The sequence below is a fragment of the Pleurodeles waltl genome, chromosome 9, assembly GCF_031143425.1.
Source record: "Pleurodeles waltl isolate 20211129_DDA chromosome 9, aPleWal1.hap1.20221129, whole genome shotgun sequence".
NCBI classification, from domain to species: Eukaryota; Metazoa; Chordata; class Amphibia; order Caudata; family Salamandridae; genus Pleurodeles; species Pleurodeles waltl.
This window is the reverse complement of record NC_090448.1, coordinates 529982343-530559058: the sequence shown is the minus strand read 5'-3', so window position 1 is coordinate 530559058 and position 576716 is coordinate 529982343. Positions and strand designations below refer to the sequence as shown.

The 576716-nt window shown below is 44.2% G+C and overlaps 1 protein-coding gene across 3 annotated transcripts; it reads right to left on the bottom strand.

Annotated features, from left to right (window-relative positions):
- Positions 1-120976: 120976 nt before the first annotated feature.
- Positions 120977-534615, bottom strand: TMEM260 (transmembrane protein 260). Of its 3 annotated transcripts, XM_069207433.1 has the most exons (17): positions 534051-534140; positions 508612-508643; positions 502569-502627; positions 454932-455083; positions 383361-383538; positions 377517-377630; positions 336625-336804; positions 323595-323635; positions 320710-320796; positions 305291-305399; positions 303341-303513; positions 285763-285934; positions 262496-262644; positions 202971-203147; positions 184326-184379; positions 138896-138986; positions 120977-123153 (listed from the first exon to the last, which is right to left on the bottom strand). In XM_069207433.1, exons 3-17 carry the CDS (start codon positions 502590-502592, stop codon positions 122896-122898), a joined length of 1959 nt encoding a protein of 652 aa, XP_069063534.1. In that variant the 5' UTR covers positions 502593-502627; positions 508612-508643; positions 534051-534140; the 3' UTR covers positions 120977-122895. The 3 variants fall into 3 exon arrangements, with proteins under 3 accessions (XP_069063534.1, XP_069063535.1, XP_069063533.1); XM_069207434.1 differs by lacking the exons at positions 502569-502627; positions 534051-534140 and adding an exon at positions 534548-534615; XM_069207432.1 differs by lacking the exon at positions 502569-502627 and having other exon boundaries at positions 534051-534382.
- Positions 534616-576716: the final 42101 nt, after the last annotated feature.

The window sequence follows — 576716 nt, the reverse complement described above, 5'->3', positions numbered from 1 at the left end:
AGGCACATTTTCATAGTTCACTTTATTTATTTGCTTCGGCAATGGCTCCTGGTACATTTGCAGAATGTTGAACATTAGAGAAGAGCATATTGACAGGGACATCTTTTTGTAGCACAGATTTTGCATTTACATGTACATGTAAGTTCTGAGGGTAGAGGCTTTAGACATTTCATAGGTTTTAGCACCCCATCAATATCTTCCCAACCAAATTTACACAGATCTTTCTCTATATATACAAGATCCAAAACATTTACACATTTTCTGATCAAGTAGAATGCTCTGTTAATGTGTCCATGCAGAGAATATGATGTCCGTGGAAGGTCAGTTAGAGGGACTGATCTCTTCAACCCACTGTACCGAAGGTCATCAAATGTGAGACAGTCAGAACTCAATTTCCTCACAAGGTATTTTTCTACATTTTCTAAACTCACATTCTTCTTCTGTCTCAGCAAATTCTTTTAGAAACCTCACAGGTTCAGCAGTTAAAGCTCCAAGCGATGTTCCAGTTTTGCTCATAGTGTCATCACCTGTAAGATTATGTGCCTTGATAAGAACACTAGGCATTTATGAGTCAAGTTTCTTGTACAGAATATGAAGTGGGATTAAGTGTATTTTCTCACCTGTTCCATATTGTATCCATAACTCTGACAAATCATTGACTTATGAACATTGCAACAAATCTAAGTAGCACAATAATAACAGCTGTGTCATTTGACAGTACAATGACTTGATTGGAACCATTTCCAACAGCCCACTCAACATGGAGCACAACACAAAGGTTAGCTTCCTCCAGTTTGCTGTTAAGTTCTTGAACAATATGGCCTGTACCTTTTTAATAAATCACTGCAGGCACCAACTCTTCATTTACAATCATTCTACTTGCAATAATTGGATATTCAGTGTTCACTGAAGCATCAGCCATGTTTAGGGGAGTTAACATCTCCAAGGTAATCATGTTCAGGGCATCTAGGTGTCCTATGTTTGATGCAGATAAGGTCAATTGTTCCACTTGTGGACATTCATCAGAGTCTCTAACATTCTTTGACAGATAGTTCAAGATAACTAACAAAGACAATGTGCAGTTCTTGCAAGGTGCATACTGACTTTGATATCTGTAGAACAGTCTGAGCTACATCTCCAAAGTTTTGCATGGATGAAATATTGACCATTTGCAATTGTGACATATAATTCACAACAACAGCAGTTTTCAATGAGGACACCTTTTTGAATTGAAATTCTTCAGGTAAGAGGATTTTTGAACTCTTATACAAGTTTGTACTTCACTGGTTTGGTTGCAGCATCTCCATCAAATAATGCATTTGTTGGAAGAAGATCATGCAACAGAATGTCCTTGATAAATTCACCCCTATCTTTTTCTACATCCATCTCTCTAAGTGCTTGCAAAAGTTGTTTTTTGTAACCTGTTTTGTAGTGGCTGGTTGGACAAAACTCTTACTATGGCGAAGCGTCAAAGTTTAGCTTTAGTGATTATGTCAAACAGCTTTTTCTCTTTCAATACAAATCTCTCCTGCTTCAGTTCTGCATATAGTTTCGATCCATGTTCCAGGACATCTAGTAGACATGTCTTTATATTGTTATCCACATATTGTTTGGTCAAAAGTTGTATAGTTGCCCAGACTCAGTAATTTCAAAGTTGTTTCATTGCTGCTGCATGAAATGAAGGCTGTCAACATGTTTATTGGAACGTCCCCTTCTCTTTACCACAAGTTTGTGGTGAGGAACAGTTTCACAATGGTCCATTAATTTTTAATTTGTCATCTCTCTGAAAACATTGTAAATAGAAAGGACTTTGTGTCTGGCCAACAATTCCCTTAGAGCTTTTCTGTGATTTCTGGATCATCTATTCTAGTTTCATATCTGGAGCCACAGCATTGAACCTTCCCTCTCTGTCTTTCACTACAAAATGTCTTTGGATGAATTTTCTGTAGCAGTATGGTTTTTCTACCTCTAGCTTCTTCCCTCTTTCCAAATACTAGGACCCATATCTCAGGTAGTTTATGCAATCAAATTCACAAAACACAGAACTCCACAGTCTTCAAATGCAGCTCCCAATCACCTCCCCAATCAGTATGTACCAAGTTTTTTATTAGAGCTATTATGTGTAAAACATTTCCCCAATATTTGCAAAGTTCTGATTTTAATTCACATTCTTTGACAAGCTCTACAAATTTGGTTTTCAGGTTTTCTGATTTTGAAGTGAGTGTATTGAGCATTGCCTGGCTTTGCACTATATCTTTTCGATGAACTGCACCCTGTGCCTTTTTCACTTCTGAGATGATATGCAAAACCGAATTTGTCATTCTTGTTCCAGGAGTAATTCCAACGCAATGTTTCAATTGCCTCAGTTATGATGGGCATACCTTGTAACAAACAAACATAATTAGTTATGCTCAATATCCACTGGACAGTTTTGCTTCCAAAGATCTCACTAAGTGCATTGTCTATGCCATATCCTTCCTGCACACTGCAACACAACTTTTGTCATTTAGAAAATGGCCACCATTTGATAAAGATCATCTAATTCTACTGGATAGCTCATAAAAATGTCAGCCACAATATGGAAAACACATTTATCACAAAAAATTGGAAGGATAGGTCGGTCTTCATGCTGAGCACGCACATTTTGGAATTTTTTTAGAGATGTGTATACTGTTGCATAGTTTGAGACTGGAGATGGTACTACTGGTAAAAACCCAAACTTCTTGAGTGGGACAGTATTCTAGGAGATCAAAGCATGAATTCCAGCCCACGGAGGAACTGGCTTTTCTTTATCCTTCAGTTCACACTGAATAAGCAGTATGCTTAATTAATTCAGTTAAATCAGCTTTGCGGACCACAGCATCAGGTAGAAGAAGATCCATGTCCTCAGCCACTTTGAAACTTTCTGGTAGACTGGGACAGGTAATGGCTTGTAGTGATTTTCCACATGTTGGCAAGGCATTTGGGCTATAAGTTTGCAGCATCGTTTGTTTAAGCCTATAGCTGACACGGCTTGTTTTCCATTGATAAAACCTTGAAAAAGCAACATGGCGGTATCATGTGTGCTGGATGTTCTAGACAAAAAGAGCTGTCTTCAAAATCTAAATTATCAAGAGCAGCAATTTTAAATCCTTTCCTGATAAATTGACTTGGAAGCAGTGGGCTCTCCGATTCACAAGATTTTACAGCATGATATGCTAACAAGTTCCTGCCCCATACTATGTCATTATAACTTGTTGATACATCGATATTATTCATTGAAGCCATTAGCTCTCTACGTTTGCACTTGTCTTAGATTGCGTGAGCAGTAGGCAGTGCAGCAGAGTTTTCTTTTTTCCGTGATCTAATTCATAAAACATGCTTTGGAAAAGACAGTACATTTGCAAACCATAAGCTTGAGGGTTCAGGTGATTGTCTTCTGTTTATTTGTTTATATCTTCAAAGCCATTATCAATGTTGTTGGCTTCTGTTAGGAACTCAAGAACTTTAGTTTGTAACATTTTTGCTTGGCTGACATTAAACAATAATGTAAAAAATGTTAAGACAACATCAGGCATTCTTATTGATACGCATGATTTGTGGAGTTCTGGGGCATCACAAAATATGTGATTAATTCCAAAATCTAAAGCTTTCAGGGAGTGTCTTAAAGTGGTTCATGCTGATTTGACTACATCCTGTGATATTATTTTGGCAGCAAGTACTTCAGTAGTCAGATCTGTTGAGAACACCATAAGTGGTTCATTATTTTTGCTAGACTGACAAAAAAAAAATCTGTCATTGTACATTCTCACCAGAAAAATCTTAATTTAGCTATTATGGATCAATACAGTTTCATCAATGTTGACCATTATTTCTCTGGTTTCACTGAGTGCGAAGCAGTAGCCAACACTCAAGAGTGGCTTTCTAGACCACACATCCGCCCGATACCCAACCATAGGAGAGCGTGTAGCGGTGTTCAAGCGTGTGCCTCTCCTATGTTATGAGATAGCCCCTCCCCTCATTCACCCTCACAGTCTCCCTTTTGTCCCCTGGAGCCCGCCGTAGCGCTTGTCTTGTCAACTAACAGCTTTGGCAGTTAACAGCTGATCATTTTTTTAGTCAAAATTAACAGCCAATCCATTTTTTAAAACCAACTAGCTTATTGCCCATTGTCATTTTCCTTATATCTCTGGGGAATTAAATATTATGGGGCAGGCAGGAAGCTTGAGTTCTTCTTCTTTTGAAAGCAACTTAAATGAGGCCATTATGAAAATTACGGATGAAGTCTCTATGGGAAAGGACAAGAAATTAGGCATAATTTTGGCCAAATCTAATATCTCTGGCAATGACTGTTTCTGGTGTGCGAATGAGTCTGAATGAGTCTGAGGTGCTTACAAAAAAAGGAGGAAAAGTTGACACAAAGAGGAATTTCACCTCTGAAGCTGAATATAAAAAGAGGAAAGCTGCGGAGGTAGCCCAGATAGTCTGTGTTGACAGACACAAGGATAGTGGGAATAGAAAGGACCATAAGAGTCAAAAAGATCACACAGTTTCTTGTGAGGAATCCCCTGGGAGTATAGAGATTGAATTGAGCTGTTCATTGGACTTCGATTCCGATGACATGGACCAAAGTAGGTACAAAAACATATTTTCAGATGACCTCTTGGAGGTAAGGGATGACGGCTCCGCATCTAAAGGGAAAGATGGTTTGACAGACCCAGCATGTTTGACCCCCCTCCTTATCAAGCATCCTCTTTCCCCGGAGTGGACCCCCTTAAACAATGTGGAAAATATGATACATTTTGGATTCAAGTGCCCCAAACCCTCAATCCCTGTCCGAGTCTTAGCTACCCCCGAACTGGACCCTAAAATTATTGCATTCCTAGGCAAAGGGGTCCGGGACCCAAAAAAGGATCTCGACAAGAGCCTACACTCCTGCCTAGATAGGCTTTTAGATGTAGTGGGCAACTTGACTAAAATATTCAATATGGCCGGGGAGGCCTAAGTCTTGAACAAGAGAATAAACATCAACGAACAAAGTCAGTGGGTCCAAAGGTCCATATGCTTGCTGGGCAATGCCAACACTGTCCTATCCATAGAGAGAGGTAAGAGTCTCCTTTTAAAGACCAACTCCAAACTGGCCGAGTTACCATGGAGGAGGGTCCCTCAGCTGACGGGTTTCTCTTTGGGGAAGCCTTCATTAAGGACCTCTCTAAATTTGTGGTAGCATTTTGCTCTCTCCAAAAATCTCAGAGAGACGTAAAGACGTTTTCCAAGAATGTGTTTTTGGGTCAGCCGGGAGAACGAAGAGTTGGTTCCCAGGCAGAAGACAAGGAATTTTGAGAAGCTCCTTCAACAGAGGCCTCTGTAATCCTCATGGGCAGGTCCCTTATCAGGCAAGAAACGTCTACCCTCAGAGACAGAGGCCATGGGCAAGAAACTCCAGAGGAGAGAGGAAAAACCGTTGTCTTAACAGTAAGTGTAGACCACACTGCTATCTCCTTCAAACTGGGCGGCAGATTTGCCCAGTTCTCTCAGAATTGGCTTCTGATCACGAGGGATCCCTGGGTTTTAGAGACGGTAACATAATTCATAGACGAACCAGTACAGGAGATATTACCAAGAAATATTTCTTTCTTCAAAGATCAGGAAAGACTGATAGATTTAGAGGTTCACAAATTGATCCTAAAAGGTGCAGTGGTCCTGGAAGAGGACCCAAGACCAGATTTCATAAGCAACATCTTCCTAGAGGAAAGGAAAGACAAAGGGATGAGGCCCATTATAAACCTGAAAGATTTAAACGATTGGGTGGTGTACCATTACTTTAAAATGGAGGGCATCCACTTACTGAAAGCTATCTAGCAGGAAGGAGATTGGTTGACTCATTTAGACCTAGAAGACGCTTATCTGATCATCTTGATTTGGCAAGAACATCAGAAGTTCCTTAAGATTTGTTTGGCAGGGAAATGTTTGTCTCCCGTTTGGTCTTTCATCGGCCCTGTGGTATTTTATGAAGGTTCTCTGGCCTGTGGCAGCGTTTTTAAGAGAAAGGGGAATTCGACTAATTATCTATTTAGACAACATCCTAATTATAGATCAGGACAGGTGTCTTTTGCAAGCGCACAAAAAATTAGCAGTTCAAGTCCTGGAGAGTTTAAATTTAGTAGTAAACAGAAAGAAATCGGTTTTGGTACCAAGTCAACAAACCCAATTCTTGGGTTTCATTGTAAACACAACAGGAGGTGTGTTACGTTTCCTCAAAGAGAAATTCAAAACGATAAGGCAAAAACTGAAATACACTCTGAAACTGAATGGTATTTCCCTGAGAATGTTAGACCATATCGTGGGTCTTTCATCCTCTACTATTCAGTCCATTTTCCCAGGCCCTCTGCACTATCAAGCCTTATAGAGATTGAAAGGAGCACATTTGAGAGATGGGTTATGCTATTCCCAGAGAATAGCCCTGACTTTGAAAGGGCAAGAGGAACTAAGGTGGTGGTTAAGAAATATGGAAGCCTGGAATTGGTGTGCAATTTTTGGAAGAAATGCAGACTTGATTGTGGAGTCTGATGCAAGCCGGAAGGTTGGGGTGCTCATTGTGGGTCTTTGACATTCGGTGGTCGTAGAAGTGCTCAGGAAAGGAATTTGCATATAAATTGCTTAGAGTTATTGTCAGGTTCTTTTGCAATAAAATGTTTCATGGGGAGATCTTCGAAATGTTCAGTCCTGCTTTGCCTGGACAACACTTCAGCCATGGGACATATGAACAAATTAGGAGGGCCGCGGCCCAAGGGCCTAGCAGATCTGGTGAGAATATTTTGGGATTATTGTCTCCAGAGTGATCTGTTGGTGCAGGCGGAACACATTCCTTGCCTCAAGAATGTCCATGCAGACTGGTCTTCACGCCACTTCCAAGATCACAGCGACTGGATGCTCGATCGGAATGTCTCCAAGGCAATAGACAAGATTTGGGGTCCATTTCAGGTAAATGTGTTTGCCAACAGGCTGAATGCACAACTAGAGAGCTTTTTCAGTTGGAAGCTGGACCCGTAAGCAAAGGGGATAGATGCTTTTTTACAAAGTTTGACAGGTCTATTCCCTTATGTGTTTTCTCCATTTTCAATGATCAGCAGAGTAATGGGAATGATTCGCAGGTGGAAGGGGTGCGTGGTGGTAGTTAACCCTTTATGGAATTCACAAGCCTGGTAAACCAATCATGCTAGAGATGAGTGGGGACTTTCCAATTCTTCTGCCGCAATTTCCAGAAATCCTACAAGGGTCTCAAGGAGAATTACACGACCTAGTAATATCCGACCAGTTAACCTTGGTATCTTGGAGACTTTCCGGAGACTTTGGAGGAAGCCAGGGCTTTCATCAGAGGCTTCCAGACTTATTGAGTAACCCTGGGCTCCTGGATCTAGGAAAGCATATTGATTGGCATGGAACAAATGGGTTGCTAGCGTCAGGAGAGGGAATTTAATCCAATTTCAGTTGATATGGTGCATGGTAGTGAACTTTTTGTCCAAGCTCTTTTCTAAGGGTTTAGCTTATAGGACAATCAATTCATATAGGTCAGCTATAGCTGTGACACACATTTTGTTCAATGGCTTATCTGTGGGACAGGACATCATAGGGAGAAGGTTGATAGGGAGTTTTAAAATAGCAAACCCCTGAGGAACCAGGTACAATTCCCTCTGGGATGTAGCTGTTGTTCTGAGATTGGATTGCAATGAGAATCTCTCTTTAAGAGATCTGTTTCTAAAACTTGCATTGCTGCTTTGTTTGGTTTCCTTTAGAAGGGTGTCTGATGTGAGGGCTATAGAAGTATTAAGTAGAGCCTTTACCCCTGAGGGTTTATGCTTTCCTCTTAAACAGAGAACAAAACAAAATCACTCCATTACCGTTTTTACCCATATTTTGACGAGAGAGAGAAGCTATGTGTGGTCAGATGTGTAAAAGAGTATGAGAGAAGAATAGTAAACCTGAGACCGATTGATGAATCTCAACTCTTAATCTCTTTTATACACCCTTTAAAGGGGTTTCCTCTCCAACCCTTGTGAGATGGGTGAAAGAATTTATGCCCAGCGTGAGTGTGGATGTGAATCTGTTTAATGCTCATTCAGTGAGAGGAGCAGCTGCCTAGAAAGCTTGCATGATGGGTGCCAGTCTGCAAGATATTTTACACTGTGCTGATTGGTCTTCAGACTCTGATTTTCAAGGCTTTTATTTTAAGCCAATTGAGAGTGTAACAAAATCATTGGTTGCAAAGCTTTAAACTTGCATAATGTTAGCCTCCGGGTTTTGACATAAAATGTAGATTTTCATTAGCTTTAGTGAACAGAAAATCTGGATTTTTTTAAAGACACAGAGGCTAATATTATCCCACCCTGTTTTTGTCCCTTCCTAATTCTTCTTTGTCTTTTAAGAGGAAAAGTGTAATTCCTTCAGACACTCTGCTCAAGCATGAAGTTTGTGAAACTTGTCGGTTGTTGAGATCCTCGCAACTACAATAAAAGGAGGAAGAGGGCTGTGTTATGGACACTTATAACTTTGGATTGTTTATTGTTCTATGTTCTGATGATTGATGACTTCATAATGGTTGCTGAGTGGTAGCATTAAAGGGACTAATGCATTATATTAGCCTAAATGTCTTTAATAAAATCCAGATTTCTGTTGACTTAGGGTAATGGAAATCTACACTTGCCCGATCAGTTGATCCATAGGACATTACCCTACCCCATGGTTGGTAGAACCTTGAGGCGAGGTGTGAAAAATGCGTTCTCTGTGGTAGCGAAGAGATCTGTATGAGGAACACCTCAGGAGCATAAGACGTCATGAATAAAGGAGTTGTTGAGAATCGACTCCTGATTTTCTTGAATTGATCTGGTGAGGGAGTTTGCTTGAATGTTCTGGAGGACCAGGAGATGGGCTGCTTTAATCCCTACGTTTCTGGCAAACAACCAATTTCATATGGTTTGGAATTCCAGTGATAAGGCTCTGGACCTAGTTCCTCCTTGTTTGTTCAGATAGTATATCATTGTTGTGGTGTCCAAGGAACAAGGAATGCGTCTGTCTTGAAAGAGGGCTGGAAGGATTTCAGGGCCAAGTGAACAGCAATCAGTACCAGTAGGTTGATGTGGTATGTTTTGTTTTCAGAGGATCAGATTACCTGTATCTAATTGTGATCTATGTGTGTGTACCCCAACCTAAAAGGGAGACATCAGTCACTATCGTCTGTGATGGATCCTCCTGATGAAAAGGCATTCCGAGGAGGAGATTTTTCAATGAACTTGACCATTTGAGAGATTGATTTACTTTGAGTAAAAGGGGGATCTTGTCTTCTCAAAATGTCTGGTGTTCAAGACACTCTTGTAGTGGTCTCATACAGAGGCAGGCTTTTGGTGTTGGAAAGATGCAGAATGCCATCTAGCCCATTGAAGATGACACTTGTAACACTGTTAGATAGGAAGTTTCACTAGAGATTGACATTTCAGATGTATGTTTTACAGTCTTTCTTCTAAATAATACACTTTTGGTTTTATGGAATAGATAATCGCTCCTAGAAAATGAAGAGACTGCACCAGCAATAAGCTGATTTTTCTGGAATGTCATGAGACCTAAGGGATTGAGAGAGCAGAAACAGTTATTGATAATGTTGATGAGTGTGTTCGTGTATTAAAGCCTTGATGAGCCTGTCATCTAGAGGAGGGAAGTTGAAGATCTTGAGTTTTCTGAGATGTGCGACGACCACAGCAATGCACTTTGCAAAAGTTCTCAGGCTATATTAAGGATGGAAGAAAGTACACTGTATTGGTAATGGTTGTTTCCGCCCACGAATCTCAGGAATTTCTGGTGCTTTCTGGCTACTGAAATACAAAACATGTATCCTGAAGATCTAGGGAGCATAGCCAGTCCCTGTGATGGATTTGAGGATAAAATTGGTGTAATGCTAGAATTCTGAATTTCTTCTTCCATATCAATTTGTGTACGACTTTCAAATCTAGGATGGGTCTGAATTCATTCTTTGAAACTCTTTAACTCTTTTTAAAAAAAAAATACAGGAATAAATTCCCTTGATGTAGGGCCCTTTTGTTCTCTGGTTAGGCACCCCCATCCTGGCTTAGTTTCATAGATTTTGCCTTTGTTTACTTTTATACACAATGTTGATAATATTTTAGTGAGTCTGCTTTTAGCATTTTGTTTTACATATTTTCATCAGCTCCTTCTTCTAGGAAGGCAGATTTCATGCTGCATGTTTAATCAGCCTTGTACTACATATAATCTGAACTCTTTGTCCAAGGCTAGGGCGCACAGAACATGCTATGCTAACTTGTATTTGCCAGTCTAGGAGTCAGTTTCTATCTATGAAACACAGCATTACATCAGAGCTGCTGCCCAAATGAGGCATTATATGAACTACATTTAAACTCACAGGGGGGAGAGGGCATTCCGGTCATGACCATCTTGGGACGCTTTCCTTTCGAACGACAGCTTCATTGACACTGGCGCTGATATCTCAGCCTCTGGATGAGACTACCATTCGCAACACAGGCAGACTGCTGATATTCTTTTCAGGTATGGGATTGGGGTGAATCATGACAGGCAGAAGATTCCCACCACTATGCTCTAAGATTTAGACACAGGGTTTTGGTAGGAACATCTAGGCTCTCTAGAAACACGCAATATGGTGGGCTTGTTTATCTTCTTCACTTTTGTTGTCATGTTGGTTACTGTGCTATGTTTCATCTGCCTAATTATTGCAGCACATACTTTTTATACTCAAATGCGATTACTTCAATAAATGCACTGAAATCCACTTTGTATTTTATGTTTCACCTTGGCTTGCCCTCAACTATAGAATGACTGGGGAAATCAGTTGCCTACTGTGGGGCATGGAGGAGGACCAGGGAATAATCATCACTGAAACCCGTGCCTTGTCCTTCCAGCCGGAGAGCTTAGAACCCTGGGCATCCAGTGTGGAAGAAGAACTTGATGTGCCCCTCCAACTTGAGGAACAAAAGAAGATTTCCATTGGGTCATCTGAGCGGACCCAGAGCAAATTAAAAAGAGACTGCAGGCCTTTTCTCAACCTTTTTCTATTGCTTTGTCACAGTCCCTCTATGGTCTTTCCTTATCTCCCCTGTTTTGACTTTATGACTGCACCTAGGACCAAGTCACTTAACCTAAGTGTTACTGCTCTGGCTCCTTAAGTTTGTGGAGGGAAGGCCAAAGACAGGCACCTCCATTTTGTGTTCCTCTGTGCATCTCCCGTGTGTCCTGATACAGCCCAGTGTTCAAGGATTGCAAAAAGACCTAGGTAAGGAGCCCAAATATATTTCTGGGTAAATAGTATTATTTGTTCAAAAAGTGTTTGTTTTACTGTGGACTCTCTGTGTTTCAGGCAGCCTGGCCTCTTTTAAAGTGGTGTTTTTTTAAAAATCGTTTTTGCCGTGACTGTGTGAATTCCCTTGCTAGTTTGTGGCACCTGCCCCCGCCCCCCTTTTTTCCCCCCCTATTCTTGGTAAAAAGGCTACCTACATCTCTCAGAGTGTGGTTTTAGGAGACTGTTTTAATCAGTTTGTGTGATTTAAGTTGTGCTTAAAATCTGTCTGCCCCCCTGTATTTTTGCCTTTAAAAAAGCCCGATTTTAGAGTGTGCGCCCAGCACTATTGCAGTGTTTGTCTCTTAAACAATCTCCCCCTTACCTGGAAAGTAGACTCTGCTAGCTTGGAAGTGTGGATTCAGCCTGTCTGTATCCAAGGAGATACTGAATAGAGCAGCAGTTGCCTTTCCCCCTGCCCCCAGGGACTGGACTTAGCTGATTGGCTCCCTGAGTCTCTGCTGCACCTGAGACCCCCCCCCCCACCTGCTCTGGCTCCTTAAGTATGTGGAGGGAAGGCCAAAGACAGGCACCTCCATCTTGTGTTCCTCTGTGCATCTCCCCTGTGTCCTGATACAGCCCAGTGTTCAAGGATTGCAAAAAGACCTAGTTAAGGAGCCCAAAGATATTTCTGGGTAAATAGTATTATTTGTTCAAAAAGTGATGTTTTACTGTGGACTCTCTGTGTTTCAGGAAGCCTGGCCTCTTTTAAAGTGGTGTTTTTTAAAAAATCGTTTTTGCCGTGACTGTGTGAATTCCCTTGCTAGTTTGTGGCACCCCCCCCCCCACAAACCCCCCTTTTTTCCCCCCTATTCTTGGTAAAAAGGCTACCTACATCTCTCAGAGTGTGGTTTTAGGAGACTGTTTTAATCAGTTTGTGTGATTTAAGTTGTGCTTAAAAACTGTCTGCACCCCTGTATTTTTGCCTTAAAAAAAGCCCGATTTTAGAGTGTGCGCCCAGCTCTATTGCAGTGTTTGTCTCTTAAACAACCTCCCCCTTACCTGGAAAGTAGACTCTGCTAGCTTGGAAGTGTGAATTCAGCCTGTCTGTATCCAAGGAGATACTGAATAGAGCAGCAGTTGCCTTTCCCCCTGCCCCCAGGGACTGGACTTAGCTGATTGGCTCCCTGAGTCTCTGCTGCACCTGAGACCCGCCCCCCCCCCCCACCTGCTCTGGCTCCTTAAGTTTGTGGAGGGAAGGCCAAAGACAGACACCTCCATCTTGTGTTCCTCTGTGCATCTCCCCTGTGTCCTGATACAGCCCAGTGTTCAAGGATTGCAAAAAGACCTAGGTAAGGAGCCCAAAGATATTTCTGGGTAAATAGTATTATTTGTTCAAAAAGTGATGTTTTACTGTGGAGACTCTGTGTTTCAGGCAGCCTGGCCTCTTTTAAAGTGGTGTTTTTTAAAAAATCGTTTTTGCCGTGACTGTGTGAATTCCCTTGCTAGTTTGTGGCACCCCCCCCTCCCACAGTCCCCCCTTTTTTCTCCCCTATTCTTGGTAAAAAGGCTACCTACATCTCTCAGAGTGTGGTTTTAGGAGACTGTTTTAATCAGTTTGTGTGATTTAAGTTGTTCTTAAAAACTGTCTGCCCCCCTGTATTTTTGCCTTAAAAAAAGCCCGATTTTAGAGTGTGCGCCCAGCACTATTGCAGTGTTTGTCTCTTAAACAATCTCCCCCTTACCTGGAAAGTAGACTCTGCTAGCTTGGAAGTGTGGATTCAGCCTGTCTGTATCCAAGGAGATACTGAATAGAGCAGCAGTTGCCTTTCCCCCTGCCCCCAGGGACTGGACTTAGCTGATTGGCTCCCTGAGTCTCTGCTGCACCTGAGACCCGCCCCCCCCCACCTGCTCTGGCTCCTTAAGTTTGAGGAGGGAAGGCCAAAGACAGGCACCTCCATTTTGTGTTCCTCTGTGCATCTCCCCTGTGTCCTGATACAGCCCAGTGTTCAAGGATTGCAAAAAGACCTAGGTAAGGAGCCCAAAGATATTTCTGGGTAAATAGTATTATTTGTTCAAAAAGTGTTTGTTTTACTGTGGACTCTTTGTGTTTCAGGCAGCCTGGCCTCTTTTAAAGTGGTGTTTTTTTAAAAATCGTTTTTGCCGTTACTGTGTGAATTCCCTTGCTAGTTTGTGGCAGCCGCCCCCGCCCCCCTTTTTTTCCCCCCTATTCTTGGTAAAAAGGCTACCTACATCTCTCAGAGTGTGGTTTTAGGAGACTGTTTTAATCAGTTTGTGTGATTTAAGTTGTGCTTAAAATCTGTCTGCCCCCCTGTATTTTTGCCTTAAAAAAAGCCCGATTTTAGAGTGTGCGCCCAGCACTATTGCAGTGTTTGTCTCTTAAACAATCTCCCCCTTACCTGGAAAGTAGACTCTGCTAGCTTGGAAGTGTGGATTTAGCCTGGCTGTATCCAAGGAGATACTGAATAGAGCAGCAGTTGCCTTTCCCCCTGCCCCCAGGGACTGGACTTAGCTGATTGGCTCCCTGAGTCTCTGCTGCACCTGAGACCCGCCCCCCCACCTGCTCTGGCTCCTTAAGTATGTGGAGGGAAGGCCAAAGACAGGCACCTCCATCTTGTGTTCCTCTGTGCATCTCCCCTGTGTCCTGATACAGCCCAGTGTTCAAGGATTGCAAAAAGACCTAGGTAAGGAGCCCAAAGATATTTCTGGGTAAATAGTATTATTTCTTCAAAAAGTGATGTTTTACTGTGGACTCTCTGTGTTTCAGGCAGCCTGGCCTCTTTTAAAGTGGTGTTTTTTTAAAAATCGTTTTTGCCGTGACTGTGTGAATTCCCTTGCTAGTTTGTGGCACCCTCCCCCTCCCACAGCCCCCCCTTTTTTCACCCCTATTCTTGGTAAAAAGGCTACCTACATCTCTCAGAGTGTGGTTTTAGGAGACTGTTTTAATCAGTTTGTGTGATTTAAGTTGTGCTTAAAAACTGTCTGCCCCCCTGTATTTTTGCCTTAAAAAAAGCCAGATTTTAGAGTGTGCGCCCAGCACTATTGCAGTGTTTGTATCTTAAACAATCTCCCCCTTACCTGGAAAGTAGAATCTGCTAGCTTGGACGTGTGGATTCAGCCTGTCTGTATCCAAGGAGATACTGAATAGAGCAGCAGTTGCCTTTCCCCCTGCCCCCAGGGACTGGAGTTTAGTTAACTTGCTCCTTATATAAGTTCCTTGTGGTTGTTGCATATGCTGTTGTGATAGGTTGTTGGGAGATGGTGTTTCATTGGTTGCTAGCTCCAGGTATGCAGTTATGATTGGTGGATAGGGCTGAGATTCTGATTGGCTGTTGGTTCTAGGGCTGTGATTGGTGGATAGGGCTGGGATTCTGATTGGTTGCTGGTTTTAGGGCTGGGGGCTGTGATTCGTGGTCAGAAATAGGGCTATGACTGGTGATTAGGGCTGGGTCTCCCATTAGTTGGCTAATTCAGGGTTTAAAATAGGATTGGCTAGGGTTAGGACCAGCTTCTTATTGGCCAGTAGGGCTATAAAAGGCCAGGATTCAGGGCGTCTCAGCCCGGGCGGAGAGGCAAAGGGCGGAGAGGATAAGGGTAGTTGTCTGTTTGGGCCTGTTTGGGACAGGTAGGGACTAGGGCCAGAAATGCTGCCCAATTCACATATGGCCATGAATGGTTTCATCCCCTACACATCCCTCAACATGCAATCACATATTCTACAAGGGCATCCAAACCATGCATCACAAACTGACCACAGACAGATTGCATTGCCCCATCACCCAACACAATACCCTACATACAACACATATACACATACCCCCCACAACTACTACAATCAAACACCCTCATTCTCACAGCAAACACTACTTTGTCCCCTTCCACTAACACTACCTGCCACCACCCACACAATACAAAACTACAACATACATTTCTCTCAGTTTCAGTTTCCCAGATACACACTCTCTGCTGATATTAACCAACAACACTATCCACTGTTCGCTCCACACAGACCACCTGTCATCATAACAATGCCCAAACCCTGCATTCAAACACATCATCTACAAACACTCTTCCCCTCTCCTCACCAATTACACACAACCATACAATCCCCACATTTCCCTCCACCACACATATTACCCCTTCCGGTCATCTCAACTAATACTTACTTCCCTGACACACACCCATCACCTCTTGCACATTTCATACATTCACCTCCAAAACACATCAACACCCCATCTAACACTCAAATTCCACTTAGCAGCACTAACTCACATACAAATCCCTCACCAAAAACAACTACACCAATAGCCCCTCTCATTATTCCACAAAAACATTACCGACCACAAACATCAGCACATCAAAGCAACACAAACTTACATTACACTCATCATCATACCCACTCCCACCCCCAGGACTACACAAAGGATTCAATTTCCATCCTATCTCCACCCCTACCCCCCCAACCTTCACAAACACCTACCTCAAGCACCCCAACCCAGCAACTTTCATTCACTCGTCTCTCCTCCATTGCACAATTTAGAGCCTTACATCATGATCCACATGCTCCTCCACCACCCCTAACCCATACTCCATCCACACTAAACAAAATAAAAAACGTGACACTCATAGCAACCTCGCATCCCCTTGTCTGTTACATAATAACACTACCCTACAAAAAACACTACACTCCTCATGGCTCTCTCAGCCACCAAGTCTACCACCCACACACACAGACCCAACAAAATGCCTCCTTAACCTGCTGGAAGAGGAACACTACTTTGAAAAGCAAGACTATTGTGAGCCTCAAACAGTTATCACAACTAGCAACACTCCTGCTTCAAGCTCACATTACACTACTTACACTTCTGCTAAACAAAACAACACTACCACTAACACACCTTATCTAAACTGCCAGCTCATAAATGCTTGATCACTCTCAAAAAGCAAGCACCACATCTACGACCTGCTCACAGACACACAACCTGACTTACTATTCATTACAGAATCCTGGTTGGGAGCTGACATGGCACCAGTGTTGCACGAAGCCCTTCCTCCGGGCTATCAAACCATCACACAAAACCATATAGGCAGGAGAGGAGGTGGACTAGCTATTATATTCAAACAAGCAATAAACCTCAGTAAAACAGACAACATCTCCATACAAGGTTGTGAAGCCCTCCTTACCAGATGCCACCCTACTCCAACTTCCTCCTGTAACTTTCTCCTCCTTTACAGACCTCCACCTAACAACTCCACTTTCCCTGATGCTTTTCTTGACACAGTCTCAGTACACTATACTCCAATCTATGCATTCTTGGGGATCTAAACATTTGGTTTGACAAACCCAATATGCCCCATCCGAAAGCTATCACCACTGGCCTACTCACATTGAACCTACATCAGATTGTACACAATCCCAAACACATCGCTGGTCACATCCTAGATGTCATTTTTGCTAAGCCTGAACTCGTTACTATTCATAGCATCACACCAACCACCTGGTCAGACCACCATATGATAACTTTCCGACATACAACTCCACAAATCAACGCACCCCACAACTACTTACATACATACACCTATCGACCATGGAGCAAACTCAATTTGGATCACTTAGAAACACAACTAACAGCAAACACAAATCTAGATACTATTAATTCTGTACCAAAACTTTATGAGTGGCTACAGGAAGCTTTTGATGTCCTAATACCACTCAGAAAAACTAAACACGACAAAAGAAAACCAACACCTTGGAGAAACACAGAACTTAAAAAGATAAAGCAACAAATCAGAAAGTTGCAGCGGACCTGGCTCAAAACAAACAACAGTCAAGACAAACTGCAGCTACACAAACTTAACAGGATACACAAATCATCAATCAAAAAAGCTAAAAAAAGATACTACTCAGACAGAATTCAAAATGCTCAATCTACAACCAAGGAACTTTACAAAATTCTCAATGAATTTCGAAAACCTACATGCATGGAAGGAAGTCATCCCACCACTCAAGATTTCACAAACAAATTGGCAACTCACTACACAACCAAGGCAGACACACTGGACTCCTATTTAAAACAGAAGAAAAACATCAGCACCAACCCCTTTACTAAAATACCCTCTAAGAATATACCATCCCAACCTCTACAGTCCTTCAAACAAATATCCCAGGATGAATTTATGGATTTGGTCAAAGCAAGCACACCTTCTGGTTGCCCTTCTGACCCTTGCCCACCACAAATCTTCAAGAACATCCTGCTATCTACTTCTGCTGCCACACCTGTAAGAAGAATCATCAACAACTCTTTAACTTCAGGAACTTTTCCTGCAGACCTGAAAAAGGCATACATACGACCATTATTAAAGAAAACAAACCTAGACCCGCAAGACCCCAACAACTACAGACCAATCACAAATGGACCTTTCCTGGGCAAATTGATAGAAAGAGCAGCAGTCGCCCAGATGTCACAATTCATTGAAGACAATTCTATACTTTTAGACTTCCAAACTGGATTCCGCCCAGGAAGAAGCACTGAATCGGCACTCATGGCCATCTGGGACGATCTTAAAAACACAGTCGACCGAAATTGAGTTGCTGCACTACTTCTCTTGGACCTCTCAGCTGCCTTTGATACGGTTGACCATGACACCCTAACTCAAAGAATCCACGAAGCCGGCATACAAGGGATTGCTCTCAACTGGATTACTTCCTATCTCCAAAAAAGAGCGAATATCATCCACTCGCCCCCCTTCTCGTCCGAACCCTACCTCACAAAAGCAGGGGTCCCCCAAGGGTCAATCATCTCACCTTTGCTTTTCAACATCTACATGATATCTTTACCAGAACTGATCAATGATTTCCATCTCACATGCTACAACTATGCAGATGACACACAAATACTACTTAAATTAGAAGACACCAAAAACATTGAAAACTCACAAATCTTCAGTTGCCTCAGAGCCGTTGATCGGTGGATGACCTGGAGCCATCTCAAACTAAATACCTCCAAAACAGAAATACTCATATGTGGTGAATGGAAACATTATGACCCTCTGTGCGTCTGGCCTGACGATCTCGGACCACCTCCTCAATTATCCAAGGAAGTGAAAAACCTAGGAATCACCATGGATTCCAAGCTAACTATGAATGCCCAAGTAGACAAATTAGCACGCACAAGCTTCATCACCTTAAAGACTTTACGACGCATCTTCCTCCACCTCGGATTTCCACACAAGGTGCAAGCTACTATCTCGCTTGTACTATCCAAACTGGATTATGCCAATAGCCTCTACCATGGATCATCTCTATCTGTTATAAAAAAAACTACAACGTATCCAGAATTCCGCAGCCAGGCTACTACTACATATAAAGCCGCAAGCCCACATCTCCCCTGCCTTGAGCGCACTACACTGGTTACCCGTTGCCAGACGATGCACTTTCAAGCTGCTTTGTATCAGCCACAAAGCTATACATGGAACAGGACCGCTTTTTATCAGAAAGAAAATTACCAAATACATCCAACAAAGAACCCTCCGCTCAAGATTGGCACCCCTCCTTAGAACACCACCATGCAAGAAAAAGACTGTAGGTGGTACATCCTTCTCCGTCCAAGCAGCCAAACTATGGAATTCATTACCCCCAACTTTAAGAGCCACAGATAACTTTCTTGTCTTCAGAAAACTACTCAAGAGTTGGCTCTTTCCTTCATAACCACCTTTTTCAAACAACTATGAACTGCATATGTCTATGTGGATAAATATTTTTTCAGATTATTTGTATATTTCTATTTATTTATAGTTTCTTTGGAAAATATGTATTGCTACTGTCATAACAATAAAATACACACACACTCTTTAAACCTGTCTGAGTAAGTATTTTTTACCCATGATTTTAATTATGTATTGTATGTGCATATGTGTGTGTATTCATGTGTGTGTGTGTGTATATGTATATATATATAAATGTGTATGTATGTGTATATGTTGTTTCTGTGCTTGGCATGTTCGTGGATCATTGCATGGCTCCTGGTTTTTGGGTTGTTATACTAGATATCTATGAATTCCTGCTCTCATCTTATCACACTTATCTACTCATCACTCTTATATCATGTCTCTATCAAACTATCCTCCATTCTCACTCTTACTCACCCCTTCTACCACTTTCATCTCCTAAATATCTCTGCCTAAGCTCTTCCCTCCACCTCCACATCTAACTCACCACACCTCACTCTACCTCTGTGACCTCCCACACAACCCTACTAAATTCTCCTGCATTCATCTCACCCTGCTACTATGCTCTCCCTAACCCTTCCACATACTCTTCCCCCTCCGCCCCCCTTTATTCATCCCAAGCCTTTGGGTTGAGTAAATGAAGGATATACTCCCAATTAACACTTCTGGATTTCTATCCTCCTCCACCCCTCCATTACTCCAGTCAATCTAATTAACAAACTCTCATATCCGCAGCTCAAATTAACTCATAATAATACTAAAACTGTACTCATTATTAAACAATACTAATCCATCACTAATTCTTGTTGGGTTCCAGAGTAGCGTGCTACTCATCGAAAAGCGCTTCGACGCCTCATCACGGGTAGTAAGCGCTATATAAATACGATTACAATACAATACAATACAATACAATACTGTTCTTTTCTCCTGTTACCATCTACAAATTGATGTTCTGGCAACCTGAATATCATTGAATCCATCTATCTGAATGCTGTGGCCCACCGTCAATATTGTATGTATTCACATATATCTGGGTTCATATTGTTCGTAATATTATGGTAACACCTTGCTTGTGATACCTTAACATATATCTTGTGATACAAATTAACTTTTTGGTATGTCTATTTTCTTGCCATTTTTCACTACTCGACATGGAACAATTGGTCTGTATTTCAATACGAACTTGGCTTTGACACTCTATCTGTGCTAGATACTTGATATGTTTTTTCATGGTCATTTACAACATCTATCTTATTTTCATACATTATGGGCCTATGGTACAATCTTCTTGCAATCCTTTATAACCTGAAATGGGACATTTGAAATGTATTGTAATACGAACATGACTATGTTATAAAAATCACTAGTACTGGGTACTGAACATGTTTTCCTCACGGTTGGGCTATTATACTTTACATTCTTTCATATACTGTGAGTTCATGGTATAATGTATATATAACACAACAATTCTGTTGTCCTACAATATGTTTTATCTCAACCCCCTGGGGGTTGGTTCCCTTATCCTTTTTTCCCTTTTCTCCCCTTTCTTGGTTCTCTTGTATGGATAACTATTGTCCTTACAATGGGTTCTTATTTTATTTTTATGATTATCTTGTTATTGATCATATAATGGGTCAGTACAATGTTCTCTCAGCCTTGGGAAAGCCCCTGGCATGCATGCCAGAGGGGGCGAAACATGTGTTGGCTGAGTTATATTTGAATGTGTGAAAAGAACACAAGACGCACCTATATGAAATATAATCAATATTAACAACAATCACTGTCAATTAATTTGACTACCATCTTGTGCTAAACCCATTCTTTTGAACTCTACATTTCCTACTTTCCTTGTTTGGTAGAAATGTGGATGGAGGATTAGTAGAATGTACTTTATTTGCAGCCAAGGCGACCACAGAATCAGGAGGAGGGTCTGAATGCAGAAATAATGTGCCCTATTCAGGAGGTCTGTGCTTCTTTTGGAGCCTAGATGGTGCAGTTTGTACTGAAGTTAGTGTAAGGAAAAGTTTCATAGCTGGTTCCAATAAGCCTGGAACAATTACTAGGTGTGGTCTTGATCAGGAATATTGAGGAAGATTGAAAAAAAACCACCAAAGTTGTTGAGGGAGCTGGTAATGGAATATTTAATTTTGTAGCTCCTCGTAGGAGCACTTCATGAAAAGTATTAATGTTGTCCGTTGGTGATACTGTTGTTGGAGGACAATCAGTCAAAGGAGGAGAAAACGTCCTTGTGGAATAGGAACACATCCTGGACCTGTTTGTGTCACTGCCTAGATGAATACCTTGAAGAAGAGGCTTGTCTAGGGTAGTGAAGTCTTGAAGTCACCCTTGATCTGCAAAGAGATCTGGACCTTGGTTGAGACTTAGATCTCCATAGTGGTACTGGTAGGCTTGCTGAAGAGTGAGCCCACAAAGGTACCACAATAGGAGGAGAAGGCAGAAGAAAGGGAATGCTGAGTAGGTGTTGGAGGAACTGGTGATTGAGATGGAGAAGGTTGTGGAGAATCACGAATAACTACTGATGTAGCCCGTTTTGCCTGTTTTTCGCTTCCGGCTCTTGCCGGTTTCCCCGTCCGTGCCGCTGTGTCCCCTGTGGGCCCGCCGCCTCGTGCCCCCATTAGCCACTCCCTCCCGCCTCTCAACTGCTCCTCCCTCCCACCTCCCCTTCTTAATGGCGGCCACTGCGCGGTGCTGAGAGTGATCCCCTGACCTGCCTTAAGGCCAGCATACACTCGACATGACAGACAGCTCCACCAGCCTGCCTCCGTGCCCCAGACCCCACCCTTGCTGCTGAAGGAAGTTCGAGGCCCTCCACCACCCGCAGGCACTCGCCTGCACCCCATCCCTGGTGCCTAGTGGTAGGCGTATCTAGTGTTCATTGTATTTTGTATTATGTTTTGTATTTCGTTTAGTATTTCGTTTTCCTGTACTGTTGCTGACTTTTTTGTGCCCATTTTCTGCTCTGCTTCATTTTTCTGCCCGTTTTGCCTGTTCGTTCCGACTCTTGGCGGTTTCCCCATCCCTGCCGCTGCATCCCCACCCCCTCGCACCCCCGTTGGCCACTCCCGCCTCCCAGCTGCTCCTCCCTCCCACCTCCCCTTCTTAATGGCGGCCACTGCACAGCCGCGCGCAGCTGGCCTGCCAATGGCAAGCCCGTCTGCACCCGTCCGCGCCTGGACTGCGCCCAGCGCCCGTCCCACTGGTCCATGCTCCTCCGGCGTCCCCAAGGGCCTCTACTCCTCCACAGAGCTCCTTGCTCTCAACCCCGGCCGGCACACCACCTGAGCCCAGGCTGACCCCAGACACACCCAAGAACCTTTCACATGTCACTCATGCCACTTCTCCTGCACTCACACCAACAAGTACCACATCAACACCAAACACCCCAATCACCTCAGCTGCATCCTCCTTAACACCCACTCCATCCACAAGCACACCATCGAGCTTTGGGGCCTACTCACGACAACCTCTCCCGACATCGCATTCCTCACTAAAACATAGATGAACCCCTCATCGTAACCCAACATCGCCATAGCCATCTCAGAGGGATACAAAAACACCCGTAGAGACCGTATCAACAAACCAAGAGGAGGAATCACCATAATACACAGAAATTCCATCAGAATTTCCATCAACACCAATGACACCCTGTCCGCCCCAGAGCACCTGCACTTTCAGATACACATCAATGTCGACACCACCTTGAGAGGAACCCTTGTCTACATACCACTAGGACCCCGTCCCCCATTCTGTGACACCATCGCCGACACTATAAGCTCCCATGCCCTCGCCTCCACGAACTACCTACTCCTCGGTGACATAAACTGCCACCTGGAGAACACTAACGACTGGAACTCCACTGCCCTGCTGGACAACCTCGCAAACCTCGACCTCAAGCAACTGGTCACCTCACCCACCCACTCAGACGGTCACACGCTTGACGCCATCTTCTCCTCCAGCAGCCACATCGCCTTCACTCACACCACCGAACTCTATTGGACTGACCACCACTGCGTCCACTTCTCCTTCCTGAAGCCCACCACCCACCACCAACAACATCCTACTCCTTACTGCAAGTGGAACAAGATCTCAAAGGAACAACTGATCTCCAACCTCGCCCAAGCTCCTCCACCCATTACCAACGACCCCAACACCGCCGCCCTCAACCTCACACGATGGCTCAATGTATGCGCTAACTCCCTCACCCCACTCAAACAAAACAACAACACCTGCACCAACAAGACAGCCCCCTGGTTCACCGCAGAACTTCAGACTTCCAAACGAGAATGCTGTAAAATTGAGAAAGCCAGGCCCCAAGAACCATCAGTGAGCAACTTCTACGCCCTCAAATCAGCCATGCGCTCATCCGGATCACCAAACGATCCTTCTACAAAGAACGCATAGACGAAAACGCACACAACAGCAAGGAACTTTTCGCCATCATTAAAGAACTCACCAAACCCAAATCCTGCACCATCGACCCTCTGCACTCTCGAAACCTCTGCAACTCCCTCTCCAGCTACTTCCACCGCAAGATTGCAGACATACACGAAAGCTTCACATCGATGCCATCCACCATTAGCACCACTGATGCAGCCAACACCACAGCACCCTACTGCGCCAACGTGCAGAACACCAGGACCCCCACCAACGATGAAGAAACCAGCAAAACCATGAGCTCCATCCACTCAGGCTCCCCAACAGACCCTTACCCCCACCACGTTTTCAACAAGGCTAGCCAAGGCTAGCCAAATCATTGCTCCCCAGCTACGGGCCATCATCAACAGCTCCTTCGAGACCGCAACCTTCCCAGATATTTGGAAACACCCCGAACTCAACGGTCTGCTCAAAAAACCCAAAGCAGACCCCGAAGACCTCACAAGCTACCGACCTATCTCTCTATTCCCCTTCCCCGTGAAGGTCATTGAGAAGATAGGAAACAAACAACTGTCCCGGTTCCTGGAGGACAACAACATACTCAACGTCTCCCAGTCTGGATTCAGCAAAAACCACAGCACGAAACCGCCATCATCGCCTTTACAGACAACATAAGGACCAGATTGGACAAGGGTGAAACAGTCGCCCTCATCCTTCTAGACCTCTCTGCAGCATTTGACACCGTATGCCACCAAATCCTTCGCACATGCCTCTTCGACGTTGGAATTCACCACAAAGCCTTGGACTGGCTCTACTCCTTCCTCTCCAAAAAAACCCAAAGAGTTCGCCTCCCTCCTTTCTGGTCTACAGCCACCAAGACCATTTGTGGGGTCCCCCAAGGATCCTCACTCAGCCATACCCTGTTCAACATCTACATGGCTCCGCTCGCCAGCATCGTCCGCCCCCACGGCCTCAACATCATTTCATACGCCGACAACACCCAGCTCATCCTCTCCCTCACGAGGAACCCATCTACTGCCAAGAACAACCTACAGGCCGGACTCCTCGCCATCGCTAGCTGGATGACAGCAAGCCACCTCAAATTTAACTCAGGAAAAAAAAAGATCATCATCTTCAGATCCAACAAGACAGCATGGAACGACTCCTGGTGGCCTGCCACCCTAAGACCACCCCCAACACCCACCACCCATGCAATCAATCTCGCCATCATACTTGACTAGTCTCTCTCCATGACTCAGCAAATCAACGCCATATCATCTTCCTGCTTCAACATCCTCCGCATGCTACGCAAGACCTTCAAGTGGATCCCAATAGAAACCAGAAGAATGGTTACACAAGCCCTCATCAGCAGCAGACTGGACTACGGCAACACCCTCTAGGCAGGGACCACAACCAAGCTTCAGAGAAAACTCCAGCGCATCCAGAACGCCTCCGCACGTCTCATCCTCAACCTCCCTCGCCACGAGCACATCTCCGCCCACCTCAGATCCCTACACTGGCTGCCCATCAACAAAAGGATCGTCTTCAAAGTCCTAATCCACGCTCAAAAAGCCCTCCACGACACCGGACCAGCCTACCTCAACGCACAAATCAAGTTCCACATCCCGACCCGCCAGCTCCGCTCCGCCAACCTCGCCCTCACAACAGTCCCCCGCATCCAACGCACCACCTCCGGCGGCAGACCCTTTTCCCACCTTGCCACCAAAACCTGGAACTCCCACCCCACCAACCTATGCAAGACCCAGGACCTATTAACTTTCAGGAAGCACCTCAAAACATGGCTCTTCGAGCAGTAACACCCCCCCCCCCCCCGCCCCAGCGCCTTGAGACCCTACCGGGTGAGTAGCGCGTTTAAGAAATTTGATTGATTGATAGATTGATGGTGAATATGCTCCTGAATATTCTGAATCTAAAGTTGTTGTTAGTCTTCCTTGCTTCATTTTTCTGATCTAATCAGCATATTTAACATGGAAAAGAAGAATCTGTATGTTTTGATTTTGAATGCCTTTTATGTCTCGATGTCATTGTTTCCCTCAACGTCAATCTTCGGTGTCTCAACGTTGAATGATATCTCCTGTTCAACATCAACCCAGCCTATAACGGTGAGCATGTTGACACAGTACCTGTTAGGGTTTGTGCACAGCAAAGAGCATGTCCCCTCTCACTGCACTAGTGGGTTCTGTAATAGCTCCCTTTTAAACTTACTATTGAAAGCCTCTCTTGTTATCTCACCTTCCCCCCCCCCCCCCAGGCTTCTGTGTATGTTGTTTAATGTGCTGTTTTGTTTACACATTGGGCCTTGCTTTTACCAAGGCTTCTTTAAAACACTCCTCTCTAGGCCATGTGTTAATTTAACTCATTTGCATAATAACTGAAACTCTGCACACCTTTCAAGAACATGTGCAGCATGTGAGGACCACACCCAGCTCTTCAAACCACACCCAGCTCTGCACACCTTTCAAGAACATGTGCAGCATGTGAGGACCACACCCAGCCCTGTCTATAAAAGGCAGCCCCCGAGCCTCACCCAGTGCTTGTGCTCGTCTACCTCCCGCTTACCTGAGGACAGATCCCTCGGCGCTGGCACTCCTGCTCTCTACAGACTTTCATTGGCTTCAATGGGCGCAGCTGCTGGCTCTTCCTTCTTCCGGTTTCCAGTTCCTCCTTGCCTCAGCCTCTCTCCTACAAACAACCTGCAAAAGAGAAAGAAGACAAGGTTAGACTGATCAGTATCTCTTGCCTGCAACAAGTAAGTGCAAAACTTTTATTACCTGAAAGAACTTTGACAACAATTTCTGGATTCGTGTATAGACAATTTGAAACAAGATACCTTCCACGAACATTGTGATTCAAACTCTTTGTTACAAGAATACTTTGCGGAACTTTGTGAAGCAAACATTTTTTTTTTTTATGGAACTTTTAAGAATCGAACCGTGGAAACCATTAACAGCAAGGCAAACAGTAAATCAAGGACTTGCACAAATTACATGCTGTATTTTGACGTAAAAGTACAGTATTTGTTTTATAAAAGATTCTGGAAATATGGGAAAAGTGAGTCTGCTATTGGGAATTTAGGCTTTAGTTATATTAAGATGAATGTTTGATATTGGTAATTCTGATAACGGTATTTGTTTAATGTTTTAGAAGCTTTAGAGTAATAGAAAGCACATCCCAGAGCAGTAACACATTCCAAACCTGGAAACTAGAGACCAGGATCCAAGAGGTACTTTTAGAAGAAAATTTCTAATAAATAAAGGGATAGTCAGGAACCCAGTTAGGAATAGGTTGTACTTATCTGTTCTTTGTTTATGTTTCATTAGGCACCAGTTTCTACAGAAGTCAGAGAGGGCCGCAGATTTGTGCAGCACTTCAACAGTGGAAACGCAAGAACGGTGTTGTCTCTTTATTTTATTTTATCCACTTCCCCCCTTCCCTTGAGCTTCTGTTCTTAGTGCACTGTTTTAAAAACTAGTGTGCTGGAACAAGCAGTTTCAGGGTGGGGTCGGATTGTCTTCAACCTCCATCAGAACTGAACAAGGACTCAGGTGAGCTGGGCTTTGACAGAAGCACAAGCCTTAAAAAAAAAATAATTCAGTTCTGGTGGACGATGAATATCGGGGAAGAAATAGAGGGCATTGACGTCACGGATATGGCGCAGGCCCTAAATGAGGACTTGGCTCATAATGAATCAGTGTCTGGCATCTTGCAACATATGCAAGAGGAAATAGAGAGATTAAAGATGGAGAATACCTCTTTAAAACAGGATTTAAGCAGGTATAAATTTAGGGTATCTCAGTGGAACACAGCTTTTACGCCTTTGTTTAAAACCTCCTCAGAGACAGGGGCGCCATCAAAACATACAACTTTGCCTCCCCCAGTTGAGGTCACTGTTAATGTTCCTAATGCTGTGCCCTTAGCAGCACCTGAACGTTTTCATGGAGATAGTAACAAATTCCATGTTTTTATCAATCAATGTCAATTACACTTCGTTTGTAAGCCACAACAGTTCCCTACTGATGCTACGAAAGTGGCATTCGTCTTGTCTTATTTGGGTGGCACAGCAGCCAATTGGTCAATTCCTTTCGTGGAGAGAGATGATCCCATCCTCCATAATTGGAATCAATTTAAACGTACCATGACCAGCCTTTTTGCAAAACACACTTTCATGCAGGCAAGTGATAATGAGCTTTTAAATCTTAAACAAGGTAACAAGGATTTATTGACCTATCTCACTAGTTTTAATCGTTTACTCACCGAGACACAGTGGCCAGAAGAAAAGCGTGTCTCCCTTTTCTATAAAGGTTTGAGAGACGAGTTAAAAGACGCGCTGGCTCATATCGTTGATTTGCCAGAAGACTATTCGGACTTTGTAGATTTAGTTGTGAAATTAGAACATAGACTAGGAGAAAGAAAGGGAGATAAATACAAACTGGAATCACGGTTAACTTTTATTAGACACGAGAAGAAAGACCCAGATAATAAACTCCCTGAACCTGAGCCTATGCAAATAGGGACACTCAGAGGTCCACTCACATCAGAGGAAAAAGAAAGAAGGAGAAAACTTCAATTATGTTTATATTGTGGAAGGGCAGGTCACTTTGCCAGAGAATGTCCAGTAAAGCCTAAAAATCCACGAAAGGGTGCTGTTTCCTCCACCTCCTCAACTGAATCGGGAAACGATTAAGCTCGACAAGGGGAGAGGTTACTTGTTCGAGAAAACATCTTAAACAAACCTCTAATGCTGCAGCCTTCATGGTACCGCACATACCTAGACATTTCATAATTCAGGTCGTTTTAATTGTTACTACCCAAGTGAGGCATTCTCTCCCTGTCCTACTGGACTCAGGCGCGACAGGAAATTTTGTGGATAATAAGTTAGCTGAAAACTTAGGACTTCCTATGTGCCTAAAGCCTTGTCCAGAAGCAGTATGTGCAGTGGATGGGTCAGAATTGACCTCTGGATTAATCACAAAACAAACAAGTCCACTTGTTATGGTCTGTCAGAACGGGCACACAGAGGTGATTAGCTTTGATCTGATAGATACTCCTAATTTTGGTTTGATTCTCGGGGTACCCTGGTTAACAACTCATAACCCAAAAATTGATTGGGTGAATAGAAATGTTACTTTGGATTCCTCTTTCTGTAGAACCAATTGCTATCAAGAAGCAGGTACAGAACAGAGCACAGTATTACACTGTGCTAGTGTTATACAAGATTAACCAAGTCTCCCTCCTGAATATTCTGACTTTAAAGACGTCTTTGATCCAGCAAAGGCTAGTGTGCTGCCCCCACATAGGTCTTATGACTGTTGTATAGATCTTATCCCAGGGGCCCCTTTACCTAATAACAGAGTATATGCTTTGACTGACGAAGAAACCAAATACTTAAGAACCTACCTAGATGACCTACTACAGTCTGGGTTCATCCGTCATTCCACATCTCCGGTGTCATCTCCACTCTTTTTTATCCCGAAGCCGGATAAATCCCTGCGCGCGTGTATCGATTATAGAGGACTAAATAAGGCTACAATAAAGAATAAATATCCTCTTCCTCTAATACCTGTGTTGTTGGATCAATTAAGACATTCTACTGTATACACTAAACTAGATCTGCGGGGAGCTTACCACCTGGTCCGAGTAAAAGAGGGGGATGAGTGGAAGACAGCTTTCAAGACAAAGTTTGGTTTATTTGAGTGCACAGTAATGCCCTTTGGGTTATGTAATGCCCCTGCGGCCTTTCAGTTCTTTATAAATGAGGTCCTACACGAATTCCAGGACGTTTGTGTCATAGTATACATAGACGACATCCTCATTTACTCTAAGAACTCAGAAGAACATACCCAACATGTTCGTGCAGTATTATCAAAGTTAAAAGAAAATCATCTTTTTGCTAAGTTAGAAAAGTGTACTTTTAATGTCAGCAAGGTGGACTTTTTAGGATACTGCCTGTCACCTCAAGGAATAACTATGGATGTAAAGAAAATCAGTGCTATTGCTGATTGGCCAGAACCTTCCTCTGTAAAAGATATTCAGAAATTTCTGGGTTTCGCCAATTTTTATAGGAGGTTTATTGCACATTTTGCAGACATTGCGGCCCCAATAACTACCTTGTTGCGGAAAGGGCAACGATTTATTTGGACTGATGAGGCGGCACACGCCTTTCAACTCCTAAAACAAAAGTTCACTTCAGCCCCAATTCTGAAACATCCTGATCCTGACTTGCCTTTTTTTGTTGAAGCGGATGCTTCACAAGTAGCTTTAGGAGGAGTTCTCTCTCAACGAGATGCAGTAGATGGCCAGTTACATCCTATAGCCTTCTATTCCAAAAAGTTATTACCAGCTGAACAAAATTACACTGTGGCTGAAAGGGAACTACTAGCTATCAAAGTAGCCTTTTCAGAATGGAGGCACCATTTAATGGGAGCCAAGTACCCAGTTACAATCTTTTCTGACCATAGGAACCTACAGTTTTTTGGATCACTTAAAGCACTAACACCACGTCAGATGCGCTGGTGAATTTTTTTTAGCACATTTGACTTTGTAATAACCTATAGACCAGGTGCACAACAAATTCAATCTGATGTGTTATCTAGATACGGACATACTTCAGACATGAAACAAGATAAAATAGGAGAACCCATTATTCCTCCCCAAAAGTTTTTGGCACCAGTACAACAGAAGGATTTCATCACAGATCTATATAATGCACACATGCAAATAGCACCTCAGGATTGGTTAAAGGATTCCCATAACACAATACAACGAGGTTTATTGTATCACGACAACATGCTGTTAGTGCCCACCTCTGAATTACAAACACAGGTGATAATTTGGCATCACGCCTCACCGTTGGCAGGTCATCCTGGTTGGGTAAAAACCCTGGAAAATGTGCAAAAACACTTTTGGTGGGACACTATAAGAAAGGACATTAAGCAATTTGTCACTACCTGTCCAATTTGTGCAAGACATAAATCTTCTCATAAGGCCCCTGACGGCTTGTTAATACCAATGCCAACACCCAAACAACCTTGGCACACTGTGAGCGTAGACTTTATTGTAGGTTTACCACCTGTAAAATCTTTCACAAAAGTGTTGGTTATAGTGGATTTTTTATCTAAAATGGCACATTTTGTACCATTACGGAAATTACCCACGGCGGCAGAATTTGCCGATATTTTTATAAGGGAAATTATGCGTTTACATGGTTTGCCAAGCAAAGTGGTGTCAGACCGAGGGAGCCAGTTCAACTCTAAATTTTGGAAAAAATTATGTACAAAACTGAAAATAGATGTGGCATTATCCACTGCTTTCCACCCAGAGACAGATGGACAGACTGAACGACTGAACCAAACCTTACTTCAAACGCTACGTTGTTTATTGGCTGATTATTCTAGTGAATGGTTGGAAGCTCTCCCTGTAGCGGAGTTTGTTTATAATAATACTGAGTATTCAGCTCTACTTTGCTCACCATTCTATTTCTTGCAGGGGTATCATCCAAGAACTATACCCATTTTGTTAGAAGATTCTCTGTTACCTACAGTAACGGATAGACTAACGAGGTTAGGTGACATACAAGACAAAGCCAGGAAACATTTATTAAAGTACAAGGAAAGCATGAAAAGACAAGCAGACAAACACAGATCTGGGGCCCCAGTGTATAAAATCGGTGACAAGGTATGGCTGTCCACAAAGAACCTAAACATAGAGGGATCCCGAAAGCTGCAACCACGTTTCATTGGACCCTTTAGTATAACTGCCATAGTAAACCCGGTAACAGTAAAATTTGATTTACCAAAAGAATATCCAGTACATACTACATTCCATGTGTCCTTGCTTAAGCCGTACAATCCAAAAACCCGACCTGAACCACCACCTCCACCCATACCAATTAAGGGAAATCTAGAATATGAAGTGAAAAGCATAAAAGACTCAAAAAGAATTAGTGGACGTCTGTTTTATTTAGTAGAATGGAAAGGATATGATGAATCTGAGAATTCATGGAAACCAGCATCATATGTACATGCCCCACAGCTGATTAGACGGTTTTATTTAAAAAATCCAGGAAAACCCCGTCCTGTAGGAGGGCCTTTGAGGGGGGCAACTGTTAGGGTTTGTGCACAGCAAAGAGCATGTCCCCTCTCACTGCATTAGTGGGTCCTGTAATAGCTCCCTTTTAAACTTACTATTGAAAGCCTTTCTTGTTATCTCACCTTCCCCCCCCCCCCCAGGCTTCTGTGTATGTTGTTTAATGTGCTGTTTTGTTTACACATTGGGCCTTGCTTTTACCAAGGCTTCTTTAAAACACTCCTCTCTAGGCCATGTGTTAATTTAACTCATTTGCATAATAACTGAAACTCTGCACACCTTTCAAGAACATGTGCAGCATGTGAGGACCACACCCAGCTCTTCAAACCACACCCAGCTCTGCACACCTTTCAAGAACATGTGCAGCATGTGAGGACCACACCCAGCCCTGTCTATAAAAGGCAGCCCCCGAGCCTCACCCAGTGCTTGTGCTCGTCTACCTCCCGCTTAACTGAGGACAGATCCCTCGGCTCTGGCACTCCTGCTCTCTACAGACTTTCATTGGCTTCAATGGGCGCAGCTGCTGGCTCTTCCTTCTTCCGGTTTCCGGTTCCTCCTTGCCTCAGCCTCTCTCCTACAAGCAACCTGCAAAAGAGAAAGAAGACAAGGTTAGACTGATCAGTATCTCTTGCCCGCAACAAGTAAGTGCAAAACTTTTATTACCTGAAAGAACTTTGACAACAATTTCTGGATTCGTGTATAGACAATTTGAAACAAGATACCTTCCACGAACATTGTGATTCAAACTCTTTGTTACAAGAATACTTTGCGGAACTTTGTGAAGCAAACATTTTTTTTTTTTATGGAACTTTTAAGAATCGAACCGTGGAAACCATTAACAGCAAGGCAAACAGTAAATCAAGGACTTGCACAAATTACATGCTGTATTTTGACGTAAAAGTACAGTATTTGTTTTATAAAAGATTCTGGAAATATGGGAAAAGTAAGTCTGCTATTGGGAATTTAGGCTTTAGTTATATTAAGATGAATGTTTGATATTGGTAATTCTGATAACGGTATTTGTTTAATGTTTTAGAAGCTTTAGAGTAATAGAAAGCACATCCCAGAGCAGTAACACATTCCAAACCTGGAAACTAGAGACCAGGATCCAAGAGGTACTTTTAGAAGAAAATTTCTAATAAATAAAGGGATAGTCAGGAACCCAGTTAGGAATAGGTTGTACTTATCTGTTCTTTGTTTATGTTTCATTAGGCACCAGTTTCTACAGAAGTCAGAGAGGGCCGCAGATTTGTGCAGCACTTCAACAGTGGAAACGCAAGAACGGTGTTGTCTCTTTATTTTATTTTATCCACTTCCCCCCTTCCCTTGAGCTTCTGTTCTTAGTGCACTGTTTTAAAAACTAGTGTGCTGGAACAAGCAGTTTCAGGGTGGGGTCGGATTGTCTTCAACCTCCTTCAGAACTGAACAAGGACTCAGATGAGCTGGGCTTTGACAGTACCTCACCTCGAAGTCGAAACTACGATGTTGAGGTGCGGTACAGTGGCAACATGCTGGAACGTTGCCTCTTTTCTTCTCTTCCTTTTGGAGCTCCCTCTCATGGAGACCTCAGAGGGTGGTGGCAGAGCCCTGGTACATGACTGACCCACCTTCAGATAATGCCTGTGCGGTCTTTGCAGCTCCTGTCTTCCTTGGAGGCAATTCTTCTCCCTGTCCTTAAGTGTACGTGGAAAAGATCCTGCAGAATTCACATTTGTCTGGAATGAGACTGTCAGGCAGAGTATGCACAGACCAGGGGCAAACGATTTTGCCTTTTTTTGCCACAGACAGGACATTTGGCAAATAAAGATGGCATATTATTTGCGTCTACATTGCCCTATTCCTTTTTCACCATTCCCTCTAAAAATGGTTTTTAATTAGATTTATACGGAAAAATTATGTTGTTTCTAGTAATTTTTCTTAGTTTTTATAACCAATTTGGCTTTATTCAACATCAATGAAGGTAAGTGGCTAACATAGCCTATTTTATGGACTGCAAAATGCTTTCAAAAGATTATGGTGGTCATTACAACCCTGGCGGTCGGTGTTAAAGCAGCGGTAAGACCAGCAACAGGCCGGCGGTAAAAAAAATTCAATTACGACTGTGGCGGAAACCGCCAACAAAGACAGCCACTTTAACACTCCGACCGCCACGGCGGTACAAACAAACAGCGCGGCGGTCACCGCCAACAGACAGGCGGGAGAAAATGTACCGCCCACACTATTATGACAGGCCAATCCACCACCTTTTCCGGGGCGGATTCACCACGGATAAAAACACGGCAGAAACAGGATTCCCGAAGGGAAAACGCTCAACTCTACACACCCCACGAGGAACGAGGACGCCGTTGATCCGGAACTCCAAATTCTCCAGGAGCACGTACGCCGGCGGTGAAGACCACGGTGAGTACAGCACCTACGACACAGGGGAGGGAAAAAACAGGGACATACACACGCAACACCCCCACCCTCACCCACTACAACACACACACTAATGCAAATCAATACATCACAGTTACACCTCCAAGCCACCCCGGAAGAATGCAAAGACAATAGAAAATTAGTGTAACCATTGTAATATATTAAAAGCAAGTAGGCAGAAATATATATATACACCATGTACAAAAGATATACCAAGCATAGTAGTCCAGGTAGCGCTCTAAGAAAGTCAGTGGAACACTGGGACCACAAGGTATGGGTGAGGCCCACACAAGATCCCCGACCATGACGGAGAGAACACTGCAGGGGCATCAGAGAGCAACTAAACAGGCTCCTCAGGGGGAGGGAAAGGGGGGGTACCTCAGCCTCTTGAGTGCACAACGCCAAATCCACGAGGGGGCCACATGTCCACTGTTCCGTCCTGGGGAGTGCAAAGCCACAGTCTCTCAAGTCTCTATAGTGGGTGGGTTGCCCACTGTTCAATCCTGGGGAGTGCAAAGCCACAGTCTTTCAAGTCTCTACAGTGGGTGGGTTGCCCACTGCCATATCCTGGGGAGTGCAAAGCCACAGTCTCTCAATTGGATAACAGTCTCCACTGGTTCTGGAGGGGGCATTGTGCCCAGAGGGCTTCATCCTGCTAAGGACAGAGGTAGTGGATGACAGTCTCCACTGGTTCTGGAGGGGGCATGGTGCCCAGAGTGCTTCATCCTGCTAAGGACAGAGGTAGTGGATGACAGTCTCCACTGGTTCTGGAGGGGGCATGGTGCCCAGAGTGCTTCATCCTGTCAAGGACTGAGGTAGTGGATGGGAATCTCCACTGGTTCTGGAGGGGGCATGGTGCCCAGAGTGCTTCATCCTGCTAAGGACAGAGGTAGTGGATGACAGTCTCCACTGGTTCTGGAGGGGGCATGGTGCCTAGAGTGCTTCATCCTGCTAAGGACAGAGGTAGTGGATGACAGTCTCCACTGGTTCTGGAGGGGGCATGGTGCCCAGAGTTCTTCATCCTGCCAAGGACTGAGGTAGTGGATGTGAATCTCCACTGGTTCTGGAGGGGGCTTTGTGCCCAGAGTGCATCATTCACCCCTTGACGGACTCAGTTGCATCAGTGCCCTGCCGCTCATGGGCCAGTGGTGCTTGAGATAGCAGTGCCCTGTTCAGCGGTGTTTGAGATGGCGGTGCCCTCTTCAGCGGTGCTTGAGACGGCGGTGCCCTGTTCAGCGGTGCTTGAGACGGCGGTGCCCTGTTCAGCGGTGCTTGAGACGGCGGTGCCTTGTTCAGTGGTGCTTGAGATGGCAGTGCCTTGTTCAGCGGTGCTTGAGATGGCGGTGCCCTGTGCAGCGGTGCTTGAGGCGGCGGTCTCCATTGCAGGGACTCAGCTGCTGGCGGTCCTTCATGGCCCAGCTGGGCTTTTGCTGGCGGTCCTTCATGGCCCAGCGGGGCTTGTGCTGGCGGTGGCCTCCTTGGCAGGTGGGCTGGTGCTGGCGGTGGCCTCCTGGGCAGGTGGGCTGGTGCTGGCGGGCCTGTCCTGGGCAGCTGGGCTTGTGCTGGTGGGCCTGTCCTGGGCAGCTGGGCTTGTGCTGGCGGGCCTGTCCTGGGCAGCTGGGCTTGTGCTGGCGGGCCTGTCCTGGGCAGCTGGGCTTGTGCTGGCGGGCCTGTCCTGGGCAGCTGGGCTTGTGCTGGCGGGCCTATCCTGGGCAGCTGGGCTTGTGCTGGCGGGCCTCTCCTGGGCAGCTGGGCTTGTGCTGGCGGTCCTGTCCTGGGCAGCTGGGCTTGTGCTGGCGGGCCTGTCCTGGGCAGCTGGGCTTGTGCTGGAGGTGGCCTCCTGGGCAGCGGGGATGATGGCGGTCTTCTCCGCCGTGCTGCTCTTCCCAGACTTGCCGGGTTTCTTGTGGCCCTTCCCCACCTTGGAAGGTGTCACACCTGACTCCACACTCCCGCCAGGACCCCTGGGAGGGGCTTTGGTGGCTGGAGTCTTCCCCCTCTCCCGCCGGGCAATGGCCAACTTCTGATGCTTCACAGGTGGGGGACTGTCTGTGCTGTGGCTCCGTTCCACACTGGCTGCCCTGGTGGCCGGTGCACTCCAGATTCCAGGGACTACAGGCACCACTGGTCCTGGAGATGTTGTGGCTGAGGTGCTAGTTCGGGACCTATGAGACGGATGTGGTGGGGGAGGTGTGGGAAAGAGGTCAAGGTTGGACAGGAAAAGTTTTTTGGACACACTGGGATGGGTGGCTGGAGGGGGTTTGGGAGTGGAGGAAGAGGTGGTGGTTGTAGGAGGTGTACGTTTGGTGACTTTGGGTGAAGGTGCATGCGCTGGAGGCTGTCGTGAGGTGGATGGCTGTTGGGTGGGTGTGTGCCTGTGTTTGTGTATCTTGGGAGGGGGTGTCACAGACACACTGGGAGAGGACACAGGGGACGTGTGAATGGTAGTGGGGGTGGTGACTGCACGTGAGTGGGGTGTGGTGGTGGGTGTGCTGGAGAGGGACGTAGTGGCTGTAGAGGTAGTGCATGCAGGTCTGAGTGTAGATGAGACTGGGAGGGAGGAGGGAGATGAGGAGGAGGGGACACAGTGGAGTCAGTGGATGTTGGTGTGTCTGCATGTGTGTGATCCTTGCGTGAGTGCCTGTGGGATGTGTGGTGCTTATGTTTGCCTGAGGTTCCCTTGTGTGTTGACGTGTGTTCATTCTGGTCTGTAGGTGTGCTTGGGATAGGCTGAGGTACAGGGGATTGGGTCGGGGTGGAGGAAGTTGGAGGGGGGAGGCTAGACACAGGGACAATGGCTGCCATCAGTGCTGAGGCCAGAGTCTGAAAAGCTTGCTGAAGGGCCGCCTGACCAGAATGAATGCCCTCCAGGAATGCATTTGTTTGTTGCAATTGCCTTTCTACACCCTGGATGGCATTCAAAATGGTAGACTGCCCAACAGTGAGGGACCTGAGGAGGTCAATGGCCTCCTCACTGAGGGCAGCAGGGGTGACTGGGAAAGGGCCTGAGGTGCCTGGAGCGAAGGTGATGCCCACCCTCCCGGGTGAGCGGGCACGGGGTGAAGGCTGAGGGGCTGCTGGGAGGGCAGTGCTGGAAGGGGGGGTGGCGGCTGTACCTGTAGATGGGGGTGGCACAGATGTTGCCGCCACCACAAGGGAGCTCCCATCAGAGGACGAGTCCGTGTCACTGGTGTCTGCTCCTGTCCCCGCCGTGGAGCTCCCCTCGCCCTCAGTCCCACTGGTGAAGTCCGATTCCGTAGTGTGGCCCTCCATGGCCATGTGGGATGCAGCCCCCTGGTGCTCCGGTGCCACTGCTCCTCCACCTGATGATGCTAATGCACACAAGAACAGGGAGACCACAAAAAGGGGGACGACGACAGAAGAAAGACATGTTGAGTGCATGCATTACCGCTACCGTTGGCGGACACGACAGATACAGAAGCCCCCTGCACTACGCCGCGCTCTTGGGCACCACTGTTCAATTCCTGGGAAATGGCCTACAAGGCTATGGACGACATCTGCACACATAGATGACACAGGGGCATGACAAGGTGTAGTTGTCACTCTACAAAGGTGGGGTGGGGTGCCACATGGCCTGCCTTATGGAGGGGCCTTGCCTACGGAACTCGCCCTGGCCTAGGGAAACCCACAGCCCACCTCCTCCACCCAGACACCTCCACTGCGTGCAAAGTCAGCAGAATGAGAGTGTACTCATCCCTTTGAGGCTGCTGTGATGCCTTCTAGGGCCCATCCAACTCCGGGTAGGCCACCGCCAGGATCCTGAACATCAGGGGGGTCATGGTGCGACGGGCACCCCTCCCACATTGGGAGGCCATCCCCAGCTGAGCCTCCGCCGTCTTCTTGCTCCAGCGGCGAATGTCCTCCCATCTTTTCCGGCAGTGGGTGCTCTGTCTGTGGTAGACCCCCAGGGTCCGGACGTCCTTGGCAATGGGACGCCAAATATCTTTTTTCTGGTTGGCGCTGACCTACATGAAATGTACAGGGGAAAAAGAGAAGTTATTATCAACTGCACCGTCAAACTGATTGGCCCCCATCCCTACCCTTGCCATGTGGCACATGCATTCACCGTCTTTCATGCACGCAGCACTCTCCCCCCTTCCTCCTTACATCCAGCCCTCTCCACACAGGCATATCCCATACAACATGCTCCCTGTGTACTTACCTGTTTGTCTGGAGGACCGTAGAGTAGCGTGTACTGGGGGAGGACCCCATCCACGAGTTTCTCCAACTCCTTCGATGTGAAGGCAGGGGCATTTTCCCCAGACACTCAAGCCATTGTCTCTTCCAGACCGAGGTCACTGCAGCACTTGCAGTGTAGGTCCTCTCCTGTCGATGATCAGGTATCGAGTGATTGAACAGATAGAAAATGGCGGTCACGTCCGTGGCGGTGCGTACCGTCACCACCGGCGTACATCGTCATTGGCTCCTGGGACCCATAGGGTCCAATGTTAACCAATGCAGCATTGCACCGCGGTCTTCGACCGCCTATCGCGACGGTGTACGCCAGCGCAGTTACCTCACATCCCATTGTCCCACTTTAGAGGTCAGGCAGCTGCCATTTCAGGGGCCCACATGGCTTCATTTTCAACTGCGTCACACATACCTAGGCCTAGACTCAACACACATACAGTCCACCTTTTGTGTATGAATGGTGTTCTGTGTAAACTGTGGGTACGTACCTCTGAGTTGTTTGACTCTGTGCTCGCTGTTGTCCTTCATAGGCACCGTCTGCTGGGACATGTGAGGAGATGGCGGCATCCTCCGGTGTACTGACCGTTGGTGGACCGGTCGGCAATGAAGGAGCGACATGTGATTATCACAAACAGGCTTGACCGTGCCACAATCCAGGAACTGTGTACCCAGTTGGAGCTAGACCTGATGTCAGCAATCCGCCATCCTACAGGAATCCCCCCTCAAGTGCAGGTGCTGTCAGTGCTCCATTTCCTTGCAAGTGGGTCTTTTCAAACAACAGTGGCCAAGCATCAGGGATGTCCCAGCCTATGTTTTCCAATGTATTGTCCAGAGTGTTGTCTGCCCTTCTGAAACACATGCGGAGCTACATAATTTTTCCTCTGGTGGAGGATTTTCCTAAAGTGAAAGGTGATTTCTATGCCCTGGGTCACATCCCCAACATCATAGGTGCCATTGATGGGACCCATGTGGGTTTGCCCCCCCCCCCACCCAGGAGTGAACAGGTGTACAGAAACCAGAAGAGTTATCATTCTATGAATGTACAGATGGTATGTTTGGCAGACCAGTACATCTCCCATGTGAATGCCATGTTCCCTGGCTCAGTGCATGATGCCTACATCCTGCGGAATAGCAGCATCCCTTATGTGATGGGTCAACTCCAGAGGCACCGTGTGTGGGTATTAGGTGAGCACCTGGAAGCAAGACAGTGGGAATGGTTGTCTGGGTCTGGGGATATCCCTCCAGGTTAGTGCGTGTCTAACAGTTGTCCCTTGCCATTTGCAGGTGACTCTGGTTACCTCAACCTGTCATGGCTACTGACCCCAGTGAGGAATCCCAGAACAAGGGCAGAGGAACGCTACAATGAGGCCCATGGGCGAACTAGGAGGGTGATTGAGTGGACCTTCGGCCTCCTGAAGGCCAGGTCCCGTGGCCTCCATATGACAAGTGGATCCATATTCTACTCACCAAAGAAGGTATGCCAGATCATCGTGGCCTGCTGTATGCTTCACAACTTGGCTTTGCGACGACGGGTGCCTTTTCTGCAGGAGGATGGTCCAGATGGCAGTGTTGTGGCAGCTGTGGAGCCTGTGGACAGTGAAGACGAGGAAGCAGAGGAAGAAGACATGAACAACAGGGACTCAGTGATCCAGCAATATTTCCACTGAGACACAGGTAAGAGTACAGACCTGCCTACTACATGTACTTTAACACTACTACCTCTCTACTGTCTGTCGTTTTCACCCAGTGTATGGTCACTGAGTTGTCACTTTCCCTTACGATTTCACAGATGTGGGTCCAACTATGTGACATCTGCTTAGATTCCTCATGGACTGGAGCTGTGTGACATAGGTATGTTGACATTACAATTGAAAGAGCATTTTGTCACTGTAATTGCTAATACACTATTTCAAAATCACAGACAGACTGCAGATTGTTTTGTGCTTTAAGTGTGTTTATTTAAGTGCTCAATATTGGAGGGGGTAGTAAAATGGTGAGGGGTGATGGCCGAGGAATGTCCATGGCAGAGTCCAGTCTATTAGTCTCACAGGTGCATTGTCCATATGGGCATAGGAAGTGGAGCTGGGGCAGTTCCAATATGGAAAGGGTTACAAAGTGGGACAGTAAGATGACAATCAGGGTGGTCTCATTTCTTGGCGGGGGTCTTGGCATCGTGCTCTGTCTTGTTCCTGGATCTCAGGGACCGTTTGCGGGGTGGTTCTCCCTCTGCAGGGGGTGGGGTGCTGGTGTGGTGGTCCTGTGGCGGGGCATCCTGTCCACTAGCGCCGGCAGAGGTGGTGGGCAGTTCATCGTCCATGCTAGTGTCAGGGGCCCCTTGTAGTGCCACAGTGTCTGTCCTGGTGTTGATGAGTTTCTTCAGCACCCCTACGATGGTGCCCAGGGTGGAGCTGATGGTTCTGAGTTCCTCCCTGAAGCCCATATACTGTTCCTCCTGCAGGCGCTGGGTCTCCTGAAACTTGGCCAGTACCGTTGCCATCATCTCCTGGGAGTGATGGTAGGCTCCCATGATGGAGGAGAGGGCCTCGTGGATAGTGGGTTCCCTTGGCCTGTCCACCCCCTGTCGCACAGCAGCCCTCCCAGTTCCCCTGTGTTCCTGGGCCTCCATCCCCTGGACTGTGTGCCCACTACCACTGCCCCCAGGTCCCTGTTGTTGTTGGGGTGGTGGGTTAGCCTGGGTTCCCTGTAGTGGTGGAAACACAGCTGATTGACGTGTCCTGGGGACGGAGGTATGGGCCCGCTGGGTGGGTGCTGTGCTGGTGTTTCCAGAGGGGGGAAGGTCTGTGGTGGCCTGTGACTGGGTGAGGGCAACCAACTGTCCAGAGGTCCCCGATGGGCCGGGCTGGTCATCTAGATCCAGTTGGACAGAGCTGCTGTCATCACTGTGGGCCTCTTCTGTTGGTGGTGTGGACATGTGTGGACCCTCCTGTCCGGTGATGTTGGGTAGGGGTCCTGCAGGGGTATAAAAGGATGGTTATTACATCTGTGTGTGTCATGGTGTGCAATGGGTGGGTGACCGTGTACCCCAGTGCTTGCATTCCTGTGTGGGACCTTGTGTGATGATGGTTTAGGGGGTTGTTTGGGTATGTGCAGTGGGCATGCTTTAGTGATGGGTGTCCATGCTTTGTTGTTGCATGCAGGGCTTGGTGTTGGGATGGGTGGTTTGTGATGTTGGGACATATGTTAGGAGTTGGAGTGCTGGGGGTGAGGGTGGGGGTATGTGTTGGCATGCAGGTAGGGTGGGGGATGTAATATTTAAGATTTGTCTTGCCAGAGTCCATTCCTCCACCTACTCCTGCAAGGCCCTCAGGATGCAGAATCGCCAAGACCTGCTCCTCCCATGTTGTTAGATGTGGGCGAGTTGGTGGAGGTCCGCTGAACCGCCAGATGGTGTCTTGAGACCACGGAACGCACCTTCCCCAGTAGGTCGTTCCACCTCTTCCTGATGTCCTCCCGATTTCTTGGGTGCTGTCCCAGTGCGTTGACCCTGTCCAATATTCTTTGCCATAGCTCCATCTTCCTTGCAATTGGGGTGTGCTGCACCTGTGAGCCAAATAACTGTGGCTCTACCCGGATGATTTCCTCCACCATGACCCTGAGCTCCTCCTCCGAGAACCTGGGGTGTCTTTGCCGTGCCATGGGGTGGTGTAGGTTATGTGTGGGGTGGAGTGTGCGGTGATAAGTGTGCTGATATGTAGTGGTGTGTTGTGTGAGGTGTGTGGAAGTTCTGTGGGTGATGGTGTTGTGTGCCTGTGGATGCTGTTGTTCTTGCTGGTTCTGTCTCTCTCTGGCCTTCTTTCGAAATTTTTGGTAGTAGGGGTTTGTGGGTGATGTGGGTGTGTGTTTTATATTGTAATGGGTGTGTGGGAGTGGTGTGTGTATGTGTATCAGGTGTGTGTATTTCGAATTGTCCAATGTGGCTGGGTTTTGTATGTGTGTGTGTATTTTGAGCGCGGCGGTGTGTATCGCCAATGGAATACCGCGGTTGAAAGACCGCCGCGTGGATTCGTGTGTCGTGATAGTGTGGGCGTATTTCTGTTGGCTTGACGGTGGAGGTTTTGTTTTCGCCAGTTTATCACTGACCTTTGGTGTGGCAGACTTGTGTGGGTGTCTGAATTTTGGCGGATTCCGAAATGTGGGTCATAATAGCTGTGGCGGAATTCCGCGGCCGCGGCGGTGTGTTGGCGGTCTTCTGCACAGCGGTAAGCGGCTTTTACTGCCAATGTTGTAATGAGGGCCTTAGTGTTTACCAAAGAAAAAAATCTATGAGCTACACAAAATAAAAAACTGTATCAAGACATAATTAAGAAATGCTCTATTTAAAAATATTAAAAAGAAATAAAATAAAAACACATTGGTATAAAAAAACTCTTCAACAATCAGTCTCTTTAAAAACATGCTCAGTTACACAACAGAGTGCAGGCCAATGTGAGAGAGCAAATGTGATTTAAACATAAATAAGAGCTTGCGCACATTCAGGAGGGAACACCTCACACAAAATAACTCAATGTACGAATTAAAATAGCTTAATTTCAACTCACTTAAGTTTGATCCCTTGTAATCAACAGGGAAATGGACAGGCTCCCGCTTTGTTAAATTAACAGGCAGGGAACAGTGCTTATTCAGATGGCAGGTCATCCTCTAATGATCTATAGGCTGACTGAGACATCTTGAAATACCAATGCTTTGAGTGAGATGAGAGCTGTACTTTCTGCATAGCAAAGATCTGTTTCACATTTTCAAGTTCTAAGTAGTGTAAGACAGCGAAGCAGCACAATCTTTTTGTTAAATCTGCCCCTGCCTTGCTTTGCCAATATCAGGCGTTGCCACACCCTTAAACTCTTCAGGGATTAGATATCATTTGAATAGCAGTGGTAAATGGTAAGATGCTCACAAAAAAAGACAACAATGTAAGCAGGGAGAAAGGGAAGCAAAGAAGGAGAGAAAATCAAGTTACAATTGACAAAGCATAGAAACAGTTGTGGACAGTCTTCTTAAGCCAGAAACTAAATAAGATTCCAGGCTGTGTAATGAGCAAGGATATGAGAAGACATAAGGGGTCTGGTGATTTTTATTTACTGTGGTGATTTACTAGCACTATCTGTCAAACAGGAGTGCATCAGAGTATGTTTTGATGCTGACATGTAAAACACCAAACTGGTTTTCAACACCGATTCACTATATGCAAGTCCACTGGAATTATGTGATTCTGCAGTTGCAGCATTTTCAGTTAACCATGTTTCCAGTTCACATGAACGCAACGTTGCTAAATAAAAATGCCAAACATGGGCCTGTGCAATGGCAGGCAGACTGCCTTGTCAAGACAAGTGAAGATCTATTAGTTACTACACGCTAAAATGAAAATTGCAGCAAGCTCATAGACAACGCACAAATCCCTGTGAGTATCTGTTAATTTACAAGACAAAATAAATATAAAGTAATTTATTATCAATATTCGTGCAACCACCAAGGCTCCTGCTGCAGAAGAAGCCACCAGGGCTAAAATAGCCCTACTCAAGAAAAACCCAAAAGGCGATGCACTGCCACGCAAAAAACAAAGTGCCGGCTCTACATTTACTTTTACGGTCGGTCTGACTGTGTTATCCTGTATCTCATGAACCGCCTTTCTACTAAACAGGCATCTATCGTGCCCAAACGCACTTCTTTTGCTGCTTGCGACTGATTGGATTCCAACGTGCCCTGAAGAAGCCCCGCATGTGGGCGAAACGCGTTGGATGTCCATTTATTGTTCCATGTGCTTTACTTACGGAACTGTGAAAACATAAAGCATTTGGACTTGCAAACAAGTATTAAAAAGAAAGAACTATTCATATACAACAACACCGGAGTACTGGACTCTCTTTGTACTTTATGCAACTTTTTTTTTGCGTGGCAGTGCGTCACCTTTTGGGTTTATCTTTTAGTTACTGTTTTGTTTCTTGTAGTCACTTGTACAGCTGGTGCTAATGAGGTGGAACCTGTGCCCAGACAATAGTAGTACATGTTAAAATGACAAAATAGTGGACTAATACTGCAGGAGAATGTGCCATGTTGTTTGCCTCTTCTTGCTGCATAATTTAGTCAGGCTGCCACATAATTTGGCCTTCTTTTGCCATATATTTCCAATGTCTCCGACTATACATACTCGATTTGCAGCCTCCTTCTGAAATTTCATAATGGTACTCTGTTAGAGATTAGGTTGTTGGTTGACTGGGGTGCAAACCTTGGTCAAACAGCAACCATAAATCTAGTCACAGTAAATGTCAGGCAAACCCTAAATTAATCTCTGCTCACCCTCCAGTAGCTTGGCACAGAGCAGTCAGGCTTAACTGTAAAGTATTTGTGCAACACTTCAAACAGTGAAAACAGTGAAAACACCACACAAAAAGATACCACACCAAAAATATTGATCTGACTTTAGTAAATGAAACAAAACAAAAACAACAAAAATCCAATAAGTAGAACTTGAGGTATTGATTTTTAAAAGTTTTAGGTAAAAATGGTGCTAAGAAACGTAAATCGCTAAAAGTGGTTACTCGGTCACACCGGACCAGGACAAAGTCTAAAGTTCAGGCCAACCACGATTGAGAGCAGATCGGTTATAGAGACCCACTTAGGCGCACTGCAAAAAAAGGACCTCAATCCGAGGTTACAGAGCATTGCGTGGGTTTGTGTCGAAGATGTATGAGCAGCGGAGGTAATGCGCTGGGTCACAGATGCAGCGAGGCTGCGGTGTGAGATACTGATGCATCGAAGTCAAGAATCCTGTGGATGAGGCTTGCGATGCAAAGACTTGTGTCGAGGATGTGTTGCGCATTCGAGGCAAAATGTCAGCTCCGATAAGCTGTGGGTGCATGATGCGAAGTTTCGGCACCGTCGTCAAGGCTGTCATCAACACAGATGCAAGGACCTTGCGCTGGAGGAAAGCGCTGCACAGTGGTGGTTCCAAAGGCAATGCATCAGGTCCAATCCACGCAACAGCGGTGATTCATCGGTTCTGTTTGAAGATGCACGCACGTCCCTGGTGATTCATTGGTTCGACTGAGGATGCATCTGTTCCGCTAGAGTAAACACCTGAGGCACACTGCCAAGGGTTCAGGACTGGAGTGGCAGGGCAGACTCTCAGTGTGCAGAGTCTAGGTGCAGAAGCAGTGTGATTGGAAGCCTTTTATGTCTGTGAGACTTAAAATCAGAGGCCAAGCCAGCTAGTCCCTGGAGTCACTCTGAGTTCAAATGATGCTGGTCCAGTCCTTCTCACCTAGATAGGGGAACAGCAGGCAGCAGGGCAGCACAGCAAGGCAGAAATCCAGAGAAGCAGTAGTCCAGTCGGTGGCAGTCCTTCAGCAGCACAGCAGTCCTTCTTCCTGGTAGAAGAATCACAGTTCCAAAAGTGTACTGAAGTGGTGGTATTAGAGGTCCAGTACTTATACCGACATGGGCCTCTGAAGTTGGGGAGACTTGAAGTGCACTGAGGTCCTTGCCTTCCTCCTCTGGCCCCAGACTCACTACAGGGGGGTTATGCAGCCCTTTGTGTGGGGACAGGACACTGCCTATTCAGATGTAAGTGAGGCTGTGCCAAACTCCTCCCTCCCATCCTCCAAGGATGGCCCATAAAGGCCCACCTATGCTCCCATAGTGTGTGGCTGTCTAGTGGGAAATATATAAAGTTCAGCTGTCACCCACCCCAAACAAGTGATCAGAGACAGGCAACAGGCAACAAGCACCAAATGGCCAAAGTAAGAAAATGCCAACTTTTCTAGTAGTGGCATTTTCAGAATTGCAATTTAAAATCTGACGTCACAATAAGTTGTGATTTTTAATTGTGACTCCAGAGACACCGAGCTCAAAGGTTTTATCTCTTCCTGATTGTGAATTACACTTTTCAGATCGAATAAGGTCATCCTAATGTTATCCTATGGGAGAGCTAGGCCTTGCTGTAGGGAAAAAACTACTTTTGGAGTTTTTCACTATCAGGATATATAAAACCTAAAAGTACTTGTCCTGCCTTTTAAATACATTGCTCCCGCCCTCTGGATTGTCCAGGGCCTATCGTAGGGGTGATTTACATATGTGAAAAAGGAAGGTCTTTGTCTGGCAAAAGGGTGGTTTTGTCAGGTTGACATGGCAGTGTAAACTGCACACCAGGCTCTGAAATGGCGGACCTGAGTCATTGTTAAGGGGCTACTTAAGTAGATGGCACAACCACTAGTAGCATTTAAGTTACAGGCCCTGTGCACACATAATACCAGTTTACTAGAGTCTTATAAGTAAACTAAATATGCCATTTGGGGATAAGCCAATATTACCATGTTTAGGGGAGCGCGAACAAGCACCATAGCCCTGGTTAGCCGTGGTAATGTGCATTTCCTAATACCAACAAAACAAAAGGTTAGAAAAATGGAGGAGGTAGCAAAAAGTTGAAGAGAAGACCTGGCATATTAATTAATATGTGCATATTTGAAAGGCCTGTTTTCACTTTGAATTGTTGCTGTGCAGGATGTTTTTCTTCTCTTTGCTGCAGAGGTGCTGTTTCGGAAGCTACTATTTGTTAGCTAGTGAAAATTCACTTGTTTTGTGTTAAGACGACTGATAGTGAGATTCTCACTGCAAAATATGCATACGAAAGGAAGGATGATTTATGGGAACAAGTATGTGAAAAATAAAAAGGATGTGCCGCAACATTCAAGTACGCCTATCAGAAAAAACAACTGTATTCTGGTGAGAAGATGGAAAATAAACTTGTTTTTAGGAACATGTTGAAAGCCTATTGTTCAACATCAAGAAGAAAGCACAGAAATGTTTCAACTTAGAATTTGTGTATTTATATCAGTGTGTGTTCCCATACTAGTAAATGCCACATTCTTATTTTCTCTTTAGGGAGACCCAGGCCCCGATTCCTTTCCCAACTCTCTGAGAGGGGAGTCTTCATTGGGTTTCTTAGACATTTCTTCATGAGAAGCCTTAGCTTATTTCTTGATCTGTTGTTAGTTTAGCTGAGAATACTTTCCAGCTAATCTGCTAAAGTTTCATGCTTATACTTTGATTTTTCCCATTAGAACTCCTCGAGGGTATCTAAAAAGACACCATTTTCTTTTTTAACTTAACTTCGCTTTAATGTAGAATGGGGAGATTCTTTATGGAACACGCTTTTTGTATTAATAGCATTGGTAACAATGATATTGACTGACATCATTATCGAACATCAATTGATTATCTTAAATTTTATTGATGATTCTTGGAGGTTAATACATTAATTAAAGTTAAATAAAAGTAATAGATTGAAAATAAAACCATTTAACTCACACTAAACTCTCTTTATTGACTGAACAAAGATGTAATAATTGATAATGCTCTTGTGTTGAATACAGTTCCTTATTTCACTGTCAACTTCAAAGAGCTAGTGCCCTGTGTATGCAAGGTTTGATTAATGATTGAGGAGTAGAGGAGGAAGAGAATCCTGCTCTCCCACAGGTGCCATACCTAACTAATCTATAAATTAAAAGAGGATAACAGGGATATTTAACACCTCAGGGTTCTTAATAACATCAAAGATACCTTAAGGTTCCCGGCCGTTGTCTGTTTATGACTCAGAATGCCTATGTGAAAAACCTCTGTTATGCATTGTTATCCAGCTATACTTTTATATGTATTCTCCTTGCCTGCCATGGTATATGTTTCTTGGAAAGTTAACTATTACCAAGTAGTCTTAGATAATTGAAGCTTAGTGGTTTGAACAATTGACATGGGCTAAAATGGCTAGTTTCTAAAGAGCCAGGTCTTAAGATTTTTATGAAAATTCAAGTGGTTCAAAATGTGTTTCAAACCTTTAAAAATGTATTCATAGGTGGAAACTTGGTATGACAAATGCCATTCCACCCGTTCTCACATTTTTGTGCTAAAGAATAGTCAGCATCATGGTTCCAGTTGAACTTAGGTACATTACAAGAGAATATTTATGTAGTACATTCCTGGAGAATATTTCTGCAGCCTCAGGAGTTTGTGTACAAACTGTTTTAGAAAAGAGTGCATATTACATTTTCCTATTTCTACACGTGCTGCAGAATGCATTACACATAGAAAGAGGAAATAACAAGGAGAAATAAAGATATCACACATTCCCAGGTCTACCACTCATGGTTAATGTAGGAATGCGCTAAAATCCATGGGTATATGTGTGGGTACACAACATTCCACCCATGGAAGGCCTCCATGGGGCAGAGTAACGCTACTCCAGATTTACCAAGCACTGCAGGGCCACATAAGGAGGCCTTGCATGGCTTGGTAAATTTCATCTAGGTGTTGTGTCGCCCTTGTGTTACTTTGAGTGGCACAAGTGTGACACAAAACTTTTAAAAATATCCCCTTTGGTCTTTGTAAACATCAAGCCTGCCTTAGCGGGTATGCAAAATACATTTAAGTGAACCAATATGACCACAGGTAACTAAGGTGTGAGACTGACGACATATGATTTGGTTGGGAATCTCCTCTTCTCCTCGCATATGTACGCCCAACCGCTCCATCGATCCCATTCACCTGCTGGGCCAGTCTGTATTTTCACACACTCCCTTGCTGCTCCCCTCTTTTGCACATCCACCACAACCCATTACCCCTGGTTCGTCTCCCCATCTATAGTGTACTGTGTCAGCAGTGTGGATATACATATAATACTACATTTTTTCTTCAACCCACCATTTGGAGAATGCCTATTTCTTAACCAACAAAAGTCACGAAAATATAGTATTTTGGGGTTGTGTTAGGTTTTCTAGGAGAAGACGATAGAGATTGTTAGTAATTAAAGGGTGCCTCTGTAATGCATCTACATTTGTCAAGAGAGAATAAGGGCTTGTTTGTACATATAAAGATAAGACAGGCAGCTCTTTAAATGTTTGTCTTGCATTCTCAAATCACTAAGAATGCAATGGATAGTGAAGCTTTAGGGATGGAGTGCTTAAGGAGGAGTCGAAGGAGAGTCAAACTGACGAGATGTGGCTGTCGTTTTCCAGGTGAATTTAAGGAGGAAACTGGTTGAGGCCTTTAGAAATAAACAAATATGTAGTTTATTACTGAATTGAAGCATGCCTGCAGAGAACATCATCATTTGAAATGAGTGTGATTTGTTCATTTGTGAAATTAACATATTCATATAAGTAATAAGAGAATATAAAAGATGTTCATGATTTTGAGAGGGAAGTACACCAGCTCTCTGCTCCCTCACATATTTGAGGCACATCATACTGATCCTGCTTTTGTCTCAGTCACACTGGTGGCTCCTCCGTTAAGGCAGAGGAGCGTCACCCTACTGCTCTCTCAGCAGTGCAAAAAAAAAAAAATGATGATAAAACAATGTTATTATCATTTTATTTTTTTAACTGAGCCAAATGTACGACAGGGCGGGGCCATTCTAATGGGCAGCAGCTGAAGCAGGGGGGAGTGGTCGGCACGGTAAGGGCGCATGTCGGTTTGGCTGGCTGACTTGTGATGGCCAAACCGACATACTCTCTTAGTTCTCTTCAACCCAAGCTGTGCTGCTCAGCTGGGTGGAGATCAGGCACAGGCTCTGAGTCCCTTAGTGATGCCAAACCATGCCGCTCAGACCAATCCTGGTGCAGTTCTTATGCTGGGTAATAATATTACTGGCATGAGAGCAGCATCTGGACTGGACATGGGGTGCCTGGGAGCCTGTGCATTGGCTGCCAGGAGTCGACAGGAGTAGAGGAGCAGAAGAGCAGTGAGATGGCGGCTGGCAGGTAAGTACTATTTTTTTACTTGCATTTTTCTCCCCTGTGCTGCGCCACCAGTTTTCCTTCATAGTAGCTGCCACTGCTCAGTCATTGCATTTGTGGCTGCAACTGTGGTTGCTACTGTGGTCAATCTTGTGTCATCCAATGATGGGTATAAATTGCATCACTCTACAAGCAGCTCAACTATGCACTAGGTTATCATGAGTGGTCCCCAAAGGTAACGTAGGGCCTGATTTAAGAAAAGTGGTGCTGCACCGGGTGCAGCACCACTTTTCTTGCACCCTCTTAGCGCCCCCTAACACAACCATCTGTATGCTGTATCTAAGATATGGAGCACCACGGTGGTAGTTAGGGGAACTAGCATCAAGATTTTTGACTTTTCACGCTAGTTCGGAGCTTTACAGGATTAGCGCCAAAAATGTTGATGCTAATCCTGCAAAGCCCATTGAGGCCCATTGTAATCAATGGTGTGTTTCCTTTTAACGCCTGCTCTGAGCAGGCAATAAAAGTGCTGAAACAAATGAAGCAAACAAATGTTTTAGATTTCTTTGTGCCATCTTGTCGGCCCCCCCTTCCGGGGGAATACCCCCTATGCATACATTATACCTGGCGCAGGCACAATGTAGCACAAAGAGTTACAAAGTGGCACAATGCATGCATTGCATCACTTTGTAAATTTGGCGCTGCTATTTTGGCCTCGGGCCACATTAGTGTAAAAAGAAGTTACGCTAATGTGGCGCAAGGAGGCAATAGGGGCTCTTTAATCTGCCCCTCAGTATGTACCTGGGAGGACAGTACAGCAAGAAAGGATGCAGCATTGTTGGTTTGGTTACAATAGGCCAAGAAGGATGTAGGCACAGAACATGTGTTCGCTGGCGACATGCAACACAACTATATGCCACAACCAGAACCAAAACAATAGACCTGGATCCCATCTGAAGAGAGTTAAAAGACTGTGGTGAGATCCCTCCCATAAACAGCCAATGTACCACACCAACCGCCAGTGCGGTACGAACACACTGATCATGGTGGTAGCCACCTAAAGGCAGGCGGAAGACAAGGATCCGCCCACCACATAATGACATAGCACACCACCACGATTTCTGGCGGAAACACATCATGTAAAAGGAGCCACTCACCTCCATAAACAGTAACAGAACCAGGGAGTAAATAAAAGCAAGACACATACACAGTTCCAACCATTGTATTCCTTTTGTATGAATATGGAAAATGGAAAAACATGCACAGCTGCAGAAATAAATAAATGCAGGTCCAAAGGCCAGTCCAAAGTCACTAATGCCTACAGAGCAAAGTCCAAGCCACAACTTGACTCCTGCCAACATCGGGACTCCACTGTTCAGGGGCATCATGTTGGAAATGGGCAGGCACCTCAGGGAGCAGGGGAGTTGCAACTCATTGTGAGGGGGCTCCTAGCCCACTGGTTCTGGAGAGGGCATCATGCCCAATGGTTGAGGAGAGGGCTGGCTGCCCACTGGTTCTGGAGGGGGCATCATGCCCACAGAATGAGGAGGGGCTGGCTGCGAACTAGTTCTGGAGGAGGCTCCCTTCCCACAGGTTGAGGAGGGGGTCCTAGCCCACTGGTTCTGGAAGGGGCATCATGGCCACAGAATGAAGAGGGGGCTGGCTGCCCGCAGGATGACGTTGGGACTGGCTGCCCACTGGTTATTGATTGTTCCAGATGCTGCTCCTTGGCCCCTTGTTCCAGATGCTGCTCCATGGCCACAATATTATGGGCCTCCTGGTCCAGGGATTTCTGGGGGGCCTCCTGGTCCAGGGATTTCGGGGGGTGGGGGTCCTTGGCCTTTTTGTCTGGGGTGCCTCCTTTGCCTTTGATCTGTGGAGGGCGTCCTTGGCCTTGGATGCCTGGGGGGTCTCCTTGGCCTTTGATTTCTGGGTTGCCTCCTTGGCCTTAGATGTCTTGGGGGGGGCTCCTTGGCCTTTGATTTCTGGGTGGCCTCCTTGGCCTTGGATATCTGGAGGGCCTCCTTGGCCTTTGATTTCTGGAGCGCCTACTTGGGCTTGGATGTCTGGGGGGCCTCCATGGCCTTGGATGTCTGGGGGGCCTCCTTGGCCCTTGATCTCAGGGGGGCCTCATTGGGCACGGACTCTGTTGGGGCCTCCTTGGCCCTGGGTTTTGGAGGTGGTCCCATGGTCTTGCCAGTCTGTTTTGGAGGGGGCAGCACTTTGGCCCACTGTTTGGGGGGAGGAGTGTCCATGTTGCGGGCGTCCGGCTTCTCACTCATGTTCCCCTTAATGGCAGATGGAGACTCTGAAGGTGGAGCTGTGTCGGACTGGGTGCTTGCGGTACTAGCCTGGGGTGGTGTGACCTTCCAATTACAGGCAGGAGGGGGATGAGGGAAGAGGTCAAGGCGGGCAAGGCGGGCAAGGAAAAGCTTCTTAGGGCCAATGGGGTGGGATGTGGGAGGGGGATGGGAGTGAAGGTAAAGGGAGCGATTGCGGGAGGAGGAGATGTGCTGGACTTGGGTGCAGGTGCATGGACAGTGTGCATGTGTGAGGTGGATGGCTGTTGGAGGTCTGAGTGCGAGCGTGTGTGTGTTACTGGAGGGGGCAGACATGGTGGGGAGGACAAACATGACATGTGGATGGATGGTGTGGTGGTGTCTGCAAGTGAGGTGGGTGTGCTGCATGAGGTGGTGGGCAAGGCTGTGCAGGTGGCAGGATCTGGGACTGTTGTTGCAGTGCATGCAGGTGTGAGTGAGAATGTGACTGTGAGGGAGGAGGAGGAGGGGGAGACAGAGGATGATGTTGTGTGTGCTTCTGTCTGTTTGCTGTGTGAGTGCTTTGCTTGTGGACTGAAGTGTGCTGCTTGTGTTTGTCTGTGCGAGTCTAGTGTGTTGTTTTGGGTGCATGCTTGTCTGAATGTGTGCATGGGATGGGTTAGGGGTGAGGAGACTGGGACTGGGTAGTGGTAGTTGGAGGGGGGGGGCGGATGAAACAATGACACTATCTGCCATCAGTGAAGAGGCCAGAGCCTTAAACGATCTCTTTAGGGCCGCCTACTCACCGTGGATGCCCTCCAGGAAGGCATTGCATTGCTGCATCGGTTTGCCAGTCCCTGGATGGCATTCACAATGGTTGACTGCCCTACAGAGATGGATCTCAGGAGGTCAGTAGCCTCCTCACTGAGGGCAGCAGGGCTGACTGGGGCAGGGCCTGAGGTGTCTGGGGCAAAGGAGATGCCCACCCTCCTGGGTTAGCAGGCACGGGCAACTCATTGGAGGGCTACTGGGAGGGCGGTAGAACTTGTAGCTGGGGTGGTCCCATAGGGGCCCGCCACCACCAGGGAGCTCCCATTGGAGGACGAATCAGAGTCAGTGGTGTCAACTCCTCTCCCCGCCACGGTGCTCGCCCTCCATCCCACTGGTTCCCTTGGCGTCAGTGGACTCTGCCTCCTGGGTCCCGTGGGCTGCAGCTCCCTCACTCGCCGGTGCCCCTGCTCCTTCGCCAGATGATTCTAATGCACACATGGACAGGATGACAAAAGGAGAGAGGGGGAGAGAAAGGGAGCACAGGGTAAATCACAGCACCAACAGCACAGATGGCAGACACATCACTGTCACACACTGAGACTGTGAATGGGCAGTATGGACCACACTGGCATACCACTGCAGGTAGGAACCAAACACTGCCAGCTACACACCAACAGGGACCAGCTAAGCCCTGCCTGACATGGGAAGCCACCTACCTAACTTTCTAATACACCCTATTATCCTGAGCTGGATGACGCAGCAATATCTCAATTGGCATATTGGGGCATCCACTGACTAGTACCCTGCACCCAAATCCCATGCCAGGCAACAGAGATGGTTGACATACACATTGTACTCACCCCCTTGTGGCTGCTGTGATGCCCTGAAGTGCCCATCCTGATGTGGGTCGGCCACTGCCAGTATGCGGGCCATCATGGGGGTCAGGTTCTGACAGGCACCCCTCCATTGTTGGAAGGCCATCCCCAGATAGGCCTCCGCGGTCTTCCGGGCCTGCCGTCTCAGGTCCTCCCACCGTTTCCTGCAGTGGGTGCTCCACCTGCTATAGACCTCCAGGGTCCGCACGTCCTTGGCGATGGCATACCACAATCCCTTATTTTGATGGGCCCTGATCTGCAGAGGAAACACAGAAGGCGGTACACCATGAACCTGACAATTCCGCCTGTCACACATATGGCCCACAAAAAGCATCTCCCTTCATCAGGCACACACATGACCAAGTACCCTGCATTGGCGCTGCCACCAGCCATATCCCTCCACCTGACACACTGCCAGCACACACACACACACATCTACATGCAGTCATGTCACAAGCAACATACCCATTGTGTACTCATCTGTCGGTCCAGAGGCCCATACAACTGGCGGTAGGACCCCATCCACGATGCACTCCAACTCCTCCGACGTGAAGGCTGGGGCCCTTTCCCCTGTAGCACGAGCCATGGCAGGTTTCAGATACAGGTCACTGCAGCACACGCAGTGGAGATGTTGTTCTGTGGAAAGTCAGGAATCAAGTGAAGTGTTAGAAAGGAAGTTGCGGTTACGCCCCCGGCGGTGAACAACGTCACCGCCGGCCTTGATCTTCATTGGTTTCCATACTCCATAGAGCAGAGGTCTTCAAACTGGGGGGTGGGCCCCCCTTGGGGGGGCCTCAAGTGATCCCAGGGGGGGCGCCAAACTCTGGGCAAAAGAAATAATATACAGATAACATGCCTTTCTTTTAAGCAGAAGCATGTTATTGCAGCTTTAAAAAGGTAACAGTAATTAACTGCAATGATTAAATAGGTTTAGACCTATTTAAACATTGCCATCTTTCTAAAATAGTTGTGAAAAATTCTGAGGGGGGGCCCAATGATTTTTATTTTTCAACTGGGGGGGTGCAGCATTAAAAAGTTTGAAGACCACTGCCATAGAGGGCCATGTTAACCAATGAGGAATTGCACAGCGGTGTGGACCGCCTTTTACCATGACGCCAATGGCAGCAGTGTGAGGTCTAATGCTGGTACATATGTAGAGATTAATTTGTGCGTATTGTAGTGGAATGTACTCACCTACACAGTTCCAGTGTCCAACATACAAACATGCTGTTTGTACACTGCTGTAGTGTGTTCATGGTTCCTGTTGACACTCCTTTACTACATTTGGGTCCCTTAGGTACCAACCACTGCGGAAGAATGGGAGGAGGCAAGCACCCGTGTACAGACCCTTTGTGGACTTGGCTACACTGGAGGACCGGCACATCATACTCACCTATCGTCTGGACAGGGCCACAATCACGAAGCTGTGTCCACAATTGGCACCTGATCCGCTACCTGCTATTAGTAGCACCACAGCAATCCCCCCTCTTGTGCAGGTACTCTCAGTGCTCCATTTCCTGGCAACAGGCTCTTTCCTGGTGACAGTGGGCTTGGCTGCAGGGATGTCACAGCCAATGTTCTCTATTGTGCTTGCAGGGGTTTTGTCTGCCTTGCTCAAACAAATGGGCAGCTACATTGTGTTCCCCCACGGTAGATGATTTACCCACTGTGAAGGCTGGATTCTATGCAATGGGACATATACCTCATGTTATTAGGGCCATCGACGGGACCCATATTGCCTTAGACCCGCCCGAGGGCCTATGAACAAGTGTTCCAGAATCACAAGAGTTTCAACTCACTCAATGTCCAGATGGCATGCCTGGCTGACCAGTACATCTCCCACGTCACTGCCAAGTATCATGTATGATGCCTTTGTCCTGAGGAATAGCAGTGTCCCACAGCTGATGGCAAAACTACAGAGGCACAGAGTGTGGCTAATAGGTGAGCCTGTGTCCCCACCCCATGTTTGTGAGTGAATGCCTTCAGAAGTCATGGCCCATGCCATTGCACAGGGCTAATGTGTGTCCCTTACTTCTTGCAGGCGATTCCAGCTACCCAAACCTGTCCTGGCTCATGACCCCTATTAGGAGTCCGAGAACAGGGGCTGAAAATAGGTACAATGATGGCCATGGGCATACCAGGAGGATTGTAGAAAGGACCTTCAGTCTCCTGAAGGCTAGGTTCAGATGCCTCCATCTGACAGGTGGATCCCTATGCTACTCCCCTGAGAAGGTCTGCAGAATCATTGCGTGTTGCATGTTGCACAATATGGCCCTCAGACGACATGTACCCTATCTGCAGGAGGAGGGGGTGACAGTGCAGCTGTGGCAGCAGTGGACACTGAGGACAGTGAGGAGGAGGAATATGAGGAGGGTGTGGACAACAGGTCATACTTGATCTAGCAGTACCTCCAATGACACTAAGTAAGACTGTTGAACTAAGCAATACTACATTTTAGTGTTGTACTGTGTGCCTGCAGCATGATGCCAGTCATTCCTTTTGCATCCCACATGACTGTCACCTATATCTTCCCTTTTTGCAAATGTTGGTTTTGTTCCAAAAGTGTACTCTGTAATGTGTACAGACTGCCGAGACACATTTCTTGGATGGGTCAACATGTTACTGGACATTTACACAGGGAACATGCAATTCATTACAGTTCTATACATTGTACATTACCTGTAGACAAAGCACTATTACTCAAGTTGTGTCCAAGGGTGTTATTGAAAATTGTTCTACAATGCAATGGAGTGGGGTGATGGTTAGGAATAGTCCAGGGTAGTGGTCCAGTCTGTTTGTAGCACAGGTACAGTGTCCAAGGGGCCATAGGAAGGGGAGCAGTGGCAGTTCAAAGTGGACAAGGTGACAGAGTGGAACACAAGGGGGACATTCAGTGGGGGGCTCAATTCCTGGCATTGGTCTTGATCTTGGCTAGTGTCTGTCTGGGTCGCAGGGGCTGTTTGCAGGGTGGTTCTCCTTCTGCAGGGGGAGAGGTGCTGGTGGCCTGTGTGTCCTGTGGCAGGGTCTCCTGTCTACTAGCTGCAGCAGATGTGGAGGGCTGGTTAGTTGACTGGCTAGTGGAAGCGTCCTGCTGGTGTGATGTGTACTCACTCATGATGTTGGCCATATCCAATTCTTTCTTGATCTCCTGGTGGTGTTCCCCCTGCAGCCGATGGTTCTCCTGCATGATCTGACCCATCTTGTCCTGGGATTGTTGGTAAGCCCTCAGGACATTAGTGAGTGCCTCCTGGACAGTCAGTTCCCTGGGTCTGTCCTCCCCCTGGCACACAGCTGTCCTCCGAGCATCCTTGACCCCCTGTGCCTGTGTCCCCTGAACGGTGTGCCCACTGCCACTGACCCAAGGACCCTCAGTGTCTTGCCTGTGAGATGTGGACAGGGGTCCCTGTACAGGTGGGCACACTGCTGATTGAGGTGTCCTGGGGACAGAGGTCTGGGGACGTTGGTTGGCTGCTGTGGTGTTGGATACCGAGGGGGGAGTTTCTGTGGTGGACTGGGAGTGGGCTGGGGTATTTGACTGACCAGTGGTCCCTGTTGGGCCAGGGAGTTCATCCAGATCCAGAACTCCAGAGCTGCTTCCATCACTGGGGCATCTTCTGGTGGGGGACTATGCAGCCGTGGCACCTCCTCACCGCTGAGATTGGCTGGGGCATCTATGGAATGTAAGTAGTACATTATGCTACATGTCTGTGACATATTCTGCATCCATAGCTTCCCCTATATTGTTGCTGTTGCCCTGCCACCTTTCTTTTTGTATGGTGATGTATTGTGGGATTGTTAGTTCTCCATGCTGTGCATGCATTGGTGGTGGGTGTACATGCAGAGCTGGAAGGGATGTGCATGCAGTGGGTATGTCATGCGGGGCTTGGCGTTTAGGTTTGTTTATTGTGGTGGTGCACTGTGTGCGATGAAGTGGAGTGATGGGTGTTAGGGTGAGGGGTGGTAGTGGCATGCAGGTATGGGGGGGGGTGATAGATAGTAAATATTGACTCACCAGTGTCCAGTCCTCCGGCAACTCCAGTGAGTCCCTCAGGATACAGGACTGCGAAGACTTGCTCTTCCCATGCTGTCAGCTGTGGGGGAGGAGGTGGGGATCCACCGCCAGTCCTCTGGATGACGAGCTAGTGCCTTGCTGCTATGGAACGTACCTTCCCCCATAGGTCGTTCCACCACTTCCTGATGTTGTCCCTTGTTCAGGAATGCTGGCCCATGGCGTGCACTCGGTCGACAATTCTCCGCCACAGCTCCATCTTCCTGGCAATGGAGATCTGCTGGATTTGTGCTCCAATCAGCTGTGGCTCTACCCTGACTATTTCCTCAACCATGACCTGCAACTCCTTACCAGTGAAACAGGGGTGCCTTTGTGGGGACATGGGTGTTGTGAGGTGCGTGTTGTTCAGAGGGTGTTGAATAATGTGGTGGGGTGTGTGGTGAATGACGGTTGAATGGGTGGTTGTGGTGTGTGTGTGTGTGTGAAGTTGTCTCTGTGATTAGCGTGGCTAGCCATTGCGGTCTTTTCGTGTTAGCAAAGGTTTGTGGGTGATGTGGGTGTGTGTTTTATAGTGCTGTAGGTGGATGTGTGGGGTGTGTGTTGTGGTCAATGTTGTCTTGTTTTGTCTTTGGGGGGCCTTATCCACAGCAGCAGTGTTCACTGCCAATAGTTTACCGTTGTTGAATGTCCGCTGTGGTGATTGGAGGGTCATTATTTGGAGGGTGTAGTGTTCATGGCGTAACGTTATGGGTGGTAGTACCGACAGTTCATCACGTTCAGTGGGTATGGCGAATTTGTGGTTGTGGCTGTTTTCTGTCGATTTTGGATGTCCGCCTCCGCAGTGGTATGCCATCGGCAGTCAGCACGGCGGTATTCGTTATTTACTGCCTATGTCATAATGAGGGCCTGTGTTCTTATCAGTGTGAATATGGTGAACCTAAAGGCTTGTTAGTTCTAATGATGCTGGCCCTTCACCCATCCAATGTGGCATGCTTCATTCCCAGACTCGCTCCACATACCTTTTAAGAATTTCCACAAAATATTGCCAGGCTCCCCACATTCAGGTGGAGTTCTTCAAAAGGAATCTTAATAAACACAAACATTTGGTGTAGAAGCACTACTGATAGGATTCTCGAAATCTCTGCGGTAATTTGGGACCAATGGTGATTAGAAATTACCTCAAGTGCAACTTTTATAGTATTATTGCCTCAAGGTAACATAAAACGCCAGGGGAATGTTTCTACCCTACTATATCAACAGGATCAACTTGTTGCTGCCTATCAATGAGTTTAATAAGAACTAAGTCATTCACACCAAGACAAATTCCCTATCCTGGACTCGTTACACTATCTTGTTTCATTTATTTAGTGTGTACGCCTAGTAAAAGCTGTGCAAAAATATAATGAAGCAAATATAATGAACCAGTAGTTTGGTGTTTTGTTAAAGACCAGCTAAGTATCTAAACTCAGGTTGTGACCTGAACCATGGGGTGTAAGGCTCACCAGAAATGTGAAGGTAATGAGGCAGGTAATGGAGCTGAGTTTACTGTGCTCTGTGCTACCCTTGTCTTTATGCCCTGTAGACGCTCCCTCAGTCCCACATACAAGACAGAACCGATTAATATATAGTTCCAGTGATGCTGTCAAGGCATCCACCAATGGTCTGAGAACCAAAATGCAAGCTAGATTTGTTGACAACTTTTTTTTGTTATTGGGTATCTTAATTGTTATTTATCAGTTGCCTCAGTGTGAGCGTGTACATTTATATTTCAATTGCCGAGACTATAGAAATCATAAGCAAGCAGAAGAACACATTTGCCTTTCCCTCAAATCTGAAAATCCTTTCCCACAGGTTAGATGGGAATTGTGGATCTGTACTGTATTTATCTAACAAGTGTAGAACTGCTCATCAAAAAATATTGGGTTATCTATTTGAATTTCATGAATTAAAACATAAAATATTTCAGATCGTCTTTTATGTCGGTCAGAAAGTGTGGCTCCGAGTGCCTTAGAAACGTGACATGCAACAATAAGTTTTAAATTCACTTCTACAAGTATCAAAGGTGCATAAAGGTGTGTGTGCCAGTCTAGCTAGCAAGGCCAGTGGTTCGCAACCTGTGTTTCGGGGACCCCTGGGGGTTCGTGAAGCATCCTCAGGGGGTCCGTGACTTCTTAGAAAATTAAATAATATATAACAGATTAGGTCCCCAATTTTCAGTAATGACTCAGTGGGGGGTCCCGGATTCTAATAAATATTTCGTGGGGGTCCCCCGGTTCCAGGAATGATAAAGTGGGGGTCCACAAACGTCAAAAGGTTGGAAATCACTTAGCTATGCAAACCATAACCAGCCACAATAATCTACATAATGAATCTATCCTCTTGGTCACTCACTGTATATGCACTGCATCCAACCTACAAATCAATATTGCACCTCAGGTAGGCAGAAATTACTAGAAGTGGTTATTAATGATTCACACTGCTCTTATATAAATTGTCTGTGTTTTGTAGAGCAAAAAATAAACAGACCCCATCCCTGTTTAGATATCGTTTACATTTTCAAAGGGCAGTGACACTTTGTTACAACAGAAGCACGAGAACTGATAGATGTTGAAATTAGTTCAGCATTATATCAGGAGAGGTACTCTTCCATATGCGTAATGTTTTCTATAGGGGTCACTGTTAAATTAATTAATGCACTGATTATACATTAGTGTGGATATTTCTTCCAACTAATTTACATTCTTTTAAATTCTTCCTTCCCCTACTTTCCCTTTCCTTTGTTCCCCTCGCTTACACATATTGGACTAAGGGCGCGAACCCAGAATGTTGATGTTGAACGTTCTATATTTTGTGGGTTGGGGGCAGATTTTGTACCACATGGGTTATGATGAGACGCAAATAAACGCGCTCCTGTGAACTACATTTCCTGACTTTACATTCCATACCCGCGATGCAACAGCCACATTTGAATAAATTAGTTGAACGCTTTTCAGCTAATAAAGGGGCAGAAAAGTCACGAATCTCGTTTTAAAGATTTACTCATATTTATTTAAAGATATGAACACTTTTCCAGTTGAATAACGCTAATCAAATATTCCTCCAGGATGAACATTTCCCCCCTTTTACATAAAATTATTCTTTCCACGTATCGCGTTTGGTAACAGATTTGCAACTTGGCCAGTGAACAAAGATGCATGGCAAGGAAACCTCTACCAAAGGCAAGTCCTTGTAGCAAAACACATTTTTGGCTGGATCACATATTAAACCTGCTACTACAAATTTCACGCTTTGCATTCCTGAAGCAGATGCATCGAGATGGTGCCAAAAGTTAATTGGAAATAATCAGTCCTGCCTTGTGTACTCTAGCCAGCAGAGGGCACAGGAGATAAGTACTGTGTGTATTTGTGACTTAGGAGCAACTGATAAGGTTTGTTTGTAAAATATTTGGGACATTCGCTTTCACTGATGCACACATCTACCGCATATCACGAAGTGGGTTTTAGATACAGAAATATGTTTTTTAATATAAAATAACATTTAGCATTTTTTAGCACTTGGTAATAATAGTGAGATGGCAAACAGCTGCACTCCAATTTTACAATAAATATTATCGACAAATTGTTGTATGACCACTGAGCTAATCGCATGATGTATGTAAACACCGAGTGAATAGGTTTTGGTGATAAAATAATAGTAATACAGAACGCTTTTGCGTGCGGATAAAGATAAGCATTGTAATAAAAAAGATGGACTTTTGGATTCCACTTTATAGTGCAGAATGTAGGGTCTAGGTAGGATGTTAGCGATTACAACTATTGTTTCAGGTAAAACATTGGAATTTCCAAGTTTATTCAATTTTTTCTGGCAATATGGCTCAATTTTTGGAAGCCAGAATACATACTATGGTCTCAATCATATTTTACAAGCTGGCCTAAAGACTCAGAAATAATCCTTATAGCAATCATTAACTGCTGTGCCATCAATGTCGTGCAGCAACACAAATTCTGGGCCATAGGTAGTGTTACATATTTACACCAGCATTGTGGTTGTAGCATGGCTCCACAAATCTGTGTTGTATTACTCTAACCTAGGAAGGCATTCCAGGGGCATTGTGTGGGTGTTCCCATGCAACTCCCATAGTTTTTTACACCTTCCCAGATTTACAAGGACTTGTACACCTGGTAATGTGCCAGAATCTTACAGCTTCCCAAGGGAGGCGTGACGAGGAGAAATATCTCTATTTCTCCTCATTTCTTCCTCTTTCTATGTGTGGTGGATTCTGCATTTGGACAGTGCTCGGTACATCTCTTTTGGGAGGCGGTGAAGCAAATTGACATCTTAGCGTCCATCATCATAAAACCAACTGACAAAGGCAGAGCCACAGTGATTATCCCAAAAGAGATGTAACAAGCTGAGTACTTAAGACTTCTACATGACCTGAGAAACTACAAAAAACCTGAGAGGGACCCAACCGAGTACATCTTGGAGGACACACAATTCATGGTCAATCAGGCAAAAGAAAATGGATGGGTGACTAACCAAGTGGCTGACTTCCTTGTTGAACAAAACCCTAAAATACCATATTTCTATATATTACCAAAAATTCATAAGGGTGTATTTCCTCCGCCAGGCAGGCCAATATTTTCTGCCATACGGTCCCTTCTTGATCCCCTGTTAAAGTCCACCGTACACTTCTTAAGACCATTGGTGACTCAAATGTCCTTATATGTGAAGGACACAAAAGATGTCCTCACCATGCTACAGGGTATCACATTTGAATGAGACAAAGATTTGTTTGTACCCTGGACGTTGGGGGTGTATATACAAGCATCCCCAAGAAAGCCTTCCTCAAGCTCCTTGAATCGTTGTTAAAAGAGACATCTTGTGATTCTATCACGCCCATAAACTTTGTCCTAGACTGTGCAAATATGGCACTCACGAGTTTGAGAATGACTATGACCTGCAGACACACTGAACTTTAATGGCAGTACATTCACCCCATGTCTTTATGTTCATGATTTTGGATAAAAACACATCTACAAATACACCAATCTTTTCAATACAAACATCAACATTTGGAAATGGTTTATTGCTGATGTGTTTATCATCTGGTGAGGCAATGACATGGAGGCCTTTCAATTTGCTCAGTGGCTTAATTCCAGGGACAATTTTTTGAGGTTCACAATCACAACCAACAAGAATCCATCAATTTTTTGGGTCAAAAAATCTGGTCACAAGACAACTTTTTGAAAACAGATGTTTATTATCAAACAACACACTGCAACAATTTGTTAGGATATGACAGTTTCCATCCCAAATCTACCGGTAGGCCAATTTCTCAGACTATCAAGAAACTGTACAGACAAGAATAATTATGAGAAGCATGTTGAATTTTTATCTAGGAAACTTAAGTTCAAGGTTGTGAGCGTGGTCAGTCGGTGTTGGTAGGGTTCCTAGTGCGGTAGGCCACCAGGAGTCGTCCCAGGCGGAGGGGGTGGGGGTCCGAGGATGAGGATCTCCATCTTGTACGAGTTTAGTTTCAGACGGCTGCTTCTCATCCATTCGGCGATAGATTTCATTCCCTCATGGAGGTTGGTTTTGGCGGTGCGCGGGTCTTTGGTGAGTGAAAGGATGAGCTGGGTGTCATCGGCGTAGGTGAGAATGTTGAGGTTGTGTTTGTCGGGCCACTTGTGCGAGGGGGGCCATGTAGATGTTGAACAGCGTCGGGCTGAGGGATGAGCCTTGGGGGACGCCGCAGATGATGTTGGTGGCTTCGGAGCGGAAGGGGGGGAGGCGGACTCTCTGGGTTCTGCCGGAGAGGAATGAGATGATCCAGTCTAGGGCTTTTCCTTGAAATCCGATTTCTTGGAGGCGTGATTTCAGGGTGCAGTGGCAGACTGTGTCGAAGGCGGCAGATAGGTCCAGGAGGATGAGGACTGATGTTTCGCCGTTGTCCATTTGGCGTCTGATGTCTGTGGCGGCGAGAAGGACGGTCTCAGTGCTGTGGTTTCGTCTGAAGCCGGACTGGGAGGGGTCCAGGATGTCATTGTCTTCGAGCTGGCTGATTAGTTGTGTGTTGACGATTTTTTCAATCACCTTCGCTGGGAAAGGGAGTAGGAAGATGGGTCGGAAGTTCTTGAAGTCGTTGGGGTCCACTTTGGGCTTCTTGAGGAGGGCGTGGATTTCGGCGTGTTTCCATCTTTCCAGGAATGTCGCTGTTTCGAAGGAGATGTTGATGACCTTCCGTAGTTGGGGGGCAATGGTGGAGCTGGCTTTGTTGTATACGTGGTGGGGTCAGGGGTCTGACGGAGATCCTGAGTGGATGGAGTTCATGATCTTGCGTGTCTCTGTGTCGTTGACTTTGGTCCAGGACGTCAGGTGGTTTGTGCAGGTGGGGTGTTCGGGGGTGGGGTCTGGCGTGGGAGTGGCATTGAAGCTGTCGTGGATGTCGGTGCTCTTCCGGTGGAAAAAAGTGGACAGTGCATTGCAGAGTTCTTGGGATGGAGGGATGTCATTGATGTTGGTGCTGGGGTTGGAGAGTTCTTTCACGATGCTGAAGAGCTCTTTACTGTCGTGTGCGTTGTTGTCCAGGCAGTCTTTGAAGTGGGATCGTTTGGCTTGTCTGATGAGTTGGTGGTGATTGCGGGTGGCGTCCTTGTGGGCTGTGAGGCTGTCGGGTGTGCGTTTGAGGAGCCATTCCTTTTTTAGCTTCCGGCAGTCATGTTTGGAGTGTAGGAGCTCGTCGGTGAACCAGGTGGATTTTTTTCTGGTTTGGTTGTCGGTGGGTTTCTTGAGTGGTGCAAGGGTGCACCATCCAACATGGTGGAACGCCTGGTGTGTTCTCCATCCGAATGACCGCAAGTATACGTATCACTCACAGGTGCATGATGTGTCATCTCATTTGGACTTGTGGCTCCTGTCCTGCTCACTATGCTCCCTGCTCTGAACAGTGGAGACCCTTCCATGTACAATGTTGGATCACTCCCCTATCCTGATGGTACGCACTAGTTCAACTCTGTATCCACGCATCCTAAACTAATGATTGCAATGCACTGAACTGCAGGATTCACAGCACTGAAATTAGGGAAGCTATCATGTAATACTTTAATTTGAACAAAAACATGGTCTCTAAGGTCAAAACCCTCGGGGGGCCTTCAAGGCTTACATTAGGGGAATTCATATTTGCAAACACACTGGGCTCCTTACATCTATCTGTGGCCGACTAGATCACCTTGAATCAGCCTCCTTAGGCTTGAGAATCATTATGTAACCACGGGCAAGAGGGCAGACTGCCACAACTGCAAGAGATCCTAGCTGAATGAGAACCAGAGAGAGATGTGCTGTATTTGGGCCAAAATCGTTGTTAATTATGGATAATAAGGTCCTGGAGAAGTTACTATCTCAGCTCTTACAACCTCTCATGCAGTTTCTAGTTATGCCTGACCACTACGGCTTCATACCCAAAGATCCACCACCTTCAATCTGCAAACTCTGATGGACGTATTGCACTCAACCGACTATGAACTGGCCATGGTAGCCATCCTGCTAGATGCAGAAAAAGTGTTTGATACCGTGGAATGACCATACATGATGGAGGAACTGTGGCGACTGGGCCTTGGATCTTATTTTGCTGCTCTCCTCACTTGACACCGTCCCCAGTGCTAGAATTAGGGTCCATGAACTATACTGTACCACTTTATTGATGGCATGCGCTAGGGCTGTCCATTATCAACCCTGTTCTTTTCTTTTGCAAGAGAACCAGTAGGATGTCGCATAAGAGAACTACATGCTCATTGGGGCCTGCAGCTCGGCAGTTGCTCCCTCATCATCTCATTATATGCAGATGATCGTGTATCATCATCCTGTATGTTCAAAAGTCAGAACAGAACCTCACCCCCATTATTAGAGAAATCATTTGTTTTGGAGGGCACTCTAGCTTCCATATCAACCGGGCCAAGCCTGAAATGTGTCCATTCTCTGACTGTACTGAAGAGCCCGTTTTGAATACCCTCTACAGTGAAGCCTAAGCAGGGCCAAATATCTGGGGATCTCGGTCACGTGTGACTATGCCTAGCTAATAAGGGCCAACTTTGAGGTGGCATTTGATAAATTACAAATGCAAGTGCATAGGTGGCTGCTTCTACACCTCTCTATGATGACCCGCATGTTGCATGAAAATGGTGGTTCTGCCGAAGTTCTTATATTTATTTACCAACATTGCAGTTGTGATCCGGCTGATAAGGAGTGAGCAACAACTTAGGATACGGTGAGATAACTTCACCAGTCCGCTGAGGCAGAGTGGACTGGTGATGCTGGAGTTTTATCTTCATTATCTAGTTGCGCAGGCAAACTACTTGCACTATTGGACCCCTGGCGCTCCACTTACAATGCATGTTAGAGTCGAGGGGCCACTCACTAGATCTAGTGATGTGATGGCCAGATTGCTCCTCCTCACGTCTGGCGCCTGCAGATGTTAATGTTCTTGCACAGAGCCTAGTGGCATATGGCAGGGAAGCTTGGAATAAAGTGCTCCTATTCTTCTTCCATCCCCCTAGAGGATAATACATTGTTGCTTCCAACATGTGAATGTGCAATTAAATCTCTGCAACAAAATGTTAGCTTGACAATGCTTGGTGACCTTTTTGAAAACTCCAGCTTCTTCTCCCCAATCAGTTTTATGAACCTAGGAGGTTACTCAGCGCAGGCGATCTTAGCTTACCATAGACTACGTTCCGCTGTTGAGACTGCCTTCCCTACTTATCTTGCAGAACCTGCTGGTATGTCGCTTCTTACAGCACATATGGTGAGGAAGGATGAGGGACACTCCATTTACTTCCTGTATGTTACTCTCCTGGCTGCTGATGACCCCCTGAGGGAAGCCAGACTGAGAAATGAGAGGCCAATCTGGGTTGTAAACTTTCAGCTGAAACTTGGGCCTATTGCTGTGTGCAGGTAAAAGACACACCTGTAAATTAAAAGCACAAATTGATACACTAAGTTGCTTTATCAATATTATTATACAACAGCATAACTAGTCAGATTTGGGGGGCATTGAATACAATGCATGCAAACGCTGCAGAATGAAAAAGGAAGATTTTTTGCATTTGTCCTTGAATTGTATGGGTGCGTGCCATTACTGGCGAGATGTATTACAAGTATTTCGTGAAACAGTTCAAATTGCAATGTATCCCCCTCCTAAAGTTACTCTACTGGGAGATACATCATTGGTTTCTGTGAACTTTAGGAATCTTATATCCATGTTGCTGGTCCTAGCCAAGAGATAGGTGGCTATCATGTGGATTAATAACAGAAAACGTGTGGTGGTGGACTGGCTATGAGTGGTAGCATAGTGTGGAGAAATGGCTGAACAATATGCAGAGGAGCAGAAACCTTCAGCAAGACCTAGAGACATATGGGACCCTTATTGTGCACACCTTTATCAAACTAGGACCGGTTCTGCTGTGTCTCAGGCCTCGACCCCTGGTAAATCGGTAGTCATCAATTGGAGATGTGCACGTGGTCATGTGTTTTTCTTTACTATATGCTGACTATGTACTCACAAACTGTGATATGTGGCACCTGTACATGATGATTATCTGTGGAACTGGTTTGTTTTGTATGGGATGCAAATTAATCATTAAAACTAATAAATAAATAAGATGTTAGAGGCTCCTTCTGTTGAGATCATGTCACCTATAGAGGAATCTGAAGGAGCATCATCAAATATCCCTAAAAAGTGCTTTATTAAGTCGTCAGTACATGAGAATTAAAGGACTGTTTCTCAGTTTGTGCAAATAATGGCCTGTGAATATTCTCCCGAACTACTGAACTATTTGAGAAGCAACTCGCTTGGAGACCTATGTCCCAGCCATCTTCTTTAAGAGATTTTTTTCAACGTTTCACTTTTGTTGGATACCTTAAAAGCCTTCTGCTGATCACGATGGGCTCTGGGGCACTTGCCACCAAACCACCTGGAGGAAGAGATGGAAATAGAGGTGTCTGGTAGTGTCAAAAGTTCCCTGACATTTTTGGAGATCGAAGTAAAAGCGCTAAGCATTTCCATCTTTGATGAATCCTCACTCAGGCAAGACTGAAAGTCAGTTGCTCTGGAAGAGGATAGTTTATCCTTGAAGTCTTCCACTGTCACCGTGCACCATTCTAATCGCCAAACCCTACCAGTTGTCTTTAAACAACAACTCATTCCCCGTGTGTGACTCCAGATTGCACTGCGCCAACCAAAGCAAGGCAGATAGGATTATGACTGCTAAAACCTATACACGTAATCCATGTAATCATTATAAGGTTAGGTAGAGGGACAGAAACAAAGATAAAATCAATGATTGAAGAACAGATTCAGCTAAGGTAGGTTGGAGGAATAGGATGAAGAGGATAAGAAGACATTATTTTGAGAGAATAGACAAGATTAAAATCATGAATTAGGGTCTCGGAAAATTACCTTTGCCAAGAATGCTGCATATGTAGCATACCATCAGGAATCCAACTAACATGCACATAGAGCCCTTGAATAACTCCCCTGCAAAGATGGATATTAACGTCGCCCATTAAGGCATAAAGACGTGTAAGGAGCACTTTTCCGTGTGCAGATCCATAAAGGCATACAGGGGATGTACACATTCAAGGTTTCTTGATGACCATTGGTATTATAAAAATGAATTATCAACAGTTTGATAAAGTTGGACAGAAACAACATTGTCGCTTGTAAGTTTCTAGAGCCAGTAGGAATCACCTACCATTACCCCTTGGCTGAGAGTGTCACCAGGATCATCAAACCTCCTTTAGTTCTTCCGGAAAGAGATGGAATGGCTGGCACCTAAAATGATATAACCATCCAAGGAGAGGGAGTTGGTTAAGTCCTATGTGTCTTTAAAGTATATCAAACCAAAACTTTAAATGTAATCAAGCAAGATCTTATCAGAAGACACTCTACAAACCAGCAATATTCCAGCATACGATGTCTAGGCAATTGAGGTCTAAACAACCTCTGCCAATATAATTACCAGTGTTTCTATGACAGCAGGAAGGAAAAACATCCACACTGGCAATCTGTCAATCTTTGCTATCAAGAGAACTCAAAGCCTTAATCCTGTTACAAGATAGTCGACAGCGGGAATGCTGTAGGCACCACCCTGCACACATAGGAGGCCATTAGAAAGAGGTGGAATGACCTCAGGGGCAAAGTCTATACCCTGGTCTCAAGGCAGCAGCTGGAGGCCGAGAAGACTGGCAGTGGTCCTTCCAGTGCCCCATTAAGAGTCTTTCCCTGGGAGAAGAAGGTCTTGGCCATCATGCATCCTGAGGGATTGACCCAAATACCTGGGGTAATGGAATCTGGTAAGTCACACCACAAAAAATGTCTAAAAACTGCAATGTCATGCATGCTCACAGCTCAGTTGTTGCCACTGTCTTGTTCATGTACAAAATTCAATACCCAGAGTATCTACTCTCAATGAGTATTAATGGACCCACCATCATGGCTACCAAAGCCCATCCCTTGCCATTTGTCCAATGGGTGCCTGTAAATCTCAAAACACCAAAGACTCATGCCAGGATCCATGGTATGTCCCAAAATTGTAAATGTATGCTCAAACCTAAATGCATCCTGCATACAGAGATGTAATAACCAACATTTGCCATGTGTTGGAGAGTAGAAGGAGTGACCTTACTGCAACTCCCAGGAGGCACTGTTTCTGTGATTCCAACCACCAGCACAGTGTGCACTTGTCAAAATGCCAATGATTTCTAACTCTCAATTGAAGTTTACTCATCTGGGAGGATACCATTTGTCAAGTGTTGGGAAGTAGAGGGAGTGACATGACTGCAACTCTCAGGAAGCAATGTTCCTCTAACTCCAAACACCAGCCCAGTGGTCACTTGCCCAATTACCCCTGTATCTTCACTCTCAATTGAACTGTACTCACCTGGGAGAATACCATATGTATAGTGTGTGTAGTAGAGGAAGTTACCTGACTGCAACTCCAAGGAGGCCCTGTTTCTCTAACTCCAAACACCAACCCAATGGTCACTGCCGAACCACCCCTGAATCTTCACTCTCAATTGAACTGTACTAACCTGGGAGGATACTATGGCCCTCATTACGACCCTGGCGGACGGGGGAGAAGTGGCGGTAAAACCGCCACCAGGCCGGCGGAAAAAAAATGGAATTATGACCATGGCGGTTACCGCCATGGTCATCCGCCACTTCTCCACTCCGACCGCTGGGCTGGAGACTTTGGTCTCCAGCCCGGCGGCCGTCACCAGACCGCCGGCGGTATCACGACCCTGCATACCACCACAGATTTCAGTTGGTTTAGAACCGACACAAAATCCATGGCGGTAGGTACTATCAGTGCCAGGGAATTCCTTCCCTGGCACTGATAGGGGTCTCCCCCACCACCCTCCCCCACCTCGAGTCCTCCCCCCACTCTCCCCACCCTCCTGCCACCCCTCAAAGGTGGCAGGACCCCCCCCTCCCCACCCCTACCCCCAACATGCACATACACACACCCACTTCCCCACCCCCAACATGCACATACACACACCACTACACGCACACGCACACATACACTACAACAACACATACCCGCACACATACAATCAGACATGCACACAGGCGGACCCGCACACATTTCCCATACACACAACACCCCCTGCATGCATACACGCACTCACACACCTCTTCTACATACTCACACGCACACCCCCATGCATGCACACAACTCACAACACCCTCCCACCCCCCCTCTCCTAACGGACAATCAACTTACCTTGTCCATTGATCCTCAGGGAGGGGACGGGATCCATGGGGGCTGCTCTGCCGCCAGCTCCCCGTCACCAGAACACTGTCACACCGAATCATGGGACGTGATTCAGTGGGCGGTGTTCTGATGATGGGGGTGGAGCAGCCTCCACTTCCCCGCCGACCGCCAGTATGGCTGCCAGCAGTCATAATCCGCTGCGCAGAAAACCACCTGCACTGGCGGTCTTCAGCACGGCGGTACCTAGGCGGTCTTTAAAAAACACCGCCGAGGTCGAAATGAGGGCCTATATGTGTAGTGTGAGTAGTAGAGGGAGTGATATGACTGCAACTCCCAGGGGGCACTGTTTCTGTGAATACAATCACCAGCACAGTGTGCACTTGCCCAAATCCCCTTGTTTGCTAACTCTAAATTGACATTTACTCACCTGGGAGTGACCAATATACAGATCACGCTCAACTCAGAGACGTGTCTGTCTACCTAGTTCCATCTTGATCTGCTAACCCAAGATTAACCTATTAAGGACAGGAATGACACCTTACCCAGTGTGTACAACAAGTAAGGCCTAAAGATGCATCACCAGATTGGTATTGGCAGCAGACACATTGGCACAGCACTTTGCACATGATGGACCCAGTCACGTATACAACAAAGTCCTCAGTTTGCCTGCATCCCAATCAACTAGGCCTCCAGATAGTTAAAGCCATATGTTGCCTCTCCACTGTGTTGGCTGCACTGGTGGTAAAATGTCATTTCCAGGCCATCTTACCAAGTGCAACTGATCAGCACATCTCAGCAGCTGCTTGAGTCAAATAGGTTCAGCATGAGTCACACATGTCATGTCAAATCACCCAGTACCATGGTAACTTGGCACAATTGGATTACATACAATTTAACTAGGTCAAGGTCTTTGCTTACTGTACCACATAACCTTTTGAGATAGATGTCACTATTCAACCAGTAAAAATGTATGTTTTTCATCAACAGGTGGATCTTCCACTGGGCACACGGAGGCCACAGAACAGACAACCACTACACCCCTGGATGAAGCCCTCAAGGATGACAGCACTCCTGGACTTGTGGACGTGGAGCAAAGTCCTGGAATATATGGGCAGCCTGGTAAGACGGCTACAGTGAGTCTCACTGTGCCCACCACCTCACCTTCCAGCCCATTTGCTTCTACATCACAGACAATCATTCGCCCCTGACCTGTGTACCTAGCACAGTATCCACCATCTTGTGCCCCCCAGTCCTGGATCCTGAGATGCAGTTCAACACTTCATACACTAAGAGTGCAGGAACCAGTTGGTGAGGGAACCACCCTGTGCCAAGGGCAGAGGCTCATGGGGGGTAGTGTACATCAGAGGGAAGTTGTGAGCCAGCGGAGTGAGTCCAGTAGGGCTGCTGTCAGCCAGGGCACCATCAGCCACGTCTCGGGGGTCTATTAGGGGTCCCAAGGCGTGATAGGCCAAGAGCTGACCAAACTCCAGGAAATCAAGCAGCTACAGAGGGACATGCATAGGGACATGTGTCAACAAATGGAGGCCCTATATTCCAACATGGGCTCCCTAACAGGGGTGCTGAGGGACATACACAGAACCCTAAGCAGGGCTTTCAAAACCAATTTTCCCCTTCCATTGGCTCATCAACACCAGGCTCACGGACATCAGTGCCAGCCACAGGAAGGGAGGCCCTGACAGGGGAACAACCAGCCACAGGCACCCTGCCTCTGAAGCAGCTGATCCCCTGCCCACCCCCTGCAAGCGAGGACGTCCAGCAAAGAATCCAAGAGGTGCGGATGGAAAGACACCCATCACTGCCAGCAATGATACTCTTCCTTAAAGTCCTCCTTTGTGTGTCACACATTTACTCTGTGGACTGATCCTGAACCACCTTACATTTCCAATGGGAGGAGTATTCTGGACTTTGGACTGCCAATGGTGTGGCATCTACTCCAATGATATCATTCACCTTGACTGACCCCTTCACATATCTTTTTTTATTGTTGAGCCATCTCACATATATTTTCGGTTACTTGTATCTTCACAATACAATCACCCATTACTGACTCAATTGTCTGCTAATTTTGATTTCACATTTAGCCACGTAGATATGGCAGGTCACGTGAACCATACAATTATGATCCAAGGTATTTGTTCAAGATGGGGTATTTTGCATGTACACAGTGTCCAGCTCAGGATTACGACCATCCCAACAAACACATACACACAAGTGTTTGGTTAAACTAAAAATGTTATTACAGTGTTCAGCACATAGGCTGTCAATATGTCTGAACTACTGGAAATCATAAATGATTGACTCATACTGAGTAAATGAGCTTATTTACAGGTACAGACCTCCAGACCACAGAAGGAAGAGATTTGCCACACATTGCCCTGCACAATAGGCACACATTAAAGTGGTTGATATCACCAGCATGAGCCTTATCACATACCACACCAAAGTAATCCAACATTGCATAATCCAAGATTCAGACAGATGGCAGTACAACAGTTTATGATCACGTGGTCATTAGAATCCAGTGCTCATGCATCTGGTGGTATGATACAAACACATGTCAGTGTTTTGGCACAGGCACTGTGGCCTACAATGGTGAAACACATCTACAGCTATACACAGGTCAGACGAAAAAGTGTTTAGCCAATGTGAAAGGGAACTGACTTGGTCATGGTCTAGAACTACATATTTTCTGACCACATGATGACACACATGATGCATCAGGCCCACCACAGGACACAAAGCAAGTCCACTGGGCACTTCTGAACTTCCATCCAAAATACGATGTGTTAGACCTGGCATCCTTAGCATAATCTCAACTGTCTTTTTGCCTCTGCTTCCTGTGTTTTGACTGTGTGCTGGAGCTTGATTTTGCTGGTTTTGGTACTCTGGGCACTTTACCACTGCTGACCAGTGCTAAAGTGCAAGTGCTCCCTGTGTAAAGTGTATCTGTAATTAACTTTTCCATGATTAGCATATTTGATTTACTAGTAAGTCCCTAGACACTGTAGCCATTGTCACTTCCAGACTCAGGTCACAGCAGCACTTGCAGTGTAGGTCCTCTTGTGTTGAAGGTCAGGTATCAAGTGAGTGAACAGATATAAAATAGCGTCACATCCGCGGCGGTGTGTACCGTCACCGCCGGTGTTAATCGGCATTGGATCCTGCAACTCATAGGGGCCAATGATAACCAATGCTGAATTGTGCCGCGGTCTTCGTCTACCTACTGCGACGCTGCACAACGCCAGCCCAGTTACCTCATTTCCCCTCCTTACAGGTCAGACAGCCGCCATTTCAGGGGGCCACATGGCAGGGCAACTAACTGCGTCACATCACTTTTGTGCAGGAATACGGACAGTCAGCGCAAAACACCAATTACATCATAATTGTTCAAAACACCCTTGTGAAACCTATGTGGTGTATGACCCTCTGCTCACCCATCTCCTACATAGGGCACGTCCGCTGGGGCAGATGATGAGATGGCGTCATCCTCCGGTATACAGACCCCTGATGGACCTGTCGACAATGGAAGACAGACACATCATTATCACCTACAGACTTGATTGTGCCACAATCCATGAACTGTGGGCCCAGTTGGAGCCAGACCTGATGTCAGCTATCTGCCATCCCACAGGAATCCACCCTCTAGTGCAAGTCCTGTCAGTACTCCATTTCCTGGCCAGTGGGTCCTTTCAAACAACAGTGGCCATGGCATCAGGGATGTCACAACCAATGTTCTCTAACGTGTTGTCCAGAGTGTTGTCTGCCCTGCTGAAACACATGTGCAGCTACATCGTTTTCCCACGGTGGAGGATTTGCTCACTGTGAAAGGTGACTTCTATGCCCTGGGACATATCCCCAGCATCATTGGTGCAATTGATGGTACACATGTAGCATTTGACCCCACCACCTAGGAATTAACAGGTGCACAGAAACCGCAAAAGCTACCATTCCATGAATGTGCAGATGGTGTGTTTGGCAGACCAGTACATCTCCCATGTGAATGCCAAGTATCCTGGCTCTGTGCATGACGCTTACATTTTGAGGAATAGCAGCATCCCTTATGTGATGGGACAACTCCAGAGGCGCCGGGTGTAGCTAATAGGTGAGCCCAAGTTCCCCACACAGTTCACATAGGTGTCTGGGTATGGGAGTGTCCCTAAGGGTTGGTGTGTGTCTAAGAGTTGTCCATCGATATTTGTAGGTGACTCTGGTTACCCCGACCTGTCATGGCTACTGACCCCCAGTGAGGAATCCCAGGACAAGGGCAGAGGAACGCTACAATGAGGCACATAGGTGAACTAGGAGGATAATAGAGCGGACTTTCAGCCTCCTGAAGGCCAGGTTCTGGTGCCTCCATCTGACAGGTGGCTCCCTATACTACTCACCGAAGAAGGTGTGCCAGATCATCGTGGCATGCTGTATGATGCACAACCTGGCTTTGCGACGCCAGGTGCAGGAGGATGGGCCTGATGTTGGTATTGTGGCAGCTGTGGAGCCTGTGGACAGTGAAGAAGAGGAGGCAGAAGAAGATATGGACAACCGAAACAACATCATCATGCAATACTTCCAGTGAGACACAGGTAAGAGACTGGCACTGCTCCTTTCATATCAGACTGCAGTAGCACATTGCATGATTCTGCCTTTTTACCTCTGTGTATGGACCCTGACAGTTCACTTTGGCTTTCCATTTCACAGATCTGGGTACCACTTTCTGCCTTTTGCTATGTTTACTGCTGCCCAACAACTGTTGAACATTGGTATGTGGAAATGAACATTGACATTGCTATTTTTCTAAGAGGTTGCAATAACACATTTGTGAAAGTACAGACTGACTCCAGATTGATTTGTTATTCAAGGGTGTTTATTTCTGTGCTAATAAGTGGAGGGGGCTGTGCAATGGGCTGGAGTGATGGTGGAGGAATGTCCATGGTGGAGTCCAGTCTATTGGTATCACAGGTGCATTGTCCAAGGGGGCACAGGAAGTGGAGTAATGGCAGTTCAAGGTTGTCAGGGTGACATAGTGGGACAGAAGGGTGACAATCAGGAGAGTCTTATTTCCTGGTGGGGGTCTTGGCAAAGTTCTTTGTCTTGTTCCTGGATCTCAGGGACCGTTTGCGGGCTGATTCTCCTTCTGCAGGGGGTTGGGTGCTGGTGGCCTGTTGGTCCTGTGGCGGGACCTCCTGTCCACTAGCGCCAGTGGAGGTGGAGGGCTGTTTATCGTTCCGGCTAGTGTCAGGGGCCCGTTGGTGTGCCACTGTGTCCCTCATGGTGTTTGCCATGTCTGCCAGCACCCCTGCAATGGTGACCAAGGTGGTGTTAATGGACTTCAAGTCCTCCCTGATCCCCAGGTACTGTTCCTTCTGCAGCCGCTGGGTCTCCTGAAACTTGGCCAGTATGGTGCCCATGGCCTCCTGGGAATGGTGGTATGCTCCCATGATGTTGGAGAGTGGGTTCCCTGGGCCTGTCCTCCCCCTGTCGCACAGCAGTCCTCCCAGCTTCCCTGTTATCCTGTGCCTCTGTCCACTGAACTGTGTGCCCACTTCCACTGACTCCAGGTCCCTGATTGTCTTGGGTTAGTGGGTTTGCCTGGGGTCCCTGTAGTGGTGGACACACTGCTGATTGACGTGTCCTGGGGACAGAGGGATGGGCCCGCTGGCTGGGTGCTGTGGTGGTGTTTCCTGAAGAGTGAGGTTCAGTGGTGGTTTGTGACGGTGGCAGGGGAACCGACTGTCCAGAGGTCCCTGATGGGCCAGGCTGGTCATCTTGATCCAGGCGTGCAGAGCTGCTGTCGTCACTGTGGGCCTCTTCTGTGGGGGGACTGGATATGTCTGGCACCTCCTGTCCGGTGACGTTGGGTAGGGGTCCTGTTGGGGTGTAAATGCATAGTTATTGTATCTGTGTGTGCCATCTTGTGCAATGTGTGAGTTACCCTCTACTCCTGTGCTTGGTTTATTGTCTTTGCCCTTGTGGGATTGGTGATTTTGCGGCCTGGGGGAGTATCTGTACTAGACATGCTTTGGTGATGGGTGTCCATGCATTGGTTTAACAAGCAGACCTTGGTTTTGGGATGTGTGGATTGTGATAGTGGGGTATCTGTGGGGTGTTTGGGTGATGGGTATGAGGGTTGGGCTTGGAGTTTGTGATAGCATGCAGGTAGGGTGGGGGGATATAGTAGTAAAGATATGACTTACCAGAGTCCAGTCCTCCTGCTACTCCTCCGAGGCCCTCAGGATGCATTGCTCCTCCCATGTTGTTAGTTGTGGTGGAGGAGGAGGGGGTCCACCGCCAGCCTTCTGTACTGCTACCTGGTGTCTGGATACCACGGAACACACCTTCCCCCATAGGACGTTCCACCTCTTCCTGATGTCATCCCGTGTTCTTGGATGCTGTCCCATTGCGTTGACCCTGTCGACAATTCTCTGCAATAGCTCCATCTTCCTTGCAATGGATGTCTGCTGCACCTGTGATCCGAATAGCTGTGGCTCTACCTGGATGATTTCCTCCACCATAACCCTGAGCTCCTCTGGGGTGTCTTTGAGGTGCCATAATGTGGGTGATGTGTGAGGTGATGTTTGTTGTGCTGTGTGATGTGTTGTGTTGGTGTGTGTTCTTTGAGGTGCGTGGATGTTGTATAAGTGAGGGTGTTGTGTACCTCTGGATGCTGGTGTTGTGTTTGCTATTCTCTCTCTATCTCTCTCTCTGCTTCTTCCAAAAAATTTGGTGTAAGGGGTTGTGGGTAATGTGGGTGTGTGTTTTATAGTGGTGTGTGTGTATGTGTATCAGGTGTGTATATTTTGAATTGTCCAATGTGGTTGTGTTTTGTAAATGTGTGTGTATTTTGAGCGCGGCGGTGTGTACAGCCAATGGATTACCGTGGTTGAATGAGCGCCGCGTTGATTTGTGGGTCGTGATAGTGTGGGCGTATTCCTGTTGGCATGACGGTGTAGGTTTTGCTATCGCCAGTTTATAACTGACCTTTGGTGTGGCGGACTTGTGTGGGTGTCTGTATTGTGGCGGATTACAAGATGTGGATCGTAATACCTGTAGCGGGTTTCTGCCGCGCCCACGGTATCTTGACGGCCGTCAGCATGGCGGTAAGCCGGATTTACCACCAAGGTTGTAATGAGGGCCTTTGTCTTTCACACTTGGACTCTCTGCAGAGACCCCTCCCCTGCCAAGTGGTGCCTTATCCAGTTATTGGGCCTTGAAAGGTGAAGCTGGTAGAACCAAGTGGAAATACACACCCAGGAGACATGCGGGAAAAATTCTGAGGCAACACCTGCAACGTGGCTGTAAAACAATGCTCCACCTGCATCGCGGCTGAGAAATCTACACACCACCTGCATCATGGCTGGGAAATCGATGCATCACCTGCATCGCAGCTGGATTAAGATAAATATTGGCGTAAACTGGTGCAGTGTTTATTTTGTAGTTTTCACTGTATTATGTTGTGTCTTGGTACAGAAACTGTACACATTGCCTTTGGGATAAGCAGGACTGCTTGTGCCAAGCTACCAAGAGGGTGAGCAGGGGTTATCTTAGGTGTGTATCTCCTTTACCCTGAGTAGAGCGACGATCCCTGCTTGGACAGAGTGCAAACTGACTGCCAACCAGAGACCCCATTTCCAAGTCGATGCAAGCTGTCTTGGCATAGGTCTCCTACACCCAAACTCTGTGACCTATATTACCTAGAACAATCCCTGTGCAATTAGTATGTCAGAACAGAATCACGTGCTTGCCAATGTCACAGCTCTAAAATGCCCAGAAAGAAGATGTCATGGTGAAGATACCTGTACAAAGAACAAAACAAGGAGTATAGGCTTGAAACCATACATATGACACAAGTCACATAGCAAGCATCTGGAAAACAAAGTACATTGCAAGAAACCCGACACAAACAAAGCAACATCATCAAAGTGGGGATGTGTCAAAGGCACATTTTTGCATAGTATCAGTTCCCTAACTGTTTCAAAAAACTGAACTCCACACATTCTCACAACTACAGTACATTGTGCAGTCACAGTCATGACATCACATGACATACTTACACTCATGAGAAGTAGCTGTGGATGAGATCTTCTCGCAAGTCAGCTCTTTCCTCTTCACCACTGTCATCATTAGTTGACATTTCAGGATTCTTAACCGGAAGCAATGCAGGTTCCCCTTCGTCTGGGATGCACAGGATATTCCTCCGTAGGGCGATGTTGTGGAGCATTCAGCATGCCACAGTGATCTGACACACTTTCCCGGGTAAGTAAAGGAGGGCTACCCAGTCCTGTCCAGACAGTGAAATGTGGCCTTCAGGAGCCCATAAGCCTGCTCAACTGCCCGCTGTGTTCTTCCATGGGCCTTATTGAAGCAGACTTCCCCTAGCATAGTTGCATTCCTCAGTGGTGTCACTAATCAAGGGGGGTTTGAATATGCTGAGTTTACTGTTAAGGATGGGACATAAGTCCAACAATGAGTCACTGACTTCATGGTAGTAGCACCTGACAGTCCTCACATGCAATCAGGAAAGAAGGGACTTACCAACCAGTCAGGCTCTCTCTGGGGACAGTTGTGACATCAGCTGGAGTATGGTGCTGTTCTGCATTGTAAGGGAATCATGGGCTGCTCCAGGAAAATGGGCATGGATTTTTGAGATGCAGAGATCTGGCAAACAGACAGCTTGCACATTGATGGAATGGAAGTTTTTTCTGTTGCAATAGACTTGTTCAGTGGCCTGCGTGGCACCAAGCCAACATGTGTGCCATCAATGGCTCCTACCACATGTGGGAGGCTTGCAAAACCATAGATGTCAGCCTTTCCATTGGCTAAATCCTCACGCTGGGGGAACCTGATAAAGCTGTCAGTGTTTCAACATTGCTGAGAGGAAATCTCTCAACACCAGACTAAACGTAGGTTGGGACAAACCACCAAATAGCGCCACTATATGTTGGAAGGACCCTGTGGCCAGGACATGCACTACTGACATGACTTGGAGAATGGGAGGTGTGCATTATGGAATACTGTTAGCTGCCATCAGATCTGGCTCCAACTGAAGGCATAAATCCACAAATGTTTGCCTATTCAGATGGTAGAGATGGATGATGTGGCATTCCTCAATGGACTGAAGGTCTGGCAATGGGCGGTAGACAGGAGGTTGTTGCATCCTCCATCTCCCAGGGTACCTATGTGTGAATAAACATGATTAGGAACATTAGTCACGGTTTCCACAGCAATATACATGATGCATACCAACAAAATCATGTGACAAAGCATTTCTGAGTGGAAATACATTACATACAGTACACATTACAGCTGTCAACTACACAAGGATCAATTGTGATCCCCATGGTTGTGAACACGTGTTCACAACATGGATTTTGGCGACACCCAACTATCTGCACCCAACTAATTGCCCCTCGAAATGTAACAGTCTTTTCCGACCCCAAAAACACCCTCAGCGGTGGTGGACCATGCATCACCGTCATACGCCATTTGTACTTGGAAACACACTACACTGATGGTTGTGTTGTCGGACGTACACAAGACATATTTCGAATTTTGTGATGACCCTAAACATATATTGTTGTAGTGACGCATTTAACAGTATTTCAAACAACTAAAATGGCGGATGCCTGACCTAATCCAATGGACATCAGGAACTGCCCGTGTCTATTGGCAGAGGTCGTCCGCGCAAAGGGCAGTACCAACCGCGGCAGACAAAGCAATAGGCTAACGTTGTTGCCTGTGGTGGTCGCGGCCCAGTGGCTCTGTCCGTCGGCGGTGATGATCACGCATGTAGTGTAAGTGTACACCGCATTGTGCAAAATCAGTCACTTGACTCCTGGCACTGGTGCCAGCAACACCTCCACCAATTCACCTGCTGTGTGCCACCTCTAGAAGCAATCATGCCACATCCAGAAGGGGAAAGGACTCATGCCTTCTCTCCAGAGGAGCTGGAAAGGCATGTGAACGAGGTCCTTCCCATATATGGTCTGCTCTATGGCTCACAAGAGGAGCAGGTAAGTATCTCTAGGCACAATTGACTCTGTTCAACACCATCCTAAAGTGTGGCCCTGATATGCAAGTTAGACTGCTTGTGTGCCTGTTGCTGCAGTTTGTGTGACATCAATGGGATGTCCATGGTGCAGGTACTGGAGACCAATACTATATGTTGTGGTCATTCACATTGTGTTGTGTGATGTTTTTTGAGGCTCTAGATCTTCCTTGTATTGGACGCACATAACTAGGCAAGGAGACCTTACTGCCCCATAATGGCATTTCTTTATTTACGATGGCTCTAAATGTTAGATAACATGTATGTGCATGCCAGCATGAGCTGTGCATTCATCTTGTCTGAGTCATTTGAGGATCTTATAAGCAATGTGTATTGTGCCTCAGATCTTTCACCAAACATCTGGCATTGCCAAACTGTTGTCTGGAAGGCATATCATGACGCACTCTGCCCTTCAGGTTGCCACATAAGTCACATTGCTGATGGCTACATGATGTACTGTCATGCATGGAAGTGATGGAAATGTGAGTGTCATGTAGGTTGTGTATGCTCAGCCTACAGAGACCAGGGCCTGGCAAATGTATCTCCCAGTATGGGACATACTCCAGGGTGTGGGAGAGTCACTAGTCACTGTCACTATGCAACTGTGGCAATGTGCCCACTCCATGTAGACGTGCAGATCCAGTCATGTGGCCAATATGAGGCTCTACTGGCAAAACATGTCCTGAATGTCTCAGTTCATTGACTGTATTAGAAATGGTTACTGAGGTAAATCAATGAATTAGTCCATATGTGCATTTTGCATCATTCTCAATGTGTGTCTTTGACTTTTGACAGGTACCTTACTCCCACAGCTCTGTTATCTTCACAGAAGTCAAATTTGTCCTGTACAGTCGTATTGCACAAATGACAAACCCACAGTGCAGACAGTGTATATATTCCTGGGAGGTCATGACGTGACTCGGTAGCTTGGTTACACAGCAGAAATTGAACTAAACTTACCTTTGTATGCTGGATTCCATCTCTGTAGATTTGAAACATATGTTCAAAGGTGTGTTCAGTGGTCAGGTACATACCACAGAAACCCACCCTGAAGTCGGATGAGATTGCATTTATTAGGCTGCATATCCACACATACATAGGGAAGACACTTTCCGTAACCACCATGCCAGCCCTTTCATTGTCACTCACGTGTAGGGGTGAAATTTGCATTATGGCAGTTGTCTGTAGGGACTGTATGCATTGAGTCAATGTTGTAGAGTGTAAATGTGTTTGTCCAGTTTGGCCTAAGGGGTTTACTTTTCAGAAGCCTCATTGGTGTGCAGTGTTTCATTGTGGCTCACATCACAGTACATGTTGTTGGAGCATGGGCAACCTGATGTCCCGGCTTGCGTGAGCATTGCAGGCCATGAGCAAGGAAGTGGGGTAGTCTGCAGATGACAAAAAAAAAAAAAAGAGTGTAGTCATGTCCCTGTATTTATCAGCATGTGTGCTTTACACTTGTGGTGCATTGACAAATTGCCCATTTTGTACCTTGTCTTTCTGACGTGTGTGACACAACCATGTGTGCAAAAAAGTATGTTTGTAATAGTTTGATTTATCTCTTGCATCCATATAGGTCAACACTGATCAGAGGGGGATTTGGAGAGTCATCGCCTGGAAGGTGCGGACCCTGGGCTCCATAGCCGACTGAGCACCCAGTGTTGCAAGAGGTGGGAGTACATGAGACCTGGGCCCACAAGGTCTTGGAGGTCCAGTTGGGGCTGTCCTCCCAATGTGGGTAGGGCGCAGAGCATGACTCCCCTAATGACCCGCATTGAGGCAGTGGCCTACCCAGAGCTTAATGGGCGTTTGAGGGTAGTACAGCAGCCACAAGGGGATGAGCCCAGGGCATATTCCTGCCTGTCACATAGCCAAGTTGATGTGTTAGGTTCTGACATCTCCCCCTGATAATTGAGGAAGGGCCATGTGTGACACACAAGATGAGTAACTGTTTGTGTAGGTATGGAAGTTGGTGCATAGGATGTGCCTTGCCTTTTAGTCCAGGGACCTAGGACACAGCCAAGTATACTCCACAAACATTTTCTCTTCAGGGACAACACATGACTGTGTACATTGATCAATCAAGTAATGTTTGTTGTTGTAGTGAGTCTACATTCTGTGCAACAGACCACTACTCCTCGGTGTTACAGCCCAAAGAAAAAGAAGCGATGGATCACTGTCCTCAGGCATGTGTCTGGTCAATTGAGTAAATTGGCATCTGCCCCCTGAGGCCACTTGTCTTTAGTGTGTGACGAGTGCTGGTACCTCATTACTGTCTGTCATGTAAAGGGGGCCATCATACATTTGACAGAGCATACATTGTTCTTTTAGTGCAGCTACAGATCAATACTTTCCCTTGGTAAGTGTGAATGTCCATTGACATGATCTGTGTGACATCCCTGTTGCCAACATTCCATGTGCCAACATGTTAGCATGTGTACCTTTCACGTTTGACAAAATGTGTACGCTGCTGTTTCATGGAAGGTCTATCTGTGTTCATAGGATCATTTCTATATTCCCTCAAATATATGTACATACCAACATGTGTTTGGAAGTGGACATATATAATGGAGCTATATTTCATGTGGTGCATTAGACAGGAGTGTGCCACCATTGATTTTTGGCTCACACATACCCTTACCTGCCATTGCATGTCATTTGGCATGCACAATTGCAGTAGCAATGAGGGACATGACAGGTAGGACTACAGGTTTTACACACTGTGCATTTCCATGCCATTGATTTGGCATCATGTGGCAAAGTGCTCTGCACATGTGAAATGGGGAAGATGTATTACCTGACTGTTGGCATGCATCATGGAATTACTTGTAGTTATGTGGGAATCATATGTGGTTGAATACAACTAATTATCCACGGACATCTGGGTTTGCAGGACCAGAATGGAGACAGTTATGTAGCTTCTCATTGGAATACATGTTGAGGGCCTTCTACAAGTACTTGAGAATCCTTGGGCCTCTCCAACATGCAAAGGAATAAGGGCTTCTACTGATGCAATCTATGTCACTGTAAAGGGTGCCATACAGTAGGAGTGATTACCCTGCGGCTAGCTGATTCATTGTGTAGTGGATTTTAGAGTCATGTCTCCCTGACAGTTTTCACATTTTGTCTACAGTGTACATTTCAATGCCAAATGTGTAGTATATCTGAGCAACATTAGTGCTACCTACATTACTTCATTAGGACAATTTACACATGGTGAAGTGTGCATTGTTGTATTTGTCCCAGTGTGACATGGGTATTTCCATGTCACCTTCTTCAGGCTACTGTACTGCTACCAGCAACGTGTCAGGATTTTGGAGCATCATTTCCTATTGTGGTATTGTGTATGTGACAAACAAATGTATGCATTGTGAGAAAGTAGCCTCTTTCTAGCTTTGTTACCCCCACTTTTGGCCTGTTTGTGAGTATATGTCAGAGTGTTTTCACTGTCTCACTGGGATCCTGCTAGCCAGGGTCCAGTGCTCATAGTGAAAACCCTATGTTTCAGTATTTTTGTTATGTGTCACTAGGACCCTGCTAGCCAGGACCCCAGTGCTCATAAGTTTGTGACCTATATGTATGTGTTCCCTGTGTGATGCCTAACTGTCTCACTGAGGCTCTGCTAACCAGAACCTCAGTGGTTATGCTCTCTCTTTGCTTTCCAAATTGTCACTAACGGGCTAGTGACCAATTTCACCAATTCACATTGGCATACTGGAACACCCTTATAATTCCCTAATATATGGTACTGAGGTACCCAGGGTATTGGGGTTCCAGGAGATCCCTATGGGCTGCAGCATTTCTTTTGCCACCCATAGGGAGCTCTGACAATTCTTACACAGGCCTGCCACTGCAGCCTGAGTGAAATAACGTCCACGTTATTTCACAGCCATTTACCACTGCACTTAAGCAACTTATAAGTCACCTATATGTCTAACCTTTACCTGGTAAAGGTTGGGGGCTAAGTTACTTAGTGTGGGCACCCTGGCACTAGCCAAGGTGCCCCCACATCGTTCAGGCCAAATTCCCTGGACTTTGTGAGTGCGGGGATACCATTACACGCGTGCACTGTACATAGGTCACTACCTATGTACAGCGTCACAATGGTAACTCTGAACATGGCCATGTAACATGTCTAAGATCATGGAATTGTGACCCCAATGCCATTCTGGCATTGGGGAGACAATTCCATGATCCCCCGAGTCTCTAGCACAGACCCGGGTACTGCCAAACTACCTTTCCCGGGGTTTCACTGCAGCTGCTGCTGCTGCCAACCCCTCAGACAGGTTTCTGCCCTCCTGGGGTCCAGCCAGGCTTGGCCCAGGAAGGCAGAACAAAGGACTTCCTCAGAGAGAGGGTGTTACACCCTCTCCCTTTGGAAAAAGGTGTCAGGGCTGGGGAGGAGTAGCCTCCCCCAGCCTCTGGAAATGCTTTGATGGGCACAGATGGTGCCCATCTCTGCATAAGCCAGTCTACACCGGTTCAGGGATCCCCCAGCCCTGCTCTGGCACGAAACTGGACAAAGGAAAGGGGAGTGACCACTCCCCTGACCTGCACCTCCCAGGGGAGGTGCCCAGAGCTCCTCCAGTGTGCTCCAGACCTCTGCCATCTTGGAAACAGAGGTGCTGCTGCCACACTGGACTGCTCTGAGTGGCCAGTGCCAGCAGGTGACGTCAGAGACCCCTTCTGATAGGCTCTTACCTGTGTTGCTAGCCTATCCTCCTTCCTAGGTAGCCAAACCTCCTTTTCTGGCTATTTAGGGTCTCTGCTTCGGGGAATTCTTTAGATAACGAATGCAAGAGCTCATCAGAGTTCCTCTGCATCTCTCTCTTCACCTTCTGCCAAGGAATCGACGGCTGACTGCTCAGGACGCCTGCAAAACCGCAACAAAGTAGTAAAGACGACTACTGCAACCTTGTATCGCTGATCCTGACGCCTTCTCGACTGTTTTCCTGGTGGTGCATGCTGTGGGGGTAGTCTGCCTCCTCTCTGCACTAGAAGCTCCGAAGAAATCTCCCGTGGGACGACGGAATCCTCCCCCTGCAACCGCAGGCACCAAAAGAACTGCATCACCGGTCCTCTGGGTCCCCTCTCAGCATGACGAGCGTGGTCCCTGGAACTCAGCAACTCTGTCCAAGTGACTCCTACAGTCCAGTGACTCTTCAGTCCAAGTTTGGTGGAGGTAAGTCCTTGCCTCCCCACGCTAGACTGCATTGCTGGGTACCGCGTGATTTGCAGCTGCTCCGGCTCCTGTGCACTCTTCCAGGATTTCCTTTGTGCACAGCCAAGCCTGGGTCCCTGATACTCTAACCTGCAGTGCACAACCTCCTGAGTTGTCCTCCGGCGTCGTGGGATCTCCTTTTGTGACTTCGGGTGAGCTCCGGTTCACTCTTCTTCGTAGTGCCTGTTCCGGCACTTCTGCGGGTGCTGCCTGCTTCTGTGAGGGCTCCCTATCTTGATGGGTGCCCCCTCTGTCTCCTCACGCTATTGGCGACATCCTGGTCCCTCCTGGGCCACAGCAGCATCCAAAAACCCTAACCGCAACCCTTGCAGCTAGCAAGGCTTGTTTGCGGTCTTTCTGCGTGGGAACACCTCTGCAAGCTTCTTCACGATGTAGGACATCCATCCTCCAAAGGGGAAGTTCCTAGTCCTTTTCGTTCTTCCAGAATCCACAGCTTCTACCATCCGGTGGCAGCTTCTTTGCACCCTCAGCTGGCATTTCCTGGGCATCTGCCCAATCTCGACTTTGTCGCGACTCTTGGACTTGGTTCCCTTGTTCCACAGGTACTCTCGTCCGGAAATCCACCTTTGTTGCGTTGCTGGTGTTGGTCTTCCTTGCAGAATCCCCCTATCACGACCTCTGTGCTCTCTGGGGAATATAGGTGCACTTTACACCTACTTTTCAGGGTCTTGGGGTGGGCTATTTTTCTAACCCTCACTGTTTTCTTACAGTCCCAGCAACCCTCTACAAGCTCACATAGGTTTGGGGTCCATTCGTGGTTCGCATTCCACTTTTGGAGTATATGGTTTGTGTTGCCCCTATACCTATGTGCTCTCATTGCAATCTCTTGTGACTATACATTGCTTGCATTACTTCCTTTTGCTATTACTGCATATTTTTGGTATTGTGTACATATATCTTGTGTATATTAGCTATCCTCATACTGAGGGTACTCACTGAGATACTTTTGGCATATTGTCATAAAAATAAAGTACCTTTATTTTTAGTATATCTGTGTATTGTGTTTTCTTATGATATTGTGCATATGACACCAGTGGTGTAGTAGGAGCTTTGCATGTCTCCTAGTTCAGCCTAAGCTGCTCAGCTATAGCTACCTTCTATCAGCCTAAGCTGCTAGAAACACATCTTCTACACTAATAAGGGATAACTGGACCTGGTACAGAGTGTAAGTAACCCTGGGTACCCACTACAAACCAGGTCAGCCTCCTACATGCATGACCTTGTGTGGGATCTGTGGGTATGAAACTGACATTGTCCTACTATTGTATGACAACAGGTAACTAATGTATGCTCTGTGAGACAAACCATTGAAGCTGATGAGGTATCCTACTTGTTCTATGGTTACTGTGTTGCACAACTTCACCCATGCAATTGAAGTTGTCTGATATCTGATTTTCCTGAGGGCAACTGCTGACAGTTCATGTGGCATGCATGCATATGGTGTGGTATATGTAGAAGCCAATTTGATGTAGTTTGTTGCTGGGGCATACTTGATGTCATGGTAATGTTTGCTAATCACAGCTGTTGTTCAAGTGTGATCAAAAACACGTGGTGACCCTTTTTCTCTTTGTATTTGCAGCATCATCCTATGCAAGCGAAGGAGACAAGGTGGAACCAAGTGGGGAAGCATCTGGCCACGGTACCTCTGTAGTGTGGTTAGTTTTACGTCTATTTTACGCATTAGCTTCAGGCTTTAGGCCTTTGTGCACTTTGCCCTAAATGTATTTTATTCATTTGCTAACAGCCTAGAGCCTTTGTGCACTTTACTCTAAATGCTTTTTATTAGGCTTCGTACTGTTATTTTACAAAATAGCCAGTTCTACGGTATTGTTTTTTATTCATATCACACTGTTTTGCCTACTTCAGCACTGGAGTTCTTCATAACATATTCACTCTGTGCTTCAGTCAAGGATACAGTCTGGTACATTGCCGATAGACGTGGTAGGAGTTTAGGCTTGGCATTCCTGCGTAGGGACATTTTGTGATCACGATGACATGTTAGTTATAAAATCACCTCCTTGTCCCAATACATGCAAGAGGGAGATTCCGACCAGGGAACCACAACTAGACGCTGACTGCCTCGTTGCAGATGCTGAACCAGATCACAGGCCTTTGCTCAGGTATGAGGGTGTCTGTCTCCCTAGTGATACAGAAAGGCAAGCTAGAAGCTTAACATGCTGTGCTCTAAATAGAACAAGCAGAGGGAGAGTAGAAACGGTTAGGAATTATGATAGCGTTATTCTTATGTTTTACTCTCCTGGTTACTATATCAATCCTACTATGTTGTATTGTTCTGGTTATTGCGGCTCACGCCTTAATATCTAAAATACAGTTGTTTTATTAAAACATTCTATAAAACTTATACTGTCTTTGTCATTTGTATATGAGACCATATTGTGAATGAGAGAGTTGGTTTGGATCTGAGTGACCACGACTTCCCTGAGAAGTTCCAAAGATGTCATGCGCTCGGCTGCCCAATCATCTCTTCCCCGTGGGAGAAATGAGGCACTGCTAGTTAGCCGGAGCAACAACCGGATTCAGGGTGACAGAGTTCCTTGCACGTGGGTCAGACTCAGTCCCCCACACCGTTATCGATCCTGCTGCCTAGAAATCCAGTAGTCTCATTTAGGATAATGAGAGCCCACGCGACACCTCCAGTCATGACACCATCGACACAGAGGGACCCAGTGGATCGGAGGGTGAGAGGAGTGCCACGGAGGACACAGGATCAACCTCATCTTCAGATTCTACATCCAGTGGCCACTCCGTAGTGGTGGGGGACCCATCAGCACCTGCTCCTATACCATCCTTGTCTGACACCCCCAGTTCTATTGCCATCCTCCCTGTTGCTCCCCGCCCGGTTAGCCATGCCTGCTCACCCAAGATGGTGGCGCACCTTTTCCCCAGGTACATCAGTCCCAGCCCCTGTTACCCTTGCTCCCCTGAGTGAGCAGGCTACTGACCTCCTGAGGAGTATCACTGTGGGCCAGATTGCCATTGTGAATGTCATCCAGGGGTTGGCAAGCCAACTTCAGCAGACAAATGTATACCTAGAAGGCATTTATAGTGACATGTCTGGCCTACAGAGGCCTTTTCAGGCTCTGGCCTCCTCACTGACTGCATCCATCCACCCCTTCACACTCCTCCACCCACAACCTCCCACTTCCCAGTCCAAATTACCTATTCCCCTGCCTGTCCCAAGGACAGACACATCCACGTGCACCCACATCAACACACACAAGCAGCACATATAGAGATAAGCACCACAAGACACAATGCCAAGCAGACACTCAACCTTCACCCACAGACACCACAACAGCCACTACTTCCAGACACTGCTACCACCCCACTGACACACACACCACCATACCCACAGACACCACAACAGCCAGTGACACATCCACTACACCCACCATACACCGAGACAACACCTCAAAGACCCACACACCTCAGACACCATACCCCAAGATACCACAACACCGACAGACACATCCACATCAATCATACCCCCTGACACCACCCAACACACACAGACACATCCACCACAACCACCATACCCAGACACTACCCCAGCACACAGACACATCCACAATATCCACCATACCCACAGACGCCACCCCAACAGACACACACATCCACCACTCCTACATCATCCAGCACCTCCACCTTGCAGCCCCCAATACATGCAAATGCCCACACTCACATATGCAACAGACACCACCCAAACACAAGCATATCTCATATGTGGACACACCCAAGGCATAAACACCCACAGACAAGGCCACCACTTCCTCAACCTTCAAATCTCCAATCTCTTCTGATGCCCATACCTGTTTTCCCAATGAGAGTTTCCTTTTTGATCTTGCCCTTTTCCCTGTTCACTCCATCCCTACACACAAACACAAGAGGCCTCCACCCACATCCCATCCCTTCCCTTCTACATCAAAGTCCTCCTCTGTCACACCTGCCTCCTCCTGAAAGCAGCCATACCACTCCCCTCAAAGTAGCCCACCACTCTGAAGAAAAAGCTCTCACTCCTAAACTCACCCATCACAAATCCAACCCCACCATACCCAAGCATGATCCCTGGTGTGTCTTCATGCCCCTTCCTTTGGAGGTTCCAAGGCAGTGATTGTAGTCAAGGTTGGGCACAGTACTGTGTATGGACTCTTATGGACTGGTCAATGGCCTTTGACCTACATTATTTGGTGTTATTAAACCCAAGTTCTTGATTTGTTGGGTACACATTTGTCCAGCCATTACTTTTCTACCTTTTTGTTGTTCCTGAATAACTTCTGTTGTATGCCTACAACTGTGTGTGTGTTTCACCTTGATTTCTGATCCATTTGCTGTCATTTGCAAAATCTGACTTCGTGGACAGTGCGGGTGTCAACCAGGACAAGGGTAGATGTGCACTGTATGGATATGTGTTCGGTAATCCAATTGGGGTGTCATTGCATTGTGTTCTGTTTGCAGTGGTAAGTATTTTTTTCTTGTGGTGGCCAATGTCAGCACGTATGGTGTTAGAATTGTCCCCTTTATATGGATTGTACATTTGGCTCATGTGTGGAAGCTAAAGTTTTGTTTGTCCATACATGGAGGGTGTTCAATTATGCTATCTTCCTTTGCATTTGACTGACCATGTGTTCATTTTGAAGTGTGTACCTTGCAGCTACTTCATCTAGATGTATGGCCCATGCTGTTGCTGGTGTATTTGCGTCCTTGACTTGCACTTACACATTATTATGCAAATAGGTATGCCACTTGGCTCAAATATTGTCTGTTCCTGAGATACACGAAGGGTCAGTTCCTGTGCAAATGGAGTTTTAGGACATGTGCAAAGTGAAACGTGTCCCAGGGCAGCATCTTTCCAGGAGTGCTCCTGATGCCCCATTCCTATTGTGCAAGTATTGTCTGTATTGGGAGTTTTGGATATTTGTCTCATTAAATGTTGTGCATCCCATTGACTTTCCATTGTGTGTCAATGTGGGTCACGTGAGGGGGCCCATTCCAGGGAGGTTTCATGAGAGGGTATTTGTGTTCCATGGCACATCCATACATATGTGTCATCAATCTGGTGACAGTCCATGGCATGTGAGCAATATTAGGGTGTCAGTTGAATTGGTAGATGTGATGTTGCTGTTGTGTGACACAATACTCTGTACACTTCACTGTCCCTGAGATGAGCAGACGTGTGTTATTGTGGAGTGTGGCGGTGCAGTGTCAGTGACCTGCCCAAAGGTGGCGTTTAACAGCTGTTAGTGTTTCCTTCTTTGTGAATGACTCCGACCCGGGACACAATGACAAGTGTACTTGGTGCCTGTAGCATGAACCTCACATCATGTGTAGGATGGTGCAAAAATCTGTTGTTAAGCTTCATGACACAGGTAGGTGTGTGTTCTTACTGTCGGTTGTGTCCACGGCAGTGGGCTCCATCGATGGGCAGCAGCAGGACATATGTGATGGTCTCCATTGCAGCGCAGGAAGTGCAATGCTGCCTGCAGTTGAGTTGATTCGGTCACACTCTCAGTTTCCACCTGCTGAGGCGTTTTTGTTGGACTGCCACAGTCACATTGGCGGTAGGCAAAATCATAATATGTCCGGTGGAAACACTGGCTCCGTCGGTCTGCTTGGCCTGTGTCGCCACTGCATTGGTCTGCACTTCCTCGCTGTGCCGGAAGGACTGCGGCGGTCTTTCCTCTATGGGACCGCATGCATTGTAATACAGTGGTCCGACCACCAACCTGATGGCGGTCAGACTGCTGCCATGGCGGTCCACAGATCACCAAACCCGTAATCAGACCCTAAGTCACTTTGTGTTAACAGAAATGCATTTGTGCAAGTGGCAAAATGGTTAAACACAAGAAAGCACTCTGGAATAAATCAATAGGCAGTTCGATTCCCTACTAATCCAGGTAACTTATTTGAGAAGATTCGATTAGGGCAAGCGGATACCATTGGAGTTGTCAGGGAACATGTCAGCACTCTCAACCTAGAATTGGGATATCCTTTTAAAAATACATACTGACAAAATAGTGATTCCTTTAGCTAAATGGTAATTAAGGCAATGCTTATTTGTAATGACACCTTTGCTGTTCAGTCTTCTTTGCTTTTATGACCTCCATTTCAGTTCAAATATTAAGAAAACAAATGCATATGAACCTAAGAACATTGCTGTCTACTTTTGAGATTGTGCTTTTTATTTTATCAAGTAATGAGAGTTTTCTGATAATTTTGCAAATATTTATTCTTAACAGCCCTGAAGAAGTGGCAGTTCACTTTTAAGCTGCAAAACACACGTTGGTTGTACAACATAAAAGAAATCAATATTTGCACTTGATATGACTGGAAAGTAACTGCTGAAATTTGAAATTGTTTGGCTGTACTACAGCAACAATATTTAAATAAGCAACACTAAAGTTTGGAAGTAATGTTACACACATAAAGAGAAAAACTTGCAAATGAAAATGAAGAACTAATTAAATTATTATTGTAGTGAGATGTTCAAGAAATATATGTCATGTGTCTGTAATTTAAAAATTGTTATCATGTTTTTCTTTGTTGGAGTCTCCACCAAGTTGTAATGTTTATTGTTACAGTGGTTCATGAAATGTTAGCACAGGGTTGTTTTTCCAGGTTTTAGTCAACCCAGTGGGTTGAGTCGAGCACAGCCATTATTACATGTCACCCTTTGGTTTTCACATTTCTTTACCTGTCTACATCTTTAGAGCATTGTGAAAGCTTTTTAGCATGACTTTTGGGTGCTTTTTTTCTGGTAGGACAGCAGTGGGCAAGCAATGACAGGAGTATGCGGGGAAGGACAGGAAAAGCAACAACAGGGGAGGGGCAAGGGTGGACCTGACAAGCAACAATTCAGAAGTCGGGGTGGGAGGCAGGGCAAGAAACAATGCAGCAGCGCAGTTGGGGGGCAAGCCAAGCAACAATGCAGATCAGCAAGGGGTGTAAGTAAAGCGGAACAAAGTACCTCTGAAAGCAGTGAGCAGTGGAGGGATACTAGGCAAAGGAAGCAGGATGTGGGCATGCTCCAGAGTAGGGACAAACCCATAAAGAGGAAGTGAAGCCAGCACTCGTTGACCAAATGGAAGCACAGCAATGCGAGTGACAATGCAGCCAACCAATAGTAAGAAATGCAAAGGCTCTAAGCCCCCAGTAAGTATCCAAAATGTCTTGCAAGCGACAGCACATGTTCTAGCTAGGGCGAGATCTAAAGAATAGGGTGGGGGGGTGAGCAAAAGGTCACAGAGGCAAAGCTGCCCACCAAACACACTGAAGGGCATAAGACAACTAATAGTGCCACCAAAACATTTAGGGGTGCTAGGGTGAAGACAGGAAAGTGTTTAAGGAAAGGGTGTGGATGTGTTCTGCCTGAGGAGAAATAGCCTTTACATGCAGGACCATTACCATGCTGTCTTTACCATGCAGGTAAGTACTACACAGTTAAGTATTTGTACAGTTACCACTCCGTTTGTTACCACACAGGTATTGTTTTTTTAATAAAATACTTTTTATGTTATATAAAAAAGGGATTTTAAGTTTTAGGGAAGGGTAGAGGTAAAGGGAGGTGACAGTGACTTGAGAGCTCAAGGTGGGTAGAGGTAAAGGGAGGTGACAGTGACTTGAGGGCTCAAAGGTGGGTAGAGGTAAGGGGAGGTGAGGGTGACGAGTGCTCAGCAGTGGGTAGAGGTAAAGGGAGCAATGGTGAATTGATGGTTTAGGGTGGGTAGAAGGGAGGTGATGGTGATGAATATTTGGGGACAGTAGAGGGTGGGAAGAGGTAAAGGAGATTGACAATGATCTGAGAGTTCATTGGTGGGTAGAGGTAAATGTTAAAGGGGGGTGATGGTGACTTGATGGCTTAGGAGTGGACTGGGGTAAAAAGGGGTGACTTAAGGACTCAGGGGTAGATAAAGAGTGTTGAGGGTGACTTGAGAGTTTGGGTGGGTAGAGGTAAAGAAAGGTGAGGGTGGTTTGAGGGTTCATGGAACTAAAGGAGATGAGGGTGGCTTGATGCTTCGGAGGTGGGTAGAGGAAAAAAGAGGTGAGGTTGACCTGAGGGTCTGGGCAGAGATAAAGGGAGGTGACAGTGACTTTAGAGTTCAGGTGGTAGAAGTAGGTGAGGGTGACTTGAGGATCCCGGGTGGGTAGAAGTAAAGGAAGGTGAGGGTGACCTGAGGGCTTAGGGGTGGGTACATGGAAGTAAAGGTGATTTTAAGGGTTGAGGGGTGGGGAGAGATAAAGGGAGGTGAGACTGGCTTGGGGGGTAGAGATAAAAGGAGGTGTGGGGGACTTGAGAGTTTAGGGGTGGGTAGAGGTAAGGGTGATTTGAGGGCTCAGGGGGTGAGTAGAGGACAATGGTTTTTATACCAGAGATCAATGCTAAGCATTAGAAAATGAGGATACATATGATCATGCTCATAAAGAGCTAGTGTCTGCTCATGCTGGTATCTGGGCTACAGTATAAATGCTACAGCAGCGATACTGGTTGCCATATTTACTAAAAATGGTTAAAAAAAAACATGGACAACAATGTAACATATGTCAACAAATGAAACATTCTACTGCTCCCATTACAATAACTGGTAAACACTTTGGAGATGCATACCTCAAACATGTTGTCCTGTTGCCAACTATAAATCAATATACATTTAATTGGTTGCAGACAACTCCTGCTCTAGATTTCTGCAGCATTGGCCACAAAAGACTGCCACTGCTCAGCTGTAAAAAACAACCTTGCAGTGCATAGTAGCAATGTGAGCAGTTCATATCTTTCCTTCAGATAATGGTGCTGCATTTGTCGCTACTGCGCTTATGGATTCTACGTCTATTCTGGGAATACAACTGTTATTCTCACACCCCTTCAATCCGGAATTGAAAGGAATCATCATGCAATCCAACCACATGCTTAAAAAAGCCATCACTGCAGGAGTTTTGGAGTCAGGATTTTTGTGGTACCATAACCTGTAAAGGGTTCAGTGTGCACTCAATAACCTGCCTACAGGTGTACTAAATGTCCATATACCACACAGAATGCTCCTTGGGTAATCATGTATATGGCCCAAACCTAACTCTCGGGTGGGCAGGCAGGCAGGGGCAAAGATTGATTTGTCTGAACAGATGCCACGTGCCCATGCATTATAAAATACCCAGGACATGAAATGAGTTTTTCCTGACTCCGCCACTTAAGAGGAAACAGCTGAAGATGGATGACTCCCAAAGTGGAAGTACTAGTCCAGAAAGGACCTTCTAATGCGAAGAAAAACAGGGAGGTGTTGATTGATCACATTAAGAGATACCATGTGACTGATTCCGTTAAGCGGACCTCTGCTAATGCCAAAGTGCCTCCAGACAGGGCCAGTATATACTCTCCCCACTCTGGACTTACCCTGAGAAGAAATCAACTAAGCTGAGATCATACTTTCCATCCAAGGGACTGCTGAGTCTGCAGCTTTACTTCCAACTTCAAGTACTGAACCAGATGTTGTTCAAGCAACATCCTCAACAATTGAACCTACTATACATTGACCATGATTACTACAATTGTTACACTAGCTCTACTGCCAATAAATGAATCTACATCAATTACTAATGCTTCCTCTTAGCAAGAATTTGCATTCTATGGTGATGACCTGGCCAGCCCTGGAAAAATATTGGCTTCTGTCCTTCCATCTTTTAAAAAAACGCCAGTTTCTGAAATAAGTCGGTGTAACAGATGGAATCTTATCTACTGATGTTCCAGTGACGGGTATATTCATCCACCATGGTCACAAATTTAGACTTTTGCTACAACTTCATTATTCCTTCTGTAGATAGCCATGTTGATTATTTTTTTCAGGATAGTGCATGGGCACCATAATCAAAACCAGACTTGGTACTGGCGATCCAAGACATCCGATTGACTGCCACAAGGGAACATTTTCTCCTACTGCAGACATTTCAGAAATTGAAGGACATTGCAGAAGTATAAAAAGAAATGGGTTATAGCAGGGCACCCTAGGTATACCCTGACCATCAGGCGAGGGGGGACCCTCAAAGGCTCTGCTTCCTTAGTCAAAATATAAAAAATAAAAGTATATAAAAAAAGAAAAAGTTTGTAGGATTCGAAAGTCAAATTTCTGCAATGGTGGTCAGGGATATGCTTCTATTTTGGTACTGCAGTTCCCAGCAGCCATATTCGGATTCAAGTTTCAGGGTGAAAAAGAAAGGCATGATCTAGAACAAAGGTCAAGTACTATAGGTAACGCTTAGTTAACAGCCACAGGACAGGCCCTAAACCCAACCCCCTTTGCCTGGCCAAAGGCGATGCGCAGCAGATGCTGGGCACTCTGCTGGCCACAGCCAGGTCCAGTGCCCTATCTTCCTTGCACACAGGCTAAGGCCATGCTCATTGTGGGTGCCATCCACAGCAGGTTGTGGGCAGGGCCTGGCCACATTGCCAGCCCTGCACCCAACCTCTGACAATCACAGTGAAAGGCATGGCAGAGAGAGTGTTGTTAATTAAGTAGATCATAAAAACACTGTGAAATTAACTGAAAAAACTACCCAATGGAGTTCTGGTTGTGGCTCAAACATGTAAAACCACTGAAATTTGTCACTTAGTTATCAAAAAAACAGCACATCTTAACTTGTGGCACCTGGCGTGGTCAAAACACCAACTTGCAAATGGCACATGATGGAGGTCGTGAGTTATGGATTGTGTTGTGTGCATTGATAACCATAACTGCTAAATGTTAGTGGTCTTGCACTTTTGAGCCAGAACCATAAGTCAGTTTAAAACTGGGTTTTTCCAGTGAGTATAAATGTACTTCTCAAAGTCTATAAAAAGACTGGAATATCTCCATGTTAGTCATCAGAAATGCATGGCACACAACCTTTGTCTTTCTAGCTCAAGTTGGCCCAAATCTGCACTTACCAGAGGGCCTCAGTAATTCTAACTGGTGCATTTTACATTTGGAACTGTAAAAATGTATCAACAAATTATTACCCGGAACTGGGACAAGAGCATAAATATCAGCTACCACAGTCATACACCCTCATACCCCCATTCATGGATTGCTCCTATCCCACCCAACCTTTAAACTGTCAAAACAACCTGGGCACTGGGTAAAGGCTGCTCTTAGCATGGCTAATATCATAGATTATCGGAGGGGCTCCTGACTTAGCTGGTTCTACTATGTCAGCTGTGCAGGATGTATGGCATGGCTTCCTGCCCTCAAATGTGATGTGATAATTTTAGTGTTTTATCGGGCATTTGCACCAAGAATCCCTCTAGTGTCAGATCTGCATGTCCTACTATCAGGCATGATGCACAGCCTTGTGAACAATCGACACAAACGTTGACACTTTGACAGACAGGTTTGATACACTGCAAGAGAACTGACAAGCATGGTGTTAGACTTTTTATCCTTGGCGTCGTCTCCCTTAACATTTTGCCTCTGTTCCTCAGGTTGTTGATGTGTGCTGGACTCTGATTTTGCTGTTACTCTGGGCACTTTACCACTGTTAACCAGCGCTAAAGTGCAAGTGCTCCTTTACAAAATGTGTATGTAATTGGTTTATCCATGATTGGCATATTTGGGTTACTAGTAAGTCCCTAGTAAAGTGCACTACAGGTGCCAGGCCCTGTAAACCAAATGCTACTAGTGGGCCTGCAGCACTGGTTGTGCCACCCACATAAGTAGCTCTGTAATCATGTATCAGACCTGCCATTGCAGTGTCTGTGTGTGCAGTTTTAACTGTAAATTCGAATTGGCAAATGTACCCACTTGCCAGGCCTAAACCTTCCCTTTTCTTACATGTCAGACACCCCTAAGGTAGACCCCAGCTAGCCCCAAGGGCGGGGTGCAGTGTATGGTTAAGGTAGGACATATAGTAATGTGTTTTATATGTCCTGACAGTGAAATATTGCTAAATTTGTTTTGCACTGTTGCAAGGCCTGTCTCTCTCATAGGTTAACATGGGGGCTACCTTTAAATCTGATTAAAATGTAGATTCCCTTTGGGAGCGGATGGACATGTGGAGTTTGGGGTCTCTGAGCTCACAATTTAAAAATACATCTTTTAGTAAAGTTGATTTTAAGATTGCGTGCTTGAAAATGCCACTTTTAGAAAGTGGGCATTTTCTTGCTTATACCCTTTCAGTGACTCTGCCTGTTTGTGGATTCCCTGTCTGGGTCAGTTTGACAGTTGTGCTGGTTGCACCTCACACTAGACAGTGACACAAAGGGAGCTGGGGTGTAGCCTGCATATCCTGATGAGCCATCTGTGCTAGGAGGGAGGGGAGGAGTGGTCACTCACACCTGAAAGGAATGTGCCTGCCCTCACACAATGCAGTCTCCAACCCCCAGGTGAGTGTCTGGGGCCTCGCCTGGGCAAGGCAGGATTTCACATTCAAGAGACTTTACTTTGAAGTAGGCCTACTTCAAAGGAGAAATTGGGTATAAGAAGGGCACCCAAAACCACAGACTTTAGAAACACTTCTGGAAACTAGAGGAACCTCTGCCTGGAGAAGAGTAGAAGAGCTGAGGAGGAAGAGCTGCCCTGCCGGTGACTGTGCTTTGTGGAGCTATCCTGCAGTTACTGCTTCTGCCAGAGTAAGAGGGCCAAAGACTGGACTTTGTGTGCCTTCCTTCCTGAGAAGAACTCTCCAAGGGCTTGATTTAGAGCTTGCCTCCTGTTGTTTGAAGTCTCAGGGACAGCAAAGACTTCTCTCTGCCAGCACCTGGAGTCTCTGGAGAGACTCGTACTCTGCCCTGTGGTTCGCATCCAGTTCCTGGGACCCTGAAAGGAAAAGCTGGCAACCTAAAGAAAAGGAAATCCATGCACAGAGTGCTGTGCGGGGAAAAGATAGACGCGACTCCAATCTGCGGCTGAAGAAACGACGCACCGCCAGCTTCGCGGCTGAAAATCATCGCTTGCCAGAAATGCGACCAAAGAATCAACGCATGGGGCAGGAGAAACGACGCGCTGCATCGCTGACCGAGGCTGGGAGATCGCAACCCACGCTGTGTGGTTTTCGGATCATCGTGCGGCTGGATTTCCGATGCAAGTACCATTGGGCGTGTAAAAACAACGCAGGGACTGCCCGGACCCGAGAGTGCTGACTGGATCAACGCATTGCTCTCCTGCAGAGAGAAGGAACGACGCGCCCCAACCCGACGAAAGGAGAAACGACGCAAGGTCCTGCTTGTGAGTGGAATTGACGCATCGCAAGCCCTTTTTGACGCACACTCACCCATGCGGGTTATTTTTGACGCACCGAGGTACTTTTTCACGCTAACAGTGTGTTTAAAACTACTAAAAGACTCTTTTTGCATTTTTATTGATAACTTGACTTGTGTATTGTGGATTTTTGTTGTTTTGGTCTTGTTTTGATAAATATCTCTTATTTTTCTAAACCTGTGTTGTGTCATTTTGTAGTGTTTTCATGAAGTTACTGTGTGTGTTGGTACAAATACTTTACACCTAGCGCTCTGAAGTTAAGCCTACTGCTCTGCCAAGCTACCCAGGGGGTAAGCAGGGGTTGGCTGAGGGTGATTCTCTTTTACCCTGACTAGAGCGAGGGTCCTTGCTTGAACAGGAGGTAACCTGACTGTCAACCAAAGACCCCATTTCTAACACATGGTGACTGCTTTGACCCTCCTGAGCAACATGTGTCTGATGCTGAGGATGCAGTTGGCAGAGAAGTGAAACTATCCCAGTTGGAGTGGATGAGGGTCAGTGTTCAAGCCAAAAATGAATATCTAGAGACCCATTTGCTCCACAATAATCTATGCATACTAGGGTTACCTGAATCCATGGCTTAAGATCGGTGGAGGACAATGTTGAGACCATGTTAAAAAGTATTTTTAAAGGTGTTGCATTCACTCCCATGTTCTTGGTGGAAAGGGCCCACAGATCACTTGGTCCACGCCACCCCTCCCCAGGAACATTTGCTCGCCCAATAACTGCCAGACTTTAAAACATCAGGTAGGAGACCTGATCCTGTATCTTGCCAGAGATAAAAGGGTCTGCATATAAGAAAGTGACAGCACTTCTATATTGCCAGACACCACTGCATCAGTAAGGGAGGCCAGTCGCAAATTTCTCTCAGTGAAAAAAGATAATTTCTGAAGGCTGGTCTCCAATACATCCTGCTGTACCCCACCAAACGGCTCACTAATATCAACGGAAAGCAATACACATTCTAAGTTCCTCAGCAAACATCTGTGCCAATCTGCGGAGTGCAACAAAGAGACTGACGCTGAATGGCCAGGTATCAGTGACTAAGAATAACAGCTGCAATTGTGCACCCTCTCTTCCCTGACTGCCCGCATTTAGTCCTACACACACTCACTCCTCATTTCTGTGTGGTGCAGCCCTTCATCATAGTGATAGCTGCTACATCAATACTGGGCACTCTTAACCTACTGACTGGAGTGCTATGGTGCGTGTGACTGGATCTTCGTTGTAATCAAACGTTTGCCTGGTGGAGTGTGCTTAGGCTCAATAATGGCAAAAAAGAACAGATGATGGACGGAATGATGAACAATGCAAAGATTCACCCACACTCATAAAGATCTGGGTAATAATCAATCTTTTTTTGCCCACCACGCCACCCAAGTCTGGACCCAGCCATATGCAAATCAGTCTTGACCCTGGTGCCCATGGTAACAGTCCAGCCCGAACTGCCAGGTCCTCCCTGGACCAGAATCAAGCAACCTGGAACCAGTTACGGGGTTTCATCCCTCACCAGCCAGGCTCAATAATGGGCGCCCACATGTGTACCAGACCTGGCTCCCTGTTAACAACCACACCGCTAGATGAGATGATACTGATATGGAATGCACATGGCATAAATGATACACTTAAAGCCTGCAAGGTATTGACCTACCTCAGTAGACACTGATATGTTGCAAGAGACTCAACTCACCAATAAAACGGTGTCCAGCCATCGGGAGGGATGGATATCACTGGCTGCAGAAACCACCTACTCATCATATGCCAAGGATTTGCCATTGTTGTTTGAGAGGACCTCCCATCACATGTTCACCAAACTGTATTCCTGATGGAGGGCAGCACGTCATTCTGTGGGGCGTGCCTCTGTGCTTAGCTTCTGCTCTTGTTTGTGTATATGGGTCTAATGGTGATTGCTACATATTCTTTCACGGACCTAAATGGAGACCATGCGTCTTAATTAGAAGGCTCGTCTAAGGGTTGTAGATTTTAATGCTATACTATATCCTACTCTTGACAGTATAAGAACTGCAAAACACCTGCACCAACTGGCTTTGGCACAGTTGACTAAAATTGTCGCTAAAGCAGAGCTATTTGACTTTTGAAGCTCTAAATACCTCAAGAGTATATGCATCTCCACCAAATTCAACTCCTGGTCTAGAGTGATTACTGCTTGGTTTCCGAGATATATGTCCCAACACAAATTGAAGATAAACCTAGAACCTTATCCAATTACTTTCCAGTTCTTCTCAAGATCACATTTCCTGAATATTGTCATAGAGCGTTCATATGTAGATTACTACCCTGTGCTCTACATGATGCAGTCTTTAAGGACGACATCTGGGTTGTGATTTCCAAGTATTTTCTCCAAAATTTGGGTTCGGTACCAGTCCTGATGTCCTGTGGGATGCATTCAAGGCAGAGTACTAAGTTGCCTATTTGTCCAAGCAGACTGGGATCTTGGCAACACTCCATAAGCACACCTGAAAACTTGAGACAGAGCTCCACGACCTGGAGAGAGACCACAGCAAGTCTTGGGACAGACGTCTCCTGGCCGACATTCATGCTTACCTGGCAGAATTCAATGATCTTGCTGCTAGGGCAGGAAGGTCAAAGTTAGAGCACATCGGCAAGGGCACTTGCCTTAGTAGGATGACTATTAATTATCCATGCTCCTCCTCCAACACTGTTTGAATACTCTGTGAGGATAGCTCCACAATGCAGGTGACATTCTACAGGAGTTTTTTTTTATTTTATTTTTTTTTAACTTTTACAATGACCTCTACCAGACTAAAACCCTAGTGATGCGGACATATCCAAATTTCTTGAAACTATAGCCCTTTGACTCCTACAGCTTCTATGTAGACATGACTATCACTACTGAAGAGAATGTTCAGGTTGTTCGCAGTATGCCAAGAGGTTGGGCCCCTGGATCTGATGTACTGGCAGTCCAATTTAGAATATTCAATTATGAGCAGCTCACTTGCTGATTGAGTGAAATAAAGAAGACCCTTCCAACACTAACTTGGACAAAATTAAGAAACCCACATAGCTGAAAAAGAAAAATATTAGAACTCAATTGCACACCCAGGTACTATTAGAACTCTAAAAACAAAACTATACCACTAGGATTACAAGTAAAAACAAATATTCCGGTAATCTTTATCCATGACAAACACTACTTAGTATAATTCAGCTGCGTGGGCACAAAATGCTCAAGAGATTAGTAGGCCTTATTAATTGAAACAGCCTTCCAATTAAGTAAATAGGAACTCAAAGAGATTGAGGCACTGGAGAGAGAAGTCTTTCAAGATTCCAGCATTCAGAATGCTAAAAAAAGACGTGGAAAAAATTACTGCTGAATTTAAAATGTTTACTATTAACCAGAAGTCCACAAAATTAGCAAAAGACAAAGAATTACAATATCGAAAACATATATCCCTAACTCAAGGAGGATTTTTACAAGAATAACCTTCCCAATCAGTCAGACTTTCCAGTACCAAGGCCACTACAGGAGAGCTTATATTACATTCTCTGAAATGTCATCTGACTACAGTCAGGCTGGGCCTGAAGCAAATAGCTCAACCTACCACCCATCCAAGTGCCCAAGCCTTTTTGGCAGAAGCAGCAGGAAAGGCAGGGAAGGGGGAAGAGGCACATTACAGGATTCAGGCAAATTTCATACCAAGAGAAGGGTCTACTGAGGATACCAGGATTGATAAAGGTGATACAGTACCTATTTATAACCTATCACAATATCAACATTCTGATAGTGAAGTTTCAGTTCTTAAAAATGGCCTTTCATTTGTATCTTTATTGGCCAAAGGCCCAGCTGAAAAGAAAGCAGATGTTCTCCAGTTCCTCTGCAAGATCCAACTAAAAATATTATTTTTCAGAAGGAGAATCTCCTTGTGGAGAGCACCACAGAGGCCTCAAAAATAAATATAGTTTTTGTCCATCTACAGCAACCATGCTTCCACAGCTTGTAACATTTGAAAACACTGCGTTAAGGGAAATTGATGCCCTTACCATAAAAGTGGTCTTTTTAACCATAACTACACAAAATTAGAAATGGAAGCAGTTTACCATCTAAGCATCAAACTGTTCAACCCCTAGCGCGCATCGGATGGGCCAGGGGCCGTCCGATGCCACGGTGGGAGTGTGCATCAGAAGGCCCCCAGTCGTTCTTGAACCCACCCATGGGGGAGGCACTGACGCTACCCCTGTGGGACACTCCTCTAAACCCCCCCATCAGGGATGCAGGGGAAGCGCTTCTGCTGCCACTTCCGACCCCATCCCCGGCAATCTGATGATGTCAGTGCACATCCCACGCGCTGGCATGATCAGAGTAGGGATGAGAGGGAGTTAAGATTTTACTCCTGAGAAGGGTGGGGGTTTCAAAGAGCACCAGCAGGAAAGGAAAGAGTTTTTCCTTTCCTTTGGTGTCTCTTTGAAATGTATTCCTGCTTCATGATTGCGCATGGTGTTGCAATTGTGCAGCAGGAATCACTGACTCACCAGGGATTTTGGGGTATGTGTGTGTGTGTTTCTGCTCCCCTTGGGAAAGATCAGCCTCTTTTTTTTTTTTAGGTCGATCTGCCCCGGGGCAGAAACCACTAGACCACAGAGATTTAAAATGTTGGTGATTTTTTTTGTTTGAGGCCAATCTGTTCCTAAGGGGGCATAAACCACTAGAAACTATGGATTTTACATTTTGGCAATTTTGGGGAGCGGGCCCTTCAGCAAGGGTTGAATCCTTTTGGGGGCAATTATTTTGGTAGCTTTAGCCCCCTTTGAGGGTAGATTGGCCTCTTTTTTTTTTTTTTTTAAGGCCCATCTCCCCCAATGAGGCAAACACTAGACACCAGTGATTTTATATGTTGGCAATTTGGGGGAGCAAGGGTCGTTCCATTTAGGGGGCACATATTTTGGCAGTTTCTGCCCCCCCCCCCCTCTTTTGTTTAGGCCCATCTGCCACCAAGGGGGGAAGAAACCACTAGACACCAGGGATGCTTTATTCACTATGCTGCTGCCGTAGTTGTGGAGAGTGGCGCCATGGGCAAGGGTTGCTTCCCTTTAGGGGTGAATGTTTTGGTCATATATTTAGGCCCAACTGACCCTCAGCTTGGTGTTTGTGGATTATCACATTATTTGTGATAGTAACGCTTATTTCTTGTTTTCTTCTAGATTAAAGCAGTGATAGATCTGCAGTTTGCGTAGATGCTTGTATTTGGTAAGGAAAACATTTTTGTACTGTTTACTTCCATGAGTATCATTGCCATGCATGGTTGAGTGTACTAATAGCAGCATATTTACCTTATGTTTTATTGTCTGAAATTTTCTTAGATTTGTGAACGATGTTTATTGTGTTGTCTTATGTGTAACTTTATTTTGGTTTTTCTTTTCAGTGGGATATCATCGGTGCTTGCTGTGTCTGTGCAGAGTAGGTGCTGGATGAGTCTAGCTGTCCCTGGCACATGAGTGGCATAGTTTTTGAGTATATAGGTCTTTGTGATAAAGCCACACTTTGTTTATTACTTATTTTACACAGTGTTGGCTGTGGGCGTATAGGCCCTTGAATGGCGCTGTCTGTTGGTGTGAGTGTTGTAATGTGCTAGGCCAGCGGAGTGAACGGTCCTGTGTGCACCATATGAAAGGTGTGCCAATGGACTGTAAAGTGGTTGGTGCATTGTCAGGCCTTTACAGCTCACAAGCTGCGAGTCATTGGTTCAGTTTTTTGACCTATCAATTATTAACAGAGCATTTAATTTTGTGAAATCTCTTGTTACTAAAATTTTATATATTGGACCATCACTCACCCTTGTGCCAAATCCAACCAGTGCCATATCAAGAAAAAAAACAGCTCCACTGTAATAAGGCCTTAAAGCACACCCCTGACACGCTAGCTGTCTCAAGTGGGACTTTAATGATGATTCATGCCACCAACTAGGTCAGTGGGTAAGGGGTCTTTTTACCCAATTTGAGTGTTTGGGACACCACAGATGTAAGAGACTTGGTAGTGTACTTGCTTCTCGTTTAGGGAAAATCTACCAACTCTAGATAAGTTTGAAAACTAGACACCCAGGGGAGTACATGGCGATATACCTCTCAAGAATGCCAACAGGTTTTCTTACACACAATATCCTGAAAACCTCAAAATGTGACTAAAATGACAATTTCCTTGCATTCCTGTGACATCTGTTTCTTCCACAAACAGAAACAAACCAGAATGTTTTTACCACCTACCTTCCCCACTTGAAAAAAACAGGTTTTGTGATATATAATTTTCATGGGTCCACGTTGTGTTTTGGGCCCTTCCCTGTCGTGAGCCCTTGGCCCACCCAAACAAGTGAGGTAGCATTTTTATCAGCAGACTTGGGGGATTGCTGGGTGGAAGGAAGTTTGTGACTCCCTTCAGATTCCAGAACTTTGGATCAAAGAAATGTTTTTGTTTAGACAAATTCTGAGGTTTGCCTAGGCTGCTGAGTGACAGAACCTGGCGCGAGCCCCACAAGACAGCCCATCCTGGATTCCCCAAGGTGTCTAGTTTTTAATAATGTACAGGTTTGCTAAGTTTCCCTATGTGCTGGCTGAGCAAGAGCCCAAAAATCCACAGCTAGACACTTTGCAAAAAAACATGTCAGTTTTCAGACGAAAAATGTGATGTGTCTAGGTTGCATTTGGGGCGCTTCCAGTCGCAGGCACTATGCCTACCCACACAAGTGAGGTACCATTTTTCTACTGGGACTTTGGGGAAATGCTGGATGGAAGCAAGTTTCCGGTCCCCCCAGATTCCAGAACTGACCATCACAGAAATGTGAGGAAAACATGTTTTTTAAACAAAATTTGAGGTCTGCAAAGGACTCTGGGTGATAGAACCCCACAGGTCACCCCATCCTGGATGGCCCTCATAGTCTAGTTTTCAAAAGTGTACAGGTTTGCTAGGTTTCCCTGGGTGCCGACTGAGCTAGAGCCCAAAATCCATAGGTAGGCACTTTGTAAAAAAACGTGTCAGTTTTCAGTGGAAAAATGTGATGTGTCCACATTGTGTTTTTGGGTGTTTCCTGTCATGGGCACTAGATCTACCCACACGAGTGAGGTACCATTTTTATTGGAAGGCTTGGGGGAAATGCTGGGTGGAAGGATGATTGTGGCTCCCTTCAGAGTGCAGAAATTTGCATCACAGAAATGTGAGGAAAATTTGTTTTTTATGACAGATTTTGAGGTTTGCAAAGGATTCTGGGTGACCGAACCGGAGGAGAGCCCCACAGGTCACCCCATACTGGATTCCCATTGGTTTCTAGTTTTCAAAAATGTACACGTTTGCTAGGTTTCCTTCGGGTGCCTGCAGAGCAAGAGCCCAAAATCCACAGCTAGTCAGGTTTGCAAAAAACAAGTCAGTTTGCAGTGGAAAAATGTGATATGCCCATGTTGTATTTTGGGGCGTTTCGTATCTAGGCCTACTCATACACGTGAGGTACCATTTTTATCCAGAGACTTTGGGGGAATGCTAGGTAGGAGGAAGTTTGTGGTTCCCCTCAGATTGAAGAACTTTGCATCACAAAAGTGTGAGAACAATGTGGTCTTTTGGAAACATTTGCGGTTTGCGAAGCATTCTGGATGATATAACCTAGTGAGAGCCCTACAAGCCACCCCATCCTAGATTACCCTAGGTATCTATTTTTCAAACATGTACAGGTTTTGTAGGTTTCCCTAGGTGCCAGCTGAGCTAGAGCCCAAAATCCAAAGCTAGTCACTTTGCAAAAAACACGTCATCTTTCAGTTGAAAAATATGATGTGTCCACGTTGCGTTTTGAGACGTTTCCTGTCCAGGGCACTAGGCCTACGCACATAAGTGAGGTACCATTTTTATCGGAAGATTTGAGGGAACACAGAATAGCAGAACAAGTATTATTACCAATTGCATTCTCTCCATTTGCACCTTCCAAATGTAAGACAGTGTGTAAGAAAGAAGTAACTGAGAAATAACCTGTAATTCACATGATAGTATAGGTACCCACAAATTCAGAGAAGTGCAAATAACCACAGCTACTACACTCCATATCTTGTGCCCATTTCGGAAATACATAGGTTTCTTTGATACCTATTTTTCACTCTTTATATTTTACCAACTTAATTGCTGAATACCCGGTACACAATGAAAACCCATTGCAAGGTGCAGCTCATTTATTGGCCCTGCGTACCTTGGGTTCTTGGTGAACCTACAAGCGTTATATATCCCCGCAACCAGAAGGTTCCAGCAGACGTAACAGTATATTGCTATTGAAAATCTGCCATAGCTGGAAAAAGTTACAGATGGAAACGCAGACAGAAATGTTTTTTTTTTTTCCAACTCAATTTCAATATTTGTTTTATTTCAACTTTTACTTTATATAGGAAAACCTTTAAGAATCAAACAAATAACCCCTTGCTGAATTTAGAATTCTGTCTACTTTTCAGAAATGTATAGCTTTCCAGGAACCACCATTGGTTTCATACCCATTTCTGTCACTAACTAGAGGGAGGTTGAAAGCACAAAAATAGGAAACATAGGATATATGTCCCAGTAAAATGGCAAAACCGTGTTGAAAAAAGTGGTTTTCTAATTCTAGTCTGCCTGTTCCTGAAAGCTGGGATGACAGTGATTTTAGCACCACAAACCCTTTGTTGATGCCATTTGTAGGGAAAAAACATGCTTTCTTCTGCAGCACTTTCTCCCATTTTCCCCCCAAAAAACACATTTTAGCTGTATCTTGGATAATTTCTCAGTCCCCACCAGGGGACTCCACAAACCCTGCGTACCTTTAGAATCCTCAGGATGCTGGAAAGAATTATGCAAATTTGGCATGGATACCTTATTTGGACAAAACGTTATGGGGGCCCCCTAAGCATGAACTACCCCAAATAGCCAAAAAGGGCTTAATCTAGGAGGGGGAAAAGGCTTAGCATTCAAGAGGATAATAATCAAACCAGCTGACAAAGATGTGGGATAGCTCACATTGACACCGTTAAATATGACAGAGAAATCTTACATCAACTTGATAACCCAGCACATTACAGGAGGATCATGGAGAACCTCAAGAAGGTTTTGGCTGGTAGAATTAAAGCACTTGCACTAAATGCATTGGATGAGGGCTGGATCTTCTGTAAATAATCAGAATTTTGAAATAAATAGCATCCGAATATACCAGTAACTAATATAGTACCCAAAGCGCATAAAGGTTTGAACAATCCTCCCCGGAAGACCCATTATTGCTGCCTCTGGTTCCCGCTTAGAACCTTTAGCCCAATATGTAGACACATTTTTAAAACCTTGTTTGTCCAACAAGGGCTTATGTGAGGGATTTTATGGACCTCATCAACAAAATAGGAGGTGTATCCTTTGAGGATAATTTAAACTTTCTGGTTACGTAAGATATTGGATTACTATGTACCAACATCCCCCGAGAGGAAGGTATTACAAGTAATAATCGGCGTGTTGAATTTGAGGCCACAACCCCATAAGGTTCCTACAAATTTCTTGTCTCAATTAAGCTCTATATTTTATCATTTAAAAATGATTTGTTTATCCAAACTAAAGGCAAAGCGATGGGATGTAGCTTTGCCCCGGGGACAGTCAATCTGTATATATCATTCCTTGAAAATAGGTAGGTGGATTTGTGGAGCAGACAACTCTTACCAGCATTTGATTAAAAATTGGTACAGTTACATGGATGATGGCCTGATGCTTTGGGTCGGGCCCCAACACATCTCGACAGAGTTCCATGAATTGCTAAACGCTCAAACAGAGGACTTGAAATTCACTATTACATATGACACTTCACAAGTTGGGATTTTCTGATTGAAGTCAGAAAATAAACATTAGTGGTGAACCTATATACCAAACTCACAGACTGCAATACACTCCTACACTTTTACAGTGGGCACCCGAGATCTTTAACAGAGAACTTGTCCTATGGACACCTCCCCCTTAGGAGGAATTAGACGAGTAAAGATGATTATTTTAAAGATGCTAATACTTTTTGGGAAAAACTCATCGAGAGGGGCTACCCCCCCAAAAACCTGTGGAGTCAGCCCATAAAAGTGCATGGTTCACTCTCCGGGATACACTACTTGTGCCAAAACCAAAAATTAACACCAATCAGATCACTTGTGAAACTGACTTACAATCCTAAAGCCAACAAAGTGAAATTGCTCATAAAGACTGGAAAGGGGGCGTGGCCAAGATGGCGCGTGAGCAGACCCGTACGTCTGAGCTCCGCTGCCCTGGTCCCGACAAAGCATTGCGGCCCCGCTTTTGGAACCTCCGGGCCCTCCTGGATTGCTGAGGGAGGCAGAGAGACAGCGGAAGCTTCGAGGGAGGGTCGAATTCCCCTCCAAGGAGAGCACCGGTGGTGTTGGGCCCTGCGGCCTGGACCGTGATTGCGGTCATCGGCCGCGGCGTGTGGCAGCAGTGCTGCGGGGGCCGGCTGGGTGTGCGGCGATCGGCCGGCACCCCGGAGTGACGCAGGGGCTGATTGGGCCTGCGACGGTGCAGCGGAAGGTGCTGGCCCTGGTGACGTCGGTCCTGACACGGAGCGGAGGTGAGGTGGCTCTCCGCAGCCCGCGGCGGCCACTTCTTTGCAGCACTGCTGCGGGCTATAGGTCTTGGGCACAACAGGGGGCTATATTACATACTAGCGCCCCTGCTCCGAGTTGGAGGAGCTTGGATGGGCGCTAAGGGGCTGGACCACATATCGGCGGTGCGGTCGGCCCGCGGTGGCCCAGCCCGAATGCAGAAGGAGCTTGGGGCTTGTTATGGGCCTATGAACTTTGGGCCGCGTTGGAAGTAGAAATGGGCGCCCAGAGCTTCAAGGATATACAGTGAAGGATCTGGCAATTTGTCCCATACCGAGCTGTGCGAAGAGGTTCTAGACGCGACGAAAGAGGCACTCGGAGCTAAGATGTCTTCCAAGCCAAAACGAGATCAGTCGCTGAGAGAAATGCTGACTAGATCCCATCCGTTGCAGTGCAAACCGGTTGAGGGCTCAGCGGCGGGTCGGTCCCCGGAGGCACGTGGAGAAACGGAGGACGACGGGGAGGCCCCGGTCACAAAAGGTTTCCTTACCTCATTGTTTGATTCTCTGCGGAGCGACCTGAAGGAACTCCGTAGAGACATTTTTCAAGAGGTGAAAGAGCTATGAGGGGAGGTCATGTCTCTGGGCGAGCGTGTGGCCCAGGTTGAGGATAGCGAGATCTCCCAAGGCGAGGAGTTGGCGGGCATGCAACAAGAGGTCATACGCCTTCGTGACCAGCAGGAGCGCCTCCAGTCTGCGGTTGAAGACTTGGAAAATAGGTCGCGACGACATAACATCCGCATCCGAGGTGTACCACTCGGAGCAGAGAAAGAAGATATCAGCGAATTTGTGGTGGCGCTGTTTGACTTTGTGCTTGGCCTGGAGGGCGCCCGGGAGATCACTCTAGACAGAGTCCATCGTGTGGGTCGCATCGGCGGACCCTGAGATCGCCCGCCTGATATCTTGGCATGTGTTCATAATTATGGCCTTAAAGAAAGCATCTTGCAGAGGGCCCGCAATCTCCCGCAGATCCAGTTTCGGGGGCACACGCCCCAATTATTTCAAGACCTCTCGCTGCGGACTCTGCAGAGGTGGCGCGAATTTAGGCCCATCACGGAGCACCTGCGGGCACACTCGGTATCATACTCTTGGGGACATCCTTTCCGCCTCACTTTCCGTTGGGAAGAACAACTCCGTCAGGTGAAATCAGTCCCGGAAGCGAGAAAGATTGTTCGTTCAGAGGGGGATACCCAGGAAGAGGGTACATCCACGGCCTTAGCTGATGGGGACTGACCGTGATGGCGGCGTAAAGAGAGGAAGAGGAAACAGCAGCGACCGACGACTTCGGAGAAGGCCCAGGAGCGGCAATCAGTACTCAGTAGTGTGGCCGCTGGAACATATGCTTAATGGCTGGAGGGCCGGGACGACGGCTTGGGAGCAGGCCGCAGTGATTCAGGTTTCGTGACTGCTGTGACGGGGCCTGGGGGGCGGAGCCGGTGGACGCTACACGACGGACTTAAGTGTTTGTGCTACCCCTGTTGAGACTTTGCCTCTCAGGAGATGAGTGATAGAGGACTTTGTAGTTATGAGCACCTGTTGTGCGTTATGGTTGTAAGTTGGTGTGCTTCCCCTAGATCTTGTATACAGACTGCCTTGGCTGCCGGGCCCCTTGGTTCGGAGAGGCCTAGGGACAGGTCTGAACGCGGACTTCCCCGGTGGATTCTCCCCATCAGGGCTTTTGATACTAGATCATATGTCTCTTAAGTGCCTAAGCTTGAATGTCCGAGATCTTAACAGTCCAGCCAAGAGATTAGTGATCCTGTTGATGCTTGAGCGCTCTGGTAGCCACATTTGCCTTTTACAGGAAACGCGTCTGCTGGCTAGGGACACATTTCGTATGCGCTCAAGGTGGTTTCCTAGACAGTTCTGGTCCTCGTCCCCCACTAAACATGCCGGTGTGGCGATATTATTCTCGAAGTCCTTTTCTGGGGAAGTGGTAGCACAGATTCATGAGGTGGAGAGGGGATTCCTGGCCCTTAGATTACGGGTTGGGGCCTATTGCTTAACCATTGCCTCTCTGTACACCCCCAATGTGCAGCAAGAATCCTTCCTGAAACAGGCGATTGCCCCAGCGCTTGCGACACGCGATAGTGCTGTGTTAGTGGGAGGGGATTTTAATTTGGTAAAGGACAATGAGCTGGACAGATCGGGGCACCGCTTTGGGCAGACAGGGGCGTTGACGACGGCAGGGCGACAGTGGTTGGCCGAGTGTGGACTAGAAGACATTTGGCGTAGCTCACATCCTTCGCTTATGGACTACTCCTTTTATTCGGCAGCTACCAAGACGTACGCACGGATTGACTTCTTTCTGGCCTCACGGGAGCACGCTTCTCGAGTCCGAGAGATCACAATAGAGCCCAGGGCCCTTACAGATCACACGCCTGTCATGGTGGCGATTGGTGTGGATGTGGGTCGGTGGGCGTCTCAAGCTGGCGTTTCAGAGACACTATCTTGCAGAATAGAGAAACGGAGGAGTCGCTTCGGCGCGTGGTTTTGGATTACCTTAACCACAATGATGGGATAACTAGCTTGGAGTCTCTGTGGGAGGCTCTGAAGGCAGTGGTGCGGGGGGAGATAATGTCGTTATCAGCAAGAGATAATAGAGCAAGGAGGGATAAGAGGGCGGCGCTAGAGCAAAGGGAGGCAGCACTGGAGCGATCCCACAAATCCACGTGTGCTCCAAGAATTTGGAGGGAACTGGAGAAAACGAGGCAGCAGCTGAAGCGGCTGGACTGGGACAGGGCAGAATACGCGATAGTGCGGCTTAAGCATAAATACTATATAGGGAGTAATAGATGTGGCAGGCTCCTGGCGCATCGGTTGAGAGCACAGCGTGCGGCGGCAGCGATAAAAATGGTTCGCTCACCTTCGGGGAGAGAGGCTCACTCAGACGATCACATTGCAGAAGCATTCGCCGAATTTTACCGGGTGTTGTATACGGATGATACCCAGAGGGGGCTGAATCCTGCCGGATTTCTGGCGGGGATAGCAATTACTCCGCTTGCGGAGAGGGAAGCGTCTTCCTTAGATCGGGCTATTAGAGTGGAGGAGGTTATCTCGGCAATATCACGGCTTAAGGTTGGGAAGTCCCCCGGCCCTGATGGCTTTACGGCGCTCTTTTATAAAACTTTTTGCGTGGAGCTTGCTCCGCTTCTGGCGTGTCTTTTTAACTCCTTTCAGGAGTCAGGGACGCTTGTACCCAGCATGTCCGAAGCTACCATTGCGGTGATTCACAAGCAACGAAAAGACCCCGAGGAGTGCCCTTCATACAGACCAATCTCGCTTCTGAACATAGACGCTAAGCTCTTTACTGGAATACTGGCCCATCGCCTTAACCCCTATATGCCGGGTCTTATAGATCCAGACCAGGCGGGCTTTATACCCCATTGCCAGTGCAGCAATAATACGAAGCGACTGCTACATCTGATAGATAAAACTAATAGATCACGTAGAGAGACGCTGTTCCTCTCTATTGACTCAGAGAAGGCGTTTGATAGGGTCCATTGGCCCTACTTATTTCGGGTATTGGAATGTTATGGATTCAGCCCGGCCTTCAGGAAATGGGTTCAGTGCATTTATTGCTCACCTAGGGCTACTGTCCGGGTTAATGGCATAGTTTCTTTGCCGTTCCCGATTGGACGGGGGACCCGACAGGGGTGCCCTCTTTCCCCCCTTGTGTTTGCGCTTTACATGAAGCCCTTTGCTCAGCGTCTACGCGACAGCCCCTTGGTCTCTGGGGTGAAGTTTGGAGGGGATCACCACCTTATCACGCTGTACGCGGATGATGTGATTCTTACCCTCTCTGAGCCCGCAACCTCACTGCCTGAACTAATGGTGATAATGGAGCAGTTTGGTCAGACTCGGGTTTCCGGGTAAATATGCAGAAATCCCAGGTCCTTAGCTTGTCTGTGAACCCAGAGCGTGAGCAAGAGTTGAAGACTTGATTCCCGTTTCTTTGGTCCTCATCGCAGCTCCCTTACTTGGGTATTGAACTGGCGTCTTAAGTTACGAAGACGGTGAACTTGAATTATGCGACGTTGGTCCGGGAGGTGCAGCGCGATTTGGAGAGCTGGGCGAAACCAACTTTCCTGGCTGGGCAGGGTGGCGGCGGTTAAGATGACCACATTACCGCGTATATTGTACGTTTTCCAGACGCTACCTCTGGCTCCCCCGCCACGTGCGTTAGCAACCCTTCAGTCGGCAATACTTAAGTTTATTTGGGATGGGCGCCCTGCACGGCTTCTTATAAGACTTTTATATCGCCCTAGAGCGGAGGGAGGGCTGGCGGTCCCCTGCCTCATACGATATTATCAGGCAGCACAATTACGCTTTCTCTTGGAGTGGATTCGTCCGCTTAAGGAGAAGCACTGGTGCTTCATGGATCAGGCGGTGGCAGGATCGCACATTTGGAAGGAACCTTGGCTTCGACGTCAACATAGGGCCCCGGGCCTATACTCCTCCCCGATTACGGGATCAACGCTCCGTGTCTGGGACGCCGTGGCGTGTCGGGCAGGGCTTACGTCGTTTCCGTCCCCCATGAAGCGAATCCTGACTTTGAGCCTGGGCTATGTCTGGAGGCTCTACGCCGATGGTATGATGGAGGCTGTAAAAGGGTGGGGTGTCTGTTTGATGTACAGGGAGTTCTCTCCTTTGATCAGATGAGAGAAACTTATGGCCTGACAGAGGCAGATAGGTTAATGTACTACCAGGTGAGGCATTGGGCTCTTCTGCCAGCGAACAGAGCTCTGATGAATAGGCCACTCACGCCGTTCGAAAAATGGCCGTTGACAAAGAAAGATGACAGGCGGTTCCTCTCAGAGCTGTATAGACTCCTACAAGGAAAAAAACGCTTGCCTAAGACTAAGGGGCAACTCAGATGGGAGAGGGAGCTAGAGAGGGAGATCTCTGACGAAGAATGGGAAAATATATACTATAGAGCACATCACACAGCTTTCAATGCAGCAGGGACAGAGACAGCATAAAAAGTGGCTTCCTACTGGTATTACACTCCTGCCCAGATACACTCATGGGACCCTACCAAGATCAGCCTTTGCTGGAGGGGGTGTGGTAACACAGGCTCGCTGGTACATCTGCTCTGGCACTGCCCCAAATTTCAGAGATATTGGACGAGCATTTTAGACGATATTGATAAAGTGTTCCGGACCGAGCTCCCTAGGTTTCCATCGTATATACTTCTAGGCTTGCCCAACCCCCTTTCCTTCCCGCTATGTTCTTTGAGAGGGCGACATATGGCGCTGGCACTCAACACGGCTGTACAATCGATCCTAGCCTTATGGGGGACGGACAGGGTACCGACGTATGCGACCTGGCTTCAGAAACTGTGGTTTATTCTTGCAATGGAGAAGCTTACTCTGGTTTCCCAGCAGAGAGAGGGTGACACAAATACGTTATGGAAGCCATTTCTTGAGATACTGTCAACTGAGTACACGGAACTGACATGCCCGGCTTACTTGAGGGTCTTGGGGTTGACAGACGCTCCTTCTCAGTAGGTGCTTGGCTGGTGGCGACCTGGTACGATGTAGGCCTGTAGAGATGGGGGGTTCCTGGGGGGAAGAGGGATATGTTCGCTGGGGGAGGCACAGTTTTTCTGCTGTTTAATTTATGTTATGTTTTGTTTATTTATGCACGAAGCACTGAAGTTATCAGGCCTTTGTCTTTACCTACCCTGCTCATCTAAAAGTTTGGAAGTGGGCGAAAAGGGAGAGCTTGTACATGCCCTCTTGGATATCAGTTTGAAATGCTGTACCTGGGTGATTGACTCGTTTTCGATTTACACAATGTGCTTTGTGCTTTTATATGTAAAACTCAATAAAAAAAAAAGATTTGATCCATAAAGACTGGAAAATGATATCAGAATTCAATATTGCTAGCCCCTGTTCTCATTCAGATGAGGAAGGAATTTGCGCCAACACCTAATAAAAGCAACTAGATCGCTTTAAAAATCTAAAAACCTCCCTCAAATGTTGGGTTACATATAGTGGGGCATTACAGATGCTAGAACTGTTAAGCGTATAAGTTTACTACAGACACTAAAATGGTTATTGTAAATTATTTTGTACATAAACAAAATACATTTTCAAATTGCAATAAGAAGAATGCCTTTTACTTCGTGCAATGTCCCTGTGATATGGCATACGTAGGCCAAACCACACAGCCGGTCAAAACATGTATGTTATAGCACAGGTAACTTTTCAGTAGGGCCGTTGGAGTTATCCAATTAGGCAGTAGCTGTGTTATTTGCATAATTATATATTTACTCCATTTGCACATAATCCATCATCTGCTGCATAATATGCAGATTTTAACAAGAAAAATGTTTCTATCTAAAATGGTTCAAAAGTTACTAAAACTGCAGCAATGTGTTGCTGCACAGTGCAAGTCCCTTTGCAAAGTTGACTGGTCACCTTTCTGTTGCTTATTCCTACACTTGGGTGGTTAACTGGGACTAATGAGGTGCAACCAATGCGCAGACAGGGTTAACAAGTTTAAAAATGAAAAAATAATGAATACCATCACAAAATGTACATAATTTGCCTTTTCTTGTTGCATAATTTACTCAACCCTGCTGCATAATTTGGCCCTCCCTGCCACATAATGCCAGTGACCATGCGTATCAGATATCAAATACAGGGTGCACCTCTGGTTGAACACTACATGAAGAACCATTCTGTTGATGAGTTCAGCTGATCAGTTTTGCATGTTGCCCAATGCAACCTAGAGGGGGAATCTGGCACATCCATTCTGTACAAAACTGAGGCACGCATGAGTGAAAATTTTCGCACAGCGACCAAAGGGTTGAATGATGCGGCAGAAATGTGGGCATTTATATGAAGTGTAGACTTTACTTTTTTGTCTATTTATGGACTTTCTAAATGCTTTATCAATATAGTCCAGGTTCTAATCATTTGAGCCCCGACACCTTGCAGTGAATCCATTTATTACCAGGGCAACTTAATAGTTGGATTTCACAAGGATTTTTTACATACACACAACAAAATCGTACACTCCTCCCTCTCTCTCCTTTGAAAGTTTCCAAAAATATTGGTTGTTTTACAAAATATTGTGTTTTCTCTTACTTAGTACCCTACCAATCAACATTCATCTCCCTTTCCACTGCCCCTTTAGCCCCTCTAATGTACCCTGTTTGCCGTGTAATGTATTTTGACATTATATGTGCTGGAAAAGGGGTCTCTAGTTGGCAGTCGGTTTGCACCCTGTCCAAATAGGGATCCTCACTCTAGTCAGGGTAAGGAAGTCACACTCCTAAGATAACCCCTGCTCACCTCGTTGGTAGCTTGGCACAAGTAGTCAGGCTTATCTCAGAGGCAAGGCGTGAAGTATTTGTATCCACACACACAGTAACACAGTGCAAATGCTACAAAATGACACCACACATGTTACGAGAGATAGCCAATATTTATCTAAGTAAAACAAGACCAAAACAGCAAAAATCCAACAAAGACAAGCAAAGATATGAATTTTAAAAGATTAAATCCCAACAAAGTGCTTGGAAACACACTAGTTCCAAGTGGTACTATCATGGCGTTGTGACAGAGTCATTCGGAACAGTCCAACGCTACTTGCGAGGGAGTCCCGCGCCGGTCATGGAGTAGCACAGACCCCAGGTACAGTACCTTTGAAACGAGGCAGAGTCAAAGATGTTGCACGGAGTGGGGGAGGTGAAGCGTCTCTGGAGCCGGTGCGGCATCAGTTCCGTACTGCTACGCAGGAGGTGAGGCAAAGTTGGCAACAAGGCAGTGGATCCTTACGATCCCGTGGGGTTGATGAGTCCAGCAGATTAAGAAACGATGGGCAACCCCACAGTCACACAACGGGGCGGAGTCAGGTGTCACGGACGTCTGTGACATGGCTCTCGGGGATCACAATGTTGTCGGACATCAGAGGTGCTGTGGCGATGTCAGGCCTGTGGTGTTGGTCATGGTAGTCGCACTTCAGCGGGGACCACTGCTTCGAGTGCAGGCAGCAGTGCAGAGTCGGGAAGTGGTGCTGGTTCTGGAGTCGAGCGAAGACCATGTGCCTGACTCTTCTTGTTTTATGACAGATTTCACTCCCAGTGGCACAGAAAGAAGTGGGCACTGCTTGGAAAGTCTGGGTCCTCAGCAAGAGAGAACCCAGGGGCTGGCGGGTGAAGTCTTTGATGTCCCTGAGACTGCTTAACAGAAGGCAAGCTCAGTTCAAGCACTTCGAGAAACCTCACAAGCAGGATGCATAGCAAAGTCCTGTCTTTGTCCTCTCCAAAGCAGAATCAGTAACTGCAGGCCAACCAACAAGGCACACACAGCAAAATGCAGTGCTCAGTGCTCCTCACAGCTCTTCTCCTTGGCAGAGTCTCCTCTTGATCCAGAAGTGTTGTATAAGTCTGGGGTTTTGGGTCCAATACTTATATTAATTTCTGCCTTTGAAGTAGGCAAACTTCAAAGGAAAGTCTTTGTAGTGCACAAGACCCTGCCTTTCCTGCTCTAGTCCCAGACACACTCTTCGGGGTTGGAAACTGTATTGTGTAAGGACGGGCACAGCCCTATTCAGGTGCCAGTGTCAGCTCCTCAAATCGTTTTAGCCCAGAAAGACCCATCAGGATATGCAGGGCACACCTCAGCTTCTTTTATTTGACTGTCTAGCAAGAATTCACAACCAACCCAACTGTCATCCTGACCCAGAGATGTATTCCACAGCCAGGCAGAGGCACTGAATGGTTAAGCAAGAAAATGTCCACTTTCTAATAGTGGGATTTTCAAACACACAAGTTAAAAACCACCTTCACTTAAAGATATATTTAGACCCAAAACTCCATATCTCTATTGGCTCCCAATGGGAAATTACCCTTGAGAGCTATTTCAAGGCAATCACCTGAGAGGGCTAGGGCTTGCAATAGTGAAAAATGAACTTGACAGTATTTCACTATCAGGGCATGTAAAACGTGCCCTATCTTTTTAATACTCTGCTTATGTGACTAGCTTGGGCCTACCTTAGGGGTCCCTTACATGTGCTAAAAGTGAAGGTCTTGGTCTGGCAAGCAGGTGCACTTGTCATATTGACATGGCAGTTTAAAACTGCACACACAGACACTGCAGTGGCAGGTCTGAGACATGTTTACAGGTCTACTCGTGTGGGTGATACAATCAGTGCTGCAAGCCCACTAGTAGCATTTGATTTACAGGTCCTGGGCACACATGGTGCACTATACTAGGGACTTACTAGTAACTCAAATATTCAAATCATACTCACCATTTAGATAGGGAGCACTTGCACTTTAGCACTGATCAGCAGTGGTAAAGTGCCCAGAGTACCTAAAGCAGCAAAAATGAAATAAAGCGCTTAGTCAAAAACACAGGAGGCAGAGGCAAAACGACAGGTGGAAATCACGCCAAGGATGCCAGGTCTAACAATATGCAAGCTCTAACAATATGTTAGGCTCATTGTTGGAAAATCTGAATCTCATCAAGCCCCCCCCCCCCCCAATCTTACTGACCAAGCTACACCACTGGTCTCAAGTCAAGAACGTTTGGTGCTACTGTCTAGACTACTGAACCACACATTTGAAGGGCTTTCCCTTCAAGGCCAACCTCACTGTAGGCTCCTCGTGTATTGCAGCAGCATAAAGCTAGAACCAACCCTCCAACTCTTTTTGGGAGGATCATCAAAATCTGGGGAGAGTGATTTTGTTGTATCTAGAATCAAAAGGGAGCTTCTGTGGTTCTTCAGTGGTTAACTAGGCCTGAAAGCTCAAGTGACACATGCTTTTTTACAGTATTGGAACGGAGAGCTGTATTTTAACCCCATTTCTTAACATTACATGGGGTGACATCTTATGTCAGGAGACTGGCCTTGTGATACTGATATTATTCTGGAATCTGCAAGACTAGTTTCCAGTTCTTCAGGACCTTTCATTGGTTGCTAAAAGCTCTCAACCCAATTTTCAGATGCCTATGATAAACCTGCTAAAACACAGGCATCCATTAGTGGAATCAGATTACCTGCCAATGACAGTATGGAGAATTTCGGAGCATGATGGCAAATCTTGAGCCTTTCATAATTAATTTATTTTCTTCTTACAGCAGGTTTGATCTTTAGGATGCCACAAGAGATATGTTTCTGTCTGGCAACAATTATTATGTTGTACGGTGAACAGGGTTTCTAACTGAAGGGACAATGGATTATAAAACCATAATCTACTACAGCTCAGCTATTCGATCAAGGCATCTGCCAGTGACAAATTCTCTTTGGAATAGGTGAGGACACCTTCCTTGCTTTACAAGCTTTTGATAAGCATTTACTTACATATGGCTCTACAACCTACATATTAAAGGTTATGATATGTGAATACAATTCATTGCTTAAGAAATTGGTCTACCGATTAGGATTTGTCCAGAAAACAATTATTAGCCAAGATGGCTATGTTAGTTTGGTTTTCTCAAGAAAAGTATCTAATGTAGATGCACTGTGTTAAGGAAGGAAGGAGGATTACACATCAGAATATTGCATTTACTATTACTAGAACAAAATATTATCCTTTTATTTTCCAGCTTTCATGCAGCCCTGGTTTGTATGCTGTATAGTAGTACTTTATGTCTTTATTTTTTATTAGAATTCAGCAGTTTTCTTATGGAAATAAATGTTTGTAAGTACAAATAAAGAGAAGCTGATACAATATAAAATTATATTTAATGAAAACTAAAGCACAGTTTGGTGCATTACTTTAGATGACTTTAACACATTTAACAGGAATATATTATCCGGAATACTTAACTCAATTGAATTTAATTCATGTTACCCTCCCATTCACCTAATGTAAGAACACCAGTCCCCTGTGCAGCTACTGTACATCCTCCAGAATATTAAAAAGACAGAGACAGAGTTATTCATCAAAGATGAAGGATTTCAAGTGGGTGTTGTCTTTTTAATAAGACACTTTGAAGGCCAGGGTAGGGAGAGAAGTTGTGGGGCAGATAAGGAATGCTGTAATTTCCAAACTTTTGAAATGGGTGCCCCAGCTAGCAACAGTTTGAGATTATCAGTGTGAAATGTACTACCCATCATTCCCAACAGTGCCTCACCAAGTGGGATCAATAATCAATTTTAGAGCATCAAGGGAGTAACTGGTAGGAAAGGAAGTACATTGAGCTGAGTCAATCTCTCTTGAACACCCTCATTATCATTACACATTTAACTAAATGTTTTAGTTGACAAATTATAAAATACCTAGAATGAAATTAAGTTAACTGGGTAAAGCTTTTAAACATTGAAGTTAAAAATAAAAAATAAAAAAAATATTTAAAAAACCACAAACCCGTCAATTAAATGAGCTTTTGATCAGCTACTCTCTTTTGGTGATTTTTAATATTGTCCTTTCAACCATAAAGGATTTACCACTGAGCTTTCACCAAGTTTAACATGTCATAATCTAATTTTGCTTTAACGTAAACCAGGGCTTCCCCATAGTGAACACATTCTCATTGCAGTGGACATTCTGTGCCCTTAAGCAAGCGTCTTTGCCAATTAGTGCCAAATAGCTCCAATTTATTTTTTGTGATTCAAGATGAGCAGGAGCCTAATAGGGCCGTAATAAAAGGGCAAAAGGCATGGAGTGCCAAAGGAGAGATTAATGAGCTCTCCCACTTGGCATGTGTTTCTACCAGCTGAACTGTTGCAACCACGCACACTCATCAAAAGCTTTAGCTGCGAATCCATCTTGGGCTCGACAAGCTCCGGTGGACATCTTCAAAAAAAGATGAGAATGGCTGGGGCAAGAGCTTCTCCCCGTGTGATGCCAGAGCCAACAAAGCCCACTGGATCAGGTAATGAAACTTCAGCGCTCGCCCCTTTGAAATGTATTTACAGGCGGCTGACAAGGGCCACATTCAGCTTTAATTGTGTAGTCAAGGCCCTGTCAAGCTTTTGGAGGCTGCGTCGTGCAGAAGCACCGCCATGACTGGCATTTCACTCAAAAGCCCTCAGCGCGGGTCCTCGACGGCTCATGACATCACAAAGGGCACTCCCGAGCGATGCCTGCGTGGCATCCTGCAGCATTTTAAAAGAGAATTAGCGCTTTTAATTATGGCCTTGGTATGAAAGGAACCATGCATGCACTACAGGAGACCTTTGATCGGGTCATTTCGCCAGCACAATGCCACGGAACTGTGACTATTCCTTGTTAAAGGGCCTTTTTCTTCATGAATGACTCACCAGTGATCCTTGAATGCAGACAAGCTCCGAACCCGCCCTCTTCATTAGGGAGCATGTCTATACACGGCGCTATATAGTGTGCCCAGGCTGGAAGTTGCACAATTGGAAGGAAAAGAAAACCTGCAGATTCCTGTCTCTGCTTAGGATGTGCTAAAGGACCCTAGGTGACTTTATTCATTGAACCAAGCTGCCAATAATTAACTGTCATAATAAAATAACAAACTATTATTTACATGTATTCTTCTCTTCTCTTCAGCAGAAAGTATGAAAGGGTCTTGTAAGAGTGGTGAAATTATACAAATCTCAGGAACCTCCTTTTAAACACTTTGCAGCAGGGGCCTAATTATAGGGTCCAGACCGGGACAAGAGTAACACACAGAAATACAAACATGAACGTAATTAGGTAAAAAAAAAAAAAAAAAAAAAAAAAAAAAAAAAGGACGTTTACTTAGCAACCGAAACAAACGAGCACCAAGTCGGCTTGCTTAAGTAGCAATATCACTGACAATACTATTTTTGGCAACACAGCCTTTTAATAGTTTTTCAACTAAAAATATAAAAAAAGTCAATATGACTTTTATAAAAATGGCTCTGTAAAAGGAGATGCAAAATGCACATATTTTTTTGCACATTATATCATTAAAATTCACCTGACAAGCCCACTGGAATACTACCACTGATTTCATAAAATAATATTTAAATTATTTCCGCTTGCTGAATTGATCATTCCGCTAATTTCTATGATTTGTTCATTAAAAAACAAACAAAAAAAACATACTTTTCTCTCATAGCCTCTGTAAAAAAAACATTTATAATGTTATGCGTGTCCAACCTTTACAAAAAAGTCCAGAAAATGTTTACACGGATCCCTTAAACTTCTGGCCTACGGATACTTTAAACGCCTGGCCTTATAAATCTGCTTTCATTTTTTTTAGTCTGTTCAATTCATCTTTCAGGTGGTGCACTGCCTGGGAAATGGCGGAGGACTGAGGATCATCACTTTCCTTGGCCAGATAAAGGGTGAAATGTTTGATAGTTTCTGACAGCAACGTTTCTTGATCCATGTCCATCTTTCCAAGACGCAACATCCTCTCACAGGCTATTGCATAGTTTTTGTGCCAGTTCACTGGATGAGTTACATGCGTCTTAACCAGCTCCTCGTACAACTGAAAAGAAAGACATTTATAGGTAATGTATATTTATTAAATGATTTAATATTAAATATTTTCTACGGATGTGTCTTTACCTTGCTTAAAGCATATCTATCCAACTAAAATAGGAATTCACAAGTGATAAGTATTACTAACAGTTACCATTTGTATAGCATATACAACCAACTAAATTGTCTCTTGGAACATGGATAGCTGCTAATGCCCTCTATTGGAGGCATTAACTCTTAATGCATGCACGCCCCCTGAGAACTTCCTCCTAATCTTATTCACTTACAGAAATAAAGACAAGCCCCAACTGTCTCTATTGACTTGATTTCCATGAACTTAAAATACAGGCAAACAACAGTAGTATTTAATCAGCATCATTAATTATAGTTAGTTTTTTTATTGGCTGAGCCAGTCTATACCTTGTGTCAATATGTTTGGTTATCTAACTCAGTGGGACCAGTTTCTGTGCCCGCTGAAAGAAGAAATGTTGAGAAGGACATGCCGAGGTGCAATACTAGCTAATCATAGCAGGTATTCTTTTGATGCACTCTCCCAAACTAAATTGGTTACAGCTTCAAATAAGAAAAAAGAGCTAACCAGTTCTCTCCAGTGCCCTGTCCTCAAACTCCTTGCACACCTCATTGGATGCAATTTGTGTTTTTCTTATAATCTGTCTGCCAAGTTGAAATATATCAAGCAACTGTAGCATTACTGTAGACAATGCGACAAAGAAAAGGTCTTTTGCACCAGAAACATTCTACATTCTTAGAATCCAGTAGTAATTAAGATCCAGAATCTGAAACCATCTGCTCTCAAATTCTGCAGCCAAAACATCGGTGGCAACCTTACTCCTTTTTATACTAAAAACATTTTACCTCATACCTCAACCAAGCAGATAGACCTCAGTGATCAGATCTGATTTTCACCTCATAATAAACTGGATTCTAGCACTACGGTAACTTGGCCCACAATGTACCTCATCTATCTCCTCTTTCATCTGAGCAATTCTGCAATCTTTTGTCTATTTCTAAGTGCTCCAACTATCCCTAGGCATACCCCAACACTATAGTCTTCACTATGATTTAGTTGAAAACGATTTCATAACATTCATTTAATAAAAAACATACAGTAAAACAGAACATCACTCAAATTATACAAAGTCTTACAACGCTTAAAAATGTCTTAAGATCTAATGGACAATAGTCAAATCAAGTCAACACTCATGACCCAGAAGGGCATACTATCTGCAAGCTGCTTGTTATGTAAATTAACAGATATTGCATAAACACCTACATAGCAAAAAGGAAAAACAGTAACACAAGCCAAGTCCTATTTCAGTTCAATTTAATAATAAAGAAATAAAGTTCTTTATTGTTATTGATACCTTCCTTTTATTGCCTGATTAATTTGGTGCTCCTTTTTGAATATAAACTCCAAATGTTATGCAAGAAAAACAGTTGCTCTTTTAGGGCTCTCCTTTAGACAACTTTTAGCTGTCTGTGGTCAAAAGACCTGCCAAACCAAAATTTACAGTGCACTTTGGGACGGCCTGTCAGTTTAATTTGTTTGATTCTTATTCGCTGGCTTTTGTTCCTCTTTTTGAGTGTTTTGCTCCCCTGGAGTATAGCTTCTCTATCATCCTTTTGAATGGATGACTGCTATCTTTTCAATTTTCACATTCAGGAAATTATTTTCTTTTGGTTTCAGCACTCTATTAGTCTGCTAATGTATTTTTGCTCTCTCCTTCATGTGCTGGTTCCCTCCTCAAATACCAGCCCCTGAACGTTTCAAGTTGCCCTACTGCCTCACTCCATAATAGCGGGTCCACTTGATTCAACCAACTCTGCTTTTTTTTTTTTATTTCCTTCACAGCCTTGTTGATTCTCCTTGCATTGGCTCCTTTCCTGCCCACTCCTCTGTTGCTCCCACCCATCCCATTGCATCCTTTAAAAAAAACAGGTTTTAAAAAACGTTTTGAAGGGCACAACAGCTGCCCTTTGCTGTTGTGCTGCTCTGTTTTTAAAGGATGCTTTTGCACATATTTAAATGTATCGAATTTATTACAGTTACTGCACCAAGCGGAGTCGGTCATCTTGAAACAGGTAAATTACAAAAAAAATAGCAGCTGCGTCTTGTGTGTGAATGTATGCACATGCTTAAATCATCAGGCTGTGCCGTCAGAGCATCATGAAGCATAGGCATACATACATCATCATGTTTCTTTCATACTCTCCCCCCCTCCCCCCCCCCCCCACTGCTGCTAGGGCACTCTGTTGAAAAAAATAATTTTTGGCACATTTAAAAGGGACACAAACTCCTTACGTTAAAGGAGGACCCGGACACCGGAACTGCTAAAAACAATATCTACTCAAGGATTACAGGCTTCCACACCAACGCGTTTCACCGTAACTTTGTTCACGGATAAGGTGGCAACGAATAACACATTCCCATAGAGTCCAAAATATATATATATTATTACATATATATATAAATCCAGAGCATATGGCCATCTCTTTCGGGGTTGCCAGGGCCTCTTCCCGTTCACTATCATTGAAACCTCCTAAATCTCGCTCCCATTTCCCCTTTAACTGTTTTAAAATGTCTGGAGAGTGATTAAACAGCTATTTATACATCAGGGAGGTGATCTTCTGAGGCGTATACTCAGCTGAAATTCTGTCTTTTAGGGGTGAGGATTTTGGCAGGTCTGTCTCCTTCAGAAGGATTGCATGGAGTGTAACTTGGAAATAATGTTACACTTCGTAGAGCGCCAGTTGGTATTCCTGTAGTAGCTTGGGCAGGGGAGGCCATCTCCCTGTATCCAAAGATCCCTCACCTTGGCGATTCCCATTAGGACCCACTTATCAGTTCCCAGCTAGCCCTGCAGAGACTTAAGTATATCTGCTTCACATAGCAGAGTCGCTTGCTTGACCTTGCTTTCCACCCTAGAAATGCAGTGACCTTCCATCTTTGTGGAATCTGGCCAGTCCCTCTTCTCCGTGTCCACGTATAAGGCTCTTGGATAGCCCTGCTGCCCCAGTACCACACTATCCATACGGAACATTGGTTCCAACACTCGGAAAAAGCCCAGCAGTTAGTCATGCCGAGTTGTGCCAGCAAGTGGTATTTCTGGATGTCGGGCACTGCAGTGCCCCCATCGTACCAACCCCTTGGTAACTTGGACAAGGTTATGTGTGCTGGGCCTCGACTCCATAGCAGTGTTCACACCTCATCCTCAATAGCCCTGAAGTAGGAGCTGCGTACCTCATAAGGGGAATTTTGCAGGACATAGAGTAAGGGAGTAGTGACATTATTTAGAACAAGGCAGTTCTGCCCAAAAACGAAAGTGGCAATGATTTCTAGTGCTTCACGTTGTGTCCTAGTCTATCAAGCATCGGGGGTCAGATTTTTCTGTAGGAAGAGAGAGGCTTCAGAGGTGATGTAGATCTCTAAGTACCGGAATTCCTGGCAGCAGCTGCAGTACTGTGCCTTTTAAGGGCTGTAATGTAGATGTGTGCTGATTAACAGTATAGCCCGGGTATCTGCTGAACGTCATGATGATCTGCATCAGTTTGGCTAAGGCCAGTTTCGGGTCTTTCACGTATAGTAGTACATTGTCTGCGTATAATGATATTTTGTCCTCTCACTGTCCTTCCCACTGCAGACCCCTCACCAACGGGTCTTGCCTGATCCAAGCTGCCAACGGCTCAAGGGCCAGAGCGAAGATTAATGGGGAGAGGGGGCAACCTTGCCGGGTGGCCATCAAAAGTCTGAATTCTCTAGAGCGACTGCCGTTCACCTTGACCTATGCCACAGGACCAGTGTATAGAAGCTGAACTCACTGTATACATTTATGGTTGAATCCCAGATTGGCCAGCACCACAAAAATGTAGTGCCATTCCACTGTATCGAACACCATTCTAGGTGTCTAGTGACAGCACCAACTCTGGCTCTCTCAAATTAGCCAATTGCCCTGGCACCCCATGAAGGTGACCAATGTTGACGGTAGTACTACAGTGGGACATGAACCCTGATTGGTCAGGGGAGACCATCAATTGAAATACTTTGACCAGGCGTTGTGCTAACAGCTTTGCCAATGTTTTAATCTCTGCATTGAGGAGTGATATCGGCCTATACGAGGCACAATCCTCAGGCGGTTTCCCTGCCTTTTGGACGACCACAATGGTGGCCAGTCTTTGGTCGTGAGGCAGTGTACCTTCTCTCCTACTTTCTTTGTACATAGCTAAGACATGAGGGGGCAGTTTAGAGCCCATCATCTTGTACAACTCAACTAGCATCCCAATCGAGCTCCATGGCCTTGCCTGATTGAGGCTTTCTCATAGCCCCTCGGATTTCCTCCCCTGTAGTGGCTTCCTCTGAGAGTACTCTGTCTGTTGCTGACAGAGTGGGCATGCGTGTGTCATGGAGAAAGGCCCAAGTATCTTCGGCTTTTGTAGTAACCACCAGGGAGTATAGCTGGTGTAGTAGACTGCAAAAGTATCAACTTTACTGCTGCTGTCTCTCACTAACTGTCACTCCTCTGTCTCAATCTCAAGCTCCCAACGACTGCTCTGTTCCTCTTATCAAGCTACGCAAAAAAAATTACTGGCTTTGTTTCCCATCTCGTAGAGGCGATATTGTGTGGCTAGGTGCATTGCCTTGGTGGCCTCTGTTGCCCAGTTGTGACATTCCCTTTGTTTCAGCAACAGCCAATGCCTAACTTCTGGGGGATTTAGTACCAGGATGAGGTGTTCCAGGGTCCCCACCTCCTTTTCAAGTTCTTCTAATTGTCTTTGTTTGTCTCTTTTATATACCTCTACAAGAGACATCACCTGGCCTCTGACTACTGTCTTTTAAGCCTCCCAGTGCATTTGTGCAGACTTGACCGAGGACAGGTTTTTTCAGTAAATAAGTGTTTTGTGCTACCTAGCAGGCCTTCTTGTATGGTGTGTTGTTTCAGGTACCTGGGGATGATTGGTGTAACTACCCCGACCTCCGTTCCATAACACACCTTGCCCATATCTATGAGTGGTCAGATCTCCCCCTAGCTAAGTGATGGACCTCAGAGTTAAATTGTATATATATATCTGCTGCTTGAGGTGGTAGTCTATCTGAGATAGGCTCCTTGTGCTCCAGAGTGGAAGGTGTATTGCTGCTCAGTGGGATTGTGTGCGTGCCAGAGATCCTCCATCCCGAGAGCATCTAAAAATTGCCCAAGGGGCTACAGGTCACCCCTGACAATCTGGAAGGGCAGCAATCTCGCTCATCATTTAATGTACTGTTAAGGTGGCCCCCCCATAAGTGTCATTCCCTCTAGTGGGCTGCGCTTAGGTCAGAGAAGGTGGTATGGTGTAAGCGCGGCGGCACATACATAGAGCAAACATTGATTGTCTGACCATCCCATATACCGAATATGGCCACAATGTCCCTGCGGGTCTGCCGTTGTACCAAATGGGATCGACCGCTTCACCAAAATTCTGACTCCTCTTGAGGCAGATGTGTAACCTACTTGTGCCACCATTTTGAACCACCATCTATCCAGCACCTGGTAGTTGCTGCCCAGCATGTGTGTTTCGCATAAGAGCACCACGTTGAGCACATGACGTTTGAGATATTGGTGCACCACTCCTCTCTTGATCTTGTATCTGTGCCAGTTAAAATTCCATGACAAGATCTTTATGTCAGTATCTCCTGTCATCTTACCCATGGCATCTCTCTCGCTGGGGCCTCTAGGGGGCAGAACTGATTGCTCACGGGGCGTGGGGTCTGGCTATGGGGGGGGCACAGAGGGCCTTGTCCGTTAGTGTGCATAGACCGTGTCATAAGACAAACCTACACAATAACAAAACTATAAAAAATGAACCATTACCATTATAACTCCCACCTCCCTGCTGGTCCAATCTAGGTCCCTCCTCATCGACTGTTGCTGTTGGGAATGATTGCACACCATCGCTTCCTTTGCTGGTCTCCATCCCTCTAGCCAGTCCCAGGCCTTGTACAGGAAACCAAAGGACCATGTTTTCCAGTCTGCTGGCAATCGTAACTTGGCTGAGACCATCATGTAGTATTCTAGATCACGCTGATTTTTCTTCACCCTGGCAAAGTTGCGTCAGAGCCACTGGACTCTGATCATGAAATCTGGGAAGAAGCTAATGGCTGCGCCTTCATATTGTTGCGTTCAGCCTGCAGGATGGCATTGTGGTCCCTATGGTTAAAGACGCGGGCGATGGTGGTCTGTTGCGCTGCCCCCAGCTTTTGAGGTGGGGGAGGTTAGGGTTCCCCAGCACCCTGTGTGCCCGTTCAACCAGGAAAAATGTTGACAGACCTCACAGCTTAAGGGTGTTCATGACCAGATCTTCTGCAAAAAGGTCGGCGCTGGGGCCCTCTGCTCTTTCTGGTACTCTGACCCCTCTTATATTGTTCCTACTTGCTCGGCCTTCGTAATCTTCCAGTCTTGTCTCTATTTCGGCTGCTTTGGTCTGTAGTTCTTTCACTTGGTTTATCAGGTTCTTTGTCTCGACATTAAGGGACGCACTGCAGTCTTCCACTTCCTTCTCGGTCTCCTATTTTGCAGAGATCAGCCTGCATCAGTGTGATTTCCGTGGTGACTGAATCAATTTTTGGCTCTAAGGAGCCAGTCTCCCTGTATGGCCTCCATTATGTCCTTTAGTGTGGGGGACTCCCCCTCCTGCGGTGGGTTCCTCTCTGCATTTTGGATCCCCTCTTTTGCTGGCCCAGCAGTGTGTCCGTGGGAGGGTATATTTGCCCAACTTGGTTTAGTGGGAGGACCTGGTCCCTTTACCTTCTGTCATCGCAGACCCACTTGTTGTGACCAGTCTTTCTTGGCCCAGGTGGTGGACTTACAGATGCCAGCCTGGGTCCCTCCTCATGAAGGAGGACATCTAGCGGCCTCTCTGCTTTCCTTAGTCAGTTGTGTGTCTTTGCTTTTCAGATAGGCCTGCGGGGGCGACTGCTTCCCCTGTTCCTCCGTTCACCGCATTATTGCCATACCAGGGGCCTCAAGGAGGTCTGCATGAGGGTTCACCTCCCCATGTGAGGTAGGCGATGACCCACGCTTGCCACCATCTAGTCACAGGTGGCGGAATTTCATGTAGTTCCTTAGGGCCACCACTGTTCACTTGGTGTCCTCAGGCCAGCCACCTTATAATGCTTAACTGTTGCTGCTTGGTCGTTTATTCATGTCTGGGCAGTGGACCCAGCTGAAGCCCACTGGCATCTGCATCACTGGTTGTCCCAAGCTAACAATGCTTCTTTCAGGCTGCACCTTGGTTATTTGGCCCCAGGGACTCACGTCCTCCTTTTCACTGCCTGGCAAGGCCTCAGGGGGCAATTTCCCTCAGTCCAGTCTCTCTTCCTCCCAATGTGGTCTGGGCAGTCTCGCACCTTGCTCTCCCCCTGTGCCAACAGAGACTGCCTTTGGGCCCCTGCAGGCCTCCCGCTCTGATCGTGGGCCTGGGCAGTAGCGGCCGATTCAACGCAGCCCATCGTAGCCCTTGTGTCCTAAGGGGTGTGGGGGCCTCCCAATGTCCTCTACAATCACACCAGGAGCTCCACAAGTCTGGGTCTTCTGTGGGCTCCCACCTGCTGCAGCCCAAGCAGGTACAGAATGAGAGACTGTGGCTTTCCTCGTGTCGCGGACTGCACCGTGCAGCAGAGCGATCGCCTTCGCCTCTGGACCCCCAATTGCGGCAGCAGTCTCCCTTCCACTCTAGCCGTGCCTCGCACTCCTTTTTCTCTTGGGGGTTCGGATATTAAGGTGGATTGTGAGGGATTAACAAGTGTAGGGCTCAGAGCCGCTTTAGGAAGCAGCCATTATGCTTAGTGGTTGGCCACGTCCCCTTTAATGTAGATTTTAAGTACATATTCATATTATCTTCTACCTAAAAATCTAGAACTCAATTTTCATAAACTCTAAAAAAATCCAGACCCAATATCCCATAGACATTACCATGATTGACTCATTAGTTTTTTGTGGATTTATCTACTGGACTACAATCAAGATATTAAGCTGAATCCGGATCAGATGTTTCATTCACATTTCACGCCATTGTAGTCTATCTCAGTGATAATTTATTTGGGTTCTCGAAAATGCCTACTATGTATTCTGTCTCACAACATATCCACATATCAGTGGTGTGGTTCCAGAAAATTTTGTGCTAGCTTCATTGACAACCTACCGGGCTTACAAACATATCTCTGAAAATTCTTTTAGTTGTAGTCTTTATCCAGAGTTTGTGCTCTACTTCACTCTTATGTTCCTGTACGCCCAGAAGGCAATGAAGAACATACTCTTTTTTCCTGCGTACGTGGTCTCAGTTCACTCTGCTAATCCAGCAGTCTAGGCGCGCAAATCACTTCCTACAAGGTTAAAGGTTTACCACACTTTTAAATGTTACCATCCCTCCTTTACCGTTATGGGGGTCAGACAGGATTCTTCAATGCCATTCCCAAGCACGCACACATACGCATAATGTGAGAAAGTGGAATAGTCCACAAAAAAAGTCACTTTTTTTTGTTAGGTCCAGTAATGGTTTCAGTAATTTAAACCCAAGCTCAACCCCTGGTAACTATAGCATAGAGCAGACAGGCTTAATTTAAGAAAATATATAAAGCATTTAGGCGTACCAAAACAGTTAAATTGTTGAAAATAAAACACAATGAAAATGATGTAAATTTTTAATTTTTTAATAAAAATGAAATAAAATTAAATTAAATAAAAATAGTGCCAAAACGCGTTAAGTGCCAATTGCGGTCATTTGGTCATGTAACTGGTACCTAGGCATGACTTAGCGCCGATGGTGAAGGAGCATGGGTTAGATACAGAAACCAGCTTTGTCCCGGCCAGAACATTTACATTTTAAGTTAGTCTCTGAAATGGAAGTTCAAAATCCTCAGCGGGGCAAAGCAGCAGGCCGTGGCTAAAATTGGCTCCAGGAGGCCAGATAGCTATCAAAAAACATCCAAGTGAAACAGTTGACTTTTGGTCGTAAAGCTCAGAACAGGAGAAATTCAAAATTTGTTCTCAAGGAAGGTCCCTTGCCAGCCAGATACTTTTGATTCCATTGCCCAGTAAAGATTTTTCACTTTTGACTTAGGGCCTGTGTTAGAAATGGGGTCTCTGGTTGGCAGTCAGTTTGCACTCTGTCCAAGCAGGTACCCTCACTCTAGTCAGGGCAAAAGAGATACACACTTAGGATAACCCATGCTCACCCCATTGTAGCTTGGCACAAGCAGTCAGGCTTATCTCAAAGGCAATGTGTAAAGTATTTGTACCAACACACACACAGTAGTACAGGGAAAACACTACAAATTAGACACCACACCAGTTAAGAGAAATAGGGAATATTTATCTAAATCAAACTAATCCAAAACGACAAAAATCCAACATACACTAGTCAAGATATGAATTTTCAGAAGACTAAGGGGGTCATTCTGACCCTGGCGGTCTTAGACCGCCGGGGCCCGGGTCGGCGGGAGCACCGCCGACAGGCCGGCGGTGCCCCGCAGGGCATTCTGACCGCGGCGGTAAAGCCGCGGTCGGACCGGCAACACTGGCGGTCTCCCGCCAGTGTACCGCCGCCCTTTTGAATCCTCCAAGGCGGCGCAGCTAGCTGCGCCGCCGAGGGGATTCCGACCCCCCCTACCGCCATCCAGTTCCCGGCGGTCCGCCCGCCGGGAACCGGATGGCGGTAGGGGGGGTCGCGGGGCCCCTGGGGGCCCCTGCAGTGCCCATGCCACTGGCATGGGCACTGCAGGGGCCCCCGTAAGAGGGCCCCTACAAGTATTTCACTGTCTGCTTGGCAGACAGTGAAATACGCGACGGGTGCAACAGCACCCGTCGCACCTTCCCACTCCGCCGGCTCGATTACGAGCCGGCATCCTCGTGGGAAGGGAGTTTTTCCCTGGGCTGGCGGGCGGTCTTTTGGCGACCGCCCGCCAGCCCAGGGAAAAACTTAGAATACCCTCCGTGGTCTTTCGACCGCGGAGCGGTATTTCGGAGGGGGGAACTCTGGCGGGCGGCCTCCGCTGCCCATCAGGGTCAGAATGACCCCCTAAGAGTCTTACTCCATAGAAAACAATGGAAACGTTGATATTACACAAAGTGCCTGGTTTGCGCCAAAAATAAAGCTGCATGGGAGAGCGTGCGTCGGAAAAGTCAACAATGCGTTGATTCCTTACTTGCAAGTGAGGCCATGCGTCGTTTCTTCTCAGGTCGGGTCAGCGATGTGTCGTTTTTCTCTACCGCAAGAGAGCAATTTCAGGATGAGCACCCCAGATCTGCGCAGGCTTCCGTTGATTTTTGACACTCAGCGACGATGCGTGAGAAATCTGGTCACACAGTGTTAGAAAACCGTGCTGCATGGGGTTTGTGTCGTTATCAGCAGCCACCGGCAAGTGTCAATTTCCCAGCCATGATGCAAGTGGGGCGTTGGTTTTAGCTGTGAAGCAGCTGGCGCATTGTTTTTCAGACGCGTTGCAGGTGGTGCGTCAAAAATTTCCCTGCACGGTGTTCTGTGCATAGATTTTAGTCCTTGTTCTACCAACTTGGTAGGGCAGGACAGAGCCCAGGTGCTGGCAGAGGAAGTCTTTGATGACCCTGAGAATTCAAAACAGGAGGCAAGCTCAGTCTATGCCCTTATACATTCTTCACAAGCAGGAATATACCACAAAGTAGAGGTCTTTGTCCTCTTTCAGGCAGAAGCAGCAACTGCATGCCAACCCAGCAAAGCACAGTCACAGGCAAAGAGGCAGTACTCCTCCTCCAGCTCTTCTCCTTGGCAGAGGTTCCTCTTGATTCCAGAAGTAATCTAAACATCTGGGGTTTTGGGTCCACTACTTATACCCCTTTCTGCCTTTGAAGTAGGCAAATTTCAAAGGAAAGTTCACAAGATCCTGCCTTGCCCAGGCCCGGCTCCAGACTCACACCAGGGGGGTTGGAGACTGCATTGTGTGGGGGCATGCACAACCCATTCAGGTGTAACTGACCACACCCCCCTCCCCTCTAGCTCAGATGGCCTATCAGGATATGCAGGCTACACCCCAGCTCTCTTTGTGTCACTATTTAGAGGGGAGTCACAAACAGCACAACTGTCAGTCTGACCCAGACATGGAATAAACAAGCAGGCAGAGTCACAGAATGGTTTAAGCAAGAAAACGCCCACTTTTTAAAAGTGGCATTTTCAAACTGACAAGGTTAAAAACAACTTTACCAAAATATGTATTTTCAAATTGTGAGTTCAGAGACACAAAACCCCAGACTTCTATCTCCTCCCAAAGGGAAACTGCACTTAAAAGATATTTAAAGGCAGCCCCCATCTTTAAATATGAGAGAGATAGGCATTGCAACAGTGAAAACCAAATTTGGCAGTATTTCACTGTTAGGACATGTAAAACCCAACAGTACATGTCCCACCTTTAACATACACTGCACCCTGCCCATAGGGCTACCTAGCACCTACCTTAGGGGGGCCTTACATGCATGAAAAGGGAAGGTTCGGGCCTGGCAAGTGGGTACACTTGCCAGGTCGAATTGGCAGTTTAAAACTGCACACACAGACACTGCAGTGGCAGGTATGAGCCATGTTTACAGGTCTACTCAAGTGGGTGGCACATCTAGTGCTGCAGGCCCACGAGTAGCATTTGATTTACAGGCCTGGGGCAGCTCTAGTACACTTTACTAGGGATCTACTAGTAAATCAAATGTGGCAATCATGGAAAAGCCAATTACACATACATTTTACACAGGGGGCACTTGCACGTTAGCATTTGTCAGCAGTGGTAAAGTGCCCAAAGTACTAAAAACAGCAAAAACAGAGTCCAGCACACAGTCAAAACATGGGAAGCGGAGGCAAAAAAGACAGGGGAGACCACACCAAGGATGCCAGGTCTAACAGCCTGATTTAGAGTTTGGTGAATGGGGGGGGGGGGGGGGGGGGGGGGGACGGATATCCTCTCCGCCGTATTACGATTCCATTATATCATATGGCCATCATAATACGCTGGACGATATATCCGTCATGTTTGTGACTGAGTAACCCATCTACCAAACTCTAAATCAGACTCTATGTCACTATGTCACATTTTCAGAGCTTATATTCATTGAGGGTGGCAAAGTTGAAATCTGTAGTTAAACAGGACTTTATAAGGCAAGATCGTCTCACCACAATGCCCAGCTGCAATAGATTTGCTGCAGCAAAAAAGCTGAGCATAGGAACAACCTGAATCTTTTGGCCAACTGACAATGTACCTTTGTTAGATTAACTTGCTAGGTGTGTCCTGGTCCTCCAAAGGTCTTTGGAGCTAAAAACGTTTCTAAGTCCCAGGGATTTCAGGATGCTAGGAGGAGTGCTCTGATACAGCCTATGGTCCCAGGATCTTAATACCAGCGCTTGGGAATCACTCACTCCAATAGAAGCCACCAACAGAGTCCATGGCAGGTCCATTTGGAACAGATCAGCTGGGCTTTTCAGGGAAAGGGCTTCTAGCGGTTTGTTGTATCCCTATAGGTTAGTAGGAGGTCAGCCAACTGACCCTTGGAGTTCACCTCTTTGTCCTGGGTGCAAGTGAGAGCAGGTCCTGCCTTTCAGGTTTCCTCACAGGTCTCAACAGCAGGTGCAGTCCTTATTCTGTCTTCCAAGTGTTCAGAAGAGGGTGGCCAGGTGTGTCATATTTAAATCAGACAATAGTTTATTGGTAGATAGAGGTGCCTTTTGCTCCCTCCCTAACCAATAGGGAAAAAGTTCCCAGGGTTAACCTTACTCACTTTTGTAGCAGTTGCAGTGTGCTCTACTGCACATAATCCCACAGCACTCCTCTCTACCTAAATCCAGCATTGCAGACCTTCTCTTTCCCTGCGCAGAGCTCCTGTGCTCCTGTGTGACCAGGGAAATGAGCAACCCCTCTTATGTGGTCACTTAAAACTGGTTTTGGGGGCAACTCCTCCACCATGAACTTTGTGCCTGGCTAACTAGAGGGACAAAAGATACGGCGGGCCCAGGTATTATTTACATCTGCCTGTGACAGGTAGGCCTCTTTGAAGATTGTGATCCTGTCAAGAGAGGTCAACACCCCCCTACACCCAAGGCCTTTGTCTCATCTCTGGGAGCAAATTCATACCTCATCAAAGAGGCTATTCAGCTCCAGAGTGGCAGTTGGTCGTTCATGAAAATGGGGTTCTAGAGCTGGGTGGCAGTTAGATACTCATGCAAATGGGATTCTAGAGGCTGGCAGATAAAAGGTGACTTTTTAAATGTAGCTTTTGCAACACATGTATTACAAATCTGGCTTTACTACTGAATTGGAATTGTAAAAGATATTTTAAAAAGTCAAAGAATTAACTTTGTAGCTTGTTCCTAGGCAAAGACATCAAATAGATATACATATATTATTCTACCCCAATGGATTCATATGCAACAGCTAGCCCTTGATTATTGGGAGCAAAGAGAAGCCACAGAGATTTTCAAGACTGTGGCCGTTATAAGTAAATGGAAAGTGGTTAGTGGTCTAGAGCTGAAAAGAGAGGATTTGTGTGACCTAGAGGAGGAGTTAGTGTCAGCACAAGAAGAAAGATGGAGAATGAGGAAGGTGTGGAGTGCAGGGGAGTGGAGGAGCATGGTGAGTCACTAGGACACCAAGCACAGTCCCGGAAGGCTGAAGGTGAAGCAGAGTGAGAGGGGGAAATCCCATGACAATCAATGAAGCTTCCCAGTGAGGGCAGGAGACACCAAACAGAAGGAAGTGAGAGGTGACTGCAAGATGCAACAGTGGGAAATCGACCAGCGGGCCGCTAGAGTCATTAGGCCCAAACACACAAGCTTAGTGAACCAGAGTAGAGAGGCCATGTGTGTCTAGCTAACATGACCCAGGAAGAGGGCTGTGGCTTTAGGCAAGTAATCCAACCCATTGCAAGCACTTGGATTAATTGGTGGCAAGGTAGGCATTAGGTGTACATGGTAATAACAGGAATGTTAACTGGCAATGTGAGTCAGCCAACTCAGCCACAAAAGTGTGTACACATGACGGTGCCGAGAATTTATCGAATTGGTTCAAAAGCATTTACTTCAATATAATTTATGTATGTTTTCCAGAGGTAACCCATTACAGAGTGGGCGTGCATAGCACCTAATCAAGGGAGCCAGGAGTTTGGGAACATATGATCACAAAGCAAGTAACCGAACCGAAAATATTGAAAAAAATATGTGTTTTAAATGGTTAAAGTCTTTAAAAAGTAATCACTGGCTATTTTTGTAATGGTGTGAATCATCACACCCCGCTACTGTGAAAACAGCTTTTAGGGCCTTCGCACAGTAAGAGCATGATTAACATTGAACTTTTACATATCCTACTTTTAAATATCAAGCAGCCTGCCTTATGGGTATTTCAGGCCTACTTAGAGGTGACTCAAAATTTAAAAGGAGGGTTGAGGCCTGTCAAAGAGGCTATTTTGGCAGGTCAAATTTTCAGTTTTAAGACTGCGCAGGCAGGCTACAGAGGGGGGGCTTTCAGTCATGCTTTGCACTTTCAATCTAGTGGTGGCAGACTGTGTGCATGCAGTCTACTAATGACATTTAACATAAGCCCCAGATACACTTTGTAACATGTAATAGGGACCTATACTAAGTTAAATGTGCCAGATAGATGAAAAGCCAATTTGGTAAGTTTTAGGGGTCAAACAGAGCACATGCACTGGAACCTTATTAGTAAAATCAAAAGCCATCAGCAAAACCTAGCTAAAAGTGGGGGTGACCATGCAAAAAGAGTCATTTTCCTGCATATCCATACCTGATATCTCTTGCTGCATCTTGCAAAAAAGCTGCAATTCAGAGTCCAGCCTCATATCACTTAATTGTTCCTGGGGTCACTGGCTACTCAGGAAGAAAATGTTTTCCTCCAGAGATCGGTACAGAGGAGAAATTGGACCATGGCTTCAGCTGGGACCGTGCTCCAAAAGCACCTTAGGCTCCAAAATTACATATTGGAAGCTGAGACACGAAAATTATGGACAGCAAAAATGGACTCTAGGGAGTTCCACTACTGGGTAGATGGTATTTCAAGTGAAATCTATCTATGATACTCTTTTTTGTATACTCTGTATTATCAATGCCAAGCCAGAAAATGATGAAGCAATTTTCTCAGCATCAAATGTATTTTGCTTGTAAAAATGCTTAATGATTTTGCAAGGCAAAAGTGTGCCACAGTTGGACCTATGCCCTTCACTTAGCATGCTCGCCTCCTATGACTGGTGTAACTCATAACTCCTCTTTCAGTACTTTCCACTCCAGAAAGAAAATCAACAAAACTTTGGCACAGAGGTTAACTTGCTTATACAGAAAAATGTGCAAGCAACAACATAACAAATGTCAAGGATGTTGCTAATATAAAGTATATGCACTTCACCCAGACCTTAAACCGAGTCATCCAGCAATCTTTGGAACATTATCTAATTCCCATTTTAACTGTTTAGGTGTATTGCTAACCTTCAGCACACTTGGACAACCAGTGCCTGCTACTGCTGCAGCAGGCCTTAGCTACCCATTACCGCGGGCCATACATTGTATAAAGCATAGACAGTACTTAACCCATAAAGCGGTCCTTAAGGAAGAGTGACAATTGGCTATTCAATTATTGTAAAAATACAAATTAGACCACTTTTCCCTTTTGCGGATATGCAGTTCAGTACCTTCAAAATTAATTTGAACTATCCAAACAAAGGGAAACAAGAGTTCAGTACCTTGTATGAATAATTGTAAAGCCGTGATTTTATATCTGCAGACATATGCTCAGTTTCTGCTAGATGAAATATGAAGAATGGGGTTTTCATCCTAGAAACAGAACAAATAATATCACCATTATTATGCGACCTTTAAATACTATGTGCACTTCGCAAATTTCTTTATGGAAAACAAGTATATGTGTTTATAGATCCACAAAATCTATAAACACATAAATCCACAAAATCTATGAACACATAAATAATCTGGTTCTCCACATTTATATACTCGACACAGGTTTTCAAAGAATTCCCAAACACTGACCACGTTGAACTTCCCATTCGAAACAAACCTTGCACGTTTTTAAAACGACAAACCCTTTCCCAGCCAGTTTACTGTTTTATAGGGCTGCCATCACAAAATTAGAAATACAGCATTAATAATGGGTAGCTATTTATTATTCAAACCATTTCCAGTCTTAAATGTATAAAACGGTCTGCTACAATTACATTAAAAACAAAGCTACAGTAAGGTTATAGCAATACGTGTACCTTAATAAGGTAGTTGTATTATTAAAAGAAAAACTCTCTGAATTACTGGCCTGTGAACGCTGGAAGTTTATTTATTTGATTTTGGTTTAGTGACGTGAAATTGCAACAAAGTTAAAGTAGTGGTATGAATATGGGGAGGGGCCACTCTACAGGAAACACCTTGATCCTTCACATCTAGCAGGGGCTGTGAAGAAGTGCATCTGTTTGATTGGTGTTGTAAGCTCAGCAGTTTAATATATTCACATCTTCACCTCAATGCCATTAGGACCACAAAAAATGACATGTCGCCTTCACTCAGGGGGCGGGCTCCAGGTACCTCAGCACTGTATTTAAGCAGGCCAGAGTTAGGATTATGTGCATGTGATACACTGAGATTTCAGGTCCTTGTTTTCAGTGTAGGATAAATCCAAGGTCCCCGGTGCCTGCATTTTTCCACCAAAACGGCAGAAAGGTGGGCAACAATCTCTAGATTGTGTAGAATGCCCCCATCAACGTAACTCACTCTCTCCTGGGACATGCAATCCTTGTTACAGGCACTCTCAAGTTTCTTCTCTCACTGTCCAAGGCTGCACTCTTGCCTCTTTTCCATATCCATGTCCACTTTTGATGACCTCCACAGATAGGGGCATTATGTCCTTCCAGTTGGGGGAGGGACCCTTACTGCTAAAGCACTATAATGGACATTATAGCGTGATAATCATCACTGAATTGTGTAACTATAATAATGTACAAACGAAACAGATATGGCTGACTGATGCCATTTGCTTTGCCAATGCTTGCGTCATAATTACACAAGCGTTGGGAAAGCCAGTATTGGCAGTGGGCGTAAGCAATGGTAAAGTGAGACCAACTGGCTTTGCCCAGGCCTATTATTAGTGAAGCCACAATAACAAGTTACAGCATTTAACTAGAAGGTGATTATTTTTAATGGTAAGAACAGTTATGATAACAGACACTTGCCTACAGACTTCATAAAATATGGCTGAGAGGGTTATTACAAATTATTTGTTCAAGTTTTATTTCATGATTTGGAACTCCGAAGAGGTCCACATTAAAAACAAGACCATACATGATACAAAAACATACAAATCAGAAGATATCACAGTATTAAAAAAAGCTACAGTGAATCATTTAACCAAATCAATACAAGTTTTAAAATGCTTTAAAAAAGTTAAAAACTTGAAAGCAGAACATTTCATTTGGGGGGGATTGTACACTAAATAGAGAGCCTCTCCTGATGTTTTGTCATTATATTTCAAAAAGAGAGGTTTTAATCACTCTCTACACAGTAGCAGCAGAGCTGGACAAACAAATAAAACATGTTTTAAATATTGAGGATCCAATTGACAAAGGTCACATATTTTGGAAGTGCTGTACCATTTTGAGGTTAAAATCTTTAACAAAAGCATACCCAATCTTAGTAAAGTGCAAAAGCGCCTCACCCCATGAGGCAGGATCCACTCTAAATAAGGTTGAGCTCTTTTTATCACAGCAGAAGTGGTTAAAACTTCATATCTTTTCTTTTGGTTAGTAGGTTTAAGTCCAAATGATAACTTTCGTTTATAGAAGCATGCTTTAAACACATTTTCAGCTATGCAGGCGATCAAGAAAATATTGGACTTAAACAAAACTCCAAATTCTCTAATGCAAATTTAAAAGTTCTAATAAAAAAACAAAAACAACGATTTCTCTCTCATCGTCATAAAATTCTCTTTTTAGATAAGGTGCTTTAATGAAGATACCTCACTTTGAGTCATCAGAAGGGCTCATCGGATAACCCCAAATTAACCTTGAACAAAGGAGCTCTTGAATCTTGTTGCATACTTTTTTACCCAAAAAACATAATTACTTGGGATTTAGCGGTGTTGATCTTCGAATAGTGTAAATCGGCGTAACATTGGAGGGACACCAGACGGTTATTTAAACCTTTCGGGGTCAGGTCAAGAATTACAATATTGTCTGCATAAATTAGACATACAAGAGGGCGTCCTCCAATACTAGACACAAAACTATAGCTCTTTGATAATTCAATAGGAAGTTCATGGATGTATAGCGAGAACAATATAGGAACCAAAAGACATCCCTGCTTCAAACTGCTTTTTGTGTGGAATTATTCTGCTGATAGACCTCAATCACCACCCATCAGACCTTTATACCAGGTCGAGGAGTGGAGTGCTATAATCAAATGCAGCAGAGTAATTGCCATGACAAGTTTGGTTAGCTTCTTCCACAAGGAACGGAGGCACACCTTATCAAAGGCCGCAGAGAAATCTTTAAAGGCTGCATAAACTGATGGCTCGTAATCGTTACATATTTTTCGTTTGATAACTGCAATGCTGCAATATTATCAAGTGTACTATGACCTTTTCCAAAACTGGTTTGTTCCAACGGAATGATCATACTGCTCTCTACCCAGGACTTAAGCTTAAGGTTTTCTAACAGGCTTCTAACAAAGACCTTACCAATTGCATCCAGCAGGGAGAGTTGGCGGTAGTTAACAGGCGAGCTTCTATCATCTTTTTTATACAAAGGGATAACAACACTACCAAACCATGAGAGGGGAACTGTACTGTTCAAATAACAGTATTTAAATAGAGGCTGCAAAATGTTTGCCCAAAGACAGGCCTCTTGCTGGATCACTGAAATTGGAACCTCCTCAGGGCCCATTGCACCTGAAGATCGCATTGCCTTAATTGTTAAATCGATCTCCGCTACTGAAGGTCGATCATAGCTAACAACTTCCCTTTTACAATCAAGCAGTGCGTCTTTAACAAGACAAGTGGTATCTGAGTTCACTGCATAAAGAGATAAAATATAACCTCTTCAAACACCCTCCTCGATAGGAGGTGGATGGGAGACTTTCTAGCACCACAAAAGCCTGCAATAATTGGCCAATATTTACGAGAATTTCCCAAGCAGGCCGCTTTGTTAAAGTCAAACCACCTACGATCAGCATTCTGTTTTCTTAGACCTAACTTCAGCCGCATCCTTCTTCTCTTTAATAATGACATCAGTCTGCCCCTTTCCTTAGAAAATGAGATAAACTGTAACCCAAGTAATCTATTAATTTCCTTATTAAGTGTAGGAGGCTGGCCTGGCTTGTAGTGGGTACCAGAGGTACTTAAACCTTGTGCCAGGTCCAGTTATCCCTTATTCGTGTAGAAGAGGTGCTTCTAGCAGCTTTGACTGATAGAAGGTAGCTATGGCAAAGCAGCTTAGGCTGAACTAGGAGACATGTAAAGCTCCTATTATACCACTTATATCATATGCACAATATCATAAGAAAACACAATACACAGAGTTACTAAAAATAAAGGTACTTTATTTTTATGACAATATCCCAAAAGTATCTCAGTGAGTACCCTCAGTAAGAAGGTAATATATATACACACAAGTTATATGTACACAGACCAAAATTAGGTAAGTAATAGCAAGAAATGTAATGCAAACTGTAGAATCACAATAGATTGCAATAGGAGCACATAGGTATAGGGGCAACACAAACCATATACTCCAAAAGTGGAATGCGAACCACAAATGGACCCCAGACTTATGTGAGCTTGTAGAGGGTCGCTGGGACTGTAAGAAAACAGTGAGGGTTAGAAAAATACCCCACCCCAAGACCCTGAAAGGTAGGTGTAAAGTGCACCTACTACCCCCAGAGAGCACAGAAGTCATGATAGGGGGATTCTGCAGGAAGAACAAACACCAGCAATGCAACAACAGTGGATTTCCGGACCTGAGTACCTGTAAGACAAGGGGACCAAGTCCAATAGTCGCGACAGTGTCAAGAGTGGGCAGGAGCCCAGGAAATGCCAGCTGAAGGTGCAAGGAAGCTGCCACCGGTTGGAAGAAGCTTGGAGTTCTGCAAGAAAGAAGAGGACTAGGAACTTCTCCTTTGAAAGATGGATGTCCCACGTCGCGATGAAGCTTGCAGAGGTGTTCCCACGCAGAAAGACCGCAAACAAGCCTTGCTAGCTGCAATGGTCATGGTAGAGGTTTTTGGGTGCTGCTGTGGCCCAGGAGGGACCAGGATGTCGCCACTTGGAGGAGGAGACAGACGGGCGCCCAGCAACTCAGGGAGCCCTCACAGAAGCAGGCAGCACCCGCAGAAGTACCCTAACAGGCACTTAGAAGTAAAGTGAACCGGAGTCCACGCGAAGTCACAAAAGGGAGTCCCACGACGCCAGAGGACAACTCAGAAGGTTGTGCACTGCAGGACGGCCTGCCGGGGACCCAGGCTTGGCTGTGCACAAAGGAAATCCTGGAAGAGTGCACAGGAGCAGCTGCAAATCACGCGGTACACAGCTTTGCAGTCTAGCGTGGGGGAGGCAAGGACTTACCTCCACCAAACTTGGACTGAAGAGTCACGGGACTCTGGGAGTCACTTGGACAGAGTTGCTGTGTTCCAGGGACCATGCTCGTCAGGATGAGAGGGGACCCAGAGGACCAGTGTTGCAGTCTTTTGGTGCCTGCGTTAGCATGGGGAAGATTCCGTCGACCCACAGGAGATTTCTTTGGAGCTTCTGGTGCAGGGTGAAGGCAGGCTACCCCCAGAGAATGCACCACCTGGAAACAGTCGAGAAAGCCGGCAGGATTAGGCGCTACAATGTTGCTGGTAGTCGTCTTGCTACTTTGTTGCGGTTTTGCAGGCATCCTGAGCAGTCAGCGGTCGATCCTTTGGTAGAAGGTGAAGAGGGAGATGCAGAGGAACTCTGATGAGCTCTTGCATTCGTTATCTAGTGAATTCCCCAAAGCAGAGACCCTAAATAGCCAGAAAAGGAGGTTTGGCTACCAAGGAAGGAGGATTGGCTACCAAGAGAGGTAAGAGCTTATTAGAAGGAGCCTCTGACGGCACATGCTGGCACTGGCCACTCAGAGCAGTCCAGTCCAACACCTCTGTTTCCAAGATGGCAGAGGTCTGGGACACACTGGAGGATCTCTGGGCACCTCCCCTGGGAGGTACTGGTCAGGGGAGTGGTCACTCCCCTTTCCTTTGTCCAGTTTCGTGCCAGAGCAGGGCTGGGGGATCCCTGAACCGGTGTAGACCAGCATTTCCAGAGGCTGGGGGAGGCTACTCCTCCCCAGCCCTTCACACCTATTTCCAAAGGGAGAGGGTGTTACACCCTCTCTCAGAGGAAGTCCTTTGTTCTGCCTTCCTGGGCCAGGGCTGCCTGGACCCCAGGAGGGCAGAAACCTGTCTGAGGGGTTGGCAGCAGCAGCTGCTGCAGTGGAGACCCCGGAAACGCAGTTTGGTAGTACCCGGGTTCTGTGCTAGAGACCCGGGGGCTCATGGAATTGTCCCCCCAATACCAGAATGGTATTGGGGTTACAATTCCATGATCTTAGACATGTTACATGGCCATGTTCGGAGTTACAATTTTTACGCTATACATAGGTAGTGACCTATGTGTAGTGCACGCGTGTAATGGTGTCCCCGCACTCACAAAGTCCAGGGAATTTGCCCTGAACGATGTGGGGGCACCTTGGCTAGTGCCAGGGTGCCCACACACTAAGTAACTTTGCACCCAACCTTCACCAGGTGAAGGTTAGACAGATAGGTGACTTATAAGTTACTTAAGTGCAGTGGTAAATGGCTGTGAAATAACGTGGACGTTATTTTACGCAGGCTGCACTGGCAGGCCTGTGTAAGAATTGTCAGAGCTCCCTATGGGTGGCAAAAGAAATGCTGCAGCCCATAGGGATCTCCTGGAACCCCAATACCGTGGGTACCTCAGTACCATATACAAGGGAATTATATGGGTGTACCAGTATGCCAATGTGAATTGGTAAATTTAGTTACTAGTCTGTTAGTGACAAATTTGGAAAGCAGAGAGAGAGCATAACCACTGAAGTTCTGGTTAGCAGAGCCTCAGTGAGACAGTTAGGCATCACACAGGGAACACATACAGAGCACATGCTTATGAGCACTGGGGTCCTTCCTGGCAGGGTCCCAGTGACACAGACTAAAACAACATATATACAGTGAAATATGGGGGTAACATGCCAGGCAAGATGGTACTTTCCTACATTAAGCAGTAGTACTAAGGGACGCACACTTCATGGGGTGCATAGACAGTGCCTAATGATTGGTCTTTACAATCCGCCCTATAAAAAGAGTCAAGGATATCATGATTTCAAAAAGCTAAACTCAAAATAGTACTCTCTAGACATCTTTTAACATTATTTATTTTAAATAGTGGCCAATGATTTCTACTTGTGCCCTTTATAAAAATGGTATGGGAGTCATCAACTTTCCAAGACTATACAGAAGAGAGACTTAGGGGCACATTACAACATTGGCGGCAAGTGGCTCCTACCGCCGCGGCGATGGCCACCAAAAGACCGTTGCGGTGGCTAACATCCATCTGCCAAATTATGACCACAGATGGATTTCTGCCACAAGAAGCGCAGAAATCCAGCTGTGGCCATACTGGGGGACGGTGTTAAGGTGGCGCTGCTACCACCAGCAGAGCCACACCAGTAGACCGCCGCCAGCCGTATGTTGTGTGTGTGCATGAATGTGTGCGTGAATGCGAATGTGTGTGTAGTGTTGTGTGTGCATGTGTGAGAATGCATGTATGAATGGAAATGTGAATGCGTGTCTGCGTGTCAGTATGAATGTGTGTACGGATCCGTCCGTGAAAGAATGGATGCATACGTGTATGCCTGTGTGAGTGAGAGTGTGAATAAGCAGTGTGTGCCTGCGATTGTGCGTGTATGGGAGGGGAATTGGAAGGGGGAGCATGGATGGAGGGGGTGGCGTCTGGGGAGTGTTATCCTCCTACCAGTGACAGGGAAAGAATTGCCTGTCACTGGTAGGGCCTACCGCCATGGTTTTCGTGGCGTTACAAACACCACGAAAACCATGGCGGTAGGCAGGGTTAAAATGCCACCGGCAGTACAGTAGCAGCAGCCGCCGGGTTGGAGATTGTTATCTCTGGCCCAGCAGCTGCTACCGCCATGTCGGTCGGTGTGGTATATTGGTGGGTTGGCTTCAGCCAACCCACCAATGTGATAATGTGGCGGTACGTACCGCCAGCCTGTTGGCGGTACTACCGCCACATTCACACGACCGCCGGGGTCATAATGACCCTCTTAGTTTTAAAGAGAGAACAAGTAATCTATGTTCACTGAATGGGGAATTCAAAACTGTGATGTCCATGACGAACTGAGCTCTGTATTAGGAGGCAATAACAATCTATGATGGAACATCTCAATGGGGATTTATGAATGAATTGGACCTTTGAATCTGAATTAAATCTACCATTTAAAATTATACAACTATTCCTTCTTAGCAGAGTTAGAAGCAGAAACTCTCTTTTATCTGTTCTTATATTTGATGGGAACAACAGAGGTGGGATATGAAATACTGTTTCCTTCTCAGTGTCACAAAATAGAATAATGGAGTGGTTAGACATTTTACAGTTAACATCTCCAGTTAACAAAACCTCACATTCCCCTTCATTCTTCTTGATATATAATTGAAAATGTCAAGAAGTATATTGTTATAACATTTGCCCGGAGGGATGTCAACATTCACCACAAACAAATAAACTCTTTTGCCTCCTTCTACGAAAAAAAACACCTTTAAGACCTGAAAGAAATTACATGGATCTTCAAAATTTTTGTATTCCTATTTTAACTTGTTGCTCAATAAGATAGCAATTCCCCCATTTGCATGCCCTTTCTTAGAAGGCAGGGCCTTAAAACTTAAAAACAATGTAACCCTCACATGAGAAAGTATGCAGCATACCAGGTTTCCTGGATGAAGATTAAAATCAGCTTTTAGGCCACATAGGAACTTCAACTTCTCTGGAGAGTTCGATATACCCGCTGTATTCCAGAGGACCATTCTTAAATGTTTGCTAGTGAATTGGTTTTGAAACATGACCCAGTGGCCTGGTACTATTTAGTGATACGGCCAACCAACTCCACTTCTTAAGCTCATCCTCTATAGGGGAGATAACAGGAACTTCTGGGCCAGCAAATCTTACTACTCTCCCTCCATTTGAGATAGAAATATTCAAGCATTTTAAATTGCTAGTGGATAAATCAAGTACAGATGGCAAACATTTATTAAACACTGCTGGATTTGAATGAGCAGACTGCCTGCTGGCTATTACTTTTTCATCCAAAACCGGGATTATGTCAATGCCTCTACATTGCAACAAGTCACAGTTTATTACAATTAAATTAACAACAATTTAGGAATGAAACTTGACTCGAGACTAACATTTTGGGGGGATGAGCTATACATACCAGAGCAATATCTTTGTTTTGACCCATTTTAAAATTTTCAATGTCTGCAAAGCAAGACAATAAAAAGGAATGGTTCATACTTAGATCAGAGTCAAATAATGCAACAAAACCTAGCCATACAGTGTCCACCGGGCTATAAGTGGGGACGGTAACCAATGGTATAGACCTCCCTATCAGCTGACTACGAATTTGGATTCTTTGGGCACCAAATTTGACAAAACAATAAAACGTTTAGCTCTGGGATTCAATTTCGATAGTACTGATTCTGAGGAGGATTGCTCGACCAATAAAGATTGTGGATCTCTATTTTATTGCACCATGGATGGGCCAAAGGGCCCCTTTGTGTCTGAAGCCCCAGGTTCACCAACTTCCTGAAACCATAGGTTCCTTGGATTTTTCTTTGATATTCTCCATTTGCTCTTTGTCAAAATCTGCATTTTTCTTTTCTTTTTATCCTTGGCAGAAATCGAATTGATGGTAACTGCACGTATTACTGTGGCCTTACTGTAGACCGATCCGAGGACCTAAAGATGGGAAAAGGTTCCACCTCAGGACCTGGTGCTTTAGCCATATCACTAGAGACAGTGGGGTTTGGAAGGTCTGAGGAAAATAGCTTTTTAAAGGAATAAACAGGACTTTCTGGTTTCTCCGACTTCTTAACATCGGCTGTTTACAAGAATGCTTGAGGCTTGCCCATTTGAGTTCCATGTTCACGGGTTAGATGGAAGTTACATGTTTCTCTATGCAAATAACTGTCGGAGTCCTCAGGAGTTGGACCAGTGCCCGAGAGACCCAGCTTAAAAAGTCTCCACCGGGTTCCACCCCTCATTCTTGGAGCCCATCAACATGTGCGTTATTACCAATAAAATGTCTTGTATATGGTCTGAATTCTTTACAGATTTTTCTAATAATGCAAGAATAGAAGCCAAAGTTCTTTCCATGCATTTGAAAGATTCAGAAATGAACACATATTGCCCAGGAAGATCACAGGAGAAATTCCCAGGTATTTCAAATTGAGGCGCTACAAATGTACAAAGTAGCAATGATAATTTATCTGAAGGGGTACTAGTGAAAAGTCTCAAACTGGAAGTCTGCAAAGGGAACGCTACAGCATTAGGGGCTCCACAAGCCACAGAGTCCCTGGAATTAACATTAATGTTGATATCAGGTAAGGAAAAGTCCTCAATAATAGGGGGTACTCAGGTCCTTATGGATGGAGGACACACCATTTTCATTTTCTACAGCAGGAGATAATTTCTCAATTAGCTAGACATGATTAAAAGCTGGTTCAGCTTCAATGGAAGATCCTAGGATTGCCACACTGGCTACCGTGCTTGAAGAGGGCTCATCCTGATTATCTTTTTGAAAATAGGAAAAAATGGTGTTCGAGCTCTTTGCCAGCATCAGACTATGCCCCTTGTTTCTAAGAGGACTTAATTTAGCCTTTTTGCACGCTCTTGAGAAAATTAATCTGCCAGAAAGCAACCTCTGCGGTGTCATTCTGATGTCTACAAGCCAACTTATTCAACAAGGACAGACCTCAGTGCCAAATCACTATAAAGCTAGAAAGCTAATTCAAACTCAGATTGGAAGAGGCTTCAGCTTAAAGGACTTCTTGCAATGGGACTAGCACACTTTGGTGAGATTTGCAGCACTGAGTGGGGGCACAACAGCAAGTCCAGCAAGCAGCACTCAACCCTAGCTGGCCTGCTTCCGCTGGGCTAACACTAAAAGAGGGCTGCCTACAGCCCCCTATGCTCAGTTCAGCCTTCAGGAGTCTCCACTATCGTATATACAGCTTTCAGTAACACTTGAGGAGAGAGTGCTAAGGATGCAATAGTGTCAGTAGTGTCAGATAAGCATTCTCCTCCTCCTCTCGGTTCGTATCGCCCTGCCTCAGGTCTCAGCACTCTCCACCTCAGAGGCTCGGGGTTTGAGCTCCCTAGCGTCTGGCATGCTCTTTTTCCTGAATGGCCAGTTCAGAAATTAGTATGCTGTGTGGTACGCCCATCATATTGTTATGCCCACCATAGATGTATGCTGGTAGAATGGCTAAGTGAGTAGAGCACTACTCCAGAGATATGTAAGCAAAGTCGGGTCACAGTTACAGCCTGGAGGAAAGTTGACCTAACTGCCCACCGTTCCCTGGTCAGTAAAATGAACACCATGAAATTTGGTAATGGATGGCACCAGTTTAAAGTGAGCAAAAGCAGCAGAAGTGAAGAAGGGAGTGCTAGAGAATAAACCGTATTGAAGCAGATATAAAAAAGGTACTGTACAGTTTCAAAAAGGTGATTTGTTGAAAGTGAAGGCCAGTTAAAATTTAGCCTCCTGACTGCAAACTGTGAAAAGTATAGATTATGAGGATGTAACACAGTATTTGTATTTTTCTTGAATTGACACTTTTACATGACTGTGCTAATTAGCTGAGATGCTTATCATGTAGTTCTCCACATAAAACTAATATACTTCTAGGATAGTTATACGAGTAAAAAAAGTATCTGCTGAAATATAGGGGCATATCTGAAGATCATTAATTCAATTCCCGAAAAGGACGATTCAGAAAAAATAGTGAGGTCCCACTTTTTGAATGCAGATATTTATTTCTCAATATCCAAATATCTGAAGGTGTGTCGCGTTCATCTACAATACTAGAGATATTTTCCATATTGCTCCAAGTCCAATTTTATTTAGGAAAACATTTCGATTCTCAGTGAAAATGTAAACACACAGATCCAAAAAGGTGTATAAATTTGGGACAGCCAATACGTGTTTCGCCCCACGGGCGCGTAAGCCAGGGCTTTCTCAAGGCTGGGGAAGAAAAAAAGATGTCATAAGACTGAGGAAAAAGTAGAGACAAGTGTGGATATATTAACACCGGTGGGAGGAAGCCAAGGTGATGTGCCAGGAAAGTCCCGAGAGATTACTAAGAATAAGGCCCGATTGGCCCATGTGAATAGTCATGCTATCTAAAGATATGCTTCTCAAAATCCAGATAATTATCAAAAGTAAGAAATCAAAAGCCGAGCAAGTGGCGAAACAGTACCGGGTAAGAGAAAGGTTTGGTAAATGGAAAAGGCCAGGACAAATAAATATATATTGTTAGTAGTGGCCAATATAGGTATCCTTTACAACTAGTAGAAATAGTCAGAGACCAAACTTTAATTTTATCTAAGGTGACTAGAGTATGGAAAAGGCATGCTTTCGAAGAGAAACATTGTTATATTAAGAAAAAATGTGAGTAGAAACGGTAGATGTTGCTGTATATGCAGGAAGAAGAAAGAAGAAAAAGAAAGAAAAAGAGGAAGAAAAAAGGGAGAAGAAAGGGAGAGCAGACAAACCATTTCAAGTCATTATTTGTTCATATGGCCAAATGATCAGTCGAAAGTATAAGTAGTAATACAACAAATATCCTGAAATATAAGTGTATGTATATAACATCACATAACTAATATCAGTAAGTTATACACTAATTAACAGTCAGGGAAAGCCTTTCCGGCTGAAAAATATCAAGTAATAAGGTTTGTAAGGGAACAAAGTATTATCTGTATTGAATAGAGAATGAGCACAATTATAGTTTAAAACTAGACTCAAGAGAAAAATGAGAGAGGAAGAAAAAGCAACAGCAACCAAGTCAATGAGATTTCTCAAGAAAAAGATAGCTGAGAATAAAGCTAAGTGTCATTGGTTATGCCTTATGAAGGACCAAAACCATAAGAAAACCACCCGTTTTGTATGTTCTAAAGATAGTTATACACTTTACATCAGTGAAATGGTCAGCTACTTGGACCATTAGATAATGACAATGAAAAAAAAAGCTGAGTATTTAATGATAGGGGAAAAGCTCCCCAGCGACAGGACTCACCCGTTTTCTTTAGGTATATAGTCAGTCTCAAACGTCGCCTGAAGAAAACAATCAAAATACAAGCGTCGCGCCGAAGACCGGTTCGCGTCTTTATACGCGGCCGGTAAAGAAGTGGTCTCTTGTCCTGCCTCGATGTAAACTATTGGGCATGGACAGTGAAAAAGGACTAGGAGTGCTGCCGGCATACTGGTAGCACACAAACTTCGAGGGCGTCATCTTGGTAGTAACCAAGAACGGCGCCATCTTAAAATAGAGCAGTGCATATGATAATATCCTGAACGGTGACTGAAAGATACAATCAAATTATTGAGACCTTATGTGTCAATGGTCTTCTTAAGAAATGGATTACTGGTTAGAGAGTAAGAAAGAAGAAAACAAAATGGATTGAAAGAGAAAAAGAATGTTTTTTTCCTGTACGTGTTTGATGTAGCCCTAACACCAAAAGGAAATAAGGCATGAAAAACAAGGGAAAAAATGCACCATATGAAAGATATATAAATTAACCATTTTGAGAAGAGACAAGGGTGTATAAGCAGAGAGCTAAAGAGAAAAGAAAGGAACATTAGCCAGGTATTTAAAGCAAAGGAATAAAGTACATTTTTACAATGACATTGTTACAAGAACACTGTTACAAAGAACACTTAGGTGGCATTGTAGTTAGGTATCTCAGTTTTACAATAACCAATAGTGCCACTCATAGTCTTTGTTCAGTCCCTGATTAACTGTATCATGTCGAATAATGAGCCTACTTTCCTCCTTACGCAGGCGTAATGCAACGTTGCCACCTCAAGGGGTTGGTTTTATTTGTTGAAGGCCACAGAATGTAAAATAGCGTTCATGAGAGTGAAATTCTGTAAAATGTTCAACCAGTGGTGCTTTCATATCCAATTTTTGGATATTGCGATAGTGTTCTTGAATTCTTATTTTGAGCGGGCGAATGGTACTGCCTATGTAGGCTTGGTGGCACGGGCACCATATTATGTAGACCACATTTGGGCTTCCACAGTTTATAAAGTCATTGATATAAAACCTTTGCTCATTGATTGAAGTTATTGTAGTTTTAGAGAGGCCCCACTTACAAATTGAACATTTGCTACATGTATAGAAACCCTTTGGTTTTGGAGGTAGAAATGATGTTGGGGACTGATTTTGAAAGAAGGATGAACAGAGTTTATCTCTAAGGTTAGGAGCCCGTCTGAAGCCTATTTGTGGAAAATTGGTTATGTGTTGATTAATGGAAGGGTTATTTTGTAGGAGGTACCAGTGTTTGTGAAGGAGTTGCCGAATCAGATGATGACCATTATGAAATTCAGTGATAAACCGGATAACAGGCTTCGTATTCGGTGTATGAGATTTGTTGAGTAGCTTAGTGCGTCCATATCACGTAGTTTTTCCTTAGTTACGTTGAGTGATTGACTATTGTAACCCCTGGCTGTTAGTCTCTCAGTCATTTGAGTGGAAACAATGTCATAGTCTGTTGTGGTAAAGCAATTCAATCTGGCTCTTTTATATTCACCCTGAGGAATATTCCGGATGGTACTTGAAGGGTGACAACTGGTGGCATGGAGGATTGAATTTGCTGCTGTCGTTTTACGAAAGAATTTTGTGTGTAACCTGTCTTCTTTTATAAAGATCAAAAGGTCCAAATATTCTACTGATGAGTTGGAGATTTGATAGGTAATGTCAATGCCCCATTTGTTTGGCACTAATGACTGTAAAAATTGGTTTAAAAGGCCCTTCTGGCCTTGCCAGATTAACAAGATATCATCAATATACCGGCCACAAAAAATTATATGTTTGGAGAAATGTTCAGTTTGGTCATTCCATAACCAGTGGTTTTCTACCGCACCCATCAGTATACAGGCATAAGGTGGGGCAAATTTTGCCCCCATCGCGATACCTTGGAGTTGTAAATAGAACCTACCATCAAATAGAAAGTAATTATTTTCTAAACAAAATTGTAACATTTCCATAATCAATAAGTTACGTTCCAGATACTTCACTGATTTTGTGGATAGGCTTCTTCTAACAGCTGCTAAGCCGTCACTATGTTTTATGGAGGTATAGAGGCTGACAACGTCAATAGTGACTAGAAAATAATCAGATTGCCAATCAATGTTTTGTAACTTTTGTAGAATATCTTTGGTGTCTCTTACAAAGGAGGGTAGGTTGGTCATGAAAGGTTGCAGTTCTTTATCAATTAGGGTACCCAATTGGGAACAGATGGAGCTAATGCCTGATATTATTGGTCTTCCTTTAGGTGGGTGACTTTTTTTGTGTATTTTTGGTAGAAGATATAGGGTAGGGATGGTTGGAGATTGTAAGTATAAGGCATTTTTCTCTTTAGTAGAAAGAATATGGAGAGAATGCCAATGTTCCAATAGATCACGAAGCCTATGTTGGATTTCAGCTATATGAAAGAGGTTGGTAGCAGTTCTTGTCCTGAAGATACCGATAGGCTTCCTGTAAATAGTAATTGGTGTTCAAAACAACTATATTTCCACCCTTGTCGGCCTCTTTAATAATGATTTGGTTGTTTTTACTCAGTGCTTTGAGGGCAAGTACTTGAGTTTGGGTAATGTTAGGACGAAAATGCTTGCGTTTGTCACTATAATGTTTGAATTCCCGGTCTAAGTCCCTCAAAACCGCTGTGGAGAAGAGGTCAATGGAATTTCCTGCCGGAAGAATCAGGGTGAAAGTGGATTTAGGTCGCAGGTCAGAAGGATGATATTGGTTAGTGTCTAGGTCTTGAGCTATCGAAGAAAGGGGTAAATCAGGTTCTTCAGTATTGGATAGATTCCTTAAGATACTGATATCTTCAAGGTCTTGAACTGAAAGGTCACCTGAGTTTTGTAAGGGAGGTATTGAAATGGAAGAAGAAGAAGACGAATAATTAGAAAAGAAAGATTTTAATTTGAGATGGCGTATGAATTTGAAGAAATCAATCTTAGTTTGAGTAATGTTCCAATAGTTAGTAGGGCAAAAAGAAAGGCCTCTGTTAAGGATTTGATGATCGGATGGAGAGAGCTCATGATCCGAGAGATTAACTGTTAGTTGTATATCAGAGTTTAGGACCTTGGGATTTTATTGCGGGCTCTTGTTTGTATGCCGGATGTACTTGGTTCTTCCATTGAAGTATCTGGTGGTTTTGTTCGTATATCTTTTAGAGTTCCTAGTCGATAACGCCTTGCCTCCTCTGAAAAATTTACTAAAGGTGTAGTTGATGAGCATCTTTCAGTATCATCAGAGGATTCAAGGTCTGAGGACAGTAAGGTGTCAGGGCAGCTCTGTGTTTCCAGAGAGAGATTTCAATCTTTGATGTTGTCATATTTTTTGCTAAAGGTGTAAACTCTCCCTTGTTGGTAATCATGGAGGTCCCTTCTAAATTTGCGATTTTTTCTTTGGATAATGTCCTCCTTGTAACGATCAATAATATTATTCAGGATGGCATAATTCTTGGTGGTGATATCACCCCAGTTGGCTTCCTCTATGCTTTGGGTCAATTTGTCCACTTCTGTTCGATGTCTTTCATATTCATCTTGGGATATTTCGATCAATTGTTTGATCATGTTGGTAGATGCCAATTTTAAATTTGCTTCCCATTTTTGTAGGTGTTCCTGTGAGGTGGTATCAATTGGTGGGAAGATCAGGATTCTAAGTCCACGAGGAATTCGATCATTCTCAAGATATTTTTTGAGAGAGGCTACCTCCCACCATTTGGAAGTTTCCTTTTTAAGGGATTTCTCCAGTGCCAGAAAGGTGCTTTTGGCTGATGATAAGTTAGTAGATACAGAGCTTGGGATACCAGTGCCTGAAGAGTTGAATACTTGATCTACTTTGGAAATACGTAATTCCCTTCTGTTTGTATGCAGTGACATCTTGGTAGTCTTTGAGAAATTCTGGGCTTTACTCCAGGAGTCAAATTATTATGGTTTTACAGGCATTGCTCCAAAGAAAGAAGAAAGGGGGGCCCCAAAAAGCCACAAAACTCCCTGTATGCAATTGCCCCTTGATATTAAAGTACGTGGGAACTTCACTGGAGGACATTGGGCCCTAGTCCTCCATGGAAAAACATGATTCAGAAAAAATAGTGAGGTCCCACTTTTTGAATGCAGATATTTATTTCTCAATATCCAAATATCTGAAGGTGTGTCGCGTTCATCTACAATACTAGAGATATTGTCAATATTGCTCCAAGTCCAATTTTATTTAGGAAAACATTTCAATTCTCAGTGAAAATGTAAACACACACAGATCCAAAAAGGTGTATGAATTTGGGCCAGCAAACACGTGTTTTGCCCCACGGGCGCATAAACCAGGGCTTTCTCAAAGCTGGGGAAGAAAAAAAGATGTCATAAGACTGAGGAAAAAGTAGAGACAAGTGTGGTTATATTAACAGCGGTGAGAGGAAGCCAAGGTGATGTGCCAGGAAAGTCCCGAGAGATTACTAAGAATAAGGCCCGACTGGCCTATATGAATAGTCATGCTATCTAAAGATATGCTTCTCAAAATCCAGATAATTATCAAAAGTAAGAAATCAAAAGCCGAGCAAGTGGCGAAACAGTACCGGGTAAGAGAAAGGTTTGGTAAATGGAAAAGGCCAGGACAAATAAATGTATATTGTTAGTAGTGGCCAATATAGGTATCCTTTACAACAAGTAGAAATAGTCAGAGACCAAACTTTAATTTTATCCAAGGTGACTAGAGTATGGAAAAGGCATGCTTTCGAAGAGAAACATTGTTATATTAAGAAAAAATGTGAGTAGAAACGGTAGATGTTGCTGTACATGCAGGAAGAAGAAAGAAGAAAAAGAAAGAAAAAGAGAGGAAGAAAAAAGGGAGAAGAAAGGGAGAGCAGACATACCATTTCAAGTCATTATTTGTTCAGATGGCCAAATGATCAGTCGAAAGTCTAAGTAGTAATACAGCAAATATCTTGAAATATAAGTGTATGTATATAACATCACATAACTAATATCAGTAATTTATACACTAATTAACAGTCAGGGAAAGCCTTTCCGGCTGAAAAATATCAAGTAATAAGGTTTGTAAAGGCACAAAGTATTATATGTATTGAATAGAGAATGAGCACAATTATAGTTTAAAACTAGACTCAAGAGAAAAATGAGAGCGGAAGAAAAAGCAACAGCAACCAAGTCAATGAGATTTCTCAAGAAAAAGATAGCTGAGAATAAAGCTAAGTGCCATTGGTTATGCCTTATGAAGGACCAAACCCATAAGAAAACCACCCGTTTTGTATGTTCTAAAGATAGTTATACACTTTACATCAGTGAAATGGTCAGCTACTTGGACCGTTAGATAATGACAATGAAGAAAAAAGGCGAGTATTTAATGATAGGGGAAAAGCTCCCCCGCGACAGGACTCACCCGTTTTCTTTAGGTATATAGTCAGTCTCAAACGTCACCTGAAGAAAACAATCAAAATACAAGCGGCGCGCCGAAGACTGGCTCGCGTCTTTATATGCGGCCGGTAAAGAAGTGGTCTCTTGTCCTGCCTCGATGTAAACTATCGGGCATGGACAGTGAAAAAGGACTAGGAGTGCTGCCGGCATACTGGTAGCACACAAACTTCGAAGGCGTCATCTTGGTAGTAACCAAGAACGGCGCCATCTTAAAATAGAGCAGTGCATATGATAATATCCTGAACGATGACTGAAAGATACAATCAAATTATTGCGACCTTATGTGTCGATGGTCTTTTTAAGAAATGGATTACTGGTTAGAGAGAGTAAGAAAGAAGAAAACAAAATACATTGAAAGAGAAAAAGAATGTTTTTTTTCCTGTACGTGTTTGATGTAGCCCTAACACCAAAAGGAAATAAGGCGTGAAAAACAAGGGCAAAAATGCACCATATGAAAGAGATATAAATGAACCATTTTGAGAAGAGACAAGGGTGTATAAGCAGAGAGCTAAAGAGAAAAGAAAGGAACATTAGCCAGGTATTTAAAGCAAAGGAATAAAGTACATTTTTACAATGACATTGTTACACGAACACTGTTACAAAGAACACTTAGGTGGCATTGTAGTTAGGTATCTCAGTTTTACAATAACCAATAGTGCCACTCATAGTCTTTGTTCAGTCCGTGATTAACTGTATCATGTCGAATAATGAGCCTACTTTCCTCCCTACGCAGGCGTAATGCAACGTTACCACCTCGAGGGGTTGGTTTTATTTGTCGAAGGCCACAGAATGTAAAATAGCGTCCATGAGAGTGAAATTCTGTAAAATGTTCAACCAGTGGTGCTTTCATATCCAATTTTTGGATATTGCGATAGTGTTCTTGAATTCTTATTTTGAGCGGGCGAATGGTACTGCCCATGTAGGCTTGGTGGCATGGGCACCATATTATGTAGACCACATTTGGGCTTTCACAGTTTATACAGTCATTGATATAAAACCTTTGCTCATTGATTGAAGTTATTGTAGTTTTAGAGAGGCCCCACTTACAAATTGAACATTTGCTACATGTATAGAAACCCTTTGGTTTTGGAGGTAGAAATGATGTTGGGGACTGATTTTGAAAGAAGGATAAACAGAGTTTATCTCTAAGGTTGGGAGCCCGTCTGAAGCCTATTTGTGGAAAATTGGTTATGTGTTGATTAATGGAAGGGTTATTTTGTAGGAGGTACCAGTGTTTGCAAAGGAGTTTCCGAATCAGATGATGACCATTATGAAATTCAGTGATAAACCGGATAACAGGCTTCGTATTCGCATTGCTCCTGCCAAAACTGGCAGTTCGGGCCCCCACTTTCTTCTTTCTTTGGAGCAATTCCCGAAAAGGACAGCTTGGGGCCCATTCATCCTACTTCAGTTCATTGACTATTATGAAACTAAGTAACAGTAATACAAGTTATTTACAGCATTTTTAAATGACAGAAGTATGTCAAGGAACATAACTTTATTAGCACAATATGCTATGCTAACAGTATGCTGGTTCGCAAAACAGACATTTTGCTACTGCTTGTTTTTGTTCAATCTCTATTGTCAATTAGTGGGTTGTTGACTACTGCATGAGGTGTCTTGATGGCTAAACAGTTGTTTTCCCACTACATTTTGCAGTCAATTATCAATGGTAGCAGGTGGCTTCATTTTGCAGTTCTGTGTCTCTTATTTCTGGGCTGCACTACTTCTCTGGCCCATGTATATTTAACACACTTGGCCAAGAAGGATGACAGTGGTGTAGGACCTTCCAAAGTGGACATTTCTACATAAAGGTTTTATCATCTCATTGTACTTAAGGTGCTGGCCTGCCCAAAAGACCATATACATAATTTCCTCCAGTGTCAGTAAATCAACGTGGGTGGACTGGGTGCTGCCCGCAGTACAGCTCCTCCCCTATCATCATTTCTATTTTTAACCTTGCTCGCATTTTGAATGACAACTTACGGGTTATAATTTGAAAAAGTGATTTTTTCCATAAACAGTTTCAAATTCCAAACCTGAGCTAGAGCTTCTCATTTTATTATTCTTGGTTATCCAACAAATATCAAATTAATGACTGCTACAAAGATTAATGACAGTCTTTATCGAAGCATGCATTTTACTTCATCTCATGAAGTTTATACTCTGAGATGACTGTTCATGTGAAGCCAAAAATGTATTCCAAATATGCAGCCAACATGTTTCACAGCTTGCTAGCGTTTTTCATGGCTGACAAAATTCTGATGAAACAAAGGGCCTGATTACGACCTTGGTGGAGAAGATTACTCAGTCCCAAATGTGACGGATATCCCGTCTGCCGTGTTACAAGTTTCATAGGATACAAGTAGTCAGGCACCAAAAAAATATTTATGGAAACTGAGCAAGGCCACTGTACCCCCAAAAGTGGTATTGGTAATGAAGCAACGTCACCTCTCTCATGGGGAGAAGCTGGAGAATCCCACTCCAGGGTACTGCTGAGAGCAGCAACTCCGTATGTCACCAACCACTAGTTTACTATCTTCCTCCATCGCATTGTGTGTGCGCACAGGTTACTTGAGGGACACTGTGCCTTTCTGTATTTAAATTCATAATGCACAATGCAGTTAATTATGAGGTAAACGTGTGTTTCCAGACTGAATGATGTTAGTGCTGACATATTGCAGGTTTTAATTTGATGAGTTATTAGTATTAATGTCAACAGTGTTTTTAATGTTCTGCCGTAAATAATCCTTTAAGCTCTTGTTGCCTTAGTCAGCTGTTAAGTAAATCTTGTTGAGCTCACCTATTTGCTTCCATCCATCAGCCTCATTTGTGTTCTACTTCAAAGGATAACTTCATTCAATGTTGTGCAATTGTGCGTATTGTTGAAGATTAATTTAATTACGTCACCCCTTTCACGTAATTCTTACTCAATCCAGTGTTAGCATGTTTTGTATCTGAGGTTTATTATTTTGCTTTAAATGTATCCTTTCTCTAACTTTATTCACACAGACCATATCAATTAACAATTTCACTTTAAAGTACTATCGCAATCTCAAACTCATCGCTTCACAATTCACTTATAGTTGCTGGATAACTAATAAAAGTTGTTTGATCCGAGAACTGAGCCAGTCCTGTCCTCACTTCCGATATGTTTTGTGCAGCTACAGCAATTATTTTACCTGTACTCATTTTACTCCCCCAATTTTGAAACAAACCCTTTCCCTTTTCTCTTTTCGGAGACTAACTTGTAACATCAAGACTCTCCAGAAACACCAACACTCTCCAGAAAACTAGCCCCATAATTTCAAAACTCTTTATATGCCAAAGTTATATGTTTGCCTAGGAAACTATAGTCTGAAAATTACTTCTCTTTTTTGTCCAACAACACTGGGTGCTAGACCAATGTTCGCTTTAAGGCCATAACAGTGTTTCGTAAATCTTAAATCTCCAAAGCACACAGCCGACCCATCTTTGCCTTCATCTCAGTTCAGAATTATATATTAATCTCCATTTTCAGCAAAGAAATAAATCATGATTCAGGCCTCAGATATAAACTTGATATTTTCTGGTTCTCACTTCCGACACCTTTTGGGCATTTGGAAGATAATCTGTCTCTTCCATGAATGTATCTGTTCTAAGTGACTGTAGAAGATTGGCTCTCTATAAAGTGTACAAAAATGATACGCACTGTGCATAGAGTCTGAGCAGCCCTACCTTCGATTACGGTGGTAAAAACTAGATCACCTAATGCTTACATTTTTGTGGTGGTTTGGTCGAGCAGTTATGCCAGTCCTGGAGAAGTGCTAAGCATTTGTTTTACTCACAAAATCAATAAATGTGGACACACACTTAAAAGAATAACTTGAGAACAATTTACAAAAATATTTCAGATCATTAGAAAACATTTTAAGACCAAGATCATCAAAATCAGGTAAGTACTTTTTAAGTTATGACTTTTCAAAGTTGATCAAAAATAGTCTTTCTGTGTGTATTTACGCACCACAGGAATCAACGGGAGAAAACTTTAAAAACGCATATAAAATCAGGCAATGCATTTACCAATGTGTCCTGTTTTTAGGTCAAGGTCATCGAGGGGTCCTGTGGGGAAGCCAGATACGTTTGTGCGGTTCCCGGTTCAAGCGGGAGCAGCGGCTGGAGGTCTTGGAGCTGGTGGAGGATAGGCATGGGGGGCCACTTGGAAATGCACTGCACAGGCAGACTTCATGGTCATTCAGGTGTGCCCCCTTGGAGTGTAGAGGTTGAAAGGAGTGGGGGACCCTTAGAGCACAACTGGTTCTCCGATGCAGTGGCTAGGGAGACCAGGTGCAAAGAAGAAAAGTCAGCAAAGAGCTGTGCGCAAAGGTGTCCTTGGAACCAGGTCACTTGGAGGGAGGTTTGCAGGTCAGCAGAGCCACTCTGGGTGGTGGTTCTTACGTGTCCTGAAGTCCCTTGACTGGTGCTTGCTTCCGGTCCTCGGAGAGCCCAGAGTGGATTCTTCTGGGTGTCCGACATTGGAGTTCCAGTATTCCTGGCTATTGCACAGTTCAGCCACTGGAGGTCGCAGTGCCACCAAACTTGGCACACTTGCAGGGTCTGTCCACTGGGTCCATCTGGTTAAATCTGGTCCGGCTGCTTTGTCCAGTTCCTTGGTTAGTGGCCAGTCAGTGAACTGGACTTAACAGGTTCTTGCTTCTTGGCTGCAGAGAGGGATGCACTCACTCTGGAGGGAGGTTCTTGGCAAATTTTAGAAGGCTGGCGTTCCTCTGGGGTTTCTTAGTGTCTGTCCGATGTCCATTCACCTCCACAGCAGCGATTGTTGAGTCCTGGGTGCAGCAGGCAGGGTTTAGCACCTTTTTCTTGGTGCAGCAGGACTTCCGTTCTCGAGCCTTGGGTCTTCTTTGTTGCTGGCCTTCTTCAGTCTGTTGAATCTGATCTGCAGGTCTAGGGATGCCCACTAAATACTGAATGTAGGCGGCATTTAGGGGACTACCTAGTAGTGGCCAATCAGCCATCTACCTTAACGTGGCTACACCCACCATGTGACCACTTCCTGTGGGCAGAAGTCACATCCCTATCCCCATATTGGATATTGTTCTACCATGCAAGATGGAGGGAAATTAAATGGAGAGATCATCTTGCCTGCAACACCATGGGGGTGGTGCAAGTTTGGAGTGACCACTCCTCCTGGTCTTTGCGCATTTTTCCACCATTGCTCCTGCCAAAACTGGCAGTTTGCAATGGGGGCGGCCATCTGCTGCTAGCAGCAGGACTGGGGGTTGATTTTCAAGAGTGGCAAGCCCTTTGAAGCTCACAGGCAAGGCAGTACACATTTCTGGGGGAGAAAGTGTAACACCTCTGCCCAGAAATGGCTTTGTTTTCTGGTCCCATGGAGCAAAGGCCCTCACCCCAGGGATCCAGAATCTTGTGTGTTGGCGACAGGCTGGCTAGGACCGGCCAGCAACCATGCCAGGGTTAGGTGGCTTTTTTAGGGTTCACCCCTAAGGTGGCCACTGGGTACATTTTGCAATAAATCCAGTACTGGTACCAGTTTAGATTTATTGTTCTGAGTCGTTTGATACCAAACAACCTAGGGTTCAGAGTGGCCCTCATGTGGCTGTGAAACTCTTACTGACCAGTGTCCAGCACATGCATTTAAAATAGCTGCTCTGTACACGGACTATGTCCCAGGTTTGGGGAGGACACAGTAGGGGCACATTGCTCATGCGCCTATGCTCACACATGCAGCATAGTACACTGTGCCTTAGGGCTGGAAGGCTGCCAGAAGAATGGCTTACCTATATTCCAAGCAGTGTGTAGTGGGCAGGTTACACAGGATGTGTGCAATGTCATGTTTGCATTTTAGGATTGTACCAGGACACTCAGCCTGCAATGGCAGTACTGAGTTCACTTGGATGGAGGGTCCCTGAGGGTGGCACAATATGTGCTGCTGCTCTCCGGGGACTACCCTTAGTACCCTATGCCCTGCGTACCTAAGTACCTTTTCTAGGGACTTATAGTAGCAGCTAAAGATGTTTCCAATTGTGCCAATGCATGACAACAGTTTTGGGAAGGAGATCTGGCCCAAGGAACCTGGGCACTACAACTATAAAGCCACATCAAATATAAGGCAAAAAGTGAGGGGTGTGGGGGGGGGTGCTAAATGTCAAAAGAGGCCCTTTCTCACAGCGACCCAAGTCCTTTCCCACCATCCTCCCCTCACCTGGTCTTTACTTTCACTCAATTGTATGAGCATTTAGGCCTGTGTTGTAGCTGCGTGCGAACATTACACTGCCTGCACTGTAGTGCCTAATCAAACAGCGCTACAGTTGTAGGTGGGGAAAGTCTATCAACAGACTTGGAATGGGAGTGGGGTGGCATCAGCATTAATTAAAAAAAAAAACGGCAATCACAGCTGGGCAAACACCGGCGCCAAGAGTGAGTCTGTTTCCCACGCTGTGAAATGTCTCCAAATCCTCTCAATCTGTCATATCCATACTTCCTCTTCTTAATGTGTTCCTTGTATACTATCTTTCATCAAGAATTCCCTTCCACTCCACAACAGGGTGCCCAGACGTGACTCATCTCTGACTTTTCCTCTCCATGCTAGCACCTCTATGTGCCACCTCCCAACTCCTCATGTCCCCAGCAAGGACATAGCCTTCTCCTTAAAACCTCTTTCATCACATCATCCTTTTATCTACAGCTTACAGGTATCTACCTGCATACAGGTTCGCCAACAATGCCAAACCCACACAGACCAGACACTCTGCCCCTCTTTTGCTCCTGCTTAAAATGGTAAAAACAGTTTAGTTTAAAAAATACCCCAACTGCATTTCGTCCCACAAGACTTTATTTACTTCTCTCTATTTCTATTACAAACCGGGATGCCTCACATCCATCCTACTCCCTACAGAGAAAAAACAGAGAGCCATTGTGGGCCTTCCTTAGGGGTGACATATGTAAGACGGGGGGTTCTGGGATTGGCAAGAGGTTTTAGATGCCTAGTTGGAGGTAGCAATGAGACTGCACCCCGAGGCTGTGCATTGGCAGCACTGTGACATGTTTATGGAGCTACTTAAGTGGGTGGCACAATCAGTGCTGCAGGCCTACTAGTAGCATTTTAATTTACAGGCCTTGGGTATATGGTATACCACTCTACAAGGGACTTAAAGGTAAATTAAATATGCCAATTGTGGAACCACCAAAGTTTCTAAGTTTTAGGGGAGAAGCGCATGCACTTTAGCACTGATTAGCAGTGGTAAAGGGTGCTGGGTCCTAAGGCCAACAAAAAGATACAGCAACAAAATAGGAGGTAAAGGAAAAAAAATCTGGGGCACGACCACCCTAAGGATGCCAGGTCTAACAGCCATTATCATACTCGACTCACCAATGTCTCTCATTATAACCGTTCCCAGTAGATTCATCTTTTTACTGACTCTTCCAGGTCGATTATGTCTGTTGCCTCAGGACAAATCTGGAAACGTGGAAATGATCCGTCTCTCTCCAAATGAAATTACAAAGCATTCAGTTATGATTACAGTTACAAAGTCTCTCGCCAAGAAAAGTAATGCAGTTCTCAAAGAAAAGAATGAAATGTCCAAGGATATTTTCCTTACCAGAACACTAGGCATTTGAATATTTCAGTACCCACCATAAGTATCCCATATCCTCTTCACTATAACCCTTGATTTATGACACTGACCTGCGAAGCAACCTTAATCAACATAATAACTGAAGTTGAATTTTTGTACTAAGGATGTGTCTCAATAACCAGAAAATTACAATGCTTCTAATGTCGGGGTCTGCTAACCCTTCCGATACTCAGATATATATCATTGCACGTAATAGACCATCTCTTAACTCCCCATCGGAAGAGGATCATTAATCCTAAAAACAAAAAAAACAAAAATCAGATTCCAGTAGACGCCATTCCATCCTCGGATAACATGATTGGAAAGTCTCCCCATTACTGCCTCTTGAATAATTGCTGGTCCTGGCCATGTGACCCTGACTGAAACAGCCCAATGAAATATCCCTAACCACCATGGATCCAGATTACAATATAACTCACCTCAACCGTAAAGGAAAAATGGGATGGCGTAATGCGATTTTTCAATTGAATTCAAACACAAAATCTGAATGAGTCCAACCCTAAAATTCAATACCGAACACTAGAATTAAAATCCATATCTTCCACACCACCGGAATTAATATTGCATATCACCACAGAGTGATTGCATTTTTGTGATGTGACCTATACATCACAAAACAGCAACTCAGGTGATCCTGTCCTCAAATGATCTATTAATACGTGGGATTAACTTACAAGGGGAGAATGTAAAGAGATTTGTGACTGCTTCTGATTCAACCATGCCTGTGAAGGTTCCAACGGTAGTGAGTTGCAATCTGCGACCTGCCACATTAATATTCACGAGGTAGATCGGATTGCAAAAGACCACGATTTAGAATTTTTTTAAAACAACCTATTAGTACGTAGGTTGGTTCTTAAAAATATTGGGTCGCAAACATTCTGGTTGCAATTTGCAACTAGTATTTTTCAACCACTTATTTGTACATCTGGCTCTCTATGTTTAACAGAAATCTCTAAGAGCAACAGAGCGAAAATGGCATAAAACGCCTTAAATATATCATTTGCAGACCTATGCTCAGAAAGCAACATTTACAGAAACAATATTTTCTATGCTGAGGCCACATTTATCAAAAGCGACTTTTGCAAACTGACCTAGAAACTTAGAGCCTTTATGTATGAATGTAAGGGCATTGCCTTTTCTGATATAAGCAGTTAAATGAAACAAAAATGTAATAAATAGCTGATCAACATTTAACTGTGTATCATTTTAATTCATTTGAACAGTTTATTTAGTGATGATCTGTTTTATCTTTGCTAGCTGAGAAAATTAACACATCTCACTTAAGAATTAGAATTGAGGTGAGTGTAATAGGACAGTCATTTCAAAACAAGAGTTTTGGTAATGCTTCAAAACCAGATAAACATGTCGCCCGATGTCACGCACCAGCCAATTTGACAAATACCGCAATGGAATCAACTAAGCTATACAGGCTTCCAATGGAAGCTCAAATCATATTCAAGATGAAAAGCCCCATCTGTAATTCCATACTTTTACATTCTCTGGAATACCGGGCTGACAAGCTCTAAATCTCAAGAGGCTGCATTTCACATCGAAGGAAAGAGAACCCTTGCTTATAAATTCCCAAGTTCAAGAAGTAGTACACAATCAATATTCCTTTGGCTATGCCCAAAGATATTGAACTTCCTCCTCACCACTTGCGATATACACCATCCCTCTAAAAGATTTGGTATTTAAGAAGAAACTCATACGTAGAACCAAATCTAGCATCCCTTTTTGCTGCCTCAAAGTTGCAGGAAATGCTAATAAACGGCCACTTGCATGCTCATCCATTTTCAGAGACACTACATCAGTACCTGTTACAATGGAGAAGAGTATCCTGATAACCTCCATGCAGAGGAATCTCTACTTACAAGGACTTGACAGCTATGAACATACCTTTCCAGGAACTCCTCCCCACCCCAAAAAACATGAAACAAATGATACCTGGTCCAGCGGATTTTAAATACAAACACGTTCTTAAAATTCCTAAAAATAGGAATAGTAAGAAAAAATAACTTAAATGCAAAACGTAGGAAAGGGGGATAAAAGAAATATATACATGGGTTGCCGTAGTCAGTTTTCTATGTCAACAGCTGTCTGGAAAGGGTAGATCACCCAAAAAAAAAAAAGAAAGAAAAGGCTATAAGGAACAACACACACCAAAAGGAAAAAAAGGGTAGATTACAAAAAAAAAAAAAAACAACAACAAAAATGGCTAAAAGGAACACCACACATCAAAAGGAAAAAAGCACATCCTGGGTAACTTTGGTACAGACAGGCAGCAACGAAATCGGTAGAAAATTCCAGAGTACAGTAGGGTCCACTGCAGCTTGACTAAGAACGGGTACCAACAACCTATTTTGTTTTGGCAGTCCAGACTAAGCCACAGCTAAAAGCAAGAACACATTGGCCCCTTAACATTGGGACAGTTGCATGAGATAGGAGGAGCATGATGCATGCTGGGCAAAGGTCAGAAAGGGATCCAGCTTCAATACAAATAAAAATAGATTTAGTGTAGTAGGTTATCAGGGGATTGAGCTGTTTGAGTTTGGCAGGGCTGGAAGCACAAGGAGCAAACGGTGTACAGCAAGTGGGAGTAGCAGCATTAGCGGTAAATGAAACATGATTTTGTTCAACTTCAGAAGAGAAAAGACGTCACAGACAGTTTAAAAATGGGAGACAGTTAATTACAGATGATTGGCTGCAGAAGTGATTTAGGCATCTAGAACTTCTCTGAGGTGAACATTTTAACTAGGTGGTTCAAGTGGTAAAAAAAACGGAAAAAAAACTAAGATATTGTAACCTTCAACTTGTACTTCTTTAGAAGCAGTTGACGGGCATTGCCAAGTATCCTGAAGTAACTTACGTGTTTATTTGGCTGCAGGTTAATCGTCCATATAAGGGGGCAGATGGGCATGGCTGAGTGGAGGAAAACTGGTTAGGCATAGGGGTTGTATCCAGTGCCTTCGTCACCCAGAGATCAACATTTCCATAGCTGTCAACGAGGTCAAGGCCTCGCAAAGGGCTACTGCTTCTAATGCAGTGGTAACTTTGTGTTGTATAAGACATTAAGTAGAATGTAGACTGTTAAAGGTTGGAATTAAAATGTACGGGGAAAAGTTTCAGTTAGATCCAGGAGGCAGTGCAGAACGGGCGGTGTTGGTGAGCCCTGTTGTATTTACCTAATTAAATAAAAAGAAATATTTATTCTAAAATACAACCCTGAGTCTTCATCTACAACAAGTTGGCGACGAGCGTTCTTGGGCCTCATCAATACCATTATTACCTCGTTGCTTTGAGGACTGTGTTGACATGTCTAAGCGCAAGATATTCATATTTCGACAAAGGTTCATATTTTGAAGGACAACCTGTAATGAGCAACCAACATATGTGAAATCTTCAAGCAAGTACAATATATTTTTGTCTTGATTTATATGAGAGCGTGCTTGGGCTAACATCCGACTAATACTGTTAATACTGTGCCCAACTTACTGGAGAGAGAGAGAGATCTATATTGTTGGTACAATTCCAGTTTCCTATCGAAATATATAACGCGCATGGTGGCCATTTTGGTTTGGGCATATTTGGAAAAATAGGGGCAATATCCTGCTGAAACCTGATCTCAACGGCGGCCATCTTAAATGTCGATTTGGACTCCTAACAAAACAAAACAAAAAAAAAAAAAAAGAAACGGCAGCCATTTTAAGTGCCAATTTTTTGAGAGATAATATAAAGAAAGCTATATTTTTAAATGAACTTTTGCCAGACGATTTCAAATGAACAGGAAGGCATTTAAATAAACTGTGAAATATAGCATAAAAAATTATAATTTTAGCAATCAATAAAACGGCTCCTAGTAATATTATAAATCACCCTGCACGGTTTTGAAGTAATCCTGGCAAACCCATAATGAAATGGTAAAATTGGCACAGAGCATTTGAAAATTACCTAGTGGCTATTGATGGAAAAAAAATTGATCCTGAACGGAAAAAAGCATTGATGTTTGGCCTATTAGGCAATACTGGTCAAGAGATTTTCGATAATCTACCAGAATTTGAACCACCTCCGGGTCAATTCATTCCACTGAATGAGTCTGAAGAAGCAGTTAAACATATGTAAAAACAATTCAGCGAGGAACCAAATGTAATGGTTGAGCGGCATAGTTTTTTCAAGCGGAAGCAGATGAAGACTAACGCATTGAAGAATATATTGCTTCTTTGAAAGTTTTAGCGTCTTCATGAGAATTTATTGAGATGACAGACATTTATATTTGTGATCAATTTGTATTTCAATGTTACTAAAAAAAGATTCAAGAAAGATTACTTGCGTGCAGAAACCAACATTACATGAAGTCATCGACATAGCTAAAGGGAATGAGAGATCGTTGTTATCCACTAAGGCTTTAACATTTGATGGTTTTTCTAAAACAGATGTGGATATGGTACAGGATCACAAGACTAAATTAGTGCACAAGGGCAAGGATAACAAGTACAGTGGAAGAAAAGGTGTACAGTATTATAGATGTGGATCTAAATCACATCTGGGTGACAATTCCAAATGTCCTGCCATAGAAAAAAAATGTGCCACATGTAAAATAATTAGTCATTTTGCTGTTGTATGTAGGAGTGTAAAAGAGGGTAACCATTTTAGAATTAATACTGTTTTGATGGAGAAATGTGAGCAAATATAGTGTTAACTATTGATGATGATTGTTGCAAAGGCGTGTCAAACAGATTTAAAGCACCACTTGGTTCTGTCAGCATTGGGGAAAAGAATTGAAAGTAATGGCGGATTCAGGTTCTCCTATTACCATTCTAGACAAGAACAATTTTGAAAATATTTGGAAAAACATAACATTAGAAAAGAGTGATGTAAACCCAAAAATATTAACATGGTGGGATATTTTAGTGACAGTTTGCAATTTAAAAATTGCAGTATCAATACTAAGATATATGTTGCTACAAATGGCAGGAACATTGTTGGTTGGCAAGATTTGGGTAAATTAGGAATAATTTTGAAACCAGGATCACCAGATCCCATAATTCTCTAGGTAAATAGTGTAGAGGATACGGATATGAATTTGACTCTTGAACAAGTTTTGGCAGATAATCAGGAAGTGTTTGCGAATCAAATCGGATGCGTAAAGGGATTTGAACATGAAATTAAATTGAAAGCAACAGCAACTCCTGTCATTCATAAAGTTCGTCCTGTTCTTCTTTCAGTTAAAAGAGAGTTGAAGGAACTAGTAAAGAAACTGTGTGATGAGGGTGTGATCGAACGCACAGATTCTTCTGAGTGGGTATCAGCTATTGTAGTTACAAAGAAAAAAACTGGTGATATAAGGTTGTGTGCTGACTTGAGGTCCTTGAACAAAAATCTTGTGGTGGATTGTCATCCTTTACCCAGGATTCAAGAAATTCTGGCAGCCACTAATGGATCAAGGTATTTTTCGTTAATCAACCTTAAGTCAGCATATCATCAAGTCAAGTTATGTGAATCATCTAAGGACTATACCACTTTTGTAACACATTTTGGTTCGTATAGATATGTACGTTTACTCTTTGGACTTGCATCAGCTGCAAGTGTAATTCAAAAGCTTATGGATTTTCTATTTAAAGATATGGAAGGTATTGAAAAATTTCAAGATGATATTTTGGTACATGTGAAAACTTCTGAACACAATGCTATCTTAAATACAGTGTTGAGGATTTAAAAAAAAAAGAGGGATGACATTTAGCAAATCAAAATATAAATTCTTAGGTACAGAAATATAATATTTGGGGCACACTTTGTCAGCCGAAGGAATAAAACCAAAAGAGGATTTACTAAAGGCAATTTGTGAAGAGCCCAAACCTAAATGTAAAGATACTCTTAAATCTTTTCTTGGATTGAGTGAGTACTATTCTAGGTTCATTATGGATTATGCCAGTTTGGTTGAACCTCTTAGAAATGTTTTAAGAAAGAAGGTGAGATTCGAATGGACGGATGAACAAGAGTCTGCACTTACAAAAAAGAAAAATGCCTAATGATATTAAAGGGTGTAACAGAATTACGGTTGATGCTAGTGCTATGGATATAGGTGCTGTGTTTACTCAAATAGTATCAGAAAGAGAATGTACAGTAGCGTTTGTTCAGAAATCGGAATGTTTTTACAGCACTATCGAAATAGAGGCTTTGGCTTGTGTATGGGCTGTGGAGAAGTTGAAGACATATCTTTGGGGTAATGAGTTTGAGTTAGTAACAGATCATAAACCACTGGTGTACATGATGGATGGAAGGAGTAATACGAAGGCATCCTCTAGGTTAATCAGGCTGATACCAAAATTGCAAAAATATAATTTTGTGATAAAACACATTTCAGGTGGTTTGAACAAGCGTGCGGATTGTCTATCCAGGTTACCTTTAGAAGATGATGATGACAGTAAGATTTTAGATGATCAGTGTGTTGTGGCTTATTTGGATGCAGTGGAACATTGTGATGGTGTGATTTCTGCTCAGGAATGGGATAAAGCTTGTAAAAGTGATTTGATTTTACAGCAAGTTATGAAATATATCATCAATGGGTGGTCTCCTAACAGAAATTTAGATAATGTATTGAAGAATTTTTCACAAGTAGCTGATGAACTGAGTATTGAATGTGGAATTTTAATGAGACATTATTTATATGTTCCACCGCAAATTTTAAAGAAAAGGTTGATTGAATTAGCTCATAAAGGACATCCAGGTTCTATTGTCACAAAGAAAGCCTTAAGATCATACTATTGGTGGCCTGGGCTTGACAATGATGTTAATATGTTTTTGGATAATTGTGTGGAATGCATTAAATCTGACAATCATTGGAAAGTGAGCAAGAAAGAATTGCAACCTGTTTTGATACCTGATGCACTGTGGGAGAAAATAGCTATGGATATCTCAGGCCCATTTAGTTTACGTGATTCTGATATGCGTTACTTTGTTGTCACCGATTACTATTCTAAATGGATTCACTGGAAATTTATAAAGAATGTTAGTACTGAAACTGTTATTGAGTTAAAAAAATATATATATATTTGCAATTGAAGGTTTACCTAGAATTCTGGTATCTGACAACGGTACACAATTAACTTCACAAAAAATGTGTACGTTTTTGAATAGGCACAGTATACAAAAAGAAAAGAATCCCCTTTACAATCCTTCATCAAAAGGTCAAGTGGAACGTATGAATAGATTTATGAAAGAAGGAATTCAATAAGCAATAGCATCAAAATTAGATGTATGTGATTATCTACGGGAAAAGGTGTATAGTTACAATAATACTGCAAAATCTACAACTTGATTTTCATTTTTCTTTTTGATGAGAGGTAGAAAGGAGAAAACGTTACTTACTCATAAGTTTGGCAAGATTGTAAATAATTCCAAAGTAGTCAAAATCGTTGATGACAATGAACTTCAAGTTAAACAAAAAATTGTTGACAAACAAGTAAAAACTAAAAGTTATTATGATACGATAAATAGAGTCAGATCTAAAGTGTTCAGTGATGGTGATTGGGTTCTTATTAAAAAACCTTATAAAGTTCTTAAGGGAGAGTCAGTGTACACTTCACCAGTACACGTTTTGAAAGTTTCTAATGGTTCTGTATTTTTGAAAGATAAGGGATGATGGAGTAAAAATGCAGTTGTTGTATTAAAACTGCACCAAAAGAGGCTATGGAGAAATGAAGGAAATACAGAAGACTTTTATTTAGAAACACAAGATTATTTTGACTTTGGAAGTATTACCAGTGATGAAGTCAATGGAAAATCCAATTGTAGAATAGAGGAAAGTAGTAGAGTGAGTAATAATAGTAAAGCTGGTGTCAATGAAATGCAAGATTCAGAAAGGGAACAGAGAGGAGATATTGAGAAAGAGTTATCTGATGTAACTGACTCAAACTTGAGAACTAGAAGAAAAGTACATGTACCAAATAAGTATTCTGAATTTGGAATGTATTAATGTGTATGTTATTTATTAACAATCTTTGTTTCTTAATTGTGTTTTGTTTGGAAAAAAAAGAGATTTTGTATTAGACAGTAATTATAAGGTAGAATGTTAAAGGTTGGAATTAGAATGTACAGGGAAAAGTGTCAGTTGGATCTAGAAGGCAGTGCAGAACAGGCGGTGTTGGTGAGCTTTGTTGTATTTCCCTAATTATTAAATAAAAATAAATATTTATTCTAAAATACAACTGGAGTCTTCATCTACAACAATTTGTAACTGCTCATTTTAGAAACGTGATGAATAACAATAACTTCAGGGCAGATTTACCACGATCAAAGAAATAAACAGCTCTGCACACTAGCCAGCTAACGGCAATGGTTCTATGAGAAATAACCGGATTTTGTTCCGGTAGTGCAGTCTGTAGGCATATTAGCTGTACATTTTACTGTGAATGATCTGCACTAGTACCTCTTCAATACGCATTAACATCTGGCCTCAACGTTTTTCCTTATTGTATGTACAGTATTTTGTATATGTTGGAAAGAATTCTTTTTACAGGGCTAGGATGCCATTTGGGCAGGTTTCCACTACATATAAAGCTGTAAAATAAAGAAAAAATTCAGAGGCAACATTGAAAGGTAAAGCTTTTTGATAGTTGGAACACGGTAGTGTCAGAACACTAGTTCTGTCAGGCAGTTCTTGTTTAGCACAGCATTCATTAAACCCTTGGTATTTTGGTGCTTTAGGTTTGCATGGGTATACTAATCTCTGTATTTACTTGGAGGGTCTAAATGGGATGAGGCAAACATCAACCACCCACAGTTACTGTTCTGTTCTTGTCTGGTGTGTATAATCACTGTTTCAGGTTATAATGGACCTAATGGTTCCCTTACCACATGATTCTCCATTTCCCTTGCTAAAAGTGCAAAGAAAATGTTACTTACCTGTAGGCATTTGTTTGTGGCATGTATTGCTGGTGGTGGTTAGCCTGCGGACGCTGTAGAAGATTGGAAGAGTAAGCATAAGACAGTCTGTTCAAATCTAGCCTGTTGTCTGGCCAGGACATCCTTGCAGTAGTGCTTGGCAAAGGTATGAGGGGTAGACCAAGTAACTGCTTTACAGATTTCAGCCAACGGTATGTTAACCAAGAAAGCCATAGAAGCCCCTTTGTGTCAAGTGGAATGAGGGCTGTGAGGGACTGCCGGCTTCTTTTTGCTTTGGCATAACGGTTATGTATACATTTGGCCAACCACTGTACAACTCCTGCCTAGGAAAGGGCACATCCTTTATGGGGCTCTTTCCAAAAAGCTGTTGTGTCTTATGGAAGGACTTTGCCCTGTCAATATAGTATATTAGCGCTCTATTGACATCAGGAGTGTGCTGCGCACATTCTGCCAGTCTCTAGGTGTGGAAAGAAGATGGGCAGCTCAGCTGTCTGGGTAAGATGAAAACTGGAGACCACCTTAGGCAGGAATTTTGGATCGGTTCTGAGAACCACTCTATCTTTATATCTTCAGTAAAACAGCTCTTCTAAGGTAAAAACCTGTATTTCCCCGACTCTTCTGAGAGAGGTAATGGGTAAAAAGAAGGCTACATTCCAGGACAACAACTGAAGTGGATAAGAGTGAAGTGGTTTAAAAGAGGGGCCCATAAGTCTTGTGCAGACTCAGTTAAGGTTCCAAATGGGAAAGTGGCTGTCTGTAGTGGAATAGCCCTTTAGAAGCATTCCATGAATGCCCTAATGACTGGTATTCTGAACAGTGAAATATGTTGCCAATTCTGCAAATAGACAGCTAGAGCAGCCAGGTAGAAACAAACAAATGTATAGGCAAGTCCTGACTTCTGCAGTTGAAGTAGGTAGCATATAATGTGTTTCATGGACAGTGAGTGGACTAATGTCTTTGGGAAGACAGTAGTGCACACACTGCTTCCATCTGGCTGCATAACCTGGCCTGGTAGTAGGCTGTCATGTCTCTTTTAGATTAAGTTAACTAAATTCTTCTAAGAACTCAGGAGCCAGATCGCAAGGCTGAGCTGCTGAGGGTTGGGATGTCTGAGAGTGCAGTGGTTTTGTGTGAGTTGGGGAGCTTCTGGTGTGGTACTAGATAGTTCTAGTAATGTGGAGTACCATGGCTGGAGTGCCCAGCCTGGTGCTACCAAGATGAGCATTAGGGATGTCTGTCTCAGCCTCCTGACCACAAACGGTAAGAGTGGGAGAGGTGGAAAAGCATAAGCAACTATCTCGGGTCAACTCATTCATAGCGCATTGCCCACACTCTGTGGGTGTAGTAGTCTGGCGGTGAAGTTTGCCCATTTTGTATTTTTGGTGGTGGCGAACAGGTCTATCTATGGGAACCCCTAATGGTGCTAGTACGTGTATAGCACTTGAGTGTGGAATTCCCACTCGCAGACGTGTTGATGTGCCCTGCTAAGCCGACTGCTTATAGTAGGGGCAATGTGTGGCTTTAATTGAATTTAGAAAAGCTCCAACTTTCTTATTATTTTTTTTAATTTATTTATATTTGTTTGCTAATTAAATCAAATGTATTATCATTTGTGTATGTGTTTGATGAACGCTTGTTTCTGTATTTTTTCTGTATTGTTTACGGTTGAAATAATCAACAATGTTTAGGCCTGGTCTTAGGCTTCCAGTAATGATTCAGTGGGGCTCCCCGGATTCCAATAATGATTCATTGGGTGAACCCAGGTTCCAGTAATGATAAAGTGGGGGTCCGAAGAAGTCAAAAGGTTGGAAATCACTGTTTTAGGCTGTTTGAGAGTTTTTCACAAAATACGGCTGTTAGAAATGGGGTCTCTACTTGGCAGTCAGTTTACACCCTGTCCAAGTAGGGGACCCTCACTCTAGTCAGGGTAAGCGTGTCACACACCTAAGATAACCCCTGCTCACTCTCTTGGTAGCTTGGCACAATCGGTCAGGCTTATCTCAGAGGCAATGTGTAAGGTGTACAAACACACTCACTAGTTTAGAAAAATAGCCAATATTTATCTGAGTAAAACAAGACAAAAACGACAAAAATCCAACATACAAGTAGAGAAATCACTTCTTAAAGTTTTAAAAGAGTCTTGATCTGAAGAATCAGTGATCGTATCCTTATAACACACAGTACCTTGGATGCATCAAAACAAAGATGATGCGAGCCCAAAGGAGGTGATACGACTGAAAAGCAAGCAATGCGTTATTTTCCTGCTGGACATGCGATGTGTGAATTCTTTTCCTGCCGGGTTTGCGATGCATCGATTCTTTTCCAGCCGGGCGATGCATGGATTTTTTTTTTACCATGAGCTGGCGGTGCGTTGATTCCTTACTGCGGTGCAGTGTCGATGAAGAAAATGACACCCAGGGATGATGAACGGAAAATCCAGATGCACTCCGACAATGGATCCGCGCTGAAGCAGGCAATGCCTCCATTTCGCAGCTGTGGTGCAGGTGCTGCGTCAAATTTTCTGCTGCAGCGGCCTCAGTGCATGGATTTTACTTCAGGTCACCAGCTTCCACTTCCAAGGACCCAGGGACTGGATTTGGCATCACTTGGCAAGTCTCTCAGCAGAAGAGCCCAGGCTCTGGCAGATGAAGTCTCTGATGTCCCCGAGACTTCACAACAGGAGGCAAGCTCAGTTCAAGCCCTTGGAGAACCTTGGAAAGCAGAATGTAGAAATCAAAGTCCAGTCCTTTCACTCCCAGGGCAGATTTAGCAGCATCAGGCCAGCAGAGCAGATCAACAGGCAAAATGGCAGGTCCTCCTCCAGAAACCAGCTCTTCTCCCTGGCAGAATGCCCTTAGTCCAGAAGTGTTCTGAAGTTGTGGCCTCAGAGCTCAATACTTATACTCATTTCTGACTTTGAAGTAAGCAAACTTCAGAATAAAGTCTTTGCAGTGCACAAGACCCTGCCTTTCCTGCCCTGGCCCCAGATACGCTCCAGGGGGTGAAGACATCTTTGTGTAAGGACAAGCACAGTCCTACTCAGGTGCAAGTGTCAGCTCCACCCATCAGTCTAGCCCAGGAAGAACCATCAGGATATGCAAGGCACATCTCAGCTCCCTTTGTGTGACTGTCTAGAATGAATTCACAAACAGCCCAACTGTCAGTCTGACCCAGATAATGTATTTTTAAATTGTGAACTCAGAGACCCCAAACTCCACATCTCTATCTGCTCTCAATGGAAAATAACACTTAAAAGATATTTCAAGGCAATCCCTATGTTAACCTATGTGAGAGATAGGTCTTACAATACGGAAAACTGACATTAGCACTATTTCACTATCAGGACATGTAAAACACAATGGTACATGTTCTACCTTTTAAATACACTGCACCCTACTCATGGGGCTGCCATGGATCTACCTTAGGGGTGACTTTCATGTAGTAAAATGGACCGTTTGGGCCTGGCAAGTGGGTGCACTTGCCAGGTCGAACTGGTAGAGGGTGGCACAATCAGTGCTGCAGGCCCACTATTAGCATTTGATTTACAGGCCTTGGGCACACATAGCACACTTTACCAAGGACTTACTGGTGAATCAAATATGTCAATCATGGAAAAACGCCCATACAATTTAGACAGGCACTTGCACTTTAGCACTGGTCAGCAGTGGTAAAGTGCCCAGAGTCCTAAAACCAACAAACACAGGTCAGAAAAAATAGGCGGAATGTAGCCAAAAGTTTGGGGGATGACCCTGTAAAAAGGGCAAGGTCCAACAACAGCCTACAGAGCTTATACATTCACTGGAAGAAAACATCCCTGCCCTGTCAGGTGGGGTTGAGAAAGATGACACACTGCTAGACAACTGGATCAGAGCTTCTACAGAGAAATTATCACCTCCTCTCTCTCGGAGAGTGAGTAGTACTAAGCCTTCTAGCCCCTGGTTTTCAGACAGCCTTAAGGCAGAAACAAAACAATTTTATGTGCTCGAAAAGAAATGGAGGAAAGACTATAATCAGCAAGATAGAGAGTCTTACAAATTAGCCCTAAGACAATATCACGCTACAATAAAAACAGCTAAGCAAGTATACTTTGAAGACAAGATTGAAAGAGCAAGAAACAAGGTGAGAGAACTCTTTTTCGATTGTTAATAGCTTCATGTCACCAACAGATTGTGACAGCTTTCATTAGGCCTCCATGGAGTGGTGCTAACATTTGGCTAGCTATTTTCATACTAAGATTCTGAGCATCCAAGCCAGCCTGTCCTCCCGAGCAAGGTTGGATGAAGACTTTCTGAGCAACTTTCAAGCCAGCATGGTTACCTTGTCTAAGGCAACGAAGGCTAGTTCTAAGCCTGTCTCTTTGGATATTCCCTGACAGCTCTGAATAACCTTACATCAGGCTCTCCAGCAGATCCTTGTCCACCTAATCAGTTCTCCTCAGGGCCTTCTATCATTAGTCCTCTGGTAAACATGCTAGTTAATGCATCAATGGCAAAAGTCACGGTTCCTTGCTCTTGGAAGCAATTGAAGATTTTGCCATTAGTGAAGAAACCTTCTGTGAATAATGGTATACCACCTAATTATAGGCTGATCTCTTTGCTGCCAGCCTATCTAAAATACCTGAAAAACATGTGAATAAATGCTTCCCATTAGCTGGAATCCAACAACTTGCTATGTTCTAGCCAGTCGGGTTTCAGACCCCATTTTAGTACTGCGACAGCACTGTTGAAGGTTTTCAAGCACATCAAAGTTATCCTCAATACCGGGGGAAATCCTATGCTAATTACGTTAGACGTATCAGCAGCATTTGATACTGTGCCCCATATTAAACTTCTGCAGCATCTCCAGCTTTTGGGATAACAGGGCAAGCCTGGACTGGCTTGCATCTTTTCTGGCAGATAGGCATCAACAAGTATGGATTCCCTCTTTTTCCACAAATTTGCATGGATTCACCCTTTTTCTGTGGGAGTCCCTAAAGGCTCTGCCTTAACGCCAATCCTTTTCAACATTACAACATTTATCTTACTCCCTTGGCCCAGATAGCAGAAGCCCTTGGAGCCAAAGTTATTTCCTATGCAGTTGATACGCAGTTGCTGTTTTCTTGGGATACGGTAGAAGAGATCTCTGGAACACTGATCAAAACTTGTTTAACTGCAGTTTTCTATTGGTTGGCTACTCAAGTTTAATTAGGAGAAAACATAAACTCTCTTTTTTGGCAACATTCCATATGAATTTTGGCAGAATTTCTGGCCTGATGGTGCCCCTAACCTCCAGGACTCCAGGATGGCATAGTCAGAAATCTTGGGATTAAGTTTGATGACACCATGTCTTTTAAGCCACAAGTTTGAGCTTTGGTAGGCACCTGCTTTGGCAACATGTAGTCCCTAAAAATGGTTTTACACTTCCTGTCCTTTCCGGCAAAAACAAAATTGGTTATTCTGGCTCTGATAACCTTCAGGATATACTATGGCAATGCTCTGTAATTTGCATTACCGGAACATCTGATGGACAGGCTGCAAATGGTCCAAAATGCGACAGCCCACCTTCTGCTGAATCTGCCAGTCAGAAAGAAGATTTCACCTCATATGCATCCTTACATTGGCTGCCCATTAGGAAAAGACTTTGGCTCAAGGCTCTCGTTCTGGTGCAGGGAGCTTTCTATCAAACTGGGGCTTCTTATCTCAGATTTAGATTCTACGCTCTTCTCAGAAAACTGAGGTCTGCTAACAAACTACTGGCAGTAACTCCCAGAATTCAAAGTGCTAGAGCGGGAGGAAGGTCTCTTACCTACCTTGGCTGAGTAGCATGGAAGCAGCTACCTTTGGAGTTGCACGAAGTGAGTAATGTTGCAGTGTTTAAGATAAAGCTTAAAACATGATGTTTTGTGCAGGATTAAATACAAACTGCATTGCCTATGCTGTCCTAAGTAAAGCGCCAGGACACTCCTTGGAGTAGCTGTGCATGCTATAAATTACTTTCATCATCATCATAACCCCAAGAGGGGAATTGGTGTGATGGCCTAGTGAGGGTAGAAGAGGGTTTTAGAGTGGGTGTCCTAAATGAGCCATAAACTGTGAGCACTAAAAGGATCCTCAAGTGGGCAATTTATGGAGGATGCCTCTGGCGTTTGCCGTATCTTTGTCTTTCTTTATTTTTTCCGAGCATCTCATCGACCTGAGGGCCAAAGAGATGCTAACTATCAAAAGGCACATTTAGTAGATGTTTTTTCGCCTCTGGTTTAAAACCAGAAACCCTCAGCCAGGCATGGTGTTGCATGAGAATGCTGGAATTAATGTTGCAGTGGCTGTATACACGGCGTCCAGAGCACTGTGAATGTTAGTGTTGGAGATAACTTTCCTCTCTACCACTAACTTCTGGCCTTTCCTGCAGTACTGTTCTGGGAGATCTTCTACCAAGTCTGCCATTTCATCCCATCGCGAGAGCAAGCTGATGGAATTGGCTATTCCCTATAGTAGCGGACTGTGCTGCCACTTTTGAGGACCCATTTTAACATTAGGAGGTATTGGAGGGAGCGTTGGGTGGAGGAGAAAGTTTCCAGAAGGTAATCATCCTCTTCTTGCTGTACGTGGAGTTCAATATTGTGGAATGTGGGAGCCCTGTGTAGCACCACTGGACATGCAGTGACATTATCTGGAGGGGAAGGTGTAGCAGGGTATAGGTCTGTGTCTGCAGACGGTTCAATATAATCACAAGAGGGGGAGGGAGCACACTGCCTCTTATCCCAGAACAGTTCACCCCATTGCATTCTGGTAAATGCAGTATGCTTACTCCGGAGCTGCTGTAGTGTTTCACCAAATTTGGTGCAGGGAGTGCTGTTATCTCTAGAAACGTGTTTCTGGGTTTAGCCCTTCATCAGTAGAGAGTAGAGGTAGCAGAGAGCAGAAAAATTAATCTGGAGTTGCTGAAATGTTACCCAAGTCCTCACAGGCCACCGTACTACTCCACAGGCACACAGGTGCATCCCACATGTGCATGTCAGCTCGTTGGGTCATGGCAGCCTTTTATAAACAAGGGGGGGACCAGCACAAGTCACCCCCATTGCATTCTGGTAGATTGAGTATGCTTACTCCAGAGTTGCTCTATTTTGTTCCACTAAATTTGTTGGTGCAGGTAGTGCTGTTATCTTTTAACACGTCTTTCTGGGCTTGGCACTTCATCAGTAGAAAGCATAGAGAATAGTGGTAGTAGAGAGCTGAGATAAGGCATCTGGAGTTGCTAAAATGTTGCCAAGGCCCTCACAGGCCCCAGTACCACTCTAAAGGCACAGAGGTGAATCCCAGGTGTGCTTGTCTGCAGAAATATGCACAGCATGTGTACCTGCAGCTACACCTACTACTAACAATAAGTTTAAGCTGTTTCTAAACAGTAGCAAGCCTCCCACCTCCTGAAATGGACAACCAAAATAATCATGCATACTTGAGCTAATACAGAGAGGACTCTACCTCCAAGTTTAGTGCCACAGGATCTCAGTACATTTACCCGTTTTTTTCATTGACCTGTAAAGGGGTGAAAGTCAAGAAATGGTCTAGTGCATGCAGCTTTTTACGGGAATTTTACAGAAATGATTCCTGGGGTGCAGCTGTCAGCTTGAGTCTGCAACCTCCAGGCAGTATATCATAAGAACTGTGAAGGACTGGCAGTTTCTGAGTTTCACCGGTATAACACCAAATGTTCCCCTTGGGTTAAATCACATGATCATGAGGGAAGGATATTTACAAGGGAGCTCTAAAGGCTATATCTATGAGGTCTCATGAGCTCCACATTTCTCTCTTACAATTCATGCAGTGCAGATGACAGCTTTTCTTGGTTTCTGATTGTGGGTGTTAGCTGCCACAACCACATTCCTTGAGCAGTTGTCCTTTTTTATAAACACTCCAGTGCAGAAGTGGTACACATCCTTCTTCCTTACTGAGTGACCTGTGTTCCTCTCTTATGAGGACAGCTACTCTTTGACTTGACCCCTCCCAACCACCACAGAAAGTGGTCCTCCTATAGTTTAATGCTTGTATTGTCATTTTTAGGTCCAGATTTTGACAGCACAGCTCTCAAACCTACTGCAAACAACATACACAAAGTGGGCTTTAGATGAGCTCATTTCAATCACTGGCTTCCTTCAACCAATCTCTTTCTCACTATTTGTGTGAGACTTTGTCATTCACGTCTAAGCTTAGACCTGTGGAGTATTCATCTGTTACTGAATGGTATTAACTGTTTGGTTGTATCATTGCAACTCCACAAATCTGCAGGAGGGACTACTTTACAACTATCAGCCCCTCTATCTTTTTTGCTGGCTCACTCCTATGTGGCATAAAACCACCCTTACTGAATTTTCCAACAACTGATTTAAATCCTTCCCCTTATCTCCACTAAAAACCAGCACTGACTACCAACTCCACCTGTTTTGTCTGTCTTCCTAAAGGTATAAATACTTTGCATCCCTACTTTTTATGTATAGAGACACCCAAGTGATTTAAGATAGTAATATATATTTAAAATGTTTTTTTTCGTACAGTTAGTTGCTCTGCCCAAGACATAGATAGCTGAGTGAGAATTAGTTTAGGGGCTGCATCACCTGGTGGGATCACAATGTGGGGGACCTTAGTTGTGGCAGTGCTCTCCAGAACACTTTATAACTTTTCTTCCTGTTCCTACTACCAATCGGTGTACCTGTGTGAGGACCAGGACACTTCGCTGGGTTGGCTGTTTGATAGGGCACCAGCAGGCAGGACCCAGGGGGCCACATTGTGTAGAGTATGCACCATCTGCAGCATCCTTGTCCAGATTTAGTCATATACCTGGTCTTGTGACTGAAAGTAAATTTGTGAACTGATCGCTCCTGCCTGGCCATTGTAATAGTGACTTGTCAGAAATTAGTGAAGTTGAAGGCCCACGGCCTATTATTTTTAAAGAGAGTTGCAGCTAAAGATCTATATGATCCGGTAAGGATGTTTATCTTCAACTGAGGGGGGTCATCTAAGCACTAGCAATAAAAACAGGCAGCCTCTTTGGTGGTAAGAGGGTTCTTGTGATAAGGGGCTAGGTACTACTTGGGCCCATTCGTACCTTTTCCTGGGGCACATTTTTCCACACTTTCTTTGGAGAGGAGTCTCATCACGCAGCATGCAAAGATTCAGTAAGACCCATCCTCGCCTCAGGAGGTTCCAACATTAGCCAGTCACAATTGCTGAGGAAAAATCCTGTATGGACAACTGGTACATAAACTGGAGGGTGGGTCTCTTATTCTCTAGTTTGAAAGTTATCTAAGCAATGCATTAGGATTTCTTGGCATGTGTTTCCGAGCTACAGGGCCTAGAAGTTGTAATCAATCAGGTGGCAAAACTCAAACAAATCAATAGTTATTATCTTGGTACCCTGATCTGGTGATAGTGGAAGAGAAGACATAGAAGTTAACTAGAGCCATGTGATGTCTATTAATTAAGCTTCCAGGTAAAAAGTGGATTTAAATTCAAGTAGAGAAGAGTATTTCCATCTTCAGTCTTGTAATGTCCCAATTCTTTAGTGTTTGTTAGTAATGAAAAGGGTTACATTTTTATTGGATCCATCTCTTTGGTTTGTCAGAACACCTGTATATTTTGCTTCAAAGTCTCACTTCTTAAATTATGGACAGCGCGTAACCTTTTTCTAGACAATGGATCTCCCAAGTCTGAAATCCCTCAATTACATCAGTTTTCTTGGAGAATTCCTTGGTATTTCCCAGTGCTTCCTTCCCTTTCAACTTTCTTTTTGCTCTTTTCAAAGTCTCAAGTATTGTTCCCACATGCAACCCGCAGAAAAATTCTAGAGTGTCTTAGGCACCCCCATAAAACACTCAGGCCGGTGGGGCTGTGCAAAAGTTAGAACCGCCATGAGCAAAGGTAACCAGGTGGGCAGAGCAGGAGCTGGGACAGCTGCACTAAAGTGAAGGAGGTGACAAAGACAGCAGGACAGAGAATTAACTGGGTTCACTCTGAGACATGGTAACAAGGAGGGGAGGAGAAAGTAGGAGCCAGAATTGTGCAAGATAAAGGGATGGCAGACAGCCACATTGATGTCAGGCCACCTTGAAGTGTACAAATAGTGTAATTTAATAGACATGTTAGGGTCAGGCACACACTCTAGTTTAGACAAAGCATTAAAAATGCCTATGTTTCATGTGCTTTGCAAAACATAATTGCTTTTGTTCAGAATCTTTGGGTGACAAAGGATTGAGCGTGAGAAAAATTAGATGATTAACTATAGTTTTGCAACCCAAATTAGTCCCTTGTGTATGGCAAATAAAAGCACTGTATAAGCAGCTGCATGATACACCAAACATCCAATTGCGTGAGGTGAAGGAGAAATGCTTCTGCTGTGAAAATCATTTCATGTAGATTAAGATTTAGGAACAAAACGTCTGTGTAGGAGACACCAAAAACTTTTAGTGGCCAGATATTTAAAGGAATACCAGGTCTGAAAAATCAAGAAAGCCACAGAGTAAAAAACATTGGAGTTGCTTCTTAAGTTTTGACCATCTGCCACTTACAGTTGAATGTAGTCTGCTAATTGGCCATTCTCTTCTTAAAATGTGCAGGATCCAAAAACCCTAAACAAGTGTAAGTTGGTCCGACAATTGGATGAACCCATCCCAACTGAAGAACAAAGGGTGAAGATGAGGTTTCTGTATTCAAAAACAACATTTTTATTTTACACAATGATGGTAGTACTCATGCAGTAAGTGTAAACGCGACTGGCCTTCTGGCCATTGGAATTACAGTTTAAGGAAATTGTTATGTTACCTGGCTTGCCACATTTCTTCATTGGCAACAGATTCCCAAGAAGTAGGATCAAACCTTAAAAAAAGAAAACATTTAAATAATTATACCTTCACAAATTGTGAAAATAAAGCAAGTAAAACACAAATGACTAAAGAAATATCCTAAACAGTATAGACCCAGGCCAAAAAGAAATTTTTTCCTCAGCTGGAGTGGTGTGCAAAAAGTCTAAAACTCTGAAAAGTTCACCTTACATTTGTTTGCACGCCTAAAGAACAGGTGGTAATATGACAATATTCAATGACATCAATGAATCATACATGAAGATAACTCTAAAGAACAAAAGTGGTATAGACCATTATCCACTTAAAAATCTATAGCCAGCAATTAAAATTAAAATTATTTTGAATAATAAAACTATTCTTTTTGTAGTGATAGTCCTTTATGATCACTGGTAGGATAACACGTTGCTTACTACTGGCAGTGTTCTTTCTAATGGATACACATATTACCACAGACTCCTTATATGATCCGTTTCCAGGAGTAACACTTGATCCAGATTTTTTGCAGCAATACCTTTCACCAGTGCCAAGGGGCACATCACTTGTTCTTGTGATGAAATATAATGCATCACAAGAACAAGTGACATCAGTCCTGGTACTTTTAACTCCTTGGACGAGATAACCACGTCCTGCACCCAGGAACTAGGGGGAGCGCCAGTCGTGGATGGAAGGAGAAGCCCTTCCCCTTCCACCCCAGACCCCTCCCTCGGCAATCTGATGACATCAGCGCGCTTACAGTGCGCCGAAATAATCAAATATTGCAGAGGGACGCGCAGGAAGCCATTTGCGTCCAGCGCGTTGAGGGAACAGGACTTCGAGGTGAGTCCTTCCCTCTTTGGGGGGTAGGGAGAAACCGACACGGGGGACAGGAAAGGGTTTTTCCTTACCCCGGGGCCTGTTTTCAGTAGATTCCTTCTCGCGATCCTGGAGCAGGAATCCACACTAGGCAACAGGGATTTCCCTTTTAGGTTAGTTTTGGGGGGCGACCCCTTGGGCAAGGGTTGCTCCCATTGGGGGGCATTATTTTCCTTTTTCGCCCCCCCCCCCCCGATTTTTTGGCCGATATTCCCCAAGCGGGGGGGGGGGCGGAAAACAACTGTACACCAGGGATATTATTATTTTTGCATATCTTTTGGGAGCGACCCCTTGGGCAAGGGTCGCTCCCATTGGGGGGCATTATTTTCCTTTTTCAGCCCCCCCCCCCCGGGGGCAGATTGGCTGATTTTTTAGCCGATCTGCCCCCGGGGGAGGGGGTGAAAAACCACTGGACACCAGGGATTTTTATTAGTTTGCATATCTTTTGGGAGCGACCCCTTGGGCATGGGTCGCTCCCATTGGGGGGGCATTAATTTCCTTTTTCGCCCTCCCAAAGGGGGGAAATTTAGTATTGGCTATCTCTGCCCCCCTTGGGGGCATAGGGGCTTATTTTTGTAGGCCCATCTACCCCCAAGAAGGGCAGAAACCACCAATATGGCAGGGATTTTTTATTTTTGGTTCCCCTTTTTTTGTTTAGTTCTGGGGATGCCCCCCGTTGGCCATTTCTGCCCTCCTTGGGGGCAGATCGGGCAATTTTATTTACGCCCATTTGCCCCCAAGGGGGGCAGAATCCACTTAGGCACCAGGGATCCTGTGTGTGTGTTTTGTGTGGCGGCGGCACCTTTGGCAAGGGTCGCCCCCCAAAGGGGGCACGTTAGTGAAGGCCATTTCTGCCCACCTTGGACGCAGATCAGCCTATTCTTTTTTAGGCCCATCTACCTCCTCATGGGGCAGAAGCCACTTAGGCACCAGGGACAATTTCTAAGTTATTGGTGGTGGGGTGTTTGTCAACTGGCGAAGTATTTGTGATTATAACAGTTTATTTCTTCTTTTTATTCTAGTTCAAAGCTTTTGCTTCCTTTGCTGTGGATCCCTGCGGTTTTGGCAGTAGTTGTCCTGCGGTTTGCATAGTTGCATGTTTTAGGTAAGTGAAAGCAATTTACTCCAAAGGAGTATTGTTGACATGCATGAATGACATGTTTGTAGGTGGTGTACTAAATGCAGTATTGTGTGTGAAATTGTCCTTAGATTTGAGCACAATGATATTTGTGTTGTCATATGTCTAATTTGCTTTTTTCTCTTTTCTTTTTAGTGGGATATCATTGGTGATTGCTGTGTCTGTGCAGAGTAGTTGCTGGTGAGTAGCTTTTTCAGGCAAGTGAGTGGTATAGTTTTTTAGTACATAACTCTTTGTGATAAAGCTACACTTTGTTTATTACTTATTTTAGTGCTAGTTGTTGTTGGCAATCCATTTGTTGTTAGTGAGGATCATGGCTAGCCACAGAGTGACCGCTCAGCAGGTTGCTGGCATGCTCTTTGAGTCATCTTCAGACAATGATTACGAGACTGACTCTGCACCTGAGGCAGAGGAGGAAGTGAGAGATTCTGGCAGTGAGTTTTCTGTCAGAGAGTATTCTTCTGATGAGGAAGCTACTCTCAGTGCAGATGAAGGGCCTGTTGTAGAGGAGGACATTGATGGGGTTGATCAGGAAGCAGTCACTGGCTTCTTATTGGTCTACTAGTCCCTTGATGGCAACGGCTATATTTCCTGCAACTATGACACGTAATCGATATTTGCTTCTTCTCCGTATGCTGCATTTTGTAGACAATGCTTTAGCATTGCCACGAGATCACCCTGATTGTGACCGTCTTTTTAAGATTAGGCCTGTCCTTGATCATTTTGTAGATCAGTTTTCAGAGGTCTATGTTCAAGGCAAAGAGATAAGTGTGGACGAGTCTTTGGTCCTTTTCAAGGGGCGTTTAGTTTTTAAGCTGTATATTCCTAGTAAGAGGGCACGGTATGGGATTAAATTGTATATGCTGTCAGAAAGCAGTACAGGATATGTGTATAATTTCCGGGTCTACACTGGTAGGGATTCCAGTATTGACACTCCTGGTTGTCCGGCCACTTTTGGAGTTAGCGAAAAAATTGTGTGGAAACTTGGTAGATGACTGTTTAACAAAGGTCACCATTTGTACGTAGATAATTTCTACACTGGAGTGCAGTTGTTCAAGGAGTTGTTTAGAGTGGACACTGTTGCTTGTGGCACAATCCGTTCTAACCGGAAAGGCTATCCAAGGGAGCTTGTCTGTATAAAACTTGAGAGGGGACAGTGCAGTGCCTTGCGGAATAATGAGCTGCTAGCTCTGAAATTTTCAGACAGGAGGGATGTGTACATGCTATCTACCATCCATGATGAGAGTACTTCCCCTGTGACTGTTTGGGGTCAGGTTGCGGAAGTGCGCAAACCTGCGTGCATTTTGGACTACAATAGGCACATGGGTGGTGTTGACAGAGCAGATCAGAGGTTGGAACCTTACACTGCTCTTCGTAAGTCTTACGTGTGGTATAAAAAGTTGGCCCTACATTTATTTCATTTGGCAACTTTAAATGCTTTTATTGTGTTCAAGGATTGTTCACCTGAGTCAAGGATGACATTTGTTAAATTTCAGGAGTCAGTGATAGAAAGCCTTATTGTGGTGGAACAGGCAAGAGTTCCTAGAGTAGAAGTGGTGGAGGATGTGGCTAGATTGAAAGATCGGCACTTTCCAGATCACATTCCTCCCACTCCCAAAAAAGACTTGCCCACAAAGAAATGTAGAGTATGTGCCAGGAGATCAATCCGGAGGGAGAGCCGGATGTACTGCCCCGAATGCCCTTCAAAGCCTGGGCTGTGTGTGCCCGGCTGTTTGAGAAGTTACCACACAAGGAAAAACTTTTGGGAAATACCGTGAGCGTAAACTGCCTATTTTATATTTTCATATGCTCAGTTTCACGGTTGGCATTACTGTCATGTATTTAGTTAGAGCTTTTGTGTTTGTAGTTTTGTACTTATTTTATAATTAGTTAGTGGTTTCTTTACTGTTTATAAACAACAAAAAAAGTGAAGGCGGTGTGCGTGAGTTGGCGCTTGGCTGGCGGTGTGCGTGGGGTGGCGCTTGGCTGGTGGCATGGGTGGGGTGGCACTTGGCTGGCGGTGTGCTAGGGGGGTGTGCTTGGGGTGGCGATTGGCTGGCGGTATGGGTGGGGTGGCGATTGGCTGGCGGTGTGCTTGGGGTGGCGCTTGGCTGGCGGTATGGGTGGGGTGGTGCTTGGCTGGCGGTGTGCTTGGGGTGACGCAAGTCCACACACTCATCAGCTGGTGTGATTGCTGTATCAGGCATGTGGGCATATGAAAGTGATGGGCCCTTGACTTGCGCTGTCTGTCGATGCGAGTGTTGTAATGTGCTGGGCCCGTGGCTGGCGGCGTGAATGGTCTTGTGCATGTCATGTAGGAAAGGTGTGTGAATGGACTGTAAAGCGGTTGGTGCCTTGCCGTGGCTTTACAGCTCACGAACTGCGAGTCATTGGTTCAGTTTTTTGGCCTTTCAGTTATTACCAGTGCATTTCACTTTTGTGAAATCTCTTGTTAATAAAATTTGATCTACTGAACCATCACTCACCCTCGTGCCAAATCCAACCAGTATGTGTGGTACAAATGATAAAACCTGCTGCGCTGTAATCATGCGTCGCAGCACACTTGACACGCTAGGTGTATCAGGTGGGACCCCAATGATGAAGCATGCCACCAACTTGGTTGGTGGGTGAGGGGTCTTTTTCACATAACCTAAGTGCGTTTCTTTTCACAATTTTAGTGTTTGGCACTCACAGATGTATGTGGGCACATCAAAATGATATATTACAAAACTACCAGTGTTTGGGGGGGAGGGGCCACCTATGTTTTTGGTCCTGGGTGCAGCCTTCATCTAGGGAAACCTACCAAACCCAGACATGTTTTTAAACTAGACACCCTAAGGAGTCCAGGGAGGTGTGGCTTGCGTGGATCCCCCAACATTTTCTTACCCAGACTCCTGTGCAAACCTCAAAATTTGCTTAAAAAAGCATATTTTCCTGACTTTTCTTTGTACGATCACCACTACAGCACAAACTTCCTACTCCCCAGCATTCCCCTCAGTCTCCCAAGTAAAATGACACCTCGCTTGTGTGGGTCCCCAAAGCAGAGTAAGCCTAAAGATGTATAAAAGAAGAATATGTCCTTATCAGCTCGCTGTGCTATCCCCTCTATCTCTACAAGTTTTGGCCTTATTCTGTTGCAGGCACCTGGCCCACCCACACAAGTGAGGTATCATTTTTATCGGGAGACTTGGGGGAACGCTGTGTGGAAGGAAATTTGTGGCTTCTCTCAGATTCCAGAACTTTCTGTCACCGAAATGTAAGGAAAATGTGTTTTTTTAGCCAAATTTTGAGGTTTGCAAAGGATTCTGGGTAACAGAACCTGGTCAGAGCCCCACAAGTCACTCCATCTTGGATTCCCCTAGGTCTCTAGTTTCTAAAAATGCACAGGTTTGGTAGGTTTCCCTAAGTGCCAGCTGAGCTAGAGGCCAAAATCTACAGGTAGGCACTTTGCAACAAACACCTCTGTTTTCTGTCAAAAAATGGGATGTGTCCACGTTGTGTTTTGGGGGCATTTCCTGTCGCGGGCGCTAGGCCTACCCACACAAGTGAGGTATCATTTTTATCTGGAGACTTGGGGGCACATAGAATAGCAAAACAAGTGTTATTGCCCCTTGTCTTTCTCTACATTTTTTCCTTCCAAATATAAGAAAGTGTGTAAAAAAGACATCTATTTGAGAAATGCCCTGTAATTCACATGCTAGTATGGGCACCCCGGAATTCAGAGATGTGCAAATAACCACTGCTCCTCAACACCTTATCTTGTGCCCATTTTGGAAATACAAAGGTTTTCTTGATAGCTATTTTTCACTCTTTATATTTCAGCAAATGAATTGCTGTATACCTGGTATAGAATGAAAACCCACTGCAGGGTGCAACTTATTTATTAGCTCTGGGTACCTAGGGTTCTTGATGAACCTACAAGCCCTATATATCCCCACAACCAGAAGAGTCCAGCAGACGTAACGGTATATTGCTTTCAAAAATCTGACATTGCAGGAAAAAGTTACAGAGTAAAACGTAGAAAAAAATTGGTGTTTTTTTCATCTCAATTTCAATATTTTTTTTTTTCAGTTGTTATTTTCTGTAGGAAACCCTTGTAGGATCTACACAAATTACCCTTTGCTGAATTCAGAATTCTGTCTACTTTTCAGAAATGTTTAGGTTTCTGGTATCCGGCATTGGCTTCACGCCCATTTCTGTCACTGACTGGAAGTAGGCTGAAAGCACAAAACAAATCGTAAAAATGGGTTATGCCCCAGTAAAATGCCAAAATTGTGATGAAAAATTGGGTTTTCTGATTCAAGTCTGCCTGTTCCTGAAAAGTGGGAAGCTGGTGATTTTAGCACCGCAAACCCTTTGTTGATGCCATTTTCAGGGAAAAAAAACCACAAGCCTTCTTCTGCAGCCCCTTTTTCCCATTTTTTTTTTTTTTTTTAAAACGAAATTTTCACTGTATTTTGGCTAATTTCTTGGCCTCCTTCAGGGGAACCCACAAAGTCTGGGTACCTCTATAATCCCTAGGATGTTGGAAAAAAAGGACACCAATTTGGCTTGGCTGGCTTATGTGGACAAAAAGTTAAGAGGGCTAAGCGCGAACTGACCCAAATAGCCAAAAAAAAGGCCTGGCACAGGAGGGAAAAAAGCCTGGCAGCGAAAGGGTTAAACAGAGGGCATTTTATTAAATGTTATTGCGGTCTATGAAGCTAAATATGCATCAATTGAAAACACAACGGTTAAAGTGATGTTAGTAAACTATGACTTACACCCCTATCATGGCAACAATATCAAATAATAGGCAAAAGGGAACAAACCGCAAACAATTTTATCTTCACTCAGGAAAGTGGAAGTAGGAGGGAAATAAGGAATTTTAAGAAAGATAAGTATCCATCACAACCACTATCATACAACTTGTTGTTCTAATGAAGATTCGTTGTCCTAGACTCCGTATGTAAATCACTTTCAAAGCAGTGATCAAAACGAATACCTAGTGAAAATACCAAATTAATCGAGGGCTGAAGCACAGCCTTTCAAAATCTGTTTGTGAGCATCTAAACAGTAGCATTTTGAAAATAAAAGCAAGACTCTCAAAGAAGCAGCTCAACAACTTGTTTCCACCTGTAAGTCCCTTAACACCAGCAAAGTAGCTTTGCCTATCGGTGTGGGCCCAAGTTCCTTCTAGAGGGTAGTTCTCAGCAAGCTCATAACAAATTTTCACCACTAAAGAACCCAGTTCCAGATTTTGCACCATCAAAACCAACAAAAAGATTATCAACTTGGAAAAGCTTGTGTCAAAATGAAACAATTCCTAGCCGTTCATCATCCTCCGCTGACAAGTGATCAGAAAAGTAACAGGAGGGTAAAGAAATCACCAATGGTAAAGTAAAACTCCCACAACTTTAGGAAGCAAACAGGATGTCGGATTTTACACATTTTGATGTAAAATATGACCTCTCTCGATCGAAAGGAGTTTCTCAAAAAGACCACAAAGATACACAAAGAGATTCAGACGAACCAGATACCAAGAAAGAAAGCTGCATTTGAGAAAAACCTGTGCAATCTGTGTGGCTACATTTCCTGCATCAAAGAATTAAGATAGAATTCATAAAGTAGACTGCACGCCCATGGTACTGACAGTGCATCTCGGAGAATCTACTCCCCTCTTGTACGATATTGAACAAACATGACTTCCCATTAGATGCACGTTGATATCTTTATTACAAATCTGCCTTCATGTTTATGTAGCCCATTGGATTAAAAGCTGACAAACCAATTCCGCTATCAGTGGTCCACTATCAGAGCTGCTTTTCCTGGATCTCTAGAGGAAAGGTCCTGAGAATTAGTTTAATCTCTCTTAAATTTACATCTTTATATGGAGTTGAATTCTTGAAATAAGCCTTGCTTTTATATATTTTCAAGGTGAGCATTCTGAACCTAGAAGAGAAGAGTATGACTCCTGTTATTAGATGCAATGGGGGTGCATAACAATTCCCCATGAAAAGGATTGTATAGACAATTTAATCAAGATCAAGCTTAACAGATGGATGAATGACAACTATGTCCGGTATCTAGCTGCAGAATTAATTCTAGTAACTGCAATAAGTTCAGAGCAAAAAAGGTAATCTTAGGCACGCTTGAGGAAGTAGTTGCAGTCAGACACAACAGTCATAAAACTGACCTTGCTGTCTAAAGTGATCATATATGTACAATCTCTACTCTTTCGAGAGGTGACTAAAGCAACTTTCTTTGTGTCCAGGATGACATATCCCACTAAGTTGCTCTTCTGAGCCTAAGACAGGATAGACTAGGTCTCAATGGTTTAATCATTAAACCTAGACTGTTGAGGAGAATCATCCCATTCCACAGTGGGAATTCCAAAATAGCCATTAATCTAGTGCATTATAATTCATCTATCTTCTTTAGTATAGCTTATGATACAGTGCATCTCATGTAGTTTATCTTTAAGACGATCCTCACGTTTTTAGCGTCTTTCTGGCCCCAGATATTCCACTTCGAGATACATATATAACACAGCATTTCCACTTCAGAAGACTTTATTTTGGATGAATGCATGCAAGTACAAACATGTATTTTGTAACTCTGTTTTACTCACAGTGGTCTCATTTATGCTGCTTTACATTATATGGAGTAAACGCCTTGTTATTTCAAACTAGAACATGTAAAAGTTGCTGGCACTTCTAGTGTGGGGCAGAGCCTGTTTCCTTTGAAATGGGTGTTATAATTTGGGTGCCTTGGGGCACCTCAAGATACATGGAAAGCTCAATCAAAGTTAGGAGTGCAGCATTTGGTGCACAATCAATGCTAGTGCTCTACTTCTCTTTGGATAATTTAGTTTCAAATCCAAATATACTCCTCCACTTCAATATTGAGGACGCTGAAGAGCCCCCACTTCAATACAGAGGACACCTGAGCTTTTCTCAATTTACAGTACCTGACACAAATCAAGTATAATTGAAAACACTAGTCTGTAGTTCAGATACCCTTCCTCTACCAAGGTTGTTTTCTACTTAGAATGGCTTCTTCCACAACTAAGGTCACTACTGTGTTAAGGAGTAATGCTACAAAAATGTTTGATAATCCATCTGGAATAGAGATGGGCCTATAGTTAGCAGAACCCCGACTGTGGTCTTTTGTACAAAGTAGTACTATGGCTAAAGACTTCTGAGAAGGAGGGGATAAAAGATGTTAGCAGTACTTTGTCATCCCTTGGAGAAGCACAGGAACCAAGATATCTATGTTTAACTTGAAAATATGTGCAAGGACCTAATTTAGTGCTGGTGCTTTATTTTATTAGTGGCCTCAGATTGCTAGATCTATTTCAATGAGAGTAAACAAGACGCCCCAATCTCAAACTACTTGGGATTCCCTGTTGGAATCATCTCTCCCCTCATGGTTCTCCCAATACAGTTTAGAAAGATATTGGATCTGTGCATCTGAGATGTTGTTAGCACCTAATATTAGCTCACGTCCTTGGCATTTAAATGTGACCAACTTTCAGAAATCACTACAGTTTTAGTTGCTGCATATAGCTCCCAGGCTCTTTACTGGACTTCATGTTTATTCTTTTTACACTTAACCAATTCCTTGTGCAAAGCTACTTTGGTGTTGGCCACCTGTACAATGAACTCTTTGCTGGTTTTGCTGTCCATCATAGCCTTTAATTAAAAAACATTTTTGGCAGAATTGGAGAATTCTTGGTAGTATCCCAATGGACTAATCAGCGGCGGCTCCTCCGCCATGGCGGAGGGGTGTTACCACCCCCTCCGCCACCACAAGCAGCAGCAGCAGAAAAACTTTAACAACAAAAGTAAAAAAAACTGTTTATTATCCATTCATTGTTAAAGGGGCAGGGCCAATGGGGATGACGGGTACAAGGGGAGTGCACTGTGCAATCGCCTCATTGCGCATGTGTGTTTGGCCGGCTGTCTCGGGCCAGCGAAACACACATGCGCACTATGCTCTCTCCAACCTGGCACTGTGTTGCCAGGCTGGACAGAGCAGACACAGGCTTCCAGTCTGCCTGGGACTGCCCTGGCTGGGCGCTCCAGCCAATCCTAACACTGCTCTGCACAGCGTCGGGATTTGCCACAGGGCATGCTGGGAGCCTGTGCCTGCTGAGGGGACAGAGGAGCAGCAGCCCGGCATGCAGGTACATTTTTATTTGTTTTTATTTCTTAATTTAATGTTTTTTAACACCCCTTCCATCCCCCACCCGTGTGCCGCTCCTTTAACTCGCAGGGAGCCGTGACTGGGACTAACCAAAGACTACTGGTAGCTGTTCACCCCATAAATGGATAATCAACAGCATTAAAGCTCCTACCTACATTCAGTACTAGTGTCTGTGGGTCATGAGGTATACAGATTCATATTTTAATGCTTTGATATTCTAGCATGGGGCATGCTTCAGCGTTAATTGCAATATCATCTGTGGTGATCTCTATTTACCTTATTCTGAATGTACTATATGCAACAGTTTAAGAAGAAAAACCCCAACTGAGTACACCGAGTGAAAGTGGGTTTATCATGACCTTTCTGTCACTGCAATCTGTACTTTGGAAATTAATCTTCAGGATACCCAAGGCCTCATCTTCTGCTCTCTGACAATCAGCTGTCAAAGCCTGTTTAAAACTGTAGCACTGCAATATAAGCAGACTAACCATCACTGTTAACTCATTAAGATCTTTTATGCCTTAAAACGCATTTACTGGTTTCGTTTTGTAAAATACAAATTAGCAGCATTCAAACTGTATTTACCCCAACCTAATACCCTGGAATATTGGAAAGTTAATAGCCCTGAAGAGAGATGTCTCTCTGGACCTTCAACAGCTGGCGTGAAAAAGGACAAAGTAACCATTGAGTGTTAGTTCTCTGAGCCACAAGATTCCTGGAAGCAACATGTAGCAGAGCATTTGCTACAGCTAATCCAATGCAGTTTGGCAGAGTATCACTGAACCAATGAACTCTCAGAAGCGGACAGAAAGGAAGGACTGCTAGGACAGAGTCTGCCTTTTCTAGCTGCATGCCTTGCCAAATCCAGGACAGATTCATATTTTTTTCCAAATCATCCTCATAGTAACAGCCTTCATTAAGACTTCACACGTTCTTTCCCGGACATTATCTTAGAAAAAAGTATTGGTCTGTATGCAGCTGAATCTCCAGACAAGAGTTTAGCTGTTAAATGGCCACCAAGTACTGGGAACCCCGACTCAAGTGAAATGTTCAAACGCGTTGCAATAGCAGATGCCTTCTTCTCAGTACTGAGAAAATGCTTTGCAGCACTGAAAACATCTAAACAGATTCCAAAACCACTAAAGGCCTTTTTTAGAAGTTATTTTTCTTATTTGAGGATCTTTTACCTTGAAGGAGGTATTCAGAAAACGTTTTTCTTTTGTTGTCTACAAAATCATGTCCAGTGATGCAGTTAATGTTTGAGTTTTTAATAATATAAAGAACAATGTAAAAGGTGCATTTCAAGCAAAGGCTCAGAACACCAAAATATAAAAGGCCGGTCCACTGGCTTTATAAACCAGACATATTAGGTTTGTCAATAAATGACAATAATTTACCTACAATTACAATCCAATGTGTTACCATGTACATATATGGTGATGATGAATAATAAATACTTCGACAAATATTTTAAATAAAGCATTTTTACTCAAATTAACTATTAACACACTTCCGGTGCTCCAGCTGAACAGCATAATGTTTCAGCTCAAAGTACTTTAAAAATGTTGGTAAGCTGTCCCACAGTCATGCATTCTATGACCAAGGAGACTTTTAGTGAGTTTTTGAAAACATTCTTGTGGGGCTGCTCTGATCCCCAGAACTCCCACCATACTTTAATTATTTGTGGAGCACTTGTCCCTCCTTCGGGACATAGATTACTGCTCCCACCCTAGGTGGTAGCAATCATTGCTGCTTCGGCCCCAGGGGTGAGGTCCCGGGGGTCAATACCGAGCTCGAGGAGGAGGGTCATACAATCTCACTGGCCCAATCAATACATATATTAAAAAAAATATATATATGCCTAGGTACCCCCGGGATTGGGTCCCTGGGGCCAATAGCTGGCTCGGGGAGAGGGGCTTACAAATGCTCACTCCCCACAATAAAAAAAAAAATTAAAAAATGCAATAATCAGACTAAGCACTGACTCACCCAAAGGGGATTAAAATTGAAAAGGGTGACCCCCGCACCCAACACTCTTCCTTATTTTTCACGGTGTTATGTGATGGAAAAAAAAATGCCACCAGGGGGTACCTCACTATTAGGCCTAGGTAGGGGGTCAAAGTATCCAAATTTTACCCTCTGTCCCATATATATAAATAAAAATGTCACTTACCCAGTGTACATCTGTTCCTGGCATGTTGTGCTGCAGATTCACATGCTATGCAAATCGATTCCGACATCTAGTGTTGGGCTCGGAGTGTTACAAGTTGTTTTTCTTCAAAGAAGTCTTTTAGAGTCACGGAAACGAGTGACTCCTCCTCGGTTCCACTGCGCATGGGCATCAACTCCATTGTTAGATTGTTTTCCCGCAGAGGGTGAAGGAAGGAGTGATAGAGTATATAAGTGAAAAAAGAGATGTCCATGCAAATGTAAATGTATGTACATATGTACAAATGTGTTAACTTAAATGACTACAGGCTTCCGGGGTAGAAGGGAGGGTGCATGTGAATCTGCAGCACGGCTTGCCACGAACAGATGTACACTGGGTAAGTTACATTTTTCCGTTCGATGGCATGTGTAGCTGCAGATACACATGCTATGCATAGACTACAAAGCAGTTTGTCCTCCCAAAATAGCGGTGGCTAACCTGTAGGAGTTGACGTTGTTTGAAATAATGTTCTTGTCCTACTGTGGCTTGATGTTGTGATAATACGTCCACACAGTAGTGTTTAGTAAATGTATGAGGTGTTGCGATGTAGCTGCTTTACATATTTCAGCCATTGGTATATTTCCTAAAAAAAAGCCATTGTTGCACCTTTCTTTTGTGTAGAATGTGCTTTTGGGGTGATTACTAGTTGTCTTTTTGCTTTGATATAGCATGTTTGTATGCACCTTACAATCCATCTTGCTCAACCTTGTTTTGATATAGGATTGCCTGTATGTGGTTGTTGGAAAGCCACAAAAAGTTGTTTTTTTCTTTCTAAATTGTTTAGTTCTGTCTGTATAGTACATTAGAGCTCTTTCTGCCACAGAATCTGGCTGTGGGAAGAAGACTGGCAGTTCCACTGTTTGATTGATATGAAATGGTGAGACTACTTTTGGCAGAAATTTTGGATTTGTTCGTAGTACAACTTTGTGTTTGTGTGTACTTGGAAAAAAGGTTCCTCGAGAGTAAAAGCTTGTATTTCACTTACTCTTCTTAAAGAAGTAATTGCTACTAGGAAGGCAACTTTCCATGTTAAAAATTGAATTTGGCACGAGTGCATGGATTCAAAAGGTGGTCCCATAAGTCTTGTAAGCACTATAGATTCGAGGATGGAACTGGTGGTGTTGTAGGTGGAATGATGCGTTTTAAGCCTTCCGTGGAAGCTTTACTGACAGGAACTCTAAATAAAGAGGCATGTTGAATATTTTGTAAATATGCAGATACTGCAGTAAGGTGTATTTTTATTGAGGAAAATGCTAAATTTTATTTTTGCAAATGAAGTAAATAGCATACAATATCTTGTATTGATGCTGTAAGAGGATCTATATTTTTAGATTGACAGCCATAGACAAATCTTTTCCATTTATTTGCATGTCACTGTCTAGTAGTGGGTTTTCTTGCTGGTTTAATAACTTCCATACATTCTGATGGGAGTTGTAAATATCCAAATTCTATGACTTCAGGAGCCAAATTGCTAGATTGAGAGCATTGGGTTTTGGATGTGTGATTTGACCTTTGTTTTGTGTTAACAGATCTGGTCTGCATGGGAGTTTGGAGTGTGGTACTACAGATAGATCTAGTAGTGTTGTGTACCATGGCTGACGTGCCCATGTTGGTGCTATGAGTATCACGTTGAGTGAAGTTTGACGCAACTTGTTGACCAAAATGGAAGGAGTGGGAAAGGGGGGAAAAGCGTAAGCAAATATCACTGACCAATAGATCCATGCAGCATTGCCCTTGAATAGGGGATGTGGGTGTCTGGATGCGAAGTTTTGGCATTTTGTGTTTTCGCTTGTTGCGAATAGATCTATGTTTGGTGTTCCCCACTTTTGAAAGCACTCTTGAAGTACTTGAGGATGAATCTCCCATTCACGTGTTTGTTGGTGATTTTAGCTGAGGATATCTGCCAACTGATTGTCTATTCCTGGAATGTACTGTGCTAATAGATACATTTGATTGTGAATTGCCCATTTCCAAATTTTGTGCACTAGAAGGGACAGTTGGGATGAATGTGTCCCTACCTGATGTTGAGATAATTCATTGTTATGTTGTCTGGCTTTATAAGAACATTCTTTCGTGTGAGAAGAGGTTGAAAAGCTTTGAGGGCCAGAAACATAGCTAACAATTCTAAGTGGTTTATGTGTAGCTGTTTCTGTTTAACATCCCATTGTCCTTGAATATTGTGATTGTTTAGGTGAGCTCCCCAACCAATCATTGATGCATCTGTAATTATGGTTTGAGGCACAGGGTCTTGAAACGACCGCCCTTGCCTAAATTGCTGCAATTCTACCACTGAATATGTGTTTGGCGGTCTATCAACACTAGATATTGGAGTTGACCGTGTGCCTGTGACCATTGTTATGCAAGGCACTGTTGTAAAGGCCTCATGTTTAATCTTGCGTGTGGAACTATTGCAATGCAAGATGCCATCATTCCTAGGATTTTCATGACAAATCTTACAGTGTATTGTTGATTTGGTTTTATAAGTGGAATTCGTTTTTTGAAAGCTTGTATCCTTTGTGTATTTGGATACGCTATAGCTAGTTGAGTATTTAGGATAGCACCTAAATACGGTTGTACTTGTGCTGGTTAAAGGTGTGACTTTTGGTAGTTTATAGAAAAACCTAGGGTGTGCAGGGTTTCAATTACATAATGTGTATGATTTTGGCATTGTGTATGACTGCTTGATTTTATTAGTCAATCGTCTAGACATGGAAAGACATGGCTATGTTGTCTTCTTAGGTAGGCTGCTACTACTGCTAAGCACTTTGTGAACACTCTTGGAGCTGTTGTTATGCTGAAAGGTAACACTTTGAACAGGTAGTGCTTTCCTTGAATGACAAACCTGAGGTATTTTCTGTGAGGTGGATGGATGGGTTTGTGGAAATACGCATCCTTGAGGTCTAAGGCTGTCATAAAATCTTGTTTTCGTAGCAGTGGGATAACATCTTGCAGAGTTACCATGTGAAAATGTTCTGATAGGATGTAAAAATTGAGGGGCCTGAGGTCTAATATTGGCCTGAGGGTGCCATCTTTTGGGGAATTAGAAATTATAGTGAATAAACTCCTATTCCTAGCTGAGACTGTGGAACTAACTCTATTGCTTGTTTTAGTAGTAGAGATTGAACCTCTTTTTGTAACAGAATTGTATGTTCTGGGGTTAACTTGTGATACCTTGGTGGAATATTTGGAGGCGTGTTTATCAATTCTAGGCAATAACCATTGCAGATAATTGATAGCACCCAGTTGTCAGTGGTGATATTTTGCCAATGTGTATGGAACTGCTGTAGTCTCCTCCCCCCACAGGAGACTTGTGGAGTGGGAGGGAGTGAGGGAAGTCTCTGTTTTGGCTGTGTTGCAGGCTGTTTAGAGGTTTGGAATTTCCCTCTATTTCTAGAGTGTTGTCCTCCATATGTGCCTCTAAACCCACCTCGCTGGTACTAGGTTTGGTAAGTTGGTTTTGTTTGGGAAGTTGGTGCCTCTGAAGGTTATGGTCTGAAACCTGCTCCAAAGTGAGGCTTACGAAATGACCCTCTACAGTATATGGTGCAGAATAGAGTGCACCCATTGCCTTGGCTGTGTCTGAGTCTTTTCGTAGTTTTTCTATTGCTGGGTCTACCTCTGGTGCATCTCCTAAGGACTGACTATTCACTCTTTTTCTTGCAGCACTAACCACTACTGAATCAGGTGGCACCTGATGGGTGATGTAATCAGGGTCAGAAGGTGCAGTTCCATACTTTTTTTTCTATTCTAGGTGTTGGTTCAATCTCTGTCTCTTCCTCAGAGGTTTTATGGCTTTCTCACAGTCTTTTGGAAAGTCCTTGTTCCTGTGTATTACCTGCTTTTTTTTGGTTCCGAAGTGTGATGTTTTTTCGGTATCGAAAATGATGAGGAAGGTCTCGGCTCCGAAACAGTTTTTCTAATTTTCAACTCTGAAAATTTTTGTTGTCTACTGGAGTCTGAAATGGAGCTTTTAATAGTCTTTGTGAATTGGAATTCTTCTGAGGTGTGGCCTTTTTCGGTGCCGAACCAGAGGGTTGGTCACCGACAGTCTTTTTCTGGGCCGAGCCATGGCCTTCCGGCAGTGGCGTACCCAAGGCCTTCTGTTGTTTTTTATGTAGGGGTGCAGGGGCAGACGTACTCACATGCTGCCCGGCTGTGACGGGCCTGTCTTTCTCGGATTCCTGCTCCGACTCTGTGTCTCGAATCGCGACTGCTGTCTGCATTTGTTTTTCTTCTGTAACGTCGAAATGTTCTCTGGTCTTCGATTTCCAACCTTCTTGCTCTTCGGTCCCTCAGAGTCTTTTTCGATCAGAACGATCGATAGGCCTCGCAGTTTTCCTCCCGATGGTCTGGAGAAAGGCAAAGGTTGCAAACTAGATGTTGGTCTGTGTATGGGTACTTAGCGTGGCACAGAGGGCAGAATCGGAATGGAGTTCGATCTATGAGGCTCTTCACGCGGTCGGCCTGAATAGGCCCAAGTTGGGGGCGCGCGCCCCGAAGGGCGAACAAAGTTGTTTTCCGATGGTACAGCTGTTTCGATGGAAAATAAATAACACAATCGATACAATACCGACGAAAAGGAAGGTTTTTTAAAGTTTTCCAAATCAAAATCTCAGAGCGAGAGAAAACGTGTCCGAACCAGACGGCCGAAAGAAAACAATCTAACAATGGAGGCTCACACCAAGGATCATCCCTCGGCCTCATGCTTTTTAATGCATATATGACCCCACTAGCCAACATCCTCCAATCCCTCAGCCTCAACATAATCTTCTACGCAGACAACACTCAACTTATCCTCTCGCTCACCCACGACCCCGCCACCACCAAAACCAACTTCCACAGATGCATGACAAGCTTCACCAACTGGATGAAAGAAAAATGCTTCCAGATAAACACAGACAAGACTGAAGTTCTGATTTCCGGGCAAGAGAAGCAACACATGGAACGACTCCCGGTTGCCTTCACAACTAGGATCTGCACCCACTCCCTCCGATTATGCCAGAAAACTCTGAATCTTTAGCAACACAAAAGGAACCATACCAGAAACCTCGGAATCATCACTAACAACAGGCTCACTATGGAATCACAGATTAACACCATCTCCTTTGCCTACTTCTTCAATCTGCGCATGGTAAGTAAGATCTTCAAGTGGCTACTCAGGCACATGAGATGCACAGTGACCCAGACTACAGACCATATAGAACACTGCAGCCAGACTCATCCTAGACCTTTTGTGATGATTCCACATCACACCACATCTCAGACAACTCACCTGGTTTCACATTGAGAAGTTGCACGTATTCAAGCTGCTGACCCACGCACACAAAGCTCTACACAACCAAGGACCTGCCTACATTAACCACTGCCTGAATTTCACCAACTGTCAAAAAGACTATGCTCTGCTTCCCTATCACTTGCCTACACACCACACATCCTCCAAAGCTGAAGTGGAGGATGTGCCTTCTTCCCCATAATAGCCTCCCCACGTATCTCCAGACCATCACCTTTCATCCGGAATTCCATATGGCCCTCAAGACCTTGCTATTCAAATGAGCTGCTGAGACCTGCAAGCAACCGGATAACCTTGAGGGTGATTAGCCACATCTTTACAAATCCTGCTTCTTCGATTGATGTGGAAAGCAGCAAATCAGATCTTATCTTTTGGTCTGCTGGTCCCACAGTCCTACTGAGGTCTGAAATATCTATACATTTTGAACCTTAACTTCTCGGAAACTACTGAAAGGATTTACACCATGATTTCTGTGTACAATTCTAGATTTCTGGCAAATTTGATGGCATTCAGTTCAGCCATTTTAGATGGAAAACTGCACGGGGACAACATGTTTTGGGAACTCCATTTTTTTCAGTCACCACTTGATGGATTACACAGAACCTTTCCAAGAAGAAGCTCAGGTGGATGATTTTTTGGGGGAAAGTTCCATGAAGATTCCTCAATCTACAAAATACTTATTAGGAAGCCAAAAAAATCAATTTCCCATGGAAACACCATCCCAACTATAAAACTATCACTAAACAGTGCTACTTGCTATATGTGAAAAAAGCTTCTGCATGACAAAAGCATCTGCATGGTAAAGGAATGTGTAGAAAAGGCATGCGCGGGAATGTCATACATTCCCTTGAACCCCATATGAAGGACAAGTAAAAGCAAACAAAATCAAACTGTGATTCAACAGACACATTAAAAAAGTAAGAGTTACCTCCCATATTCTTCGGTCCAGTTATAGATGTTTTTTGTGAGCTGAATCCACTCGTCTGGGATGAAAGATTTGTCTTTAGCAACCAGTTTTTCACAAGAGCCCCACGGCCATAGAGAATAGCTTGCTTTCCAGGTCAAGTCCCCTTCGTGCAGCCCTATGCACACATATGTTTCTTTTCTGTGAAAAATAGTACATAATCTGTAAATTATGTCCATTAAATTGTAAATGAATTAGTTCATTAATGTTACATGCTTGCAGGTGAGAATCCAATTTCTGGACAATGATTTGGATTAAGAAACTAATTTAAATGAAAAACATGCCAGGAAGCTAAGACTACACTGCAGTGTATGCAAATATGTTAAGTAGTTTGTGCCCTGTTACTGGACAATTAAGACAGGGAGGGAAGGCTAGGTAGCAGTAAATAATAACATTACAGCAAATAGATCCGGTTAGAGTGTGTACTGTAGAGTCTGATATATATGTTGGTCACCATGGATCCTTACATCATGCCTCGGGGTTGGATATGGTGGCCACACTTGCATAGGTGTCATTCACCCTCTTGTAATATGTAGAGTACCCCTCAAGGTTCACTGTATACAGGTTCTATACAGAATCTTGAGCACATCATGTTTGATTGTTATTTTATCAGTAATACTCGCTGTCAATGAAAAAAACAAAGGGTAAAGTTTAGTTTTAGTTAGGAAAAATTATTTTTCCTACACAAACCAAGTTTAAACTACAAAAACTTTACAAATTCTAATGTTATTACTTTTGTTTACAATTTATCCACCACATTCAAATTATAAGTAGTGGACCTTGTTACACACTCTTTTCAGCTTGCTAACCAGACAACAGTAACTATAACTCACCAATTTACAATGCACTCTGCTGTGACAAATATTGTAATTTGAGAAGTTATATGTGTTGTATAAATGCTATGATTTCACATGCTGTAAGTGATTTAGTATTCAAGGGTATAAACAGTGCATGGAAAAGGCATGAGATAAAATAATGTAGTGTGGCGAGTGAGGTGCCACTACTGTCTTTGGAGGTGCCCGACTTATAGTAATTTGAAGGTGGTGCGTAAATTATAAATTGAAAGCATCATTATAACTTTATAATTTTTATTGTTTGTGTATTTTCAAGTTGGGTTTGTATAGAAAAAATGCATAAGGATTTCTAACTATAAATGATGCTTAACACTTGTTGGTTTTTATTTTTTACCAAAATGTGGTTCAAACCGCAGTGTGGAGTATTACTGATTGGAGTTTTGTAAAATGTAGTGTAGAACAGTACAGTGAAGGAGAGTGTTGTAGAGTCTAGTGTCAGAGTGGAGTGGAGTGGAGTGACGTAGCGTACAGTTGACTAAAGTGTTATATAGTGAAGTGGCATGGTGTGTCGGTTTGTGGAGTGGATTGGAGTATTGTAGAGTGGAATGGCGTGTCGTACAATATAGTAATGTGTTGAACAGTAGTGCTCAGTGTTGTACAGTGGAGTGCCGTCAACTGAAGTGTCATGAAATGGAGTTTGATGGAGTGTCATCGAGTAGAGTGTCTTAGAGTGACATAGATTGTAGCAGAGTGCTGTAAAGTGCAGTAGCATAGAGTGGAGTTGAGTAGAGTGTCATATAGTTCAGTGTTGTTGAGTGTAGTTTGTGCAGGAAAGTGGCTGAGTGTCTCATACAGTGTGGTGTACAGTTGAGCCTCATTATTTGTGAGAACACAGTGCATGGTAGGGGGGTGAGTTACAGTTAGTGTTGTCTGGTTAGCGAGGTGAAACGAGCCTGTAACAAGGACTGCTACTTAAAATAATTTGAAGGTGGTGGAATTTTTAAAGTTTGTGTGACTTAAACTTGGTTTGTATAGGGAAAATAATATTTTTAACTAAGATTTAACATGTCTTTTTTAATTTCTTTTTTTTTTTTAAAATGTTTTAATAAAAATGAGTTTCAAATAGTAGAGTCCAGTGTCGTGAGCAGAGAGTTGTTATGTGGAGTGGCATACGGTACAGTGGACGAGAGTGTTGTAAAGTCTGTTGTCATTGACTGGAGTATTGTAGATTGGCATAGAGTAGAGTGCAGTAATGTTTGGTAAAGTGTAGTTAATTGGTATATAGTGTAGTGGCATGGTGGCTCATATAGTGTAGTCAAGTGGTGTAGACTGGAGCAGCGACTTGTACATTGAAATGGCGTGTTGAACAATAGAGCATGGCGTTGTAGACTGTCAGAGTGGAGTAGTGTTTTAGAGTGGAATAGGGTGCGATAGAGTGTCAGATTGGAGAATTGTCAAGTGGAGTATCGTAGAGTACAGTGAAGGAGAGTATCAGAGTGGACTGCCATGTCATATATTGGGGTGCCATGTATATATATTTTGAGTGCCGTGTCATCGAGTGTCATACAGTGTAGTACAGTGGCATAGAGTGAAGTAGTGTCAGAGTGTAGTACAGTGGAGTTGCATGTAGTGCAGTAGTGTCAGACAGTGAAGCGGCATAGAGCGGAGTATAGTAGTGTGGTGTAGCTTGGGATAAAGTGTAGTAGAGTGAAGTAAAGTAGAGTGCAGTACACTGGAGTGGGATAATGTAGAGTGGAGCAAATAGAGTGGAGTGGATTTGTTTGTCGTAAAACTATGGTGGTATGGAGTGCAGTAGAGTGGAGTGTGTAGCATACCATAGAATAAAGTGTCATAAACTGGAGTACCGTTTTGTGCAGTAGAGTGTAGTGGGGTGTTGTACAGTATTGACAAGTGACGTAGTAGAGTACAGAGGCATACAGTATAGTGGGTAGATGTACAGTAGAATAGAGTCTCCTCCTTCTGTTTTTTCCCCCTCCCTCTTTTCTTTTCTCTCTCCTTCCTTTTCCCCCTCCCCCGTTCCCTTCACTCCTTCCCCTTCTCTCATCTCCTCACTTCATTTCCATCTTTCATGTGTTTCCTTCAAAAAACCCCAACACCCCCCCACTTCCCCTGCTTCCTTTTCCCTCTCTTCTACTTCTCTCTTTTTTCCCCCGTGTCTCTCTCTCTCTTTCGCCCTTTTTCCCCTCTTTTTCCTTCTTCCCCTTTTTTCCATCCGTTCCCCCAAACACCCCCCTCCCCTCCTGCAGTCCCTCCTTCCCTTTGTCCTCCCCCTCTCGATAGGAGTACCTTTCTCCTCTTTACAGACTGGGAACCACGTTCCCCAGCATTCTGTGCATTCCAGACGTGCCGCGCGCTCTCCATACCGGAGACTGGGAACTGCTTCTCCCAGCCTCCCGAGCATCCCGACGCGTCGCGCTTACACGCACTATCAGAAGTGCCGACCAGTGCAAACCGGCCCGAGCCGGCTCAGCGAAGGACGCGCAGGAGGTGCCTAATCTAAACCGAATTGCTCCTATTATTTAAGCCGCCCCCTCGCTGGACCACGCACCTCAAGCAGTCCAGTGAGGGGTCGGACTAGGCGCATAGCGAGTGCCTCCTTTGATGTAGTGAGTGCTGGAGCACCTCCTCTTTCCCTACTATGATCTACAACTACCCTACAGATAAGAATCAATCTGTGTGGTTGTGTGTCTGTTGGTTGCAGCGTGTGCAGTTTTCCTTTCCCAACCGATGTTTCCCCGATCCGGGGGACAGACGGCCGGGCTTTCTAGCATGTGATAATGGTAACTGACAATTTGCTTGCCGTTTTCTCTTCCCTGACTTCAGCATATTACCTCCCTGCAGGTACCTTCTTATCTGCACCTACTTGCTGACTCGAGATGTTGGTTACCTTGTTATTTACCTCATTGTTTCACATAAGTATTCCTATATGTTCCCCTAGGGATTATACCTATGGATTTGGTCAATCTTCCACTGGATCGTGTTTTTTACTGTTACTTTTACTTATATTGACTGCCGTCACTGCCTATTTCTTCTTTTTCCCTCCCCTTAGAGTGTGATTATAAGGGGACACTCCCCCTCCTGGAATCTGGGGATAGTAGCCTTTAGACTTGGGGTAAGACATTATGCTCTCAGTAGATATATGTTACACTTGTTTGCATTGCATGACTTTGGCTTGCTGTGTCACCCCTGTGTGTGTTTTTCTGTGCTGTGTTTGTTACGAAACGTTAATTACGCTTCTGTTTCCTTAGGCCTACGTTAGGTAGTTCCTCGCCACAGGTAGGCCTCATTATTTCTTCTTATTTTTCTGCACCCACTCACTTACTGAGTGTTGGATGTCTGTCTCTGCATTGCATGACGTTTAGGGATCCTAGGCCCTGAAGAATGCCCCCAGACCTTCCTTGGCTCATTATAGAGGTGTGGTACTGAAAATTCTGGACCCGTGTTATAAACATCGTCGTATCACAACGATTTTGGTATCAGCAGACCGAGAATGGTTAGAATAGTATGCACAAGCATTGTATTCATATTCAGGTGACGAAATCACCCGAATATCAGAGATTCCGTCCTGAAACTCTGAGGTTCCATTTAAACGACAGCCATTTTGTGATTGCCCTCACATAGGCCAATGACTAATGCTGAAAACGAGTCTGAAGGACACGTACATCTTTGCTGACTCCTCTGTGACCTGAGCAAGCTGACTCCACTGCCTGAAGCCAAACCTGTTCGGCCAGTTTCTTTCCCAGAGGCCGAATGGGATTAGTATCAAGGCACAACACATCATAAAACCTTTTCATCACACACAAACCATGCCTAATCTTACACACACCTGTCCCTGTTTCTTTCTTTATGACTTGCTTTACAAGGAGGAGGTGCCTGTTTATATTGGGGGTCCGTCGATATCTGATGAAAGTACTGAGCCTTGCCGGGTAATTGATTGAGGGCTGGACAAACTGAAATATGGCTTGTCATCATAACCCTGCTATTTCTTTGTAGTGAAAATATGTGAATGGTCAACTGTAAAATAAGGAATGTTTGCCTAAAGCATAATATTTTGTATAAAAGAGAAGGTTAGCTTTGCAAGGGAGCAGTCTCCTGAGAATATACACCGTGTTGTACTTCTAGGGTACCTGTTACTGGCTGCAGCCAATAAACAAGATCTTTGACTTCACCAAGAAGACTCTGTGTTTCTGTAGTCTGAAACAGGAAGGACTCGAAGTCTTAGGGTGTGTTCCCTGGCACCACTGGGTTCTGAAAAACCCAGTACTTCAGTTGGCGCCCAACGTGGGGCGATTTCAGCGGTACCGGTCCAAGCCAGAGGTTCGTGAGGAGCTTCGTGTGAAAATTCTGGAGGGAGGCCGCCACTTCATCGACCCCTGTATGTCGACGTGGTCCGAAAGTCTTTGCTGCGAGGTTCCCCGCTTTCCGACGGCTACGAAGGACTGCTGCCCTGACTATCGCCCTGTTTTGGACCCTTGATGATTTGGTAGAGCGAAACGATAAACGAGTCTTCTGGTGACGTCGATACCTCAGTTAAGTATAAGTGGAGCGTCTCCCAGTCCTTAGTTTGGTTCTTAGTTTGGTATCCCCTTGGGATCTTTGATTTGGAACTTGCAAGTACCAAAGCCGAGGGATTCGTGTATTCACGAGACTATTATATTCGATAATCCTTTGAAGTTTGAAGCTAGACTGGAGAGCGAAGATGCCTGGTCTTAGCAGACATGGAAATTTGTTTTGTCTTGGTTATAATAGGGATTCCCGATTGGAGGACTCGTGTCCGGTTCCTCAGATTGGAACTCCAACCTACGAACTATATGTGAAACATGGCATAGGCCCCATCATATATAATGAAGTATGGATCCGATACACCAGGAAAGATGGTGTTTTAAAATGGCCCCAATATGGTAGTTTTGACACAGAGATTCTGGATAATCTGGAGGTTAAACTTTTTAAGAAGAAAGCCCGGCCGGCGATGTTTGACTCTTTCCGCCTATGGCGTAAGGAAGCCAAACAGAAGGAAATTAAATTAGCAGAGAGAAATAAGAGGGAAGAGGGTATCTCGATAATGCAAGCTGCCATATAGTTTAAAGATGATGAAGAAGAACAGATAAATGAGCAGTTGCACAGGCAACGTAAAATGGTGACCGATAAATGTTATCCAGTTTTTCCGCTTCTTCAGCAAGATGCAGCAAAAGAACTTGAGAAAGATCCTTTAATGTCACACTTGTTGAGTTCGCCACCCCCTTATGCGCAGAATGCTACAGCACCTCCGCAACCTTTAGCTGTGCAACCTCCGGTTATTGTGCCTCAGGTTCTTCCACAGCCGCCAGCTCCTCTTCAGTTGGCTCCTACTACTATGGCGCAGCCCCTTCAAGGGCCGCCGACTTCGCTACCTGCTCCATCTGTACCTCCTACGACTTTATGTACTACATCGACTGCCTCTTCTGGTGTTCTTCCTGATATTGCCTCTGAGTCTGCCTCTGCGTCTGCCTTGCCTCCCTCTGTTTTTCCTCCTGTTCTTTCATCAACTTCTCCTTCTGTCCGACAGAGAATGACAGATACTGTTGCCAGCCTTATATTTCCTCTCTTTGGGTCGTCTGGTGTGACCCCGGATTCGGAGCGTAAGCAGTCGTGTAGTCAACTGCCTAATTCTCGAGAGAGAGAAATGTTTGACCGTATGGCGCGTAAATGGGTTGTTTACCCTTCAAGATACGATGTAGAGTCTGTTATGGATGTCTTCTGTCAATGGGAAGCACCGAAACAAAGATACGTTTTTGAGAAAATGTGTGCTTTCCTTTGTGAGGAATTGGAGGATAATGATTTGGAAACAAATCCGCCTGATTTGTGCCGTGTACGGTTTGAGTTTGCAAAGGGCACGATTGTGGGTTCCGATGTTGAGAAAGCAGTTGCGACGTTGTTGTCCTTTAGGAATAAGGATCCTTCTCAGTGATTGTTCGAACATGACTCCTCTGTTAAAAAAAAGGTGCAACAGTACCCAATGAGAGAAGTCCCTCCGGTATGGAAGGACGCCGTTGCGGCTGATGTTGCTAATCAAATTGATGCTGTCCCAGCTCATTTTCAGCGTGTTTGGGTACATGTTCCGTGGAAGCGAGCTGAAGTTTTAGCCCTTAAGCAGACTTTGCCTGATCCCCGTAAAAACCCTGCAGGGTATTATAAGGAATTATCACAGACTGCAGACTCATGCATTATGAATTTAGCCGACATAGACATGTTATTTGGGAATGTTGTTCCACAGCCTTTGTGGGGATTGATTCACCATACAGATCATGCGCAAGAGTTAGGTGACTCATGGGCTAATATTAGTGCTGCAAATGATAGACAAGTTGGTGGTGCCAAGCCTGAGCCTTTGGTAGCAGAACTGCCTGCTAGGATCATTACTTACATGAAGACTTTAATGCCTGCGATGCGTGTGAATTGGGATAAATTGTCTGCGTGTAAGCAGAAGAAAGATGAAACAGTGTCTGATTTCTTCACCAGGTTTGAGGAAACGTTTATCGACCACAGTGGTCAAGATATGAGTACAGAAGGTGGTCAACGGTTGTTCGTCGACAAGTTTGTGCACAATTTGCTTGCCGAGCTGTGTAAGAAATTGAAGGATTCAGAGAGTTCTTGGGCCGTTTCCTCTTCAGCACAAATATTGGCTACTGCACAGTACTACGAAAATAGGGATAAAGATGAGAAGGATAGAGCAGACAAGAAAACTAAAGAATTAAAGACGAAGGTTCTTTTACAACAGGCGTATCCGCCACGTGGTGGTCAGAGTAACTATCAGCAACCTCAACAGTTCCAGAGAAACTCGCAAAGGTTCGAGTTTTCTCAACCACGTTTTCCTGTAGGTCCCAATCAGTGTTCATATTGTAAAGAAGAGGGTCATTTCAAGTATAGTTGTCCTATTTTGTTACAGCGTACGAATGATGCTTCTGGCGCAAGAGGTCGAGGTGTTCAACAAGCTCCTAGAGGTAGAGGACGTGGAAGTTTCCCCAAGAACACGCGTTCCTTTCCGTCTCAAAACTCAATGAATAGTTTTGACCAGCAACATAACGCGTCTGGTAGGATGGCTCAGTACTATGCTGACGACTACTATACAGAAGATGAGAATCTGGAAGGTAATAATTACTAGGACAGCCATAGACGAAGAGAGGGAGTTTTTTTAGTTCCAGTAGATCAGAATGGACCTTATGTTAAGGTGATTACATCAGGTGTGTCGGAGCCTTTTTTGTTGGATACTGGTGCTACAAAGAGTTCTATTATGCACTCAAAACTCCCTGGCGCACCTTTGTCTGGCGAGATGAATGTTTCAGTAGGTTTTTCTGGAGCCCCGGTTAGGAACCCTATTTCTAGTCCTATGTCCCTTTCTGTTGGACCTTGTGAATTGGAAGCACCCCTTATTCTGACGACAGGTTGTGGTGAAAACTTGTTAGGATTGGATTTGTTGAAAAGATTGTATGCGACATTATATTGTTCTCCTTCGGGAGTACAACTTACACTGGGTAGGAAAACGGTCTCTCCAATTTATTTGTCGAAGGATAAACTTCCGACCGAATTATCGTTTCTTCCTGATATCATTTGGGCTACTGGTCCTAATGATGTGGGTCTTTTGGAAATACCGCCTTATGTTGTGACATTGAAAGCCAATGTTAAATTACCACGCATTCAACAATACAAGATCTCTAGTGAAGGTGAAAAGGCGTTGCTAGCGATCATTTAGGATTTAATTGAAAAAGATGTAATTGAAGAGACAAGAGGCAACGTTTGTAATAGTCCTGTTCTGCCTGTTTTGAAACGTACTGACCCCTCTAAGCCACCTGTTTACAGGTTCGTGATTGATCTTAGAGAGGTAAATAAAATAGTTGTGCCACAGTTTCCAGTTGTTCCTGATATCACTGCCATATTAACTATGATTCCAGCTTCCGCCACCTGGTTCTCGGTGATTGACTTAAAGAATGCTTTCTTCAGCATCCCGATTGCCGAGGAGAGCAGGGATAGTTTTGGCTTCAGTTTAGGAGGCAGAAGTTTCCGCTTCAAACGCGCTCCTCAAGGCTACTGCGAAAGTCCATCAATATATAGTCAGGCTTTAAAAACACAGCTTGATGCAATTGTTTTACCTGACGGCGCTACCCTTATTCAGTACATTGATGATTTGCTAGTCGCTACAGATACTGAAGAGATTTGTAAAGAAGCCACCTTGTTGTTGTTGCGTCATTTGTCTGATTTACATCACAAAGTGTCCCTTTCAAAACTGCAATATTGTCGACAAGAAGTGACCTACTTAGGTCATCTCTTATCAAAGGAGGGAAGGAAACTGACCTCAGAAAGAATTCAGGCAATTGCAAAATTGAGTGTGCCAAGGACACAGAGAGAAGTATGTGCTTTCTTGGGCATTACATCATACTGCAGACAATGGATACCGATTTTTTCTTTGCTGGCCAAACCTTTGGTAGCATTGACCTATAAAGATACACCGAATCCCATTCCGTGGTCTGAAGATTGTCAGAAAAGTTTTTCCGAATTGCGTAATGCATTGTGTTCGGCTCCTGTGTTGGGTACCCCCGACTACAGTAAGCCCTTTACACTGTATGTCCATGAGAGAGAGGGTTGTGCATTGTCAGTGCTGACACAGTCTTTTGGAGACAAGCAGCGCCCATGCGCATATTTTTCGTCGACTTTGGATCCGGTAGCTAAAGCATTGCCGAGTTGCTTGAGAGCCACAGCGTCAGCAGCTGTTTCTATTCGACAGTCTGCTGGGTTAGTGATGAATAATATGTTGATTGTGATGGTTCCACATGCAGTGGACACGTTGTTAAACAGGACCAAGACACAGCATTTAACTAGCGCTCGATTGTCAGGTTACGAGTTGACACTGTTAGCGAGTCATGTGCACATAAAGAGGTGCAATACGTTGAATCCAGCCACGTTATTGCCGATTTCAGTAGAAACAGATGATTTTGAACAACATGATTGTTTTCTTAGGACCGAAGAAGAAACGAAAGGGAGAGTAGATCTTAAAGATACTCCTCTTGTAAAGTGTGATGGTACCTTATGGGTGGATGGTTCATGCTTCAAGCTTCCGAATGGTGATATGACTGCAGCATATGCTGTCACAACTTTGCATACGATTGTTGAAGCTGCACATATACCACATAATTCAGCTCAAGCAGCGGAGCTGATTGCACTTACGAGAGCATGTGCGTTATCGAAAGGAATGAAAGTGACCATATATACCGACAGCCAGTATGCGTTTGGTGTGGCCCATAGTTTTGGACGATTGTGGAAAGAACGTGGGTTCCTGACTTCGCATGGAACTAAAATTCAGCATGGTCAGTTGGTGAATGAGCTTCTTGAGTCACTGACCTTGCCATTACAAGTTGCGATTGTGAAATGCAGTGCACACAAGAAGGTTACTGATGATGTCGGTCGTGGCAATGCATTTGCTGACGAAATCGCAAAAGAAACAGCAAAAGATGTGATGAATCGAATGTATGTTGCAGGCCCCGCAAAATGGGTTGGTGACGTTGGAATGTGTGAAGATACGATAGAGGGTGTAAAGTCTCTTCAAGCTGAAGCTTCAGAGAAAGAGTTGAATGTGTGGAAAGAAAGTACGGGTAAATTGGATGAAAATGGTTGTTGGGTTGACTTGTCAGAACATCAGCGATGGTTGTTACCCGATGCGTATGTGCTTGCAGTGGTGACAATGGCTCATGGAATGGCCCATATCAGTGTGAAAGGGATTTGTAAGTTGTTGGCTCCAGTATGGCAAAATGCTGGAATTCCTAAATGTGCAGAGAATGTGGTCAAGAATTGCATGGTGTGTCTGAAATACAATCCTGGTAGGGGAACCCCAACTCCAGCTGGTCATTTTGCGCCTCCAACGTATCCGTTCGAGGTTTTGCAGCTAGATTTCATCCACATGGAAAGGTGCAACAATCTGAAATACGTACTCGTTGTTGTTTGAGCCTTTTCAAGATGGGTAGAAGCATATCCCTTAAAAGACAACACTGCCTTATCCACAGCTAAAGCCCTTGCCAAAGAATTCTTCCCTAGGTTTGGAATGCCGAGAATGGTCTGGAGTGATAATGGGAGTGAATTTGTGGGTCGAGTGATGAAAAAAGTATGTGAGGGGCTAGGTATCCAGCAAAAATTCCACGCTGCAAATCACCCCCAATCAGCTGGACTAGTAGAGTGCTATAATGGCACGCTAAAACTGAAGTTGGCAAAGATACAAGCGAGCTCTGGTCTTAAATGGCCTGACGCTCTGCCTTTACCACTCCTATCAACAAGAATGACTGTGCATTCGCGAGTGGGACTTAATCCCTATGAAATTGTGTTCGGCCGCCCGGCCAACATATGGGGAGTGCCAAGACCAACAAAATTCAGTGAGATCGAACTCCCTGTACTGCTTGATTATTTGTATGAATTGACGGCTAAATTGCATGTTCTACACCAACAGGTTCACGATACTCTGCCTCAGGTCTCTGAAGCTCCAGGACATCTTATCGATCATGGGTGCTGGTCAAGAACTTCCAGCGCAAAAAGAAGGACCAGCCCCGTTGGACCGGCCCCCACCTCGTCCTTCTCTCAACAAGATCAGCTGTTCGAGTGGAAGGGAAAAAGAACTGGATCCACGGCGTACACTGCAAGAGGGTCTCTTTTCCTCTACCGTACGACCGGTGGGTCCAGGAGGGGATCGCTGACTCTGAGACTGAGCCTCGTTTTTTGCCATTTAGCGATGCACGTGTAAAAGGAACAATTTCTGAACGAGAAAGTGACAATAATTTGCAAGAAGCTGTGCCACTGTTAATTCGATTGAACACTACAGAGCCTGAACTCTTGTTCCAGAACCAGACAGTACCTGGAAAAAGCCGTTATAATTTGAGACCAAGAACTAAGGACAAATAATTTTTTCCCGTTCCTTTGCTATTTTTTTTTTGCGGCTCTCTCATCTGAGAAACTTTCTTATTTTTGTTTTTTTCTTTTCGAACCGCCATCCGGGTTCAGCTGTAGGGTCGTGGTTGCCCAAGTCTTTGGAGTGCAGCTGAAGACGTTAGGTCGACAGTTCTGGTTGGTCTAAGGGAGTTGCCCTGGACTGACAGAAGCATTCCCTAGCATAGGACACCCTACCACCGCGAGCAGCAATTAGAGAGGATGGAGTTTTTCAAGAATGAGAGACCTGCCAAACAGATGGATTTTAAAGCCAGAATGTCTATAATAATGACAAAGAAACGATTTTTGATATTATGTATTTTCATGTTGCTCAGTGTAATGACGTTTTTAATCGGATATGTTTTATTCTCTTTTCAAGTGACATTTGCACCCATTACACAGCCCATACCTCCTTCTACTGCTTCCTCGCATTCTTTTCACCCCCTGCCTGAACACGAGTCTGCCAGAAGATTAGAATTTGTCAACAATTCATTCATTCAGCTTCTACAACAACACCAATTAGTAGTGAACACAACTAACTGTTGGGTATGTGGTCTTATGCCTCATACTACTGATAAAGGTATCCCTTATCTGGTCCTACCTTTCAGCCATAATGGTTCTGTGTGGGCATATAGAACGGTGTTCATATACGCGTATGAAGCCAACCCCCTACGTTCTGTGAAAGATAATCCTAAGAATAGTGCTCTAGCTAAGGGTATAGTAGATATGATTAGGGAAGATATTTCCTATGAGACTATCCCGAGAGATGAGACACTAGCATATATTGGATGGAACATAACAGGATATGGAGTTACTCTGAGTGGAAACCAGCGAGCAAAGAGATCCTCCCCGATTTGGATTGTACCCCATCAGGGTCACCTATGTCTGCAAGGTAATGGCAAAAATCCCAGAGCTCAGTTAGGGAAAAGTATCTGCACTGAAACATATGTTTTTGCGTCTCAGACTTCTCCTTCGTTATTAGCAGCTAAGGGTACCTATTTCATCTGCCATAATAGAGCCTATACATGGTTGCCCCCTGACTTCTCAGGCACATGTTTTGTTTCGTTCCTGTTACCTCCCACCTATATGGCCGCGGCAGATTACCATAAGACAAGGATAGTTAGAGGTGTCATAAGTAAAGAAGACACTACAGGACAAGAATTTGGAGATTTCGTAAAGGGTATTCTGCCGTTTTGGGGTCCTATGGTTAACAGCAGGAACATAAGGCAATTGACAAAGGTGGTTGAATCCACGGTAGTTGAAACCGCCGGTGCCCTTGGTAATTTGACTGCTGAGCTCCAGTCGGATCGCCTTATGACTCTTCAGAACAGGGTCGTATTAGACGTCATACTTGCAGACCGAGGTGGGGTATGTAAAGTGATCCAATCAAGTTGTTGTGTTTTCATCCCAGATAACGCTCCGACAGTCTACCAGGCCATTTCCAAACTGCATAAGATCTCCGAATCTATTCACGTGGATAAAGGAGATTGGTCATTGATGGGGTGGTTCTGGGAGCTGATATCCGCCTGGGGATGGAAGACTCTGGTAGTCATTGGGATGATCTTAGCCATTCTTTTCCTGTCCTGTCTGTGTGTACAGTGTGCTCCTGCAATATGTGGCCTCTGTGCTACATGTTGTGTAAGGAAACCTGTATCAAAAGACGAGCTAAGTAATAGGATGATGCTACAGCAACATCTCAACGACTTTATGAATATAGACCTGGACTCAGATTAGCGTGAGTATGGGTTATTGCCTATGTAAGGGCAAAAGGAGGGTCTGTGGTACTGAAAATTCTGGACCCGTGTTATAAACATCGTCGTATCACAACGATTTTGGTATCAGCAGACCGAGAATGGTTAGAATAGTATGCACAAGCATTGTATTCATATTCAGGTGACGAAATCACCCGAATATCAGAGATTCCGTCCTGAAACTCTGAGGTTCCATTTAAACGACAGCCATTTTGTGATTGCCCTCACATAGGCCAATGACTAATGCTGAAAACGAGTCTGAAGGACACGTACATCTTTGCTGACTCCTCTGTGACCTGAGCAAGCTGACTCCACTGCCTGAAGCCAAACCTGTTCGGCCAGTTTCTTTCCCAGTGGCCGAATGAGATTAGTATCAAGGCACAACACATCATAAAACCTTTTCATCACACACAAACCATGCCTAATCTTACACACACCTGTACCCGTTTCTTTCTTTATGACTTGCTTTACAAGGAGGAGGTGCCTGTTTATATTGGGGGTCCGTCGATATCTGATGAAAGTACTGAGCCTTGCCGGGTAATTGATTGAGGGCTGGACAAACTGAAATATGGCTTGTCATCATAACCCTGCTATTTCTTTGTAGTGAAAATATGTGAATGGTCAACTGTAAAATAAGGAATGTTTGCCTAAAGCATAATATTTTGTATAAAAGAGAAGGTTAGCTTTGCAAGGGAGCAGTCTCCTGAGAATATACACCGTGTTGTACTTCTAGGATACCTGTTACTGGCTGCAGCCAATAAACAAGATCTTTGACTTCACCAAGAAGACTCTGTGTTTCTGTAGTCTGAAACAGGAAGGACTCGAAGTCTTAGGGTGTGTTCCCTGGCACCACTGGGTTCTGAAAAACCCAGTACTTCAGAGGGCCGAAACATGTCAGCCATTTTTTAGATAGGTGACCCAGTGAGTCCTTGTCCTTACCCTGTTGTCCCATCCTTGCTTTTAATACACCAGCAGACACCATTATTAAAAGTGTAGACTACACACCAGTAACTGCCTAGGTGTTTTTATATTTTTCCCTGGCTTAGCTGGATCCCGCTTATTCCAGATAATACTAATTTACGCACTCCCTCCTGTTCCTTTAACGGTGAGGTTGAGTCCGCCCAGGTGGCATTGTCCTACTTGGGTGGGGCTAGGTGGTTAAATGATGAAGCATGACACTATATGGTGTGTGAGACCACCTAGTCCGTAAAGGAAATCCCCTTTCCCTCCCCCCCCTTCACCACTCCACAGCACTCACACTCCATTCACACACCCACTGAGGTCTAGGGGCCCCTGGATAATCTCCCTTGGGCTGAGCTCCTCATTTCAAGTGATCCCCATACCCTTTTGTGTTTTTGGCTTAACATGCATGGAGTTAGTATGGGTTGATCCCTTTGAATCGTTTAGTCCAATCTCCCTGACTCTCCTTTTGTGTTATGATAGTTAGAGCAGCTCTGTGCTGCAAGAGTTCTTTTTGCTAATTCACTGACCCAGGAAATCCCTGAGTCAGTATCACTACCGAGGGATCTATAAGGATAGGTAGGACCCCTTCTTGGGGACTTACTGAGGCACAGCAGTCCGAGTCCGCCCTGACACCGCTTACCAACATGGCAGAGGGACTCTCTTTTGATGATAAAGAAGTTACAGCAATTCTGTCGGCATCATCACTACTTGGTGATACAGCCCTTTCAAAAAGCCTGTCCCAACTAGGGGACTGGGATTCACTGGTAGAACTTAAGCAGACACAGGTGAAGACCATTTTACATGGGGCCATTTTAACTGAAAATTTACGTAGCAGCACAGCACCCAATGGTCTCATTGTTTCCAATGAGCAACGTATCTTCCTAGAGGACCTAGAATTCAGAAAAGACTGGGCTCTGATTGCATGGAAATGCACACAAGACTGGTTTATACTGATAATTAAAACAGCAACCAGGCTATCTGAAGCCCTCTTGATACAGATAAAAACAAGTGAGAACAACCTCAAAACAGGCGTAAGCATCCTCTCATTTAAGAAAAAGCTGGAAGAAACCAATAGGAATATGAATTAATATAGGGAATATCTCACACAACAAAAAATCTCTTAATTCCAAAAAGACTTGAAACAGTTCTCACAAGAGAAAGTATACCCATACACTAACCCAGAATATGTCTAAAAAAATAACAGCATGTCCGATAATTCCTCCACTAGGAACACTAGTTCGGACTCTGACAGTGACTCGTCAGTACAGACACGACAGCGCTGCGGACGCCATGACCAATACCGGGGAGATGGAATTATCCACCCATTATGCTCCCATACCCCCTCCCATTAACCAACAATGGGGGGCTGGCCTGCTCAGTATGGACCCCCAATTATCAGCCCCCCTTTTTCCAAACCCCGGCACAATGGTCTTTCCCTGATCAGCCTCCACCTTTTTTTAGACAGAGGCCAAGGAAGGGGCAAAGGGAAAAGAAAAGGGGTACACTGAAAACCAAGAGACAAGCCACCCAAGACTCAACGTGAGAGCACCCCGGGAACAAGCAAAACGTAGCTACCCCTGAGACAACTGGTGGGAATGACAATATTGTAAGTCTAAGCAATAGAACGATTGACAACTATGAGTCTAAGGCACTAAACAAAGGCCTCAATTTTGGCCCCACCCCCTAAAACAGACCTTTTCAAGACCAGAACAGAAATTGCAGAGTTATTTCGCAAAATCTGCCTTAAAACCTTTTTCCACGAAAGAAGTTTTGTTGAACCAGAACGAAACACAGGCCTACGTCCTAAATCTACCTTCTGTCCAACAACTGGACAAATGCCTCCCGAAGTACTAGTCTTGGAGAAATCGGTGTCCCGCAAAATTTGTGGTCTCGCAGGAAATACTAGAGTCACGTTCCACAACATGAGCTCAGACGAACTGGCAGTGTTAAAGCGGCTGAATTCTGACCCCTCCATCATCATTAAACCAGCTGATAAAGGTGGGGCAACGGTAATTTTACCACTGACTATGTATAAGGAGGAATGCCAGCGCCTACTAGACAATGCACAACATTAAAAACGTCTATCACGAGATCCTACCCCAGACATCCAGGAAGAAATCTCCTTCCTACTGAACAGAGGAGTCGAGAACGACTGGCTGACTAGACACGAAGCAGCATTTTTTTACACAACCTAATCCCAAAATACCTTATTTTTACATCGTCCCTAAAATACACAAAGGGAAGATCCCTCCTCCCGGTGGGCCTATTGTGTCCGGGATTGGTTCTGTCCTTGAACACTTTACCAGTTCTGCGATTGTTTCCTTCAACCACTAGTGAGGCAGATCCCCACCTACCTGCAAGACACTACAGATGTCCTGGTTCTCTTAGACTATGCCCTTTGGCAAAAACGCAGAACTGTTGATTATGTTGGATTTCGAATCACTTTACACCAACATCCCACAGGAGGCAACCCTGAGGGTCATATGCGAGCTCCTGGAAGCTAACAAGAGTGACTCACAGACACCCCCAGAGTTCATACTAGATTTAGCACACCTGGCCTTGACAAGGAACTACTTTGAATTTGAGAACCAATTCGATCTACAGATACAGGGGACATCCATGGGCAGCACCTTTGCCCCTAGTTTGGCCTGCCTATATGTAGACAACTTCGAGAGACTGGTGGTACTCCATGAGGATAACCCCCACCTGGAGCAGATTAAACTCCGGAAGCGGTACATTGACGACATCCTGCTCATCTGGACAGGCTCAAGAGAAGAGACGCATGCATTTGCAGCCTGGCTTAATACGGCAAACCTGTTTCTTAAATTCACTATGACCATCGGCGATAATCAGCTGCCGTTCCTGGACCTTCTAATACGTGAAAGTAATGGTTCACTGGCAACAGAGGTCTATCATAAACCCACGAACCGAAACAATTTGTTGCAATTCAAGAGCTACCATCCGAGGTCCCTGAGGGAGAACCTCCCTGTGGGGCAGTTCCTACGTCTACCACGGAACTGTTCAAATCTCTCTGACCACAATAAACACGCTTATAATCTGTCCACCAAACTACAAGAAAGAGATTATCCTGCATACCTAGTCAGGAGAGCATATAAAAGGGCACGGAATAATAACAGACCAGTTATTACAACCCCGGACCAACAAACCCAAGATGGAACAGATAGTGTGAGTAACCCCTTTCAATCCACTATCTAATAAGATCCAGAAGATTATCAGAGACGATTGGAAAATCTTAACATCTGGTGGGCTCCCTTTCCAGCAACCGTTACACGCCTTTAAAAGAGCCACCAACATACGTGATATGGTGGTCCACACTAGACCTACAAAAAAAACCCTAACAAACAGCTGACTCTCTGGCACCTACCTCCCCCCGCCGGCCACCACCCGTGTGGCCACTGTAGTGTGTGTAAATTCACACAGAAATCCACCACAGTGGAGCTCGGTCTAGAAACACCATGGGTATTAAAGGCACTCACAAACTGCAATAGCAAGAATGTAATCTACATGATTAAGTGCCCATGTCAGCTAAAATACATTGGAATGACTACAAGGAAGGTCAGCACCAGGATCTGTGAACACAGATGCACTATAAGGTGTAAACGGGACGCCACGAAACTGACGAGTCACTATGTCACAAAAAATCATTCCCCAGACGATATGAGATGGATTGTTTTAGAACAACTGCCACCCACACCTACAACATGTCACAGAAGTTACTTTATTACGAACAACGCTGGGTCTGTAGACTACACACAGACACCAGCGGATTCAACGATGACATACCATGGTCTTCACTCAACAAATGACCATACCATGACTACATATACTAGTAATGTAGCAGTTTGTTTTAGATACCTGTGGGTATAGTACTAGTTACCTCTGCCCGGATATTTTTCGGTGTCTCTCCCTTCTTGTCCCCTCCTTCTGTTTTTCCCCCTTTCCCCCTCTCCCCCTCCCCCCCTCTTTTCTTTTCTCGCCTTCCTTTTCCCCCTCCCCTCCCCCTGTTCCCTTCACTCCTTCCCCTTCTCTCCTATCTCCTCACTTAATTTCCCACTTTCATGTGTTTCCTTAAAAAAAAAACAACACCCCCACTTCCCTCGCTTCCTTTTCCCTCTCTTCTACTTCTCTCTTTTTTCCGTATGTCTCCCTCTCTTTCGCCTTTTTCTCTTTTTCCTTCTTCCCCTTTTTTCCATCCCTTCCCCCAAACACCCACTAACAATCCCCCTCCTCCCCCCTGCAGTTCCTCCTTCCCTTTGTCCTCCCCCTCTCGATAGGAGTACCTTCCTCCTCTTTACAGACTGGGAACTACGTTCGCCAGAATTCCGTGTGTTCCAGACGTGACGCGCGCTCTCCATACCGGAGACTGGGAACTGCTTCTCCCAGCCTCCCAAGAGCCCAGACGTGTCGCGCTTACACGCACTATCGGAAGTGCCGAGCAGTGTAAACCGGCCCGAGCCATCTCAGCGAAGGACGCGCAGGAGGTGCCTCATCTAAACCTAATTGCTCCTATTATTTAAGCCGCCCCCTCGCTGGACCACGTACCTCAAGCGGTCCAATGAGGGGTCGGACTAGGCGCATAGCGAGCGCCTCCTTTGATGTAGTGAGTGCTGGAGCACCTCCTCTTTCCCTACTATGATCTTAAACTACACTACAGATAAGAATCAATCTGTGTGGTTGTGTGTCGGTTGGTTGCAGCGTGTGCAGTTTTCCTTTCCCAACCGCTGTTTCCCCGATCCGGGGGACAGACGGTCGGGCTTTCTAGCATGTGATAATGGTAACTGACGATTTGCTTGCCGTTTTCTTTTCCCTGACTTCAGCATATTACCTCCCTGCAGGTACCTTCTCATCTGCACCTACTTGCTGACTCGAGATGTTGGTTATCTTGTTATTTACCTCATTGTTTCACATAAGCATTCCTATATGTTCCCCTAGGGATTATACCTATGGATTTGGTCAACCTTCCACTGGATCGTGTTTTTTACTGTAACTTTTACTCATATTGACTGCCACCACTGCCTATTTCTTCTTTTTCCCTCCCCTTAGAGTGTGACTATAAGGTGACACTCCCCCTCCTGGAATCTGGGGCTAGTAGCCTTTAGACTTGGGGTAAGACATTATGCTCTCGGTAGATATATGTTACACTTGTTTGCATTGCATGATTTTGGCTTGCTGTGTCACCCCGTGTGTGTTTTGCTGTGCTGCGTTTGTTACGGAACGTTAATTACGCTTCTGTTTCCTTAGGCCTACGTTAGGTAGTTCCTCGCTACAGGTAGGCCTCATTATTTCTTTTTATTTTTCTGCACCCACTCACTTACTGAGTGTTGGATGTCTGTCTCTGCATTGCATGACGTTTAGGGATCCTAGGCCCTGAAGAATGCCCCCAGACCTTCCTTGGCTAATTGTAGAGGGCAGAAACATGTCAGCCATTTTTTAGATAGGTGACCCAGTGAGTCCTTGTCCTCACCCTGTTGTCCCATCCTTGCTTTTAATACACCAGCAGACACCATTATTAAAAGTGTAGACTACACACCGGTAACTGCCAAGGTGTTTTTATATTTTTCCCTAGCTTAGCTGGATCACGCTTATTCCAGATAATACTAATTTACGCACTCCCTCCTGTTCCTTTAACGGTGAGGTTGAGTCTGCCCAGGTGGCATTGTCCTACCTGGGTGGGGCTAGGTGGTCAAATGATGAAGCATGACACTATATAGTGTGTGAGACCACCTAGTCCGTAAAGGAAATCCCCTTCCCCCCCCCCCTTCCTTCACCACTCCACAGCACTCACACTCCATTCACACACCCACTGAGGTCTAGGAGCCCCTGGATAATCTACCTTGGGTTGAGCTCTTCATTTCAAGTGATCCCCATACCCTTTTGTGTTTTTGGCTTTACATGCAGAGAGTTAGTATGGGTCGATCCCTTTGAATCGTTTAGTCCAATCTCCTGGACTCTCCTTTTGTGTTACGAGAGTGGATTAGCATACAGTGTTATAGAGCACAACGGCACAGAATGGTGTGGAATGGCAGACAGTGGAGTAGTGGAATAGAGTGGACTACTGTGTCAGAGTAGAGTGGAGTAAAGTGGGGTGCAGTAGCATACAAAGATTTCCATACAGAGTCATATAATGGACTAGAATATCATAGAGAAGAGTAGAGTGTTGTATAGTGACATACATACAGTGTTGGAGAGTGCTGTAGGGTGGAGTTGTATAAAGTACAGTATGTGTGAAACAGTGGAGCTACGTAGAGCAGATTGGTGTATAGTAGCGGAGATTGAGGTAAAGTCTGCACAGTGGAGTAGAATGGAGTGGAGTGGTGTAACGTAGTCTGGACTAAAGTACAATACAGTGTATTGGTGTGTCAGAGTAGAGTGGCGTGGAGTGTAATGGTGCAGCAAAGGTAGTAAACTGTTATAAATTGGAGTGAGGTCTTGTACAGTACAGTGAAGTGCTGTGTCCTATAGAAGTGTCATATAGTGGAATAGAGTGTTGTACATTAGAGTGTACCGGCAAAGAGTGGAGTATAGAGATGGACAGTGGAGTGTATGGGGCTAGAATGGAGTAGAATGTTGTAGAGTGCCAAGTGTGGTAGACTTTTATAGAGTGGAGGTATATAGCGTGAAGCAGTGTCATACAATGGAGTGGCATAAAGTGGAGGAGTATACAGTGGAATACTGTACAGTGGAGTGTGGAAGAGTGGAACAGCGTAGAATGAAGAGGTGTATAGTGGAGGGGCGTGGGGTAGAGTGGATTAGCTTAGAGTGGAGTGGCATAGCATAGAGTCTACAAAACTGTTATAAACTGCAGTGCAGTCTCATACAGTAGAGAGGAGTGCTGTGTCGTACCTTGTTGGAAACTTTCATAGAGTGGAGTATAGTACACAGACAGAATTGAGCACAAATTCGGACAGTAGAGTGTACAGGAGTAGAGTAGAGTCTACTAGAGTCTAGTAGAGTGGAGAGATATACAGAGTGGAGGAGAGTGCACTGGAGTGGCACAGAGTGTAATACTGTATAGTGTAGTAGCATACAGTGGAATGGTGTAAAGTGTAATTGCATATAGTGTAGTAGCATACAACAGAGTGGCACTCAGTGAAGTGGTGTATTTCGGGGTGGGGTAGAGTGTAATAGCATACAGTGGAGTGGCGTACAGGAGAGTGGGGTAGAGTGGAATACCATACAGGAGAGGGGCAAAGATTGAAATTGCGTACAGTGAATTAGCGTAGATTGGAGTGATGTACATTGAAACAGTGTAGAGTGGAGTACAGTGGAGTGGCAAAGAGTAGAATAGCGTACAGTAGAAAATTGTAGAGTGGAATAGAATAGCATATCGTGGAGTAGCGTACAGTGGAGTGGTGTAGAATGTAGTGGTGTACAGTGGAGTAGGGTAGAGTCAAATAGCATATAGTGCAGTGGCTAAGAGTGGAGTGGCGTCCAACTGACTAGTGCAGAATGGAGTGGTCTACTGTGGAGTGGTGTACACTGGAGTGGTCTATAGTGGAGTAGCGTATAGTGGAGAGAGATACAGTGGAATAGCGTAGAGATGAGTAGCATACAGCAGAATTGCATACAGTAGACTGTAATAAGGTATAGTGGAGTAGTGTACACTGGAGTGGCATATAATGGAGTGGAATGGACTAGAGTGGCCTACAGAGGCATTTGGTAGAGTCTAATAGCACACAGTGGAGTGGTGTACAGTCAGTGGGGAAGACTGGAATATCAAACAGTAGAGGGACAAATATTGAAGCTGCATAAAGTGTGATAACGCAGAGTGGAGTACAGTGGAGTACAGTAAAGTGAAATAGCGTAGAGTAGAATAGCGAAGAGTGGAGTGGTGTAGACTTAAGTGGTGTACAGTGGAAAAGGGTAGAGTGAAATAGCATTTGCACATAGTGGAGTGGTGTAAAGTGGTGTGACGTCCAATTAACGCCGGTAGAATGGAGTGGCATAGAGTGGAATAGTGTACACTGGAGTGGCAAGAGAGCTGAGAGTCATACAGTGGAATAGCATAAAGTGGAGTGCTGTACAGTAGAGTGGCATAGACTGGAATAGTATATAGTGGAGTAGCGTACAATGCAGTGTTGTAGAGGTAATTGGCGAAGTCTGGAGTGGTGTAAACTGAAATGGGGTAGAGAGTAATAGTATACAATGTACTGTAGAGGCGTACAGTGGAGCGGCATCCAATGGAATAGCGTAGAATGGAGTGGAGTAGAGTGGAGTGGCATACACTGGAGTGGCGTACAATGAAGTAGTGTACAGTGGAATAGCAGAGTTGACTAGCATATAGCGGAGTGGCATACAGTGGAGTGGTATACAGTGTAATAGTGTATAGTGGAGTAGCACACAGTGGAGTGGCATATAATGGAGTGATGTAGACTAGAGCGGTGTACAGTGGTGTGGAGTAGAGTGTAATAGCATACAGGGGAGTGGCGTACATTGGAGTGGAATCCAATCGAATAGCATAGAAGAACAAGTACTCTAACTACGTGTGGGTGTATTGTACTTGGAGAAAACTAGGCGCTCTGGGTAGCGAGGTGAATATCAACGAAGAATGTCGAATCTCGAAATGGTGCACTCTTGAAAGACCACACTCAAAAGGTCTTGATAGATGCTAAAAGCACTATTGCAAATATAAAGTACAAGAGGCACTCATTATAACATGAAAAATAATAGTACTCATAACTCAGTATACATAGGTAATGTTTTGTCATATATTTCTGAAAATTAATAGAATTATTTCCAACATAATCCCCAATTACAGTATCACTGTCCAAATCCAAATAGTAGAATTAATTGATCTGTTGTTCCAAGATTGCTATGATCCAAAGTCCAAGTCCAGATTTCTCTAATCAAAGTTCAATCATATTCTTCAAAGGATGATTTAGCTTATTATTTAAACTTTAGCAGCCGCATCCAAATTGATAGCCAGTCCAGATTTTCTCAAATCAAGGTTCAATCATATTCTTCAAAGGATGATATAGCTTATTATTTAAATTTTAGCAGCCGCATCCAAATTGATAGCCAACACGTGTTTTTCGTCCGGGAGTTTCCCAATGACTTCATCAGCGCTGTAAATTATATAGGTACCTATTATTATATGTTTATCCATATTTCCTAATTAAAAAGGAGAGACCTCCACCAGTGTATGGACATGAAAAAATATATGAGAAAATGTAAAAAAGGGGTGAAGAAAATATATGAAAGGAATATAAAAATGAATGGAAAAGTTGTGGACTAAAATGTGAACACAATGGTGGGATGCAGACATATGTTAGTTCTCAGTGCACCTTAATTCCCAAAATGTGAGAATATCATACCCTTAGGTATCAAACATCATATATTATTATTAGATACTATGTCACCCATTCTTGAGTGAAAGGTGAACATGGTGTTAGGATATAAGAATTAGTGAATAAGTATCAAAAAAATGAAACTTACTTAAATCGCTCTTATTTACTGAATATGAGCTGACCCCGTACCCTAGTGATGTCCCTTGCTACTAAAAACACATGCAAATGAGCCATGCTCTTACCTAAACATATATGTAGATGTGTCCTATATCATAAGTATTCCTTACAAGCGAATCCCAGAATAATTCCGTTAAGCAACTTATTGTCACGACTCATGTGCTGCTTGCGCCTGGAATTTGCAGATCTAGTGGCGTGGATCTTCGATGTTCGGCTTTGGCCCAAAAAGGGGCGACTCTTTCTGGTAGCCACGGTGCTGTAGGTAATGGAGACGCCAAGAACAGACCGTGGCCTTCAGAAAATAGCGCCAGAGGGAAAAAAACCCTTAGAACAAAAGGGGAAAAAACCTCTAAACAGGAAGACTCCTGAAAAACAAGAACAAAAAGCAGGAATCAAAAAGAACAAAATTCAGGAAACACAGAGCGATGAAATCCAGAACCAAAAAGGCGAGGAAATCAGGAGCGAAGACACTATCTGAGCAGAAAGTGTTGCAGCGCAGGGAAATGAAGAAAACACAGCCCTTATATACCAAAAGACAGGAAGTGACCCACAGGAAGTAAAAGGACACCATATTAGACAGGGAGAGGTACATAGAACAAAACAGAATAGAAACCATAGAGAATAGGGAACAATGAATGCTGGGAAGAGAAAGGTAACCTGGGAAGGGAAGAAGACATAAAAAAAGTACAACAAAAAGACCCAAGAAAGAAGAAAAGAAAGAGGACAAGAAAGAAGAAAGAAGAACAGGTAAGAGGGGTCAGGAGACCCCAGCAAGGCGGTGGAAAATGACAGAGCGAGGCCCCATGCAATGCCTGGGGCCTCGAAAAGTGCATGAAAGGCTGGGGGCGCGCCGCGTTTTAGAAACGCGCTGTGCGGCCCCAGCCGAACGCCCGGCTTGAGCCGAACATTCAGCTCGCGCCGCACCACGCGGCGCGACAGTAGGCCCCCCTCCCGAAGGCCCAGGTTTGAGAGGAAATAAACGGTGAAAGCGTTGAATCAGGAGAGGAGCGTGAACAGAAGATGCATCTTCCCAAGAGCATTCACTGAGAGGATAACCCTTCCAATGAATCAGATATTGAAGCCGTCTGTGAAATAGACGAGAGTCACAGATTTCCTGTACCTCATATTCAGGAACATCGTTCACCAACACAGGAGGAGGACAAGGAAACTGACGAGAGAAAGGGTCAGGTACGTAAGGTTTGAGCTGGGAAACATGAAAGACGGGATGAATCTTCCAAGTATGAGGTAAGCGAAGACGGACAGTGACAGGATTGATCAGCTGAAGAATACGGAAAGGTCCGTAGTAACGAGGTGTGAACTTGTTCAGAGAAAGACGTGAGGGTAGGAATTTGGATGAGAGCCAGACTTTATCTTGCGGGTGATAGTCTGGAGTGGTTCCACGTTTCTTGTCTGCAGCCTTCTTCATATATCTTTTGGTTTGTAACAGATTGGATCGAATTAGTCTATGGATCTGTAAAAGTCGTTTGGAGAGGTAAGTAATAGCGGGCAAAGGAGAGGTGGATTGGGGAGAAGTAGGAAAGGAGGTAGGATGAAAACCATAAGAGCAGAAAAAAGGAGTGACCTTGGAAGCACTGTGGACAGTATTGTTGTAGGAAAATTCAGCAATAGGGAGATAAGTGTTCCAGTTGCTTTGGGTTGAATTGCAAAAACAGCGAAGGTATTGCTCTAGTCCTTGGTTCAGACGCTCGGTCTGTCCATTGGTCTGTGGATGGAACCCTGATGACAGGGCTCTGTTGATATTGAGTGTCTTACAGAAATACCTCCAAAACCGGGAAATGTACTGGGGTCCTCTATCAGATATAATGGTATGTGGAAGTCCATGAAGGCGGAAGATATGATCAATAAATATCTGGCTTAGTTCTTGAGATGTAGGCAGCATTTTTAGGGCAGTGAAATGAGCCATCTTAGTAAAGGAATCCACAGTGACCATGATAACCCGGTTTCCTGCTGAAGGTGGGAGCGAACACATGAAATCGGTAGAGATGGTGTGCCATGGAGCTGGCGGAACCGGCCAGGGCTGTAGCAATCCTGCAGGTCTGGTACGGGGAATCTTGACTTGAGCACAAATAGGACAAGCCTGAACATATCTTTCAACATCCTGCTTCCAGGTAGGCCACCAGAAAAACCGTGAGAGAAGTTCTTGTGTGGCCTTGATGCCTCTATGACCAGCCACCGGTGAATCGTGGCACATTTGTAATGCTTTTTCTTTCACTCTGTCAGTAGGGAGGAATATCAAGTTCTGATGATAATGGAATCCTTGTCTCTTATTCAACAAAGGTCTTAGGTTCTCTACTTCGTGGTCCGATAGTTTGGTGTATTCCAGTTGTACTTCCTCCAGAAAAGATTGAGCCACTCCAATGATCTTACTAGGTTCCAGTAGATACTGAGATGGGGAAGGAGTACAATCTGGATAACGACGAGACAGAGCATCAGCCAGAATGTTTTGAGATCCAGGAATATAGGTGACGTAAAAATCATACTGACTGAAGAAAAAGGCCCAACGAGCCTGGCGACTATTCTGGCACACAAAATTTCGTAAACATTGTAGGTTACGGTGGTCTGTTCTAACCTCAAAAGGCTCTTTGGAACCCATCAGAAACTGTCTCCACTCTAGGCAGGCTGTTTTCAAAGCCAATAATTCCCTTTCAAGTACAGAGTAATGCTGTTCTGCTGTAGAGAGGATATGAGACAAATAGAAAACAGGATGTTCAAGACCATCATCCTCTTGTTGTTGGAGTAAGACAGCTCCGATGGCTCTTTCAGAAGCGTCGGTAACAACAATAAATTGTTTGTTGGTATCTGGGTGCCGTAAGATGGGAGCTTGTGTGAAAGCTTTCTTTAAACCTTGAAAGGCTGTTTCAGCCGCCTCAGTCCAGATAAACCCTTTCGTTAAATTCTCCTTCTTTAAGGTATGTGTTATGTGGCTAGTTTGTTTTGCAAAGTCCAATATAAACTGCCGATAAAAGTTTGCTAATCCTAAAAAACATTGTGTTTCTTTAATAGAAGAAGGAGAAGGCCAGTCTAGAATCGCTTGTACTTTTTCTTGGTCCATAGCTATGCCGGTGGAACTTAAATGATAACCCAGGTATTTAACCTCCGTCTTGTCGAACTCACATTTTTCTGGTTTGCAAAATAGTTGATGTGCCCGGAGTCTTTGAAGGACTTGTTTCACATGGGACGAATGGAGTTCAGGATCTCTGGAATAAATCAGAATATCATCTAGGTAAATGACAACTGTCTGGTTCAGGTGGTCAGAAAACACCGAATCCATAAATCTCTGGAAGATTGCGGGGGCATTAGTGAGACCAAACGGCATAACTCTGTATTCAAAGTGACCAAATGGGGTCCTGAAAGCTGTTTTCCACTCATCTCCTTCTTTTATGCGTAAAAGGTGATAGGCTCCTCGCAGATCAAGTTTAGTAAAACGTTGAGCCCCTCTAACTGCTTCTAGAATGTCCCTGATGAGAGGCAAAGGATAACGGTCTTTAATGGTTATCTTATTCAGACCTCGAAAGTCCAGGCAAGGACGAAGATCCTTTGTCTTCTTGGGTACAAAAAAGAGAGGAGCCCTGGCCGGAGAAGATGAGGGAACTATAAGACCACTCTGGACATTGTCATCCAGATATTCTTTTAGAACTTCTTTTTCAGGTTCCGTGAGGGAATACATCCTCCCAAAAGGAACGATTGTGCCAGGTTCTAAGGGAATAGCACAATCGTAGTCTCGATGTGGAGGTAACACAGGTTTGGATGGTTTTTGGAACACATCTTGAAACTCCAAATAGTGTTCAGGGACTCCTTGGACTGTATTAATGGAAGAACCAGTAATTCTTTCAGTGACTATAGATCTTTTCGGTGACCAATACTTGTCGGAAGCAAAACAGTTTTCATGACAAAATTGCGAAGACAAGGAAACTGTCCGGGTTACCCAGTTCACATATGGATTATGTCTGATGAACCACGGAATTCCAAGAATAATGGTATGGTTGGGGGACGTGATAAGATCAAAAGAGATGTGTTCTTGATGGTTTCCGATCTGTAAACTTAACATCAGGGTAGTGGAGTCCACTGGACCAGAGGATAATAAGGATCCATCCACGGTGTGCACCTGTTCGGGAACTTCTTTAGATTGTGTAGGAACTTGGTGAGTAGCAGCCCACGTCTGGTCCATGTATATTCCACTAGCACCACAATCTAGTAATGCCATAGTCTTTTCTTGACGACCGTCAGGAAGTTGCAACAAGACAGGAAAAATGAACAAGGAGGTTGTATTGTCATTAAAGGAGCTGATGGAAGGTATAGCTGTAGATCCCGTCCCCTCCCTTCTTACAGAGGACGGGAAGTGGCGTTTCCCGATGGCCTGGGCGGACGTACTGGACAGTTTCGAATCATGTGACCAGCAGAACCACAGTACAGGCACAACCCTTTCTTGCGTCTGTCTTCTCGCTCGCTGGCGGAGAGCGGACCTCGGGTAGTATCTACCTGCATGGGTTCCCCTTCGACGTCTCTAGCAGGAGGGCGAGATTCCTCAGAACGCTGCAGACCAGCTCGTGAGGTACTTGGCTGGGAGAACCCTCTACTCCTTCTCTTCTCCGATCTCCGTTCCTGAAGACGATATTCGATGGACAGTGCTTGATCCATCAGGCCACGAAGATCTTCCACTCTGGTAGAATGTACTAGTTCATCCTTTATTTCTTCTTTGAGTCCTCTGCGAAATAACGTTACCAGAGTACGTTCCACCCAAGTGGTCTCTGCTGCTAGCTGACGAAAACGGGTTATATATTGCAGGACATCTTGTGAGCCTTGGTGAATGTCGCATAAGGCTTCTTCTGCAGAGGCTTCCAATCCAGGTCGACTGAACATTTGTTTGAAGCGACTCACAAAGGTGGAATAGTCCGACAAAACTGGGTCATTGGATGACACCATCGGGGTTGCCCAGGCCAAGGCTGGACCGGATAAGGCACTGATGAGATAACCCACCTTGGTCCTGTCGTGGGAGAATTGGGTTGGTCGGAAGGCGAAGTACACCGTTAATGCATCCAGGAACTCACAAAGCTTGGTTGGTTCGCCGGAGAAACGAGGGGTTGAAGCGGAGATAGTCGGAACATCACTAGTGCGGAGAGCCAAAGCCTGTCGTAACGCAGCATTTTCATTGCGTAGTTGTTGCAATTCCTGAGCTTGTTGCTGAATCGTGGTCAAAAGAGATTGATCAGAATCTGCAGCAGCCGCCACTGTATTATCCATGGTGTTTGAGGACGTCAGAATGGTTGGGCGCTGCAATCTGTCACGACTCACGTGCTGCTTGCGCCTGGAATTTGCAGATCTAGTGGGGTGGATCTTCGATGTTCGGCTTTGGCCCAAAAAGGGGCGACTCTTTCTGGTAGCCACGGTGCTGTAGGTGATGGAGACGCCAAGAACAGACTGTGGCCTTCAGAAAATAGCGCCAGAGGGAAAAAAACCCTTAGAACAAAAGGGGAAAAAACCTCTAAACAGGAAGACTCCTGAAAAACAAGAACAAAAAGCAGGAATCAAAAAGAACAAAATTCAGGAAACACAGAGCGATGAAATCCAGAACCAAAAAGGCGAGGAAATCAGGAGCGAAGACACTATCTGAGCAGAAAGTGTTGCAGCGCAGGGAAATGAAGAAAACACAGCCCTTATATACCAAAAGACAGGAAGTGACCCACAGGAAGTAAAAGGACACCATATTAGACAGGGAGAGGTACATAGAACAAAACAGAATAGAAACCATAGAGAATAGGGAACAATGAATGCTGGGAAGAGAAAGGTAACCTGGGAAGGGAAGAAGACATAAAAAAAGTACAACAAAAAGACCCAAGAAAGAAGAAAAGAAAGAGGACAAGAAAGAAGAAAGAAGAACAGGTAAGAGGGGTCAGGAGACCCCTGCAAGGCGGTGGAAAACGACAGAGCGAGGCCCCATGCAATGCCTGGGGCCTCGAAAAGTGCATGAAAGGCTGGGGGCGCGCCGCGTTTTAGAAACGCGCTGTGCGGCCCCAGCCGAACGCCCGGCTTGAGCCGAACATTCGGCTCGCGCCGCACCACGCGGCGCGACACTTATCTGCTATGTAAAAAAATGTAAATATAACTATCAAACACGTCCAAACAAATCAATATCAAGAAACAAATCAGAACCATAGTGAACCCTAAAATCCCATCTTTATCTAATCAGAGTTCTTATCAAAATTAACATGCCCTATTAAAAAAATTCCTCCAATATAAATAAAATAGGCTTGAGAGCCAGACATATCACCTGTAATTCCAATAGACTGATATGAATCAATTGTTCTTCTTTGATCTCCAGGTCCCCCAGATGAGTTCCCCACCCTAGGGTGAAGACACACATCATAGATTGCCAGACACAACCCACCAATGAAGATTTATTGCAGAGTCTCTGGAGATCTTGACAGAAGCGGAGAGATTCCTGCTGTGTTGAAACCACTGGCTGTGGAGACACCACTAGAGGGCCTCCACGTGCCAGCCTTCATAGCTGACCAACAGAATGCAGGAGGCTAACAGACCTAACAGGCACAAGATCTTCAGGACTGAAACCATTGCTGTTAGCCTGAATGTCCAGGAGGAGGAGGAGGAAAGGCTCTACTTGCAATAGTGTCCAGTACTGCCCCTATAAACAGGATGTGCTGAAAGGGCTCAGGGTGAGATTTCAGGTTGTTAATGGAAAACCCCAGGTTGAACAACCTCTGAGTCATCGACCACAACTGACGCAACACCAACTCTGGAGACTTGGCTTTGATGAGCCAATCGTCCCGGTAAGGGAACAGATATACCCGTAACCTTCTGAGATGAGTTGCGACCACTGCCATCACCTTTGTGAAGACTGGAGGTGTGGAAATAAGACCAAATGGGACGACCGCAAACCGATAATGCTGAGACCCCACAGTGAAGTAGAGATACTTGCTATGTGACTGCAGAATAGGGATGTGAAAGTAGGCATCCTGCAAGTCGATTGAAACCATCCAGTCTTCTTTCTCCAGCGCAAGAAGCACCCAAGCTAGGGTCAGCATCTTGAACTTTTCCTGCTTGAGAAACCAGTTCAAAATCCTGAGGTCTAGGATTGGACGCAAACAAACCTCCTTCTTAGGAATCATAAAATAATGTGAATAGCATCTCTGACCCCGTTCCAGCTCTTGAGCCAACTCCACTGCATCCTTTTGAAGCAAGGATTGGATTTCCTGTTGGAGAAGCCTCAGATGGTCTGGGAAAAGGAAATTTTGCTGGGGCCGAAAAGGTGGAGAAAACTCCTGGAAGGGTAGAGCTTACCCCTTTAGACAATATTTAAAACCCATTGATCTGATGTTATAGATCTCCACTGTAGCAGAAATTGGGACACCAGTCCTCCCACCGGTCAAGCATGGTCTAAGATTTGAAAACTAGGGCTGCCTTCCTGCGACATTGGCAAAGGAGAAAGAAGCGGAGAAGGAAAATGGTGCAAGGGGAAAAACTTGGTGTCTACCCCTCCCACGCCCCCTTTAACCGCTATAGAGGGGGTTGGATGGCTGCTGCTGCAGATTCTGTTGCCGTCCATGAAAAGTAAAGCTTCTGGTAAAGCCCTGAAACCTCCTACTGTCTGTACTTCTTGAGCTGAGATTAAAAACCCAAGGAACGGGCCATCACTGCACTTTCCTTCAACTGTTCCACTGCAGAATCTGCTTTTGCACTAAACAGTCGAGCTCTATCAAAGGGTATGTATATCAGGCATTCTGCACATCTTGAGAGAATCCAGAATCCCTCAACCATGCATGCCTTCTGGTCGTTATCCATGTGTCACTGCCCTCACCACATAATCAGCAGTATCCAACCCTGACTGAATAACCTGACTGGTCGCAGCTTGGTGTCACTCAAAATTTCAGCAAAGTGCCCCTGAACATCATCAGGCAGTTTTGGAACAACCATTTTGGCAAAATCCAATAAAGCATGTATTTAACGACTGAATAGGCAGGTTGCATTTTTGAACTTCAGTGCAATGCTGTGTGATGAAAATGCTATCTTAGCAGACTGTTCCATCCTTTCAGATTTTCTATCTGCTGGTGAAGAAGGAAAGAGTCCAGGCTTCTGGCTAACTTCCAAAATTGGCTCATTTAAAGCCTCATTAAAGGTCAACAAAGGTTCTGAGGATCATGACGGAGAGTGAAGCATGCCTTCAGCAAATTAGACTTAAGATCTGTAGTAGTAAAAGGCAAATCCAACATTTCGGCTGCCTTCTTTATGACTGCATGGTAGGAAGTGACCTTTGGTGGTGAAATACTCTTTGGTGACAATAACTCCTATTCCAGGGATGTGTCCAAACCACCACCTTCTCCTAACCCTTAACAGTCCGTGTCTAGTGAAGGCACAATCTTACCCTCTTTCACTTCTTGAGGATCCTTTCCCCCAAAGAAATACTGTTCCTCTTCAAGAAGCTTTGGAGCTCCCCTTCTTGATCCATGACCCAATATCTGTGACAGCACTGTCAGCAACAGTGCTTTCAGTACCTATGCTGGAAAGGTAAGAGGAGGCATCGCAGTCCGAGTATGCAATGCCAGAACAGAGCCAGCCGGTTTCATCGAAGGCATGATTGGCATCGGCTCAACAGGTGGGATGGATGGAGGAGATGGATTTTTTCCCTCAGGACATTCATCAGTGCTGGAGTTGGCCAGGATACCCGAGCCAACAGCATGAAGGGCATAAAAGGAGCCAGTTGACAAGGAGCTGGAAATCCTCTGAAGTGAACGACATCAGACTCACGGGGCCCGCAGGTGCACCAGATGGAGTCATTGCTTTACTGATGATGCTAAAGAAAGTATTCAATAAGTTGAAAGAATCCCCACCTCGAGCATGGAAAGCTGGATACATCTGCTTCTGCTGAGGTGCTGGATCCAAGACCGGCATCGCATCCTCACCCCCAGGTAAAATTGGGTGTGGCACCAAAGGCTATGCCGTGAAAGGCACCAAAGTAACTTCTCCTCAACCTTCTTCCAATGCCAGACTTTGGAGACTCATCGCTGGAAGAATGCAGTCGAGAACCATGACTCCGCTTCTTGTGCTTTTTCCTTGCTGACCTCGATGAACAGCCAGACAGTGACTTGGATTGATGACGAAGCTTTAATCAACTTCTCTTCTCATGCCTCACTCTAGCTATGAACAGTTATGCCTCCCTCTCCCTCAACGCCTTTGGATTCATCTTTTGACCAAAGAGCAGACACTGACATCATGATATTTGCCTTTGGAGTCCGATCATGAGTATCAGTGACAAGCATGTGATCTGTACAAGTCCTTAGAGGGCTTAAACCCTGATTTCCGAGGTGGAGACATCTTTTTGAAACAATGTAACAATTTTGAGTAAACGTTGAAAGACTTTAACAATTCAATAATGGAGGCCCAGCAGAAATCGTGGCACAGTCGTCAGCAGATGAGGGCTTCTAATGGCTCCAGTGATGTGTAGATACTGAAGCCCTTGTCAATGTGGGGGAGCTATCAAGAAAGTTTCAGTGGAATGCTGGTGCGTGGGGATATTCAAAAGGCGAGTAATCTGCAGGTGGATGTATCCATCAGAATGAAGTGACATAGAATTGAGTGTCATAAACAGGAGTGGCATAGAGTGAAGTAGCGTACAGTGGAGTGACGCACAGTGGAATAACGTGTAGTGGAGTGCTGTAGAGTGGAGTGGCATACAGTGGAATAGAGTAGAGTGGATTGTCGTACAGAAGAATGTTGTATAGTGGAATAGCGTATTGTGGAGTAACGTCCAGTGAAGTGGCGTACTGTGGCATGATGTAGACTGGTATGGCATATGATGTATGTGAAATTTTGCAGCAATGTAGATTATGGTGTGCAGAGTAACAAAAAAACAGTGAATTGCACTGCCTTGTGTTTCTCCAGATTTACCAACCCACGCAGGGCCACACATGGTGGCCTTGGATTGCTCTGCAAACATCACTTAAGTATTACATTGCCCAATCAACACCATGCATGATGCAAGAGGTACCGCTATCCAATAGTACAGCTGTTAATGGTTTCCTATGAATCTGGTCAACATAAACGTCAGTGCACAGGGACTCAGTCTGGCAGGGTTCCTTGCTAGCTCACAGTGCCCCATCTAATCCCATAAACATAACAGGGTATCAAACATGACTACTCAGATTCCCAAGGAAATCGTGGATACAGATCTACCCTTTCGTAACTAAGAAGAGACACAAGAAAGATACAAAAATGTATTTTCAAACATTTATTGCAACACTTGTATTCTTGCATAATATACATGAGCTGTGATTATTAGGCAAATGAGGCAAAGCATGGTAACCAACATTACAAAAATGGTGAAAAAGATAAACAGATCAACCATGATAATGTTATTGTATTAGCACACTCCTGTCTGTTACTACCTACACCATTGAGAGCATAGTGGCAGTGCCCCTGCCAGATCAACTGGGATAACCTAGCCCCCCATATCTTGGTAAGATAGACTGGGAAGTCAGGATGCCTGTCTGGTGTAGACTATAGTCCCTTGCAGGGTAGAGGTCAGTCAGCAGAGCTACAACTCTGCCACAGTGCACTGCGTTCCAGGATAATCCGCAAGAGGTGGTCCTCTGCTGAACGTAATATAGAGGCATTTTTTTTTTCTTAATACAAGCACTGTCCATATCATACTATGTCAGAGGTGCCGAGCTGATGCAATATGTCTGCAAGTGAGGAGCTCTCTCCATGGACATTTATAATACTAGGGCACCATGTTCTGTGTGCCTAGCCTTGGACAGAGTGTACGGACTGGATGGCAGAAATGCTTACAAGAAACATGCTGCATGTACAGTAATTTCTCAGTACATTATCGCAAGAGTTAAAAGCCAAGTAAAAAGTCACCATCACAAAGAAATAAAGGCTATGTTAAAATGTGCAATCTAAAATGCAGGCTCTGAGTGGGCCGTGTCATGCTTTAGCACACCCTTTCCTTGACCATGGGAAAAATTACTCAAATGAAAATAAAAAAGCATAAAAGGTAACCTAAAATATGAATACAAAATGAAAAAATACATAAAATATAAAATGCCACATTACAACAAAAGTCTTTAAAAAAAAAAGGGGGCCGAATCCAAAGTCTAAGAGGCTCCCGACATTTACGCCCCTGCTTCTGGAGGGAGAAACATGCCCACAGCGATGTCCTGGGGATTGCAAAGCCACAGTCTCTCAAGTCTCTCAAATGGGTGGTTTGCCCACTGCTTGGTCCTGGGCAGTGCAAAGCAACTGTCTCTCAAGTGGGTGGTTTGCCCACTGCTTGGTCCTGGGGAGTGCAAAGCCACAGTCTCTGGAGTGGGTGGCATGTTCCACTGGTTCTGGAGGGGGCTTGGTGCCCAGTGTGCTTCATCCTGCCAAGAATAAGGGGAGTGGATGCCTTTCTCCACTGGTTCTGGAGGGGGGATGGTGCCCAGTGTGCTTCATCCTGCCGAGGATAGGGGGAATGGATGGATCTCTCCACTGGTTCTGGAGGGGGCTTTGTGCCAGTCTGCTTCATCCTGCCAAGCCAAGGATAGGAGGATGAGTGGATGCATCTCTCCACTGGTTCTGGAGGGGGCTTTGTGCCCAGTCTGCTTCATCCTGCCAAGGATAGGGGGATGAGTGGATGCATCACTCCACTGGTTCTGGAGAGACTTGGTGCCCAGTGTGCTCAATACTGCCAAGGATAAGGGGAGTGGATACATCTCTCCACCGGTTCTGGAGGGGGCTTTGTGCCCAGTCTGCTTCATCCTGCCAAGGATAGGGGGATGAGTGGATGCATCTCTCCACTGGTTCTGGACAGGGCCTTGTGCCCAGTGAAGCTGCACCTGGGGTGTGGCGGTTCCCATTCCCTCATCTGGGTGTCAGAGGCACGAGATGTGCAGGGAACAGGTAGCATGATACTCCATGGAGGCAGAGCCAGACTCCATCCTGCGGCGACTTAGGCTGCAAACTGCTGGTACTGCCAGTGCTGGTGGTGGTGCTTCAAGTGGTGGGTGCAGGGTCCAGGCTGTCTCCTGCAGCCTCGAATGGCTGCCCACTGGGGATGCTACTGATGTCCGATGTAGTGGCACCGGCTGGGCATGTGGAGGTGCATATGGCGGCGCAGGTGGCAGTGCCTGCGGTGGTGTCTGCGCCAGAGATGCTGCTGGTGCTGCCTGTGGTGCAGGTGCTGGTAGTAGTGGAGGGAGACACCAGGCCGTCTCCAGCAGCCTCGGACACCTGCCCACTGGGGATGATGTTGGTGACTGTCGATGTGGCGCCGGCGGTGCAGATGGCGGTGCTTACCGCGGTACAGGTCGCTGGCCTGTCATGACTAATGGTGGTCACCAGTCCCTCACATGGAGGCTTCAAGCCCTGAAGTGCCTTACATTTGCTTTTTTTCCCCCTTCCCCACCTTGGTAGACAATGCTGGGACCTTGGCACTGTCCTCTTGTTTTTTTGATGAGGCCTTGCTGGGTGGGTCGTGCGTCTTGTCCGTGCTGCATGCAGGCCCCTTCTTAACCTTGGCAGGTGGCAGAATCGGTTGGTCTTTTGCACTGGTAGGTGGCACACTGCCTGCCATGATGGGTGCCCCCTTCTATCCCCTCGAACTTGCAGGGACCACAGCAGACGCCGACTTGGTGGCTGAGGTGCTGGCCACGGATCTTGACATCCTGGCCCTAGGGGAAGGACTGTGGAGGGGGGGGGCATAGGGAAGAGGTCAATGTTAGCCAGGAAAAGTTTTTTTAGACACACTGGGATGGGAAGATGGAGGGGGTGTAGGAGAGGAGGAAGAGGTAGCGGTTGCAGGAGGTGTACGTCTGCTGAGTTTGGGTGAAGGTGTATGGGCTGGAGGCTGTTGTGAGGTGGATGCCTGTTGAGTGGGTGTGTGCCTGCGTTTGTGTACCCTGGGAGGAGGGCTCACAGACACACTGGGAGAGGACACAGGGGACGTGTGCATGGTTGTGGGGGTGGTGAATGCTTGTGAGGGGTGTGTTGTGATGGCCGTGCTGGTGATGGAGGTAGTGGATGATGATGTAGTGCATGCTGTTATGAGTGGAGACGCTACTGGGAGGGAGGTGGGCGAAGAGGAGGAGGGGGACACAGTGGAGGAAGTGGATGTTGGCATGTTTGCATGGGTATGGTGCTTGTGTGAGTGTCTGTGTGATGATGTGTGGTGCTTATGTTTTCCTGAGCCACTTTTGTGTGTTGATTTGGGTGAATGCTGGTCTGAAGGTGTGCTTGGGATAGGCTGGGGTTGAAATGCTCTCTGTTGGCCTGCTACGCCAGAATGAATGCCCTCCAGGTATGCATTTGTTTGTTGCAAATGCCTCTCGACACCCTGGATGACATTCAGAATGGTTGACTGCTCAACATTGAGGGATCTCAGGAGGTCAATAGCCTCCCAGCAGAGTTGACTGGGGCAGGGCCTCAGGTGCCTCCGTCCCACTGGTGCCTTCACCCTCAGTGGATATGCCCTTATGGGCCATGTGGGATGCAGCTCCCTCCGTCACCGGTGCCTCTGCTCCTCCACCAGATGATGCTAATGCACAAAAGGACAGGGTGACAAAACAAAAAGGGGGGGGGGGGAGAGACAGAGGATACACTTGGTCAATGCCAGCAACAACACTACCGTTGGCGGACACAACACACAGTGAGCTGCCCTATGCACTAGGCCATGCCCAACCAGTCACTAAGGTAGTCACCAGCCCATGGTGTACAATGCCTAACGCCAGCATATGCACACCTGACACCCACAGGACCCTGCCCCGTAGTAGTTGGCCACTTGTGTGCAGGCTCTGAAGCACTACTACCCCAATGGTACAAGGGACCTACCCTGCCCTGATCGCCCTGGCTTAGGGGCACCCACAGCCTATATCCCCCACCCAGCTAGCTCCTAAAGCGCGCAAAGTCATCTTTCTGAATTTGTACTCACCCACTTGTGGCTGCTGTGATGCCCTCAAGCGCCCATCCAACTCTGGATAGGCCACCGCCAGGATGTGGAACATCAGGGGGGGTCATGGTACGACGGGCACCCCTTCCAAGCTGGGCCTCCACCGTCTTCTTGGTCCAGCAGCGCAAGTCCTCCCATCTTTTGCCGCAGTGGGTGCTCCGTCTGTGATAGACCACCAGGGTCCGCACCTCCCTGGCGATGGCACGCCAAATACCCTTTTTCTGGTGGGTGATGACCTAGAGGGAAAAGACAGGGGAAAATGTAATTACTCACCCGTCCGGACCGGCATACTCATTGCCCCCCACCAATGCCCTGACGCACATACACTGACCACCTCTCATGCAGCACTCAGGCCAGGACGGCTCAGCACCCCCCAACATGTGGCTTACATACACACCACTCAAACATGCATTGGCAACATCCTCAGTGCTCTCAGTGTACTCACCTGTTTGTCTGGAGGACTGTAGAGTAACGTGTACTGAGGTAGGACCCCCATCCACCAGTTTCTCCGACTCCTCCGCAGTGAAGGCAGGGGCCCTTTCCTCAGACACTGTATACATTGTCGCTTCCACTCAGGTCATAGCAGCACTTTCAGTGTAGGTCCTCTCCTCTTGAAGGTCAGGTAGCAAGTGAGTGAACAGCTAGAAAATGGAGGTGTACCGTCACCACCGGCGACAATTGCCATTGGCTCCTAGGACCCATAGGGTCCAATGATAACCAATGCGAAGTTGCTCGGTGAACATCGTCCGCCTACCGCAACGCAGCAGAACGCCAGCGCACTTACCTCATTTCCCCTTGTCCTTCCTCACAGGTCAGGCAGCCGTCATTTCAGGGGGGCACATGGCATGGCACCTTACTGCGTCACAGCACATACTGTCACATCTGACTCTCGACTTCACACACTGCTTCTGTGACATACATTCAGAAACAGTTGTGCCATCTATGTGGAAATATGACCTTCTGCTCACTGTTCTTCTCCATAGGCTACAAGATGTTGAGATGGCGGCATCCTCCGGTGTACAGACCCCTGGCGGACCTTGCGACAATGGAGGACAGACACATTATCAGAACCTACAGACTTGATCGGGCCACAATCCAAGAACTGTGTGCCCAATTGGAGCCAGACCTGATGTCAGCTACCCGTCAGCCCACAGGAATCACCCCTCTAGTGCATGTCCTGTCAGTGCTCCATTTCCTGGCAAGTGGTTCCTTTCAAACAACAGTGGCCATGGCATCAGGAATGTCTCAGCCTATGTTCTCCAACGTGTTGACCAGAGTGTTGTCTGCCCTGCTTAAACACATGCACAGCTACATCGTATTCCCCCGGGTGGAGGATTTGGCCACAGTGAAAGCCGACTTCTATGCCCTGGGACATAACCCCAACATCATTGGTGCCCTTGATGGTACACATGTGGCATTTGTTCCCCTCTCCCCGCAGAAATGAACAGGTCTACAGGAATAGAAAAAGCGATCATTCGATGAATGTGCAAATGGTGTTTGGTAGACCAGTACATCTCCCATATGAATGCCAAATATCCTGGCTCAGTGCATGAAGCTTATGTCTTGAGGAACAGCAGCATCCCTTATGTGATGGGGCAACTCCAGAGGCACCGGGTGTGGCTATTAGGTGAGCCCAAGGTACCCACACAGTATAAGTTGGGGTCTGAGTATGGGGTTGTCCCTAAGGGTTAGTGTGTGTCTAACAATTGTCCATCGATATTTACAGGTTACTCTGGTTACCCCAACCTCTCATGGCTACTGACCCAGAGAGGAATCCCAGGACAAGGGCAGAGGAACGTTACAATGAGGCACATGGGCGTACAAGGAGAATTATTGAGAGGACCTTTGGCCTCCAGAAGGCCAGTTTCCCGGTGCCTCCATCTGACTGGTGGATCCCTGTACTACTCACCCAAGAAGGTGTGCTAGCTCATCGTGGTGTGCTGTATGTTGCACAACCTGGCCTTGAGACGCCAGGTGCCTTTTCTGCAGGAGGATGAGTCTGGGGATGGTATTGTGGCAGCAGTGGAGCCTGTGGACAGTGAGGAAGAGGAGGCAGATGAAGATGTGGACAACAGAACAAACATTATACAGCAGTACTTCCAGTGACACACAGGTAAGAGACTGTGACTCAACTTCACATTTCACTGTCATCCTGTGGTATAATTCACTGAACATAGACATTGCAATGCTTTGCGAATGTTATAAGAATACATCTTTCCAATCATTACACTGACTCCAGTATGGTTTATATTTCAAGGGTGTTTATTTTTTGTGCTAAATAGGATGGGGTAAGTGCAAGGGGCTGGGGTGATGGTGGAGGAAGGTCCAGGGTAGAGTCCAGTCTCTTGGTATCATAGGTGCATTGTCCAATGGGGCATAGGAAAGGAAGCAATGGCAGTTCAAGGTGGACAGGGTGGCATAGTGGGACAGAAGGGTGACAATCAGGAGAGTCTTATTTCCTGGCGGCGGTCTTGGCAGTGTTCCCAGTCTTCTGCCTGGATCGCAGGAACCGTTTGCGGGGTGGTTTTCCTTCTGCAGGGGGTGGGGTGCTGGTGGCCTGTTGGTTCAGTGGCGGGGCCTCCTGTCCACTAGCGCCAGCTGAGGTGGAAGGCTGTTCCTTGGTTTGGCTAGGGTCAGGGGCCCTTTGTTGTGCCACTGCCTCCCTCATGGTCTTCCCCATGTCAGTCAGCACCCCTGCTATGGTGACCAAGATGGTGTAGATTTTTGTGAGGTCCTCCCTGATTCCCAGGTACTGTCCCTCCTGCAGCCGCTGGGTCTCCTGTAACTTGGCCAGTACCGTGCCCATGTTCTCCTGGGAATGGTGGTATGCTCCCATGATGTTTGAGAGTGCCTCGTGGAGTGTCGGTTCCCTGGGCCTGTCCTCCCCGTCATACAGAAGTCCTCCCAGCTTCCCTGTTGTCCTGTGCCTCTGTCCCCTTAAACCATGTGCCCACTGCCACTCACCCCAGGTCCCTGATCGTCCTGGGTTTGTGGGGTTGCCTGGGGTCCCTGTAGTGGTGGACACACTGCTGATTGACGTGTCCTGGGAAAAGAGGTATGGGCCCTCTTAGTGGGTGCTGTGGTGGTGTTTCCTGAGGGGAGAGGCTCTGTGGTGGTTTGGGTCTGTGGCAAGGGAACCGACTGTCCAGAGGTCCCTGATGGTGCCAGGTTGGTCATTGTGATCCAGGCGTGCAGAGCTGCTGTCATCACTGTGGGCCTTTTGGGGGCGCGGGGGAACTGGATGTAGGTGGCACCTCCTCTCCGGTGACGTTGGGTAGGAGTCCTGTTGGGATGCAAATAAATTGTTATTGTATCTGTGTGGGCCATCTTGTGCAATGGGTGTTTCCCTGTATAATTGTGCTATCCCTGTCGCCTTGGCCTTGTGTGAATGGTGATTATGTGGGCTGGGTGAGTCTCTCTAGTGTGCATGCTGTGGTGATGGGTGTCCATGCAGGTCTGTGATGGGTGTCCATGCATTATTGTTGCATGCAGGGCTTGGTATTGGGATGGGTGGGTTGTGATAGTGGTATAGATGTGAGTTGGTGGAGTGATGGGAATGAGGGTAAGGGTGGGGGTATGTGATGGCATACAGGTAGGGTGTGGATATAGTGGTAAAAATTTGACTTACCAAAGTCCAGTCCTCCTGCTACTCCTGCGAGGCCCTCAGGATGCATGATCACCAAGACTTGCTCCTCCCATGTTGTTAGTTGTGGAGGAGGAGGTGGGGATCCACTGCCAGTCCTCTGTACAGCAATCTGGTGTCTTGAAACCGCGGAACGCACCTTCCCCCATAGGTCATTCCACCTCTTCCTGATATCATCCCTGGTTCTTGTGTGCTGTCCCACGGCGTTGACCCGGTCGACGATTCTCTGACAAAGCTCCATCTTCCTAGCAATGGATGTCTGTTGCACCTGTGATCCGAATAGCTGTGGCTCTACACAGCTGATTTCCTCCACCATGACCCTTAGCTCCTCCTCTGAAAACCTGCGGTGTCTTTGGGGTGCCATGGATGTGGTGTGAGTGATGTGTGTGGGTGTGCGAGGTGATGTGTGGTGTGATGTGTTGGGGTGTATACTGTGATGTGCGTGGATGGTGTATGGGTGATGGTTTTCTGTGCCTCTGATTGAGTGGGTGCTCTTTGTTTTTCTCTCTATGCTTGGTCTCTTTTTTCATTGTAAGGGGTTGTGGGTAATGTAGTTGTGTGTTTTATAGTGGTATGAGTGTGAGGGTGTGGTGTGTGTATGTGTGTCAGGTGTGTGTAATTTGAATTGTCCAATGTGGTGTGGTTTTTAAAGTGTTTGTGTATTTCGAGCGCAGCAGTGTGTACCGCCAATGGAATACCGCGGTTGAAAGACCGCCGCGTTGATTCGTGGGTCGTGATACTGTAGGCGGATTCCTGTTGGCATAACGGTGTGGTTTTGCTATCTCCAGTTTATCACTGAGCTTTGGTGTGGTGGACTTATGTGGGTGTCTGTATTGTGGCGGTATTCTCTGTGTGGGTCATAATACCCGTGGCGGATTACCGCCGCGGTCACGGTATCTTGGCGGCCGTCGGCACGGCGATAAGCAGCATTTTCCGCCAGGGTTGTAAGCAGGGCCTCTGTGTCTAAAAAGTACTGGTGATTGGTTTTCCATGATTGGCATATTTGTTTTACTAGTAAGTCCCTAGTAAAGTGCACTATGTGTGCCCAGGGCCTGTAAATCAAATGCTACTAGTGGGCCTGCAGCATGGATTGTACCACCCACATGAGTAGCAGTGTAAACATATCTCAGACCTGCCAGTGCAATGTCTGAGTGTGCAGAGTTTTAAAATGCCATTTTGACCTCGCAAGTGCACCCACTTGCCAGGTCCAAACCTTCCTTTTTTCTACATGTAAGTCACCCCAAACTTGGGCCCAAGGCAGACCCATGGGCAAGGTGCAGTGTTTATAAAAGGTAGGACACGTACTGGTGTGTTTTACATATCCTGATAGTGAAATACTGCTCAATTCGTTTTTCACTATTGTAAGGACTATCTCTCCCACATGGTAACATAGGGATTGCCTTGAAATATCTTTTAAGTGTGATTTCCCATTGGGAGCAGATAAAGATATGGAGTTTGGGGTTTCTGAACTCTCAATTTAAAAATACATCTCTAAGCGAAGTTGATTTTTGAATTGTAAGTTTGAAAATGCCACTTTTAGAAAGTGGGCTTTTTCTTGATTAACCTATCAGTGGCTCTGCCTGTCTGTGGAATACACGTCTGGGTCAGGATGACAGTTGGGCTGCTTGTGTGGTCACTCTAGACAGTCACACAAAGGGAGATGCAGTATTCCCTGCATATCCTGATGGTCCACCACCAGGCTGACGGGTCTTCCGGAGCTAGAGTGCTGGGTGGAGTTCATACTTGCACCTGAATGGGGCTATGCCTGTCCTCACACAAATCAGTTCCCAACCCCCTGGAGTGTGTCTGGGGCCAGGGCACAGAAATGCAAGGTCTTGTGCTCTACAAAGACTTCTTTTCGAAGTTTGCCTACTTCAAAGACAGAAAGGAGTATATGTACTGGACCTCTGACACCACATAGTTAGAACACTTCCGGACCAAGGAAATTCCAGGAAGAAGAGCTGGATTCCGTAGGAGGGACTGCCACTCGGCTTGTGGTTTTGTTGTGCTGAGTGGAATGCTTCTACTGCATGTGTCCCCACAAAGACTTGCAAATCTTTAATAACAGTTTGAGCGTCTGCTGATCACTATGGCCACAACCATAGAAATCTAGAACACGAAGCTACAGCAAGTAGAATGAATTTAAATGCATGTCCAAGTTTAGAGGTCCGCAAACATCTAAATACACATATTGGAGAGGTCACAACTAAGGATATACTGTTTCACCTGCTTGTACAGACCATGCCACCAACAGAGTTTCTGGAGTAAGGAAACTGTATTCACCAGACCAGCAAGTGCAGGCGCTAACTTCTTACCTGCTGGTATGATTAATTCCAGCCTGTGGTCCTGGTTGGTATCACTCGATTACCCATCATGGAGATGGAGGCAAAAGGAATATTTAGGGAATTCAGCAGATAGGAATATTTTTCTGGATATTATTTTAGGTAAGGGAGCGCTACTGCATAAAGTAGTGATGGCAGCCATGATGTCATCATCCACCCTCGTGTGAGAACGAGTAATTGCAGCTACTACACCAATTCAATCTAGATCCCTGCTTTTGCAACTTCATTAGTCAGTGAATTCATTATAACATGTATTCCAATACGTTGATGACTGTGCCAGTCTTAAAATGAAAATCTACATTATTGGCCCCTGAATGGATTCAGAGACTCCAAAGGGAATACTATCAAGCACAAACTGCTTTGGGGAAAAGTGGCACACCTTAAAGATTGTTTGACATGGGCTCATGCAATTCTTAGTTACTGTTATCTCAAGTAACTATAACTCGTACACTAAGGTAACTATAACTCATGCCCTCGCCATGCACAGTTTTCTCACCAATAATGTTATTACAAATGCTGCAGTAATATTATCAATGATATATTAAAAGATGTTATGACTGATGAAATATGTGAAATATGTAGGGTAATTAGCAGTGCCTGGTGAGAACGTGAGGTATAGTTACCTTAGTGCAGAAGTTATAGTTACTTGAGCTAACCATAACTATATCTGCTGAATTTCCATTGTTTTGAGCGAATACATTTGTATCCTAACTATAACATGCCTGTAACCTTTGTTTATTTGAATGAATCTCTATTTTTTTTAATGTAAAGTAATTTTAATTACTCAACGTTATGTCGCACCACAGCCGCACATGGGGAGTTGGCCGCAGGGCCAAGACCTGTAGCTAACCCCCTAAAACCACCCAACCCTCAACCCCACGCCACGTATGGCCTTTGGCCGTGCGCGGCGGGGGTTGGCTGCAGCCCCTAGCCTGCGGCCAGGCCCTGCAGCTAACCCCCTATAACAACCCAACCCTGCATGCATACGTCTCTAAGTGGGTCTGTGAGTGTGTGCATGAGTACCTCAGTGGGCTTGTAAGTTGGTGCGTGGGTCTGTGAGGGGGTGAATGAATCTGAGTGGATTTTTGACTGAGTATGTCTGTGTGTGGATGCATGGCTGTCTGAGTGGGTCTCTGAGTAGGTACGTAATTGTTTGAATGTGTCTATGATTGTGTGCATGAGTGTCTGAGTGGGACTGTGAATGGGTGGGTGACAGTCTGAGTGGGTGTTTGAGTGTGTTTAGGTCTGTGAGTGGGGCACGAGTGAGTGCGAGTAAGTGCATGAGTTTCCTAGTGGATCTGTGCATGGGTGCAGGAGCCTGAGTGTATCTGTTAGTGGGTGCATGAATGTCTGAGAGGGTCTGTGAGTGGATGCATGAATGTGTGAGTGGCCTGTGAGTGAGTACAAGAGTCTCTGAGTGGGTGCATGAGTGTCTGAGTGGGTGCATGAGTGTCTGAGTGAGTCTCTGAGTACGTCTGTGAGTAGATGTGTGAGTGTGTCAGTAACTGTGAGAGTGACTTGGCCACAAAGGAACCTCACCTGCCGTTTTATCTAACAAGAGTCCACAGCTGTGCGCAAATTATGTACCCAAGAGGAGATTTTTCTGCCTCCTTGGGTAAATGTCCAGTATGTATTATACACTACAGGTTTGTAATGGAGCACAAGGAAATGTCACCAGTGACCTTGTGTGTGTGTTTTGGCAACATGATTGTTCCTGGTGTGTTGTTCAATAGAATTCTGTGATAACATGAATCCTCCTATTGAGAGGCCACTGAGACTACAAAGATATAAATCTTCACAAAACCAGGGGAGTTCCTTTTATCTATACAAGGTAAATGCTTCTTTGTTTTGTGGAGATGTCCTCATATTCCTCAGCATCCAGAATACGCCACCAAAATCTGCTGAAAACACACTGGGGGCCCCTTGATAAGTTGCCCATCATCCTTGCAAAAAGGCAGGAAGACCTTTGCATACTACTAAGGTGGGTGCGGTGGGGCCAAGCAGGTGCAGCTTCCAGGAGGTTTGTACATTTGCATACACTTGGCTATTTAAAGAGAGAACCATGGACTCTGCCCTCACCAGAAGAGGACAAGAAAGAAACCACTTGTCACATATAGACTGCGCTCCAATAGACCAAAGATGCATTCACCACCACAAAGGCTTTCAGATTTTAATAGGCGAGGGGGGCCACGTGGCTATTTATTTAATAGGGGCCACGTGGCCCCCGCCCCAGGCCAATTTCAGCCCAGGGGACACCATCCACCGGGGCCCAGCCATGTCTCCTGGGTGCTCCCCCAAGGTACCCAGTCAGCAGTGTTAGAAACCGCAGGGTAACCTGAATGCCCCTACAGTCTCAGCCATCTCCCTGCCTCCTACAGGAACTGGCATTGCTCTCACATACAGGGAGATGCTAAACATGCAGCTCCCTCTGTGTGAGAGCAATCCTTTCATATGTTTCCCTGCCTGCAGAAACAGACAAAAACTCTGCTCCCAGCAAGCAAGAGCTGTTTGACAGCTCTCGCTTCCTGGGAGCAGAGTTTGTGTTTGCTCTAACTTGGTGGGAGCTGTTAAAGCTCCCGCCAAGTGAGAGCAAACAACTATGTGCCGGGGTGGGCACCCATGGGACATAGCAAGAGCCGGTTCTGGGGATGGCAGACCCCAGGGCCACAATTGACTCCCGGGGGGGGGGGGGGGGGGGAGGATGTCCTTCTCTGAGCACAGGCCAGCCCTGGTGAGGTGGTGATCCCTGGGTCGTATATATGGCCCAGAAGGGGGGCCCACGTGGCCCCCCCATCACTGATCTGAAACAAAGCAAGGCAGTGGTTCCCAGGGCTTCTTAGAAGCTGAGGAGGGGGGTCCACATGGTCCCCCTCCATTATTAAAGACAACGGCCAAGTCAGGTGGTGGTCCCCGGGGCTCAAAGAACCTTAGGAGGGGGGCCCCGGGCGCCTCTTCCTTGTTTTGAAAAAAATCCTCTGGGACCTAGCACACTAGGGTGCTCTATTCAAAACAAGCAAAATTAAAAAAAAAAAAAAAAAAAAAAAGAAGAAGCTAAGGGGTCAGGGTGCATGAGTCTCTGAGTGGGTCTCTGAGTGTGGGTGTGAGTGGGTCTGTGAATGAGTGCATGAGTGGGAGCATAAGTGGGGGTGAGTGAGTCTGTGAATGAGTGAGTGGATCTTTGAGTGGGTTTGTGAATGGGTGCGTGAGTGAGTGAGCGGATCTGTGAGTGGGTTTGTCATTCTCTTAGTGGGTGTCTGAGTGGGTACTTTAGTGTCTGAGTGAGTGTGAGTGGGTGCATGAGCCTTTGAGTGAGTCTATGAGTGTCTGTGTAAATGTTTGAGTGAGTCTGTGAGTGGGTGCATGAGCCTTTGAGTGAGTCTATGAGTGTCTGTGTAAATGTTTGAATGAGTCTGTGAGTGGGTTCATGAGTCTCTGAGTGCGTCTGTGAGTAAGTGAGAGTATTGAGTGTGAGTAGCTACATGACTAGCTGAGTGCCTCCTTGAGTATCTCCATAACTGTTTGAGTGGATGCATGAGTGTGCCAAAGTCTTTTTTTGTGGGTTTTTTTTCCCTCCAATATTTGCTGGAATGTACACAGGGGATCGCGCTGGGTGCTGCTGCGGATTCCTGAATATCCACATCATGGTAAAGAAAAACAACAAAAACCTTACCATTTTTAATAAAACACACAACCTGTCATAAAATCACTTTCCCACTTCATTCCTGGGGTCAGAGTACCTCCACCCAGACCCCTAAACCCACTGTGCACATTTTTTACCACCACGTTTCAGCCCCTGAGACCATTCCCTGTTATACATGATGGCGGCCGCAACTTTCAGATCAGGGTGCAGCCAGACAATTAGGAGTTTCTGTGGCTCGGGGGTTGGCGAATTTGCCACGGGTAGATTTGCAAAATGCTTGCACCTCTAGATATCTATATTTAATTTTCTTTTAATATTTAAAAATCTACTGAACAGATTACACAAAATGCACTCTTTCTGGACCAAGAGCTACCATCCTGCCAAAGTTGGTGTAATTCCATCCAGCTGTTCGGGCTGTAGACGCGTCTAAAATCTCAATGGGTATTAACATGGGAAACACTTTTTTTGACTCCCCTTTTCTTGGCCCCCGCTTGGCGGATCCCCCCAAAACTTCCCATGTACAACAAGATTCTACAGAACACTTTTTTTTTTTTTTAGAACATTTTGTGACAGTTCGTCAAATGGTGCAAAAGATGTAGGCAAGTCAAGAAATGCTTTTTCTATGGAAACATGGTCCTAATTATAACCACGTACTGGCAGTTACCAGTAGGTAATGTAAGACAGACAGACAGACACACACACATACACACACAGGTATACCATATACCATAGAAATTCAGCAGTTATAGTTAGAGTTTTTTTTTCAAAGAATCATAACTCACGCCCCCACCATGCACAGTTTTTCTTCAATAATTTGACTGCTAATGTGTCATTGATATTTTTATTGACATTATAAAAGTCATTATGAGTGCTGGAATACCTGGGGTAATTAGCAGTGCATGGTGAAGGCGCGAGTTATAGTTACCTTCTAGTTATATAGACCCTGACCCTAGACCTACAAGCATGTGAAAGATGAACAAATCCCTTGCAAATCATGGTATGGATATAACATTAATACCTAAACATTACATCTACCACTTACCTCCACATGAACATATCAATATACCTCCCATATGAAAATACGAACACTGGAGGTGCCCAGTGGCATTCGTGCATGCAACGTCTATGCAACAGACTAAGGACAACAGGGCACAGTGAAATATCTCAAATACATGGCATACCATTGACAATCCTCTCATCAAGGATGTCTTAATTGCACTGACTGTACCGAATGCATTTAAATAACTCCGTCCATGTAATTTATTATTCTCTAACGTGTCCAGTGTAACAAAGAAAAGAAAATGCCGATGTATACATGATTTGGCATGAGCGAGTATGTTAACGACTGTGTGGTTTTCCTAGAATGGAATGTGGAAGGTTATGAGGTAATATGGAATGTGGGGGGTTGTAGGGACGACGGTTGGAGAGGGCGTCTGGGTACTGCTTGTCTGTCATGTCTTGTCACAGAGTTGGAATATCTAAATCACATTTAGCGTGGTGATTTACTACAGAATGGTGACAAGCACAACTCAGTGAGGACCTTCACGTGCAAAGGAGACTGAGTTTACTAGACGTTCGTGTTGTGCGGACATGCGACGTTGAAGTGAAGGAACCAAGCATGGCTTGGGTCAAGCGCAACCAGTGGCGTAGCGTGGGTTGTCAGCACCCGGGGCAAGGCAAGTAATTTGCGCCCCCTAACCCGTGGATTTTAGCACTCGAGTCTCTTCCAAGATGTTGCGCCCGGTGCGGCCGGCCCCCCCTGCACCCCACACGCTACGCCACTGAGCGCAACATTTGAAGAAGATGTACGGAACTGAAGGAAAGTGATTTCGGTATTTCAATAGTTAATTTTATTAGGGAAGATATTAACAGACAACGTGCGCTTACCTTCCGTGCAGCGTGTGTACTTGTGATGCTTTCTATAAGCGCGTGCAGCAGAGGAGGAACACAATGAAGAGACTACGGCGAGTAAAGTGCAGGCGTCATAACGTATGTATTACATTATGTACGTGAAGATGTCACAGTGTGAGTTGCTGATTACACGCCCACTTCTTAAACGGTGCATTCATAACGGTGATATGCACACCTGTAACTACTGAATAATAAAATTTAGAAAAAAATGAAAATGGAATACGATTTTGTGCGTTCCCATCAGTGATACGCACACCAATCAACAGTATTAACTTTACAGATAACGGTGATCTCACACTGGAGTAATATCTAAATAGTGCGTTCATTTCAGTGAGATGCACACCACTAAGGAAGTTAAATTTAACCCCTTCGCTGCCAGGCCTTTTCCCCCTCCTGTGCCATGCCCTTTTTTGGCTATTTGGGGCAGTTTGCGCTTAGGCTCTCATAACTTTTTGTCCACATAAGCTAGCCAAGCCAAATTTGCGTCCTTTTTTTCCCAACATCCTAGGGATTCTAGAGGTACCCAGACTTGTGGGTTCCCCTGAAGGAGGCCAAGAAATTAGCCAAAATACAGTGAAAATTTTGTTTTTTTCAAAAAAAGTGGCTGCAGAAGAAGGCTTGTGGTTTTTTCCCTGAAAATGGCTTCAACAAAGGGTTTGCGGTGCTAAAATCACCAGCTTCCCAGCTTTCAGGAACAGGCAGACTTCAATTAGAAAACCCAATGTTTCAACCACAAATTCGACATTTTACTGGGACATACCCCATTTTTACAATTTTTTGTGCTTTCAGCCTCCTTCCAGTCAGTGACAAATGGGCGTGAAACCAATGCTGGATCACAGAAACCTAAACATTTCTGAAAAGTAGACAAAATTCAGCAAGGGGTCATTTGTGTAGATCCTACAAGAGTTTCCTACAGAAAACAACAACTGAAAAAAAAAGAAAAATATTGAAATTGAGGTGAAAAAACAGCAATTTTTCTCTACGTTTTACTCTGTAACTTTTTCCTGCAATGTCAGATTTTCGACAGCAATATACCGTTACGTCTGCTGGACTCCTCTGGTTGAGGGGATATATAGGGCTTGTAGGTTCATCAAGAACCCTAGGTACCCAGAGCCAATAAATGAGCTGCACCCTGCAGTGCGTTTTCATTCTATACCGGGTATACAGCAATTCATTTGCTGAAATATAAAAAGTGAAAAATAGCTATCAAGAAAACCTTTGTATTTCCAAAATGGGCACAAGATAAGGTGTTGAGGAGCAGTGGTTATTTGCACATCTCTGAATTCCGGGGTGACCATACTAGCATGTGAATTACAGGGCATTTCTCAAATAGATGTCTTTTTTACACACTCTCTTATATTTGGAAGGAAAAAATGTAGAGAAAGACAAAAGGCAATAACACTTGTTTTGCTAATCTATGTTCCCCCAAGTCTCCCGATAAAAATGATACCTTACTTGTGTGGGTAGGCCTAGCGCCCGCGACAGGAAACGCCCCAAAATGCAACGTGGACACATCACATTTTTTTAAAGAAAACAGAGGTGTTTTTTGCAAAGTGCCTACCTGTAGATTTTGGCCTCTAGCTCAGCCGGCACCTAGGGAAACCTACCAAACCTATGCATTTTTGAAAACTAGAGACCTAGGGAAATCCAAGATGGGGTGACTTGTGGGGCTCTGACCAGGTTTTGTTACCCAGAATCCGTTGCAAACCTCAAAATCTGGCTAAAAAAAAAACACATTTTCCTCATATTTTGGTGACAGAAAGTTCTGGAATCAGAGAGGAACCACAAATTTCCTTCCAACCAGCGTTCCCCCAAGACTCCCGATAAAAATGATACCTCACTTGTGTGGGTAGGCCTAGCGCCCACGACAGGAAATGCCCCACAACGCAACGTGCACACATCCCGTTTTTTGAAAGAAAACAGAGGTGTTTTTTGCAAAGTGCCTACCTGTAGATTTTGGCCTCTAGCTCAGCCAGCACCTAGGGAAACCTACCAAACCTGTGCACTTTTTAAAACTAGAGACGTAGGGGAATCCAACAGTGGGTGACTTGTGGGGTTCTGACCAGGTTCTGTTACCCAAAATCCTTTGCAAACCTCAAAATTTGGCTAAAAAAAACACATTTTCCTCACATTTTAGTGACAGAAAGTTCTGGAATCAGAGAGAAGCCACATATTTCCTTCCACCCAGCGTTCCCCCAAGTCTCCCGATAAAAATGATACTTCACTTGTGTGGGTAGGCCTAGCGCCCGTGACAGGAAACGCCCCAAAACGCAACGTGGACACATCACATTTTTTGAAAGAAAACAGAGGTGTTTTTTGCAAAGTGCCTACCTGTAGTCTTTGGCCTCTAGCTCATCCGGCACCTAGGGAAACCTACCAAACCTGTGCATTGTTGAAAACTAGAGACCTAGGGGAATCCAAGATGGGGTGACTTGTGGGGCTCTGACCAGGTTCTGTTACCCAGAATCCTTTGCAAACCTCAAAATTTGGCTAAAAAAAAAAAAAACACATTTTTCCACTCATTTCGGTGACAGAAAGTTGTGGAATCTGAGAGGAGCCACAAATTTCCTTCCATCCAGCGTTCCCCCAAGTCTCCCGATACAAATGGTACCTCACTTGTGTGGGTAGGCCTAGCGCCCACGAAAGGAAATGGCCGAAAACACAACGTGGACACATCACATTTTTTCATAGAAAACAGTGCGTACCTGGGGATTTTGGCCTCTAGCTCAGCTGGCACCTGGGGAAACCTAGCAAACCAGCGCATTTTTGAAAACTAGAAACCCAGGGGAATCCAAGATAGGGTGACTTGCGGGGCTCTGACCAGGTTCTGTTACCCAGAATCCTTTGCAAACATCAAAATTTGGCCAAAAAAACACTTTTGCCTAGTGGTTCTGGACCTAAAATCGGCCAATCTGCCCCCAAGGGGGGCAGAAATGGTCTAAATACAATTTGCCCCCCAGGGGAGCGACCCTTGCCTAATGGGTCGCTCCCCATCTGTAAAACAAAAAAAAAAACAAAAAAAATCCCCGGTGCCTAGTGGTTTCTGCCCCCCTTGGGGGCAGATCGGCCTAATCAAAATGGGCTGATCTACCCCCGAGGGGGGCAGAAAAGGCCTTCCTAAAAAATGCCCCCCATTGGGAGCGACCCTTGCCCAAGGGGTCGCTCCCTTATGTCTATTTCACAACAATAAAAGACCAAAAAAAGACATCCCTGGTGTCTAGTGGGCGTTTCAAAAGCCGGAATGCAAGCAATCCGGCTTTTGAAACACTTGGAGAGACTTCAAAGGGAAGGAAAGACATTTGCTTCCCTTTGAAGCCTCTCCTTGCCTCCCCCACGTGATCAAAAGAGAAATGCAAAACATTTCTCTGCGCGATGGGGGAGGCCCTTGACAAATCAGTGCGGGCTCGCGCGCTGCCGTCACAAAGGGGGTGTGTGGGGGGGGGGGGGGTGGAAGGGGAATGGCTTCCCCTTCCATCCCTGCCTTGGGGGGGGGGGGAGCACAGGGGGGGAGCGCTAGCGCTCCCCCCAGTTCCTGTGACTTGGACGGGGTGATCTCGTCCAAGGCACACGGGAACTGGAGCCTTGGACGAGGTCACCTCGTCGAAGGCACAGAACCGGTTAAAGTGATATACACAAGTTTATCAGCATTGTTAACTTTATAGTCAACAGTGATGCACACAGCAAAACAGTATTGTAGCAGTGCGTTCACTTTGGTGATGCGCACACCATTAATAACATTACATTTAAATATAGTTAGTGAACTATTTTAAACTATGTGAGCGGCACAAACATTTACTTTTACTCCACCCACAGAATTTTTGCCTGAACCTGGGGAACTTCGTATGAAATGGCAAGAACTATATGGCAACTACTGATAACGAAATATTAACACCAGGTACAAAAGGGGAATTTTGTTAATTCTTTGGGTCCAGGGGGTATTAGGCAGTACAATCAAATAGAGAAAAAACAGAGAGGTGTTGATGAAGATAATGTTTATAAAAATGCACTAGATGATTTAGGAAAAGTATTACTCACCTACGATGTGCATAGCTATTGATAGATATACATTGTTTTCACCGTAAGCAAGGAGAGAGGGAGACAATGATTATGTATCTGCATTAAAGAAACTAGCAATTCCATGCAATTTTGGACAGGTACAGGAGGAGTTACTTAGGGATCAAATTATAATGCACGTTAACAATAAAAAGGGTGCAAGAAAGATTGTGGGCGAGTGGAGATGCTACCTTGAAGGTTGTGTTAGCAATGGCAAGGAAAGCAGAAAGTTCTAAAATATGTGGAAAAAAGTATTGTAACAAAGAAGAAAAAAATCTTGCAAGTAGAAGTAATGAGGGAAGGGGGAGTCAAAAAGAAGAGATTCATGTGGGAAGTAGTATAAGTGGGGAAGTATCTCAAGGAACTTTGACATGTTACAGATGTGGCAGTCAAGAGCATTTAGCGAACAGTAAAATGTGCAAAGCAAGAGATCAAAAGTGCTATGTGTGCGGTTTAATTGGTCATTTTGCATGGACATGTACACGTAGAGACAAGAGAGGAAAAATACAGTGTATTTCTGATTCTCAAAAGGAGTCAACATCAGATGATGAGCGATCTGAGAATGATTGTGTTTTAATTGTTGATGATGAAGTTTTGGATGTAGGTTCAGATTTCAGAAATAAACCAAAATGTGAAGTGAAGGTGGCAGGTCTTCCTGTGATCCTGGTAGCGGACTCTGGTTGACCTTTCACTATCTGTTAGACCTGGCATCGTCTCCCCTAACCTTTTGCTTCTACTTCCCAGGTGGTCTCTATGTGCTGGACTCTGTTTTTGCTGATTTGTTTTCTCTGGACAATTTTACCACTGCTGAGCAGTGCTAAAGTGTAAGTGTACCATGTATAAATTTAATGTGTACATTGGCTATCCATGATTGGCATATTTTCCAGTAAGTCCCTAGTGAAGTGTACTAGAGGTGCCCAGGGTCTGTAAATCAAATGCTACTAGTGGGTCTGCAGCACTGGTTGTGCTCCCCCACATAAGTAGCCCTGTGAACATGGCTCAAACCTGCCACTGCATTGTCTGTGAGTGTGGTTTTAAACTGCCAATTCAACTTCACAAGTGTACCCACTTGCCAGGCCTACACCTTCCCTTTTTATACATGTTAGGCATCCTTAAGGTAGGCCCTAGGTAGCCCCATGGGCAGGGTGCAGTGTATGTTAAAGGTGGGACATTTACTTATGTGTTTTACATGTCCTGACAGTGAAATACTGACAAATTTGTTTTTCACTGTTGATAGGCCTATCTCCCTCACAGGTTAGCACGGGAGCTGTCTTTAAATATTATTAAAGCGCAGATCACCTTTGGGAGCAGATAGACATTTGGAGTTTGGGGTCTCTGAACTCACAATTTAAAAATACATCTTTTAGTGAAGTTGTTTTTTAGATTGTGTGTTTGAAAATGCCACTTTTAGAAAGTAGGCATTTTCTTGCTTAAACCATTCTGTGGCTCTGATTGTTTGTGGATTCCCTGTCTGGGTCAGTTTGACAGTTGGACTGTTTGCACCTCTCCTCTAGACGGTGACACAAAGGGAGCTGGGGTGTAGCCTGCATATCCTGATGGGCTATCTGGGCTGAGGGGAGGAGTGGTCACTCACATCTGAAAGGGCTGTGCCTCACCCAATTCGCTGGTGTGTGTCTGGGGCCTGGCTTGGGCAAGGCAGGATCTTGAAAACAACAGAGACTTTCCTTTGAAGTATGTGTACTTCAAAGGCAGAAAAGGGTATAAGAAGTGCACCCAAAACCCCTGAAAATCAATTACTTCAGGAACCAAGAAGAACCTCTGCCAAGGAGAAGAGCTGGAGAACGGGTACTGCCCCTGTGCCTGTGACTGTGCTAATCTTTGTTGGCCTGCAGTAGCTGCTTCTGCCTGAGAGAGGACAAAGACTGAATTTAGTGTGACTTCCCACTAGTGAAGAATCTCTAAGGGCTTGAACTGAGCTTGCCTCCTGTTGTTGAATTCTCAGGGACAACAAAGCTTCTCTCTGCCAGCACTTGGGCTTTCTGTTGAGAGAACTGCCTGCCAAGTTGTGCCCTAACCTGTCTCTGGGCCTTGAAAGGTGCAGCTGGTGTAAGAGAACAGAAAACCATGCAAAGACCACCGTGCGGGGAAACTTTTGATGCACTATCTGCTTCGTGGCTGAAAAACAATGGGCGTGGGCCTCGGGGCTAAAATCGACCCTCCACCGGCATCGCGGATGGGACATTGCCCAGACCTGAGGTGCCCGTCCAGATCGATGCATCTCTCTCTTGAGGAAGAGAAGGAACCACGCACGCCGACCCGACGAGGAACAACGCACGCTATCGCTTGCGAGTGAGAAATCAACGCATCGCTGGCCTTTTCCGACGCACACTCGCCCGTGCAGCTTTATTTTTACGCTACTGAGGTACTTTTGTACACTAACAATATTCTCACTGTTTTCTAAAGGATTTAAGACTCTTTCGCTTTTTAAATTCATAACTTGACTGTGTATGTTGGATTTTTGCCATTTTGGTCTTGTTTTGTTTAGATAAATATCATATTTTTCTAAATCTGTTTTGTGTCATTTTGTAGTGTTTTCACTGAATTACTGTGTGTGTTGGTACAAATACTTTACACCTTGCTTCTTAGGTTAAGCCTGCCTGCTCATGCCAAGCTGCCAAGTGGGTGAGGGGGTTAGGTGAGGGTAATTCTCCTTTATCCTGACTAGAGTGAGGGTCCTTGCTTGGACAGGGGCTAACCTGACTGCCAACCAAAGACCCCCATTTCTAACACTCTCATTAACATGGAAATGTGGAAAAGTAAATTTGAAAATGCTATTGGAAAAAAATTAAAGGAATCAGATATTTGTCCAGAAATATTCACTGGTGAGTCTATAGCCATTGTGGGAAATAGAGAAGTTTCATTTAAATGTAAAGGTTGCTAAGCTATGGTTAAATTGTATGTGGTTAAACATGGTCCTTGTGTGTTGGGGTGGAGGGACCAGAAGAGTTTGGATATCATTCTTAATCCTAATGGGAAAGAACACGTATTATTATTGAATGGCAGTGACAACGTGGGACGAGAGGTGCAGCAAAGATTTTTACAGCAAAATACAGTTATGCATTGATTTAAGATATGTAAATAAACAAATCTTGGTGGATAAGTATCCATTACCAAAGACTAACACGTTATTAACAAAAATAAAAGGAATTAAATGTTTCTCAATGGTGGATCTTGCATCAGCACACCATCAAGTGCCTTTACATGAAAGGAGCAGAAGGATTATAGCATTTATTACACCTTATGGATGTTTTCAGTTTATTCAGATGCCTTTTGGGCTAGCATCAGCTGCATTAGTTTTTCAGAGATTGATAAGCAAAATTTTGAAAGGAACTGTTAGAGTCTTGTATTTTCAAGACAATGTTCTAATTATGGGAAATAACCAACAGTAGCACGATGAAAGGTTGAGGAGTATGTTGAGAAGGTTGAGATATAATGGGTTAACGGCAGAATATATTAAGTGCAAATTCGCAAAAAAACAATTGACATATTTGGGACAGGTCATTGGAGGGGATGGTATTTCACCAACAAATGAGTTAGTTATACCAATTAAGGAATCGCCTGCACCAACTAATAAGGATGAACAGCATGTGTTTTTAGGGCTTGGTGAATATTATTCCATGTTTATAAAAAACTTTTCAGAAAAAATATACTCCTTGAGGAAACTACTAAAAGATAAAACACATTTTTGCTGAATGATGAGTGTGAAATGCAGTTTCAGAATATTTAAAATGAGTTGAGTTCTGCGACACCTATTCATGGATTTGATCCAGCCTTGCATAGTATAAGAACAGTAGATGCAAGTAGGAAAGGAATGAGTGTGGAGAAGAATGGATAATTGGGTTCGCCTCAAGAAGTTTAACACCAGCAGAAGAGGTATACTCAGTGATTGAGAGGGGAAACATTAGCATGTGTATGGAGCATGGAATGTTTTAGGTCCTTTGTTTGGGGCACGGAGTTTGAAGTAAGAACAGATCATAAACCATGGGTATAAGTGTTGAATAAAGAAGGGCTTTTGAAAGCTTCAGCAAGAATAGCAAGATTATCAATGAGGTTACAGGACTAAAATTATCAAATAAAGTATGTGCCTGGTGTACAGAATAAAGTTGCTCACTGCTTAAGCCATATGCTGTTAGCCATAAAGGAGGTTCCACGGAATGAATGGTATGACTTCCAAGTTGTGTATGTTAATGAAGATGGCATGAATTCTATTGTTAACGAAGATTGGATGGAGGCGTACAGAGAGGACAGAATTATGTGCAAATTTAAACAGAGTATCCAGGAGGGATGGGAAGACAAGAAGAAATGTTCTGATGAAATAAAAGCATTTTGGGAAGTCATGAATGAGTTAGCGGTTGAGTCGGGCTTTGTAATACAAAGTGGAAGGATGATTCCTCCTCAAAGCGTAAAGAAAAAAGTGTTGGAATTATGTCATGAAGGACATTTTGGTATAATCAGAACAAAGAAAAGAGTGAAGCCAATGTATTTTTGGTCTGGAATGGATTCTGAAATAGAGAGAATGGTAAGAGAGTGTATATAATGTTCAAATTCAGATAAGAGTTCAAAGACCTTAAAACCAACATTGTGCACAATGAAATGTCCCAAGATGGTTTGGGAAATGGTAGTGATTGACTTTGTGGGCCCTGTATGTGTGATGAGTTAGGGAACACCAAATATATCATTGTGTTAATTGACCTTTTCAGCCAATGGGTGGAACTAGAAGTGGTAAAGAAGGTGGATGCAGAAACAGTGATCAAGATTTTAGATGTGGTATTAATTTGAGGGAAGGATAACCAAATAAATTGTTGAGGGACAATGGTCCGCAGTTTAAGTCCACAGTGGTTAAAGAGTTTATTCAAAGGAATGGGGATGAATCATGTAGTGACTTCTGTGTACCATTCAGATGGAAATGGTGCTGTTGAGTGTTTTAATCGGGCGAATAAGGGTACAGTTCAAATTGCTACTAGCAATGGAGAAAAATGGGTGGTGGAGTTCAAGAAAATTCTATTGGCATATATGGTAACGCCTTCTAAGGACTATCCTTAGTATAAGGCTCTTTTCCACGCATGTGTTGATGCGTGGAACAGAGCCTTATACTAAGGATAGTCATGGATGGACAGTGCTCAGAAGGCTGAGAGGTCACCAGAGACAGTAAGGTATAATATTTTTGAAAGCTTAGAGTGTGTATAAAAAGTATTTTGATTCCAAGAAGGGAGCTAAGGATGAGAACGTGGATGTGGGTGAATGGATGAACGTCAGAAAAGCAGAAAGCATACCTAAAGGTGAGAGTGTGTACTCTGAGCCCATGAAAGTTGTAGAATGTCTACAAATTGCAGCTAGATTAAGTGATAATAAGGTGTGGCATATGAGTCGCATAGCAAGGTGTAAAGGCAAAGAAAAAGATCATGAACAGGGAGATTGGATGGAGGATGATTGGTTGTGGGAAATAGAAGACAGTATGGATCAGGGGGAAGCAGGAAGTCATTATGAAAAAATTGAAGATTTGCCACTAGAAGAGGATGGTGTGTGTGAAGGAAGAAGGGGGAAGATTGGGAAGGAAAATACGTACACCCATTAAATTTAAAATGACTTATAATTAATTGAGATACGTAGGATTCAGAATGTTAAGCTCTATAGATATATATAGTGATATGGTTACATTTTTTGTTATATTTAATTTGTTATAATTCATAGGATTATCTGATAGCATTTAATGAATGTGTTATGTTCACAAAAGAAAGACAATAGTAAATGTTCATAAAAGAGAAGGATGTTTGGTGTTGCTGGAATGGAATGTGGAAGGTTGTGAGGTAATATGGAATGTGGGGGGATGGAGCAATGACGATTGGAGAGGGCGGAGGGTTTCTGCTTGACTGTTATATCTTGTTGCCACAGAGTTGGAATAAATCATATGGAGTGGTGATTTACTTCAGACTGTAGAAGAAACTGTACTGCATTAAAAATTCTTACTGTTTATTGACCCTGAGAAAACGCTCAAGATTAAAGGTGCGCTTGCCATCAAGAAACACTCCTTGAACAGGATTCCATTTGTTCCCCGGAAAAACGATGTCTGGAAGATGCTTAGCCATTTTAGGCAAGTACCACTCATAAGTCATCATCTGAAAAATAAACAAGCTTTCTTTAGCACTGAATGAAACGTGAGGTAAATCTCCACACAGAAGGCAGAATTCCACTTTTTGTAACGTTTAAATTAACAGAAATTCACAACATGAAATACACATGGTTAAACAAAAGATGCTTTTTTAATATGGTTTCATTGATTTCCTCCAATTTTAAAGAAAACTATAAGTTAACAAAGCTATTACAATGATAGGGGATAAACTAGACAGGACAAAGGCAGCAAAAATGTATGTGAACAAAAAACATTTTATATGAAGGCAGATCATTTAAGTGGTACATCAATTATTTTAGTTTTTGTTATACCTAAACCCTATGATGAAATTTTTGATCTGTCACTTTACCTTTAAGTGTCTCTATTTTACAACACAAATTTAAATATTTTTTAATATCATAAGAACAAAAAGGATGTGTTTACTTGGAACAATTAGAACTCAACCAAATCTGATCAGGAACTATGATGGAAAAATCCAATCTTATCACCCAAAGGTTACTTTAATTAAAGGTTATTTATTTTTATTAAAAAAAAAAAAAACTGCCTCAAATATTCATAACGGCTATCCTGACTATAGAAATGTATGCTATTGCCTGAAAAAAGTGCAAAGGTGGAAGGAAATCCAGGTCTAACTATAAAAGAGCAGAAACATATTTTGTTCTTTCAAGAGCAGCAAAGACACTTAGCTACAACAGAGGCAACTGGAAAAAAATCTAATCAGAGGGCAGTCACCCAAAAGGCTCCACTGTCCTCATAGGAGCATTCACCTAACTCTGAATCAGCTAGCAATTACTTCATTTAGAGCTAAGAGATCAAGCGGTAACAGTCAAATGCATGGCCAAAAATAAGCAGAACATACATTCAAGACTGACTTGCAGAAGTTCTGAGTCACTGTCTCTTCTACTGTGATCTGGTGTGGTGCAGTGTTCAAGGCAGTCACTGGCTTTGTGGGCAAGGGGTTAGTGGGTGGTGATGAATGACGCGAGGAGGCATAAAAGGCTGAGCGTCGTCAATTCCTGACCTACAGGTCTTCAGTCCAAGCCAGTTCCCTCATTGGCCGATGCATCTCCACCTAATTTCAGAACCAAGACTCTCATGACGTGGTACACTGACAACCTGCACAGAGTGTGTGAACTCATGGCACTTCAATCTAGTACCCTCTACATAAACCCAGCCCCCAGACTAACACTATTATCATTGGAAATAAGAGCCAATAACGGGGAGAGAGCTCCGTCTCGACTGCGAAGACTTTGCTATGGTAAACTTTAGAGAACATTTCCCTATATTTTACCATAGGGAGATACCTGCATGGACTGCAGTCTCCCTATTGTAAAGCATAGGGAAAAGTGAAAAAAAAAGTGTATTAAACTTAGGCAACGTTTGTAAAAATATTTTAAATATATAATAATGTAAATTAGGTTTATATATATTTAGTTTAAATATAGAAAGAAAGAAACAAATGGTAAAGCACTGCAACTAAATTTGATATAAATCTTTAATTAATGTAAATATATTAAACTGAAGAGAAGTTCTCACCTATATTAAAACAATTATGTATTAATTCAAAATACTGTATAAAATGTATTAAAGATAATTTCAATATATTTAATAACATTGTTGCATTATTTTAAATGCAAAAAAGATTATTAAAATGTTTTATAAACAAATACAAATAAGTAATATGTTTATATTTTTTCCAAACATTAAACTATAATTATTTATATTTTTAGCTTTTTAAAATTATTTTATTTAACCTTATTTCTAATGGGCTTCTATTTTAAGACACTACATCCATTACTTTCCATGGTAGGTTGTTGCAGTACCAGTGGCTGGCCATTGTGATGCTGGGCTTACTTCAGCTCTGGGCTGAAGTAACATACAACTGTTTTGAGTCCCTTTTTGACTGTACTAGCTTTAGAATTGCAGTTTGTATACAGCAATTGACTTATTTTTTTGTGCCTGGCTATACGTCCCTCCGTAAACCCCTATTTAAACCTTTGAAAACCTCTCCTTACTCCTCCTCTTAAGCAGTAAGTATTCCCCATTTTCCAGCCCCTGTCAGTCCCACATTTACTACTAAAACATATACTTACATGTGCGGAGATTCTGCAGTTGAGGCTGAGATCTCTGTGCAGAAAAAGATAGAAGAGGCCGAAAGCATAAACTCCTCATAAATGTTTGTGAACAGCATTTTGTAGTTTATTTGTAGTACTACAAAATGTAATACAATAAACAGTTTGTGAATAGGCCCCCCAGTGTTTACCCTATTTGGCCAAATCTTCTCTAGAATGATTCCTAATAGCATGATGGATTGCACCAAACAAAGACTTATGCAGTCTGTAATGCTCCTTGGTACACTGAAAATTGTGTGGCATCTGCTTTGTTCTCTGAGCCTCCTCATCACATAAAGTCCTATTCAGGACCTAATGAGAAAGTCCTAATCAGGACCTCAGACTTATTGAAATTTGTGTTAAGTTTAGAAACTACTTAAAATGTGCTTAAAGCTATAAATTATTTTAGATCTGAGAAACATAATTATGATATGGTTAGCTAGTTATAATTTGTAAATGTGCAGTCCATGCTGCACTCCCTAAAAATACATGTCCTTTATTTCCTTCCTGACCCTGGTTCTGTTCCAATTCATAAAAATAATCAGATCAGTGTCAGGTAACAGCCCTGTGTAGTGCCTCTCACTAGGATTTTTTTCCATTTTCTTGCTACTAATTCTGATCCAAGCCTATGGATTCACAGAATTATCAACAATAAATCACACCATATGGTGTTTTAATTTCTCCAACACGTTGCCCATCAAGGAACAGACGACCCTGTTATACACTTTCACAGCATCAAGACCAATCACCTCAACTGAGAAAATGTTTTTCTTTGTTTTTTACTTCTTTATACACTGGAAAATAAATATATAAGCATGATTATAAGCATGATCACTATACACAAAAATATAAAAATCCGAAAATATAAATGTATAATATTAAAGCTTGCATATATACACAAATGGCATTTTATTGTGGACTCATGGACACATTAAAAATAATAGATATAAATTTGAAATGCAGGATAGAATTCTGGATAGCCGACATATTAAAAGGGCGCCAATGCTTTCTGCTCATTCCTGAATATCAACCCAAAATATATATCGCCCTACCCTCATTCTGTTCTCCTGTTGTCAAATTGGGTTAATTAATATTCTAAAGCACATCCTTCCTGCAAAACTTTTAGTTGTCCTCTTTCTGCTAAATTTATACTGTTTACCTTGGACCAATGCCTTCTTTGCTGAACATGGAAATAAAGACTTAGGGCCTCATTACAAGTCTGGTGGTCTTACCGCCGCACTCGAGGAGGTCCGGCCACCACATTACAACGCTGGCGGTTGGACTGCCAGGGGACTGCTGTCAATGACAGGAACAAGGTTCCCGACGGGCTGATGGCGGTCGGACTCATGGTCAGCCACAGCGGTGCTGAACTCAGTGCCACCGGGCTGATCACAACTCCAATTTCCGCCAGCCAGTACTGGCCACTGAAAGACTGGTGGAAACAGTGCTGGGGGTCACAGAGGGCATAGGCAGTGCAGGCCCCACCCCCTGCCCAGCATCCTCGGAATATGCACATTGCAAGGGTGCAGTTGTGCTATGGTATTGGCCTTAAGGGAGCTGAGACTAATACAGTAGCACTGTTTCCGCCGGTCATCCCAGCAGGAACATTGTAATAAAATGTTCCCACTGGTCAGCCCGACGTGAGGGGGCCACTGCCAGCATGACTGCAGCTTCCTCCCCGAAGCTTTGGCCGGTCCACCTGTGGGACTGTCAAAGTCGTAATAACCCTCTTAGTTGGAGGGACGGTGAGGAAGGTTTTTGAATGTTGAATGTTACTTTTGTATCAGCCCAGATATCCTCTCTGGGGTGGTTGGGCACATGCCAAAGACATCCTTTAGACTGTTAGAGACCCTCTGTAAATCTATTTTAGATGCACATTAACTGATTTAATCTGCATTAAGAACAAGAACCCCGTATAATTTGTGCTTTGAACTAAACCTGGATGGGTTCTAGCCTTATTACAAATTTCTTTGATCATACTGTGACCTTCTCATTTGTTGTAATACAACAATACCTCTCCATTCTCTTGACAATTAACAGAGCATTGTTTCTGCCACTGTAAAACAATTGTGGCTACTATTAGCTACAACCTGTGCCCTCTAGAACTAAGTACACCATCTAGAACATGAGCTGAGCAACTGTTTTCTAATTTTCTTAGCTTCCCCAATAGCTGTAATACATGTGCGGCTCCTGGTATTTGTTATTTGGAAAATGGACCCTAGATTCAAACTATGAAGCTCAATCTTGAATTCTATATTTGTTAAAATGTAGAAAACACAATTCCATAAACAGATCTCATCAATTTTTCATTTCCTCAGTGTTTTGATGCTATAGAGGTTTGTAAATAAACAGCACCCATTTGGATTTGTGTTTAAGATCAATAGTACATAAATATCAGAACAGAGATAAGCATTTAATAATGCATTATGAAGGTCACATATATGTCTTCCGAAATGAAAGATCTAACAGGACCTGGTGGATTAAAAATGCTCTGAACAGGTGTCATTCTAAAGGCAATTTGAAAGTCATTTAAAGATTGTTACATTTTGGATTCTGAAGACTACAGTAGCCTAATTTGGGATATCTGTCCATTTTCCGGTATGAATGTCAACTCCCAATACAATATGGCACAGAGAATGAGCCAAGCTTAGGTTTTCTAAAGGAATCATAATCCTCATTTAGAACTATATTTAGTACATAAACGTTATTCACAATAATTTGGTTAATATCATTGGTTTCAAATTCCACAACAACCTAGCTATCTTTATTATACTTGGTACCCATGAACACTTTCAAACTTAGAATTTTTTAACAAGTTTGTCCTGTTAACATGCACTTCATTGTAATACAATATTGGATGTGACTTGTCCAGAGTTAAACAGGCCAATAGTCTAGGGTAATCAAACGTATGGTGCCCCTATATGAACCAAGATTGTTCCAGCTGTACCCTGGGTCGCACTACCACTTTCAGTCTTGCTGCTATGATTTTAGTGAAGCTTTAGTGTCTTTGGATTAGGGTAGTCTTTAAAACGCACAGCCTGCTTCAACGTTACAAAATTCATGAATGAATGATATTGAAGCTTCTGTTGCTGTATCTATTACTTGACTGCATATGAAGAATGTTCACAATGTGTGAGACCCAAAAATGTTGTCTAAAACCCAAATGCTTGTTGGAAGGAACCTGGAAACCCATCTGGCTCAACTACTTCTTCATGAGGCATTAAGTTATCTGCATGTTTACAGACACTGTCAGAAAGTAAATAGAGCTTGAAATGTAATCCATTACTTATCTGAATCAAATCGGTCTCCACAACGCCTTCATTTCTGGTACAGCTTGAGGAAGTACCATCATTTCCTGTCTTCTTCCTAACCTACAACTCCAGATTCATTTTATGTTCCTGTATTATGGGTATTTGTAGATTTACTTGTATGACAGAATATTGTTAGTTATTATTTTTCTCATAAAAATCTGTTGCACTCTTAGATGTTAAAATTTGACTCATTGCGCATGTTTATAATGAGTTGGGAATCAACCTCAGTCTTGTCTACCTGTAACGTGATATTCCTTGTAACATGACCTCATGCTTTCTGTTTTGAGGGGTGTGTTCTTTTCTTTTTACTGTCCCCTTTAGTGTATTGCATAGGTTTGCTTTTGAGAACTGGGAAACATCATGTGTAGAAAAGTACTGTGCAAAGTACAGTGCAATTTGATTAGCGTTTACATTCTTATATGAAGAATTTTAAAGAAAATTATCTTTACATATTCTGCATATTGACGCCCAGGGTAGATTTATCTGCTGTCGGACTGAAGCATAATCAGAAATAATACTCCCTAGATCTGCTGTTACTGAAATAACAATGAATCTGTTGGTAGTAACTACATAGTTAATGTGATTAGGGACTATGGATATATGAATAGTAGTTCCCAGTCCTTCTGGTGGATGTGGTGGCAGGGAAAATTCAATAGCCTGTTTAACTAGTTAGATTTCCAGGAACCCTGTGCCATCCTTTAGCCTTGCACACATGGTTAGCTATCTGTTTAATAGATGAAGACCCTGACAGTATGCAGAGGAGAGGTTAGCAATACCCATTAAATTTAGAAGACTAGTCCTCACATTATCTAAGGTAAAACATATTTTTTAATGACTAAACATCTCTGGAATCATTTGCATCTTTTTGTTATAGTTACAACTTATACAGAGACAAAATCAGTGTACTCTGTGCTAATCAAAAGTTAAAAGCATAATTATTGGTTTTATTATCTTTACAGTCTAAAATTGCAGATGGGATCACTTCAATATAGAATTAAAAAATAGGAAGCGACAAATGTATTTTCTTTAGTCTTTGTGATGCAGTGTCTAATTTTTCTGTATCCTCAGAGTGATGAGGCAATGATGTTACAATGATTTTATCGAGAAGTACTTTTTCTTTGCATGTTTAAACAGACATAGGGCATGGGTCAGGGTGACCCCAAGGCTAGCCATCAATCACGGTAATGCATATCTTGCTTCTTTCACGTTACAGATTTTAAGTATAGCTTACTCAGAAGACTCTCTAATATTTGCTGCCTCCTTTTGTAGACAATGTGAAAATTAAGTTTTGAAGACACAATTAATTTAGAAAAGTACTGTTGACAAAAGAGACCTCATGAAGCGCTGTACTCAGATACAGGTTGGGAAACTCACAAGGTAAATAACAGTAGTGTGTATGTGGCCCAATCTAGATCCTTTCCCATAGCACTACAGTAAGCCAAAATAAGAGTGACACGTCCTTCATAAATGTTCTTAGAAATCTTGTTTTAAGTATTGCAAGGTACCTTGGCAAAAGCTGCATTGCTATACAATGAACGAAGCATCCATAAAATACATAGCTTAATTTTCTCCCTACATAGCAGGAATATGGCAGGAATATGGCATTTTCTAAAATATCTAATTCTCCAACAGATGCTTGAGAAAGCTAGTCGTCTCTATTGCTGCCAAGAAGTAAGATAGCACATTATGGCAGTGTTCTCTTTACATTAGCAGCACTCTTATAATAGCTCTGCTATATCATAGCAAGGCCTTGATTCTAGCAAGACTCATTTGAACACAATTCTGCAAATCTACAATCAGTGGATTTAAGTAAGTGAGAAGCTGTAGTTCACCGGTTTAAATTCTACATGTCTCTGTGCACATCCACAAACCCACATGTTAAAAGGTGTTCACCAACTTCTCTCTAACCTCTTCCCAAATGGGAAAACATTGAAAATATACTCCTGACAAGGACAAGAGTAAACTTTTGAAAATAGGGAAATCGAATTTACAATTGCACAGCTTATTTTTTGCAGGAGCAAATATGCACATGCACATTTACTGATGCAAAATGGAATTCATAAAAGTTTGGTAGGAGTAGACCTATGCCTATAAACCCTTGCAAAACTTTCAGTTGTAAATTGCAAAATGCAAGAACATACACCTGCAGGGTCACCTTTGTGAACTTCTTTAACAGTTGGCCCCTTAATCAATGTTCATGTTGTCCATAAATTTCCCATAGTGGTTTTCCACTGATTCTCCATTACCAGTCTTTTTTAAAGTAAATATCAGCATGCATCTAACACTGTGCTTTATGATAACTCAGAGAAATAGTCCCTAAAGTTGCACAATTGTTCATGAAACAGGTTGCTAAGTTTTATACTGGAATCACTGTGGCAATGCAGAAATCACATCATAGCTCACTACATTGATTTGCAGCACTCTACCTAACTGTATAGGCTTTACAATAATTAATCATATATATAAGTTTGAACAAGTAAAATATATTGAAACTATATTGCTTTGTGGCAGACAATTCTCCTTCACATAGCCATACTGTGGTGCTGTAACCTGGCATCCAAAGGGTTTGTGCTGCAGGGTGCTGGACCTACTTGTCAGGTGGACAAATTAAACATGAAAAACTGTTCACCATAATAGGAGTATCAAACCATTGCATACCATACTATAGTTACTGAACTGGAAGTCCTCCCACTGCTCCTGCTCGTACAAAGACTACGGAACCAGCAGCAAAGACAACAACCTTGAGTACACACACCTACCTCACACTGGAGGGTAAACCCAAACTACACACACACACACACACTACATACAGATCCGGAACGGCAGGCGACGGTGACACACACACGTAACCACATACCCGTATGCACATACACACACACACACACACCGACATACACACATGCACACCCATACTACACACACACATGACAGCATACACACACCTGTCATATACACACCAACCCGAACACACAGCACCGCCCACAGTCTCACACAACCATTCACAACAGCACTGATACACACAACAACACAAGCGCAACTACACACTCGCTATGCCAAACAATGTCACTGTACATCTCTACATGAGTACACATTCTGACAACACCACGTAACCAGACAACCAAGTAACACATTCACACTGGCATTCAACAAAGCAGACGTCACAACATGCTAATACCACAGACAAGGCATATGACATAGCCATCACCACACACACAGATGCACACACAACAACCACACAAGGGTACACAACACCACCATTATACACTTCTACAGAAACAATACACAATTCAGCTACATACATGCATGTAACAACACAATCATATCTTACACACATTACACAGCAATGACAGCGGGACAAATGGCAGGGCCACACCCACACATGCAGCCCAGGCACAACAGCTGGCACAACCAACACACACACCTCACGCATACACAAACCACAGTCCACAAATACCAAACTTCCATGTAGAAAGAAAGACGGGACAAGTATGTAAACATCGAATCTAACAACATGTTGGTCCAGATGTATTAATAAATAAGAAAATATCTAAGAAAACTATGTACAAATAAAAGGCCAATGGCCAGTCCGAAGTGCCAAAGGCACAAATAGCACCTAATACAGCCCCAACTTGACTCCTGACTGCAAAATGACCTCCACATGGTAGGGGCATCAAGAGGGCAGGCAGGCACCTCAGGGATTAGGCTGGAGCTTGAGGGGTGAATTGGACTGGGGTTTGGGAGGCGGCTCCTTGGGCCTGGGTTTGGCAGGGGGGTCCTTGGGCCTGGGTTTGGCAGGGGGGTCCTTGGGCCTGGGCTTGGGAGGGGTAGACTGCTTGGCAGGGGGAGGGGCATGGGCACTAGCAGGGGGGGACCGGAGGACTCGGAGGTGGAAGGGCCTTACTTAGGGAAGGAGGAAGAACGCTTGGAGGTATCACAGGGTGGGAGAAGAGTAGGGAACAAGGAAAACTCTGCAAGCAAATTCATTTTTGACACACGGGCGGTCTTGGCAAAAGGGTTTGGGAGTGGGAGTGGTTGGTTTGGATGTTTTGGGTGCAAGTGCGTGCGTGGAATGCTTGTGGGTGCTGAGTGTCTGTTGGGTGGGTGAGTGTGGGCGTTTATGTGTCTTGGAAGAAGGGGATGGAGGAGGTGCAGGGCGATGCCATGCTGGATGTGTGACTGTCTGTTGGGTTGGTGTCTGCAGGTATGGTACATGTGCTGCATTTGGGGGGTGTCGGTGGTTGTGGATGTGGTGGCTAGGGTGGATGTCTTAGGGTCTGATATTGTGGTGTTCGTGAGAAAGACAGGTGTTGTGGCTGGATCAGCGAATGATGGTGTGGTCGCTGCAGGTGTGTCAGGTGTAGTGTCTGAAGGAAGGGTTGGTGGGGGAGTCAGTGTAGGTAGTGGATGTTGTGATGTCTGCAGGTGGGTGTTGTTTGTGTGCATGCCAATGGTGGGTCTTGTGGTGCTTGTGCTTGTCAGTTGTAACCTTGTCTGTTGAAGTGGATGCATGCCTGTGTGTATGTGTGCTTTGGCTGGGTTTAGGGAGAGGGGTTTGGGATTGAGAAGAGGTACGTGGAGGGGGGAGAAACGGTAGACAAAGGGACACTGGCTGCTGTCAGTGAGGCGGTCAGAGCCTGAAAGGATCTCTGGAGGCCAGCCAGGGCATCGTGAATGCCTTCCAGGAACGTATTGCTCTGTTGAACTCGAGCTGCCAGTCCCTGGATGCCATTCACAATGGTGGACTGACCCACAGAGATGACCCGCAAGAGGTCAATAGCCTCCTCACTGAGGGCAGCAGGGTGGGCAGGGACAGAGGTGCCTGTGGCGAAGAAGATGCCCACCCTCCTGGGTAAGCGGGCACGGGCAACTGGGAGGGGAGCTACAGGGAGGGTGGTGCTGGTAACGGGGGTAGCGGACAATGATGGTGCTGGGGTGGCCACCGCCAGGAAGTGTTCACTGGAGGAGGATTCCGAAGAGAAGGTTGTAGATCCGGTCTCCCTGTGGCACTCCTCTCTGTTCCACTGGATCTCTCTGCCTAGCTGGTTCCAGCTTCCTGGGTCCCGTGGGCTGCTGCTTCCCCACTCGCCTGTTCCCCTTCACCTGACGATGCTGATGCACACAATTAGAGAGAGGGGGAGGGAGAGAAAGACAGGGAGGGGTAAAGGGTGAAAATGGGTAAACATATAGCTCTCATACACACTGGTTAACAAGCACTTCTGTGACAATACTTATGCTGGATAGGCCATCGCAGGTGCCATTATACATTACCTATATCCTGTCACAACATGTCACTAGTACCCACACACCTGTATTGCAACCTTCACTCCTACATCAATATCTAAGTAGGGCAGCACAACTGGAGTCATTCACAAGGTGACTACCAAAGCCATTTCTGCTAGCACAGCGTGCCCTGGATGCACTATCAACAGTATGCCTGAATACACACCATACCTCTCCATGCCCCTATAAGCCATTGGATGTCCAGCTGACTGAACAAAACACTACTGGGCACTACTGTAACAATATATGGTCAGACCATGCCTTCTGTAACATATCCATAATATTGAAGACAATTCCACCCACAGCCCACACTGCACCTGCTGGATGCCAGACCAAACACTCTGTACAGCGATGCCAATATAGAAATCAACACTGATTTGGCCACTGCAAGTCAGATACCCAAAGAGATGACATCTGATGTGTAAAATGAGAGATAGTCTGACCCAATCATACAGCCAGATCAGCAGACAGCAAACACATATATATATATATATATCTCAACTGATCATACTGCTAAGTGCATCAAAAAAGTCCCATCTAGCACATAGACACATCCACACTCAATCACTGAGTGACATATAACATCATGGCCCACTTACAATGCAACCACCACACGTGCAGTCAGACCAGTCAGACTGCACAACATGAAAACTCCACCCTCAAACACCATTCCAGAAATGACTATACTTGTCACAGAGTCCAGACAACACACATCTCAGAGGGTAAATGCCAGGATGCATAGGCACAACTAAACCAACACCACTGCCTGTACACCACTTACACATCCCACTACCACATAAGCCAGCCAGGGGAGACTAGAATCACATCTACATGCCTTGTGACATGCAATAGGCCAGCCTCTCCTAATCTGCCACTTCAGCTTGGCCAAGGCAAGCATAAAAGTCCCAGCCCATCAGATATGCCCCCAACTTACCATTAGGACATGATGTAGGCAGTAACTCTGCAAAGTAATATGCCAATTGATAGGCCATTGTCATCCATCCCATATACATACCATGCTGACATATTTGAGACCTGTCAAGGCACCTACCACCTATAGCACCATTCAATTTGTTTAACGATAACTTCCCACCAAGTACTGCACCTAGGAATGCATAGTGTCTGCAACCAGACCTCAACAATTGTACATGTATCATTTTCCCAGCCTATCTTCACATACCCTACAGTCAGCAGTTCACCTATATATGATAATACAAATCAATTATCCTGTCCCATGAAGGCCATATCTTCAGTGGAACTTAGATGGCAGCTCCACAATCAGTAAAAAAACATTGCCAGCACATGATGTATTCAGTCCCTGTGAGAAAACTAGAGACACACAGTAGCATATACATGTATGCAACACATGGGAGTGGACTGAAACCTCCGAGCCACTAATGCAGATGGATGGATCTGGTAATACTCAATGCTTAGGGTGATACTAATACAGACATCCTTTGCAGAGGCAGGATAGTCTCACACATGTGGCAATGTCATATGAGCTTCTCCACATTCTAGACATGGAGAAGTATTTTAATGGGAGATGTACATCCACTTACAGTAAAGCATGGCAACACATCTACTAGCTATACTCAGCTAGGGTGCATAATACCCATTTCCAATAGCCAATACACAGGGTGTCATTACAACAATGTCACTTTGCCTGCAGTGAGGCACAATATCCCTATTAAGCCGATCAAGTCTGTACTCTCCCCCTTGTGGCTGCTGTGCTGGCATCAAACACGCATCCACCTCAGGCTAGGCCACCGCCAAAATGCGGGCCATTAGGGGGATCAGGGTCCGACGGTCACCCCTCCCTCGTTGAGAGGACATCCCCAGCTGGGCCTCCACGGTCTTCCGGGCCCAGGGTCTCAGGTCCTCCCACCGATTTCTGCAGTGGGTGCTCTGCCGGCTGTGGATCCTGGGGGTCCACACTTGCTTGGCAATGGCACGCCAGATCCCTTTTTTCTGATGGGCGTTCACCTACATCGATGATAGACAGAAGGAGAAAGTCAGGTACACATGCCCCATGCCAACAGCAGTGGACAATATACATCTGACTCACCATTGCCCACACATACCCTTCCCTCTCGGATCACATGCCTCTTCTCCATGCCCCCTACATGCATGTACTCCCTCCCCAGTACACTTACCCCTTACACCATCACACACACCCCTATCACACATGACAATGGCATTGGGCTCACCTGTTCCTCTGGTGCCCCAGAAAGCTGTCCATACAGGGGTTAGAACACCGTCCACAAGCTTCACCAGCTCTTCTGGGGTGAAGGCTGGGGCCCTATCACCTGCAGCACGGTGCATTATGGCTCCCAGAGACAGAACACAGCAGCTCAGCTTGCGGAGGTCTTGCTTGCAAGAGTGTCAGAGTCAAGTGAGCAAGGCTGCAGAAAAAGGCAGTAACGGTCGCCGGCGGTGATCGCCATCGGCCCCAATCCACCATAGGCAGCAATGTTATCCAATGAGAAGTTGCCCAGCGGTTGTGACCGCCTACCACCATTATGACATACGCCATCAGACTTGGGTCACTTCCAACTGTCCTGTGCAACAGGCCCGGCGGATGCCATTTTGTGCACATATCATGCCTTGCAGTCTCTAAATAAGTGCATTATACACATTTATGTGCAAATGTAGAGTAGGCCCGTGTTGTTCCACCCTAGTTTTGCCAATATATGTGACATGCATGTCACTGTGAAGCTTTAGCTTTCCCATAATGGTATGTGTCAGTAGTGCGAGACATGTCTACAGTGTTCAGTGTGTGCGATGATGACATGTACTTCTTACATGTGTGAATTACTCATTACTCAGTACATTTTCTACTCTCTATCCTCAATACCCTGCTATGAGGAGATTGAGACATGCACCTGTGTGCTGACCACTAGTTGACTGTGCAACCATGGAGGATAGGCATATCATCCAGACCTACTGTCTGACTCGTCAGACCATCATGGATCTATGTGGCCAGTTGGAGCCTTATCTGTTACCTGCCGTATGCAATCCCTATGCCATCCCTCCCACAGTACAAGTCCTGTCAGTGCTACACTTTTTTGCCACTGGGTTCTTTCAGAATACAGCAGGGATGTCACAGGCTATGTTCAGTCTTGTGTTGAAGGATGTACTGTGTGCTTTTTTGAAACACCTGGACAGCTACATAAGGCCCTCCCCAACATGGAGATTTGGCCTATGTGAAGGCAGACGTCTATGATGTGGGACACATCCCTCATGTGATAGGGGGCGTAGCAGGCACCCATGTAGCCTTGGTCCCTCCCAGCGCCAATGAACAGGTGTACAGGAACACGAAAAACTACCACTCGATCAATGTCAAGGTGGGGTGTCTGGCAGATAAGTACATCGCACAGGTCATAGCCAAGTTTCCAGGATGTGTACATGAATCCTACATTCTGAGGAGCAGCAATGTCCCACACATGATGGCACGACTACACAGAGAGAGGGCTTGGCTCATTGGTATGTATGCATTTGGATGTGTGTCTCTTTTATGGCACCTTTCATCAGATTCTTCCCTGTGGCTGCACTTGTATTGTAACTGGTCCTGCCTTTATGCACACAGGTGCCTCTGGCTATCCTAACCTTCCCTGGATGTTGACACCAATGAGGTAAGCTGCCACGGAAGGGGGAACTGCGTTTCAATGAGGCCCGTGTCAGGACGAGGTGTGTAACTGAAAAGACATTTGGTCTTCTGAAAGCCAGGTTCAGGTGCCTGGACGTCTCTGGAGGTGCCCTCCTCTACACTCCCCAAAAGGTGTGCCAGATCATAGTTTCCTGCTGCATGCTCCACAATCTTGGCTTGAGACGTCAGATACCATTGCTAGCTGATGATGAGGAGGCAGCTGAACCAGTAGTTGGGGATGCAGACATGGGCAGTGATGAGGAGGCACATGAGGATGGTGTAGCTGACTCTGGGACTGAGCTCATCAATCAGTACCTCCAGTGACATATAGGTATTCTGCCTGTGTTTTTGCCAGTTATGTGTATCCACATTGATTGAGGACAATGGTCCTCCTGATTAGTTTCATCAGTGGTGTTCTAATGTGTTCCTATCCTTATGTGTGTGTTGGTGGAGGTGAGTGCTTGAATGTAAGGTGCTGGGTTGACATGTATTTTATCTAACGTGTACTCACTGCAGGTTGCTAGTTTTGCATCTCCTACAGACAGACCTGCGTTGAGCTATGTGTCCTGCAGTCTCCATTCCTCATGTTATTCCACTCACTGACTGTGTTCTGTAAACCAATCCCTCTGCTACCTATGGCGTGAGGCATTCATGCTCATTAGCTGTTGGTAACTGTATACAGAATGGAGTTTTGCACATGACAGACGGCAGCTACAGAGTATTGTCATGTATTTCCTATGTCTGGGGATGTAGAAATGTCATCTGTTATGCCCTGCTTTGGTGGCAATCTACACTGGGCTGGACAACTGTGTACTGCATATGTGCTTTGTGTGGCACCATGCCTTCTATCCTGATGTAACTCTGTATCACGGTCTCTTTTGCAGGTTGTATGCGTGATTTCACTGTAGTGTGTGCCTGGACTAGTGACTTCTTTATATCTGCCCTGGGACATATCTGTTGTACTGTGTCTCCTGCAGAGGTTGCCTCCTTCTGCTGTCCATTACACTGCCTATTGGTTTAGTGGGGCATACCCACATCACATTTTTCTGACAAAACAATTTAACATGTTCAAATAAAGACACACATTCAGTTGCAGTGATCAATAGTATTTAATGGCCAAACCCGGGATATGTGAACAATCAATGTATGGGGCATATAGTGACAGAGGTGATGAGTGGGGTCGTGGTAGTTGTAATCATCAGAGTAGGTGGCACATTTGTACGTAGCACAGGTCCAGTGTCCAAGTGACATGGGAAAATGGAGTAATGTCGTTGAACAGTCAACAGGGTGGCACGCAAGGGAAAGAAATCAGGAGAGCTTCACTTCCTGGCAGTGGGTTTTGTCTTGGCATCTGCTCCAACTGGATGTCTGGATGGACATCCACGTTTGTGGGTGGTTCGGGGGAGGGGGAAGAGGACATCAGCTATAGAGTGAGAGGTACCAGAGGCCCTTGGTTCCCCGGGCAGGGCCTCCATTCCACTAGCTGCGGCAGATATGGATGGTTCAGTTGTTATGTGGCTAGTGGGAGGGGCCTGCAGGTGGGTGAAGGAAGCACACAGGGTGATGTTGAGGTCCCTGTGCAGCCCTGCAATGGAGGTCATGGTGGCATTTTGGGTCTCCCACTGCTGCATGACCTCCTGATGGTATTCCCTCTGCAGCCTTTCGTTTTCCCCTACCAGGGTGATAATCTAGCCCATCCTGTCGTGGGCTTGTTGGTATGCTCCCAGGACTTGGGAGATGGTTTCCCTGGTCAGTTGAGTTCATTGGGGGCCCCATCCTCTTGCCCACAGGTTCCCTCCCACGCCCTGTGTGCCCCTGTGCGCCTGGCATGGTGTGCCCACTTCCAGTGTCACCAGGACCTTCATTGATTTGGGTGTGAGGGGTTGACTCAGGTCCCTGTACTGTGGGGCACACTATTGATTGAACTGTTCTTGGGGCACAGGTTTGGGGACGAAGGGTTGGCTGTACTGTTGATGCCACAGGGTGGGGGAAAGGGGTTGATGTGGGCAGGGTGAGGCAGGGAATGGTGGATTGACCAGGTGTCCCAGATAGGCCAGGTAAGTCGTCAATGTCCAGACATCCAGAGGTGTTATCCTAACTGGAGCCTTCATCTTGAGGAGGGCTGTCTTTCTCTTGTATCCTTTCCATGGTGGCAGTGGTACCTTTGGTTGGAGTGAGAGAGATTTACATGGTGGAAGTGTGATTGGTAGTCTCTTTGTTTGATGCATTCAGTGTCTTGACATGATTCTCAGCAATGGCAATGACAGATGCTGCACTGCATACATTGTTTGTGGATGAGGATTGTGTTGTGTACCATGCTCCATTGAGGATGGTGACAATCTGGGTTGGTAACCTTTGGTGGGTGGGTGGGATCAGGTCCTGTGTGATGGTTCACATGGCAGGTGTGCCCTGTTTGTTCGTGGTAAATCAGGCTTGCTAGATGTGAGTGGGGATGGCTGTACACTGCAGCATGGGATTCAAGTGGGAGAAGGGTATGTGTGCATGCATGGTAACTTGTCCTGTGTGTGCATTTGGTGAATGGAGTTTACCTTCTTACTTTCTAGTCCATGCTCAGTCCATTTCAGGGTTGTAAATCTGGATAAGTGACCATTTGGTTTGGTGCACCGCTGTGGCTGTGTTTGGCCTTGTTTGCCATTGTTTAGCGCCACTGCGTTGCTGTCATTGCCATGTCGTGGTCCTCAGTCGAAGCATCCACATGGTATAGCTAGTGCAATAGTCATGCATACAAGAGTTGTGCTGTGAAGTGGACATAGCAGGTTTTGCTGTAGATTTGCTAGTGCATTGTGGGAGTCATAGTGATTGTTATAGGCACAGCTATCTGTGCACTTGCCAGGGACTATTTGGGCATTGGGGCTGGGTGGGGGATGCAAAAGAGAGGGTCATTAGGTGGGGGGTTTAGTGAGAGTTAGAGTGAACTGGGGAGTGCGTGGGTGGTGAGGAAGCATGATGGACAGAAGTAAATTGTACCAGGGAAGTAGTAGTTACTTACCAGAGTCCAGTCCTACGAGTACTCCAGTCAGGCCCTCTGGATGCAGTATGTCCAGTACCTTCTCCTCCCACAATGTGAACTCTGGGGGATGAGGTGGGGGCCCGCCGCCAGTCTTCTGCACGGCAAATTGGTGTCTCAATGTGATGGAACGCACCTGCCCCATAGGTCGTTCCACCTCTTCCTGATGTCCTCCCTTGTGAGTGGATGGTTGCCTACTGAGTTCACACTGTCGACATTTCTCTGCCATAACTCAATTTTCCTGGCAATGGGGGTTTGTTGCACTTGTGCAGTAGACAATTTCATCGGCCATGACCCTCAGCTCATCGTCTGTGAAGTGTGGGTGCTTTTGACGGGACATGGTGGTGGTTGGGTTGTGGGTGGGGGTTGTGTGTGTAAGGGTGCAGTGCAGGGTGCTTGGTGGGGTGGGGGGTGTTTGGTTGTGTGTGATGGTTGGTTGTGATGTTTGTGTGTAGTTGTGATGTTTGTATTGTGTTGTTCATGCAGTTGTGTGGTGTGGGCTGAGTGTGAAGTGTATATGTGCCTATGGTGTACAAGTGCTTATTCATTTTGGCTCCTCTGTGTCAGTGAACGTTGTTTTGGTTGCAAAGGATTGTGGGCTGTGTGGGGGGGTGTTATAAAGTAGAGTAAGTAGGTGTGTATGGTGAGTGTATGTGTGTTAGGTGTAGGGTATTCAAACTGTACAATGTGGTGTTGTGTCCTGCCTGACATGAGTGTTTGAACACAGCGGTTCGGTCCGCCAATGGTTTTCCACCATGGAAAAACAGCTTTGGTGATTAGGGGCTCATAATTTGACAGGTGAAAATTTGTCAGGCTGGCAATGCTGGTGGTGGAACCTCCACTATCCTGCCCACCAGTGTCCTGGCAGTCTCGTTTTTTGGCTGATTTTGGGGGTCTTCAACGTGTGACTCTTAATATGTCCATCCGATGACCACCAATATGGCGGTCTTGCGGCGGCTGCCACCGCAGAAGTATTCCGAAAAGACCGCCAAAGTCATAATGAGGCCCTTAGTGTTTCCTTCAGAGATGTGGGGATCTCTGAGCAGAACAAAGCTGAAATCCAATCCGATGCTATGGAACTGCCAATCTAACACTTTTTCTGAAATGTCCCTTGGTGCACTGAAGGAAAAGTTTTCAAAAGCTTTCAGACGTTCTTCTGGTGCCCAAACAATCACAGAAGTACACTTTTTAATGGCCTCCGGACCTCAGTGGAAAGCACTTATAGACTCTTAGGGTGTCAGGCAGAGTTCGAAACTAGAGGCAAGTGCAGGTCCAGTTTCTACTGGTCTGCTGGGCACTTCATGAAAAAGGCCTCTTGCAGCTTGGTGTGTCACTGTAGTAGCACAGGAGGCATGTGAACCAATCCTTCAAGTCCATCTCTTTGTCCTGAGTATTCGTGGGAGCAGGACCAGCCCTTCCGATCCCCTCACAGGTCTCAACCAATAGGTGCAGCCCTTCTTCTGTTCTTTCACATGTCCAGAGAGTATTCTGAGGAGGGTGTCCTGGGGTGCCACATTTATGCCTGGCACCAACTAGTGTGTGGGAGTACACTTGTCCATATCAAAACCATGAAGGTAAACGTTCCCCAAAACAATCCTACCCATTTTTGCAGCAGTTCCTACAAACAATCCCACTGAGCACCTTATTTACAAAATCAAACTTGAGGAAACCCTTCTCCCCTTGTGCAGAGGCTGTGTGGCCACCTGGAGGATTGGCTGGGGTAATGAGAAGTCTCCTCCCACAGCTTCACTTGTAAACAATTCCATGGGTAGCTTTCGGTCTCACTGGGTTTGGTGCAAGCCTCCGTATTGCCACAAAAACTGAACCTTTTCATGTGATCCCCCCCCCCCCTTTACATCTACTTGTGACAGCGAAGGACCCTTTGAAGTTAATTAAGTTCCTGAGCCCACCCCAACTGGTCTTCCTGCCAGGAGAAGAAAACCCATTGCCACCATCCCTGCTCTTGGTGCAGTTGTCACACCTAACTAAGGCCAGGCACTTGATTGACAGATGCTGAAGAGCTAATGTAAAATATCCTCCAGCAGCTTCAAGAATGGAAAAGTAACATTCTAAAAGTTACTTTTCCTATATAGTTATTAAAAGTTCAATTTCAACATTTAATAATAAAGGGAGTGGTTGATTTTCTTTCTAGCTAATCCCAACCCTTGGATTTAAGATTAATATTGTAATCTGCACTCTTGTTTTCTCATAAAATACTCAATGACCTTCCACAGTGAAAATAGCTTTTCACTGCAAGGACATGGTTACATTACATTTCTACCTAAATACTAAGCACCCTATTTGAGGGCTACAAGTCCTGCATAGGGATGACTTATTAACATTTAAAAGAGGGGCTTTCTCCTCTAAACAGGGTTATTTTGACAGTTCTGGTTGCAGGTTTAAACTGCAGCAGTCAGGCTACAATGGTAGGCCTTAACCAATGTTTTATTGTCAAACTAGTCGATGGCAAAATAAGTGCTACATTCCACAGGTGACATTTACCTTTCTATTACACAGGTATATTTTATGCACCCTATATGCTATACTATGGCCTTTTAAGAAAGTTAAATAAGTCTTTAAGGGATTAGTAAATTTCTACATGTTTTAGGAGTCAGAGCACATACACTGGGCAGTAGTATACAGAGTTTCAAAATCAGCAATAAAATTCAGCAGAGAGTGAAGGATGACCATGCATAAAGGGGCATTCTCTCACAATGATTCATTGCTCACTTATGAGACTTTTGTTTGTTTTTTTAATCACAGTTACCCTGACCAATACCTGCCAAATTCATAATAATAATAATAATACTTGGAATACCTTGGGAGGCACACAATAAATAAAGGAATGATATATATAAAAGAATAGAGTGTTCCTATTCTGCCCTTTCCAAACACTATTTGCAAGGCTGCAATGCATGTTGTACAGTCATGTATGTCAAAAAAAATTATTGGTCATTTGATGTCACACGAATCGTCAAATATTCAGAGTACCATGCTTCTCAGATCATTAATTGCTCATGCACAGTCCTTAAAACTGTACTATTTATTTAGTACAAGGAACTATCTACTAGTTAAACCCTTATATCCGTCATCAGAAGATGAAACACAGATCGGAAGGACTTCAACAACATAGACTTAGAAAAAGAATGCAAGGCATTTCACTTCTCACAAGCACCGACCTTTAATCAATTTAAAAGAGATTAGCATAAATTAGTCATAAATAAACGGCATTACAATTACAAATAAATAAGCTTTTATTAAATAGGCCCTAAACAAAGAAGGAAAGGAAAGAAAGGCTGACTTTATGATTTGCCTATGACGCATCCAGTACTGATGTTTTCACTTTCCAATTTCCTTGGGAAATGTTACCTTTTCGTGAATATCACGATCAACAATATTTTCATTCTCTGGATTAGATTTAAGGAACATGGTCTGCATTTACAGAAATGGCAGAGAAATCTATGAATGAACACATTTTATGGAAAATTAGAAAAATGTACCTTCCAAACACAAGAAAAAGTACGTCATCCATGCTGCAAAAATACAGGTATCAAGTTTTTGCCAACAGTGAAGATCAAGAAAATCATATGGAAAATCCTATAATTGGTTTATGCTTAGACATTTTTAGAAACTCCTGATCAATGGTTGGCAACCCTCATCAAGCTTTCAAAATGTTTTAAATGAAACCAATGTCTGCACTTAGAGCTGTGTTGTCTCAAACCAATGCTCCCAGTGCTTTACTCCAAACAGCCTTTTATTCACTTACACTAGGTTCACCTGAACTCAACTATATCTAAGTCCACAACAAGGGATTGCTGGCAAACAAAAAATGTTTCAACCGTTGAAGAGCATATGTAACCAGACACCAGCATTTAATAGGGTGATATTCGCCCACAAAAAACAATCTCACATTATTCAAGCCAATACCTCAACCTCAGACATTTTAGGTGGATGAAGATTCTGACCCGCTTTCAGCATTTTTTCACATTTGATCTAGGTAAATAGAAGGTTGAAGTGGGTGATCAATCCAGGAAAGAGGTATAAATAGCACACACATCTACTTATTCACTTTTACCACTAATGGCTTACAATGATGCACATACTGATTAACATGGCATACACCCTTCAAAAAAGTCTATTGGCTCTGTGGAAAGCAAAGGACACAAGGACAAACGTAGCTGTGATCAGATGTACTATTCCTTAGTATCAGAGAGTCCAGTTTTAAGACGTTTCCTGGATAACTATTCTTTCTTTTTCTTAGACAGGGTGTTAATGTATTCCACCGTTTTGGGCCTAAAACTTGGAGGAAACATCCACCTTTACGCAGACATACCCTAGGCAGAGCATTTGGTTTGAGTTTGTTGGCTGCATACAGTAGATTGGTCCTGAGATTGCATTTACGGAGAATACGATTAACACATTTGAGGTGACCTGCATGGGGAACAGCCAGCAATCTTTTGAACTAAGATTCAGTAAAATGCTAAATTCAACAATACCTTATGGTGCTGTTCTGATTAAATTCTTCCCTCTTTAAGTACACATGAGGATACACAATAAATCACACCTTAATTGTTCTGTGGTAAGAGGAACAGTGACGGCCCGAGTATCTGGACATATAAGGAACCCCAAAATCCAAAGAAAAAACATGAATGAATCAATAAATTAAAATTCCTCCAGAATTCAGAATAATGAGCATTTCACCATGGGGGAACTTGGTGGGTTTCATTCATCAACCCTGCCATGACACCAATCATCCAAACATTATCAATCTCTCCAAGTTAAATGCCTTACCAATAGCTCCCTCGAATACATTATTAAATATATGCATACAGATTAGCATGCACTTATCTTTGTTAAATACAGTGAGCATCCACTGTTTTAAATTGCTACTTTTGCTTTTAGTACACGGTAAAAAGTTCAGTTAAAAATGTCCTTTAACTTGTCCAATCTAGTACCAAAGACACTGCATCTGCAGACCAGTGTAGGAAAAGATGCGATGAAACTCCATTAAAATCTTGTGAAATTGTGCTAATATAATCAAATGTGATTTGCCAGTATTTCATGTTGCGAATTGTAGAAAAGTCTTGTGAGATATTGGATAGAGACTGGTTCCAGCAGAAAATGTCTCTTCTAGACATTTTCAGGGTGAGCTAGTCTCTAAAAGGTATATTTAATCAAATGTTTGACACGAGAAGCACACTAGGTAAAACAAATAAAAATACATGTGGTGTAGTGAGAAATTTCAAGAAATTAGAAAATCTTATTGGCATAATGAACATTTGCCGAAGCTAGTTAGTATGTTAAAGTTAAACAGAACCATCTGCTTGGAGGTTACGATGAGAACACTTGACACTTTTAAAGTGGTAAGATAATCAAACTCCCGTTGCACATGCAGAAAAGGAAAATTTCCTCTAATACCATATTTAAATGGCTGTTAGCTGATTTTGTTTTATTTTCTCTTCCTAAACTTTGTAAAGGAAGAAGAGAGGCGAGTAGCTGAAATCGGTTGTTAGTGGCCATTTGTGCCTTGAAAAGGAACACATTTTTCTGCCAAGATCTAATTAGAAAAGGGCAGACCACAGACATCTTGGTAATAAACACTTCTGGAAAACCTGCCACATATGCCTGTGCGAGAATATGTTTTGTGTACAGTTCCAACTGTTTTACTGCAATGTACAAAAACAATTATGACTCCAAAAACATACATAAAAAAAAACAGTGGCAATACCTCTTGGTCTACTAAAGAAACGTCGGATCTCATTCCTTCACAGAAATGCAGGTAGCGGAGAGAGTTTCCAGGTAAATCTCCTCTTAGTAGTATTATGGAGTTCAGAGGCATGGACGATAAAAGGTTTCTTGCAAAATTATCAACCACATAATTTGCGCTGTTGTCACAAATTCTAAATAAAAAAAAGAACAATTACCTGGAGCATTAGTAGTGATATTAGTCATACACAGCCTAGACAACTAAACATAACTGAACACCGGAACATAACTTGATAATATAAAATTGTATGAAGCCATCAAAATATATGCAGTTAAAAAACTAGTTAAGGTAACCCTGACACTGAAAATTGTTGTTGAATTGAGTTACATTCGAACAACAATTAAAATCCAAAACGTCTGCAAGAGCAATGAAAACAGCCTGAATATCGATGAAAACGTTCCTGGGCCAGTGAGATTCTACTGCATGACCTCACAGACAATATGGAGAAAACCTGATTGGCCATTGAAGGGGAGCATATTAATTTTTTTTTACCTGAGCTTTAAAAGTAGTGCCTTAAAATTGGAAAGCAGTAGGCTAAAAGTTGTAAGGATAGTGGGTATACCACAGACATTGTTCTATCTCCACTGGTCACCATGATATACATCGCTCTATAAAAAAAAGACAGTTGAAAGCAGGGGCATAAACTTGATCATTACAGCAACATATCTTGTTTCCACGGACTGGCAGCTTTATTATTCTAAATGCAGGAGTTGTGTTCATGAAGGAAGCCCAGTGTACTGTATACAACTAGGAAAAGATGGAAAGGAGCTGTCTTAAAAACTTGCTGTCCATGCCCAAATCTGCCATGGTCTCAGCCATTAGAATGGTATCTGGGCTTCAACAAGGGTTTTTCATTTAATTGGTAGGTTTGTTAAAGTACTGTAAGAGTCTAATAATGTCAGAGCACGCTGTAATCTCAATGCTCTTCAAGGAAGAGATTAATAGTGAGCTAGGCTGGGCAAATGGGGCTTGGATATGGTTACACCAAATGGCTACCACCCTGAAAATGAAAAATTTCGATGTTGCTCTACCCCTTTCCCACTAAAAAAAAAGAAAAAAAAAAAAAGAATCGGGAGCTAGACTGTCGGGCCTGAAGGGGAAGGTACTTGTGTTATTTGGGAGCAAAGACCTCCACTTAGGAATTACGTGAATCCTGGGAATTAAACGCTACCTTTTTCATAAACTTGGGAACTCTCAATTGCGGGATGTAATGTATAAACTTAGAATAGGCCTCCCTTTACACCCTTCCATTGGGTATAACTTCTTTTAAGAACGTGGATAAGTTCTGTGGCTGTAATTTACAGCAGTGGTTCCCAACCAGTGGTCCGTGGACCCCCGGGTCTGTGACACATTCCCAGTCTTCGGTCGGGTGGAAGGCACTTCATCAGCTTGGCCCTCTGACATACACATGCGTATTTATTACGTCCTTTAGGCAGCAGTTTTAACAGCACTGCAAAGTTTTGTGTACATCTAGCAGCTTTTGGACAAAATTAAAAATGTCAAGATAACTCGTGATTCATGTATCTGTTGGAGAGAGATGGGAGTTTTGTGTAGTGGCACTTTTAACTCAAAGGTAGCGCAGATGGTTAATATGCCTGCTGCAAAGAACGCGTATTATGCAAAAAACAGTATTTTATGTGCATAGCACATTGGGCTATTGCTTTTTTCACAGAGATTATTTTGTTACTGTGCAGTTCATGAATTACAATCGTAATCTAGCACAGTGGGCTATGAACTGCCATCAAAGAGCTGCATGCAAACTGCACGGCACAAATTAGAAATGTGTTTTTTTCCCCTGTCCTTCATTTTCCTTATGCTGCTAAAAAAGGTTTGTTTGTGTAGAAATACATTCCTATGATTAAAGTCAAGGCTAAGCACTGTGTTGTGTTCTGAATCCTGAGGTTGCACTTCTCCATATCAAGTACCCTTGCCTACCAGTGTGGATGACACCCTGCACCGGTAAGAGAGGTGCTATGAAACAAACAAATTACATGTGACAGAGAGGCTATGGAGAGATGAGAGGCCCTTATGGTTTTACCTCCTTTCCCCACCACATACATATGTGAAAAAGCTATCTCAGATCTTATGTATCTAAAAAATAAAAACTGAAATTGCTTGGCAAATGTTGAATCTGACTGGAACATTAAAAAGTTTGTCGCCGAGATGCAGCCAACCTTCCCACTAAAATGTTTCTATTTTTGCATATTTTTCAATATAAAATAATTATATCTTTAGTAATTCAAGTATTTGTGTGGTGTGTACTTTTGTGTGTATTTGTTTACAAATTACTGTTTTAATGTTTGAAATTTAAACCGTAGAAGTTGCTTGGGGGTCCCTGGCTTCCAGTAAAGATTCAGTGGGGGTCCTCAGGAGTCAAAAGGCTGGGAACCACTGGTGTGCAGAGTTACTGCACAAGAACAGGTCTTGTTAGATTGTTTTTATTTTATGCCAGCACATCAGAAATGATTTAAACTGTTTTTTTTTTTCAAAGTATAGCATAAGGACAAGAATGGTAGCTTTCAGTTTTTTATCGCATATGAAATCCTTGGATGTAAACTGTGCAGTGGCAAGATTCTTAAAGACGTTAAACAATTTTGTACCTTGAACATGTGTATTTATGATGATGAGTTTTATGGTTTTAAACTATTCTGCACAGTCCCTTCCTTTCTGTATGATGTCATTCATGTTTTGTATAGTCATACTGCTTATGACCTGGGAGTTCTACAGCTGTACAATGTCTGTTTATTGTTTGTTCACTGTTTACGAGCTGTTTGGGTCAAATTATCATGAATTTTTGACTGACTGACAGTTTACAACTCAGACGTTCATCTAACCTTTCTGTGTAGACCATCCAATCATTCATATATATTGTAGATTCAATCATACACACTGACAACACACAGTTATTTTTTCTATCTAGGGGCAATTACACTTGATGGGAGTTTTTTGTCCAATAGGGATGTACATGCATTGCTGGGTCAAATGAAAAACAAAGACAGTAAGCAGAAGGAATAGGAACACGTGAACAGAGGCATTCAGATATATCATACATCTTCCATTTGTTTTACTCCTTATTTATAAATCTCAGTTATAATTTTATAAATCTCAGTTTTAATTTTAAGACAGGATACCCTAGAAAAAATGTCAATTAGAGAAACGGTTGATACTGTAAACAGTGGCATTGTCAGCATACTCATATTAACTGTAATAAAAATGGAAATCAACAGAAACCAAACGCTAGATGTATATTGCAACAAGTGCTTTTACCAAGTGTGCAGAAATTTATAAACGTCTACCGATTAAGAGGCATACAAGGATCTAAATAATTAAAAGGATAGGGAACCATCTGTTAAGGAAAGTCTTTGGAGCAGGAGCAAATCTCACGTCTAAACAAAATACTATATTAAATTCAACTATCATAACCACCTTTCTAAGCCAGTGGATGAAAAAAAGAACAACCCAAGACCTGGAAAAGAACTTACCTAATTCAGTATTCTTAATTTTTGTCAAGGTTTAAAAAGAAATTGAAGACAAGGGGCAGAGCAGTCTCCATTATTTACCTAAAGATATAGTCAACACTCTAGTGGATTTATTCACTGCACTAAAGCCCTCGAATTCCCAACTGCCCAGCATAAATACAGCAAATTCACTTTGTGTGGGAAGGGCAGGGTGGTGGAAGACAGCTAGGTGGATACTTTGAATCTCAGCAGAAAATAACATGCGTATGGAAAAAATACTACTTATCTTGCTCATGCCTCTCATCCCCTCTATGCTTTACACCTCACCCTATAATCCCTTTTTATGCAGGAAGGCAGTCAAATACACCCACTGGGAAATAAGAATCAAATAACAAAGAAAAGACTTGGCACCAAGGAACGCCAATACAGTACATTCAAACCTAGTAAGTAGAAGGGGCTTCTATATAAACTCATATTGGAGATAGCATGCATAGCCAGGTGTCTAAAGAAAAATCACACGTGAATCTCAGGCCTGGACAGAAGACAACATCGAACAATTTGAATTATCTGATATAGGATGTTGCCCATGAAAGCCCTGGTAAAAGAAAAAGCAACATCTGTGGATATCCAAGACAGGGTGTACAAAAAGGACTCATAAGAAAGCACAAACAGTAAAGATTTGGAGTCAGTTCAGTTTCCTGGTGTGAGCTGTGTTTATGAAGGAACTTACTTGTTTCTAATGAAGGAGTCCTAAAATTATTAAGATGAGGAAGAAGCTGTATCTAAAATACAGAGGGCTATATTATGAAAGGTAGTGAACCAATGGGACAATTTGAGTATCAAAGAAAAAGAAGAAGAATTATTTTAAAAAAGGGTATTAGGAGCAAAGAACGAGGATCAGAGCATAGTGGTGGATCTTAACATTAGAGGTGAAAGGTCAATGACAAGGTTAGAAAAGGAGAAGTATGTTTCATTAGTCACAATAAGATTCAACAAGGTTCTTCATCAACCTAGAAAAGACGATTGAAAAACACTCGACTAATCGTCAGCCCATGAGATCTGACGGTTCAAAAACCCCTACAACTAAAAATTAGATATGAATGAATACTCTTCATTACTTGATTATTAAGACCATTGCAATCGGTGTCAATAAATACAAGACAAAATATAAATGTTAAACGAAGTACATAAACAGACACATAGGGCCCCATGATGAGTCTGGCGGTCACTAGGTCGCCAGACTCGCGGATGGCGGTTGGACCACTGCGAATGCGGCGATCTGATCGCCATATTTTAACCATGGCGGTCGTGCCACGATATGGTGGCAACCTCCCTGTCGGAAGTTTGGCGGTCAGTCTAAACCGTCCGCCGAACTCGGAATGAGGCCCATAGTGCCATCACTGTTGTTCAATCTGGAGGAATATTTTATGGGAAGAGACACTTCCTTCTCTATAGTTTGCGATGCGTCGGGCCCCAGCCTGTTCATGCCAGTATGACAACTGGCATTTGTGTGTATGATTAGGGCATGCCAGTAGAGTGTAACTCATTTTCTAGATATGCTCCGAACTAGCCCAATCCAATTCAGATTTGCGTAAAAGCAATTTTTGTAATCACTGAATCCGTAAAAGCCGATGCAACAGATTTCCGTAAAAACTATTTTTGTAATCAATAATCAGAACAAGTGCAGGAGCAACAGTTAAAGTACGGTGAACCTAAAAATAAGATTAAGCTGCATCAGAACTCAAGGTTGTTAAAGTGCTTAAACTGGTATCGACTGAAAGTGGAAGCACAAGGAACTAGGCATTTAAAAACTAAAAAACGAGTAATAGACCAACATGCACCTAATGAAACAGTTCAGGTGGAGGTATTGTTGAACTCCCAAGTAGTGAACAGTAGGGGCAGGCGAAGGTTAAGAAGCCATTACCTCAGTGCCAATGAATCTTCTTTGTAGACCTAAGTTTGTGGCATGACATCATGGCTTAGGTGCCAAAGACTGCTTGACAATACCAAACTCCAGCTTTATCTGGGCTGGAGATGAATGGGAGGGGACCTGAAAAATTATCTATACAGCTTGAGTAACATTTTGGCCAATATTGCACTGTCTCATCCCTTCACAGCCTCACTTCCATAGCGTAAGGTTGGAAGAATCGTTGCTTGAGCCACCTGAAGGACCGGCATAAATGTAGGACCTTATAGTTTTATGTAGAGGGACCTAAGGCCAATTGTCAATGTACTGCCCTTCCTTCTGATTTCATCTATTTGATCACTATATCTCTTGTTCTCATTAAAATAGACTTTGAGGCACATAAAGCTTTTAGTTGACTCTAACCTTCCTTGGTCCAAAAACGATACTGGGTTTTGTGGTCTGGCCCATGAATAACCAGGATATATATATATATTTTTTTTTATTGATTGTCAATCCATTCCTAGTTGAAAAGGCTGAAATTGCGTCAAGAAGGTGCAGCATCCAACCTTGGTCTACCTAATCAGGACTAGAACATCGCATAGAACACATTTGAGAGCTGGAAGCCCCCACACCCCAGTTTGGGTGGATGGGAAGTGACTGAGTTTAGTGTGGGGCTCCGATCTGATAAGAACAGGCTGAATAATGTTGGTGCAAGGAAACAACTCTGCTTGAGACCCTGCATGGTTTTATTTGGCCTGGAAAAGTGAGAACTGTCTCTGATCTTTATTCTAACCAATGTGTCTTTATGCAGTGCTTCAAAGGCCCTTAATAGGCCAGCCAAATTCAGACTTATAATTGATGAAACCCAAGTAAACTGGTTGGCTGTTGGTTTATGCTTGGTCAGATAATAAGGAGAGTGCCATGAGATTGACTGAGGTCCCTGTGTGCTTAGTGAATACAGTTCGGCGGAATGATACTAGTCGTCTCTGCCCAAAGCTGTAGCTCTTCTAATAGTACCACTGCAAAATATTTGGCGTCATTATCAATTAGAGCAAAGAGATAGTTCTCAGGGACCCCCTTGTCTCAGCCCTTGAATATTGGTGCAAGAATCAAGCCACGCCATGAAGGAGGAATGCAATTCAGCTGCAAGATGGTAGAGAAAAGCGGTGCCAGTTGTGTAGCCCAGAAAGTTGGATCTTCCTTATAGATGGTTTGTGGATTACACCTGGGCCTGAAGCCCCCTCTCTGCGGCAGTTTGCAATTTGTTTCTGGATTCAACATGCAGTGATGGTACATCAGGATGTTATGTGACCACTGCTCCAGGGCTGGAGTGACAAGAGTTTATTAGCCTCCCAACCCTCTCCCTGTGCTTGGGACTGGTTCGGATGAGCTGACAGGTTGAAGTGGTCAAGCAAGAAATGGTACCAGGTTGACTCTGAGATGTTAGAGGCGGACACATTTGGGAGATTTCTGCCGGCTCCATTTACAGTCCACCAAAAGTTCTCAGAATTGTTTGACCTGATGTCATACAGTAGGTGTGACCAGAAGGAGTCCCATCTCTCCCTTTGATTATTCTTTTACTCTTCCTTTAACGTTCCTCTTGCCTTCCTCAGCTTGTGTAATATTATTGGATCCCTCTGAGACCTATTAGGGGCTCACCACACAAGTTTATCTGACTTTTGGCACCACCTTATATGGTAGGTGGTTCCCCATCCTTGGGAGAAGGTTGTGTTTTCTATTTATTCCTGGGTAGAACATGGTTAGCATACTGACTTGCAAATCTTTCAGTGAACCGTACCCAACAAGACGAAGTCTCTCCAAAGAATGTGACTGGATGCCATAGTTGTTTACCTTCAAAAGCCAAGGTTGAGAGCGTGTCTAGAGTCCACCTTATGCATTTGAGATCGATTGTGTGCACTTTGGTCCCTTGGTTTGCTACACATATATAGTCATCCAGAACAATGTCAAGGATTATCTCTTGTGGTCGATGGTCGCTGTCCATTTTTCCACCAAAGCCAAAAGAAGAGACAGTATTCAGCAAGGGGAGACTGAAAAAAAGTGTAATCAATTAAGGAAGCCCCAGATGATGTTAAGTATGAGAGGCCAGGTGGTTTGTCTGGGAGTATGCGTCCATTTAAGGATCTAAGGCCAAGATGTTCCAGATTGCCTTGTAACGCCCATCCTCTCTTATCTTCTGGAAAATCTTGAAACTGTATCATCTAGAGGCTGTCTTGCGCCCTTATGACCTCATTTACAGGTAGAGCGCTCATTAGCCACATATTAAAGTCACTTGAGATCATTACTGGGCCTTACCAACCTAAGGCCTATTATGATGTCAATCAACTTATCAGAGACCTCTGTCCTTGATCTAACATTTGGGTGGATGTAAATGTTTATCTGGCAGATTTTCTTGGTTTGGCCATTAAAAGTGTTACGTGATAGTCCTACTACTTGTAGCCCCCACATCATCACTGTCTTGCTCCCAGGACTCAATTGCACAGGTGATGGACACATAAGTAGCAAGTCCACTAATGCTGCACCTGTACTTTTGTTGTTTAATTGCAGGGATGAAATGATTTGTGTAGCCCTCCAAATGATGAGCAAGTCCCTTGTAGTAGGATCATTTGAAAAGAGAGAAGGTATTGAAGGGTTTCAAGGTCTCCCTGCTTGTTTGCCAATCCGTTAATGTTCAGGAACATACCTTGAGCACCCAAACCGAGTTACCGGTTAAGTTAATGTTTTGCCAAAGAAAAGTCTGGTCAAATTTTAACACTCCTGACTGCCAGTCCCAATTATATACTGCTTCACGACCAGTAGCAGGCTCATCATAAGGCCTGCTGAGATACAGGGACTGGAGTTTTACTTATGGCATTTTTTTTTAACTGAGTAGACTGGTCTATGTCGAATCAGTGTCGTGACCTCTTTCCTCAAGCGCTCCAAAATGTGCGGCTATCCAGGTTTCCTTAACGTAGGTATTATGATTCCCAACTGCTTGAAGGTTTTGGTATTTCCCAGGACCTTCTGGGCCAACTCAGCTGATCTCCAGGTTACTTTGGTCATTTTATTACTCTGGCCAGGGCTAGGATCTATGAATTCAATAGAGGCTATGTCTTGAGATGTGACTTTCCCGAGCGTGCCCAGTATTTGAGCCCGAGGTCAATCTGCCCCAGTTTGCTGTCAGAGAGTAGGTTGTATGGGGATCCAATTTGCCTACAGTGGCTAGATCCATATCATCTTTTGAGGCACTTGCTTCGGAGACTTCTTTGACTTTAGATGTTTGAGACGCAGAAATAATCTCCGGGATCAATCCTACCTGCACAGGAGCCTCTTCCAGGGCGGTAGAGGGAATATGTTCTTGTTCTTTGGCCACAGCGGCTAGGACCGGTCTTTTTCTAGAAGACAGGATAGGCCACCAAGTTTTGATTCTGATTTAGATTTTTCTGGAAGTCCTTCCTTTTTTTGATCTCTTACATTTTGCCTCCCCTTCTGTTGTTAGATGCTCCATGCCAGAGTCCTGTGGTCCAGTTGAAGATGGAGGAATATCCCCTGGGTCGGTATCCTTAGTTGACGCGCTTTGGTAGTTGCCTTCATTGGGACTTAAGTCTGGAATTCACATACTTTGATTTCGCAGCCTAATCGTACATAGTCACATTTGGGCTGTCTCCTTGACCAGTCTGAATTCCATAATCAGCCATTGTTTCTTCTTCCTGCGATCATCCGTTGCACTTTTGAGGTTTCACATTGACCACTTCCTTCAAATCATCCACTAGCTTTGACATCATCTCTGGAAGCATAGGTGGTTTGTCGAGAACCGGGAAATAGTTACAACCCTGGACAGGCCCCATTGAGTAGGCTTGTGCTTTTATTATTGAGCTGTTTAGATTTGAAATCTTTTTGTTGATTCTTGCTATATACATTGCTAGGGGGTTCAGGAGGTTGATCAGTGTATCCATTTTGTAGCTTGGAAATTAATTGTCTCCTCAGAACTCTGCAGGATTCCAAGCACCGTAGTCCAGAGTGAGTCTTGGGACTCTTGGGGTTCCTCATTGCCAGTTGAAACAGGGCTAGAATTTTTCGGTGCTTCGTTGCCATAAGATGCCAACAAGTTGTCCCATTCTTTTGAGTGCAGATAGGAAAGATCTTTTGCAAGAACTCGCAAATCCTCCTTGCTATGAGCTGACTGGTTTGATCAGTTTCCTTGTGCTTTTTTACATCCTTTCAGGCCCATTTTCTCAGGTGATGATAGTGCTCCCTTAGGGTGCCCGAGTATAGTTATACTGGAGCTGCCGGATCCAGTTTTATAGGCCAAGGGATCCTCAGACACGGGAGGGACCTGCTTTTTTTCCCCCTCTTCCTGTGTTTGCATGATTAGATGAGAAGTTCTCTCGTCCCCACGACAAGCTAGGAGAAGGCTGCATTGAGTCTCTCACAACCACAGGTTTGGGGTCGGTCTACCTGGCTTTTGTCTTATGTCCCTCTGATTTCTCTTGATGCAAGGGACTGAAGAGAATACTCATGCAGGGTTTCACATCTGCTCCTCGTCCCTGCCCCGACCAACAAGGGCATGCTCATTAAACGAGGGATCCTTGAGGGTTTCAGGACTCTTGTAAACATTGAAACATCCTGGGCTCTCTTCCAGCAGAGGTAAGGACAGGGTCCCCTTATTGAAATAGGTGGTGTAGTAAAACCTGTCCAACTGCTGCATCACTGCCCTGTGTTGATTCCACAACATATCATTTCCAGAGGCACTTCCTCAAACAAAGTAGTTGCAGTGAAAACTGCTCTAGTTGAGTGCACCCTGGTTTTCTCTGTGAGGGGCTTGCTAGTCTTCGAGTGGCAGAACTGGATTGCAGCTGAAATTCGTTGAGTGATGGTTTCCAACATGACTGGAGCACCATTACGAGTGTGTCCATCTGAGCCAACGTTGGTCACTTCTGATGAGTTGGTTAGTGCGATGTAAGTAGAATTTTAGATATCATTTGATACCTAGCTTATGAATAGACCTCTCAGCTGGTGATGTTGGATTCAAGAAGAAAGTCTGAAATATTATAGGATCATTGAGGCAAAGTCTGAAGGAACCTTGGGAATAAATCTTTGGATTGGCTCTAAGAAGTACTAAATTGCCTGTGAGGTGCACAAAGGTTCTTGAGTCGAGAAAGCCTGTATCTCCTCTACCCTCCTGGTCAGAAAGGAGCCCTTACTGGAGGAAAACTGTTAATAATTCTTTTATGAATTGTTTGATGATTCTGGAAGAGCAGAAAGAGAAAATGTGATGAGCATCTATCTCTTGATATTGCTGCAAGCAGTATCTTAATGGACGCATTTACCATCCGTGACTGAGCTAGCGAGAGTAGGTAGGGTAGTTATCTGCCAGAATATGGCAGTAGAAGATGTAGGTTTGATTTCTGGCACCATAGGCATAAATATTTCCATTACCATTTACATATCTTTATTGTGGCTTCCACCTTGACTTGGAGAGAATACACCTGCAGTCCTGAAGAATATTGGGATCTTTGAATTCATGGAATTTAGGAGCTGTGCACATAAGAGGAGAGAAGTCAGGTCAGGATGAAGAACCTGGCCTTAGTTCATCGTCAAAAATGTACAGGATGTTGGCACGGTGAATGTGGTTCTATTCTGATAGCAGGAGAAGTTCCGTGAATGAATGCTGTGCGGGCTTATCTGGGGGCTATCAGGCTGATACGACATCGCTCCACTTTCCTCTTGCTGAGAACCTTTGGTATTAAAGGTATTGGGGAAAAAGGTAACCACACATCCCGGACCATCTGTCGAAAGGCACTCCCCCACAATCCTGGATGTGGATGCCAACTTGCATGAAACTGGCATTTGCGGTTTTCATTTTCTGCAGAGAGATCTAGAGCCGGTTTGCCCCAAAATGAGAAGATTAGCACCGACTGATCAAGCTCCCATTCATGGAGGCTGTTTCCAGTTCTACTTAACATGTCTGATAAAAGATTTCTAATCCTAGGAACAGGTTCTGGCCGGAGAATTATTCTGTATGTTGTTATCCAGCTTCAGATTTTCTGATCTTCCTTGGACAGCACCAATAATCTTGTGCTGCTTTGTTTATTCATGTATTGCATGCAGATAGTATTGTCTGTGCAAGCTAACACCAAAGACTGCTATCAATGGCAGGAAAGCTTGGAGACTGAGTAATGGCTTTGAGCTCCAGGCGACTGATATGCATGCTCTTCTGCAGTGAAGACCACTTTCCTTGAATTTGCAGGTTCTGTAGATGACTGCCCCTGCTATTCAGGAAGGCATCGGTAGTGATTACGAAGTAAGATATTTGAGGCAAGAACGTGAGGTCCTCTGACAGGTGGGAGGTCTGGGACCACCAGGCTAGAGCTTCCATCATACCTGTGTGAAATTCATCATGCCCTTGAATGATTCTTTTGTTTAAATCTATTGTTTGTTGTAACCTTTTTTTCCCTTTCCCAGAGCCAGTTCCTAGAGCCTTCATTACTTGTCTTGGGATAGAAAGTCTTTGTCTTGGACAGTATCTAGTGTTGCGACAAAGGAACAGTATCTTCTTGGATGGAGAAGTTGATGATCTTTGATAATTCACGGAGAGACCTAGTTTGTTAACCAACTTTAGGCAAGCTTCTGTGGCCTTGGATGCTTGAAATGCCGTTGATGCTTCTATCAACCAGTTGTCGAAGTAGGGGAGTACCTGATGACCGTCCTGCCAGAAAAAAAAAAAAAAAAAAACTGATTTGAAGCCAAATGGAAAAACTTTGCTCTGTGGTTGGAAATGCAGAAGTATGAATCCTGTAAATTCAAAGCTGTCATGTAGTGTTGGAAAGGGTGACCACCTAAAAGGAGTGTTTCTGGAAATACTTGTTTAACTTCTACAGGTCTCTGATGGATCGCCACTCCTCTGTTATCGTGCCTATGAGGAAATACCAAGAATAGTAGCCCCTTCCTTGCTGAGAATGTGAGCCTTTCTCTATGGAACCTTTCGTTAATGTAGCTAGCACTCCCTTCCAAACCTGATGGAGAGGAGGTGGGAGCCCTCATTTTGGTGGAGTAGTGGGAGGAATCTGGGTGAACTCTAACGTCTGACTATATGTGATGAGATCAAGGACTTGTTTGTCCAATGCTATTTTCTGCGTTAGATGACAATATTTTGAAATTGTTTCTCCCACAGAATGGTGGAAGAAGCACCAGAAACGTTGTCGCTGTAGGCAAGCTAGCCTGAGGGCTACTGAGAGGGTTGATAAGTCTGATACTTTCTGGTATCGTCCTTGATACGAATAAGTGTCGATTTCGTGGGTCCCTCTAAAGGGTTTTTCTTTCAAAACTGTAATTTGCCAAAAGATCTTGCTGTGTCTGTCAGCCTTGATTGACTGCAAGACGTCATCAACGTGCTTGCCAAATAGAGCATTGGCATGGTAAGGTAGAAATATTAAATACTTTTACATTTTAAATTCTAAATGTTGTGGCCTTGAACCAACCTTGGCGCCTAAGGACCACTGACCCTGCCACTTGTAGGAATCCTATTTAAGCTATATCTATAGTGCAATCTATGCTGTCTGATGAGGACATTTCACCCCGCTTCAGAACCCTTCTTTTTTTGCCCTTTCGGTCTTCCAGCAGAAAAAGTAGTATGTGGCAATGTCTGGCCACATTTAGGGCCATATGTATGAACACATTCTCCCATAGGCACAGAATAGGTAAAACCTTTTGATACATCTGGCCCTTAGTGGCTATTCCTGCCCCGTAATGCCAGTGAATTGCCAGCCCATAGAGTGGTCCCAGACATGGTTGAAAATGTTTCCTTGCTGGTTAGGTGGGGTTATGAGTGACAGGGTTTTCCATGATTGTAATTTCTCCTGGATATATGAACAATTGGAACAGGTCTCAGCTTTTCTATTTGAAATCATAATGAAAAACAAAGTGATTGCTTGTTTGCTATTGGAAGTTGGAAATGTTGGGCCGCTCGTTCCCAAAGAGTATTGAAACCACCAAAAATCATCTGGTGGGGGATCTAGCAGTTGTGGGTGTAACATGCCCTGTACTAGAACTACATGGACCTGACCCATGCTTTGAAGTTGGAGGCGGAGCAAAGTGGTTAAGTTGCTCAACATATTGCTTCTCCATATATTGTGACTTGTAGACATACTCTCATTAGTCCGATTAATTCTTGGCATTATGTTTTTCTGGACTATGTGTGTTTTGTTCCTTTTGACCATTACGTGATTTTGGAGTTGTTTGTATTGTCATAGAGATCGTCAAAGAGGCGGACGTAGACGACTAGGCTGACATTGACAATGTTTGTATGCCAACTAGGCCTTCATTGTAGATGAGGCCGCCGTAGAGGATGCAGTCATAAACGAGGCCGCCGTAGATGAGGCATCATAGAAGAGGCCACCACAGACGATGCAGTCATAGACAAGTCCATCATAGACTCAGTTATCGTAGACTAGGTTATTGTAAAGAGGCGATCGTCATAGATGACCATCGTAGACAATGCTGTCGTAGACGACCATTGTAGATAAGGTTGTCGTAGGCGACCATCGTAGACAACCTTCAAAGATGCGGCTGTCGTATACGACCATCACAGATGACTATCGTAGATGAGGCTGATGTAGACGACCGCTGTCCATGAGGCTGTCGTAGATGGCCTTTGTAGATGACTATCGTAGATGAGGCTGTCGTAGACAACCGTCGTCAACAAAGCCATCATAGATGAGGCCGTCATTGACGAGGCCGTAGTGAACTGTTGTAGACGACCATCATAGATGTGTTCATCATAGATGACCATCACAGCTGACCATCATAGACGAGGTCATCGTAGATGAGGCCAACTGTAGATGTGACCATCGATACATGAGGCCCTTCATAGACAAGGTCATTGTAGACAAGGCCATCACAGACAAGGCTGTCATAAGTGAGGCAATAATAGTCTACATGGTTGTGGTCATCGACGTCATTGCAATTATTGTTAACGATAATTTTGGCGGCGGTTTTGCCACAGATGCCTCATTGTCAGGTTATGAGGATCTCCCTGATGTAGTGTCACAGTTGAAGAGGGAGTTGAGGGTCTGCCTTTGAGGATGTTTTTTCCAATTTTGTTTCTCTGTGAGAAGTGCCTCTGAAGACTTATGGCAAGTATCTTTTATGGATTTTCTGGACACCTTCTGTGGAGCCTTGGCATGACCTCTCCCTCTAACCAATCCTGTGAGGTGATGGATCCCTCACTGTCCTCATCATAAGTGACAGATTTAAGTTCTGTAGTTCCACAAATAGCCTCATTTATCAGAATGTAAGAGTTTTTGAGGAAAACATTAGACATATTTTGAAGTCCTTTACCTTGGTTTCTGCTATTCTGACATTTTAGTGCGAGGGTCAGAGAAATGAAACATGATATATAATCCTGGATATTCCAAAAAGTAGTAATAGCAGAAGAAACTGAGTAGAGCTCAGGGAGACTCCCTTCACAAGACAAGCAGTATATCATAGGGACTCAGTCTCTGTTGGGAGTGTTCTAGAGGGTGCTGTCGCCCTTTACTTATAGTTCAAGTTTGGTCCTTTTAAAAAAAAAAAAAAAATTTAAAAGGGACATTAGATGGGCTATTAAACTGAATTTTTAATTGCCATTATAGCCTATGATAGTGATATATAGTGCTCCATTATGGTACCGTGGTACTCCCACTTTGATGACAGGGAATGATTCAAGCATGTGACTCTATGAATGATCCAATACAGGAGAATTAATTTTCTTATGAATACACTGAATATATTGAACTCTTCTACTTTGCCTCAGGAGATCAGCAGTTCTTTTTTTGTTTGCAGCTGGGGAAATGAGGGATTGTATGACTCTGAATACCCATGGTTTACTGATCGCTGAGACAATTCACAATCAATGGATTCTTTAACTAAATAGACACCTTTTGGTAGCAGTTCTTCAGTTTTCTAATGCTGTCCAATTATCTCATGTTAATTTCCATCAAAGGGTTTTGGGACTGTAGGAAATTTCCACTATGCAATCTGATCTCCCCAAACAGTGACATCCAGGGACTTTTATTTCCTATGGTAGGGGAATTCTGGTGTGACAGACCTCTTCTAACTGTGCTGAGAATTTATCAAACAAGTCAGTACAATTCCTGGTTGGCTTTAAAAGGACCAAAGAGGCTTAAACTGTGTTTTTGAACACAAGAGAAGATATCTTCATCGGACACAAAACCTTGAGTCCGCAGGCATGAGAGGAGCCAAGCCATGGAAGTAGTTGTATTCCAAAATGCTGTCCCAAGTGGTGTGTTCAAGTCACTGGACAGGACAGAATAAGCAAGTGGTTTCCTTCTCACTACCATGACATGGCAATGACCCTCACCATGAGTAGCAACTGAAGATAAGATGTGTAAGTCAAAGGCCGCAGCCAGATTATTAGGAGACATATTCTCATTACGTGAGGGTCAGTCTGATACGATGTAAAGTCCCAAAATATTATACTGTGGGGGCAAGTCTGGTTCCAATCAAAATGATATCTGAAAAATGATCGAGCAAGAAGGGCCCTAGGTCCAACGGCAGTATGATATCAACGTATTAATACCTGTAGAACCATTTACACAGATAAAGAGAAGAAATTCACTGCCCAATTGCCTCTTGGAGCAAGAACCAGTTGCAAAACCTACCAGATCTCCCACCATAATATTCAATGAAGACTGATGAATCACCACAGGCCAGCAAATCATCCATGGGCTTTTAAGATGGGTTTTTGGACTAACACTTAAACAAACAGCATTCAATCAATCAATCAATCAAAACATTTGTAAAGCGCACTATGTACCCGTCAGGGTTTCGAGGCGCTGGGGGGGGTGAGCTGTTTAGCGGTCGAAGAGCCAGGTCTTGAGGAGTCTCCTGAAGGCGAGGAGGTCCTGGGTCTGGCGCAGTGAGGTGGGGAGAGAGTTCAAAGGGTTGAACAGTCTTTCACTAGCTGCAAATGACCAATGAGCACTGCTGCTAAAAAAATCCGGCACTCATTAATGCATAGGACATAAACATTGCATATAATAAATGTATATATGACTATTTTACAACATGTATAGACTATTACAGCAAATATAAAGCATTACATACTGAGAAGTTCTGAAACCGGCAAGACCAAAATGTATCAGTTAAACATTTCTAGCGAGCTAGACAATGATGGGCAGGGTGGAGAAAGTGAATAAAGATGTAGAAATCAACTTAAAAACTAGAGGGCAGTGAAAGACTACGGAGAAAGGGTTAATCATCCAGGTGCATGCATTTGTATTTTACTACTTTGCTCTAACACTATGTTGGTGTCATTGCAACAGAAGCAGCTATGTCATTAAAATGTTACCGTTCTATCAACAGAGCCAACCTATTTCTTAAGTACATCACTTTTCCCAAATTAAAGTAAAAGTAATTTAAGGGCATATTCAGCCAGCACATTTACTGCCCATTGAATGGCCTACAATACAAAATCCAAGAAACAGCCAGTAGTTAGTTTATTTTTTTTCCACCCAGCTTTTGCCAACGTTTCAATGGTTTACAATTAAGTTATGCGTCTTAATTTTTGGGGGCCAGTATGGCACGGCTTCAGTGAACTTGATACTTCAGTTATGTGGCACCATCAAAGGTAATATACTTGCAGAGTGCACACTACAAATCACAAATTAAGAAACAGATACACAAGCTTTCTCACTACAACCTTTAGATTTATTTACCCTCCATCAAGGCATATCGTCCCAATAATTTCACTTCAGAAGGATAGTGGATGTAACCAGAGGGCTAAACTTTCTCCTCTGCGATACTCCTTACATGCATTCACAGACGTTTGGCTAGACACCTTTTTTTCTCATCCCCTATCTAATGAACTCAATCCCACATGCTGCCTGTCCAGTGGGAGGAACAACGGGCAAATTACCATGTAACTTGTGTGGCCGGGAATATCTCACAGCATACCAGTCAGAACAAGATTGCAAATGGAAGATTATAGTACACGTTGTAGATAACTAATCTAAAACTGGCACTGCCATGCGTTAATAGAAGTGGGAATAAAAGTGCAAAGTGAATTGTATTATAGTAAAGTTTCAGCAAAGAAATCCACTTAGAGTTAATTGGTAACAACGTAGCAAACAAAAAAGGTATAGTAACTTTATAATTCCATATTTTAACTGCAGATTACCTGTAACTGCCATTAAGATGATATATTACAATTATTAGAGCAAAAAGATACTCTGCATAGTGCACCACATAGTTATTTTTCAACAGTTTCTCAGATAGTGATGCAAGAAAAGCTAGTCCCACACCAGCCAAGACAGAAACCACTGCATTGCTTTGCATCCAGAATCTTTCCACCTATGAAACAAAAAACATACTGCATTAACAGGAGGATACAAAAAAAACAAAAAAACATGGACTACTATGCAATGATGTCACAGGACAACATTCATAGTGATAAGTATGTAATTTGGCTTCCAATAGAGGTGGTGGTTTGTGATATATGCAACAGCAGTGCGGACCCCATGTTCAAGAATTAACTAGTCTGGCAACCTCGGAGCCCAGAAGCATGTCAAGAACACTCAAATTTCCCGCACACTGTTACATACCATGAAATGTTGTCAAGATCATCTTTTAGTCCCTTTAAAATATTAACTTATTGTTTGTATGTATCTCTTTTGTTTTCTCTCTAGCCTCACAAAAGTCAGCCTCCAAGCTACTTTGGAACACTGTTACAAAATTTCCTGGTAGCAAGCACTGTGGTGGAAAAGTTTAAGTTACAAGATATTGCATTCTGGGCTCCTAAATAGCTCAGAGGCATACGCTGGCCCCACAATACATCTAGAAATCGCACCAAGCCAGACAACCTCTTATCAGCCACTCACCTCAGGATCAATAACACAATTTAAAACTACAACAGGTATTGCACAAATCAGTCACAATTTCAGAGTTTTGCGAGTGTCCTCATCCCACAGTCACAGAACGAGCCCTGCTTAGCAGTGCAGCTGCAGGAATTTGGGGCACACTCTGTCATTGGCGGGGGCACGAATTATAGTTACCTTAGGGCACAATTTATAGTTACTTTAGATAACTCTACCTAGAACAGGTGAATTGCTATGGTTTGAAATGTTTATAATATGAGCCTAACTATAATGTCCCAGCAACCTTTGTTTTTTTAAGTGAATTTCTATGTTTTTTTAATTCTATTTCCTACCTGTAACGTCCATGCAACCTTTGTTTTTTTCAGTAAAAATACACATTTACATACAGTGCTAAGACTGTTTCTTTTTGAAAACTGAAACAGCAAACCTGACTGGAGGTAGGTAAGACCTCAAAGAAACCCTGCATAAGGACAAAGGATTATCAATTTCAATTAACTCATGTAGCACTTTGAGATAGCCTACTAAACAATTAGTCCTGGGTTCACAGTGGGTTGTGGACGTGCAGATTTAGACCCATGTGGCACTCTTGTAGACTTTCTCAAGATGCAGGTTGCTATGCAGCATAAATTATAGTGATTTCAGAAGTCAAATGCCCCTCTCAGCAGGCTCTAGCTGTATCATGCTCAGAAGGCATCTTAAAATGTTAATGGCTACTGGAAAGTAGTCCAGTGTTGGGAGAGGGACACACCTCAGATTGGTCACAGCAAGATTGATACAAGACCTGTCTGGCTTTCACTGTGAGTATTCCTTTTGTACTCACATGGAATAACTGTATGGCATCACACCACCACCACATCAGGGGGACAGGGTTTTGCGTCTGGTGGCTCCCATTGTGCCATGCTCCAGACTACTGAAGACTGAACAGAGGAGCAAACCTGGATGAAAATGTGACTTCAAAAGAAAGTCCATTATTCAGGGACGCTAAGGAGGATGCTGCAAACAGTGCAGTCAGGTCAATGAAGCTCAGGCCATAGATCACGCGCTATAGGCAACAACAGTGTGAGTCCAATTACTGAAAATGCAACAAGCAGCATCTCTAAAAGTTGATTACTATTATTATCTTCATACATTTTTGAGGTTACTGTAAAAACAAATTTGCTTTTCTGAGCAAATATTTTTAAATTCATAAATAAGTAAAATGATTTAACAATTTGAATTTTTTTGTATAAAATAATTATGCAATTGCTACTTACCACACCTAATAAAAGGGGTTTTGTGATATCTAAATTGGCCCGCCAAGCAAAAAATAAAGAATAAATGACAAGCATTCCAGTGAATAACCAAATTAGTGATGATTTGGATCTGCAGAAAATAAAAAAAAAACATGGTCAGTAATGTTTTAACAAACAAAATATCTCATAGCATGCACAAGTATGTAATACCTATATTGGCCAACTTCTAAGTGATTTATAATAATCTTAGTATCTACAAATAAGCCTATTTCAATTCACTGGTTTTGTAATACTGGTGCCCCCCTTAAAAATCCCTAGTATATGGTACCTAGGCATTGGGGTTCCAGGGGATCACTATGGGCTGCATCATTACTTTTGCCACCCATAGGGAGCCCATGCAAAGGCTTCTGCAGGACTGTCATTGCAGCTTGCGTGAAATGGTGCATGCACCCTTTCACAGCCATTTTCACTGCAGCAAGTCACTTATAAGTCACCTATATGTCAGGCCTTCCAACCCTGAAGGCAGAGGTGCTCCCACGTCGTCCAGGACCATTTTCCCAGACTTCGTGAGTGAGGGGATGCCATTTTACGAGTGCACTGTACATAGGTTAATACCTATGTCCAGCTTCACAATGGCCCCGGATATGGCCATGAAAGGTGTCTAACAACTGGGAATTGTACCCCAATACTGATTCCAGTATTGGTTGCACTATCCCATGCACTCTGGGGGTGCCACAGCGGACCCCTGTACTGCCATACCAGCCTTCCGAGGTTTTTCAGGCAGCCCCAGCTGCTGCCACCTCACAGGCAGGTTTCTGCCCTCCTGTTGCTTGAGCAGCTCAAGCTCAGGAAGGCAGAACAAAGGAGTTTCCCTTTGGGAGAGGGGTGTTACACCCTCTCCCTTTGGAAATAGGTGTTAAAGGCATGGGTGGTGAAGCCTCCCAGAGCCTCTGGAAATGTTTTGAAGGGCACAGATGGTGCCCTCCTTGCAAAATCCAGTCTACACCAGTTCAGGGACCCCCAGTCCCTGCTGTGGCGCGAAACTGGACAAAGGAAAGGGGGGTGACCACTCCCCTGTCCATCATCACCCTAGGGGTGGTGCCCAGAGCTCCGCCAGAGTGTCCCTGGGTTCTGCCATCTTGGATTCCAAGGTGGTGGGGCACTCTGGGAGCATTTGAGTGGCCAGTGCCAGCAGGTGATGTCAGAGCCTTCCCCTGATAGGTGTTTTCCTGGTTAGGTGACCAATCCCCCTTTCAGGGACATTTAGGGTCTCTCCTCTGGGTGTTTCTTCAGATTGGGATTGCAAGACTCCAGCAGGAATCCTCTGTATCCTACACTTCATCTTCTACTAATGGAACCTTAGCTGAACCCTCCAGGAACTCTACAAACTATAACAAAGAAGCAAAGACTACTTCTGCAACATTGTAACTTCAGCTCCTGCCAGCAACTGCAACAGTTTCCAGGTGGTGCATCCTCCCAGGACTGCCTGCCTTCAGCCTGCACCAGAAGAACTGAAGGAATCTCCTGTGGAGTGACGGAGTCACTACCCTGCTTAAGCAGGCACCTCTCTGCAGAAACGACCGGTGGCGTGGGTCCCCTCCCCAGACGAGCGAGGATACAGCAACATGGGTGGTAGACTAAAGTGACCCCGACAGTCCCAACGTCCAGCTGTCCAACTTTGGTGGAGGTAAGAGCTTGCCTCCCCACCCAAAGCAGTACCCCCGTGCACCACGTGACTTGCAGTTACCAAGGCTTGTGTGCAACCTTCCAAGAAGTTCTTCGCGCACAACACCTTAGAATAACAGCTAAGGCTCCCAGCACACCATCCTACGAATCATAGCTTCTTGAGTGGTTCTCCGGCGGCGTGGGATCCCTATGTGCAGTGTTGCATGGGCCTCCATTTGCACCTTCTTTGTCCCCGTGCTGTGGGACTCCTGTGCACGCTGACTGGTCTTCTGATGGCTGAGAGCCACCTCTGTCTTCCCTTCCCGGGTAGAGGCCACCAGGTCCCTCCTGGTCCCGGGCAGCGCCATCTTCCACCAACCGCATGTTTTGCATCTGCCAAGGCTTGTGGGTGGAGTCCAGCGACACAAACCAGACTGCAATCATCCATCTGGCGTGTAATATCTTCTGCACCAACCAGGAACCTGCATCTGTCTTCTTGGGTGCATAACTGACTTTGCCTTCTCAGCAATGGTTCTTCTTTTGCACCTTCATCTGGGTTAGCAGTGGCTCCTGTTTTCCCAGGACTCTTCTGTGCTTCTTGGACTTGGGCCCCTTCTTCCACAGGTCTTCATGTCCAGGAATCCATCGTTGGTGTCTTGCAGTCTCTTCTGGTTCTTGCATAATCTTCTATCACAACTTCTTGTGTGTTTCAGGAAACTTGCTGTGTTTTACTCCTGCTTTTCTGGGCTCTGGGGTGGGTTCTATTACTTACCTTTGGTGTTTTCTTACATTCCAAACACCCCTCTACACAGTACACTTGCGTAGGTGGGAAACAGACTTTTGCATTCCACTATTTTAGTATATGGTTTGTGTTCCCCCTAGGCCCATTGCAAACTATTGTGATTTTCACTATTTGCACTGTTTTCTGACTGTGTACTTACCAGCCTGTTTTGGTTAATAGTTGTTAGAAATGGGGTCTTTGGTTGGCAGTCAGGTTACCCCCTGCCCAAGCAAGGACCCTCTTTCTAGTCAGGGTGAGTCACACACAATCCAAATGATCCTGTGTGCACCTTCTGGTAGCTTGGCAGTGAGCAGTCAGGCTTAACTTAGAAGGAAATGTGTAAAGTATCTATGCAATAAATCATGCAATAATACAGTATAAACATCACAAAAATATACCAGGCAGGTTTAGAAAAATATAGAATATTTATCTGGTTTAAATAAGGTCAAAACGATCAAGATTTGCAATAAGTACAGATTGAAACATGAATTTCAAGAGTTGTAAAACAGTCTTTAGATAAGAAATAAACAGTTAATTCTTGGTTTGTCAAAGTACCTGGTTTGCATCAAAAATTACACGCACAGGGATCGCAGAGGAGGAGGTTGCGTGGAATAGAACAGTTTAGCCTTTTCATTGAAGTGTATGTAAGCCCATTCAATCTTTCTTCTAACACATATAGGGAAGTGCTGAGGTAACACATTTATTTTTGTGATCTCGCTTCAGACAGTTCTAGCTGTCTGCCGCAGACAACACTGTATACAATACTCCAGGAAGTGAAAACTTGCTCATGATTAGATGGGTTTCTTGTCAATCTAGGTTCCCTTTCTGCTGGTGCCTATTATGTGTTTGTCCCTACACTCAAGCATAACTGTATTACCCTTGCTTTTAATCATTGATAGATTGCCCTGGCTGTCTCTGCTGGATCACCCCCAAACAATTTGCTCTCACCCCTCCTTTTTTCAGAATTTTGCTTTGTTGGCATTATGACTGCATTTTACAACCACTAACCAGTGTAAGGTGCTTGTGCTGTCTCCTTTAAATATGATAAAATTGCCTTACACACAATTGGCACAATTTACTTCAATGACCCTAGTAAAGTGATATAGCATGTACCAGTGCCTGTTAATTAAATGCTACTAGCAGGCCTGCAGGACGCATTGTGCCACCATAATACTAGTCCTTTTAAACATGTCTCAGAACTGCCATTCCAACCTGTGTGCAGTTTTATACTGCTAATTTGATTTGGCAAAAAAACCATTTGCCAGGCCTAACCCTTCCATTTTAATAAAAATAAGTCAATCCTATGGTAAGCCCTAGACAGTCAGTCCTTGGGGTAGGGTGCAATGTATTTAAAAAGTTGCACATGTACTTTTTGTTTTACATGTCCTAGTTGTGAAAAACTCTTAAATTTGCTTTTCGTTACAGCAAGGCCTACTTCTCCTACAGGATAATAGTAGGTGACCTTATTAAATTTAAGAAATTATAACTTTTGTTTGGGAACAGGTTGAAATGTCATGTTTTGTCTCTAAATAAGTATAATTTAAAAGCATATTTAATGGTAAAGTTGGATTTTAAGTCACAATTATGAAAATGCCACTTTTAGAAAGTTGGCATTTTCTTCTCCTAACCATTTGGTGCCGGCACCATATGTCCTGGTTCACATTAGTGTGATTAGTATAGCAGTTGGCCTTTGTGTATTTCTCCCAGACAGTGAAACAAAAGGGGCTAGATGTTGGCAGGATGGGCCATACTGCCAGGATTTGTATGGCAGAACTGTTCCCTGTCCCATTTACATATTTTAAAGGAGCTACCTCAGCACACTCACAAAGGGCTTGACCCTAGCCTTTTGTCACCCCAGACACCTTGGTGCCTGGGAAGGGAGGAAGGAAATTCCAGCACCACATACGGGGGGAAAACTCGAGAAGCTTCTCCCACTTCAAAGCTGGCAGTAGGTATAAAACTAGGACCCTCACCCCCACTCTTTAATTCACTTCACAGAAGGACTGCCTTATACTCCAGAGGATTGCACTGCTGCTTTTCTTTGTATTTCTTTATTGATTTTCCAACTATAACAACAGTGTGTGAATGAAAGGTAACCCAAAATTGAAAAGAAAATTAAAATAATATTTTGAACAACAGAGATACAAATCCTTAGCATTAGTCATTTGCCATATCATGTACTATGGCTTGATTGTGCATTATAGGAGCTGAAGCAAATTGGCAAGGACATTATCTTCAATATGCAATCATATAGATCTTCAGCAACTCATGCAGTACGACATAAGAAAATGTAATAAAGTACAGTAAACTAGTAGGGTCCAAGAGGAATTTCGGTGCCTGCAGCCATTTTATGATCACTGTTGATTTAGGGGGCACCGGGGAGCCGGGACACTAGGACCTGTGCGAGTGGCACAATGATTTACAGGGCTATGCTATGGGAGGCTTGGGGTATGTGTTCTCACTTGTGGGTTTCATCCTGGGGTTGTCCCAACTGGGTGTACAGGCCCTGTTAATGGATGCTTTATTGTCATAAGAGCCAGTGGTTCACGTGAGGGGATGGTAGGCTGAGGTTCCCCATTTGCCTAGTATGTGCACATGTGAGTATTTGGAGAAAATTATTTCCTGTCCGCACAGCAGATGAGGGCCACGGTGGTCTTATGTCATTTTTAGCTTCCAAATGTATACAGAACCTAGCAATAAGACTCGTCTTCTAATATTGATCAAAGGAACTAAACCAGCAGACGCTAGCTGATTCTGTTCACATGATTTGCTAGGAAGGCAAAAAGTCACAAAAATAAATGTCCTACCAAACGGGAAGCAGGTCTTTGTTCACCGTTCCACTCCTGCTTTCTTAGAAACTGTAATGTTTAAAAAAGCCTTTGCCTCTAGACAATATGTAAATTAGGCAGATGACAATTGTAGAAGGTTTAAGAAGGAAAAAGTCAAGATGAATCATTTGACTGCTTCCCTACACAGGAAACATTTTTGATTCAAGCATGGGTCTCACTGCTACTCTCCTTTAGCCTTTGTGGTAATTTTGACTACCACCCTCTCCCATAATGGCAGTATCCAGCTAAAGGAAATACCCTTTGCCTAACAGTACAACACCAGGGTACTGTTACTTAGAAACAAAGCTTTGCATGGAGATGTGTGTCTGACAATATTATGAGTATACAGACAATTCAACTCACACATCAATAAAGAGTATTTGGCTCAAAACATCTCCTACGATGACTTCAATCCAATCTACTCTTCCCTTGATGCAAGCATCTGAGGATATTCAATCTAACACCAGAAACAGGACTGGAGACTTTGGGGATCGCATACAATACAGAACAGACACCAACTCAGTGCCAGTAAATGATGCCCAACAGATCACATCTCTAATTACTTAAAACATGCACTGATTCAAAAAAATTGTTCCAACTGCAGGCCCTGACCCCAAGATGGAGTTGAATCTTATGGGCATCTCAGAACTCAATCCAGATTCGTGAATATTTACTCTAAAGTGCAACAGATTCCGTGAAATAGATGTACAGTGCCTAAATACCCTGTCCCCATTTAACACTGTAGTATAACTGACTGAAATTCTGCAGTCAGGAGTTTCTTATGTAGTCACAGAATATTAGAAGATGAACTCAGAGCCATGTGTTTCGGGGATATTAAAATGCAAACATTTCTTCAGAAAGAAACAGATGTCTCATCAAAATGGACCCATGGTTAGTGAAAAGTTATTGTTTGGACTTCTTAAGACAAAAACCAAATAAAATACAAAACGTTTATTTCTCTTGGAAAGTCCTATTCTGATACTGAAAGAAAGGATTCCAACAGAATTCTGCTCATCAGGTTGATCCATACAAACTATACATGCAAGACAGATAACATTTTGCACAGAATCAATATAATCACATACATTGATCTTGAAACTGTGCTTATAGGGGGCAGAGAAAGATTGCTTCCAGATTTATCATGTTAAGTCAGGCAAGGAATATTTCTTATGCTTCACCTTCAATAATAGGGCACTGTCTATCTTTGTTTCGAGTAAGCACTCAAAAGTATTATTGTGCCTTCATTCCTTCAACGTAATACGTTGTTATAGCAAATACAAATATGCCATTTAATAGGGATATCAGCCTAACAAGCTTCAAACACAATTCAGAACCATTCTAAGATGGAAGGCACTCGAGTTCTGAGAGATTCTCTGATTTCAATAGAGGGCCTCCTTAGTTTATAATTCAAAGAAGAACAACATAGCATTTCTGGTCATTATCAAACCTGTCTTCAATTGTGGTGGCTATTTCTCCATCTTGTAAATTTACCAAGATACAAAAACCAGCAGTTGCAGCCATTGTACAAGAAGGATACAGTGGACCATCTATTTAGATGACAATATCTCCTATGTATGTTATAAGTTTTATGCTTCACTGAAAATCTTCAGAACTCATTCCATCTTCTTAATATTTCCTACATTTAGCTTTAAATCTTCCACAATAAAAATTAGCAACCATAAAAGGTGAGATTTCCCAGATATCATAACAGGCTGTACTGATGACTGTGGGACTCTTGCCTATTTCGGTTCAATCATATATTGTAATAAAATTTAGTAACAGCACCCTGTTCAGTGTCATTAATAACACCATGACATAACTCCAAATTAATCTAAGGAATTATTAGTTTGACACATATCCCATACTTTATGAGGGTTTGATAGCCAGGCAAACATGTTTCTTGTGTGTGAAGAAAACACTGTACATGTCAAAGTAAAAAAACAAAAAAGGTACTGTAACGAATATCTAACATATTTAAAGTGCTTTATGCCCAAACGCACACAAGATTATGGCCCTTATTATGAACTTGGCAGTAATCACCGCCGAGGCGACAGTGAACAGAAGACCGCCAGTGGCGGTGGTCTGCACACCGCCGACTAATGATGCCAAAAAGTTAAACCTCCAAAAATCATGCAACTTCCACCCACCGCCAGGGCCTACGAAGGCAGAACGGCAGTACACCTCACGCCGCCACCACCATGCAGACAAATCCTCTGCCCACCAAATAATGATGCACAAATCAGCGTGGCTGATAGTTAATGCCGAGCGACCACTGGCGGTACTGACCGCCTCGGCCAGCAATGGGACCCACCAACAACAAATGCACACATTGGCAAGTCTGAAACCCACACACCTGACACACATCCACAACAATATAAAACACTCACATACACACCCCACAATCCTTTGCATCGCCAAAAGTACGACTGAGATTGACAACACAACACGCATACACTGAAGCCAACATCACACAAGTCAAACACACATATACACCACCAAAACACATACATATCTCAAACACTATCAAAAGCCACACACACAACCACACAACAGCACCCTCACCAATGCACCTACAACACACCACCCACAACACACGCAATTACACCCCCTAGGCACGCCCACTTCACAGACAGGGAGCTAAGGACCATGGTGGACAAAATACACAGGCCTGAGCCACAACTATTCGGGGCACAGGTGCAGCAGACAACCGTGGCCAGGAAGATGGAGCTATGGCAGCGGATAGTCAACAAGGTCAACGCAGTGGGAAACCATCCACGCACAAGGGACGACATCCGGAAGAGATGGAACGACCTGCGCGGGAAGGTTAGGTCAATGGCATCCAGGTACAACATTGCAGTACAGAAGACTGGTAGTGGTCTCCCTCTTTCTCTCCCCCCCCCCGAATACACCGACTGGGAGGAGAAGGTCCTGACTATCATGCACCCGGAGGGCCTCACCGGACTCACTGGAGGACTGGACACGGGTAGGTCAACTACTATACCTTAATAGTCACCACACCTATAATGCATGTATCACCCCACCCCTCTCACTACCACCAGGACCCCATCTCCTACCCAGTCCACAACACCCACATTCAAGTTCCCTGCATCCCCACAATCCCACAAACAGGGTTCCATCCAGCCCCCTGTGCACAGTCACCTACCCCTGCATGGAATCCCAGTGGCACTACAGCACCCACAATGCACCTCCACCCCCCACATAAAATGCAACTAAATGTACACAAAAGGGACCTTGCATGCCACGACAGGGGAATATAACCATCAAATAGTGCAGAGCAGTGCTGCATTCGCCGATGAAGTACCCGACACCCACCTGACTATTCTCCCACACACAGGCACCACCACCCATGCCACCAGGATGGAGACGTCAAGGAGTGCCAGCACTCCACCTGAAGACAGAGACCCCACTCAGGAGAGTGCAGAGGGTTGTCTGGAAATAGAGGAACTCCCTGGTTCATCACACAGTCCTGGACAGTCACCCTCCAGAAGCCCCACCCAGGATACCACTGACACCCCTACCACCCAGCCACCATCATCAGCTCTGGCCAAACGACCCCACACCAGTGTCTCCCAGCCACAGACTGGCGGCCTACATGTACAGAGGCCAGAGTGTCCACCCACCAACAGGCAGGATGACGAAGGGCCAACTGCAAGTGGGACTGCAAGTGGGACTGCCGGACCTGTGCAGGGGACACAGGCACAGGGGGCTAGGGTCATTGGGAGGGCATCAGTGGTCCAGGGGGGTGGCCAAAGGATGGATTGCTGCAGCCCAGGAGGTGATATCTGAGGTCCTGGAAGCATATCACCATATCCAGGACAGGATGGGCCAGATCCTGGCAACTCTGGAGCAGAATCAAGGGCTGCAGATAGCACACCACCAGTAGGCCATGGAGCAAAGGAAACAGCTCAATACCACCACGGCCTCCATTGCAGGGGTGCCGCAGCACCAGTACCACAGCCAGCCTGAGTCCTCCACCCACCTGCAAGCCCCGACCACTAGCCAGGACACAGCCCTGCCATCTACATCTGCAGCAGCTACTGGACTGGTGGCACTGCCAGAGGACACACAGGAAACCAGCACCAGTAACACTGCAGCACAGCTGCACCTTCCCAAATGTGCCCTCAGACCCAGATATGCCACTGAAACACCAGCCAAGACCAAGCCCAGTGCCAGGAAATGACTCTGCCCTGAACTATGTCCCTTGTGTGCCATTGAGCTACCTTGTTGACAAGCCACTGCCATCACACCATCTTCCAATGGCCACATGGACAAAATCCTATGCTACCAACATCTGAGCATATGTACCAGAGTATGTATTTGCACCATGTCCCAACTCCCTTTCACTGTCCCAACACTTATGTATATTTTGCCATTCAATAAATACAAATATGTACTCAAACTATATGTCCCTCATCAATATAAGATATGAATTGTGAGTGTGTATGCATTAGCCAGTTAATATCATAATCACACTTTTATTGCAGGAGAAGATACAATTGAGCGTAGTGTCTGAGGTATGTTACACTGTACCTAACATTGGGTTCCCTGGCACATGCCATTTCGGTCATCATTCAGCATTGTCACTGACAAAAGACACCACAGTACTTATTACGAGTCAGACTGTAAGTATGCAGTGAAGACATCAGCATCATTGAACAGTACCTTAGAGTCACTGAAGTAAAGGGCGGATTAGCAACGGGTCCTGGAGTTGAGATCTACCCTCTCTTCTTCATCACCATCACTCTCATCCCCTCTCTGAGGTTGCAGGGCTGGTTGGCCAGTACCTTCCTCTTCCAGAAGTGGGATAGCTTTCCTCATAGCCAAGTTGTGCAGCATGCAGCAGGCCACCAGTATCTTACACACCTTGTCAGGGACATAGCACAGGGATCCCCAAGAGATGGAGGCAACAAAATCTAGCCTTCAGGAGACCTATAGTGCGCTCAATCACCCTCCTAGTACGTCCATTAGCCTCATTATAATTAATCTCCGCATCTGTCCTGGGATTACTCACTGGTGTCAGGAGCCATTGCAAGTTGGGGTAGCCTGAATCACCTGCAAAAGTGGGTGAAAGAGGACTTTTACTTGCATATAGCCTGGCAGTCAGCTATGTACTGATCCAGTGTCATATACAATCACCTATGAGCCAACCTCTGTTCCCTTGTAGTTGTTCCATCATGTGTGGCACACTGCTGTTTCTCAGACTTAATGAATCATGGACTGAGCCTGGGAACCTGGCACTGACATGTGATAGGTACTGATCAGTAGTACACACCAATTGTTCATTCATGGAATGATAGTTCTTACGATTCCTATACACCTGTTTATTCACTCTTGGGGGTATGAGAGCTACGTGGATTCCATCAATGGCACCTATCACATGGGGGTTATTAGCGAAGGCATAAAATCCAGATTTGATTGCGGGGAATTCAGCCCTTTGGGGAAACTGGGCATATGTTTGCAAGTGTTGAATGTAGGCATCCAGGAATTTGGACATGATTTGGCTGAACATTGGCTGTGAGACCCCTGCACCCATGCCCACTGCACCTGAAATGAGCTTGTAGACAAAATATTAAGCACAGATAGCACTTCCACAGTTGTAGGGTCGTGGACTATAGCCCTATTGTGTCTGTAGGTGATAATGATGTGACCTTTCCTCCATCGTTTCTCTATTTGCCAGAGGGCTGTATACAGATGGGGCCCTCCCTCGCCACATGGGTCTGTACCTATGGGGAAGGAAGGAACACATTCAGAGTGTCAACTTACACTTGCATCCCATGATGTCACTGTAGTTTTCAAAATGTGACACGTAGGTAACACACACAAACAGAAAGAATGAGGTATACCGTCAGGGAAATGTATGCTGAGTTAACTCTGTCATAATGGCATCACAGTGTGGACACACTTCTGAAGATGAGTACATGTGAGGATTATAGAATGATGTCAGCAAGCGACAAAGAGGAGAGAGATTGGGGCCCTGGATGAGGCCCCTGGCCAGGCTACGTAGACATGGTGGTAGCAAAATTGCAGCCTCCTGCCATCCAGGTATGATAGAGTGGAAGTGACTTAATTCTGCTGGCGTTAGTCGTCATGGCGGAAGGCGGGGTTCACTGCCGTGCACCTGATCATTGAATTACATGGTTGTCAATAGAGAACCTGGGCCAATCATGATCACCGCCGGCAGCGATGGAGCTCACCGCCGCGGTACCTACGCCATTTTGTCAGACACTTGACTCTTGATTCCATTTAAGGGTAGTGCTCTACTGAGTGTGCTGCTGTGTCCTGACTCTGGTCCCTGAGATGGCGCATGTTACAGGAGAACGGGCCCCCGTCTTCACCGTGGAGGAGCTGGAGAAGCTGGTGGACGGGGTCCTACCCCTGTAAGCGAAGTTGTATGGGCGACCAGAGGAGCAGGTGAGTTGGCATCCGTCATCCTTAGATGTGTGTGATTGTGGCGGATGCCTGCATGCATGCAGGTTTGATGTGTGACTGCCCAGCCATAGTTTGTCTGGCACGTTCTGCCTTTGGAGTTGAAAACATGCATGTCAACAATGAGCTTCCATATGGAACGACATGGCATTTGTATTCGGTGCACACATACTGACGTCTGCTTATTTGCTCTGTGAGTCCCAGGTAGTTAAGCGCCAACCAAAAGAAAGGCCTGTGGCAAGCCATGGCCAAGGAGGTGCGGACCCTGGGGGTCTACAACTGGTGGAGCACCCACTGCAGGAAATAGTGGGAGGACCCGAGGTGCTGGGCCAGGAAGACAGGAGAGGCCCAGCTGGGGTAGGCCTGCCATCGAGGAAGGGGTGCCCGTCGGACCCTGACCCCCCTAATGGCCCGCATTCTGGCAGTGGCCTATCTGGATCTGGATGGGTGCTTGAAGGTAGCAAAGCAGCCACAAGGGGGTGAGTAGCAACACTGTTGTGATACTACTTTGATGGATGTATTTTGGCGCTGTGGGATGTATGAATTGTAGTGCCAGGCACTTAGGCAGGTGTGTCCCTGCAGCCCTGCCCCCTCCAAGTTCTTGGGATGGTGTAAGGGCTAGATTTGGCAGGCTCTATAGGCCTATGAGGGGTCCCCTTTCTGTCATCTGGTATTCATTATGGCCTTATGAACTTGTAAGTGCATTGACTGGGCATGGTCTTTCATGGGTGTACTTCACACAGTGTATCAGGTTTGTGTTTCATGAGGGTTATTTGGTGTATTTTGAGATCATGCCCACTAGTCAGGGGCACATTCATTACATGTGTTGCCTGTGCTGAGGGTACGTGAGTGACCTGGGTGGGAGTGTGTGTGAGCCAAAATGTACAAATATTCAGGATTTGACATAGTTCTCCATTGTTTAATTTCCCCACCCCTTTCCTCTTGTGTCCTTTGTGTACATTAGCATCATCTGGCGAGAGAGCTGAAGCACCAACGAGTGGGGATGCAGCAGCCCACGGTTCTAAGGAAGCAGAGTCGAGCGACGCTAAGGGGACCAGTGGGTTGGAGGGCGAGGGGAGCATCACGGGGGAGGCAACTACCACTGGCTGTAGTGACTGATACTGCCTCCGATGGCAGCTCCCTCGTGGTAACAGACCCTACTGGGCCCACCCATTCTTTGCCATCTTCCACCACCCCCTATACCATCACCGCCTTCCCAGTTGCTCCCTACCCAGTTACCCGTGCCCGCTCACCCAGGAGGGTGGGTGTCTCCGTCGCCCCAGGCACCTCATCCCCTACCCCAGTCAGCCCTGTTGCCCATAGGAGGAGGCTACTGACCTCTGAGAACCAGTTCTGCAGGGCAGACAACCATTGTGAATGCCATCCAGGGGCTAGTATCCCAGATGCAGCAATGCAATGGATACCGGGAAGGCATTCACGGTGCCATGTCTGACCTACACAGATCTTTTCAGGCTCCGACCTCCTCTTTAACGGCAGCCAGTGTCCCTGGTCTTTCCGTCCACTCTCCCTCTACCCCTTCTAGCACCCCACTCCCTTAACCCATCCCAAGCACACATGCAGCCATGCACACAGATTAACACACAAAAAGCACAGTGAAAAACACAAGCACCACACTTCCCACCACAGGCATGCACACACCCAACATACAAAAGCACACACAACAACATCCACTTCTCCCAGTGTGTCGACCTCCCCGTCACCCTGTCTGTAACCTCACCATGCACACCCACTGCACCTTCAGTCACTGCTGCATCCCCCATTCATGCAGTCACCACAACATCTGACATCCAGACATGCACCCCAGACACCACAACTGCACTCACCATGACTACATTTACAGACACTTACAGCACACTCGCCACATTTACAAACATTTGCAGCATACTCGCAGGACCTGCAAACACCCAGACAACATGCATCTACACTGGTAGCGTGTCTTCTCCCACTGTGTCTACCCCCCCTCCTCACAAAACACTCAAGCATTCGCACACATCCACACCACACATATCCACCACTCATAGGCATACTTTACAGGCACCTGCATCCACGTCCGGCACACCTACACCTGGAACGAGCACTCCCTCAACCTCCACTCCCAGACCTGCCTCCAAATGCCCTCCAACTGCACCTAAGAAGCTTTTCCTATCCAGTGTTGACCTGTTTGAACCCACTGGCCCACCCCATCTTGTCTCTAAACGTGCCCATGTCCTTGCCCAGTCCACTCCTTCCTCGTCCAAGTCCACCCCAGTCCGCCCTTCCCATTCCTGTGCCCCTTCCCCAGGGAGGAAGAGGCCTTGTGTTGCCCCAGGTCCCTCTGCCACTCCCCGGTCCAAGCCCACTCCCCCTCCTTCCAAGGGCAAGACCAAACCCCCTCCACCTCCCAAACCTAAGCCCAAGTCCCCCCCCCCTCAAGACGTAGGTCCCCACCCCCCTGCCCCTGTTCCCTGAGGTGCCTGGCCACTCCATTGATGCCCCTTTCGAGTGGAGTACCCTTTGCACATGTGGGAGTCAAGTTCGGCCTATATTGGCCCTTCAGGGAATTTCAAATAGAGTGGCCAATGGCCTTATTTGGACATTACTTTTTTTATGTATATGAAATATAAGTGCCCATTAGTGCTGTTGGCACAATATGGTGATGTTGATCAGCGTTTCACTGTGGGGGTGGGGTGTGCACATGTGTGTACTTTGGTGCAGGTCTTTGTTGCCTTTTGTCTGGTAAGTACATCTTGTTTTGGTATGTATGGCTTGGGATGTGGGAGGGGTTGGTAGTGCGTTGCAGGGTGGGTGGGGTGGTTGTGTAACTGTGCCCTTTCTTGCCATGTGTACTAGGCTGTGGTACTTATTTCCAACTCTCGCTCCATGTCTGCATCAGCGTTTTCTGTGTGCCTTCGGTGAGTGTTTCCTTTTATATTGTTCGTTTCTGCCACGCTTTGCCTTGCAGTGGTTTAAACCCCGAAACTGCTGATGGTCTTGTTTTTTATTATTTGGTGGGTAGGTCCTTTTCGACGGACTGTGGGCGGCCTCCTTCGTCCTTGTCGGGACTACAAAGATGGCGGTGTGTGGATGGAACGCTACTTGTTTTTCATATGCTTCATTATTTGGCTGTCCGGACCACCAGCCTGATGGCAGTAGTTACCGCCACCGCCGGCGGGGTGGTGTTTACCGCCATGTTCATAATGACCACCTGTGTCTTATGAGAACCAATGAAGCCTGCTCAGTACAACATCAATACGAAACAACCCATCAGCACACAAACAACAAGGAACAGATATGGAATGGGCTCCATAAGGTTCAAGAGGCATTAGCCTTTAGCAGGTTTTCTTTTGCCATGTTATAATTTTCATGGTCTTACATTTAGGGATTTGTAACTTTGTGCGCCTTCTTGAAGACATTGCTGAATGAGTAATATTGTCAAAAGCAGCACATACATAATCTTGTGCTTTAGGAAAAGCTGTTGTGACCACAGAAGATGTTCATGTTGTAGAAATACAGCATTCAGCATTGCTCCCCCTCCCTCCTCGGTTCAAGCATGTGACTTCTACAGGGAAAAAGACAATGTAATGTGGTTCCCCTGAACAGATTTAAATTGTTGCTGTGTTTGGCCATACCACCAATTAGAACATTTGCAAAACAATTTCTCTACAATGTTTACAGTATAATAAGGCATGCAATGCAAATATATCAAAAAGATTACTCACCGTCTTCCTGAGATGGGCAGAAGTGCCAGGAGTGCAAGGAACTGTGACACAAGAGAAAGCTCAGTCCTCATATGGGTCATCTGAAAACTATAAAGAAAGTATACAAAGTCAATTTTTGGAATGCTTACACAATTAATATCCATGGGACCATTTGAAAAAACAGATTTGATATGGTTAGCGTCTAAATATTTTCAGACTTTTCCTAGTTAGTAAGCCTGTCTGTGCACCAGAGACCAGGGTTCAAAGACCATAAATTTGCTATGAGTGGATCCACCACAAAAAAAAGCAGACTCTGTAGCATAGCAGTAGAATACCAGTGGCCAGAAGACTTGTTCAACCACTAGTTTCAGTTTATTTGATAATAAAAAACTTTAACACTCAACCCTAGGCCACCAGTGATTTCAAATAAAACAGTTTGGGACCTCCCTACCCATATTTTAACCAGCAGAAGGCAAAATAGCCAACCCCCGATTTTCTGGCAACAGCTCTTTTTCAGTCAAGTGTACCAGCACACAAGCGCTGCTTTTCTCGACGTGTTGTTTTTTATCTGTGGATTTCAACCACAACCGCCTTACGCCCATCACTTTCATTCGTTGTTGGGCTTCCCTTGCAAAAATCCCTTGATGTCATTGGTGAATGCTTTAAGTTTGCCCCACCGTGAGGCAGTTTTGTCACGCCTTGAGGACTGCCCGTTACGTGGATAATTTCTCCATTGCCGATATCCTTCATGTGGGCAAACTACTTTTTTGTATTACGGCTGGGGACGGTGGGGTGACCAAGTTCACATAAACCTGTGCGGGAGGGCTTCAAAAGTGCCTCATTCTTCACCTCACTGGTTCACCCTGCCTTGCGAAGCAGCGTTAAGGGAAAGTGTGCACCTCGCAGCTAAGGGCTTGTTTGTTTTTGCAGTTCCTGTTGTGGACTCCTCACATGGAGTCATGGAACGACTCATCTGCACTGCCAACAGACAGACCCATGTGTGGGAGGGGGATGCAGCACATGCAACATGGCAACAAGCATCAGTTCACGAGGAGGTGAATCTGAAGACTAAGAATACCATTTACTGTGGCTTAACAAGCCTCGTCTGTTTATTGTTTGGCAGGGTTGAAAAATAAATGGGGCAAAAAAAGTCTAGTTATGCATTTACAATGCCAATAGCTCCAACTCAAGTAAATGCAAGACCTATTGCATTGCAAATGCTTGTTCTAAAACCTACTCATCTCAACAGAGTCACTAAGCGGACTCACACGACGACATCAAGATCACCACCTTTTGGTAAATTCAGAATTTCAAAGGTGTCAAGCTAGTGCCAAAGTAGTCCTCCAATATTAACAGCAGGCTGTGAATGGGTGTGGGAGAAGAAGATTTTAGCACAGACACACTATATAATTTGTGCAGGTGGTTGACGGTGGTCAGCACCTGCACTCATTTGCAGGAACTTAGTTTGCATGATCAAGCTTTGACCCCCAGCAAGGAAGGGAGAAAGGCAGAAAATTGTGAACTAAGATGGAACAGAAAGTTAGGAAAACAGCCACTAAGAGAGGAAACAGGGATGAAAAACACAGTAAGAATAAGGTGATGGAAGAAACATGCATGAGATGGAATCAAAACTAGGCAGTGTTGGTATTTCGCAACCAAAGCATTCTGAAGCACGATGTCATGCTCGCATAAAAAATGTGGGCCTCTGCACTTTTTTCCTTTTTCAGGTTAAGTACTGACCACCAGTGAAGTAACGTAAAATAATATGCCCCAATCGCTCAATGTGATAAGATGCCCTGATGCTCCCCCATCTCACAGAAATTCTTAGGCTTTTGGCTTAACTGTTGCACCCTAAACGGAAGATGGTGCCCTTGCGTCGCACAGACCGCAGAGGCCTGTGTTACATCCCTGCTGACCACGTCCCACAACTTAAAGCGTTGAAGCACAGTGCCTATGAAAAGTCTCTGCCAGTACTTTTACCTCAATTATCATGAACATCCCTCCACTGCCTTTTGGCTACCTTTATACTATACATACATAGACACAAAGTGTGTGCACATTAAAGTACAAGGGGGGACTAAACACTGTAAACTATGTTTAAGAAAACCTAGGATGATAACTATATGTGTAACTTATACCAGCTCAACTTTATGAAGTTCATCAGAGGCGAAATAACAACTTCTTAAAGACAATAATTATAGAAATTCTTGGAAAATTCTTTAAAGGCAGTTTTAGTTAAATGACCAAATTATTAAACAAGCCACTTTCCTAATCTGAAATCATGTGTATTTCAGAAAAACTGATATTTATATATATATATCATACATACAAGAAGCTATCCTTATGTTCAGTAACACTTGTGCCTTATGTGAATTTCACCACCACCTCCAAATTGTTCACACCTGCGTGTTTTCAGAAAATTGCAAAGACACTTTTGAAAACGCTATGGTTTCCAGTATCCAATGTGCCGGACCCTTTATTTCAGTGGAAGCAAAACGTCCACACCAGAACATCTGACAGTCAAAATGCCTCTTGTCTTGACCAACTCCCCCTTCCAGTGGCATTGGATGGAGTATTTAGACAAGAGATAGTAAGTTTCAGTTCAACTTGAATCATCTTGTGTCTTAAATCATTCTCCCTACTTTCTTAGCCAATATGTTGCGAAACATGGAGAATAATGTATCCTCAAATTTCCTAGATCAAAATCTGAGACTTGCTGGAAAATAAGATGAAGACATCTTCTACTGAACAGATTAACTTATGTCACTTTATTTCAAACCAGGATTGGCTTGTACTGTGTTCATTTTTTTTTTGGGTATTACAAACAAAGGAATGCCTTTTTACAACAGCACGATTTTGTGTATATCGGTTACATGAAAACAAACCAATAAGAAAGGAACACTTACATTACAGTTTGGCTCATGGTGGATCCAGTCACAGATTTAGCCTGGGTACATAAAAAAAACGTGTGTTGAAGAAGGTCTAGCAAATACTATATCATACTACATAATGGAAAGTTATAACCATATCACGGTAACTAAGATGTTTAACAACTGCAATCTAGTTTTCAAATTTAGAATAATACTTGTTAACTCAAATTTTACAAGGAGGCCGAATTCGTAAAAGACAAGTTACAGCAGCATTTATTGAAAAATGGATTCAGTGTGCGTTTGCAAGGTCAAAAGGAAAAGAAATTCTGGCCCTGAGCAGGAAAATTGATGTTTTTCCATTTGAAAAATAATCACTCCTCGACAACCTCTATACTCATAAGCTAGGAGTTTGTGTCTTTTTTTTTTTTTTTTTTAAGAAAAAATTTGGTAGCCACAGATTACATGTATTTTACTTCAAACAAATCCAGGAATAAAACACATAAATAATCGTTTCATATAAAAATGATCAAAACTCGATATTTAGATCGAAAAATAATAAATACAAAAAAACAAGCTGAAAGTGCAAATACTCCACATATTTTCTATAAGACACCTTCAGACAATCGGGTTGTATAGGAATTAATTAGTTGTATTTAAGGAAGGGCTTTCTGCTCATCATCTTTTCATTTTGCCCTGTTCTAACATACGAACATACTATGTGTGCGATATCCTGAATTTCGTTTTGCTAATCTGCATTTAGAGGTAACTTGGTGAACCACAAAGGTCCCAAAAAAGAGATCATTCTCAGTTCTATCTCAAATAGTGCAGAGGTGCATTCCTAAGAGAATAGTTTTGTGTGTCAAAATCAAATTTCCCTCAACTATCCTTTATAAACCATGGGAAACCCTGGAACAAAAAACATTCAGATTAAAGAAATCCAGCATCATATGGTCCCATGAACCGCTAACATTACGGGCTTATATTTGGAACTCAGCCATGCTTTCCTCTAGGGTGTAATAAAGTAAATATGTAGTAAGTAACATACATCACTTACACTTTCTAATAAAATCCGTTGGCCTACCTTCATCTCAAGATGACATCATAATGAAGTTCCTTGGAAGCAGGCTAAAGAAGGTGAAAGAAAGTTGATAACCTTTCACATTTTATAAGCTCACTCATTCCACCTTGACTGGTTATGCTATCATAAGAACTTCAATAGTTTGTTATCCAATTGCGTCAATGAAAATATTTATGCAATCACTCTCCAAAGAAAAGCCAGAATCTGTCCTGTATCTCCATGAAAGTTTTGATTTTGCCACTGTTCATATTAACCAATTGAGACCTCCATAAACAACAGACTATCTTTGGTCATCTATGTTGTCCAAAAGTAATGGGGCGTGGATAGCCTTAAAAAAATGGAGGATGCATAATCCTATCGCTCTCCGGCCTGCATAATTATCATCGTCAAACACTGTTCTGGGGGCCCATCCGACCCCTAAAAAGCGCCACCCCTTGCAGTGCTGCTCTGGACTGCCCTGTTGTATTGTCTGTAGGCGGTCTCCGAGCAGCGTGTGAGGACTCAGGAGAGCTGAGACATTTAGATCTATAACACGGCCGAGGGCAAGCTGGCCCTGCACGGAAGGTCGGACACCAACAAGACCGGCGGTATCGCCAAGCAATAGATGAGCTATCGCCTTGGGGGCGCTGGCAGAGGCCCTCCGCCCGACCATGCAATGCCGCCCGAGGAGTGGACCATCCCCGGCAAGCGCAGACAGCCTGCGCTCACGGCGACTGGTACAGAACAGACTGGCACCTCAATGCTGCAGGCAAAGCTGTGACCGCGGCCCACAGAACGAGACTTCACCTTTACTGGCCCGCCTCTTCCATGGGACTACTTCCCTTTCGCCCAGGACAGACAAGGACCATTGCCCAGGAACACGCATTGGGACCAGATGATCACCGGCTTTGCCCAGCTTCATCCCCTGATTACTTGGCCCTTCCTGGAGAGGTGAGACTACCAGACGAGGCGATGGAAAATTAGCCCAGTAACCACTGGCACTCTGTGATGGCCTGACTGGCCCCGTGGGTTACGTTATGACTAGGTACAAGATATTGAAGGGCTGAGAAGTCCGGATGGGATAAAGCTCAATGCACGGCCTCCACATCCTGCAAAAGACTGCTGCTGTCTTCCTGCACATCTGGCTACTCTAGAGCCTTCGGGACCCCACCCTTCCACAGCAGGAAATGTGTGAGGTGCTCTGCCTACCCAAGACCCGGGAGTGCCAGGAGGGACCACCTGCAGAGACTGTGCTGCGAATCCCAGGGTAGGCCCTGCTACTAATGTCACCCTAGCCCCAAATAAGTGAAAGACCAAGAGGTGGAGCCACGGGCTAACGACCTCTGGGGTGAACAAAGGGACCCATAGCAAGCACCAGACAAGGCTGAACAACAGGGGACCCAGGCCAATGATTGGGCTGAGGGGGACACTGAGCTGCCTGGCTAGGGACAAGCTGGCTCAAGCTTTGGGAACATTCACATTAGATTGTTGGGCAAGTGGGTGAAGTTCTGCCTCAAAAGACTGTGGAAGGCGAAAGGCTGAACCTCATTAGGTGAGGTGACCCCCGCACCCTCTATGACCTGGTTGTGGAGAGAGTGGATATTGAGCACCTGGGGGTCTAGCAGGGCCATTCGGAACACAGATCAGCCTTCAGCCCTGGACTAGCTTGGGTGGGGAGTTATTAATGACTGCCACTCGGCCCAACCAAACAACCTGCTCACACACAGCCAAACCTTTATGGACACCGCCCTTTGTCAATGGATCACTAGATGGACATAGGAAAGCCCAAGGTCAAACAATCTAATACCCAGGCTGGCGCGGCAGAGCCAGCTTTACCATGTCCGGGGAGGCTGATGGGCCCGATGGTATGGCGTCTATTATGCAAATGCAGTTTGACAAAATATTAGCAGCTATAGCAGACACTAAGTCCACACTCCAACAGAACACTAGCACCATCTCAGTGGGATTAGGACTGCTGAGACCGGAACATCATAAACTTGTAGATAGGGTGAAAGAAGTGGAGTTGGGGATTGAGGAAATTTGCCCTGCACAATTGCCCTTGGCCCGACAGATCACAGTGCTGTCTGAAAACGTGTGTACATTGGAATACCAAGCAGGAGATGCAGAGGGCCACAATCAGTGGAACAACATTTAAATAGTGGACCTCCCGCAGGGCACGAAAGGGAATGACATGCTGTCCCATCTTGAACACTGGATGCGGACAGAGGTTGCCCCGAATCACCCGATGCCCTTTTACAACCGAGCAGACAGCTCATATCTTATTGGCAACTGGAAAGTGTTGCTGTTACCAGATTACACAGGCGCAGTACAAAATAAGAGAGCCTCCTTCGGAGAAGTGAAAAAAAACACTTAGAGAGGAAGGACTGCAATAGTCTATGATGTTCCCAGACAAGCTGAAGATTTAATTGGTTGGCTAAACCCACTTTTGTGAGGACTACTAAGTAGCTTGGGATTGGCTCAACACCTACGGAATGGGGTAGACCCTGGCGGACCCTCAGGGGGAGGCAAGAGAGAACAAATGCAGACCCAGAAAAAGACCTCGAAGGACCAGAAGCATGCCACAGAAATGGACTAAGCCCCAGGCAGAGCAGGAAAGAGCAGGGGCACTTCAGGCAGCGGTGGCAGTCACAGTCACAGCACAGATGGGATCTGCACCAGAGATAGTCTCTCCATCTGAAAGTCAGCCAGCAGACTCAGAATCAGAGGGATCAGCCTTGGGCAGACCTCACAGTCAGTTGAAGAACTAGTCTGAATACAAGGTATAATGGACAATAGGTTATACTGTTGTTTTTTTGGCATCTGTCCCATTGCTGTAAGACTAACCCAAGAGTCAACTGCAAACAGCACCTGACAACTAAGGAAGGGCTGTACATTCTCCATGACATTACACATGAGAGATGAGGTAACTGCCTAAACCCTGGTCTCCTGCACAGTTAAAATGCAGACTTACCGTCCACTTCGATGGAGGCCTTGACTTACTCCTGGTAAGGTCACCACACGTGGGCTGGAGCAGACACACGATCATCGAACTACAGCATCCAACCACTTGACCTCTCCTAGGAGACTAGTGGAGCCTAGTCTATGACTCAATTTTCTGGTTACCGTACGTTTGGGTGGCCGGCCGTTGAGCTGTCCTTGGTATGGGGAGTTTATTTTTGGGACCCTTACATTTTTTTTTTTTCTGGAGGACACAGGCATGTTGGCTGGGGGGGGGAGGATGGGGGGGGTCTGGAGTTGGCTTGAGGGTGGCTGGGTGACATTAATGACAATCATAAGTAAATGGCTACTAGGAATCCAGAATTCATTTTATATGACCTGGAATGTCTGGGGGATGGGTGCAGCACTAAACAACGTAATATTCATAGATACCTTAGGCACAGAGGTGTACACATTGCCATGCTGCAGGAAACCCATCTCAGAGGGGGTCTAGGTGGAACGTCTAGTGCCGTAGATGGTGTGACCAACTATATGCCACTTCCTACTCTGCCTACGCACAAGACGCACTGATATGGGTCAAAGCTGGGATCCCTTTCAAACTTGTACTATCTTTGGTTGATGTGGAGGGGTGGTATGTACTGGTGAAGGGCAGGTTACTGGGGAAAGAGGTGACATTGGGGAGCGTCTACATGACTAACCAAGACCAGTTGACATTTCTCCACTCACTATTAGCAACCCTGGGGCAACTAGTGGTGACTTGTTTGTGGGTGGGTACTTCAACTGTGTTACAGATGTTCTCCTAGATCACTCTACACCCCTTTGACCTGGAACGCCCCCTGAAGGATAGCAACAGGCTTCCAGGAATGCTTGCAACACTGGAAATTAACAGACTTTATTCAGGACCGACGGCAAAGGCTAAAACTGGCTCTACAATCTCCACCAGGTACAATATAATCCAAGGTACAAGCCAGGGCTGCCCGTTATCTCCCCATTATTCGCTCAGGCCACTGAACCCCTGGTGGAGTTACTTTGAAGGGAGGGTGGAGGCAGTGGTATAATAGTGGATGTCCATGAACACATTATCTCTCTTTATGCACATTACCTCCTTCTATATCTGTCTAATGGCTCTACTGGGACCCAGGAGCAATCTGTCGCCTGGAGGAATTCAGAAAACTCTCAGGCCTAAAATTCAACAGGACTGAAACCTGTAATCAGGGAACACCCCAGCCGCTAAACCTTCCCTTGAAGCTTACTTGCTCACCCGCAACTTCCAAACACCTGGCTATTCAATTATATCATAAGTTAGACAATCTAGGTGAGGGGAAACCTGGGAGGAGCATTTCGCTACCTCAGAGCTGGTGTCGCCTTTTGGAGATCTTTGCGATTGTCACTTAAGGCCCGAGTAGCAATCTTCAAAATGGTGATGCTCATTCGATTATTATACTTTTTCACAAATCTTCCGGCTAAGGTACCTGTTGCATGGTTCCATCAACTAGATGTCTTGCACTGTAAACTAATATGGGATGAGGTCGCCATAGAATATCCCTGGAGGTTCTGTGACACCCACCAGAGGACAGAGGGCTAGCAGCACCTGACTGTGATCGGTATTATTTAGCAGTGCAATTGCACTGGTGGCTAGATGAAACCCACAGCAACGATTTGGAGTGTCTGGGCCTAGCCCTCCACCAAGGACTCCTATTAGCCCGGTTGCTACGCCCCAACGTGACTCTTCCACAGCTGAGAACTTTATTGCAGGTAGCTCTGTATAGCTGGTGCCGTTGCATTGTGTGGACTCGGAGAGCCCCACTTTAGTTCCCTGGATTACCGTTGGTGGGCCTACCTAAGGGAACCCAGTTGTCTGTATCCAGCTGCCCAGCTTTCTTTAAGACTGGACCGAGGCCAGGCTGACAACAGAGAGATTGCTTTGCAAGGGTGCCCTTTCACCACTAGAGGAGCTACCAGAACAATACACGCTACCCTGATGTCAATTCCTGAACTATGAGGCATTGGTGTGATTTTTTGCAGACCTATGGGACAGGGATGAGTTGAGCCTCCACACCATACTGTGCTCCAGCTCTTAATCTCTATGGGCTCGACATTACACCTTATGACGTGGTTCTTCCTGTCCTTGAATGATATGGGACGGAGACCATAGGTGACCCTTAGAGATAGATGGGATGGAATATTAGGCCGCGAGGTCCCAGATAGGGAATTGAACAAGATGTTCTACCCTAAGAAAATCCCCCACAACACAAGCCTGAAGTTTATACAATTTAACTTCCTCCACATGACCTACATCACCCTGCATAGATGGCAGGTTATATACAGTGGAGAGCCTTGGGAATGCCCCAAGTATTGATTGCCTGATGCAGATTTTTGTCATATGACATGGGAATGCCCTACATTCCAGATATATAGGACTGCGGTTCTCCGTCTCCATACTGCGCTTGGACATTCTTGTCTATGCACGGTGGAAACCTGTCTCCTGGGAGGATCCTCCAGACCCAAAGCACACAAAGTAGGCACTAGATTTATGGATCTGACCCTCATATTGGCCAGACGGAAAATAGCAATAGTGTGGAAGTCAGGGGGACAGGACCTGAAAAGTGGGTGGGAGATGTTACTACATGGGCTAGGGCTGGGTAAAGAGCCCTCCATCGAGAAAACACTAAAGGGGTTCGTAGACACCCTATAGAGGGGTTGTGGGCGGAGGTGCTGGAGAACTGGGAACACCCAGAAGGGAATATAGGTTCTGAACGGGGTGATGTAGATGGGCGAAAGGAGGAGGCCAGGAGGATGACTCATGCGACACAACATATACCATTTTCTATGCCATACCACCTCCCCCACACATGGACTTAGAACATTTATCCACCTGAAGCCACAAAGACGCAAACACGTTGCTACTGCCTGCCAGTCACTCCACCAGCACCATACCTCCTAACACGAGACCCAAACCTCAAGAGACGCTTTAGTTATATCTTAATAACCTGTTTCTTTACTTATTTTTCACGATTTTCAGTTGCTTTTGGTATGCAATTCCAGCATGTATAGGCATTAACTTCTATTGATTTCTCCCAATTCCCCTTCTTCCTTGGCATTGACCCTGAGTCAGTTATATATGAAAACGTTTGAGAGAGCTCAGGGACCAGGCTCGGAGTTGTGGGGACACAGCAAATGGGTAGAAACAACAAAATGTAAACTGATACAGTTTGTAAAGATTTGGGAAAGTAGACTGAAGAAAAGTATGTTTGTAAACGAGATAAGAGCTTAAATGTCCACTGAACATTACTCATGTTGGAAGCCAAGTATAATACAATACAATAAGCATGTGATTTAGTTTTAAGTCATTCAAGTAAGCAATTATGAACATGCTCCTATGTATATATTTTTTTTAAAAGGGCTCGATAAACAAGACGAAAAGTTGGGAGGAGAATTAACACCACCACTGTGACCCCCATGTTATACAGACCCCTTCTCCCATACTACCTTAAACTACTGGCCTACCCCAAGTTCAGATGTATACTACTAGACCTGGCATCTCTGGCATGGTTTCCCCTAAATGTTTGCCCTCTGACCTCCTGTTTTTCTGACTCATTTTTGCTGGCTTTTAGTTTTCTGTGCACTTTACCACAGCTGATCTGTGCTAAAGTGCAGGTGCTCTGTACCCTAAACATGGTAACACTGGCTTATCCCCAATTGGCATATTTAATTTACTTGTAAGTCCCTAGTAAAGTGCAATACAGGAGTCCAGGGCCTGTAAATTAATTGCTTCTAGTCGGCCTGTAGCACTGATTGTGCCACCCATTACAGTAGCCTTCAAACATGTCTCAGGCCTGCCACTGCAGAGGCTGTATGTGCAGTTTAAAACTGCCAATTCTAACTGACAAGTGTACACACTTGCCAGGCCCAAACCTTCCTTTTTATTACTTACAGATCACCCCTAAGGTAGGCCCTGGTTAGCCCCAAGGGCAGGATGCGCTGCACTTAAAAAGTTGGACATGTAGTTTTTAGTTTATCATGTCCAGGTAGTGAAAAACCCTTAAGTGTGTTTTCAATTTATGAAAGGTCGATCTCTCCCATAGGTTAACATTGGGATTGTCTTAATACATCTTTTAAGTGTAATTCTCAATTGGGTGAAGGAAGAAATTTGGAGTTTGGCGTCTCTGGACTAACAATTTAAAATCACAACTCCTGGTGATGTCAGATTTTGAACTGAAAGTCTGAAAATGCCACTTTTAGAAATTTGAGATTTTCTCACTTTAACCATTTTGTGCCTTAGCCTGTCTCTGAATAACCGACTGGGCTGGGTGACGCTACACTTCGTGAATTCCCCCTAGACAGCCGCAAACTAAGGACACTAAGATTCATCTGCATACTGATGGGTCTTCCTGAGCAGAGGGATAAACACTTACGCTTCAATAGGTTTTGTCCTGTCTCCACACAAAAGACAGATTACCACCACATATAGTCTGGAAGACCGGGCTAGAATGAAATGGACCCTTGTGCACTTCAGAGGACTCCTTTGAAGTCTCCCACACATCAAAGGCATTTTTGGGTGTAAGTACTGGACCCTAAAACCCACCAAACTAGTTCACTTTGGACTCCTGAGCAGACTATGCAACCAAGAGAAGGGGGACTGCCACTTTGCCACCTGCCATGCTGTGTTGGCCTGCTGATTGCGGTGCTGCCATGGGGGACCGCTACTTTGCACTGTGCTCTGCTGTGTTGGCCTGCTGTCTGCTACCTCTGCAGTGAGGGAGGGACTGCCTCTAAAACCTCTACTCCAGCCTGAGTGACTCCCAGGGCTTGCTGGCTTGCACACTACTCTCCCCGGGGTCTTAGGGACATCAAACACCTTGAGTTATAGCTCACTGACCCTGTGGCCAGTACTAGTGCTCCGAGTTGCCTGATCGTGCCTGTCATCGCTGGAGCAGCCGAGGGATCAAGCATGGTTCTCATTATCGCTCCTGCATCATCTTGCCTACAAGTGAGCCTGCCTGCATTGGTTACCCTCGTGTGCCCGCTCTCTGAGGGTCAAGTAAGAGCACCCTCTTTGTGTGCCCAGCACTGAGGAGTAGCACTTTTCGAGTGTCGGGAGCCCCAAGCAGCGTGGGTTCACCTTTCGGTTGCCTAGCAACTGCAATGAGCTGAGCACACACTCTCCAGTCTCCCAGGGGCCGAATTTTTGCAAGCTTCCCTCTACTGCAACTGAGACCCCAACCCCACCTGCACTTGTCAATTGCACCTCTTACCGACCCCAGGTGAGAGGCCCTCCGACACCACAGCACTGGGTCGCAGACCCGCCAATGCTCCTGGGACTGTGCCAGACCTCAACTTGTGTTCCTGCAATGCGGGCCCCATGTGCGAGGCCTGCAGACAGACAGAGCGGCGTCCAAACCCTCAAGTACTGTGCCACAGGGTCCGTGTGGCCTGTTTGCAACCCCCTCCACACCAAGGTTAGTTGAGTGGCGAAAGTATTTTGATACATTCTTTTCTCTCACGTTCCGAGGTGGAGATGGCCGACGTGTTAGTCAAAAGATTACCAAACTTCCCTTAAAGAGAGCAATGTGAAATCATTGTTTATAGGATTTTTGTTGTGTTGGTCTAATTGTAGTAAGATAAATAACTTCTATTTTTCTAAATTGGTGTGGTGTCTTTCACTGCATTACTGTACTAAAGCATTGCACAAATACTATACACACATTACGTCTTTGATAAGCCTGCCTGCTCTGCGCCAAGTTACCAAGACGGTGAGCACAGGTTATCTCAGGTGTGTATCTGACTTACCCTGACTGGATGGTGAGTTCTGCCGGTGTACACCCTCCCAACCAGAAACCCTATTTCTAGCATATACATATTGATTTTAGTGAACTGGAACATCAAATGCGGCCTATAATAGTACACAAAAAATTCTTGAGTTAGAGAGTTCGGGTTTTCATTAAATGTGTATTGAAAAAAAAAGCTACAATATTTACAAAATGCTCGTTGATCTTGGGGCTGGGACAAATATAAACTCACCAAACTGCTAGCTAATTACACTTTCAACTGTTCTAAGTGCTCCAACAATTGAGTGTGATACACGCTTTTCAGTTAACATCCCTGGTCCTTTAGCTAGCAGATCAGACTCCAGGTATGACAACGATATACAGTGTGGATAAGGTGTTTGTTATAAGCGAACACCCAACATAGGACATCCATTAGGTCACTTGTTCAACAACTTACAGAAATGTAACTAAAAGAAAGGCTATGAGATTGATCTCAGCTCCAGGAAGACGCAAATGAGAACATTTACACCGATATTCTATTTATTAGCAAAGGACGCTTCCTTTTCGCAGAGGGAAGCTGTGAAACTAACAAATTCACTTTACACCGTTGACACCTTTATTTACAAATGCATCCAAACAATAACAAATAAATTATATGTAGTGCAACGCGTTACCTTAATAGTATTTCACATTACAAGGAAAATATTTGTGACAAGAACAATGACAAAGGTGTGTGATCACTTAGACATGCTGGACACATACAGAACCTTAAAGGCAATAAAGGCAATAAAGGCGAGCACATTTTTGCAACTTATGTCATTACCTCACAGTGATATGCTCTAAGTCGTAAAGATGCATCTTACTCTTTATTGTCTGCATATATTTTTGAATTTAGTCCATGCACACCTACCGAGATCAGGTTAATCGGGTGATTTATGGCATTGTTTTGTTTGCAGTGCCCGATCCGTACAATGTCTTAAAATTGAATCCTTAAGCTGGTATAAAAAAAATTCCTTAACTCATTTTTGTTTCAAGCGTGAGACGTAGCATGGCAAGTTAATTTTCTGTCAAACAAAACTCCTTTATAAAATAGTGCTTCTTCTGGTGCTAACTAGAACAGCATGTTCATTCTCAAATGACTTTTTTAAGTCTGGTCTTCTTTGCCGGCTCAAGGCCGCCCTACACTCCCGGATTCCACTAGAGCAGACACTAATGGCAAATAGTTCCTGTCAGGTGTAATTGCTGTGGCCTTTGGTATGGGGGAATCTAGTTACTGTCGCGGCGTCCTTGAAATATTGTTGAAATCATCTACTCCCTGTCTACAACCTGTTTCTGCTAATCCTTTAGTAAACAGACGAATAATGTATAAAATAAAATGTACGATGGACAGGGTCACTGTTCTGCTCTTTAGGTGTACTATTCTCACAACACTTCCCTCATTCATGCACACTCACACAAGTGTATCAGTGGAACACAAACATCTCTTCACACACGTTTTTACCTAGTGAGAGACTATAACCTCTGTGCATTTTCTGCCCACTAGCAGAGAGGAACATCTTCACCCAGGCAGCCATTCAGAAAGACACTAGCTGGATAAGGGCAGGTGGCCCATTGACATGACTGGGCTGCTGAGGCAAGGGCTGCATTCAGCCTAATATAAGTATGTAAGGCTGATGTTGCATTTCTCTTTATGGCAGACCACAAGCAATTATGCATTAGACTGTGTATGCAGTGTTTGGTATTTTTATTTTACTTTTCTAACCTTTGCCTGTGCTAATGTCATGATACTATTTGCAATACTTTTCTGTGTTTATTGTGCACTAGGGTAGTGAACATTAATGACCTACAGCTACAAAGTGTGTGTGCGTGTATACTCAGAGACTCATTAGGGTTAAGAAGGGCCTCATCAAGAAACACCCGATTGTGTTTCTTGCATATCTGACTGCATGGCTCCTAACCGCCCTCCTACCACAATTTTTTTCTCGATTCCTCACGGTTCATGCACTATAGCCAACTGTACAGAGTGTGACCAAAATCGTGGAACAGATCAGGCAAACAGGCTACTTCATGGACCAGCTTCGTTTAAGAAGACCTACAGCATTTAGATTGTTGAGCAGCTTCAGCACCATTGCCAGTAAAGAAATGCAACAGGCAAAGCTTTCTGGAGAAATGGTGCTACTTACCTGATAAATATGCAGGTTCATTGTGTTCTGAGTAAGCATTTACACTTTTGCATACAGTCCTGAAGTCAAACTGGGGGTTCCTTTTCTTTTCAGTCAGCAAAGTTGTGGTAATAAATTCCGATTTTAATTGTTAACTTCTTTTACTTGACTGGTTAGGTCTGGAATACCCCTAAATTGTTTTTTTTATTTCATTTAGATTGCTTACACTATGTAACTGCCGCTCACTTTTTCTTGGGTACTTTCCAATCACTCTCCCACCCCCCTAAAAAGGTTGGGCTAAATTTTATTGGGTGCTGCAAGAAACTGTGAGCAAGTCAGTGACTGATTATGTATGGGATTTCTTTCACCATTACTCTTGACATGACCTTAGTTCTGGATTTCTTCTGTTCACATGTAGGATGCAGGACTGAATATCGCATGCTATGAAATTCCTGGTCAATTATGGAATTTGGCTACAAATGGCTAAAAATGAAAAATTCTCGAAGAGTAGCACTGTAGGAGCTGCCGAAGCTTTAAGTGGTCTGACAGTCATTGTCACTGAGCTCTTCAATACCATTTACTTTGATAATGGAATATTAAAACTGGGGAGGAGCTCTCCATGAGTTAGCAGGCTTCCTCGGGGAATGACTCTGAAAGGCCAATCTCATCTTTGTAACTGATTCCAGACGAAAGACTAGGGTCTGAGCCTGTTTCAACATCAAGGAAGGTGGTGTGAACCAATCTGATCTACCTACCACAGCCTTAAAGAAAGTGATAAATAAGAAAAAAGTGGTACTGACATTATGTTTATTAAGAAGCAGTATCCACTGAAGTACATAAAGCCCAGAATACTATGCGCCTACTACCCACTTCTCAACTACGTGAGCCTATAAGCAGTGATATAAGCTTACAATATGTTGTTTTAGAAATCTCTGCCATAAAGATTCCAAATTGTGAAATGTTTAAATAAATTCAGAACTGTTAAAGTTTCAACAAGTGTCATTCAGATCAAGTACTTCTGAGACACACACTGGTTTAAACTTCTAAACGCACCCTCGAGCAGCACAGTATGCAAATCAATGTTTTAAAGAAAAACACTTTATAAACAAAAAATGACTTACCAGATTAAATGTGCCATACTCAGAGCGTAGTAAATGTGTGAGGAATCCTTGAATGGTTGTCTGATCTCCCCATGTCCATCGTGCTTGGTTGATATAAGAGGAAATAGGCAGATAGATGTACGGAATCAGTCCACAAGAAAAGCAGAGGGCCAATAGCAGAATGCTCCCTAAGGTTAGTTCCTGAATAAAATATTAGAGTCATGGAACAATGATTAATTTAGAGAAACCGCTTTGAAGTACCAGCATAGTTACAGGACTAACTCTTAAATTCTAGTTATTAAGAAAAAGTACAATGCAGTTTATGATTGTAGACCGTCAAGTCAGTCTACAAGGCTGGCAAGAGGGCCTATTTAAAAAAGCAAATGCCACTGCATAAAACCCCTCCATCATATTAGTTGATAGATTTTTTAAAGTCAAATCAATTCATGACATTGATGCATGGCTTCAAGTGCCGCAAGGCAGAGATAACCAGTTGTGCAGTGATTAAGAACTGGCTGCTGCTGCACTTGGCCAAAATGTGTCATTCTGGTATAGCTTCCGGAAATAAACATCAGGGCTAGAATAAACGACTGAATGTCAAGTAGGCTAGTATCAGCAAAACGTCTGTCTAAAAAATCACCGTCTTTGACAATCACAAAACAAACGCTCACCAAGTCGGAAAAAAGGGTGCATTTCACCCGAGTAAATATTTATCAAATACAATTAGTGCACGAATAAAGTGAGAGGTGCGAGTACAAATTTACCAAGCCCCGCTGGAGGGTGTCAGATGTTGCACCCATATATTTCAGCACATCCCTCAGTCATTGAGAAACGTGTGTAATCTTTACTTTACTCTATTCCAGTTCTAGCAGGATAATCCATACATAGTTTAGGGCTACAGCAAAGGAACGGGTAATGCAGGTGGGGGATACTGATGTCTTCTACCTCTATTGCAGATATCGTACCTCACCACCAATGAACTGCATAAGTAATACAGTGTAGATTTGGGTTCCCATTTGTAACTTAGGGTGGGGAGGGGAGGGGGTAGTAGTGTGTGCACTGACATTAATAGGCCCTTTAAGGAGGCACATGTAAATAGTGCTTCCACTGGTGAAAGTGGTACTGAAGTCTGCGAGGGCCAGACTGAGAATGCAAGTGCAGGACCTACACTCGCTGCCCGTCCCTCCCACTTTCAACAGCTCTCGAACTAACGACATTCAGAAAAACAAGTATTTACAATGCAATAGGTCTTGTATTTGTTTGAGTTAGGGCTATTGGTATTGTAAATTCATAACTGGACTTTTCTTGCCACATAAATTGGTCAACCCTTCCTCATAATTGTGGCTTATCCTGCCATATAATTCCAGTGGCCTTGCACATAACTAAAGCACTTCCATTCACCTTCTTCCTCTCACTGCAGCAAAAAATGAAAATGTGAACTGTTAGAAATGGGGTTTTTGGTTGGCAGTCAGGTTACCCCCTGTCCAAGCAAAAGCCCTCACTCTAGTCAGGGTAAGTCACACACAATCCAAGATTATCCTGTGCCCACCCTCTGGTAGCTTGGCACGAGCAGTCAGGCTTAACTTAGAAGGCAATGTGTAAAGTATTTGTGCAATAAATCATACAATACCACCATATAGCACCACAAAAATACACCACACAGTGTTTAGAAAAATTTATAATATTTATCAGGATAATTGTAGGTCAAAAAGAATAAATTTGCAATGGGAAATTGTAGAGATATCACTGAAAAGTGATATAAAGTGTCGTAAGTCTTTAGAATATAAACAAAGTCTCTTTCAAGCACAAGTACCTGGTTTAGAGTGGAAAAATCTCCTCAGTGGGCCACAAAAGAAGAGGTGCGTGGAAAAAGGGTGTGTGTGTCGATTTCTCCCCAGCACACACAGACTTGCGTCGTTATTTTCCACACGGGGAAGTCGGGCGTCGTTTTCCGGCGCGCGGACAGTCTCTTTCTGTGGATCGCGGGGATTACCAGATGTCCCGGGTCTGTGCGTGGATTTTCCTGCTTGTTTTCCGGCTGCACGTCGTTCTGTGGGGCTGCGCGTTGAAATTACGATCTCACGGCAGGCGTCGCGTCGATTTCTCCTCTAGAGGTCGGGCGGCGTTGTCCTTGCGAAGCTGTGCGTCGGATTTCCGGTCGTCCCCAGAGCGTCGCGTTGATCAGCGTCGGTGTGCGGCGTTTTTCTCGCCGCGGAACAAGCTGTGCGTCGAAATTTTCGGCGCACGGAGCGTCCAAGTGAAAAAGGGAAGTCTTTTTGGTCCTGAGACTTCAGGGAACAGGAGGCAAGCTCTATCCAAGCCCTTGGAGAGCACTTTCACAGCCAGACAAGAGTTCAGCAAGGCAGCAGGCCAACAGCAAGGCAGCAGTCCTTTGTAGAAAGCAGACAGGTGAGTCCTTTGAGCAGCCAGGCAGTTCTTCTTGTCAGGATGTAGTTTCTGGTTCAGGTTTCTTCTCCAGCAAGTGTCTGATGAGGTAGGGCAGAGGCCCTGTTTTATACCCAAATGTGCCTTTGAAGGGGGGAGACTTCAAAGAGTGGCTAAGAAGTGCACCAGGTCCCCTTTCAGTTCAATCCTGTCTGCCAGGGTCCCAGTAGGGGGTGTGGCAGTCCTTTGTGTGAGAGCAGGCCCTCCACCCTCCCAGCCCAGGAAGACCCATTCAAAATGCAGATGTATGCAAGTGAGGCTGAGTACCCTGTGTTTGGGGTGTGTCTGAGTGAATGCACAAGGAGCTGTCAACCAAGCCCAGCCAGACGTGGATTGTAAGGCACAGAAAGATTTAAGTGCAAAGAAATGCTCACTTTCTAAAAGTGGCATTTCTAGAATAGTAATATTAAATCCGACTTCACCAGTCAGCAGGATTTTTTATTACCATTCTGGTCATACTAAATATGACCTTCCTGCTCCTTTCAGATCAGCAGCTGCCACTTCAACAGTGTAGGAGGGCAGCCCCAATGTTAGCCTATGAAGGGAGCAGGCCTCACAGTAGTGTAAAAACGAATTTAGGAGTTTTACACTACTAGGACATATAACTACACAGGTACATGTCCTGCCTTTTACCTACACAGCACCCTGCTCTAGGGGTTACCTAGGGCATACATTAAGTGTGACTTATATTTAGAAAAAGGGGAGTTCTAGGCTTGGCTAGTACTTTTAAATGCCAAGTCGAGGTGGCAGTGAAACTGCACACACAGGCCTTGCAATGGCAAGCCTGAGACAAGGTTAAGGGGGCTACTTAAGTGGGTGGCACAACCAGTGCTGCAGGTCCACTAGTAGCATTTAATCTACAGGCCCTAGGCACATGTAGTGCACATTACTAGGGACTTATAAGTAGATTAAATAGTCCAATCAGGTATGATCCAAAGTTACCATGTTTAAAAAGGAAGAGAGCATATGCACTTTAGCACTGGTTAGCAGTGGTAAAGTGCGCAGAGTCTAAAAGCCAGCAAAACAGGGTCCAAAAAGTGGAGGGAGGCAGGCAAAAAGTTAGGGGTGACCACCCTAAGGCATGTCAGGTCTAACATGAACCATGTAGCATCCTAATTTAAATCTGCCACGCTAATTCCAATAGAATACCACTTTCACCACCCCATCATCAGAGTTGCTGGCTGGCTAACACAATTCCCCCAAAAAGACACAAAACAGCCACAGTGGGGAAATAAACAAGAAGGGTCACCCAAACATATCAATAGTATTAAAACAGCCATAGTGTAATAAGGATGCTAACTTGGCCTGGATCATGGCCATAATTGCATTAAGGAGAGATTATTAAAACATATACAATTATCATATAAACCATTATCCAATATTACAAACAAGGCCTTTAAAAAAAAACTTCTCCCTGCTGTAAAACAAAAGTTCTAGCCAGGAGAAAGTTTTAAAGACACTGAATGGTGTAAGGGGTTATTATTTTGGGGTCCCCATTAACATAGTGTAGGGACACAGAGATGATGTAGGCAGAAAGAGCACGTTGTTGTGAACGTTTTGGGGGTGGTCCCATTGTCCTAGAACCACCACAGGCTGAGTTATGAGCAAACATGTTTTGTAAAAGTAATGCTCTGCAAAGCATTATGTGTCAAGTTTCTGTGCCACGCCTCATGTGCATAAAGACCACGTGGAAGGAATGTGGAGTGAACTACAAATTCACCACTCCTTGCCACCCCCAAAGTAACTGTTTGGTTGAGAGATTCAACTGAACCCTGAAAGGCATGATCTGTCAGACTCCATTAGGCGTAAGTGGGACGTCTTCTTACCATGCCTTCTCTTTGCCTACTGGGAAGTACCAGACTCCATTAGGCGTAAGTGGGACGTCTTCTTACCATGCCTTCTCTTTGCCTACTGGGAAGTACCAATGAAGGGAGTTGGCTTTAGCCCCTTTGAGCTGGTGTATGGGCACCTGGTCAGAGGACCTCTAAGTCTGTTGAAAGAGGGCTGGGAGCAAGCTCCTAGGAAGTTACCCCAGGGTGTGTTCAGTTTCATGCTGGCCTTCAGAAACCAAACTGCATGCTTCAGGAAGCTCGCACAAGATAACCTAAAGGCAAGCCAGGAAGACATGAAACGCTGGTATGACCAGCATACTGCTCTGGTTGAGTTTCAGCCTGGCCAGAAAATGTGGGTAATGGCCACGGAGAGCTTTGTGCTCTGCAGGACAGGTGGTCAGGGCCATTTGAGGTGGAGGAGCACAAGAGTGATGTCACCTTCTTGGTGGACTTGCAGATTCCAAGGAACCCCTTAAGGGTTTTTCATGTGAACCGCCTCAAACCCCACTTTGAGAGGTCAGAATTAACCATGCTTCTGGCTACAGATGATGGAGTGGAAGAGGAGAGGAGAGTAATCCTCTCCCTGACCTCCTGGCTGCCAAGGAGCAGGATGGATTAGTAGAAGGTGTGGTCCTCTCCCCTTCTCTGACTCTAGAGCAGCAGAGTGAGTGTCGCCAGTTACTGGGACACTTTGCAACTCAGTTTTCACTCACTCCAGGTGTCACCCATCTAAGCATGCACAATGTGGACACTGGGGACAGCCTACCTGTGAAAAACAAGGTTAACTGGTTGGCTGACAGAGGGTAGGCCAGCATCAAGGAGGAGGTCTCCAAGATGTTGGCTTTAGGGTTGACTGAGTGCTCCAGCAGCCCTTGGTCCAGCCCCGTGGTTTTGGTACCCAAGGCTGCTGTCACTGCTGCCACACCAGAACTTCAGTTCTGCGTGGACTACCGGGGGCTCAATGACGTTACCAAGACTGACGCTCACCCCATCCCCAGAGCTGATGAGCTCATCGATTGATTGAAGGGAGCCAAGTTCTTCAGCATGTTTGATTTAACGTCTAGGAATATGCAGATTGCCTTAACTTATAGGGTTAAGGAGAGGTCAGCGTTCTCAACACCAGATGGGCACTTCCAGTTCCGGGTCATGCCCTTCGGGTTGAAGAACGCCCTTGCCACCTTCCAGAGGTTGATCAATCAGGTTCTGGCTGGGCTTGAAAACTTCAGTGCCGCCTACCTTGACGACATTGCTGTGTTCAGCTCCAGTTGAGAGGACCACATGCACCACCTCTGGGAAGTTTTTAAGGCGCTGCAAGCCGCAGGCCTCACTATTAAGGCCAGTAAGTGCCAGAGAGGGCAGGGGTCAGTGGTGTACTTGGGACACCAGGTAGGAAGTGGCTGGATAGTGCCCATACAACCCAAGACGGATGCCATTCTGGCTTGGGCTCCCCCCCCAAGACCCAGACAGAGGTGAGAGCCTTCCTAGGCCTCACCAGGTACTACAGGAGATTTGTCAAGGGGTACGGCACCATTGTTGCCCCCTTGACAGAGCTGACTTCTAAGAAGCAGACTAGACCGGTGATGTGGATTGAGGCGTGCCAGTCTGTGTTTGACACACTTAAGGAGGACTTGTGCACAGCGCCTGTGCTGCTGGCCCCTGACTTCTCCAACGCGTTTGTGGTACAGACAGATGCTTCAGAGCATGGTGTGGGAGCGTTACTTTCACAGCTAAACAAGAAGGGCCTAGACCAGCCTGTAGTCTTCCTTAGCAGAAGACTATTTCTTAGGGAACAGAGGTGGAGTGCAATTGAAGGGGAAGCTTTTGCTGTGGTCTGGGTGCTGAAGAAGCTAAGACCCTACTTGCTTGGGTCTCACTTCCAGGTTGAGACCGACCACAGGCCCCTCAGATGGTTAATGCAGATGAGAGGTGAGAACCCAAAACTGTTGAGGTGGTCAATTTCTCTATCAGGGGATGGACTTTATAGTGGAACACCGAACGTGGCACAGAACACACCAACGCTGATGGTCTGTCCAGGTTCTTCCGCCTTAGTGAGAAGGACTCCCCAGGGGCTGGGTAGTTTCCCCCCCCACACTCTCAGCTGGAGGGGACATGTGTTAGACCTGGCAGCTTTTTGGCATGTCTCCCCTGTCTTTTTAGTTTCTGACCTCCTGACTTTATGGTATATTGGACTCTGTTTTTGCTGGTTCATTGTCTCTGCGCACTTTACCACCGCTAATCAGTGCTAAAGTGCAAGTGCTTCCTATATAAATTGTATGGTTGATTGGTTTATCCATGATTGGCTTATTTGATTTACTATTAAGTCCCTAGTAAAGTGCACTAGAGGTGCCCAGGGCCTGTAAATCAAATGCAACTAGTGGGCCTGTAGCACTGGTTGGGCCACCCACATGAGTAGCCCTATACACATGGCTCAGACCTGCCATTGCAATTGCAGTGTCTGTGTGTGCATTTTTAAACTGCCAATACTACCTGGCAAGTGTTCTCACTTGTCAGGCCCAAACCTTTCATTTTCTTATACATGTAAGGCATCCCTAAGGTAGGCCCTGGGTAGCCCCATGGGCAGGGTGCAGTGTATGTTAAATGTGGGACATGTACTGATGTGTTGTACATGTCCTGACAGTGAAATACTGCCAAATTTGTTTTTCACTGTTGCAAGTCCTATCTTTCTCATAAGTTAACAAGGGGGCTGCCTTTAAATATTAATAAAGTGCAGATTCCCTTTGAGAGCAGATAGAAATGTGGAGTTTGTGGTTTCTAAACTCACAATTTAAAAATACATCTGCTGGTAAAGTTGGTTTTTAAATTGTTTGTTTGAAAATGCCACTTTTAGAAAGTGGGCATTTTCTAGCTTAAACTATTCTGTGGCTCTGCCTGTTTGTGGATTCCCTGTTTGGGTCAGTTTAATAGTTGGGCTGTTTGCACCGGTCCTCTAGACAGTGACAGAAAGGGAGCTGGGGTGTAGCCTGCATATCCTGATGGGCCATCTGAGATGGTGTGGAGGGAGGAGTGGTCACTTACACCTGAAAGGACTGTGCCTGCCCTCACACAATGCAGTCTCAAGCCCCCTGGTGTATGTCTGGGGCCTGGCAAGGCAGGATCTTGTCAACAACAGAGACTTTCCTTTGAAGTAGGCCTACTTCAAAGGTAGAAAGGGGTATAAGTAGTGGACTCAAAACCCCAGACTTTTAGAATCTTTCTGGAATCAAGAGGAGCCTCTGCCAAGGAGAAGAGATGAAGAGTTGGAGGAGGAGTACTGCCCCTTTGCTGTGTTGCCTTGCTGGGTTGGCCTGCAGGTGCTGCTTCTATCTTGAAAGAGAGCAAAGGGTGAACTTTGCTGTGTATCCTGCTTGAGAAAGTTCTCCAAGGGCTTGGAGTAGAGCTTGCCTCCTGTTGGAAGTCTCAGGAATATTAAAGACTTCAGTTTCATCTGCCTACAGCACCGAGAACTGTGTGTTTTGTGCTGTTCAAGAAGAAAAACCACGCCATGCTGCCAAAGACGCCTCACGGAGTCGCACTGCCCTGCTTCACACCGCAACCCTGGTCTCACCGTCGCCGCCATCTGATGCCGCCACCGAGCCGCTGCTTGCACCCTGACTGGTGGGCCCCGCACTTCAGTATCGCCTAGCTCACAATGCAGCCTGGGCATCGCCGCTGCTCCTGCTGACACCAGCGCCACTGCCTGTGGACACCGCTTGTGGGGTACACAAAGCACCGTCACGTCCTGCACTGCAGCCCGGTCCACCAACGCCAGCACCATCGACTCCAGTGTCATCAACAGATGTCCCTGTCTGCACCGCGACCTGTGGACACTGCACGGAGCCCGTCCTGCGCCGCACTGCTGACTTGGGCCTACGATGACAGTCCTTCAGCAACAACGACGCTGCTGCCTGCACCGTGACCTGTTGACATCACACGTCGCTGGACACCATCACCGTGCCGCTGCCTGCACCTTGACCTATGGACACCACATGTCGCATTGTCCCGCTTCACAACGCAGCCCCAATGCCATGCACGCCAGAGTTCCTTACTTCAGCAGCCTGGAGTTCGATCCGCAACGCGTGTGACATCAAGGGGCCAACGACTCCCGCACCAACAACTTGACGCCAGCAACGCCGCTCTCCTAATCTCATCGCGAGGATCGCGACACCCTGCAATTCCAAGGTACTAGTTGTGGGTCTTCCCGACACCGTAGCTGGCCCGCGACACTGCAGCCGGCCTGAACTGTTGGTTTTGTTGATCACAACGGAGTGATAGCCCCAGGTGGAGCTACTGACTTCAAGGAACTGTCTTTTTAAGTACGTCTTGCAAAATGTGTATCTTATTAATTGTATGTTGGATTTTTATCGTATTTGGTTTTCTATAGATAAATATTGGCTATTTTTCTAAAACCAGTGTGGTGTCCTTTTGTAGAGTTTTCACTTATTACTGTGTGTTATGTGCAAATGCTTTACACAGTGCTTCTGAGATAAGCCTAACTGCTCATGCAAAGCTACCAAGGGGGTGAGCAGGGGTTATCTGAGCAGGCATCTCCCTTATCCTGACTAGAGTGAGGATCCCTACTTGGACAGGCCACAGACCGACTGTCATCTAGAGACGGGGCAAGTTTCTGTGCCACAAATATTTTAGTATGTTGATAGGACTGCAATGCTTAGACCAGCCCCTAGAGGACACCACAATGAAAATAGCATTTGTAGGAAACATGGTCATGTAACTATATAGTTAGCCTCTAGAGGGCATAACCACACAAAAGGAAAATGGCAGTAAAAAAAAAAATGCAGTGTAACCAAATATTTAGCCTGTAGGGGGCATAGTGCCTTACATATTTTCTGTAACAGGCCTATAGTAATGATATTACAAACAAGGCATGCTGTTGTGTAATGTTTGGTGGTGGTCCCACTGTCCCAGGGCCACCACAAGCTGCTTTATGAGAAAAAATGTTTTGTAAAAGTAATGCCATGCAAAGCTTTATGGAGAGAATTTCCCAAGTGCAGTGCATATTGTAGTATCGGCTCTTCTGCTGTGCTGGTAGAGCCACTTGCACTTTGAGGCTTTCTGTTTTTCGTACAGCATTTACCAATTTCAAGTGTTTTAAGTGAAGAGCCACAAGAAATGACACTGATTAGGGGATGTGCTAATTGTGAGGAGAGACTCTGTTGCTGTGGGGAAGGGACCACACCCCCAGAATTCCCTGCTCCCTCGGGCCTTCATTAGGGGCACAGGGACGCGCTAATTGCGAGGAGAGAGACTGTTGCTGTGGGGACGGGACCACAACCCCCAGCATTCCCTGCTCCCTTGGGCCTTCATTAGGGGCACAGGAACATGCAGCGCAGGACATGCTAATTGCGAGGAGAGACTCTGTTGCTGTCGGGAAGGTACCACACCCCCCAGCATTCCCTGCTCCCTCGGGCCTTCATTAGGGGCACAGGAACATGCAGCGCGGTACGCGCTAATTGCGAGGAGAGACTCTGTTGCTGTGGGGAAGGGACCACACCCCAAGCATTCCCTGCTCCCTCGGGCCTTCATTAGGGGCACAGGGATGCGCTAATTGCGAGGAGAGAGACTGTTGCTGTGGGTCGGGACCACAACCCCCAGCTCCCTCGGGCTTTCATTAGGGGCACAAAAGCACACAGCGCGGGATGCGCCCGGGCACATGCCCGGGCCAAGACGGCCGTCTTCTCCCGTCATCGCCTGTTCGAGTCTGGGCTGGGCCGATTCTGTAAGCCCTGGGAAGTTAGCACCTTCGGTAAGGTAGCTGATGTATTTTTTTCTTCTCCTTCTTTCTTATTTTAATATTAGATCGACTAGTCATGGGGAAACTGAAGGCAGTAGATATTCGCGTGCCTCACTCTGGTATTAAGAAATCCAAGAAACGGTCAAGTGGCAAAGCGATTGGCCAATCTAACAACAGCAGTAATCGTTTCAAAGCAATAGATACTTTATTTGAAGAGGTGGAAGCCATGTTGAGAAGTACCTCTATTCCACCTCCTATAACTTATGATACCATCTCAAACAAGAAGATTCCTGATCTTTTTAGGAAAAGGTTACAGATGTCCAATTTGTCCGTAGAGGCCGAACTTCATACTCCATCAGTTCAGATACCAACTCCTTCTCCTACAACGAGTATTCCCCCATCTGCTGAGCCCGTCGAGTGCCCACAAATTGGGGATAAAGTATCTTTGTCCTCTTCAAGTACATAGGTCTTGGTTTCTTCTGACATTCCCTGCTCCAATCGCTATTCTGCCCTGACTGTACTTGAATCCTCGGAACGCGGTTTGCACACTTCTTATATAGAACACAAAGGAGGGAACTCTATACCCCATTTACCCTTGTCCCAGGACAGACAAGTTCAATCGAATGGAGTACTCGACCTGGCCAACATTTCACAGACGTTGGACGATTTAAAGACCCTGATACTATTAGCCATGAATAAATTTGCGGGAGATTATGCACAGAGTGAAGTGTGCAATTGCCAGCGGTCTAGCGGGGGCGAACCTATCCTTGCTTCAGATGGGGTGTCTACCACTCCATCTGCAATAGATATCTGTCCCAAAGTGGTCAAGCCCCCCATATGTACGGTTTCAAATGTTAGTCCTGGTAGTATGGCGTCAAATAGTAAAGAGAGTTGCCCTACTGTGCAAGTACCAACTGGACGGATACATAATTTAGATTCTAAAAATGGGATTACTTGTGGATCTTGGAAACGGTCTATAACCCAACACACTGATTCTACCAAGGGTTCACGGGGAGAAATTGGAGTTCAGGTGCATGCGGACCATCTAAATTCCTCCACTCTAGCTCTTTAAGGTCATCTCAAGAGGCTGACATGAAGGGGGGCCAAAGATGGAGGAGAAAAGGTAGCTTTATTTATATGGTGGGGGTGCTCAGGTTACCCTTTGGTTTTAGAGAAACACAGGATTCCCTTGTCAATAAGGTGATCTATTGGTTACAAACGCAGAGGAATTGCCTTTCTGTTATCCGGGCTGATATCCTCGAGGTGGGTAGACATAGTCAACCTGGATTGGAGTTCGATTTTATTTCTATTCTCCTTGTAGATAATCTTCTGGGGGATTACCTTATTGATTTCGATACACGTACTTGTTATTTGAGGGATTCCAGAGAATCTGGTATCAGACTTCAATCCCATCCACCCCGGGGCAGTGTAAGAAGTTTCTCCACCCTATGTGATGGACTCTTGGGAGAGGCCCGGGATTCTGGTAGGAGCTGCGTTCCAACCATGATAGAGAATCCTTCCCATTCACTATCTGAAATAGAATGACTATCTAATGCTTCTCCATCAGGGACCCCTATTGTAGCTTCGGGGGCCAGCTGTGAAGAGCGGATTGGTAATTTAGAGAATGTCTCACATCTTAGACCTAAGATCCAGATCCCCTGCTCAGAAGTCTCTATTATGTCTTGGAATTTGGCAGGGATTGGCAAAAAGTTGAGAGACCCAGAGTGGACCAGTTTCATTAATAAGCAGGATATATGTTTATTTCAGGAAACTTGAGCTGAAGAGCCGATATTTTTAGATGGGTTTGTGACATTTTTCTGCGGCCCAACCTGCATCTCGGGGTTTTCGTAGACCTAAGGGGGGTCTTATGATTCTGTTGAATAAGAATTTAAAATGTGACCATTCAGTATTACATATTAACTCGCAGGATTTACTGGGTGATCAACTTGTATTTCAACCTGATCTTAAAATGATCATAATTAATGTGTATGCAAGGTCTGTTTCTCGAGGCACAGAGTCCCAAACACTTGCCCAGTTAGCTGAATACATGGAGTCCCTGCATTCATCAACGAAATTAGTGGTTGCAGGGGTTATGAACTGTACTTTTGAACCCAATAATCTTCATAGTAACCTGATGACCGAGGAGGATGAATTCTGGGGCATCCTTCAACTGAAAGAGAATGTTCAATGTATTGGCTCCTGTGCTGCTTCACAGTTGACTTCCCTCTGCTTTGGATTTGGACTAAGAGCATGTAATGGTCGTACTAGATCTGATTTAAATATTGCTCCCACCTTTAAGCGAGGGCCTTCCTCCAGTGTCATTGATTATTTGTTGGTGGATATTAGGATCTGGACTCTGTCTATAGATATGAAGGTTGAACCTCGCCATGACAGTGACCACAACCCTCTACTCCTTACCTTATCTAGTCATGTTTTTAGGAGAGTTCAGAATATCTGGATTTCCGAGGTTCTGGGTCCCCTTTTGAATCATAGACGAACCTGTGTTAGCTGGCCCAAAGTAATGTCAAATCCTTACTTGGTTAAGAGAATTTATTCTTCTAAAAAATAAAAAATAAAAATAAAAAATCTGGCTTTGAGGAGTACGAGGACAGTGACATTCCAATTTTGAGTATTCACAACAAATGGTAAGGATTTTACAGGGTTTCTTTAGGAAACTACCTCCAGGCACCCCCCCTGATAATATCAAAGTTAGGGAATGGTTTAATAAGGACTGTTCCAATGCGAAGTCAAATCTAAAATCAGCTATTAAGACTCACTCACAGGGGGCAATTAGAATTGCTAGACTTAGGTACAATAAAACCCTGCAATTGGCAAAGAAAGGTGGTGAAGACACTATTTGGCAGAGTATGCTGGATGCAATCAAACATCAAGATAATGGGTCCTTCTGGTAGCTGCTGGCCAATCGATATAGAGGGGGCAATGACACTATCTGTATGCATATGAGCTCGAAAGATGGGTGGACCATTTCTCCCAGCTTTACCTATACTACAGGATTCTACACCCTTGCCTTTGGACGGATCGTGTCATGGGACTGACGATTGTAGAACATCTATTGACGGCTCTGTAGAGATTATCGTCTTCTCAATGGCGGAAACTGTAGCTGCTATTAACTCCCTAAAATTGGCCAAGGCATCAAGCCCTGACAAGATACCGGGGGACCTGTTTCAATCTGATCCTGTCGTTTGGTCCTGGTACATTAATATGCTATCAAATGATATAGCAACAGGAGGGTCTATCCCCGAAACTTGGTATGGGTCGGAAATAATTCCCATTTATAAAAAGGGCGATGTGGGTTCTCCTGCCAACTATAGACCAATCAGCCTATTGATTACCTTCAAAAGATTTTTACAAAGCAATTACTGGATAGGCTTTTGGAATGGGTTCAAGATAATCAGGACTATACCCACTCCAGGCAGGTTTTCGCCCAAAAACTAGTATGATGGATCAGGTTTTTAGGTTGACCTTTCTATTTTGGAAATATGTTGTCTTAGCAAAACTAAACTCATATGTTGCCTTTGTGGATCTAAGATCCGCCTTTGACTTGGTCCCTAGAGGGAAGTTATGGGAAGTTCTGTATAAAATTGGCATCCCAGAGAATATAGTACATCTAATACAACGTACGCATGAGAACACTTACTTAGGTGAGATGGGGCAGTCAGGGAGAGCTTACGGATCGTATAGATATCCGGCGGGGGTGAGACAGGGTTGTGTCCTTACACCCACTCTTTTTTACTTTGTTCATTTACGAAGTGGTGCAGGTTGTGTCTGCTTGCCAAAACGACGCCCCCTCTTTGAATGATCAGAAACTTCCTAACTTATTATTTGCTGATGATTCACTTCAGATTTCCAAAACCCCTATGGGTCTTCAGATCCTTGTGGATAGGTTTAGTGCTTTTTGTGTGGACCATGGATTGGAGCTTAATGCCAGTAAAACTAAACTAATGATACTAAGTATGGGCCCTGACAGGAGATGCACTATTACATTAAATGGGGCCCCCTTAAGTAAGGTACGTTCAATAGACTATCTGGGAGTAGGAATTACAAATAATATGCAGTGGGAGGCCCAGATTGACAAGAGTGCTGCACTTCTTCACCATAGATCAGGTGCCATCTTGCAATTAAAAGCAGTTTCTCCGGCTAGTAAGACTTATTTAGCAAAGGCCCAGGGTGCGGCGTCTTATGGCGCTGAGGTATGGGGATCCTCTAATGCAGGCAAATTATCTGTAGGTGAAAATAATTTTGTAAGAACTCTTCTTGTATGCCCTCGTAGTACACCATTGATCCCAGTTTACCTGGACTCTGGGTTTCCTCGCCTCTCTGATGTGATAGTATTAAGACCTTTACTTTTTTGGGTGTGTATTTGGAACACTCCTGAGCTAGCTGGTTATAAGGAATCCATGCTAGACATCTTAGGTAGACCGAATGCACTTTCTATCCCGTGGCTCAAGTATGTTTCGAAATGGTTCCATATTCTGGGACTTGGGGACTTTTGGAGGTATCCCCATAATCTAGGGAGGGCTCAGAAGCAACACTTGAAATCAGTTTACTGGTCCTGTGTTAGGAATAACTACCTGTTATGCACGACATATGGTCGACTGACAACTCAATTTCTTGATTTTAAATGGTACCCTCAGTTTGAACCCTATCTGGATTTAATTCCCGATTTATTATGTAAAAGTTTGTATGCCCATTTTAGATATGGGTGTTTACCGTTAAAGTCTTTCACCGGTAATTGGCGATCCTCAGTTACAATTGACCTATGCCCTAGTTGCAATTGTGCTTCCGAAACTATAGTACATTTTATGTTTATTTGCCAAGCCTATGGGTTTGCATGGTGGAAATGGATTTGTCCAGTCTGCAGGAATCTGGGCTTGAGACACTGAAAAGTTGCACTTAGGATGTTGATGAGACACTTCCCCTTTTTTAATTTGTGTGGTTAGCAAGTTCCTTGCGGCCACATGGTATACACGTACTCGTTTAAAAAAAAAAAAAAAATCTTTTAATGATTGCTGTTCTTAAACTTTTTTATTCACTTATTTATTATGTATATAAGTTTCTGATTATTGTGACTTTTCTCTTTTTGCTTTGATGGTTAAATGTGACCGAATAAAGCTTGTGTTTGATGATGACTCTGATTAGATAACTGGTAGCAATGTGACTAGGGCTACAATTCCGACGAACGAGTTCACGCTGTGAGCGCCATGCAGCACGAAGGGGAGAGACAAAAGGAAAAAAAACAGTTCACCCACGCTGAAGTATATCAGCAATCATGCAATTATCCATGAACGGGCAGTCTGCAATGCAGTAACAAAACCACCCCAAGACGGGACATATGTAATGCAATTACCAGTACCGACAAGGGATTTTTGAAAGGGAAGCCCACGAACGAGTGGAGGTGATGTGGGCATCGTTGAAAGCCTACAATACTACAACAGCTTGCGCGCTCAACCTAAAAAACATCACCTGCAGATCTATGGGGCACAGTTCAAATGCACAGGGCCAATTTTGTGAGTGAGAAGTATGATTTCAGAGTTGTGCCCAAATTATTTTACAATTAATTCCTACCACAGGTCCTCTTTCATTTTCACAAATGAGACACATTAAACAGTAAACCGAGTCAGTAGTTGTTCTAACAATGTGATTCCTAGCTGCTCATCCGCATCCAGTTCTCAAAGTACAAAATTTCAATAAACGAAGCGGATTTCTGGACCGGTTTTGTCAATATTCAAATTCTACATTAACACCAGTAAGATTTATGTAGTAAACTAGCAAGATTCATCAAAAGCTGTGACAACACAATGAAAAGGCGACTATGACTAGACCTTCCTTTCGCCATGTAAAATATATATATATATATATATATATATATATATATATATATATATATATATGTAAAATATTTTAAATTAATGGAATGTGGGATGCTAATGAAGTACCACGATCTGAGCTAACGAACTCCCGTCAGTGGTTTTTTTTAAAAAGGTAATTGTCTCCTTCAGGGGCATCCAACCTAGGTACCGGAGGGCCTCTCCAATGCCAGATTTTCAGGATTTCCACATAAAATATATGAACATGTAACTAATCTACACCTAACAAATTCAAGTAGTCAGTGGTCAGTTTGGTAATGTGGCATGGATACAGCATTTCTGGGCCTATGGTGGACAACAACAAAGATTTTATATCTTAATGTTGCTTTTCCTCCCACACATATTATGAGCTTTTGCCTGGAAGGTCTTGCCAGAGGACCATTTCACAATTAGATGTTTGATTTGGCAGCTTCCTCACAACACAAGATCAGTGACTGACATAGTTGAATCTTCTATACAGCTACAATTAATCAACAGCTCTTCAAAAACACAGGAATCATAGTTCACATACATCACAAAAGGATCACTTCTAAAACATGGAAACAATTTGGTCAGATCGGTAGTTTCTTGAATGCCAAAGCAAACGGCCTAAATGCATATATTGTTTAGCTCTGAAATCCTAACACCTTAACCCACTGAGCGCAGCAGAAGAAACCTTTGATTTTACCAAACGGATTGCTGACCAGAGCTCTGAAAATAAACCTGGCTTGCATATCAACTGGGGCAAGGGTTAAATGTGACAAGGAGATATGCCATGAAAGAAACATCAGCGGTTGGAGCTAGTGGGATTTTGGCCCTTCAGTGATATGAAGCATGTTTTTAATTAATGAGTTGATTCCTATAGTAACTTGACACGACTTTAAAAGGAGTCAATAAGTAAAATACAAAATTCTAAGAATGAATGAGGCAACTCTTGTTGCTAAAGTCATTTCCCTCATTAGTGCCACATGTAAGCTGACCAATGGGGGTCTAGAATGGAAGCCTGAGGGATCCAGCATATTGTTGCAGCCTTTTCTGAGATTTGCATCCAAATTGTCACCAGCTCATTTCAGGTGGGTGAGAAAGACGAACCGATTCAGAACTGACTCATGAAAGCCCAGTGTTCCAAAATCAGGATTAGCCTTCCATGGTCAATGCATCAAAAGCAGCAGAGTGATCAAAGAGCATAAGGAATCTCTCTCCCCTGTTCATCACATGATTAACATTCTTCAGTTGCAGTCTTGGTGATGCAAACAGGATGGAATTTAGACTGCCAAACAACAAAAAAGATGTACTCGTAAATGTACTCATTGGACAGACACATCATTCACTAGATTAGTGCCTCCATGAAAGGTTTAAGACAGGGACAAAGATGAAAAGAAGATTAGTGATGTAGTTGGCGGTTTAAACATAGGAGTCTCAGAATCACCTGGCCACAATCAAACTTTTCTTTCACTCAGCGCCCAAACTGGTGCATGAAACAAAAAAGATTTGGCTGCATCACTCCAATTCATTATGTCCAAGTGGATACACAAGAAAAGTCATTCTTCAAACTTTGTATCCTTAAAGACGTACATGATAACATGAAAACGATCCATCCTATCTAGCAGAACTGCTGAGCATCTCAGGAGAACCCAGAGGCCTGAGAAGCAAGAACTCTCTGCTGCTGAATATTTCCAAATTTAAATCTTTGTAAGCAAGGAAATAAATGGTTACCGTCTGCAGGATGTAATTCTCTTTCCTTTAGTTACAGCAAGCTCACCCCTCTCTTTTCTTTTAGGATACCACTCAAACCGAATCAGTTCAAACAATTAATGTCCCAATGCTAGCACTATGCCATCCAGTGATTGCCTCGCAACAGATTCTATTCTTTTCTACTATGAAAGAGGGGTTGCAGCTTCAGGGCTTATGTGGAGAAAATATAAGCCAGGCAAGAAGATCCACTTTTCACTGTAAGGGACACTGGTTTTAACTCACGGGTTGAGATTTTCTTGAAATCATTTACAGAAGGTCTGACACAATCAGGCTCCTGCAAAAAGGCTTCTATTAAGGAGAAAGAGTTTGGAGGATTCAACTGTCTAGATTACCTGCTCGTTAATCCGCATTCTTTTGATTGCTGAAAGTCTTCGTCTTGCTTTACCCTGCATGTACTCTATGGACACTAAATATTTGATTGTTTATCTCGCTTGCCCTATCTCGAAAAATCTCTTGTTCTCATTTCATTGTTATATATAAAGTGCCCACATTGCTCCCTTGGAGTTGGTTGCACTCTATAATTATTTAAATAAATAAATGTGGTCTATTTTTAAATAGGAAAACCCTAAAGCGAGCAAATACCTGTTGCTTTTACAACAAAAGGAAGCACTGTCACTTTTGTTGGAGATAGGTTAATAGAGCGAATGCTCAAAATGGGCATTGTCTGATGCTCATCCACTGGGATATCAGATCTATATCAGGTGTCAATAACATTAAATGCTAGGACAGACCAGTGAGTGTTATTTACAAAGCTCCCCTCCTCCAAAAATCGTTATTCTTGAATATAGTTACTGTAGTCTATCTTCTAAACAACATACATTAAAGTATGTTGAACAGCTACGTATTGCTCGGAGTTAGTAATTATGATTAGGGCTCCCAGTTTTAAGGAAATTATTTGACATTTCTGCTTCTATTTATCCTTATTTATTTTTTCTAATGTTATTTGTATTTATCCACATTTATTTTGTGTTTTGTGATAAAATTAGGTTGAAACTAGTATATTTCCACAGTTATGTAACCGATAAATGTGCATTTATTCTTGAACACTTGAGAGGTTTCAATTATATGAATACACAGAGATGACAAATCAATGCACTAATATAAAACATGCACATTTTAGTATCAAAGTTATGCATATCTACTGCTGTTTAAACCTCTTTACTAAAAAAAATGTTTTAACCACTAACCTGTCAATCTGCACAACTACTGGCCTGGCAGTCATGATTGACAGCATTCAGAAGCACTTAAAAAATAATTAATTTATCATTTTTTTTTCCACATTTAAAAGAAATACAGACAGGAAAATAAATGTCTTTCTGTCTGTATTTATCTGTAAAAATCAGTAAAAACAAAAACAGGGAGCCTTAATCATGATAGAATTGTTACTTCTATACTCATACACCACCAAATAAATTGGAAACATTATGTAAATACAACACAGTGTGCACATGATAATGTCATGAAACATTGAAAACATCTGTTTTTCTAAAAAGAAGGTATACTATCGATAGATCAAGCACTTGTACAACAGATCCCATTGTAGTTATTTTACTTGTTTAGATTATTTCCTGGTCACATTTTGGCGTTAGCCAAGGTAAGTAAGAATAAGTGAAAAAGAACGCTGGGAAGTGAACAGAATATTTACCATCAAATGATTTTCATAGCTATCTGGATGTACATTAGCTGTCAAAATCGAGAAAATATGAGGAAAATGACAGTAATTGGCTTAACAGTCTTTCAAAAGGCACCGTATTTGAAAATCCATGGGTAAGGACAAAAGTGTGACAATTTGGTGGTGTCCCTTGACTGAATCATGAAAATATCAGCGACATACAATTCCCACATGGGCTTGGTATGGATTGGATGAGGTATACAGGTATACTTTTTCAAAGTGTTCTATAAAATGAATTGCTCTATTGGGAGCATAGCTCACGTCTATAGCAGCACCCTTTTATTTGAACATAGCATTTCTGATATCTAAAGAAATTCCTTGCGAGTTTGCATGGCTTAGGGAGAGAATACAATCTGGGTGGGACCTTTACCATCCACTTTAAATAATCTCCTTAAAACAATGTATTCTAATTTTACAGAAGCATTTGTGCATGTTCATATTGAAGACATCTGGTTTACAGGTCAGAACAAACAAATATCCTTGCTTAGAATTGAACTTTCGTTTGGTGAGAGAATGTGTTTATTCAGATTGAAGACCGGGGTCATTGTTGATGGGAGAAATGGTGTAACGTTCACCACTGGCAATATTGCTTTATTACAATATTCCAGTCTAGTCTGTATTCATCCTGTGGAATCCTGGTCCCTGTTTTATCTCTTGCAGTGTCTCCTTCCTTACTGTCCTCCCAGTAGAATAGGACCTCTATTGAGGATTCTGTTGAGTCAGACACTATTCCAGGAGGGAGTCCATGCTTTGGAATCTGTGGTGCAACCTGGGCCACTAGATAATGAGGCTTCTGAAAATATTTTCAGGTGCTTTTGTACGGTCAGTCCATGCTTGGTGTTGGCCTTGATTCATTTGCTAATGATAACTGTCAGACAGATAGATAGGAGTATGCCATCTCCTTATTGTAATTCCTTTTTGCAAGGTTGGCCAATCTTCTATTTGGCGCAATCATCCGAATTCTTCAGTTGTTTTCTCTAAGTTCCTAAAATCTCCCTTGCATTTGCATTAACTAGATTATTAGGTGTTTAGTCCGTTAGCTATTGTAACGGTTCTCATTCTTTTTCCTGTTTTTGTTCGTTCTCGTGCCTTTTTCCAGGGTTTGGTCCCCATAGGGAAATGAACCACCTAATCTGTTCACAATGCTCGCCCCTCTTTCACATCAATTACATTAGCGGTGTGTGGTCTGTCTGATCTGTGAAATGAGCCCAAAAAGGTAGAATTTCATTTTATTGAACATATAGACAAAGGTCTCTTGCTCAATAATGTTCCAATGTTAATTTAACCTGCTGACTGATCGCACCAATTCTCATTAATTTGAGACGGAAGTACCCTTCATCCATCCTCTGAAGCAAGTGTACACAATGATCTCATTGAAATAGTCTTGTGTCCTTAGAGGAGGTGTTGCCCTTATGATATCAAAGGTCGTCTGACGCTCATCTCTCCAATGAATCAGCTTGGGTTGTTTCATGAAAGTCTGTTCTGTTAAGGTGACCCAAAGCTTTAAAACCAAATGTTTCTGGAATACCCGGTGAATCCTAGGAAAGCCATCAACTGGGAATGTGTTTGGGAGCACTCCAGGCTACAACAGCATGCATCTTTGGCTAAAGAAGCTGCATATGACGCTCTCCAACTTTGTGGCCAGGATACACCAGAACCTTGCCATTTTTGTTGCATATGGAGTTATATAATCAGACCTGCCTGCAGAACATCCTGGAGATGTACCAGGAGGACCTTCCAGTTGGAGAAGTAGATCACAATATCCTTCATGTTTAAGTCCAGACACGACTAGTTTAAGAAAACTTTGGAGGATGCTGGCAGTTTGGAGGCACTATTTAAACCTGAAAGTGCCACAACAACATGGAGAATGCAGGCCTCTCCTTTCCAAACTCAGTTAGGGCAATATGCTGGTACCATCAAATCAAATCAAAGTGACTGAAAAACCTGACAGCCCCTAACCAGCCAATGAGGTAATCACGTTTAGGTATTGGGTGGGCATTAAAGTCTTCATGAATAAGTAGAATTACCTACAAAGGAGAGGCCAGTAGCTGTCAGAGGACCATACAAAATAGCTCCTACAGAAGTTGTCCCTTTGCAGTGTAGTCATTGGCACCAGAAATGATCAAAGACTAACAGAGGGTTCAAAATCACTGCTAGAGTCAGAATTTTGGACACTTCTTCCTTGATGCTTCAACAGTCTGTAAAATGCTATTTATGAGAAACATGCCTTCATCAATGTCAATACAACAACACGTCAAGCAGTAAATCCTGGTGTAAGGAGCCTGTTTCAGAAACTGCGCCATTCGCCCTGTTGCTGATCTTTGAGTGAGAGAGAAAGTTACTCTTTCTATTAAGCCATCCTTCTCATTATGTGGAATAAGACCACAGAGTAGCTCACTCTCCTTCTCTGCTCAGTCTGTTATCATAAGCATGACAATGTCAGCCATCATAATAGAGTTTAAGGCAGCTGACATACACAATGCCCACCTTCTACAGCATTGTGTACGCCGTGGTACACTTATCTTGGAGCGCCTCGGGCACCAGATGCTCTACTTCATAGAGCTTTATTCCAGACTGAGACTCAGTTGCAGTGGCTATCTGATAATACCAACTGAATCAAGTCCTGACTGGCTTCCAGATTTTTACTGGCATTTTTTTATCCACTGTATCATCTTGGTCCAAGTCAGAAAAAGCTCACAACATCTTATTTGTGACTTTTAGGAGCCTATTCCAACCTTTCTCACATGGGACTAAAGGGATATTTGGATTGTACTCCTCTTATGAGGCACACACCCGTAGACAAGCAATTGGTGTGGTAACAAGATATTGCACTTCATCGTGCAGAGCACTTTCAGTCCCAAAATCATGTCTTTCAAGGTTTTTTTTAATCTTTCTAAAAGCCTATTGATTAGGTGGTATGGGGGGTGGGGCATAATATTTGCTGGTTCCTTTGTACTAGTCTTGCACTGCCATCAAGAAAAAATACTGAGGAGGGTAATACCAAATACAGATGTAGTGACCAGTGACAAAGTTACAGTGGTACTTGGTATGCTATTCCTTGACCATAAAAATAAACCAGTTCTGTTTAGAGTTACTTGGGTCTAGTGATCTGATGGGTCCATCTCCACCACTGGCAGAGGAATTAAGGGACATGTCCCGTTCTCCAGATCTGCCATTCATCTGCCAGGTCATGCAAGACCCACAGAAATCCTTATTCTGGCTTCCATCAGGGACTAATAACAATGGCTCACCAGTCTGACTTGGGTCTTGGTTGCACCCGTGTATCCAGCCAAATAGATATTGTTAGAAAACTCTGAAAGGAACCCCCAGTAGTAATGAGGCACCATTAAACTCCTAGAGGGCAGAGTTCAGTGACCTTTAGATTGTTGTGGAGAACACCATTTTGTCTGAAGATTTTATGTTTTGTTTTTTTTCAATTAAAACACAAAGATGAATCTTGATAATGGAAACCATAATCAAAGAATATATTCCCAAACCTCCCCTCGGTTTACAAAGACCACACACAGCACCATATATTTTTATTGTGGTCATACACTACAGTCATAAATCCAGCTGAATCTAGGGTTCCTAAGAGAGCACAGGAATTGGAAAGCAGACAACAAAAAGAAGCTCAGCAACATTTACCAAAATTCCATATTCTGCCCTAGAACTCTCTTACCACTTCCCAAAGAGAGTATTAATAACTAATTCTTGCCTTAAGCAGACTGCTCACTCAATCAGCATAGCTTATGAGAAGAAGTAGGAATTACTCAGGTGGCAGACTCAGGCAATCTAAGAAGGTTGATTCAGACTGCAAAAATATAGTATACTAAACACAACATTTTAATGAGTACACCACTGAGGTCACCAGCCCTAAAAATATCTGCCTCATTCGGGTAGGCCTTACACTTGGGAAAAAGAGAAAAGTATCACCAAGCATCACAGATTTCTTCTAGGTGGCTGCTTTACGGAGTCTATACCCATAGAAGTATGAACGCAACAGCACCACTAACATTCCGCCAATTCCCCTAAAAAAAAAAAGTTACTTACTCTCAATAACACCTTATCTGGTAGAGGCTCTACCTAGCTGAAGATTCCTTACCTTAGCGTATTCGCCAGGTGTCAGACTAGATCCGGAAATGTTTTTGCACTACCCATGCACACCAGTAGGTGGCGTTTTTCAGCTTTGCGTCGGTCGTGCAGGAAGTGAGCTGAGCAGTACCTATACTGTATAAGCGCCACCCAAGGGTTCTGACGTCAGTTTCTTTCTGCAACTTTCCACAACAGAAGCTCTGAGCCACAAGGAACACTGACAGCCGGTGTGGATTTCTAAGGTCCTTAGAAGGGTAACCCTTACACTGTAATCAGTTTGCAGAGTGGGGAAGATCGGTAAGGAATCTGCAGCTAGATAGAGTCTCCACCAGATAAGGCATTACCAAAGGGAAGTAATTTGTTAATCTGAAAGAGACAATACCGTCAAGAACGTGGGGCTGCAAAACAATTTTAAACCAAAACCTTCTAAACATGGGTAGAGATCTCCACTTTGTTGCCTGAAAGATGTCCAGGACAAGAACTGTGCAAGTTAACACGGTGGTCACAGCTCTGGTGCAATAAGCACGCAAGCCCTCAGGGTGCTTCTTGGCTAATGAGTGACAGACCTCTTTGCAGAGCACTATCCATCTTGAGATGGTCTGTTTCTGCACTGCCTTTCCTTTCTTGGTTTTACAACCCAGAACTCTCTAATATGATCAAGACAGAACAGCGGCCTTTTTGCAGCCACGCAGTGAAGCCTCTCCTCTTCTTTAGAAGGGTGAGGGAGAGCAAAGAAGGTAGGCAAGGTGATGTGTTTGCCTACATGAAACGGTGTCACTACCTTTGGAAGAAAGGAGGCACATGTGTGAAGAACTAATTTGTCTGGGTAAAAAGTGGTAAACAGAGGGTGCGCGGAGAGTGCCTGCAGCTCACTGACCCTTCTGGGTGATGTTATGGCCTGCAGGAAAGCCGTTCTTGGAAGGTTAGCAAATAGAAAGGACGCATATGCAGTGACTCAAAGGGCGTGCACACCAAAAAGGTCAAGAAATCCACTGGGGCATGATGAATGGTATGGGGAAAACATGTTGGAGACCATTGAGGAACCTACTCACAATGGGTGACATGAACAAAGAAGGTTGGTCTGGCAACAGCAAAAATGCAGAAATAGCTGATAGGTAACCTGTAACTGTACCCTGATGGGCCAAAGATAGAACAAATAAGATTTGGGAGAGGAGATGCAGAGCGAGGGTCGATGTTTAGATGCACACCATTCCACAAATTTGCCCCAACGGCAGGCATATACCACCTTGGTGGAGGGACGCCTGTGTGCCAGAATAACATCACAGACTTCAGGAGGAAGATCGAAGGCTGTCAACTGTCGCTGCTCAATCTCTATGCATGGGTCTATCATTATATTCAGATATGCCACGAGCTCACGGCATTATTGTCTGAGGGAACGATGCTCCCTAAGTCTTCGCCCTTAGAATACCGTCTATTAGATGAACACATGCCTCGGAAATCGACCTCCCTAAAGTACAAGAAATTACTCCACAACACTCCTGACATCCTACAACAATTGAGGGAGTAGTGGACACATGATCCCACATCCCCGCTGAAGGTGGCCATAAGGATGGGGTTTAAATTGGTACAGTAAAAAATACTGCATCAATCATACTATGCCCAAAGTATGCTGTTTAAAGTGGGTAGAGTGACAACAGAAAATTTCTGGCATGGCTGTAGGCAACCAGACTTGTACTATCACAATATGTGGGCCTGTCCCTTAATCCAACATTTCTGGGTGGAAGTGGTGGAGTGCATGAGTGAAGTAGCTGGGACTTCACTTACCACCTCAGCAAAGTGGTGTCTCCTTAACATCTAGAGGGAAACAGACTTCACTTGCATGATGCAGATATGGTGGACATTGGGACTGATGGTATTCAACCATAACATTGCAAGAGTGTGGGGGGCAGAGCAGCCATCCCGACTGGGAGACTGGAAGTGGGACATGTACTGAAGTGTGCTGGCTGAAAAGCCTGTGTTTGAGGACAGGGATTGCCCATGATAATGGACAAAAATCTAGGGGTCACGGAACGCTTACAGGGGCAACATGTGCAATCATTTTTCATCTACTGGACTGTTGTCCTCCCAGGTCCTCCACAACTGTAGATTGATATGGGGATGAATTGTGATGGGGGTGGTGGAATACAAAATTTTGTTTTCTCCTTCTGTAAAGTCAGTGCACCACTATGCTAAGTATTAGCCTTCCATTTTACTGTCAATAAACCAAGTTGATACAAAAATAATGAAAAAAAGAGCTGCTGACATTGAGCATTCTTGGAGGTGGCGAACTGAGCTGACCAAGGCTCTTCCCACTCTCGAAAGAGGCCTTGCATGACCCCTGAATGGAGATGCCATTTGTGATCCACTAGGCATTAATGGCTGAGATCATCCACCCTGGCATTCAGAGAGGCTACCAGGTGTTCAACCGCTAGGGAAATGCCCGGACATTCAAGCTATGTCAAGAGACACAGGACCTCTTGAAAAAGGGCACATGACAGCACCCTGCCCTGATTGTTGCACTACCACATGGCAGTGGTGTCTAAGAACACCTATACTATCCTTCCCCTTAAGTAGGGAAGAAAGGCTTTCAATGCCAATCAAATCTCCAACAGGTTAATGGGGAGTCCAGGCCCCGCCGATCTCCAGCAGATAGCCACCCCAGCCAATGAGTGACACATCTGCCACTACGGTCATCTCCAGTCGGGGAAGGGAGAGCAGTCTGCCACTTTCTCAATTGCAGTTCGTCAGCCAACACTGAAGGTCTTTTGCAGCTTCCTCTGAGATCTGGACCATGTTTGAGAGGTTCCTCTGATGCTGTGGTTACTGTAACTTCAGTTCCCATTGCAGAGCCAGCATATGCCAACAGGCATGTGTCACTAGCAGGATGCAGGAGGCCATGAACCACAAAAGCCTCAGAATCAGTCTCCGCGAAATCCAGGTTAGAGGCTGAAACATTGGTATCATAGCCTGATTATCGTGGGCCTGCCGTTAGGGAGTATAGGTCCGAAACTTCACATGGGCCAGAAGGTCTCCGATGAAAGGGAGCCTCTGAGAAGAAGTCGGGTATGACTTCGGCACATTGATAGTGAACTCCAGCGAGTGCAAGAGGTTTATTGTAGACTGGTGGTGGGAGACGACTACCTGGGGTGAGCCTGCCTCAACAGCAAATCGTCAAGGTAGGGGAATGGTAGAAGCCCGACCTCTGCAGATGTGCAGCACACACCGCCATCACCTTGGTGAACAGCTGAGGGGTGCTCTAAAGGCCAAAGGGGAGCACTGCAAACTGAAAGTGTTTGTGGCCCATCGTGAACCGCAGGGGATGTGGAAATACGTGTCCTGCAAGTCCAACTTCACCATCCAGTCTCCAGGGCAGACAAGACCTGAGCGAGAGTGTGCATCTTGAACGTCTCTTTTTTCAGGTATAAGATGAGAAGGTGCAGATCTAGGATAAGACAGAGGCCTTGACCCTTCTTGGGCTCCAGAAAATAGTGGGAATAATAAGCTCCACCTACTTCTGATGCAAGCACCCTCTCTGTGGCTGCCTTGCCCAAGAAAGCCAACACTTCATAGAAAAAGGAAAGATGGTCCTCCGTCAGCCGATCATAAGTGGGTGGCATGGGTGGAGGCATATACAGAAAGGGAATGGAGTAGCCCCTCTGAACTATCTGTAAAACCTACTTGCTGGATCTAATCAGTCGGTGGTGCAGGTGACAGCGTATCCTGCTCCCACTCCCCGGGTATCCTGCCCCTACTGGACGCCCATGCTGGTATGAGGGCACACTAAAAGGGTTTGGAGACTGCCGGTGCCAGGGCGTGGTGGACTGGGCTGACCTCTGGCTAGTGGGTTTCCGGGTTTGCAGCTGATGGGTAGGCTCCCCAGCAAGGATGCAGTGAGCACTAATTTTGCAGTAGTCCAACGGCTCGCAAAATCGCAAGGTGCCTTTCCCTTACCCTGGGAGGGACATCTCTGATAAGGCATCTACATATAAGTGTAAGTTGCACAGACATATGCAAACATTGATAACATGCCTGTTTTTCTAACAGTCGGGAATAGGTTTATTTTCTTTTTTTTTTTGGTCCTGAAGAAACGCTGCTTGATCCTTTCTTGGACACTAAGGGCATGAAATATGTTGACCAGAACACTGGAGTAGAGACAATTTCTCTACCCAGCTTAATTTAGAGGGAGTAGGGATAATAATTTCCTTGGCACTCTCCCCTTGTTTTTAATGTTGGCAAGGGCTCTGTATGTAGCAATAAATTATTCTTTCTTATGGCCTATATTCAATTTTAACCCAATTTTTTCCAGTCCTCCACACCACATACTGCAGGTCTAAATTCATACCTGTAGTCAGTATCAGATCTTTCCAATTAAAAGAACTCCAGGGCCCATTAGGCTTTGCAGCGCAGGCCCGATGATGATGCATGCCATCAGCATGGTGGGTGAGGGCTTTATCTTGTAACATATGAGTGCTTGGATGACCTGGTAACTCCCCCCCAGATAGGTCTGGAACAGTGTACTTGATAGTTTTAATGGTCTGTGGGAACCGCAGACTTGGGCACTAAAAGGCTGAGAAACTTGTTGGCTGTGTGGGAATGAACGGGGCTAGGAGCACCTTCCGTAGCCATGAAAGGGGCAGAAGGCAGACTAGGGTTGGGGAGGGGCCACGCCCAAAGGACCTGGCTATAGCTCTACTATCTTTAAAGCGCTCCAATGCCGAGTCCGCCTTCTCACCAAAAAGGTGAGAGCCATCAAAGGGTATTTAAATGAGTGAAGCTATGAAATCCCCCGAAAAGCCAGTGGTTTTAAGCCAGGCATGGCACCTAAGGGCCATAGACAATTAAATTGCTCTTCCCAGCAAGTCAGTTGTATAGAGTTCAAATCTGATGGTGAACTTCGCTGCATTTCTACCATTTGCAGTTGTCTTGGACAGTATGGATCAAGTCTCTTCTGAGACCGTAGGCAACACTTGGCCAACTGAACACCAGGTTGTAAGAGTTTATCAGTCCAAGAGGCACATGGTGTTCACAGACTGCAGTGCTAGGCTGGCAGAAGAGAACATCCCCTTACTGAAGGTATCCAGCCTTTTGGATTCATTATCTGGTTGAGAGGTAGAGAACACACCAGGGTTGGCTTGGGTGCTGTGCCGAGTGTGGAAACTGGATCCCGAGGAGAGGGGTGATTGCAGTGAGCTATTGTGCTGTGCACAGGAGCCCCTGTGCAGGGCTTGGATGAGGCCCTTTGTAGGACTTCGGTAAGGGCTTCATTAAATGAGAGTAAGGATTTGGGAGGGGGGGGGGGGGGGAAAGACTCACGGATGGAGCACCTCTGTCAAGACGTTCATCTTGACTGCCACTGAAGGCAACTAAAGGTCCAATAACTGAGCCACTCTTCACACCACTATAGTGAATGAGGCATTCCCTCCGTAGCCACAGTAGAGGGAGAGAAAAAGCCAGTGTCCTGTGAGGTGAAAACCCATTGGCATCTGCCAGTTCCTCATTACCGTTGTCCTCTGTGCCATCACGGGGATGCTGGTATCCATAATGCTCCTCAGGCCCTCTCATTTGCATCACCCCAGACCTGTCAAATGAAAAAGGCACTGGCTCCAACTCAGAGGGTATATGTCCCGGTCGGCACCAGCATCATATGACACCTGCCCGGCACCAAGTTGGAGTCGGGAATTATGATGGGTATTGCGCAGCCATGGGGCATTGGCACTGCTGGGAGCATTGGTACTGGAGTGGGTGACGAGGAAGGCTGCTGTCTACTAGGCAGCACCATTCTAGATCCAGCACCAGATCAAGTGGGCTCGCCTGCCACAGAGGGTGAACCCATCAGCAGGAATCCAGTGGCTTTCCCTTCCACAACTGTGGGGCCCAAAGGAGCTCACAGAACTCTTTTAGTTAGGCGGGAGTTGCTCCAGCTCCAGGAAAGTCAGGGAGGCACAGAGCGGACCCTAGCACAGGCTCCACCAAGGAGCAAGGCCTAGAGTGCAAACGCTCTCACACCTCGAGCAGCAAAGTCAAGGACTTCTTTGACTTCTTCTTTCTGTGGGACTCACCCGGAAGCTTGGATCAAGACTATGACAGTCGGGTGCTCCACAAGTAGTCCCGGGACCATCCATGCAACTGGGATCGTGAGCATCGCCGGGTCATCCAACGCAGGGCAGCGAGGAGCTTGTGCAAAAAGGTCCTTCAGTGTCTTTGAGTGCATGGTACAAAGTCCTTGAAGGTCTTGGAGTGGTGTCCAGCTCCATGCACCAAAGACAAACCAATTGTGGGTCTGCCACAGACATCTGCCTGTGACAGGCACCACATAGCATGAAACATGCAAGTTTCTTAGGGGATATCCCTAACACACCAGGATATGAAATTCTCAAAAACGTGTTGACAAAAAGTCAAGAAAAAGTCAGTCTAATATTGGCTGATGAGTAGCTCTTCAAGGACCTGCGCTGACTAGCACAGAAAGAAAAGAACAGACATTAGCGCACCGGGGTGGTGTCTATTTAGGCACTCTGCAAGCCACTTCCTGTGCAGACGATGTCAACAGGGAGCCAAACGACACCACCTACCGGTGTGCAGGGGACTGCTTGAAAATTTCTGAAAATTCTGATGCATGGGGAATATTCTAAGGTAACAAATCTTTGGCTAGAAGTTTCTATTAGATAAGCATATACACCACCTTAGTTATCTTATATATGGTCAACACTTATAATTCCATTAACACCTCTCAGTCTCAGTAGTGAATATATCATTTAGAACCTCCGAAGCAAAGCCTAGTACCTCCTGCTGCTCAACATCCACATCCGATTTCACCAGTCCTGATCACATTATGGTTAAAGGACCTCACTGACAACTCAAATAGGCCTCGGATTTACCCTGCACTCACCTTGTTATCAGTGATTTCCAGGGCTTGCTTAACTCTTAGCACTCTGCAAGTCAAACCCTGAAATGTACTTTCCACAGCCTGTACTACTATGGAACCTTTTTTATCAGTTTTTTCCTCTAGTTCATCAAGTCCAGGGTTGAAGGAATGGTGCAGCATCTCATCTCCTGTCTAATTATCACTCTCAGGGCAGTTCCTCAAGCTTCATTTTGTCCTCTTCATGTCCATGCGCCAAATGGCTGAAAAAGTCCACTGTATCTTTCTGCCAGTCATTGTACCTGGAAATCACCTGCATGGATAGCTGCTGAAAATACTTCCCAAAAAGGTCCTGTAGTCTAGCTTCTGAAGATTGAGGGCTTCCAAGAGACTGCGATTGGAGGGGGATCTGCAACGGACAAAGGTTGAAATGTTGCTGCAGGCAGCTCATCCCTGTTCCGAAGCTGGACAAATACTCAACTTGCCTCACCAAGCTGTGGCCACTGACTTAACCTATTTAGAAATCCACCAAGATGCTTTTACTCCTAGGTGCTGGTGGACCTTCCATGTATCAGGAGCCCCATAACTCCCCTGATGGTTCATGAAGACCACTCTAACCAGCTCCCCTGAAGGAGCATAGCGACCACTTTAACCAGTTGATATAATTCTAACACAGCTGCATGCACACAATTTTCTACATCTGGCCATGTTATGTGCATTTGGCAATTCTACTGCAGGCAGTTAATTAGTAGGACAGGTCTAACAGCTACCTTAGCTGGGCCAGTAACATCCCATACAACCACTCCGGGGTGAGAATCACAGAGATATGGTCCCAGACCTTGCTGTTTAAACCTCTCACTCAGCTAAGTGCATTTGGGATATACTGCTCTAAAAGATGCGCATATCAACTACTGTGACCATGCAGTCATCTGTGCCCCTCAGTGCAGCTACTTTGAGTCTGTTGACACAAGGCAGCAGAATGTACTCCTGAGTTTTAGGTGGCTTGCTCCTTTAGCTCTAGTTTCAACTTTCAGCCAATTAATGGACACTAAGGAAATCTCTACCCCACCCTTCTGTCCCCACTGGGCCAACTCCTAAATCCGCTTCCACACGTACCCTTCCTGAGGAATGCCTACTTGTAGGATTATTGGAGAAAGACGAGTCCCCTCCTTTAAGCCCTGATTGCAGACAGGAAATATAGCCCCTTGATTTGTCAGGCACCAAAGGGCTTCCCCGGTTTTCATGGGTCAGTAAGATTGGAACCCACTAAATGCTACTGCAACTCTGGAAAACAATTATTAATAATGTGCTTCTTCACAATCAAATAACACAATTCATTACAAGTTGTCAGATTACTGCCTTTTGCTCATCTGGTGCTTTCAACGAGACATTCACAAAAGCTTCACAGAATTGGTGAGACTCCCTTGAGTAGTATACCCTGAGGTACTTTGCAGCAGTCTGTCCAAACCTCCTTGACAAAAACACTTTCTCACATCTTGAATTTTATGTGCTGTGTATTGGATCTCAAGTCAGTTTGGGAGCCTTTTTCCCTCTAGGCAAATCCTAAAAATCACTGACACCTCCACCCGCCAATCTTCTTTTTAATACTGTTAGTATTTTTCTATGTCATCCCCAAACAATTAACTAGACAACCCTTTTGAAAGGTGGAATTTTGGCTTCCTCACTAATTATACTATCTCCACCACCATCAGAGTGGGAGCATGAGTCTGTCTGGACTAGAGATACAACTTCCTTATTCTCCATTTGTGAGCTAACACAGCCTTCTGCTTCACTAAGGCCAAAGTCGGCTTCTTTTCTTATAAGGCTAAAGCAGACGATTTCAGCTCTATTTTTCTCTCTGCTTATCTTTTTTCCATCTTTCCTCCATCTCCATTTGCTTGCAGTCTATGTGTGTCAATTCACAATGAAGTCGCAAATGTGCCTTCCTGCTCTGGGTGCCACATGCGATCTGAGATGGTGAACGTTTTCCCCATTCTGTTCCTTCCCTCTCCATTGTAGCCATCAGGCTTACCTTGCTTTCTTGCTTCTTTGGGGACTCTGAGAGCTCACACTTATTTGCTTTTCTGCCTAGGGATTATGTCTAATAAAAGCACAGCACCTTCATTGTTGCTGTTGACAAGCCTTGTTGAGCAGCCAGATCAATTTCAATGATTCCAACAAAAATAAAAAATGGTCCGAGTCAGAAATTAAACAAAAATCCATTTAAAATGTGACATTTAAAACCATCTGCAATGTGCAAAGCTTGCCTTGTAGTTGATTTACACAAATAAGCCCTTACCTACATAACCAATAGAAAATGTAGCATATCATGTGGTTACACTAGGGAGATAGGACGGTCAGAGTTTGTGTAAGTTGTGACTGACTCCCATAAAACATACAATGCAGCTCCTATTTGGTAAGCTAGCTTTTAAAGACACAAAAAGGGAAATCATCACAAAAATAGAGAATCTGAAGTATGGATCATAAGTTATGGGAAAACATAACTTGCATGCTTCTTGAAGCAAAACTGGTTTTTGCATCTACAAAATATGAAACAAAGCAATCTGCTGGCTTTGTTCTAAAAACGGGCTCTAGGCAGCAGCAGTGCAGCAATACCAACAGGGATTTTGTTTAAGAGAAAACAGTTTTTAGAAGTGTTTGTGTAGTTTACAAACTATTACACTCATTGCAGCAACAAACGATTGTTTAAAAAGTACTTGAAATGATCCACATCTTTAGGACTAGTGCATGATTTCGAGTTGCAGGAGTTCCCAAAAAATTAGGTCCACAGCAAAAAAACAGTTGTAACTGATTTGCTGCTTCTCTTTTAGGTGGATGAAGCCTTCTCCATCTCAAAGCACTTTTTCACTTTCTCACTTCAGAAGACGAGTTCCAATATACATGCACACTTCCCCAGACAGGACCTAGGCCTCTTTGCCTTAATGGATCATTAAGAGGGTATAGCCTTTGGAGCAGATGTCCAGTTGCTGAGATACGGGATAAAGCAAGACAAAATATTTTCCACACTTTATCCAGCCACGGGTATTATTGCAACAAGCAGCAGGAAAGTCTCAATATCTTATTTCTTGTCTGAACCCATTCCCAAATTACAGCTTGTATTTCTTGGTGTTTAATCAGTATCTGTAACTGCTTTATTTTCATCAAACGGAAAGCATAGGGCTGTCTTAAAATCTTTCTCTCCTGACTACCAAAATGTGTGCTGCATACCGAAAGTTATAAACTGGTTTCATACAAGACTGGAATGATTTCCACCTTATTTTGTGTTCACAACATGCCATGATATTTCAACAAATGACATTACTAACAATTGTACAGTGGATGAAATGACGCCTTTGAGCAGTCTTCAAACAGTTTATTGAAAAGCAAACCTATAATCACCACATCAGTAACGTCACACCCAGAATTATAGGGGATTGGTAATTCCGGGATGCTGAATTAAGACAAGAATACATTTTTTTCCATTATGGTTTGGAGAATTAACTCAGAAATCAATGCTTCCACAGAGATCCACAAAATATCCTAATGTCTGGGCCATTTTAAGGAACATATTCCGCCAAGCAATACCAGGGAAATATGTCCTCTGGAATCAGACGGTGCAGTTATGCCAGATGTCGACTCACTGCGCACCTTGTAGTCCCAATTAGCCCTATAACTACTGGTGCCTGTCGAATCTGAAATACTGAGATACTCGAAATGAGAGCTTAAGTGAACAAGTTCTCAATTATGAAAGGAAATTCAAGAGAACATATTCAAATTTGTGGAAAGTAATTAGAAAACGTTTTACGGAGCAATAAAGTGACATTTGCTTAGTAAGTTTCATGACCCATCAGACTAAAATGCCAAATCAATCTGGTTTTCGAACATCCCGTGTGACAGACGTGCTCGAGCAACTCCAGGAAACCTCTGAATAGGGGCATTGCACCATTCACCTTCAACCAGCGGTCACTTCATTTTTCTATACCACTGATCTTCAAATCCAATGTGAGCACCAAATTGTCTCACAACAGTCAACAGCACACTAGTTCCCTGTTTTGCTTCCTTTACCTTGAGAAATTGTCCACAAGTAAAAAAAAAAAAAAAAAAAAAGTAATTTTGGTCACTGACTTCTAAACTCCACCATGTCATCCTTCAAGGTCCCTTTACTTTTCGACAGCTACGTGAGTCCCCACCCCTCCACTTGGGGATTAACAAGCAGTTCCACCTGCAATTTCAGATGGGCGCCTATAACAGTTATTTGTGAAACTAGTAATAGACACAAATGATTCAATCTACAAGCATCACAAATCACGTTATGCCTGGATGACACACATCTGGTTTGCCTCAAAGCATGTGTAGGAAAGTACCATCTTCCTTGGCATGTTACTCCCATTTTTCACATGTATGTCCGTATGTTTTTGCCTGTCTTACTGGGATCTTGCTGGTCAGGACCTCAGTGCTCATAGTTTGTGGCCTAATATGTATGCCTGTGTAGTGCCTTACTGTGTCACTAAGGCTCTGCTAACCAGAACCTCAGTGCTTATGCTCTCTCTGCTTTTAAATTTGTCACTGTAGGCCAATGACTTCATTTACCAATTTCAATTGGCGGACTTGACCCCGCTTATAAGTCCCTAGTATATGGTACCTAGGTACCCAGGGCATTGGGGTTCCAGGAGATCCATATGGGCTGCAGCATTTCTTTTGCCACCCATAGGGAGCTAAGACAAACCCTTGCACAGGACTGCCACTGCAGCCTGCGTGAAATAGTGCACACATTATTTCACAGCCATTTTCTCTGCACTTAAGTAACTTATAAGTCACCTATATGTCTAACCTTCACTTACTGAAGGTTAGGTGCAAAGTTACTAAGTGTGAGGGCACCCTTGCACTAGCAAAGGTGCACCCACATAGTTCAGGGCCATTTCCCCAGACTTTGTGAGTGCAGGGACGCCATTACATGCGTGCACTACATGTAGGTCAATACCTATATGTAGCTTCACAAAGGTAACTCCAAATATGGCCAGGTAACATGTCTAAGTTCATGGAATTGCCCCCATTCCAAATCTGGTATTGGGAAGCCAATTTCATGCATCCTGGGGGCTCCACCATAGACCCCCAGTACTGCCAAACCACCTCTCTGAGGCTTGCACTACAGGTACAGCTGCTGCCACCTCACAGACAGGGATCTTCCCTCCTGCGGTCTGGGCAGCCCAGTCCCAGGAAGACAGAACAAAGCATTTCCTCTGAGAGCAGGGTGTTACACCCTCTCCCTTTGGAAATAGGTGTTACAGGCTGGGGAGGGGCAGCCTCCCCCAGCCTCTGGAAATGCTTTGAAGGGCACAGATGGTGCCCTCCTTGCATAAACTAGTCTACACCGGTTCAGGGACCCTTTCTCCCCTGCTCTGGCCAGAAACTGGACAAAGGAAAGGGGCGTGACCCCTCCCCTGTCCATCACCACCCCTGGGGTGGTGCCCAGAGCTCCTCCAGTGTGTCCCAGACTTCAGCTATCTTGCTTTGCAAGGTGTGGGGGCACTCTGGAGGGCTCTGAGTGGCCAGTGCCAGCAGATGACGTCAGAGACCCTACCTGATAGGTCCATACCAGATAAGGTAGCCAATCCCCCTCTCAGGGCTATTTAGGGTTTCTCCTGTGGGTTCTCTTCAGATTCTGCTTGCAAGTTTCCTTCAGGAATCCTCTACAACAACTTCAGTATCCTCTGACCTCGGATCAACTGCAGCCTGCTCCAAGAAACGCTGTAACTGCAACAAAGTGTCCACAAGAGACACTTTTCTTCAGCAACCTCCGCTTCAAGTCAGCAACTGCAACAGTTTCCATGGTGTGCATGCTCTGAGGACTCCCTGTCTTCATCCTGCACCAGAAGGACCGAAGAAATCTCCTGTGGAGTGACAGAGTCACTCCCCTGCTCCAAGCAGGTACCTTCCAAGGTGACGACTGGTGCCCTGGGACTCCTCTCACGGCGACGAGCATGCTCCTAAGGACACAGAGGGTGGACATCATGGACATAGACTGTCCTGAGGTCCTGCTGATGCAATTTGGAGGAGGTCAGACCTTGCCTTCCCTGAGAACGACGGTACCCCTGTGTTTTGTGTCTTCTCCTCCTGAAGCCTCTGTGCACGCTTTGCAAAATTCCTTTGTGCGCAGCCTGGCCCAGGTCCCCAGCACTCCACTGCGACTCCACTGCGACGCTCAACTCGATGAGTTGTTTTCCGGAGGCGTGGGACCTTCTTTTGTTGTGCTGCTTCAACTGCTTTTTGCACCTCCTTTGAACCCGGATCCTCAGGCTTCTGGGGGTGCTGGCTGGCATCCTGAGGGCTCTCTGAAGTTCTGAAGTTTGTGATTCACATTCCACTTTTTTAGTATATGGTTTGTGTTGCCCCTAGACCTATTTTCTCCCATTGCATTCTATAGAATTTCCTATTGTTTGCGTTGTGCTATGACTATTTACTTGTCTAATTTTGGTGTCTAGTGTATATATTGTATATAATACTTACCTCCAGAAGGAGTATTGTCTCTAAGATATTTTTGGTACTGTTTCACCCAAATAAATACCTTTATTTTTAGTAACACTGAGTATTGTCTTTACTAGTGTATAAGTAATGTATAACTATAAGTGGTATTGCATGAGCTTTGCATGTCTCCTAATTCAGCCTAAGCTGCTCTGCTATAGCTACCTCTATCAGCCTAAGCTGCTAGAACACTACTACATTCACTAACAAGAGATAACTGGACCTGGTGTAAGTACCCAAGGTACCCACTACAAACCAGGCCAGCCTCCTACAGCAGGTACACACCAATTTCAGATGTGGGGCTAATCCCAGTAAATCAATCGCCCCCCTGGCAAGATTCTCTTAGGATCCATACAAACACTACCCCCTTCCAGATAGGTAAGGAAATTAGGAGGCGCATTTGATCATAGTCAGTATCCACATTGGTCAGATTTCTAAGATCTGCACCATCTCCGTCCCACTCAAAATAAGACCTTGGTGTCAAAAATGAATAACATTTCCATCGTCCTTTCCTAGTTTGGGTATGGGAACACCCCCTATGTTTGGCATATACTAGGCCTTTTTCGAGTCATACCCTAATGGTCGTAAAAGCCTTCTCTGACTCAAGAGTGCAGTCGCCCACAAGGGCAACTACAGCAGACATCCCTCGATTCAGCTTTCAACGGTACCTTCCAACAAATGCCTTCAAATCTAGACAATATCATCTCAATCAATCAATCAAATCAAATCAAATCAGATTTATAGAGTGCAGCTAGAAGAACATATCTGCTAAAGGGGTTGGTTCAACAGCAAGGTCTTGAGTCCTTTCCTGAATTCCAGAAGAGAGGATGAGGTTTGTAAGTGAAAGGGGAGGTCATTCCAGGATTTTGCTGCAAGATAGAAGAAGTGTCTTCCGCTGTTGCTTTGGAGAGGTCGAGAATGAGTCTGGCTGCTGAGTTCTGTATGGTCAGTAGTCTCTTCAGGCGGTGCGTGGTGATTCCTATGTAGAGTGTGCTGTCATTACCAGCCGGCTGGTGACTAGGGCTTGAATGATGATTCGTCTGATGTTGACGGGGAGCCAACTGAAGATCTATGAAGCATGCGAAGAGTTACGAAGCAGGCAGAAGAGACTGAGTTGATCTGTTTTTTTCATGGTGAGCTTGCTGTCCCAGGTTGCGTGCATGGTCTGTTGGAGTGGGCGCTGGTCCTAGTGCAGAAGGCCACCATGGGGAGGCGTTGTTCCTGAAGATCAGACTTCCGTTTTAGGCACTTTTTTATCCAGTCAGTGTTGCCCATCATGAACTTGCAGCAGATGGCCTTTGTGTTGGAGGGGTCTTCTCATAGTAAGAGGATGAGCGGGGTGTATTCTCCATACGAGATGATCTTCATTTGTAGGTTCTGATGATGTTGGCCAATAGTGTCATGTAGATGTTGAACATTGTAGGGCTGAGCGATGAGCCTAGAAGGATGCCCCAGATTATGTTCTTGGGTTCCAAAGTGAAGGTGGTAGGCAGATTCTCTGGGTTCTTCTGGTGAGGAAAAAGGTGATTCATTTGAGGGCAACTACTTGGATTCAGATGTGATGAAGCCTCCAAATAAGGGTGAGGTGGGATACAGTGTTGCATGCTGCTGAGAGGTCGAGGCGGATCAGGGCTGCCATTTCTCCCCGTTTAAGTAGGGTTCTGATGTCATCTGTGGCAGGGGTCAGGGCAGTTTTGGTGCTGTGGTTGGTGCAGAATCCTAATTAGGAGGAGGCCAGAAGATTGTTGACTTTCGGGTGTTCAGTGAGTTGGCGGATGATGACCGTGTGAGGACTTTGACGGAAAAGGGAGCAGTGAGATGGAATGGTAATTCTTAAGTATGCTGGAGTTGGTGGAGGAGTTTCTTGAGAAAAGGTTTGATTTCTGCATGTTTTCATGCTTCGGGGAAGGAAGCTGTGGTGATGGATGAGTTGAAAATGGCAGTAAGCTCAATGCTGTTCATCTTGCTCCAGAGTTTGAAAATGGTGTGAGGCAAGAGTCTTTGGGAGCTCCTAAGTGGACGGTGTTTATGATGGCTGTGGTGTTTTGTGTGGTGAGATGGTCCCAGGTGACGAGCAGGTGGTCGAATATCACATCGGGGTTAGCATGTGTAGGAGAGTGTCGATGGCGGTGGGTTAGGGTTTGAAGTTGTTGTGGACGGTGGAGATCTTGCCGTGGAAGAAGTCCACCAGGGAGTTGCAGAGTTCCTAAGAAGGGGTGATGATGTTTTCAGTGGCTGAGGGGGTGGCAAACTCTCCAACAATGTTGAAGAGTTCTTCGCTTTAGTTAGAGCTGATTTTGATTTGTTCGGCTTGGGCGTCCCTTATCTCTTTCAGTAGCTGGAGGCATTGGTTGAAGGACGCCTTGAAGGAGGCATCCTATGGCTTTTTGCTGGTGCACCAGATCCTTTCTAGCTGCTTTCAGTTGCGATTCGCAGTTCTTAGTTCTGTGGCATACCAACTGGCTTCTTTGAAGGGTCTCTTGAGATTGGTGGACACAAGGGGGGCGACTGTCGGAGCAATCGGTGATCAGGCAAATATGTTCTTGGCAGCTTGTTCTAGGTTGGTTGCGTTGTCGGGTGGGGAGGTGTTGAAGGCATTTGTCCACTGGCTCTGATACTTTGTTCTAGCTGCGGAGTCACGTGCTGGGCAGCTTAGAGGCGGTACCAGGGGATACTGCGATGCTGAAGTGGACAATGATGTGGTCGGTCCAGATGAGCTTGGTGACATGGCTGTACTTGACTCTGTCACTGGCAGTAAAAATTGAGTCGGTGTGTGACCTGTGTGGTGTAAGGGGTCGGTGACTAGTTGGGTGAGGCTGATGTTGTTCATGCCTTTGAGGAGGTTGGCGGTGTTGGTGTCGTAAATATCCAGACAAATTAGGCCCAAAGATATGGGTCACTCCTCTTACTAGCATGAAATTTGTTGATTTAATTTCCTTCAAGAAGAATTTGACAGTTCAGCTGCACCAACTTAATCTCTTTATTTACTCTGCCACTCCTACATACTAACATAGCTCCTCCATCCTAGTTTTAGTAACAGTATGACAACGAATACGGCTATATGGACTGTGCCTGAAATAAATCCTCAATCTGAGACTTAGAAAAAAGCTCTTTATGCACCACTAATCCACGATATATGATTGATTGGATTTCATCAATTTCTAAAGCATATTAAGCTCCAAATTCTAAACACAACATGTTTCTGTGGACGTATTGCATTATATGGAAGACATGGTGTAACTATAAACTCAGTGTGCAACGAAGCAGGTACAGTTTCAGACTCCAGTGCAAATAACCTTGTGGCAGGTATGCTGTGCAAAGCCCGAAGAGTACTCTTAGACTCTGGGGTGCTGCTGGAAAACTATTAGTAGGTGGTAAGAAAGGAAGGGCACATTGGTTAGTGACAGAGGATGTGAGTAGGCTGAGAAACAGAAATGTTTGTGGGAAGGAAGAATGAGAACACATACAACATAAATCTCCTTTACTGGAGTTTAATGTTGAGCTTCTGCTTCATACAACATAAAACCCTACATTCTATTTCGAGAGTGCCCACAAATGCTTTTTATAAACTTTTTATATGTCTATTAGTTCACACAATACTAGACACAAATATAGGTACAGATCAAGGTAATACCCGGATTCCATAAAATCCCTTCTACCAGTTAAATTTAAATTGGTGAAAATTGCAGATTAAATACTCGACAGGAGGCTTTTGGTGCAGTAAGAACCAAAATCCACATTTTAGGTCATATTTATGTTAGTTAAACTCTGAATATCCAACAATTATAGCACAGGTACATTCACAGCGTTTGATTTCATTAGGTGTTATAATTATGAATTTAACACCAGGACACTTGTAGTCAGACCCTTAGTGGGGTTGTCTGCACCAAGACAACAACGGCACCAACCCAGTCAGCAGAAAGCTTCCAAACATGAGATTACTGGAAAAATAATGGTGAGTTGCAGTGAAGCTGTAGCCATGCCAGCAAAAATGGTGCGAGTAACCAACATCAAATTGACTACTGATATATAACAAATTAAACTTTTACGGTTGCAATTATAGCACCATCTTTCGGAAACAGAACACAAATGTTTAAGTTGTCAATATTGCAAAAATTACCTTCTGTTGAAACAGTCGAAGCACCACCCATAATCCAATGCACAGAACATACAGTACAATGGTATGCTGATTGCATAAACTGAGGCCACAGAAAAATGCACCGACTTTAGATATCTGAAATAACAAAATGAAAAAAAAAAAAAAGAAATGTTAAGGTTACTTTGAAAAACACTAGAAGGTATATGGTTACAAATGTACTATTGTATAATCAATGCTCCAGCAATATTGTCATAAAATCAATGTTACCCAGTTTAATGTTTTACTTCTCCATAAGTTAAAAATCATTGGTGCAACTTCTCAAGTCACATTGTTCAATTACAATCATTATCCAAACATTTTCACGACTGATAGGTACTGATGAGGTATTGTCCTATTACAAATAACAATGCACAGTAATAGCCATAATAACCTATAGGGAACAAAATGAAAAATGACGATCAACAAACAGAAAATAAATAGGATGTGCATGGAAGAAGCAGCATTTCCCAACCATTGGATCACAAGTGTCTTTCGACTCATTTTCAGTTTTACTTGTAGTGAGGATATAATTCAGCCCATGTTAGACTTGACCGCCTTAGGGTGGTTTTCCCCGTAACTTTTTGCCTGGCTCCCTCCATTTGCTGACCTCGTTTTTGCTGACTTTAGGACTCTGTGCACTTTTCCACTGCTAACCAGTGCTAAAGTGCTTGTGCTCTCTCCCCTATAACATGGTGAAATTGAGTCATACCCAATTGGCATATTTAATGTACTTATAAGTCCCTAGTGAAGTGCATTGCATGTGCCAATGGCTTGTAAATTAAATGCTGGAGCACTGACATCCCAGAACCAAAGTGACACCAAGGGCCTGCTGGCTTTCCTACTGGTCTTATGAAGTACCAAGGACACAAAAGACTTCCAACACACCTGCTACAGCTTTTGGACCTGTCTTCAACCACCTCCTGACCCCCAAGATGCACCTCTCCCGTTGTGGGCAGTTGGAAATGGTTTTTGGCCTCTGAATTCCAGATTTTGGACTCTTCGTGACCACAAACGGGCCCAATTGCCCCAGAAACATGCCTCTTACACAAAGAATCAGCGTGAGCCGCCACAAGTTTGTCTCTTAGCACAGCAAGAATCGCCACTCGTGACTGTAAGGCTCCAGGCCTCCCAGCTGACTCTACATGCCCATGGACCACAGCCAGTGCGCTCTCCCTGCACCTGACAAACTTTTTCCCTGCAGACAGGACTCTTGTCTCAACTTTTGAGAAGATAAAACGTCAGCAGGCTTACTTGGGACTGTAGCCAACCCGCACTCCACCACAGTCAGCCTGAACTTTTGGATTTACCCAAGTCTAGTGCGACCAGATATCCCCGGATGGCGCTTTATGCTTCTAAGCGCTATACTGCATTTTGATCTTTAAAGTTCATATCACAACTTCTACTTAAGCTCTATTATTCTAACCGACTGTAGTGACTTTTTGTGTGGTATTATCAATGTATAACTGTTCGAAGTGTTGCCAAACACTTTACACATTGCCTCTAAAGTTAAGCCTGACTGCTCTGTGCCATGGCCATGGTACCAGAGGGTGAGCACAGACTAACCTAAGGTGTGTTTGTTATTTAGGATGGGGACATCTTGAAAAGGAAGCAAAATTAGTTGTGGGAGAGGTACTTGCTGATAATATTTTTATTTTCTTGGGCAGCTGCTAAAAACTACAACAATAATTGATCATATAAGGCAGCAAAGGACATAACTGGCAGTAATAACCCAAGTAGCATTCCAGTATTTTGTTCTTTCATTCCATAATCAAAAGAAGGAGAATATCTTTCAATTTCCTGTGATACAAATATGACCAATCAACATCGACAAAAGCCAATTCAGTGCTACTTTTTTTTGTAAACTCAGAAAATCATACCTAAATATCCTAGTTGCAAGAACTCATAAAATACAGTTGATATTGGAGAGAACTTCTGTCTACAATGTATGCACTGGAAACCAAGAGAAGAACGTGCATCTTATCCACATCTGGCACACCTCACTGGAGATGGCTCACCTCTTCCCGTTTAAGCTATTTGTGTATTTTCTCTGTGATACGGTCCAAATTGTAAAGGGTGCAGTCCTGCTCTGTGATACAGTTGCTATGGAGCCCGGGAACTTCAAGTTGGCCACAACGGTGTGTCCTGTAGCAACTTGTTTACTCGCACCCGATGCTCAGCACTGGAAGCGGATGTTGCCAGTCAGCGTGACGCATGAAAATTATGCTTTGAGTGCTGGGCGGGGGCCGAGCGGAGTCAGACAAGAAGGAGATTCCCCAAGCGTGGAGACGGGAAGGAGAGCGGAGCAGAGATGACCAGGACGGAGGACCCAAAGGAGCGGAGACCATGAATTCAGAGGCAGGAGTGCCAGGAAGGAAGGCCGCTTTACAGATGCCTACCCCACCGGTCCCCTGCAAAGGAGGAGTCTGGAGGCCCTGACACCAGGATCCAGGAGGGTCATGGCCCTACGCAAGTACCGTGGAGAGAAAAGGGCATGAGGACGTGGTGGGCGGTGTTCTAGGTAATGAACGAAAGCACATAACATGCCTCTGAAAGGGTTAAGTTTCACTCTTGTTCATGCACTTCAGAGTTTATCACACCAAAACACAGTGCACTCTGGTGATTGTAAATGAGAGGAATAGATTTGTTTTTTTGTTTTTTATCTCTGTACTTTGAGCTGATTACAGTATTGTTATTTTACCGAGGGTCACAATGTTCCTGTGATGGGAGTGTTTAAAGGAGGAACTTACGTTCTCTCGAGCCACGACCAGAAAAAGGGAGGATATCGGCCGGGACTTAAAGGAAGCAGAAAAGGGAGACACGGCCTCACTATTATTTTCTGCATTATACAAGAAACCACTTTATCCTTATCTATCAGGACTGCATTTCTCTACAGACTGGGAAAACGGGGTGCGGGGTGTAACCCATATAACGAGTGGCAAGCTTCAATACAATATGCTCCATAGTATGTTTGGCCACCATGGGGATACTAAGTGGTTTAATAAAGGAGACCATCAGCTTTATCCCAATACTAGTTGTCCTCAGCCAATCGGACAACCTTGCTTGCTGATTTGAGCAGGCCGTCCTGGCAATGTATGGAAAACATTGGATATGTGAAAAATATTTGCAGGACCTCTAGTTGGGATAGCTGTAAAACGGTAAAATGAACAGATATGCCTCTGGAGACAGGCCCTAAAAATGTGCCTTCCAAAAGTTGCACATTTGAAGAGATTTGAAAAATCCTGACTTGTAGGCATAACAAAGTGATCCAAGTGAAAGATTCCCACACCCATGGAAAGCTGAATACTTCCAACCTCTATGTCCTCCATCAGAAAAAAAAACCTTGGTACAAGTGACTTGTTCTAAAATGGTAGAGTATCATGAATGGACTAGATGCCAGGGAATGTTTTCACATTACACGAAATTCTTAAACATGTCAAAGCAAATATTCACCTGTTTAAAGAACCACAGATTTACACATTCTGCACCAAAGCTATTTTAGAGGTTCCAGGAAGATATCAAAGAGGGGTTTAATACCCTGATCACCCACTAAGAACTTCAACTTAGCTAACCCTCGATAACACATAAAGGAAGTTAGGAAGCACCTTGTATATCAATGGTCATTTTAAAACGCAGAGTACTCTTCAAAGGTATGTATATCCCTTCTGACTGTTCCACTCTCTTGTGAAGGTTATAGGCTTTTTTTGATGGTTGAGAATTTTTCTTGAGGCACGGTAGTCAAGACCTCACTGTTTATTTTGTTTTTATTTGGCAAAAAAATAATGTAACCAAGTTTAAAATAAAACTAGTAGTAGTCTCCTGATGCAGGTGCTGAATGAAGTAATCTAACCCTGACGGGAATCATTCCAAAAAAACTGCTCTTGCATAGTCCGTGACAAGTACTGCCATTTTACTGGTACGCCAATTGGCTGCACCTTTCCTCCCTCTGCTAACCCTGGAATAAGCAATCATGCAGCCTTGTATGAAAGCTTTGCTATCATCACACACCACGAGGTTGTGCAGTCCATGTGTCAATTTGAAAAAAAGTATAGTATTTTTTCCATAATTGGTACATAACATAGTCCTGGAAGGATATTGCATGGCCAGTTGACAAGCTGCATAACTTAGTGTGAAGTAGCAAGAGTATTCTTGGCGAGCTACTTTTTAAGAAATTTCTATGAGCAGTCCTGTAATAGTCTGTGAAACCCTGAAGTGTCTGCAATCTACTCAAAATGCAATATAAGGGAAACATATAATATTTTTGGATTTGTGAATCAGTCTTACTAAATTGAAACTCACTAACCTGAAGTCTGCTGAACACTGAGAACCTTATTGATTAAATTCCGTTAGCACTGTGGAGAGAACCATCAGATTTGGGTGCAAAAAAACTAACAAGCACCTTTCGCGTACGATACTACTGACGCACGTTATAAAATGTTTACTTCTCCAACCAATTTGGAATCAAAGTTCGAAGACAGTTGGCTCTCCTGGTACCTGGTTTTCTCTGGATGTAGGCTTTGCTAAGCAATTCAGAAATGCAGACAAGGTTTCAGGTTCCAAGGAGAATGCGTTAGACAGACCTTCGCTCCTAACTAGCACAGCATAGCTCCAAAAGCATACATGTGGAAACACAATGCTTGTTAAGGATAGCTTCTACAGCTTTGAAACAACCATCATTCCAAGACACACAACACAACAGAATAGGTTAGAACAGTGGTTCCAAACCTTTTGACGTCTGTGGACCCCCAATTTATCATTACTGGAACCCGGGGACCCCCACTGAATCATTATTAGAATCCAGGAACCCCCCCCCTTGAGTCATTACTGAAAGTTGGAGACATAATATGCTAATATTATCAAATTTACGAAGCAGTCGCAGACCCCCTGAGCAGGCTTTGCGGACCCCTAGGGGTCCCCGGACCACAGGTTGGGAAGCACTGGGTTAGAAAGTGCTTTCCATAGCTTTATGCACACATCAAAGCACTGCAGCCACACAACTAGCAATGCAGCTCTCTCCAACAGTACCATGCACAGAAACAAACACCGACACTCGGAGATGCCGTACATGTGAGGTACAGCCTGTCATCCATTCGATGGACTTCGAAATGGATCTGACCAAATCACACCTAACAAAATGTAATGCTCCCAATTCACTCAATTACACACCACAGCAACAAACCTGCATGGTTTGTCTACCAAACAACAAAGCCGAACACAACCCTTTGGACAACGAATAACCACTTTCCCTTGGTAACTAATTTAAGCAGAAATGTCCTGCAGCTTAGTCACGCCATCCCAAATAAAAGGATTACGTGCGAAACCAAAAGCAACCACAACCAAGCACTACATAGAACATACAGAGACCAGGCACAAAGACCAGACTAACTTGAAGCTTATCTCAAAACAATGTGAAAGTCCTAACAGGCACCCTATAGACTGTTGACTGTTGGCTACAATAGTGACAGTTACACAAATGATGATAACATAACCAACATGTTTTAGGTGTGCGCGTTCAGTTAGTGGAGGTAAAATTACAATTATTGTTATAAATGAAATTAAAAATACTTCGCTATGATCTAAATCTTGCTACGGCATCAAACTATATATTTGACAGAACTCAAAGGAAATGTCATAGGTCGTGTTTAAGCATAGGGCGTGGCTTGTATTTTTGTTATGCCGGTCTTTAAAATCTGTTACAATTTTTGAAATATAAAAAACAAGCCCCCAGATTTATTTCAGGTTTCTTTATTTTATTTTACAAATCGAGGAAGGTAAAATGAGAACAGTTCAAGAAAACACATTTACGGTGGTTCCACTGAAGCCAATTACCTTTGATCTCTCTTGTGCACTACTTGCTTCATCGAACTGTACAGCAAGTGCCATCAGCAGCCCAACAAACAGATTGTTTAGGCTGAAAACCTCCGCTGCAATGGACCACTGCCATGTGAGACGAGAAAACGAAAACATCCCCGCAGCAAGGATTCCTGCAGCACATGAGCCAGAGAGCCTGCGAAGACAGATAACATAAAATCTTATTTTCAGCCAAAAATGGCCTACTTTACGGTTTCTCTTTTGCATAGCAGCAGAAATCATTTATAATTGCCTCCAAGTACACATATCAGATCATCGTATGAGTTGCACACGATTTACCACTTACCACAGAAACATTGGGACTCGGTCTAGTAACCACTGGTGCAGCAGCATACTACAGAGCACACCAATGAACAAACATCGATAGTCTCATGCATAGTGGGTGCTAGAAAGCCAACAGCCGTTACTGAAATGGGCACAAGAATAATGTAGATTTCCTGGTAAACAGTCTAAACAAGTACTGTGCTCCATGTGTTTAAGCAGCAGTTTCTCATTCTTTGGTGAGGTGGTAAGCTCAACGCGGTCTCCTCGATGGGCCCCCCCCCCCCAAGAAAATATTTTCACCGTTATGTCCAGCGATGCGCTTGGACTCTTATCTCAGCACGATCGAAATAACATGGACCACAGACGTCGGAGCGTTGTGGGGGAAACGGGTTTATGCCCAAAGGTTTTACACACTGGACAGTATCAGTGTTATTAACACATTAAATTAACATATTAAATCATGAAATATTATAGGAAGTCATAACTGAGAGTGAGAAACAGAACCCAGACTGTTCCACAGCAGAAACTAGGAAAAACTAGCAAAAACTGTACCCTGTGTAATAACTTGCAGCTCAAATTATATACGCCAAATTATCATGTTGGATTGGATTAATTTTAGATTAGACTTCCTTTGTTAACATACAACATGAAAAAATGTTATACTTGAAATGAGAAATCTGAGCCATAGGACCACCAAAATTTCTGTTATATAATTATCAAATGTGTGCCTATCATTAGTGTCTTTCCTCATCTGTAGTGTTGTGAGACTGTGCACTAGGACCCTTGTGCTTCTTGGCAGACTCAATAGAGGAATTACATAACTTGCCAAGAGGAGTTAGGGTGTAGTTATTAACGGTTATGACGTGGTCCGAGTGCAGTGTGTGAGTGTATGTTGAGGAATAAAGATGTCCGATACAGGGCTCCGAGTGTGGTGTGGTTGTGATTTACATGCTCCCTGGCTGAGGAACATGCTACACTATCCTCCCCAACATACCTGTGAGTCTATCACCCATCCCCCAGATTGAATGTTCATAACTGGTCCTGGTGTGGATCGCTGCATAGTTTTAAAAACATGGACTCCCTCTGCACAGCTTTAAGCTGATGCTTTAATAGTCAGTGTTAGGTGTGAACGCCACCAGAAACTTCTATTTCCAGCCTTAGATAGACTTACTTTTTAATGGGATGAGCACCTTTCACAGGACAAGTCGCATGGCCGTATGAACGATGTGTCACCTATCAACTGATGTATCATTTATGACCTATTACCTATATAACCCAAAGCCTGTGCCAGGTTAGGTTCATATCTTAAGACCAGCAACAAACTTTAATCATTGCCTTTATGTGTACATTTATTATGTTAGCAATGTGTATGTATGATGTTTCCATAAGTTTACAAATGCACATACTGGCTTTACATACATAATGTATTGGAAGCATTGCTCTCATTCTGACTACATTTTCCAGGTCCCAATTGTTCTCCTGAAAGACCGAGAGGAACATCTTTAGGTAGGGAACTGATCAGAAGGACATTTACACTGTATCAGTGGAAGCTCAGGACACCCATGGGATGTTTTATCTAGGTTAAGCCTATCACAGGTAAGCAGAACTGATATTACAATTCACATGGGGTCCAAAGTAATGCAGATGCAGGGAGGGCCTATCTGAAGTTAAATCGCGGACATTCCATGGTCGATGCTCACATTCACCAGAGTCCAGGTCCAGGATTCTATGGGCTACTTAAACAGAAGAGTGGATGGGTGGAGGGCCAGTTCAATCTAGGCATTCCTTAGGTGGTAGAAGTGCTTTGGGTCTGTGTGTAAGAATACGCCAAAGTACAAACTTTAAAATGGAGGGATAACTATGGGTTTGGGGACAAAACATGATATGTGCATGGGGATCCACTAGTCTCTGAACAATTGAAAAAGAAAAAGGCTTCCCCACCGATGGGTCGCAAGCCGATTTTTGGAGTGTAGGCAAAGTACGACCAATAAATAAAGATGCCTTTAAATTCAGTGTTTGTCTTGTCATATTTGGTGGTGCTTCGAAGAAAGATGTCACATGTCAGGCTAGGTCTTCTGACAAATTGCTGCTTATTCTTTTAACACAGGATTGGAGTTTACTTTTCTTTCTCTAAATGCAAAGTGAGAGCAGCTTTAAAGTGAAGTGTGTGACAAACGTGCTGGAGTACAGGGAGTATGGAATGAAAAGGCTGTACGGTGTAGTTTTTTTGCAGCACACAACTGTGTAAATGAACTTATTGTATTTAGCAGTTATGAAAGCAATGAAGCACATTTTTTGTAATTCTGATGTGTGCTTGAAACAGATTTTAAAAGGATCAGAACAAATCAAGGCACTTTTCTTGGGGATTCACAAATGGCAATGTATTTACAGAAACCCAATCGCCACACATAATTTCTGTTTTATATAGTTTCATCAGTAAAACAGTATGTCCGTGCAAAATTGGTGGCCATTTCAATAGAAACTGTGCTCTCTGTAATTGACAATGCGCTACCAAACGATGCTTTAGTTACATAAAAAAAAAAAATCACCTCTCCTGTCCCTTAAAAGTAAAGGAGTTGTGAAAGTTTGTTGTTCTAAAAACGTGGGTCGCATTTCTAAACAGTTTGGAACCAGTGATCTAGTAACATGACTTCAAGGAAGATCCCCTACAGCTGGAACTGCAGATATCAAAGTTGCATTTATCGGGCTTCCCCCAGGTTGATTTATTTGAGTGAGAAGTGTAGACTAATAAGAGTAAATTAGAATTTACTGATCACCCAGAGCAGATATGCGACACTAAATTCCGTAAGTATGCTGGAGGGCACAGTAATTTAAATTTAGCTGCTAGTTCGATAGAGCACTTCAATACCTGATACAGCAATACATATATTTGATTAACTGCTGCTAACCCAACAAACAGCCTGCCCCATAAAGGTATCTTAAAGGACATAAATTAAATAGCCAGATAAACTAGCTAATTCAACTGCAATATTAACACTTATCCACTCCACACCAAGAAGATGTGATAGTACAGGGTATCAAAGGGAAACAAACATTGGCAAAGACTATGTAAGAGCAATTGGCTTCGCCAATGAGTTTTAGCCATGTTGTGCACACCAGTGTGGCTGCTGCTCAGCATGGCTAAAAGTTAGTGGCTTAGAGGAGAATGGCTTGGAGTGGCGTAGAGTGGAATGGCGAAGAATGGAGTAGAGGGTTGTAGAGTGGAGTGGCAGAGAGTGTTGTGCACTGGAGTAGCATAGTGTGGAGTTTTGTTGAGGTATACACTGGAGTGGCGTAGAGTGGACGGGTGTAGTGTGCATTGGCATAGAGTGTTGCAGAGGATAGTGGCGTAGAGGCATTTAATTCAGCAGCATATAATCTAGTGTCATAGAATGCAGAGGTGTAGATTAGGGTGGTGCAGAGTAGAGTGGCGCAGAGGTGCAGGGTAGAGTTAAGTGACAAAGTGCAGCGGTGTAGAGTGCAGAGTAGAGTTCAGTGGCATACAGTGGGGCAGAGCATAGTAGCAGAGTGCTGCAGAGCAGACTATAGTACGGTAGAGTGCAGTGGCATGGAGCAGAGTGGAGTAGTGCAGAGAAGAGTGGCAGAGTTTAGTGGCAGAGTGCATTGTTGCAGAGTAGTGGCAGAATGCAGTGGTGTAGTGTCATAAAGAGCAGTGGGTTAGAGTACAGTGATGTAGAGTGCAGTGGTGGCAGAGTGCAGTAGTGTAGAGTGCGTTGCTGTAGTGTGCAGTGGTTAAGAGTAGAGTGGTGTAGAGTGCAGTGGCATACAGTGAAGTGGTGCAGAACAGAGGAGAGTGTGTACAGCAGACTGGCATAGAGTGTAGGAGCACAGAGTTGAGTGTTACAGAGTAAAATACATTGGCGTAGAGTGTATTGACAGAGTGGAGTGCCCTAGAGTTCAGGGTTTCAGAGGTGTGTAGAGTACAGTGGCATAGAGAGGAGTTGTACAGATTAGAGTAGTGTGGCTTAGAGTGCAGTGGTGAAGAGTGCAGTGGTGTAGAGCAGGATGACGAAGAGTGTTTTGACATAAAGTAGAGTGGTACAGGGTAGAGTAGACAGGTGTAGCGTGAAGTGGCTTAGTGTGCAGTGACAGAGCAGAGTGGTGCAGAGTGCAGTGGCTTGAAGTGGTGTAAAGTGGAGTTGTGCACAGTAGAGTGAGGCGGTGTGGAGTCATGTAGAGTGGAGTGACACAGAGTGGACTATTCATGGTGTGGTAGCACACTGACATTACAGACAACACATTTCCAATTGAAATGACTTATATTTGCACAGACAAAACAGTTTTACTAAGAAAACTATACAGTGCAGTGTCGAAAATGTGTGAAAATTGCATCACCTAGTGAAATGATTTGTTTTGATCATATTAAAGTATCTGTTTCCAACCTACTTGAGAAATAGCAAATTTGCCTCATTTGTGTTCTCAATTCAGTTATATTCTGAAATACACATTGATTTAAATGTTATTGTGTGCTAAAACAAAACAACTGTTTCTTACCCATAGTATCCAGCATAATTGTCACATAAATCCTCACACTTTGAAGCCAGAGAAAGACAAGTAAACAAGTGCTCTTGGAAGACAGCGCCTGACATTTGAAGGCACAGCAAATGTGACAAGACAGGAACAAGATTTACAGGCCTGTTTACAGAAAGGCAGCACTTGGAAGCATAATGTATAAGCTTTGGGCAAAGGAAGGTACAAACTCAAGATGGACAGCTTAAAACACATAAAGCCAGCAAATGGAAAGCAAGAACATGCGAGTTGCAAACTACAAAGCCAATGGTAAGCAGCGGGTGGAATGCATTTCTAGGTCAGCTTTCTTAATGCCCCCAAGATGTCTTCAGCAAACCAGACAACTGTGTTGTCTGGTAGATTGCAACCTAAAAACAACCAAATCTGGAGTTCCTTGCTAAACAATTCAAAGGAGAGTTGGGTCTAGAACCATTTGGCACATAAAATAAAGTTCAACAACTCGATATTTGTGAGGACATCCACATTTATTATTGAATTGGTAAGGGAAATTGTGTCATGCATCCTTATGCTGTAAATATTAGCAATGCTCCATTTATTATCTTATATCCTAATTATTATTCAACTCGATATAACTTTCAGGCCCCATCTGCTGACTAAAATAAAGATGGCCAGAAAACGTTCAAAAGAGCCCAGTGTACTGCTAACTTTGGCTGTAACAAGCAGCACATTAAGTGGAATTATTAGCCCCATGCTTTATAGAATATCCTGCTTCTGGAAATATTCCAAATTTTTGGAGGAGATGTAATACAATTTTCAAAAATGGTCAAATAAATGACCCCAGAAACAATGACTGAGTTTTCCTATCTAGTCTTTGGAAACATGATTCTTTAAGTGTCTAGGCATCTTTTTCAGCAGTGGGTGACTGAGCAGACACTCTTGCACGGAAATTCAGAGAAAATTAATCAGTTTAGTTAACATCATGGCATTTCAGAGTATACACGATAAATAAGTTGGTCCTAAGGGACAGACATTTTATGCTGCTTTTATAGATTGCATATTTGCTTCTAAAAAAAGATGATCCATCAAATCTGCTGCATGAAAAGGCTGACATGGGATCCCCTCAGGGTTGTTAAAGTTTTAGATATCTTCATACACCAACACCTGGTGCTATGTCATGGGAGAGATAATCATCTCGCCAGACAAATTGCAAGGATTAATTACCTCAAATATGGCTGTGTTTGATACCCCTAGTTATTTTCAATTCATTTTATGACTTTCAGTAATGTATAAATGTTTCCTCCTAAATAAGTATTTCCCAGGATACGTGGACACCTCAGGGCCCGTTCACAAACCATATTATTGTGCTACTACTAAATATACTCCAAAGTACAAATAATGTACTACAAAATTATAGTATTATAGTGATATACCTAAACGTTGAGCTCTCTACCTCCCACTCTCCTATCTTTTCTGTGCATAGATCTCCACCCCGACTGCAGAGATCTCTGCACGCATACACCTATATTTTAATTGTAAATGGGGAAGGGGCTGGGAGAGTGGCTGAATAATAGACAATATTTACTACTAAATGAGAGAGATTCATTGTAGAATAAGGAGGGGTTAAACTTGGGCTAGGTTGGGGTATAGGGAGGGACATGCACCAATCCACAAAAGAGTAAGCCCATTGCTATTCACAAAGTGCACCTCTAATCTTACAACAGCCTAAAGGGACCCAAAAAAGTAGTAAATAAACTACACCTCAGACCTGAAGTAATTCCAGCACTACACATAGCCAACCACTAGGTCTACAACATCCTCCCATAGAAAATTATCAGGCAGTGATGCAAAACACAATCCCATATAAACAAATGCTAGAATGAATTTTTGTTTGTTTAAACTTCTTCAATAAATATATCAACTGAATACATTTAAATTACAGATACATATAAATTAAAAATGAGAATCAGCTTATTTTACATTATTTAATTACCTTTTTATATAAAAAGTACATGTAATACATTTTGTAAAAAAATGATTAAATTCATCCAAACTAATTTTATACGTCACTTAAGAATGTCCCATATATAATAAATAAATGTAAACATTTTACTTTATAGGTTTTTTAAAAATAAATCTTGAAAAAAATATATATTTTCTACGTAGAAATTAAATATTAAAAAATATTGTACATTAATATTCAGCTTAAACGACTGTTGCACTTTAATAAAATGTTTAACTTTATCCTTTACCATGGAGAGATCGCCACCCCGGTGGCAGAGATCGTTGCCTAATTTCAGTGGGTAGAGTGCAGTAAATTTACACTTGTAAATGGTGACTAGCCAAAAGTAGAACATTTACTACAAAGTGTAGGGGTAAACGTAGTCTTGTAGATTTACTCATCTGCATATTTACTTTTGAGAATGTAGCCCTCTCAGTGATCAGCGAGTGCAGAGATCATGAAGAATAGGATCTTTTCTTACTGGCCCAAGAAGCATATGTGTTGGTTTCCAGACAGAAAGCCATATTTAACAGAATGTAGATGAAGTATGAAACACTTTTCCAGTAGCAACTTCATTGAGAAAACCGTGATCGACCCACCAAGGGAATAATGTACTACTGTACAAGTGAAGGAGGGAAATGGATGTAAAAGAAAGCTTGCCAGGTCACCAGAAACCATGGCAGCCGTCCACAATGCTCCCCCCATTTTAAGTTGCTGCACAGCCACAATGAATCCTACCATGCACTCGAGGACACATGCATACAGGTATCACACTTATTCACTACTAATGCAGAAGAATACATGGATCTTCCACATTTAAAGAGGAAAACTAGTTAAGGGACACTGGCAAGAGAGCACTGTAAACACTCGTTCTGAAGGAGATTTCCACTTTGTGAGCCCCATCAACCTCTAATCACAGCTCTAGGGTCTTAATCCATCAAACAGAGAGAACTCTCTGTAGGCTTGCATGATTATCAGGCTTACTGAGGGAAAGATGGCAAAACCTTCAGCAAAGGGACACAAGGTAGCACGGCTCTCCACAGCCATGCAGGGACCTTTCTTAACACTAAACATTCAGAGTCTAATCTCCCCACCAACAATATCAAGTACACAACACCTCGAATGATGGTGCAGGCAGCATCGGATGCTCATAGGAAACCCATTTTCAGGAAGGGGACCAATTTCAGGGTAGACATACTGGAGTTCCTGCACCAATTCTTGGCAATAAACACCAAACATACAAGTAGGTATTTAACTGTAAGTTGTACTAGATTTCATATTCAAGAGAACAAAATTAGGGCAGGTAGGTTTATGTTAGTTAATTTAACACCTAAGCAGTCGATAATCTTTTTGCACCAAACACCAATCAAGAACCATTTATAAAGTCCTTTCTACAGGTCAAACATGAGTTCTCTAACCACCCACAAAATGAAGGTGAAACATTAACATTGTGATAAAAGCGAAAAAGGACAGACTAAAGGGTGGAAATAGAGGTGCAGGTACTACCTCCCAAAACAGTCAAAGATCTGCTAGCCTCCATTTACTTGCTGAGCAAATGACTGACTATTCCTGCCACTTGGCACCATATAAAAATGTATGCCTACATAGACTAAAGATTACTAAACCATACAATGCGTGAGAACAAAAATGCACACATATTGGACCACCTTCTTAAAGGGACTGGCCTAGTATATGAATTGATCACTATTTTTATATCTTTCCCTGATAGAGATGCCTCCCCAGCACTAATCAGTAGTTTGTAATTGGTTCTGAATATGTCATCAAATCATTTGAAACTGCCATAACATCACAACTCAATCTTCACAGAAAAAAACATGTATTAATTCTTACAAAGTTATATCATTCTAGGTCAATTAAACCATTAGATGCTGGCTGGTTTCACTTTACTGGGTGCTCATGGGGCAGAAATCTGTCCCCGTGCACCAATCAACGTGGAGAGGGAGCTCTGGAAAGGTGGCAATGTTCCTTTTCTAGCGGGGGCATTTGGACAGATCCCTTTGGCATGGATCGGAGCTCCCCTCCAGGTAGAACAGTTTTTCTGCCCAAGTGGGGCAGATGGGGGTGTTTTCACCAATATGCTTCCTGGCAGGAAGGCGTTTACGGGGTGTCAGAGAGGCCACTAGATATCAGAGAAAACTAGACAGAGAAAAAAAAAAAAAAAAAAAGAAGGTGATGTGATAGCCTGTCCAGGCTTCGGCAATGCCCACACCCCAACTGTCTTTCTGCCTCAACCATGGTGCAGATTAGAGTGTTTACTCTCATTCTACCTCCAACGGGTAGTGGCAGAAAGCCTACTAGATACCAGGAAAAAATATTATTAAACAAATAAAAATGGTGTGTTGCCCACCAATGATTTAGGCTATGCCCCCACCTCAGAACGGGCCCTTCAGTCATTCTGCCACCTCAGATGGCATACTGGAGATGTTTACCTCTAATCTGCAGCCCCAAATGGGGTGGGGCAGCCCAACTGCAAATTTGGCCTGACTCCCATTCCTAACTGGTCCAAATTCTCTCTTCCTCCCTCCCAGGGAACAGAAGGCAGTTTACCCCAATCTTGTCTCATTGGGTGGGGGGGGGGGGCATAAAGCTAACTGGATACCAGGGGCATTTCTTTTTTTTCTAAATGGGTTGAAGTAAGTGTGCCCAGGCACTGGGTCTATCCCTTGCCGCTAAAGCCCCAACGGTCTTTGTACCTTCATGAGACCTCAAGCATCCCAGTCCCCATGGCAGTGAATGGAGATGTGGATTCCTTTCGGTGCAATTTTGACATAAGGGCCGTAAGGGAGAGTGTAAATCTCCACATCCACTCACTAACTGTAGTGAGTGGTGGCAGTGTTGGGAATCTGCATAAGCCGGTGATCAGTAAACCCTGCAAACCCTGATTTCTGAAACCCATGACCCCAAATTAATTCAGGGTAGTTTAACTTGCACTGATCTCACATTTTCTTACCCTGAATGCCCTGCAAATTTCAAACGTACTCTATAATTACACATTTTCCTCACTTTTCTGTGAAGGCACATTCTGGAAACTGTGAGAAGCCACACAATTTCTACAACTCATCATTCCACACTTCCCCCAATATAAACAATACCCCACTTGTGTGGAAGGGCCTATCCCCTGCGACAGGAACTGACCAAGCCAGGAACTGCAACAGATTTAAAGATTTTCACTAAGCTCTCAACAACGTGACCTGAACTACATCTAGTAACAAGAGCTCATCCACACAGATCAAACAAGGCATTTCCGACAAACTTATATCATCCACGCAATTTTGTTCTGCACCACAGGTTGCAAACCTCATTAAAGATCATGAGGAGTTACATGTAATGGCAGCTGAAGCAAAAATGTTCAAGTTATGTCAGGCACTCAAATTCATTTTTAATTTAAAATTACGGTTTGAGAACTAGTTTGTGAACTTAAAGATCAAGATATTGATAACACAACCCCCATGAAAAGTAGTTAATACCATTTTAATCTTCAAATTTCTTTAAAATGAATTCATAGATTTACACTAAATCAAAATTAAAAGATCTGTTCGGTCTTCAGGGTCAGTAATGTATTCAGTGTTTTTGCACTGGCGGGCATAAAAACGTCTTCAAGGAGTTATGCATTATTCTGGTCACCGCTCTATTAAGGATGGACCTCCATCGACCAGTCTTGAAAACCTATTAAAGTATGAACATTAGCTGAATGGACAAAACCATTTCCACCATCAGACTTTACAAAGTTTTGTCACAGAAAAACTATCAACCACAAAACTATTTTTCCTGTGCACTACATTGTTCAGATCTATAACTGGCTTTGTAATATATGCAAGTATTTTGAATTAAAATGAAACCTAAGTAAAACAGATTACAGTACACACTGGCCAATAATGGTCATTATCATTGCCTCCACCCTTATGCATGGCAATACCATGTTTGTTTTCATTGCCGATTGACTGTTGACAAGTTATGACAATAACCAATACAGGCCACTTTCAATGTTTTTTAGTTTTTATGTTTTATACTTTCAAATGTTTTTGGTTTGGTAATCATATACATTACATTTTTTAATATTTGGAACCTGGGGACCTTCAAATTTCAGACCACAAATGATTACCATTACTACAATCAGTAAGCAGAACTATGAACAAGCAAATATTTTTTCAACGAGCACAACAGATCAGTATTGTTTTGTTTCTTCATGGTCAGCAAACCTCGTTCAACAAGTTTACAGATCAATCCCCATTGCTTCAGAAATACGAATAATATCTACCCATGGGCTCTGTCTTTATCCACCTAGACTTTACTTTTCCAAAGCTTTGCCCCATATTGTGGTAGGCATTTTTTTCCACAACAAAGTTTGTGCACCAACTTAAGTTGTCATCAAACAGTGTAATTGTAGCGAATACAAACATTTCAGTAACTCCCTGGGCCAAAAAGAAACATTCAGGTTTGCAAATTAACAAAAGCGTGAGCCTTCTAGTAAATGCATCTAGATTTGTTTACCAGTTTGAAAATCTGATCCATCAAAAGATTGAAAACCAACATCATGGATTTACTTAACTACGTTAAGTACGGGTAGTTTATTTCGATAATAGGCGTGAAACTCTAAACAGATTTAGTAGTCATGTTTGTTCCATATTTATTAAAATGAATAAAATCGCAAGGAATATGTAAAATAACTATAAAACATGAGTCCTTATATTCGTATGTGCATACTTTTTAATCAGCCCCATTCAAATGAGATAATGCTTAAATATATAGATACAACTGGGGGAGAGAAGGAATTCTGGTTTCTTTGTAGTGTATGCGGTGAAAACCTCTATATTCTCGAAGCTTTCCAGTTGCAGTTTTCTACCATAAACTGAAGTGGTAAAATAGAACAATTTTTCCACAGGATAAGATGTTAGCTTCTTGGCTACATCACATACTTTAAGTAGAATCAGATTCACATACTCTTATAATATGAACTGGAAAACAAAGTGCATTTTATGTTCCTTGCCTCCCACCTCACCTATGCAGAGCTCAGATGTATCACTATACAACAGTGCATTAAAATTTCCAAGTGGCAAAGCCCACAGTCAACTCAACTTAAAAATTACAACTCAGCTAAAAGAGTACAAAGTTATAAAAGGCATAGCTTTTTTCAAATGACATTCCATGGCTGGCACAATATAACCCATCAGATGAGTTGTGCCTAAGCAAAGAACTAAATAATTTCCTATTTTGTGCAAACTCAACATTTTCCCAGCATTGGTTACAAACCAGTTTTAGGTCTGGTTTAGTTATGCGTTTACCCTCAACCGAGAAACTTTGGATACCTGATTAGCTTTTTCCAAATAATATGAGGAAGACAATCCTGGTATGTGTTAATGTTCTTGTTTGTCCATAAGCATATGGAAGATGCTATAGGTCTAACTATAGCATTATTATGTATTCATAACACTGTATTCACTTCAGATCGTGATCATTGGTGTAAAAATCAGCAAACTGCTTAACCTCCTCAAAAAACGTATTTTGGGGAACCCTTAACGTTTCAGCTCTGCAGGAAGCCCCATGTTTGGTGCCATATAGAATACTACAATTTTAGTCTAGAACATCTTCAACGGAGCTTCAAGGGGGGGGGGAACCACCACTTAACTTGATGTTCTATAATCTCACAGTATGTACAGTATATAAAGGAATTTCACAGCTGTTTTGGCTATGTGAGGACCACATGCACTTATTGATAAACACATTCACAGTTGGTCGAATCTTCTACTAGACCAAGTTTCTGTCCTAATACAGCTCACAGACTGCAAGTAATTGATGATGAGCAACTTCTGTTCTCACTACCAGGATCCCCTAATTGGCATATAATAAAGCCAAAAGTGGGATACCATCTCTACAAGGGACATCCTTAGACAAGGTTTACACCAAATCACTTCTAATGAAGATGCATGTTCATTTCAAGTTTGATGTAAAAGTGGAATGCAAATGTTCTGCATTAGGGAGCAAGACCGCGGATAAGGATTTTATATGCACACTAACTCCCAAAATATTTGACCTCTTTCAGCCATTGTATGAATTTGGCCTCACCTGTAACTAAAGAGGGTAATTCAGTCCTTTTACAGTATGAATATACATATTTCCTCCCCCTGAAACACTTTCATTAATGGATGCTATAGTTGGCCCCAAGATCAGTAACGAACCAAAACTATTTAAAAACATTCAAGTGGACAGGGGGCTTGGCTTGCTGAGGTAATAGAGGATATGTGATATTGCTGAGCTCCGCTCTCTCCCAACTGGCATCTGCCTTTATTGTCGCCTGACACCTGCCAGCAACATGTTCAGTCACAGTCAGGGTCCACTGAAGCAGTAGGGAAAACTTCAAGAAAGCCCATCTGACCCTACAGCATAGCAAAGCAAAGACTGGGCCGACATTGGTCCAGACCGGAGGAAAAGAGAGGCTACCATCTTACAGTGGACAAATTATACGGGGAGCCACTGAATAGGAGAACATAACGCCGCTGAGAGAATCAGCGAGAAGCAGTGGCTTAAGCGGGGTGGTGCTGACATTAGAAAGGCATTTTATTTATAAACCTTTTCTGTCTGCAGCTCTGAAGACAAAAGCTCTTAAAATCAAAGTCGGGGAAACACATAACAAAGGTGAAGAATGCAGAGTCAATCACAGTAAAGGAAACTGAGATGGAGAAATGAAGAGACGGAGCACCAGGAAGGGAGAGAGAAATGAAGGAAACACGAAAAGAAGGAAGAAACTTTTACCAGAAGAAAGGGCCAAAAGGATTTAAGGTTGGGCGCAAGGGTGAATGGGTTAATACATAGGAGGTTTAAAGAACATTTGCTTAGGTGTGCAAAGAAAGAATAAGCTAATTGATGAATAGTGAGATGAAAGTGTGGAAGATGGAAACCTGGAGTGAAAGGTGAAATAATGGATGGATGAAAAGTTATGGGTAGACGGGTAACAGGATGGGTGGATGGATGTAAGACTAATTATGAAAGGGTAGACAGATAGAATGGTAAGGGAAAGATGGATGAATTGTTGGAAAGATAGATTGAAGTGTGAAATGATGGATGGATGAAAGACCCAAAAGAAGGAAAGTGTGTTGGGGGGGGGGGAATATTTTAATTTTGTGACTACTCCCCTGGAGGAAGTTGTGAGAACTTACAGAGCGGATCAGCAGAAAGGGAAGTGCTCCAGCCTTTACTGAAGACTGACAGTGGTAATCATGGATGGCAACCACCATTGTGAAAATTGCAGTGAGGAGGCCCAATGAGCAAATCTGAGCAAGAAACCATAAAATAAGTGCCTACACTGGCTGCTCACTCAGCACCAACTGCAGAGAAAGATCATTGTTTGAAGGAAGTCCCCACAGTATTGGGACACTGACAATTTTAATTAGATAAACAGCCGGACTTGAAGTCACAGTGCAACTGGGAGCAATGAGCCATGAGTAAAGGTGATGGTGTCATAACTGCTTAAAGAAAACATTATTTGATGGTGAAAAAGATTAAGATGGATTGAAGGATGGCACCCTTATTGTTCTAAGAGAGGGAGGCCTCCAACCCTCAATCAGGAAGGTGGCAAAATAACAGTTGAAATGTGTTGCTAAACTAATAGCCAGGCTAGTGCTCTGATCACTGGACAGTGATCTGATCACTGGCAGTGAAGGAGAGTCAGCACAGAGGTGCGAATCAGGGGCACAGGTGCACTTAATATATGGGCTGTACCGTGGCACACACTAGGGCCTAGAAAAAGTGGACCTGTGTATTAGGGCCTAGCAGAAGCCCATCTGTGAACTGAGTTGTAGGTTAAGAGCCAATACAAGCCCAGGAGGTCCACTTTCCACACACTCCAAACAACAGTGGCCTATCAACAGGGAAGTAACCCTGCCAAATGCAGGCATAACCAGCAAACAAACTATTAAATCATAACACAAGTTTGTTGGCACTGTTGCACAGCCAACCCAGCCACACACAGTAACCACAACAGACTTGTCCAAAACCTACATTGGTGACAACAGATCAGGATGTCAAAATCTGGACCCTTCACTCCTCCCAAGGGCCGAATGCATTCCTAGTAACCTGGGCGGAGCCTCAGCCTGTATAAGGGCCGCATGCATTCAAGATAAGCCACAGAGAGACAATCATCAAAGGTAGTCTCACCCTCAAAGGACCAAGGTGACAAAGGGTAGAAAACCACAAGTTCAACCTGATCCTCACATGCAAGTCTGTCTTGCACAACCTCTCCTGGGATCATTTCACAAGAGTATCTGCAGCACTTCTTGAAAGAGAACGAGGAGGAGGCAATCTGAAATCCTTTTTATACAGGGGATACCAGCATAACGACTTGGGAAAAACAGTAGATGAGCAAGCCCTGAAGAACTGCCTCACATGGTGAATAAGACTCTGACTCTCCAAAGCAAACGCTGACCCAGGAGGATACTGAAAACAGAGATTCTGAAGTTTGCTGAGGCATGCTAAAGGCCTGAACGTTCAGGCATATATTCAAAGCATTCTACGTCACAACCGAATTTGAGCTGACAACCCACCTGTAAGCCTTGAGTGAACACTTGGAGTGACAGGCACTGGCATGTGCAGTGATGCATCTCAAGACATTCTGACAAAGATGAGTTTCGATGACAAGGAGGAGGAAATCATGGTGCTAAAACGTTCCAAAAACTTCACTACTTTTAAAAACCACACTGTGCAGCTCTAACAATCTAGCTGCATCTACATTGAAAAGCCAGCATGATTTCCGACAGAAAATAGTTAATCTCTGCAAACATGAAGTCCTGTACTAGTGGTGCAAGCACTTCTGGGTCATATTCATCTAGAATGATGAGAAACACTTTATGAAGATGCAGTAAACTGCCATCTAAATCTTGGGATCTAAGGAGAGACAAAGATCTAAGGAGAGACAAGGTTAGGTATCTGGTGATCACTCTAAGTGTGGTCCTAGATGTACTGGAGATTTGCAAGATTTTGCAATAGAAACTCATTAATTGGCAAAGAAATTGAAAGCCAAAGTCGATGCTCTGCCTGAAGTATTACAACTTAAAAGGCATCGGGAAGAAACCCATATAGCAGACCAAGCAGGAGAAAATAGAGAAGCCACAAGAACAGGATCATATGCACAACTCAATCAGTGATGATCTGCTCTGAACAAATGGGGAAGGGGAAGAAGAGGGTTGTAAGAAGAAGGGGGTTTGGCGGGAACACTCAGATACACATGTTGACCACAGATTCTCTGAGGAGATGAGCAAGACTTGGGAAAGGGAGGGGATAAGATTATTATTGGTTCAACGTTTTACTGTTTTAGTTGCTTGAGTAGTTGGGGATGTTACTGTAAGGAGAGGGGAAGAATTAAAGACTAGTTACACCAAGTAGAAAGTATTCTTTTACTTAGACAACCTGATCCTGTTAAAAGGTTGGCAGTTATCGGGCGTGGGGGGCTTCATTAAAAAAGGACTGGGATAAACTCTAGGTGGTTTTCTATACAATATTTTGATCAGGTCCTCACAAAATAGATGGTTTTGCAACACTATGTACACAAAACACTTTCAAGGTGTAGTCAAATCGATCTTGCCAGAAGAGGAGGGTAGGACCCAAGTAGGGATTCTCTCACAAGGTTCCCAAGCAATAACTGACATTCCTTTACAGCCAAAACTCAATTCAAGATGCCTTCCTGAAATATGACATTTCAGACATACTCAAGGTAGCAGAGAGGGGAATAATCATGAAGAGCAACTTGACTATTGTATTGAGTGGTATGATGGACTGTATGACAACGATACAGGAGTAGCCTCAGCACATTTCAGAGAGTGGTTGGACATAAATGATCTACTTGATATCGGGAGGATGCAGCACCCATGTGAGGTTAACTACTCATATACCTCTCATGCTCATAAAACCTAAGTGTGGTGTGCCAACTTCCTGATGGGAGTGAAATAGACACCCAAGTCACAGACACAATGATGTGTCCAAATAGCCCTCTTTACCAGTCTCCTATTACAGTTACATTTAAGACGTGAGAACAAAAATACAAGGATCAAATTGGTGACTTAATGAACTCCCTTTCCTATAAATGGCGCTTAAGTTAAAGATTAAGACATTTATTTTGAACATCAATAGCAATGCAATAACGACAACAACACTTTGGGACACAATGAAAGTAGTCCTGGCAAGGCATTTTTTACAAGGTCCATGCTGACATAGGAACTACGTTCAAAGTCAAACTGAGACACCTACACATGCTACATAAGCGGGACCTGGCACACAAGATATGGTGCAAAGTCTAGATACTACAGTCTCAAGTGCTTGTTCTAGACATAGACAAGGCTGAGTAAGCCCTTTTGAGAGTCTAGCAGAGGTTTTACTCCTCTGGCAATAAAGTTCACAAGTGATTGGCCAGTCAATGGAAAGCAAATATAGTCACTTAGAGAGAGGCAATCATACAGGATGTTACAGGGAAAAACGTTGTAGAGGACAAGATCATTTCAAAAGAATTCAACAATTTCTACATCAGACTGTACAAGGAAGAACCAGCAAAAGAGACTGATGTTGAACCCTATGTATAGGCTTTCAGGGGACAAAAACTTAATACCAGAACAGGTAGAAACTCTACAGGAACCCATAGGAATAGAAGAAGTCATAAGATACATGCACACACAATAAAGACATGGAAAGCACTAGGGCCAGATTGGTATCCTGCAGACCACTGGTTCCAATACTAGCAAGATTCTTTAACTCTTCTGGGGAAATGGGGTGGGTGACCAACTCTATGAAACAAACCTTCGTATCAGTCATAGACATACCAGGCAAGGCTTCAACCCAGTGCAGTTTTTTAGTCCAATATCCCTTTTGAACATCAACACTAAATTGTTCACTAGCATTTTGGCATGCAGGTAGAACCATATGCTGCCAGGCATAGTGCACCTGAATCAGTTGTGCTTCACTCTAGTCTGCAAATAAGCCAACAATACGAAGAGACTACTGTACTTTGTAGAAAACATCCAGCACACTCATAACAATGCCTTACTCCTCAACCTAAAGGTAGAAAAGGCATTTGATAGGGTCAACTGGACTTACATTCCGACAAAATGTGGACAATTATGGCCTCCAAAATTAAATGGCTATTTCTACGCATCTAAGACATGATTACTTATTGGCTGAGGCATAACAGAGACAGGCAAGCAATGGTGCTTTATAGAATCCGTCGTTCAGAAATTTCGCTGGGTAAGGTCCATGGTTAGAGATGAATTATGAGATCTAGGGGATGTATTCATCTTCACTAGCCAAAGTGACACTTTAAATGAGGGACAAAGTGGGCAGAAACAAAAGTCTCACACTGTATCCCTCACCCTTCATGAGAACTCAACAACCTGGCTAGGACAGGTATGACTTAAAAAAAAGTAGAGGAGTGCAAATGTTCAATGCTTGGCTCTTCTTCAAGGTAGGAGAAGCAGGATTAATCTAGCCTTTTAAGGACCTGAGAATGGAATTCACTATGTCAGAAACTGAATGGTTCCGAAATTTACCAATCCATCTTGTGGTTATAAATCAAGCTGCATGAGGCAGCAGTTTGTGAACTAGTCTGGAATTTAGGATTCACGAAGGCTTGTCCTGTAATTCAGGCTTCTATGCTTACGCCTTGAAATGTCCCTGCAACCAATATTACACTGGTAGTACGATCTACAAGACAAAAAACACGAATGTTGGAACATATGAGGGTCATTGCCTGGTGAAATAAGCAAAATCTTGTAGTAAGACATTTTAGGGAGTATCACTTAGAGTGACTGCAGCCGGTTACATTTTTTTTCATTTGAGTAGGTTCCCTTGAATATCCGCGGTGGTGACATAGTGTTGGCATTACAAAGGCTTGAGTCTTGTTATATAATTATTTAAACACTCTACATCCTGTGCGATTGATCCTGGGTGAAGACCTGGCTGTTCATCTGGGCTGAAGGCGCTTCTTCTGAATCTTTGTTGTTAATTTATATAGATGAAGCTTCTCTGCTCCCCTCTTTTCTTACCTGTAATGATTGTAATGTTTTTTTTATTTCCTCACACAGGTGTAAATGAGGATTACTTCAGAGAAAATAGGTGACTACTTGAGCTAAACAATAGTTTTTCTTGTTTATTTTTCCCCATCACGTTTTTGAGCCTTTTAATATGATCGGATGAAGCCTGAATTGTTTTCTGCAGCTATGTCAGATTTGGAGCCATCAATGCCCACTGGGGCTTTATTTTATGAAGAGACATTTACAGTTATATGCACTGATCAATTTCTGAATTCCAGAGGCAAATTGAGATACATGGTATGATGTATGTGTTAATTTAGGTTTTGTAGTTTTCAGGCTCTGTAATCACATCTTTATTAATATGTTTGGCCATCCAGAGAAGGTTCATCTTAGATGAAATGCCCACTGGGGCTTAATCTCTATGTATGTTATACATTGGTGCAATAATTAAATATCCAGAAAGATGACACCGGTTTATTAAAAATGTGCTTTGTATTCGTTTTTCGTTTATTGTTATTTTTGTGATGTCAATTGAGCTTTGTACAAGTTGATTACTGTTTAGATGCGGATTCTATTTTTTTTTGTATTATTGTATGTATTTTGAGTTGGGGGCCATCTGCTTGTATACATTAAGGCACGCACACCTGGGCATTACCTTTTGATGTACGAACACATACATATATACATACATACATACATACATACATAGTTAGGATACCCGAGCCCTTATGGTGGAAGAAAATCGTTTCTGTAGAAGGCTTCTGGGTGTTGGACAAAATATTCCTGGATTTTGCCTTCACATGGAACTGGACCTTGAGTATGTACAGGACACTACCCAGCTGGCTCCCCTTTTGTTATGGATTTCAGTTTGGAGTAACTAACATGCCTCTCTTAATAGGGATATCCTAAGGGATTGTTTGGCCCGCGACAATGTAAAGCATATTCCCTGGCTGTCGCGCATAAGGAAGATGGCACAAGACCTGGGGTGGCCTGAATTGTTGGATTATCCCGAGGACCTGACTAGCTATGATAAGAAATGGGTTAAGGATAACTTTCAGAGAATCCAGGAGACCAAGAGGGAGGGGGAGGCTCTAAGGAAAAAATTGATCAGGGAATTTACTATGCTAAAGATGTGGGTGGGTCCTGAGCGATATCTCCCAGAAATCAAGGATGTGAGGGAAAGGTCTCTCATAACTCGATTTCGCTTGGGGATCATTAGAAGTAATTTGTGCTTCCCCCTAGGTCAGTATGGGGAGAAATGTATTAGACCCTGCCCCTGTGATGGGGTGTCCCATCAGACCTTGATCTATTTTACACTGTTCTGTGTCTTTTATGCACCATTTAGAACCCGATTTCTACTACCGCTCCTTAGGCCCAAGGATTTTGTACAATACCGTCCTGCTTTCATGTGGCTGCAAATGGCCTCAGATGTACTGGTATGGAAGGGCCTGGGATCATTCCTGATGGGAGCTGCTACTGGCGCAAAAATTTTGAATTTTTAGAATGATTTTACTTATTTGTTTTCTAGTTTTTATGAATTAGGTTTTTATCTTCTTATGTTTTATATATATATATATATATATATATATAATTATAATTATATATACTTGTTTTTATGATGGGTGCTTTTATTATATATGGTTTTTATGGGTATTTTTACAATGTTTTGGTGATTATGTGTTGTAATGGATGAATTTTTTCATACCGAATAAAGCTTCTTCTACATAGTTAGATATATTTTTGAAAGAATATTCAAAGTTATAGCTATCTGAAAATGTTTTATTGTATTAATGTTTGCTTGTTTTAAAAAATTAAAACATTTTGAGAATTAAAGTTAAACAAATAAGTTATAAAATATTTAGTTTAGTGAATTAGTGTTCTGTAACTTTTTTTTTAGCTCTAGTATAATATTAATTATTTTAAGTTAATTTACATTGGTTTACATTAAATATATATTTTAAGTAGTGATTAAACGCTATTGTTTTTCCCTACATTGTACCACAGGGAGATTTCCGTCCTACTGACTGGGACCGCCACTTACCTATGAAAAGTTACTAGTTGTAACTTTAATGTCAAATCTTGTTCTAGCAAGCCTCACCTCCTGGTTTGAGGGAGCAGAGACGAGCAATTCAGCAACTAGTAGTATATTTACACTGGGGAATCATGAACAGCAAAAATGTGTAAAGTTAGTACTAAGTGAAGTAATACGTTTACTTGTCAGTAAGCATACACATGTAATCGTACCTTTGAGACTAGGGCTCTCCCTGTCTCACACAGCATAACTCACTAAAGGAGGAGTGGAAGACACTTTTTGCCTTTATGGCTCAGTGGATCTATCAGTTGTGACCTTCAATAATACCGGGGTGAACACGACAATATGATGCTCCACAAGTCGTGTAATCAATGAAGGCATTTGTGATGGCACCTGCAAGTGAGATAGCAGCTGTGATGCCATATGTAAGGAGGTTATCATGCACGAAATAAAAGTAATTAGGCTTGCATACCTTACCATAATTGTGATTATTACAGGGTTTTAGATTTTTATTCACTGTCATACGGTTCTTTCAGAGAAACATACCTTTTTCTTATTATAGTTAGTGCTATGAAAAATCCTGATCTTAACAGTCATACCTCAATTAAAATGCACAAGAACATAAATACCCACATACATACAAGTGGACACAGATTCCACACTGGCACCAAGAAATATCAGCAGCAAATAGCAGATGGAAGGCCTGCCCATAAGTCGGGCATGCAATCTACCGCCTGCCCTTCATCTTTTTACTTGCAAAGCCAAGGAGTCATCCCTCTTGGGGGCGTAACTTACAGGATATTATTCACTAGTGACAACCCATACCAAATGTTTCCCATTTGGGACTTGGGCGGCGGTTCTCAACTCTGATGCAACATCAATAAAGTATGGAAGGTAAAAGTGACTAGCCTGCAACAAAATGAACTTGGTGCTGTCATGAAAATGTTTTCAGGCACGCAGGCTACTGTAAACTTCAAAATGTCCTGGTAACGACAATTAAAGATTGGACTGCCATGAAACAAAAGAATTGTACAAGCACATTCGATAATATTTTCAAGGAAAACACAAGGGAGTAATGAAAATATCAAGCAACAAAACCCTGAGTAGTTTAAACCCCAGTCCCGGACCCCCTCCAAAAATTAACAATTCCCTGGATAAATGGCTGCAATTCACAAATTGAAAATATTTACTATTCTAGAATTGAGAGCAACACACTACTTCTACAAAGTAATCAGATATACAAACTCAGTTTACCACACGTGTTTTTTCCAGGCGTGGAAAACAACATCAAGACTAAATTAGTCATGTATTTTGTCTAAATTAGCAGTGCTTCATTTTAACTCATAAATTAAACATTTTTAATCTGCCATGTCTGTGGCTGTAAATAACCATTGTAGCTAATGGCTAAACCCAGTGGCAAAAACCTCAGCGAGAAATGCATTGAGCAGTTCGAATGTTTTATAAGTTTTTGTAATTGAGGAAACTTTTCATAATCTGACATTTGTTAAAAGCACTTATTAGAAATTATGCGGCACAGTAGCTGTGGAAATATGAGCTCGCTTCACAATTACAAAGTCAGCTATGTAGCCCCTGCCTATTGTACAAAGTGGCATAAACCCCATGGCGGCCTATCAGCAAACTGGCAGGCAGGGGGCTGTTCTATTCAAAGTGAGAGATACAAGCTGCAGGGCACAAACCTGGCAGCTCCCATCTGACCTCACAATCCCCTACTGATGACAGCTCCAAGCTCCATAGCAAATTAGCCCTTCTCAGATTACAATTGGAGAAGACAGATTCCATTAGCAGTATCTGAAATTGAGTGGAGAGCTGCACTGTTATCAGACTTGACTCATAAGCACTGCTATTAATCAGCGCTATGATAGCATTTATATATTTCAAGCTATCTGCTGCCGCTGTGATATTCCGCTACAAAAGGCTGATGGGACTTAGGGAAGGGAACAATGGCGCTTTCTGGCAAAAGCAGGGTAAATCAAGAAAGTCTATGACTTCCGCACATTCTGAAGGGATTGTGGTTTACATAAATTTTCTCCCAATTGGAGCCTGAGCTCTTCCTCATTTTACACATGGGATTTAGTTGTCACTCAATGGTAACAGCTGTGAAAAGGTGAAGCGGCCCACCGCTCGGAATATCGCCTGTGCTTTTAAAGCAATTAACCCATGAACGGGAGGCTACCTGGTGATATCAAAGGGATTAGGCTAGGCAGCGCGTTATTAACATTTCCTTGAACTAATTCTGACTCTGACTAGCTGTCAGGGAGCATTCCGCAATCTTCCACAGAAAGGGACACTTCTGCACTACTTTATTCAGTCAAAACAAAGTCCCGGTGCTGCAGCTGGGAGTGCAATTTCAAACCAGATGCAAATAAGTACAGCGTAATTTTAATTTAAAATGTTGCCATTTTAGCTAAAGTTTAACCCGTTTTCCTAATGTATAGTTTGTAATTATATTTAAGAAATGTTACAAATTACCACGGTTCCTAAAACAAAACGAATTGAATGTAATTTAATCTTAGGTTTTCCTGTTGCGTTTTAATTAAACATGTATTACTTACTTTATTGTTTAGGATTATAATGTGCCTTTTTTTAAAGGAAGCACCCCAATTATAGGATGCTTTCAGTGTAACCAAAAGATGTTGCGGGGAGATAAAGTTGCATGCAACAAATTCACTGAATTAAAAGCTACATGTATATGATAATGGTCAGGATAATTGCAAAGTACATGATTTCTCTGAGGAATGTGAGAAATAACCTGTCTCGAGGCGTATGATAACTCTTCCCTTTGCAACCTGCATTCTAAACAAATACGCTGCCCCCTTAACAAAACCTATTGCACCCCATTGCGGCCCCACACCTGAATCGACTTTCAGGCCTCAAGGAAGTAAAGTTTATGCTCGAAGATTTATGTAAAACACACACTATCTACTGATTAAGTTGTGCTACATAAAACTGTTAACCAAATAAATAAAATAAAAATTGGTTGTTTAATGGCTGACAAGGAAATTGGTTTTATACAGCGCAAAGTGTGCCAAGAGCATATAGGCCTTTACATGAGCACCAGACTACAGTACCCATTTTTTGGGGGGGTACAGGGAGTTTAAGCAATTTGCCCAGAATTACAGGATGCTGAGCGGAGGCCAGGATTCAAACCCGGATCCCCAATTCCAAAGTCCCAGCTCTAGCTGCAAGACCACATCTTATTTCTAGGTCTGTGAAAGAGGGGGTTAAAATGAATGTGTTTCTTATTAATGTAAAACATTGCTTAGTTCGTAGAATTATTTTAATTTGAAATCCAGAACTTTTGTAAGTTCTTACTATTTCATTGGTACTCTTAAAGCCATAAATGTTGTAATATGTACAAACTGCATTTTAGTATTGGGGCATGGTTAGTGTGTGAAGCGGGTTTAGGGGCCCGTAAGCAAATGGAATGTTGTTCAGAGTTCCAGGTATGATCGAAAAAGCTCTCGGAGCAAATTAACATTGACTTAGACCCACCTCCTGAATCACACCACTCTCACGAAACAGCACCTGTGGCTGTCAAAGCAGTGGTGGTATGAAATGTATTCTGTAAGAGTGAATACTACACACTTAGACATGCAATATACTCTTTTTATACAACATGCACATATCACATTTGCATGCTGTTAATTAGCAAAAGGTTATAATTTATGCTATGTGTAATTTGCAACTTCTGATCTGAATTTTGTGAATTGCTACCCGAGAATTTGTTAGAGAAAAGCAAAAGAAATTGGTATCAACTACAAGAATTATACTGGGCTTTGGGCTTGATTGTTTAAGGCATTGGCTTTAGAAAGTTCGAATTCAGAATTCCAAAGTTGGCGACTCTGATCTTTTGCATCTTGTGATTCAGTTCAATCAAATTAAAATTTGCTGAGTATGTTTTTAGATCTACACAACATTTTCAGAATGTTTAATTTATTAAAAAATACGATAACTTCTCAAACCAAAAACAAGCCACAGATTTTCAGAGAGGAAGCTAAGATACCAGAGGTGCACTTCGCCACTTAACACAAGAATGTATGGAAAGCAAACTTTCACTCACCACTATGTAAATTAGTTATACACATCTATTCCATCACTCTAAGCCAGTGGTTCTTAACCTGTGGTCTAGTGAACCCCTGGGGGTCTTTGAAGCCTAGCCAGGGGATTTGTGACTGCTTAAAAAATTTAATATTGTTAACAGGTAAAGTGTATATACATGAAGAAGCAAAACATACTACTGAAACAGTTAAAGTGTTCCGTTAATTTGAAGGAATCTAAAATTGAAGGCTAAAAAACTTAAGTTAGTATCCTCAGATTGATTCATGGGAGGAGTGCAAATGCATACATCAGAATACAGAATGGACGACGAGTGTCTAAGTTGAATTTAGAAAAGCTCCAACCCTCCTATCAACATCAAAATGTTAATTTTTTAAAATAGTTGTTTGTGAATTAAAAGAAAAACAATATTTTCTATAATTGTTTGATAAATGTTTGTTTCTGTATTTTCTGAGTATTGTTTTGTGGTTCAAACCATTGAAGAGGCTTAGGCCGGAATCCCCAGCTTCCAGAAATGACTTAGAAGGAGACCCTGGATTCCGATAATGATGCACTGGGGAGCCCGGATTCCAGTAATGATTATTTGGGGGTCTGCAGAAGTCAAAAGATTATGAACCACTGCTCTAAGCAAAATAGGTTGCATGAGGGAAAAAAAAACATTAAAACTAAATGTGGCTAACTTGAAACCATTTACTTTCAATGATTTGATGAGTGATTGTGAGTACCATGAAGAAGCAGAGCATATGATAAATCAAAGAGAATACGTTCCAATTTTAAATATGTATCGACTTCTCAAGGAGATACAAACAAAAACAAGCATTCTAAAGCAAATAGGTCTTGCCTTGTGAAGCCTGTGATGTTTTATTTCTGCTTTTTGGAAACATGCAAAGGGCATTAAAACTTACGAAATAATAAAAAGCAAAAAAAAGGTGGCATGCATATGTCTGCAAAAAGAAAAATAAAGTGAAAAAAAAAATCCATAGATTAAAAAAAAAAAAAAACCTGAAGTGAAAGCAGAAATGAAAGTAGAGGTTGGCTCATTGGCCCTTGCACCGAAAAAGGCTACTTTTCTTTTTAGGTGGAAGTGCACTAGTGCTTGAGCAAAATGCCGTCAATCATAGTGAAGCAAGACAATGGAAGAAATTGGCAGATCAAATGCCCCATTAATGTGACGGGCAGAAGCTAAATGTGAATGACGAACAGACAAACAGATAATCAGGGGTGATGTGCATCACACACACAATTTTAATATGATTTGTTTTGGCAGGCAAATGCTCTGTAGACTAGACCTAACAAAAATGGTTGTCATCACTAGGAGTTATAGTCTGTACTTAAACTGAAGTGCATACATACATGCGTGTGCTGCAAGTGATAACATAATCAAAATCAAAGCAACATACTAAAGTGATATGCTATTCTGTTTTCCATAAGGTGTCACTAAAATACACAACAGAGCATCTCAAACATGAAAATGGTCCTGAAGTTTAACTCACCACCGGCTGCAGTTTCAGGAATAATTACCTTAAACTGAGCAAAGGGCCGAAGAATAATGCAATTTAATGCTGGGGGCCATATGGCACCTAGAGTCTAGCTTGACAAAAATATAACTTGCATTTAAAAGATACAAACCAACAATTTCAATGTTTCCTGGGTACTTTGTCCCAGACAAAACGACCGAGCCATTTTGAATTCAACAAAGGGCACACACGTCTGTGAACAATACATTTACTCAGGCTCCAAAGTGGTTTAACTATTTTTCATGCGTAGACATTCATGTATTGAAATTAAAAGTGCAGTTTTCGTAAGAACACTGGATCTAATTAATTGGAATGCCTAGGTAGTCCCAACAATAAGGTACTGCCACGGTACTTAAATAATAAAAAAATGTTTAAATGATAAACTATGTAAAATGTTGTGTGTGACTTAACAGCATGCATGATACACACTCAATAATATAGATGGGACGGTTTCTGAGAAATGATTTGTTCGCTTTGACGGACGTTCCATAGTATTGTGGGCATTTTGCAAAAACGATTTTTGTGACCGGCTATCTTTCCTTTAGGCAGGCTAAGTAAGATCTCTGCGAGATCCAAAACTGTATGGAATTATCATTGCCAACTCAACAGTACCACAGTTACAATGTTTATAATATTCTACAGTTTTAATGATGGGCAAGAAAAAATAAAAAATAAAATTGCATGGAGTTAATTTTAAAAAAAGGCACATGTAACACTCCATAAATGAATTCGATCGCGCTTCTGAGACTAAAAATGTAAGCGTGACAAATCCATTATTTGCCACGAACCATTTATAGAGTCGCATATAATTTACTGTTCGCCAAGGTGATATTTGTCGACCCCTTCCCCGCTTTGGATCTCACAACAACTGGTCCTTGTGGCTGGTTCGCGCACAGCAGAAAAAAAAGATTTAGGGGTTACGTTCAGGTCGCAAGGCAAATGAAAGAGTAACAATCCAAGTGACACGGTTTAATGTCTTCCTCCGCTCGATCAATAGGGCACTGCTAGTCCCATTACCATAGAGATGACTTGCTGGTTATTGAATGGTGTCTATTGTTTGACGAGAAAGATTTGCCACTTGAACTGTGACATTCCCCTAGGCAATGTACTTCATCAATTATATGTACTCCTGTAATATTGTAACATTGTCATGTTAATGTACGGCATGCACAGTGGGAGCAATTATTGCGAACGGGTAAGGCTTACAGATAAAAAAATGAAAACCGTCCAAATTCGGAAAAAACCTTGCTATTCAGCAAATTTAGACATGAAACAATCCCATCATAACAATGCTGTAAAAACAAAGTGCATTTAATAATTTAGATAGTGACTGATCAGCATGTACAAAGGAGAGAACTGTGAGGAAAATGCAAATTTTTGTGCAAGAGGTATGGAACACAGACTCGCTACCCAAATCAGGTAATATGCTGCAAATGGAATACTGCCTCCTTAAGAAGGTGCTAAGAAGTACCATGTAAAACACACCACGCTGTAGCTGTTTGTTACAATCTTCCAAGATGATCTCACGCTTGCTTTAATGGTTTGCAAGTATCATTGTCCAGCTGAATCCTTTACACTGTCTATATGGTTCCTATAATGGGTATCATGGAAATTCCGATTTTAAAGGCAACTACATAAACTGAGAAACTATTTTCTTTCAGTCTAACTAATCACCTATGATCCAATCAAACTCTATTGTGTAGTTTTTTTATCCACAACGGTAGCATCAGTCCCTTTGAAGAAAATGTCTCTCGTTGGAAATGAATGTAGTAAACGTTTACTAGTAGACAATATATTTCAGTTCACTCAGTTGCCCATGACTCACGTATCACATTTTGGAGATCCTGGCACACTAGAGAGGGAGTAAACAGAACCCTTGGCGATTATTTAATATTTAATGTCACAATGGTTAACGGAAATTATTTATAACCCATTTGATTTGTGACGCGGTTGTGGTACCACATAAAACATACAAAATATAAATCTGGATGAATACTGATTTTCAACGATGGTTCAATGGTCAGGGTCATACCAGCAGGGGCGGCTCCTCCATTTGGGTGCAGGAGCGTCACCCCTCCCCCACCACCACCTTTGCCAGCAGCAGGTAGCTGCAAACCTTTACAAGGAAACAATAATAAACAGTGTTTATTATTGTTTCCTTACAAATGGGCGGGGCCATGGGAGTGACACCCCCTAAGAACGCATGTGTGTTTGGCCAGCCGTCTTGGGCCAGCCAAACACACATGCACAGTAGGCTCTCTCCAGTCCAGCAACATAGTTGCTGGGCTGGTGAAATCCTGCACAGGCTCCCAGTCTACCTGGGAGTGCCCTCAGGATTGGCCGCAGTGCAGGCTGGGAGCCTGTGCCTGCCTGCAGCATCGGAGGAGAGGAGAGGAGCGGTGAGAGGTAAGTGTTGATTATTTTGTTTTATTCAATTTTTATTTCTACCTTCGCCGCCCCTTCCATGCAGCGCGAGCCGCGACTGCATACCAGAAGCATCAACTGTCGTATGAGAAATAATCCCATGAAAACACCAAGGTAAATCCTTAGGCAGAAGAAAACGTGCATCTTCTTTAGATTAGCAGTTTTGAATGGGAGAATTATTTCGTGCTTTTGTTGATGAATGATAAGACTGTGTTCGCTATTCTTTCCAAAGCACCTTCAATTACGAGAGAAGATAATTCCACATATTATCAAATTCGTCGCACAAACATATAGCTTTTTTTTTTTTTTTACTTATAGAGAATGTTTTCTGCATCATCACTACACACCAGGTATTGAGCTATCTGGGAACTTTGAAACAAGGTATAATTGCTCTCAAAGTTCCTGTCAAAACATCTCAGTCGAAACTAGTGAACAGAGCCTACAATTGGGTAACATGTTTATTTGTGGTGGAATTAGTTTGCTGTTAAGAGTTACGGTAAGTGAATATAAAACTGGGACAGGTTGAGTAACATAGTAGAAGTCAGCCTGAAAGTGATTCATACTAGCATACCCTTCACCAATCCCCTTGTCAATGTAGCCCTGTGGAGCCTCTTGACTCTTACAGACAGTTAAATGCTTAAATGAACAAGTTCTCCAGGGACTCATCGAGAGCAGGTAGACTACCTGTGCTGCCAGCGGTTGATCTAACCCACTTGAGACAGGGGGGTGGCATCTGCCTCCGTGACTTATAGTCTTAAATGTTCATTGGCAGAATGCTAGACCTGAGGTGTATAATGGGTATGACAAAGCTAGAATCACATCGTGCATGGTGCTGAGTAAAAGGTCACTAGTGGAAAAGAGTGGACATTGACAGGCCTTCTGAATAGTAGTTGCAATCTGATCAACAACCCAGCAGATCTTCTGGAATATGCTAACCTACCACATACTGTAAGTGACAAAATTAACGTTGTTGAATTGTTTTTAGAAACCCGTCCCTTTGATGAAGTGCATGCTGCAGCTCAAATTTGTTAGACCGACTTTCTGCTTTAAACACAGTAGAGCATGTGGTGCTGACTGTCTGCCAGGAGGGAGCAGTTGGTGCAATCCAAGAATGTTTAGAGCAATAGAAAGCCCTTGGAGTTAGGTTCTGTCGACAGGTAAAGCTAGGAAATGCACATCGGGGAACAGAGGTTGTGTCTTGAGGGTATTTATTTTATTTAATATTCTAAGGGAGAACCCTGGACCAAATTATGCTAAAATGTCTCACATACAACTTTAACAGTAGCATACACAAGTGTAGCTGGAGTTAACAGTATCTAACAGTATTGAAGAGAAGAAATGCAGATTTAGCGAGAGCTAAGGTATCTCCAGGTAAAATGATGCAAGTTAATTCAGGAGTTGCTGAAAAAGATGTGTTTGGAGGTGCTCCCTGAGGGTGGATACCGCACTTTGTCTTTAAATTTGAAAGCAGAGAGATCCACGCAGTAGTGGTGGCCCCGTGAATTACAGTATTAGTGTAGAGGCGGTTCAGAATATGGGAACTTCAAAAACAACATGTCCATGCTTCAGAGGCCTCACTAGCCAACTGAGACGGCACATTTCCATCAGGTATAGAGTTTTCTTGTTGGAAGCAGCCTAACTGCATATACAGAATTGGATTCTCCCCATGTTAGGGAGCCCGTGGGGGTGATGGTAAAGTGTGGTTGATGTGAATGAATGTTCTAGCAGTTGTTACAGTCTGGCCACTGAGTATAATACAGCTTTAAGTGAAGCTAAGGATGATTAGTGGATTCCTGCCGGAATGGTGTTACCAAAGTCTAATCTGGCTATGGCCAAGTAATCAAAAGCTGTTTCGGCTTCTAGGGGAAAACAAGAGGACAGACTTTTACAAGGCCTGGAGGTGGAGGTGGAGGTTTGAAGCTGTTTCTACCTTGATTATAAGGGATGAGTGTGAAGGCCTGAACAAGAATAAATCTGTGACATTTTTACACCGAGTGAAAGGGAGGGAGTGAAGCTACCCACTGTTATAGTGTACATTACCTAACCCATGTCCTGCCTTTTCACACTAATCACCTACTCCCTTCTTCAACCCTGTAACATTTTTACCTTTCTGAGCAGGAAGGCAAGCCATCAAGCAATTCCTCTTCAACATTTACTTCTCTCTAACTTCCATCTGCCTTCGAATCCTATTTATAGTTTATCTTTACCCCATCTACTGCAAAGCCCTACTAACAACTTTTCCTCTCCTCTTTCTGCCTGCACTCCCTTACCCAAAACAACGTGCTTGCTGATTAATGCACATTCAATAATTAAGACCGGACTAAACATTTAGGCCCTCATTACAACATTGGCGGTAAAAGCCGCTTACCGCCGTGCAGAAGACCGCCAACACACCGCCCCGGAATTCCACCACAGCTATTATGACCCACATCTCGGAATCCGCCGAAATTCAGACACCCACACAAGTCCGCCACACCAAAAGTCAGCGATAAACTGGTGAAAACAAAACCGACATCGTCACGCCAACAGAAATACGCCCACACTATCACGACACACGACACACGAATCCACGGCGCGGTCTTTAAACCGCGGTATTCCATTGGCGGTACACATCGCCGCGCTCAAAATACACACACTCTTACAAAACACAGCCACAATGGCCAATTCGAAATACACACACCTGATACACATACACACACCACTCCCACACACCCAATACAATATAAAACACACACCCACATTACCCACAAACCCCTACGACCACAATTCACGAGCGAAGGCCAGAGAGACACCACCATCAACAAAACTAGCATCCACAGGCACACTACACCATCACCCACACAACTTCCACGCACCTCACACAACACACCACTACATATCACCACACTTATCACCACACACACCACCCCACACACCACCTACACCACCCGTGGCACGGCAAAGACAGCCCAGGTTCTCGGAGGAGGAGGAGCTCAGGGTCATGGTGGAGGAAATCGTCCGGGTAGAGCCACAGCTATTTGGATTCCAGGTGCAGCACACCTCCATTGCAAGGAAGATGGAGCTATGGCGAAGAATAGTGGACAGGGTCAACGCAGTGGAACAACACCCAAGAAATAGGGAGGACATCAGGAAGAGGTGGAACAACCTACGGGGGAAGGTGCGTTCCGTGGTCTCAAGATACCACCAGGCGGTTCAGCAGACTGGCGGCAGACCCCCACCTCCTCCACCAGAACTGACAACATGGGACGATCAGGTCTTGGCGATTCGGCATCCTGAGGGCCTCGCAGGAGTCGGTGGAGGAATGGACTCTGGTAAGTCAAATCTTAACTATTACATCTCCCACCATACCTGCATGCCATCACATACCCCCACCCTCGCCCTCACCCCTATCACTCCAACTCCTCACAAATGTACCAATATCACAAACCACACATCCCAACACCAAGCCCTGCATGCAACAACAACGCATGGACACACATCACTAAAGCATGCCCACTGCACATACCCATACACCCCCCTAAACCATCATCACACAAGCTCACACACAGGAATGCCAGCACTGGGGTACAGGGTCACCCACCCATTGCACACCATGACACACACAGATGCAATAATCATGCCTTTCCACCCCTGCAGGACCACTACCCAACGTCACCAGACAGGAGGGTCCAGACATGTCCACTCCACCCACAGAAGAGGCCCACAGTGATGACATCACCTCTGTCCACCTGGATCTAGATGACCAGCCCGGACCATCGGGGGCCTCGGGACAGTCGGTTCCCCTCACACAGGCACAGGCCACCACAGACCTCCCCCCCTCTCAGGAAACACCAGCACAGCACCCACCCAGCGGGCCCATACCTTCGTCCCCAGGACACGTCAATCAGCTGTGTGTCCACCACTACAGGGAACCCAGGATAACCCACCACCCCAACAACAACAGGGACCTGGGGGCACTGGCAGTGGGCACACGGTCCAGGGGACAGAGGCCCAGGAACACAGGGGAACTGGGAGGGCTGCTGTGCGACAGGGGGCGGACAGGCCAAGGGAACCCACTCTCCACGAGGCCCTCTTCTCCATCATGGGAGCATACCACCACTCCCAGGAGACAATGGCAACGGTACTGGCCAAGTTTCAGGAGACCCAGCGGATGCAGGAGGAACAGTATTTGGGGTTCAGGGAGGAACTCAGAACCATCAGCTCCACCCTGGGCACCATCGTAGGGGTGCTGAAGGAACTACTCAACACCAGGAGGGACACTGTGGCACTACAAGGGGCCCCTGACACTAGCATGGCCGATGAAGTGCCCACCACCTCCGCCGGCGCTAGTGGACAGGAGGCACAGCCACAGGACCACCACACCAGCACCCCACCCCCTGCAGAGGGAGAACCACCCCGCAAACGGTCCCTGAGATCCAGGAACAAGACAGAGCACGATGCCAAGACCCCCGCCAAAAAATGAGACCACCCTGATTGTCATCCCACTGTCCCACTTTGTCACCCTGTCCACATTGAAACTGCCCCATCTCCACTTCCTATGCCCATATGGGCAATGCACCTGTGAGACTAATAGACTGGACTCTGCCATGGACACTCCTCCGCCATCACCCCTCACCATTTAACTTACCCCTCCAATATTTTGTATTTAAATAAACACACCTAAAGCACGAAAAGATCTGCAGTCTGTCTGTGATTTCGAAATAGTGTATTTGCAGTTACAGTGACAAAATGTTCTTGAAATAGTAATGTCAACATACCTATGTCACACAGCTCTAGTCCATGAGGAATCTAAGCAGATGAGACACTTTGGGACCCACACCTGTGAAACCGTAAGGGAAAGTGACAACTCAGTGACCATACACTGGGTGAAAACGACAGACAGTAGAGAGGTAGTAGTGTAAAAGTACATGTAGTAGGCAGGAATGTATTCTCACCTGTGTTTCACTGGAAATGTTGGTGGATCACTGAGTCCCTGTTCTGCATGTCTTCTTCCTCTGGTTCATCCTCATCACTGTCCACAGGCTCCACAGCTGCCACAACACCGCCATCTGGACCATCCTCCTGCAGAAAAGTTGTGAAGCATACAGCAGGCCACGATGATCTGGCACACCTTCTTTGGTGAGTAGAATAGGGATCCACCTGTCATATGCAGACACCTGAACCTGGCCTTCAGGAGGCCGAAGGTCCGCTCGATCACTCTCCTAGTTCGCCCATGGGCCTCATTGTAGCGTTCCTCTGCCCTTGTCCTGGGATTCCTCACTGGGGTCAGTAGCCATGACAGGTTGGGGTAACCAGAGTCACCTAATAGCCACACACGGTGCCTCTGGAGTTGACCCATCACATAAGGGATGCTGCTATTCCGCAGGATGTAGGCGTCATGCACTGAGCCAGGGAACATGGCATTCACATGGGAGATGTACTGGTCTGCCAAACATACCATCTGTACATTCATGGAATGATAACTCTTCCGGTTTCTGTACACCTGTTCACTCCTGTGGGGGGGGGGACCAGAGCCACATGGGTCCCATCAATGGCACCTATGATGTTAGGGATATGTCCAAGGGCATAGAAGTCACCTTTCACTGTAGGCAAATCCTCCACATGAGGGAAAACGATGTAGCTCTGCATGTGTTTCAGCAGGGCAGACAACACTCAGGACAATACGTTGGAAAACATAGGCTGGGACATCCCTGATGCCATGGCCACAGTTGTTTGAAAAGACCCACTTGCAAGGAAATGGAGCACTGATAGCACCTGCACCTGAGGGGGGATTCCTGTGGGATGGCGGATTGCTGACATCAGGTCAGGCTCCAACTGGGTACACAGTTCCTGGATTGTGGCACGGTCAAACCTGTAGGTGATAATCAAATGTCTTTCCTCCATTGTGAGGTAACTGCGCTGTCGTTGTACACCGTCGCGGTAGGCGGTCGAAGACCGCGGCGCAATGCTGCATTGGTTAACATTGGACCCTATGGGTCCCAAGAGCCAATGACGATATACGCCGGCGGTGAAGGTACGCACCGCCGCGGACATAACCGCCATTTTCTATCACTTCAATCACTCGATACCTGATCTTCAACAGGAGAGGACCTACACTGCAAGTGCTGCTGTGACCTCCGTCTGGAAGAGACAATGGCTCGTGCGTCTGGGGAAAGGGCCCCTGCCTTCACATCGGAGGAGTTGGAGAAGCTCGTCGATGGGGTCCTCCCCCAGTACACGCTACTCTACGGTCCTCCAGAACAACAGGTAAGTACACAGGGAGCATGTTGTATGGGCTATGCCTGTGTGGAGAGGGCTGGTTGTAAGAAGGAAGGGGGCAGAGTGCTGCGTGCATGAAAGATGGTGGGTGCATATGCCACATGGCAAGGGTAGGGATGGGGGCCACTCACTTTGACGGCACAGTTGGCAATGACTTCTCTTCTTCCCCTGTACATTTCATGTAGGTCAGCGCCCACCAGAAGAAGGATATTTGGCGTGCCATCGTCAAGGACGTCCAGACCCTGGGGGTCCACCACAGACGGGACACCCACTGCCTGTAAAGATGGGAGGACATCCGCCGCTGGAGCAAGAAGACGGCGGAGGCTCAGCTGGGGATGGCCTCCCAACGTGGGAGGGGTGCCCGTCGAACCATGACCCCCCTGATGTTCAGGATCCTGGCGGTGGCCTACCTGGAGTTGGCTGGGCGCTTGAGGGCATCACAGCAGACACACTCTCATTCAGCTGACTTTGCACGCAGTGGAGGTGTCTGGGTGAGGGAGGAGGGCTGTGGGTTTCCCTAGGCCAGGGCGAGTTCCGTAGGCTAGGCCCCTCCGTAAGGCATGGCCCTGTGGCCCCCCACCCCACCTCTGTAGTGTGCCAAGTACAGCTATTCATGCACCTGTGTCATCTATGTGTGCAGATGTCGTCCATAGCCTTGTAGGCCATTTCCCAGGAATTGCACTGTGTAGCCCAAGAGCGCGGCGTAGTGCAGGGGGCTTCTGTGTCTGTCTTGTCCGCCAACGATAGCGGTAATCCATGCACTCAACATGTATTGTATTGTAATTGTAATCGTATTTATATAGCGCTTACTACCCCTGACGAGGCATCGAAGCGATTTTCGATGAGTAGCACGCTACTCTGGAACCCAACAAGAATTAGTGATGGATTAGTATCGTTAAATAATGAGTACAGTTTTAGTATTATTATGAGTTAATTTGAGCCACGGATATGGGAGTTTGTTAGTTAGATTGACTGGAGTAATGGAGGGGTGGAGGAGGAAAGAAATCCAGAAGTGTTAATTGGGAGTATATCCTTCATTTACTCAAGCCAAAGGCTTGGAGTGAGTAAAGGTGGGTGGAGGGGGGAAGAGTATGTGGAAGGGTTAGGGAGAGCATAGTAGCAGGGTGAGATAAATGCAGGAGAATTTAGTAGGATTGTGTGGGAGGTCACAGTAGTAGAGTGAGGTTTGGTGAGTTAGATGTGGCAGCAGAGGGAAGAGCTTAGGCATATGTTATGTTTCTGTGACAATGGCAGACCATTGATGTTTTAGGGGAAATTAAATGCAACACAAAACGTATCATTGACCTAGCAGTGGAGTAAGTACTTAGCAAGCAGCAACTACCTGATTGCAGTCATATTGGAAACTTGATGTACCCAGGAAGACAACCTTTTCAAACAAGGATTTACAATGCAAAGGGTCTCGCGTCTGCTCATGTTAGAGCTGATCGCGTTGTAAACTCCTATCCCGACTTTTCACCTATCGGGCAAAAGTGAATTTGTGTACACAACACGAAAAAGTGAAATTAACCATGTAAAGCGCTCGACTTCTGCCAAGCGAGATCGCGCTCGTAAATTAGAGAAAAAGAAGTCCACAAGCCCGATGGAAAACAGCTAGCCTTGCATGTTTTCTGTACTTGGTTGATGCGCTCAAGGAGGGCTAGCCACCGGAAAAGGCATGACCTATGCGTGCCTCCGACTAATGAAAGCAAGCAGATTTTATTAGGCCCACGAACCAATAAAAAACACTGACGTGAAGTTGACAGGGCTCCGAGCCCTTTTCTAAATACAAAAGCGTCTCGCTGCGATACGCATGCGCGAGCACATGCAACGCAGACTCGACCCTAAAAAGGGTGAAATTTAGCTGAGCTTGTGCGTCAAGGTAAACCTTGCCACCAAATTTCCCTAACACAATATTTATAACTTAAGGGACCTGCGTTAGTCTTAAAATACACCCATGTACGCTCATTTGTACCTGGCACGATCTCAGATCTAACTTGACATGCTGATTTTGCTCCAAGTAGCTTCAAATGGTTTACAATGCAGCCATGATCGCTCGGCCACACTAGAGTTTTTTTTTCAAACAGATATGTATGTTATCAAAAGCATTACCTGAGCTGGGCCTGCTGTCACGGTCTATGTGTTCACTGGATGCCTTGTTGACATCTAACTTCAGTTCACTGATTTGCTGATCAAGATGGTATTTTAGACCGATGTCCTGTCTCCTTAAACGTGACAGCTGCTGCTCCCCCCCCTCCCTTTTTTTTGGTCTCCCTGTTCTTGTGTGCATTAGCATCATCAGGCGGAGGAGCAGTGGCACCGGAGCACGAGGGAGCTGCATCCCACATGGCCATGGAGGGCCACACTACGGACTCAGAATACACCAGTGGGACGGAGGGCGAGGGGAGCACCACAGCGGGGACAGGAGCTGAAACCAGCGACACACACTCGTTCTCCGATGGGAGCTCCCTTGTGGTGGCGGCAACATCTGTGCCCCCGCATCTACAGGTACAGCCGCCACCCCCCCTACCAGCACCGCCCTCCCAGCAGCCCCTCAGCCTTCGCCCCGTGCCCACTCACCCAGGAGGGTGGGCATCACCTTCGCCCCAGGCACCTCAGGCCCTGCCCCAGTCACCCCTGCTGCCCTCAGTGAGGAGGCCATTGACCTCCTTAGGTCCCTCACTGTTGGGCAGTCTACCATTTTGAATGCCATCCAGGGTGTAGAAAGGCAGTTGCAACAAACCAATGCATTCCTGGAGGGCATTCATTCTGGTCAGGCGGCCCTTCACGAAGCCTTTCAAACTCTGGCCTCAGCACTAATGGCAGCCATTGTCCCTGTGTCTAGCCTCCCCCCTCCAACTTCCTCCACCCAGACCCAATCCCCTGTACCTCTGCCTATCCCAAGCACACCATCAGACCAGCCTGCACACATCTCACCACACAAGGGGAGCTCAGGTAAACATAAGCACCACACATCCCACAGGCACTCACGCAAGCATCACACACATACAGACACACCAACATCCACTGCCTCCACTGTGTCCCCCTCCTCGTCGTCTCCCTCCTCCCTCCCAGTCTCGTCTACACTCACACCTGCATGCACTACCTCTACAGCCACTACGTCCCTCACCAGCACACCCCGCTCACGTGCAGTCACCACCCCCACTACCATACACACGTCCCCTGTGTCCTCTCCCAGTGTGTCTGTGATGCCCCCTCTGAAGATACACAAACGCAGGCACACACCCACCCAACAGCCATCCACCTCACGACAGCCTCCAGCACATGCACCTGCACCCAAAGCCACCAAACGTACACTTCCTACAACCACCACCTCTTCCTCCACTCCCAAACCCCCTCCAGCTACCCGTCCCAGTGTGTCCAAACAACTTTTCCTGTCCAGCCTTGACCTATTTCCCCCCGTCCAACTCATAGGTCCAGAACTCCAGAACTAGCACCTCAGCCACAACATCTCCGGGACCAGTGGTGCCTGTTGTCACAGGTATGTGGAGTGCACCGGCTACCAGGACAGCCAGTGTGCCACGGAGCCACAGCACAGCCAGTCGTCCCCACTTATGAAGCACCTGAAGTTGGCCAGTGCCCGGCGGAAGAGGGGGAAGACTCCAGCCACCCAAGCCGCTCCCAGGGGTCCCGGTGGGACTGTGGACTCAGCTGTGACTCCTCCCAAGGTGGGAAAGGCCCACAAGAAACCCGGCAAGTCTGGGAGGAGCAGAACGGCAGAGAAGACCGCCATCATCCCCGCTGCCCAGGAGGCCCCCGCCAGCCCCATCCTCGCTGCCCAGGAGGCCACCGCCAGCCCCATCCTCGCTGCCCAGGAGGGCCCCGCCAGCCCCATCCTCGCTGCCCAGGTGGGCCCCGCCAGCCCCATCCTCGCTACCAAGGAGGGCCCCGCCAGCCCCATCCTCGCTGCCCAGGAGGGCCCCGCCAGCCACAGCCCAGCTGCCCAGGAGGGCCCCGCCAGCCACAGCCCAGCTGCCCAGGAGGGCCCCGCCAGCCACAGCCCAGCTGCCCAATGAAGGACCGCCAGCCCCAGCCCAGCTAGGCAATGAAGGACCGCCAACTCAAGCACCGCTGAACAGGGCACCGCCACATCAAGCACCGCTGAACAGGGCACCACCAACTCAAGCACCGCTGAACAGGGCACCGCCACATCAAGCACCGCTGAACAGGGCACCGCCACATCAAGCACCGCTGAACAGGGCACCGCCACATCAAGCACCGCTGAACAGGGCACCGCCACATCAAGCACCGCTGAACAGGGCACCGCCAACTCAAGCACCGCTGAACCGGGCACCGCCAACTCAAGCACCGCTGAACCGGGCACCGCCAACTCAAGCACCGCTGAACAGGGCACCGCCAACTCAGGCACCGCCAACTCAGGCACCGCCAACTCAGGCACCGCCAACTCAAGCACCGCTGAACAGGGCACCGCCAACTCAAGCACCGCTGAACAGGGCACCGCCAACTCAAGCACCGCTAGCCCATGAGCGGCAGGGGCAGTGACGCAACTGGGACCGTCACGGGGTGCGTGATGCACTCTGGGCACCAGTCCCCCTCCAGAACCAGTGGAGACATGCATCCACTACCTCACTCCTTCGCAGGATGAAGCACTCTGGAGACATGCATCCACTACCTCAATCCTTCGCAGGATGAAGCACTCTGGGCACCAGTCCCCCTCCAGAACCAGTGGAGACATGCATCCACTACCTCAATCCTTCGCAGGATGAAGCACTCTGGGCACCAGTCCCCCCTCCAGGACCAGTGGAGACATGCATCCACTACCTCAATCCATCGCAGGATGAAGCACTCTGGGCACCAGTCCCCCTCCAGGACCAGTGGAGACATGCATCCACTACCTCAATCCTTCGCAGGATGAAGCACTCTGGGCACCAGTCCCCCTCCAGGACCAGTGGAGACATGCATCCACTACCTCAATCCTTCGCAGGATGAAGCACTCTGGGCACCAGTCCCCCTCCAGGACCAGTGGAGACTGTTATCTACTTGAGAGACTGTGGCTTTGCACTCCCCAGGATTGAACAGTGGGCAACCCACCCACTGTATGTACTTGAGAGACTGTGGCTTTGCACTCCCCAGAATGGAACAGTGGGCAACCCACCCACTGTATGGACTTGAGAGACTGTGGCTTTGCACTCCCCAGGATTGAACAGTGGGCAACCCACCCACTGTATGTACTTGAGAGACTGTGGCTTTGCACTCCCCAGAATGGAACAGTGGGCAACCCACCCACTGTATGGACTTGAGAGACTGTGGCTTTGCACTCCCCAGGATGGAACAGTGGGCAAACCACCCACTGTATGGACTTGAGAGACTGTGACTTTGCACTCCCCAGGATACATCAATGGGCATGAAGCCCCCTCGTGGATCTGGCGCATGCACTCATCCGGCTGAGGTGCCCCCCCCTTCCCTTCCCCCTGAGGTGCCTGTTGTATTTCTATCTGATGCCCCTGCAGTGTTCTCTCTGTTTTGATCTGGTATTATGTGTGGGCCTAGCCCATGCATTTTGGGCCCAGTGGTCCACAGACTATAAATGGTGCAATACCTGGACTACTATTCTTGGTGTATATTTTGTTAATAGTGTATATATGTATATTTTTGCGTACTGCATTTTAATCTATTACAATGGTTACACTCATTTCCTTTTGTCTTTGCATTCTTCCACGGGGTTTGGGGGGTGTTACTATAATGTATCAACATGTATTAGTGTGTGTGTTGTAGTGGGTGGGGGTGGGGGTGTTGCGTGTGTGTGTCCCTGTTTTTTGCCTCCCCTGTGTCGTAGGTGCAGTACTCACCGTGGTCTTCGCCGCCGGCGTTGGTGCTCCTGGTACAGGAGCAGGAAGACTATCGCAGGTAGGATTTGGAGTTCCAGGTCCAAAGCGTCGTCGTTCCTCGTGGAGTGTGTAGAGGTGAGCGTTTTCCCTTCGAAGTTCCTGTTTCCGCCGTGTTTTTATCCGCGGTGAATCCGCCCCGGAAAAGGTGGCGGATTGGCCTGTCATAATAGTGTGGGCGGTACATTGTCCTCTGCCTGTCTGTTGGCGGTGACCGCCACGCTGTTTGTTTGTACCACTGTGGCGGTCAGAGTGTTAAAGTGGCTGTCTTTGTTGGCGGTTTCCGCCATGGTCGTAATTCCGATTTTTTTTACCGCCGGCCTGTTGGCAGTCTTACCGCCGCTTTAACACCGTCCGCCAGGGTTGTAATGACCACCTTAATCCTGATATCAAACTTATAACAGGACTTGCTTTTCATTACAAAAACGTGACTTAGAGAAGACAATCCACAAGTGGTCCATGAGACATTTGCATCAGAATATGCAATTGGTACATGTAACCACCAGAGGAAGGAGGCTTACTGTGATTTCCAAAGAATTATTACTAACTACCAACACTGAAAATATATTTTTGACAGACAACAAAGCTCTGCTAGTCTACGTGCACTCACATTGCTTTATCAGACATCTTCCTATGCCATACCGACCCCTGAATCCTTGGTGACAAGCATATCTGGTATGATAAACCTTCACTAGCACAGCTAAGAACCATTGCCACACATAGGTAGAAAGGATTAGCTTCTCTCAGCTATGCAATAAAATGGGGGGGAGCAGACAGACAGACATACTATCTTTGCATCTCTTGGGTTAATTGGAGATGAGTCTTTTACCATTAAGCTATCCACAAGCCTAATCTAAACTAGTACTTTATTTTTTTATTTTTTTTACAAGCCGGTCTGTACCAATCTGACAAATCTGAACAGAAGGAACAGATAACTATGACCCCTGCCCCCCTTAAATTATCTGGGGATCAAGAGAAAAGGGCACGTAACAATGCAGGAGACTATTAGGCATATTTATTTATAAGTGAAGTTAGTTCTGGCAGCCTTTCTACACAAGGGTGCACACAGAAGAAAACCACACTTGTATTTCAAGCAAAAGTTGTGCAGAATATATGAAGCAAAATAATTGCAGTAATCAGTAAAATTATAGCAACAGTGGAGGTAGAAAATGTATATGTTATGAAAATCAGCAACATATCATATACAGTGCATTTTTAAGATTCCCTTCTTGCCTAATCATTGTGCGGGTAGTATTTAAATAGAGTCAATACACATATTTGTCCCTGAACTTCATACATCCTTTCAGTTTGCAGTTCTGTTCTGCAGCCTGAAGACAATCTACCAATACTATGAGCTGACCTGCCTTGCATGGCTGAGAGGTCAGGAAAAGCAAAATCTAATTTATTCCTTCTCAGAGTGCCTATCTGCATTCATTCAAGACTATCTTACTTTGCAATATACACGTCTCTGTAGCTAGCCTCACTTTTTTCTAAAAACGGCTTTTCATGGTCAACATTGCAAAGTAGAAGAGTACCACAGGTAGGATCTTTATTTCCAATCCAATAAGATCTTTATTCAGCATAAATTGCCATAACAGTTAAAACATCATATAAGCATTGATTTACATATACATAGTGTTGGACCTGGCCTTTTTTTGCAGGGTCATCCCCAAACTTTTTGCCTCCTTCCTCCTAACTTTTCAGACCAGGTTTTGTTGGCTTTTGGACTCTGGGCACTTTACAACGGCTAACCAGTGCTAAATTGCATATGCTCTCTGTCTAAATTGGACTGGTGATTGGTTTATCCACAATTGGCATATTTGATTTGCTGGTAAGTCTCTAGTAAAATGCATCACAGGTTCCCAGAGCCTGTAAATCAAATGCTATTAGTGGGCCTGCAGCACTGGTTGTGCCACCCACATGAGTAGCCCTGTAAACATGTCTCAGGCCTGCCACTGCAGTGTCTGTTTTGCACTGCCAATTTGACCTGGCAAGTGTACCCACTTGCCAGGCCCAACTCTTCCCTTTTACTACATGCAAGTCACCCCTAAGGTAGGCCCTAGGTGGGCCCATGGGCAGGGTGCAGTGTATTCAAAAGGTAGGACATGTACTGGTGTGTTACACATGTCCTGATAGTGAAATACTGCCAAATTCGGTTTTCACTATTGCAAGGCCTATCTCTCCCATAGGGTAACATGGGGACTGTCTCTTAAAAGATATTTAAAGTGCAGTTTCCTATTGGGAGCAGACAGAGATGTGGAGTTGGGGGTCTCTGAACTCACAATTTAAAAACACATTCTTTGGTAGAGTTGGTTTTTAGATTGTCTGTTTGAAAATGCCACTTTTAGAAATTGGGCATTTTCTTGCTTAACCATTCTGTGCCTCTGCCTGCCTGTGGAACCCACGACTGGGTCAGTCTGACAGTTGGGCTGCTTGTGAATTCCCACTTGACAGTGACACAAAGGGAGCTGAGGGGTGTCCTGCATATCCTGCTGAGTCTCCAGGGCTAGAGTGGGGAAGGAGCAGCTGGCACTTGGACCTGAAAGAGCTGTGCCTGTACTCCCACAATGCAGGCTCCAACCCCCTGGAGTGTGTCTGGGGCCAGGCCTAAGCAAGGCAGGACCTTGTGAACAACAGAGACTTTCCTTTGAAGTTTGCCTACTTCAAAGGTAGAAATGGGTATAAGTAGTGGACCCAAAAACCCAGACTTTTAGATTACTTCTGGATCAAGAGGAACCCCTGCCAAGGAGAAGAGCCTGATGCTTTGTCTGTTGCTTTGCTGTGTTGGCCTATTGCTGCTGCTTCTGCCTCAAGAGGGAAAGGACTGGACTTTGCTTTCTGAAATCCTGGTTGTGAAGTTACTCCAAGGGCCTGGACTGAGCTTGCCTTCTGTTAGAAGTCTCAAGGACATCAAATACTTCAGCTGCCAGCACCAGGGTTCTCCTGCCGAGGACCATGACTTGCCAAGTGGTGCCAATCCAGTTCTTGTGCCCTGGGATGTGAGTTCTGGTGTGAAAACAAGAAGATCCAGGCACCCGACTCTGGGCAACTCAGGAACCGGTGCGGTTTCACGACCCCATGCTGCTGCCTACAACCCAAAGCCGTGGTCCCCACTGGAGTGCGATGACCCGACCAACACTGCTGCAGCTTCACTGAAGTTCCGCAACTCCGTGAGTCCTGAAGTACTGTGTCACCGATGTCCGTGACACCCGACTCCACTGCTGCACCTGCAGCCCAGTGGCGTAACCGCGACCCCATGGGGTCATCCATCGCGTCTTGACCTGCCAGATTCATCAACTCTGCCGGATCGTCAGAAACAGACTCCTCCCACCGACGCCGCATCACCTCTCCTGCTCTGCAGTGGGGAACCGGCGCCGCTCCGGATCCAGCGACGCCACACTGGATCCAGCGATGCCGCACTGGCTTGTTTCCTCGTTTACCAAAGGTACTGTACCTGGGGGTCCGTGTGACTCGGTGACCAGCGTAGCTCTCCGCTCGAGTGATCTTGGAGTGTTGGGAACCACTCCAACTGACGTCGCAATAGCCCCAGTAGGGGCTATTGTGTTTTTAAATGCTATATTGAAGTTTAATCTTTGAAAAATCGTATGTTTGCTTCTGTATGATGGATTTTTGTTGTTGTGGTCTTGTTTTACTCAGATAAATATTGGCTTTTCTTTCTAAACTGGTGTGGAATCCTTTTGTGGTGTTTTCACTGCATTACCGTTGGTGTTGTTACAAATCCTTTACACATTGCCTCTAAGATAAGCTTGACTGCTTGTGCCAAGCTACCAAGGTGGTGAGCAGGGTCTCCTGAGCTGTGTATCCCCTTTACTCTGACTAGAGCGAGGGTCCCTACTTGGACACAGTGTAAACTGACTGCCAACTAGAGACCCCATTTCTAACACACAGTTATAAAAATCAAACAGTTAATTTACCCATCTCTTTTCTCAACTTAACCACCGTCCAATAAATTTGCTAAATCGCAAAATCATAAAATATATATTCTCTGTCTGTGGAAGCTGAAGATGGACAAAGCAGATCTAAATCATCTTATTATAAGAGACCTTAATAAGGGTACCCGGTACTTCATTAGCGGTTTTTCATACAAAATATAAAAGAAAAAGGGGTGTAATGTAGACTAATTTGACTGACCCTCACAAGGGTATAAGTCCAGTTCCATATCTCTATATAGCCTCTTGGATAGGACATGAAAAAGTGAACAACTTTAAAAAGAAATCTTATTTAATAAAATCTATAACAAGCATTGGAAACAAAATGCAAATAAAACTCCATGGTGCCTTTGGTTGACAGAGGTAAATACATTTTCACCATTTTCTTCCCACTCCCCACAAACTCTGTCAGATGCCCCTAAAAATAAAAAAAATATTTTGTCATATTCCTTCATGTGAGCATACCTACAATTAGGATTACTAAAGATTTTAGGGTGCCCCAATCTGTCATATTGCTCTTTAATATAGTGCAACTAAGGGATTTGAAGAGCTTTATCCAGCTTTATACAATCTAAAATACAAATTTGTTAAACCCATTTTCCTCTTTACACCATATGGATATCCACCAATAAAGGATACAATTTAACAATGTCCTCCTCATAAGAGAGGCCCAATTCCAAGTGATACACAATGGTGGAGTAGTCTATAGGCACATTAAGCAACCTTCTCCAGAAAGTATTCTCAGATTTCTGAATTGCAGTGATGTCCGTTGTTGCCCAATGCCTGCACCATATGTAAGCACTAAAAGTGCCGTCACCTATTAAGCCTAGTGATTAAAGTCTTAGAACCTAACTTGGCGGAAATACTCAATACTTCAGTCACTGATTGTTCAAACTGTGATATACTTTGAAGAAGCATCCAGTAACACTTGATGTCGAATGATACAAGCAGATACATGAAATTTAGTACACTCGCAAATTGTCTTTTTGTCTTAGTATTTCTAAAGCTACACACCATGACAAATAATTTACAATTTTTCGTAGAAAGTTCTAGATTAGCCATGAACTTGGAAAAAGAATCAAGCAATTTTTGCAGCCAGAGAGCAGTTTTCATCAGTAAAACACAGTCGTTGGCATACAACAATACCAGGCTGGATCTCTGTCCTACTATAGGTGTATTCGTTCTTGTTGAAAATAAAACTTGCTCAAGATCATTAATATACAGTGAACAAAAAAAGGGGGCCAGGACACAATCTTGCCTACCCGCTTTCCAATCCCAGTGGGCTCCCTACATGTTCCCCTATTCCCCCCCCTCCCCACCACCACCCAGACCAAGCCTAATTTGTGCAATCATATCTGTGTGTAACTGTCAAAGAAATTTGACTAATGGGCTCTGCATTTCTGTTGCTAATATCAGATTCCATATCGCTGACCGAGTCACACAGTGAAAGGCTGAGCAGAGGCCCATAAAAGCTAGTTTGACACTATCCCTCTTGAGTTTCGTATAAGATAGTGTTTTAAGCACTGTTCAGTAGTGCCAAGACCCTCCCGAAATCCATACTAGACCTCAGAGAGGATGTATTTGTCTTTGGCCCAAGATTCCAACCTATCTTACAGTACCCACACCTGGGGTCCAATCTATCACCTTTTTAAAAAATCAGTGCAATAATTGAGCTTGACCAGGCCTTTGATGGTCCGCCCAAACAAGCAATTTGCAAGACATTAACTAATAAATTGCTTCTAAACATGCATACTGGGACCCGTCCGAGCCAGGTGCATCATTACACAGAGTATGCATAAGGACTTTAATGCCTCATTTAAGTCAAACTGCAAGGGGCTGCTATCCTACCCATTGTGCTCAGCAATCTGTACGCTAGTGTTTGTGTCTCATTTAACCACTCATATTCATTTGTAAAGTGTGTCAACCCAGCCTCAGCTAGAATTGAGGCATCAATAACATCATAAATTGGATTAAAATAAGGAGGATTTACTACTTTCCAAAATAGACAAATATCATTCCTTCTGCAAACATAGCTTAGTTGTTCCTTGGTCTCCAGCCTGATCATCTTTCTTTCTGCTTCTCACTTCCTTACAAAGTTTCTCCTCAGATGAACAGAGGGGGATTTTTTAAGGGCTACCAGATGATGGTGATGATGTAATGACAAACATGGGCCATTGAACCATTCCCACCTCCCCACCTCCTCTCCCTGGTTTCTCAGACGTCACAGGGCTGTCAATAATTCTCTACTGGTTTGACAAATGGGCAAATATGATTTCAGCAGAGCGTCTGAGTGCCTATCATCCCATAAGCAAATAAAACAAAATCATTACATTTGCTACTAACTCTGTCAAGAATTGGGCTTGGTTAAGAGTACCCCATTTAAGCAACACACCTTTATTCTCGATAGTCTCATAAAGCGACCACAAGGGGATATTCCTTAACAGTATTTTAATTTATACAATGGTGAGTGCAAGTAAGTTATCACTTAACCAGTTCTGCATACTTCTAAAACCTTTAAACAACATCCCAGCATCTTTTGTGACTATAATGAAATCTATTGTACTTCCCCTGCCTCTACCAAGGTTCAGGGTCTGAATCAAGTAAAAAAATATGTTAAACTTCATCATAATAAGATTAAGGGCTGTACTGCAAGGATCATGGGAAAAATGCAATTGAGCTTCACCATCCAAACTATCCAAAGCACAGACTGCACTACTAATAATAGAACACAATCTGGCATTAAAATTACCAGCCCCAAAAATCTGATAATCTGCTATAATGTTTAATGGTGCTCTACGCCTAGATTACAGCATGAGGATTCACCAATATGCAGTGAAACACAAGTCTCACTGAAAGTCTCTCCTGCTTCAGATGTCCAATATCTCAAACAGTACCTGCACATCATCCAGACTTGGATGTTGAGTGCCTATCTGAGGTTCAACCAAGACAGAATTCCTGTTATTTGCCAAGGACAACAAACAGTACAAAGGCAGTCAATTGCATGAACCTCACCCTCAAGATATACACTGCAAAAAAAAAAAAAAACTGCCCGGTACCAGCTCTTGTCGTAGGATTCTCGTTGTACCAACAAGTCTGCTGGATTTTGGGCGGCAGCACCATGGAGCATGGGGCACGGAGTCTGATCCCAAACTGCGTGACAGCTGTCAGCCTAACCTTTTTGGCTAGCTAACAGCACCTTACCAGAACCCGAGCGTAAAGGTGATTTGTGGCAGGCTATATCATGACACTCTCAGACTCCTAAGGGAAGTTGTGGGGGAACAGATCATACCACTTTCTATCCGTTACATGCGTATCATACATGCAAAGAGAAACAGAACCATGATTTGGTTCAATACATCTATTAAAGCAACTGCATTCTATGTAAAAAAAAAAAAAAAGCATTAATTGCGATTATAAGGATAATAATGAAACACAACACCATTACAGCTGTGACTAGAAAAGTGAAACAGAGGAAAAATCCCACTATACTGTCACAATAGTGATTCTAAAATCCCTACCTGCACTAGTAAGATTCTACATGACAACAGCAGCAGTGTTAGCCCCAATCTTCTTATCTAGTCCTTGGAAAGAAATCCAATCCCCATACCTCTGCTATAGAAGGAGAAGAGGTCTGGTGGTGTGTTAGGAGTCCTCCCACATGGATGTTCAGCATAAACTTGACAACGTGCAGTATGAGATGGCAAGCTGGCTGGAATGTCCCTTCTAAGGTGGTGGGGGCAGTGTGGTGTTTTATAATAAAACATTTGATGTTCCAAGAACTTCCCAGATGTGACAACATGTATTTTGCCTGTGTAAGGTCAATCATAATCGTCGTACTGGCACTACCCGGTAAAAATAAAACCTCCACTAAAATGAAGCTGTGCTAAAATATTAAGAGGAATAAAATGAAATTTAACTAGGTGAAAAGGCACCGGCCGTAGGCATGGATCTAAAATAATGTGCCCATGTAAATGCTAAAATAACCCCACAACAGTCTCTCTTCCAAAGAAAGGCAAGCTGTTTATCCCAGCAAGAGATTCCAAATCTGCTGTTAAAGTGCTCATGTCTCACATCTTGTTGGTGGGAACACCCTCCTCTACGGCCTTCCAGACTCCACACGAGCACCCTCGTACATGATGCAACACGCCTCACCCAGAGCTTGAAGAAATATTATCACATCACACTCATGCTGATGGAACTACATTGGCTCCACTTGACAGCCTGCAACAGCTTGGAAATTAGAAAAGTCAGCATGATTGTTAGAAATGGGGTTGGCAGTCAGGTTACCCTCTGACCAAGCAAGAACCCTCACTCTAGTCAGGGTAAGTCACACACAATCCAAAATTAGCCTGTGCCCACCCTCTGGTAGCTTGGCACAAACAGTCAGGCTTAACTTAGAAGGCAATGTGTAAAGCATTTGTGTATTAAATCATACAATACCATAATATAGCACCACAAAAATACACCACACAGTGTTTAGAAAAATATATAATATTTATCTGGGTATTTGCAGGTCAAAACGATCAAAGATGCAATATGAATTTGTAAAGATATCACTAAAAAGTGATATAAAGTGTCTTAAGTCTTTAAAAAGCAAACAAAGTCTCTTTCAAGCACAAAGTACCTGGTTTCTGGTGGAAAATCTCCGCAAAGGGCCGCAGAAGAAGAGATGCGTGGAAAAATGGTGTGTGGGTAGATTTCTCCCCTGCACACAAGGACTTGCGTCGTTATATTTCACGCAGGGAAGTCGGGTGTCGTTTTCCGGCGCGCGGACAGTCTCTTTCTGTGGTGGCGGGGATTACCAGATGTCCCGGGGTCTGTGCGTGGATTCTCCTGCTTGTTTTCCGGCTGTGCGTCGTTCCGCGGGGTTGTGCGTCGAAGTTTCGCTCTCACGGCAGGCGTCGATTTCTCCTCTGGAAGTCGGGCGGCGTTGTCCTTGCGAGGCCGTGCGTCGAAGTTCCGGTCGCCCCGAAGGCGTCGCGTCGATCAGCGTCGGTGTGCGGCGTTTTTCTCGCCGCGGAACAAGCTGTGCGTTGAAATTTTCGGCGCACAAAGAGTCCAAATGAAAAAGAGAAGTCTTTTTGGTCCTGAGACTTCAGGGAACAGGAGGCAAGCTCTATCCAAGCCCTTGGAGAGCACTTTTACAGCCAGACAAGAGTTCAGCAAGGCAGTAGGCCAACAGCAAGGCAGCAGTCCTTTGGAGAAAGCAGACAGGTGAGTCCTATGAGCAGCTAGGTAGTTCTTCTTGGCAGGATGTAGTTTCTGGTTCAGGTGTCTTCTACAGCAGTGTCTGATGAGGTAGGGCAGAGGCCCTGTTTTATACTAAATTGTGCCTTTGAAGTGGGGGTGACTTCAAAGAGTGTCTAAGAAATGCACCAGGCCCCTTTCAGTTCAATCCTGTCTGCCAGGATCCCAGTAGGGGGTGTGGCAGTCCTTTGTGTGAGGGCAGGCCCTTCACCCTCCCAGCCCAGGAAGACCCATTCAAAATGCAGATGTATGCAAGTAAGGCTGAGTACCCTGTGTTTGGGGTGTGTCTGAGTGAATGCACAAGGAGCTGTCAACTAAACCTAGCCAGACGTGGATTGAAAGGCACAGAAAGATTTAAGTGCGAAGAAATGCTCACTTTCTAAAAGTGGCATTTCTAGAATAGTAATATTAAATCCGACTTCGCCAGTCAGCAGAATTTTGTATTACCATTCTAGCCATACTAAATATGACCTTCCTGCTCCTTTCAGATCACCAGCTGCCACTTCAACAATGTATGAGGGCAGCCCCAATGTTAGCCTATGAAGGGAGCAGGCCTCACAGTAGTGTAAAAACGAATTTAGGAGTTTTACAGTACCAGGACATATAAACTACACAGGTATATGTCCTGCCTTTTACCCACACAGCACCATGCTCTAGGGGTTACCTGGGGCACACATTAGGGGTGACATATGTAGAAGAAGGGGAGTTTTAGGCTTGGGAAGTACCTTTAAATGCCAAGTCGAAGTGGCAGTGAAACTGCACACACAGGCCTTGCAATGGCAGGCCTGAGACAAGGTTAAGGGGCTACTGAAGTGGGTGGCACAACCAGTGCTGCAGGCCCACTAGTAGCATTTAATCTACAGGCCCTAGGCACAGTTAGTGCATTCTACTAGGGTCTTACAAGTAAATCAAATAGCCAATCATGGATAAACCAATCAATAGTACAATTTACACAGAGAGCATATGCACTTTAGCACTGGTTAGCAGTGGTAAAGTGCCCAGAGGTCAAAAGCCAACAACAACAGGTCAGAAAAAATAGGAGGAAGGAGGCAAAAAGTTTGGGGATGACCCTGTCAAAAAGCCAGGTCCAACAATGATCAACACCCCACTTATCATGCAGACAAGCTCCCTATTTCAAATGGCGCTCGGCACACCTTCAGCCAGGACAATACCAGACTACAGACGCGTAAAAAATAAAGAAAACAAGGGAGCAAGCCTTTTCCATCTATGCACCCAGGATCTCAAACAACATCCTTGTAATTATCAGTATTGCACCAATGCCTCTCCAATTTAGGAAAGAGTTACGAACTCACCTCGTATAACACTGTTGCCTTTTGTGTAGGTTCCTTCTATAGAAATACTACACACACACACACAAACACACACACACGTGCGCGCACACACACACGTGCACACACACACACACACACACACACACACACACACACACACACACACACACACACACACACACACACACACACACACACACACACACGATAAGTGCTGCCCAGAGGACAACCCCATGGCTCATTTCACCCTGTAAGGAATGCACATATCTCCCTGCCAGATGAGCTGCTAAGGGTCCATTAGAGCCCACACCTAAACAGAACTGCTAACTCAGATCACCTCAGAGAAGGGATAATTTACTCCAGCCTGACTGACTAGACCTTTGAATAGTAAGGATGCACTGGTTTGCGATTGGCCAACTGCAAGCTTTGAGAATAGAAGCTGGAGCTGTCCAGTAGCTCATTGATCATGTATTTGAATAGGACCTTTGTTGCTGTAGCGCATCCCGACTATGGAGCCTATGTGATGAACACTTCTTCCATCGAGTTTCCTTGGTGAAGTCTGGGAACAGCATTATTCGTTGATTATCAAGCATGATGTCCCCTTTGAGTCTTGCCTGTGAAAGGATGTAGTCCCTATCTTTAAAGTGCAGCAGTTTGGCCACCACTGGTCTTGGACCTGCTCCTGGAGGGGGGAGTCTGGTTGGCACTCTATGCGCTCTTTCGATTGCGAAAAATGGGGACAGCCCTTCTGGCGGGATTATTTGTTTTATCCAGTCTTCAAGGAACAAGACCTACTATGCGAATGTTACTCCTTCGGGCACAGTTTTCGGCATTCTCAGCTCTAGTTTCAAGCTGCCTCACTCTAGTTGTTAGTTTGTTCAGGTCGGTGGTGTAGGATTTTTGATCCGCAATCATTTGTTCCAGTACTCTCTCGTTTGCGCTTACCCTATCGGATAGTTTTCTATGGTCATCTCTTAAGAGCGAGAGGTCCGATGTCAGAGAGTCTATTTTTTGTTCTAGTGCTTCTCGGGATTCATTTATCGCTGTTAGTATCGTGTCCAGCGTGGTTTCTGTGGAAGGAGAGTCAATGTTCGTTGTTCCTGCTTGTGTTTGGGATGCGGGTTGTACCAACGCAGTTTCTTCTCGTTCAGGACCTTCTCTTTTCTTGGGTTTACCCCTTTTGTAGCGTTGAGAGCCCGCTTGTTTTGGTTAGGGTGTCTGTGTATCTGAGTATTAGGTTCCCCCTTGGTGGTGTTATAGTTCGTTAGTGTAAGGGCTGTAAGTCGGAGATAGTCTGTGGGCGTTCTGCATTTCGGACTAGATCGCTCTCTCTGTTAGTGTTGGATCAGTCCGCAACTTTTATTTAGTTGTACCCTATTTCCCTGGATACTGGGCATTAAGCTTCTGTAAGGTATTCTTGCCTCTCCCACTGTGGTAGGATCGTCAGAGTTCCATTATCCTTGGAATCGCCGGATTCAGGGAGGACCGTTGTGATTCAGTCTCTCTGTTCCTCCCCCGACTCTCTCAGATTCAGCTGCTCTCTTCGCACTCTATTTACGACTCTCTCACTCCTCGAGATCTTATTTCCCTGGGTGCTGGGTGTTAAGCTGCTATAAGGTATTCCTACTTCTCCCTCTGGGGCAGGGTCTACTGTGCTCTTCCGTCTCTCGTATCGCTAGGATTAAGGAGCGCCGCTGTGTTTCGGTCTCTCTGTACCTCCCCAGGTTCTCTCATATTCAGTCGCTCTCTTCGCTCTCCGCTCGCTCCAATTCGATCCCTCAATAGGATTGTTTTGTCAATTACAGCTCGGGGAGTACCTGTTGTTAGTGTTGGAGCGTTTCATTACTTTTGTTCAGTTGTATACTACTTCTTTAGGTGCTGGGTGTTAAGGTGCTGTAAGGTATTCCTCCTTCTCCCACTGGGGCAGGGTCTTCAGTGCTCCACCCCCCTTCTTGACGCCAGAATCGATGGAGGCCGACTCGGTTCGGCTTCACCGCTCCCTTCCAGATCCTTATAGGCCCAGCCACACCCTGTTTGCGTTTCACCTCTTCCCCGAGCCCCCGGTGGAGTCTTTTGCCCCCTCTCCTCTTAAGGGTTGGGGGAGAGGGTGTATTGGGATTTGCACTCACCGAGGGCATCGGGGGGATGTTCAGCACCGCTCTGATCGTCGCAGGAACTTTTCTTTTTTCATCGTGAACCTGCAGCCGCCATCTTGAAATTGCCGATCGGGATTTTCTTTTCTGGTTTTCTCTGTTTTTTAGCGCTTATTTGGGTGTGCCATTCTCCTTGTATATGCTCTGGATGTTCCGATTATCGGAACTCTGTTTCTGCAATTGATTTAAGGCTTTTTGATGTCAGGATAATATCAGGCCCGGTGGACGCTGTTTGGAGCTCCGCGCTACGCGTGTAGCTCCATTGGTCGCCGGCCACGCCCCCCCATGACTGCCACACTTATGGGCTATGATGACTGGGAGGCTTGGTCGGATTACTGCTGCTGAGCGGGAAAATCACCTGTCCCAGCACTGCCCCACACTTGTGGATGGATGACATTCACTACCCCACTGCAGCAAAAGCTCAATGGCCAGCACCTCTCAAGCCTACATCCAAAACAATGGCTCTAGCGAAGACTGGACACGCTAGCAAGTGGACTAAGAGCCCTATCATTTCAGGTCCAAAGCCATGATGACTGCATTTTAAAGAGTACACCACGTTTGGTCTATAATAAATGATGGGGACTATGCTACTGGATCTGCTTCACGCACAGCAGGTCCAAGTAAATCACAAAATGATATCACTCTCATACGAGTGGATATTACCTCCCCCATCCAAAATCTGCAGATCTGCCATGGGTAAAGCCAAGAAACATGCAACAACCCCAGAGACAGTATAAGGAGGCATTGAACAGTTACACAAAGAGGTGCCACGACATCATGAACAGCAGAAAGGAGAGATGCTGGGAATATCCTTTAAATCCCAAGGAAAAAGCAAGCTGAATGCCTTCCTGGTCCAGTTAAAGTCCATCTTTGAAAAAACACTATTGGATACTCTCACCTCTCTGAGACCAGAAACGGGCAAAGACATCATCAAAACCAAGATGCTGAACAAGAGACTGCACTGCGCTGAACCAGAGACTGGTGTCACCAGAATCACAGTTGACAGCTAATATGGATTAGGAGTGACTCATGCATATAATTGTCGTTCACCTGGAAACTCAGACAAAAGTCCTCATGAAGAAGTGCGACAATTTAAAAAACAGGTCCTGCAAGTAAACACATGAATAAACAACCTGAAGGGGAAACGCAGTCTGATGACATACAAAGGCTGGCTTGGTATTACTCATGCTCTATAGGCCTTATATCAAACATCTATTTGACACTGCAGCTAAGCGAGCAAATAAAGAACTGTCAGTTATCACGTAAGGAGGACACAGGATCCAGAAAGGGAATACGTGACACTCTGGACTGATATACCCAGAACAGATGAATCAGCCTACAAAATTATGTGTAAATAGTACATGAACTCAGTACACTTCACCACAGCCATGTCAGATGAGAGTGGGTGATGTATGAAGGTAAGGGGGTCCCCACTTAACATTTGGTGGTTGTCTCTAGAAATCCAGGTTTTCTGGCAAGAAGTTGATTGATCATAGCAGGGGGGGTCAGTACCTTTGTTTTCACTTTATTATTCACAAGGTAGCATCCCTAATGGACATGATCCAGTATAAAAAAATAAAAATACAAAATAACAGCTGACTTTAATGATCAATCTGCTCCATTTCAACTGAGCCATAAACAAATACTCAGCATGACTTAGACTTGTTCAACTGAGAAAAGGAAGCTCTATGCACCAGGCAAGTTTAAAATCTAGATCTTAAATAAATAGCAGACCTGCATACCTGACTTTGTCTATTTGGTCTTAAAAAGAACTTACAAGGTAAGAATGTCCTAGCAAGAACCAACTGTATATGGGAAGTGCATTCACAGCTGATAGTCATTCTGCGAACTGTAGGTAAGGAGTAACATTTCAGCTCTCTTAATATCGCAAGGCACTTAATAAGGGCTCTTGCTTAAAAGGACAGGCCAAAAGGGAGTTCTGTGAGTCAACGTATCTTTTGTTTCTGGAAAGCCTTAATTTTGCAGATTCATGCCTCATCCAGCTTCCCAGAGCTGCAGAGACTTCCTGCAAAATGCCAAGCTGGTAGCCACAGTGGGTAAAATAATTGCTAAAACCTGTGTGCCAGAGGCATAGGAGACGCTACATGTTTGGAGGAGACAGGAACAACCTTGTGCACTTTCCAGTGACCATATAGAAATCGCCCGTTGTGGGAGAACCTCATGCTCTGTTAAACAAATAGACAGCTATAGATTTGAAGTGAAATACTGAGAAAGACAGGCGTGTAGTCACAGTTTGCAAGTATAATTTTTTGTTATTTACATTCACAAATTAGACCTAATGTGAAAAAATAAGTTTATGAATCTAACATCTTTAAGCAACAAGCAAACAAAGGTGGGACTAAAAATAGGAAGAATAAACTAAGTGCACTTAATGAGAATCCTAAACCTCAAAATGCAATTGGACTAATTAGAAATGTTTTTTCTTGCTGCAGGCATTTAAAATAAAATTATGAACTGTAATTTGAAAAGCCAAATAATTTCTGTGCCGTTCAACGCAGAGGACAAATTCTTTCACTATTGTCTGTACGTCAACTGAGTCCATCATCTCTTTATGTATGATACATATGGCTACTTGACTTAGTCTTTTCTGAGACATAGTTGATCTAAGCCAAGTTTTTAGTCGGCAGAGACCACTGAAGCTTCTCTGCTTCCCTCAGCCTCACAAGAAGATACTGGAATAACCAAAAGAATCTGTAGTAGCTTCTCAACCTGTGAAAAGAAAGCTCTCCCTCTCTTGGAAGTATTTTTCGGAGTATGTCTGACAGTACCAGGACAGAAGAGTACTTGAACATACTTGATTATGTAGTTAATTAAGCTGAGAGCAGCAAAAGGTTAATTTCTTTGTACTGAGATATAGGGTCAATACCATTGCCTGCTAAAAGCAGCTGTTCAAGTTTTTAATGTTTGGATGCCTTTCCCGGCAAAATGCTGAATGACATGAAGACAAACTGCATCGAAAAGTTTAAAATACTGACCGCAATTGTAGTCCCTGACGGCTGCAGGTTGAAAAACTACTGCTGCTCCATCACCTATCAGTTTAGGGACTGGCCGCAGTTGTGGCAGTTCAATGGCATTAAGATGATACTCAGCAGTCATGTGGTTACTGGAATCGAGCAGACTGTCAAACTCCTCCTCTCTACAAAGCTATAGCAATGCACTTTTTGCTACATTCACATCAGCTAATAGCATTGATATAGTTTGTTGGCATTGTTACATAGAATATTCAAACTTTCCAGAAGCTGCAGTACTTGGAGAGCAATCTGAGGACCTATAACAGTTGTTCCTCTCTGAAAGTGTGGCAGCAAACTACAAGGATGAGCTGACACCTCACCACTGGGGTGGATGTTGATAATTATTCTAGGGTTTCTACAATAGATTCATAGTTATCCATTACTTTTTGTATAGCTTTTACACTGACCGCCCAGCGTGTAGGACACAGCCGCTTTATTTTTAACACATTTGCAGGGCCTTCTATACTGTGCTGGATGAGGTTGAGAATATTGTAAGGCATGTCATATATTGCTTAAATAGATTCCCAAGTTCTTAGACAAAGTAGTGCGTCTTCCATTATGGAACATTTATATGCTGCAGCCGGCATAACCAGATTTATACAATGTGCTCCACAATGGACATAAAGAGCTAGTGGTTGTTCATGGCGTATTAATGCTTGTGCACCATGGTATTTTCCACCATATTTGCAGCACCATCATATGTTTGTACTCTCAGCTTTGACAGAGAGACTATGACTGCATAAAACCTTCTTTACAATTGTCACAACTGCAGTCGAAGTGGTAATATCAGCCAGATACACTCCAATAAAATGCTCATAAGGGGCAGCTCTTGGTCAGATTAACAAATACAAACGCTTTCTTGTTCCTGAACAGATATATCCAGTGTACAATCAACAATTACTGCGTGTGGATTGTCACCAATATTTTTACGAATCTGATGCAAAATTGCATGGAACAATAACTGAAGAACTTCATTTTGGAGGTCTTAGATGAGATATTCTGCTCAATTTGCTGTAATCCATTGTTTCAAACAAGGTACATTCTCTGCTCTTGCATTAAGAAATTTATGGAAATTTTCATCGCTGTCATCATGCCCTCGAAGTGCAAGGTATTGTTTTGCCAGAAGAGCTATGGTATAAATGATTTTGTTAAGACAAAACCAGGCTTCCTTCTGTTGCTGTTGACTTGCTGTGATAACTGTTGATTGACTGGTTGGCCTCCTCTATGCAGTGCTAGTTTACTCGGTGCACATGGATGAGCATAATGGTTCTGGTGCTTTTTTTTAACCATTCTATTGCCTTCTTCGAGTTGGTATAACTGATGCTGTAAAATGCTTCCTCTGTGTTCTTGGAAAGCTCAACTAATTTCAGTGACTTAGCTTTTGCACAGTGAATGCATAACACTCCTGCCACAATGTCGCTGCAATCCAGCCAGGGGCAATCCTGAAACCATCTTCTTTAAAAATGCAGACTGTACTTTTCCTTAGTTTATTACAATGATTTGAATGGGCACAGTGCTCTCCTGCGGTTGGTTTGGTGCCACTGTGCTTCCAAGTGCTCCCTTATTATCCTGGTTGTCGCAGAAGAACTGTTGCTTGATTTGTTTAAGGTAGTGACAACTCCGGAAAATGTTTCTGGGACTGGGGTATAATTATATAATTACTTCATATTTCTATATCTGTTGCCACAATTCCAATTTGATTTGTAGACTGTAGCTCTGGCATATCATCTCAATGAGTCATATTAGTTTCTGAGTTGTCTGAATATAGGTTCACTTGGCCATTTCTTTGGAAAGAAACTCTGGATGTCCATTCTAGAAATAAAGGAAAAAATAAGTTTCTAGCAGCTGCAATTCGGGGACATACAGAATAATTAACTGTAGTTTAAAAGTAGTGTTCGGGACAATACCTGCCTTCTGCATAGGGATCCTCTCCCAATGCAGTGTGGCAGTGAGAGGAAGTGATGCAAGTGTGTGGAAAGGATTCCTAGAAGGTCTGTCCAGCTGCTTTACAACACCGTAAGGTTTCCACAGCAAGAAGAGCATTCTAGTGAGCCACTTACCTGACTTAAGTGTTTCAGCAATACAACCGATACTGCAGCATATATTTTACAGTGGCAGAGGAACCTACTTGAACGATCACCTTTAGTTGAAGATGACAGACAGTGTGGTCAAGCTGGTCTACAAAAGTGAAGGTTTTTTGTACTTATGGCAAAAAGGAATCTGTTGGGGAACATCTTATGACTTTGTAAGGCTTTTGATTTTGGTAACAGTAATACACACAGTACTACAGAATAGTGCAGTACACAGCATAGAAAGATAATATGCATAAATGATATTGAGAAAGGGGGTGCATTCTCACAATTGACCAAAAAAGTATCCCAAACAGATTGGGTAAGTAACTATTCATTTTTACACAAGAAACAACCCAATAGTACACTTACTTATTAGAAGCAGTAGTAGCAGCTGCTCTCTTTTGTGATTATCTTGATCCACTCACCGGCTGCAAGTTGCTGTCTGACTGAAAACTGCATTCTAGTGGCTGGAGGAGCTGTGTTTGCCTCCGCTCAGGGACTCTGGAGACTTACCACCAGGTAAGAGTTCAGGTGAGCCAAAGGTAAGTCGGGACTTGGAGTTGGAAAGAGGCTCTGGTTATTCAAGGGGGTGCAAAGATGGTCCTGCTCAATTATTAAAATTGTGGTACAAGTACATAGAAATGAAAATGAGGGACTTGAGACCTTTTCTTCAATAGCAGTACCCTGCATTTTGGGCCAAACCATTATCAGGCTTAAAAATCTACACCGCTTCAAGGGTAATTGAGAATAGTTTAACACAGAACCAGGACCAACATCCAAGAAGGGGGGGGGGGAGAAAGAGAGAGAGAGAGAGAGAGAGAGAGAGAGAGAGAGAGAGTGTGTGAGGGTGAGAGAAAGAGCAGGAGAGAGAGCGGGAGAGGGAGAGAGACTGACTATTTAAGTCAGTCTGATCCCTTTTGAAAGCCCCTTTCAAATACTGGAAGTTTAATCGCCTGCATTCCTCTGGCTGGAGGGTGGGGAAACAATTAATGCATTGCACAGAATAAAAAACAATACAAAAACTTTTGTTGTCTAATCTATGGGAAGAGTTATTGCAGAAGGATGATACAAGTGTACAGTGCACTCAAACCGTGTTATCCTGCACACAAATATAAAAAGTCCTAAGAGAGAAATTTGCAATAAGAATAAGCCTCTTGTGGGATGCTCACAAAAATTAGATACAGTGTTTGTGTAGATGAGAGATGCTTATCAATTTAAAAAAGCCTGCTGTGTGAGACACACACGAGATGCTTCTGGAAGATGAATATAGTGAGATATGCAGAATGAGGTGTGTGGGCAAAGCTTAGATATGAGGTGCTAGTGATGAACACCATATATATAGTCTTTCTGTGTGAAGCTTACAAATGAATACAGTGGGTGGAAGGTCAGAAATGAGTAGTATGTGGTATGCACCAAAGCACAAAAACTGTGTTATGTGGAAGGCTCACAAAAACAAACAGCATGTTACATAAACCGTTCACAATTAGCAAATATGCCTCGTGCTAGGACTATGTGAGCCAAAATATTGAGCAATTAATTGAAAAAATGATATAAGGCGTGATGGCTTTACTTAAGACTATTTGATGATTTATGGACAAGTGTCATTTGGAGAGATGTGTATTAACAGTGAAGTCATCTTTGGGGAATAGTTATTGCTACCAAAAAAAAGGAGTGATCTGATTTGGTAGCTCTGGCATAGACATCGCTTTCTTGAAGCCTATGTATGGTTGATGTGTTTGCATTTATGTTAAGAAGCTCAGAGAAAAACATGCCCTTTTTGTAATGTGAGGGGGAGGATTATTGGTGCCCTTGTTCTTTGAGGACAATATTTGCCCGCAGGTTACAGAATTTAGAGATACATGTTTTGATTGTTAGGAGAAGCTTGACTGAAGATGCCCCAGATCTGGTAGAATGGAAGACATTGAGTGATACACTGTGGCATTGTGAGACCCAATTTCCCATGTTTTATGGAATAGTGCATTTTAGATGCAACCAAATGACTTTTCATTTGTGGCTGTGGTACTTTATGGCCTCATGTATTTCATCATCTCTTTCTAGAACAGTGTGTGCTGCACTGAGGCTGGTGATTTGTGTCTTGTGCGCTGAAAAATGCACATCAAGTTTACTCTGAGTAAATATCACATATATGTAAACCTGTAACTTTTGGGAAGTGCGAGGAGGGAGATCCGGCAGCAGGAAGAGAGAAAATGTTATTTGTTGACCAGCTTTGCCGTAAAGAATTTTTTTTTTGTAGAGGGAGCAGGATAAAGAAGACATTGAGAAACAGTACATTGGCCATGCTCCATGGTATGGACAAAGAGGAGGTAAAGCGGGCTCTTGCTGACCAACGAAACAAGGGAATGGAGAGGGACAATGAGGCCAATAAATGGTTCTGCCCCCTAGGCAAAGAAAGTGTTTCGCAGGCAACAGCTGCTGTGCTGTCTCAGGTGAGACCTAAAGTATACGGTGTTGGTGGAGGGCTGGGGCAAACTGTCAAAGATGTGATAGGTCTTGCCAAACATACCAAAGAATATAAAGCAATTGATAGTGCCCTCTAAACATCTGTGACCTGCTGAGGGGAAACAGCCTTTTCCATGCCAAAGGTAAGGTTTTTTTTTCTTACCCTTAACATACTTTTCATGTTGTTATTTTTTACATTGAATTTATGAATTAGAGGTGGGAGAGTTAATGGAAGGTAAGGATGATTTGATGGTTTTGGGTAGGTAGAGGTAAAGGAAGGTTAATGGAAGGTAAGGATGATGTGATGGCTTGGGGTCTGTAGAGGTAAAAGGAAGGTACGGATGACGTGAAGGATAACGGATGAGTAGAGGTATGGAGAGGTGAGAGTGAATTGAGGGGTTCAGGGGTGGGTATAGGTACAGAGACGTGACAGTGAACTTGGTGTTCAGGGATGGTTAAAGGTAAAGGCAAGTGAGAGTGGCTTGAGTTTTCAGGGGTGGGCAGAGGTGAGAGTGACTTGATTGGATAGTAAAATGTGATAGGGCCTGTCACTGCACAGTATAGTATGGCATGGTATGATATTATATTATATGGTTTAGCATTTTATACTATGGTATGATCTGTTATTGTATGGTATGGCCAGTCATTGTATTTTATGGTATATAATGGTATGGATTATCATTGTATGGTATTGCCTATTATTGTATAGTATGGCGCAGTATGTTATGATTTATTATATAATATTGTATGTTATGGTCTGCTATTGGATTTTGTGTTATGCCATGGCCTGTTATTGTGTAGTATATAATGGTACGAGTATGGTAAGGCGTGTTTTTGAGGGATAGAACCTATGAACTACTAATATTAAGCATACATATAGATTTAGGCAGGTGCCAATATCACTAATTGGTCCAATTTAAAACATATAACTTACATTTGCTTTCTCAAATTGGGAAGGAGGTCAGCATTACACGCACGACTAAAGTGAAGACGAGCCATAAACAAGTACACCCTTGCTGCCAATTTAATAAACTGTGTTGTTGTTTTGTTATGCGGCTTGGACAAGACCGGACATAAAAAAATGGCTTACTGGAAAGTGAAGTTTTGAAAAATCTGGAAGCAAACAAGATAAGGAGTGGCAGGCGCAAGACGACAAAACTAAAAATAAAATAATAGAGTGGCACAGGAGTCTCTAAAAAGGACATACAAACAATAGACACCCACACAAAAAAAAGTGCCACAACCAAATGCACGCAGAGCAGAAGAAAACAAATCAAGAAGGCAATCAGTACTTGCTCCATATAGCATAAACTTGGAGATGAAGTGAAACCTGCATGCGTAGACATGCACTCACCTATGAAAAGGAAGAAAATAAGAGTATCAATGTAGCCAAAGGTAAGTAATGGGGGCAAAAAACAACAACTTTTAAGAGGTTTTTTTGGTAGGAAAGGAACCAGCCATATAGAGCAATTAATGTCCATGTGCAACATTTCATGACTAATAATGATCTAAGGTTGCAATCTCTGAATTTCTAATCCAGACGAACATTAGTGGGAGAGGTTGGTTCCATCACAATCCCACTGCATTATTCTGCAGTTTTATATAGCACAAACGTAGTCTTTTATGAGTACCTGTTTCATTTAACAAGATAACATTTGTGTTTTGGGCAAGGGGAAAGAGGCTCCGCCTGCAGCTCTTCATAGTTGTCTCTTGCTCCTCCACACTGCCATGTGCACTTCACATCTGGCCTGTGTTCCTGCTCTGTACTCCTTGCAACAGCATGTGGCATGCCCATTCTGCCCTAGGCATCTCCATCCTTGCCCCTGAGCCCCTATCCTGCTCTATGCGCATCTATCATGCCCTGCGCGTTATTAGGAGGTGCCTCATCCAGCCATGTGCCCTTCACTGCTAACTGGGGCACCTTCATCCCAGCCTTCAAGTCTTGCCAGCAGCACAGCATCTGGTTCACTACTTGTGATGTTGATGTGTTTATCTTTATTTGTGATACATAATATTATCTGTGTACGAAAACACAGTTTAAGTACAGAACATTGAATGCAGAATTGATACAGCCTACAGAGTGTTCGCAACCCTGATGCATGGACAAAAAAAGTGGGATTGTGTAGATTAGAGGGGCACCCCTCACAGCACTACAACATTCTCCACTGCCTATGGGTACATAACAAATGGTCTGAATATGTCCAGTTTTAGGGGTATTACATCAAATTGTACAAGTAGTTAAAGAGGGGCAAAGGCCCCGGAAGGTGTAGGTGTTGTGGGGGATTGGGTGATACCATTGCTCTGAGGTTGCAATTAACCAAGCTGGACTGGCCTGCTTGTGAAATCTGGAACAGGCAATTCCAGCCTGTGCAAGCCTACCTCAGAGCATAGAAGGTTTGCCACTTCAGTGCCAGGCTATGATTTGCGCAAAACAAGGGCAACATCAAGACAAGATTAAAGATACAAGATTAAAGACAGATGAAGTGCATCATGCTGAGCATTAGTGCAAGCTTTCATTAGATAACAAAAAAGAGGGTGTGGTTCTTCCTAGACAGTATCTGTAAAAATACTTGGTGTGACTGTCTAATAACTGTTCTCATGTACAGCACATAAATGCCTTATGGCCATGTCCATTCCATATAAAAAAAAATCACAAAAATAAAATGAATAAATGTCTTCTGGTATGTACATACATTAGTGGAACCAGGGAGAGACCCATACCCCCTCCCTCTCACACCTCCACCCCGAAGTGAGACAGATGATTCTAAGACCAGTGAAGTCAAACTATAGCCAAACGTGGACCTGATCATCAAACAGCAGGAGGCTTGTGAATGATGCATCACCTTAACCCATGGCCGGCATAGGTGATATTATCTTATTAACAGGTTAAATTGGGGGAAGGGGCTGGAGGGATGTAAATATTTAGAAAGCTTTATATGTTCCTCTTAGTGGCCACTTTCTAAAATGTTTAGCAATGCATGTAGCTAAGTTAGATAACACAACTCTCCTAAGATCACACTACATTGAGCGGAGGAGGAGCCAGAATCGGAATAAAAGGTTTTGCTCCCACACCGGCTGTAGTGTAGATCTTGTCTTCACCTCTCACTAAACACAGCAATATTCACACAAAAATAGCAAAAAGTAAGGGAAACGACTTCTGTTGTCTTCAAAACATGCAACTAAAACGTGAGTTATTCTGAGGAGGAGCTATTGCACAACACAATGTGTTGTTTTTAAACAAACTTATCACATCATCTAAATCCAGATAACTGAATGCTGGTGAAATATGATAGTTTTAACTATCCAAAAAAAAGAATAAAGAACAACACAAAAGGTGAACAGCCAACAGCGCAGCAGAGCAGACCCTATAAATGACAACATAACACAACGCAAAATGTGTGCTCAATTTGATTTTAGGTTGCATAGTCTCTGTCTGTTACTAAGTGCTCTTATGTTCTGGGGCGAGGTTCACGCTAGTTTAAACTACTCAAAATAAAGCTTTCTACAAAACATTGGCTGTCAAATTAAGAAACAGATAGCCGATGAGCAACTGAACTGCTTGGTGGACACAGTAAAACCAGGAATCAATCTTAGCTTCCCTGTTTCATGAACTGTGTGACCCTACGCAAATACTCTATTTTCTCAAACCTCTTTACCTTGCTTCTTCGAATCTTCTTTTTATCTTTCTGCTGCCTTCAAGGCTCGGTCTTCAGGCAGGTAGGGCGGAGGAGGGCAGGATGCACACAGCAATCAACAAAAGACCTCCTTCCCTTTGTCTTTTGAACAGCAGACTGCAGGCAGCTGTGGCAGCGAGGTGAGAAAGAATTCCTGGAGGGTTGTAGTACAGAAAAAAAGTGCACAAAGCGGGTGGCCTCTGTGATATCACCTTTAAGCTGTGACTATCATAATAGGTCATAGGTAACTAGAGGCAGGTCACAGGTCAAGTGCAGGGCCATTATAGGTACAAACACCTCTCACTTGCAGAAGGTGAAATTTGCACCATACTTGTGTGCAGGGAAACTGATGAAAACATTTCTCCTGCAAGGAAGCAATGACGGCTCCCACAGGACGTGGGGAGACGGCTAGACCGAAGGGGACTTGAGGCTTCCTCCGCTGTCCTGTCACTCTCTCTCTCTTCCATCCCATACTGGGATGGAAGAGAGAGAGAGAGAGATTGTCATTGTAATGGTCTCGCCATACAATGACTTCAGAGTCAGACCAGCAAGATGTTTGGTCTGAATGTTACATTTATGTATGGATGCAGAACAGAACAGAGTCACTTCTGCCCTAATAGTCAAGGTCTTGCTCTGTCACTGAGTTGGCTGAAGGTTCAAATCCAAGTATCACTTGGCAGTCTGTCTGTTTATTTCCTAGTGTTTTCACTGTTGAACATTCCTAGTGATGGAACACTGAAGTCTTTTCCCCCCTCAAAATCTGTGGGTTGAATGTCATAGCTAAGTCTGGACACTGCACACTTAGGAGTCACCTTTGGCCTAGTAGTTAAGGTCTCAGAAATGCACGCTAAAGGTTAAGGGTTCTAGTCTAGGTGAGTCTGTGGTCATTTCCTGCTTTAGATTATTTTCAACTAGAAATATTTAGGTTACGTACTGAAAGGTGATCTCACTCTTTATTTGAAAAAAACATTTTTCTTTTCAACTTGTCCGGAAATATCTCATTCCAAGGTAATCATGCATCAAAGCCTAAATTGCTCTCTCAATCTCTGTGGCCAATCGCTGCTGCACACAGCCAGAGGCTGTGTGCGGCAGTGGTTGGATTAACGTATAGAAATGAAAATTACTTTCCGTTAAAACAAAACATAAAAATTCACTGTAAAATCCCAAATTTACAGGGACGTTATAGTTAGGAAATAGATTTTTTTTTTTTAAACATAGAAATTAACTTAAAAATCCAAAGGTTACAGGGACATTATAGTTAGGTTCTAAATTTACTTGTACAAAACCTAAGAAATTCACCAGTTAGAGTTGTTTCACGTAACCATAACTCATGCCCTAAGATAACTATAACTAACACCCTCGCCATGTACTGCTAATTGCCCAACATATTACAGCACTCATGACATCTTTTATAACATCACTGATCATAACACTCTAGCATCTGTTGTAAAATTATTCATAAAAAATTGTGCATGGTAGGGGCACGAGTTATAGTTACCTTAGGGCACGAGTAATTGAAATAACTATAACTGCTGAATTTCTAAGGTTTTGTAAGAGTAAATTCAGAATCCAACTATAATATCCAAGTAAAACACACACACACACACACACACACACACACACACACACACACCCACCCACCCACCCCCCCCTGGCACCTAACCCCCCCCAACCTTTTAGGCCACAATAAAAATGTCAAGATAACTCTTGTGATTCTATTTCTCCTAGAGAGAGAGAGAGAGAGAGAGAGAGAGATCGTAGTTTTGTCTAGTGTCAGTTTTGAATTGCCATAATGTAACACAGAGGGTTAATGTGCCTGCTGCGAAGAACAGATCTGTATTATATGTGGGTAGCTGAGTGAATTGGTAAAGCCAGCTGTTACCAGGCCTTTAAAACAAATGAAAAGGCTGTGATGATTGGTATGTGGCAAGGAGAAACAATACTGTGTCTTTTTTTTACTGTCTTTGGAGAACCTTCTGATTTAGGAAACACAAAGTAATGTGACAATCGTTATTTACAGTTCACATCACTCACGCAAACACCCATCAACTGTTTCAGAACAGCACAGCTGTCTTCTATATAGGATAGTTTTTTAGAAGGACGGTTTAAGCCAGTAGCAGAGATTACATCTTGGTGGATGACTGCTGCTCACCCCCTAATTCGGGTTATGGAAGACAGCTTTGAGGCAGGATCAGAAACTGAGACAGCAGATACAGAGACATCATCTGAGGCAGAGGAAAATGAAGTAGAATCTGGAAGTTATTTTTCAGTCGACAGAGTTCCATCCGACAACTCAACTTCCAGCGATTCTGAGGGACATGATGGTGACAGACGTGCTCTCCTTTAGTAAGTCTAGTCTGTGCAGTGGAAAACAATAGCAGGTTAGACCAATCCAGAGAGCAGACATGTGTAGCGGCAAGCACAGGCTGAGTGCTATCTTGGCAGCCCCCAATTTAGTTCAGCCTCAAAGTCCGCCTTTCACTGATGACGCTGGATGTAAAGTCAATACAGCCAACTTTTTGCACAATGACCACGTCCATCTCTTTTTGGATGTTGACGTCCTTGAGCAAACTGGGCAGTGAACAAATCTGCGTGCCAAACAACGTTTGAGGCAGCATGGAGGCACTCTACCCCTAGTTCTGAGACACACCAATTGACTTCCACTTCGCTTGAGGAACTGAAGATATTTTAGAGCCTTACACTCAAAATGGAGTTAGTGCGCACACCAACCTTGCAGTCCTAATGAACTAATCCCACTGTTTGGGTAACCCCATCTTCGCACCATACAAAAGCAGAGATTGTTTTCTGCTATTGCAGCTCATGCTTCATTTCAGTGACTATTCTGCTGCATTGCCCCGGGACCATTCACACCACGACAGGTTGTTCAAAATTCAGTCTGTCATGGAACATATGTCCGCCAGCTATCCAGAGATTTACACTCATGGAAAGAATATAGTAATTGATGAGTTCTTGATCCTGTACAAACTGCAGCTTCTGTTCAGGCAGTATATTGAGAGCAAAAGATCTTGTTATGGCATCAAGCGGTACATGTGGTGTGAGAGTTCTACTGGCTAGATATACAGCTTGAGAGTGCATACAGGGAAGGACTCCACTCTAAACCCTGTATGTTGCCCTCCCATTCTATGAGTCTTTGGAAAGATATTATGGAAGCTTATCTTATCCAGCCACTCCTTCACAAAGTTTATAACCTTTATGTGGACAATTTCTATACAGGAGTAGAGCTGCTCAGTGAGCTGTACAAAGCTGACACCTTGGCTATGGTATAGTTCATGGTCAACGCAAAGGATTCCCGTGGGAGCTTGTTTGTAAGAAGCTCCAGAAAAAAAAAGAGAGCACTGCATTGCGTTCCAACAACCTTCTCACAGTCAATTTCTCAGATAGGTGTGATGTGTACTTGCTCACTACAATTCATGATGTGAGCACTTCCTACGTCACGGTTTGATGTCAGATGGCCAAAGTTCACATGCCTGTTTTGCTTTCACTAATGACTGAGCTGACAAATCTCTGAAATGCACTTCTCAGTTCAAAGAAGACATTTATTATTATTATTATTATTTCACCACGAGGTTCCTAAAAAGGAGATTAGTAGGTCGGAAGCACACGTTTAAAAATAGTCACAGCAATAAAAGGAAACTATACCCAAAATTATGCATAACTGCAATGTACACAGCAAACATATGAGATCATATTATAGCATAATTGCAAAGCGAAGAACGGTTCGGTGAGAAAGAATACGAAAAACAAGCACAGTTTACCATGTGGAAAAACACAGCTGCATTTGGCAAGGTCTCAACTGCAATGTCTAACGCTATGATAAAGTCAATAGGCAGCTAAACTGAATACAAAATATAATCTGCAATTGGTGAACATTGAACAACTAATCCAGATGCAAAGTGGTGCAACACAAAATCTGTGGTCAAAAATACGTATTTCATTACAAAGCCCCCCCCTGTATACTTGATTACAACAAGTACATGGGCAGCGTGGATAACAACGACCAGGTTCTTTAGCCATAAAATGCGAGTTGTAAAACTGGTACAAGATATTGTGCCCTGTACCCTTTTTCAATAACATTGGGTATGATGTACATTAGTAATTGACTTGTCACACTGTCAAAGCAAACGTAGAAGTATTGCTGAATGAGTGCCACAGAATATTTGTTTGGCTTATTACTTTAGGGACCTTAGGCAGTATTCCCTAGTATGTTGCCTTAGTTTCAATGGCAGATATGCTTGCTCGAGGAATAGGCCTCAGAAGGAGTACTTTGACACCCTCAACATTCATCCACAAACCAGAAGGAGTTGGATTTTGCACACCAAGAGCACTGATAGTATGGGCGAATGTTTAACCTGCTTGTCATGTTCACCATCCGTCAGAACTTAGTAGATGTTTGCTATATAAGTGCATTGCAGTCACGGCACTGCACATAACTGTGGATAGGACATATACCACGTCCTCACAGCCTACCCTGTGTCAAAAGATCCCATTCTTCAATGTTTGGGACGTTCTCTTTAGGGAACTTCTGAAAATTCCCCAGCAAGTTTGTCTTAGTTTTAAAGGTAGCTATGCTCACTCAGTTCGAGGAATGACACTTCAGGGGCATACTCTGACATCCCCAACTTGCATCTACAAACTGGAAAGAGTTGGAATGGCACAGTGAGTATGCTAAAAGCTCAAGAAAGACATGTCTTCCTGAGCCTCATGTGGCTGTCATGGGAGCCATTAGTAAAAGTTCACTAGGCATGCGTTTGGTAATGTTCAGAAAAAAGGAGGAGTTTACTTGGCAGGTGATGAAATGTAGTCAAACTGATAACATCCTGTGGCGTATGAATGTGATAGGCCCTTGCATGGCGGCGGTATGTTGATGTGAGTGCACTGATCAGTTGGACTGGGGACATGGCTGGCACTATTAAAGTCTTATGTGTGGTGTGTAAACGGCTTGTGAATGGACCATGAAGCGGTTGGTGCCTTGATGTGGCTTTATGCCTTACCTAGATAAGCCTTAGTTTCAATATTCAGATACTTAGATAAGTAGTTGTGCTTTGAAGCCATAATTTCTGGAGGTGCTAAACCACCCAGTGTAAGCTGTAGATTAACTTAAAAAAATTATTAGTACCAGATATATATAGCGGCCGTGGTAAGATGGCTCTTACTAATAACTCCTTTTTTTCTCATTATGGGTAGCTGTGGATTTTGGACCTTAGCTCAGCTGGCACCCAGGCAAAACTGCACATTTTTAGAAACTAGACAACCAAGAGAGTCCTAGGGTGCATGACTTGAATGGTTCTCACCAGGTAATATAACCCAGAAGCTGTTGCAAACATCAAACTTTGGAATGAAACAGACATCTGCATCACATTTCTGAGACAAAAAGACATGGAATATGCATGAAGCCACAGGCTTCCTACCACCATGAGTTCCAATACATCTCCCAATAAGAACGGTATCCCGCTTGTGTGGACAGCCTGAGAGAAAAGGACACAAAAGGCCCTAAATCCCTATGTTGGCAAATAAGCACTAGGGGTAGGCTGTGCTGTGACGCCACCTACACAAACCTATGAACCAGATACATTTTTTAAAACTAGACACTAAAGGGAGTCTGGGGTGGTGTGCCTTGTGTGGATCGCACAAGGTTTTCTTACCCATAATGCTCTACAAACCTCAAACTGATGGAAATCACACATTTACCTTCTATTTCTGTGATGGAAAGTTCCGGAATCCACACAATTCCTATCACTCAGCATTACCCCCTCTTGTGCTGATACAAATATTGCCCCATTTGTGTGGCTGGGTCTAGTGCCCACTACAGGAACGGCTCAAACCAAGGTGAACGGAAGTCCTCGCCAGGGGACTCCAATGACTTTGGCATGCTCAGTTTCTGTCACGGACACTAGGCCCATCCACTCAAGTGAGGTACACTCTTTTTTGGAAGAATTGGGGGAATACCAGGTAGAAGGAAGTTTGTGGCTAACCACAGATTCCAGAACTTTCCATCTTGGCAATATGAGGGAAATGTGTTTTTTTAGTTAAAATTTGAGGTTTACAAGGGATTATGGGTCAAAAAATGTGGTGAGACCCACACAAGTCAGCTCATCCTGGGTACCCCTATGTGTCTAGTTTTCAGAAGTGTACAGGTTGGCTAGGTTTTCCTGGGTACTGGCTGAGCTAGGGTCCAAAACATACTTTAGATGCCCCAGGGTCCTAAACTGCATGACTAATTTGTTGGAAACACGTGACAGCTGCTTCATAAGTTCATTACATAACATACAATCACATATAGAACAATTATTTCACACTACACAGTAAAAGATGAGACTATAAACAGTCCAAGTATGTGAATGAGCTAAAAGATCCCGGGCTGTGCTCTACACAAACAAACGCATTTTATGGCTGAAAACATATCTGACAACTACAAAAAACATATTTGGCACATGCTCAGAAAACTACAGCTGCCCCTGTCCAAAAGGCAAATTCCAAGGATGTTAGATGATCCTTCTTATAGGGTACTCCAAATTAGTCAGACAAAAAAAAACTTGCAGGACAAATAGTTAAGAACACAATGCAAAGTGCTATTGATCAATATGAATTATTATTTGTTTAAACATATACCCTTATGAGCAAGACGTGCAAACATTTCTTGTAAATTTTCATTAGATATCATCAACAGCCTTACCTGAATGTTGTATAAAATAGTAGAGAAGCAGCTATGGCTCCAAAGAGGCCACAGAGAAAATTAACCCGGTATGCTATGGATCCAAATGGAAAAAGGCTGATTGCAAGTCGGGAGAGCATAGTAAACAAAGGGTAACCGGGAGGATGAGCAACCTGAAGAAAAATAATAGTCACAAATTTCAACACAATTGATGTTATAAAGGAAATATTCATTATCCGGAACATTAACAAATAACCATAGTTTGAAACCAATGCTTCATAGCTTTGATATAATGTCTACAACTACACACATTGATATTTTTTTGAAAATGTGCAAAGCCTCAATTACTCACAAAAAGAACAGTGGCTGGAACCTTTTTTCATGATCCCTCCATGCACACAAACCTACTTCAGGTCTGACCTCAATACATAGGCCCTCATTTTAACCCTGGCGGTCTTTTGATCGCCAGGGTTAATGTGGCGGTATTACAGCCAAAAAGCTGGCGCTACATACTGCCACATAATGAGAGTCGTGGGTTAGCTGCAGGCAACCCGCCACTTCTCCACTCATACCGACATGGCAGTTTGAGCCGCAAGGCCAGAGATGTCAACCTCCGACCTGGCAGCCCTCAGAGTACCGCCAGCGTCATTATGAGCCATCCTATCGCCATGGTTTCCGTGGCGTTAGCAATGCCACAAAAACCATGGCAGTAGGCCCTACCAGTGACAGGGAATTCCTTCCCTATCAAAGGTAGGCGGCTCCCCCAATCCCCCAGATACACTCATTCACCCTCTCACCCCTCATAAACGTGCACCCATCACTCCACTTCCCCCACCACCACTACAGTCACAGCACCCCTCACCCTACACCCCCCCTCCCCACATACAAGCACCATGCATACACCCAATTATGTACACTGGCATACATGTATTCACTCATTTACTGGCATACATGCATTCACATACGCATTTGTCCAGACTTACTCACACACATTCTTACACACACTGACATGCAGACACGTACTCACTTCACTATTCTTAAATGCATTCACTCACAGGCATACAACACAACACAGAGACGCATTCACACATGCACTCACACACACACACACACAACACGCCCCACCCTCTCACCCCACTCCCCTGTCAGATGCCCCACTTACCTTGTCCGGAGAGGAGGTCCTCTGGCAGGGAACGGGAAGGGGCACTGCTACCGCCAGCAGAGCCCTGCCAGCAGAACGCAGCAAGGCCGTATTTCTGCTCAAAATATGGCTGGCGGCGTTCTACTGGCAGGGCAGTGCTGGTGTTAGCAGCGCCAGGTCACCACCGTCCGCCAGTATGAACAATGCCATGCTCATAACCCGGTGGATGGAGGGTCGCCGCCGCAGTGGTATGTTGGAGGCAGTCACCGCAGTGCAACCATGCCCATCACTGATAGTGGGAGTGTGGTCCAAAATCAGACAGAGGCCTGGAGTCCATCCTTCACCCTATCCATGTTCAGCTCATACTGTAGTTCTGGAGTATGGGGAACACTGGATACCCAAGTACTGAAATGCCGCCGTCTTCCATGTCAGGGCTACCTGTAGGAGTTCCAATACCTCAGCAGTCACTAGAAACGCCAAGGGGTACAACAATGTCTTCTGTCGGTTAACACGGAGGCCAGAGATCTCTCCAAAGTCATCCATCATATGCAATAGGAGTGGGATCGACTGTTCCGGGTCAGTGACATACACCAAAGCATCGTCTGCACATAGTGAGATGATGTGCGTTCTGGTCCCTACCCTTATTCCCCACTCCTGGAGTCCCACCCTGAGCTGCACAGCCAGTGCTCAATCGCTAGTGTGAACAGAACTGGCAATAGTGGACAACTCTGTCTCAGGCCACATTCGATGTCAAATGTATCAGACACTTTTGCCCGGTGCATACCCTTGCCCACAGTATCGCGTACAGTAGGTGCACCCATAACAGGAAGCTCTGTCCAATGGCCATTCGACTCAATACCTCCCACACATAGTCCCAAGACAGGGTATCAAATGCCTTTCCAATGTCCAAGGCAACCAGTGCAGCAAGAGCAACAGAGTCCCATGTTTCATGCATCACATGCAATAGCCTCCGCAGGTTCATATGACTTCCCCTCCCATGGCATAAATCCGCACTGATCCTCGTGCACCAGATGGGTAACCACATGGCTTAAGTGCATTGCTGGTACCTTAGCAAGTAATTTTACATCTACATTGAGCATGGACAGTGGCCTATAGGAGCTGAGGTCGGCAGGGCATTTACCCGGTTTCGGTAGCATGACTATCAAGGCTTCCCTCATATGTGTTGGCCTCACAGAGAGTTTCCAGTAGTCTAGGAAGTACAGATGCAGCGTATGTACGGTAAAACTCAACCGGTAGGCCATCGGGCCCCGGTGCTATTCCGCGCTTCCTGCAGCTCCTCCAACATGATGTTCCCTTCCATCTCCTCAGTCTGATTCTGCTAATCTGGAGAGCCGGAGGCCATCCAGATACTAGCCCATCTGGTGACTATCCTTGCACCTAGGCGAGGTGTATATGCTCTTCAGGTGGACCCGCAGGAGTAAATTGACCTGTGTTTGTCCTAACAACAGTTCCCAATCGGCCCACGGAGTGACAGGATTATTGGTGGGGGTCTCTTGCGCTTGAGTAACCAAGCTAGCATACGTCCCGAGTGTTTTCCCTCTCAATGCAATTGACGTCTATAGTCCTGGTGCACATAGCTATCCCGGCTATTCCAAATGACCCCTATTCTCCTATGCACCTGTTGTCGGCTTGCTTCGTCCGCAGGACTGTTGCTTTCTCTGCTTTGGAGTGTAGTCAGGATAACCTCCTGCTATGTGAGCTCTTGCTCCAGTTTCTTCCCAATTCCGTAGGATTTACCAAGGCTCCTCGTATGACGACCTTTAATGCCTCCCATTCTACTCCTCGCGTCTGGGTTGCAGTCAGGTTCTCCCTGAAATATCCATTCAGTGCTGTCTGTAGGTCCCCCCTACATTCTGGGTCTCTAAGTAGCTCAGGCTTGCATTCACCACAGTGGATTCACTGGCCTGGGTGCATGAGTCTCACACTCCAGCACCAGGGGGGCGTGGTCCGATAGAAATCGGACCTGGTAGGCCACCCGACAGACATCTAGGGTGCCGTCATTTGCTAACAGAAATCTATCCAACTTGCTGTGTGCCCCATGGGCGGGTGTGTAGCAGTAGTACGTTTTAGACATGGGGTGCAGAACCCTCCATATAATCGACAAATTGCAGGCTAGTCATGACCTCCTGGAGTTTGCCAGTCACGTGGGGCTTAGTGCCCCATTTCAGTGGGCATCTGTCTAAAGCACCGTCTAGGACACACTTAAAATCCCTTGCCCAAGTAATGGGCATCCCGGTGTAGGTAGTTCTTGCTTCTGATTTTTAAAGAACTCGGCATCGCCAGAGTTGGGGGCATATATGTTTAGGATGCAGAGTCCACGCCCATCAAAGTTCCTGTGTAGGAGTACACAGCAGCCCGCCACGTCTGCAGTTAGTCCCTTTAATTTAAATAGTACCCCTGGGGCTACCCATATCGACAACCCCTAGTTTAGGACAAATATGTAGATGAATAGAACTGTCCCCTCCACTTTTTCTGTAGTTTTTGTGCTTCAGTGTCCATCAAGTGCGTCTCCTGCTGGAGGACAATGTGTGCACCTATTTGTCTGAGGTATGTGAGTGTTCTGTAGCGCTTCACAAAGGAGTTCAACCCCCTCACGTTCCATGTGATGATAAGCATTAGTTCACTCATCTCGGTCTACCCCGGTCAGCAATCGCAGCACTCCTCCCCAATGATGTCCCCACCCAAGCCCACCCTCATTCACCGGCCAGGCACACGTATGGTAGTACAACTCTCTCTCCGCACCCTGTTACATTGTCTGCTGCTACAATGAACACAGAACACCAATTTTATAAAGTGTAACTCCAAAACCAACAAATGCCTCCATCAAAACACCCACATCCCTCCCCCGGTAAACACTTCCGAACAACTAGTGTCTACCCAAACTGTATTCGAGTCCTGGTATCCCTTCCAGGGGTTCTTGGTAGTGGGGTGGGGGAGCAACCTCGATGCAACCCCATTCGATAGCGAGGAGCAGCTCTAGACGTCGTGGGTTGGCGCGCAAGCAGTTCTCCACCACCCCTCCCGAAACCATCCAGTTTGAGCGCACACACTGTTCCCAATTGTCAAACCTATACCAATACAGTGAAGATCTAAGAAAAAATGTAAGTAGCAGCCTCATAGACAGTTATAAAGGGAGTAGGAGGTAAGGATAGGACAGTCCCAGCTAAAGTAGAGAGGTTAGCCTGTCTTAGCGCCCCATCCCTGTTCGTTATTGCCACTTCGAAGCCCCATCGTTCCCCAGCGCAGGCAGGAGTGGACAGAAGAAAAAGGGAGGTGGTAGGGGGAAAAAAGTGGAAGGGAAAGAGTCAACGTTCTTCAAGCACAGCAGTGGGCCTGGGCTACAGTAGCGGTTTCAAGAGGGGGGTGGAGGGAGCGAGCAGCAAGGTATAAGAGGAGGCTGTGACGCCCACTTCGGCTTTCAGCCCCTGTTCCCACATTGTCTGTTGCGCATGGGCTTCAGGCTTGGGTCGCCACAACGTGCGGGCATTGTCCAAGTCTGGGATTGGATCCTCCTCACCCCTTAACGACTCAGTGCGTGAGGATGTCACCGAAAGACTCTACCAGTAGTCTAGCCTCCTTTTGCTCCCGTCTACTCTGCTCCAGACTCAGAGTGCCATCTTGGCACACTATCACCCCATTGCTTCGGCTGGTGCGGTGACATCTGTTTTTCCTGCGTGCAGTGGCCTGTGAGTCCCCGGCCATCTCTGGAGCGTTTTCCACGGGGGTCTCTCGCCCTCTCAAAGTTCCAGCCAGTCCCAAGCTGCTTCTGGTGTTTGGAAAAAAAGTGCAAGCGGCCTGCATGTAGGATCTTCAGTTTGGCTGGGTATTACAGCATAATAGCACAACACCCCATTTCTTTTAACTTTTGTTTAACACCTCCATAGGTTTGTCTTTGGAGCTGGACTGCCCTCAAGTAGTCTGGAAAGAAGCGTATAGTGTGATTCTTGTATGAGGGGCTGCCGTGTTCGGGTACTTCCTGCAGGATAGTGTTGCAGTCTCTGTAATTGAGAATATTGGCAATGATCGCTCTAGGGAAGCACACGGTGGCAGAGGGCGGCCAGGGCCCTATGCGCTCGCTCCACTGCAAACACATACAACAGGGGGGTGGTGGGCATCGTCTTCCTGATCCAGTCCTCCAGGAAGGTCTCCGGGCCGTCCTCTCTGCCCCCTCCGGGAATCCCACAACTCGTAGGTTGCATCGCCGTGACCTCCCCTCTGCGTCGTCAGCCCTCACCTCCATCCTGCGAGCTTTAGCCTCAAGGGCAGCTACTGTGGCCTTCTGGGCATCCATGTCCATCTGCATGCCATTCACCTGCTGTTCAGTGGCCACCGAGCGCTCCGCCACCACCCTCAGATCAGCTCTCAACAAGTTAACATCCACTGCAATAGCGGCAATCTGTGCCTGCACTGCCTATCCAGAGGCCTCAATGGCTGTCAGGATCTAGGCCCATGTGGGTTCACACACCTTCTCCGTAGGTCCATTAGACTCTCTCTGTGATTACCCCCCCCGAACTCTGGGCAGTGAACTGGTCCGTCCTTGTCTGCTGCGTACCTTTGGTTGTTCTGTCCTTTCCCATATTGCACGAGCCCACTGTGCCAGCCTCTGCTAAGCCCTCTAGGCATCTGGCGATCGTGTTCTGGGCAGCAGGTGGTATGCAAGATTCTTCTGTGCGCCACACTTCCTCCCATTTCCAGAGCCTCGTGGCACCAAACCTTCCAGGTGGGGTTGGCGACCGTCGTGCCCCCAGGAAGCACTACAAGTTCAGTCTGTACAAGTAGTCTGGCCCCCAGCGGGGTGCCCCTTGTCAGAGCTGTAGTTTTGTAGGCACAGATAGAGGAGATAGGGGGCAGACAGAAAGATTTATCAGCCCGGCTCCAGTCTTGCCAGCAGGGCCCCTCAGCGCTCTTCTTCAGCCCAATACGGAAGTGCTCTGGTCGGCGCAGCCTAAATCGCAGACCAGGCAGGTTCAGACGTCCCCCACTCGCTCATGGGCGTTACTTGCAGAGTCACTGGCTTCCCACTGCGACTCCCTGGCCCCCATCGCACAGGGGCCTCCAAACCGGGGCGATGACCAGCGGGCCCAGCGTGAGCCAAGAGGAGGAAGGGATAGAGTGGAGAGAGCAACCGGGCAGCCACCACAGCATGGGTTCTCACCGTCAGGCCCCTCTGAGTCAGGGGGGGGGGGGCAGCTGTCCCCTGCTGCAGCCGGAGGCCCGGGCCCACCTCCTTAGATGCCACTCAACTGGTGCGCACCAGTGATCAGGGCTGCCATGTTAAGGTTAGGTGCTCATCCTCTGCCTTAGTGGTTCAGCTCCTCAGCCCCTTTTTCCGAGACTGCCAGGAACAGGGGGCCTCGGGTGGCAGGATTCTGACAGATTCTGTAGCCGGGTCCGGGCGCACTCGGTTAGTACGACCGGTCGGCCATCTTGTTGGCCACAACCCAAGAGAAAACAGTTTCTAAAATCAACACTCTTTGCAAGGACAACACCCCATACACAATTCTGGATATTTTCTTTGGGAAAACAGAGGGATATACAGTTCCTGCTCTATGATGAAGACCAACCTTGCATTGCTCTATGTGCCCAATAGAGATCTGTATACACTGGATGTACAGGGCTATCAAACATTAGGCACTATGTATGGGCGTCTCAACTACAGGTGTTAAATGATTTTAACAGAAAAACCCATTGATCAGACTTGATAGACTTGCAATGGATGAGAAGTAATAGCTTCGCTATACTTTTTTAAAGATCTGTTTATTTTTCTTACATTTATATAGCCACCCAAGAATGACAGTGTATTGGTAATAAACTTAGAGGTGTTTAACAACCTACATCTCATTCTTTTACACAATAGGCAAATTGCACCATGCAGTATGTGATCAGATCGTACAGCAAAAGTTAAACCTTAGCAACTCAACATTTCTTTCCAGGAAAATTAACTCTACAATCACTGGCCTAGTCACTCATTATGAAGTCTACTTTACATGGGTGCTCAGGCATTTTAATAATGAGGACATTATGTCTACCACTCCTCTCCTTGGGTATCAATCCTGTGGCAGGAGTGGATAGCTTCACTAAGCTTATAGAATGAAGAGAGAAACCCATACTACCTATAGTCACTGTAAATGTGACTGGGGTGTGAAAAAGGACCACATCGCCACTAGGCTGGATTGACAGAGTGAATCTCCCTAACCGTGGCACATCACTGAGGGAAGGGGTGTCCCATCAAGGGTGGGATTTCATAGTTCTCTCCAAAGGGTGGTGGGGGAAGGGGGGGGGGTGGAGTGAATTAGCTGGGATGGAGGGAATACAATTATTTGCACAGCTACAAGAGGAATTCGAGCTGACACCTTCACAGATACCCAAGGCTAGCTCAATAGAGAATAGGATTTTAACTTAAAGGTTGACCAAAGCGACAAAACCGGCCATATATGACTTTCATAAACAATAATCCGGACTCCCTACTCACCCTTAGAAATATGTGCGAGCAGCTTCTGGATATTGAGATGGCTCTAAAACAACCCGAGAAGTTGCCGTTCCAGTGGGCCACACACTCATCCAACTGAAGACTACATAAGAAGTACCTGGTATTAGATGGGACATACGTGAATTGCAGATTTGTGGAAGGTACGTTCTTTCACGCGGCATGGAGCGCTCAGACACTGATCAAAACTACAGAAACACAGATGCTGGAAGTGTCATGAACACCCTAATTCATTATACAGGATATTCCAAAAGATGTACACATAGCCAACTGAAGGTAAATATTCAGCTCTAGAGGTTTAATGATCAATAATTGGGATGTAGCAAGACCGGAGGAAATGCATTAAGTTCTGGTTGGAAGAGATGGTTCGCAGGCATGGCCCAATATATGATGGCAGAAAAGGTTTGTGAAAGCAGAAAATGCTCCCAAAAATTCCACCCTCAGAGAAACAATTGTCACATTTGGGGAGGGCTAAAGACTACCTCCTATGGCTCGTGCATGACCAGAAAAGTGACACAAGCCCAAACCTGAAGTCATTAGATAAGCAACACTTGAAAGTTATGTACTGCATATTTTCTCCTGCTGTCTATCCACTTATTATATGTTTTCTGAACTGCAATGTGCTGCTATTTGCTCAAGAATTACTGTCAATGTTTTCTGTCTACCGTTCATACAGGTTATGAAGTGATTTTAAAATAAAACATCTTTATAGAATGCCATACTCCTTCTGTAAAGAAATGCTAAGATGCAGCAGAAGGCCTAGGACTCATTATGAAAATATCAGATGTTTCTGCAGTTACCTAATCTGGGAAGTAGGAGTTAGCAAAATAATTAGCTAAACATATCTTACACTTTCCTAGTGTTGACATATCTATTTGTAGGACCTCTTAGTCACCATACTTTCGCTCCTTAGACACCCATATTGGTGGTTATTTTCAGAGTTATCTTGAAATCTGGTGCTGCTCTTGTAGCTCTCGTGTTGCCGGTCGTTGCTGGAGGTAGCTGTAGCGCGAAGAGTAAAGTTCACAGGACCTTCGTGTTGGTGGTGGTGGTTGTGGGTGTCAAGATCATGGCAATAATTCACCCATCGTGAGGAGCTAAAAAACTTCGGAACTGCTCTCTTTCCTTTGCAGAGGAGTGCATTCTGAGGCCAGCCAAGGGTCCAGGACCTGGGGAGGCACCTCTTGGGAATTAGAGATTCATTCTAGCAGGGGAAAGCAGAGCTCAGGGAGGTCCAGTTGCAGGTACAAGCAGGTCCAGCTGCCACAGGTCAGCTGGGGAGTTGCAGGAAGACCTCTGGAGCTAGTTGTGTCCCTGTAGCTCAGAACAAGTCAGCCATCTGACCCTTGTAGTCACTCAAGTAGTCCTGGGATCAAGGAGATGGTCCCCTATCCTTCAAGCAGCAAGGCAGACCTCAAGCAGCAGGGTAGTTTTCTGGGACTGTTGGCTATGCTACGTGTTGTGGGTTTCAGAGAGACAGAGAGCGAAGCATGTACACTAGCATACATGTTAGATATGTGCACTTGCTCCGGTCTTCAAATGTATTGAAAATTCCCATCAAAACCTTGGCACCCTCTTACCACCAGCTTTATGCCAGATGGGCCCCATCACACCATGCATGCCCTTAATATCTAATGAATTACCACCATAAACCAGGGGTCAGTTGTAATTTAAAATCCTCTTCAACAGTAAAGTCGGATTTTAAATCACAATTTTGGAATAGCCACGTTTTGGCATTTTCCTCTCCTAACCACTTGGTGCCTACAGCCTGTTTCTGGGTCACATGACTAGGTGAAGCTGGCAGTTGGTCTTTGTGTTTTAGCCCCAGGCAGCCACACATAGGAGTCCTGGGTCTTGGCAGTATAGGCCATCCTGGAAGGATAGGGGCAGGAGCTGTGCACAGCCCACTTCCACTTAAAAGCAGCTGCCTCAGCCTTCACACAGAGAAGTTCACATTAGCCTGCAAATTCTTCAGTTCATTTCTCGACCTACAGAGGACTGCCCTGTTGCATGTGGTCTGCTGTGTACTATAGAGGATGGCCCTGCTGCCTATAGCCTGCCCAGTGACATCAGATGACTGCCTTACTGCTTTAGTCCTGCTTTTCTGCTTGAACCCAGGGCTTTCAGAGTGACTCCAAGGGCTAATTGGCTGGCCTCCTAAACAGAGCCTCAGAGACAGAAAATGTTCCACCCATTTTGAATCCACACCTGGACTCAGCCTGGGTGAGTCCTGACCTTCCAAGTGGTGCCTCTCAAGTCCTGGACCCTTGGAGTGGGGCTAAAGGTGCCCAGATAGCCAAACTCCAAAACTTAGGACTTAGGAAATGTCCTGCCAAGAAGTGCCCCGAGAACCTTGAGGAGGCCAGCACCTACACGTTTGCTGAGTCACTTAAGATGTATCATCAGTCGGCCTGACTTCACAGTAGTTCCCACTATGTTCTTCTCTGCAGCAGCAAATCCTGTTCAGCGGCTTGTTGCAAAAGGGGTACCTGGCCCCATGGAGCCTCATCTGCTAAAGCCTGCAGCTTTGTCCTGCTGGAGATTTTTGACTTCTAAAAAAAAAAAAAAAAGAGACTAATGGCCTCATTACGTGTGTGGCGGTCCTAGGACAGCCAGCCCCGCAATGGCGGTCAGACCGCTATGGCTATAGAGGTCCAACCACCACATTACAAGATTGGTGGGCAGACCCACCTAAAGAACGCTGTCCCCATCAGGATCTTTAGATCCTGATGGGGTGACAACGGTCGGGCTTGTAACCAGCCATGGCAATGCTGAACTCAGCACCGCCTGGCTGATTACAGCCCCTCTTTCTGCCAGGCATTTCATGGTGGGGAGCCTGCCATGAAAAGGCTGGCAGAATGGCAGTGCCGGGGGCAACAGGGGGGCCCCTGCACTGCCCATGGCATGTTAGGATATTGGCCTCTTAAGGGAGGCCAATATCCTAACACTGTTGAACGCAGATTGTAATGCTCCTGCCGGTCAGCACTGTGGGAACTTTGTAATACGCTCAAGGGGAACATCAACACCATGGCAGTGGCATCCTCCCTGTGAGTTTGGTGGTCCTGTGGGGGGACTGCCAAACTTATAATGAGGTCTAAGTCAGAACACAGAAATCTTGATTTTGTCCAGTGGCTCCCGGACTACATCTTCTCCTCGGACAGACCTTGCACCACTAAACTTTCATTCTCTAGACATTTTTTCACAAAATTTCTTCTAAGTGCAAAGGTAAGAGGAGACTGGGCCCAATCCATTCTGTCTATCTGAACTGCCTTCCACCGCGGTCTGCCCTATCTTTCGAACTTGTTCCGGTCTCGTGCAACTAGACATCTACCTTGGCAATTTAGGGGGTCATTCTGACTTTGGCGGGCGGCGGAGGCCGCCCGCCAAAGTCCCGCCGGCAGAATACCGCTGCGCGGTCAAAAGACCGCCGCGGTTATTCTGGGTTTCCCGCTGGGCTGGCGGGCGACCGCCAGAAGGCCGCCCGCCAGCCCAGCGGGAAACACCCTTCCATGAGGATGCCGGCACCGAATAGAGCTGGCGGAGTGGAAGGGGTGCAACGGGTGCAGTAGCACCCGTCGTGATTTTCAGTGTCTGCATGGCAGACACTGAAAATCTTGGTGGGGCCCTGTTAAGGGGGCCCCACGACACCCCATACCGCCATCCTCTGCCTGGCGGCCAAAACCGCCAGGAACAGGATGGCGGTATGGGGGTCGGAATCCCCATGGTGGCGCAGCAAGCTGCGCCGCCATGGAGGATTCCCCATGGCAGCGGAGAACCGGCGGTACACCGCCGGTTTTCCGTTTCTGACCGCGGCTGTACCGCCGCGGTCAGAATGCCCAAGGGAGCACCGCCAGCCTGTTGGCGGTGCTCCCGCGGTCGTTGGCCCTGGCGGATTTTACCGCCAGGGTCAAAATGACCCCCTTAATCTTTTGGGTGCTATTTTTCACTTTAAAAATTCAGAACTCCGGTTCTAATGATTGGATTTTTGTCATATTGGGGTCAATTTATTACATTATAATCTATTTTTCTATAATAGTTTGGAATTTTTTTGTGTTGTGTTTTCACAGTACAGGGAGTGCAGAATTATTAGGCAAGTTGTATTTTTGAGGATTAATTTTATTATTGAACAACAACTATGTTCTCAATGAACCCAAAAAACTCATTAATATCAAAACTGAATATTTTTGGAAGTAGTTTTTAGTTTGTTTTTAGTTTTAGCTATGTTAGGGGGATATCTGTGTGTGCAGGTGACTATCACTGTGCATAATTATTAGGCAACTTAACAAAAAAAAATATATACCCATTTCAATTATTTATCATTACCAGTGAAACCAATATAACATCTCAACATTCACAAATATACATTTCTGACATTCAAAAACAAAACAAAAACAAATCAGTGACCAATATAGCCACCTTTCTTTGCAAGGACACTCAAAAGCCTGCCATCCATGGATTCTGTCAGTGTTTTGATCTGTTCACCATCAACATTGCGTGCAGCAGCAACCACAGCCTCCCAGACACTGTTCAGAGAGGTGTACTGTTTTCCCTCCTTGTAAATCTCACATTTGATGATGGACCAGAGGTTCTCAATGGGGTTCAGATCAGGTGAACAAGGAGGCCATGTCATTAGATTTCCTTCTTTTATACCCTTTCTTGCCAGCCACGCTGTGGAGTACTTGGACGCGTGTGATGGAGCATTGTCCTGCATGAAAATCATGTTTTTCTTGAAGGATGCAGACTTCTTCCTGTACCACTGCTTGAAGAAGGTGTCTTCCAGGAACTGGCAGTGGGACTGGGAGTTGAGCTTGACTCCATCCTCAACCCGAAAAGGCCCCACAAGCTCATCTTTGATGATACCAGCCCAAACCAGTACTCCACCTCCACCTTGCTGGCGTCTGAGTCGGACTGGAGCTCTCTGCCCTTTACCAATCCAGCCACGGGCCCATCCATCTGGCCCATCAAGACTCACTCTCATTTCATCAGTCCATAAAACCTTAGAAAAATCAGTCTTGAGATATTTCTTGGCCCAGTCTTGACGTTTCAGCTTGTGTGTCTTGTTCAGTGGTGGTCGTCTTTCAGCCTTTCTTACCTTGGCCATGTCTCTGAGTATTGCACACCTTGTGCTTTTGGGCACTCCAGTGATGTTGCAGCTCTGAAATATGGCCAAACTGGTGGCAAGTGGCATCGTGGCAGCTGCACGCTTGACTTTTCTCAGTTCATGGGCAGTTATTTTGCGCCTTGGTTTTTCCACACACTTCTTGCGACCCTGTTGACTATTTTGAATGAAACGCTTGATTGTTCGATGATCACGCTTCAGAAGCTTTGCAATTTTAAGAGTGCTGCATCCCTCTGCAAGATATCTCACTATTTTTGACTTTTCTGAGCCTGTCAAGTCCTTCTTTTGACCCATTTTGCCAAAGGAAAGGAAGTTGCCTAATAATTATGCACACCTGATATAGGGTGTTGATGTCATTAGACCACACCCCTTCTCATTACAGAGATGCACATCACCTAATATGCTTAATTGGTAGTAGGCTTTCGAGCCTATACAGCTTGGAGTAAGACAACATGCATAAAGAGGATGATGTGGTCAAAATACTCATTTGCCTAATAATTCTGCACTCCCTGTATTAAAGTTTAAGTGCTGCATAAGTACTTCACACATTGCATCTAAGCTAAGGCTGATGGCTTTTGTGCCAAACTACCGGAGGATTAAGCATATGTTAACTTAGTGACTTTTTGTGTAGTTCACGCTGACATGGATTGGCTGTTGCTTGAGAATGGCTCATAACACCCTATACCAACAGTCCAATTTCTGACAGACATCCAAAATAAGGGAAGAAATACCACTATTTTGCCAGAACAACCACTATGTGGATGCCTACAACATGTCAGGAATTACCACCATTGTGACATAAATGGGAAACAGTGGGCAATGGATTTTCACAATATCCCTAGAATTAACACCCTACAGCCAGCACCGCCATCGTGCCTCAGATAGGCAGTTCTGTAGCATGGTTGTGCTCAATATGTCAAGAAACATGACCATTCTCTCAGAACCTATATTATGTCACAGATATGGAGCCACCATACTATGAACCTTTACTATATGGCAGAAATTACCAATAATATGCCTGGGACAGACAGACACAATTTTTCCCATAGTACTTCTGCCTTCCAAAGATGCCATCCTGACTTCTGCTGGTGGTCAAGGCGCTCCTCTTCCTCAAACTGCTGGTTGCTCAACAACCTGCACTCTAGGGAGGCAGAAAAGGGGACAGAAGCATCTTAAGGGTCCCAGGAGATGGGATAAACAGGTTTGCCTGTGAAGGAGGATGTTGTCTGAGTGTGCTTTGGACAGCCATAGGAAAGAGACGATGGGTAGGATGATTCTTGGAGTTGGTGTACTGGGGGAACTCTTGTCTGGCTGTGAAAGTGCTCTCCAAGGGCTTGGATAGAGCTTGCCTCCTGTTCCCTGAAGTCTCAGGACCAAAAAGACTTCTCTCTTTCACTTGGACGCTCCGTGCGCCGAAAATTTCGCCGCACAGCTTGTTCCGCGGCGAGAAAAACGCCGCACACCGACGCGACACTCTTGGGACGACCGAAAATTCGACGCACGGCTTCGCAAGGACAACGCCGCCCGACCTCTAGAGGAGAAATCGACGCGACGCCTGCCGTGAGATAGTAATTTCGACGCGCAGCCCCGCTGAACGACGCGCAGCCGGAAAACAAGCAGGAAAATCCACGCACAGACCCGGGACATCTGGTAAACCCCGCGATCCACGAAAAGAGACTGTCCGCGCGCCGGAAAACGACGCACGACTTCCCCGCGTGGAAAATAACGACGCAAGTCCGTGTGTGCTGGGGAGAAATCGACGCACACACCCTTTTTCCACGCACCTCTTCTTTTGTGGCCCTCTGAGGAGATTTTTCCACTCCAAACCAGGTACTTATGCTTGAAAGAGACTTTGTTTATATTCTAAAGACTTAAGACACTGTATATCACTTTTCAGTGATATCCCTACAATTTCCCATTGCAAACTTTATTCTTTTTGACCTACAATTATCCAGATAAATATTATATATTTTTCTAAACACTGTGTGGTGTATTTTTGTGGTGCTATATGGTGGTATTGTATGATTTATTGCACAAATACTTTACACATTGCCTTCTAAGTTAAGCCTGACTGCTCGTGCCAAGCTACCAGAGGTTGGGCACAGGATAATCTTGGATTGTGTCTGACTTACCCTGACTAGAGTGAGGGCTTTTGCTTGGACAGGGGGTAACCTGACTGCCAACCAAAAACCCAATTTCTAACATTGGTGATCAGCGGTGAGGATAGGACTTGTATTTGTGCAGTGACATACAGTAGCTAAGTATTTCACTACCTACCCACAGTTGAAGGTCAACTTGGGTTTTATCTTTTTTTGCAAATCCGTTTTTTTTTTCTGACAATTTTCAAAAACTAAATCCTCACTCAACATGTCTCTGACTGGGTCTCAGACAGGGGACTTTGACCTAGTCCAGTTGGATACATATACGGTCAAACAACTAAGAGGATTCTGCAGGGCATTGAGGGTACCCACCCAAGGGGCCTCCAGAAAGGAGGACTTTCAAGTGGCGCTGAGGGCCTGGGCAGAAGCCCATTTAGAGGATGATGAGGAAGAGGAGCCAGAAAATGGCCCCTCAGAGGAATTTTCACTATCTGTGGATGGTGTTACCACTGCAATTGTGCCCCCTTCCAGACCAGGGAGCAGTGTCTCTGTGCAAAGCCTGACCGCAGAGGAAAGGAGAGAAGAAAGGGAGTTCCAATTGCAAATGGCAAAACTGAAAATTGAGGCTCAACAGGAGGAGAGAAGGGCAGAAAGAGAAGCCAAGCAAGCTGAGGCTGAAAGAGCAGCCAAACAAATTGAAGCCGAAAGAGAAACCAAACAGGTGGAGGCTGAGAGAGCTTTGGCTGAAAATAAACTATTGTTGGCTCATGAACTGAGTCTCAAGGAGCTGGAGATAAAGGCAAGAGAGTCTGAATCCAGCAATAATGGTGGCAGCATACTGACAGGACCTGCTGGAGAAAAGAAGGTTCGTATCCCCAAAAATGTGGTGCTCAGTTTTGTGGTGGGAGATGACATAGATAAATGGTTAGCTGCTTATGAAGTTGCACTAAGGGCTCATGAGGTTCCTGAAGGGCAATGGGGGGTAGCTATGTGGGGTTATGTACCGCCATTGGGGAGGGATACACTCCTCACATTGGATCAACCTGATCAAAACACATACCCACTTCAGAAAGCCACTTTACTTGCCAAGTTTGGGCTGACCCCTGAGGGATACCGTCAGAGGTTCAGGGACAGCACCAAACAAACCACACAAACATGGGTAGATTTCTTTGACTTCTCCAGTAAGGCTCTGAATGGATGGGTGCGGGGCAACAAAGTAGCTGATTATAAAGGTTTATATGACTTGATTCTAAGAGAGCATATGCTTAATACTACTTATACAGAGTTGCGCCAGCACTTAGTGGATAGCAAGCTGACTGATCCCAGGAAGCTTACTGAGGAGGCGGACCTCTGGGTTAGCACCAGAGTGTCCAAGAAGGTACCTGGGGGGGGGGGGGAGGACTCCCACAAAGGTGGTCAGGGTTCCCAACAGAAGAAAGAGGGGGGAGATAAACTTGCAGATAAGGAACTCTCCAAAGGCCCCCAAAAGAATTCCCAGGGAGGGCGTGGCAACCCTTCCTTTTCCAAATTTGGGAAAAAGCCAGGGACATATGACAGGTCAGGGAAACCTAACCCCAAATGCATGGAGTGTTACCAGTATACTACTATAAAGGCGATCCCCAGTGCCCCAAGAGGGCACCGTCCACTACCGGACAGGCACCTGGGTTGACTAGTGTAGCGCTCGGGGGGGGGGGGGGAGGTGGACCCAGATAGCTTTGGCGAACAGGTAGAGATTTCCCAGGTGTCCCTGGGAGAAGGAGAAATGGTGCCCAAGGTCCACATGCCCAAAAATACTTCCAAGTACCGGCAGTGGGTCACCATTGATGGGCAGAAGGTGGAGGCTCTGCGTGACACAGGAGCCAGTATGACTACTATCAAGAGTCAGCTGGTGTCAACAGAGCAGATAGTACCTAATACATTCCACCAGGTCATAGTCGCTGACAATCGCGAGAGTCACCTACCGGTGGCTCTGGTTCCCTTTGAGTGGGGGGGGGGGGGTCTCTGGTACTCTGAAAGTAGCTGTGAGTCCTGCCATGCCTGTAGATTGTCTGTTAGGCAATGATCTTGCGCATACTGCTTGGAAAGAAGTGGAGCTCAAGTCTCACCTGGAGATGTTAGGGTTACCCGAGTGGGTCTGCATGACCACACGGTCCATGGCTGACCGAGAGGGAAGTCAAGGGCGTCTGGAGCCTGGAACGATGGCCCAGAGAGCTGCCAAGAGGAGGGACCAGGGGCACGGGAAACCGGCCCCAGAAGATCCCGCAGTGGCTGACTGGGCTCCTGAGGAGGATGCTCCCGAGCCAACTGGGGAAGACATTGCCACCCTAGGTGACTTACCTGAGCTTGCTGGCTGGCAAGTTGAGGGTGGACCCACCAGGGAGGAATTCTGCAAGGCGCAGAAAGAATGTCCCACTCTAGAAGGTCTGAGGAAACAAGCCTCAAACCATGCAGCAGGTGACACCTCTGGCGATCACCACCGATATTGGGAGAATGATCTCCTCTACAGTGAGCTTAAGGTTCCGGCCTTTGGGGCAGCACGTACGCTGGTGGTCCCCCAATGTTACCGAACCTTCCTACTGGGTCTGGCTCACGACATTCCCCTGGCAGGACATTTGGGGCAAGGCAAGACCTTTGATAGGCTTGTCACCCACTTTTATTGGCCCAAAATGAGGACACACTCAGATAAATTCTGCAGATCTTGTCCTACCTGCCAGGCCAGTGGTAAAGCAGGAAAAAGGGTTAAAAGCCCCGATTCCACTTCCTGTCGTTGGCACCCCCTTTGAAAGGGGGGGCATTGACATTGTTGGTCCCTTGGACCCCAAAACTGCCTTAGGCAACAGGTTCATCCTGGTTTTGGTGGACCATGCCACCCGGTACCCAGAGGCAATCCCTCTGAGGACCGTAACTGCACCGGTGGTGACCAGAACTCTGATGGGGATATTTACCCGTGTGGGATTCCCCAAGGAGATAGTGTCTGACAGAGGCACTAACTTCATTTCTGCATACATGAAGTCTCTGTGGGATGTGTGTGGTGTAACCTACAAGTTCACCACACCCTATCACCCCCAGTCTAATGGTCTTGTGGAGAGATTCAACAAGACCCTGAAAGGCATGATTGGTGGCCTCCCTGAGGCCATGAGGCGTAAGTGGGACGTCCTCTTACCATGCCTTCTCTTTGCTTACAGAGAGGTCCCCCAGAGGGGGGTAGGGTTCAGTCCCTTTGAGCTTCTCTATGGGTACCCTGTCAGGGGACCCTTAAGCATTGTCAAGAAGGGATTGGAGAAAGCTCCAAAGGCACCCCCTCAGGACGTGGTCAGCTACATGTTGGCCCTCCGCAACCAGATGACCCGCTTCTGGAAAGAGGCCCAAAGTAACCTTGAGGCCAGTCAAGAGGTAATGAAACACTGGTATGACCAGAAGGCCACCCTGGTAGAGTTTCAACCTGGAGACAAAGTGTGGGTAATGGAGCCAGTAGAGCCTAGAGCTCTCCTGGACCGCTGGTCTGGCCCATTTGAAATCAAGGAGCGGAAAGGGGAGGCCACTTACCTAGTGGACCTCCAAACCCCTAAGAATCCCCTAAGGGTGCTCCATGTGAACCGACTAAAGGCTCATTTTGAGAGGTCGGAGATCAACATGCTTCTGGTCACAGATGAAGGAATGGAAGAGGAGAGTGAACCTCTCCCCGACCTCCTCTCTGCCCAAGAAGGTCATGGGTCAGTAAGCGTGGTCATTCTTTCTGACTCCCTGACTCTAAACCAGAAAGGAGACTGCTATGAGCTGTTGGAGCAATTCTCCCCCCTGTTCTCCCTTACTCCTGGACTGACCCACCTCTGTGTTCATGATATTGACACCGGTGACAGTCTCCCTGTGAAGAACAAAATTTACAGGTTGTCGGATAAGGTGAAGGCCAACATCAAGGAGGAGGTCTCCAAGATGTTGACTCTAGGGGTTATCGAGAAATCCAATAGTCCCTGGGCCAGCCCAGTGGTGTTGGTCCCTAAGGCTACTGCCCCAGGTGCGAAGCCAGAACTCTGGTTCTGTGTGGACTACTGGGGTCTCAACTCAGTCACACGGACTGATGCTCACCCCATCCCCCGAGCTGATGAGCTCGTTGACAGGCTGGGCGCTGCCAAGTTCCTGAGTACGTTTGATCTTACTTCAGGGTACTGGCAGATCGCCCTGACTGAGGGGGCTAAGGAAAGATCCGCATTTTCAACCCCTGATGGCCATTACCAGTTCCGGGTGATGCCGTTTGGATTGAAAAATGCCCCCGCTACCTTCCAACGGTTGGTTAACGGGGTCCTAGGTGGCAAGGATGCCTTCTGTGCAGCCTACCTGGATGACTTAGCTGTCTACAGTTCCAGCTGGGAGGAACACCTGCTTCACCTCAAGGAGGTGCTTCAGGCCCTGCAACAGGCAGGCCTGACCATCAAGGCTAGTAAGTGCCAGATTGGGCAGGGTTCCGTGGTGTACTTGGGACACCTAGTGGGTGGTGGCAAGGTGCAGCCACTCCAGGCCAAGATTGAAACTATCAAGGCCTGGCAACCACCGCGAACGCAGACTGAGGTGAGAGCCTTTTTAGGCCTTACAGGATACTACCGCAGATTTGTCAAGGGCTATGGTACCATTGTATCACCCTTGACAGAACTCACTTCCAAGAAACAACCTAGGTTGGTGAATTGGACAGAGGCTTGTCAGAAAGCCTTTGACGCCCTGAAGGAAGCCATGTGCACGGCCCCCGTGCTCAAGGCCCCTGACTACTCCCAGGAATTTATCGTGCAGACAGACGCTTCAGAGCATGGCATAGGGGCAGTCCTAGCACAGCTAAATGAGGAGGGCCGAGATCAACCGGTAGTCTTTATTAGCAGAAGGCTATTACCATGGGAACAGAGGTGGAGTGCTATTGAGAGAGAAGCTTTTGCTTTGGTCTTGGCACTGAAGAAGCTAAGACCCTACCTGTTTGGGACTCACTTCCGGGTTCAGACAGACCACAGGCCCCTCAGATGGCTCATGCAGATGAGGGGTGAGAATCCAAAACTCTTGAGGTGGTTCATTTCCCTACAGGGGATGGACTTTACGGTGGAACATCGCCCAGGGGTTGACCACGCCAATGCTGATGGTCTCTCCAGGTACTTCCGCCTTAGCGATGAGAGCTCCCAGGAGGTCGGGTAGCTCTCCCCACTTTCAGCTGGGGGCGACACATGTTAGACCTGACAGCCTTAGGGTAGTCACCCCTAACTTTTTGCCTGCCTCCCTCCACTTTGTGGACACTGTTTTTGCTGGTTTTTAGACTCTGCGCACTTTACCACTGCTAACCAGTGCTAAAGTGCATATGCTCTCTCCCTTAAAACATGGTAACCTTGAATCATACCTGATTGGACTATTAATTTACTTATAAGTCCCTAGTAAGGTGCACTTTATGTGCATAGGGCTGGTAAATTAAATACTACTAGTGGGCCAGCAGCACTGGTTGTGCCACCCACTTAAGTAGCCCCTTTTCCTTGTCTCAGGCCTGCCATTGCAAGGCCTGTGTTTGCTGTTTCACTGCCACCTTGACTTGGCATTTAAAAGTACTTGCCAAGCCTAGAACTCCCCTTTTTCTACATATAAGTCACCCTTAATGTGTGCCCTAGGTAACCCCTAGAGCAGGGTGCTGTGTAGGTAAAAGGCAGGACATGTACCTGTGTAGTTATATGTCCTGGTAGTGTAAAACTCCTAAATTCGTTTTTACACTACTGTGAGGCCTGCTCCCTTCATAGGCTAACATTGGGGCTGTCCTCATACACTGTTGAAGTGGCAGCTGCTGATCTGAAAGGAGCAGGAAGGTCATATTTAGTATGGCCAGAATGGTAATACAAAATCCTGCTGACTGGTGAAGTCGGATTTAATATTACTATTCTAGAAATGCCACTTTTAGAAAGTGAGCATTTCTTTGCACTTAAATCCTTCTGTGCCTTACAATCCACGTCTGGCTGGGCTTGGTTGACAGCTCCTTGTGCATTCACTCAGACACACCCCAAACACAGGGTACTCAGCCTCACTCGCATACATCTGCATTTTGAATGGGTCTTCCTGGGCTGGGAGGGTGGAGGGCCTGCTCTCACACAAAGGACTGCCACACCCCCTACTGGGACCCTGGCAGACAGGATTGAACTGAATGGGGACCTGGTGCACTTCTTAGCCACTCTTTGAAGTCCCCCCCACTTCAAAGGCACATTTGGGTATAAAACAGGGCCTCTGCCCTACCTCATCAGACACTTGCTGGAGAAGAAACCTGAACCAGAAACTACATCCTGCCAAGAAGAACTGCCTGGCTGCTCAAAGGACTCACCTGTCTGCTTTCTACAAAGGACTGCTGCCTTGCTGTTGGCCTGCTGCCTTGCTGAACTCTTGTCTGGCTGTGAAAGTGCTCTCCAAGGGCTTGGATAGAGCTTGCCTCCTGTTCCCTGAAGTCTCAGGACCAAAAAGACTTCTCTCTTTCACTTGGACGCTCCGCGCCGAAAATTTTGACGCACAGCTTGTTCCGCGGCGAGAAAAACGCCGCACACCGACGCTGATCGACGCAACGCTCTTGGGACGACCGAAAATCCGACGCACGGCTTCACAAGGACAACGCCGCCCGACCTCTAGAGGAGAAATCGACGCGACGCCTGCTGTGAGATCGTAATTTCGACGCGCAGCCCCGCAGAACGACGCGCAGCCGGAAAACAAGCAGGAAAACAAGCAGGAAAATCCACGTACAGACCCGGGACATCTGGTAATCCCCGCGATCCACGAAAAGAGACTGTCCGCGCGTCGGAAAACGACGCACGACTTCCACGCGCGGAAAATAACGACGCAAGTCCGTGTGTGCTGGGGAGAAATCGACGCACACACCCTTTTTCCACGCACCTCTTCTTTTGTGGCCCTTTGAGGAGATTTTTCCACTCCAAACCAGGTACTTGTGCTTGAAAGAGACTTTGTTTATATTCTAAAGACTTAAGACACTGTATATCACTTTTTAGTGATATCCCTACAATTTCCCATTGCAAACTTTATTCTTTTTGACCTACAATTATCCAGATAAATATTATATATTTTTCTAAACACTGTGTGGTGTATTTTTGTGGTGCTATATGGTGGTATTGTATGATTTATTGCACAAATACTTTACACATTGCCTTCTAAGTTAAGCCTGACTGCTTGTGCCAAGCTACCCGACGGTGGGCACAGGATAATCTTGGATTGTGTGTGACTTACCCTGACTAGAGTGAGGGCTTAAGCTTGGACAGGGGGTAACCTGACTGCCAACCAAAAACCCCATTTCTAACAGGTAGAAAAAGAAGAAAATTGCTATTACTCAAACCCTACTATATAGTATGCCACCTGGAATAATTAGAGAAGCTATTAAGAGCTCTTACATAATGAATTGCTGCCATTATCTGTAACCGTACTAATTGGCACCAAAGGGGACAAGCGGTAGATTTATGAAGCAGCCTGTCCCATGGACAAGAATATATTTAGTTAAATTCTACACCTTTACATATACCTTCTAAATTATAAACCTATTTGTATTCACTTTGCTGCTAGAACATTTTAAATGCCTATTTGTGGCTCTTTTGTTTAGGAAGTGTGATACGCTTAAATGCTTCACTAAATTCTAAAGACAGTTCTACTAGCTGATCGCCAGTGCACACTCATTTGTTTTTACCTTGCTGTGATGATTAAATGTTGTTGGATTCACGGCTTTGTTGTTCGCAAACTAAAGGCATATCCCCCACTTAGGCTGTCTTGAAGATGCAACAAAACACTGATCCTTTGATAAAAGTATGTACTATGGATAATTTTCCGGGAAAGTGGTCATCCCTTTTTTTCTGTCACCTAAAAGCTGTAAAAATTACTATTATGTTAGTAGTACTAAAAATACATAATTATAGAAATAACAAAAGCAACATACATGTGTGCTAAAACAGTACAGAAGGAATGTCAACTAGCTCAATGAAAGCACGGGTATAAAGTGCAGCATTATGTATTTACCACCTAGTGGCGGTTGCCACTAGGTAGTTCTAGTTAGGACCTAGTTTCTATAGGAAAAGCATTTTTTGCTTAGCTAATAAATTTGGCCCCGTTTGAAGAATCTTCACGAAAGTTTCCCAAAAGATACAACACTCACTTTAACGTCTTTCTGGAAAGTTTCAGGTGATCCGTCAAGCAGGAGCCGAGAAAAACACTTTTTCCCCACGCATTTTTCCATAGCAATTTTGAAAAGGAACACTGCCCGAACCACTGGAAGGAATTACACTAAATTTGGCAGATGGGTATCGCTTGGTCCAGAAAGCTCCCTTTTTGTTATTTGGTGTAAATCCGTTCAGTATTTTCTGAGAAATAAAATAAAATCTAAATTTGTATGTGGAGATATAAATATATATATATATATTTGTATTTTAAAGGGACGGGCAGGCTCCGCAAACCCTCCAGATCTCACGCTTCAACAAGGAAGTGTTGGCAGCCAAGTTGGGACTCGGCTTGTGCCCTTCCCGTGCACTGCTAATTACCCCACCAATTACATTGCTCATGACATCTTTGTTAACATCACCAATAAGATCAATGTAATATTTGCAGTAAAATATATGACAAAAATCCTGGGTACGAGTTAAAGTCGCTGTAGGGCACAAGTTATAGCTACTTGAGATAACTAACTATAACAGGTGAATTTCTATGGTTTTGTACATTTAAAATGTGAGCCTAACTATAACATCCCCTTAACCTTTCTTTTTTTTAGTGAGTGTCTCTTTCAGCATTCCTGCTGCCTGATCGCAGAATGCCCACTAGACACCAGGGATTGTCTTTTGTGGTGTATTTGTTTACCGGGGCGCGGCCCATTAGTCAAGGGTCACTCCCCTTGGGGGGACATATTATTTATGGCCATTTCTGCCCCCTTGGGGGCAGATCGGCCTATTTTTGTTAGGGTGATCTGCCCCCAAGGGGGTCAGAAACCACTGGAACGGCAGGGATTTTTTTTTCTTTGTGTTTTTTTCTGTGGGGGGGGGGGGGGGAGGCCACAAGGGGGCCATGGAACTATTGACCATTTCTGCCCCCCTTGGGGGAAATTTGTAGACAGGAGGGATGTCTACATGCTAACTACCATCCATGATGAGAGTATTTCCCCTGTGACTGTTTGGGGTGAGGTTGCCGTAGTGCGCAAACCTGTGTGCATTTTAGATTATAATAATGGGCACATGGGAGGTGTAGATCGAGTTGATCGGCGGTTGGAACCTTATACTGCTCTGCTATTTGTAAGTCTTACATTTGGTAGAAGAAGTTAGCGGTTCACCTCTTCCACTTGGCAACTTTTAATGCTTTTATCGTGTTCAATTATAGTTCTCTAGAGTCAAAGATGACATTTGTGAAATTTCAGGAGTCAGTGATAGAGAGCCTTATTGTGGTGGAACAGGCAAGAGTTCAGAGAAGCAGTGGTGGAGGATGTGGCTAGATTGAAAGATCACCACTTTGCTGAGCACATTCCTCCAACACCCAAAAAAGACTTTCCAGCTAAGAAATGTACAGTCTGTGCTCGAAGAGTTACTCAAATGTACTGCCCATATTGTCCTTCAAAGCCTGGGCTGTGTATGGTTGGCTGATTTAGGAGTTACCACACAAAAAAACGTTTCTGGGAAATACCGTGAGCGTAAACTGCCCGTTTCATATGTTCAGTTTTTTTTGGGGCATTACTGTCATGTTCTTAGTTAGAGCTTTTGTATTTGTAGTTTTGTACTTACTTATAATTAGTTAATGGTTTCTTTGTTGAATTTTTAAAAAAAGGGATGGAGGTGTGCGTGGAGTGAGCTTGGCTGGCGGTGTAAATAGTGACTTGCTGTTGGCCACTGCAACACACTGCCAGCCAAACACCAGTCCACACACTCCCATCAACTGGTGTGATTGCTGTATCAGGCATGTGGGCGTATGTAAGTGATGGGCCCTTGAGTGGCGAGGTCTATCGATGCGAGTGTTGTAATGTGCTGGGCCTGTGGATGGCGGCGTGAATGGTCTTGTGCATGTCATGTATGAAAGGTGTGTGAATGGACTGTAAAGCGGTTGATGCCTTGTCGTGGCTTTACAGCTCACGAGCTGCGAGTCATTGGTTCAGTTTTTTGGCCTTTCAGTTATTAACAGTGCATTTCATTTTTGTGAAATCTCTTGTTAATAAAATGTTTTCTACTGAACCATCACTCACCCTCGTGCCAAATCCAACCAGTATGTGAGGTAAAAATGACAAAACCTGCTCTGCTGTAATCAGTCATCGCAACACACTCGTGACACACTAGGTGTCTCGGGTGGGACCCCAATGATGAAGCATGCCACCAACTTGGTTGGTGGGTGAGGTTTTTTTTTTTTTTTAACATAACCTAAGTGTGTTACTTTTCACACTTTTAGTGTTTGGAACATCTCAGAAGTACGTGGACACATCAAAATGATCCATTACAAAACTACCTGAGTTTGGGGGGGGGGGGGGGGGGGGAAGGAAGGGAAATCAGGACCTATGTTTTTGGTCCCAGGTGCAGCCTTCATCTAGGGAAACCTACCAAACAGACATTTTTTAAAACTAGACAGGCTCAAGGAGTCCAGGGAGGTGTGGCTTGCGTTGATCCCCCAACATTTTCTTCACCGGACTCCTCTGCAACCCTCAAAATTTTCTTTTAAAAGTATATTTTCCTCACTTTTCTTTGTAGGATTACTGCTCCTGCACATATTTCCTACCACCCAGCATTCCCCTCAGTCTCCCAAGTAAAATGATACTTTACTAGTGTGGGTCCCTAAAACAGTCAGCCTAAATATGTATAAAGGAAAAATATGTGCTTATCAAATCGCTGTGCTATACCTCCAATCTCTACAAGTTTTTGGGCTTTTTCTGTTGCAGGCACCTGGGCCTCTCACACAAGTGAGGTATAATTTTTTTTAAATCGGGAACGCTGGGTGGAAGTAAATTTGTGGCCCCTCAAAGAAACCAGAACTTTCTGTCACTGAAATGTGGGGAAAAAGTGTTTTTTTTTGCCATATTGTGGGGTTTGCAAAGAATTCTGGGTAACAGAACCTGGTGAGAGCCCCACAAGTCACCCCATCTTAGATTCCCCTACGTGTCTAGGTTTAAAAAATACACAGGTTTAGTAGGTTTTCCTAGGTGCGGGCTGAGCTAGAGATCAAAATCCACAGCCAGGCACTTTCCAGAAAACAAGTCAGTTTTCAATGTAAAAATGTGATGTGTCTATATTGCGTTTCCAGGTGGCGGACGTTAGGCCTACCCACTCAAGTGAGGTACCATTTTTATTGGGAGACTTGGGGGAACACAGAATAGAAGAACAAGTGTTATTGCCCCTTGTCGTTCTCCGCATTTTTTCCTTCCAAATGTAAGACAGTGTGTAAAAAAGACGTCTATTTGAGAAATGCCCTGTAATTCACATGCTAGTACGGGGACCCCAGAATTCAGAGATGTGCAAATAACCACTGCTTCTAAACACCTTATCTTGTGCCCATTTTGGAAATACAAAGGTTTCCTTGATACCTATTTTTCAGTCTTTATATTTCACCAAATGAATTGCTGTATTCCCGGTATACAATGAAAACCCATTGCAAGGTGCAGCTTGTTTACTGGGTACCTAGGGTTCTTCATGAACCTACAAGCCCTATATATCCCCACAACCAGAAGAGTCCAGCAGATGTAACAGTATATTGCTTTCAAAAATCTGACACTGCAGGAAAAAGTTAGAGTAAAACGTGGAGAAAACTGGCTGTTTTTTTTCACCTCAATTTCAATATTTTTTTATTTCAGCTGTTATTTTCTGTAGGAAAACCTTGTAGGACCTACGCAAATTACCCCTTAGTGAATTCAGAATTTTGTCTACTTTTCAGAAATGTTTAGCTGTCTGGGATCCAGCATTGGTTTCACACCCATTTCTGTCACTAACTGGAAGGAGACTCAAATCACAAAAAATAGTAAAAATAGGGTACATCTCAGTAAAATGGCAAAATTGTGTTGAAACATTTGGTTTTCTAATTCAAGTCTGCCTGTTCCTGAAAGCTGGGAAGATGGTGATTTTAGCACCGCAAACCCTTTGTTGATGCGAGTTTCATGGAAAAAACACAAGCCTTCTTCTGCAGCCCTTTTTTCCCCCATTTATTTATTTTTTAATGAAAATTTAGCGGTATGTTGGCTAATTTCTTGGTCTCCTTCAGGGGAACCCACAAACTCTGGGTACCTCTAGAATCCCTAGGATGTCGGAAAAAAAAGGACACAAGTTTGGTGTGGGTAGCTTATGTGGACAAAACGTTATGAGGGCATAAGCGCAAACTGCTCCAAATAGCCAAAAAAATGCTCAGCACAGGAGGGAAAAAAGCCTGGCAGCGAAAGGGTTAAACAGAGGGCATTTTATTAAATGTTATTGCGGTCTATGAAGCTAAATATACATCAATTGAAAAAACAACGGTTAAAGTGATGTTAGTAAACTATGACTTCCACCCCTATCATGCCCTGCATATTTGATAACTCATGACATGTTAAATGACATCATTGATGACATCACTGATTACATTTAAATAACACTGTTGACAAAACTGAGATCAACCAATGTCTCGGACAGTGTGCTATAGACTTTGTGAACAAGGAGTAATACAACAACTTAAATTGATAGCTGGACTTTTAGACACCTGTCTGTAAGCTTTCAAAAGAAGTCAAATAAACTGAATACTGCAGAAGTGAAGTACTTTTTATGGAGGTCTCCCTTTTTACTTGTATTTACCCAAATGATGGTTGCAGTGTGGTAGGTCACTCGTGGAGGGTTGGCCGTTGAGCATCAGTGAATAATAGAAATGCTGAGCAAGTAAGGTGTTTGGTGGTCATGTAAGAGTGGGCACAGGGTCTGGCCACAGGCGAGGCCAAGTGTTTTGCTTTACTTTTTACTGATGCACTTCTTAATCTGAAGAAGACATTTATTATAGCTTTTCGCAAGGCTCGTGAAAGAAGGCTTGAATAGCCAAAAGTGTACCTTTTAAATGTACAACAATGAAGTACAAAGAGTCTTCAATCTATAAACAGCAAATATATACATGCACGGACACAAATACTTATATTGTTATGTGTATATATATTCATACACAATGCAAAGCAAATAATTAATACAAATGCATCACAGTAGGGCCTGTCTGGTGCTTCATCTTTCTCCCGCCAGCAAGCCGATGAAACCGTTCGACTGAGAAGAGAAAGAGAGAGAACTCTCTACCCTCACGGGAAATATATCAGGCATTCAACTTCTAAAATCCTGATTGAGGTCTCTGAATCTCCCACTGTCGACCTGGGTCTCTTATATAGTTTAAACAAATGAGGAAGGAGCTTTCAGGGGAAGAAAAAAACCTCCTGCTGCGCAAGAAGTATTAAAAAATGCTGGCTATTTTAGGTCAAGGTTGAAAGAAGCAGGTTGGAACTGGCCAGTTTCCCAAGGTGTCTCTCCCAAGCCTAAACTGTTCCCTGCTGTACCATAAATATCAGTCTAGTACATCCTTATCGTGCTGACTGACTGACTCCTCCATGTTATGTCCTAGCTCTTCGGTGAGAAATGAGAAAAGAACAAGCAAAATAGAAAACACACTGCATAACATGTTTTGTACGGAAAAATACTCGTACCTTTAATGTGGAAGTGAAGCTAAGGCTAAGCTGAATACAAAATGGAGTCTGTAACTGGTGATCACTAATGTGACGGTGGACAGCTAAGCCAAGTGCAAAGTGGTGCGACACAAAGTCAGTGGTCAAAATACAAATATCACTACATTCCGCCCTTTGACCAATGACTTGTGTAGCCTATAGGTTTAAAATCAACTTTTTTCAGTCTAAACATTGCAAGCAGATTAGGAATACTTTGTACACAGCAACATAATGATATAGTAAGAGCTAATACTACAGAAATTAGAACACAAGCCTTCGATGTCATTGCACCCATGATTATGTTTTAGCAAAAGGTATTCTATAGCAGCCCTGTTTTGTAATGCAGCTTTTCTAGTACCAAGCACATCTAATAAAAATTCAGGTAGAGCAATAGAAGTATGGTTAATGTTTTTAACTATTAGACAAGCTAACTTGTTTATAATCCTACTATTGTATACAGGTACACCAGGCACGCCTACAATAGACAGACTTAAGCTTAGATACTCTGATTGGGATATTATACCTGAGTCACAATATTCATCTAGTTGCACAGTGTCTCTAGGATAACTAGTATGTATAGAATTAGATGGAAACATTATGCCTGTTATGTTAGCTGAATGTAGGTGAAAGGAAGGTTTCCACACGAGAACAGCCAGCCAACTGGCAACTTGACATGTTTAATGTGACTGTCAGCAGTCACTAGATGATGACAAGCCATGTGATGTGACATATTTTTGCAACGTCTGTCCGTTCAGTAATAGCACAAAACCCTGTGTTCCGACAGGTTTATGTTTTCTTTTCTAAACGCAATTGAATGCATTTTCCAGCGTCCCGAGAATCGCAGAGCATGTAATAACACACGTCACCGGTAGTAATGTTGTATGTAATTATCTGAGTGAGATGAACGAGTTACTTACCTTCGGTAACGACTTTTCTGGTGGATACATTAGCTACCTGTGGATTCCTCACCTAATGAATACTCCCATGGCGCCAGCATTCGACGGAAATCTTCTTCCTAGCTTCTGCACGTCGACGAGGACGTCACATTTGCCCACGCGACGCCGTCTGACGTCATACAGGCAATAAGAAGTCCTCGCCGACGTGCCGACGTCAGTACCAAAAATTTTTACATGCCTGAGAACAATAATCTAATGCGATGAAAGACAAAAAGCAACATCTCATAACATTGCAAACCACACATCATTGCAAGAAGATGGCTATAAATTTAATATATATATATATTTTTTTTTTTGTTAATAAATACACTAAATATATATATATATATATATATATATATATATATATATATATATATACACACACACACACACACACACACACACATATATATAAACATATACATATGTCCATATATACATAATCAATTTAGTGGAGTGTCGCCTGGCCGCTAAGATAACATCCACTACATCAGGCGGGAGAGAGAAGGAACTCAGGTTGCCCCGTTCAATCTCCATTCATGAAGGTGCAGACTCTGGAGGTTGGGGTGTAAAACCTGCCCCTGCGACTGCGAGAGGAGGTCTGCCCTGAGAGGGAGACGGAGCGGCGGGGACAGTGAGGAGTTGGAGAAGGTCGGAATACCACACCCTCCTTGGCCAATCCGGAGCTATTAAGATTACCTGGGCCCGGTCTTGGTGAATTTTCCTCAATACTCGAGGAATCAAGGGTATGGGGGGGGGGGAAATGCGTAAAGCAACTGGTCGCACCAGGTTCTCTGAAACCCGTCCCCCAAAGCTCCCTGCACCGGATACTGGAGGCTGCAGAATAACGGACAGTGCGAGTTCTCCCGGGTGGCAAACAGATCTATCCGAGGAAACCCCCACAACTGGAAGATTAGACGGACTTGATCTGGATGGAGACGCCACTCGTGGTCGGCCGAGAAATGGCGACTGAGACTGTCCGCACGTACATTCAAGACTCCGGCCAGATGATTTGCTACCAAGCAAATCCGATGGTCCTTCGCCCAGGACCATAGCCGAAGAGCTTCTCTGCAGAGAAGGTACGACCCCACTCCTCCCTGTTTGTTTATATACCACATCGCAGTAGTATTGTCCGTCAGGACCTGAACCGACTGACCGCGAAGGGATGGGAGGAAGGCCTTGAGAGCCAGACGTACAGCCCGTAACTCTAACAGATTGATATGAAAAATCTGTTCCTCTGGAGACCAAAGCCCTTTGATCTCCAGGTCCCCCAGATGAACTCCCCACCCTAGAGTGGAAGCATCCATTATGACCGTGATCACTGGTGGAGGCTGCGTGAACGGCCTTCCTTGGGAAAGATTGTCGTCCGCAACCCACCACTTCAAATCCGTGGCAGCATCTCTGGAGATCCTGACAGAACCTTTGAGATCTCCTCTGTGTTGAGACCACTGCCTTCGGAGGCACCACTGAAGAGCCCTCATGTGCCAGCGAGCATGCGTGACCAACAGTATGCAGGAGGCAAACAGACCGAGCAGACGAAGGACCTTGAGGACTGGAATGACCGCTCCACTTCGAAACATTGGAACCAACTCCTGAATATCTTGAATCCGCTGAGGCGGAGGAAAGGCTCGATCCAATGTTGTATCCAGCACTGCCCCTATGAACAGGAGGCGTTGAGAGGGCTCTAGGTGTTAGGGTTTGTACACAGCAAAGAGCATGTCCCTTCTCACTGCACTAGTGGGTTCTGTAATAGCTCCCTTTTAAACTTACTATTGAAAGCCTTTCTTGTTATCTCACCTTCCCCCCCCCTAGGCTTCTGTGTATATTGTTTAATGTGCTGTTTTGTTTACACATTGGGCCTTGCTTTTACCAAGGCTTCTTTAAAACACTCCTCCCTAGGCCATGTGTTAATCCAACTCATTTGCATAATAACTGAAACTCTGCACACCTTTCAAGAACATGTGCAGCATGTGAGGACCACACCCAGCTCTTCAAACCACACCCAGCTCTGCACACCTTCCAAGAACATGTGCAGCATGTGAGGACCACACCCAGCCCTTCAAACCACACCCAGCTCTTCGAACCACACCCAGCCCTGTCTATAAAAGGCATCCCCCGAGCCTCACCCAGTGCTTGTGCTCGTCTACCTCCCGCTTACCTGAGAACAGATCCCTCGGCGCTGGCACTCCTGCTCTTTACAGACTTTCTTTGACTTCAATGGGCGCAGCTGCTGGCTCTTCCTTCTTCCGGTTTCCGGTTCCTCCTTGCCTCAGCCTCTCTCCTACGAGTAACCTGCAAAAGAGAAAGAAGACAAGGTTAGACTGATCAGTATCTCTTGCCAGCAACAAGTAAGTGCAAAACTTTTTATTACCTGAGGGAGCTTTGACGGCAATTTCTGGATTCGTGTATAGACAGTTTGAGGCGAAGTGCCTTCCACGAGCATTGTGATTCAGGCTCTTTGTTGCAGGAGTATTTTGCGGAACTTTGTGAAGCGGACATTGTTTTTTTTCATGGAACTTTTGGTAATCGAACAGTGGAAACCATTGACAGCAAGGCAAACAGTAAATCAAGGACTTGCACAAATTACATGCTGTATTTTGATGTAAAAGTACAGTATTTGTTTTATAAAAGATTCTGGAAATATGGGAAAAGTGAGTCTGCTATTGGGAATTTAGGCTTTAGTTATATTATGATGAATGTTTGATATTGGTAATTCTGATAACGGTATTTGTTTAATGTTTTAGAAGCTTTACAGTAATAGAAAACACATCCCAGAGCAGTAACACATTCCAAACCTGGAAACTAGAGACCAGGATCTAAGAGGTACTTTTAGAAGAGAATTTCTAATAAATAAAGGGATAGTCAGGAACCCATTTAGGAATAGATTGCACTTATCTGTTCTTTGTTTATGTTTCATTAGGCACCAGTTTCTACAGAAGTCAGAAAGGGCCGCAGATTTGTGCAGCACTTCAACAGTGGAAACGCAAGAACGGTGTTGTCTCTCTTTTTTATTTTATCCACTTCCCCCCTTCCCTTGAGCTTCTGTTCTTCGTGCACTGTTTTAAAAACCAGTGTGCTGGAACAAGCAGTTTCAGGGTGGGGTCGGATTGTCTTCAACCTCCATCAGAACTGAACAAGAACTCAGGTGAGCTGGGCTTTGACAGAAGCACAAGCCTTAAAAAAAAATTCAGTTCTGGTGGACGATGAATACCGGGGAAGAAATACAGGGCATTGACGTCACGGATATGGCGCAGGCCCTAAATGAGTACTTGGCTCATAATGAATCAGTGTCTGGCATCTTGCAACATATGCAAGAGGAAATAGAGAGATTAAAGATGGAGAATACCTCTTTAAAACAGGATTTAAGCAGGTATAAATTTAGGGGATCTCAGTGGAACACAGCTTCTACGCCTTTGTTTAAAACCTCCTCAGAGACAGGGGCGCCATCAAAAGATACAACTTTGCCTTCCCCAGTTGAGGTTACTGTTAATGTTCCTAATGTTGTGCCCTTAGCAGCACCTGAACGTTTTCATGGAGATAGTAACAAATTCCATGTTTTTATCAATCAATGTCAATTACACTTCATTTGTAAGCCACAACAGTTCCCTACTGATGATACGAAAGTGGCGTTCGTCTTGTCTTATTTGGGTGGCACAGCAGCCAATTGGTCAATTCCTTTCGTGGATAGAGATGATCCCATCCTCCATAATTGGAATCAATTTAAACCTACCATGACCAGCCTTTTTGCAAAACACACTTTCATGCAGGCAAGTGATAATGAGCTTTTAAATCTTAAACAAGGTAACAAGGATTTATTGACCTATCTCACTAGTTTTAATCGTTTACTCACCGAGACACAATGGCCAGAGGAAAAGCGTGTCTCCCTTTTTTATAAAGGTTTGAGAGACGAGTTAAAAGACGCGCTGGCTCATATCGTTGATTTGCCAAAAGACTATTCGGACTTTGTAGATTTAGTTGTGAAATTAGAACATAGACTAGGAGAAAGAAAGGGAGATAAATACAAACTGGAATCACGGTTAACTTTTATTAGACACGAGAAGAAAGACACAGATAATAAACTCCCTGAACCAGAGCCTATGCAAATAGGGACACTCAGAGGTCCACTCACATCAGAGGAAAAAGAAAGAAGGAGAAAATTTCAATTATGTTTATATTGTGGCAGGGCAGGTCACTTTGCCAGAGAATGTCCAGTAAAGCCTAAAACTCCACGAAAGGGTGCTGTTTCCTCCACCTCCTCAACTGAATCGGGAAACGATTAAGCTCGACAAGGGGAGAGGTTACTTGTTCGAGAAAACATCTTAATCAAACCTCTAATGCTGCAGCCTTCAGGGTACCGCACATACCTAGACATTTCATAATTCAGGTCGTTTTAATTGTTACTACCCAAGTGAGGCATTCTCTCCCTGTCCTACTGGACTCAGGCGCGACAGGAAATTTTGTGGATAATAAGTTAGCTGAAATCTTAGGACTTCCTATGTGCCTAAAGCCTTGTCCAGAAGCAGTATGTGCAGTGGATGGGTCAGAATTGACCTCTGGATTAATCACAAAACAAACAAGTCCACTTGTCATGGTCTGTCAGAATGGGCACACAGAGGTGATTAGCTTTGATCTGATAGATACTCCTAATTTTGGTTTGATTCTCGGGGTACCCTGGTTACCAACTCAGAACCCAAAAATTGATTGGGTGAATAGAACTGTTACTTTGGATTCCTCATTCTGTAGAACCAATTGCTATCAAGAAGCAGGTACAGAACAGAGCACAGTATTACACTGTGCTAGTGTTACACAAGATGAACCAAGTCTCCCTCCTGAATATTCTGACTTTAAAGACGTCTTTGATCCAGTAAAGGCTAGTGTGCTGCCCCCACATCGGTGATATGACTGCTGTATAGATCTTATCCCAGGGGCCCCTTTACCTAATAACAGAGTATATGCTTTGACTGACGAAGAAACCAAATACTTAAGAACCTACCTAGATGACCTACTACAGTCTGGGTTCATCCGTCATTCCACATCTCCGGTGTCATCTCCACTCTTTTTTTATCCCGAAGCCGGATAAATCCCTGCGCGCGTGTATCGATTATAGAGGACTAAATAAGGCTACAATAAAGAATAAATATCCTCTTCCTCTAATACCTGTGTTGTTGGATCAATTAAGACATTCTACTGTATACACTAAACTAGATCTGCGGGGAGCTTACCACCTGGTCCGAGTAAAAGAGGGGGATGAGTGGAAGACAGCTTTCAAGACAAAGTTTGGTTTATTTGAGTACACAGTAATGCCCCTGCGGCCTTTCAGTTCTTTATAAATGAGGTCCTACATGAATTCCTGGACGTTTGTGTCATAGTATACATAGACGACATCCTCATTTACTCTAAGAACTCAGAAGAACATACCCAACATGTTCGTGCAGTATTATCAAAGTTAAAAGAAAATCATCTTTTTGCTAAGTTAGAAAAGTGTACTTTTAATGTCAACAAGGTGGACTTTTTAGGATACTGCCTGTCACCTCAAGGAATAACTATGGATGTAAAGAAAATCAGTGCTATTGCTGATTGGCCAGAACCATCCTCTGTAAAAGATATTCAAAAATTTCTGGGTTTCGCCAATTTTTATAGGAGGTTTATTGCACATTTTGCAGACATTGCGGCCCCAATAACTACCTTGTTGCGGAAAGGGCAACGATTTATTTGGACTGATGAGGCGGCACACGCCTTTCAACTCCTAAAACAAAAGTTCACTTCAGCCCCAATTCTGAAACATCCTGATCCTGACTTGCCCTTTTTTGTTGAAGCAGATGCTTCACAAGTAGCTTTAGGAGGAGTTCTCTCTCAACGAGATGCAGTAGATGGCCAGTTACATCCTATAGCCTTCTATTCCAAAAAGTTATTGCCAGCTGAACAAAATTACACTGTGGCTGAAAGGGAACTACTAGCTATCAAAGTAGCCTTTTCAGAATGGAGGCACCATTTAATGGGAGCCAAGTACCCAGTTACAATCTTTTCTGACCATAAGAACCTACAGTTTTTTGGATCACTTAAAGCACTAACACCACGTCAGATGCGCTGGTTAAATTTTTTTAGCACATTTGACTTTGTTATAACCTATAGACCAGGTGCACAACAAATTCAATCTGATGTGTTATCTAGATACGGACATACCTCAGACATGAAACAAGATAAAATCGGAGAACCCATTATTCCTCCCCAAAAGTTGTTGGCACCAGTACAACAGAAGGATTTCATCACAGATCTATATAATGCACACATGCAAATAGCACCTCAGGATTGGTTAAAGGATTCCCATAACACAATACAACGAGGTTTATTGTATCACGACAACATGCTGTTAGTGCCCACCTCTGAATTACAAACACAGGTGATAATTTGGCATCACGCCTCACCATTGGCAGGTCATCCTGGTTGGGTAAAAACCCTGGAAAATGTGCAAAAACACTTTTGGTGGGACACTATAAGAAAGGACATTAAGCAATTTGTCACTACCTGTCCAATTTGTGCAAGACATAAATCTTCTCATAAGGCTCCTGACGGCTTGTTAATACCAATGCCAACACCCAAACAACCTTGGCACACTGTGAGCGTAGACTTTATTGTAGGTTTACCACCTGTAAAATCCTTCACAACAGTGTTGGTTATAGTGGATTTTTTATCTAAAATGGCACATTTTGTACCATTACGGAAATTACCCACGGCAGCAGAATTTGCCGAGATTTTTATAAGGGAAATTGTGCGTTTACATGGTTTGCCAAGCAAAGTGGTGTCAGACCGAGGGAGCCAGTTCAACTCCAGATTTTGGAAAAAATTATGTGAAAAACTGAAAATAGATGTGGCCTTATCCACTGCTTTCCACCCAGAGACAGATGGACAGACTGAACGACTGAACCAAACCTTACTTCAAACGCTACGTTGTTTATTGGCTGATTATTCTAGTGAATGGTTGGAAGCTCTTCCTGTCGCAGAGTTTGTTTATAATAATACTGAGCATTCAGCTCTACTTTGCTCACCATTCTATTTCTTGCAGGGGTATCATCCAAGAGCTATACCCATTTTGTTAGAAGATTCCCTGTTGCCTACAGTAACGGATAGACTAACGAGGTTAGGTGACATACAAGACAAAGCCAGGAAACATTTATTAAAGTACAAGGAAAGCATGAAAAGACAAGCAGACAAACACAGATCTGAGGCCCCAATGTATAAAATTGGTGACAAGGTATGGCTCTCCACAAAGAACCTAAACATAGAGGGATCCCGAAAGCTGCAACCACGTTTCATTGGACCCTTTAGTATAACTGCCATAGTAAACCCGGTAACAGTAAAATTAGATTTACCAAAAGAATATCCAGTACATACTACATTCCATGTGTCCTTGCTTAAGCCGTACAACTCAAAAACCCGACCTGAACCACCACCTCCACCCATACCAATTAAGGGAAATCTGGAATATGAAGTGAAAAGCATAAAAGACTCAAAAAGAATTAGTGGACGTCTGTTTTATTTAGTAGAATGGAAAGGATATGATGAATCTGAGAATTCATGGGAACCAGCATCATATGTACATGCCCCACAGCTGATTAGACGGTTTTATTTAAAAAATCCAGGAAAACCCCGTCCTGTAGGAGGGCCTTTGAGGGGGGCAACTGTTAGGGTTTGTACACAGCAAAGAGCATGTCCCTTCTCACTGCACTAGTGGGTTCTGTAATAGCTCCCTTTTAAACTTACTATTGAAAGCCTTTCTTGTTATCTCACCTTCCCCCCCCCCCCTAGGCTTCTGTGTATATTGTTTAATGTGCTGTTTTGTTTACACATTGGGCCTTGCTTTTACCAAGGCTTCTTTAAAACACTCCTCCCTAGGCCATGTGTTAATCCAACTCATTTGCATAATAACTGAAACTCTGCACACCTTTCAAGAACATGTGCAGCATGTGAGGACCACACCCAGCTCTTCAAACCACACCCAGCTCTGCACACCTTCCAAGAACATGTGCAGCATGTGAGGACCACACCCAGCCCTTCAAACCACACCCAGCTCTTCGAACCACACCCAGCCCTGTCTATAAAAGGCATCCCCCGAGCCTCACCCAGTGCTTGTGCTCGTCTACCTCCCGCTTATCTGAGAACAGATCCCTCGGCGCTGGCACTCCTGCTCTTTACAGACTTTCTTTGACTTCAATGGGCGCAGCTGCTGGCTCTTCCTTCTTCCGGTTTCCGGTTCCTCCTTGCCTCAGCCTCTCTCCTACGAGTAACCTGCAAAAGAGAAAGAAGACAAGGTTAGACTGATCAGTATCTCTTGCCAGCAACAAGTAAGTGCAAAACTTTTTATTACCTGAGGGAGCTTTGACGGCAATTTCTGGATTCGTGTATAGACAGTTTGAGGCGAAGTGCCTTCCACGAGCATTGTGATTCAGGCTCTTTGTTGCAGGAGTATTTTGCGGAACTTTGTGAAGCGGACATTGTTTTTTTTCATGGAACTTTTGGTAATCGAACAGTGGAAACCATTGACAGCAAGGCAAACAGTAAATCAAGGACTTGCACAAATTACATGCTGTATTTTGATGTAAAAGTACAGTATTTGTTTTATAAAAGATTCTGGAAATATGGGAAAAGTGAGTCTGCTATTGGGAATTTAGGCTTTAGTTATATTATGATGAATGTTTGATATTGGTAATTCTGATAACGGTATTTGTTTAATGTTTTAGAAGCTTTACAGTAATAGAAAACACATCCCAGAGCAATAACACATTCCAAACCTGGAAACTAGAGACCAGGATCCAAGAGGTACTTTTAGAAGAGAATTTCTAATAAATAAAGGGATAGTCAGGAACCCATTTAGGAATAGATTGCACTTATCTGTTCTTTGTTTATGTTTCATTAGGCACCAGTTTCTACAGAAGTCAGAAAGGGCCGCAGATTTGTGCAGCACTTCAACAGTGGAAACGCAAGAACGGTGTTGTCTCTCTTTTTTATTTTATCCACTTCCCCCCTTCCCTTGAGCTTCTGTTCTTCGTGCACTGTTTTAAAAACCAGTGTGCTGGAACAAGCAGTTTCAGGGTGGGGTCGGATTGTCTTCAACCTCCATCAGAACTGAACAAGAACTCAGGTGAGCTGGGCTTTGACACTAGGTGAGATTTGGGCACGTTCACCGAAAAGCCCAGGTCGAACAACAACTGGGTTGTCGACTGCAGATGATGCAACACAAGCTCCGGGGACTTGGCTTTGATCAACCAGTCGTCCAGGTAAGGGAATACTGCTATCCCCTTCCTTCTGAGCTCTGCCGCAACCACCGACATCACCTTCGTGAAGACTCGAGGTGCTGAAGTAAGACCAAATGGGAGGACTGCAAACTGATAGTGCTGCGACCCCACCACAAACCGGAGATACTTCCTGTGCGACTTGAGTATCGGGATATGAAAGTAAGCATCTTGCAAGTCGGCAGACACCATCCAATCTCCCTTGTTCAACGCCAAAAGCACCTGAGCTAGGGTCAGCATCTTGAACTTTTCCTGTTTCAGGAACCAATTCAAAATCCTCAGGTCCAGGATTGGTCTCAACCGACCATCCTTCTTGGGAATCAGGAAGTACCTTGAGTAACAACCTTGACCCTTTTCCTGCTCTGGAACCAACTCCACCGCGCCCTTTGAAAGGAGGACTTGAACCTCCTGTTCTAACAACAGGAGGTGATCTTCTGAACAATAAGATGGGCGGGGCGGAAACTCCCGAAAGGGAAGGGTGTAGCCTTTTCCCACAATGCTGATAACCCAGGAGTCTGATGTGATGACCTCCCACTTGTGAAGAAAATGCAGTAACCTTCCCCCTACAGGAGAGGAGTGAGTGGGAATCGGTGGAAGCCTAAGGCTGCTTCCCCTGCTGCACCCCTCCAGAGGACGAGGAAGAGGCAGAGTGCTGCTGAGAGGCTCCTCTGGTACGGACCCTACCCCTCCCTCTAAATGATCTAAAGGTGAGAGAGGAGGTAGGTTGTTGGAATTTTCCCCAGAAAGGAAGAGGAGGATGAGCCACGACCAAATCCTCGAAACCTCCTAAAAAATCTGGAGGAGGCAGAAGAAGCGGCTTGCAGTCCTAACGACTTGGCTGTGGCCCTGCTTTCCTTAAACCTCTCCAAGGCCGAATCTGCCTTGGCACCAAAATGTTTGTCCCCATCAAACGGGAGGTCCAACAGGGTCGAATGCACATCCAAAGAGAACCCTGAGTTGCGAAGCCTAGCCTGTCTTCTCGCAACCACCGCCGTGCCCATCGCTCTAGCCACCGAGTCAGTTGTATCCAACCCAGATTGGATAACCTGGGTTGCAGCAGCCTGAGCATCCGACACGAGATTAAAGAGTCCTTGAGGAAGCTCTGTATGCGAAGATGTTATCTCGTCCATCAGAGCATAGATGTACCTCCCCAAGATACACGTAGCGTTGGTGGACTTTAACGCCATGCTACAAGACGAAAACACTTTCTTTGACTGGGAGTCCATCTTTTTGGAGTCTCTGTCCGCCGGCACTGTTGGAAAAGATCCAGGCGCAGATCTTGCAGAACAGGAAGCCTGGACCACCAAGCTTTCCGACGCAGGGTGTCTGGAAAGAAAGCCAGGGTCAGATGGTGCAGCCCGATACCTCCTGGCACAGACCTATTGACAGCCGAGGAAGATACCGGCTTCTTCCAGACCTCCAATACTGGTTCAAGCAGCGCCTCGTTAAATGGCAAAAGAGGCTCTGCCGATGTAGAGGCCGGATGTAAGACCTCAGTCAGTAAATTTTGTTTCGCCTCAGCCACCGGCAAAGGCAGTTCGAGGAAGTTAGCCGCCTTCCTTATCACTGCATGAAAAGTGGCTGCCTCTTCAGTATACTCCCCTGGAGATGACAAGTCCCACTCAGGGGAAGTATCAAGGCCACTAGCTGTATCCAGTCCATGAAGACCTTCGCTAGAATCCTCAATTTCTCCTTCCTCCAGGACCCGTTGATATTCTTGTTCCTCCAAGAGACGGAGAGCACGTCTCCTCGAATGTAACCTCTCCTCAATTCTCGGCGTCGACATGGCGTCTGCAGAAGTCGAGGAACGACGCCGATCACCGGACCCGTCCGACACCGGGTCAGGCGCCACAGGAAGCTTCGACGCCGAGCCAGGAGTCGGATGAAGAGTCGTGTGTCTCGGAGTCTCAGAAGGCCCTGCCGGGGTCACTGGCCGAAACCCTGAAGCCGATGGAGCCGAAACCTCCGGGGCCGAAACCTCTGTAGCCACCAGAGCCGACACCGGCGCCGAGCCCACATTCCCCAAGGGGAGAAAAGGCATGAAGGGTGCTGCCCGTAGCGTTGCCGGAGCACCCAAGCTGAAAGCCAACGGACCCGAAGGACCAGTCGGAGCACCGATTGGAGCCATCTGCTGGAAGATGGTAAACATCGCATTTAAAAATGCGGTATTATCGGCTCCAGGGGCCGGGAAAGCCGGATAATGGGGTGCCTGGATCGAAGGCGACCCCGACGCAGGCCTCGACGTCGGTGAGAACACCTGAGGCTGTGGCACCTCAAACACTGAAGACGTCTGCCCCGGCGAAGTCGGTGAAGCCGGAGAAGGCAACGGCGTCGATGGATGAGGAGTGACTGTGGGACTGACCTCCCAAGTCTTCCGACGCCGAGCCGATGGCGACCTCGATCGAGACCTCTCCTTGCTCTAATGGCGCCGTGAGTCCCGACGGCGTCGGGAGTCTCGATGACGTCGATGAGACTTCGGCGAGGAGGATTTTCTATGGTGTCTCTTCTCCTTTCTCTCCGACTTCGCCATAAAGAGTTTGGCCTCTCGCTCCTTCAGGGCTTTCGGATTCATGTGTTGACATGAATCACACGTGGCCACATCGTGGTCGGAACTCAAACACCACAAGCAGTCCGAATGTGGGTCAGTAACGAACATTTTGCCCCCACACTCTCGACAGGGCTTGAAACCAGACTTCCGCTGAGACATAGTAACCTCAGAGAAAAAACACGCAGCAGAAAAACACACTAACTCGAAAAGCAACAGTAGCTCCCTCGAAGATAACAGTTTCGAATGGCACGGAACAAAGGGAACTGACGTCGGCGAGGACTTCTTATTGCCTGTATGACGTCTGACGGTGTCGCGTGGGCAAATGTGACGTCCTCGTCGACGTGCAGAAGCTAGGAAGAAGATTTCCGTTGAATGCTGGCGCCATGGGAGTATTCATTAGGTGAGGAATCCACAGGTAGTTGTATCCATCAGAATGTCCCACTTCGTTGTTTCCTGACAGTACCTGCAATATTCATAGGGTCTAAAGTGGGTTTCCACATCATGTTCTTGCACATCTTTATCCTGGTTAGTAGCATTGAAAATGTATAACAAGATGCTTGTTGGTATGGCGATCAAACATGTTGACAAAACATCCACAGTGCTTTTCATGGCACTCATACAAAAGTCAGATCTGTTGAGTACAGTCTGCGCCAAATGAATACAAATGTTGTCATTCAAATGCAGTAAAGGTGTTGGCCGATGTGGTCGATCAATCAATTTGAGGTCAGGGGTGTTAAGTCTTTCCTGACCCCACACGCACATGCCCAAAAGGAGACCAAACGGCACACTCACGGCAAAGACAAGCTGTAGTATGATCTGTAAAAGAAACAAGTCTGACCATTCTCGCAAACAACATTAATCAGCTGGAATATGTTCCCATTTTTCCTTTCCTGGTTTCATGATCAGCAGGACATTATTGGGACCCTTTGCTATAATTTCTGCAGGTTCTGGAGGGCCGTTTGGGGATTCCACCCACACTTCAGCACCAGGGTTTTTGTCAGCTGAACCAAAACCTCCCTCCCAACGCACAGTAAGAAGGGCTGGGGCAGTCCCCTTCCTCACCAATCCTCCATACACTGGAATGAAGACACGTTGGGCAATTCTGTCTCCAATTTTTATGAATAAATCAGCTTCTCCACTATTTAACAGTATAGCTTTGATTTCTCCTTGGTAATCTGCATCAAGCACTACCCCTAAAATATGAATACCCTTGAGGGCCAATCCAGATCTGGCATCAATCAATCCGAAATTCTCCAGGGGAATCTGTACTCCAACACCCGTTTCACACAATGCTATGTCTTGTGGTTTCAGTTTGTAAGCTTGTAAAGCATGTAAGTCAAGACCTGCAGATTCAGGTGTGGCTCTGTAAGGAGCTAAGGCTCCAGGTTTTTTTTTCCCAGTACATGATGATATTAGTGGCCACATGTGGTTGTATTTGCAAGGCTGGAGTGAACATTTGCATCAGGGGTGTTTCAGCATTTGTTAATGGTCTGTTATTCAGAATCTGGAGAGCTTCATTGAAATGCTCTCTCCAAATTTTTTAAGTTCCATTAGATAATTTCCACAATTGAATTTTCAGTAAGCCATTCATTCTCTCAATCAGTCCTGAGGCCTGTGGATAATAAAGAATATGATATATTCACTCAATATTGTGCTGAGAACAGTAGTCCTGCACTAATTTGCCTTTGAAGTGTGACCCATTGTCTCTAGACCTGGAGTGATACTCCATAGTATAACATTAACAAGTCCAAAGTTCTGATAGTATTGTGCTGAGTAGCACATTTGCAAGGGACAGCAATCAGATACCCAGAGTAAGTGTCCACTACGGTGCAGGTGTACTGATACCCGCAACTAATCGGTAGGGGTCCAATGCAATCAATTTGACATATCGGTCCTGGTAACTTTCCTCTCCCCAATTGACCTTTGACTGTTTGGGGAGCAGATCTCTGTTGTGTGTGCTGACAAATAAAAACTGTAATTTTGCAATTTCCTATCAAGTCTAGGGGAATGTGCATCCCTCTAATCTCTGCCCACCTGTAAGTCACTTTTTCTCCCAGGTATCAACATTTTTTGGTGCGCCCATTTATCCAACCCCACCAAGTCAGAATCCTGTGTTGCCATTTCTGTCTCTGACATTTGGCTTTGTTGTCTGCAAGGGAATTGAACCAGCGTTCTAGTGAGTCAATAGGACAATGAGCATCCACGTGATACACTGTGACTTTACTCTGTTCTAACATTTCCCAAATTTCCTGCCACAACTCTTTGCCCCACACTTCCTTTGAGTGGATAAACCAGTTATGTGCATGCCATGTGGGAGGCCAAGTGGCTAACCCAGTGGCAGTGGACCAAGAATCAGTCTAAATATGACCAGTCCCAGGCAGCTCTTGCTTTAGAGCCTGATGCACAGCGTACAGCTCTGCATATTGGCTACTTTTACCTTCTCCTGCGATGTTCAGCAACTTTTTGGTAACTGGATTGTACAACACTGCTTTCCAAGATCTTTTGGAACCCACATATTTGGAAGAACCATCGGTAAACCCTACATGCTTCCTACCCTAAGGGGACAAGGATTCAAATGGTGCACCCCATCTTACTGGTGACTCTTACCTGTGGTACCTCCTGCACCCTCTTCTCATCCTGGACAGGGGGTTGTGACACCTGTTCATGTAGGGCTGCAGTGCCTGCCGGTCCTATTCGAGCCCTATCTTGTATGTACCATTTCCAGTATATGATACTAGCCGCTTGTGCAAGTCCTATATGGTGATATTAAGGTGACCTCATCACCCACTGCATGATTGGTATTTCAGGTCTCAGAAATACATTATAACCTAGTGTTATTTGCTCAGTATCCACTAGAGCCCAATTACAGGCCAAAAGCTGTTTTTCAAAAGGAGTATAGCGCTCTCAAGAGTCAGGTACTTTTCTAGTCCAGAACCCCAGGGGCATCCTCGCCCTTCCCTGTTTTTGCCACATACTCCAATTTGCATATTGTCCCTGAACAGTTACATGTAACTTATTGTCTCCCTCCAGAACTGGCCATAAGTCTGAAGCCTCTTGAATTGCTTCCTTTGCCAAATCAAAAACACACAGCTGGTCTTCACCCCATCCAAACTCATGTTTCTTCTTTGTCACTTTGTACAGATGGGCCAAGAACTGACTCAAATGAGGGATGTGCTGTCTCCAAAAACCAAACAATCCAATAAATCTCTGTGTCTCCTGCTTAGTGCGGGGTGTGACAAACTCGAGAATCTTTTGATTTGCTTGTGGTAACATCTCTCTGTGTCCCTGATCCCACTGAATGCCTAGAAACATCACATTTTGAGATGGTCCTTTGTCTTATGTGTGTTACTCATCCACCCCTTACTCGGCAAGAGTTCCACTACTCTCTTCAACTGAATCTGGACATGTTCTTCTGTTTCTCCCTGAATACCACATCAATATAATGGGTCAATTGCACACCTGGAATGACATACTACATTCAGGTGCTCTGCCACCAGCCGGTGACAAATAGTGGGACTATGTATGTACCCCTTAGGCAAAGATAACATTCTGAACTGCCTTCTGCAGTGGGAGAATGAAAATTGCTCTGGACATTCTGGCGCCAAGGGTATAGAGAAGAACGTGTTGGCAATGTCTATGGTAGCATACCAGGTCCCTGTATGTTTCTGTATTTGTTCAAAGTGATGGTGTCTGGGACCGCGGCTGTTAAAGGGGGGAGTATTTTTATTAAGCTTGCGGTAATCAACTGTCATTCTCTATCGTCCTTCAGGTCGCTTAACCGGACAGAGGGGATTGTTCCATTCAGTAGTAGTTCGAGCTATTACACCAGCCTCAATCATGTCTTTTATAGTTTCACTTATTTCATCATGCCAACCAGGGATACAGTACTGTTTCAAATGAATTACTTTAGTTGCCATGGGCACCTTCACTGGGGGACTTTTTAAATGACCCACTCTCATGGCTACCACTGAAATGTATCTTTTTGTTCCAAACTGATAAGAACCATCATCCAAATACAAAGTAATTCCTGTCAATTCCCAGTACGTATTCCAAAAGAAACACAATCAACACAGTATATTCTCTTTTCACTGTTCTCCCTATTTTCATTTGTGCTGTGGTTTGTACAGCAGGGGTCTGCCTTCTCCCCAACCATGTGATAGTGTAATGCGGTCCGTTAAACTTCCTAGGGTTTCCATAAATCAAAGAGGCATCCGCTCTGTGTCATCTAAGGCTCGAACGTTTTGCACATTTTTGTTGTTTCCACTGTATTTCTAAATCAACATGAGGTCTGTTATCTCGACAAGCCCAACTTTGTACTGGAGCTTGGACAGTTTCTTAGTCTGATTTAAACCTGTCAACTTTTGCCCAAGTGAGGTCAGGATATATGCTTTCATATTTGCGACCAGGCTCGCCCAGTCTCTGTTCTCTAAAGTTAACCAGTCACTGTCCAGGTTTTCCTCTCTCTCTCTTGTGAGGAAACATTTTTCTCCCTTTCTTTTCCTTCCCCTGATATCTGTGACTGGCTCTGCGTTTCATGCTTGTTATCTTGCTTGTTTACCTTTCTGCTGCTTTCCTTTCGATCTAAACCTCTTTTACAGTACATTTCCCACAAGCTTTTGGTATCTATCCCATCAATCTGTTCTTTTTTTACACCATTTTTTTTAGTAGCACCGTAAACATGTCTTTCCTGGACACTGTGTTGTTATCTGGGCGCCCCCTCAGACCTTGCCAATCTCTCAGGTTAATACCATTGTCCTAAATACCCCCAACTCTCTGACAGCCTCTAGCACGTCTTTTAAAGCCTGCCCTGTCTGATTAGTTAGAAGAGTCATGATCACTTGTTTGTGGGCTGGTGGAGCAAGCGAATAATTTGGTTGCGCATTGAGACAGCGAGTGGTCCATCTAATAGATGGTGTGCATTGTTCAGGCAAATGGCAGTTTTCATACTTTCCTCTTTAAGTCTCTGCATTGCATCTCTTAAAGTATACCAGGGCTTATCATTAGGTGGCCATTCTGATTCTCTAGGATACCTAGGATTGCAGCACTCAGAGGCTAACTGCAGCAAAGTAATTTGGTGTGGACCCTGAAAACTTCTAAACTGTTCCTGTATGAGCGGATCGAGTGCAGAATTTAGAAGAATCCCCAATATCAAGCATAACGCTCAAGGCACCATAATCGAACAACCGCACCATCCAAGTAAGTACTGACTCGCCCGCCCATTTCTTAAATCTATATATGATATCATTGACTTCTTGCTGTGTGTAATCTTCTAAGGAACTAATTTCAATCCCTGCCGGATTTTGTGGTGTGTGCGGCAATTTTCATCTAAATATTGGCTGTGCATGCACTACATTCTGCTCCAGTAGGTCCCTCTGTCCCCCATCTTTTTTACTCTCCTCATCACTAGAGTTTGACGGATCACTGCTGGTCCAAACGCTATTATCCCAAAACGAATCTGGGCACCAGTCCAAACCAGCATTAGCAATGACTAAATGAACTTTTTTCGGATTTATTCTTCCTCTACATTTACGATTTTTGTTTTGAGCTACTTTGATTGCAGCACGTTCTGCGATGGTTTGATACGTGTCTGCCTTTTCTTGCAATAATTTATTTTGGCAAGACAACATGGTAACACTATTCCCTGAATCCACAAGCTGCTTTTCCAGTTGTTCATGTACCCTTTCTAACTGTTTTCATTTTTCTTGCATTTTTCTGTAGGCAGGCCAAAGTATCCACCATCGTCTGCCAAGAACTAAAAGATCATTCCCTTCAACCGCTACTTTTCTTAAGCAAGACAAAACGTCTGCTGGTTCTGCTTCATTCAAACATTCATCCCAACTTTCTGATAAACCAGCCAAATGTAAAAATTCATTGCTTTATTCATCATGGGTTGCCCGGCACCATCCAGGAATGTGAAAAACACTGTTCACACACGTTTTTAGAAGCAGGTGCTTTAGCCTTCCTGACAAACATATTTTCACTTTTAAATGTACACTTTTAACCTACAAACCCTTCCCCCAGCCAATCTTTGTCAAAGTGTTTTGCTTTACTTTTGACTGAGCCAAAAACACACACTGAAAGGAGTCAAAAAGATTATCTGGAATGCACTTCTTAAATCTGAAGAAGACATTTATTATAGCATTTCGCAAGGCTCGTGAAGGAAGGCTTGAATAGCCAAAAGTGTACCTTTTAAATGTACAACAATGAAGTAAGACCATGTACAAAGAATCTTCAGTCTCTAAACAGCAAATATATACATGCAAGGATACAAATAATTGTATTGATATATATATATATATATTCATACACAAGGCAAAGCAAATAATTAATAAAAATGCCTCACCATAGGGCCTGTCTGGTGCTTCATCTTTCTCCTGCCAGCAAGCCGATGACCCTGTTCGACTGAGATGAAAAAGAGAGAACTCTACCCTCACGGGAACTATATCAAGCATTCAACATCTAAAATCCTGATTGAGGTCTCTAAATCTCCCACTGTCGACCTGGGTCTCATATTTTAAACAAATGAGGAAGGAGCTTTCTGGAAAAAACCCTCCCGCTGCGCAAGAAGTATTAAAAAATGCTGGCTATTTTAGGTCAGGGTTGAAAGAAACAGGTTGGAACTGGCCAGTTTCCCAAGGTGTCTTTCCCAAGCCTAAGCCGTTCCCTGCTGTACCGTAAACATCAGTATAGTACATCCTTATCGTGCTGACTGATTGACTCCTCCATGTTATGTCACGCAAAATAGAAACACATTGCGTAGCGTGTTTAGTACGGAAAACAACTCGTAGCTTTAACGTGCCAGTGTAGCTAAGGCTAAGCTAAATACAAAATGGAGTTTGTAACTGGTGATCACTAATGTGAATGTGAACAGCTAAGCCAAGTGCAAAGTGGTGCAACATGAAGTCAGTGGTCAAAATACAAATATCACTACACCAAGTCTTGCTGCTTGTGGCAGCAGGCCATGTGATTTGATGTACATCTATTCAGCCATTTTCAGAGACACTAAGCTTCAAAATATATTCATATCTGGATGGCTGATCCTGTGGGAGTACCACAGTAATCCTGTGATACCACAACTTTAAAAAACAGAACCTTCCAATTGGTCAGTGTAAATGCGTTCAGTAGTTTTTGAAAAACTTATGTTAAGAAAAACTGTATATTTCACACTGCGAAGAACCCCTCAGAGCTGACTAATCTCAAACTGATATCTGATTGGCTGCCACTACCTCAACTAGGAAGTGGTTGCAGCCATCTTAGGGCTCAGGACTCAGTCAGGCTGGGCCCCGTGGCCAACCCCTTCCACCGCACATGAAGAATACAGTGACTTACATAAAGAGCTGCATGAAAAAAACAATATAGGGTTGGACCCTCCTCTAATAGGGGATGGGCCCCTTGGGGAAATGCGGGTCAAACGGAACTGTCATAGCAGGTGCCTTGAGGCGTCCCTGCTCCAAGACCTACCCGGCAGCCGCCCAACCCTATGTTATTTTTTTCATTCGGCACTTTAAGTCACTGTATTCTTCATATATCTTGTAGAAATGTATACATGAGCGAAGCTTAGGAGTTTTTTGTTGATTGTAGTCCTGAAGAAATGCCACTTGACCCTTCTGGGCAGATTAGGCGTGAAACAGGTTGACCATCGCGGAGGACAAGGAGAAATTCTCCCTCTTCCTTATGATTTAGGTTTGTGGTGGTGTGGAGTAACTTTGTCTCCTCTCCCACTCCCTATGTGTTTTTAATCTTGACTTAGTTCCCTTGCACCTAATAAATATTTGACTGGCAGGGTTCTAGAGCCAATTTTATTTTCCCTCTCCAGCTTCCCTTTTTCCTCTTCGTAGGTCTGAATCCACCCCTACGCGCCACTACGGCATACCATTTCAAAGATCTCTGGTAAAGAGCCCCCTTGAGGGGCCCATCGGACATTGCAGCGCCTGCCCGACGAGGACCGGACCCAATGATGAAGCAAGACACCCCCTCCCCCCCGGGGTGTGTGAGGGCTCTGTTTTCCACTTTTTAAGCACTCCCTTGACCAGTGGCTTTCCCCGTGGAACAGTGGACCACATTTATTCATTGTGACTGAGTCTTTTGGAAAATGCGCACTGGACCCATCCAATAACTCCCTGACCCCCTTATAGATTTCCCTGACTTGCACAGCATCTACGGGTATCCACCAATTTGGTAGGTAATCTGCTATATTCAGTAATGCTGTTTCCATGCTACATCCTTTTCTAAAAACCAGACTGGAGTTGAGTCGAGATCGTTGGAGTCAATGTGATGGCTGACCTGAGAGAGTATGTATTTTTCAAATATTTTTGCCAGGAAAAGGAGATTGGAGACAGGCCTGAAATTGTTAAGGTAATTCAGGTCAGCATCTGGTTTCTTTAGCAAGTGAATGACTTATCCTAGTTTGAGGCAGTCAGGCATTAACTAATTGCTTAGAGAGCTAGTTATTTTAGTCCGGACAGGACTCAAGGCGTGGTTGAGATTTTCTGCCAGGAAGACTGGGAGAGGGTCTGCTAGGTGAGAGGAGGGCTTGGAATTCGTGGTCCTCTTTGAGATGTTCTTCTCTATGAGAGAGTTGAATGTCCTCCAACTCTGGTGAGTTGAGTGGGCACCTAGGATTAAATTGTAAACTGATGGCTAAGGTGAGTGGCAGCCCCTTGGGAGTTTGAAGAGAGAAGTTGTGTTGATTTCCTCCATTCTTAGGGGATGGTTTCCGGTGGATGGTAGAGTGTTGTGGTTAAAGACTGTTTGATCTTCGTGATTTTATCATTGAAGAAATTTGTGAATTGCCACAATGTTCTTTGGGGGACATGAGGATTTCGTTTTTTTGGTTTTGAAGTTTGTTGTGTCATTACGTTGAAAAGTTCTTTGGGTCTGTATTTTGCTTTATCTAGCGCTTTGCGGGAGAATGTGGCTTTTTTTTTCATGATGTGGTTTTTGTACTTTCTATCTTCCACTCTGAGCTGTTGCAGGTGGGTAGTAAATGGTTTTGTTCTCCACAGTCTTTTTGCAGACGTCAGTTGTCTTCTTTCTGTGTTGAGATCTTTGGTGAACCAGGACTGCAAAGGAGTATCTCCATTTTTTTGTTTTGTTTCATTGGAGCTAGTTCATCTAGTATGGATGACATAGTTGAGTTACAGTGGGATGTGAGATAATCACCTGAGAAGGTATCTGCTGGGGGAGAAGTAGAGACTTAATTTTCTCTTCTAAATCGCCTATGGGAATTTGACTTGTGTTGTGGGACCATAGGATGGATTTCTGTGTGTGATTAGGGGGTATTACCGTTCGATTGATTTAGAACAGAATGATATGGTGGTCAGACTGGCCAACTGTTATGATGTTGTCAATACATACTGTTTTGTTGTGGGCTATGATAGCATCCAGGGTAGCACCTCTGGAATGTGTTTCTCCTTTGCAATGCTAGATAAGATTTTTACTGAGTAAGACATTGTATCAGTGTGTCTTTCTCATCATTCCAATGTAGACTGAAGTGGCCTAGGTTTAGGTTATCATTGGAGAATGAACAGTGCGTAATGAGTTCAGATAGGTGTTCTCCGAATAAGGTCATGTTGCCTGGTGGGTGGAAGCAGAGGGTGCATTTCATTGTTTTTTTGTTCTTTATTGTTAGGTTTGTGTTGAGATGTTTGAATGTGCGGTCAGTAAAGCAGTCTGTTTCAGTTATTTGTATGCTGATCTTGTGGATAATGCCTATTCCACCACCAAGGCGATTCACTCTGCCTTTATTAATGATGGAGAAGCTAGGAGGAACTAGTAGGTCAGGTAGGTAGGTAGGTTTCTGTGACAAATGCAATGTCAATGTCATGGTTCAGGATGGCTTCAATCACATCTGCTGCATGTTTGGTTGCTGATCTGCAGTTTAGGAGCATGCAGCTGACATTTCTGCTGCTGTTGAGCTTCTAAGCAGAGGGTGCCAGGGGAATCTTGATGTGGTGGCTTACTGATCTATAATTTCTTGGAGGGTTGACGTTTCTCCTGATTCTAGTAATCACTTGGATCTTGGAGGTGAGGAGGTCTTTGGTGGACATCCGGTCATAAGTTTTGGCTAGGGCCACTGTTTCTTTCAGGGACATCTATGGGCTCGACTTTGTTCGGTTTATGAGCTTGGTCATCGAAAGGAGTTGCAAGCCAGCTGAGGTGCTGGATCTTAAACATTCGTGGGGGTTGTCTTAAAATGTTGAAGGAGAGGAGGTGAGGATTTTGTGTCATTTCAGGATAAGATTTTAGGATATTATTGATGCTCTGAGATACTAGATTGAGCTGAATTTCCATGCAAGTTAGTCGCTCTTTGAAATCATTCATCGGCACAGGGTTTAGTGGTGGGAGAGGAGAGCACTTGAGTTGAGATCTGCCTTAAGTGTGGCCTTCTAGAATGGAGGGATATAGGTCAGTGACAGTGAAGGATGAGTTGCCATGTGTTTTTCACTGGTTAAGTCAGATCTGGAGTAGTAATTTAGTGAGCATTGTTGCGTTTTGGCCTTCATCAAGTCAAATGAGAATTTGGGCAGTTTAGGGATGCCAGGTGCATGCGCCTCTGGGTCTGCGCTCCGTAGGGCTTTGGAGAGAGAAGAGGGGAGATGGGTTGATTTGAGTCCGGATTAACTGGGCTGAAGTTTAGGGTGGTTGTTGTAACTAAGAGATGGTCTGCTTTCAGAATGATGCTGAGCTGGGAGTTCTACAACGTGAGGGTGAAGGTTTGTGATGCACTCAAGAGTGGTAGAGGAGGCATGTTCAGTAGGGGCGTTTGTGTGGGCAGAGTATGTTATGAAGGGGAGCTACAGCTGGGGTGACTAGTGGGTCTTATCAGTTTTTAGTCCTGCAATATAGCCTAAGATGGAGGTTGGGTCGGGGAAGGACAGTTGGTTGCAAGAGGACTATAGTGCGTGGTGTGCAGAAATAGGGCATCGAATGAACATAGGTTGATGTTTTTATCTTCTATCATAATACTTCCATGTCTGTAGATGGTTATGGTAGCGTTGCCATTGAACGTGGGAGACTTTGAGACCACCAGTTTTCATCCATACAGGATGTTGGAGGATTTTGTTAGAGTTGTGCACCATTTCGTGGGTCCGGGTGTGTGGAACACGAGATCTGCTTTCTTTATCCCTTTAGAGGTGTTGTAGTTGATATCAGCTATGAGTATTTCAGGGATTTGCTTGATCAGTCTGTGTTTGAAGTTTTTGGTTGCATTAGTTGATAGGTTCGAAGGGTGTTATCGAAAAAGAGTTCCACTTATGGGGTTTCAGGTTAATGGGAAGTGATGAGGTGGGGGGTGCTGTAGAGTCGTGCATATTTATTTAATTGTTGATATTGTTATACAATATTGGTTAGGTGCAGTGACTGGAAACCTACATATATATGCATAACAACAACAACACATTTATAAATAACAATACTTTAAGCAGAAGTAGTAACTCACTAAAGTGCACGGTTAAAAACATGGGCGGCTGTTCTTCTGGTCTTCTGACTTCACAAGCACCCAGCAGATTCCACCTAATTACCCTTTTACAGCAGCAATCAAGATGCTGCAGTCCCCCTCACATTATTTGGACCTAAAGTAGAGAAAAATGGAACCAGGATCCTGTCGTGTGTCCCACTTTCAGATCGTTTGCTGTTTTTTTTTTTGTTTTTTTAGTTTTTAAGAACAAAACTACAAATCCCAGAGTTCAACTTTGCAGTTATCTAAAATAAAAGTAATAGCTGAAGGTGTCACCCAACATTTTGTTTCCGACATTTACCCTATTGTATGTGCATAACTTCTGTGCTAAAGTATCATTCAAATTGTCACTCGTAAGGCCTTTGAATGTCACAAACACATGAAAAATATGGAAATGTCACACACAAACTGTCTGTAACCTAAACAGCTATGTGGTTCGACCGTGCAAACAATCAACTAACCATGAACACAGTTCATGCTTAGACTCGCAACCGATCATATATTTAAGACAGTCAACCATTTCTGTGCTTAACTCAAGCTTTAGAGGGGACCACACCGCTATCGGATTACCACCCTGATCACAGTCCAGAAATCTTAGCTTAAGGGATCATGGTCTGTAATAAATTTGATTAAATATTACAACTTATTAGGACTATTGAGCCAAATCATTTTTTGCTCCCAAGCTTATGAAAAGTGGGCTGCTAATAAGCCATTTACAGTATGTACGGCAAAGTCGTTGTTTTATAATTCCAATTAATTGGATTTAAAACTTGAAGCAAATTGTCGCATAGTCTGCTTGCTGCGTAAGTTAGCAAAAACTGAGGCTTGGAAATACAACGAATGTACTTTACTCCATGCTTAATTCAACCTTCTTAATTTCTAAAACTGCTAATGAGAACACTGATTAAACAATAAAACGAATACTTACCCCGAGCTCATACGAGGCTGTGATCAGCTCCCCTGTGAACAAATAATACAAAACCAATAATTACTATCGGGAAATGACACTGCTCCAAGTTTTCCAAATCCACATGCGTGCGCTGCGGTTTTGCATTAATGCGACTTGATAAATCTCCAGAGACTTCACGGCGTGAAATTTTCAAAGAACATTTTCGTTCCACAGTCTCTTTTTCTCTGTATCTAAATACCTTGAATTGAGAGGCAATCAAAGGTATCTGTTTTTTAACCATGGACAGAATTTACCTAGCCCTAGAACTGAAATGCATTTTACACGCCTCGATTCCAGTGTCGTCTTTTGTTCTTCGTTATAAAGGGGAGAAAAAGGGGGGGGGGGGGGGGGGGGCGTATATGAGTGTGTTTTCTCATCATGTGGCTTCGCAAAGTCCGGGACATTCGCGAGGTTCTTAGAAAAACAACATATTTCGCACTGTGTTCAAGCTGCTTTCCGAATATATACTGAATATTTAGAAAATTACAAATCAAAATCTTTCCACGGCATGAAAGCTTGTCATGTCGTCGTAGCAAACAGAATGTTTGAGATAAAATAGGTTAGATTGTGAATAAATAACTTGATTGTCTTTCTTAAAGAACTCATTTTTTTTTTGCTCAAGAGGTAGCTGTAAAGTGCCACGACATGGAAATTAACGGTACGAATGCACATTTAATGTTAACAATATATTTTTATCCTTTTCAGAATACTCTCATAAGATATGAAAATCATACGTGTTATATGCGCTAATGTCTCTTTCACTGATTTCATATTTGAACTTAACATCAAGGGCCATATGTACCAAAGCGTTTTCCCATAGAGACAGAATGAGTAAAACTCTTTGATACATCTGGCCCTGGTTCTGATTAACTGATTTCACCGCTCTTGCTGTTGGGTAGCCAAGCCATGAAGACACTGTGGCCCGCGGGGACTACAACCACCAGGGGCCACCATTCAGCCCAAGGCCTAAAATAAATGCAAGTTACGTGAATCTCTGAGGTCCCACACTACATTCTGCAGGGAGGTCCATCATGTTACCTTACGCTACTTCACTCTTCCATACAATCTTTTCATTTTCAACTCCAACCTCGCTACTTCGTCTCCCCAGTCTACTACCCTTTTCCTACTATCCAACTTCTGCGACAAAGGCAACATCTAATTAAAACAAACCACTTTGTATTCACAGTTGATACCTTCCCCTCTTTTAAAGACTTGGGGCCAGATGTACGAAGCACGTTATCAGACACAAACTGCCCATCAGGCCATTTGTGAGCAATAAAATGCATTTTGCAATGTACAAAAGGCAAAATGTGACTGGGTAACTTGTTACCGAATCTCATTTTGCTTTTGACTCTATTAGGAAGTGGCGTGTTCAGGGCATACCTTCCTAATACCGAATAGCACTGGTATGTATGAATGTTTTGCAACCAGAAGGTGGTCGCAAAACATTCATATTTTACCGACTCCGTAGAGACAGTAAACCCATTCGCAAACAGGAAGGGGTCCACTAGGGACCCCTTCCCTTTTGTGAATGTGGGTGAAAACATTTTTTTAGAGCAGGCAGTGATCCCAGAGACCACTGCCTACTCTTTAAAAAAAAATTAAAAGAAACCTTTTCGTTTTTTTTTTTTTTTGTTTTTTTTTAAATAGCATCCTGTTTTTTCTTTAATGAAAACTGGCTACATTACAAACAACAAAACAAAAACCCTGCTTTATTTAAAAAGCAATTACAGACATGGTGGTCTGCTGACACCAGCAGGCAACCATCCCTGTGATTGTGGCCATTCCCAAACAGGTCATAAACTGCAGCCTGCCTCATGAATATTAATGAGGCAGGCACCTTGCGACCCATTTGGGAATCGCAAACAGTGTTTTAGACACTGCAGTACTTCGTAGTTTGCGATTTCCTAATACCGAATCACAAAAATTCACTATTAGGAAATCGCAAACCAATGTTTTTCGTACATATGGCCCCTGGTTTCATTCTGACTGGTTTCTATCTCCATACATTCTACCTCGCTGTCCTGGTACTTCTCTGTAAATATTCCCTTCTCTCCTATCCGTCTTGATCCTTTTTATTTTTCATCAAAAAGACTTTGCTAATTTTGCACATAACTCCTTTCTTGACCACCTTAAGTTATTTATATATTTTTTTAAGTTTTTCAATTGTGCAAATTTTTTGTTTGTTTTTAAAGTAAAAAAAAAGAAAATCACTGTACCTTCTTTATCTCGTACCCTCCAATTAAAGCTCTGCTACATCCTCGTGCTATACAGAACTACATTAATTAATATACAAACTCCAAAAAAAGAGACTGCCAAGAGTAAATCATCATGCAAACAGAGTGACAGAAAATCAAATTCCTATTCACCAAATTCACAAGAATCCTCATACTAAAGCGGTTGAAAGAGACTCTCTGCCAGACCTGTTTTTCAGCCAACAACACATAAATGCTGAAGCCCGTATGCATATACTCAAAAGAAGAAACAGGACACTCCAGACTGGTATCTAAAAAACATGACAGACTAAAACTCAGTGTTAGTTAGCAACTGTCCAGTGAGTATGGCAGAAAGTGACTCTGCTAAAACAGACACGCACCTCTACTTCATTATTAAACTCCCTTTCTCCCCCCAAAATAATCAACTATAGACCTCCAGGAAGTGGGACACCTTTGTCTTTATGTATGTGAACTGAATGTTGATAGTAAAAACATCGAAATTAGTTTGGACATAAAAAAAGAGTTGTAAATACACTTGGTACACTAATCATTAGAGCTACCCATAGATGATCGTGAACATATTTGTGTACGCAAGACGAAGGACTGATGCTGCCTGAGAAAATAGAATGGTTCAGCTATTCCAACTTCTTGCTCTTTCTTGTTTGGGAGAGGCCTGGGTGGCATACAGATGATTTTCCGCAGTAGTAGCTCCTCTAGGGTAATGCACTGCGTTAAGGCAAAATAACTACAGTCATGCCTCCATGTTGACATCTGGACAAGCTGGTACTGCCCTGAAACATCAGTATTCTCAATGAAGTGGGAAATCCTGCCCCAACAGCAGTCGGCAATGGTGAACTTTTAGGATGCATTGCGATTGAAAGGAGGGTAAAACCAAACTGTCTTGGGCTGCATATATAAGCCGAACCACACTCCTTAGAGAGCGTAGCTATATTAACATGAAATGTTTATGAACTAATGTGTAATAATGCTGCATAAAACTGTATTAACATGTTTTGCTAAAACGTGCACTTGAAATGTGACCACGGGGGGGGTGTGGCCGCCAATTTATACAGGGACTAATTAAAATGACTAATGTTGATGACATTTTTATATTAAATGTGATTTACACTAATAATAATAGGTATACGTAAAGGTTTTTTTGTTAATAAATCTTTTAGACCTTATTTAGCATGAGTCGAGGCATAGCTGCCCGACTCTCATATTAAATGTATTTTTCTAACGTGCAATGTGCTGTCTCGCTAAAGGACATGAACTCTTGTTTTTCCAAAAGCTAGAAGCTGAATGTAACTGTAGTAGATCCGTTCTCATGAAATTCACTCTGCCTGTAGTAACATTTTTTAACTAAATGCAACAGTGTAGATTAACATTATGCACAAGGTCGCCTAAACCGGTAGCCACTGACCGAAGATGTGCAAAGGACCACAAGACGATGAAATCATACCGGACATTCCACCCGCCAAAGACGTCAATCATAAGCACCAATGGAATACGTGAGAACTGTTATGGGGTAACAAATTCGAAGAAGTAATGTGATTTTAATTGGCTAAAGATAGTGGGGTGCAACCCCTTGTCCAATTAGATTTTAGGGGAATGAACAACGAAAAAGGGATAAAAACCCCTTGACAAATGGAAATGAGTTAGTTAGAGAGATACTGATGCGATTTGATATGATCCAGAGACTTTGGGGGTTATTCCAACTTTGGAGGAAGTGGTAATCCGTCCCAAAAGTGACGGATATACCACCAGCCGTATTACAAGTCCATTATATCCTATGGAACTCGTAATACGGCTGGTGGTAAATCCGTCACATTTGGGACGGATTACAACCTCCTCCAAAGTTGGAATAACCCCCTTTGTCTCTTTGCCTAGTGACTTTGCTGATTTTACTTCGAACCATCCTTGTTCTTAGATTGCCCATTTACACTTAACCTCCTTATGAGGGCAGTTCCCCTTTCCTTTGCTAGAGCTGAATCTCTTTTGATGGCAAATCAACTGATGTCCTGAAGACGAAGACAGAACTTGAGTGCTGACCAAACTTGGAGGGTAACTATATGACAATGAAATTGTGATTGTCTGTTTGCTTTTCCTTTCTAGGTACCAACTGCTTTTCTTTTGACAGAGACCATAGTTAGATGTTTTCCAAATTGGTGTTACTAAATTGTTTTGCATGAAGCCCAACATGCCAATGCTAATTTGAGGGTAGGAGAGGGGTTCACTGAACTGGCGCAAATAGACAAATGATTGAATCTATGTTTTGTTGACCAATGCACTGATGTACTCTGCTAATGACAGTCTATGTTTGTGCCGTGTTATATTCTAATGTTTGTGGTTTTTGCTTTGATGAAATCTTATCAGAGTTGCCATATTGTGACTATGCTATTGTGTTTCTTGGTTTTGAGATTAATAAACTTGCTAGTAGTATTGTAACCAATAGGGAATGAATATCACTTCAATTCATACTAGACTGGTGTGGTTCTTCATGACTGCAAGGTCATGGTGATGTCTTGAGTTTGATTAATGTCTTTGACTAAAGTGAAATGCATTATTGTGATAAATATTGATGACATTATTGACGTATTGATTGACATGTTGATTAGCTATCTCGTCCTAAGGTGTCTCTCAACAGGGTCAAAAGATTCATTGGCCTAAAACGAGTCCCAATGTGTAATCATTTATCATAAAGGGACGCGTTACCACTTCATTGAGCTGAAAGGCTATATCATCACACACTTGTGTAGATCTTGCTGAGGTCATGCCTAATCATTTGGAGAAGAAAGCGGTCTACCTCCTTCTCTGCTAAGCCCTAAAGAGCCTTGTGAAGGTCTGCTGGTTTACCCTCCTGCAGTCTTACTGGCAAGGAAGACCCAAACTGCCCAAGGACTATAAAGAAAGCTGAACAGAGTACCACGGTGCCCACTCTAACCATTACCAGAGATCAAGAGGAAGAACTCCCCCAAAAATATTCATTATGTGGAGTGTCCTGCACTAACAAATTCTTTACAGGACTTTCTTCCTCCTGCCACTTTGACATTAACAGTACCCAATCGCGCTCACCCAGTGTGGCTTGAGCACGAACAATCACAGACCTCTTGCCTTGGGTGTAGCATTAGGTATTCCAGAGGAACACCAAGGATCAGAGGCATTGCCATTTTTTGCCATTTACCATTTATTGTTGTCAGCCTATCCGGCCATAACAATTACACACTTACAAATACCAATCCAACGTAACACTTAAAAAAAAAATCACATAAAATAAAAACATATCAATAAAAAAAAAACTACACTTAACATCGGTGCTTCGACGTGCGCCACAACGCTGCACCCAGTTTACCCTACATTATCATGTAAATGCTTTATAACTGTGGCTAACCAATCGTGCCACAGTTTATTAACATAACACACTAGACTGTTCTATGAGGGCGTTCTGAATCTAAAAGTTAAATAACTTGTCCTGGCACTAGTCATTTGGGACCTTTCAGTACGAACCTCCAGTTTGATGACGTCCCAGAAACTATCCCGGTTTTACCTCGTTCTGCATCAATTTCTTGAGGCTGGTGACACCTGTAGAACGCCGCACTTCCTGACTCCGTGCGTTCTAAAAAGTGGGCGTAAGTACAGTTCACGAAGTTTGAGCGTAAAGTGACATAATAAAAGGAAGTGGGATAATGTTTCTTGGCTGCCGTGAAGGCACGGAGAGCAATCTAATCTACCCGGGGGGGACAGGCTGCCATTTATTGGTCACCGCGGTCACAGGTAGTGTGCCCATACGAAATTTAAAATAAAGAGCTCTTTTTTCATCCCGGTAGATACTATCTATAAAAGCAGCTGGTTTGAGTTCTTGATTAAATAAAATGTAACGCTTAAATAAAATACTAAGGGGGTCAAAGACCGCCATTGCCAAAACGACGGGAGCACCGCCAATAGGCTGGCGGTGCCTCCTGGCGTATTTGGACCGCGGCGGTAGCGCCGCGGTCGCACCGCCGGGGCCTGGCGGTATACCGCCATTTTAGCCCCGGCGGTGATTATGACTCCCCTACCGCCAGCCTGTTTCTGGCGGTTTGCACCACCAGGAAGAGGCTGGCGGTAAGGGGACTCAGGGGGCCCCTGGGGGCCCCTGCACTGCCCATGCATTTGGCATGGGCAGTGCAGGGGCCCCAGGCAGAGCCCCGTCGCGCATTTCACTGCCCGAATTTCGGGCAGTGAAATGCACGGCAGGTGCTACTGCACCCGCTGCACATCAGCATTGCTGCCGGCTCAATTACGAGCCGGCGGCAATGTTGATGTGACTTTTCCGCTGGTCCAGCGGACGGTAACTCTGTTACTGTCCGCTGGCCCAGCGGAAATGTCAAAATAGGGAGCAAGCCATACCGCCAGCAATGGCGGTATTATGGCGCCCGCAACCTCGGCGGTCTGCCATGCAGACCGCCGAGGTTGTAATGACCCCCTAAGTGTCTCACACATGTTCCTTGACATTTGGTCCCAATATGCCTTTTTTATAGCAAGTAAACTAGGCCTTTTGATCTTTTCTGCATGAAGCCAGAGTTCTTCCAGACCTACTGCAGCCAGGGTTGTTGAGATGTGTTTAAACCAAGGCAGTTTTCTGATGGTTTTGTAAATTCATGATGTCGATCAATACATCTTTATATGATTTAAGTTCCTCTTTTGCCCTGATGCGAATCTAGTATCTTATTGGAGCCAATGCAATATAGTTCTCGATTTTCCTAATTTTTGGGTCTATTCTGATCGCGTTCATCGGTGTGGCATTGCCTAGACAAAGTAATCGGCGTATGAATTTATTTTCAGTTACTTGTATTGGTGAAGTCTTTTTGAATCCCTAAATCTCTGCGCCATATGGTGCTGCAGCTTTGCTTTTGTTTTGTACGCAAGCAGAGCAGAACTCACGGAGAGATTGCCTGTGGCTATTGCAAAGCTAAGTACGGCTCCAGCATGTTGGGCCAGGGAGATGTTACTTTTATAGACTTGCGGTTTCCATGTCAGTTTATCATCCAGCCTGCAGCCCAGGTAAACATAGGTCGCCACTTGGGCCAAAGGCTTTTTATTTACCCTAAAGGTCACTCGCAGATTCTGTTTTTGATTGAGAATCATGAACTTAGTTTTACCCTCATTAATCGCCATGTTCCTCAAGGCACAAAATGATTCAAAACCCTTTAGTAGACAGTGCATTGGTATCTCCGTTCTCGTCAATAGTACAGCGTCATCTGCAAAAAGCAGGATAGGTATGCTTTCGTTAGCTAGTTTCGGCACATCCAAGTTTAAGTTCCTCAGGTTTTGGCCTACTTCATTTATATAGCAATTAAATAGAGTTAGGGCCAAGACACAGCCTTGTTTTACCCCTTGCTGGATTGGAATCTCTGCCGTATAGTCATTCCTTGTACGGTCTCTGACCCTGGCGGTATTTCCTGTATAAAGTAAGATTAACAGCCTTAAGACTTTTCCTGGTATTCCCATTTCCGACAATAGCTGCCATAATGTTTGGCGATTCACGCTGTCAAATGCTGTTTGAAGATCCACAAAAGACCAGGTATAATGGGGAGTCCTTAAAGGTGACATATTTAGCAAAAATCACGTTCAGATTAAAAGGTTGATCTGTTGTGCTTTGACCCCTCCTGAAGCCAGCTTGGTGTAACGATAATAGATCTGCATCCTCTAGCCACTGGTCCAGGCGCAACTGGATCAGTTTGGCGAAAGTTTTTCCAACACTGTCAAGCAATGAGATTGGCCTGTAATAACACACCATATCCCGTGGCCCTTTTTTGTGTATTGGAACAATTATTGATTTCCTCCATGAAGTCGGGATTACCTCAAAGTGCCAAACACTGTTAAATAGGCGAGCTAGAGCAGGTAGCCGTAACATTAGTTGGTTACGATGGACGTCTGAGGGAATACCATCTCGGCCTGCAGCCTTGTATGGCTTTTGGAGAAGGATAGCATGTTTAATTTCTTTCTCACTGAATTCAAGCGCTAGCTCAATGGTGCATGGAAGAGCATGGATTATTTGCATAGAGTTTGCACTGGGAAGGTTGTTGGGGACTGATTCATCCTGTGTTTCGTGTTGCGACACAATGGGCCGCATTGATGATACCACATACGTCTCTTGGGATGGTAATGCCTTGCTTGATTTGTGGTTGCTGCCATCCGACCCTTCACTGAGGCTTTTAAGATTATTGATGCTCCCAGGTACCGTCTTGTCCTCTTCCTGATACAGGGCGGTGAAGTGCTTTACCCAGAGTTGTGGGTTGATGTTCAGCTCTAGATTTTTCAGAGGGCCTTCGGATCCCCACCTAATTATCTCCCAGAACTTTTTAGAGTTTCTAACCGAGACTGCATGCATGAGGTCTTTCTAAAGCTTCTGTGGAAAAGTCTTCTTCTTATATCGCAGAAATGTCTTATATTGTTGCCTGCACTTGAAAATAAATGTTGCTCATTGAAGTTATTCAGATGCCTATTCTTTAGTGCTTGTGATAGCACCTTTTTTAATTTTTAACACTCGCCGTCAAACCAGCCCTCAGTCGTTTTTGGGTTGGTTTTGAGATGCCTAGTTCTTTCCTTTGATGCTTGTAATAGAAAATTGTTAAAATTATGCAAAAGGAGTGAGGTCTCATTACCTGGTAGGTTAAGGAACATGCAATATTTTTCTTGTTTAGTCTCAAAGCTATTTCCTTTATATAGGGGAGCAGATTTCCCAGAACTTATGTCCGGGGGGGGCCATCTCCATTAGCAACGGGTCGTGGTCACTCTCTATCTTGTCTCTTATTTCCATGTCGATAACGTAGTGCCAGGCTTCGATGTTTATTGCCATATAATCAATAATACTTTGCCTTTTTCCAAGTCGAAAGGTGGGTTTGAAAGCTCTATCTGAGTGTGTTCTTCCATTTAGTATACGAATTCCTCCTTCTATTAAAAAATTACTTCTCCTTTCTTGTAGTCTTGGCAACGTTGAGTAGGGGTTTGGGGGTGGGGGAAATCGGAATATTCCATGCATGATCTTCCTTTACTACTTGTTCATCCCGGACGATGGAATGGGGTTTGGTGTTAAAATCGCCACATATTAGTAGGAACCTTTTACAGAACTGAGGGGGGGGCAGTCATTCATGTGGCCAAATGCTGGATTCCACCAGCCTTTAGATCTTTTATTTAAGATGTGTTCCTTAAGCAGCCGCACACCTGGCTTGACTTGAACCCAGCTAATAGGAGGGAAATACACGTTCACTATTTCGAGTGACCACTCCTCATGTTTTACTACTAGCGTATGAATTTCCTTGCTTAATACAACATGAGTTACTATGGAATTTTCCAACAGTGAAGTTCTAGTCCAGATGATCAAGCCTCCTGTTGGTCTTCCTTTTTTGTGTTTAGTAGCGAGTAGATGAAAAGTGGAAAACCCATCTAGATCAATGGCATTCATAGACCAAGTTTCCTGGAAGCAACTGATATCTTGTTGTTTAATTAATTCTACCCAGTCAGTGTCCTCCATTTTGGCTTTTAGGCCTGCAATATTCCAGCTTAGGATTTTTAGTGATCGACTAGTTCTATCTCTTATGCTCAGGCAGTCCATTTTTTTACTACAGAGGCATTGCTGTGTAAAGAACCATCACCCTACTGGCTAGCTGTATCCAAAGCTCTAAGAAGCACCTCCGATAGTCTCAGTGTATCCCTTCTCTACGAGGATCAATATCCCATTTGCATCGGAGGGTCAGAGCCCAAACTGAAGCCCTTCACTGGCAAAGTATGTCCAGTCTAGACTGAGAGCCATACATCAAGAGCCACCATTTGGCAGTGAGATCAGATTTGAGATTCCCCTTTAACAGGACAGCATTATACTGTTTGTTCACAAGATAAAGTGCTGCAATCATTACTTTGTGAACAGTGTTTTTTTTATTATGGTGACACTAAACCTGGTGAAGGATTGGTGGTTAAATTTCTGTTCTGTAGGTTAACATTGGTACAAGATTTTTTTTAAATAAATGATTGTGATGCATGTATTTTATGATCATCGGATTATGGACCACAGTCATCACAATAATTGTAATAATCAATCAGTAATTTGTGAGCTTGTTTGCATTATTAGATTTCCTAATATTGATTTCACAATGTACTGTATATGGACTACTACATTGTTATATAAGTGTTCTCTTTCAAAGGTAAACATTCCAACTTTACAGACACTGCAATGATTTTGTTAAAATGTATCCAACCTTTCCATGAACCAAGCCAAAACTGCCCAACCACTCAAAACTGATAAGTCAAGGAGACTTTCAAAGGCTATCTTCCCGTTTGAAATCAAGTTGCCAAAATCCTGATAAGTAGGAAGCACAAATATTTGATATGGATAGGTGTTTACAGTTCCACTGATCTGGGGGAAAAGCCCAACATGACCCCTTATAACTCTCTACACGGTATTGATGACATATTCCAAAGCACATGACATGCACGTAAACCCTGTATACTTGTTTGAAAACACTTTTTGGCTAAATCTCTTTCTCTCTCTCTCTCTCTCTCTCTCTCTCTCTGCATCTCTTGGCAAAAGCATTTTTATAGATGAATTTTGGCCCAGTGAATAATAAAACATCAGAATGTACTGCCCTTACTGGAATAAAGCACAGATAATCATACTATGAAGTTCATAGTTCAAAGCATATTTGGAGGGAGTTCTTTGGTAGATCATGAATACTAAACACCTGTCTTTAGTAAGCTTTTTAAATCTGACCGTATTTGTTTTTGTATTTACAACATATTTTTTGTATTTCGAAAGCAACAAGGAGGTCCAGTGTTCGTTTTAATATTTTATAAGCTGCTTACACATTTCTGAGAATTTTAGGTAGCATTCAAAAACAGTCTGATTCATTCAATAGCTTCCCTACATTTTTTCTGAAACTGGAATTTGTCCTCAACTACAGCTATTATATTTGTATACCTGTCACATGAGAGCACTAAACCAAGGGGAAACTATTCTTGTTCTATATTTATGTATGAGGGCATGCAGTTGACAACATCAAATGATGCTGCGACATTCAGATGATGAAACGATGGAAAGACAGATTTATCCTTTTTATTAGATGATAAAAGCAATTTTCACAGTTAGCATTTGTAGTACTACCCTGAGAAGAAAAATCAACTAATTTACTCCTAGCACTTCTTTGTTCAGTTCAATGAAGATCTAGGAACTGATTACGTGAGGCAGGTTTACTTTTATTTACTTTGCCTATTGAGTGTCTCAAATCCCCATGGCTCTCTTGGCACTGTAGAAGTCAACTTTGTTCTAACAAAAATAAATAGAGTGTGTACAACTATGTTTTGACAGGATGTCTGAACTGTAAAAGATTTGGTTATAAACAGGTTTTTAGTTTGGAGTTTCAAAGCTTTGCTGTAACTCCTGAAGACGTTTGGTCTCCTTTCGCTCTTTTCTCTACAAGGTTGCAAATAAGTATGCAAAACTTGATGAGTGAAACTTGGTGTGGAGTGGTAATTCTTGGAAAAAGTTAAATACAAGAGTTAAAGTGCACTGTTATCTGACTAAAGCCAATTTTAATGTTATGCTTTCAGACAGATTTAACACATGACAGTTTTTTTTTTTTTTACTATCATGACCAATATTTTAATGTCCTAGCCGTTACAAAAATGTAAGGAAATCACCTAAAGTCGGTATTTGTTTTCCTCTCATTAGTACATATTTAAAATAGAAAATATGAACAAAAAGTACATAAAAAATTATAGAGCTGCCAAAATGATCTAGGACTAATAGTTAAAGTCAATAAAGGTAGCAAACTATTGTTAAAAATGAATATGGTCGGTTTTATATAAAGTCTTATTTAAGAATCAAGTCTGGGCCTTTACAAAACTTTAAAACTTGAGCAAACGGCTGGCATTTGTCTTTGGGAAATGAGGTAACCATAGCTGAAATTGTTAGGAAGCAGAAGCTGGCTATACAAGAACACTTCAATTTCCGTAATGAACAGCCAACAACATTCTGTAGAAGCTGCAGCTTACAATTGTTTTTAATCCCCAAATACATAGTGTTGCAGGATTCCCAGTGATACGAAACAAATGTATTCACGAAGATAACATTATGAGAGAAAATCATGTAAATGTTTTAAATGCTGGTACCTGATAATGGCACAACTATATTGATTTGTGGGGGTTAGGGCTGGTTCTGAATCAATTTTGAATGCCAGATTCTATACCACTTTTGGCTGTGGTCGGGACACTATGAATTCTAGAGGCAAAAAATTATATACAGACATGGGTGAGTTCTTAATGGTAAAGAGTATTTTGCATTACTTACATTTAGTTTTGGGTGGTTAAGAAAAATCCAGCTCTTTGGTAGTGTCGAAAATGTAGGTGTTTCTATGTTCAAATTTACTTTTAGCAACAGGTGTTGACCCATATACATAAATAGGTCAAACCCAAATTGCAGAATTAAATGCACATATGCAATTGCATACAAAGGGTGATATCATTGAGCTTTTGCAGCACCGTCTCACTTCACTAAACAGGAAGATGACCTACACAGAGGCAAAGAAACATGCAAGGTATAGCTGACAAAGAAATCCTTGAGACGGTCCAGCATTACGCCACATATTCCTGAAGCCTGCATGCAGTTGATTAGTTGGAATGATTTATGGTATTAAAAGCCAAGGACCAGACAAACCACAGCAGGACCACAGATCTGCCTTTGATAAAAACGGTAATTAAATTATCCAGTTCTGAGACAATGACTACTGGTACTTCATTCAGGACGCAACCCTGCAAGTTTCAACTTGTGACGTATGCTTCTTTTTTTTTCTTCTTTTTTTTAAACTCATAAGGTTGTTTTTTTTTTTGGCAGCTACTAATCAAGGAAAGACAAATTCACACTCACACAAAGTAAAATGAAAGCACTGCTTAGAGTAGCAAGTCAAAAGTAAGATCCTTTAACGTCCTCAGCGACTTGATCACAATACCCTATCAAATGACAAAGAGAACACCTTGCTACAAGACTCCCTAGCACAAGCCCCTTTCTAGAGTGAGCCTCATTCACACATAACCACAGGTAGGCATGTTTCCTAAAATGTAACCTCTGTTTAGTTTAAAAAAAGGCTGATAACCAATGACTCAAAACATTTGCATTAACAGTTGAGAGCCAGACAGAATCCGTCAGATGAAGACGCAAATATTGAGAACAAGCAGTATGCACTTTAGCTAGGAAGTTATTGTCTTTTCAAAAGATTATAAAGTTTAGAAGCACAAATAATCATTTTTGAGACTAAATGGGGATGTTGCCATTCTTCACAGTTAACGAATGCTGTAAAAAAATAGACAATCCCATAACTGACAAACTCAGAGGTAGGCAAATAAAATTTTCATAAATGGAACTAAAAATGGAACAAAGTAACCATCAGCATAAAGTTGATTTACCGTATATATTCCTCTGTTCATGAAGAATTCCCAGGAAAACGTTTTATCATTATGTCTAATCATCGCCCCATACATCATAAAGAAGATTCTAGAAATAACGATTTCTCACAAAAAAAAAAAAAAAAAAAAAAATCGAACTCCAACTTCTACAGGGAGGAAATCTTGCATGTGCAGCTTTTGCCCCGAGGTGGGAGCCATGATTCCGTGCTCTTTGACACATGACCATCATTCGACTAGTTGGCTATTCACAGATTGCTTTGAAATATTTCTTCCCGGACACAACTACCCCAAGAACAATGGTGATCTGTCGAAACAGGAATAGTAAATGGAGGATTCCACCCAGGTGGGACAGCGAGCTTTTAGTGAAGTTATTCCCCTGTGGAATGAGTGACCAGCTTGCATCTAGGGTAACTGCCAGATTGGGGAAACAAAAGAAAATTGTGGAGGAACGAGATAGCATGGGGAATAAATGGAATTGAGGCAGTATTGTCCAAGATATGTAAAACTATATTAATTATCTGCAGGCAATGCTGATGTATTCATTTTTGTACATGTGTTATCAGATAGTCCTTCCTTGCATGCAGACAATTACCTTTCTAGTTGGGTACTACTATGTTAATCTGTGTATCAATAACATGCATTTTGTGGTTATTGTTAAAAAAGATCCTTGCCACTGGTGCCATAAACCAATCAGAGTCTAGAAAACACACTCTTGTTAGACCCTTTGGGAAATGTTGGTGGCGATAGATATGCTAATGAAGCATGTTAAGAAAGGAAGCAAGCAAGCAAAAAGAATTGGTCTTCTAATTCTGCCAGATGAGTTATGGCCTCTGGCAATTTTGTGGTTAACTGTGGCAAACATATGTTGAGAACTCACATACAGAACCAACAAAGGCCTAGTTGTGCGTCTCTTCTGTAACTCCATGGGTGAGGAGGGTTTTATTTTTTGTAGCTTAATTCTGACAACAGAGAGGTCTAGTGGGTGTTCCTCCTCGATCTGGTCCCAAAATTGGTGGGTTAGGTCACTAGTCACCAAACTGCCTCGCGTCTATAGTGCGCAACTTGGGCATCATTTTTCAAGGTAAGCTTTATTGTTTATCCTAAATTGCCAAGGATATCTTCTCCTGCTTCTTTCATTTCAGACTTCTAAAACAAATACTATCTTACATTTCTATAAGTTAATTGGCTTTTTTGCAACTGTTGCTTTGTAATTTTTCTTTCTTCTTATTCGTGACTTTTAAGTATATTTTATACTAATTTAATCAGCATTGCTCCTCTTGCTTCATTGTTCTGTTCCTTGATTTTAGATGTTAATTTTCTTGATTCTACAATTTTGTTTTATTATATGCATGGGTGTTGTGTTATAACCTACCTGTGCTTCTATGTACATTTGGTGTGGAATCTTTCCTATTCCATGGTGCGATCCTGCTGCTGGAGTCTTGAGAATGTCACAGGAGCCAGGATTTTAAAGTTGGGCAGTTAACTGTGAAGATACACTGGCTGAAGACTGGTGGTTTTTATATTGCTCATTTAAAATGTTTAAATATTCAATCTTCTCACCTGCAACTGAAGTCTCCTGTGTTGGTTTATGAGTAGTAACAAATTTATTCTGGTGTGTTTTTACTCAGGCGTGCAGCATGATGTAAAATAGTTCATGATGGAGGTTGCCTTGAATCAGTTTAATAGAAGTGATTCAAATTTGTGATTAACTACAACACAATCCTGACTTTGTCTGAGTTTTCAGTTTTGGAACTGCATATTTGGAAGGGGGCTCTCTTAGTTGGTGAAGAACACGTTTGAGCCTCAGCAACAAATGCACAGGCAATAAAGACGGCAATGGAAAACTGACATACTCCATCACTTTTACAGAGCTTTTGTCTAGCATTTATGGTAATGTGCCATCTGACAAAGGGTTTGCAATGTTCTTAGCCATCAATGCTTCTAATTCTGATGGTTCAGACATGTAAAAGTTCAATATGTAGACAATGTTAAAGAAGGGTGTCTGCCTTCACACGGACATGCTTCAGCACCAAAACGTTGCTGTCCAACGTAGTCTTTGTAAAGATTACGCTGCCTGAAATAGAGAAAATGTTGAGAGCATGGATAAAACCAAGAAACAAGGTGAAAGGTTCAGGATATGGGGAACAATTAGATTAAGGATGTCCGGCTGTGTAGGAAGGAGGGTAAATCATTGAAGAACTTAATTAGTATTTTGCCTATATACTCAGGTCACCCAGTAGAAATAAGCTTTGAGATGGCCAGCAAGAGTCAGACCAGGTCTGGAAAGTCTGTAAAAAGGCTCCAGGCCACTCTCTGAGAAGTGATCAAAAATGCACAGATGAACAAGTTTGCCATGACAATGAAGCATTTGACATGCAGGCCCTCCAAGGACTGGCACCTCATGTGACTTGGCACAAATGGTAAGCCACAGTCACTTTTCTATCCTCCTGCACTAGTTTGCAGAGCAAAAGGATGTTTCAGCAGATAAGACAATATTGGATAACATACAGATAAAAATCTACTAGCCAGGATTCTGTGATGGAAAGGCGCAAGCGACTCAAGTAAACAATATTTTCATGGAAGTTCAAAGGCGACTTGAAGACTGCTTGTCTGAAATTATTAGTAAATGTATGGGTCACAGGCACAAAAGGAATTAAGTCACCAAGTGATAAGCAACAGCTGTCTCTACTGAAAGAAGTTTGAGGTGAGGTTTGCCCATGGAGTGGAAAAGGTTGGCTTCCGTGCCTTCATAGTTATCAATGTGGCAGAATAAGCCTTGAAGCTTATGTGGTTGGGGAGCGAGTGGAGGACAATGGATGGGGGTGACAACAGATGGTGGGTGGGCCAGGCTGTTAGGAAGTCGGTGTTTAGATGAGATGTAGGAGGAAAACAGTCAGATCTGAACTAGGCATCAAAGATCGACTGCAGGAATGTCAAATGAAGCACAGAAACCATGAGAATGTCAATTCTGGCAAGAGACTTTCCCAGAAGAATGCGGCTGCAAAGGGATGGTGACTGTGGTCTAGGGGCAGGCAGCCCAACAAGGAGCCCAAGATGATTGAAGAATCTTTTCAAAGTCTTTAAGATGCTAAGTGTTCCCTGGGAAATATTTTTTTTCACTGGTGTACAGATATGCTATCAGCCTGAGGTTGCAGCCTAGCTTTACTGCAAAGAATGGGAGAGGGCCTTTGAAAATGGAAATGGGCTTTTCAGTACCTCAGTAAAAGACTACAAGTCTGGGGTGAGACAGAGGCAATCAGTTTTGAGGTCTCCCTCCCGAGGATACTGACTGGAAAAGTAGGAGAAATACTTCTGAATTTGAGCAAGGATGCAATAAAACATTTTTGCACATTCCCTTCATTACTTGGATTATGGAGTAGTTGATGAAGCACACTCCCTCTGATTTTACTAACCTGTTTGTCTGCAGAATGGTGGTTGTCGTTGTGGTGGATGGGAAGAGTCTAATTCAGGCAGGTTGAATTACAAAGCTTTTGCAGGGATAAACACTTGAGGGATCAGGTTAAAGAGCCAACGGTATAGCCTGAAAGTCAAAGGTTGTGCCTACTGTGTCAACAGATGTCTGGTGCTGTGTATGGAAGAGGCAGAGTGGAGTTTCTAACATTCTGCTGTGGGGTGTGGGAGGGTGAAGAGATGGGAAATTATGGCTCAGCATGTAACCTTATTAGGGATGCACCTCAGCTAGTTATCTAGCATATCTAGGATAGGAGAAAGTAGGTTCATGATCATGAATGCTTCAACATAGCCTGGAAAAGAAGGACGTAGTAATGGCCATGTAGACCCACCTTCATAAGACACTTAAACATCGGTTCACTCAAGGACACTGAACCACCACTGGTTTGGATACAAGATGCTTGGTTTGTGGTTCTTTATGCAAGCAAAGCATCTACTTCCATTTAGGGTGCAATTCCAGTCAACTTTGTAGGGATGAACATGAAGATCGTGTACTAGTTTGCATGTTTTGTGACGATCTAGATACATTAAGCTAAGATGCCCAGGGCTCCTATTGTACTCCTTTACAGATTTACTGTCCTAGATACAGCTAACCAAAGGCCTAAACTTGAGCAAACAGCAATGGTTGCCTCTAAAGTGACCTATGTAAAATATGGATTTCACAGTAGGTGAGAACAAAGTTGAGTGAGTGCAGTACATGAATGGTTTCTAGAGGACAAGAGTTAATGCTGAGAAACAGGCAAAGCAAAGACCTCTTCCACCCAGCGGGCAGGTAGCCTTGATCAAAATACGCTTTCTGTGCTTTTCTCTGTAATTAATGTGAAAAATAATGGTTATTTTAGGTGAGGCCTACTGGTCGCAAGGAGATCGTAGTAATAAAGTTCACAGGCAAATCGTTGTGGGGTGTGCAGTGAACAGATGAGCAAGATTTGGTTGGGGGGGGGAAGTGGATGAAACTGTAGTGTAGCCATTTTAGTTAGAGCCTCATGCACGTTATTTTAACATACTAGGCCTGCCGCTGTGCACTTTAACCTAGATATATTTTAGTCGGCTTTGCTTTATAAGTGTTATAATAGCCACTTTTACGGTCTTGTTTTATTTCTTTCTGTCTAACTGTTTTCACCTAGGCCAGCACTCTGTTCTCAAACAAGACATTCTTGCTCTCTCTGTGCTTTTTCCAAGGCTGCAGTAAGATAGGTTGCCGGTGAACGTGGTACAAGTTTAGTCTCTGACATTCATAGAAAACACAAATCCTTACTTAGGGACATTTTCTCACAACATCAGCTGTTTTACTATAAAAACACTTCCTTGTCCCTTACATGTTAGAGGGAGATTCCAGCCAGAGAACCACGACTGTATGCTCATTGACGAATGCTTCGCAACAGTTGCTTATGCAGACTTCAGGCCTTTGCTCAGGTATGGGGGATGATATCTTCCCAGGAGAACCTGAAGGGCAGAATTAAAGCTTAACACGCTGTGCTCTATCATAGCCTAGGTAGGAATTAGTCTGTTGACTCTAAGGACATTATGGTAGCATTATTTTTATGTTTTACTCTCCTTGTCACAATTTTTATCTTGTCATGCTGTATCGTCCTGGTTATTGCAGTCCACGCTTTGCTATCTAAGATGCAGTTGCTTTATCAAAGCATATAAATATATACTGCCTCTGTTTATCATTCTGTATGTGAGACTAATGTAACTGAGAGAAATGGATAAGACCCGAGTGATCACAGCATCCCTGAGAAACCAGTTATGTCATGCGCTCGGCTGCCCAATCATCCGTGCCCTTAGGTAGAGAAGAGGCACTGCTAGTTAGCCAGAGCAGAACCCGGATTGGAGCGACAGGTGTCACCTGTATTGGGTCAGACTCAGTCTCCTGCACCGCAGGCGATTCTGCCACTCGAAATCCAGAAGTCTCATTAGAATGATGAGAGCCTACGCGACCAAACAGTTGTGATCATAGTCTGGAAAGATGCAGGGACGATGGGTGGCTGCAAATGAAGGGCAAGACCTTTCAGTCAGGTGAGTTAGCAACAGTATTTCAATGCCAGGCTAGTGGAATGTTCAGGTCAAGTAGTTAGGATGGGTAACATATTTGGAGAAATGCAGCTGGTATTGGTGTTTCACTTCTGGGACCACAACTCTGGGACATAGTACCAAACACAATAGGTAAGGTTTGTTGTTAGGCGCTGGTCTTGTCTTATGGCTGTCTGCAAAGAAGTGAACATGATAATGTTAGCCAAGATTAAAGAAACTCCTCACAGAGAATCCTATCATTCAGTCATTGTGGATAAAACATTTTAAAACTCTATCCATTTTCTACCCCTAACATCTTGTGAAAAGGAAAACAGTTAGAATGGCAGAAAGAACAACACTGAAAGACTATGTACAGTGCTTCTTAGAGAAGAACCGGATCACACAGTCTTTCGGGAAAGAGCGAGGCAGCAGTACAGGCAAAGTGAAAAACATTTTGAGGTGACATTAGGTCACTTCAACTTAAATACTACAGAAAGTGCTTTTGCCAGCCGATTTGAACCATTGGTTTGTTTGAATCAACAGTTTTCAGCCATTGCTTTGATAATTTATCAATCTCATCTTGGATCTGCCCAGAGGAGTTTGTATATTCACTGACAAACCAAAGATTAATGTAATGTTATAGTTAGGAAAATATGTCAGTGACAACAGTAATGTTTTGAACCCCCCAAAAAAAACACACTACAGAAATTCACGTTTCCGGTGGTTAACCCTCCTCGAGCGCAGCGACCAAGTACTGAAAACATGTGAGGCTCGCTATTTCCCATCAGATTTGTGGACTACTTTTTATATTTTGTTCACAGAGCAATCTCGCTTGATAGAAGTCGAGCGTTTTGCATAACACCGACCCTGTTACACAGTTAATTACACTTTTGCCGGTTACGTAGATAATTTCACTTTTGCCAATAGGTTTCATTACGAGTGAACTGTAGCTGTTTTTTTCTTTCAATGTGGAAAGAAAAATCCGGTTGGGAGTTTACAACTGCTAATAGCTGTAACTCAGAGAAATGCGAGACCCTAGTGCATTGCAAATGCTTGTTTCTCATGTTGCTGGCAGCCAATTAGAGAGCTTGCTGAGCAAGAAGGCCCAAGGGAAATAAAAAGCTCCCTGAGCAAATCAAAGCATATATTTTTTAAATTGGGTTTGAGAGTCCTTCAACCCATCCGTCCAGATATACAAATGTGTGTGAACATTAATTTCTCACAAAAAGCACAATCTTCGGACCAGGATCTAGCTTCCTGCCAAATTTGATGTAATTCCGTTCAACGCTTTTTGTGGTAGCGGTTCTTAAAGAAGCCTACAGAAAATGCATGGAGATTTTGCGACACCCCTTCACCACCAAATCCCACCACCCCCCGCTTGACAGATCACTGCAAAAACTTCCATGCACAGACTAGGCAAATAAGTGCACGCACGAACACACTCACCACTAGGTAGTTATAGTTGGGACCATGTTTCCAAAGAAAAGGCGTTTTTTGACTTGCCTATATCTTTGGCATGGTTTGACGAATCCTCACAAAATTTTGCATACAAAGTGTGCTGGTGATTTTTATTGGGCATAGAAACTTTTGGGGTGATCCGTCAAGAGGTTTGGAGGAAAAAAAAAAAAGGGGGGGTGGTCAAAAAGGTTGTGTTTCCCATGTTAATTCCTGTAAGACCTTTAGACACTGCCACAGCTCAAACCACTAGACGGAATTACACCAAATTTGGTAGAAAGCTAGATTTCGGTAAGCATATTATGTTTTTGATTATTTGGTGTAAATCTGTTCAGTATTTTTGAGAAATGAAAGGGAAAACGTGTATATCTCTGGCCGTCCAATTTTCACAATGATTGTGGCGAATTTGCAGATGCGTGGGACAACAAGAATGATGTGATTAGCTGGCTGCAACCTGACTAGAAAGTTGTGTCTGCCATTTTTATGTTATGGGAGAGGGTCCCCGGAGCAGAAAATAAAAATGATAAGTGGTATAAAGGGTCAGGGTGGAGATACCCTGACCCCAGCTGTGTGATACAGGGGTATTTTAGGGTCAAATTATAGGTTTAAAATGAATTTGCTTCACCAGAAGCAATATTTGCGAATATCCAAGGACATTCGAGAATATGTATAAAACAAAATTTGTTTAAAAAAAAAAAAAAAAAACATTCACAGACTCATTTATACACTAATTCACTCATACATGCACTCAGAGACTCATGCACCCACTCAGACACCCCAGACACTCACGCACCCACTCACAGATCCACTGACAAAGACAGGCCCTGGGGCCAACCCCCGATGCACATGGCCAAAGGCTGTGTGCAGTTGGGTGGTTATAAGGGTTTTGCTGCACGGCTTGGCTGCAGGGCCTGGCCACAGGCCATGCATTGTGGCCAAACCCAGATGCACACAACCAAAGGCTATGTGTGCTGGTAACTGGATTAACTCAAAGTAATTAAAATTACTTTATGTTAAAAAAAGCCATTGAAAAAAAAACAAAGGTTCCATTGATGTTATCGAAAGGTTCTGAGTTTAAGCGTATAAAACCATAGACATTCAGCAGGTATAGAGCTCTTTAAAGTAACTATAACACATGCCCGAAGGGAACTATAAGTTGCACCTTCGCCATGCACAGTTATTTATGCCACATATTATATCATTGATGATATCAACTATCCCATCTTTCATATTATCACCGCAACTTTTTCAATAAAATTATTGATCAGACAACTTTGGATGGCGAGCGCGCAAGTTATAGTTACCTTAGGGCGTGAGTTATAGTGACTTGAAAGAAATCTAACTATAACTGCTGAATTTCTATGGTTTTGTACGAGTAAATTCAAAACCTAACTATAACGTCCCTGTAGCCTTTGTTTTTTTTCCAGTGAGATATATATATATATATAAATAAAATAAAATAGGAGACATTGTGTAGTTCTAGTTAGGAACTAATTACCATGGTAAATGAATGTTTGGGTTTCCTAATAACTTTTGCGCTGTTTGAAAACCTTAAACAAACTTTAAAAAAAAAAAAAAAAAAATCATCCACCTCAGCTCCTAATTGGATAGTTTTAGGGTCATTCGTGAAGTGGAGGCCAAAAAGGGAGGACACCAAACCGCAATTTCCTCATGTATTTTCCAAGCTATCTGAAACCTTATTATGGCCATCTTATTGTTTGTCCCTTTGCAGGTCAGGACAGCCAGACACCAAGATGGTCACACTAAAGTCTTCCAATATCAACAAAACCTGTAATGTTGCAAGACTTTGGGTGGCTACCTTAGGTTCAGGGCATCTAATATCCCACAATGCTTGTTTAATATCATCAGTATTGATCCTTCATTTATGCCAACAACAAAAAACTTTTTGGTGAGTACAGAAGAGAAACAGCCAGAGCTCCATTCCTCACATCTGGGTGATCATGCTACAGTCTATCTGTTTGTTTTCTTTTCAATAGTAACAAGCTGTGCCCCATCTACACACAAGTACAATCTTTAACAAATCTTTTACAAGCCTCAAACCTTTCAAGTTACTTTGTATTAAAGGAAAATAATTATTGTATCTAGGTGTTCAAACGTAAAACGTTATGTGACTGATAAGTTTACAACATGTTTCTTAGCACATCACTTCACTTCCCTTTCTATAAGATAATAGCACGCATCACAGCACTCTTCCTGTCACTTATTATACACCTGGTTATTATTGTGTGTCTTGGAAGAGTTAACCATCAAGCAAAACACAGCAGTACGCAGGTTCAGCAAACACTGCAGCAGACGGTTAGAATGTAAAACGGATTATTTTTAAAGGTGTCTGAACATCAACCTTTCGGATAGTAGGCCCTGCACGCAATGATTTTGATATATTTAGTCTTATACTCTCTTTGTTTCATTTATTTCAAACACTGCAATTACTGTGAACCGTGAGCTTTGCCTGAAAAGTGTACAAACTAAATTGTGAGGCAGTTGGTTGAACTTTTGATATTATCTACGTATAACTTGTTTGAGGAATAAATATATATATATATATATATATATATATATATATATATATATATATATATATATATATATATTGTAACTGGTCTCAGTTAGATTGTGCTCTTTGGGAGACACACTCCACACGCAGCTTAAAAACTCTATGAGAAACAGATGACCCAGTTATTCTGTTTAAAATAATATCTGACAGTTAAAAGGCAATCCCTATCCCTTTGAAATGTTGCGTTAAAAAGATATGAGGAAATCATCTGCTTTATTTATAAAGATTTGGCTTCAAACAAGTACTTGCAAAGCTAATAAGTCTCGCCCATGCAAGAGCCAGCGGTTCTGCCGATATGTTTTAGTCATACTTTACAGCAGTAAAGCTGCTGTGCAGTATAACATGTCATAGCAGTTTTGTTTCTTATGGTGAAAGGTAGGTGTACAACAGAGAACAAAGAAGGGAGGGTGGGAGGCGAAAGAAAGAAAGAAAGAAAGAAAGAAAGAAAGAAAGAAAGAAAGAAAGAAAAAAAACAGCACTGGCCAAGCTATAGGGCCTTTTTGTTATGATGGGTAGGAGGGGTTAAAAACAACGCCGACACCAGGGGAGGCGGAGGTGATATGAAGAGTAAAGAGAAATATTACCTCAATAACAGCGCAAGCAGTGGGAGGACACTAAGCACATTGAAGCAATCAGTATGTGGTCCACACTCCACACAAACAAAGGGAAAATGAAGCTGGCACGCACTGGCTAATTAGAAGGCAGCAAATAGGAGTGGTAATGAAGGCAATGAATGGTAAGCAACGGGCAGGCTCCAAGCCCCTTGTTGTATACAATATCTCTTACAGGCGAGAGCACATGCAGCATCGCTGGAAAGACCTAAAGAAATTGGGCCCATTTTAGAGGACATGCCTTCGCATTTGCAATTGTCCTTCGTAATAATGTTCTTTGTACTTTTGATGCACTTTGATTGTCCAATTTTCTATCAACACTACAGGTTTTGTATCACTGGTACTTTAGATAATCTTTCTTTGAGGATACATTTCATTTTTTTTGTCGCATTTAGATGTGTTTGCTGTATAACAGTAAGAAGTTACACTACTTCAGATTGAAGAACAAAAAAGGTACTCGCTATAATAATGCTTGCACGCAGTAACACATTGAGACGATATCTATTGGCTTTGCCAATTCTTGCCTCCGTTTCCAGATCACAAAGCCTTAGTTCTCAACTCACCCTCCTTTGCGTGCCACGCCTGCTAGTCTACTTTTTTACCCACCTAGCTGCTGTGTGCCGCAGACATGCTGCAATTCTGACGTTCTTACAATGGAGCTCTGAATGAACTGCCTGGCGACAGGCTGCATTGCAGTCTAGAGATGAGCGCAGCACAGTGAAGGCATTTTAACAAAGCAATGTCACTGCGAATTTTTTTTTTTTTAAACTAACTCAAAGAATTAGCAACTATAAGTTAACAGAAAACTGCGCTGACCAGTCACACTTAAGAAAATGACATCAAATTTGAAGTGATGCTGTAAACAGAGGGCTTAAAGGGTGAGCAGTAAGACAAAATGTTTAACTTTTGTGTTACAGATTCAGGAATATCCTGCTTACATTAACTGAGAACACGATAGCGACCACATCCTGAAACATCCTCACCAAAACTGTTGAGCAATGTTTATAGGCGTGTAAACCATAACACGAGATTTCTTCTCCTTCTGTAGAAGGTTAAACGGTCGAGTGATTATAGTTTGCACAGATTCTTGCTATGGGAAAACTAGAGCCTGCCAGCTAGGAAAAATGATGACACGGAATAAAAAATGGCATTAAAAGTAAATAAGAAACAGCGCAGGTTCTGGTGCAACCTAGCATACACGGGAACGTTAATTACACGTTTGGGCCGGTGTTTAAACATACAGTCGAGAGGAAATGCTCCGTGTATGCTAACCACTTCAGCTGCCGTCAACGCATTTGAATAGTTTCCAGTTCTAGGCGTGTAACGTTCAGATCGTTGCTCTCACTTTTTTTAAGAAGCCCAGTGGAAACAACATCCAAAATGCAGTACAGTGACACAAATTGCACTGGACTAGAAACTAGCTCCACGCAGCGTTCCCAACATTAAATTTAAGTAGGAAACTTCCTTTTTGCAGAAATTACTATATTTTAGTAGACTGCTTATAAATTTCCTCATCCCCAGTACAGGCTAATGAGAAATTAAAGTCGACCCTCCATGATTTTTTGTAATTCGCCCTATTGTATGACTGTTCCTAAATGTTAGCATGTACACTCACAGTGACATAATTGAGATATTTACCGGAATCTCCACCTGGCACCGAGGGATGCAGCGTTTTCACGTAAGTAGCTGAAACAAAAGTGAAAACAAGCAGACTGAGTAGAAGACCGGGGGAAAGCCAGACCGGATAGTCTTGTTGGTGTCGGACTTCATTGCCGCCGTCCGGCGGGCTATTGCCCTTTCCCTGAATTCGGTGCGACTTGCGTGCACTACTTCTTGAAGCCATGAGTAACCACTCATCTGTTGCTGCGAGACAGCCCACAACCTGTGCTGCCACTGTCAGTAATACCATATTGTGGGCGGAGCTGTGTCCCATGAGCGGCCATGACAGAGTTTGGCGGAACTCAGCAAGCTTCAATTGGTATAGCGTTGTCCCTGCATTTCAACAACTATTTTTGCATGTATTACGAATATGCCCGTTTGTTTTAAATATATGTATTTCTAATGCCAGTTACACCGGTCTTACATCTCATTCAGTAATACCGGAAGTCAGTCAAAATTAGTTGGCCTGTACTTACAATAAAAAAGGGACACCGTCCATGCGCGAGTTTTCCGTTTCTATGGTGAAGCGTGAGCACGTTTGCGTGGGGGACGCGGTGGGGAATCACTCTATTGTCGAGTCAACCAAACGTGCGATAGATAAGATGTAGCTCGGCCAATGACAAAATGTGTTTCAGGTGATGGTTGTTTCTATTGTCTCTTTCTGGGGTGTGCAACGCTATTGTCAGAGTCGAACGAATGGAACTTGTTAGCGCTATATTGAACAAAAGCAGCACAAATAAGATCGGCTCTTGTGGTTGTGTGAAAAACGTGGCTAGGTTGCTAACATGGGGCAATTTAGGCGCTCTCTGTGCGTCAGATAGTGTGACACTTCTATTAAGCTAACTAATACCGATTGGGGACACTGAGGAGAGGAATCGGGCATAGATGGACTGGGTGTTGACATTGAGGTCGCAGAGCGGTGTAACTTATCAAGCAAAAAGGGAGTTGCAGATCCTGTAGGCTCTTAGTACAGATACACAGAGAAAGGCATATGAGTTGTTGACACAGTGTGCTAATTAGAAATTGTTAATGAATGTTTATGTGTTTTGATTAACAAAAAGTTTGTAGAGAAAATAATGTGCACGTTTGAAAATGTGCCCACAGAAATTGGCAGGTACTTATATGAAAGTTGTGCCAAATGAACAAAAAAATTGTGACATAATGAAAATGTATAAGAATAATGTAGTAATATGTCCTATTGAGAGGTATGACCTATGTTTTGCATTAATTTGTAGAATTAACTTAGCTGAAGCTGTGGCCTAGTCTTTCCAGGTCTTATACAGAAGCAGAATTAATAACCGTGCACTGTAGAAGTTGCTGATGCCTATAACCCGACCGTGAACTGTGTGCTTAGCTAGAAGTTTCTGCAATGTACTGATGGACAGGAGATGATTAAGTCAATTGGACACAATTATGTGTAGAGTAGGCTAAATCTACTTTCCCAGGACTTCAACAATGAGAGCACTGACTGAAGAGGCACATGCAACATTTTCAATACCTGAAGAGCCGGATGATGAAGACATCGTACAGTGGACCAATCCATGAACTGAGAAAGAAGAAATATTAGAACTCATAGATTTGAAAAATTAATATTATAGGTTAGAATCATATCTACTGATTGACTGACCAATTAGGAATTAGGGTTATGGACTGAAAAACTCTAATAAAAAGTCATGACAAGGTGCTAAAACTTCAGATGAGAAGCGGGAAATGAGAGGGAGAATTGATGACGTCAGGAGACGCGGTTCGAGATTCTGTCATTGGGCCCATACTCTTGTGAGCCTGATGCGTTGCTGATCTATTGACCTGAAGACGAAGACTGACTTTGTTGCTAATCCATTCTGTGGATAGGTAGCTATGACAAATGTGACTAATTAACTTGTGCTTTTCTTCTAGGTACCAACTGCGCTGTTTTATAATTTTTCTCTCAGTTAGATGTTTTTCCCAAATTCATGTTCTAAATTGTTTTCGCATGAAGTCCCACATGCTAATCCGGGTTAGGTAGGGTCTCTGGATGACGCTGACAGTGACAATTGATTGCCGGACTGTTTTGCTGAACTCTGTTATTTATGTTGATATACTCTTCTGTGTTAGCTTCCGTTGAAGCTTTAGAACAAATGTTTTCTTAAGTTCTGATTAGTTTATGTTATTGGTGGTTGCTAATAAACTAATTCTGAGCTGATTAAATGAAGTTTGAGTTAACCTGATGCATTAGAATTTTAATCAGTAGGGCAATAACATTTGTTAAACGCTTTATCGAGTTGTGGTTATTCATGACATGATGGTTATAATTGTTTATTGACTAATGATTCTCTTAGTGGTTACTGATTGATTATATTGATTATTGATGCCACTGGTCACTACGTGATTAGGATACTCCATGCGATCTAAAAGGTTCATCGGCCTATACGTGTCCCCTTGTAAGTTTACTTACTAAGGACCAGGCATGCTAGCAGTTTTTTGTAGCAGCTTGATGGTTAGTTTCCTTGGAGAACCAGTTATGTGGTGATTAGGGGTTAAGCTGGTAGTTTAAGTTAGGGTTAGTTGTTCATTTTATGAGATTTGAATTTTGTTTTTCTGAAATGGCAATTGTAGCAAAGATGAGGTCCCCTTAAGGCCAGAAATTACTTTCCAGATCCTGGATCCCACTAGTAAAGATGGGTATGTTCTCAGCGTTCTTGTGATAGTATGAAAGTGGTAGGTTGCGCTTGCAAAGTCTTAAGCAAATCGCAGGTGAATTGTGACGTATGAGAGGTAAAGTAGGGAGTTTGTGTAGTCTAGTTGAGGTTTAGTAGGAGTGTGCATACTCCGCAGTATGAGAGTAGGGAAGTCGTCGAACTTCATATGTGTGTAGCGCTTTGTGCTAAAAAAATCTCCACATGGTTGTTGGTGATGTACGGACCCTGTGTGGTCTAAGACTCTGGAGTACGTTGACAAGTGTATGAGACACTTGGTTATATGTTGTAATCTGTCTGGTTCAGTAGGTTGATCGGGTGTGGTCAACAAGTCGGTGTGTGAGTTAAGTGAGTAAGGGAAATTTCGACTGAGATTTTGCGATTCCTGTGTGCACCAGGACAGACCTATTGATCAGTTGAGAGTAAAATTTGCGGGTCGAATTTTGCTTGCAAATGCGGGAGATTGAGAAAGAGGAATAGCTGCATGAGCGAAAGTGCCATCAGTGAAAATCGCTAAGGTCTCTTGAATCGATTTTGTACCTTCCTGTAGTAAACCAGCTGATTTGTTTTGGTTATTGGTTTTTGGCTAGTGCTCACAATAATTTTGCATTAGTTTCTTATGAGTTGAAGTTTAGGAGGACAAGCCGCAAGGCTTTGTCATCCGCAGTATTGTGGTAAATAATTTAAAATACCTCTGAATTTGCCTTGTAAGTTAAATAAATAATAAAAAAAGGAAAGAGACGGGGTCCGAAATGTAGAGAATAATCAGGATTTATTCAATAACTCGAGTTAAGGGAGAGCTCCTTCACCAAGCGGGTTAGGGAGTAGTCTGTCTTACTTCGCGCAGCATAGAGCTTTTATACATTTTTCTACTACATGCAAACAAATGGCAGAGGTTCAATCATTTTCCACTAGTTAGGTATAAAAACATTTGTATGCCTCAGGGGAGAGGAGTGGGAGATTGCTTACAAACAAAAATGTGCAAACAGCTGAAGCGTATAATAGTGTGTAGTAAATGGCAGGTATGACCTTGTTCCAATTGCAGGTTATTCCGTGGAAATTAGTTTTTCTCAAAATTGGCTTAACCGCAGGTATGTGGCCGGTCTGGTATTCGGCCTTAGGCATATTACACGATGTAGCTGCTTTCAAGCTGCATCTTTTTCTGCCTATTTTCTCTGCGACGGGGTGTTTAAAACACTCACAAAATGGATGCCATATTCAATATGGTTGTCCTGATGTCAAATGAACAGTGGTTGCACGAAGGGTGAGAAACTATTTTTCCACATTCCCTCCTTGCACCAGAGTGCAACCATTGTCCTCTATCTCGATGGCCATAAGATCATCAATATGATCTTGGAGCATAATCTTAACATTTTCTTTTTTCTGGATGTGTGGTTTAGGAATGCACATGGTAGCACACAATCCGCAGAGTGGTGGGCCACACTGGATGCACAGGCAACATCCCATTAATGTAAACAATGCTATGCCAATAGCAGAAATCAATTTCCAGCCCCATGTGGAGACTAGTCCCCAAAACTATCCTGACCAGGTCCAGTTGCCAGGATCCTGGTGTAAGCTGGACGCAATTTTGTGCAATCTAGAAATAGCCTCATAGACAGAGGGGGCATTATCAGGTATGAAAACACAGCAGCTCGACCCGATAATTTTACACGCTCCGCCCCTCTCTGCTAGTATGACATCAAGAACAAGACGATTTTGAAGCGCTACCATTCTGATAGCGGATTGTTCCTGTGTCAAATTTCCCAGAGCAGCTATAGTCTGATTTACAACTGCTTCTACTGTTCGAGTAAGCCTACGGATAAGCTTACTATTCTGAATCGGTCCAATAAAGAAGAAGAAACCTCTATTGAAGTCTGTATACTGTTCCAGGGTAGTCTCTGTTTGGTCTATCCCCGAAGTATTTATAGATCTCTTATGCCTCTCATTAGGGAGTAGGTGATCCTTATGATACATCGGCGGGGCAAGGAAAACGGGAGGTAATAGGAAAGATATATAGCATCTTCCTCCCCATCCGAGGGGAAGATGTATATAGGATATCTCTCCACAGACAAAATATGTATGTCTAGACGCTGGAAACGTTGATTGGCCTTTATCCTCGAAACTCACAGTAATATTACATTCACTGTATCCTACCTGGATTATACCAGTCTTCTGGACACACAGCTGTCCTTTCATTTTGGAAACAGATATGGAGGTTGGTCCGCCTTTCTTTTTAGGCTTGGTATTTACCAATTTGGAAGACCAATACTCCTGTTTATACTCTTCACTTTCGAATATAGTCCCCTTAGCCTGTGGTATTCCATTATCGTCGGGATAACAGACTTGATTAAGGACGGTATTCATATCTCCCCATGGCCACCCATTCTTACATATCCTAACATCTCCTTCAGGGCATGCGGAATTGGAGGTATTGTACGCTGTTATTAGGGCAAACCAAGCCTCACAGGTACCATTATATGAAAATGGAAAAGGTACCAGTGGCATCCCTCCGTCATTCTGATGAGGGGGAATGTGTCCGCATATCCAGCAATCGGTAATATTGGCAACCTGGTGAGTATAGTGCAACATCCGTACAAAGGAGTTATTTTGCATAGCTAATCTGTGGGCCCGTTCATGAGGCGTAAGATCATAATAGGTATGTTCTTGTGTACTGTTGGGTGAGAATATAGGGAGTTGACTAGATGGAAAAATTAAATGTAAAACCCAACCTAAACACATTGCTGCTGCCAGAAACAACATTAACATCATTATACAAAAATTTCTTTCCGCACACATTTTCTTTCTGTATTTGTCTCTCAACATCTTCTGCTTCACTGTCTCTGTCGTCATTTTTGTCAGGTACACTTCTCAGAGCCCCTGCCGTTTCACCAACAAGTAGAGCTTGTTTGGACTTAATTGACCTGGGCTCGAGTAGATGACCTGAGTTTAGATCTATAAGTCTGGTGGAGACTTTCTTCTGTGGGTAATGTCAATTGTTCTGCATTCTGTTGTGTCTGAAGTGGCGATGTCTGTCCACTTTTTTCCTTGGGAAAATGTTTCTTACAGTGACTGGCATGGAGCCATCCCTTATGACCTTCGACTTTTACAGCTGTCCTGGTAACCAGTAGAACGAGTTTCGGTTCCTTCCATCGAGGCTCAAGAGGTGTTGTTCGATCAAAATTACTAATATAAACCCAATCGCCTGGTTTGATCTGGTGCTCTTTGGGCTCAGTATTATCAGGAAATGCGGCTGCAACCTGTGAACGACAAGATTGAAGTGCAGACATCAAGGAAGCCAGGTAATCAGTCAGTACAGGTATTTCAATATCTGTTATAGCTTTCGCACGTGGTATTCCCCATATGTTAGGAGGCCTACCAAAAACTATCTCGTAGGGCGCGAGCCCCGTTCTGGAATGAGGAATCATACGCATGTAAAACAGAGCTACTGGTAAGGCAGTAATCCAATCAACTCCCTTTTCAGCACATATCTTTGCCATCTTGTTTTTTAAAGTCTGGTTATGTCGCTCAACCAGGCCTGCTGCCTGTGGATGACGCACACAGTGAAATTTCCACTGGTATCCCAACAGTAGCGATATCTTTTTCATTAATTCAGACGAGAATGGTTGACCATTATCAGAATATATAACTCGGGGCAGACCGAACCTAGGGAAATACTCCTTAATCAATTGTTTAGCTGTAGTGCTGGCAGTATAGTCAGGTACAGGATAAGCTTCGGTCCATCGTGTTAATGTACATACTACCACGAGTACATACTTCTGTCCTCTGCACCTTTCCATTTGTATATAGTCCATCTGTATAACTTCAAAAGGGTGTTCAGGAGGATGAAATCCTCCTGCCCCTACTGTTGTGCCTTTTCCAATATTATACTGACAACATATCATACATGTTTGGACTCTTTGTTTGGCTGCTGCCCTAAGATGTTTATTGTCCCATATATGTTGTATTGCGTCTAGCATAGCTTTTTCCCCAAGGTGGGCTGGTCCATGTATTGTATCTATAATAATCTGCACCATGGCATCGGGAAGATACCATACTGCTTTATGTGATGTCATCCATCCTTGATCAGTTAGTATCCCTCCTTCCTCTTTCCATTTTTTCTTTTTCCTCATTTGTGGCGTGACTCTGTATGTCTTGGATGTCCATAGTTATATCTCGTGTGACCTGCATATGCATAAATTCGGGACAGTGATGCAGCGTACTCTCTACGTTTTTCTGTGTCATGTCTTAAGCTGTTTGATCTGCTAATGCATTTCCTAATATAACATGATCTGTCCCCTTTGTGTGTGCTTTCCATTTTATTATAGCTATTTGTTCTGGTAGATGTATATCATCTAACAATTGTGTTATCAAGTCTGCATGTTGTATTTTTGATCCATGCGATGTCATGAATCCTCTTTCTCTCCATAATGTTCCAAAATTGTGTACTACTCCAAAAGCGTACTGTGAATCAGTATAAATATATATTTTTTTTCCTTTACCCAATCGACAGGCCCTGCTCAATGCTATCAACTCGGCCGCTTGTGCTGAGAGAATGGGTATCTGTTTACTTTCTAAAATTTGAGTATTTGTGGTAACAGTATAAGCGGCCCTTATCTCCCCCTTTTCTGTTCTTTTACAGGAACCATCCACGTAAATATTTTCTTCTGCATCTAGTAACGGAGTGTCTTTTAAATCTGTTCGTGGTTTTGTCACTTGTTCAATTACTTCCATACAATCATGTACCTCATCTATGTTCTCGTGAATGGGTAAAAGTGTGGCAGGGTTCAGGGTATTGCATCTTAAGATCTGTATGTGAGGTTGAAAAAGTGTCAGTTCATACCCTGACAGTCTTGCTATTGTTAGATGTTGTGTCTGTGTTCTGTTAAGTAATAGTTCTACTGCATGGGGGACTCGTACTATCAAAGGGTGTCCCAATACTATAGCATCGCTTTGTCTAATAGCTTGAGCTGTTGCTGCTTCAGCCTTCAGGCATGCGGGAAGAGCTTGTGCTACAGGATCTAAGGTGGATGAAAAATATCCACATGGTCTTTGTTTTCCAGCCTGCTCTTGTGTCAGGACCGATAGAGCGGTCCCATTCTTTTCAGTGGCGAATAGTGTAAAATCTTTATGATAATCAGGGGTGGCCAACACCGGGGCCTGACACATCGCCTCTTTCAATGTTTTGAAAACGAGCGTGTGTTCCTCTGTCCAGGGAAGCTGGGGTGACGTGCTGGCTTCTGATGTCGTCAATTTTACAAGTGGTTTTGATATTAGTGCAAATTGGGCTATCCATTGTCTGCAGTAGGATGTTAGTCCTATGAATTCGCGTACCTGTCTCTGTTTTTGGCTGTGGTATATTTTGTATCAATTGTATTCTCTCCTTTGTTAGCTGCCTTCCCTCCTTTGACAGTAAGTGCCCTAAGTAGGTCACTTGCTGTTGACAGAATTGCAATTTCTTTGGTGACACCTTGTGGCCATTTTCAGCTAAGAATGTTAATACCAATAATGAAGCTTCGACACATGACTGCTCAGATCTGTCCGTAATGAGTATATAATCGACATTCTGCAGAAGAGCTGTTTGATCAGGCATCTGTATGGTGTCTAGCTGTCTTTTTGGTGCTTGGCTATAGATGCTCGGGCTGTCAGTAAATCCTTGAGGAGCTCGGGTAAACCGGAAACTCCTTCTGGATAATGAGAACCCAAACAAATATTGACTGTCTGTATTGGTACACTGAAAAACGCGTTTTTGAGATCGATAACGGTAAAATGTGTGGCTTCACAATCAATTGTTGTTAAAAGGGTAGATATGTCTGGTACGACAGGATGTTGTGCCACAACACATTTATTTAATTCCCGTAAGTCTACCACAAGTCTATAGTTGGTATTTTCTCCTTGTTGTACTTTCTTTGCCACAGGTATTACGGGTGAATTCACGGTATTTGATGGTACTTCGATCACCACTCCACTAGTGATGAGGTCCTCTATAATGGAAATAAGGTCTTTCTCAGCTTGTGGAGGCATTTTATATTGACGGAGTCGTGGTAGTATGGCTCCCTCCTTTAAAATGATCTTGTGGGGCGTAATGACCATCCGCCCGACCGATGTGGGACTGGTGGCCCACAACTCGGCTGGGAGGTGGGCCAATCGAGGATCCAAATCTCTGACTGTATAATGGCCCTTGAAATCTCGAAGGAACAGACACACATCCTGGGGGGAGCACACTATTATGGCTCCTAATTCTTTCAATTGTTTTATTCCTAATAGATACTCGGGGCAAGCATCAGTCAAGAGAAGATCTGTCGTAGTGGTAAGGAGGCCAATTTGTAAGGGTAGTGGCTCTGATGTATTACTTGTAATGGGTTGACCAGAGAAACCCAGTGAAATATTCTTATTCCCAGAGAGTGGAGCTTGCGGAAGCTCGTTATGATCTATCGTTGTCTTACTTGCCCCTGTATCCAATAGGAATTTCTTGTCTTGTCCCAGGAGGTGAACGTCTACATATGGACCAGTTTGGTCCACAGGTATAGGAATAAGGGGCAATTTATCCTCAACCCCCCCTGGGCAGCCTCATAAAAAACTGGGAAAATCGGCATATCCAGTATTTTCATCAGAAATGTACATTTGCGTTGTGTTTGGTATTCCCTGATTCTGTTCTTGGGGCGTTCCTTCTTGAGGTCTGTACTGATCTCGAGGAACATGTATTCTGGGTGCAGTTTTCCCAGTGGCCACATTATGTTTTAGAACTGGGCACGTAACGTTCCCTTGTAAATCTTTAACATAATGTCCTGGTTTTTTACAATAGTTACAAACACCTTTAGAATTATTACCCTTTCTCTGTACCTGAGGTTGTGGCCCTGATTTGGGCATCACTGTTTGTGCCACTAGTGCTCTTAACTTAGTCTCCTTTACCCTAACCTTTTCGCTTTCTTCTTCCCCCCTTATCCTGTTTTGGTGGTATTGTAATATTCGTAGGACTTGGGAGGGACTTTGTGCTTGCCAAGAGCTCTCTACCTTTTGAACTCTTTCCCTTAACTTCAGGAGGCTGTTTTCTACCAATTTGGATACAAAAAGATGTGCATATGAATCACTTTCTAATTTAAGACCACTATTGGCAGTGAAACATTTCTCTAATCTTGTATAATAATCCCCTATATCTTCACCTGTCTTTTGTTTACAGGCGGAGATAGCATCCCAATCCTCTTTCCTTGTGTTAAGAAGTTGGGGCAACACTTTAAGAATGAGGGTCGGTGCTAATTTCACATCATTTGATATGTCGGCTCCAGCTGTCCTGGCGTTGTCATTTGTCTCTAAGGCGGCCCAATTCAAATTAACGTTATCCACTAACCAGTCTTGTCCCCTTAATTTCTCATAAATACCTGGGGGCAGCAAATTTTTTAGTATAATTGTTAGATCTGTTAAGGTATATATTCCCATAGTAAGGACGTCTGTGAGTTCCTTAAAAAACCCAACAGGATCCTTAGAATGCGGTGGTACCATTTCTTTCATTTTCATTATTTCTAATTTAGTAAGAGGTGTATACACAAAAACTTTCTGCAATTCATTTGCGGCGTTTACTCTAGGATGGACCTCTCTGAGAGGGTATTGTCGATACATTTCTTTCTCCCGATAATCAGTATGGTGGGCCCGAAGGAGTGTCCTAGCCACTTCATCATGATATTCCTGTCGTGCATCTAAAAAATGTTAAGGAAGTGTGCAGGATCTTGCAAAAAGGCCAAGGTGGTACATTTGGATAACAAGTCTTCAAGGGCTGATTGATGGGGTCTGAAAACTCTATTCAGTGTCATCAAGTGTTGTGTCATGTACAGACTTGCTAACCTACGCTGGGTGAGGGGTAAACTAGAGTATAACTGGGCTATAATGTCCGAATTATAAATCTCCGGTTGTGAAGTCCATAGGGTAGCAGTACGGGCCAGTTCTTGTTCCTCGGCTGTCAATGGCGGTTCTTGTTCAAAGAACCAGTCGAGAGCTTCCTCAGTTTCCTCATATAATTCTTCGCTACTGGGAGGTTCTGGGAACGCGAGTAGGGGAGCAAACCTATCCCCTAGGGGTGGTACGCATCGTACAGGGTGCTGCTTACTGATTTTCCTCTCGGGAGTTACTGTTCCTTCTTTAAATTTATGTCTATGTTCCCTCATGAGATCTAATAATTTGTTAAATTTGGAATCCACTCCTTCTCCCTTATCCCCCCCCCTTCTTCTTCCTCCGCCACCTCTTCCATTAAATCTTCTAATTTCGCCGGATTTCTTAATTTCTTAAATTGGAAGTATCGAGCAAATAGATATAACATGAAGGTGTATATATATACATTTGTTGTTTTCTGTTTCTTCCTTTCAGAACATCTTGGTAGGGAGTAGAGTCGCCCCCTCTTAACATGAATTCTAGCATACCATTGATATTATTTTGTACAGCGGGGATCTTTTCTATTTTTTTCCAAATGGCAACTAGTCTTTTTCCCTCGTCCCCTAAGGTGGGGTATATCGTGGATAAGGGATCGTGTGGGCACTGTCCTTCTGGTTCTCCCCCTCCCGCTTCGTCCTTCTTACCTCTTCTGCTATAGAGAGAAATCTCGCGGCTTCGGAGAGATCCTTGACAGTTTCAGGAGAAACCACTGGTGGTAGATTATGTACGGGTAAGAGTGGTCGTGTATTGGTAGAATATGGGGGTGGCACATCTAATAAGTCTATAAGCGCCGAATCATCAGGGGGCATAGGTGCACTGGGAAGGAGAGGATTCATTTTTGATTTATCGGGGCAGGAATTTTCACAACTTGGCAGTACAGAGTATAAACCTGTAACATTTCCTTGACTTTCTCTTAGCATCTGCTCGAGAACTACCTCCTTTCCTTTCTCTTGTAGTTCCTCCTGTCTATTTTTTCCTGACATTCTCTGGGCTTTCTCAACTTTTCCTTGCGCTTTCTCTTGCCTCCGTTGGGCTTCTTTCCTCCACCATTCTATGGCCTCTAACTGGCCCTGTCTTGCTTTTCTCCTGAACAACTGTTCCTCTACTTTGAGGACATTTTCTATATCAAAAGTCCCCGTACTTGGCCATTTAAATCGTTCTGCTAATTGACTAGTATATTCTACCCATAGGTCCAAGAATACAATGGCGGGCATACCATGTTTGTTATACATGAACCTAGCTGGAGTGTCCTTGGGTGGGAGTGCAATCGCCCTCTCTAACAATTTTTTCTCTTTTGCCCGATTCTTGAATTTAGTAAATAATAACATTCTTAATATATATCTGTACCGTTTCTGTTTAAACAGAAAACGTCTTGATACTTTTCAGCAGTACTCACCCAAAAGCAAACTCGTTATTCTTCGATCGAATCCAGATGCTGCGCGTTTTGAGGGGTCTCGGACGTCTCGGACTCCTCTTCTCCTCGTTGTCGCACTCGGGTATGGACTTTCCGCGTCTCTCACCACCTCATGTGTATGCCGGGCGCTGGTCCGCCCCTGGGTCTCCGAGGGAGTTCGGCGGGAAATCCCCACCGGGTGCACCTAAAGTCCGTTGTGAGAGAGAGTAGGGGAAAAACCCGCGACCGGCAAAACCGGCGCGTGTAGAGAAGGGAAAGTCCCTGTTCGGGTGCCAAAATGTGGTAAATCATTTAAAATACCTCTGAATTTGCCTTGTAAGTTAAATAAATAATAAAAAAAGGAAAGAGACGGGGTCCGAGATGTAGAGAATAATCGGGATTTATTCAATAACTCGAGTTAAGGGAGAGCTCCTTCACCAAGCGGGTTAGGGAGTAGTCTGTCTTACTTCGCGCAGCATAGAGCTTTTATACATTTTTCTACTACATGCAAACAAATGGCAGAGGTTCAATCATTTCCCACTAGTTAGGTATAAAAACATTTGTATGCCTCAGGGGAGAGGAGTGGGAGATTGCTTACAAACAAAAATGTGCAAACAGCTGAAGCGTATAATAGTGTGTAGTAAATGGCAGGTATGACCTTGTTCCAATTGCAGGTTATTCCGTGGAAATTAGTTTTTCTCAAAATTGGCTTAACCGCAGGTATGTGGCCGGTCTGGTATTCGGCCTTAGGCATATTACACGATGTAGCTGCTTTCAAGCTGCATCTTTTTCAGCCTATTTTCTCTGCGACGGGGTGTTTAAAACACTCACAAAATGGATGCCATATTCAATATGGTTGTCCTGATGTCAAATGAACAGTGGTTGCACGAAGGGTGAGAAACTATTTTTCCACATTATGTGAATGTGACGTCAGAGTGAGCCGCGCTGGGATAGGTTGGTTAGTAAGAAGAGTCGCAAGCGGATTGGCAGCCGTCCGTAAGAGGCAATTGGTTGAGCGAGCGGGTGAAAGGAATCTTGGGAGTAAAGGTCATTTCCTTATTGAATCAATTATACAAAAGATAGTGAAAATGAAGTTTTTCAAAGCGTTTAGAAGTGCCATGCAGGGTGATTCTTACATTAAAGCGACAGTGGGGGAGCCGACCCCACCGGAAAATTCTCTGGCATATATTGTAATGGGGGAGCAAGGTGTCGCGCCATGTCTTTGGTTAAAGCAGTGGTGCAAATTGGCAGAGAAACAGGGAGCTTTAGCGTTTCAGGGCATGGAACGTTGAATTTGAGAATTTTGGATCAGTGGCGAATGACATTATATGAGACAAAGCCACTACAGAGACCAGCACAGTTTGAGGCTTTAGCAGTTTGGGAGCTTGTATCCAGACAACAGCAAGAGATGAAATTCCAGAGAAGAATAAGGAAGGTAGAGAAGTCCTTAGCAGAAGCAAGGTGGGATTGAGAACAGAAGAAGTGGAGAATGACAACGTTACAGGGTGTTAGATTGTTTCCTGCTATTGCAGAGGAAGATTACAAGAGTGGTAGGAGTTCAGGAAATAAAAAGAAGAAAAAGACTCATGTAGACGAACAAGATTCAGATGTTGAGGATCTTATTACACAGATTTGAGGGATCGACCTCCGCCATATGTGGCGTATGATGGAGTACTAGTTCTGTTCTGACTGCCCCAGCTCAAGTATCGGGGACAGTGGGACCAGTGCAGACAGATAATGGACAGGTACAAGGGGTAGTGCAAAGTACTCTCAATGCACTGACTACTTCGGTGGTCCGAGCCCAGATGCACTCACCACTGATACAGAGAATTTATCCAGATGTACCAGTCCTTGAGACAATTTCGAACTTAGTGGTGCCGTCAGAGCAAGTGCTCCGGAGGCCAATGCTAGTTCAGACTGAGTGGACTCCAATGTTGTTGCCTCAGGCACAGCCACAAGGTTTGCCGAAGTCTACGCCAATGACAGGGACACAGTCAGATGTGACACCAGTAATGAATCAGAGTTTGGGAGTAGCCCTTCCACAAAATGCAGGTGTCAGAACAGCACCGGATGCAATATCATTGCCGATTACTGTTGGTCCAGCGGTACCATTGTTTGCACAAAAGAAATTAAATGCAGAGGAACGGGGTGAAATGTCACGGTGCCTTGTGAGAAGGGGAGTGAGTGATCATGTGCACGTGATATCATCTATGGATCAGACGTTTGATGGATCTAGACCCTTAATGGATCTTAGTCCACTTGTTGCGCTTCCAGATGCGGCAAATGGCCCGAATCAGAGTTTGAAGCTCTTGACACTGCAAACTCCAGGTGCTGTGATGCAACAGGTGCCATTGCCAAATGCAAGTAACATCTCATTACAGGGATTGACAGCACAGCAATTAAGTGAGTGGTTGGATAGTTTAGATACTCCGCAAAATGCATCCAAGGGTGAAGAGCAGATAAATCGTGTAAGACTAGCTACAGAAATAACAGAGCTAGTTAAGAGAACAATGGGAGTGAACAGGTTAGAATCATACACAGAAGAAGAGCTGAGGTATTTATGTTCAAGGATTACAAAATAAGTGAGCAGCATACCTCAGAAATTGGCAGATCTGGCAGACAAACGTGACATAGATATTGAGAGAACTAAGCATTTGAAAAGAAGTTACAGGTTAGATTTTGAGGCAAAGGATTTTGAGCACATGAGGTCAGCTGGAATGAAGGCGCATCTAAAAGAGTTACTGCAGAGTGCTCAGATTTGGGGAACATTAGAGAAGTGGGAAGGCAGATGGGCAAAGAAGAAGGATAAATGGAAACGAGATTCACAAGAAGGGCCTGAGGGTGTTCAGAAAGAAAAGGATCCAGTAAAGATTTTAGCGATGAGGGAAATTCCAGGAGGGCAGTTTGTACATGTTCCATGGCATAGGAGTGATATACTGTCATTCACAAATGATTACCCAAAACTGAGAGAGAAACCGGTTGAGTGTTACCAACAGACAGATTTGTAAAGCATTCTAAATGTCTGTGGGAAGACTTGAATACCTTGTTAGAAATAATGGTTCCAGCTGATTTGTGGTTTGAGTGCAAGAGAGCAGTGGATTGGCCGACAAGTGAACTAAAAAGGGATAGAGTTACAGGTGCACCATCACCTGAAGTGATGAAACATTATTATATGATGATTGAGTTCCTGAAGACGAGAATTTCTCCTACAAATATTGACTGGCAAAGAATCAACAGGACAGTGCAAGAGACGAAAGAGTCGATACATACCTATTATGAGAGATTGCTGAAAGCATTCAAAGAATACAGTGGCAAGGAAGCAATTCAACTGAAAGACATGTTGCACTTTGTGTTCAGGTTCGTTGAAGGATTGAGACCTGAAATAGGGCAGGTGACTAAGAGTCATTTGATTTGTTGGCAAGCGAAGCCGATTGATGAGGTATTGCAGTATGCAAAATACTGTAGTGATGAAATTGAGTTGAAGGAGAAAAAGCTGAAGGAGAAAGCGATGGTGATGCAGATTAAGGCAGCTCAGACAGGAGTGCAAGGAGCTTTAGTGCAAAAGATGTTGCAGCAGCAGGGAACTGCATGTTCCAACCTCAGATGAGAGGCAGGAGCTGTGGAGTCAACATGACTTGTGGTCCGGATTTGAGTACTGTAGTGGTCCAGAATGATATACAGGGGATGAAAAAGATGTTACCATGTCATCTGTGTGGAAACGTGGGACACTGGAAGCAGAAGTGTCCGTTGATGGTGCAGGATGGTGTTGTTCAGCAGGGTGGTGATGTCAATACATTTCAAACTGTGAAAGTCCCTAGAATGAGAAGACTTAATCTGAATGTTCAGAATCAAGTGCAAAATTTCCAACCCATGCAGCAGGTGCAAGTGCTGTGTGCACAAGTGACACAATTGCAACAATTGCAGCAGCAGGTTGCCATGGTACCTAGACAGCAAATGCAGATACCTCGAGCCCCGATGGAACAGCAACAGATAATGCTTACTCAGCAGGTCACAGGTCAGAGACAAGAAAGAAGTAATTACACAGTGCACCAATTCCCATTGCATAGTGAGAATGAAATAAATGATGAATGGATGAGTATAAGTTCGGATGAAGAGCCATGTATGCTTGCAGCATCCTTAGAGGTAGATCAGAGAGGACCTTTTGTGAAGGGAAAGGTGATGGGTCACAGAGTCTCATTTCTAGTGGACACAGGAGGTACACGCTCTACAGTGAGAAGTCCAGAACTTACCTCTTTCCGGCAGAACAGTTCAAGTTGTTGGAGTAGCAAACAGACAGTTGACAAATCCAATCACAGATCCAGTGCAGGTTGAGATTGGCAACCTTCAGGGGCTGCATACGTTTGTAGTTTGTGACTTAATCCATTATCTCTACTGACTGGGTAGGGATATGATGTACAAGACCAAATGTTCCATTAGTTGTTCAAATTCAGGGATAGAGGTCCAGACTAATAGCGATGATGAGGAAGAACAGACATCTGGAACAGCAAAAAATATTAAGGAAGAATACTCATTGATTGGGTTTTTCCCGACGTTTACTATGAAAGAATTCCATGCACACTTGCAGGGAACGGTGCAGGAAAAGGTGTGGTACCTGACAGGTAAAGAAGTGGGTTTGATCAAGGGAGTGGAACCGATTAAGATCACCTTGAAGCCGAATGTAGTGTTTCCGCAGCTTCCACAGTATAACATGGCACAAGATGTTCTGATGAAAGTGGCGCAATTAATTGGAGATTTTCTGAAACAAGGAGTTTTGAAAGAAGTGTTGAGCATTCCATGTAATTCACTGATAATGGGCTTAAAGAAACCATGTGGGAAATTACGCATTGTGCAGGACTTGCGAAAAGTGAATGACATGGTGGTCAAGTGTTGTCCTGTAGTGCCAAATCCAGCAGTGATACTGTTTCAGATTCCATGTGATGCACAGTGTTCACAGTGGTTGATTTGTCACAAGCTTTCTTTTCTGTGCCTCTTCATGAGGATAATCAGTTCCTTTTTAGTTTCAAATTCCTAGACAGAGTCTACAGCTGGTGCAGACTTCCACAAGGGTATATGGAGTCACCATCTCTGTTCAATCAGATCCTGAAAAAGAATCTGGAGTCGTTGGAACTACTGTACCAATCGAGACTAGTGCAGTACATTAATGGTTTGCTGATTGCATCCAGGACAAGGGACGAGTGTAAGTATGACTCGATTGCCCTGTGAAATCATTTGGGAATGTTTGGACATAAAGTGTCACCTTTGAAATTGCAGTATTGTCAGAAGTCAGTGAAACACCTGGGACACCAGATTCAGAAGGGGTCAAGGAGAATCTCGTGAGAGAGGATTACAATGATCTTACAGAGAAGTCCTCCAACTTCACAGAGAGATGTCAGAATGTTTCTGGGAATGGTAGATTATTGTCAACAGTGGATTCCAAATTTTGCTGAGATTGCCAAACCGTTGCAGCAATTGACACATAAGGAAATTACTAACCCCATTACATTAGATGAGGATCAGATGAAAGCGTTCACTGAGTTGAGAGAGAGTTTGTGCAGAGCCCCAGCGCCGGGAATGCCCGATTACACAAAGCCATTCACATTGTTTTGTCATGAAAGTGATGCTTGTTCTTTGTCTGTTTTGACACAGGTCCATGGTGGTGCTTATCGCCCAGTAGCCTATTTTTCAGGTAATTGGACCTAGTCGCAGCAGCTTTGCCAGGTTGTCTGCGTGCAGTTGCCGCAGTTGGTCAAAGTCTTTCTCAATGTGAGGGAGTAGTGACGGGATACCCTTTGACGATAATGATACCACACTCTGTTGAGATTTTACTGACAAGGACGAAACACAGTATTTGACTGGTGCAAGAATGACAAGGTATGAGACGAGCATACTAGGTGCTCCAAATGTAACATTGAGAAGATGTACAGTGTTGAACCCAGCAGCATTACTTCCAAGTGATACTGTTGAAATTGAAAAAGAGGAAGACATCGAGCATGATTGTCTTGAGGTAACTGAACTGTGTTCAAAACCAATGCCTGATCACAGATACACGATTGGAAGAAAATTATCAAATAGTTTTTGTTGATGGCTCATGTCTCAGAGATGTACAGGGACTTTGAGAGTAGGATATGCTGTATGCAGAATCACAGGTACCTTGGAAGCTTGCTGGCTTCGAGGTGTATATTCTGCACAAGTGGCAGAATTGTAGCTCTTACTAGAGCATGCCATGTTTCTGTAAGACTGAGAGTCACAATCTATACTGATAGCCAATACAGATTTAGAATTGTTCATGATTTTGGTCAATTGTGGTCGCAAAGAGGTTTCTTAACCTCTACTGGTACACCAGTAAGAAATGGTGACAAGATAAAGGAATTGTTGTATGCAATACAGTTACCTCAAGAAATTGCAGTGGTAAACTGTAGTGCACATCAAAAGGCCCAATATTACATCTCACTGGGAAATGGATATGCGGATCAAGTCGCAAGGTTTTGCGCATTGAACTGTATGTTGTTCAAAGACAAGTGGGAATTGATGACAGAAGAAGACAATACATGTACAAGTTTTGCACTAAAAGTGATCGATACTTTGGAAGAGTTGAAAACATTGCATGGTAATGCTGACAAGGAATAGAAATGACTCTGGGTAAAATATAAATGTGTCCAAAGACCTGATGAGATTTGGGTTTCTGAGGAAGGTCAAATGGTCCTGCCCAATAGTTTATTGTCGCAAATGGCCCGCTATTAACATGTCCAGGTGCACATAGGAAGGGATGCCATGGTTAGATTGTTTAAAGTTGATTGGTTTAACCCTAAATTCAGGCAGGCAGCAGAGGCAGTATGTCATCGCTGCATAGTTTGTCAACAACTAAACGTGGGAAAAGGGAGAGTGGTAAATCTGAGCCACATTGGAAGAGCAGGGGGTCCATTCAGCAGAACACAACTGGATTTCCTTGAAATGCCTGTGTTTGGAGGTTTGAAGTACGTGTTTATGATTGTGTCTGTCTTTAGTCACTGGATTGAAGCATACCCTACAATAAGGAATGATAGTCTAACAGTAGCAAAGCTGTTGCTTAGGGAGTTGATACCACATTTCGGGTTTCCGATCGCTTTAGAACCAGTTCGGGGAACTCACTTCAATAACAAGGTGATTGAACTCTTATGTACAGCACTAAACATCGAGCAAAAGTTGCATTGTAGCTATCGCCCTGAAGCATCAGGACTAGTGGAACAGATGAATGGTACCTTGAAATCAAGAATTGCGAAGATGTGTGCAGCTACAAATCTGAAATGGAAAGATGCATTACCTTTGGTGTTGATGTCGATGAGAAACACACCTGACAGGAGGACAGGGCTGTCGCCTCATGAGATCCTCATGGGCAGAGCAATGATATTACCAGCAGTTCCAGCCAATGCGCTTGTAAACATTACAGATGATATGGTTTTGGACTACTGCAAGGGTCTGGCTGATGTGGTTCGCTCTTTCTCTCAGCAGGTGCAGGCCACCACCATGCCACCCATCCACGATCCAGGTCACAATCTGAGAGCCGGAGACTGGGTCGTGTCAGAAAGCATTTTTGCAAAACTTGTTTGGAGCCGCGTTGGTGGGGTTCTTACCCTGAAGAAGCGTTGTTGAGAGCACCAACAACAGGGAAACAGGTCACCGCACCTAAGCCAGAAAAAGAGCCAATAGAGCCTGAAGTTGAACCAGAAATTGTAGAAGATGGCTCTATTACCCCTGTAAGAGCCAAGAGTGAAGAATTACAGGAGGGTGTGCGAGAACCTATCTCGACGGATACAGCAGGAGAGCCTAGCTTAGCAGAGGTTCTCCGAGAAGCAGACGGTGCTGAAAAGCAGACAGAGCAAGTGCCAGACCAAGAGGGGGAAAGAGTTGAGACGGATCAAAGTCAAAGTGATCTAACTCCTCTGGAACCCGTTGCAGGTCCATCAAGAGAAAACACCATAGAGAAAGAGAAGGAGAAGAGTCCAATTTTGAGAAGTATATTGACAGAAGGAACAAGAAAGGGATATAATTGGCCTGAATCGCAGATTGGGAAGAAGAAGGAACTGTTCATAAATGAAACAATAGAAGAAGAAGTGGACCCTATGAGAAAGGAAGAATTAAGTGAAGGACAATTAAGTGGTGACTGAAGGTTGAAAAGAAAGAGAATATCAAGTCAACGTCACGCAGGTCCTGAATGGGCATATGCAACTACCAATGAATGGCAACACAAGTTAATGTCTTTTTGTTTTGATAGAGAAGTTCCAAGTCCGTATTTTGATGTAACCTGAAGGTGATCGAGAAGCTGAACTGTTGAGCTAATCTGAAAAACATAAGAAAGAGACTGATTAAAAATAAAACCGAAAGAGATATTGATAACCTCATATGTCAATTTAAAACTAGAACGACAAGCTGCTAATCGATTTTGACAAAGAAAACGGGGTTCCTGGATGTGAAACTGAACTGTGAGAAAATAATTTTCCTTTATTTTTGATTTTTTTTTTACCACACTTTATCTAAGAGCTACTTCTGCTTTCTGATTTTTTATAGATCATGGCTCAGTTAAATAATCAAGATAGAAATATTTGGCGCTGTAGATACATGAGTGTTGGCTTGGCAGTTATGTGTGGAATAATGTTTATAATAATGATTGTGGGAACGCCTATTCATGATATAAAAAGAGCTACTGTTACTTCTACTACTGAAACTACTACACTAACAGCTTTAGAGAAGTTTAAGTTAGCTGAGAAATACTTGCATGACTATACTAATGCTGAATGAGAGCTTGCTTCTAATGTTTTCTATTGCTTGTTGAGTGAGTATGTTGAGACAATGGATGCGAGGAATTGTCTTGTGTGTACGCAAATTCCTTCATCAGTAGAAGAAGGAGTTACATACCATAGCCTTCCGTTAACCTACGGAATAAGCTGTAGTTTGCTACTAACAATATTCTATAACCAAGAGTATATACAGTATTTATATTCCAATCATGTTGTGTTTTCATTTGTTCTTAATATTAGATATCTGAGCAAAGTAGCTAGAGAGCATGATATAGTACTAGTTTCGGGGATTCTTTGAGCCTACATTAACATTTGGAACCGCATACGCGCATACAAATAACTTGACATGCTTGTTTACACCTTTGGAAAAGAGCTTTATAGAGCATACTGATGATGGGAGAAAGGCATTGAAAGAAAAATTAGAAAAAGAGTTAGAGAAAAGAACTTACAAGAATGATTATGCTTACACTGCTATTAAAACGCAAGGGAAATTAGCATTAGATGCATTACACGTAGGGAAGCTTTGTGTATATATAGGCCCAAATCATGCACTTACACTTTATTTGTGGGAACGAGTAAATGTAGGCATGTGTTTTTGTTTCAGAGTAAATGGACTTTTATGCTGACTGGTTAGGACCCCGCAATTTCTGGAATCTGCTATATTTGTGGACTTAATGCTTATTACCGTCTTCCTACAGGATGGTATGGGACATGTTATTTGGGGATAGTTTTCCCTAAAAATTACCAGATAGATGACTTAAAGATGTTTCCGAAATTGACTGAATTACTTTATAAGCGACAAAGGAGGGAAACCTCTTCTGCAATTGTGGGAGTTATCTTTTAAATTCAATCAAGATACGAAAGTTGTCTACTATTGTGGATAACATGCTGACAAATTTTACAGGGGCAATACTCCTGTTAGATACTGAATTAGCGGTGATAGAGCTCGGATGCTTCAAAACAGGCTTGCTTTAGACATACTTTTAGCGAAAGACGGCGGAGTTTGTAGGATGATTAATGCTAGGCATTGTTGTTCGTATATTCCGAACAATGATAGGGAAATAAGAGACTTAGGGCCAGATGTAGCAAACGGTTTGCGAATCGCAAACGACGAAAATCGCCGTTTGCGAGTCGCAAACCTGAGTTTGCTATGCAAAAATCCATTTTGCGTGTCTGGACCAACTCGCAAAATGCATTTCAGAGTTGCAAATAGGAAGGGGTGTTCCCTTCCTATTTGCGAGTCGGAGTGGTATGCAAGTACGCGGTCGCAAATGGAGTCGCAGTTACCATCCACTTGAAGTGGATGGTAACCCACTCGCAAACGGGAAGGGTTCCCCATGGGACCCCTTCCCCTTTGTGACTGGACCCCAAATTATTTTTTCAGGGCAGGTAGTGGTCCCTTGGACCACTACCTGCCCTGAAAAAATTCCGAAACAAAAGGTTTCGTTTTTTTTTTTAAGTGCAGCTCGTTTTCCTTTAAGGAAAACGGGCTACACTTAAAAAAAAAAAAACTGCTTTATTTAAAAGCAGTCACGGACATGGAGGTCTGCTGACTACAGCAGGCCTCCATATCCGTGAGTGCCAATAGTCGCTATGGGGCCGCAATTTGCGACCCACCTCATTAATATTAATGAGGTGGGTCTTTGCGACCCCATAGCGACTCGCAGACGGTGTCTGAGACACCGTTCTGCATTGCAAATTGTGAGTTGCAATTTGCGAGTCGCTCGGACTCGCAAATTGCAAGTCGCAATTTGCAAAGTTGCTACATCTGGCCCTTACTTACTAACTTGACTTACTCAAGTAAGGATTTGAAAGAATTGAAGGGACCAGGTGTTTGGGAGAAGGTCGGAAAAGGATTTGCTTCAGTGGGAAATTGGCTTAGTCAAATTTGGAATGGAGTATGATTAAGAATCATACAGGGAATATTAATTGTGATTGCTTGCATATTAGGATTATGGGGTTCATGTAAATTATGTCAAAAGATAAATTTGAAAAGATCTAAAAATAACCAAAGAAGGGAAGAACGAAACAGGGAAATAATTTATAGGGAAGATTTGAGAAGGAGGCAAAATACAGTCGAAACGGAACTGTGAAAGGATGGGGAAAGAAAGGTGTGATGACATATTTAGTCATCAGAGGGTGGACTGTTGACGCAGATATGCTAATTAGAAATTATTAATTAATGTTTATGTGTTTTGATTAACGAAAAGTTCGTAGAGAAATTAATCGTAGAGAAAATAATGTGCACGTTTAAAAATGTGCCCACGTAAAATGGCAAGCACTTATATGAAAGTTGTACCAAAAGAACTAAAAATGTGTGACATAATGAAAATAAATAAGAATAATGTAGTAATATGTCATATTGAGATGTATAACCTATGTTTTGCATTAATTTGTAGAATTAACTTAGCTGAAGCTGTGGCCTAGTCTTTCCAGGTCTTATACAGAAGCAGAATTAACAACCGTGCACTGTAGAAGTTGCTAATGCCTATAACCCGACCGTGAACTATGTGCTTAGCTAGAATTTTCTGCAGTGTACCGACGTACAGGAGATGATGAAGTCAATTGGATACATTTATGTGTAGAGTAGGCTAAATGTGCTTTCCCAGGATTTGAACAATGAGAGTACTGACTGAAGAGGAACATGCAACACTTTCGATACCTGAAGAGCCGGATGATGAAGACATCGTACAGTGGACCAATCCATGAACTGAGAAAGAAGAAATATTAAAACTCATAGATTTGAAAAATTAATATTATAGGTTAGAGTCATATCTGCTGATTGACTGACCAGTTAGGAATTAGGGGGATGGACTGAAAAACTAATAAAAAGTCATGACAAGGGGCTAAAACTTCAGATGAGATGCGAAGGTGAGAGGGAGAATCTATGACGTCAGGAGACGCGGTTCGAGATTCTGTTGTTGGGCTCATACTCTTGAGAGCCTGATGTGTTGCTGATCTATTGATGACCTGAAGACGAAGACTGACTTTGTTGCTGATCCATTCTGTGGATAGGAACCAGGTGACCTGAAGAAGAAGACTGACTTTGTTGCTGATCCATTCTGTGGATGGGTAGCTATGACGAATGTGACTAATTAACTTCTTCTAGGTACCAACTGCGCTGTTTTATAATTTTTCTCTCAGTTAGATATTTTTCCCAAATTCATGTTCTAAATTATTTTCGCATGAAGTCCCACATGCTAATCCGGGTTAGGTAGGGTCTCTGGATGACGCTGACAGTGACAATTGATTGCCGGACTGTTTTGCTGAACTCTGTTATTAATGTTGATATACTCTTCTGTGTTAGCTTCCGTTGAAGCTTTAGAACAAATGTTTTCTTAAGTTCTGATTAGTTTATGTTATTGGTGGTTGCTAATAAACTAATTCTGAGCTGATTAAATGAAGTTTGAGTTAACCTGATGCATTAGAATTTTAATCAGTAGGGCAATAACATTTGTTAAACGCTTTATCGAGTTGTGGTTATTCATGACATGATGGTTATAATTGTTTATTGACTAATGATTCTCTTAGTGGTTACTGATTGATTATATTGATTATTGATGCCACTGGTCACTACGTGATTAGGATACTCCATGCGATCTAAAAGGTTCATCGGCCTATACGTGTCCCCTTGTAAGTTTACTTACTAAGGACTAGGCATGCTAGCAGTTTTTTGTAGCAGCTTGATGGTTAGTTTCCTTGGAGAACCAGTTATGTGGTGATTAGGGGTTAAGCTGGTAGTTTAAGTTAGGGTTAGTTGTTCATTTTATGAGATTTGAATTTTGTTTTTCTGAAATGGCAATTGTAGCAAAGATGAGGTCCCCTTAAGGCCAGAAATTACTTTCCAGATCCTGGATCCCACTAGTAAAGATGGGTATGTTCTCAGCGTTCTTGTGATAGTATGAAAGTGGTAGGTTGCGCTTGCAAAGTCTTAAGCAAATCGCAGGTGAATTGTGACGTATGAGAGGTAAAGTAGGGAGTTTGTGTAGTCTAGTTGAGGTTTAGTAGGAGTGTGCATACTCCGCAGTATGAGAGTAGGGAAGTCGTCGAACTTCATATGTGTGTAGCGCTTTGTGCTAAAAAAATCTCCACATGGTTGTTGGTGATGTACGGACCCTGTGTGGTCTAAGACTCTGGAGTACGTTGACAAGTGTATGAGACACTTGGTTATATGTTGTAATCTGTCTGGTTCAGTAGGTTGATCGGGTGTGGTCAACAAGTCGGTGTGTGAGTTAAGTGAGTAAGGGAAATTTCGACTGAGATTTTGCGATTCCTGTGTGCACCAGGACAGACCTATTGATCAGTTGAGAGTAAAATTTGCGGGTCGAATTTTGCTTGCAAATGCGGGAGATTGAGAAAGAGGAATAGCTGCATGAGCGAAAGTGCCATCAGTGAAAATCGCTAAGGTCTCTTGAATCGATTTTGTACCTTCCTGTAGTAAACCAGCTGATTTGTTTTGGTTATTGGTTTTTGGCTAGTGCTCACAATAATTTTGCATTAGTTTCTTATGAGTTGAAGTTTAGGAGGACAAGCCGCAAGGCTTTGTCATCCGCAGTATTGTGGTAAATAATTTAAAATACCTCTGAATTTGCCTTGTAAGTTAAATAAATAATAAAAAAAGGAAAGAGACGGGGTCCGAAATGTAGAGAATAATCAGGATTTATTCAATAACTCGAGTTAAGGGAGAGCTCCTTCACCAAGCGGGTTAGGGAGTAGTCTGTCTTACTTCGCGCAGCATAGAGCTTTTATACATTTTTCTACTACATGCAAACAAATGGCAGAGGTTCAATCATTTTCCACTAGTTAGGTATAAAAACATTTGTATGCCTCAGGGGAGAGGAGTGGGAGATTGCTTACAAACAAAAATGTGCAAACAGCTGAAGCGTATAATAGTGTGTAGTAAATGGCAGGTATGACCTTGTTCCAATTGCAGGTTATTCCGTGGAAATTAGTTTTTCTCAAAATTGGCTTAACCGCAGGTATGTGGCCGGTCTGGTATTCGGCCTTAGGCATATTACACGATGTAGCTGCTTTCAAGCTGCATCTTTTTCTGCCTATTTTCTCTGCGACGGGGTGTTTAAAACACTCACAAAATGGATGCCATATTCAATATGGTTGTCCTGATGTCAAATGAACAGTGGTTGCACGAAGGGTGAGAAACTATTTTTCCACATTCCCTCCTTGCACCAGAGTGCAACCATTGTCCTCTATCTCGATGGCCATAAGATCATCAATATGATCTTGGAGCATAATCTTAACATTTTCTTTTTTCTGGATGTGTGGTTTAGGAATGCACATGGTAGCACACAATCCGCAGAGTGGTGGGCCACACTGGATGCACAGGCAACATCCCATTAATGTAAACAATGCTATGCCAATAGCAGAAATCAATTTCCAGCCCCATGTGGAGACTAGTCCCCAAAACCATCCTGACCAGGTCCAGTTGCCAGGATCCTGGTGTAAGCTGGACGCAATTTTGTGCAATCTAGAAATAGCCTCATAGACAGAGGGGGCATTATCAGGTATGAAGACACAGCAGCTCGACCCGATAATTTTACACGCTCCGCCCCTCTCTGCTAGTATGACATCAAGAACAAGACGATTTTGAAGCGCTACCATTCTGATAGCGGATTGTTCCTGTGTCAAATTTCCCAGAGCAGCTATAGTCTGATTTACAACTGCTTCTACTGTTCGAGTAAGCCTACGGATAAGCTTACTATTCTGAATCGGTCCAATAAAGAAGAAGAAACCTCTATTGAAGTCTGTATACTGTTCCAGGGTAGTCTCTGTTTGGTCTATCCCCGAAGTATTTATAGATCTCTTATGCCTCTCATTAGGGAGTAGGCGATCCTTATGATACATCGGCGGGGCAAGGAAAACGGGAGGCAATAGGAAAGATATATAGCATCTTCCTCTCCATCCGAGGGGAAGACGTATATAGGATATCTCTCCACAGACAAAATATGTATGTCTAGACGCTGGAAACGTTGATTGGCCTTTATCCTCGAAACTCACAGTAATATTACATTCACTGTATCCTACCTGGATTATACCAGTCTTCTGGACACACAGCTGTCCTTTCATTTTGGAAACAGATATGGAGGTTGGTCCGCCTTTCTTTTTAGGCTTGGTATTTACCAATTTGGAAGACCAATACTCCTGTTTATACTCTTCACTTTCGAATATAGTCCCCTTAGCCTGTGGTATTCCATTATCGTCGGGATAACAGACTTGATTAAGGACGGTATTCATATCTCCCCATGGCCACCCATTCTTACATATCCTAACATCTCCTTCAGGGCATGCGGAATTGGAGGTATTGTACGCTGTTATTAAGGCAAACCAAGCCTCACAGGTACCATTATATGAAGATGGAAAAGGTACCAGTGGCATCCCTCCGCCATTCTGATGAGGGGGAATGTGTCCGCATATCCAGCAATCGGTAGTATTGGCAACCTGGTGAGTATAGTGCAACATCCGTACAAAGGAGTTATTTTGCATAGCTAATCTGTGGGCCCGTTCATGAGGCGTAAGATCATAATAGGTATGTTCTTGTGTACTGTTGGGTGAGAATATAGGGAGTTGACTAGATGGAAAAATTAAATGTAAAACCCAACCTAAACACATTGCTGCTGCCAGAAACAACATTAACATCATTATACAAAAATTTCTTTCCGCACACATTTTCTTTCTGTATTTGTCTCTCAACATCTTCTGCTTCACTGTCTCTGTCGTCATTTTTGTCAGGTACACTTCTCAGAGCCCCTGCCGTTTCACCAACAAGTAGAGCTTGTTTGGACTTAATTGACCTGGGCTCGAGTAGATGACCTGAGTTTAGATCTATAAGTCTGGTGGAGACTTTCTTCTGTGGGTAATGTCAATTGTTCTGCATTCTGTTGTGTCTGAAGTGGCGATGTCTGTCCACTTTTTTCCTTGGGAAAATGTTTCTTACAGTGACTGGCATGGAGCCATCCCTTACGACCTTCGACTTTTACAGCTGTCCTGGTAACCAGTAGAACGAGTTTCGGTTCCTTCCATCGAGGCTCAAGAGGTGTTGTTCGATCAAAATTACTAATATAAACCCAATCGCCTGGTTTGATCTGGTGCTCTTTGGGCTCAGTATTATCAGGAAATGCGGCTGCAACCTGTGAACGACAAGATTGAAGTGCAGACATCAAGGAAGCCAGGTAATCAGTCAGTACAGGTATTTCAATATCTGTTATAGCTTTCGCACGTGGTATTCCCCATATGTTAGGAGGCCTACCAAAAACTATCTCGTAGGGCGCGAGCCCCGTTCTGGAATGAGGAATCATACGCATGTAAAACAGAGCTACTGGTAAGGCAGTAATCCAATCAACTCCCTTTTCAGCACATATCTTTGCCATCTTGTTTTTTAAAGTCTGGTTATGTCGCTCAACCAGGCCTGCTGCCTGTGGATGACGCACACAGTGAAATTTCCACTGGTATCCCAACAGTAGCGATATCTTTTTCATTAATTCAGACGAGAATGGTTGACCATTATCAGAATATATAACTCGGGGCAGACCGAACCTAGGGAAATACTCCTTAATCAATTGTTTAGCTGTAGTGCTGGCAGTATAGTCAGGTACAGGATAAGCTTCGGTCCATCGTGTTAATGTACATACTACCACGAGTACATACTTCTGTCCTCTGCACCTTTCCATTTGTATATAGTCCATCTGTATAACTTCAAAAGGGTGTTCAGGAGGATGAAATCCTCCTGCCCCTACTGTTGTGCCTTTTCCAATATTATACTGACAACATATCATACATGTTTGGACTCTTTGTTTGGCTGCTGCCCTAAGATGTTTATTGTCCCATATATGTTGTATTGCGTCTAGCATAGCTTTTTCCCCAAGGTGGGCTGGTCCATGTATTGTATCTATAATAATCTGCACCATGGCATCGGGAAGATACCATACTGCTTTATGTGATGTCATCCATCCTTGATCAGTTAGTATCCCTCCTTCCTCTTTCCATTTTTTCTTTTTCCTCATTTGTGGCGTGACTCTGTATGTCTTGGATGTCCATAGTTATATCTCGTGTGACCTGCATATGCATACATTCGGGACAGTGATGCAGCGTACTCTCTACGTTTTTCTGTGTCATGTCTTGAGCTGTTTGATCTGCTAATGCATTTCCTAATATAACATGATCTGTCCCCTTTGTGTGTGCTTTCCATTTTATTATAGCTATTTGTTCTGGTAGATGTATATCATCTAACAATTGTGTTATCAAGTCTGCATGTTGTATTTTTGATCCATGCGATGTCATGAATCCTCTTTCTCTCCATAATGTTCCAAAATTGTGTACTACTCCAAAAGCGTACTGTGAATCAGTATAAATATATATTTTTTTTCCTTTACCCAATCGACAGGCCCTGCTCAATGCTATCAACTCGGCCGCTTGTGCTGAGAGAATGGGTATCTGTTTACTTTCTAAAATTTGAGTATTTGTGGTAACAGCATAAGCGGCCCTTATCTCCCCCTTTTCTGTTCTTTTACAGGAACCATCCACGTAAATATTTTCTTCTGCATCTAGTAACGGAGTGTCTTTTAAATCTGTTCGTGGTTTTGTCACTTGTTCAATTACTTCCATACAATCATGTACCTCATCTATGTTCTCGTGAATGGGTAAAAGTGTGGCAGGGTTCAGGGTATTGCATCTTAAGATCTGTATGTGAGGTTGAAAAAGTGTCAGTTCATACCCTGACAGTCTTGCTATTGTTAGATGTTGTGTCTGTGTTCTGTTAAGTAATAGTTCTACTGCATGGGGGACTCGTACTATCAAAGGGTGTCCCAATACTATAGCATCGCTTTGTCTAATAGCTTGAGCTGTTGCTGCTACAGCCTTCAGGCATGCGGGAAGAGCTTGTGCTACAGGATCTAAGGTGGATGAAAAATATCCACATGGTCTTTGTTTTCCAGCCTGCTCTTGTGTCAGGACCGATAGAGCGGTCTCATTCTTTTCAGTGGCGAATAGTGTAAAATCTTTATGATAATCAGGGGTGGCCAACACCGGGGCCTGACACATCGCCTCTTTCAATGTTTTGAAAGCGAGCGTGTGTTCCTCTGTTCAGGGAAGCTGGGGTGACGTGCTGGCTTCTGATGTCGTCAATTTTACAAGTGGTTTTGATATTAGTGCAAATTGGGCTATCCATTGTCTGCAGTAGGATGTTAGTCCTATGAATTCGCGTACCTGTCTCTGTTTTTGGCTGTGGTATATTTTGTATCAATTGTATTCTCTCCTTTGTTAGCTGCCTTCCCTCCTTTGACAGTAAGTGTCCTAAGTAGGTCACTTGCTGTTGACAGAATTGCAATTTCTTTGGTGACACCTTGTGGCCATTTTCAGCTAAGAATGTTAATACCAATAATGAAGCTTCGACACATGACTGCTCAGATCTGTCCGTAATGAGTATATAATCGACATTCTGCAGAAGAGCTGTTTGATCAGGCATCTGTATGGTGTCTAGCTGTCTTTTTGGTGCTTGGCTATAGATGCTCGGGCTGTCAGTAAATCCTTGAGGAGCTCGGGTAAACCGGAAACTCCTTCTGGATAATGAGAACCCAAACAAATATTGACTGTCTGTATTGGTACACTGAAAAACGCGTTTTTGAGATCGATAACGGTAAAATGTGTGGCTTCACAATCAATTGTTGTTAAAAGGGTAGATATGTCTGGTACGACAGGATGTTGTGCCACAACACATTTATTTAATTCCCGTAAGTCTACCACAAGTCTATAGTTGGTATTTTCTCCTTGTTGTACTTTCTTTGCCACAGGTATTACGGGTGAATTCACGGTATTTGATGGTACTTCGATCACCACTCCACTAGTGATGAGGTCCTCTATAATGGAAATAAGGTCTTTCTCAGCTTGTGGAGGCATTTTATATTGACGGAGTCGTGGTAGTATGGCTCCCTCCTTTAAAATGATCTTGTGGGGCGTAATGACCATCCGCCCGACCGATGTGGGACTGGTGGCCCACAACTCGGCTGGGAGGTGGGCCAATCGAGGATCCAAATCTCTGACTGTATAATGGCCCTTGAAATCTCGAAGGAACAGACACACATCCTGGGGGGAGCACACTATTATGGCTCCTAATTCTTTCAATTGTTTTATTCCTAATAGATACTCAGGGCAAGCATCAGTCAAGAGAAGATCTGTCGTAGTGGTAAGGAGGCCAATTTGTAAGGGTAGTGGCTCTGATGTATTACTTGTAATGGGTTGACCAGAGAAACCCAGTGAAATATTCTTATTCCCAGAGAGTGGAGCTTGCGGAAGCTCGTTATGATCTATCGTTGTCTTACTTGCCCCTGTATCCAATAGGAATTTCTTGTCTTGTCCCAGGAGGTGAACGTCTACATATGGACCAGTTTGGTCCACAGGTATAGGAATAAGGGGCAATTTATCCTCAACCCCCCCTGGGCAGCCTCATAAAAAACTGGGAAAATCGGCATATCCAGTATTTTCATCAGAAATGTACATTTGCGTTGTGTTTGGTATTCCCTGATTCTGTTCTTGGGGCGTTCCTTCTTGAGGTCTGTACTGATCTCGAGGAACATGTATTCTGGGTGCAGTTTTCCCAGTGGCCACATTATGTTTTAGAACTGGGCACGTAACGTTCCCTTGTAAATCTTTAACATAATGTCCTGGTTTTTTACAATAGTTACAAACACCTTTAGAATTATTACCCTTTCTCTGTACCTGAGGTTGTGGCCCTGATTTGGGCATCACTGTTTGTGCCACTAGTGCTCTTAACTTAGTCTCCTTTACCCTAACCTTTTCGCTTTCTTCTTCCCCCCTTATCCTGTTTTGGTGGTATTGTAATATTCGTAGGACTTGGGAGGGACTTTGTGCTTGCCAAGAGCTCTCTACCTTTTGAACTCTTTCCCTTAACTTCGGGAGGCTGTTTTCTACCAATTTGGATACAAAAAGATGTGCATATGAATCACTTTCTAATTTAAGACCACTATTGGCAGTGAAACATTTCTCTAATCTCGTATAATAATCCCCTATATCTTCACCTGTCTTTTGTTTACAGGCGGAGATAGCATCCCAATCCTCTTTCCTTGTGGTAAGAAGTTGGGGCAACACTTTAAGAATGAGGGTCGGTGCTAATTTCACATCATTTGGTATGTCGGCTCCAGCTGTCCTGGCGTTGTCATTTGTCTCTAAGGCGGCCCAATTCAAATTAACGTTATCCACTAACCAGTCTTGTCCCCTTAATTTCTCATAAATACCTGGGGGCAGCAAATTTTTTAGTATAATTGTTAGATCTGTTAAGGTATATATTCCCATAGTAAGGACGTCTGTGAGTTCCTTAAAAAACCCAACAGGATCCTTAGAATGCGGTGGTACCATTTCTTTCATTTTCATTATTTCTAATTTAGTAAGAGGTGTATACACAAAAACTTTCTGCAATTCATTTGCGGCGTTTACTCTAGGATGGACCTCTCTGAGAGGGTATTGTCGATACATTTCTTTCTCCCGATAATCAGTATGGTGGGCCCGAAGGAGTGTCCTAGCCACTTCATCATGATATTCCTGTCGTGCATCTAAAAAATGTTAAGGAAGTGTGCAGGATCTTGCAAAAAGGCCAAGGTGGTACATTTGGATAACAAGTCTTCAAGGGCTGATTGATGGGGTCTGAAAACTCTATTCAGTGTCATCAAGTGTTGTGTCATGTACAGACTTGCTAACCTACGCTGGGTGAGGGGTAAACTAGAGTATAACTGGGCTATAATGTCCGAATTATAAATCTGCGGTTGTGAAGTCCATAGGGTAGCAGTACGGACCAGTTCTTGTTCCTCGGCTGTCAATGGCGGTTCTTGTTCAAAGAACCAGTCGAGAGCTTCCTCAGTTTCCTCATATAATTCTTCGCTACTGGGAGGTTCTGGGAACGCGAGTAGGGGAGCAAACCTATCCCCTAGGGGTGGTACGCATCGTACAGGGTGCTGCTTACTGATTTTCCTCTCGGGAGTTACTGTTCCTTCTTTAAATTTATGTCTATGTTCCCTCATGAGATCTAATAATTTGTTAAATTTGGAATCCACTCCTTCTCCCTTATCCCCCCCCCCCTTCTTCTTCCTCCGCCACCTCTTCCATTAAATCTTCTAATTTCGCCGGATTTCTTAATTTCTTAAATTGGAAGTATCGAGCAAATAGATATAACATGAAGGTGTATATATATACATTTGTTGTTTTCTGTTTCTTCCTTTCAGAACATCTTGGTAGGGAGTAGAGTCGCCCCCTCTTAACATGAATTCTAGCATACCATTGATATTATTTTGTACAGCGGGGATCTTTTCTATTTTTTTCCAAATGGCAACTAGTCTTTTTCCCTCGTCCCCTAAGATGGGGTATATCGTGGATAAGGGATCGTGTGGGCACTGTCCTTCTGGTTCTCCCCCTCCCGCTTCGTCCTTCTTAACCTCTTCTGCTATAGAGAGAAATCTCGCGGCTTCGGAGAGATCCTTGACAGTTTCAGGAGAAACCACTGGTGGTAGATTATGTACGGGTAAGAGTGGTCGTGTATTGGTAGAATATGGGGGTGGCACATCTAATAAGTCTATAAGCGCCGAATCATCAGGGGGCATAGGTGCACTGGGAAGGAGAGGATTCATTTTTGATTTATCGGGGCAGGAATTTTCACAACTTGGCAGTACGGGGTATAAACCTGTAACATTTCCTTGACTTTCTCTTAGCATCTGCTCGAGAACTACCTCCTTTCCTTTCTCTTGTAGTTCCTCCTGTCTATTTTTTCCTGACATTCTCTGGGCTTTCTCAACTTTTCCTTGCGCTTTCTCTTGCCTCCGTTGGGCTTCTTTCCTCCACCATTCTATGGCCTCTAACTGGCCCTGTCTTGCTTTTCTCCTGAACAACTGTTCCTCTACTTTGAGGACATTTTCTATATCAAAAGTCCCCGTACTTGGCCATTTAAATCGTTCTGCTAATTGACTAGTATATTCTACCCATAGGTCCAAGAATACAATGGCGGGCATACCATGTTTGTTATACATGAACCTAGCTGGAGTGTCCTTGGGTGGGAGTGCAATCGCCCTCTCTAACAATTTTTTCTCTTTTGCCCGATTCTTGAATTTAGTAAATAATAACATTCTTAATATATATCTGTACCGTTTCTGTTTAAACAGAAAACGTCTTGATACTTTTCAGCAGTACTCACCGAAAAGCAAACTCGTTATTCTTCGATCGAATCCAGATGCTGCGCGTTTTGAGGGGTCTCGGACGTCTCGGACTCCTCTTCTCCTCGTTGTCGCACTCGGGTATGGACTTTCCGCGTCTCTCACCGCCTCATGTGTATGCCGGGCGCTGGTCCGCCCCTGGGTCTCCGAGGGAGTTCGGCGGGAAATCCCCACCGGGTGCACCTAAAGTCCGTTGTGAGAGAGAGTAGGGGAAAAACCCGCGACCGGCAAAACCCGCGCGTGTAGAGAAGGGAAAGTCCCTGTTCGGGTGCCAAAATGTGGTAAATCATTTAAAATACCTCTGAATTTGCCTTGTAAGTTAAATAAATAATAAAAAAAGGAAAGAGACGGGGTCCGAGATGTAGAGAATAATCGGGATTTATTCAATAACTCGAGTTAAGGGAGAGCTCCTTCACCAAGCGGGTTAGGGAGTAGTCTGTCTTACTTCGCGCAGCATAGAGCTTTTATACATTTTTCTACTACATGCAAACAAAGGGCAGAGGTTCAATCATTTCCCACTAGTTAGGTATAAAAACATTTGTATGCCTCAGGGGAGAGGAGTGGGAGATTGCTTACAAACAAAAATGTGCAAACAGCTGAAGCGTATAATAGTGTGTAGTAAATGGCAGGTATGACCTTGTTCCAATTGCAGGTTATTCCGTGGAAATTAGTTTTTCTCAAAATTGGCTTAACCGCAGGTATGTGGCCGGTCTGGTATTCGGCCTTAGGCATATTACACGATGTAGCTGCTTTCAAGCTGCATCTTTTTCTGCCTATTTTCTCTGCGACGGGGTGTTTAAAACACTCACAAAATGGATGCCATATTCAATATGGTTGTCCTGATGTCAAATGAACAGTGGTTGCACGAAGGGTGAGAAACTATTTTTCCACATTATGTGAATGTGACGTCAGAGTGAGCCGCGCTGGGATAGGTTGGTTAGTAAGAAGAGTCGCAAGCGGATTGGCAGCCGTCCGTAAGAGGCAATTGGTTGAGCGAGCGGGTGAAAGGAATCTTGGGAGTAAAGGTCATTTCCTTATTGAATCAATTATACAAAAGATAGTGAAAATGAAGTTTTTCAAAGCGTTTAGAAGTGCCATGCAGGGTGATTCTTACATTAAAGCGACAGTGGGGGAGCCGACCCCACCGGAAAATTCTCTGGCATATATTGTAATGGGGGAGCAAGGTGTCGCGCCATGTCTTTGGTTAAAGCAGTGGTGCAAATTGGCAGAGAAACAGGGAGCTTTAGCGTTTCAGGGCATGGAACGTTGAATTTGAGAATTTTGGATCAGTGGCGAATGACATTATATGAGACAAAGCCACTACAGAGACCAGCACAGTTTGAGGCTTTAGCAGTTTGGGAGCTTGTATCCAGACAACAGCAAGAGATGAAATTCCAGAGAAGAATAAGGAAGGTAGAGAAGTCCTTAGCAGAAGCAAGGTGGGATTGAGAACAGAAGAAGTGGAGAATGACAACGTTACAGGGTGTTAGATTGTTTCCTGCTATTGCAGAGGAAGATTACAAGAGTGGTAGGAGTTCAGGAAATAAAAAGAAGAAAAAGACTCATGTAGACGAACAAGATTCAGATGTTGAGGATCTTATTACACAGATTTGAGGGATCGACCTCCGCCATATGTGGCGTATGATGGAGTACTAGTTCTGTTCTGACTGCCCCAGCTCAAGTATCGGGGACAGTGGGACCAGTGCAGACAGATAATGGACAGGTACAAGGGGTAGTGCAAAGTACTCTCAATGCACTGACTACTTCGGTGGTCCGAGCCCAGATGCACTCACCACTGATACAGAGAATTTATCCAGATGTACCAGTCCTTGAGACAATTTCGAACTTAGTGGTGCCGTCAGAGCAAGTGCTCCGGAGGCCAATGCTAGTTCAGACTGAGTGGACTCCAATGTTGTTGCCTCAGGCACAGCCACAAGGTTTGCCGAAGTCTACGCCAATGACAGGGACACAGTCAGATGTGACACCAGTAATGAATCAGAGTTTGGGAGTAGCCCTTCCACAAAATGCAGGTGTCAGAACAGCACCGGATGCAATATCATTGCCGATTACTGTTGGTCCAGCGGTACCATTGTTTGCACAAAAGAAATTAAATGCAGAGGAACGGGGTGAAATGTCACGGTGCCTTGTGAGAAGGGGAGTGAGTGATCATGTGCACGTGATATCATCTATGGATCAGACGTTTGATGGATCTAGACCCTTAATGGATCTTAGTCCACTTGTTGCGCTTCCAGATGCGGCAAATGGCCCGAATCAGAGTTTGAAGCTCTTGACACTGCAAACTCCAGGTGCTGTGATGCAACAGGTGCCATTGCCAAATGCAAGTAACATCTCATTACAGGGATTGACAGCACAGCAATTAAGTGAGTGGTTGGATAGTTTAGATACTCCGCAAAATGCATCCAAGGGTGAAGAGCAGATAAATCGTGTAAGACTAGCTACAGAAATAACAGAGCTAGTTGAGAGAACAATGGGAGTGAACAGGTTAGAATCATACACAGAAGAAGAGCTGAGGTATTTATGTTCAAGGATTACAAAATAAGTGAGCAGCATACCTCAGAAATTGGCAGATCTGGCAGACAAACGTGACATAGATATTGAGAGAACTAAGCATTTGAAAAGAAGTTACAGGTTAGATTTTGAGGCAAAGGATTTTGAGCACATGAGGTCAGCTGGAATGAAGGCGCATCTAAAAGAGTTACTGCAGAGTGCTCAGATTTGGGGAGCATTAGAGAAGTGGGAAGGCAGATGGGCAAAGAAGAAGGATAAATGGAAACGAGATTCACAAGAAGGGCCTGAGGGTGTTCAGAAAGAAAAGGATCCAGTAAAGATTTTAGCGATGAGGGAAATTCCAGGAGGGCAGTTTGTACATGTTCCATGGCATAGGAGTGATATACTGTCATTCACAAATGATTACCCAAAACTGAGAGAGAAACCGGTTGAGTGTTACCAACAGACAGATTTGTAAAGCATTCTAAATGTCTGTGGGAAGACTTGAATACCTTGTTAGAAATAATGGTTCCAGCTGATTTGTGGGTTGAGTGCAAGAGAGCAGTGGATTGGCCGACAAGTGAACTAAAAAGGGATAGAGTTACAGGTGCACCATCACCTGAAGTGATGAAACATTATTATATGATGATTGAGTTCCTGAAGACGAGAATTTCTCCTACAAATATTGACTGGTAAAGAATCAACAGGACAGTGCAAGAGACGAAAGAGTCGATACATACCTATTATGAGAGATTGCTGAAAGCATTCAAAGAATACAGTGGCAAGGAAGCAATTCAACTGAAAGACATGTTGCACTTTGTGTTCAGGTTCGTTGAAGGATTGAGACCTGAAATAGGGCAGGTGACTAAGAGTCATTTGATTTGTTGGCAAGCGAAGCCGATTGATGAGGTATTGCAGTATGCAAAATACTGTAGTGATGAAATTGAGTTGAAGGAGAAAAAGCTGAAGGAGAAAGCGATGGTGATGCAGATTAAGGCAGCTCAGACAGGAGTGCAAGGAGCTTTAGTGCAAAAGATGTTGCAGCAGCAGGGAACTGCATGTTCCAACCTCAGATGAGAGGCAGGAGCTGTGGAGTCAACATGACTTGTGGTCCGGATTTGAGTACTGTAGTGGTCCAGAATGATATACAGGGGATGAAAAAGATGTTACCATGTCATCTGTGTGGAAACGTGGGACACTGGAAGCGGAAGTGTCCGTTGATGGTGCAGGATGGTGTTGTTCAGCAGGGTGGTGATGTCAATACATTTCAAACTGTGAAAGTCCCTAGAATGAGAGGACTTAATCTGAATGTTCAGAATCAAGTGCAAAATTTCCAACCCATGCAGCAGGTGCAAGTGCTGTGTGCACAAGTGACACAATTGCAACAATTGCAGCAGCAGGTTGCCATGGTACCTAGACAGCAAATGCAGATACCTCGAGCCCCGATGGAACAGCAACAGATAATGCTTACTCAGCAGGTCACAGGTCAGAGACAATAAAGAAGTAATTACACAGTGCACCAATTCCCATTGCATAGTGAGAATGAAATAAATGATGAATGGATGAGTATAAGTTCGGATGAAGAGCCATGTATGCTTGCAGCATCCTTAGAGGTAGATCAGAGAGGACCTTTTGTGAAGGGAAAGGTGATGGGTCACAGAGTCTCATTTCTAGTGGACACAGGAGGTACACGCTCTACAGTGAGAAGTCCAGAACTTACCTCTTTCCGGCAGAACAGTTCAAGTTGTTGGAGTAGCAAACAGACAGTTGACAAATCCAATCACAGATCCAGTGCAGGTTGAGATTGGCAACCTTCAGGGGCTGCATACGTTTGTAGTTTGTGACTTAATCCATTATCTCTACTGACTGGGTAGGGATATGATGTACAAGACCAAATGTTCCATTAGTTGTTCAAATTCAGGGATAGAGGTCCAGACTAATAGCGATGATGAGGAAGAACAGACATCTGGAACAGCAAAAAATATTAAGGAATAATACTCATTGATTGGGTTTTTCCCGACGTTTACTATGAAAGAATTCCATGCACACTTGCAGGGAACGGTGCAGGAAAAGGTGTGGTACCTGACAGGTAAAGAAGTGGGTTTGATCAAGGGAGTGGAACCGATTAAGATCACCTTGAAGCCGAATGTAGTGTTTCCGCAGCTTCCACAGTATAACATGGCACAAGATGTTCTGATGAAAGTGGCGCAATTAATTGGAGATTTTCTGAAACAAGGAGTTTTGAAAGAAGTGTTGAGCATTCCATGTAATTCACTGATAATGGGCTTAAAGAAACCATGTGGGAAATTACGCATTGTGCAGGACTTGCGAAAAGTGAATGACATGGTGGTCAAGTGTTGTCCTGTAGTGCCAAATCCAGCAGTGATACTGTTTCAGATTCCATGTGATGCACAGTGTTCACAGTGGTTGATTTGTCACAAGCTTTCTTTTCTGTGCCTCTTCATGAGGATAATCAGTTCCTTTTTAGTTTCAAATTCCTAGACAGAGACTACAGCTGGTGCAGACTTCCACAAGGGTATATGGAGTCACCATCTCTGTTCAATCAGATCCTGAAAAATAATCTGGAGTCGTTGGAACTACTGTACCAATCGAGACTAGTGCAGTACATTAATGGTTTGCTGATTGCATCCAGGACAAGGGACGAGTGTAAGTATGACTCGATTGCCCTGTTAAATCATTTGGGAATGTTTGGACATAAAGTGTCACCTTTGAAATTGCAGTATTGTCAGAAGTCAGTGAAACACCTGGGACACCAGATTCAGAAGGGGTCAAGGAGAATCTCGTGAGAGAGGATTACAATGATCTTACAGAGAAGTCCTCCAACTTCACAGAGAGATGTCAGAATGTTTCTGGGAATGGTAGATTATTGTCAACAGTGGATTCCAAATTTTGCTGAGATTGCCAAACCGTTGCAGCAATTGACACATAAGGAAATTACTAACCCCATTACATTAGATGAGGATCAGATGAAAGCGTTCACTGAGTTGAGAGAGAGTTTGTGCAGAGCCCCAGCGCCGGGAATGCCCGATTACACAAAGCCATTCACATTGTTTTGTCATGAAAGTGATGCTTGTTCTTTGTCTGTTTTGACACAGGTCCATGGTGGTGCTTATCGCCCAGTAGCCTATTTTTCAGGTAATTGGACCTAGTCGCAGCAGCTTTGCCAGGTTGTCTGCGTGCAGTTGCCGCAGTTGGTCAAAGTCTTTCTCAATGTGAGGGAGTAGTGACGGGATACCCTTTGACGATAATGATACCACACTCTGTTGAGATTTTACTGACAAGGACGAAACACAGTATTTGACTGGTGCAAGAATGACAAGGTATGAGACGAGCATACTAGGTGCTCCAAATGTAACATTGAGAAGATGTACAGTGTTGAACCCAGCAGCATTACTTCCAAGTGATACTGTTGAAATTGAAAAAGAGGAAGACATCGAGCATGATTGTCTTGAGGTAACTGAACTGTGTTCAAAACCAAGGCCTGATCACAGATACACGATTGGAAGAAAATGATCAAATAGTTTTTGTTGATGGCTCATGTCTCAGAGATGTACAGGGACTTTGAGAGTAGGATATGCTGTATGCAGAATCACAGGTACCTTGGAAGCTTGCTGGCTTCGAGGTGTATATTCTGCACAAGTGGCAGAATTGTAGCTCTTACTAGAGCATGCCATGTTTCTGTAAGACTGAGAGTCACAATCTATACTGATAGCCAATACGGATTTAGAATTGTTCATGATTTTGGTCAATTGTGGTCGCAAAGAGGTTTCTTAACCTCTACTGGTACACCAGTAAGAAATGGTGACAAGATAAAGGAATTGTTGTATGCAATACAGTTACCTCAAGAAATTGCAGTGGTAAACTGTAGTGCACATCAAAAGGCCCAATATTACATCTCACTGGGAAATGGATATGCGGATCAAGTCGCAAGGTTTTGCGCATTGAACTGTATGTTGTTCAAAGACAAGTGGGAATTGATGACAGAAGAAGACAATACATGTACAAGTTTTGCACTAAAAGTGATCGATACTTTGGAAGAGTTGAAAACATTGCATGGTAATGCTGACAAGGAATAGAAATGACTCTGGGTAAAATATAAATGTGTCCAAAGACCTGATGAGATTTGGGTTTCTGAGGAAGGTCAAATGGTCCTGCCCAATAGTTTATTGTCGCAAATGGCCCGCTATTAACATGTCCAGGTGCACATAGGAAGGGATGCCATGGTTAGATTGTTTAAAGTTGATTGGTTTAACCCTAAATTCAGGCAGGCAGCAGAGGCAGTATGTCATCGCTGCATAGTTTGTCAACAACTAAACGTGGGAAAAGGGAGAGTGGTAAATCTGAGCCACATTGGAAGAGCAGGGGGTCCATTCAGCAGAACACAACTGGATTTCCTTGAAATGCCTGTGTTTGGAGGTTTGAAGTACGTGTTTATGATTGTGTCTGTCTTTAGTCACTGGATTGAAGCATACCCTACAATAAGGAATGATAGTCTAACAGTAGCAAAGCTGTTGCTTAGGGAGTTGATACCACATTTCGGGTTTCCGATCGCTTTAGAACCAGTTCGGGGAACTCACTTCAATAACAAGGTGATTGAACTCTTATATACAGCACTAAACATCGAGCAAAAGTTGCATTGTAGCTATCGCCCTGAAGCATCAGGACTAGTGGAAAAGATGAATGGTACCTTGAAATCAAGAATTGCGAAGATGTGTGCAGCTACAAATCTGAAATGGAAAGATGCATTACCTTTGGTGTTGATGTCGATGAGAAACACACCTGACAGGAGGACAGGGCTGTCGCCTCATGAGATCCTCATGGGCAGAGCAATGATATTACCAGCAGTTCCAGCCAATGCGCTTGTAAACATTACAGATGATATGGTTTTTGACTACTGCAAGGGTCTGGCTGATGTGGTTCGCTCTTTCTCTCAGCAGGTGCAGGCCACCACCATGCCACCCATCCACGATCCAGGTCACAATCTGAGAGCCGGAGACTGGGTCGTTGTCAGAAAGCATTTTTGCAAAACTTGTTTGGAGCCGCGTTGGTGGGGTTCTTACCCTGAAGAAGCGTTGTTGAGAGCACCAACAACAGGGAAACAGGTCACCGCACCTAAGCCAGAAAAAGAGCCAATAGAGCCTGAAGTTGAAACAGAAATTGTAGAAGATGGCTCTATTACCCCTGTAAGAGCCAAGAGTGAAGAATTACAGGAGGGTGTGCGAGAACCTATCTCGACGGATACAGCAGGAGAGCCTAGCTTAGCAGAGGTTCTCCGAGAAGCAGACGGTGCTGAAAAGCAGACAGAGCAAGTGCCAGACCAAGAGGGGGAAAGAGTTGAGACGGATCAAAGTCAAAGTGATCTAACTCCTCTGGAACCCGTTGCAGGTCCATCAAGAGAAAACACCATAGAGAAAGAGAAGGAGAAGAGTCCAATTTTGAGAAGTATATTGACAGAAGGAACAAGAAAGGGAGATAATTGGCCTGAATCGCAGATTGGGAAGAAGAAGGAACTGTTCATAAATGAAACAATAGAAGAAGAAGTGGACCCTATGAGAAAGGAAGAATTAAGTGAAGGACAATTAAGTGGTGACTGAAGGTTGAAAAGAAAGAGAATATCAAGTCAACGTCACGCAGGTCCTGAATGGGCATATGCAACTACCAATGAATGGCAACACAAGTTAATGTCTTTTTGTTTTGATAGAGAAGTTCCAAGTCCGTATTTTGATGTAACCTGAAGGTGATCGAGAAGCTGAACTGTTGAGCTAATCTGAAAAACATAAGAAAGAGACTGATTAAAAATAAAACCGAAAGAGATATTGATAACCTCATATGTCAATTTAAAACTAGAACTAGAACGACAAGCTGCTAATCGATTTTGACAAAGAAAACGGGGTTCCTGGATGTGAAACTGAACTGTGAGAAAATAATTTTCCTTTATTTTTGATTTTTTTTTTACCACACTTTATCTAAGAGCTACTTCTGCTTTCTGATTTTTTATAGATCATGGCTCAGTTAAATAATCAAGATAGAAATATTTGGCGCTGTAGATACATGAGTGTTGGCTTGGCAGTTATGTGTGGAATAATGTTTATAATAATGATTGTGGGAACGCCTATTCATGATATAAA

Coding starts and splice junctions, on each gene's coding strand:
- TMEM260 (XM_069207432.1), bottom strand. CDS start 534,345: ATGGGACACAGCTCCGCCCACAATATGGTATTACTGACAGTGGCAGCA. Junction 377,631..383,360: donor GTGCACAAGAGAGATCAAAG/GTAATTGGCTTC, acceptor TTGTTATTTCAG/ATATCTAAAGTCGGTGCATT. Junction 323,636..336,624: donor AGTATGGCACATTTAATCTG/GTAAGTCATTTT, acceptor TTATGTACCCAG/GCTAAATCTGTGACTGGATC.